The sequence below is a fragment of the Triturus cristatus genome, chromosome 5_2, assembly GCF_964204655.1.
Source record: "Triturus cristatus chromosome 5_2, aTriCri1.1, whole genome shotgun sequence".
In the NCBI taxonomy this organism is placed as follows: domain Eukaryota; kingdom Metazoa; phylum Chordata; class Amphibia; order Caudata; family Salamandridae; genus Triturus; species Triturus cristatus.
The window spans coordinates 920875834-921452549 of NC_140588.1; positions in this window are offsets into that span (position 1 = coordinate 920875834).

Here is a 576716-nt window from a genome sequence, read left to right on the forward strand (position 1 = left end):
TTGGTGGATGCATGGCGTTATCACTGCGCAGACTGTGAGGGGTATACTCATTATTCAGCACCCCATAACACATGGACGCAGTTGGACTACTGGTGCTTATCTGCTGGGGTGGCGGTATGGGTCAATGAGGTCACTCATCTACCACGCACACTATCCGATCACTCTCCCGTGTTGGTAACATTGTGCATCCCTAGGGCGGGAGGGGTAGAGCGGGCTTGGCACTTTCCGGATATGGCTCTGAGGGACGCTGTATTTGCTACAGAGCTTGGGGAAGCGATAATTAAATACTTTATGATTAACGTTGGTTCGGTGGACTCGAAGGCTACCCTCTGGGAGGCCTTTAAGGCCTTTAAGGCCCATGCAAGGGGGGGTGTATTTCCAAAAATGCTGGTGTACTTAAGGCCCTGCACCGCACACTTGTGCAGATAGAGGAGCAGCTCATGGTGAAGTTAATACTGATCCTCCCAACTTGCAGAGGCGTGCAGTACTCCTGGCAGAATTTCGTGAAGCCGCAGAGCCGGAAGCACATTTTCTAGGTAAATGTGCAGTCGACCGGCAGTATGGGGAGGGTGAAAGTCCTGGTAGAACGTAAACCAGATTGATGCAGGCCTACCTACACATCAGAATTAGGTGGGGAGGAGGGTGAGTGGATCACAGGTAATGTAGGGGTATTGAAAGAAGTGCTTAAGTATTATAAAAGGTTATATACCTTCAGAACACCAGACCTCCCCTCGGACTATAGTGACTACCTTGATGAGGTGTCTCACTTGTCTGGATGGACAAGGCCCACAGGAATTCCTGGCAGAGCCCTTTTCGGAAGAAGAGGTAACAGAGGCCATTAATGCATTGGATGGATCCACAGCGCCTGGGCTGGATGGATTCACAGGTAGTTTCTACAAAAATTATAAGAGTCTTCTATTACCCCACCTTATTGATATGTATCAGGAGGCCATTGAAGTCGGAATGCTTCCACCCACTTTGAGAGAAGCGATTATAATTTTGTTGCCAAAACCCAGAAAAGACGTCCTGAAATGTATCTCATATCGTCCCCTGTCTCTCTTGAACTTCGATAATAAAATCTTAGCTAAAATGCTGGCGATCAGACTTGCATTAATTGTGGAGAAACTGATTTCGGCAGCGCAATCAGGGTTTATCCCCCACAAATCCACGTCTCTGAATACCCCTACGCTGCTTGCCATGCTAAATAGGATCTCGCCGATGGTCCCGGTGGCCGCCGTCCTCCTAGACGCTGAGAAAGCATTTGATTCCCTTGAATGGCCCTTTTTATATGCAACTATGGGGAGATTGGGGGTGCCGGAGCGATTTCTGGGGGTGGTCTGGCTCTTGTACACATTGCCCACGGCACATATCTATCTGAATGTCACATTGACTAAAACTTGTCCATTCACCTGGGGAACGCAACAGGGATGCTCCCTATCCCCATTACTTTTTGTAATTGCGTTAGACCCCCTGGTGCATCAGTTACTAGAAAGGCATAGTCACAGAGGGTTGCAGTTTAACACCGGGCCCTTGTTGCTCACGCGCTACGCTGATGACATTATTCTTTGTGTACGGCACTTGGATGATAATTTAACACCGTTGCTCCGGGAGGTGACAAGATATGGCACTAAATCAAGTCTTCATATAAACTGGGAGAAGTCGGAGGTGCTCCAACTGACCGAGGCAGCCTGTACAAGAATGGTGGATCACCCACTGACCTGTTGTGATGACTCTGTGAAGTATCTGGGAGTCCACATCCATAGGGACAAGGATCGTATAGGAACTGGAACGCGAGGCCTGCTAGACCGTAGTGCAGCGCTGTGACAGGAGCTCTCGATTGATTTTGCAAAATAAAATGCTGAAGTAGTCTCAATACAGATGCTACCAGTCGGGGCAGAGTCGGAGCTTTCGGAGGCGAAACCTGTGAATACCTATCTATATTCTTTAGGAACCTTTATCGGGCTGAATATCCTACGAATTCTTCTAAGAAACCCTAGAGCTTCCCAATCATTCACCGAGACATGCTCTGAGCAAGCAGCGAAGAAACACGAACATCAACCCGGCACTCACCTGGCTTCCTGCACTCCTGGATTCATCCAAACGGCCGAACCTATGGCGCCAAAACCGGTGGCGAATTCTGCGGCCGCCAAGGCTAGAGCGGCAAAGCACACAAAGACCCTACAACAGGAGAGTTCAGACTCGGCAGCTTTCGAAGCGGGAAAGGCTCCAGAGGTCCCGTCTGGCTCTAGAGTCCCGAGGAAGAATGCAGCGTCTGGTGTGCGCGTGACCGCCCCCTCAGTCGCTGACCTCCTTCGCTGTGCTGTGAAGCCGGGCTCGAGTAGGAGGCGTGCGGTGGATGAAGGGTCCGCGATTGATGCCGCAACTGCTGCGGAGGCAACCACTGCGGAGACCGGCTTTCCGTCCGAGGGAGGAGTAGGAGGAGTAAGAGGCGGGGAGGTCTTTCCTCCCGCATTGCGCGGATCAGATCCAGGAGCTCCACAACTTCAGCTACAGCTACAGTCCCAGTCTGGACCCGCCATAGACGTGGATGTGGCAGGGCCCGGACTAATTGAACAAACAACAGGTATGCTCTCCTCGTGCACTGAACAAACTTTGAATTCTGATCTTTTATCTAATGGCGCAGTCAACCATGATGGGTCCCACGAGAATACCTTGAGTGCACAGCATCTGGCACAACCACTCGATAAAATACAGGGTACTCAAAATAAACAACATATACAAAATACACAACAGCAAGGGGAATCTGGGGAAGGCGTATCTAAAAACTACCAATATACTCCCCCTCATGAGACTCTCTCGATTGCCCTGACTGATGGTGAAACTGAGAAAGACCCTAGCGATTTCTTTTCTTTTTCAGAAAAAGGTGAATGGTCAGATGATGATATCTCCTCTACCACTGATGAGAGCGTCAGCGATCAGTTTGGCACTGGATGCTCCAGAGCTAAAACCATCATTAAAAAAAAACAAAAACGACATGAGGTAAAAGACCTAACCTGGGACGATACAGAAAACCCTCTCACCACCCCATTGGTGACGCTATCTGATGAACAGATGGGGAAGAATAATCAGTCTGACTTAGCAACCCCCTCACCCCTAGATACTATTCTGCAGGCTATATCCATGCATCGCGACGAGACCCGACAAGACGCTCGTAGAAACAGAGCTGCAATGCATAAAATGCAAGGAGTTGTACGTAAACTCACTAAAACATGCAGTCTATTTGGGGACCGTTTTACGGAGATAGAGACCAGGGTGGTGCTCAACGAGGCAGAAATAGTCGCAGATCGTGAACGTCTTGATACACATGAAGCCCAACTAACAGATGTTAAATGGAAGCTGGAGGAGTTTGAGAATCTCCAGCGAAGAAACAATTTACGAATTTTAGGAGTACCTGAAGGGGTTGAAGGGGGAGACGCTAGGTCCTATGTGGTCGATCTTTTTCGCGACTCTCTGCCTGAGCTCAATGGATGGAATTGGGCTATGGAGGTTCAAAGGGCTCACCGTGTACCTCTTACTTTGAAACACCCGCAGAAATCTGGAGCATACCCTCGAGCCATACTTGTTTATTTTGGCAACTTCCTACTACGACAGGCAGTCTTTGAAAAGGCCCGACCTGAGGCGAAAAGAACAAGAAATGAGATTGTGTACTTTGTCCGACCAGACTTCTGCCATACTACCGTTGAGAGGCGTTGGAGGTTGAGGCAATTAATTAAGCCTTTTCAGGATATAAGCACACAAGCATATCTTAATAACCCAGCACGTTTAAAGGTGGTTTGGAAAGGCCAGATCAAATTTTTTCTTTCAGAGATCAAGGCCAAGGAATATCTAGATGAATTAAGTATTTAGGTCAGAGGTTTTAGGTACTATGTATACTATGTGTTGTCATCAATCTAGTTTTTTTTTTTTTCTTTTTTTTTTTTTTTCTTTTCTTTGCAGGGTAAAGCACGGCAAATTAGTAAAAAATGTGATACACACAATAATATATGGGGAATGAAAAGAAAAAAGAGAAAGGGAAAAAAAAAAGGAAGGAAAGGGAAAGGAAAGGGGAAAGAAGAAGTCTGTTTGTCTCACTATTGGGTGGGGGTGGGGGGGATCCGTGGGTGGGGGGGGGGTTGGAGGGCAGGAGTTGGGCGGGGGAGGGGTGAGGGTCAAGACTAAAGGAAAAACAAGCAGCTTCAAATTTAATACTATGACAGTACAATATAAAGGAATAGCGATTGTGAAGTATATACCCAGAGAATACGATTGGATCTATTTTTATATAGCAGATGGTTTCGAGGAATTTGAGAGCTTTTACTCTAATTGTTTATGGGGAGATTAACATGTTGTTCTTGGAACGTGGCTGGGTTGAATGATAAAAACAAGAGGGCGTGTTTCTGTGAATTAATAAGGCAAGGCTCCTACGACATCGTTTGCTTACAAGAAACCCACATTTCTTGGGAGAAAAAAGAGCTTTTAAAAATTGCTGGCTATAATCTGCTGGCCTCCACAACTCAAACTTCGAACATCCGGGGAGTAGCAATTATGGCTAAAACTGCTTTGGGGAGGCCTAATCGTAAGCTAACCGACACCCAGGGTACATGGGCTATCGTAACACTGACATCTGGCATCACCATTTGCTCAGTTTATGGGTCAAATAAAGATGAGCCACAATTGTTTGAAAATCTGGAGATTGAACTTGCCTTGTGGCCAAAATCAATAATCCTTTGTGGTGATTTCAATATTTCTTTAGGCCCCTCTTCTGGCAATAATATACAAAATCACTATGCAGGCCAAAAGCCTAAAGTCTTTAACGCTATTAGCCATCTTTGCTCTAGCCATGACTTAGTAGATATTTGGAGTATAAAGAAACATCATGATCCTGGCTTTACCTACTATTCATATCCTCACAACAGATATGTTAGGATAGATTATGTTTTTACATCACGCGATTTAATCACTAAAGCAGAAATAAAGAAACTCCCCAAAATCATCTCAGACCACAACCCTCTACTTCTGACAATCGAGGTAACCAATTATACCAGGCCACTCTTTAAATGGACATTTGACAGAAAACTTCTTGTTGACGAAGAGTATATAATGGTTATCAGAAAATGGGCAGAGGAATTCTTTGATATGAATCGATACAGTGCTTCCAGGGGGGTAGTATGGGATTGTTTTAAGGCAGCTTTAAGAGGGGAAACAATTAACTATGTGGCTAGGGTAAAGAAACAGCGTGAGGTGCAGAAGCTACAATTAATTAAAGATCTAGTAAAAGCCGAAGAAGAGCATATTACAGTAATTTCCCAAGGTAAGGATGGAGCTCATATTCTCTATCAAATACTAATCCTTAAAACTGAGTTGAACAGTTGGGTAACAAAACGCTCGGCCGAGATATTTAAGACACATCATAGAAATGTATATGAAAATGGTGAGAAAGTGGGCAAACAACTAGCGCTACGTACTCGCCAGAAGGCCTCGTATAATTCGATAGCATCTATTAATATAAATGGCAGCAACTGTACAGATCCCGTTGAAATAATTGAAGGATTTCGCCAGTACTATCAGGGATTGTATATGGACGATACTTTTCAGAATGCCAACGAAGTTACGAACGCTCTGACCAATTTCATCGAAAATACCACACAAATGGGGATATTAGATGAGGTAACTAAGGAGGATCTGGAGAAAGAGTTTAGTATCGCGGAGATACAACAAGCCCTTGATGGGCTAGCCCCAGGGAAGGCAGCAGGCCCGGATAAAATTCCTCTAGAAATATATAAGATTCTAGGCCCATTCATCGCTCCTCTTCTCCATGATTTATTCACTGGTATACAAAGAACCGGTAATTCTCCAGATTCCTGGAAGGAAACAGACTTAATAATTTTTGCAAAAAAGAATAAACCTCCCGAGAATCCAGCATCATATCGTCCTATCTCCCTAATTAATTCAGATTCTAAACTTTACGCGAAGATTCTAGCCAATCGCCTCGGGAGGGTCATCGAACACTTGGTCTCCCCCTGGCAACACGGGTTCATTCCGGGAAAGGGCACAGCGGATCATATCCGCAGAGCCATTGCGCTCTTTGATTATATGTCCGGTGTGGGGGGTCGTATGTCGATGATCCTACTCGATGCCGAAAAGGCGTTTGATCGAGTTTCCTGGGAGTTCTTATGGAGGGTACTTTCCTTAAACAACTTTGGGACTAATTTTATAAACTCGATTAAAGCTATGTATCAACACCCAAAAGCGAAACTGCAGATAATGGGCAAAGAATCAAAGTTCATCAATATATCTAGGGGAACAAGACAAGGTTCCCCGATTCTCTTCGCCCTCTATATTAATCCATTAATTTTAAGACTACTGCAAGAAAGAAAAATTGAACCCATAAGAATTGGCAATTATGAAACAAAGGTTCTAGCATATGCCGATGATGTGGCTATATTAACACCAAATCCCGCTGAGGCAATTACAGAAATCGATATAATTACTCACCAATTTGGCCTTTTTTCTGGATATTTACTTAATAAAGGGAAAACAATTATCATATGTACTGATAATACAATATATAGCGACCCACGGAGAGCTGAGCAATCTACATATCTTGGTATATGTTTAACATCAAAGGTTGAACTGATCAATAAGTTGAATTATGACCCGCTAATTAAGAATATTGAGAGTGATCTGAAAAGAGTTAACAGCCTACATTTATCTATTATTGGGAAGGGAAATTTTTTAAAAATGAATGTATTACCGAAGCTTCTTTACCTATTTCGCACGATACCTCTTACACTACATTAAAAACTATCGACTCGATGCTATCTTCTTATATGTGGCAATATGGGAAAATAAGAAGGTCACTTAAATATTTAACGCTGCCACAACATCGAGGAGGCTTAGCACTCCCTAATATGGTATTCTATCACTGGGCGGCCTTCCTCCAACAGATGCTTCCCTTATTTACTATTTTAACGCCAGCTACAGAGAATATTTCATCAAGAATCCCCTCCATCTATGAATTATTGATGGGAAAAAAGTACCAAGACTGTCTCTTAATCCAATTAGAGCCTAGTTATTTAAAAAAAAGTAAATTTAACATTATTAAAAATACGTGGAATGTCTGGTGTAAGATCTCAAGGTTTCTCAAAATCCCAAAGTACAACAGATACACCCCTTTATGGGGCTCCTCGCTATTGCCCTTATTAGCAAATGATGATATGGCAAAAAAATGGGAAAGGGCAGGTATAAGAACAGTTGGGGATTTCTGTGGCAAAGAATTAGATTGCAACTTCTCTAGGATTCAGAATAAATTTGGAATTCCTGAAGCACATAGCTTTAAGTTTATGCAGGTTAAAATAGCTCTGAAATCAAAAAACCCTAAGATTCTATTAGAAAAAATACCACTTTTTGATATTCTCTGCATAAAATCCGTTAAAATTGGGAAAGTCTATGACTTGCTTTTAAATACCCTATCCGATGACTTAGAGCATACTTAGTCCTCCTGGGCTCGAAGACTTGTTAACCCCAACGTGGACATTGATAAGAGTTTGTATTTGATAGATAAAATATTAATGTCATCGAGCCTTAAAGCCCAAGCTTATAAAACTATTTTTAATCTATACTTTACTCCTGCTAAGTTGTTTACATGGGGAAAGAGACTCGATGATCATTGTCCTAGATGTGGACTGGGACCCGCGGATCTTAGTCACATGCTTTATGACTGTGATAAATTATCAGAGCTAAAAGCTAGAATATGTAAATATTGGGAAGAGGTACTTGGATATCCTTTATGTATTTCCTCTTCATTGCTTATCTTAGGTTGCGATAGCTCTTTGGGGTTGAACAAATCTGCAGAATTATGCCTGTTTATTGGATCGGCGGTATTTAGAATTTTACTTACAACTAATTGGAAGGAACAGATTCCACCATCTTTTCAAATGTGGCTTGCAAGACTTTTGGCCATATTTAATCAAGAAACAGCTATATATACAATTAGGGGTAGACACCATAGATCACGTGGTCAAAAAATCTGGCAACCCATTGCAGATTGGATGGACAGAGTGAAGGGGGACTCATAAGTTGGAATATACTTGTGATAATGTGTTTTAATATTGTATTCTATTTATAATGTAACTTGGAATAATATTCACTCTTTTTTGTAAAATGCTATTATTATCTGAGCCGCTATCTCTTTTTTTTTTTTTGTATAATATATATTGCTGTTATGTATTTATTTATTTGTCGCTGCACAATAAAAAAAAAAAAAAAAAAAAAAAAAGGAACTGGAACGCGATATAGGCCGTTGGTTAAAATTGCCCCATCAATGGCTGGGAGGATAGCCATAATTAAGATGGTGGGACTGCCACAATTTTTATAAATATCCCAATACCGCTATATAATACCTTTTTCTCCAACCCACGCATGCTGTTAAAGCGATTGGTGTGGGGCGGTAAACAGCCTTGCATTGGCTCGGACACTTTAATACTCCCATATGAGAGCGGAGGGTTTGGTGTAACAAATCTGCAGATCTATTATTTGGTGGCACAGGCGAGTTTTGCTCGACACTGGTATTGTGAAGACAGACAGATTCAGTACCATAGGCCTGGGGCTGATTTGGTGCTTCCGTCTTCTGTCAAAACCCTGTTGCCACGGGGGTTCCCCAAGGACCCGCAAGACATCCAGACTGTGTCCACGACTAGCTGGGCATGGCATCATTTGCAGCGTGTGACAGGGGTTTGTGTGTTATATTACCCCGCGCTGCCACTTGCTGGCAATGGTTGGATTCCCATCCTACAGGAGACACTAGTGAAGCGTACTGTGACCAAATATCAGGTGCTCACATTTGGTGATTTGTTTCCTGGAGGGTATATTTTTCAGCGCACAGACGACCCTCATCTTCAAACTGTGACTACGATGGACCTTTTGTGCTGTTGAGAGTGCAGAGTGCGTTGCGCGCAACCATGGATTGTTATCCTCTGGATCCCCCTGACTTCACAATTTTAACTGGGGTTATCAAGGGTGGGGATGGGAGCCATTTAGTTGCCCGTATGTACAAGGAGGCAGTTGCACTGCTTCCAAGTCGTGATGTGGGTGTGCGGGCGGTGTGGGGGCGGGATCTTGGCTACCCATTGACGGATGTGCAGTGGGGTTGGTGTTGTACACAAACGTGTCAAGTGTCTCCTAACCATCAGCATAAACTGCTTCATTTTAAGTTTCTGTGAAGGGCATACATGACTCCTAGTAAATTGCACCATCTGGACCCCTCTCGTCTGCACGCGTGCCCGAGGTGTCGCTCTCTAGAGGCCTACTTCCCGCACATGACATGGACTTGTATTAGAATAGAGGATTATTGGAAGTCTATTTTTGGGGAATTATCTCAGATGGTGGAGGCGGAGATTGCACCATCTCCGCTTTTGGCATTGTTGGGATATGTTCATGATCTTCCCAAGTTCAAGTGCTGCTTTGTTGCCATAGCGCTCCACCTTGCTAAGCGTGAAATAGAAATCAAGTGGACCTGCATACAGGCTCTCTCTCTTAATACATGGCTTCATAGTATGACCTATTGCAACACCACAAGTGACACATATGTGCAGATGCAGCCACTGGCTTCTCGGCCTGTAGACATTTGTCAACTGTTTGAAACCTACCTATTAGCAGCATGGGATATTGCTGGAGTGGGGTTTTCTTTAAAAATCGTATACCCTCTCCATTTTGCATGTTTAGATTAATAAGATTAATTAATTAATAGTAATTATACTAATGGTTTGCTGTGTGAATTGATCAACATTACCAATATAAGAAATACACGTGGGAATTGCAGTGGCATGGCCTAATTAATGACGTAAACTAAATTTGTATGCATATTAATAATAGATATTCAGAAATTGCATGATTATATTTTGCTTTCGTGATGTATCTGTGATTTGTGCTTTATTAATAAGAATATAACCTGCATTAAGTGTTGCTTCTGCTAGATAAATACATACACATATGGGTGTTAGTAAGGGGATAACAGATTATTAGTCATTTCTATGTATTAATTACATTTTTGTGTTTTTTTTGCTTAAGTTGGCCATTTGGTGACCACAAAATGGCTGACGTCCCTGTTAGGCGAGAACAACTCCATTATGAGCATCTCTGGGTGAAGTTCGCATCCGTCGCCATCAGCTGCCTCGGCCTTTACACGACCCCGACTCAACTGTGACAACCAAGGCTATACCCCGGGCTTTCAGCCAGCTGCTCTGAAAGAAACAATGAAAAGATACTATTGCGTGGATTGGAACTATATCTAAAGACACATTATATGTATGGGAAAGAAGTCGAACTTTCCCCAACGGACCAATCAGATTTGTTCAAATATCAATTGTTACACTTTGGAATGTAAATTTACTATAAAAACGGTAGACTAGAGAGGTTGTTAGTTCGGTCGAGACCCTTCAGAAGATTTGCGATTTCCTGACGTTATGCTGACGGAGAGGACGGTGACACTGAAGGACAGCTGTTTCCAAAGACTCTGACAGTATGAACTGATGACCAAGATTTTGACTTAGAGGGCGACTTTTAGCCAGAATAGGTAACTATGATGATCCAATTTTGCTTGATTAAAACCCAGAGACTCGAATTTCAATTATTTAGATAACATTTAATATTCATTACAAGAACTGTGTTGGGTCGTTATTATTTGAGGAAATGTATTTATGTAAATAATGTTATAGATTTTGTTATCACTTCAACCTGCAGCTAGTAGATCCATGGCCTATTCATGGGAGGAGTACTAAAGGTGAAAGTTTTAGATCTTTATGAATAGGGGTATGTGAGTACTCTCTTCCATTACATTGAGTGGAACAATCACCTCCTTGAAACAGGTTATTAGAAGGGTGTATGTTGGTGTTATGGGCCCCACCAGCGAATGTAGTGATTGTGTGTGATCTATGATTTGTGACGAAAGGAGGGATTTTGCATTCCGCGCTGCATTAATAGCAACGGTGCCCCCGCTCAGAAACTACCTACAAGACCTGCAAATGTGTAAAATCACAACTGAAATGTGTGTACCCTTTTTTTTTCAAGCCCACTGTATCAATTAACTGGTTATTCTTCAAATATTGTTAGTGTGCAGTCCTATACCTGGTGTTGTATTGGTATAACTATGTCAACAATTGGATATGCTGTTGTGCACGAAGTTGTACTATGTTTTTACCCGTATTGCTCCACTGTAATGTTCTGCTCCTTGTGATTTTTTCTTTATTTTTTTTGTAATTTGGAAAACTCAAATAAAAAAATAAATGGAACGTTGCAAATCAATCAGGCTCACTAAAATATCATCTACATAAAAAGTGTTCTATGATCCCCACCTAAAGTTTGTATGCCTTTTTTCTGTACTGTTTGGATTACAAATGACAACAGTTCTGGCACTAGGATGAATAGCAGAGGTGATAGGGGCAGCCCTGTCTTATCCAACTTGCAAAATCCAATGAATGGGATAGAAAGCCATTGCCAGTCTCTACCACTGTAGAGTTGGAATATAACTGTTGGACTCAGCCCTCTCTACAGGGTGAACCCCAAACCCTTTAGTCTTTACCCTCCACTTTTTGCTGAATTTGTTTCTCTGGCCTTACAATTCTGTGCACTTCACCATTGCTAACCAATGCTGAAGTGCTTATGATCTCTTCTTTAAACATAATACCTGATTGGCATATTTAATTTGCTCATAAGTCCCTTGTAGAGTGCTTTTCCATATACCCAGGGCCTGTATATTAAATGCTGCTGGTTGGCCTGCAGCACTCATTGTACCACCAACTTAAGTAGCCCCTTAAAACATGGCCGAGGCCTGCCACTGCAGCCTGATTGGAGCTTTAAACTGTCAATTCGACTTGGCAATAAAACCCCCTTGCCAAGCCTTAAACTGCCCTTTCATTGTAAACACGTCATCCCTAGGGTAGGCCCCAGGTAGCCCATAGGACAGGGTGTATTGTACTTGAAAGGTTGGACATGCAATTTTATGTCTTACATGTCCCAGGAGTGAAAATCTCATAAATGTATTTTTCACTATTGTGAGTCCTACCTATCACATAAGATAACATTGGGTTGCCTTATTTCATTTCATAAGTGCTAACTTTTGATTTGGAACAGGTAAGCATTTTTGGGGTCTATGCAATTGTAATTAAAACTCCTATTTAATGGTAAAATCAGATTTTAAATTACAATTTTGAAAATGCCACTTTTAGAAAGTTTGCTTCTTACTGCCCTTGCTTGGTGTCGGCAGCCTGTCCTAGGTCACATGCATCACCTGACTAGGTATAGTTGGCAGTTGGACTTTCTTTAGTCCTCCAAGACAGTCATCCAATAGAGGGATTAGGTGTTCCTGAATGGGCTCACAACTGTTAGGATTGGGGAGGTGCTCCACTTACAACTGAATAGGTTGTGACCTCCCTTTATACAAAAGACCTGTCATTACTGTACTGTTGTTGCAGGCAGCTTGGAACTAGGGCCGGGGAGTCGGGAAAGTTCAAGGACTTCAAAGGGAATCCTCTAGAAATGTCTCCTACTTCAAAAACGCACAATGAATACAAAGGGGACCCTTAGCATTTCACTTTAAGTACCAGCGCAAGGAAACTCAGAGGATTGCCTGCTGCTGTAGTCTACTGTGCACTCCACAAGACTGTTTTTCTGCACCTGGTAGGACTGCTTCTCTGCCTGCAGCCTGCTTTGATCCTCAGAGACCTGTCCTTCTGCTTGAGCACTGCTACATCACATGAACCCAGGACTTCTAGACTGACACTAAGGGCTAGTTTGCTGGCCTCCTGTTCAGAGCCACAGAGACATAACAGTCTCCCAACAACCTGAACCGGCACCTGGACCCAGCCTGAGTGAGTCCTGAACCCCCAAGTAGTGTCCCTCCAGTCCTTGATTGTGGTGCTAAAGGAACCCAGATGATCAAGATCCCAAACTTGGAACCTAGAAAAGTTTTTGATAAAAACTGCTCTGAGAACTGAGGGAAGACCAGGATCAACCTGCTCATATATCCACCCAAGAAGCATTGGCAGTAAGATTTGCATTGAATAAGAATTAGGAACTTGTGATTTAAAATAATAAATGTGGCCTTGAGTCCAAATATAGAAATCTTCACCGCGACTTTGTCCAGCAGCTTCCCGATGACGAAGTCTCCTCCTCGGACACCACCACCACTGAACTTTGCCTTCTCAGAACATTGTTTCCAAAATGTCTTCTAAGTCCAGAGGTAAGCGTTGACCAGGCCCAATCCACTCTTTGTATGCAACCTGTGCTTTGTTGTGGTTGACCATTTTTGTCAAGTTGGACCCTGTCTCTCATGAATAGATGTCTGCAGTTGGTACATTGATCTTTTATGGGCTAGCTTTGACTAAAACATTACAAATTCATAACTCTGGTTCTGCTATTTGGATTTTTGTCATTTTGGGGTTAAATAATTTCAATTTGTTAAACTTTACTGTATATTTTTTAATTGTGTGAGATGTTACTTATGTTATGTTTTCACTTTAATAGTGTTTGTGTGCTGCAGAAATACTTTGCATATTGCATCAAAGTTAAAACTTACTGATTTTGTGTCAAGCTACCAAAGGGTTATGCACAGGTTAGTTTAGTGATTTTTGTGATTCACCTGATAGGTATTGTGTCTGTTGCTTGACCAGGGTTGACACCCCAGTCAACCAATAACCCGACTTGTCACAACCTGCAAAAATCTGTTCCATAAGTGGAACAAGCATTCCTTTGTTGGCTTTATAAAATTCTAAGAGAAATTCACTGAATGAATGACAGGGCTTTACTTGTGGGCATTGCTCATTGCATTTTCCTGAAGTTTAAACTAAAAAATTAATTTACACCTAAAGCAAAACAAATACAAATACAATTTTCATTATGCATTAATAAATATTAAAAGTGGTGCACACAACTAATTCAAATGTAATTTTATTTTGATAAAATGTTATTGTACTTTACTTTGTAATAACAAAGGTGGTTAGAAAATTCTATAATGAAATACATATTTATTTTCAACATTACTATATTAAATTATGCTTAATGTTATATTTGTAACTATTTTATATAATTTTAATTCATTTAAATGTGTTTCCTATGTGGTTTTATTTGAAGGCCCTACCACCATTCATTTCTATGTTGCAGTTCCAGTAGCTGGCCATGCTCAGCTCTGCATTGGTCCCTTTTTAGGCTGTAGTAGCTTTAGAAGGGCAGTTTGTGAAAAACAACGGGCTTAATCTTTTGTTAATGAGGACATGTCTGTCTCTAAACCCCTCCCTACTCCTCTCATAACACCTCCTCTCTAAATCCCTCTACTTTAGTATTAAGCATTCTCCATTTTCCAACCAATCCTCTCTTCCTCCCACATTTACTACTAAAATGTGTGTGTGGATGACTTCGCTGTTGGGTCAGATCTCCACACAGAAAAAGATAGGAGAGGTGGAGTTGGAGGTGAGAATTCTGCCCAGAGATTTTCAAATTAAAAAAATTTGAAATTTTGTACTTTTGAAGTACTACAAATATGCTACAAAATTCCCCTTCAGTGATTTTCTATTAAGGCTTGTGTTGCAGGTTGCAGCACCAGCCTCAATAGAAAATATACACTTTTAAAACATCCGTTCACTCTTTGGCAAGCACCACATGGTGCCTGCCACACAGTGAAGGGATGTTAAGGGGGGCATCTCTTCATAGCAGAGGCCTTGGGTGAACGGGTGCCCTGCTAGGGGCCCCCAAAGTCACTTCCCAACAGCCTTTTTCAAGTCGGAAAAGCTGACACGGAAAGGCTGTAGGAAATGGACATCATAATCTGTCGCCATTTGGGGGTTATTAGTCCATCTGAGATTTAGTTTTGCAAGATCAAAGATTGCTACCTGAGAATGAAATAAAGAGAAGGCAGCAATTTGGCATAGATAACATATCTGATTTTATTTCAGCCCTCGGCTGGAAATGCTGCACTCCACTAGAGAAAATCACAAGAAAAGATAAAACTTGATTTTGGTAGTCATAAACATATAGTCATCATCTTTAAGAAGGGTTTACCCGATTTCAATTAACTCATTTGAAGATCTGGCTTAGGAGTTAATGGAAACTAGACAAGCAAGAGAAGTGGGGATTTGGCAAAAACATGCCTATAATGTAAACAATTCTGATAGATTTAGGAAAATATTACAAAGGGAAAAAGAGACAGATATTATTTGACTGAAATGTTCTGGAAAATGTATCTCACACCAGAGCAATTTCACCCAGGGTTTTACTTGAAGAATGTAACCATATTTTTTAATATGGTAACCATATGATGTAAGTAATTGGTTACACACAGAATGAACTTTTTCAAGACTGGGCTTTCCTTATTTATTCTTTCATATCCAAAGATTCTTGGGATACACATCTCATATTTATAACATATCAAATATAGAATCAAAGTTAATTTATATTTCCATGTTGATTCAGGATCCATAATAACAGAGTACAGCCACAGGCAACATATCACAATACAATCAACTAATATTTATTTTTGACAAATAGTTAAAAAATCCAAGGTTGAACTAAGTGAACGACTGTTTGCTAGTTCTTATGAGGAAATATTTTATTTCCCTGCCTCCATTGGGTTCCCTGGGAACGTATTACAGTATGAGTGCATAGCCAAGGATGGGTTGAAGTACATTTACTCCTGCTTTGGCACCTTTAGGGCTGTAGTAACTTTAGAAATATAGCAATGGTCCTACTCTTTTGTGAGTGTGTGTTTGTACTAGCGTGTCCCCTCGTAAACCCCACATTTTTAGTGAAAAATATTCCCCATTTTTCAGCCACTCCCCCTTCTCCTTTCCACATTTTATCATTGAAATGTATACCTATTTTTGTGGACATCTCCACCACCATGCCAGAGATCTCCTGTTAGGAACATATGAGAGGTGGAGGTCTATTTCCATAAGTTTGTGAATAGCTTTTTGTAGTATGTAAGTAGTACTATTGTAGTCTACTTTATGAACTAGAAAATGCAGTTTTAACTAACCCTGGGCATAGTTCACGAAGTCGCACTACGTGAAGCTATTCGAAGATGTCATTGCACTACGCAAGCTATACGAGCATGCGTAGCTGCTTGGGGCGCCTGTTCGCAATGCGTTTTTCTTGTTCGGGAGCGCATTGTGTGTGTTCGGGGCACTGTTTGCATGCTCGGGGGATAGTATCTCGCGAACTTACCCATGCAGTTGCCTATGGGCGCGGCCATCTTGTTTTTCAATTGTCCCGCCCGCTCGCGATGCCTTATTTCCTGTTCCAGGTCGCGTATAGCGTGTTCGCGATGCGCATGTCATGTTTGGGAGCACGTTTTACTTGTTCGCGACGGTTATTGCGTGTTCGTGGGGAAATATTGCATGAACTTACCCACGCGGTTGCGACGGGCGCAGCCATCTTGGTTTTCACTCTATGCTATGGTTTCTGGGCCTACTTTTCTATCCTCCCTCAATCTTTGCAATCCTTAGTTTATTACACTGTTTTTCTGACTTTTTTTTATTTATCATCTATCTCTCTCTCTCTGTCCCAAAGTTTATATTTTGCATTTTATTTCTACTTTTACTGTGTTTTTTTTACTTTTCTACTGTTTTATATTACTTCTTTCTTTAAGCTCCTACTTCTTCTCCCTAACTTTATTTTTTCCTTCTAACTTTTGTTTTTCGCCTCCCACACACCCCAGAACCATGGCCAGGGGTAGCAGCACTACCTGCTCCAAGGGCAAGGCGCCTGCGCCCAAGAGCCGCCTGCCTTGTGGCAGAATGCACCCTGCAGGGGTGCAGGCCCGGCAGCTTTTTGGCGAGGCGGAGGTGGTCACCCTTGTTCTTTTTTTCCAGCGCCACCTCCCCTTGACCTTGGCAGCAGGAGGCAGGCCATGCTCCGGGTACCCTACCCAGGAGTATCACCGTCGGTGGGCGAAGGTACGCCGGGCAGTGTTTCACTGCTCAGGGGTCTGGCGCACCCATAACCAGCTGGCCCACCGGTGGTTAGACATCCTGGACCGGTAGCAGGACCTGTTGGACCTGCTAGGTGTCGAGGTCGTGGGGCTTGGTTAGTAGCTAATATATAGTAGTATAAGTATTGTGTATAATTTTTGACGAATAACAAGATTACTGCTGCTTACATTGCAGGTAAATTACGTTTCAAAATCTTCTGTGATTGTAGGACACAGGTGCTCGGCGCTACTCTTACTTGTTTGCAACTTTGCGCTAGCTTGGGATGATTAATGTAAGAGTTTACTTTAGAGAACTGAAGTTAGGTAATGCTATTGCTAGAGAGACTCTAGTCCTTCCATTGTCCTACTGTGAAATAGTAGTGGATGGATACTAGGTTTAGTTAGTATTAGTTCATAATTTTTTTACGGTCTGCGTGATGCCTCCTCTGTCACTGAGTGCTGCTTACCCCAGTCCTCCGTAGAACCTTTTGTAGTTTGTTTAGTGAGTGGTAGGCTTAGCAGTGTCAGTCAGTAGCAGAACAACATCAGACGCAACCAACCAAAAATTTGGTATATGCACGAATGTATGCATGTGTCCTCCATCTTATCTATGCATTTTTGAAGGCTAAAAAAATGGAAATGCAGACTTAGTGAACAATTGGCCCGTCTGGAATAGGTGGTCTAGGTCAGGTGGTACTTAGGCTTCATTAGTATTCTGGAATCAGAATGATTATGGAACACTGGATTAGTGTTCATAAATAAGTAGACGGTCCGTGAATCCCGCAAGCAGCCCAGTAGTCGATCTGATTAGATAGGTCAATTATATTGCAATGTTGTTTCCTAAAATGTTTTTTGAGCGTTTTGCTAAATGATTTATTTGTTTCACAGCACTCCTTAATGTTTGTCTCTTTCTTTATTATATCTTACATGATCAGCACCACCCAGGGGCAAGAAGACGGGGTCCAAGTCGGCGGGACATCCAGAGGACTGTTCCTCTACCAAGGGCTCTGCTGCTGGCCCCAGTAAGTCCTCCAGTGATTAATATTAACAATTATATTTCCCTATCTTTTACTGCACCTTTTTTTTCCGAACTATTAATTATGATTCCACTTCCTAATTCTATTTTTTACAAAAGCTTCTTTGACCTTGACTATCTGTTTCCAAATTTTGGTTATCCCCGCCTCTAAGTTCCTTCTAACTGCCTCTGCTATGACTCTTTGTACTACTACTATCAGTCTGTCTGTAGCTAAGCTTGCCCAGTTGGCCACTCTTTATTTAAGGTTTTCTTTTGAATAAAACTCAGATTGACCAATAGCTCTAGCCACTGGGTCCTGTCCTTTGGGTTGTCCTCTTCTAGTCTTCTTAATCTTGAGGCTTTGACAATTCCCACCAACAAAATGCCCAACCAGATATTTGACTAGTATTTTTGATAATATAGTACATACTACTACTGTTGTGGGGATTCTAAACAGCCACATACAGAACTATGCACAAGAAAATAGGATGTTGGTGATGGGAGGTTGGACTTTACTCACACCTCAGTCAGGACCCACAATCCCCTGACTGACTAGCTATAGTGTCTCATTAGGTCCCGAACCCCATACGAAGATACCCAATGATTACACAACCCAGAACATAACACCCTTTCGCTCACTCACTCGTGTAAGTCCACCCCACCACACCAAATGCCACAGCGTGTATGTGTAAGTTCAAAAGGTTTATTTTCAAATAACAAGCTCTGTATGTTGTTCTATGAAATTACTACAGCCAGCTCCAACAGCAAAATGCATAAGATTAAAACAGTAAACATTTACAAGTGCATGATAGATGACAAAAGATCTGTGTGAATTCTGGGAATCCCCTCACCGTAGAACGTAGAAATACTGGTTACATGCATCATAAGCTCTGCAAATCAGTGGTTTGTAGAATGGATTCTTCCGCCTATTATGAGAAAAATGGTGCGCGTTAGATAGTATAATGCAATTATGCAAATATTTCGCAGTCCTGCCAAAAAGTGTAACATGTTATGGCTAAGCAATACGGACTAACCGAACTTCATAACAAAGTTGCTTGTTTTTCGACCTCTTCACTTGTACGCAACACTCATGTGGCCTCAAAGGCGTCTACTGCACAACAAGCTGGAGGTAACATGCGCAAAAGAGTAGACATGATGAATCTAAAATGGTTACATGGCTCAGGCTAACTTTCCAAAGAGTAGAGTAGGACTAGATGACCCTAGGGACCATAACACTACTAGTGTCTGTCTACTGACTCTACTCTTGTACCCGATTTGGACTAGTGATGATGTATGTTGTATTAACTTTATTTCCAATCTTCCTAGTGAAAACAAATTAAATATGGAGAGGTGTACAGGCATCTAAAAATGTGTAATGTTTTTTCTAGGCATACTACCAACCACCAGTGCCGGCGGGGCCAGCGGCGATGGCGATGCGGCCATTCTGGAGGGGGCAGGAGGGGGCAGGAGAAGATGCAGCACCTGCAGGAGCTACAGGGGGGAGCCAGCAGCAGTGGCGGGCGGTCGTAAGTTATATTCATTACTTATTGACATTACTACTAGCTGGAAGTGTGTTCACTTCACTCACTGTACTGTGAGACTTATTAAGTATTAAGTGAACATTATACAACGGTTGAAGAAGACACCCTTTACTTAGCATTAGAAATGCATTAGCAATAGCATTACCAGCGTGAGTTGAGTAACCAATGGCCCCTTCAATCTGATTCCAACTCAGCTATGAAAGTTTTATGGAGAAGACTAAAAGTCAGATCAGATGACCTTGATGGATGTGCTGAACAAAGAGGGAAAGAAGGATGGAAGGAGGAAGGACGGGCGAGATGTAATATGTTGGAAGCATACATAGGTGGCTGATAGGAATCAGACCAGATGCATGGGTTGTTGAAGGATGGGTGGAAGGTGAATGAAGATTCCTGCCTGGGTGGGCGACACAGTATGGGTGGATACTAGATAGCAAGAATCATCAGCGGTTTTTTGGGTCAAACTCAAAGCCAAGGCAAGCAAGGAAGGAGCGGACGCATGGGTGGTTGTTGGTGAAACCAACTAAGGTTTGTTAAGAGATATATAAAAAAGAATGATAGACATTTACTTTTAATGGATGGATGCCTGGATGTTTTCATCATAGACAGCATAGGTGGAGACTGTCACCGGATGCAGAGTCTTACTTTGAAGAGAATGTAAAAGAAACTGCGCCAGAGTAGCAAAGTAGTATTTTCAGAATACAGTTGACTCACAGTAGTTTGCAAGCACATCATATATATATATATTATCAAGCGCCTTCCTCCGACTCCGAGGACCACTCTCTACCTATGTTAATTTATTTTCGATTGTGTCAGCCAGCCTGCAAAGGGTGGCCTATCTGTTGGTTACACAATCAATGAAAACAATGTACCATATGCAGTAGCGGTCGGTGGTGGGAGTGCTGGCGGGCGGTGACATGGGGAGGTGAAGGGGCAGGGTGGGGGGTAGTAAACTATGGATTACGGCCAAATACAGGTAAGTAAACATACAAATAAATAAAACGAATTTCATTGTGCGCACTGCACTGCCAAATGCAATGCAGTGAGCGCAACGAAATTTGTTTCATTTATTTATATGTATTGTTTACTTACCTGTAATTGTCCGTAATCCACAGTTTACTAACCCCCACCCTTTCCCTCCCCCTCCCCACATCACCGCCCAGCAGCACTCCCACCACCGACCGCTACTGACCTTATGTGGTGCTCCCATATTAAAGCAATGATCATTGGATACGATAAATAATCTGCCTTTTTGTAGTACCCAGGGCAGGGTAAAAGTGAAATTGAGCAATTGCCCTCAACAGAGAGAGTATGGCCAGTGCCACCCATAATAGAAAAATATGAGCTTCCCCACCTGCAGACAGTAGTAGTAAATAAAACTAATGTGAGTCTGCGTCATGACTCTTATGTTTGTCTTGGGTGCTGACTGATCTGGCATGCCGGCTACAACAAGGTTATGTAATTTCGCTAAACTAGAGATAAGAAGAAGACGACTGGTGTGTACTGGAGTCCATAGTGCTAGTATAATGCCTGAAACGCCCACAAATGTTAGAATCTGTGGAAGTGGGAGGATAGATATGTACCACAAATGTTATGTACTGTGCTTGCTAGTGCTACTGTGCCACTATGTGTTGAATTAATTTTGTGTTACTGTTTTGCTAAAAGTATTGGTTACAATATTCTTTTTCTTTCTTGATAGAGATCCTCCTTCCAAAGAAAAGCCACCACGGAAGGAGTTGGCAGCCAGTGCCCACGCCGGAAACTGGTGGCCATCTGCGAAGAGTACCAGCGGCTGGTGGCTCAGGCGGAGGAGGAGGCGGCTGCAGCCTCCTCCAATGCCCCAGGCCCCAGCCAGGCCCCGCCTCCAGTGTTACGGCTCCACGGTCAGGCAGCCACCCGCCGCCGTGCTTCGATAACATGTAGCACTGCTGCCCCCCATCCTGGATGCAACTGCAGGGCATTTCGCTGCCAGATGCTCCTACGGATGGCACGCTTGGAGGAGCGGGTCAAGATCCTCGTGGATAAACACCTCAAATTTAGGACCACGTTGGATTGCCCCTTTTTAGTTCCATTTTGTTGGTGGGTGGGTATTGGGCATTGGGGTTTATGGAAATTGTTTGGACTTTTGGGTTTGGGACATTGGTTGGGGTTAGGGAGAGGGGTGTGTCAGGTCACAGTGGGATAGTTTATTTGTGTTAGGGTAATAAATTATATTTATACTTAAACATACAATGTTAATGTTTTGTGGGTGGGTTACTGTTTTATGAATTTACGTCACATGGTTTCCTTGCTGCTACAGGCCCGCAGCCAGTGTTTGATTTAAAATATCTGCCGATTTTGTAACACACAAACAGATAGAAGCTGTACCCCTCACTGAGTTATTTTATTTGTCCTACTAGTCAGTCTCTCCTCCTAGTCCACTATACCTCCCACCAAACTTATCTTATCTGTGATTGATGATGATTAAGTTTGGCACAGTGATGGCTGCATGGTTTCCCAAGAGAATGGAGAAGTTGCCATGGTTTCGACACTCGCTGCTGAAAGATGATGAAAGTTCTTTAAAAGTTTCTTCTCCTCTCCTTGGCAATGAAGACACCACTGCTGGCCAACCCAACAACACAGCACACTGGCAAGGGGGCAGTCCAACTCCTACAGCTTCCTTGGTTCTTCTCCTTGGCAGAGGTACGCATTGTTCCCAGAAGTGATCTAAAGTTCTAGGGTCTGGGTCCCCTCTTTTATACTCATTTTCCCTTTGTTCTCTGAAGGCAGAGAGGCCTTTGCCTAGTCCAAACCAGTTTTGGTAGGTCCTGGAGCACTTTATTGACAAGACTCCTTCTTTCCTTTCACAGTGTAGGGCAGGGACATCAGACGCCCCACAGGAGGTGGAGCCAGCATTGTGGAGGGAAGGCACAGCCCTATTCAGGTCCCAGGTGCAGCTCCTCCCACCCATCTACATGCAGATCTCTCTATTCAGCCCTGTGCTGACTCACCCTGTCTTCTGGAATCCCCCAGCCCCTGTCACTCACAAAATCAGACACACAATACACAACCTAGCAGAGGCAGGCTTAGACAGTTAGGCATGAAAATACCCACTTTCTAAAAGTGGTATTTTCAAACACAGAATGTTAAAACCAACTTCACTAAACAATGTATTTTCTCATTCTGGGTTCAGGCATACTAAACTTGAATTTCTACCATGTTCCCTGGGTTAGTTAGGATTATAGGATGTAATAATCAAACTGCCCATTCTGGCCTATGGGGAACAGGTAGCCTTGCAATAGTGAAAAGCGAAAAGGGCTGTAATTCACTATTAGGACATGCCACACACACCAGGGCATGTCCTACCTTATACTTACAATGCACCCTGCCCTTGGGCCTACCGTAGGGGTGGAGCATCCTCGAGCCAGTGAGCGAACTTAGGCGCAGGTTTGCGACCCCAGCACATGGAAACCCTACACCGTGCGAGGCCCACAGCATGGCAATCAAACGTTGGGAAGCTTCTGGGCAGAATTTAACTAAGTCCAGGAGGCATAGTGAGGGGTCAGGCCGAACCGGCGATGAAGTTATCTCTGAAATGGCAGCGCAGACCTCACGCCAGTAAGCAGAGACCTTGGGGCATAGCCAGGCAAGGTGGGAGAAGTTCGCTGCATGGGCAGAACAGCGCAGGCATCTATCACTGGGGATGAGTCCCAACCTATGCAGCTGACCGGGGGTGCGGTAAAGCATATGTAAATACTTAAAATGAATGAGTCGCTTAGTCTGGTTGCAGCAATAGAGTTAATCAGCGTGGGAGATTTCAACACCAAGGTCTGCTCCCCATGCCACACGCGCACGGTGAGTAGAAATGGAGGTAGCCGCCAGCGAAAGGGCGTAAAGTTTGTTCACCAATTTTGGGTCAGTTTAATAGAAAATGTTGCACATGGTTCAGGCTGTTTAAAAATTCTATGCTTCTGCACTGGTAACCTGAGGAATTTATGCAGATGATCAGAAACAGAATCAGGTTAAATACACACCTGGTTAAAACATTTTGATTTTTTTGAAAGTGGTATATGCTTTTCTTCAGAAAGCCAAGACAGGCAGAATGGCCATAATGAGTCTGGGTTTATATGAAAGCATTTGAAACTGTGGGTTCTATTTACAAATTTTAAATTAACATATGTAGATTTGCTCATGTATAAAATTACTCTTGCACTTAGGTGTAGGCCTATACTCTTTTGCTATTCACAATGTACAGTGTAGATTTGCAGTTAAGTGCAGACTTGCATGTTTCCATCCCCTCTTGTGCAGCGGGCAAAGAGCCATTGTACAATTATTAGGAAAATGGATGTCAGCAAACATCCATGTACCGTGTGGCAAGTCCGTTCCCACCTGCCTTTCTATGTTGGTTGGCCACTATAGAAAGGCAGACCTAAAGGGAGATCGTAATCCCTACGGCAGTGCCTGAGAAGGCACTGCCCTTATTGTAGGTTTAGGCCTATACTCTTTTGCTATTCACAATGTACAGTGTAGATTTGCAGTTAAGTGCAGACTTGCATGTTTCCATCCCCTCAGTCCAGAGAGTTGAGACTTCTAAAACAGAATTTATGTATGTAAGGTTGCTTCGAGTAGCATTTAACACATAGGCCTTAATTACGATGAAAGTCAGACTAGCGTCAAACCAGCACCGTGTTGGAATGGAAACCAACCGACAAGCAGTCGGAGGTTCCATCTGATGAATTTGGATGCGACCATCCATGAGGTGGCTGTAAAGATCCATTTGCCTGATATGGCTTGTGCAGTGGGCAAAGAAGGGCCATTGTACAATTATTAGGAAAATGGATGTCAGCAAACATCCATGTACCGTGTGACAAGTACCAGATGCTGCCTGCCACACGGTACATGAATGTTCGGTGGGGGACCACATGTGTCCCCCATGCCTCTTAGCGGAGGCTGTGGAAGGACGGTGGTTGCAAGGGGCCCCCAAAGTCCATTCCCACCTGCCTTTCTATGTTGGTTGGCCACTATAGAAAGGCAGACCTAAAGGGACATCGTAATCCCTACGGCAGTGCCTGAGAAGGCACTGCCCTTTTTGTTCGGATTAAATTCCGACTTCTGGGTGGACGGGCTCCTTGAGCCTGTCGGAACAGCAGTGGTCGGTCCGTTCATATGCTGCCTTCGACTCGGAGTGCAGGAGAAGATGTTGGTCGGATCGCAACTGACAGGCCCTCAGTTGAGATCTGACCTCCATTGAAATCAGGCCCGTAGGAAATTTACATGGAGACGTTTCTTCCTTCTTCCTTTGTACAAAACGTTTTACCATTATTTCACTATAAAGTATAATTGCAAATTATTGTAAAATAAATATTATTAACCTAGAACTAATAGTTTAAAATATTGCAGCAAATGAACCCATCCCAATTAAATGTTCTGTAAATAATTAGGTATTGAATTATATTAATTTAATTAGTAACTACTATTTGTTATTCAAAATGTAAAATCCCCCTCTATAGTATTTTAATATTTAATTAATATTTATTACATTTGAAGAATAGATATGTTTGTGGATGTACATAAAATAATGTTTTTAAATAGTTTTAATTGAATTAGTTGGTAAACTTATAACATTAAATCTGAAATGCAATTTAAAATTTTACATTAAAAATATGTATATTTATATTAATTTAAAAGTCAAAATTAATTAATGTATTTATTATTATTTCCTATGTGTGCTCTATGAAATCCCTGCTTCTAATATTTTCTATGGCTGTGAAATGCAGCTCCTGTGAATGGCCATTTGTGCTGCTAGACATTCTCTTTTACTGAACTGGAGTGCATTTACTAATGTTTTGGTTCCCTTTTTGATACAGTAACTTTAGAAATGCATTTTGTCGATAGCAATGGGCACACTCTTTTTGGGTGGGTGTTTGTATTTGCATATCCTTCCCTAAACCCCTCCACATACCTGCCTATACCCCTCGCATTTAAAAGTAAATATTGCCTATTTTCCAGGCACTACCCGTGGTCCCTCCCATGTTCACTATCAAAACATATAGCTACATGTATAAAGAGCTCCGCACATGTGGAAGAAATCTCTGCATAGAAAAATTAGGAGAGGATGAGGTCTCCACGTGTAGCTTTCTGGATTTTCATTTTGTGGTACATGAGTTGCACTACTGTAATACTACTAAATGTGCTACAAACAGCAGTTTGTTAAATGTTGATTATATATGAAAAGGATAGGAGGAGGACGATTTGAAAGAGATGGCGTTGTTGTTATCAACAGGTTTTTGTAACAGCAGAGATTTATTTTCAATATTTAATTTGGTTTCCAGAAGCACAGACAGGGGTGGGACATTCTACCATCAATGGGGGCTATACAGACAAATCCAAACAACCTTGGGGCCGATTCCAATCCTGGAAAAAGGCTGTACGAATCGTTGTACGGAGCGTTTTCTCCATACGACTCGTACCCGGTAAACTTTCCGTACAACCTAGGAAGTACGATTCGTACAGAAAGCCTATTTCCGTACGTTTCGTACAAAAGACCGTACGGGTCAAAAAAAACAATGATTCTGATCTGGAACAGCTTGTACGTGACGTCCGGACGTATTTAAGCAGCGGTTTCCGGCCCAGCAAGTACGATTCATCCCTACGTCACTCCGTACGGCTCTTTTTTTACGGGAGCCAAACACAGCCAGAAAAGCAGAGTCCGACGTGAACCGCTACACAACGGAGACCCTGTACGCGACGTACACGCCATTAACCCCATCGTACATGTCATCCCAGTCCTCCTAGCCTACGACCTGGTGCACACGCCGCAGAAGGTGACACCCAGGGGCCAGGGTGGGGATGAGGGGCAGGAAACATACCCCATACACAAATCCAAACCTATAATATGGAGCCCATACATTACCACCAGGGTCTGGTCACTTGGGGGGCGTGTCCAGCAACCCCTGCGTACCACAACTACGGAAGTGGATGTGTACGGTGTGTTTCACACGTACCCGTACGGCACCAGTAGAATAGTGATATGGACCGTACACACGCAATGAATGCGTGGGTACGGTGCGTTTCACACGTACCCGTACGGCACCAGGAGAACAGTGATACGGACCGCACACACGCAATGAATGCGTGGGTACGGTGCGTTTCACACGTACCGCTACGGCACCAGGAGAACAGTGATACGGACCGTACACATGCAATGAATGCGTGGGTACGGTGCGTTTCACACGTACTCCTATGGCACCAGTAGAATAGTGATACGGACCGTACACACGCAATGAATGCGTGGGTACGGTGCGTTTCACACGTACCCCTACAGACACTAGTACAATAGTGATACGATGCGTACTCATGCAATGAATGCCAGGGTACTGTGCGTTTCACCCGTACCCCTACGGCACCAGTACATTTGGGATATGAGTTGTACACACGCCACAAATGTGGGGTTACGGTCTGGCCCTGCATGTTACCTTCATTTTGGTGTCTGTGTAGGTCCAGGCCAGCAGTGTACTGCTCCAAGGGGGTGGGTCGGTGGATGCAGAGGATTCCCAGCAGTGGCCAGCCATATGGGGGTGGCTGCAGATCAATACCAGCAGTGGCCAGACATGTAGGGGTGGCTGTAGAGGACTCCCAGCAGTGATCAGCCACATAGGGGTGGCTGTAGATGAATACCCGCAGTCTCCAGCCATATGGGGGTGGCTGCAGATGAATACCAGCAGTGGACAAACATATAGGGGTGGGTGCAGATGAATACCAGCAGTGTCCAGACATATGGGGGTGGGTGCACAGGACTCCCAGCAGTGGACAGAGACATGGGGGTGGGTGCAGAGGACTCCCAGCAGTGGACAGAGACATGGAGGTGGGTGCAGAGGACTCCCAGCAGTGGACAGAGACACAGGGGTGGGTGCATATGACTACCAGCAGTGGGCTGCAATATGAGGGGTGGGTGCAGAGGACTCCCAGCAGTGGACAGAGACATGGGGGTGGGTGCAGAGGGCTCCCAGCAGTGGACAGAGACATGGGGGTAGGTGCAGAGGACTCCCAGCAGTGGACAGAGACATGGGGGTGGGTGCATATGACTACCAGCAGTGGCCTGCAATATTAGGGGTGGGTGCAGAGGACTCCCAGCAGTGGACAGAGACATGGGGGTGGGTGTAGAGGACGCCCAGCAGTGGACAGAGACATGGGGGTGGGTGCAGAGGACTCCCAGCAGTGGACAGAGACATGGGGGTGGGTGCAGAGGACTCCCAGCAGTGGACAGATACATGGGGGTGGGTGCATATGACTACCAGCAGTGGCCTGCAATATGAGGGGTGGGTGTAGAGGACTCACAGCAGTGGACAGAGACATGGGGGTGGGTGCAGAGGACTCCCAGCAGTGGACAGAGACATAGGGGTGGGTGCAGAGGACTCCCAGCAGTGGACAGAGACATGGGGGTGGGTGCAGAGGACGCCCAGCAGTGGACAGCGACATGGGGGTGGGTGCATATGACTACCAGCAGTGGGCTGCAATATGAGGGTTGGGTGCAGAGGACTCCCAGCAGTGGACAGAGACATGGGGGTGTGTGCAGAGGACTCCCAGCTGTGGACAGAGACATGGGGGTGGGTGCATATGACTACCAGCAGTGGCCTGCAATATGAGGGGTGGGTGCAGAGGACTCCCAGCAGTGGACAGAGACATGGGGGTGGGTGCATATGACTAACAGCAGTGGCCTGCAATATGAGGGGTGGGTGCAGAGGACTCCCAGCAGTGGACAGAGACATGGGGGTGGGTGCAGAGGACTCCCAGCAGTGGACAGAGATATGGGGGGTGTACATCATTATCAGATAACCACACCTACATGGTGGTATGTACGCATCCCTAACTGTGGACTATGATGACAGTGCTATAACAACACATCACTGACAGCAGTGTCCCACTCCCAGGAGGATGGATATCTTTCACTCACTGCATGACACACCACATGTGGGTGTGAGGACAAATAACACATGCATACCCACCCATGGCGGATGCAGCACAATACACACCCTGATATCATGCCACAAGACTGTATCTGCCTACAAAACTAAGATAGCCAAAGGGAACACACACTGTCACGCACATCCCAGGACTGATAGTAATGTCCAGGTACTGGTCCGCAATGAATGCGTGGGTACGGTGTATTTTACACATACCCCAACGGCACCAATACAATAGTGATACGAGGCGTACACATGCCAGGAATGGAGGGCTACGAGTCGCACAAGGATGTCCATCAAGTACTTGTCATTGCATACTTTCATGTGCAGGCCCTAGGTGTGTCAGCCAGTGATATTGCACAGGTCATCTCATCTAGTTGCACAATTGATGTGTGATGACCTGTGGACTCATGCCATGTGTGATGGGGCAGTATGTGCCACACATCACCTTGACACTTGCCACATGTGTGTCTGTAGTCCAACTGTGTCATACACAGCAGCAGTGGGATGGCACAGTCATCACCACCCGCACCTGTCTCCTGATGCCAGGGACAGAGACACTCTATCAACTGACATGTCAGCGTGCCCCTATGTGACTATGTCAGGTGTGTGTAATGTGTTCCCATGAGCTTGCTGTTAGTGTTCCGTCAACTGCATCTGCTGTTGGTGCATCCAACATGGGTCTGTGTGGAGATGGGCATGGCACCACCCCCTTTTGTAACACATCTACGCACACCATGCCACATGTGGATTCCCACGGCTGTAGGGTCTGTGTGCATTGGATATCATATTTTCACAGGCATACATGTCTGCATCATCTCAATGGCTGTGTTTATTTGTTGTCACATGTAACCCTTCATCGCAATGTGTTTAATATGTACATTTGACATTCCATGTGACCTGTGCGTGTGCCTTGCAGTCAACTGTCTGGATGAGATGACATCCTTCCAATGCAGCTATGTGGATGTGTGTCACTCCGGTGATATCTCTGGGTGTTCACTCAGACTTGCCCCCAGCTCATTTCAGGGCATATCATGTAGACTTGACAATCAACAGGTGTATCTGGCTTTTCGCAGGAGTGCCAGCAAGCTGGCATATGTGTCCTGGATGTATTGCACACACCAGACTCCATAGTTACCTGATGTTTAGTAGCAGTTTAGCATGTGCTATGTTCATTGACATTGATGTTAGCAGACTCTCAATCTTCATTATTCCTAACAATGTCTTGTAGGGCACCGCCTGTCCCAAGACCAATGCCAGACTTGGCTGCCATGAGGGAACATGCCTGCATCCGACGTTATAGATTCACTCAACAGTTGATTGAGGACTTGACCGACCAGCTGGCACCACACCTCCAACCGCGACACAGGTATCCTACTGCGCTGACCCCCAATATGAAGGTGATGGCAGCCCTACATTTTTTTTCCACAGGTACGTTTCAATTGACCATAGCTGATGTTGGTGGGATGTCACAGACAATGTTCAGCTGTGTCCTGCGTGATGTTTTGGCAGCCATGTTGGAGCACCTTGACGAATTCATCAAATTTCCTACTCCTGAGGAGTTGACAGATGTCAAGGGTGATTTCTATGCCCTGGGAGGGATGCCCCATGTCATTGGGTCCATTGATGGGACACATGTGGTTTTGGTACCACCACAGGCACAGGAGCAAGCCTATCGCAACCGTAAACATTACCACTCAATAAATGCCCTTGTGGTGTGTCTTGCTAACATGCTGATTTCCCATATCTGTGCACGTTTTCCAGGATCATCACACGATGCCTACATCATGAGGCGTAGCAGGGTGCCACAAATGATGCTGCGGCTGCACAATGAATGAGCATGTCTTGTTGGTGGGTATACTCTGTTTGTCCTGTGTGTTGCGGTATCTTTGGCTATTACGGCATCTCCTGACCCACTTATTTACATGATGTTTCCATGTAGGGGACTCTGGATATCCCAACATGCCATGGCTAATGACATCTCTCCACAACCCAAGAACAGCTGCAGATCACCGGTACAACAATGCACACGGGCAGACCAGGCGAGTGGTTGAGATGACGTTTGGCCTCCTGAAGAGCCTATTCCGGTGCCTTGACAAGACAGGCGCGTCCCTCCCATATGCACCGGAGAAGGTCTGCAAAATCTTCATTGCGTGCTGCATGCTGCACAACATGGCCATTGAGAAGGCAGTGCCACTCATCCTTGATCCTGATGAGCAGCAACATCCACCCATGGAGGATCCATGGCTTGGTCACGAGTGATGAGGTGGAGGAGGATGATATCCGGAGTCAGCGCATACGCAACTTCTTCTCATAATGGTGAGTCACTGGGTATGAGTGTGCAAGCTTGTAGCATTGAGTGGCATGTGTTGCAATGTGTGTGTCCAGCTGACTGAATGCAAAGTAACTTTGATGTGTGTACTGATGTGTCACTCGAGTGATGATGTCATGCCACACAGTTTTGCGGAGAGACTTTCTTTGAAATTTTCATGTGTCCAACATTGTTCATGTTTCATAACTGACCATGTTTGCGGCGAGATTTGTTTTAGGTGACTTCTTGTGTGTCTGTCATTCCCAGGTTTTTGCGCCTGTTGTCTGCTCGTGTCATCTTTGTCCTCCTGCTATTCCTCATGAGGATTGCAACGTGTGCTGAATCAGCGTTCCATGCACAGACATGTGGGAATGTCAGTTTGGGTAAGTATTGCAGCAAGGCTTTTTGGTGGTGGTACGGGTTGGGAATGTGTGGGGAAATTGGCATAAGCTCAAACTGGAGGAGTTTTATAAGATCTTGGAGGCGCAGCCCCTGGGCAATCTGCTGAATGTGGAACAAGGATACGAGCAGTTTCGTAACTGGGTCCTAGCCGCCCTTGACTCTCTTATACAGATGCGCTGGTCGAAATGCCATGCTAAAGTTCCCAGCCCATGGTATAATGACACTCTTGCCGAGCTTAAGAGAACGTGCCGGCAAGCTGAGAGGGCATGGAGGAAATCCTTTGATCCCACCTTGAAATCTGTGTATTTTGCCCAGCTTAAGATCTATCACAGGGCAATCTGTCAAACCCGGGCCGCACACTATGCTTTCGAGTTTCAGAATAGCCCCAACCCGTCTAAATTAATCTTTAAGGTTCTTAAAGACCTTATGGGGAAACGGGCCACCTCGGTGGAAATCTGCACGGACTCTCACTGTGAAAGTCTGGCATCCTTTTTCGTGGAGAAAGTGCAGGCGATTTACCGAGGATTTACGTCATCTGTGCCTGGTGCTGAGCAAACTGGTGTGATGGCTACGGTTCATGAAACCCTGTCCTCCCTGCCAGTAATGTCTGACGAGGTCTTCGATACTCTGAGCCTCAAAATTAAATCCGGTTCTCCATTAGATCCGCTGAAGCCAGAGGTATTTAGACTTCTTCCTCCCTTATGTCGTGAGCCTATACTGGATCTGATCAATCTATCGCTCACATCGGGCGTGGTCCCTTCTTCCTGGAAGCAGGCAGTGGTCAGCCCAATTTTAAAGAAGCCTAACCTTGACCCCCTATTACCGGAAAACTACCGTCCCATCTCCCTCCTGCCCTGGACCGCCAAGGTTACTGAGGCACATGTGAACTCCATCTTGTCCGCCCACCTTTCTCGAAATAACATTCTAGACCAGAGCCAGAATGGTTTTCGTGCACAACACAGCACCGAAACTGCACTGCTCTTTATGACCGAGCACTTGCGAACGGTGCTGGATGTTGGGCAGACAGCGGCGCTCCTTCTGTTAGATCTGAGCGCCGCGTTCGACACGGTGTCTCACGACATTCTGATCCGGCGCTTGGAGGGAGTGGGAATTGAGGGGATTGCTCTCCAATGGTTTCGCTCTTTCCTCTCGGACCGGTTTTTTAAAGTGGCTATTCCACCTTGTCAGTCCTCTTTCCATCCACTGGGGTTGGGGGTTCCGCAGGGCTCTGCGTTGAGCCCCACTCTGTTCAACCTATATGTGAAACCGCTGGCTGCACTCGTCAGACAATGTGGCTTAACCATGACATCGTATGCCGACGACACGCAGCTGGCGGTGACACTCAGCGGTGATCTCGAGGTGAACGCTCCCAGATTCCGTGCAGGACTCATAGCCGTGGCAAATTGGATGCGAACTAACTGTCTGCAGTTAAATGCCAAAAAAACCGAGGTCCTGATCTTAGGAAAGCAGGCGGAGCTCTGGGGAGACCAGTGGTGGCCTCCAGAATTGGGGGTGACTCCCATCCCAGCTTCCGAAGTTAAGAACTTGGGGGTCTGGCTGGATCCTACACTCTCCTTCACCAGCCACACAAAGAAGGTTGCAGCTACCTGTTATGGTATTCTGCGAGGGCTGAGACCGGTCCTCAAATTCTTCGACCCCCCTACTCGGCAATTGGTGGTCCAAGCCTCCATTCTTTCTCGGCTGGATTATGGGAGTGCGCTGCTGCTCGGAGTGAATCAGGCGGAGGCTACTAGATTGCAAAGGGTGCAGAATGCAGCGGCGCGAGCCATCGTTGGCCTTCCTAGACAGTGCTCTGTCTCTGCAGTTTTGACCTCTCTCCACTGGCTGCCGGTCAGACAGAGAATTAAATTTAAGGCTCTCTGCCTGACATTTAAAATCTTGAAGCTTTCCTCTCCTCCAGCCCTCGCTAAGCTTGTTTCCTCCTATGTTCCTACGCGGTCTCTTAGATCGGAATTTCTCCATCTGGCGGCCAATACACGGTTTAGACTGAGTAGGATGGGAGGTCGCTCCTTTCGAGTATTAGCGGCAGGATTATGGAATTCTCTCCCTGTCCATATTCGAGCCCTGAACAGCCTTACTTCTTTTAGGCGCGCCATACAAACTTTTTTGTTCCCAACTGCTGACTGATTCCTTTCTCTCCTTCCCAGCATCGATTTGTTGTGTTGTGGTACCTGATCAGGCGCCGGGACGCCCCTTGGCTGGGGCAGCTGCGCGCCTTATAAAAATGACTAACATAACATAACATAACATAACTGCTTCTGTGCATTTTGTGGTACCATCCATACATGTCTTCTCACCATGGAGCATATAACATGTAGCATCACTCCCATGACATGATAGTCACCCTTCTTGACAGTCATCTGTAGTGGAGTGTGGAGTCTGATGAAGGCATCAATGTGCGTAAACCTTGCCCCTGAAACCTTGCGGATGCTACGGGTGGACATAGTGTGAGACATCACAACAACAGGCTCTATGGTGAATTGCAGCCTCTCCGTGTGCAGCAGGATGTGTTTGGCTCATCCCCTTAAATTGTGTGCCAGTTCCTTGGGATTTACAACATCCGTGTTGTGAAGGGGGGGTCCAGCGTATGTCCCACATGTTCTGTCAACTGACCTGTGAGTCTGTTCGTATGGATGCATTTCCCTTTGTGTGAGTTTGTGCAATAAAGGTGTTCAGCACAATCCAAAGTGCCTCATCTCTGTCACTGCAGATCTCTTGCCAGTTTGCATGTGTCATCTATGGCATAATTGTCAAAGATTGAGCATATGAGTGTATGTGTACTTCGGCAACATGCATGCAGTTCTTCATGGCTAATAATCTCTATTGTGCATGAAGTACCTGGTTGTGTATGTATTTGTGCAGGTTGCTCCCCACAACAGGACGTCAACGCCTGCTGACGGTGTGTCTCCTGTGCGCATTTTTGTTGATTCTTCATACATTTTCTCAGAGTGACCCATGAGAAACCTGACACTCCTTCCTTTACATACACCTGTTGCACTGTGCCTTTCTGACCTCCTTTTCTTTGTGTGCTACTTTTTGCCTAGTTCCTCACCCCATCCGCCTGCAGCAGCCTCGCCTGCGGCACCGCCCCACCGAGTGCCCTGATTCTGCAACCCACACACCTCCAAAATGCTCCTCCCCTCCCCCCTCCACCCATTCTTAATGCAGCCAGCAGCTTGTCTGTGCCACTGTTGCGCTAACGCCGTGCCAAAGGCTGGACCGTCTGCGCCTGCAACGTGCACAGTGCACGACCCTCTGGTCCTTGCATGACCCATGTCACACAACAGGCTCATGCTGCAGCCACCCTCCAAGCAATGTCCACCAGACAAGCAACCGCCTGCTATCAGGCAACCCCTAAGCGCACACACAACACCGTTGCATGCTGAGTGTGCAACTCCAACTGCCTACACAGCGCTGCCCCGCCTACCAGAGCCTGTCAGGACAACCAGGTCATGTGCCTCCTACTCCACACCCGCTCCATCCACCAGCACGCCATTGGACTCTGTTACCTCCTCAACACAACAGCCCCACACATCACCTTCATGACAGTAACCTGGATAAAAGCCTCTCAGCACACAACTTCTTCATTGCCATCTCTGACAGATACAAGATCACCCGCAGGGACGGCACCAACAATCCCGGCGGATGACTTGCAATTTATTCACAAGTACACCCTCAGAGTCACAAATCCGGTTTCGCACCAACCCCCTGGCAACCCTCAGAGTAACACTCATCTACAGATCTCCAGGCCTACATCCACAAATCCGCAAAGCCATCAACACGTACATCTGCACGCACGCCCTCACCTCCACAGGCTACGTCTGGCTGGGGGCCAGTAACTTCTTGCTGGAGGAGAACCACACCACCATCCATCATTGGTCCATCAACATTTGCATCCGCATCTCCGACAAGCAACACACTGCCCCCCCACCCCGCTACTGATCCCCCAAAGATGCTTGATGCAAGTCACCACAGACAAGCTGTGTGGGACACTCAAACCAACACCCCCGCCACACCATGCAACCTCACACACTGGATCAGCAACTGATCCAACAATCTTGCTACATTGACAGACTTTCCTGTGAAGCACAACAACAGTTCAGCCACCTGGGACAAGGCAGACCTACTGGACTCATACAGATCTAGCCGGAATCTTGTGCAAACCTTGCAACACAAAGAACCATCAGTTACCTTACAGCCCTGGAAAACGCCACACACAGCCATCACCATATCATCAGCAAGGACAAGTGGAGATCCTTCAGATAGGGCCGAGGCACCAAAACACATGACATAAAGGAGCTCATCAGCATTGTGAGTGGATTGACAGCAGCTCTCCATCCAAAACACACCCCACCCTTGCAGGGCAGATCAAATCCCTTGCAACTTTCTACCACTGCAAGCTCATGGACATACATGACAGCCTTGGCACACAGAGGCAGACAGCACTATTATCCGCGGGACAAACCCCCCTCAGGTTCTGGACTCCCGTAAGCAGCAAATACACCACCTGGCTCATGTGCACCATCCACTTTGGCTCTCCATCAGGCCCCTTCCCACACAACATCTCAACCACATCATTCCCCATCCTTGAAGCCCACGTCCAACACGTCATGAATGTCTCCTTTGAGTTTGCCACATTCCATGGGAGCTGGAAGCATGCAGAGACCCAGGCCCTTCTTAAACAACGGACGGCAGTACCGCAGGAACTCCTGGAACATCACCCTGCTTCCCTACCCAGAAAATGTCATCAGGAAGACACTCAACGAGCAACTGACAAACTTCCTCCACGCAAACAGCTCCAGGCAACCGGCTCCAGACCATCTTCCACTGTAATCACACCACTGCTACCGTGATAATTGCCACCACCAACGACAACTTTGCCCTGCTCAACAATGGTGAGACCACCCCCCTTGACCTCTCAACGGCATTCTACAACATGTGCTACCACACTGTCAGCTCACACATCTGAAACACTGGTATCCAGAGGAGGGCCCAGGATTAAATCACCAAGTAGCTCACCAGCAAGGCCCAGGGAGTCGGCCTCCACCCTTCTGCATGTGGTACACTGGGGTCATCTCTCAGCGTGACGATCTTCAATGTCTCCATGACCCTCCTCTCCACCATCACATGCGCACACATCCTCATCATCATCTCGTATGCCATTCACACCCAGCTGCTCCTCACCCTCACCAAAGACCCAGCCATTGTCAGATCCAACCTTCAAGAAGGCATGAGATCCATTGACGAATGGCTGAACATCAGCCACCTGAGGCTGGACTTGGACAGGACTGAGGTCATCATCTGAGGATTGTCCCCTTACGGCTGGGTCAACTCCTTGTGTCCCACTGGCCTGGGCACCGCACCAGCACCCAGTGGCCACGCACGCAAGCTGGTGTTCATCATGGACTCATCACTCACAATTACCATGCAACTCAACACCATCTGTACCTCATGCTGCAACACCCTCCACATGCTGCAAATGATCCACAGATAGATCCACTCCAAGGCAAGACAGACCGTCCCCCAGGTCCACGACATAAGCCGGGTCAACTATAGCAACACCCTCTACGGAGGGACAACAGCAAAACTGCAGGAGAACTTGTCCACATCCAGGGTGCATCCGCACACCTCATCTTCAACATCCCCCGCCCCAGCCACATCACCGTCCACCTGAGATAGCTACAATGGCTCACTGTCTGCTGCAGGATCACCTTCAGACTCCTCACCCACACTCAGGAGGCAGTCCACAACCCCAGACCCAAAACCGAGCTTGGACGTCTGTCATCCAACACCCCGTTGGCCCAACTCCGTGCAGACAACCTTGCCCTGGCCACTATTCATCACATCCACAGAACAACTGCATGCAGGAGATAGTTCTCCCACCTTGCCAAACAGACCTGGGACTCCCTCCCCGGGCACCTCCACATGACCCATGACCACTACGCCTTCATGATACTCTTCCAAATTGGTCTGACCGAGCAGTATTGCAAGCCCCCCCTCAGCAGCTTGAGGCCATCACGGGTGAGTATTGGGCTCCATGTCTGTATTTGATGATACATTGTGACCCATGTGTGTCCTCGACCGGACTCAGATCCCAGTGTATGGACGGCTTGAGTTAGTTCCACACTCAGGCATACTTTGACATATCCCCACACTTATGTTGTGGACTCATGCGGAATGACTGCAACATCAAATACATTTTTTTTTGTTTATTATAGGTCTGGGGCGTGATTTGTGCAAGAAAAAGGTGCAATACAGGGACCATAGAATCCAAAGTTCCCAGGGGGAGGTGGGATCCTTGGCATTTGAAAGCAGCAGAGTCCAGACCTCAGTGTTTGGCATCATTGGTCAGACTGTGACCAGCAAGTCCATGTGGCAGAGAATGTCAGTCAATGAGGTGATGCTGTTGCACATGAAGGCCAGGTGCCAGGCCAGGTGACCTAGGAGATGTGGAAGGGCCGCTGCCTCTCACGGTCTTTTTCGTGGATGACCCACCTTCCTCAGGGGACCCTCAGATGCAGGCCTTGATGATGCTTGGGATGCTCCGTCGGACAAATCCTCCTCCTCCTCCCTCCCTGTGGCTGGTGGTGGTCATCGCCTGGTGGCACAGGGAGGGTTGCCCATGTTGTCTGCGATCCGACAGAGTGAATGGCTTATGTCCCTTTGCACTGCCAGGAGCTCAGCCAGTCTTGCCTCCATCCGTCCTTGGTGTTCTTGTTGACTGGAATGTTGCTCAGCCTGCTGGTTCTTCATCTCTGTGATGGTCCCCTTTATCTCTGTGAGTGTCCCAACTGCCTGGCTGATCTCCCTGGTGTCACGCCGGTATGCCTCCATGATGTTGTGTATGTGTGACATACCGGTCTCTTCAGCTGGCTGGTCAGGTTCTTCTCGCCTCCGCCTGCCTCCACTCCCACCACCTTAGTCAAGCAAATAAAGCCTCCTTGCCAGCAATGCACTTTGATCAACACACCTTTCACACTGGAGGGATGAGGATGGACAGCACGAATGTAGTCAAAACAGTTAAGAGAAAAAAATTAATCATAAGTATTTATTCAAAATTTCATTATAAAATATATATGTTAAACAATACACATTGTCATGTAGCTATTTATGAAGCAATAGCAATGTCAACATCTCAATACACAAATAGTCATAAAATGTTACTTGGAGGCTGTCAATATTTTTTTTTTTAAACATTTGCAATTACAATTCAATAAACACCACAAAACATAGAGTTGGGAACAAAGTAAAAAAGGACGGAATAGTCCTATTGACATGAGGAACTCACCAAATCAAAGATTCATCAATTGCGAACCTAGGTAATATCACTTTCAATTATATATGTCACAAAGAACAGTATATGACATATATAATTGAAAGTGATATTACCTAGGGTCGCAATTGATGAATCTTTGATTTGGTGATTTCCTGTGTATTGAGATGTTGACATTGCTATTGCTTCATAAATAGCAACATGACAATGTGTATTGTTTAACATATATATTTTATAATGAAATTTTGAATACATTCGTGCTGTCCATCCTCATCCCTCCAGTGTCAGCTATCTTGTCAGTACTTTCACAGTCCCTGTGCATTGAGCATGGTGCATGGGTATGTACCTGGGCCATATGGGATGAGGACAATTGTGTCTGATTTGGAGTTCAATAATGCGTTTTGTGACACTCACCCTCCCAGCATACCGGACATCCATTCTTGGGTTAGTGCTTCGTGTAGCATGGGACATAGCATGGCCTTGCTTTCTCAATGTGGCATACACATGTTAGTTGCATTAGCATTGTTTTTGACTATGGTTCTGGCCAGTGAGTGTTTGGAGGTAGTTGCATGCATTTTGTGTAGTTGGGGTGTGGATGCCATTACCCCCATGTTACATAAGTTGCTTATGTACTCACCAGGCTCTGGAACTCCTTGAAGTCCATGTACTCCCACCGGCGGAAGCAGGGCCATCACCTTCTCCTCCCAGGGATGGAAATGTACTGGTGTGCGGGGCCCACCACCTCCAGTGATGTTGCTCTGGGCGTAGTCATCATTCACTTGACTGCCCTCCGCAGATCGTACCACCTGGTTTGGCATTCAGTCCTGGTCCTTCTGATGGGTGCAACAGCATTCACACTATCGACGATCCTCTGCCACAGGTGTGATTTTTCGGCTATGCTGGTCTGTCCGACCAATGTTCCAAACAGCTGTGGCTCGACTCTAATGACTTCATTGACAAGGATCTCCAACTCCTCCCTTGGGAACTTTGGATTCTTGTCTGTGGGCATGGTGTGGGGTGAGGGTGTGTATGGTTGTGGGTGTGTGGGTCTGAATGTGAAGTTGTGGGTCTGAATGTGAAGAGGGGGTATGTGTGAAGGAGGTTGTGTGAAGGTGTATATGTTAAGGTGGATGGGTTCAGTTGTTGGTGTGTGCTCTCTAGCTGCAGTGAGTCTGTTGCAAAGGCTCATGGTTTGTGTGTGTGGGCCCTTTTTATTGGTCCATTTGTGGGTGGGCCTCAGTTTGAATTTTTGGTGGGTGTGTTATAAGGGGTGGTTGTGAGTTTGGCCCGCTGTTTGCCTGTTTGGATGTGGCCAGGTCATTCATTTCCATGTTTTGTGCACTGTAGACGTGTTTTGTGGTGTTGTGCGAGTCGAATAGACCCTCCTTGTGCTGTTTTACTTTGCCTATGTACGGTTCGTACATACGCAATGTTGTTGTGAGGTGCGTACATACGCCATGTTGGGGTACGCACCGTACATACGCAAAGATGTTGTTGTGAGGTGCGTACATACGCGATGTTGGGGTACGCACGTACATACGCGATGATGTTGTTGTAAGGTGTGTACATACGCGATGTTGTTGTGAGGTGCGTACATACGCGATGTTGGGGTACGCACCGTACATACGTGATGATGGTGTTGTAAGGTGTGTACATACACGATATTGGCGTACGCTGTACACACCGTACATACGCGATGTTGTTGTACGCACTGTACATGCGTGATGTTGGGGTACGCACCGTACATACGCGATGTTGGCGGACGTACCATACATACACGATGTCGGTGGATGCACCGTACATACGCGATGTTGGCGGACCCACCGTACATACGCGATGTTGGCGTACACACCGTACATGCGCGATGTTGTTGTAAGGTGTGTACATACATGATGTTGGCGTAGCAACGTACATGCGCGATGTTGTTTTAAAGTGCGTACATACTCGATGTTGTTGTAAGGTGCGCACATACGCGATGTTGGGGTACGCACCGTACGTACGCGATGTTGTTGTAAGGTACGTACATATGCATGGGGGGCCTGTACGACTCGTACCCCTGTACAACTCGCACCCTGGGACATACTTTTCCCAGGATACGAGTCGTACAAAGTTTGCTTTGTAGCGGGTAAAGTCATTCCCCGTGTACCGGACGTTTTCCGTACGAATCCTAAATCGGAAAGCCGGTCCGGATCATACTTGTACGGTCGGACTGTATTTTTAGGATTCGTACGGAAAAGTGTCCGGGTCCGTCTCGTACAACTTTTCCCGATCCAATTTGTGCGGATCGGGCAGATCCGTATGTATTTTTTCCCATACGAATCGTACTTCATGGGTGGGACGGGTCTTGTACGATTCATACGGGAAAAATTATGGATACGAGTCGCACGGAAAAAAAAAATACAGGATCGGAATCGACCCCCTTATGACATACCGGTAAGATTTCATATTTAAATAGCTTGGTTTGAGAACATTTTGAATAATCCAGCTGATAACAACTTTGAATATGTGAGAAGATTAACTGGATCCACATTTACTTTTGTAATCCATTGGGTATTGCCTGCAAAGAGATATGTAATCAAACAAACTGATGTAAAAGTGATGAAAAGGTTTCCGATAAAGGTTAAAGAATAGTGAGGACAGGGCTGATTCGTGACGAACTCCGTAACAGAGAGGCATTTTCGACACCATGTTTAACATAAACATTGAGGCCCAGATTTACAAAGGTGTCACACAAGCACAGAAACCAAAGTTGCAGCTCTGCATTGTCTGAGAGGGAAAGAGCAGGAAAGCACCATATCTAGTAAGATATGGAGCTATCCTGCTCTCTCTCTAATGCTGGTGCACAATGAGGCTGCCGAGCGCCACACACGCACCCATGCACTATAGTATAAAGATGTTTGTGTCATGTCTAGCATAGGTTTTATACTGGAAGGGAACCCTTCCATAGACTAACTTTAAAACTTTTCCCATCTCAGATGTGTAATGTACAATGCAGCATACATGCAAAGTGGGAAAAGTTTGAAAAAATTAAAGTATTTCTCCTGTTTATGCTGCTTCAAAGTGACACTATTTTTTAGTGGAAAATCCCTTTCTATTATTACTAAGTAGGGTTTTGCATCCAAAACCATTGGAGGTTGCATGGGAATGCCCATGTACTACCCATGGAAAACCCCTCTGACTTAGAGTAATGTAAAGCATTGTTTGCGCTAATTTGAATTATGAAAAGTCCACATTCCAGGGCAAAACAAAAGAAAATAAAAAAGAAATTGTGCAGGTTTGCATCACTTTTGAGATACAAACCCAAAGCAAAATGTTTGTACATCAGGGCTGAAGCCTTTACTTATGAAACTGTGACTGTAAATTCCTATGATACAAAACGCAATCTGTAGCTCTTGGAAAGCAATAATCTAACATTACAATACAACTACCACTCAATATTTTGATTTTCGACTGACACTGCAAGATCGCTCCTTTCTTTCCATGTTTTTTGACCTTTTGGCAAATGTATTTTTTTTTTTTACATTTAGATCTAATATTCGTTTTACAAATTCCATGCTTTTGTTATGGCTGGTGAAATGTTTTGTTGTTATCCTTTTAGACTTTATAACAACATGCATGATTTGTCTGTTAGTTCCTTGATACATTTTTACTGTACATTCTGGTGCAGTTCTTCATGCCAAACACTGAATGCATCACAAAGTGCTTGTCTTAACTGTTCTAGGGTGCGTTTCTTCACATCAGAGAGTGCTAACAAAATGCAAACAACACATTAACTGATTGCTTACCATTATACTGTAGTATTCTTATTAAATGAGAAATATGTTTTTGAAACTGAACTTGAACTCTTTTGTCAATATTAGCCAAGGTTTTTTGTTTTGCTTTTTATATTTCCTGTTTGTCCCACTGCTTTCTACAATCTTTCAAGAGTAGAATATTGTCTTAAGTGAAGAGTATTTAGATTTGGATGTCTAAGGCAGTGGCTCCTAACCTGTAATCTGGGAACCACTGGGCACCATTTAGACTACTCACGGGGTCCGCAACAGCTTAGAAAAATAAATAATGTTATCAGATTAATATAGTGTATTTGAATGAAGAAGCATAATATAAAGTTGAACATTTTAAAATGTTCTACAAATGTCAAAGAATTTGAAATTGGATGCTAAAAATTAAATTAATATCATCTGATGGATTTGTGAGAACAGTATGATTGTATAACAGAATATAATGAATAATGAGTGTCCTAGAAATGTTTGAATAATAACTGCTTCAGTGTAGAGCTAGTAAAACTTGCAATGACTTTTAGTTCAATGTCAGACCCACTGCATTACTGAAAACAGAACATAAGTACAGCTGCTAACTGTCAGAGTCCAAACCTGTGTTTTGACCCATTTTTATGATGCGGTATGTGAGTCTGTGAGTAAGTGTGTGTTACTGGGTATGCATGTGTTTATCAGTGGGTGTTCTAAGAATGTGTGTGGGTTAGTGTGCATGCATGCATTGGTCTGTGCATATATGTGTGTGTGTGGGTGTGAACTTATTTCCTGGTATCCATATGCGAAAGTGTATTTACCTTCATACAGGTGGGTGAATGTGTTTGTGTGTGTGAATGAGCATGCCTCTGTATGCATGCACATGAACTCTGTGTGTGCAAATATGATTAGTTGAATCAGAATCTGTGTGTGTGTGTGTGCCTGTGGGTGCTTTTTGTGTTGCTGTGCATGCATTTCTATATTTGTGTGAATGTGTATATGCATATCAATGAGTGCGATGTGTCTTTATATGGGTGTATACTTGTAAGCTTGTTGGAGTGGGTACATGTTTGTGTTTGGGTGGCACCCTTTTTTAATTGTTTTTGCAATTCAAAAATGTATAAAAAGACACAGGTGCACATGCATCAACATTCTGAAAAAGATTTGCTAATAAGGAATAATTTAGCGTTTCCTTAAAAATCGCTAATAATTACTGAAAACTCAATAGCGATTCCTTAAAATAAAGAATAGCAATTACCAAAATCGGTATTACCGAATTCGGTATTAGTGAGTTCGGAAATAGCCAATTCGCAAAAAACGGGTCGCACAAAAAGCGGGCTGATGACATCACAACCAGGAAGTCATCCAGCCCATCCCTCATTCACTGCCCTGAGGAGCTCAAAGGAGGAGGCAGAGCATACAAGCTGAGGCAAGAGACTTCACCCTCTGAACCCATCCACCCTACCTTCATCCAGGATGGACAAGGATGCACCTGCCACTTCAGACACGCCCAGGAAGAGGAAGAGAAAGTTCTCCGACAGGGAACTTGAGCCTGTGATCGAGGGGGTGAGCAGCAAGCATGACAAGCTGTTTGGGAAGCTGTCACTCAAGGTGCCCGAAGCTGAGAAGCGGAAGATTTGGCTTCGCATCAGGGAGAGGGTGAATGCTGTTGGAATGACGCACCGCAGCATCGACGACCTTAAGAAGAGGTGGTATGACCTCAGGAAGAGGGCAAAGGAACGCATTGGCGAAAGGGTCAAGGAGGCAGCTGGCACAGGAGGGGGGCCATCCAGAGTACCTGCCAACACTGCCCTGGAGGAGCTCGTTGAGGGGACCATTGAGCCAGAGGCAGTCGTTGGAGTAACCCAGATGGACACCTCCGGCGCAGCAACCACAGAACAAGGTAAGATGCATGCCTGCGCCTATACGCTGCGTATTGTATACCCACCCCCATCCCCCCAGGTCAATCACAGTGTGCAGGGAGAAGCGCATAACACATATGCCCTCACATTAGTATTCGTAATCATGTTAGCCAAGTGTGCATGTATGATCACCAATGCACAATAAATCAGATCAGCAGTACAGGCCCAACCGAGTGTAAAATTATGGAATTTATTGTAGGAAATAAATGCTGAATGACAAACAGATGTAGTCACAAAATAAACGAACAATGCACTGTTTCACACACAGATGCATCTCCTGGGGAATCTGATGACAGTGAGCGCCTCATCATCTCCGAGACACCGGCAAATACCGATGGCGAGACTCCGCAGGAAGGTCAATCCCTACCACCACCAGCGACAATACCACCACCACCACCAGTGACAATACCACCAAGACGCAGGGCACATGTCCCCTCCCTGCAGGTGATGGATACAGACCAGAGTCCAGCACCCACAAGTTCCCATAGTCAGACACGTGTCACACCGCCAGCCCCACAACCAGCACGTGGCTGAGTCACACAGCGGCGCAGGTCCATGCGCAGTACTGCTGAAGGAGCCGACCAGCCAAGGAACATCTATGGTGGTGTAGAGGCCCAGATGCTGCGTGTTCAGCGCCTGCAGGGGAGACACATGGGGACAATGAACCTCAACATCTCAAAACTCGTCAAACACATGTGCACTCTGACAGACGCTGTGCGGCACATGACCACGGTTGTTGCTGAGGGCAATCGGGACATAAGTCAAAACCTCCAGGAGCTCACCCATGCCATCCGAGCAGGACAACACAGCGAGCGCAGGAGGTATAGGCAGAAGTTGCTCCGTACCACTGCATCGACCAGGGCCATCACAAAGCTCTGCCATAGCACAGCAGTTTTGTCCCGCCGCTCCGTGTCACTGCAGGTGGACCTCGGCCATTACTGTGGGGATGTGGCGAAGGCCTTAGGCTAGGTGACCACTGCAGTGGAACACTTGCAGTCAGGGACATTCAGTGGCAGCAACTTGGGAGGGGAGGAGGGCAGTGAGGCCGCATCCAGTGTGAGCAGCGTGTCAGTGCTGGAGACCTGCACCAGGAGGCGCAGTTCGTGCTGCTCCACAGCCACAGAGACACAGCGTGGTGAGGTAGAGGAGACACGCAACAGGAGGCTGAGGGTGTGTGGGAAGCGGCACTAGACATTCAGTCCTGCATCTCTGACCATGGTGGTGTGACCATGGGCCACTTTAATTTTGCCTTAGCACTCCTGTGATGCCAACGGTTATGTTTTTTGCCACAATGTGTGGAAGCACTGTAATTTTGTATAGTAATGTTACATCACTTTCGCAAGTGCTCATGTGAAGTAAACAGTAGCACTCCAAGATATATAGTCATGGCTCATTCTTACCTCGCTCTGAAATGATGTTGTGTGATGTATGTCCGCCTCCTTTGACCTTCAGCTGTGTTTGGCATGTGTGACTGTCGGTGTTGTGCGGGTGGTTGGTCATCCCGATAGTTGTAATTTCTGTCCACCTCTATGGGTATCCCCCTTCTGGTAGCAATGTTGTGCAGCATGGCACATACTGCTACAATCCTGCAGCAGGTGTCTGGTTTATATTGCAAAGCACCACCAGTCTTATGTAAGATCCGGAAGCGACTCTTCAGGATCACGAATGTTCTCTCAATCACATTTCTTGTGGTAATATGTGCCGCGTTGTAGCGTTGCTCCTGTGGTGTTGCTGGGTTGATGTAGGGGGGGAGGATATATTCCCGCAGGGCGTATGCACTGTCACCTACAGGGGGGAAGCAAAGGCTTAGAGGCAGTAATGATGATACATGTGTGATACTGATGTAATGAATAGGTATGAGTACGTACCAAGCAGGAGTCCCTCTCCAAATTCTCCATTGAGCAGACGCCTGTGGATGCCACTGTGACTGAATATATATGAGTCATGTGTGCTCCCTGGAAATTGTGCCACTATGGCCGTGATGATGTGCTTGGCATCGCACATGACCTGCACGTTGATGGAGTGATAGGACTTCCTGTTACGGAAGATGTACTCATTGGCTGAGGGGGGACAGATGGGGACATGCGTGCAGTCAATGCATCCTATGACATGGGGGAATTGGGCCACCTGGTAGAATTCCTGTTTGGTGTGGTCCATCTGCTGTGGGGTTGTGGGGAAGCTGATGTGGGTATGTATCATTGTCAGCATGGCATCAATGAATTTACGGAAGAAGCGTGAAAGTGCGCTTTGTGATACGCCTCCCGCTACCGCTATGACCCCCTGGAAACTTCCAGACGCCAGTAGGTGCAGGCTACATAGGACCTGGACGTGCACAGGAATGGCATTGGTCCTACGTGTCTGGTGCTGCAGTAGTGGTTCCAGGTCAGCAATTAGGAGCATTATCATGGCACGATTGAGACGGTACTTGTCATATACTTCATCCTCATTTTAGCCCAGCAATGTAATGCGCACTCTGAATACCCTCTCCTGGATCCTCCTCCTGCGCTGTGCTGCTGCATTTATTCTCATCCTCCTTGCAAGCACGTAGAGGGATGTCATTTTGTAAAAGGAAACGGGGTCTCCAGGCCCATTTTTTAAGGATTTCGGATTGACTATATCTGTGGTACACTTGGGCTTTTTTTTTTTTTTGTGTGTCTGCAACTTTACCTCCTGGTTCTGATTCCCCTTATTCTGCTCATGCTAAATACCGATTTTGAAGATTTTCGGTATTTGCGATTTTTGATGCATTCTTTAGCGATTCTTTATTTGCTAAACGCTAATGCCAGGCGCTATTTGTGTTTTCGGTATTACCGATTCTTTAATTTGCGATTCTTTAATTTAACGGGGATTATTTTAGCGAATCTTTATTTTAACGGGGATTATTTTAGCGATTCATTATTTTTTCGCTATTGGTGTGATGCATTGGAATTGGTTGTTTGCCACTCGGTAACAGGAGATTTTAGCGATTCGGTATTTTAGCGAGGAGATTTTTGCTTGATGCATGTGCCAGTTGGTTTTGAGATTTTTCCTGAATTGGTTCTCTGTAAAGATGACTAAGCGCCTGGTTTCGGATTTGGCAGTCTTGGTTACTCCATCACAAACGTGACAGATATCCAGTCCGCCATATTAAAATTCCATTATATCCTTTGAAACTTGTAATGTTGCAGACGGGATCCCATCATCCAGACTCGTAATCAGCCACCTTGTTGTCGCCGGATAGTTAGGCAGGCTTTTATGATGGGTGTACATGTATAGTCAATGGTGTGTGTAGGTTGTTGGATTGTTGGAGTGCATTCCTATATGTAAACACAGTGGCCAGTACACATTACCTACATGTACATATTGAGTATCCCATCTGCCAAACTTGTAATCAGGTCTTTTCTTGATTTCATCAAATGATTAACTTTCATTATTTACTCCCAACATCTGTCAATCCACATAGCTTTTGGTGATTCCTTGTATGTGAAGTTACTTCTGGGATTGTCTTTATAAAAGTTGCAAGCTGTGGGCTTTGGAAAAATGGCATCATTTCCAAAGATTAAATGGCAGCTGTGTATTCTCGATTTTATTCGAATTTGATAGTTTTCTGCACTTTTCAGCATTTTTTTCATGTTTCTTGGATACTATGGACCCCCCTTTTTCTCCTAGAACCAGCCAGCATGCCTGCCCTTTCTCTATTTTTAACAACACAGATTTCATGAGTTTGGCTGAATTTGCAAATTTCTAGATGGCAGAAAAAAACTCTTTCCTTACCAACCACATTTCTCATAAAATGTAATATGATTCACAACTTTCATGCTCACAAGTTTTGTGACCAAAATATCTCTACTTTTTATACAAATAAAATTATAATGGCATGCCAACTTTACTGTAAATCTGTTAAATAGTTTTTATAATAGCAAATACCAAAATGTCTTATGGAAGTCAGGGTTGTGCTTGTCACTAGGAGACAAAGAGTGATACCAGCAGTGAGCTTTTAGCTTGCTGATTCATCTTATCAGCTTGTTCAGTGGTTGTATCTGCTGCTTCATAGCTCTTAACATTGATGTGAACTTGTTAATCTCTTACATTTATAAGGTTGTAAATGTTATGTTTTACTCTACTTAAATATTAAGGTCATGATAAGTATGTTTGAGAAAAAAATGAGGCTAAACAGTGAGATTGATTTTCTGCAGTGCCAAAAATGGCCACCAATATAGAAAACATTAAGCGCTCTTCTGTATGTGTCCAAGTACCATCCTACCATGAGGTGATGGCCCTTGTGACATGGGCGATTTGTTCTCACCTTGTCTTCTACTGTTCATTTACATTTTGATTTTCTCTCTGATTCAATATATTGATGATTTTATGAATCACAGATGCTGTATAATAATGTCATGATTGATTGATTGATGAGAAACTTATATAGCGCGACTATCGCCCTACGGGCATCCTGGCGCTTAGACTGAGGAACGACAACAGAGATAACAAAAGGAGTCATGAAAGCTTGCCTGGTTTAAGCTTTGGGATATAACCAGGTCTTGAGTCCCTTACGAAATTCAAGAAGGGAATTGCACTGCCGCAAGTTCACCGGAAGCTTGTTCCACATGCCGGAGGCTACTGTGCTGAAGGCTCTTCCACCCACCCTAACACGCTTGTACCTCGGAACCACCAGTAGACCAGCTGTAGAGGAGCGCAATTGCCTACTTGGCAGGTAGTGAGCGAACTTATCCTGTAAGGGGGCTGGGCCTAGTCCATGCACTGCTCGAAAGGGAATGCACATGGACTTGAAAAGGACCTTTTCCCTTACAGGAAGCCAGTGTAGATCCTTTAGTGCTCTGGTGGACGAGGCGCAGCGATGCCTATCAAGTACCAATTTAGCTGCGGCCGACTGTATCCTCTGCAATCCTTGAAGAATATACTGCGGAGCCCCCAAATAAAGGGAGTTGCAGTAATCGAGTCTGCTTAATACCGTGCTGCGCACCACTGTAGCTCGCGACTCCCTAGGGAGCAGAGGTAGGATACTACGAAGCAGCCGCAGCAAGGCAAAGCAGACATTAGCACTCTTGCTTGCCTGGGATACCATCTGAAGGTCGTCGTCAATGATCACCCCAAGATTACGGACCTTCCTAACTGGTATGAGGGGTCCTTCCTCCGGTGTAAGACAGAATTCGGAGGGGAGATGTTTAGGGATCCTAAATGGTGAGCAGAAGACCACCTCTGTTTTACCGCTATTAAACTGGAGCGAGTTCTTTCTCAGCCAGTCCTTAGTCTGGTTCATGCATTGATGGAAACGATCCATAGATAGAGCGTCTTCCCCCTCAATAGAGAAGGCCAGCTGCGTATTGTCAGCATAGTTCACCAAGCTGACTCCGAAAGATTTTAATAACGGGAATAAGGGCCGCAGGTAGATGTTAAAAAGGATGGGACTAATTGCGGATCCCTGCGGCACCCCATACGCAACTGGAGACCTGCTAGAAGAGAACGGTGCCAAGGTAACTACCTGCTGCCTGTCTTCTAGATAGGATTGAAGCCATTGCAGCGCTCTACCCTTTACACCTATCTGCCTCAGCCTCTCCAGCAGGACAGGGTGGCTAACCATGTCAAATGCTGCTGACATATCAAGGAGCACCAGAATCATGGCATTCCCTTTGTCAGCCCGCATTCGAAGATGGTCCAGCATGGTGGTTAAAGCTGTTTCGGTTCCGTGGCCAGGACGGAAACCGAACTGGTCCCTATCCAACAGAAGGTTCTCTTCCAGAAACTGAGATAAGATCTTGCTTACGGATTTCTCCAATAATTTCACCGGATAAGGTAGGAGAGAAATAGGCCTGAAGTTAGATGGCACCAAAGGGTCCAGATTCGGCTTCTTTATCAGTGGAGTTACCACTGCTAGTTTCCAGCAGTCTGGAACAGATCCATCTGTTAAAGATTGATTACAGATCATCCTTAGCCAAGGGAAGGTGGGATGTCCGTACAGCTTCCAGATCTTGTGGGGTAGAGGATCTAGAGGTGAGCCCGACGACACACTTTCTGTCAGGTTATCAAAAGTTTCCTGAGAGAAGAGTTGAAAGCTGTCTAAAAAGGCGATCGTTTTAAGATCTCCGTTGGCCGGGCTGGTTGCTTCCTCAGAGCCATGCTGGTGGATGTTAACCTGTAAATTATTTACAATATTAAAGATCTTCTCCTGGAAAAAGGAGGCGATTTTATTGCATAGAGTTTGCGAGGGGGCGACTCTATTGCTCATACAGTCTGGGTTAGTAAGGTCTCGGACGATCTTAAAGAGAGCTTTAGACCCATTAGACGCCTGTGTGATGGAATTGGCATAGAAATCTGCCTTAGATCTCAGGATAAGAGTTGTATATTGTAGTTGTACCGGTCTTAGATCTTTTTTATCTACCTCAGAGGAGCTTCTCCTCCATTTCCTCTCTGCCTGTCTACGAGAGAGTCTGAGAAGGCGCAGCTTCTCATTGTACCAGGGCGCTGGGCGCTTCCTTGCCTTCTTTAGTGGCTTTATAGGGATACAATGATCTAAAACCTTATTTATGTGATCTGTGAATAACTTATAGTTATCCTCCACAGACTTATTGGGATGGAAAAGATTGACATCGAAAGAGGTGATCAAAGAGTCAACCTTAGCCAATTTGGCCCATTCTCTATCCATCCTACAAAAGCCCTGCTGTCTGGGCATGTTCTTCTGGTGCGGCAACTCCAGACTCAGGCGAATAAGAAAGTGATCAGTCCAATTCAAAGGTGTTATATTGATCACTTTCATTATATCTAGACTGGAGAAGACCAAATCCAGAATACGGCCCTTCTGATGGGTAGGGCTACACACCAGTTGATGGAGATTCAAGGTGGAGCAAGTAAATAGAAGGTCTCTCAGTTGACTGCTAAGGCCCCCGTCCTCGCTAAGATTAAAATCACCTAAAATGACCATGTTGGTGTGGGCAAGTTTTAGATTGGTGATGGTTTCTGCGAGAAGATGGAATTGGGTAATCGCGCCCGGTGGCCTATAGCAGAGCATCCCCGTAAGTAGGCTTCCGCCAGGGGACTGAAGAGAGAAGCCCAAAATTTCTATCCCCCCAACTGCATGAATCTCTGATTCAATATAGTGATGATTTTATGAATCACAGATGCTGTATAATAATGTCATCCAAAGTAGGTCAGTTCAGAAGGCCGAATCCTTGATTTGGGGCATTGTCACATTGGATACATTTACAAACAATGAATGAGGATAGATTGTTTTACACATAATGTTATTATTCTGAAAATTCTAGAGAGCCTGTTCCATCTGGACCCATGCTAAATATCTTTGCTCTATATTCAGCAGCTCCATTAACCACTGAATTTACAATATTAATAATAATGTATATGTTTTTGTAATCACTTCTGCCAATTCTAAAGACTGTTAATAACAAAAGTGACAATTACTCAGTGTAATGCTTCTTAGTTTGCCAAACTTAGAATGATGAAAGACTGAGTTGCTTTTGCCAGGATTCAAGTATATGATTTGCAGAAAACAAGAGGTTCCTGCAAGGAGTATAGGCAAAGCGTTTTTGACTTGCACAGAACTTTAGCGCCTTTGACGAATATTTATAAAATGTTCCAAAAAAAGTGCCCCCCTTTGTCTAGTTGTGCATGGGAAGTTTCAGGGTGATCCGTTAAGCGGGGGCTGAGAAAAAGAGTAGGCTCTCAAAATGCGATATCTAAATGCAATTTTCCATAGGGATTTTGAATTAACTACAGACTGAACTGCTGGAAGTAATTACAACAAATTTGGTAGAAAGCCACACCTTCACAGAAAATATGCGCCTGCCATTTTAAATCTTTAGAAATAGTCACCAGTGCTGAAAAGCTCCTTTTACACTAATTGAAAGGGTCAAGTGAGAGCGTTCCTGATCCCTTGTGTATGTTACAAATGAGGTGAAAGCATGTTTAATGGGAAATAAACCAGAACTTTTTTTTGGGTCACTCGCATCCTCCGACGAGCTGTCACAGTACTCAGCATTGCCCCATGTAAATCCGTGAATCTCACCGCAAAGTTACACAGGGCCCCTGCTGAGCATCGTGGTGGATCTGCGGAGTCATGAAAAAACTCAACCAAATTAGGTTTCTTCGCAGGAAACATGGAAAGGGTTAAATAAATAATAACCATTTAGAAGTGTTATAAAACAAGAAAGATGAAAGAAAGCCTATGATTTGTTAACTAGATCAGCAAAAGTAAGAGCAGATGGTAAGGGGTAGCCATTTTAGCTGCTTTTCTACAGAGAGAGGATGTGGTTTGCAGGAGTAGTGACTGGAGATTTGGAATGAAAACAGATGTTACCTGACTTAGAAATAAAACTGAGAGAACAGTAAACAGCTTTTAGAAGTATGTTAATTAGGTTGTAGTATATACAAATATATTAAGGGGAAAATAGTGAGTGTGTGTAAATAAAATGTTTAGCTTCTAGACAATATAATATAAGGGAAATAGAAGGGTGCTTAGATGAGAATATTATCTAAAAATACAGTGAGCAGGAAAGCAGAAATATTCATTTTATTATGCTAGTATGAATGAATATGTTTGAAATTAGAGGTGGGTCTTTGCTTATAGTATGTAATTTATTAGTATATAATTTGCACACACTCACCCAGTTATGTAGGCACTTTCAGACCCAGTTACACTCTCACAAAAGCAGTTATGTGCCCAGCACTCATACAGTCAACAGTGACTGCCACACTCACTCACACACCCATAAAACTATTCAAACACTCATTTATTCATGTGTACGTCTAAGTTTGAGTACTTGTTCACCCTTAGAGCCTGGGAAAACATCTGCAGAATGCAACATACACCACAAGAAGAGTTCGAAAATGACTAATTCAGCACTTTTGAAAAGAGAGAACCTTGATTGCATTTGATCTCAGAATCAGGGTCCCAAAAGGTAAATGGGTTTCAGAAGGTGGGAGAAGAGTGCAGAAATGAGTGGGCAAAGCCTCAAGAGGAGAGAGACTTTCCCCCAGAGAGAGACTTCTCTATTGGATAGAGTGCAGAAATTACTTTTCTCCTCCCATACTCATTACCCTGAGGACCTCAATGACAGATAGGCTGCGTGGAACCTTAGGCTGCAGCTGGCCCAGCTGGGTTCAGAGTAGGGAAAAGCTGAGGCTAAGAGGAGAAAAGGGGTCTTCCTGGTTGGTGTGTCAAGGAGGTGCATTTGAAGGACAAATAGCTGTTAGACTGTCAGAAATTGTGGGAGCACCACTACTGTGTCCAATGCAGAAGGTATTTCTAACAGTTTTTATGCTTTTTTTCAAAAAGAACGGAGAAGAAGCAACTTTTTTCAAACAACAGATGGAATGCATATGGAATATGAAATCTAGGGCCTTCAGAATATAATTGCGTTAACCTGTACTCTGCGCCAGGTATTTACACGGTGTGGTTGTCATACCGTCTGCCTACTCCAGTTAAAAATAGCTGAGGAAAACATTGATCTGCTAACCTTTATCCAGACACTAATTGGAGTTCTTTTAGCTTTGTTCATCTGATATAGTTTAATGACATCCCCCATAAGCTCTTTTAAATGTAGTGGATGTATCCTGTAATGCTCATACATTGCTTCAGATCCACTTCTATCCACTTTTTCAAACTGTCCACTTGAAGGCAACATATCTTCTTCTATGCAACTTCCATGTTAGACAACATCTACATCTTTATAGGACACCTAATTGTCTTTAAGATAGAATGCAGCTTTCGTCACCTTATTTACATCCAATATTTCCTGCCAGATTATTTTGTTTTTCATGGGCACACCATGCACTTGAATAACAAGCGGTTCTTCCAAGTCTCTCTCTACACCCACACTTTGAATTTTGCATTTAACATCTAAAGTTAAATGCACAACTCTACCTTTAATTCCTTTCTGAAGATCAGTGGATGATAGCTTCAGTGTTGGAGTTTGCTTCTCTCAGAACGTAATGTAAGTGATCTCAAGGATTTTCTATATAACTCAGGGTTTGAAACCAAGCTGGTATTCCTAAATTTTGCAACATGCAGTTAAGCTCAACATGACGATGATACTAGTACTCATTTGTCCCGAATTTGGAGAGGTAAAGTAAATAGACAGTGGCACTGCAAGTACATGGCCGGTCCTACTGTATTGATCCTTGGTAAATACTATAAATACTACTGCACTCCCATTTATACACAGGAGCATGCCTTCGCCATTCTTGTATCTCTTCACCTATCTCTTACATTGACTACTGTCTTTAACTTCATAACATCAGTAAGTTGTTTCAACAGCATACACTAATTCATTCTCTTGTAAGTAGCTTTCTTCATTACGGAAAGACTTAGTACTAGATGTACGCTTCCATTTTCTTTCGAAAAAATCTTTCAAAAGTTACTTTTATTAATAACCTTTTTTTCTTCATGGAAAACATTTTTTTATCCAGTGTCTTTATTCTGTTTAGTTTTAAGAAAAACAAGGGTACCCCAAAACGTGAACCTGGAGTGAAATATGCGGTAAAAAAACAATGGTTCGGGTGTGGACAAAAGGTCCAATAATAAAGTGATCCTAAGGAGAGCACTTATGGTTAGAGAGTTGAAGATTAATTATTTGAAAGGAGCAACAAAATTAATAATGTACATAGGGACATAAGTCAGTTCATGTGAAACATTTATTTCCACAACAATAGAATTCAGGTGCTCACACAATAAGTGAAAGAGGCGTGACGTGCAGAGTGATGGTGAAGTTTAAAATAAAGGCATCGCATTGACAACAATAGTGTAAAACTCCTCAAGCAACTTTATAGAATAGGAAGAGTTTTGTTGTAAAGGATCAACGGCGTTTCAATCTCAACTGTTCAAGATCATCATCAGGACATATAACAGGTGAGCAAGCTGAACCTAAAATGAGGAAAAACGGGCAATTAAATAAGCTATAGTTTGATCCCTACATGTAGTATAATTAATACAATCAGAGGCTCCTTTTTATAAAAAATATAATGACATATATAAATATATATTACTCCTGAATTATTCTGTATAACATGTCTAGGGGTCAAGGTAGGTGTGGAAATACATGAATTAAGGCAAATACAGAAGCGAAAGACATGATTTAAAGGCAATTCGGAAGCGAAAGTCAAAGATGTAAATTACAAGTGGTGAAAGTATTTAAACGGTGGTAAAGAGAAGATAAATTGTAGCGATTCAGAAGCAAAAGACCAGTAATGGTGAAAATGCTGCATGAGAATATGCAAGCATAGGTGGGAGTACAAGGAATAATTTGTGCTAGTAGGAAGGTAGAGTTGAGAGCGCAGATGAAGCTGGGTTGCAACCCGCTAAATGAGAGAAGGGGGAGAGGGAGAACACTCAGAGTAGACTTACTGATGCAATTATTCGTAGCGCAAGGAAGAGAAATTGAGGGCTTCAGAAAACAGCTGAGGGTAGACGAGTTCACCCAGATTAATTCGCTGAAGGTACGACCGTGAGAATATCACGTGCTGCAAAGGAGTTAGAGCAATAATTAGAAACTGGTGTGCATCCGTGAAGGGCGCTTGCAAGGAAAGTGGTGAAAGGAAACACTTACTGTGTAAACTTGAAAGGCAGGGTCATCTGTATAAATTGCGCTTAATGATTTGCCTCCAATAAGTTTCTGTTAAGGGCAAAAGGAGGGTGGGGGGGTCAGAAACTCCAAGGTAAAGTTTAAATGATGGTAAAAGTGTATGCGCAGTCATAGTACTTACAGTTAAAGTCACTCCCAGTTCATATTTGGAAAGTTTTGGGAGAGGAGCTCAGCGCGTCATGCTGCTTGGGCTGTTCACGTTTAGTGAGAGAGGGAGACAGAGTGAGCCAGGAAGTACTTAAGGGCTGTGTCATCTGTGAAACCAGCAGCAGGGCGGAGCTAATTAGCACACACCTGTGAACGGTTGTGTGCAAGGGAGCATGTTGAAGGGAAATGGCTGATAGTAGGAATCAAGTAAGGGAACGAGGGAAAAGTACTAACTCAGCAGAGTAAGAAATGAGAAGAAAGTCATAGGAAAAAATAAATCAATGTGTGTGCAACAACTGTTTCAGGCACATGATAGCAGAATTAATTCTTAAGCAACCTAATGTGTTGTACCTACTGAGGTAGTTGCTATATGAATTAAAAACCAACCACAAAATCAGTTAAGGCATATAGTCTAGCAATGTACTCACTGATATTCAATTACTGTGGCAACATATAAACTAGACATGAACCAATGGGTAGCACATGAACCAATGGGTAGCAAGAGGTTCAAACATAAGGAAGTGTGTATACATCTGTTAGGAAAACACTAAGCAAGAACTACATAGTGGTATCAGGTGGCTGAGGTCAAAATGTGCAGATATGAATAGTCAAATGTTTATAGTATGGCATTCCATTCATCAATCGAGTTGAGACCATGTTCAATAGTGCGGCAATTAAAAATCCATTTGCATTCCAATCGGTTGAGGGATCTGTTGTTGGTTTCCTCCCCTAACATTGGAGTGAAGGGTTTCAATGACCTGCCAAGTGATGTCTGTTTCAGAGTGTCCTTTTGATATAAAGTGTTCCACGAGGGGCGCCGTCGTGATCTTACATCGGATTCTGCTCCTGTGTTGTGCGATTCTTGCCTTGATCTTTTGTGTGGTTTGGCCGATGTACCTCAGTTTGCATGGACACTCAATACAGTAGATTACATTTTGTGAATTGCAATTTGAAAAAGACTGTAAAGTATACTTAGAGTTCTCAAATTCAAATACTTTGGTGTTAGTAGTGGACTCGCATGCCATGCAGTTGTTACATTTGTAGTGCCCTTGCAGTGGAGGAAGATTGAGGTAGAGGTGTATAGTCTGATCTCTTTTTGTAGGTTTGTAGTCCCTAACCAAATGGTCTTTTATGTTGAGACCTCTTTTGAATGAAATAAGTGGGGTGCCTGTTGCGAGATTTAGTGGCGCTAGGACTGTCCAATGTTTTTTGATCATTTTCGTCAGTTTGTTACTCACAGGACAAAATGTGGTCACACATGTAATTCTGGATAATGGTGTTTTGACTTTGGGCTGAAGCAGGTGTTCACGGTGTGAGTACCAGGCCCGTTTCATGGAACGTTTTACTAGGCGTTTGGGATAGCCTCTGTCAGTGAGCTTCTTGCATAGTGTGTTGGCTTCTAAGAAGAAATCTTCTTTGAAATTACAGTTTCTTCTGATTCTGAGGAACTGGCCATACGGTAGTCCATCTCTCAGTGCCCTGGGATGTGCACTTCTGTATTGGAGGAGGGTATTTCTTTCAGTAGGCTTTCTGAACAGGGTGGTATAAAGTTCGCCATTGTGATTTTTGATGGTGACATCCAAGTAGTCAATATTGGTATTGTCAGAGCTGTAGGTGAATTTAAGGTCAGGTTGTGCATTGTTGAGCCAGGAGCAAAAGGCTTCAAGTTCAGAGTTAGTGCCGCCCCAGATCATGAACACATCGTCTATGTATCTGCGCCATACACAAATGTTTTGAAGGAATGGGTTCATTATATTGAGGATGATATTAGTCTCAATGTCGTCTACAAACAGAATGGCAACATTGGGGGCAAAAACTACCCCCATAGATGTACCTTTGCATTATCTGTAATATTTCTCTTGGAAAAGGAAGTAGTTTTTAGTCAATGCTATTTCCAGGAGTGATGTGATGAAGTCTGTAGGCACCTGATGTGGGGAGGGACGGAGGTTGAGATGCTTTTTGATGACTTCTATGCCTCTATCTTGAGGGATGTGTATAACGTTTCAATGTCAAGAGTATCCAAGAGTTCTGATTGAGGATTAAAGGGTTGTGATTCTATCAAATTGATGAAGTGAGTGGTATCCTTTACATATGTGGTGGTGTCGTGTACCATACCATTTATGAAGTAGTCAATGTATCTACCAAGGGGCTCTAGAATTGAGCCACAGCCGGATAGAATAGGCCTACCTGGTGGTACCTCTAGATGTTTGTGTATATTGGGAAGGGTGTACAGTACTGGTGTCCGTGGGGTTTTATTATTGAGGAACAAGAATTCATTCTTGCTAACGTAGCCTTCATATAAACCCTTTTTGGTCACATTAAGAATCAGGTCGCTGATTTCTCTCAAAGGGTTGCGTGCCAGGGTTTGTAGTGTGAGGTGTTGCTAAGCTGTCTATGGATCTCGTTGTCATATGAGGTTTTGTCCTGTAAGACTATACCTCCTCCTTTGTCACAAGGTTTTTTAACAATATCATCCATTTCTTTGAGTCTCTTGAGACTGTTTTTTTCATCTAGGCTCACATTGAAAGGGGTAAACCTGTATTCTTGTTGTATTTTATGTAGGTCTTTTAGTACAAGGTGTTCAAAAGTAATGACTTCAGGGGGCATGGATCCACTGGGCGGATTGAAAGTAGATTTGGGACGTAGTCCTGTCGCATCAGTTTTGGGAGGAGTATCTTTGTTATGAAAAAAGGCATTCAGTCTAACTTTTCTGAAAAACTGGAAGATCTCAGGTTGTATTGTGAACCAGTTGGGTTTTTCCGTTATTACATATGAAAGACCTCTGCTCAGTAGGGCGATATCTGTGGAAGCCAGTTGGTGTTTTGACAGATTGAAAATAGGCATGAGGTCTGCTTCCTGTGTGTTATACAGCTGACACTGCCTTTCAAGTTTACACAGTACGTGTTTCCTTTCACCACTTTCCTTGCAAGCGCCCTTCACGGATGCACACCAGTTTCTAATTACTGCTCTAACTCCTTTACAGCACGTGATATTCTCACGCTCGTACCTTCAGCAAATTAATCTGGGTGAACTCGTCTACCCTTAGCTGTTTTCTGAAGCCCTCAATTGCTCTTCCTTGCGCTAGGAATAATTGCATCAGTAAGTTTACTCTGAGCGTTCTCCCTCTTCCCCCTTCTCTCATTTAGCGGGTTGCTACCCAGCTTCATCTGCGCTCTCAACTCTACCTTCCTACTAGCGCAAATTATTCCTTGTACTCCCACCTATGCTTGCGTATTCACATGCAGCATTTTCACCATTACTGGTCTTTTGCTTCTGAATCGCTGCTATTTATCTTCTCTTTTTCACCGTTTAAATACTTTCACCACTTGTAATTTACAACGTTGACTTTCGCTTCCAAATTGCTTTTAAATCATGTCTTTCACTTCTGTATTTGCCTTAATTCATGTATTTCCACACCTACCTTGACCCCTAGACATGTTATACAGAATAATTCAGGAGTAATATATATTTATATATGTCATTATGTTTTGTATGAAAAGGAGCCTCTGATTGTATTAATTATACTACATGTAGGGATCAAACTATAGCTTATTTAATTGCCCGTTTTTCCTCATTTTAGATTCAGCTTGCTCACCCGTTAGATGTCCTGATGATGATCTCGAACAGTTGAGATCGAAACACCGTTGAACCTTTACAACAAAACTCTTCCTATTCTATAAAGTTGCTTGAGGAGTTTTACACTATTGTTGTCAATGCGATGCCGTTATTTTAAACTTCACCATCACTCTGCATGTCACGCCTCTTTCACTTATTGTGTGAGCACCTGAATTCTATTGTTGTGGAAATAAATATTTCACATGAACTGACTTATGTCCCTATGTACATTATTATTTTTTTTGCTCCTTGAAAATAATTAATCTTCTACTCTCTAACCATAAGTGCTCTCCTTAGGATCACTTTATTATTGGACCTTTTGGCCACACCCGAACCATTGTTTTTTTACCACATTCATTCTGTTTAGTATCAAAATAAATAGTTTGCGGTTCAGAGCAACCACTTTATCAATCACACTCTCTATATAATATTTTTTGGGATTGCTGCTCTTCTCATCTTAGTGGCTCTTTTTATTTTTACCTCTCTACTTTTAAACATTCTTATTCATATTTCTTCAATTGTTTCTCCCTCCTTGTTCAATAAGGTTTTGTATTATGCATTTTTAAGTTTTAATCTGACTTACTCCTTCTCTATTACAAATTAGGAGAGGTAAAGTAAACAGACAGCAGCACTGTAAGTACGTGGGTGGGGTCCTACAGTAGTTAATCAAAAGGTCAAGCTTCAGTGTGTTTCTGTATTTGCATTACAACAAACAAATGATGGACGGAATGCTGACAATGCAGACATTCTCCCCCAGTCAAGAGATCTGGGTTAAATCCATCGTTCTTTTGCCCACTACGCCACCCCAGTTCAGACAAGCCATATGCAAATCAGTCTTGACCCTGTGTCTCATGGGAACAGTCCAGCCCGAACTGCCAAGCCATGTCTTCCCTGGACCGGAATCAAGCATCCTAGGACCGGTTTCTGGCTATCAGGCGTCATCAGCCAGGATAGCTTGACTCCAGTGGCGTAGTGACCACGGGTCCCACGTCTGGGAATACCCGTCCCACTTAGGGCGAAAAGCGTTACAACAAACAAATGATGGACGGAATGCTGACAATGCAGACATTCTCCCCCAGTCAAGAGATCTCGGTTAAATCCATCGTTCTTTTGCCCACTACGCCACCCCAGTTCAGACATGGCCATATGCAAATCAGTCTTGACCCTGTGCCTCATGGGAACAGTCCAGCCCGAACTGCCAACCCATGTCTTCCCTGGACCGGAATCAAGCATCCTAGGACCGGTTTTTGGCTATCAGCCGTCATCAGCCAGGATAGCTTGACTCCAGTGGTGTAGTGAGCACGGGTCCCACGTCTGGGAATACCAATCCCACTTAGGGCGAAAAGCGTTACAACAAACAAATGATGGACGGAATGCTGACAATGCAGACATTCTCCCACAGTCAAGAGACCTGGGTTAAATCCATCGTTCTTTTGCCCACTACGCCACCCCAGTTCAGACATGGCCATATGCAAATCAGTTTTGACCCTGTGCCTCATGGGAACAGTCCACCCCGAACTGCCAAGCCATGTCTTCCCTGGACCGGAATCAAGCATCCTAGGACCGGTTTCTGGCTATCAGCCGTCATCAGCCAGGATAGCTTGACTCCAGTGGCATAGTGAGCACGGGTCCCACGTCTGGGAATACCCATCCCACTCAGGGCGAAAAGCGTTACAACAAACAAATGATGGACGGAATGCTGACAATGCAGACATTCTCCCCCAGTCAAGAGATCTGGGTTAAATCCATCGTTCTTTTGCCCACTGGGGTGGTGTAGTGGGCAAAAGAACGATGGATTTAACCCAGATCTCTTGACTGGGGGAGAATGTCTGCATTGTCAGCATTCCGTCCATCATTTGTTTGTTGTAACGCTTTTCGCCCTAAGTGGGATGGGTATTCCCAGACGTGGGACCCGTGCTCACTACACCACTGGAGTCAAGCTATCCTGGCTGATGACGGCTGATAGCCAGAAACCGGTCCTAGGATGCTTGATTCCGGTCCAGGGAAGACATGGCTTGGCAGTTCGGGCTGGACTGTTCCCATGAGGCACAGGGTCAAGACTGATTTGCATATGGCCATGTCTAAACTGGGGTGGTGTAGTGGGCAAAAGAACGATGGATTTAACCCAGATCTCTTGACTGGGGGAGAATGTCTGCATTGTCAGCATTCCGTCCATCATTTGTTTGTTGTAACGCTTTTCGCCCTAAGTGGGATGGGTATTCCCAGACATGGGACCCGTGCTCACTACGCCACTGGAGTCAAGCTATCCTGGCTGATGACGGCTGATAGCCAGAAACCGGTCCTAGGATGCTTGATTCTGGTCCAGGGAAGACATGGCTTGGCAGTTCGGGCTGGACTGTTCCCATGAGGCACAGGGTCAAGACTGATTTGCATATGGCCATGTCTAAACTGGGGTGGTGTAGTGGGCAAAAGAACGATGGATTTAACCCAGATCTCTTGACTGGGGGAGAATGTCTGCATTGTCAGCATTCCGTCCATCGTTTGTTTGTTGTAACGCTTTTTGCCCTAAGTGGGATGGGTATTCCCAGACGTCGGACCCGTGCTCACTACGCCACTGGAGTCAAGCTATCCTGGCTGATGACGGCTGATAGCCAGAAACCGGTCCTAGGATGCTTGATTCTGGTCCAGGGAAGACATGGCTTGGCAGTTTGGGCTGGACTGTTCCCATGAGGCACAGGGTCAAGACTGATTTGCATATGGCCATGTCTAAACTGGGGTGGTGTAGTGGGCAAAAGAACGATGGATTTAACCCAGATCTCTTGACTGGGGGAGAATGTCTGCATTGTCAGCATTCCGTCCATCATTTGTTTGTTGTAACGCTTTTCGCCCTAAGTGGGATGGGTATTCCCAGACGTGGGACCCGTGCTCACTATGCCACTGGAGTCAAGCTATCCTGGCTGATGATGGCTGATAGCCAGAAACCGGTCCTAGGATGCTTGATTCCGGTCCAGGGAAGACATGGCTTGGCAGTTCGGTCTGGACTGTTCCCATGAGGCACAGGGTCAAGACTGATTTGCATATGGCCATGTCTAAACTGGGGTGGTGTAGTGGGCAAAAGAACGATGGATTTAACCCAGATCTCTTGACTGGGGGAGAATGTCTGCATTGTCAGCATTCCGTCCATCATTTGTTTGTTGTAACGCTTTTCGCCCTAAGTGGGATGGGTATTCCCAGATGTGGGACCCATGCTCACTACGCCACTGGAGTCAAGCTATCCTGGCTGATGACGGCTGATAGCCAGAAACCGGTCCTAGGATGCTTGATTCCGGTCCAGGGAGGACATGGCTTGGCAGTTCGGGCTGGACTGTTCCCATGAGGCACTGGGTCAAGACTGATTTGCATATGGCCATGTCTAAACTGGGGTGGTGTAGTGGGCAAAAGAACGATGGATTTAACCCAGATCTCTTGACTGGGGGAGAATGTCTGCATTGTCAGCATTCAGTCCATCATTTGTTTGTTGTAACGCTTTTCGCCCTAAGTGGGATGGGTATTCCCAGACGTGGGACCCGTGCTCACTACGCCACTGGAGTCAAGCTATCCTGGCTGATGATGGCTGATAGCCAGAAACCGGTCCTAGGATGCTTGATTCCGGTCCAGGGAAGACATGGCTTGGCAGTTCGGGCTGGACTGTTCCCATGAGGCACAGGGTCAAGACTGATTTGCATATGGCCATGTCTAAACTGGGGTGGTGTAGTGGGCAAAAGAACGATGGATTTAACCCAGATCTCTTGACTGGGGGAGAATGTCTGCATTGTCAGCATTCCGTCCATCATTTGTTTGTTGTAACACTTTTCGCCCTAAGTGGGATGGGTATTCCCAGACATGGGACCCGTGCTCACTACGCCACTGGAGTTAAGCTATCCTGGCTGATGACGGCTGATAGCCAGAAACCGGTCCTAGGATGCTTGATTCTGGTCCAGGGAAGACATGGCTTGGCAGTTCGGGCTGGACTGTTCCCATGAGGCACAGGGTCAAGACTGATTTGCATATGGTCATGTCTAAACTGGGGTGGTGTAGTGGGCAAAAGAACGATGGATTTAACCCAGATCTCTTGACTGGGGGAGAATGTCTGCATTGTCAGCATTCCTTCCATCGTTTGTTTGTTGTAACGCTTTTTGCCCTAAGTGGGATGGGTATTCCCAGACGTCGGACCCGTGCTCACTACGCCACTGGAGTCAAGCTATCCTGGCTGATGACGGCTGATAGCCAGAAACCGGTCCTAGGATGCTTGATTCTGGTCCAGGGAAGACATGGCTTGGCAGTTTGGGCTGGACTGTTCCCATGAGACACAGGGTCAAGACTGATTTGCATATGGCCATGTCTAAACTGGGGTGGTGTAGTGGGCAAAAGAATGATGGATTTAACCCAGATCTCTTGACTGGGGGAGAATGTCTGCATTGTCAGCATTCCGTCCATCATTTGTTTGTTGTAACGCTTTTCGCCCTAAGTGGGATGGGTATTCCCAGACGTGGGACCCGTGCTCACTATGCCACTGGAGTCAAGCTATCCTGGCTGATGATGGCTGATAGCCAGAAACCGGTCCTAGGATGCTTGATTCCGGTCCAGGGAAGACATGGCTTGGCAGTTCGGGCTGGACTGTTCCCATGAGGCACAGGGTCAAGACTGATTTGCATATGGCCATGTCTAAACTGGGGTGGTGTAGTGGGCAAAAGAACGATGGATTTAACCCGGATCTCTTGACTGGGGGAGAATGTCTGCATTGGCAGCATTCCGTCCATCATTTGTTTGTTGTAACGCTTTTCGCCCTAAGTGGGATGGGTATTCCCAGACGTGGGACCCGTGCTCACTACGCCACTGGAGTCAAGCTATCCTGGCTGATGACGGCTGATAGCCAGAAACCGGTCCTAGGATGCTTGATTCCGGTCCAGGGAAGACATGGCTTGGCAGTTCGGTCTGGACTGTTCCCATGAGGCACAGGGTCAAGACTGATTTGCATATGGCCATGTCTAAACTGGGGTGGTGTAGTGGGCAAAAGAAGGATGGATTTAACCCAGATCTCTTGACTGGGGGAGAATGTCTGCATTGTCAGCATTCCGTCCATCATTTGGTTGTTGTAACGCTTTTCGCCCTAAGTGGGATGGGTATTCCCAGACGTGGGACCCGTGCTCACTACGCCACTGGAGTCAAGCTATCCTGGCTGATGACGGCTGATAGCCAGAAACCGGTCCTAGGATGCTTGATTCCGGTCCAGGGAAGACATGGCTTGGCAGTTCGGGCTGGACTGTTCCCATGAGGCACAGGGTCAAGACTGATTTGCATATGGCCATGTCTAAACTGGGGTGGTGTAGTGGGCAAAAGAACGATGGATTTAACCCAGATCTCTTGACTGGGGGAGAATGTCTGCATTGTCAGCATTCCGTCCATCATTTGTTTGTTGTAACGCTTTTCGCCCTAAGTGGGATGGGTATTCCCAGATGTGGGACCCATGCTCACTACGCCACTGGAGTCAAGCTATCCTGGCTGATGATGGCTGATAGCCAGAAACCGGTCCTAGGATGCTTGATTCCGGTCCAGGGAGGACATGGCTTGGCAGTTCGGGCTGGACTGTTCCCATGAGGCACAGGGTCAAGACTGATTTGCATATGGCCATGTCTAAACTGGGGTGGTGTAGTGGGCAAAAGAACGATGGATTTAACCCAGATCTCTTGACTGGGGGAGAATGTCTGCATTGTCAGCATTCCGTCCATCATTTGTTTGTTGTAACGCTTTTCGCCCTAAGTGGGATGGGTATTCCCAGACGTGGGACTCGTGCTCACTACGCCACTGGAGTCAAGCTATCCTGGCTGATGACGGCTGATAGCCAGAAACCGGTCCTAGGATGCTTGATTCCGGTCCAGGGAAGACATGGCTTGGCAGTTTGGGCTGGACTGTTCCCATGAGGCACAGGGTCAAGACTGATTTGCATGTGGCCATTTCTAAACTGGGGTGGTGTAGTGGGCAAAAGAACGATGGATTTAACCCAGATCTCTTGACTGGGGGAGAATGTCTGCATTGTCAGCATTCCGTCCATCATTTGTTTGTTGTAACGCTTTTCGCCCTAAGTGGGATGGGTATTCCCAGACGTGGGACCCGTGCTCACTACGCCACTGGAGTCAAGCTATCCTGGCTGATGACGGCTGATAGCCAGAAACCGGTCCTAGGATGCTTGATTCCGGTCCAGGGAAGACATGGCTTGGCAGTTCGGGCTGGACTGTTCCCATGAGGCACAGGGTCAAGACTGATTTGCATATGGCAATGTCTAAACTGGGGTGGTGTAGTGGGCAAAAGAACGATGGATTCAACCCAGATCTCTTGACTGGGGGAGAATGTCTGCATTGTCAGCATTCCGTCCATCATTTGTTTGTTGTAACGTCTGTATTTGCATTAAACATGTTCTGGTATGTTTGTTAACTGTTTGTTTTAAATTGTATTCTAATATGGTGAGAAAATGTACTTGTAAAGTTATAAATATATTTATTATTAATTTAACTTAAGGGCACAAACACACCCATACAGGTGCTCATACATGTACTCACACACCTATACTGTAATTCACACAGGAACTGACACACACATACACTTTCACACACCCACTCAAAAACCTGTACAGTCAGTGACAGAGCTATTTACACACAAAACATCTACTTACATACAAATAGTGTGCAGTTATAGTTTCTTTTCTACAATATTTATGGTTGTTTTTACCCAACTGTTCAATGATGATTATTTCAACAGTACCTCATTTGTGGTGTATGAGCATACAATGTGAGAACAGTAGAAGGGAAAATTGACCCACAGAAAACATGTTTACAGCGACAAACGTGGCATTTCTCGCAGTGAGTAACCATCTCACTCAAATCTTCACAGTCTGCTGGTATTGTGACTGCAGCTCATGAAAGTTCTCCAAATGGTGCTGTAGAGGTGGCATTTTCTACTGCACCTAGTTTCTCCTGCATCATTTAGTTGTGCACCCTTTAATAAATAGTTTTCCAATTGGAACTTGTGCCGTGTGAATACTTCTTGGCAGTGTAGCTGGATAACTGTAAGCAGCAAATATTACTTCAGATCTTTAGCTGTAATCTTTACCCCTCAAAGTATTCTAAAATGCTTACAGACATCACTTTCTTTAGTGCTTGCTGGTGAAAAGATATACCTGCATGTGTTGTGATTGTGCACAAAACCATATTGGTACATAGTTATGTTTATTTGTTTATTTGTAGTGAGTGCAATGCACAGTATTTCTTAATTGCAATGAGACAGTCTGCAGTTTTTTTTTCTGCTATCTTTATAATTGTTTTTTCCCCACTGTTGAATGATGACTGCTAAAAAAAAGTACATTGTTTATGGTGTATAAGTACACAGAGAACAGTTGAACAGGGAAAATAAAATGTTTATTTATATTAATACATACCTTTGCGGCATGAGAACTGTCTAGTTATTTCATTGAATTATGTCTTGATGCATTTGTTGAAATTGTAAGCTACTTTTGTAATTCTATGAATTGTAAAACTTATAAATGCTTCTGTTTTTTACTTTTTCTACAGATCAAAAGCACCATCAGTTGGAGTAATGCACTTTACTCAATAGTTCTTGCAGTGATGTTCCATAGGGATTTTGAGTATGCACAACCAAGCACAGATTGTTACATTTACTAACACACCTAGGCACACATCAGTGCAGCAACTCACACATCCAGGTGCACACATATAGAGGTACTCACACACATAGGCCCACACTGATAGACCGCTGACACACCTGGACAAACATCGATACAATCATTGACACACCCAACTACACAATGATACAGGCACTGACACATCCATCCACACACTAAAACATCCAATAATACACTGACAAACACACTGACACACCTACGGACTTACCAGTGCAGACACTGACACACCCAGGCATACTGCAATGGAGACACTGACACAGCCAAACACTATTGCAACCAATAACACACCCAGGCACACACTGACACACTGACAAACTCATTGAGATACCCAGAGACTTACTAATGCAGACACTAACACACCCATGCAATCAGCAATGAAGCCACTGACACACTGGCACACCGAGCCAAACACTAATGCATCTAATAACACACCGAGGCACACACTGATGCACAAACTGACACACCCAAGGTCTTACCAATGCAGACACTGACAGACCCAGGCATACAGCAATGCAGATACCAACATACCCATCCAAACACTAACGCATCCAATAAGACACCCAGGCATACACAAATGCATAAACTGTCATACACAGGCATATACTAAAGCAGACTTTAACATACCCAGGCGTACACCAATACAGATACTGACACACCAAACAAAACATGTATGCATCCAAGAAAACACTGATGCTTAAACTGACACACATAGGCACTTATGAAAGCAGACTTTGATATACAAAAGTATACAGTAATGCAGACGCTGACACAGCCATCCAAACACTAATGCACCTAATTACACACCCAGGAATACACTGGTGCAAATACTCAGACACCCAGAGATTTACCAATGCAGAATCTGACACACCCACGCATACAGCAATTCAATTTTAATGTCAATTTTATTTAAATATGATTTTGGAACTCCTTGGAGATCCACATATTACAAAATAACAGCCAAAATATAATAAAATGAGTCCACATATAATCGACTTTTTCTAGCAAAAAATGTACAGATTATCATACCGTTCATCTAGTACAATTCTAAAAAACATTTGAAAAACTTAAAAATTCTGTTACAGAAAATTTCGTTTGGGGGACTGAAGATAGCATCTATCAGAGATCTTGCGGATAAAATACCAAACTGAATACATACAGGCTTTACCCACAGACGACGGTGGGCCATTAATGCTGGACAAACTAGCAGGACATGTATAGAGTCTTGGACTGAGATATTGCAAAGGTTACATATATTAGATATACCATGCCATTTGGCCAACAACTTATTCAGTGGAAGGAGATCCTGCCTAAGAAGCAGCCAAAAACGGCACAAACCGTGGGGTATATTCCAGGAGGCGTAAGGTTGTATTTGTTTAAACAAATAGGAATCAACAGCTTGAGTGGCCCCCTTCTTTTGTACAATCAAGTTACGATCCCTTTCGTAGCTTATCTTCCATGTGGCTTGTTTTAATGTAAATTTTAATTGTTGCATAGAAAGGTCTAAAAGAGTGGCTTCCTCTAAGTCCAAGAGTGTAATGGCCTTCCTATAATTCTTTATAAGAATCGAATGCTCTTTTAGTGGGCCCATCAACTCTTTTGTGATTAGGGATCTTAGTGTGGCTGGCTTTCCTTTGACCAAACAGATAACCCAGCGAATGACTCCTGCCAGACCCTGTGCCCAGCTACTTCTTAGACCGAATTCTAAACGAAGGGCTGCTGCACTGCAACTATTATAAACTGAAGTTAAGCTTCTCAAGAGGGAACCCTCGATAATGTCCCAAAAAACCCATTCGACTAGGTCGATGAGTTCTATGCCGTAAAGCAAAGTTGGGGGGACTTTTGCCCGGAAAGCCTCCAGCAAATAACCAAAGTGTCTTTTACCGGTTGATTTGTATAATGCTCTTAACCCATTTCCCTGCGACTTTGCCTTGCGGGAACTATTTTCTATATGGGATTTGTTGCTCAAGTTGTTATTTACAACCTTACCCAAAAATACGTATGATTTTACTCTTTCTAGTTTTTGGCCTCCCAGCTCCCAGCTAATGTGTTCCAACTTCAGTTTTTTTCGCCCCTCCATACACATTACCTTGCTTTTGGAAATGTTTATTTTCAGGAAATGGTTTTCGGAGAATGCGTATAATGAATGCAGACGGTTGTTAAGGCCTTTTGGAGTAAGGTCTAGGATTAATATATCGTCCGCATACATTAAACAAGAGATATATCTGTCTCCCAGACGTGGGGCAATTCCTTCGCATGCAGATATGATAAGGGGGAGATCACTAACGTAAAGGGAAAACAAAAGAGGAGCTAAAAGACAGCCCTGCTTAAGGCCATTTGCCGATGGAATAAGCTGGGATAAGCCCCTTTCACCCCCCAATAGCACTCTGCACCACGTGTTATCGTGCAAATCTTGTACCAAGCATAAGAGTCTATGAGGCATTCCCAGGGCATGTAGCTTTCTCCACAGTACTTGTCGGTCAACCTTATCAAAGGCCGTGGAGAAATCTATGAATGCCGCATAGACTCTCCCCTTTCTGGCTCCAATATATTTATCGGTTATTACCTGGAGGGCTGTTAAGTTGTCCATGGTACTGTGGTTTTTCCTGAAACCTGTCTGCTCGAGAGGAAGAATATTTAAATGCTCCACCCAATAATTTATTCGTTTGAGCAGACATCTTGTAAAAACTTTGCCGATTGCATCCAACAGTGCAATCTGGCGGTAATTCTGAGGGGATAAACGATCTCCCTTTTTAAACAATGGTACCAGGATACTTCCCGTCCAAGAGGGTAAAACCTTACCTCTAGATAAACAAATATTGAAAATTGGACAGAGTAGCATACTCCATTTAGCCCTGTTCTGTTTTAGTACATTAATGGGCAATTCATCCGGGCCCATAGCCCCGGAGTGCCTCATTTCTCCAATAGCTAAGTCTATGTCCTTTTCTGTAAATGGCACTAAAGACAAGCTCATTTCGTTTGGCCGTACTTACGAGGTCACCGTATTATTGCTTGCATAAAGATTAGAGACAAAATCCCTCCATATTTGTTCCTCAATAGGGATGGGTAAAGGGCTTGTTCTCAGTCCGCACCCCTCACCTATAAGGGACCAAAATTGCCTCATTTCCCCGTTATTAGCAGCTTCTCTTATTTTTACCCAGATAGCATCCTCTTTTTCTTTGCGTAATGTGGTTAATAGCCTTCTCCGTTTCCTTTTTAACATTGTTATTTTTTGTGCTATAACAACAGATCTATTTAAATATTGGGCCCTTACTAATTTATTAATTTCTATGTTAAGCAGTCTCAGAGGGCTAGTAAATATTCCAAAGGACTTTTTCCTATTGAGCTTTTTTGCCCCTGTTATCACTGACTTCAAGAACAGAGAGAAACTTTCAATTTCAGAGCCATATCAGGAAGGAAGCTCAGATATTGCTACATCGAGCATTTCTTCCAAATTTCGACACGCCCTTGCGTTCCAGTAGCACCTTCCTGATTTGGAACCGAAATTTGTTTGATCACTATTCAGAGACCACTGATCACATTTAGATGGCTTTACATTCATCGAGAAGGAGAGGATTCTGTGATCACTTAACGGTGTATCAATAATATCGAGATCCTTCAATAACTCAAATGATTGGGACCCCATTATTACGTTATCAAGAATCGATTCCCCTTGGTAGGATTTATGCGTGAACTTAGCCGGGGAATCCAAGGGGAGTCTCCCATTTGCAATAATCCCATCCATTTCTGCCAACTCATTTAGTAAAAGTTTGCCACGTTTATTTGTTTTTATATTTTCAGGAAACACTGCCCGAGGAATATGGAGAGTTTCTTCTCTAAGTTTATCACAGAATAAGTTTATGCTTGAGTTGGAGATCTTGCAATTCAGGTCCCCGACTAAAATTATAGCCGCCGTTGGATCTTTCTCCCTGATACTCTGGCTATGCAAGAAAACCTTTTTTAAGATTGCATTAAAACCAGCTTCCGGTGGTATATAGACATTTATCAGAACCAGACGATTGCCAGTTTTAGGATTGCCAGACTCAAATAAGGTTACTACTTGGAAGAGTTTACTCGGATCCATATAGTGCACATAGTTCCAATTTATTCGGTTCGATAAGAGGCAAGCTATCCCCCCACTGGCATGTCCTTTTTTATTCGGGGTGGCGCTACCTTCCAATACATAATAATCTTTCCCTATTTGAATTTTATCGGTACACCATGTCTCCTGTAGGCATATTATATTTGCCTCCAGGGACAAAAGGAATGCCGTTTTCTCCGGACTGTTTTTTAAACCGGCTGCATTCCAGGATATTATAAATAATTCTTTGCTAAAGATGCGAATTAGATAGTTGTTTATTTAGGGATCTTTCTGCAAGAACTCTGGGAAGCCAATTCCATTGAACATTTTCCTCTCCGATATCAGATTGATAAGATGGCAAGGTAGGGTTAGCATAGGATACTAAACGAGAATCCTTAGACTTGCATATTTTTAACTCTGTAAGCTCACCCACCTTATTTATACTACCTGTTGCTGCTTGCAACAGAGAAAAGGGGGGCTTCTGGCGAGTTTGGGATTTAAGGATATTGTTTTGTCTAGTATGCCCCAACACCGGGATTACATCTATTCCTCTGCTCTGCAGATCTTCTGAGCGTTGCAGAATTAGATTGGCTACTAACTTGGAGTGGAACTTCACCCTAGTTATCATCCCCACTTCTGATTTTAATAATTGTACCCTATCTAGATCGGCTGATTGTATTAGTTTCAAGTTAGCAGATTCTTGAAAATATTTAAGCAAGAGGGATCTGTTCAGAATGCATTCAGCATCAAAAAGGGGAGAAAATTCTACCCATACGGTATCTATGCTTTTCTCCTTAGACTCTATTAACGGGACACCTCTTGCAACTACTCCCAAGAAAGGTGTTGCTAGGGGGTTAAGTATTGGAGCTACTTGGCCGGAGGGGTTTTGCTCCTGTCCTGAAAATGTTGGCTTTTTTGACCCAATTATATCCCTATTGATGGTAACTTGTTGGAAGAGGATATTTGTGTCAATTGTTGATGATGGGGAGGGGGGGAAGTAGATAATAATGCTGGAGTAGCCAGGGGCGGAGGCACAATATTTTCTTTAATGATCTTATTTTCAGGGTTATTATCCTTTTCAGCTACCACCTGAGTTTGATATACCTCATTGTGTAAGGGGGAATTAAGATGTTTTCTAAAGAGGATTTTCCTCCGCCTATTTTTTTCTATCCGTCTCAATAGTTTCCTCTTATTATTTCCGTTCTTTTTTATTATCACTGACTTCCCTTTATTACCATTCCCTACCGGAGTGGCGTCCACCTCTCTATCTCCTTCTCCCTGTTGCTTCTTAAAAATAGGGAAAAGGTCATTCCCAGTTTTTGGAGGGAGTTCCCCACAAAATTTAATTTCTGAATCATTAACTAAAGAACAATTTAGGGTGGGGGATGGCTGGGTAGCACTTGTTTTTACATCCTCATATACTCTATTTGGAACATTATTAACTACAGATAATTGATCTTTTATTCCTACCTCATCTGATACTACAGAGGAGGAGGACTGCTTCTTTTGGACTGCATCCTTCTCTTTTTGAGTGCCCAATAAAACTTTCAAAATTTGGGTCACTGTATCAAGTACACAGTCGGATCCCCCCACAAATTTTTCCAATAATTGTAAAATGGACGACAATAAGTGTTCTAATATATGGAGGGAATCAGAAATGGGTTTGTCTGTCCCCTGACATTGTAGTGCATTTATCCCAATCAGATTTAAATTGGGGCTTATGGAAAAATTTGAGTGTGAGGACTTGGAAGGGGTACTACTGTAAAGATGCAAGCCAGCATGGGTCGATGTTACCGGGGTTTTTAAGTCCATCTCGGCTTTGACCAGGTCAGTCTCTATGTACCTTTGACATAGGTCTTTGTCAAGGACCATTGGAGACAGACCATTGTTGAAAGAATCTTTTGTTGGCGATATATTTACTGTATGATGGGCCTCTTCGTGTGAAGTTTTCTCTATATGCAAGTTCTCTTGTTCTATGTCTTTCTTTGTTTTAATGACTACTTCTAGTACCAGTTCAATATTATTTTTCATTGTAGAGAATAGGGGAGGAGAAAAACCACACTCAGAGGACAAAGGTGCTACTTTTGTTACTACTGAACTATTATCCACGATTACCTTTTTATTTTCAGGCATCTCTCTCGAAGTATTGGGTAATATGTCTGAATGGATAGCTCCAGAGTCCTTAATATCCTCCGACATATTGTCCGCCACTATCGCTTTATTCTTACCCCTTTCCCAAAGATTAAAAACATGGCAAGTGCTTTTCAAATTAGTGGCTTGGCTGAGCTTATTTCGGAGGGGATTCGATCTGGTTTTTGAGCCTGATCTTCCTACCAGTATTCTCCCAGACCTTAATTTCTTTGTCATCATCACAAACAAACAATGAGAAACGATAAAAAGTGTAGGGGAAATTACTATTTAGTGCATCTAGGCTGAAATACTTGGCAGTTTTCTCTAAGGTATAAATTTAATGAACTAATCCTAGGCCTGATAATCTATGTCTACAGAACCTCTCAGATTGTTGTAAACAGTCTAAAACATTTCTCAGATGGGGCGAGGAGGTCACAAGACAGGTGGGGGTACTCTGGCCGAACAGTATGCGGATAGACAGATGTTAGGGGACTGGCCTAGCCTAGCCTTCTCATGCCTCTGAGGGCCTCAGAGGGCCCGCCCTTGTCCCGGGCTTCTCCCGGGCGCTTCCCGCGCGCTCCCGCGCAGCGGAGCAGTGACCCGTTTGATATAGATTGGGTGTAGAGGGGGGCGTGGCCTACAGGGAGAGCGTCACCAGGTGGATTGGGTGAAGGAAACAGCAGGGACTCTTTGAAGTTGGAGTCCTGCAGTATTCTCGCTCGCAGCCCTGTCTACCAAAAGCCCTCAGTGCGATGTGTCCAGGATTCAGCAAACCACAGCACCGTGAAGCGGGACCCGGGAAGCGGGTCCGGCGAAAGGTAGCGCCTTACAAAGCGCTAGCTGTGAGCCTCAAGACGCTTCCTCAGTCCTCCAGCGTCAGGATCAAACTCCAGCACAGCAAGTAGCAGTGGAAAGGTAACCCATACAGCAATGCAGACACAAACATACCAAAAAAAGTGATATAATATGATATGACACTTATATTGCATGCAGCTACACCAGGGAGTTTAACAGCGCAGTACCAGCTGGAAGGTCAGGATCAGAGCACACTCCGTTTATGGGAAAAAACAGGTTTTTAGCTTCTATTTAAACAACCTTGGATCGCTTAAGGTGCGTAGTTCCAGGGGGAGCAGATTCCATGCTACCGCCCCCAGCAAAATAAGTGATCATTTCATTTCATAAAGGTTAGCATTAACCAGCACCAAAGATTTGAATTTCATTCTTTCCCTAATAAGCAGCCAATGGTGATCCCAAAGATGCGGCCTAATGCATGCTCTCCTTGGAAGATTGAGCAGGAGTCGAGCAGCCACATTCTGGATCTCCTGAAGTTTGTCCAGGAGATATTCTGGAAGGCCTCCATACAGAGCATTGCCATAGTCGATACGGGATGTTGATTAGTGCTTGAATGACTGTTTTCGCAGCATGGAATGGTAGGAGCAGCAGAAATTTCTTCAGAGATCTCATGATCCCAAAGCAAGTTCCTTCCTGCCTTTTGATTTGGGGCCCAAATGATAGCCTATCATCAAACCAAATACCCCATTTTTTTACTGGCACTACTTGGGGATCCAGCAGAACAGCGGAGGAAATTCCCAAAAGGGGAGAATTTCAGTTTTATCCTCATGGCACTTCATTTGTGCTTTTGCTAGCCAGTTGAACACTTTCAACCTCTTTTCCCTTATTCCAGGGAAAGAGCAACTGTGTGTCGTCCGCATAGGAGTTCACTTTTACTCCACATTTTTCTGCTAACTGGATTTGAGGGGTAGGGTAAATATTAAACAGAGTAGGGCTCAACGCCGAACTCTGAGGGACCCCAATGTGCACCTTTTAAGGACCTGCTAAGAAAGGGGGATCTCGATTTATTGGCTTCTGTATTCCAGGAAGGATTGCATCAAACTCCATGCTAACCCTGTCACTCCAATCTCCTCCAGATGATTTTAAAGAAGGGAATGTGGAAAAAAATATTTTAAAAGAATAATATTTGTTTAGTTACATTAAAAGAACTTCATATACTTTACATAAACTACATATGTGATTTTTATGCTTTTAATCTTATAAAAAGTATATTTATAAATAAATTGTCTGCACATTAAAAAACATGAAAAGCCTTAGAAATTCACTGAAAAAAATAAATGTTACAGGGACATTACAGTTAGAAAATAGTAATTTAAAATCCTTAGAAATTCAATGAGAAAACCAAAGGTTACAGAGACATTACAGTTAAGTTCAGATTTCACGCGCACAAAACCATAAAAATTCAGCAGTTATAGTTACCTAACCTAACTATAACTTATGCCACCATAGTGCACTGCTCATGACCTTACATATTTCATCACTCATAGAATTCTCAGTGACATCATTGATGACATCTCAAATGACTTTACTGATAATATCACCCACAAAAGCACTCACACCCCCACTCACATCCCCAAACAACCACTCACACACCCATTCACATGCCCATACAACTACTCATAATCCCACTCACTCATCCATTGAGCTATTCATACACCCACTCATTCTCCTATACTGCTACTCACACAACCACTCACTCATAGAACCACTCACACACCCACTCACTCACTCATACAGCCACTACCAGACTGATACAGTCCCACAGCGACTCACTCAGCAATACAGCCACTGACACAGCCACTAACTCTCACATATGACTACTCACACAACCATTCACTCTCGCATACATCTACTCACACAGCCACTCACTCATCCATACAGCCATTCCACCAATACAGCCACTTATACAGCCATTCCCTTACCCATACAGCTACCCACATACCCAAGTACTCACCTATACAATCACTCTCACACTCATACAGTCACTCATACACACACACAGATACACACAGCCACACAGCTACTCACATAATATATGTTAAAAATAGTATAACTCATTAGTAGTACACAAAATATACTAATTTACCTTTTGGATTACATTAACATAAATCTTTATCACTTGTAAACTATTTGTAAAGATTCACAGTCACTGCGTACTGTCATCAGTGATGTCATTAATGAAGTCATTTGAGATGTCATGAGTGATGGCACTGTCTATGTCATGAGAGATATAATAAGTGAGGTCATAGCAGTTTATTGCGGAGTCGTAAATTATAGTTAGTTCAGCTGTCACTGCTGAATTTCTATGGTTTCGTGGGTGTGTTTAATCTTAGCCTAATTATAATTCCTTGTAACGTTTGCTTTTTTCAGTGAATTTTTCATTTTAAAAATGAATCTATTAACAAACTATAACGTCCCTGTAACCTTTGTTTTTTCTGTGAATTTCAAAGGTTTTTATATTGTATTTTCAAAGTATAATTTTCCTGTAATGTTTAGGCTTTTAAGTTAATTTCTAGGGCTTTTTTTAGTAGGTGTGTGAGTGGCTGTGTGGGTGTGTAAGTTGTTTCACTGTGAGGGTATGAGTGAGTGTAAGAGTAGGTATATGGATCTGTGATTGAGAGTATGTTTTTTTAAAATTGGATTCTGGATCCGCAGATCCACCCGAATCCTCACATGGTAAAAAAAGGTTTTTGGGTCTTTTTTTGTCCATGAGGGGTCCCTTATAGACCGCACCGTTAGTCATGTGGGGTCAAGGTACCTCTACTCTGACCCCTTCTATCACTTTTTAACTTCTGGTAACTTGTCCCGATGAACGAAATGGCAGCAGCAACTTTCCTATCAGTGATGTCATTTGAGATGTCATCAGTGATGTCATCAGTGATGTCACTGACCATGCCATGAGTGATGTAATATGTGACGTCATCAGCAGTGCATTGCGGGGGCGTGAGTTATAGTTAGCAGAACTAACTATAACGGAGGAATTTCTATGGTTTTGTACGAGTGAAATGTCCAGTTAACTATAACACCCCTGAAACCTATGTTTTTTTCAGTGAATTTCTAAGGTTTTTAAAATGCTAATTCCTAACTATAATGTGTCTGAAACCTATGTTTTTTTAAGTGAATTTCTAAAGTTTTATAAATGCTAATTCCTAACTATAAAGTGTCTGAAACCTATATAGCCCAAAACTATATTACATGCTCCCTTCAGTGATGCTTATGTCACTGCATGGGCAAAGGTTTAAGTAAATTGTTAATTTAGATACTGACAAGTAGAACAATCATTACGATCAAAAAATGCAAAGCCACAGCATGTCCCTCCTAATCCATACCTTTTTTCACGGCCATCCAGTACAATCTTGTCACTTCGAATGTTTCAGGGAATTACCAGGCCAAGCACCCCTGAGTTTAAATACCCTTGTAAATTAGGTAACCCAATCAGCTGTGTTGTCAGTCGGCTGGAAGACAAACACTAGAACGTCTGTCCTGGGATCCGTGTTGTGTTTGCCTGAGTGAAAGAGCCACATTTGTTTCTGGATGTAATTCCTATTTTTATCACCGTACTCCACTACGAAAACCATACACTTTCCATAAAATACTATGTTAACATTATTAAAACTCCGTCATTTTAGAAAACATTTGTATTCTAATTATAGACTTTCTCATTAAAACTGTAAAATACGAGAACTTAAACTATATTTTTGCGTAATGCAGTTTCCCCTGTTCAACAAACTGTGCTAATTAGTCCTTATTAGATTGTAGTCACTGTTAGCCTATTGATCTGTATAAATAGTCAATTTAAAATCTAAAACGTATACAAAAATATCTATGATACTCAGTTCTACAATAAAAGCCATTACCCAATACCTGTCTAAAAAAAAAACAATACATGTTTTATTTTAAAAAACGAGTTTTGTGATAAAGCCGCGATACGAACCCTGCTATTGCGTGTTCAAGACAACCCTGTTCAGTGCGGTGTGCTATCAGTGTATTCTAACTGAAGAGTCACTCTTGGTGCTATAAGTTTGAATGTAAGCTCAGTATTCATTCAATGAAATACCGTTGAGGAGAGTAATAAGAAAAATGAACAAGTCTACAAAACACAAGTTATGGGCACATTTCTGTTCTCAAATCTGCACGATTTTTGTTGCTGACTTCCCGTTCTCAAACGTTTATTTCTGCATGCCAAAACCACACAAACAGAACTGAACCCTGCCTATCGCCACTGGCTACCTATGAACTTGGCCTTCTGAGAGGTTTGCTTTAGGGCAAGCATTGGAGCAAGGCACGGCCGGTGACCCAGCAGCACGTTCCCTTCATCCTGTCTGACAAGAAGGGCAGGTAAGTGTGTGATTCTGCATGTGTTCCACTTCCTCCTATGTCACTGGGTCACCATTATATATGTATAATGGCCCAAATGTTAACTCCCTGGACTACTTTGCTGCAATATGGCAAACAATAGTCTCCCCTGTGGTCACTCAACACTGTTATAGGTGAGCGACTTATGTGTTATTTTAGATCTGTATGCTGACAGATCACAGTCCAACTGAAGCACACACCCAGCGCCGCAGTGCAACTGCACTCCCTCCTAACTCACCATGACTTAGTCCACATCTGGCGGATTAGGCACCCAAAGCAACAAAAAGGGCACCTGCGTGACATCTTCTCAAGAAGCATGGGCAGAACAGACTCCTGGCATACTACAGGGATGTCTGCATGCGCACTACAAATGCCAAGCACTTAGTCTGAGGGCTGTTGCTTCACAAGCTAATTAGGTTAACTCTGTCTGCAGTTGGCACACCTAATCACAGCTTTGTGCAGTCAAGACTCCCCCCAAAATGCACCCCGATATCCTCCCTTCAATACCGAGCTACACAGCGCCTGTGCTAATTTCTTCACACATAATAGCAACACTGTGAAGTGCTCTGTGAGGCCTCTAAGGTGTACATTTAAGGAATATTTATAGGTATATCTAAACAGTTTGTGACTTGGGCACGCACCTGCACGCACTGGATCGTGAGCTGTATTATAAGCTTAAACTAACTACTTTTACGGTTGCACCAACAGCGAAATCGCAGAGCAGGTCAGTGTCACTGCCCATGCTGCCTGCCACCGAGGGCCGCTCACTAGTACTCTTAGTCAATGGCGACACACAGCACAGCAACCCTGGAACTCCATCCGGATCAAGGCTTCTGCAAAAGTACCTCGGCCGGCCACCTTAGTATTAGTCACCCATAAGGGAGGCTGTCCAGTGAGTCCTGGGCTGCCGCAAACTCTGCCCTGGTGGCTGCTACAACCCACTCACTCCTCTCCGACTTCCTCGGGCCCGGCAGTATTAACATTGGGGCGGGGGGAAGGTAAGGAAAACAGCTAATAGCAGCGCACGCAGCAGCCACGGCAAGGCTGGTACGGGCTGCCCGCAGCACCCAGCTAAATCCAATGCCACTTCTCCCGTGCAGCGGACGCGCGCAGTAATGGAAGCGTGAGATCCTGAAAGTAAAGCGGAGGCTTGCTGATGTCTAATTGTTGCGCTCTGGTGATTAAAAAAAAAACGAATCTCTGTCCTTTGTTTTTTAATATAACCTCATACTTCACTCAGCATTTTATTTGCACTTTGTGGTAATTCGCGCTCTCACCTCGGTCCACTGCAGGGCTTCTACCCTGATTGTTGTGGAGGGTGTGGGCGTCTGCATGCTTTCCTTGAGAGCTATCAGCTGCTCAGGTTTGGGGGAGGCGGCGCTCTGACAGTCACATGACCTAGAGCTCCTCTCTCCTTAAATCCAATGCCATTTCTCCCGCGCAGTGGACGCTCACTGTAATTGAAGGGTAAGATCCTGAAAGTAAAGCGGAGGCATGCTGCTATCTAATTGTTGCGCTCTGGTGATTTTTTTTAAAAGAACGAATCTCTTTCCTTTGTTTTTTAATTTAACCTCATACTTCACTCAGCATTTTATTTGCACTTTGTGGTATTTCGCGCTCTCACCTCGGTCCACCGCAGGGCTTCTACCCTGATTATTGTGGAGAGCGTGGGCGTGTGCACGCTTTCCTTGATTGCTATCAGCTGCTCAGGCTTGGGGGAGGCAGGGCTTCTACCCTGATTGTTGTGGAGGGTGTGGGCGTGTGCACACTTTCCTTGATTGCTATCAGCTCCTCATGCTTGGGGGAGGATGCGCTCTGACGGTCACGTGACCTAGAGCTCCTCTCTACTTAAATCCAATGCCACTTCTCCCTCGCAGCGGACGCGCCCAGTAATTGAAGAGTGAGATCCTGAAAGTAAAGCGGAGGCTTGCTACTGTCTAATTGTTGCGCTCTGGCGATTTTTTAAAAAAAAAGACGAATCTCTGTTCTTTGTTTTTTAATATAACCTCATACTTCACTCAGCATTTTATTTGCACTTTGTGGTAATTCGCGCTCTCACCTCGGTCCACTGCAGGGCTTCTACCCTGATTGTTGTGGAGGGTGTGGGCGTCTGCATGCTTTCCTTGAGAGCTATCAGCTGCTCAGGTTTGGGGGAGGCGGCGCTCTGACAGTCACATGACCTAGAGCTCCTCTCTCCTTAAATCCAATGCCATTTCTCCCGCGCAGTGGACGCTCACTGTAATTGAAGGGTAAGATCCTGAAAGTAAAGCGGAGGCATGCTGCTATCTAATTGTTGCGCTCTGGTGATTTTTTTTAAAAGAACGAATCTCTTTCCTTTGTTTTTTAATTTAACCTCATACTTCACTCAGCATTTTATTTGCACTTTGTGGTATTTCGCGCTCTCACCTCGGTCCACCGCAGGGCTTCTACCCTGATTATTGTGGAGAGCGTGGGCGTGTGCACGCTTTCCTTGATTGCTATCAGCTGCTCAGGCTTGGGGGAGGCAGGGCTTCTACCCTGATTGTTGTGGAGGGTGTGGGCGTGTGCACGCTTTCCTTGATTGCTATCAGCTCCTCATGCTTGGGGGAGGCGGCGCTCTGACGGTCACGTGACCTAGAGCTCCTCTCTACTTAAATCCAATGGCACTTCTCCCGCGCTGCGGACGCGCGCAGTAATTGAAGGGTGAGATCCTGAAAGTAAAGCGGAGGCTTGCTGCTGTCTAATTGTTGCGCTCTGGTGATTTAAAAAAAAAAAACGAATCTCTGTCCTTTGTTTTTAATATAACCTCATACTTCACTCAGCATTTTATTTTCACTTTGTGGTAATTCGCGCTCTCAACTCGGTCCACCGCAGGGCTTCTACCCTGATTGTTGTGGAGGGTGTGGGCGTGTGCACGCTTTCCTTGATTGCTATCAGCTACTCATGCTTGGGGGAGGCGGCGCTCTGACGGTCACGTGACCTAGAGCTCCTCTCTACTTAAATCCAATGCCACTTCTCCCGCGCTGCGGAAGCGCACAGTAATTGAAGGGTGAGATCCTGAAAGTAAAGCGGAGGCTTACTGCTGACTAATTGTTGCGCTCTGGCAATTTTTTAAAAAAATGCGTATCTCTGTCCTTTGTCTTTTAATATAACCTCATACTTCACTCAGCATTTTATTTGCACTTTGTGGTAATTCGCGCTCTCACCTCGGTCCACCGCAGGGCTTCTACCCTGATTGTTGTGGAGGGTGTGGGCGTGTGCACGCTTTCCTTGATTGTTATCAGCTGCTCAGGCTTGGGGGAGGTGGCGCTCTGACGGTCACGTGAACTAGAGCTCCTCTCTACTTAAATCCAATGCCACTTCTCCCATGCAGCGGACGCGCGCAGCGGGCGCGCCTCCGGCATGCCGAAGGCGCGCCACAGGCAAGCCCGTATGCGCCCGTCCACGCCCAAACGGGGCCTGGGGCCACAACCCCTGGTCAGAAGTGTATAAATCGTCTGAATCTCTCTTCTTAACAACTCCTAGCTCTCCGCCCCCCAGTTAACCCAAAATGCACCCGGTTCACTGCTGACAGCCTAGCTGTGAAGGTCTGTCCCTGCTGCAACTTTGCCCCTGTCACTTCACAGTCCCTCCATCTCACCTCTCCTGGTACTGAATCCTACCCTCACTCGTCAGTCCGACCCATCAAAGATTTTACGTTCCACAGTCTAAATTGCAGATCACTCCCCAAGCACAAAATGGAGATCCTTGACCTTCTAGACATACAACCTGACGCTTTGTTCCTCACAGAGACCTGGCTCCATGAGAGTGCCGGCCCTGATGTGGCAGCAGCACTACCTCCCAATTATGCCATTGTCAGGAAGAACAGAGTGACAAAAAGTGGGGGGGAATAGCCATCATCTTTAAATATATTTTTCAATGCAAATTTGATCCGTTAGACTTTCCCAACTGCGAAGCCGCCCTATTTAAAATATCCCTCAACCCCAATTTCACACTTTCCAGTGTTTTAGTTTACCACCCGCCCGGACCCCCCACCAACTGGGCCTCATCCTTTCCCAACCTCATAACCTCTTTCCTTTTAAATTCCAAGAATTTCTCAGTCTTAGGCGACCTAAACCTACATCTTGACGATCCCCTTAATTCTACCTGCAGCAACTTCATTTCTGACCTCGCAGCTATGAATATTAACCTACTAAATACAGGCCCCACTCATAGTGCTGGCCACCTGCTTGGCCCCGGCAACACCCATATGCTGGTCAGATCACTTTATATCCAAATTCTGCCTAACGCCCCTTTCCTTCCCTGCTCTTTTTTCCCTTCCCTCAAGGTCCCCAAAAGAGACTGGAAACAGCTGAATATAGGTGTCCTCAACAAGCTCTTATGCGCCAACCCATACACATCCGATTCTATGGTTGACGTACGTTCAGGAAACATATACGATTAGCTTTTAGATGCTCTTGACTCTTGCCTCCCCTTCAAAAATAAAAAAATAAACAACCACCGACCTCCAGCCCCTTGGTTTAACGAGGCTCTAAAGGCTGAGAAATCTAAATGTAAATCCTTGGAACGGAGATGGAGGAGAGACTACACACCTGATTCCAAAGTTGTCTACAAAAAAGCATTAAAATTATACCACAACAACTGTAACTCCGCTAGGGCTAGCTTTGTCTCCAAAACCATCTTGGATGCCACTAACTGTTCAAGAAAACTTTTTGGCCTAGTTAAAGAGATTGCCGGCTCTGAGACCTTAGCAAAACCTCTGCCTTTAACTAAACATCAGTGTGACGATCTTGCCCAATTTTTCACGCAAAAAATAGAGAAAATTTATTTTGAAATTGCTAACTCACATATAAGCAAAACCCCACAGTCTCAATCCCTCATCTTACCCCAGACCTTACCCTTACCACACCTCACTGTCCCTCCCTAAACGGTTCCACTGCTAGTCTCTTGGCCCCCTCTTGACCTAGACTCCTTGATAACCATTCTTGGAAAGGTCAAATGTGGTTCCCCGAAGGATCCCCTGCCAATCTAAACACTAAAATAGCTGGACCTCTCTCATCTGTCCGTCATCCTGAATGCTGTAAATCCTTCCTTGCTCGAATCCACAGTCCCAGGGCATTGGAAACACGCCATGGTAACCCCTCTCCTGAAAAAGCCCTCTGCCGACCCTAGTGTCCTCTCTAATTATAGGCCCATCTCACTCCTGCCTGCCTTCTCCAAAATTCTTGAGAGACACATTCACTCCCATCGCTCTCAGTTTGTCGAAACTCACAAAATCCTCCACCCCTCTCAATCCGGCTTTCGAACCGGATTCTCCACGGAAGCCACACTGTTGGGGGTCACAGAGAAGTTGCGCCATCATCTAGTCACTGGGGACACAGTCGCACTGATACTGTTAGACCTTAGTGCGGCATTCGACACTAACTCCCATTCAGTCCTAATCAACACACTGAAGTCTTTGGGCATCTGTGGCTCAGCCTTGGACTGGATTACTTCTTTTTTAACCGACCGCACTTTCCAGATCTTCTCTGTCACAGACACTTCCAACATTTACCCATCACCCTATGGTGTGCCCCAGGGCTCCATCCTTAGTCCTCTTCTTTTCAATTTATATGTCAGGCCTCTAGCAGACATAGCAGAACAAGCAGGCCTAACTCTTTTTACGTATGCAGACGATTCCCAGATCATCTTTTCCCTCTCCAGTACTGACCCCGGCTCGACATCCCTTCTTCAGACAGGCCTAGGGAAAATTGCTACATGGATGAACCGCAATCACCTGAAATTAAATGGTGATAAGACGGAAGTCCTCATCCTAGGCAAAAATAAAGATCTGTGGGGCCCACTACATTGGCCTGATGAGATGGGCGCCCTCCCCAAACCCTCCAGTCATGTCCGTAATTTGGGGATAACTATCGATGACTCTCTAATCATGCACCATCAGGCAGTAAAGGTCACAGCTATCTGCTTTACCATCTTGAAATGGCTCAGGAAGATCATCTGGATGCTCCCAGATGACACCCAGAAAACAGTGGTCCATGCCCTCATCACCTCTCGGCTGGACTATGGAAACATACTTTACCTTGGCTCAAACAAAGCAGTGACTCGAAGACTGCAGTTAGTACAGAACACTGCAGCAAGATTACTTTGCAAGGTTCCCAAAGCCACCCCGATATCTGGCTACCTCCGTAACCTACACTGGCTCAGGGTGGAGACCCGCATTAAGTTTAAAACCCTGAGCTATATGTTTAAGATCAAAATGGGAACGGCACCACAGTATCTTAACTCTCTTAAGAGGCGGAGCTTCCGGCCTGGAGGCGGGGCTTCTGGGCCGGAGGCGGAGCTTCCGGCCCAGTGGTGGAGATTTTGGCCATGGCTAAATCTCCGCCACTGGCCGGAATCCCCACCTCCGGGCCGGAAGCCCCGCCTCCTGGCCGGAATTTCCGACGAAAAGTTAGTAGTCGTAAATCCATTCTGTGAATACCAAAAGTAGTAAGTGCATTCTGTGAATACCAAAATGGTAGTAAGTTTAGGATTTTTTCTTAAGTTAATTCTGTGAATCGGGCCCCTTGTCTTTTGTAGCCTTCTAGTGTACTGCAATTGTGTTTGAGGCACAAGAACTGACTGTAGGGTAAGTTGTCTCTAAAAGGGCGAGCGTGGAAGCTGTTATATGAGAGCAGGCTGTTTTTGGCTGTCGGTTTGTGGAACGTTTTTGTTTGGAGAGTGTTGTTATCCACGTATATAGCTATATCTAGGAAGTCAAGTTGTTTTTTCTCTGCAGAGCAGGTGAATCTCAGACACTCGTCTCTTGTGTTAATCCATTCTAGGAATCTTTGCAGATTTTTACTTGTATCTTCCCAAATCATGATGACATCATCTATGTAAGGTCTCCAAAAACATATCTTCCCAATGTATCGATTTTGTTCATTCTGGATGTGTTGTTTTTCAAAATTGCTCACGTAGAGCCCTGCCACACTTGTGGCGAAGGTACTGCCCATAGATGTTCCATGGCACAAACAGTGTACCCTCATCTTAAAAAAAAAAAATGCAGTTAGGGCCAACCTACAGCATTCCAGAATGAAATGTCTGGGTGTCCTGTGTTCCCATTGTTTCGAGAAGAGGATATCTTCCAGTGTGTTCAAGGTCTTCTGTTGTGGGAGGCTCGTGTTGAGATTCTCCACGTCGAGACCTACAAGGTACATGTTGTTCTCATTGTAGTGTTGTCCTTCCCGTTGGTTCAATAGGTCACGTGTGTCTTTTAGGTAGGTCGGTGTTCTCTGTACTAGAGGCCTTAGGAATTGGTTCGCGAATTGTGAAAGGGGCTCAGCACAGACCCAATTCCTGAAACTATCGGGCGTCCTGGGGGTGGTATCCTGTTTTTACGGGTCTTCGGGAGTGAATAAAAATATGGTGTACGTGGTCTTTTTGTCTTTAGGAAGGATGCTTTGTGTTTTGAGATCCACTGGTTGATCTCTGCTTCATCAATCATTAATTCTATGGTACATTGTAGTCTTTCAGTGGGATCAATGGGTATTTTCTTGTAGAACTTTACATCTGAAAGGAGGTCATGACATTGTTTGTTATAACCTTCCTTGCTGAGGAGGACAATTCTTCCTCCTTTGCCTACTGGTTTTATTATGAGGTCTGCTGTTTGTCGGAGATCTTGAAGTGCTTTTTGTTCTCGCTTCATGAGGTTCACAAAGGTTTCTTTTTGTGTCTTTTGATGTTCTCCACTTCCTTCATAATGGCCTGCTCGAATGCCAGGATTTCGACAGGTACCAGCTAGTTTGGTGGACAGAAAGTGGATTTTGGTCTCAGGTTGGTGTCACTCTCAGGGGGTCTGGTCCTCTTTGTTCATGAAGAAGGACTTCAGTTTTATTTTCCTGCAGAATTCGGCCATCTCGCATTGCAATTTGAAAGTGTCTATTGTGGATGTTGGTACAAAGCCCAGTCCTTTGTTGAGTACCCGCTCCTGATCTTCAGTAAGAGTAATGTTAGTCAAATTGACTATTAATGATTCGCTGGGCTAGGTCCTGGTCGTGTCTGGGACATGCTGCATGTCAGCACCCGCCTCTCCTGTTCGCTCCAGGTGATTCCTTTTAATTTTTCTCTCTGGGTATTCTGGCCTCTCCCTAAAAAAGGAGGTTGTTGCATGTTGTTTGGTCCCACCATGTGTCCTGTTGTTTGTGGCCCTTGAAAATAGGGGTCCATCCGCCCATGAAAATTTGGTATATATGGTTAAAAACATTTTGGTGGCTGACCGGCATATTGTGGTGTATACCAAGTATTTGGTCTATGGCGTTTGTTTCTTCTGTATTGGCCCCTGCCTCTTGGGGGGTTAGTTGTTTTGTCGCCACTCCAATCTGAGTTGTTGCTAGAGGCGTCTCCTGATGACTCATCATCTGCTGGTTGGTTTGGTACAGTGTAGTCATCCTTAGTATATGGGTGCATTTTTTCCATTGAAAATCTCTTGAGGTCTTTGCCCAATTTTGGGATTTTGTTTTGAGTTATGTAGTCTCTGGTCTCATTAATTTCACGGTTTATTTCATCTAACCTCTTCTTATATACGGAGATTTGGACCATTGATTTCAATTTTGCCTCGCTCACTTGTATCTTGATGGTCAATGCTTCAGCTAATCTTGTAGCTGTTTTGATAATTAGTACCAGGTAATCTCTAGTGCATTTCCAAAATATCGATGACCAATCTGTCCGAAAAATGATGTAGTGGAGAAAAATGCGTGGGGCATTATGTACCCATAATCCTGTTGGTGCTGCATTTGCTCGAAGATATTCGGTCATAATGAGGCCATGTATGGCCGTCCTCATCTGCTCGTTCTTTGTTTCAGTTAAATCATCCCATTTGTTTGTCTGTGTTAGTGTCTGTGTCAGTTCGTTCTCTTTTAGTAGAGAGGGTACTGACAAAATCTCGCTTATTTCCTCTTCAGTGTAGCTTAGACCTGAATGTTCTGCCATTTTCTGTTTCTGCTGGTTGGTTAATAAAAGTTTATGTAGCTCGCACACATTTTAGAGGCGAAGAATTTCGGGCAACCTACAGTAAGTCAATGCAGTTAAGGTAACTTACGTTACCAGTGCAGAGAAAATTCCCACAGCTGAGCGCTGCTTGTTTATGATTCAATCAGGGTGGAGGGAAGGAGAAGCTATGGTCCATCCGGCTTTCATACGTCAGTACAAAAATCCTGTGTACTAGGGTCAGATTTGTTATTTGACCGTTTAAAAAAACCCTCATTCACTTACACACGGTTTGGGCAGTATATCTTGATTCTCCGCCTTTTAGTAACGTGACAGCATCATCATAGGGTCTATTTTGTGAATATGCTGCCCTCCACCTGGACCAACTGGTATTGCAGTAGTGCCCAGAATTAAAAAAGGGGAGGAGGGGGTTGTGAGGTGCCCATGTGAAGTGTATTAAAATTCCCTAGGCCACCATTTAGAGAAGTTCTTTAATGGGTTTGGTGGTGTGGAAAGGTAAAATCAAAGTGGTGCATGAGTATATCAAATTAACAATCTAACGCACTGTTGGTGGTTGACGTGTTTCAGCCTCACGGTCCTACAAGATCCAGAGGCTTTTTTCAGGACCGGTAGGTGTGTAGTAACACTTTGTGGCTACTACTAGGAGTGGTTAACTTACCACTCTAGTTGTGTGGAGTCAGGTCAGTCGTACCTGTAACTGAAATAAACACAGGTGTGGTTGTATTCATACATTTATATTAAGCCCAAATTGGTGATGCTTGGTAACGCTCTTTGCATTTTGTTGCAATAGCTGGTCTAAACATATGTACACTGTGATGAATCAAGCGCCTTGGTTTGGATCATAGTACAGGCGTAGGGCAGTAGGGAATGTGCTGACATTTTCTTTGCATAGCATGCGCCAATTGAACAGCATTCATGAGCATCATGACAGATGTGTATTCATGTATTACTGTATGCGCACAAGTTAATTAAATATCAATGTCCTTTTCTATGTGTATCGCTCCAAATTCTAAGAAGTTTGGCAATGTTGTAATCACGAGGTGTATGTGGAGCCCCCATGAATAGCTGTAGATTGACACGGGCTCCATTTAATCGTTTTTCATTGATTCATATAACACAGGCAGACACTGTGGGGGTAACTCTATGAGGAACAAGTCGATGCGCTAAAAGATGGGAGCGCGGGATTGTCGTTACCGTGTTTTTAATGTGCAGGGAGGGGGCAGGGCCTGATGTGACAAGTGTGCAAACGCGACTTGTGGCGCTTTTTAAGTTGGGGGATTAAGTCTCCTTGAATCCTGAGGGTCCCTGGGGGCCAACTAGCCCACCAGGTACGCCCACCAGGTACGTCCAGTCCACAGAGTTGCGTTGTAGAGAGGTGTATAAAGGGGTATGGCCTCGGACCACCTCTCTGCAACGCAGCCCTGTGGTGCTTACTGGAGGTACCTGGTGGGCTAGTTGGCCCCCAGGGACCCTCAAGATTCAGGGGGAAATAATCCCCCAACTTAAAACCCGCCAGGGGATGCGTTTGCACAGTGGTGAAGGGAGGGGGCAGGGCCTGATGAGACATGTGTTTACTCATCCAATCACTCTGCCAAAACCCAAGCACTTATAAAGTCACCATGCACTCTCCTTGGAGCACTCTAATCAACCAGTCACTACCCATACACTCATGCAATGACCGATGCACTAACTCATGCACTGCTACAAATCCCCTGAGCACTACCCATGCAGTCCAGTCATCACCCTGTCACTACCCATGCACTCCTCCAATCACCCAGCGAGCACCATGTCCTTATCTAATCACTGCGCCAAAACACAAGCACTTATAAATTCACCATGCACTATCCTTGCAGTTCTCTAATCATCCAGTCACTACCCATGTACTCATGCAATGAGCCAGGTACTAACATATGCCCTGATACAATCCCCTGAGCACTACTGATGCAGTCCAGCCATCTCCTTGTCACTACCCATGCACTCCTCCAATCACCCAGCCAGCTCCATGTACTCATCCAATCACTCTGCCAAAACCCAAGCACTTATAAATTCACCATGCACTCTCCTTGCAGTACAGTACTCTAATCATCCAGTCAGTACCCATGTACTCATGCAATGACCCGGCACTAACACATGCACTGCTACAATCTTCTGAGCAACTACTGATGCAGTCCAGTCATCTCTTTGTCACTACCCATGCACTCTTCCAATGACCCAGCCAGATCCATGTCCTTATCCAATCACTCCGCCAAAACCCAAGCACTTATAAATTCACTATGCACTCTCCTTGCAGTACTCTAATCATCCAGTCAATACGCATGCACTTATGCAATGGCCCAGGCACTAATACATGCACTGATACAATCCTCTGAGCACTACCCATGCAGACATCTAACCACCTACAAACTACAGATTCACACCTCCAATTACCCAGGTAGTACCCATGCACTCCAGCAATTAGCAGTATCATGTACTTATCGAATCAATCCGCCAAAACCCAAGCAGTTGTAAAATCACCATGCACTGTCCTTGCAGCACTCTAATCATCCAGTCACTACCCATGCACTCATGCAATGACCCAGGCACTGTCACCTGCACTGCTACAATTGCCTGAGCACTACTCATGCAGACCAGCCATCTCCTGGTCACTACCCATGCACTCCTCCAATCACCCATCCAGCATCATGTACTTATCCAATCACTCCACCAAAATGCAAGCACTTATAAAATCACCATGCACTCTCCTTGCAGTACTCTAATCATCCATTCAGTACCCATGTACTCATGCAATGACCCAGGCACTAACACACGAAAGAAGAAATTCCAGACCAATGGCTGGAACACAAGTGCACTACGGCAATGCCTCAAAAAAGGCGTACTCTAACTCTTACACTTCATGCAAATATATAGAAATGGCAGTTTTGAAAATAGTCAAATTCAATCCATGATTATAAGGAGTTGGAACAATAAAATGTAAAATCCAGGTAATCAAAATGATGACATGAGAACATTTCAAATGCAGAAAGAAGTCTTCTGTCTTTTATTCTTTGCAATGTAGATATTGGAAATGAACAAAAAGTTGCTTGTAGTCAGCAATCATAAATTCAAACAGCTTTGAAACTAAAAATCCCAATGCATTTCGGGCTGATAGAAACAGCCCTTCGTCAGGGGAGTCTGTAGAATACAAACAATAACTTTATCAAAATCGAACATGATACCTCTGTACAAGAATGAAAGAATAGTAGTAAAGGGCTCAAGGAAAGTCAGAAATTGAAAGAAAAAGATTGTGTGCACGGGTGATCTACTGAAAAACGTGAATCCAAAACCAAAAGTGCGATCAAAATAAACCAAAAGAACGAAGAACCGCAAGTATCCCAATGAACCACACGTGTGACTAAAACGTGACGGAAACTACAAGTGCACGAATGTACCTTAAACAATGCTGTAAGCGTGTCCGCAAAATACTGTGCGGCACCAAAACGAATCATCACTGTGGAGGAACAATGAACAGCAAGTTAATGCTGGTGCAGACGTGTAAATCTAAAGTGCTCACGAATTGTCGTGCAATGCGCTTACCAGATGTCAGCCGCTGATGGCGTTAAATCGAGAGTCACACAATTATCCACTGAAATACTAAGCATCCGACCAGAAATTTGCGGGGGATATGTGGAAACAGCACAATACGCCGTATCAAATGAGCCTTATATACGGTGATCTGAAACAAAGATCACTGCGCATTACCCTCAACTTCAGGGAAGTGAGACTTCATGAACTTGCGATTAAATGGACCCAGAATAAAACAGAGCTTCAATTACATGCAGCTCGTACACAAAATCCTTACCGCAATGAGCAGAGAAACGCTGGTCAAACCATTCGGACCCAGGTTAAAACTGCTATGCCCGGAAGCATGTGTATTAAACCCAGTGCCATAAAAATGGAAACAGGACAACATGCTCAAGACGGAGTGTAGAGCCTGGAGTTCACCGCCATATTAAAACAGGATAACAATCACACGAAAGCATAGAAACTCGACATTACAACAGCGTCAACATGCAATGCGAGTAACAAAGAATTAGAAAAGTTTAAAGTGGACAAAATAAGTGTCGAGAAAAAAGAAAGAAGAAGGGAATCATGGAGATAATATTTGGGCAAACAGCCAGGTACACTACTAGAATATACCAATAATATTCGTCACGATTTGAAATGAACTGCCAAACAAATAGTAAATACACATTCATAGACATAATACATGTGAAAAAATGTTAAAAACTTGTGAACAGAAACATAATACATGTAAAAGACTGCAGAAAAAATGCGAACAGAGAAAGAAACCATCCAGGGGATCCAATTACAGAAAACAAGCCAATTCTAATTTGTCATTAAGCACCTTCGGTAGCAAGCTCTGCATGAACCAGATCCAATAGGATTCACGTTGTGACAGAAATTTGGTCAAATCTCTATCAGGTCGTGATTCAACTTTTTCAAGTACACAAAATTTCAATTGTGCGATAGAATGCTTTTTCTCTGACCAATGTACTGCCAGAGGTGAACTCGTGGTTTTGGTACGAATTCTACTTTTGTGTTCGGTAATACAAGTACGTATGACCCTCTCAGTTTTTCCGACATAATAAAGATCACATGGGCATTTGATGCAGTAAATCACATGATGACTATTACAATTGGCATCAAAGTTTAACATTATCTTTTTGCCAGACCATGGGTGAGAAACATATCTACCAGTCATAACATTGTGACAATTAGAACAATTCATACAAGTTGTCATGCCTCTGAAAACCTTAACAGACTTTGTTGATGGTTGGTTGAGAATTTCTTTAAGGTTATGGGATCTCTTATATGCAAACAAAGGTGGCTCAGCAAAGATTCCCTTGAAATCCGCTTCAGTTTGAAGCAAATCCCATCTTTTGAGGATAATTTTTTTAACCAAATCTGAACTGCTGGAAAAGGTAGATACAAATACTTGTCGATTTGTGTCTGATGGCTTGTGTTGCTTAAGAAGTAAAGCCTCTCTGCTCTTTTTCAAAGCTCTTGTTTCTGCTTCGTCAACCACTTTAGGGGGATAACCCCTCGCTAAAACTTCATTTTGGAATCCTGGATGGTTTGCACGCAAGACGCAGAGTCCGAAGAAATGCGCTTAATTCTCAAAAACTGAGAAAAAGGTAAATGCTTTTTTAAAGGCCATGGGTGAAAACTCTGATATTGCAATGCGTTGTTCCTATCGGTGGGTTTTTTGAACACAGATGTTGCAATGGTTTCTCCAGCTTTTTTCAGTACAACATCCAAATAAGAAATGCTCTGAGAATCAATAGAATGTGTGAATTGGATTCTGGGGTTAACCATGTTCAATTGATGAATACGTGTTTCAAGTTCTGTCCGTGCACCGTTCCAAATGATCAAAATATCATCGATATATCGACGATATAAGATGAGCCTGGATGTCCAATGTGGATCAGTTAGAATATTATTAGTTTCAAATTTGTTCATGAAAATATTGGCATAGCTCGGTGCCCCAGAAAAGCCCATGGAAGTGCCATTGGCTTGAAGATAATATTGGCCTTTCCACTGGAAATAACTGTGGAACAAACAGAAGTGCAACAGTTCGACCAGAAACACTTTATTAGCCCTAACAGGGTCATGCCTGAGTAGGGCCCATTCTATGGCATCAATGCCCTCATTGTGAGGTATCGACGTGTACAATGCCACAACATCAATAGTGCATAAGTACACTTCTGATGTTAGTGGTATTTTTGTGTCTGCGAGTATGTTGAGTAAGTGAGTGGTATCTTGAAGATACGACTGACAAGACTGAACTATTTGTTGAAAGAAGGTGTCAAGATAACGTCCCAATGGGTCATGTAGTGACCCACAACCGGAGACAATCGGCCTCAACGGGGGGTCAGTGACGTTCTTGTGGATTTTGGGTAGCATGTACAGAGAAGGTCTACGGGGAAAACGTGTAAACAGAAATTCTCTAGTTTTGTTGCGATCCAAAGCATGTCAGTGGCATGTTGTAAGATAGAGTCTAACAAAGATGCGAAAGAAACCGTGGGGTCATCCGCTAACAAAATGTAGGTCACGGAATCTTGTAGCATCAATTGAACTTTGCGTTCATAGTGATCAAGATCCATCACAACAAGTGCCCCACCCTTATCGGCCTTGGTGAAATATGAACTGGTGTTGAGTTTCAAAGAGTTAAGTGCCATTTTTTCACTTTTGGATAAATTAAGCGTCGTGGACTTGGACACAGGAATATGTGTGAGATCTTGCTTAACTAGGCTCTCAAACAAATCGATGGTTTTGTGTGAAAATGGTGGAACAAAAGTACTCTTGGGTTTGAATTCTAGATAACTGTCCTCGTGTGTGGAGTCAGGAGTGGTCTCTATCGTGGAAAAAAAGTGTCGAAGCCGAAGTTTTCTGGTAAATTTAAAAAGATCTACCTGGGACTCTAGACCCTTGCCAGTGTATGTAGGAACGAACGAGCAACCCTTATTCAAAACTCCCACTTGTTTAGGTGTTAAAACTTTAGATGAGATGTTCACCACTAATGTTTCTTCCCTCGTCTCGTGGAGCCTGTTCTTGCTGAATCTGTGCCCTCGACGGGTTTGACTAATGGTGCTGGTGACGGTGTGGGAGGTTGGTTTGCTGCGGGACTTATTTCTAAAAAAGAAACCTTAGAAGTGCTAGGCTCAACGACCACTGGTTCACTAACTTGTGGTCGTAAATTTGTAGGTGCGGGTGGGCGAAAAAGTTTTAATATGGCGGTGAACACCAGGCTCTACACTCCGTCTTGAGCATGTTGTCCTGTTTCCATTTTTATGGCACTGGGTTTAATACACACGCTTCCGGGCATAGCGGTTTTAACCTGGGTCCGAATGGTTTGACCAGCGTTTCTCTGCTCAATGCGTATGGATTTTGTGTACGAGCTGCATGTAATTGAAGCTCTGTTTTATTCTGGGTCCATTTAATCGCAAGTTCATGAAGTCTCACTTCCCTGAAGTTGAGGGTAATGCGCAGTGATCTTTGTTTCAGATCACCGCATATAAGGCTCGTTTGATACGGCGTATTGTGCTGTTTCCACATATCCCCCGCAAATTTCTGGTCGGATGCTTAGTATTTCAGTGGATAATTGTGTGACTCTCGATTTAACGCCATCAGCGGCTGACATCTGGTAAGCGCATTGCACGACAATTCGTGAGCACTTTAGATTTACACGTCTGCACCAGCATTAACTTGCTGTTCATTGTTCCTCCACAGTGATGATTCGTTTTGGTGCCGCACAGTATTTTGCGGACACGCTTATAGCATTGTTTAAGGTACATTCGTGCACTTGTAGTTTCCGTCACGTTTTAGTCACACGTGTGGTTCATTGGGATACTTGCGGTTCTTCGTTCTTTTGGTTTATATTGATCGCACTTTTGGTTTTGGATTCACGTTTTTCAGTAGATCACCCGTGCACACAATCTTTTTCTTTCAATTACTGACTTTCCTTGAGCCCTTTACTACTATTCTTTCATTCTTGTACAGAGGTATCATGTTCGATTTTGATAAAGTTATTGTTTGTATTCTACAGACTCCCCTGACAAAGGGCTGTTTCTATCAGCCCGAAATGCATTGGGATTTTTAGTTTCGAAGCTGTTTGAATTTATGATTGCTGACTACAAGCAACTTTTTGTTCATTTCCAATATCTACATTGCAAAGAATAAAAGACAGAAGACTTCTTTCTGCATTTGAAATTTTCTCATGTCATCATTTTGATTACCTGGATTTTACATTTTATTGTTCCAAGTCCTTATAATCATGGATTGAATTTGACTATTTTCAAAACTGCTATTTCTATATGTTTGCATGAAGTGTAAGAGTTAGAGTACGCCTTTTTTGAGGCATTGCCGTAGTGCACTTGTCTTCCAGCCATTGGTCTGGAATTTCTTCTTTCGCTTAAATGTAGGTGGCTGGCAGTGCCATTTTCACAGGTGCACACAACAGTTGTATTGTGATAAAGTTATTTGTAAATTGTTGAATTACATTTTTGTTAAATTTGTTTCATTGAGTGCATTCCTAGCTGCTTTTCACTCATTGTCTCTCAATCATTACTGCCACCGCAGCTGACTTTGCACCTCCACTGTTTCATTTTGTACTCACAATGTCGTTTGATGATATAGCACACTTAACAGAGAATAGGGCACACACTAAAGTTTATTCATCTGCCGAAGCTAGTGATATTTATGGGCTAATCAAGGAGGTCAGATCATTTGATGTCACATCTGGATCTACAGCACAACAACTTCGACAACTTGAATATTTGATGCGCAGAGAAATAAACCAACGTTTGCACGCAACGACTCTCATTCAATACCACAAAACTAGTCGTATTCCTAGGGGTTTACGTCTAGCAATCAAACCCATGTTATTCAGCATGAATAAAAAATTCATGGAAAAGTGGTATGCTATTCTAAATAAGTGTTCTCTAGACTTAATCTTATTAATTGTGGAAGAATTGTCACAGGTTCTGGTAGAACTAGAATCTGACATTAAAAACCTACAAGCTACTTTGTCATCTATGATTGAAACCGACACTTGGTCAAAAACTCTAGATGACATTAATCTAAAGTTGGACACTTACGCAAAAGAGATTCACGAACGTAAAATTAGGAAATTTCGCAGGGACACCATTGACTACAAACTTGACGAAGTGTATACTTGGGCGGAAGTTTATGCACAAAAACGCAACTGGCAGAAACAAGGTACCACTTCCTCAGAAGAAAGTTTAGCTTCTGTCTCTGACACTCGACTTTCTCGCGCACCCGCACCTACAAATTTACGACCACAAGTTAGTGAACCAGTGGTCGTTGAGCCTAGCACTTCTAAGGTTTCTTTTTTAAAAATAAGTCCCGCAGCAAACCAACCTCCCACACCGTCACCAGCACCATTAGTCAAACCCGTCGAGGGCACAGATTCAGCAAGAATAGGCTCCACGAGACGAGGGAAGAAACATTAGTGGTGAACATCTCATCTAAAGTTTTAACACCTAAACAAGTGGGAGTTTTGAATAAGGGTTGCTCGTTCATTCCTACATACACTGGCAAGGGTCTAGAGTCCCAGGTAGATCTTTTTAAATTTACCAGAAAACTTCGGCTTCGACACTTTTTTTCCACGATAGAGACCACTCCTGACTCCACACACGAGGACAGTTATCTAGAATTCAAACCCAAGAGTACTTTTGCTCCACCATTTTCACACAAAAGCATCGATTTGTTTGAGAGCCTAGTTAAGCAAGATCTCACACATATTCCTGTGTCCAAGTCCACGACGCTTAATTTATCCAAAAGTGAAAAAATGGCGCTTAACTCTTTGAAACTCAACACCAGTTTATATTTCACCAAGGCCGATAAGGGTGGGGCACTTGTTGTGATGGATCTTGATCACTATGAACGCAAAGTTCAATTGATGCTACAAGATTCCGTGACCTACATTTTGTTTGAGCATGACCCCACGGTTTCTTTCGCATCTTTGTTAGACTCTATCTTACAACATGCCACTGACATGCTTTGGATCAGCAACAAAACTAGAGAATTTCTATTTACACGTTTTCCCCGTAGACCTTCTCTGTACATGCTACCCAAAATCCACAAGAACGTCACTGACCCCCCGTTGAGGCCGATTGTCTCCGGTTGTGGGTCACTACATGACCCATTGGGACGTTATCTTGACACCTTCTTTCAACCAATAGTTCAGTCTTGTCAGTCGTATCTTCAAGATACCACTCACTTACTCAACATACTCGCAGACACATAAATACCACTAACATCAGAAGTGTACTTATGCACTATTGATGTTGTGGCATTGTACACGTCGATACCTCACAATGAGGGCATTGATGCCATAGAATGGGCCCTACTCAGGCATGACCCTGATAGGGCTAATAAAGTGTTTCTGGTCGAACTGTTGCACTTCTGTTTGTTCCACAGTTATTTCCAGTGGAAAGGCCAATATTATCTTCAAGCCAATGGCACTTCCATGGGCTTTTCTGGGGCACCGAGCTATGCCAATATTTTCATGAACAAATTTGAAACTGAAAATATTCTAACTGATCCACATTGGACATCCAGGCTCATCTTATATCGTCGATATATCGATGATATTTTGATCATTTGGAACGGTGCACGGACAGAACTTGAAACACGTATTCATCAATTGAACATGGTTAACCCCAGAATCCAATTCACACATTCTATTGATTCTCAGAGCATTTCTTATTTGGATGTTGTCCTGAAAAAAGCTGGAGAAACCATTGCAACATCTGTGTTCAAAAAACCCACCGATAGGAACAACGCATTGCAATATCAGAGTTTTCACCCATGGCCTTTAAAAAAGCATTTACCTTTTTCTCAGTTTTTGAGAATTAAGCACATTTCTTCAGACTCTGCGTCTTGCGTGCAAACCATCCAGGATTCCAAAATGAAGTTTTTAGCGAGGGGTTATCCCCCTAAAGTGGTTGACGAAGCAGAAACAAGAGCTTTGAAAAAGAGCAGAGAGGCTTTACTTCTTAAGCAACACAAGCCATCAGACACAAATCGACAAGTATTGGTATCTACCTTTTCCAGCAGTTCAGATTTGGTTAAAAAAAGTATTCTCAAAAGATGGGATTTGCTTCAAACTGAAGCGGATTTCAAGGGAACCTTTGCTGAGCCACCTTTGTTTGCATATAAGAGATCCCATAACCTTAAAGAAATTCTCAACCAACCATCAACAAAGTCTGTTAAGGTTTTCAGAGGCATGACAACTTGTATGAATTGTTCTAATTGTCACAATGTTATGACTGGTAGATATGTTTCTCACCCATGGTCTGGCAAAAAGATAATGTTAAACTTTGATGCCAATTGTAATAGTCATCATGTGATTTACTGCATCAAATGCCCATGTGATCTTTATTATGTCGGAAAAACTGAGAGGGTCATACGTACTCGTATTACCGAACACAAAAGTAGAATTCGTACCAAAACCACGAGTTCACCTCTGGCAGTACATTGGTCAGAGAAAAAGCATTCTATCGCACAATTTAAATTTTGTGTACTTGAAAAAGTTGAATCACGACCTGATAGAGATTTGACCAAATTTCTGTCACAACGTGAATCCTATTGGATCTGGTTCATGCAGAGCCTGCTACCGAAGGGGCTTAATGACAAATTTGAATTGGCTTGTTTTCTGTAATTGGATCCCCTGGATGGTTTCTTTCTCTGTTCGCATTTTTTCTGCAGTCTTTTACATGTATTATGTTTCTTTTCACAAGTTTTTAACATTTTTTCACATGTATTATGTCTATGAATGTGTATTTACTATTTGTTTGGCAGTTCATTTCAAATCGTGACGAATATTATTGGTATATTCTAGTAGTGTACCTGGCTGTTTGCCCAAATATTATCTCCATGATTCCCTTCTTCTTTCTTTTTTCTCGACACTTATTTTGTTCACTTTAAACTTTTCTAATTCTTTATTACTCGCATTGCATGTTGACGCTGTTGTAACGTCGAGTTTCTATGCTTTCGTGTGATTGTTATCCTGTTTTAATATGGCGGTGAACTCCAGGCTCTACACTCCGTCTTGAGCATGTTGTCCTGTTTCCATTTTTATGGCACTGGGTTTAATACACACGCTTCCGGGCATAGCGGTTTTAACCTGGGTCCGAATGGTTTGACCAGCGTTTCTCTGCTCATTGCGGTAAGGATTTTGTGTACGAGCTGCATGTAATTGAAGCTCTGTTTTATTCTGGGTCCATTTAATCGCAAGTTCATGAAGTCTCACTTCCCTGAAGTTGAGGGTAATGCGCAGTGATCTTTGTTTCAGATCACCGTATATAAGGCTCGTTTGATACGGCGTATTGTGCTGTTTCCACATACCCCCGCAAATTTCTGGTCGGATGCTTAGTATTTCACTGGATAATTGTGTGACTCTCGATTTAACGCCATCAGCGGCTGACATCTGGTAAGCGCATTGCAAGACAATTCGTGAGCACTTTGGATTTACACGTCTGCACCAGCATTAACTTGCTGTTTATTGTTCCTCCACAGTGATGATTCGTTTTGGTGCCGCACAGTATTTTGCGGACACGCTTACAGCATTGTTTAAGGTACATTCGTGCACTTGTAGTTTCCGTCACGTTTTAGTCACACGTGTGGTTCATTGGGATACTTGCGGTTCTTCGTTCTTTTGGTTTATTTTGATCGCACTTTTGGTTTTGGATTCACGTTTTTCAGTAGATCACCCGTGCACACAATCTTTTTCTTTCAATTTCTGACTTTCCTTGAGCCCTTTACTACTATTCTTTCATTCTTGTACAGAGGTATCATGTTCGATTTTGATAAAGTTATTGTTTGTATTCTACAGACTCCCCTGACGAAGGGCTGTTTCTATCAGCCCGAAATGCATTGGGATTTTTAGTTTCGAAGCTGTTTGAATTTATAATTGCTGACTACAAGCAACTTTTTGTTCATTTCCAATATCTACATTGCAAAGAATAAAAGACAGAAGACTTCTTTCTGCATTTGAAATTTTCTCATGTCATCATTTTGATTACCTGGATTTTACATTTTATTGTTCCAAGTCCTTATAATCATGGATTGAATTTGACTATTTTCAAAACTGCCATTTCTATATGTTTGCATGAAGTGTAAGAGTTAGAGTACGCCTTTTTTGAGGCATTGCCGTAGTGCACTTGTCTTCCAGCCATTGGTCTGGAATTTCTTCTTTCGCTTAAATGTAGGTGGCTGGCAGTGCCATTTTCACAGGTGCACACAACAGTTGTATTGTGATAAAGTTATTTGTAAATTGTTGAATTACATTTTTGTTAAATTTGTTTCATTGAGTGCATTCCTAGCTGCTTTTCACTCATTGCCAGGCACTAACACAAGCACTGCTACACTCTCCTGAGCACTAACCTTGCAGTCCAGCAACCTCCCTGTCACTGACTATGCACTCCTCCAATCACCCAGGTAGCACCATGTACTTATCCAATCACTCTGCCGAAGTCCAAGCACCTATAAATTCACCATGCACTCTCCTTGCAGTACTCTAATCATCCAGTCAGTACCCATGTACCTATGCAATGGCCCAGGCACTAACACATGCACTGCTACAATCCCCTGAGCACTACCCATGCAGACCTCTAACCACCTACACACTACTGATTCACTCCTCCAATTACCCAGGTAGTACCCATGCACTCCTGAAATCCCTCCGTCACTACCCATGCACTCCTCCAATCAACCATCCAGCATCATGTACTTATCCAATCACTCCGCCAAAACCCAAGCACCTATAAATTCAAAAAGGCACTCTCCTTGCAGTACTCTAATCATGCAGTCAGTACCCATGTACTCATGCAATGATCCAGGCACTAACTCATGGCAAATACAGAGGAGGTCATGATAATCATATGGGTACACCAACGCATAGTGTTCCCTAGTGTATTTAGTTTTTTTACTGTATTCTAAGTGTCTTTTAGCATAGCACTGGCTCTAGGCCTGGTTAGTCAGAGTCAGTTACCACCAGTACCCGTCAGCAATAAGTTGATAGCACAGGAGGACTTTCTCCTTTTCTGTTTGTTCTTTCTGCATATCTCTTGCTTCTTCCTGCACCTTTCTTTGTATTTCTGGACTCCTGTTGCCTTTTTCTGCATTTTTCTTGCTTCTTTCTGTGCTTTTCTTCCTCTTCCTTCACATGTCCTACCTTTGTAGGCATAGTTGGAAATTAGCATTTAAAATCCTTTGAAATTCACTAAAAAAAACATAGGTTTCAGGGACGTTATAGTTAAAAATTAGCATTTAAAAAACCTTAGAAATTCACTGAAAAAAACACAGGTTTCAGGGACGTTATAGTTAGTTGGATATTTCAGTCATACAAAACCAGATAAATTTGTCCGCTAAAGTTAGTTCAGCTACCTATAACTCGCGCACCGGCAATGCACTGCTGATGACATCACATATTACATCATTCATGACATGGTCAGTGACATCACTGATGACATCACTGATGACATCTCAAATGACATCACTGATGACATCACTGATGACATCATCCATGTGATAATCTGATGCATAGACACACCATACCAGTTAGTACATACCCACTCAATAATTCCTAGACACACCAATACCAGTTAGTACATACCCACTCACTAATTCCTAGGTCTACACACACATCCACTCATTCACCCATACAGTCACTCATACATTCAGTCAACCATCAATATGGCATTATCATGTGCACTCACATATCTATACAGACACTCACACATCGCCACTCATCCATAGAGTTACTCACGCACCTAGTCAGTCATGCAAAGAATCAATCACACTTCCATTCACTCACCTATACAGTTATGCACACACCACCTCACTTATTCAAACATATACTAACACATACTTACACTCTTATACAATAACTAATACAAGCACACACTGATCCATACAGCCACTCTCACAATCACTCGCTCTCACATATAGTCATTTGTACACTCCAACACTCACATATACTGCATTTCACATATGCAGTTACTCACACATGTACCACTGAGGCATCCATTCACTCACCAACACACCCACACACACACTCACCCACCTATACAGCCCTTCACAGATGCACTCTTGAACCCATACACCCAGTCAGTCATCCACTCACACATCAATGCACAGAGTCACACCCCCACCCACCCACACAAACACTCAGGCACCCATTCAGATACTCAGACAACCACTCATTAACCCATATAGATCCTCATTTAGCTACTCACCAACCCATGCAACTGCTTACACACCAACTGATAAACTAAACTGTGTGAATGTCTGTACCAGCCACTAACCCATGCATTCAGTAAGACACATTTAATCACTCACTTATACAGTCAGTCACGCACCTACTAAATCATCCATCCAGACACTTATATACCCGCTCATTCTTCAATGCACCCTGGCATATATATAAAACATATTTAAACTTTATAGAAACACACAGTCACTGGATGATGCCATCAGTGATGTCATCAGTCATGTCATTTGAGATATCATCAGTGATGTCATCAGTGATGTCACTGACCATGCCATGAATGATGTAATATGTGACGTCATCAGCAGTGCATTGTGGGGGCGCGAGTTCTAGTTAGCTGAACTAACTATAACAGCCGAATGTCTCTGGTTTTGTATGAGTGAAATATCCAACTAACTATAACGTCCCTGAAACCTGTGTTTTTTTCAGTGAATATACATATGTATATATAGTGCTCTTGTGGCCTGCAGTAGTACAAAGCTGCAGGTGCACAGAAGAGTGCTCCAGCACATAAGGGCCATCACTAACTCAGACGAATCCTACCCAGTTGCAAGGCATTTTAAGGAGATACACTTGAGTGGCCTGCAACATTTGAAATATTTTGTACTTGACAGTATTCCTTTCTCTAGGCGCGGGGGCAACAGGGAGGCAAGGCTCAGGCGTTTGGAGACAAACTATATCTTGGAACTAGACTGCAAGAATCCAAACGGGTTTAATATGACTGAGGATTTATATACATGGCTCTGAATAACATCTACTGGGATTAGATACCTGTGTTGAGTTCTGATAAGTTTTTCATGGAAGCATTTAGATATTGATTGGTGTGTAACAATCTCACAATCGATTTTTAGACACAAGTGGAACAATTTGTCTTATTGAAATATTATATTTTTTTTTGTCCTTTTAGTTACTCCACCCCGGGATTTGTCTCCAAAAAAGTTTTTAATTACACTCAATTGGGTACCAGGTGTTGGTACGACATTCACACACTTGCAATGGGTTTTGCACTAGGCACTTATTGATGGAATACAGCAGTAGCATATAATTTTGAATTGCTCAATTTTCACATTGAAACGCGTCATTTGCACAATGAGTATTTATACTGTAACTGAGGAAACCTAGTATGGGTATCCATTTCAAATGTGACAAGAATTTGCACTAAATATTTGCGTTTTTGCACATAGAATCTGCGTTATTTTGCACAAGTATGACTATGATCATTATGTGATGTCTCTTTTCAGTACAATGCATTATTTGTACAGTAAAAATGAGGTTTGTAATAGTTTTAACTACATTAATCTGTTATAATAACATTTTACTGAAAAAAGAGCAATTTCTTTTGTGAAACTTTTGATAGGTGGAAGTATGGTCTATTTAAAGTTTTTTATGAAGAATATGAATATAAATATGGTTCTAATTTTTATTGTATCTTAAATTAGACCGTATGGATTGTGACGCATTATGTTTAAGTGCAAAGTAGTATTTGAAACCGTTATGAAAATAATAGTATTTGTATTTAACAGAAAGATATACATTACATGCTAAATGTTGTATGATAATGGACAGGTAGTCTGTTTTCAGATTTGTCATATGCACTGTCACTTTAAATAGGGAAGGAAACACTAGTACGTCATGTGATCAAGGCCTCTAGGGCTAGAACGCGTCATGGCAGATTTGCACTGACCTCAATAAAATTTTGTTCGAAGGAAAACAGGAGTCCGTTTCCGTATCTGTCTCCAAGCTAATGGGATGCTAAAGATTCGGTAATTGTGGATATATATCACCACTTCCTTTGATACCAGGTATTTTTCACCAAAAACGGCTACGGACCACACTTCTGTGCTTGCAAAATCTTTATTGCTTTGTCGCCATTACGCGTTTCGACTCTGTCGAGCCTTGATCACATGACATGGTAACATTTTTGCTTTCCATTTTTAAAGTGAAGAGTGCTATTGTGATTTAATCACGTCTGCAACAAACAATAGACATAGAAGATAGGGCTGTGCAGTTTCGTTATTTCATTTACTCTGTTCTCACCACATATTCTGATGTTCCCAACTTCTATTTGTTAATTTTGGCAACATTTGGCTATGAAATTTAAAAGATGGCATTTTAAATAATTGCTCATTTTTTCAAAACACATTCTATTGTCTAGTCAAAGCCGGATAAAAAAACGATCATGGCACAAGTAAATGCGATTCGTTTTGCCACACTGCCGGGGAGCATAAGCAATTAGTCAATCAATTAATGACAAATACAATTATCAATACATTGACATATTATTGCTCCACTTGTTAAGTTTTCTGAACTTGTTAGTGTTCTATTGTGTTGTCTAGGGTCTAAAATGTGCTTTTGGTGTGCAATTTAAGTGCTAAAGTGAATAAGTGCTCAGTGTAAATATAGCGTTTTGTAAACATGTTCCTTCTTCAATTCCCTTTTGTCAAATTTAGGAGTTATTCAAACCAATGGATAATAATCACATTTCTAAATCTACATAGAGACATACAAGGCTTATGGCGTAATTCCCTCTATGTTCTCATTTTAATAGAGATGTGTGTCTGGTCATTGAAAATGTGCAGCCATTCTTGGGCTTTTTTTACGCAATATGATTTGTTTGCTTAAAGTGCAGGGAGGCAACAATATGCAAAATTTGCAAAATATACAAGATGTGAAAAGATATACGGGACTACCCTTCATCAGCAGATCCTAAATGGTGTGTAAATCACGCAAACGTGTGCACGGTAAGCATAATATGTACAAAAATATGCATATGTAAACCTCAAGTAAAAAAAGGTCAAATAAGTATGAGTTTGTTCCTTAAAGCGAGTTTCGAGAATAGTAATTTCCAATAAATAATTAAATAACGTAGATGGTTAAATATAAAATCACACACCTCTGTACACCGTACAACAATGCACTGATATGTAGATTAAAAAAGTTCAGTTATCAAAATATGATTAAACCTTGGATAAAAACATTGAAACTCCTAAAAGCTATGCATTTATAAAAACCCAAATTTTTGTTAATTTTAATGCATCCCAATTATTTCCCAATTATTTACATGTTAAGACCCTTTGGTTGCATTGTATCCAGTTCTAAAATATAACGGGTTTCCAATTTTCTCAGGATACTCTCCCTGTTACCTCCTCTCTCTATTATGAAATATCAGAGACCTGGACTGTTAGACTCATGATGATCATTAAAGTGTCTCATCACCGGTATGTGTTATCTTGATTAGTTATGGCCCTCATATGTTGCAGCACTCCTTTGTGTACCTGCACTTTAGTGCTTCTTATATATTGCAGGCCACATTGGCAGGACAAGGACATAAACTGAATGGTCTGTTTTGCATATATTCACTGAAAAAACATAGGTTTCAAGGACGTTATAGTTAGAAATTAGCATTTAAAAAACCATAGAAATTCACAGAGAAAAACCATAGGTTTCAGGTACGTTATAGTTAGTTGGACTTTTTACTGGTACAAAACCAGAGAAATTCAGACGTTATAGTTAGTTGAGCTAACTATAACTTGTGCCCCCACAATGCACTGCTGATGATGTCACATATTACATCATTCATGACATGGTCAGTGACATCACTGATGACATCAATGATGACAATTCAAATGACATCACTGATGACATCATCCAGTGACTGTGTGTTTCTGTAAAGTTTAAATATGTTTTTTATATATATAGATATATGCCAAGGTGTATTGAAGAATGAGTGGGTGTATGAGTGTCTGAATAGATGATTTAGTAGGTGTGTGACTGACTGTATAAGTGAGTGGTTAAACATGTCTTACTGAATGCATGGGTTAGTGAGTAAACTGTATAAATGTCTGTATCAGTCTGTCAGTTGGTGTGTAGCGGCTGCATGGGTTGGTGAGTAGCTACATGAGTGTCTATATGGGTTATTGATTGGTTGTCTGAGTGTCTGTGTTGGTGGGTGGGGGTTAGGTGACTCTGTGCATAGATGTGTGAATGGGTAATTCACTGGTTGTATGGGTTCAAGGGGTGCTTCTGTGAAGGGCTATATGGGTGGGTGAGTGTATGTATGGGTGTGTTGGTGAGTGAATGGATGTCTCAGTGGTACATGTGTGAGTAACTACATATGTGAAAGGCAGTATATGTGAGTGTTGTAGTATATAAATGACTATATGTGAGAGTGGCTGTATGGATGAGTGTGTGCTTGTATCAGTGATTGTATAAGAGAGTAAGTATGTGTTAGTATCTGTATCAATAAGTGACATGTATATAACTATATAGGTGAGTAAATGGGAGTGTGAATGATTCTTTGCATGATTGACTAGGTGTGTGAGTAACTATATGGATGAGTGGCGATGTGTGTGTGTCTGTATAGGTGCACGAGTGCAAATGATAGTGCCGTATTGATAAGTGACTGCATGTATGAGTGACTGTATGGGTGAATGAGTGGACGTGTGTGTAGACCTAGGAATCAGTGAGTGGGTATGTAGTAACTGATATTGGTGTGTCTGTGGTTTTGAAAATGGTAATTTGTATTTTAGTGTGGGTGTATCAAAGGGTGTGAGGAGGTGCATCAGATTATCACGTGGATGATGCCATCAATGATGTCATTTGAGATGTCAACAGTGATGTAATCAGTTATGTCACTGACAATGCCATGAATGATGTAATATGTGACATCATCAGCAGTGCATTGCGGGGGCGCGAGTTTTAGTTAGCTCAACTAACTATAACATCCGAAATTCTCAGTAAAAAGTCCAACTAACTGTAACGTGCCTGAAACCTATGGTTTTTTTCAGTGAATTTCTATGGTTTTTTAAAAGCTAATTTCTAACTATAATATCCCTGAAACCTATGTTTTTTTCAGTGAATTTCTAAGGTTTTTTAAATGAAAATTTCTAACTATAATGTCCCTGAAACCCTTGTTTTTTTCAGTGAATTACATAAATACTCAATAAATGACTATAACAGTACTGTGTCATAACTCATAATTCAATCAATCAATCAATCAACATTTTGTAGAGCGCACTACTCACCCCTGAGGGTCTGAAGGCACTGAGAGGGGGGGTGCAGCTACTGCTCAAACAACCAGGTCTTGAGAAGTCTCCTGAAGGTCAGCAGGTCCTGGGTCTGTCGCAGCTGTGTGGGGAAGGTGATCCATGTCTTGGCAGTGAGGTAGGAGAAGGATCTGTCGCCGGTGGAGGTCCTGTGGATGCATGTGACGGTGGCGAGGGCGAGGTCAGCAGAGCGAAGCTGGAAGTTCATGGTGTAGAAGGTGAGATGTTTGTTGAGGTATGCTGGTCCGGCGTTGGGGAGTGCTTTGTGGGCGTGGGTGAGGAGCTTGAAGGTGAACCTCTTGTTGACTGGGAGCCAGTGCAGGTCTTTCAGGTGGGCAGTGATGTGGGTGTGGCGGGGTATGTCAATGATGAGGCATGCGGAGGCGTTCTGTATGCGTTGGGGTCTCTTTTTGAGTTTGACCATGGTTCCTGCGTAGAGGGGGGTTGCCGTAGTCCGTCTGCTGCTGACGAGGGCCTGTGTTACCGTCCTTCTGGTTCTGGTGGGGATCCATCTGTAGATCTTGCGGAGCATGAAGCAGGAGAAGGAGACGGCGTTGACTTGCTGGGTCATTGAGAGTGATGAGTCCAGGATGAACCGCAGGTTGGGTGCATGGTCGGTGGGTGTGGGTGTGGCTCCCTGGGTGGCTGGCCACCAAGAGTCGTCCCAGGTGAAAGAGGTGGATCCGAGGATGTGGACCTCTGTCTTGTCTGAGTTAAGTTTCAGGCGGCTGGTCTGCATCCAGCTGGCGACGGCCTTCATTCCTTCGTGGAGGTTGATTTTGGCGGTGGCAAGTTTTTTGGTGAGTGAGAGGATCAATTGAGTGTCGTCTGCGTAGGAGACAATGTTGAGGTGGTGTGAGCGGATGATGTTGGAGAGCGGTGCCAAATAGACGTTGAAGAGGGTGGGGCTGAGAGATGATCCTTGGGGCTCGTCGCAGATGATCTTGGTGGCTTCAGAATGGAATGGGGGAGGCAGGTCCTCTGGGTTCTGTCAGTGAGGAAGGAGGTGGTCCAGTCCAGGGCTTTGTTGCGTATTCCTGCATCGTGTAAGCGTGTGCGTAGGATGTGGCGGCAGACGGTGTCAAAGGCTGCCGAGAGGTCCAGGAGAATGAAGGCCACGGTTTTGCCGTTGTTCAGTAGGGTCCTGATGTCATCTGTGGCAGCGATGAGGGCGGTTTCGGTGCTGTGATTGCTGCGGAATCCGGATTGGGACGGGTCCAGTATGTTGTTCTCCTCGAGGAAGTGGGTAGTTTGCCTGTTGACGATCTTTTTGATGACTTTTGCCAGGAACAGGAGCAGGGAGATGGGCCAGAAGTTCTTGAGGTCCTTTGGGTCCGCTGTGGGTTTCTTGAGTAGGGCATTGATCTCAGCGAGCTTCCAGCTTCCAGCTTTCCGGGAACGTGGCGGTCTTGAAGGAGCTGTTGATGATCTTCTGGAGTTGAGGTGCGATGATGCGGTTTGCTTTGTTGAAGATGTGGTGAGGGCAGGGGTTGGATGGAGATCCGGAGTGGATGGTGTTCATAGTCAACCATGGTTAAAACTTACTTCGCACTAATAAAGATATTAAACAATTCTAATGCAAAATGTTTCCTATGTTGTTTTTAATCTTTTGTAATCTGAACCATAGTTTATTCATATGTCCTGTATTCAGAATCATAGCAAGTATTAGGCGTTTTCAGTCACGAGAAAGCAAATGAGATGCTTTGGCGGTTAACAGTTTTCAACACTCTGCCAAGGTGTACACATGTCAAACAGTTAACACGTGTGATGATGCAAATGAGAAGCTTTAGCCATTAACAGTTTTCAACCTTTTCCCAACACGTGCACATGTCAAACAGTCAAAGCGTGAGCACATGTCACTCGAAAAACGTGATATCTCCGTGCGTGAGCAGCACATTGCTTCCATGGACTACTTTGCAATCAAAGACTATTAGTTTCGTTTTTGCAAGTCATTTACCTGTCTCCAGTCAGCGATCCAGCTTCCCTTCTCCAGTGTTATATTCTTCTTTTGCGAGAACAAAAAAGATTGCAGACTTGTACATTGTTATATTAAAGGATAGTAGATATGTATAATACGTAACTATTTATCCAAATGGTGCAATTAACCATTGTAATTGCTTTTTATGTTCTAGAAAACAACTAACTACAAGTATTTCTTCAATTAATCATATTTAGTTTAAACTTTTATTATGTATGTATTAAGAGTTATCAAGATATCGAAACTTTACGTATTTGTATAAAAGTTGATAGCGCCCTTCCAGAAAATGGGCGCCACGTCTTCTTACAAAACCCTGCTAAATTAAAAGTTAACTTTCAAGGACAATACCGTTATTTTACTTCTGAAATTCAAGCGCAGAATTGGCTAGAAAAAATTACTACAGGGAAAAAAGGGGGTAGTGAGAACTAGCAGTAGAAATTAGGTTGTGTAACATTGCAACACTGAAAAAAAAAAAACAGAAGGAAGTAAAGGAGAAGGGGGTGTTAAAAAAAAGAAAAAAAGAGAGAGAGAGTGGGGATCGAATGATTATAGTTAAGGTATAAAAAATAGAGGGAGCGGCGGGGAGAGGGGTGAGGATGCAAACAGACGCCATTAGAACAGGCTCAGGACTGAGCCTGATTGTCTATATAGTGGTGGGGGGCGGAAGGGAGGGTTAGGGGTAGGGGGTGTGAAGCTCAGATCGCGGTTTTTGTTACTTTTGATAAATTTTAAGTCCAGCATAGAAACCGGCATTAAGGGGAAAAAACACGGAAAAGGGATTAATACAGAGAAGTCAAGTAAACATGTATTAGAGAAAGACAAATATCAATATGGTTAAGTTAAAAATCTTAACAATCAATATTTGTGGCCTCAACGATGAAAAAAAAAGACAAAGAGCGGCTATCGGGCTACAACTATTCGGAGCTAATATTCTTTGTGTTCAAGAAACACATATTGAGGGGTCACAAATTCATTTGCTTCGCAAATTAGGTTTTAAACTGATTACAGCCACAACACAAGGAGCTAGGACTCAATCTATGTCTGATAAATATGGTCGCTGGGCTATTACTGAGTGCCAGCTGTACAACGGGGTAAAATGACAATTTGCACAATATATAGCAACATTAGCGATGACCCCGAAGTCCTGGATCACATATCTAACTAACTTGTCCACTGGTCACTCCATGTAATAATCTGTGGGGATTTTAATATAAATTTACCTAGCGATTGGTCAGAGGAGTCTGGATTTGAGTACAAAGGAAGAAAGCCAAAAGTCTTTCTATCTCTTAAAAACTTATGCCTAACTCATGGTCTCATAGACAGCTAGCAGGTGGAATATCCGAACGATTCGGGTTTTACGTATTATTCCTATCCACATGCACGTCATGCAAGGCTGGATTATTTTCTGGTTTCTAGTATTCTAGCTGCTAGCTGTTCTATTGAAAAATTACCAAGGGTACTCTCCGACCATAATCCCCTTCTCTTAACTATCAAAATTGGACTAATAAGACATAACATTAAAACATGGACGTTTGAAAGAGCATTATTAACAAACGAGGCGTATTGCCAGTCAATGCAACAGTGGATCCCTAGATTCCTAGAAGCAAATACAGGCAGTGCACCAATTGAGATCGTTTGGGACACCATTAAAGCTGGAATCAGAGGTGAAACACTTAGATTCTCATTGAATGCTAATAAAAAAGTAAAACAAGAAATGAAAATACTTCAGAATAATATAGCTATTGCAGAAGGAGGGTTAATTAAAGCCATCCAGGAGGGAAGAGACACTGTAAATGAGCTAAGACAGATTTCAATCGCTAAAAACGGTGTTATAGACGTACTAACGGTAAGAGCTATCGATAGAGCCACAGCAAACAAGGAAAAAGTCTACGAATTGAATGAACAGGTTGGACATCAACTAGCAGTACGCGCCCGAGAACTTAACACTGCTAATTTTATTAAGGTGATTCGGGATCCAGAAGTAGGGTTAATGGCAGATCCTGATGCAATTAGAACCGCCTTTCACAAATATTGCCAGGCTTTATACAGTAACAATGATATACAATTGGACACAATTAACGAATATATCAATCAAGATAGCTCAATGAGTTTAGAAAGTAGTGATGCAAAAAGTATGGATGCCATCCCGCAATGGGAGGAAATTTATCTCACATTAAATAGCCTTGCTTCTGGTAAAGCAACGGGTATGGACGGGATTCCCAATTTTATGTCAAATTCTTCCCCCAAGTGAAAAATATATTATCAGAGTTGGTTGCACATATATTTCTAGGGGGACGACCCCCTGGGTCATGGTCATTGCCCAAAATTGTCGTTTTTCTAAAAAAACAAAGATCCTACAGAACTTGGGTCGTACCGCCCCATTACGTTAATAACTAGTGACTCCAAAATCTACTCTAAGTTACTAGCCGCACGATTAGCTCTGAATATACACAAAATCGTATCAGCTCGACAACATGGGTTCATCCCGGGTAGAGACACCACTGATCATATCCAGAGAGTAATTTCATTGTTCGACAGGTGTGAAGTTTCAGGAGACCCTATGGCACTTATACTATTAGATGCCAAAAAGGCCTTCGATAGGGTCTCATGGAAATATGTGTGGATAGCTATGGCTAGATGTGGTATCAGGGATCCTTTTATTACAGCCGTACAGATGTTGTACAAGGATCCATCTGCCGTTGTCATGGTGAATGGGTCAATATCAGAACCATTATCTATCACCAGAGGTACAAGGCAGGGGTGTCCGTGTTCGCCCCTTCTATTTGCTATATATATCGACCCATTTATACGAAGATTAGATAACAACCCTTTGATCCCACCTATCAGGCTACAAAAACACTAGCATACGCGGATGACATCGCGCTGGTTACCAGCGACCCAGTGAACTCAGTCGTGGCGATTGAGGAAGAAGCTAATATCTTTGGTCAGATATCCGGTTATAAATTAAATCAAACTAAAACTCAGATCGTCCTCAACAGTAAAATTGAGATGACTGATACACGAGTAACCGAGAAAGCTATATATCTAGGCGTGAGTATAAGGGCCAAAATAGAGAATTTAGTTAATGATAATATCGCTCCATTAATGCAACGTACAAAAAAGGATTTGATAAGGTGTAACAATCTTCATCTATCTATCGGGGGCCGGTGCAACTTGATAAAAATGCTTTTTTTTCCTAGATTTTTATATTTTTTCAGATCAATTTGTTTGGAATTTCCACCACAATTATTTAAAGATATGGATAATATGTTTTCTAGATTCATATGGGGGTATAAGAAACCACGAAGAGCCCTACGAACTATTACCCTCCCTAAAGATAGAGGGGGCTTGACACTACCTAATTTTAAATTATATTATTGGGCTACCACATTAAAATACTGTATCAATCTATTATTTACTATAGCCCCCAGCAGTGAAGGGGATATTCCTACACCACAAGAGCTTCTACTAGGAATTGAATCTAGAGGTTGCTTATGGCGTCATTTCAATGACAGTTATTTCAAAAAAGTTAAATTTAAGTCTATATTTGGTATCTATAAGACTTGGAATTCCGTGAGAAAACTTACCAGTATTGGACGACTATCTTATTACACCCCAATCCATAAAAATAGTCATCTTCCTGGGGTTTTCAACGATTCATGTATGGCAAGATGGGTACAGAAGGGAATCACACAACTAGGATGTTTTTATACGATATTAGGAATCAAATCTTTTGGGGAATTACAGATGGAATATAATTTAGATCAACGGGATTTCTTTAAATTTTTGCAAATTCTGGATTTTCTTTTAAAAAGGGGGGGGGGGTCATTCCAAAAGGTTCAGTTAATGGAGATTTTGTCTAAGAAAACTAATGTTAAAATAGGAGAAATATATGAACAACTGATCCTTTGGTACCCCGATGACCTGGACAAATATATAACTAAATGGCAGACTAAACTCGGTGTTTCGGCTGAAATCGTTCATCAATCCTTCTTATTACATCAGTCTATTCTAATGTCTACTAAGCTGCAAGCTCAATTTTATAAGACTTTTTTCTTCCTATACTATACTCCCTATAAGATCGCTAAATGGGGGACAGGGAAAGGAACCACATGCCCTAGATGGGACCTAGCCGAAGCCGACATCATTCATATATTGCCACTTGCACTGAATTAACATCAGTAGTGACCGATATCTCAGCCTTTCTCTCGGAAGTATTTAATACAAGAATAGAAATCTATGTCGAAGAGATTATGTTAGATGTAGCCAATATTTCAAGACCGAAATTTATGCAAGGGCTGTTATTTGTTGCTATGGCTGTCTTTAGAATATGTATCGCGTCAGCATGGCTCAATACAAATGCGCCAGTTTTTCAACAATGGAGATCTTGTTTGTTGGCCACCTGTAGTTTAGAGGTAGCCATCTACAAAAAAAAGGGCCACTGTAAGCGTAAAAAAGGACTGGCAATTTGGGATCCTGTTTTGCAATGGTTACAGAGACAGAGGGGGAATACTTAAGTCATAAACGTCTAAATATAAATTATAGTTTCGCAACATATTACGTCTTGTATTTGATCATAATTGTTTTCTTTTTTCTTCCCCTCCTACTGTGACATTTTGGATCAATAGCTACTGTAATGGAATCTTGTATTTATTTGTTTACACAGATCCGTTCTGAGCTGGGGGCGGGGGGTGGGGCATTGGGTGGAGTGGTATTCTGTAATGGAAAAAATTCTCAAATAAAGATTGTTTACAAAAAAAAAGAATCCTACATTTCAGAATTTACATGCTATTTGAAAAATTAATGATACCATAAAAATGTAGAAAAGATTCTAAAAAGTTCAACATGTGTCTGATATTCTGTTGTTACATTGTTTGTTTATTTGTATTTTTATCTGACGTCAGCAACACCTCTTCACAAACAGCCAAAATTCTGGAGAAACTGTTCCGTTGCAAAACTCTACATTCCCAAGCCTTTGAAAACAGAAATATTAAAAGAAATAAAACGCTTGATACCATTTTGTCATTTATCTTTTTCTCTCTTCTCGCCCTTATTCTCCTTGTCCTCTGAGGTGATATAATGTGGCCGTGTATATTCTACTACTGCCTTGTTATATACCCTCAATGGTACTGGTGCTCAGTCGGCGCCAGCACTCAACATTCAAAAAGTCCCAGAGAACAAAAATATTAAAGATGTTAAATGCTTTATAACATTTCATCATTTATCTTTTTCTTTCTTCTCGTCGTTATCCGTGTTCTCCCATGTGGTAATATAGTGTCTTCGTGTATATTCTACTACTGTGACCTTGTAGTACCTCAAAGGGGTGCCTGTCTGTGCCAGGATGAAACAATTTGGAATACAGGTTACTGGCCCTTATAACTTAGTGGCTCATAGTTTCTGACAGTCACAGTGTATACATATTTCCTAACTGAATGCCTTCAGAAACCCTACATTTCCGAATGACATTTCGTTATTTGCCTTTTTCTTTCTTCTAGTTCCTATTCTGCTTCTCTCCTAACATGATATAGAGCGGCTGTGTGTATTCTACTACTGTCTTTCCATTTCATCTCCATGGGGTTGGAGGCCTATCGGTGCTAGGACTGAACATTCCAGAGTTCCAAAGAATAAAAACTTGAAAGCAGTAAGACGCTTGATAACATTTCTTCATTTATCTTTTTCTCTCTTGTTGTCCTTATTCTCCTTGTCCCCTAGGGTGATATAGTGTGACCATGTATATTCTACAACTCTCACCCTATTTTACCTAAAAGGGATTGGGGGCCTGTCGGCGCGTGGACTAAAGAATCAGGAATACAGGTTAGTGGCCCTTATAATATACATGCTCACCGTTTCTATGAGTCACAGTGTAATCTCACAATAATTAAATAAATACTTCCTTTGTACATCACTGAATGGATATGTTCAAACTAGTACTTTAAACAATTCAAAGCTGCATAGTTCCTCTATAAATGCTTCAGTGCAAAAGTACTCCCCCCCTCGCTCATTGCATAACTGCATAAGTAATCCATAAATTGATTTAATTTGTGTGGTAGTAGTGCCTACTTGATGCTATAACTACATTGCTTCTGTCTAAGTAACTATGGGTCATATTCTCAATGAAGTGGCGGAGTGAGGCGTTACCTGCTTGGCTTAATGCTCAAGGACATGGTGCAGAATGCAGCACACATGCAAAAAGGCAAAAACAATGAGAAATAAAGCATTTCTCCTCATTTCCCCACCTTCAGACCATATTTTTTCTGGTCTTAAGTTTGGCGCTCTCTCCTATTTACGCTGCCCTTGAGAATAGAAGGTAGCATCAAACTCAGTGGGTGTTGCGGTGGAACGCCCACTGCAACACCCAGTGCACCCTCCTTTCATGCTAAAAACAGTGTGAAGGGGGCCCACTTCACAAGGCAACATTAAGCAGCGTTAAGCCACGCTGCCTTGTGAATAGGGCTAAACCCTATCGCCACAACACCGTCACTCAAAGTGACGGTGTTGTGGCGATAGGGGCTTGAGAATACACCCCTATATCATTAAAAAAGATTATACCTTCTTTTATACCTTCTTTTATTTACAATACTGCACGGAAACTGCCTAAGTAAAATGATGACTTCCACAGTAATTTCTGGGTCATTGTGGGAGTGCATGGATAATACCTAAGGGAATCCATCAGTGCTTTCGTACTGACTCAATTATTAATTAAGTGCAAAAATACAAATGGGGGTTTGCATAATTCTGTTGCTAATGTCTGATTGATTGATCTCTGTATACCACTCATATCATCATTGCATAAAACATTACCTGGTTTATACATTTAACTACCTTGAAACTACTTTTATTCATGGATTTCATTCTTTATTTTTGCATTTTGCTGTTAAAATGAAGATAAGTAAGTTTAGTAACAGAGAACCAAATTTAGTTTTGTTCAATATTCTTTAGTTTATACACAAGTTAAATTAAACGACAATTATAACTTTATGCTCCTAATTTAAACTGGTTTTTAAAAGAAACTCCAGTAGCTGCTGTTAATCCCACGCTCAGTGTGCTTTTGAAAAACAATTATCTTATTCCAAGTAACCGCAAGTGCTCTGACCTACAAGCAGGTCTCCCGTACAGAGCAATTCTTTCACAATGTATAACATGTTCCTCCACTGTCTTCTCTCCTCCCCCACAAGCGCTTCAAGATAGTTTGGTCTGGCCTTCCATTCCTACTTTGAAAACATATCTTAATAGCGAACACTAACAGAAAGCGAGTCTCATATAATTTTGTGCGACCTTCAAGTAACAGGTGGCTAAATTAGCAAGTGACATTGACTTAGTCTTCTATGGAAATCTCCCACTACATTTTGCACAATTTATACACCAAATATTTAATCAGTCTGAAACTCAAGGATTACCACATTATTCTAAAGTATCCAACTTCCGCCTTATTATCTCCTTTCACACTATTTTCATAGTAATTCCGGATTTAATTCATTCTAACTTTGCAAGCGCATTTGGCGTGTCTCTAGGTGCTCCTTCCTTGTTTCAGAAAAAGTTGTTTTATAGCTCCTACTATGAAATGGCTGCCTGTCCTCTGCTTCAACCCCATTCTCGGCAAATCAAGCTATACTGGGGATGAATGCACAACTTTTTAAATGCCTGCCATTGGCGATATTTGGCATCAGATATGACCTGACTTTTTGCTACGTGTACTTCACCTATGTTCAACCTGTTTTCTATGAATGCGACCTCCAACTCTGCCTCTCTACTACTTCACACGATCCCCTGGATTATGAAGTGTTGCTGCGTCCATCAGTGGCTCATGACCAACTTTGTTCCGAAGACACACACTTGATGGATGCCTGTAAAAATGCAATAAGGAGAAGATGGAGTACTTGCGCTCATACGGAGAGGCTCTTGCAGCAGACTATCATCAAATATCATGCAAGCTGCCCTGACATGCTCCTGCTTGCAGAAGATTACAATGAACATGTGTGTTCTTTCAACTTGCTAAAATGGATGGCCACCCTCTTTGCTTGGAGAGGTGCAGGTGACCATTTGGAACTGATTGCGTATCACGGTGCTTTTGAGTTCTTGAGCTTCAATGAATCTCTATAAATGTGCATGGTAATCCGATTTGACGAGCTCTTATTTCTACAGTTCAAGAACACTGTTTTTTTTCTTTTTCTCTTTACGCTTTTCCTTCCTTTTTGGATGTTCAGACATTGATTTTCTTTTCAAATTCCCCTTTACAGACTTGATTATGCTCTTTTGATGTTTCTACTCTGTTTGCCTGGTTGTTACAGAGCTACTCTAAGAAACAGGCGGCTTGACAGTTAGGGACTTTACTATCTATATTAAAAGTTATGTAGTCTGCAGACAAACCTCTCACATGTTCTATTTTATAATAACGGTTCTTTTTAGCTGAAAAAGAAACGTAACTCAAAATAGTCCTTTCTCCATTCTCTTTTTCTGATAACATCTCCCTTTCTCAGATATTGATTTACTACTATACTGATTATAATTCTATAATACACTTTCTTTTTGTGTTATGGCACATATACTGCACATTACGCCATCTACTTTAAAATAAATGTTTAAAAATGTATCATGTCTGTGTCATAAGTTACAAACACATTACTCACATTTAATTCCTTTCCCACCCTGTTTTAACGTCAATTGCCTGCCACATGTTCACTACCCACCAACTATTAACAATCTTCAGCCTACGCAAATGCGAACCAGAACCTCTTTTCAAGTTACAGAGACAGTGTCACCATATTACTATTACAATGCATACATCTCCTGTGCCTTTTCGTAGTGGCAGTATACTTAAAAGAAACTTACACCTACATGTATACCTGTGTTTTATAGCTATTGCATCTTCCAAGATTTAACTTGCGTGAAAATACAATGTCAAGCATAGGCATACCTTAGCAAAATTAAATGTTAACACCAATAGTCGAGTAATGTAAATTGGAGCGATATGTAAGTTACAACTGTGAAGCATATTTACAAGCCCCTATTGCCACCACAACTTCACTTTCACTGACGTTGTGGTAGCGATAGGGGCCTCGACTTATTAACAAGGCAGCATTAAGCCACTTAACGTAGCTTAACACTGCCTTGTTAAAAAAGCCCCCTTTCACGCTATGTTATCCGTGAAAGGAGCGCCCAGTGGGTATTGTGAGGGGCATTGCACCTCAACACCCATTGATTTTGATGCTGCATCCTATTGATTAGGGCAGCATTAATAGAAGGCAATGCCGAAGTTAAAACCAGAAAAAGCCTGGTCTTAATTTAGCGAAATGCTTTATTTCTACTCGTTTTTTGTTTTTTCAATGTGTACTCCCTTATGCAACACACATGCAAAAAGCAAAATGCCATAGTTTGATTATGTACAGGAAGGTATCCCTTTCTGTACATAAACCACATTTTTTTCAAAATGCCGTTTTGTAACTTACATCTCTCCTGCATGAAGCAGCACAGATGTAAATTACAAACTAGCATTTTAGGTTTGTTTATGTGGTGGAAGGGACACCTTCCTATACATAAACAAGCCTCCCTGCTCGCAGACACCCTTACACTCTGGTGCAAGGGTGCCAGCGTTAGCGCTAAGTTGTGAAACTTAGCATCATTGCAGTGACAAATGCAAGGCTCCACTATATCCTTATTAATATAGTGCAGCGTTGCATTTCTGAAGTGGCGGAAAGATACATTAAGCCAAGAACGCTAACGCCTCTCACTGCCACTTCCTTAATAATATGCCCCTGTGTGCAGCTTTTTTATATAGCACAGAAATCGATTATAACTTTCTCTCTGCCCGTCACATGCCCCCAGCAGCCCAGTGACAGTCAACGCACAAGGGCCACTGTTACCTTCCTTTTACAAACCACGGGAGAAAAACTGCTAGAGACCGGGAGGAAGAGGGTGGGGGGGCTCAAGGAGCGTGTCATTCCCAGTCTCTCGATCTGTCGCCCCTGTAGTATACCTAGATACAGCACGAGCTGGTTGCCTCTAAATATCTTAACTTGTGCTTCACAAGTGTGCGCAAACCAATGCAAGAAGTGTGGAAACAACATTTCATTTTTTTAATCTCACTGAAGTTAATAAAGCATGTCTGTGTTAAAGGTCCACCCCCAGTATTTTCCCATAACCTTCAATCTGTAAAAGGACATTTCTTGTACATTACCCCGGCCGATATTAGAGACCAATTCCTCCCTATACGTTACACACCACGTAACCATTGCAACATCACAAATGTGGAAAACAAGCTTTTTTTCAGCAATTGATAACTGATTAGGTGATAAACAACATTATGTAGTGTAAACTAATGTGCATATTACTTTCGTGAAAAACTATGTTTCTGATTGGTTAATATTTTTTTTTTTAAAGTACACTACATAGGACAAGATCACACGTGCGGAGCACAACTACACCTACTATTTGCATTTGGAAGGTGCTGTTCTAACTTAAAAAATAGTTAACTCCTGACCTGCACATACTGTTCGAGGAACCAGCCCACCCGGGGGCTTAATTAAACGAAACACTCCACACGTGCTCCATTTTTCTTTTTCCCACTGTGATTTCCAGGCCCTATGCGAATCCTGCCGAAAACATATAAACTCCCTATGACACCCCTGACCACCCTAGGAAGGTCACACTGTTCCTAACCTACCCTCTTCTATTTAACAGAGTCACAAAATACCCTCTTATACTTAACAAAGTCACAAAATGGCTCCCAAGGCTTCCTAGTTTGAAGTGTTGGCAGCCAATCCCAGGCAAGCTCGTGCTCGGAACGTCTCAGCCAATCAGATCTCACAATTCTCAAATATCGATATCTCTAAATTTATAAATATCTTAAAAACAACTGAATGGATATACACCATTGAAAAAAAAGTGTGCTTTCTGAACCAAGAGCTACCTTTTTGCCAAATTTGGTGTAATTCCGTTGAGCAGTTTGGGCTGTAGCCGTGTCTAAAGTTTCCTATGGAAATTAACATTGAGAAAACACATTTTGGGACCCCCTTTTATCTCAGCCCACCCTTCACAAATCACCCCAAACTTTCAAGACAGGAGCTGACCTCAATAAACAGTTAGTTTTGATAATTTCGTGAAAATTCGTCAAACGGAGCCAAAGGTATTGGCAAAAAAAAAACGCTTTTCCTATGGAAACTAGGTTCTAACTATAACTACCTACTGGTGACCGCCAGCAGGCAATATATATATATATATATATATATATATATATATATATATATAAAGCTTTTTCTTGAAAGAGGGCTTTTTGTGTTTTGGACTAAATCATGTTAATGCTAAAAAGAAAAGTATATTTTTAGGATCGAGGAGCCTCCGTAGATTTGACAGAACTCCTGCTGAGATCTGATTGGCTACCACCACATCAACTAGTAAGTGGTGGCAGCCATCCTAGGACTCAGAACTCAATCTGCTGACTTCAAGGGGGTCCCTGCATGCTGATGCTTTCACCTAGCAGTTGACAGACATCGCTGTGAGAGGTGTCCAGTTCATGACCAAGATGGGTCCTACATTCTTACTCACCATGTAAATGGGTTAGATCACCCAGATGGGGTTTTCTTGGCAGACCATCCACACACACCCTAGACAAGTAGGTTAGGGTTTGCATCGTAGGAGTATGTTAGGTCGTTATAATACTGTATATGTGTGCATATATAAAGTGTCTCAACAAGATGGTGGAACTCTTCAATTATTCACAGTTTTGACCCTCACTATAACTTTTGTCTGCTCTGTCTGTTATTCATTGCAAAAGTAAAGCTACCGACAAGGGATTTTGTTTGTGAATAAAGTAATTACTTGGTTCTATTTCTTAGTGAATCATTTTGGGGGTGTATTTAAGCAAATTATACACCAACAGTAAATGTTATCAACAAGAACAATCTTCAGATAAAGAGTACACACACGGGATTTCTTTTTTTGTGAATAAAACACAAATCTTTTTATATATAAATCAGAGTAAAAAGGAGTACAAAAGAACCATTGGTTCGAGAAATAGATCATGAAAAGCGGGTTAAATCAGATCCACATTTCATCAAAAGACATCTATTTCAGTACAGTTTTGACAGAGACCAATCTCATCATTGAGAAAATAATCAACTGCATTTATCTAATATTGTGAAATTAGATGATGGAGTCGACGTTTCGGTCTTGGATGGCAGAAGTCCGTCAGACCATCTTCAGGACAGATAGTTATTGCATGAAAAGACCCCTATGTGAACATAATACAAACAGTTACAATAATGGCAACATAATTTTGTAAACTGTATCTAATACACATATATTATAGACAACCCGTGTGTGAAGAGTAGTCTCTCTATTATAATTTGTCAAACATATCTTAATGCTATCTTGCAAAAGATTAACAACTTAACATTTGTCGTTACTACTTTCAAACTTAAAAGTGTAGACCTATGTAAACACATGCATTCTAGCAGTGAGACAGTTTTATTTGTGATTTTTACAGGTCTAACGAAACTTGTTATAATCTCATCCTCTATACATTATGGAATTTTAGACAAACATTTGTCTTATAACAATGAGAAAAGGTTGCTTACTTCGTGAGTTCTAGGAATCCCACGATACTTGTGTTTTGTTGTTTTATTATTGTCAGGACGTTCTGGTTTAATACTGTAACCTAGATAAAAGTGCACTGCATTTAGTGTACATAATTCAAAAATTCTTGTTTGAAACGAGATGATTAAAATAAATCCTACCTATCAATTTTCAAACTTTCTTATGATAGGAGATCGATCGGGGGAAGTCCTTACTCGTTCTGTTTTCAAGTGCTGTATTCCAAAAATAAAGAATGTACACACCATTAGCTCATTGTTTTTATCTGGGTTGATTTTCTAAAAAAGACGTCTAATTTTACTGCAGGTAACAATGTCATACTCTGTTGTTGAAAGTGGCGCTCACTGCTTAACAGATTTGTTATGGTCCATCGTGAGGCAGTTTCACTAAGCTCTTATTGAAGGTAGTTCAACAACAATGCTGATCCTCAATTCAGGCATCACGTTCTTAAAAAACATTGTATAACTTCACTATTGGTGTTGGGGGCTGACCATTGTATGCTGCAGTATATATTCACATTAAAAATGATCTTATTGGTAAGGGATGGCTTATAACAGAATAGCGCAACTGTAACATCCTGTTTGGCATTGTTAGTCTAAAGGGTACAGCACTTGATGTTAGCCCAATACAAACATCAAACGGCCTGATCTCTTTCAATCTGATGCATCCAACACATCGTCAAAATCACATCTATTTGGCTATATCGTGCTACAAAGAGCAATGTTGATCAACTAGGACGAAATGCATGCTTAGCTTGTTGACAATAGATGCATCTCATATAGTCCATCTGTCTACATGTATGGTTAATTCATAGTACTGTTTGTATATCAGAACTCGATCATATATAGGACATGAAAATGTGAATTTATATAACTGCATCTGTGTATAATACTTTATAGATACAACTTATGTTCAATAGAATTGCATCTGTATTTAATACTGAAGTGTTATCTTATTGGTATATATATATAGGTTTAAATGGCTAACGCAAATGATCGTTTCTCAGATAAATGACTTCGAAATGTTGAATATTTGCAGTCCATAGTACAAAGACACCTTACGAGTTAGTGCTGTTAGTTATAACAAATAATGTTGGGCAATACAAGGCATGTTATTTTGAACCTTTGGAATAACGAAGTCATTTATCTGAGAAACGATCATTTGCGTTAGCCATTTAAACCTGTATATATGCCAATAAGATAACACTTCAGTATTATATACAGATGCAATTCTACAAACAGTACTATGCATTAACCATACATGTAGACAGATGGACTATATGAGATGCATCTATTGTCACCAAGCTGATCATGCATTTCGTCCTAGTTGATCAACATTGCTCTTTGTAGCACGATATAGCCAAATAGATGTGATTTTGACAATGTGTTGGATGCATCAGATTGAAAGAGATCAGGCCGTTTGATGTTTGTATTGGGCTAACATCAAGTGCTGTACCCTTTAGACTAACAATGCCAAACAGGATGTTACAGTTGCGCTATTCTGTTATAAGCCATCCCTTACCAATAAGATCATTTTTAATGTGAATATATACTGCAGCATACAATGGTCAGCCCCCAACACCAATAGTGAAGTTATACAATGTTTTTTAAGAACATGATGCCTGAATTGAGGATCAGCATTGTTGTTGAACTACCTTCAATAAGAGCTTAGTGAAACTGCCTCACGATGGACCATAAAAAATCTATTAAGCAGTGAGCGCCACTTTCAACAACAGAGTATGACATTGTTACCTGCAGTTAAATTAGACGTCTTTTTTAGAAAATCAACCCAGATAAAAACAATGAGGTAATGGTGTGTACATTCTTTATTTTTGGAATACAGCACTTGAAAACAGAACGAGTAAGGACTTCCCCCGATCGATCTCCTATCATAAGAAAGTTTGAAAATTGATAGGTAGGATTTATTTTAATCATCTCGTTTCAAACAAGAATTTTTGAATTATGTACACTAAATGCAGTGCACTTTTATCTAGGTTACAGTATTAAACCAGAACGTCCTGACAATAATAAAACAACAAAACACAAGTATCGTGGGATTCCTAGAACTCACGAAGTAAGCAACCTTTTCTCATTGTTATAAGACAAATGTTTGTCTAAAATTCCATAATGTATAGAGGATGAGATTATAACAAGTTTCGTTAGACCTTTAAAAATCACGAATAAAACTGTCTCACTGCTAGAATGCATGTGTTTACATAGGTCTACACTTTTAAGTTTGAAAGTAGTAACGACAAATGTTAAGTTGTTAATCTTTTGCAAGATAGCATTAAGATATGTTTGACAAATTATAATAGAGAGACTACACTTCACACACGGGTTGTCTATAATATATGTGTATTAGATACAGTTTACAAAATGATGTTGCCATTATTGTAACTGTTTGTATTATGTTCACATAGGGGTCTTTTCATGAAATAACTATCTGTCCTGAAGATGGTCTGACGGACTTCTGCCATCCAAGACCGAAACGTCGACTCCATCATCTAATTTCACAATATTAGATAAATGCAGTTGATTATTTTCTCAATGATGAGTTTGGTCTCTGTCAAAACTGTACTGAAATAGATGTCTTTTGATGAAATGTGGATCTGATTTAACCCACTTTTCATGATCTATTGCTCGAACCAATGGTTCTTTTGTACTCCTTTTTACTCTGATTTATATATAAAAAGATTTGTGTTTTATTCACAAAAAAAGAAATCCCGTGTGTGTACTCTTTATCTGAAGATTGTTCTTGTTGATAACATTTACTGTTGGTGTATAATTTGCTTAAATACACCCCCAAAATGATTCACTAAGAAATAGAACCAAGTAATTACTTTATTCACAAACAAAATCCCTTGTCGGTAGCTTTACTTTTTCAATTTATCCGCCTAAGCCCTCAAGGGTATATTGGGATTGCCCTTCATCTGGTGCTGTTTATGTGCAGATAGATATCTGCTTTGGGTCACTTCTTTAAGTGGTTTTTTGAACAGAATTTAAGATTCTGTCTTTGTTCATTCTGTCAAACATCTAATCTTGAGGGTATTCATGTCTGAGATAGAGACTCTGTCCTATACAGATGAATATGTTCTGAAGATCGCTGCAGGTCCCTCATTGCTTGGCTCGAGAGTCTCGGTAGCACATCTACCATATCAATCGAAGCTGAATCAGTTAGAAAGACTGAAAAAGAAATTGGTCAGAACAGAGCTCCATGCTAAATTCCTAACTGACTGTCTTAATGCGAATATCATACCCACTGGACTACAAGTCAAAAATATACCTATTATTTTCATTGACGACGAAGACTTTAAGACCGGGTTCAGCTTTGCATCAAACAAGTGCTCACGCACTTGGATGGTGCTAAGCATAGAAACAGCTATTAAACACATCAAGTTGCTGTCCAAAGAAATCGAAAATTTAGAGAATAAGATCAACACTGATTCCAGCATCACCAACGCAAAAGCACTGCTAGACAAAATTTCATTGACTATTAAAGACTTTGAAGAATTTAATTCTCATAAAAAAACAGACAAATTGCACAAAGATATAAGGAAATATAGCAAAGAAAAAACTTACCCCTATCTCCTCCAAGATTTCTATCAACCACAAGGACCCAACCAAGGTCCAAGATAAGAGCAGCGCAAAAAGGTGAACTTTTCTGATACTAACTCTGACACTGACAGTGATCAGACGTCAGCTAACACCTACCGACAAATATACGACCAGCCTTCAACATCGAGGCAATCTTTTTTAGGACAGGACCGGAGAGGGTCCGGCCAACTACGGCGACAACAAACATCAAGGAAAGGCTGGTCACGGAATCAATACACCCCGGGCTTTCGACAAACCCGGAACCAATATTACGAATGGTAAATCCAACTGAAACCATTCCAATTTTCAATTTATCCAAGCATGAACTTTCAGAAGCAGAAATATCAGTTCTCTCAGCGGGGCTGTCCTTTGTACCCACCAACAGAAATGATCACTTCCAAACTAAATTAGAGCTATATAAATTCTTTCGCTCTGTGAGACTTAAAAACCACTTTGCAAATAAGATCTCACTACGAGAAATTGACACTACAGGTCTACACCAACAATCGACCTTCTTTCCGACAAACACAATGATAGCGAAAGAGGTTGTCACTTTTGAAAATGCTATCTTAACAGAGATAGACAACCTCTTTATGACCTCCACTCATGTGAGACACAATATCACTCACGATGAACATCAAGCTCTAAGAAATCTCCAGTTCTTATCGGACACAATTATAAAACCAGCCGATAAAGGCGGAGGGATTGTGTTGTGGGATCTTGATGCCTATAACACTGAAATGACCAAGCAGCTATCTGTTGAATCGCACTACAAGAAACTGCCAAGTAATCCAACTTCATGCATAGAAAAATCTATCAGGGATCTCAGCAAGAAAGGCTTTGAAGGTGGCTGGCTTAGTGCCAAAGAAGCTGCGTTTTTAATCAACAAATCTCCAACAGTGCCGGTAATATACATCTTACCGAAGATCCATAAGGACGCAAGCATTCCCCCTGGGAGACAGATTGTCTTTGGGTGTAACTCAATCCTGAAACCGCTAGCGCAGTACGCAGATTTCTTCATCCGTCCCTATGCCACCGAAATCTCTACTTACATAAGGGATACAACAGCAGTCATCAATGTGGTCGAAAATCATCCCTTTGATCCACTCTGTGAACTCCTAGTCTCAATGGACATAGAGAGTTTATATACTAACATCCCACAACCAGAAGTCCTTGAGATCATAGAGAATCTATTAAACAACAGACCCAGACCACATGCGGTCCCAACAGAATTCATTATTGAATGCATTAGAATTTCTCTATGTGAAAACTTTTTTCTTTTTGAGAAAATGTTTTTTCAACAACTAAAGGGAGTCGCAATGGGGGCAGTCTATGCCCCAGATATCGCGAATATCTACGTGTCTGATTTTGAAATGAAACACGTCCATAATATATCTAATCCATTCACAGCCAACATTTCATGCTGGCTTAGATATATTGACGATGTTTTCCTCATATACAAAGGAACTAAGGAACTACTAACTGAGTTTCACGACTGGATAAATTCAAGGAACCCCAATTTGAAATTTACATTAGATTGTAACAACCAACAAATGAATTTTTTAGATATTTCGATCAGAGTAGACACTGAAAACAAACTATATACCACTCTTTTCACAAAACCGGCAGCACGAAACACCCTTCTAAAATATCAGAGTCATCATCCGCAGTCACTAAAGGATGGGCTCCCCTTTGGACAGTTCCTCCGTCTTCGGAGGAACTGTTCTAGAAGGGCTGATTATTTTTTGGAAGCAAAGAAACTTAAAGAAAAACTGCATTTACGTGGCTATCCCAACAAGCTACTTAAAAAGTCACTCAAAAGGGCTTGGTATAACGATCGAAATGCCTTATTGGAGGTGAAACAAAAAAACGATCTACCTGAACTTGTCTGTGTTACCACCTTTGGAACAGCCACAAATAAGATCAAAAAAATTGTAAAGAAACATTGGTCACTTTTGGCCTCACTGCCTGAACTAACCAAGAAACCATTGTTTTCTTTCAAAAGAGGCTCCAATCTTAAGGATCGGCTAGTACATGCCTACAAAACTCAAGATCAGAATATAGTGAACAATATGCGACAGCTTTCACCGGTCATTGGTCACTATAAATGTAGTAATTGTACAGCGTGTTCAAGCACAGTTAATCTGAAATCCTTTCAACTGAATGGTGAAAATTTCAAAGTGAAATGATTTTCAAACTGCAATACGAGTAATGTTGTATATTGTATTCAATGCCCATGTGGCTTGAAATACATAGGCAAAACAACACAAATGGTTAAAAAGTGAATCTTGCAACACCAGTCAAGAATCAGATGCAAGGTCGAAAATGCACCACTGGTGGACCACTATATCAGAATGAAACACACTGAAAAAGATATGCTCTGGTGGGTCATCGAGGTAGTGAAACCTACAATCAGACAATCGAATGTTGACCGCACACTTACAATGAGAGAAAATCGCTGGATTTGCCGCACTGATAATATCAAACAGGGTTTGAACTCTGCCACAGAATGGCACACCCTAGCATGTAATGGTATAGTGTACAGGTCTACTGTTCGCTTATGTATTCAGGAATCATATTTTTGCCTACAACCACTTGGTATATATTGATATCAATGTTGATCAACTAGGACGAAATGCATGATCAGCTTGTTGACAATAGATGCATCTCATATAGTCCATCTGTCTACATGTATGGTTAATGCATAGTACTGTTTGTATATCAGAACTCGATCATATATAGGACATGAAAATGTGAATTGATATAACTGCATCTGTGTATAATACTTTATTGATACAACTTATGTTCAATAGAATTGCATCTGTATATAATACTGAAGTGTTATCTTATTGGTATATATATATATAGGTTTAAATGGCTAACGAAAATGATCGTTTCTCAGATAAATGACTTCGTTATTCCAAAGGTTAAAAATAACATGCCTTGTATTGCCCAACATTATTTGTTATAACTAACATCACTAACTCGTAAGGTGTCTTTGTACTATGGACTGCAAATATTGAACATTTCCCTAAAGAACAGCAGATATATAATCAACCTGTACAGTCCACCAAAATGATGGTTTTAAATAGATTTTATTAAATAGCAAATTTGCAACTGCACAGACTTCCCCATCATCATCAGACCATAACAAATACTCTGTGTAGTCAGACTATAAGTCTGTGTAATCGAGTCATTCCAATATGGCCGACCTGCTGCTGCATTGATTAAATAGCAACATTTCGGCCGACCATGCTGTCCACAGTCAATATAACCTCAATTAGGACTGTATTCATGATTGTGGAAATAACAACCCTATAGCTTTATAAAATCCTTTTCTTTAGGTTGCTTATAATAATGACGAACAGTTCCTGAAATAGTATTTGACTATACGATCTTGGTAGTCAAAGATGGCCGCCGTGTTTTCACTGATCGGATATACTTCCGGTTTCAATCACAGTGAGTTCCGCCCCTTAACCGATAGGCTTTATAAACACCCAATTATCGCTAGCCAAATCAGGCGTTCCTGACCTCGGCAGACTTTTGCGCATTTGAATGAGAACGAGAAATGTAAGTAGACTCCCCTCAATGCGTCCGATTTCCCTATGACACCGAGCGCCTCGGCTCTTTGTAGCACGATATAGCCAAATAGATGTGATTTTGACGATGTGTTGGATGCATCAGATTGAAAGAGATCAGGCCGTTTGATGTTTGTATTGGGCTAACATCAAGTGCTGTACCCTTTAGACTAACAATGCCAAACAGGATGTTACAGTTGCGCTATTCTGTTATAAGCCATCCCTTACCAATAAGATCATTTTTAATGTGAATATATACTGCAGCATACAATGGTCAGCCCCCAACACCAATAGTGAAGTTATACAATGTTTTTTAAGAACGTGATGCCTGAATTGAGGATCAGCATTGTTGTTGAACTACCTTCAATAAGAGCTTAGTTAAACTGCCTCACGATGGACCATAAAAAATCTGTTAAGGAGTGAGCGCCACTTTCAACAACAGAGTATGACATTGTTACCTGCAGTTAAATTAGACGTCTTTTTTAGAAAATCAACCCAGATAAAAACAATGAGCTAATGGTGTGTACATTCTTTATTTTTGGAATACAGCACTTGAAAACAGAACAAGTAAGGACTTCCCCGATCGATCTCCTATCATAAGAAAGTTTGAAAATTGATAGGTAGGATTTATTTTAATCATCTCGTTTCAAACAAGAATTTTTGAATTATGTACACTAAATGCAGTGCACTTTTATCTAGGTTACAGTATTAACCCCTTCCGTGCTCATGACGGAACGGTTCCGTCATGAGCGTCGGTTGAGCTGTGCTCATGACGGAACCGTTCCGTCATGACCACGCCCGCGCAAGAAACGGTCAGCGCTCAGCGGGAATCGGCGCCGCATCGAAGGGGTTAAACCAGAACGTCCTGACAATAATAAAACAACAAAACACAAGTATCGTGGGATTCCTAGAACTCACGAAGTAAGCAACCTTTTCTCATTGTTATAAGAAAAATGTTTGTCTAAAATTCCATAATGTATAGAGGATGAGATTATAACAAGTTTCGTTAGACCTGTAAAAATCACAAATAAAACTGTCTCACTGCTAGAATGCATGTGTTTATATAGGTCTACACTTTTAAGTTTGAAAGTAGTAACGACAAATGTTAAGTTGTTAATCTTTTGCAAGATAGCATTAAGATATGTTTGACAAATTATAATAGAGAGACTACTCTTCACACACGGGTTGTCTATAATATATGTGTATTAGATACAGTTTACAAAATTATGTTGCCATTATTGTAACTGTTTGTATTATGTTCACATAGGGGTCTTTTCATGCAATAACTATCTGTCCTGAAGATGGTCTGACGGACTTCTGCCATCCAAGACCGAAACGTCGACTCCATCATCTAATTTCACAATATTAGATAAATGCAGTTGATTATTTTCTCAATGATGAGATTGGTCTCTGTCAAAACTGTACTGAAATAGATGTCTTTTGATGAAATGTGGATCTGATTTAACCCGCTTTTCATGATCTATTGCTCGAACCAATGGTTCTTTTGTACTCCTTTTTACTCTGATTTATATGTAAAAAGATTTGTGTTTTATTCACAAAAAAAGAAATCCCGTGTGTGTACTCTTTATCTGAAGATTGTTCTTGTTGATAACATTTACTGTTGGTGTATAATTTGCTTGAATACACCCCCAAAATGATTCACTAAGAAATAGAACCAAGTAATTACTTTATTCACAAACAAAATCCCTTGTCGGTAGCTTTACTTTTTCAATTTATCCGCCTAAGCCCTCAAGGGTATATTGGGCTTGCCCTTCATCTGGTGCTGTTTATGTGCAGATAGATATCTGCTTTGGGTCACTTCCTTAAGTGGTTTTTTGAACAGAATTTAAGATTCTGTCTTTGTTCATTCTGTCAAACATCTAATCTTGAGGGTATTCATGTCTGAGATAGAGACTCTGTCCTATACAGATGAATATGTTCTGAAGATAGCTGCAGGTCCCTCATTGCTTGGCTCGAGAGTCTCGGTAGCACATCTACCATATGAATCGGAGCTGAATCAGTTAGAAAGACTGAAAAAGAAATTGGTCAGAACAGAGCTCCATGCTAAATTCCTAACTGACTGTCTTAATGCGAATATCATACCCACTGGACTACAAGTCAAAAATATACCTATTATTTTCATTGACGGCAAAGACTTTAAGACCGGGTTCAGCTTTGCATCAAACAAGTGCTCACGCACTTGGATGGTGCTAAGCATAGAAACAGCTATTAAACACATCAAGTTGCTGTCCAAAGAAATCGAAAATTTAGAGAATAAGATCAACACTGATTCCAGCATCACCAACGCAAAAGCACTGCTAGACAAAATTTCATTGACTATTAAAGACTTTGAAGAATTTAATTTTCATAAAAAAACAGACAAATTGCACAAAGATATAAGGAAATATAGCAAAGAAAAAACTTACCCCTATCTCCTCAAAGATTTCTATCAACCACAAGGACCCAACCAAGGTCCAAGACAAGAGCAACGCAAAAAGGTGACCTTTTCTGATACTAACTCTGACAATGACAGTGATCAGACGTCAGATAACACCTACCGACAAATATACGACCAGCCTTCAACATCAAGGCAATCTTTTTTAGGACAGGACCGGAGAGGGTCCGGCCAACTACGGCGACAATGAACATCAAGGAGAAAATCGAATTGCCCGCCGTGGGTTTCCTAAATAGTTCGGTCTCTAATCTGCCATCCTTCGCATACACTCTGAGATCTAAATAGTTCACTGCCGTTGAACTGATGTCATATGTAAATCTCAGATTCAGATTGTTATCATTTAATTCATGTATGAACTCCTTCACTTGTTCGACAGAACCCCTCCGCACCAGGAAGAGGTCGTCGATGTATCTATGCCATAAGACCACGGCCAGGCACTTTGGAATTAAACATCAAAGCAACAGGGAGCTGTTGCAATATTTTGGGGTGCACCATGTCCCTATAAACGCAAGAGGTGGAGACAGGGTTCTGAAGCTGCGTAGACTAGAATCCCGTTACATCATCGATTTACAGACTAAGGCACCCAAAGGACTTAATAGCGGGGAGGAACTCACAGTGCATTTAGGAAGCTGATCCTATCCGATCTAACCGGACATTCCTCCAGTTCTCTTGTTCCATATATTGTTGAAAGTTGGCACTGTCATGGTAGATTTAGTGATGCATGGGCTAGCCATGTATTCAAATTCTCTCGATTATAACCGTTATTGTTATTACCGATCCATAGTGGGGAAGCTTATAACTACGATAGCAGATAATGTACTATTTAGTATTGATTGCTGGTCATACTCTGATTTCACCGATACACGGTGTTATGTTGTTCACGACCGACCCATTAAAGCTGGTGGCGAGCTATGTTAAAATTGATATTCATAATGAAAAGCTACGATAGCAGATAATGTACTATTCAGTATTGATTGATGGTCATACTCTGATTTCACCGATACACGGTGTTATGTTGTTCACGACCGACCCACTAAAGCTGGTGGCGAGCTATGTTAAAATTGATATTCATAATGAAAAGCTTATAATTACGATAGCAGACAATGTACTATTCAGTATTGATATATCTATATTCTCCTTTGAACATAATTGATGTTGGGACAGAGAGAGGGTTGCTATATATAACTTTCCATGCATCAATGTATACACGATACACCATGCAAAGATGGCCACCACTTTCACAGGTTAACTCAAGTAGTTCTTGACTACAGATGTCACTTTCCTAATCACGTGCATGTAAACTTAAAAACGCTGCCACACCGCAATAACTGTAAACACTGACGAAGGAATCTCCGAAACACGTCTGTTTTCTTGTGTGGCTTAATAAAACATCTGTGAAGCGACCCCCCGAGTGCTGGACTTTTACTGAAAGGTGCGTGAGTCTGGGAGCATTGATATATATATATATATATATTCACTGAAAAAACCATAGGTTTCAGGGGCGTTATAGTTAGCTGGACTTTTCACTCGTACAAAACCATTAAAATTCCCCCGTTATAGTTAGTTCAGCTAAATATAACTCGCGCGCCCGCAATGCACTGCTGATGACGTCACAAATTACATCACTCATGACATGGTCAGTGACATCACTCATGACATCACTGATGACATCTCAAATGACATCACTCATGACATCACTTATGACATCATCCAGTGAATGTGTGTTTTTCTGAAAATTACATATGTTTTATATATGTATATCTCAAGGTCGATGGAAGAATAAATGGGTATATAAGTGTCTAAATGGATGATTTGTTATTGAAAAATTGATTGTATAACTGACTGATTAAGTGTATCTTAGTGAATACATGGCTTAGTGAGTAATGTATAAATATGTAAATATCTGTATCAGTCTCTCACTTTGTGTATAAGTGGCTGCATGGGTTGGTGAGTAGCTACATGAGTGTCTATATAGGTTATTAGTTGGTTTTTTGAGTATCAGTATGAGTGTCTGAGTGTCTGTATGGTTCAGTGAGGGTATTACACAGTGCATTGGTGCATGAATGAGTGACTCACTGTTTGTATGTATTGAAGAGAGCATGTGTGCAGGACTGTATGGGTGGATGAGTATGTGCATGGGTGTGTTAGTGAGTGAATGGCTATCTCAATAGTATCTTTATGAGTAACTACATATGTTTTAAACTAGTATATGTGACTATTGGTGTATATTATTGAGTATATGTGAGAGTGAGAGATTGGAAGAGTTCCTGTATGAATAAGTATGTGTTTCTATAAGTAATTGTTTAAAAGACTAAGTATGTGTAAGTTTCTGTAGAAGTAAGTGTGGTGGTGTGTGTATAACTGTATATGCAAGTAAATGGATGTTGGATTCTTTATTAGCATGAGTGACTATGTGTGTGAGTAGCTCTATGGATGAGTGGCGTTGTGTAACAGGATGTATAGGTGTATGAGTACATATGATAAGTGAGTACATGTATGAGTGACTGTATAGGACTGTTGGTGAATGAGTGGATGTGTATGTGGATCTTAGAATTACTGAAGAGGTTGTTGTAACTGGTATTGGTATGTCCATTGTTTTGAAAATTTTAGTCTCTATTTTTGAATGCGTGTATCAAAGGTTATATTAGGGGAAGAGGAGGTCTGCCACTCTATCACAAGGATGATGTCATCAGTGATGTCATCAGTGATGTCATTTGAGATGTCATCAGTGATGTCATGAGTGATGTCACTGACCATGTCATGAGTGATGTAATATGTGACGTCATCAGCAGTGCATTGCGGGCGCGCGAGTTATAGTTAGCTGAACTAACTATAACGGGGGAATTTCATTGGTTTTTTACGAGTAAAATGTCCAGCTAACTATAACATGTGTGAAACCTATGGTTTTTTCACTGAATTTCTAAGGTTTTTTAAATGCTAATTCCTAACTATAACGTGTGTGAAACCTATGGTTTTTTCACTGAATTTCTAAGGTTTTTTAAATGCTAATTCCTAACTATAACGTGTGTGAAACCCATGGTTTTTTCAGTGAATTTGCAAGGTTTTTTAAATGCTAATTGTTTTTTTTTTCTTCTATTTTTTTTAACATATTTTTATTTTATTTTTCTTACCTTTTATAAAGACTATGGTTAAATTTTTAAAATTCTTTAATATGTTTTTTTTTAAATATATTTTTTAAAATAAACATGTAAAATTTATTTGCAGTACTTTTTTTATTTTTTTTTATTATTTTTTTAGTACGCGTACCGTAAGCTTACGGTAAGCGTACGGTTTACGCAACGCCCGTAATTTTTCTACGCTGCTTGCGTATAGTTACACAATTTGCGTAGCCGCGCGTACTCCGCGTGGGACGCGTGCGCGCGTACGCTACACACGCACGTTACGCGGAAGTGTCGGGTAGTGTCTGTTATGCGCATGCTCGCAAGTGCGTGTCTTTTTTACGCGCATGTGCACTTTTGACGTAAGCGTACCGTAAGCGCACCGTAAGCGTACGGTAGGTCATGTGATCATGAAACACAACTTTTGATTGGTTGAAACTACTTTCAGTTCTAGAACTCTCCTACACCACACCCATTCCCCTCATTTCTGCTTGTGATCCCTTAGGAGAAGGAGCTGGGTTGTCTTTGTGATACGATGGCAGAACAGCAGAGCTCTTCTGAGAGTGAGGCTAGCACTAGCAGCACTGTTTTGAGGCAGAGAGCGAGGAAACAAAAGCCCTCTTATGTATGGGATTATTTTACTTTTCCTGAAGGCCAGCAAAAGGTGAATGCACCCTTAGTAACTTGCAAGCTGTGTCAGCGTGTACTTTCAAGAGGTAATCCTGACAGGAAGTATTCCTTTGGGAATCATACCATGAAGAGACACCTCAAGGATGTACACAGAAGGACACATGGTCATCTTTTTGGAGGTAACTCTTCAGAAAGACAAGCAAGTACATCCACAGCAGCTCAGCCTGGACCATCATCTGCAGAGCTGACTCCTTCTTCTGCAGGTCAGGTGAGCCCTTCATCTGTGGGGGGAGCATCTCCTTTTGCTGGCCCTCTGGAAATGAACCCTCGATTTCCGAGGGTTGATATTCGATGCGCCTTTTGTCAAGATCTAATTTGCCATAGGGAGACCAGTGTTTCCCTAGTGAACAACAAAATAGATCAGCACACTTGTCGCTTTGAATAATTTTCCCATTCTTTCTTTCCTCTGTCCCTGCATGAACACAACGGTTCTTTTAAGAGCCAACCTTATCTTTCATCTTTTTTTACATATGTTTTTAAAAACTTTTTTTTTTTTTTTTACCGTACGCGTACGGTGCGCGTACCTTTTTTTTTTTTAAAAAAAAAAACACTAAAAATCAATTATCACATTACAAGGTCTTTGAGAGTACAATTATTATTATTGACTTACCATACCCACTCAAAAAAATATTTATTCATTTGTTTTTTTTAAAAATTGCTTTAAAAATGGTTCTCTGCCTGTAATTCCTATTTGCACACAGAGTCATGTTTTCACATTAGTCCCAAAACGAAATTTCTTTGCCAATTTGAAAGCACACTTACTGCTCTTTTTTTTTGGCAAGTGAAAATCACTTTTACAGACTGACACATTATGAAACCACTTTTTTGATTTTTTTAAATGCACATGTCCAAACTGCTTTTTCAGACCACCACCATGTGTAACCTGGGTGGCTGCCTACATTCCAGCAAGGGCAACCAGCCTTAGTGATGCTGAATGTATTTGCATTACAGACTGAAACCTGAAAACCCCACTCGCTTGTAAATACTGTGCATGATTATACATGGCAAGCAGATGGGTGTGTGCTAAGAGTCTGCTTCTTCCCCCAAAAAATCGCTCCCCCTTTTTCCTACTAATGCAACTGTGAAATCACCAGAAAAAAACGCAATAAATCTCTGCCTGTAATTCCTATTTCCACACAGAGTCATGTTTTCACATTAGTCCCAAAACGAAATTTCTTTGCCAATTTGAAAGCACACTTACTGCTCTTTTTTTTTGGCAAGTGAAAATCACTTTTACAGACTGACACATTATGAAACCACTTTTTTGATTTTTTTAAATGCACATGTCCAAACTGCTTTTTCAGACCACCACCATGTGTAACCTGGGTGGCTGCCTACATTCCAGCAAGGGCAACCAGCCTTAGTGATGCTGAATGTATTTGCATTACTGAGTCCAACCTCAAACCCTTAAACTATTCTTTTTTTTTCCAGTACACCTTAACTTATCGTGAAAACATAGTCCATATTATTTTACATGTTCCTCACATTTAAATTTCTCCCAAAACAGAAAATGATAAACGCAACTTCAACAAAAAGAATTTCCATTTCTATTATTCATTTCTTAATTTACCATATACATCTCCTCTCAAACTCTAACCTCACCTTTAAAATTAGTTAGTTGTGAAAGAAATGTGGCACTCAAACAGCAGATTATCAGAGCCAGGATCTCTGTTCTGTTCACCTCTCTCCTCTCAGCAGAACCAGATAATGGCAAACTTTCCCTCTATTTTTCCACACATATACATGTAAGTTTCAAATCTCAGTGCTTCCCCCTTTTTTTCAAATGTAATCACACATTTCTATTGGTTGAAAACCAACCCTTTTCCAAAAGTACCCTGCCCCCAACTTGACTTCTGCCTAGTACCCTTCCCCCAACTTGACTTCTGCCTGCTACCATAGCAACAGCTCATGGAACACTGCTGTGTGGAGTTAGGTCAGAAGTTCGCCACACAATGTTTCAATTCCACAGAGCAAGAGTGCTTGACTTTTCAAACCTAACAGCAAATCCATAGTACTGTTCTTTGGTAACACATTTTTTTGTACCAATACAAAACATGCTTCTATTAGATTACACATACAGCCTACTTTTTATTCTAGAATGGTATGAAACAGCCAATCAGTTCTTTTTGTTTTGAAAAAAATATGTATGCCTCCATTTCCAAACTGTCTTTCTTTTCATATTGCCATTCTACTGAAAGACACCTCCTGAGTGCATCCAGTTCTCCTTTGAAGATGTTCACAGTGTGGATTGTAGGGCACAGCTATGTCTTCTGGAGTGAAAAGTTTGCAGAGAAAACAGATATGGTGAGAGACCTTGCTTTGCCAAATGTAGACATTAAATGGATTGGTCAGAGAGGGTTAAAGTGGCACCAATTGATGCCATTGGTGAAATCCTTCATGCAAATCCAACACCCTGACCTCATAATAGTGCACTGTGGTGGCAATGACCTAGGCACTTTGACTGGGGTAGGTCTGGAAATGCTTATGAAGGACACCTTTGCACAACTGTTTTCACTTTTCCCTAAAACTGCCTTTGTGTTTTCCAACATATGCCAAAGGCAAAAATGGAACTGGTCCAATCATTTCTGTCCGCAGATTGACAAAGCAAGAAAGCACGTCAACAAATCTGTTTCTGCTTTCCTCCGTGACTATGGTATGGGCGCCATTTACCACAACAACTTGCGTTATGACATGCAAGACATTTATAGAGGAGATGGTGTGCACTTCAATGATGAAGGGAACAGAGTCTTCCTCTTGAACCTTAGACTCTGCATCGGTACTTACTTGTAGGTACCACTAAAAAATCATTTCATAAACACAACGGCTCTTTTTAGAGCCCCCTAATATCTAAACACTTAAATCTGAATTTCATTTATTTTTTTATTTTTTTTTCTACCGTACGCTTACCGTAAGCTTACCGTACGCGTACCCCGTGATTTTTTTAAAAATCAATAAATGTTTTCTTTGTACTTTTCAGTCCTTCTTTGACCCCCTCACAAATGTAAGGGGGTCTGTAACTCTCCTCATTGCCCCCTTTTCTTGTTTTCACTCTTTTTTTTCTGAGTGAAACACACAAAATGGCGGCCGCCGCTTCCTGGTTTCGGCCGATTCGAATGTTTACTAAGATCTAACAGCCAATCAGAATCGCGCTCGCGCACGCCACCGTACGCGTACCGTAAGCTTACCGTAAGCGTACGGTAAGCGTACCGTAAGCGGGCTCAGATATATATATTGATTTAAAGGCTATTTTCTCAGAATCTACTGAACAGATTTACACCAAACCTACAAAAGGCACTTCCTTGACATAGGGACTACCTCTCTGCCAAATTTCTAGTAATTCTGTTCAGCCGTTCGGGCTGTAGCTCGTTCTAAAGGTCCTATGGAAAAATGCATGGGAAAAACGCGTTTTGGGACCCCCCTTTTATCTCAGCCCCCGCTGGACATATCCCCCCGAGACTTTCAGGGTAGGAGCGGAGCGTAGCGCCCCACCTATTTTGAGAAATTCGCGAGGATTCATCGACCGGCGCCAAAGTTATTCAAAATAGAATGTTGCGGATTTCCTATGGAAAAGGGGTCCTAACTATAACTACCTACTGGCGACCGCCAGTAGGTAATATATATATATATATATATATATATATATATATATATATATTCACTTAAAAAACCATAGGTTTCACACATGTTATAGTTAGGTGGATATTTCACTCGTAAAAAACCAATGAAATCCCCCCGTTATAGTTAGTTCAGATAACTATAACTCGCACTCCCGCAATCCACTGCACATGACGTCACATATTACATCACTCATGACATGGTCAGTGGCATCACTCATGACATCACTGATGACATCATCCTTGTGCTGGAGTGGCGGTCGCGCGAGTTATAGTTATCTGAACTAACTATAACGGGGGGATTTCATTGGTTTTTTACGAGTGAAATATCCACCTAACTATAACATGTGTGAAACCTATGGTTTTTTAAGTGAATTTGCAAGGTTTTTTAAATGCTAATTCCTAACTATAACGTGTGTGAAACCTATGGTTTTTTCAGTGAATTTGTACGTTTTTTAAATGCTAATTTATTTATGTATTATTATTTTTTATATATATTTATTTTACAATAAACTACGTATTAAAAATTATTTTTTTTTTTTTTGGGTTTTCACCCTGCGATTTAAAAAAAAAAAAAAATTTGGGGGGGGGGTTTTAGGGTGCGCGCACTGTGCTCGCAACCCCGCGATTAAAAAAAATATATATTTTTTTTTGCCTTCGGGGTCCTTCAGGGACCCCCTGATAAAGGCTAGGGGGTCAGGAACTCTCTACCCTGCCCCCTTTTCACGTTCGCCACCTTCCTTTTTCACTCTTGCACTGAAAACAAACATAATGGCGGCCGACACTTCCTGATTTCGACCGATTCGAACGATCACTAACATGTAACCACCAATCAGAATTACGCTCGCGCACGTTAGGGTGCTCGCACGGTGCTCGCACGGTGCGCGCACCCTGCGCGCGTATAGATAAATATATGCTTTTAAATGCTATTTTCTCTGGAAATACTGAACAGATTTACACCAGACCTGCAAAAGGCACTTCCTTGACCTTATGGCTACCTCTCTGCCAAATTTCAAGTAATTCTGTTCAGCCGTTCGGGCTGTAGCTGCGACTAAAGGTCCTATGGAAAAATGCATGGGGAACACGCGTTTTGGGACCCCCCTTTTTTCTCGGCCCCCGCTTGACGAATCACCCCGAGACTTTTAGGGTAGGAGCTGAACGGAGCGCCCCATTAGCTTTTTAAATTTTGCGAGGATTCGTCAACCGGCGCCAAAGTTATTCAAAATAGAATTTTGAGATTTCCTATGGAAACACGGTCCTAACTATAACTATCTACTGGCGACCGCCAGTAGATAATATATATATATATATATTCACTTAAAAAACCATAGGTTTCACACATGTTATAGTTAGGTGGATATTTCACTCGTAAAAAACCAATGAAATTCCCCCGTTATAGTTAGTTCAGATAACTATAACTCGCGCGCCCGCAATCCACTGCTGATGACGTCACATATTGCATCACTCATGACATGGTCAGTGGCATCACTCATGACATCACTGATGACATCATCCTTGTGATAGAGTGGCGGCCGCGTGAGTTATAGTTATAGTGCGCGCACCCCCGCGATTTAAAAAATAAATATATATATGCTATTTTCTGCCTTCGGGGTCCTTCAGGGACCCCCTGACAAAGGCTAGGGGGTCAGGAACTCTCTACCCTGCCCCCTTTTCACATTCGCCACCTTCCTTTTTCACTCTCGCACTGAAAACAAACAAAATGGCGGCCGACACTTCCTGATTTCGACCGATTCGAACGTTGACTAACATGTAACCACCAATCAGAATTACGCTCGCGCACGTTAGGGTGCTCGCACGGTGCTCGCACGGTGCGCGGCTATAGATATGTATGTGCTTTTAACTGCAATTTTCTCAGGAACTAGTGAACAGATTGACTCCATATATGCAAAAGGCACATCCCTGAGCTGAGGACTACCTCTCTGCCAAATTTCAAGTAATTCTGTTCAGCCGTTTGGGCTGTACCTTGGACTAAAGGTCCCTATGGAAAATTGCATGGGGAAAACGCGTTTTGGGACCCCCCTTTTTTCTCAGCCCCCGCTTGACGAATCCCCCCAAGACTTTCAGAGTCGGAGCGGAGCAGAGCGCCCCACCTATTTTGTAAATTTCGCGAGGATTTGTCAACCGGAGCCAAAGTTATTCCAAATAGAATGTTGCGGATTTCCTATGGAAACACGGTCCTAACTATAACTATCTACTGGCGAACGCCAGTAGATAATATATATATATATATATATATATATTATCTACTGGCGGTCGCCAGTAGATAGTTATAGTTAGGACCCTGTTTCCATAGGAAATCCGCAACATTCTATTTGGAATAACTTTGGCGCCGGTCGATGAATCCTCGCGAAATTTTCAAAATAGGTGGGGCGCTACGCTCCGCTCCTACCCTGAAAGTCTCGGGGGGATTCGTCAAGCGGGGGCTGAGAAAAAAGGGGGGTCCCAAAACGCGTTTTTCCCATGCATTTTTCCATAGGACCTTTAGACACAGCTACAGCCCGAACGGCTGAACAGAGTTACTTGAAATTTGGCAGAGAGGTAGTCCTCAGGTCAAGGAAGTGCCTTTTGTAGGTCTGGTGTAAATCTGTTCAGTAGTTCCTGAGAAAATAGCATTTAAATCAATATATATATGTGGGCGGAGCCTAACCACACATTTCATCCTGAGATCTGATTGGCTGTCAGCACTTCATCCAAGAAGTGTTGGCAGCCATCTTGGGACCAATATACATGATAGCACCTCATTAAAAAGCATTGCAGTTAATAAAGGATTTTAAGACTTTAGTTACATTATAAATCATTTGTTGATGGTACCATACTCATTTTAGGAATTGTGGTATGTTCTAAGGTGATTTCACCATGTGAAAAAGCCTTCTGCTGGGATATCATGATTGAGAGAAAAATATTTTCTCATGATTTTACCACAGAGGTTTGGAAGGTGATCTATAAGCTAAACTGAGAGCTTATTTTCTGTAAATTCACATTATCTTTCTCAGTCATGTGAGAATGAAGTCTGACATTCTCAGTAAAACATGTACATCCAACAAGGGCAGAGACTGTCAGTTGATTCCTTTGTGTTCTACTGCAGCTTTCCAGAGTGTTCCAAAGAACTACTAGAGCGCTAACCGTCCTACTTATGATAAATGTATGGCACACCTGAAGCCATCTTGCTTGGATTAAAGTGGTAACTCTTAAAACATTTAATTTAAAAAGGAACAAAATGAGGTGGTTCATTTTTCCATAAAAAGTATGATTAGTGCTGCATAAAGAAAAATTAGGGCACATTTTGAGTGACTTCTCAAATCCTGGCATGCAGACTGAAACATGCACTTTCAATACCAGCAGCAGTTTTCCCTGGTGAGCAGTAGCTTTACTACAGTGATCTAATGAGCAAAAAGAGTGCTAACATTCTGATTTTATGGCAAATGTGTGACACATTTGAATGCCTTCTTGATGGAATCAAAGTAAAAAACTGAAAGTATTTCCTACTGAGGAGACTGCAGTAAGTGAGGAAAATAGGGAAATTCATAACAAATAAGTCTCCCAAGATGGCCACCAGAGACAAAAGAGCCCAAATGTAGCCCAAATATCACCCAGATGTAGCCCAAGTATAGCCCAATGACAGAATGTCCAAGAATGTTCTTAAAAACAACTAGAGCACTTACTGTCTTCATTATGACAAAAGTATGGCACACCTGAAGCCATCTTGATTGGAATAAACTGGTAACACTTAAAACATTTAATTTAAAAAGGAACACAATGAGGGGGTTCATTTTGCCATAGAAATTATGATTAATGCTGAAGAAAGAAAATGAGGGCACATTTTGAGTGACTTCTCAAATCCTCTTCTATTTCATTAAAACATTCTGACATGCAGACTGAAACATGCACTTTTAATACCAGGAGCAGACTTCCACGGTGAGCAGTAGTTTTACTACAGTGATCTAATGAGCAACTAGAGTGCTAACATTCAGAATTCATGGCAAATGTGTGACATATCTGAATACCTTCATGATGGAATCAAAGTAAAAAACTGAAAGCATTTCCGACTGAGGAGACTGCAGTACATGAGGAAATTAGGAAACTTCATAACAAATAAATCTCCCAAGATGGCCACCGGAGACAAAAGAGCCCAAATGTAGCCCAAAATCACCCAGATATAGCCCAAATATAGCCCAATGACAGAAGTGTGCAAAACACTTATTATTTTGTGTTTTTGCAGTGTTATATAGTGCAGACTTGTCAGGTATTGGAGTGCTTTACATGAGCATTGGTTACATCACACAAGAACAAATTCATTTTGGTTGTAGACATGGGGAGACTAAGTGATTTGACCAGAATCACAGAATGTCGAGCTGAAGCAGAAACTTCAACCTGGTTCCCCAGTTGCAAAGTCTGCAGTTCTGGAAGTAACACCACATCCTCTCCCCTATGTGCAACATTTAATCAAGTTGTCAACTAGATAAAAAAACATAAAGATAACAAATAATTTAAAAGTGCTTTGTCGCTATTTGAAAACTCAGAAAATATGTCCTTATTTTAGTCTTTTAGAGCACTAACCATAATTTTGATGCCAATAAGACCCTCTCATATATGTAATTTCTAAAGGAATGCTCTAGGTATTACAGTTTTGATTACATCAAGATGATGTCAGGCGCTCCACACTTTTGTAATAAATATAGAATGTTAGCAATCTAGTTGTTCATTAGGATACTGTTGAGAGGCAGAGGCCAGGGGCACGGACTCTGAAGATTGAAGGCAGGTAGGAGGGTGCAAAGGCAACAATTTAACCACACTGAGCAGGCAGGAAGGGCCGTGGAAGCACAACAGACTATGGAGGGCAGTGGAAAGGGGGGCAGGGGCAACAAACCAACAATACAGGACTTGCAAGAGAGGCTGTTGGAGGGAAGATCTATTACGGGTCAAGGAAGCTAGGGGCGGTCCCCAGAGCCCCGGGAGCCACCACAGAACTGAGCAGGAGAGTGAGTCAGGGACAAAAGGGGCACCTTAATTTGAGCCGGGGTGCCTAGGAACGCTTGCTCCAAAAATGAAGAAAACAGACATATGAGACATGGAATTGGAGGCAGAATACAATGGCAGTTTAATGAGAAGATGCAACTTCAAAGAAACCGCAGAATAGAGACCTAAAGTACAAAATACAGAATCCAGATAATCATACAGCTGTCATGATATTCTCTGTATCTCAATTAATGGACTGACAGAGAGAGAGAGAAAACACATCTATAAATGCATCATGAGAAACAAGTTACACCAAGGAAAATGTTACCTAGGGACACTCACATTTACTCTTAGAGCAAGCATTCCTGCAATTACAATACAACATCTTTTAAATGCAAAAGTAAAGAGAACAATGGTTAAACATAACATGACATTTCATATAGGTAAAATAGAATAAGATACTTCAAGCAAAGCCGAGCAAGACATTTTAAGCAAAGGAAGACAAGAGCTCCCAGTTCTTGGGGAAAACCTGCACAGCCTGTTAACCTACATACAGACGGCGAGGTTGTCCGTCGATATCTGTGGGTGCTCCCTTTTTATATCATTTTGTGGGCTCCTTTGCACGCTACATCTACCTACGTATGCTACCCAAAAGCTTCGTCTGCAGATTTTACCAGACATTTCGTCATTTACCCACTTAATGCTGACAATGGACTGGGTGAAAAGGTCAGTCTCTCAGGCCAATCGCTTATCGTAAGTTCCATAGAGCAAGCAGAAAATAATGGGTATTGTACAGGAATTCAATATATTCATGTATAAAATCTCCTCAGTTCTCCTAACTTGACGCTCTGCGGTTGCCACTTCCTTAAAAGCGGGAAACCTGCCCAGGAAGCAAGTACCAGTCCAGGATGCAGCCTACTGTATGTCGACAGCTTCAGGGGGATGTTGAACTTTGATACCGAGCACGGAGCACTCAGGTAGGGTGGGGGCTACTAGTTTGGAGCAGAAGGCCTCGCAGACCTGCCTTCAGACTGCTATACACTAAAATTGCAGAGCTATGGTCAATTTAACAAAGAGGCCTACATATTGAACAGAAGGGCCTACACAGGGGTTTTATGCTGGCTGAGTGGTAAGGATGTCTCAGGATAATTATATAGCAACACAGGACCCGCTGGTCAATTTAATACGGCCTACAAATGCGGCTGGCAGGGCAAGGACAAGGGTCTCATACTTCAGGTGTGGACAGAACGGGCCAGGGGCCCCCTGTGATACAAAATCTACCCTCCTTCAAGGCTGTGGCAATGTAATAGACCATTGTGGGCAGAAGGAAGAGGCAATGGTAGTACAACCATACATGCCAACAGACCCGATTCAGCCAGGAAACGTCCAATGTTTTTAAGCTCAAATGGGCTTTATTTGATCTGTCTCCTGTCTACAATATCCTCTTTTTCAATGTAACTCAAAGGGGAAAATCAATACCCCAGTTTTTTTTCAAAATCTCCCTCTTACCAAGTTCAAAATGTTCGCAAGTATGGTACATTGGTTCATGGAAGGAAATGGGATAGGGACATGGACTTGGATAACAGAGGACAGGAGAGACATGGAGAGGTGCACCAAACTGACCCTGCAGGGCAGGCATCAGGGTTTGCAGCAGCACAATACACCACACAGGGCATGCAGGACGGGAGTGCAGCACAACAATCCATAGAAAGCAAGAGGGAGGGGACAGGACCATGCACATGGACAACAGAGAACAGAGGGGCAAGAGGCAATGGTAGCTAGCTGACCATAATGGACAGACAGGAGAGAAGGCTGCAGCATAACAGACCATAAAGGGCAGGAGGGACGGATCAGGGGCATTACAATGGAACAGACAAGCCAGGAGGTAGGGAGTAGGGGTCTGCACATGTAAACAGAGGGCTGGGGGCAAGGGGGCAGGGCAGGAGCAGCAAGATGGCCATGGAGGTCAGGCAGGATGGGCACTAGAAGCAAGACGCAACATGAAGAGCAACAGTGAGACTGTGATGGCATACACACAGACCATGGAGGGAAGGTGGGAGGGGGTCAGGGGCAGCTAACTGACCACACAGGGAAGGTGGGAGGGGCCATGGCAGCACAGAAGACCATGCATGGCAAGTGGGAGGGTTAGTGGCAGCACAATGGCTATGATGGGCAAGAAGGAGGGTGCAGGGGCATGCACAAAGGACGATGGAGGATAGAAGGGAGGGTCAGGACCTGTGCACAGACAAGAAAGTTCAGGGGAAGGGGCCTCACAACAGACCACACGGGGCAGGCAGGAGGAGCAGTTGCAGCACAACAGACCAGGGAGGGCAGAAGGGTGTGGCAGTACAATGGACCATGTAGGACAGGAGGAAGAGGATAGAGGCATGGCATGTGGACAGGCAGGGTGGAGGTGGCAGGGACAGGTTACAGTCATCTGACAATGCTAGGCAGGTGGGAGGGGAGTGGCAGCTCAACAGAACACTCAGAGTAGATAGGAGTGGCAGGTCCATGGGACATGGTGGGCAAAAAGGATGGAGCAGGGGCATGCACAAAGACATCGGAGGGCAGGGGGAAGGAGAATAGGGGCAGCAAGCTAAGCACAGAGTTTAAGCAGGAGGTCAATGATGGGGCATAGAATTGGGCAATGGAGGGCAGGAGGAGTGGACTGGTACATCATACTAAATTGAGGGCAGTGGCAGCACATCAGACCATGCATGGCAGGAGGGAGGAGGCTAGTCCATGGATTCACACAACAGAGGATAGGGAGGAGGGGGATGGGGCAGCAAGCTAACTGTTCAGAGAAGGCGGGTATTAGAAACTTTATTGTTTTTAAAACATTTTGTCTGTGCAAACTACTTAAAATATGAACAAGTATGCAGCATAATCTCACTTTTATTCAGGAAGAAGAAGACGTTAGTGACTGTGACTCCGGGCTCACTTGGCAAAAACACCCCCTGACCCTCCACCCCCTATCGCAAAATGTAATGCCCGTGAAAAGGGTAGGTGAACACAGTGTTATATAGAACATAGTCCTGAGAGCACGATTGAAAATGAAAACTAGATATAGTGTATGGTATAAACTATGCACCAAAAAGTGTGATATAAGATGAACCAGGCGTGAAATATAATATGCAATACATTGTGCGCAATGACAGATTCATTGGAGAGCGCGAGATAGCACAGGCACTAGCGTGTGCTATGCGATATGCGCCTTGGAGTGTAATATGCACAGGGCAGTGTTGTGTAACCTAACTAGTCTCTAAAGTTGTAATATAAAATATGTGCTGGGGAGTGTAACGTTGCATATGCACTGTGACAAAGATATGGATCCCAAATTGTAATATGTATGGCATAGCACTGTGCGTTATAACATAGGCATCGAGGAAGGCACGTTAGATGGGGCAATATAACCCGTGCGAAGACAAGTGTGGCATGACATTTTCACGGGGTGGTGTTACAGTGCACATGGGCTAGAGAGTGTCATAGCATATGCACTAGCTAGTGGAATACAATACAGAGGTGTGTGGCACTCGGCAGGCAATGGTGGGTGTAACACAGCATTGGGCTCTGTCAGGAGCGCGCTGTGACTCGCAAGTGATGTTCGTCCCCTTTCCAGAGAGTAAAATAAAAAGTATTACACATCCGGCAGTGGATGTGTGTTTTATTAACCGTGAGGGGGGTTTCTTGCATAGTTTTGGTCGAATTTTTGTCGAATCCCCTTTGAATGGCTTGGTGTGCATGTGTATTAAATGTGCCCGTCAATAGCTACCCATGTTTGTATAAATAAACGACAAGGGTGTCTACCGGGATTAGGCACGGTAGAGCATCAGACATGTCAGAGCTTCACTAGTGGTGTAAATACATTCCACGTGGATTAATTGCATGCATAGTCGCCTTTTAATGAATATCACGCAAATCGTCATGGTGATAGGTACGTACGGTTTGTCCAGCATGTCCTAGGTGTGTCTATAAATATATATTTTTTAAAAATAATAAAAAACAGTGGCCGGCCCTGGGGATTGGGGTCAAAAAAATATAATTAGGAGACAGGCCCTGGGGGATGGGGTCATCAGGGCCAATAAATTAGAATAAGAAGGGGAAACATACAGCCCCCCTTCTTAAAAAAATAAAATAAATAAAAGACTGGCATCGTGCCGGAGGCCATGCCCCCTCCATGCAGCACTCTGCAAACGCGCCCCCAACAGGCATCTCCAGTATGCGCCAGGGAGCTGCGCTGCAGACAGGTGTTCTGAGGCCAAGCCCCTTTTTACACCTCTCTGCAACGCAGCTCTGTGGCGCTTACTGGAGGTACCTAGTGGTCTAGTGTGACCCTAGGGACCCTTAGGATTCAAGGGGACTTAATCTCTCAACTTAGAACAGCCACAGGGCGCATTTACACAGTGGTGAAGGGAGGGGACGGGGCCTGAGGTGACGTGTGCAAACACGCACCATGGCACGTTTTAAATTGGGGATATAATTTCCCTTCAATACTGAGGGCCCCTGGGGGCTAACTAGCCCACCAAGTGCTTCCAGTAAGCGCCACTGAGCTGCATTGCAGAGAGGTGGTCCAGGCCGTGCCACTTTTTACACCTCTCTGCAACGCAGCTCTGTGGCACTTACTGGAGGTACCTAGTGGGCTAGTTGGACCCTAGGGACCCTCAGGACTCAAATGAACTTAATCTCCCAACTAAAAACGGACACAGGGCGTGTTTACACAATGGTGAAAGGAGGGGACGGGGCCTGAGTTAACGTGTGCAAAAACGCCCTGTGGCCTGTTTTAAGAGGTAGTTTTAATCCCCATGCCCTATTATATACTAGGGGCTTATAGAGGAGGTAAGGCTAATCACAGGGGGACCCCAACGCATAATGTTCCCTAGTGTATGTAGGTGTTTTCACTGTATTCTAAGTGTCTTTTAACATAGCACTGGCTCTAGGACTGGTTAGTCAGACTCAGTTACCACCAGTATCCGTCTGAAAAAGTTGAGGGTACAGGATGATTTTGCAACAAGGCTTCTTTCTGCTCTTCTTTTTGTTCTTTCTGCACGTTATCCTTCTTCCTGCACTTATCTTCGTATTTGAGGACTTCTGTTGCTTCTTTCTGCACTTCTTTTGTTTCTTTCTGTGCATTTTTTCTTCTTTCTTCACATGTCCTATCTCTGTAGGCATAGTTAGAAATTAGCATTTAAAAAACCTTTGAAATTAACAGAAAAAACCATAGGTTTCAGGCACGTTATAGTTAGGAATTAGCATTTAAAAAACCTCAGAAATTCACTGAAAAAACCATAGGTTTCAGGGGTGTTATAGTTAGCTGGACTTTTCACTTGTACAAAACCATTGAAATTCCCCCGTTATAGTCAGTTCAGCTAACTATAACTCGCGCGCCCGCAATGCACTGCTGATGACGTCACATATTACATCACTCATGACATGGTCAGTGACATCACTCATGACATCACTGATGACATCTCAAATGACATCACTGATGACATCACTGATGACATCATCCTTGTGATAGAGTGGCAGACCTCCTCTCACCCTAATATAACCTTTGATACACACATTCAAAAATAGAGACTAAAATTTTCAAAACAACGGACATACCAATACCAGTTACAACAACCTCTTCAGTAATTCTAAGATCCACATACACATCCACTCATTCACCAACAGTCCAATACAGTCACTCATACATGTACTCACTCATCATATGTACTCATACACCTATACATCCTGTTACACAATGCCACTCATCCATAGTTACTCACACACATAGTCACTCATGCTAATAAAGAATCAAACATACATTTACTTGCATATACAGTTATACACACACCACCACACTTACTTCTACGGAAACTTACACATACTTAGTCTTTTAAACAATCACTTATAGAAACACATACTTATTCATACAGGAACTCTTTCAATCTCTCACTCTCACATATACTCACATATATACACCAATAGTCACATATACTAGTTTAAAACATATGTAGTTACTCATAAAGACACTATTGAGACAGTCATTCACTCACTAACACACCCATACACACACTCATCCACCCATACAGTCCTGCACACATACTGTGTTCAACACATACAAACAGTGAGTCACTCATTCATGCACCTATGCACTACGTAATACCCCCACCGAACCATGCAGACACTCAGACTGATACTCAAAAAACCAACTAATAACCTATATAGACACCCATGTAGCTACTCACCAACCCATGCAGCCACTTATACACAAAGTGAGAGACTGATACAGATATTTACATATTTAAACATTACTCACTAAGCCATGTATTCACTATGATACACTTAATCAGTCAGTTACACAATCAATTTTTCAAAAACAAATCATCCATTTAGACACTTATATACCCATTTATTCTTCCATCGACCTTGAGATATACATATATAAAACATATTTAATTTTCAGAATAACACACATTCACTGGATGATGTCATCAGTGATGTCATCAGTGATGTCATTTGAGATGTCATCAGTGATGTCATGAGTGATGTCACTGACCATGTCATGAGTGATGTAATATGTGACGTCATCAGCAGTGCATTGCGGGCGCGCGAGTTATAGTTAGCTGAACTAACTATAACGGGGGAATTTCAATGGTTTTGTACAAGTGAAAAGTCCAGCTAACTATAACACCCCTGAAACCTATGGTTTTTTCAGTGAATATATATATATATATATATATATATATATATTTATATTTATAACACTCAGAATCTTTTAAAAACACTCGCAGTCACTGGATGGTGTCATAAGTGATGTCATCAGTGATGTCACTGACCATGTCATGAGTAATGTAATATGTGATGTCAGAAGCAGTGCACTGCGGGGGGCTAAGTTATAGTTAACTCAGCTAACTATAACTGCTGAATTTCACTTGTTTTGTTACAAGTGAAATCTGAGCGTAAGTATAATGTCCCTGTACCCACATAAGTCGCCCCATCCCGGATTCCCTAGGATGTCTAGTTTTTAGAAATGTATAGGTTTGCTTGTTTCCCCAGGTGCTGACAGAGCTAGGGTCCAAAATTCACAGCTAGCCACATTGTGGAAAAAGGGCCTGTTTTCCATGTAGAATGTGATTTGCCCACATTGCGTTTTGGCCCTTTTCCTGTCGCGAGCACTAGGTCTACCCACAAAAGTTAGGTACCATTTTTTATCAGGGAACTTGGGGGAATGCTTGATGCATGGAAGTTTGTGGCTCCCTACAGAGTCGAAGAACTTTCCTTCACAGACATGTGAGTAAAATGTGTGATTTTTACAAAGCTTGAGGTTTGCAAGGGTTTCTGGTTAACAGAACCGGTGAGAACCACAAAAGTTACCACACACTTGATTCCCCAGGATGTCTAGTTTTCCAAAATGTAGCGGTTTGCTAGGTTTCTCCAGGTGCCGGCTGGGCTAGGGTCCAAAATTCACAGTTAGGCACATTGCGAAAAATTGAAATGTTTTCACTGGAAAAATGTTAGGTGCCCACCTTGAGTTTACGACTATTTCCTGTTGCGGGTGCTAGGCCTTCCCACAGAAGTGAGGTACCATTTGTATCTGGAGACTTTAGGGAATGCTGGGTGGGTGGAAGTTTGTTGCTTCCCCACAGATTGGAGAACTTTCCATCACATAACTGTGAGGAAAATGTCTTTTTTTACATAGTTTGAGGCTTGCAAGCGATTAAGGGCAACAGAACCTAATGAGAGCCACACAAGTCTCCCCATCCCGGATTCCACTTGATGTCTAACTTTACAAAATGTACAGGTTTGCTAGGTTTCCCCAGGTGCCGGCTGAGTTAGGGTCCAAAATCCACAGTTAGGCACATTGCGAAAAATTTAACTGTTTTCACGGGAAAAATGTGAGGTGCCCACCTTGAGTTTACGACTATTTCCTGTTGCGGGCACTAGGCCTTCCCACAGAAGTGAGGTACCATTTGTATCTGGAGACTTTAGGGAATGCTGGGTGGGTGGAAGTTTGTTGTTTCCCCACAGATTGGAGAACTTTCCATCACATAACTGTGAGGAAAATGTGTTTTTTTACATAGTTTGAGGCTTGCAAGCAATTCTGGGCAACAGAAGCTAATGAGAGCCACACAAGTCCCCCCATCCCGGATTCCCCTTCATGTCTAACTTTACAAAATGTACTGGTTTGCTAGGTTTCCCCAGGTGCCGGCTGAGCTAGGGTCCAAAATCCACAGCTAGGTACATTGCGAAAAAAATGGTCAGTTTTCATTGGGGAAATGTGATGTGCCCATGTTGCGTTTTGGGCTATTTCCTGTCACAGGCACTAAGCCTACCCACACAAGTAAGGTATCATTTTTATTGGGAGACTCAGGAGAATGCTGGGCGGATGCAGGTTTGTGGCTCCCTGCTGATTCCAGAACTTTCCTTCACAGAAATGTGTGAAACATTTGTTTTTTATGCAAAGTTTGAGGTTTGCAAGGGATTCTGGGCAACAGAACTTGGTGAGAGCCACACAAGTCACCCCATGCTAGATTCCCCAGGTGCTGGCTGAGCTAGGGTCCAAAATCCACAGCTAGGCATATTGCAATGTGATTGTCAAAAGAAACTCTGAATGGAGTTTGAATTGCAAATCTGCCCTCCTTTCAGTGTCCAGCACCTTCACTGAGGCAAACACTGACTGTAGATAGAACAGTTAATGTGCCCCCTTCCACTGTCCAGAACTTTCCCTGAGGAAAGCCCGCACTGCAGTTAGAATAGTAAAGTAAATCTGCCCCTTCCAGTGTCCAGCATCTTCGCTGAGGTAAGGACTGACTTAAGTTAGAAAAGTATATATGTCCTCTTTCAGTGTCCAGCACTTTCCCTGAGGCAAGCCCTGACTGGAGTTAGAAGAGTAAATCTTCCCTTCTTCCAGTGTCCCTCACCTTCCCTGAGGAAAGCCCGGAATGGAGGTAGTTTAGTAAATTTGCCCCACTTCCAGTGCCCAGCACTTTCACACATACAAAATATGATTCTAATCTTTGTGGAACGCTGCTTTGCCTATTAGAGGAATTAAAGATACCTTTACTTTTGATGTTTCAAAGTTTGAAGATACAGGTAGTGATTATGGGAACCATGAATACTCAAAGTTTTCTGGAAGCAGCAAACTTATTTTAGATCTAGTAAGAAAGAGAAATGTGGAAATGTCTACTGTCTATTTCTTATGCTTGTGGTGAAAACATTTTTAGAAAATGTGATCATTACCACCAAAAATTGCATTTGATGTAACCTGCCCCTCCCCACCCCCTTGTAGCGTCTTGCACTTTCCTTAGGCAAGCCCTGACTAAAGTTAAAATAGTATATCTGCCCCCCTTTTTGGTGGTGTCCAGTACCTTTCATTGAAGTAAGGTCTGAAAGGAGTTAGAATAGTAAATCAGTCCCCTTCTATTGTCCTGCACCTTCCCTGATGCCAGCCCTGACTGGAGTTAGAATGGAAAATGTGAACCCCCTCCAGCCCACCACATTCCCTGAGGCAAGCCCTGGCTAGAGCTAGAATATCTGGAAGATGATTTCATGGACATCATTATAAGCACTATAGTGATTTTTGAAACTTATACCCCCCCTGAAGAAGGGTTTTTAAAAAACCCGAAATGCATTGGGATTGATCTTTGTTTGTATGTGTTTGTAGTTTGACAAACATGAAATTGCAACTGATTATAAATACCATGTGATGTAAAACATATTCTATGATTTATGACTGAGTAAAAAGAAGATACTATTCAGACATTGAACTTTGGTTGTTACATAAGAAACTTTTTCAGAAAGAGTTTGATTTAGTATGTACCAGTTTTACTTTAACACTTTTAGGAAAATGGCAAATTGTGATTAACTAGATTAAAAAGCATTGAGACCCTCGTGTCCTAAGCGGTGCTTCACGCAGGTCAGGGTTTCACCTTGACCCTTACTCAAAGTACATATTACCCAGGGATGCAAACTCACATCCCACACGTGTACGCACGCTAAACAAGATTTCTAGCACACTTTATTGTTGACACTCACTGAAATAAAAAGTATACAGTAGGTGTGCAGGTTCATTCAACCCCATTATTAATTACATTTGAGCCTCCAAGTGACCCAGCACCCAAAACACCATGTCCTGGAAAGACATATCAGATTTAACCACCAACCAAGCAGAAACCAAGGCATATTCCACGGAAGAAGCTGCATCCATTTATTCTTTGATCAAAGAGACTCGCACTTTCAGTTCTTCTTCTGGAACTACCATACAACAACTACGACAATTGTAATATTCAATCAATCAATCAAAACAGTCTTTATTTCGACTTCATGTCATAAAAGACAATTTTAAAAACAAAGCACACCATCATTTACAAAAATCACATTTAAAAACATTTCATCATCAAATGTTTCCAATTTGGGCTATACATATAAAATTCATGGTACTAAAGCTAGGAGCAACATGATTTGTTTTACTGCATGAGTGGTATTCCTAATTGACCAGATAAAAAAATAAATAACTGACTTTCATAAAAACAAGCTAAAAGAATACAAGAGATTCCACCGTTATACTGGATTACTTTTAGGGCTGCTGGAGGGCTTTCAGTTTCCCAGCTCTAATTAGCCTCATCCGTTTCAGAAATTTAGCTATGGCTATCACTATCATTTCAGAACTATCGGATTGAAATATTCTTAGTGCAGTGATCCCCGTCCTAATACCCTTCTGAATACAGACTGCTCTTATCCATCTTAGGCGGGGGGCCTTGTATACTGGGCAAATAAGCAAAATATGTGCTATGGTTTCACGGTATATTTTACAAAAGGGGCACATTTGATCGTTTTTACTGGAAGCCCAATTACAGGTGACCGTGTTCAGTGGGAGAGTACCTACCCTGAACTGATGATATAATTTCCTATCTAGAGGCAATGTGATCAAATCCCAGTACATCTCATACCCAGTAGAATGTTTCAGCTCCAAAAAAACCTTGGTATGTGATGGATCTGTGTGTGACTGGAACTCCACTTGGGATATATGTGACCAGTAAGCCTCTTTCAACTCTTGTTTAGTAGGAATTATTGTCCCCTGTGGATTGTCCCATAGATCCCCCATTCCTAAGGACTTTAAAAGGATTTTTACCTTTCTGAACCAAGGAATTTTTTCCCCAGTGTCCATATTACGCGTCTCCAAAAGTGCTAACGCATAGTGGTTCAATTCAGGGGTAACCCACAGTCTTCTCCAGTAGGCAATTGGTCTAAATCTACAAATATTTTCTAGACTCTGACACCCCAAATCCATGCGAAGAGGTATTAATGGTGTAGATTGTGGGAGGCCTGTGATACAGCGAAGAAACCTATTATGTGCTTTTTGTAAGCCTGCTATTTCAGACGACCCCCACAATTCAGCTCCATACAGATTTTTGAAACTTATACCCCCCCTGAAGAAGGGTTTTTAAAAAACCCGAAATGCATTGGGATTGATCTTTGTTTGTATGTGTTTGTAGTTTGACAAACATGAAATTGCAACTGATTATAAATACCATGTGATGTAAAACATATTCTATGATTTATGACTGAGTAAAAAGAAGATACTATTCAGACATTGAACTTTGGTTGTTACATAAGAAACTTTTTCAGAAAGAGTTTGATTTAGTATGTACCAGTTTTACTTTAACACTTTTAGGAAAATGGCAAATTGTGATTAACTAGATTAAAAAGCATTGAGACCCTCGTGTCCTAAGCGGTGCTTCACGCAGGTCAGGGTTTCACCTTGACCCTTACTCAAAGTACATATTACCCAGGGATGCAAACTCACATCCCACACGTGTACGCACGCTAAACAAGATTTCTAGCACACTTTATTGTTGACACTCACTGAAATAAAAAGTATACAGTAGGTGTGCAGGTTCATTCAACCCCATTATTAATTACATTTGAGCCTCCCAGTGACCTAGCACCCAAAACACCATGTCCTGGAAAGACATATCAGATTTAACCACCAACCAAGCAGAAACCAAGGCATATTCCACGGAAGAAGCTGCATCCATTTATTCTTTGATCAAAGAGACTCGCACTTTCAGTTCTTCTTCTGGAACTACCATACAACAACTACGACAATTGTAATATTTGATGAGAAAAGAAATTAACCAACGTCTCCACGCCACCACACTCATAGAATACCATAAAGTCAAAAGGATCCCAAGAGGCCTAAGGATTGCGCAAAAACCTATGCTGTTCAAATACAATAAAACCTTCATGTCAAGATGGTATGCGATCTTAAACAAATGTTCCTTAGACTTGATCCTGTTAATTGTCGAAGAAATATCGATTATTTTACAGGACCTGGAAAATGAAATCAACAATCTCAAGGACAAAATCGCACAAAAAATGGAACTAGAAGACTGGGATAAGACTCTAGAAGATATCAACAAGAAACTAGACACGCATGCACGAGAAGTACATGAACGAAAATCTAGGAAGTTTAAGAGAGATACTATTGACTATAAACTGGATGAGGTGTACTCATGGGCTGAAGCGTACGCCCAAAAACGCTCATATAAGAAACCTGGAACCACCTCTTCAGAAGAAAGTTTAGGTACAGAACAGGATCTATCTCTCCAACGACCTACAATAGGTTCATACACCCCATCTAGCGGTACCAATGGAGAAGCCGCTTCCACCTCTACTTCTAGACCGTCTTTTTTAGCGGAAGGTCAAACGTCCAAAGCACCTCCGGACAAAAGCAATGGAACCAAAGACAACGCATCCGCCGGGGAAAAATCAAAAAAACTCCCCGAGACAGGCAGACATCAGAGCACAACCAAGAAAACAATACCCTAGTTGTGAACATCTCGCACAAATCACTAAACAAAGAAGAATTGCACGTTTTGAACAAAGGTACATCGTTTGTTCCCACATACATCTCCAGTCAACTGGAAACAGAAATATCCTTGTTCAAATTTATGCGCAAATTATGGCTAAGATGGTTCTTTTCAATCAACACTTCAAGTGAAGAAAGCCATTCAAACACACAACCTTTTCGACCCAAAAGTAAGTTTATGTCTCCTCTCTCTCATAAATCTTTAGACACCTTCGAGACTTTGGTAAAAAAAGACTTGGAAGACATCAGATACATCAGACCACGATGTTCCAATTTAACCTGAAAAGAACTACGGACTTTAAACACCTTAAGACAAGATAAGACTCTCACATTTTTACCGGCTGACAAAGGAGGAGCCTTAGTGGTCCTAGATACAGACTACTACGTGACTAGTGTTAATGAACACGTGAAGAACACGGAGACATACATTGAGATAGAACAAGATCCTACCAATGGATTTTTGAAGTTATTAGGAAATATTTTACAACAGGGGGTTGAGCATGGTCAGATAGATGAAAACACACGAAGATTTCTATTCAATTCAACACCTAAAATCCCCCACATATACATGCTTCCTAAGATCCATAAAAACAGGTTAAATCCACCATTCAGACCCATAGTTGCAGGCTGTGGATCCATTCACGAAACCATTGGACGCTATTTGGATTACCATTTTCAACCCCTGGTACAATCCTGGGAAACATACATCAAAGATACCACAGATTGCTTACTGAAACTAGAAGCTGTTAAACATCTTTTTGAAGAGGATTACTGGCTATGCACCATAGACGTGGTTGCACTCTATACATCCATTGCTCACAACGAGGGACTTGAAGCGGTGGAATGGAGACTACTACAATCTACAATGTCAAAAGACAAATGCATTTTTCTCTTAGAACTACTACATTTTTCATTATACCACAGTTACTTTTCATGGCAAGAGAAATATTATTTACAGATCAAGGGTACATCAATGGGCTTTCCCGGAGCCCCATCATACGCGAATACATTTATGGCTCATTTTGAACACCGATACATATTGGAAAATCCTATATGGCATACCAACGCGGTGATTTTTCTTCGTTACATAGACAACATACTCATTGTATGGAAAGGATCTAAAGATCTTCTTGAACAAAGCATAACTGCATTGAATCTTTGCAATCCCAGAATCCAATTCACTTACGAAATCCAATCTACAAGGATTCATTTCCTAGACATCGAAATTCATAAATGCAAGAAAGGATTGGTCACAACTGTATACCAGAAAACCACTGATGTGAACAACACCTTACATTTCCAAAGTGGACATCCACATTCCTTAAAAAAACATTTGCCCGTATCACAATTAATTAGAGTCAAAAGAATAAAATCAGACGCTCAACAATGTGAAACAGACATAAAAAACCAGTTAGCAAAATACAAAGAACGTGGTTATCCTGATGATATACTCAAGGAAGCAGAACAGAAAGTTGCGTCTAAAAAACGTGAGGAATTATTGTCCACAACCGTGAAGAATCCAGCCAAACGGGAAGTGTTTGTACTTAAATTCTCGGCTCAAGCAAACCAAATCAAATCCATTATCCGCAAATGTTGGGACATAATTGAATCAGAGGCAGATTTTTCTGGACTATTCCAGGAACCACCCATTTTTGCTCACACACACTCTAAAAATCTGAGGGAGCTTCTCAAAACACGACCACAAACAAGAGTTTCACAATTCACAGGTATGAAAAAATGCCATAATTGTGGCCAATGTGGCAATATAATTACAGGCAACAGTTTCACACATCCCAGAACTGGTCAAAAAATTACTTTAGACCACTCATCTGATTGCAATACAGAGGGGGTAATTTATGAAATTAAATGCCCGTGTGGACTGGTATATGTTGCTAGAACCAGCCGCAAAATTAAAACCAGAATAATAGAGCACAAGAGTAGAATTCGCAACAAGAACTTGAGTTCCTCTTTAGCAGCACATTGGGTTCAAGCCACACATACAATCCCTCAACTAAGATTTATGATTCTTGAATGCATCCACACATCTACCAACATTGAGGCAAACACTGTTTTAGCACGTAGAGAAAGACACTGGATCAAGTTCTTGGATACCGTGATTCCAGGAGGTCTAAATGATTATTATGAACTGTTATGTTTTGTTTAAATCACAGTATCCAATGCGCAAGTTTTTTATACACCAGTCTATGCATTTGTAAAGGATTTGCACTCAGTATTCTTTCCTTTTCTTTCAACTCCCTTTTTTCTTAGCACCTTTTATTTAGAATTTTAGTTGTTAATTTTCCATTAATTTTCTACTAATTACAAACTTAAGCGGCACTACTTTCAAGTATTCCAGCATTCAGAAGTATACACACGAAGACGACTCCCTCATAATGAGCGAGTCTGTTTTCTACCTTTACACCCGGTACGTGTTGAAATCAAACTCTCCGCCCAGCGGCTATACGCAACGCTATTCACGCGGTTTACTTGTAGTCCTTTACTGAAGCTGCAGGCACCCTCGGACACAGGTGAGACGTGGGTTTTTTCCGCGACTCAAGGCTTTTACATCTGATTAACACAGATGCTAACATTTAAAACACACATTCCGTTATACTTTCAGAGCACGAATGGGGTCTTGTCATAACCCGAACACGCAGCTTTAGATACGCTACTAGTAACCGGTAAGAAGATATTCAATATCACTTTACTAGGATCTACAATGGCTGCTGACATTTCCTTTTAGCAATTCCCAAGTGTTAAAACTGTGTTTATTTATAGATTTCCACTCGGCAGTTGAGCTTTGAATCCAGCTACAACTGGTAAAGATACATCATAACACTCGTAATCTTATCTACACCTTTACCCGTTTTGATACCTTTTCTGAGACACGGTGCCTTTCCACGGTTCTTAGAGTATTGATTCACTCTTCATATACAGATAATTAAGCTGTAGATTTCATCAATGCCATCATCTTTTACACAAGGGCACGTTCTTTTTAAAGTTGAGAGCACAAATTCACAATTAGCGATTTGGTTTATTGGGTCTATCAGAGTGCAAATCATAACTATAGACTTTGTGAAATTTTAAAATATTCTTTTCCTGGATACTCATGAGTTTTTCTGATTGTTGTTTGTAGATCTGGAAGATGATTTCATGGACATCATTATAAGCACTATAGCGACTTTTGAAACTTATACCTCCCCTGAAGAAGGGTTTTTAAAAAACCCGAAATGCATTGGGATTGATCTTTGTTTGTATGTGTTTGTAGTTTGACAAACATGAAATTGCAACTGATTATAAATACCATGTGATGTAAAACATATTCTATGATTTATGACTGAGTAAAAAGAATATATTATTCAGACATTGAACTTTGGTTGTTACATAAGAAACTTTTTCAGAAAGAGTTTGATTTAGTATGTACCAGTTTTACTTTAACACTTTTAAGAAAATGGCAAATTGTGATTAACTAGATTAAAAAGCATTGAGACCCTCGTGTCCTAAGTGGTACTTCACGCAGGTCAGGGTTTCACCTTGACCCTTACTCAAAGTACATATTACCCAGGGATGCAAACTCACATCCCACACGTGTACGCACGCTAAACAAGATTTCTAGCACACTTTATTGTTGACACTCACTGAAATAAAAAGTATACACTAGGTGTGCAGGTTCATTCATCCCCATTATAGAGCTAGAATAGTACATGTGCCCCCCTTCCAGTGTCCAACACCTTGCATGATGCAAGCCCTGGCTGGAGCTAGAATAGTGCATGTGCCCCCCTTCCAGTGTCCAGCACCTTCCATGACGCAAGCCCTGGCTGGAGCTAGAATGGTACATGTGCCCCCCTTCCAGTGTACTGCACCTTCCATGACGCAAGCCCTGGCTGGAGCTAGAATGGTACATGTGCCCCCCTTCCAGTGTCCTGCACCTTCTGTGAGGCAACCACTGACTGGTGTTACAATAGTAAATCTGCCCCTTCCAGTGTTCAGCAATTTTACACATACAAAATATGATTTTAATTGTTCCTACTGTTCAGCCTATGTGAGGAGGTAATTCTACCTTTGATTTTGATGTTTCGAAGTTGGAAGATACTGGTAGAGATTTTGGGAATGCTTACCATCCATTTCTTTTTCTTGTGTTGAAAAACGTTTAAGAAAATGTTATTTGTAAAAACCAAATCTATTTGCATTTGATGTATTCTGCCCCCTTCCAGTGCCCTGCACCTTCCAAAAGGAAAGCTCTGACTAGGGTTAGAATAGTAAATTTGCCCCCTTCCACTTTGCAGCAGTTTCCCTGAGGCAATCCTTGACTTGAGTTAGAAGAGTAAATCTGCCCCACTTGCAGTGTCCAGCATCTTCCTTGGAGCAAGCCCTGACTGGAGCTAGTATAGTACATCTGCCTTCCTTCAGATGTCTTGTGATACTTTTTTACAATTAGTCATTTTTTCTCAGATAATTAATTTGTAGATGATACCGAATAACTAAAAAGACTGAGCAAACTTATGCCTGGAAATGCAATAGTTCGTAAAATAAAGAATATTTCTTTTGAAAAATACTTACTCCAACTATTAAATTCATAGTTTTCCAATTTGATACTGTGCAGACTTGATTTATTTTTTCCTGTACTTTTTCTTCAAAAAATAATCTGAGTATTATTTAAATCTCAGCTTTTAAAATAAATAGTACTAACACAATATGTCCATGGTAAAATCCTAATTTATCATATTTATAGTAGCATTTATGTTATGTTATGTTACATTGATTTGTCAAGTATACTAATCACCCACAAGGGTATCCAGGCGATTGGGCATGTGTGAAAGTGTGTGATTTCGCAGCATTATTCGAAGAGCAAGGTCTTCAGCTTCTTGTGAAACTCCAGCAGTGGGGAGCAGAGTCTGAAGTGTTGTTGGAGATCTTTACATGTATTGGGTGTGATGTAGAACAAGCAACCTCCTCCTCTGCTTTTGTGAAAACAGTGGTGTGTGCGAGTGAGAGAGAGGTTGAGTGTAGGTGTCTGGATGGATTGTTTAAGTGTATGCGACTGTTGAGGTATTGGGGCCAAGTGTTGTGTAGGGCGTTGCATGTGTGTGTGAGGAGTTTGAACTGGTTGTGTTTGTGAATGTGGAGCCATTGACGCTCCCTGAGGTGAGCTGACATGGCGGTGAGGTGGGGAAGGTTGAGTATGAGTCTTGTGGTGGATTTCTGAATGGTGTGAGGTCTGTTCAGGAGTTGCTTGGAAAGGAGTTGCCGTAGTTGAGTCCAGCAGTACTTAATTAGATACAAAGGTGGCAGTGCCTTTTAGCTGAGCTCTCTGTCAGAAGTGCTTCCTCTGAGAAACGCCTCTGGTCACTTCAGAGAGCAGTGTACACAAAATAGTGAATGACTGATTTTATACAACTTGTAAATTACAACTACAATATATGCATGAGATCCATTGAATTTTGTACTTTCAAATCATGGCTGGACCATTCATTTTAGAATAATGTTATTTTTGGAGTTTCAAATGTGACAATATCTGAATTTAACGCCCGCTATGTTGGTGGGGCCACTTTGAAAAAATTCAAACCAGGTGTTTTTAAAACTAGAATATCTATGTAAATGTATAATGGCACTGTAAACAGGTTTCTTATTATGATTGTGCTATGCAGTATTATTTAAACAAGGTTTGTGGATAAGGTATGTGTGGTAATGTCAATCTTACAAATAATCTTAATAATATCCTGTAATTGCATGGTAAAGGCATTCATGGTAGAGACTGTGTGACTGTTGTCATACAACCCTGCAAGGAGCGTTTAACTCACTGATTCATATTGCTCACCTGTTAATTTGATTATTTGTACACCAAAATGGCTCTGAAGAAAGATGTCAGGTGTTTACTATAGAATGAGCTGTGAAAGGCTGTACTCCCAAGTAGGAAATGATTTTGGCTCCCAACTGGGAGAATTCTGTTATGCATTCAGGCTGTAAAACTAATTAAGGTCTTTCATTTACCAGAGAAAAAAGTTTTTTTAAGCATGAACTTTACCGAAATCTGACCTTTTCATCTATAAATATTGTATTTAATTTATACGAAGTAAATCCATATAAAATGTATTTACCCAGATGCTTTATCAAAGGTCAGATAATTTCATTAACACGCGTAGAGGCGACAGTCAACCTCATTCTGTAAAGAAACACCACAGTCCTGGGTATCCACATATATTGTGTTTTTCTTTATTTCATTTTCATGTTTTCACAAATGAGCATTACTTTGTACAGATATAGTATTGTGCTTCATGACTTTTTACTGTTTTGAGCATTAAAATCCATTAAATGACAGACACATAAATGTGTTTTATCAAATGTCACTTTACTGAAACAAGAAAGGCTGCGTTCTACCATTTGTAAGCTGTGCTCTAAATGCACCAGTACTATCCAGGTTATGTATTTTGAGCGCGTCACACAACTCCCATGCCTCGGGTTTCTTCACATTGTTTTACCAGGCCATTCACAGTCCAGAAAACTAGGAGAAACAAATGCAATGGGATTAACATCTGCACGTAAATTTGATCAATCTCTGCTCAGATAATTATTTTTTAATTTATGTTATTTCTCTCTAGGATATGTTTAGTGTTTGAAAGGAGCTAGGGGGCTAAGTATGACCTTGGAATGTGTCGGGCAACATTTCCAGAGGAGAGGACAAATAGGGTCCTGAAATTGAGGGAAAGGTCGACTGCAGACATGAAAGAGTGAAAGGTGTACTCACAAAATGCAAGTTGTGGTTATTAGAAGTAGAGCAGAAACAATATAAACAAGCACATGTTTACTTCGGTCTCCTTTCCCAGATAAAAAGGCCCCCTAGAAAAGCTATGTTTTACGTCTCTGTGCCTTTATGAACATGAAAACATCTGACTACATTTAGGTACACCTAAAAGGCTATATCCTCATGGATGGAATTCACCACTTCCAAGCGGAGATCTCCTTCTAGATTTAAAATGAAGGGGCATATTTTGTGACACGCAAGCGGGGTGCACGGGACACACAACACTAAAATAAGGTTTTGCAATCACCGAAAGGCCACCTTGCATGGCTTGATAAATCTGGAGTTACACCACGCAGCACAAATGCTTGCTTGCATAACACTGCGAGGTGGGAGTGTTCCATGGGTGGAGTGTGGGTGTTCCCATGCATCCACCCATGGATTTTGACACCTTCCCAGGTTTACCAACACTGGTAAACCTGTGAATGTGTCAAAATGCACTGCCGTCCCATGGGAGGCGCAAAGAGGAGTAATTGTTTTATTTCTTCTTGTGGTTTCCTCTTTTTAAGTATGCTGAATTCTGTCTTTGTGCAGGAAAGTGCCCCTTTCTGCTCAAAAACAATTCTGCCTACAACCCATGCACCCTTGCACAATAGCACAAGGGTGCCTGTGGTGGCGCTAGGCAGCCAAAAGGGCGCAAGCACAAGGAAAGGACAGGAATGCTCTGAATAATGTTAAATACGGCGCATTCTTGCCCTTTTCTTTTCATGCAGCACAGCAAGGTGGCTTGCTGTGCTGCGTGAAAGTTTGATAAATATTTCCTTTTGAGTCTTCCTACAACCATATTTATGACAGAAAAGTCACTATTAGTAAATTTAGGGAAGTAAAAATTGTAGAAAGGGAATATGATTTGTTCTGCTTTTCTCCTATCCTAATACTAAGGTCAAATTTGATAAGATAGCAGCACACCGCTTTACGGATTCTCAGTAGGCTGTGCAGGTCCTCAAGGATACTTGGAGTCAATCATGTTCATTAGTTTCACTCTCATTTTCCTCTTTATTTTAGGGTGTATACCTCCTTGCTGTTATTGTGAACTCAGAATTCATGGTTATAATAAATTATAAGCACTGTTTTTGAACTGGCATATTACCTAAAATAAGATATTCTTAACTGTGGGTTCATGAGGCCGCTTTTAAGATTCTCACTTAATTTGGCTGAAGAGTCTCTGTCCCTGATAGATTTATGCATACACATGGTCTTGTGTGGTTTAAGTGGTTTGTTATACTCGTGTATTTGTCCAGGGCAATGTGAGAGCTTTTTTTAAAACTGCTTTTCCAGTTTTATACACAGCTATTTGAGAACTGTAACTAGGGGAGCCTGCTGTCACCTGAGAAATCCCATATCCTGTTGGATCAAAGCTCTCACTTATGACTGGGTTATTCACAGGAGAGCGCACACTCCCACATATTTTCATCTTCTTTGTGGTAGTGCAGCAGACGTCTACTGGCGAGAATGGTTTGTTCTTGTGAACTCAGTGCAGCAGATCACTCAAGGCTGACAGCAATATGAATTGAGCTGTCTAACCACTACAGAGATCCACTGACTGGAGTTAGCTAGGCATAATTATAGCCAGGGATTGAGGATTCAAACATCATTGTAGTAAAATATTGCAGTTCTGAATTTAGTTGCTCAAACCAGTGTATTGATGTAACATTGTTTTATAAAAAGGCTGTTTTTTAGCCACAGCCTTTACAAGTGTGAATAGGGCTGTGCCTAGCTCCGCTATCCCATCCTGCCAGCTATGGCCAATCAAGGCACATCGAAGCTCCCTATTATGTGTGACTGTCTAGGAGAAGTAAACAAAGCTCACTCTGTCAGCTACACCAAGTCATGTGGCCCAGATACAGGGTGCAGATACTTAGGGCCTGATTATGAGTCTGGCGATCTGAGGACCGCCAGACCCATGGCAATGCAGTGGTGGCAGTCTAACCTGTGGGGGAGGGTACATTCCCTGGCCTCCAATTGTCACATGGAGGCCAACAGGACTGGTGGTGGTTATCCCAGGCCCCAGATAACATTAATTCCCTGGGAGGAGAAGGTCTTGCAGATTCTATATCCTGGTGGCTTGACAGGAATGTATGGTGGAGTGGTAAGTGACACTCTGCAAACTCACAATAAACCTCAATGTCCTATTTGTTCTCAAATCATCTGTTGCCAATGTGTCCTGCACAGATTTCCATAACATACACACCTCAAAGTATCAGAGAATTATTATAGCTTCTGTGGATGTATTGTGTTGCGTCTAAGATTACAGGTGTCAATCTCCATTACATGTCACATGATGGTATGTTGCCTGTAAGTGTTACAACTACTAACCCATTACCCATATGTGTGTTCATAATGTGAGTGTCTGGGCCTTTACAACTACATATTTTCCACGTGTTTGTTCCACTAACCATTTTGCAAGTGTTGGGAAGTTGTCTTTGAAATGGCTACAACTACTATGATGCCCTGTTTCTGTTCCTCTAAAGAATATTGCAATGTCATGATGCTCATTCTACCTTTCCTAACAGATTTCAACACATGATAAAGTATCATGTAGTGATCAATCCATTTTCAATGCTCTCAAATGCAAATGGTCTGTGTTCTTCTCTGAATGTTGCCCTCTACAACTTATTCAAGTGTACTGAAGTCATTAGTTTCACTAATCAAAGTGTGCTGACACAAAATTTGCCATGTATGCAAATGAATATGCTGAATATAAGTGGTACTTGAAATTATTGACACTGCATCGTTCACATGATCACTAATGCCAAACATTCATCCAAGAAGTAGAAATGTTTGTTTTGCAGTCAACTGCACATTTCACAGCTCCACTGTGCAGGGCTTACTGACTGGAAGATGTCAGGTATATTCCCTAATCACTTCGTGAACATTTCAGGATATCTGAATACCTGCTGATTTGAAGTTCTAATGTTTGAAAATGAAAAAGGTTTTGAGCAATATATTCAATAACACTGGAAGCTAGCATCACAACAATCTCTGCCTATTTTGTCTGCTAGGTATGTTCATTGTCTCAAAAGATTTGAATTTCCTGCTGAAATGGAAGAGCTTGAGGAGCCTGGTATATCTGGTCAGTCTGGCCTGATGGCTCTAGTAGTACTCCCTGGGCCCACACTGACACCTCCCACCACAGCTGTGATACCTTAGCAACATGAAGGCTCCGCTTCCTGTGTCCTTCCTAATGTGACACTGACTGTGTGCCCGCCAGTCCCGGGTGATGTTAGGGGTCATGAGAGGGTGTTTGTGGGCAAGTGGGGTCACTGACTACTTGATCACCATCAACCAAGACTTGGCAGTCTGCCATGAGTTCCAAGACATGATGGGCCAGGTACTCACTGAGATCCGGGAGATGAAACTGCTGCAGAGAGAGTAAAACCAACAGATGTAGGCCCATAATTCAAATATGGGCTCCTTGATTGGGGTGCTGCAGTACATTTAAAGCCACATGTGCAGGGCTTTCCCAGCATCATTTACAACCTTCCTGTGGTCCTACAACATCAGAGCTATCAATATCGCTTACAGGAAGGGAGACCCTGCCACTGGAAGAACCACCTGTAGCACCCCCCAGCTCCTCCAGCTGTTCATCCCCATGCACCAGGGAACTTCTACACAGATCATCAGGAGGTGAGGATGGTAGGACCTTTGCCACCGTGAGCAAGAAAACATTTGCCTTTTTGATGCTAGTAGTAATTTGGACATTGGACTTCAGACAATTTTGGACCACAACTAGAGTTTCACTCACCATGGCTGCCGTTTTCACTTTTTGCTTTGTTTTTGTTATATTCACCCCCTTTTCCCATCATATTTGGTACAATAAATTAGCTAGTCAAGAAATCATAGGCTGGTGTTGTGTATATATATCAATAACAGAACATCAAAAGATTGTGTCAACAGAGATGATTTCCAAGTAGGTGTTGTTTAGTTCAAGTTCCAAAACATGTCATACCATTCAATCGTGATCTCCTATGTTTATCCTATTTAACTACTTGTCTGTTGACATAACAATCCATGCACTAGACTAATATTCAGTGCTAGTGTTAACATATCCAGTTCCTGACCATGTCAACATGGAAGAAGGGTATATGCCCAAACAATAAGATAGAATAGGCAAACTTTCATTCATTCATGTCATCAGCGGGAGGCAAATCTTCTGGCTCACATGAGGAAGTCCACATCAATAACACCAAGAGACAAAACCATGGCAGCACTGCATTTTGTAGACACAGGATCCTTACAAAACACTGTTCCAGTGTCTGGTGGAAGGTCACCACCAAGTTCCAGTGGTGTGCCACAAGACGTATGTCCTACAATGATGAGACACATCAACAAATACATTCACTGTGCACACAATGAGGATGAGCCAATGTGAAGGGAGATTAAGATTATTTGGCTCCACTACTACATGTATTTTTAGAAAATTTGGCACATGCATAGCTTTAGTGCCAATACACAACAGAGAACAATTCCAATGTAATCTTCAAATCTCCCATCCAATCAGAATGCAAGTCACATTGGTACAAGATTTGTACATCCAAAGTCTATCTCTGTTTTTCCCAGGATCAAGCCATGTTCCCTTTGTACTTGCAAACAGCACTATATAGCTACAAATGTCACAACTCTGAAATGTCCAAATGAAGATGACATGGTAAAGGACCCTAACACAGATCCAATATTTGTTTTTACCAATCACATACAACATGATGGCCACATTACAAAATAAACTTTTGTGCACAGTTTCATGATACAATATGGATTAATCAATATAACTGAACACAGTTGTCAATGTGTCTGCACTTTAATCTACAAACACCTTTGGCCTGATTGTCCCAGAACTTGGCCTTCCTAAAATAGTACCACCACATACTCCTCTCATCATGACATCAATAGTTGGTGTAACAGTGAAAGACATGACATGTAAAGATATACTTACACTCATGAGAAGAAGTTGTCAATAACATCTAGACATTCCTTCCTCTTCACCACTATTATATTCATTTGGCATATTAGTATCCTCAGCCGGAGCCTCTTCATGGTCTCCATCCTCTGAGATGTAAGAGATGTTCCGTTGCAGGGCCACAGTGATTTGACAAATGTTTGCAGGTGAGTAGAGGAGGGACCCGCCAGTTTTGTCGAGACTTTGACATCTGGCCTTTGGGAGCCTGAAGGCACCCTCCACTGGCTGCCGTGTTCTTCTACGGTCCTCACTGAAGCAGGCTTCCCCTGGCGTTGTTGGAGTCCACAGCAGTGCCAACAACCATTGTCGGTTGGTATAAGCTGAGTTTCCTAGATCGAATACAAAAAATACCCACAATGATGTACCTCAACTCCAGATCATGCAACTGACAGTACCCCAAACAATCCTATGAATGATTGTACTAACTAACAAGCCAGGCCCTCTCAGGTCAAAGTTGAGACATTTGCAGGGGTATGGGGCTGTTCTATAGTACAAAGGAATCATGGGAAGAGCTGGCGAAACAGAGACAGACGCTTACGGTACGGTAAGTAGACAACATGCACATTGATTGAATGGAAGCTCTTTCTATTTCAGTGTACCTGTCCTCCGGCGTGTGGTGGCACTAAGGCAATATGTGTTCTATCAATTGCTCCAACCACATGTGGGAGGCGACTAAGACCATAGAAGTCACTTTTCACTTTGGTTAAATCCTGCTGGCGTCGAAATTGAATGAAGCTATGGATGTGTCTCATCATTGAAGACAGAACTTCTTGTAGCACATCACTGAAAGTTGGTTGTGGCATACCACCAGATACTTCCACAGTACACTGGAAGGATCCTGTGGCGACAAAATGAAGTACAGACATGATTTTGACAATAGGGGTAATTGATATGGGATTTCTGTTGTGAGGCAGAAGATCTGGCTCCAGCTGAGGACATAAATCCAGTTGCATTTGCCTATTCAAACTGAACTTTTTAATATGTGCCTTTCCTCAATTGTGACAAGGTCTGGAAATGGGTGGATCACCTGAGGCTGTCATATTTGCACTCTCCCAGGGTTCATAAGTCTGCATTGGAAAAACATTACAACATTGTTACTTAATTCCACAGCAACATATTTGACAATTTTACAGTAAAGGCATGTACTACCACAAATATGTTTGATATCACTACATATGTTAATCATACATTTGTTTTCTAACCATCATTCTTAGCACAAACTGATTTGTGCCTAAAATGGAAATCATTTCAAAAGGAAATGTGTAAATTAGACTTGTGAAATGTATATTTTAGACATCTATCATTTGTTTTCCAACTTCAGTTAAAATACCTTTCAACAGAGGTCTACACAGCACCACGGTAAAATTGCATTTCTGCACAGTAAGACACTACATATCAATGTGTATTTCATATAAAATGTTGCACATCGAAGTTTGAATCTGTAAACTAAATGACATTTTGAGTGCTGGTGACGCACTTAGCAGTCACAAACACAGTATTTTGGTAATCTAAAATTGCAATTGCCTGACCTCCCTGATCGGACATTTAATAGCATATGGTCACGGCGATAGTTGATTGCGGAGTAGGTGGTAAACTCCACAACGCAGCTAGCCATAGGCTATGGTTGGTGAAAGCAACATACGAAGGGCGATGGCTGTGTCCATCTACACTGAAGCCTGCATTGCATACATGTAGGCGGCAGTTAGAAAAAAACTCACATGCCTCCATATTTATGTATATCCTGTGATCAAGGCCTTTCTGTGGCCGAAATGCATCATATATATATATATATATATATATATATATATATATATATATATATATATATATATATATATATATATATATATATATATATTCACTTAAAAAACCATAGGTTTCACACATGTTATAGTTAGCAGGACATTTCACTCGTGAAAAACCAATGAAATTCCCCCGTTATAGTTAGTGCAGGCAACTATAACTCACGCTGCTGATGACGTAAGATATTACATCACTGATGAGATATGTGTCTTTCTGAAAAAAGAAAAATTTGTAATATATGTATAGCTAAAAATTAATGGAAGAAGACCTGGGTAAATACGTGTCTAAATACAGTATTAGCATCAGCAGAGGATTGCGGTCGCGTGAGTTGTAGTTGCCTGCACTAACTATAATGGGGGAATTTCATTGGTTTTTCACTAGTGAAATGTCCTGCTAACTATAACATGTGTGAAACCTATGGTTTTTTAAGTGAATTTGCAAGGTTTTTTAAATGCTAATTCCTAACTATAACGTGTGTGAAACCTATGGTTTTTTCAGTGAATATATATATATATATATATATGTATATATATATATATATATATATATATATATATATATACATATATATATATATATATATTCACTTAAAAAACCATAGGTTTCACACATGTTATAGTTAGCTGTACATTTCACTCGTAAAAAACCAATGAAATTCCACGTTATAGTTAGATCAGGTAACTATAACTTGCGCGTCCACAATAAACTGCTGATGACGTCACATATTACATCACTCATGACATGGTCAGTGACATCACTCATGACATCAATGATGACATCTGAAATTACACATTGTGGATTGCGGTCGCGCAAGTTATAGTTACCTGATCTAACTATAACGTGGAATTTCATTGGTTTTTTACGAGTGAAATGTACAGCTAACTATAACATGTGTGAAACCTATGGTTTTTTAAGTGAATTTGCAAGGTTTTGTAAATGATAATTCCTAACTATAACGTGTGTGAAACCTATGGTTTTTTCAGTGAATTTGTACGGTTTTTTAAATGCTAAGTTATGTATTTATTTTTTATTTTTTTTTCTGGTTTTTCACTGTGCGCACACCGTGCGCGCGCTGTGGGCGCTCGGTGCGCTTCGCGCACCGAGCGCCCACGTTGCGCAGTCCATGCCGTGCGCGCGTCCCCTTTTTTTACACAGTAACATTTTTTTTTTCTCCCTTGAGGGTCCTTTAATTTATTTAATAAATGTGTTTGTTACTTCTTTATTTTTTTTTATTTATTTTTTTCCCGTGCGCGTACGGTAAGCTTACCGTACGCGCACTCCGCGATTTTTTTTAAAAATTATTAAATTTATTTTTCGTACTTTTGGGTCCTTCTTGGACCCCCTGACAAACACTAGGGGGTCTGCAACTCTGTTTGTTGCCCCCTTTTCACGTTCCCCACCTTTGTTTGTGAGTGCGAGAGACAGAAAATGGTGGCTGACACTTCCTGATTTCGACCGATTCGAATGTTTACAGTCATGTAACCACCAATCAGAATTGAGCTCGCGCATGGCACCGTACGCGTACGGTAAGCTTACGGTAAGCGCACGGAGCGCGCTTACAGATATATATATTGATTTAAATGATATTTTCTCAGGACCTACTGAACAGATTTACACCAGACCTACAAAAGGCACATCCTTGACCTGAGGACTACCTCTCTGCCAAATTTCAAGTAATTCTGTTCAGCCGTTCGGGCTGTAGCTCGGACTAAAGGTCCTATGGGAAAATGCATGGGGAAAACGCGTTTTGGGACCCCCCTTTTTTCTCAGCCCCCGCTTGACGAATCCCCCCGAGACTTTCAGGGTAGGAGCGGAGCGTAGCGCCCCATTAGTTTTGAAAATTTCGCGAGGATTCGTCGACCGGCGCCAAAGTTATTCCAAATAGAATGTTGCGGATTTCCTATGGAAACACGGTCCTAACTACAACTATCTACTGGCGACCGCCAGTAGATAATATACATATATAGCTATATATATATATGTATGTATATATATATATATATGTGTGTGTGTGTGATTTACATATGATACATAGAAAAGTCACATCATGGACAATATGAGTATGCAGTCTTTAGAACTCTACATCAAAATGTTTTCCGTTCATACCAAATGCCAATGAGGGTAGCCATGTGTACCGCCCCCCTAACCACTCAGCCTACATCAGGGCACCCCACACATTTGCAGGGGAGTTATCACTATCTACTAGATTCCTTCAGGGTAGCAGACAGCCCTGATCTCATTTATGAGTTGGCCATAACTTAATTTCTTAATTTCAAAGTTAATGGGAGGCTCTTTGCATGTGACATAATGATCAGCAGGCTGAACATTAAAAGGCCTGACAATCAGCACTGTTGAGTCAGAATAATGAGCTACACTGGGCCAGACTCTCAGGGACATACAGCTGAAGCACTGAGGTACATCTGTCATATACATATATCCTTTCCAGGTCCACATTTGAGGTATGCTGACAGTTATGCCCCAGAATGCCTTTTCATGGATGAATGTTAAAATGGAGAATTGCCTAACATTTTGAGTTAACACTTTGGTTTATTTCACACCAATTTCAAAGGATTTCATTGTGAAACTGCAGGCCCCTTACATACAGTGCGCTAGATTCACTGTTGCATAAGTATCGATGTTTAACCCTCAGTAGACCACAATCTTTAGCACTGATCAAAAGTAGGTCACATCACAGATTATGTATGAGCCCCCTGGCCTAGCTGACGACTGAGCTCTGGATTAGTGATTTTAGGCCATGTCATGGGATGAGGGTAGCGCACAGTCACGTGTATCTTGAAACATATGTTTTCCTCAGCATGTGTAAAAACACATGTTGCATGCTAGTGATAGATGTACAAAAGATTTGTTAAAACAATACAAACAAGAAGTCACAAAACCTTTTTTTTGTTCTGATTTCTTGTATCCATACAGGTGAACGACCATTAGAAGCGTGATATGTGGAAGGCCATAGCCAGGAATGTGCGCTCCCTTTGGGACCACATGCACCGCAGCATCCATTGCTGTAAGAGGTGGGAGGACCTACCAAGCTGGACCTGAAAGTCAGCTGAAGTTCAGCTTGGTCAGTCGTCCCAGCATGGGAAGCGGGTGCACTGCACACTACACCCTAGTTTATTCATTTATTTATTTATTTTAGTGTTTCATAGAGCGCACACTTGACCCGTTAGGGTATCAGAGTGCTTTACAGGATTAACAAGTTGTTTACAAAAGACTTAGGAGGAGGGGTGGAAACATTTGGGATAACAACAGGTATATAGATTTTACACGAATGAGAGGTCCCAGATCCCAGGGTGGGATGCCCGGAGGTGCCGGGTGGATACCATCCGGATAATCCAAGGTGTGGCAGTTATATGAAGTAGAACAAAGTCGCTGAGGTGATTGCAATGCAAGAGTTAGGAGAGGAATTTGTCCACTAGGAAGGTTTTGGCCTCCTTTTTAAAGCATGCCAGAGACGGAATTCTTCAAATGGCAGGCGGGAGTGAGTTCAATATTCTTGGTACGGCCCCAGAGAAGGCCCGATTGTAAGTTTTCTATTTTTGCAAGCGTGCTCGTTGGAGCAAATTGCCTCTGGCAGACTGGGAGTTTCTGGCTCCTCCGGATAACCCAAGTTTCTGGGCGAGAAATGCAGGGGAATTAGTGTATAGAGCCTTGTGAGTGATACATGGCAGTTTAAGTTGGATTCTGGCCTCAAGAGGAAGCCAGTTGAGAGAAAAACATATAGGAAACTTGATCTAGAGTGGGCTAATTAGTTTAAGGACATATGTAAAAATCCATCGACCAATACAACTCAAAAATATATTTTTAGTTATTTAATTTTATTATATATAAATAAGAAAAATGAGCATATATTTAATGATTTTGCATTATTCATGTCAGAGGGATAATTATCCTTTGATACAATTCTTTATAAATAGTGCATACAAATTAAATACAAAGGTATACATAACAGATAAAACATCGTGGGGGAAAGAAAGGAAACTCATTTCAAAAGTAGTTGTCCTGCATGGCTAGATTTAATCTATGCGCGTTTTGGCGTTTTGCCTTTATCAGGTAGCCATTTATTAATACTTCCTACAGAGATAGAAAAAACAAAAATAACCCACTTTGTACAACATCATTAAAATTCGTCCAAAATGAAAAAGTTACATGTGTACAGCCCTACTCATTGGAAGCCAGTTCAGCGCTTTCAGGTGTGGTAAAATGTGATCAAATTTCTTTGAGCCTGTTAGGAGTGTGGCGGCAACGTTGAGGCAGGCTTTTAATGGGGCCAGGGAGATCTTGGGTAGACCCGAGAGGTTAGAGTAACCATATTCCAATCTAGAGATGACTAGTGCCTGGACTGCCATTTTAGGTCGGGATGGTTAAGGAAAGGTTTTAGTTTTCTTTGATAGCTCAGGTGAAATCTGGCTGTTTTGGCAGCATATTCAAGCTGCAGTCTAGGTTTATTCCAAGCGATTTGGCAGAGTCCACTATGGTTGGTGGGCAGTTTAAAGCTGTGATCGCCTTAATCCATTCCTGAATGTCAGGTTTGGTTTTGGAAGGGGAGATTAGAAGAAATTCTGGTTTTTTTGTGTTACGTTTGAGCTGGTTAGAGGTGAGCCATTGGACAATCAACTTCAAGGCCTCATTCAGGGAAAGAATGTCCTCAGGAGAAGAGATATTGATGTAGATCTGGGTGTTGTCGGCAGACATGTGGTAGGAGATATTGGCGGTGCGTAGTACTTCTGCTAGTGGTTTAAGGTTGAGATTGAAGAGGGTAGGGGACAGGGTTGATCCTAGGTGGACTCCAGTCGTGATCAGAGAGGGAGCGGACAAGTTACCGTTGATTAGGAATCTCTGTCAGCGGTTCTGTAGGAAGGACCTAAACCATTCAAGAATGGGGCCATCCAGTCCCATCCTGAGTTTGAGGCATTCAAGGAGTTTTTCGTGGTTGACCGTATTGAAAGCCGAGGATAGATCTAGGAGGATCAGGAGACAGGTTTTGCCTTGCTCAAGGGCTTGGAGGGCTACATTCACGATGTGGAGAAGGGTGGTTTCAGTGCTGTGCCCAGGCCTGAACCCGGATTGGAAGTCGTCAAGTAGGTGGAAGTTGGTGATGTGTCGGCTCAACTGCTGTTGCACACATTTCTCCAGACCTTTAGCTAGGAGTGGGATATCATATATAGGTCTAAAGTTGTCAGGGGAAGCAGGATTCAGCGTGGGCTTTTTTAAGATGGGGATGACTTGGCCGGCTTTAAGAGAGTTAGGTATCGACCCCTGAAGAAGGGAAGCATTGATTATTGTAGTCCAACTAGGGATGATAGATTGAGAAGCGCCGGCTAAGCAATTAGAGGAGAGTGAGTCATTAAAGTGGTTGTTCTGGTTTACGGATAATAGAATTTTCGAGACAGAATGTTCGTCATTACCATTGAAGTTGGACCAGTACATTTGGTTTTTAGGTGATGTTTGGGGGGCAGCGTGGAGAGATGAGGCAGTTCCGGAGGGGGTTGGTAGTAGGTGGCAGATCTAAGTTTGTTTCCTACAGCAGTAATTTTGTCAGAGAAGAAGGAGGAAAATTCCTCGCATTATATTAGAGATTTAAGGGTTTCTTTAGAGGTTTCAGCCAGTTTGTTAGATTGGTGTTTGACCATTTTGAGGAGCTTGCGAGATCTGTTCTTGGCGTTCCCCAGTTCTGATCTGAAGAATTCTTTTTTTGAATTGAGGATGTACCTATTATAGCAATTTCTGGTCTAGCGGAGAAGTTTTAAATGGGAGGCTGAAGGGTGCTGCCTCCAGTTTCTTTCTGTCTGCCGGAGGGATCTCCTCTCATTGTTGAGGGATCTGTTGAACCAGGGTTTTCTGTCTTTGATTTGGGTTCTTTTTAGTTTTAGCGGAGCAAGATCATCAAGAATGTTAGATATAGTTGTGGAATAATGTTCAGTGAGGTTGTTAACCATTGTGCTATAAGGGGGGGAGGTCAGTCTTGCAGAGTGCAGCCAGTTTCCCGTGATCCAGGTTCTTGGTGTCTCTAACCTACTGTTTTGGAATCACAGTTTGCAGTGTCCTTGTCTTGTGGGTGCCAGGTAAAAGGACGATGATAGAGTGGTGGTCTGAGCAGTCGCATGGGTCTATAGAGATAAGCTTGACCGCTGATTCCTTAGCGATGATGCAGTCTAGAGTGGCACCTTTCGAGTGTGTTGGGAGTATGCAGGCTTGGGTAAGGGCTTGGTCGGCCAGAAAGTCTTCGAGGGTGTTGACCTGAGGGTCTTTGAGGTCGTTCCAGTGCAGATTGAAGCCACCAAGGAAAATGTCTTTAGAATTGCAGGAAACCTTGGCTCTGATGATTTCCATGAGGTGGTCAGTAAAGGTGTCATTCATGCCTGGGTGGTGGTAAAAGATGTGCCGTCTACATAGTTGAGTGGTGTTGCTGCATATGGAAAGTGCAAGGTATTTGCAGGAGTCTGTGGGATCTGCCAGAAGTTCAGTTACGAGGAGGTTAGAGCGGTAGATGCAGGCAATGCCTCCCCTTTTTTTTTTGATTGCTTGTCCAGCCTTGCAATACTATAGTTGGGGGGGACTAAGAGGTCTAGGCAGGGAGATGAGGATTCATTGAGCCAAGATTCGGTCAGGATTGCTAAGTCAGATTTTTGGCACAGGATGAGATCGGCAACATCAGCAGCATGCTTTACTGCTGAGCGGCAGTTAATTAGGAGGCCGGACTGAGGGGGGTTGGGGTGAGTGTTGTGAGTTGGGGTGGAAAAGGGTACTAGCGCTAGATTGCTATCAACATCTCCTCTGTTGCGGAGGGTAGCTTATCTGTTGGGGTTGATTGCAACAGTGCGGATAGCGTGTTCGCCACTCAAGTCTAGTGGACTTGGGGTTACAGGGGCATATTTGTAAATAAGGAGGAGGGCTAGAATTTCCTCCTCTGAGAGGTAGCAGGGCTGCTTGCAAGGGCGAAGGTGTCTCAGGGATAGCGGTAACAGGTGATGGAGGGGCTCGGTGAAATGGGGGAGTAGAGTTCTGCAAGAGCTTGAAATTTGAGAAGGAGAGTTCGGTGAGGTGAAGGAGGTTTTTTAGTTCCAGAATGGAGATATGGATGCTCTGAGTTAGTGTGGTTGCTCTGTGGTGCAGAGTTTCAATATCTATATAAGAGGGAAGAGCTTGCGGGCAGGAGGTCAATGGTTTGGGAACAATTCTGGCCTGCATTCTAGTGGTGGCCTATCCTGAGCTTTATGGGAAGTTGAGGGCCCAACAGCAGCAACAAGGGGGTGAGGTATTGTCAGAGCTTCACGTTACATGACTCATTTTTTGTTGCAGCCAGGAATTTTTAACATCAACATTAAGTGTGACCCATGTTCAACTCACTAGAAAAGTTCCAGAAGGTGTAAGTTTTGCGCAATGTCTAGGATGAAGTGCTTTGTCTAGTAATTGATTCAGAAAATATACCACCTTATTCCTGTTTACAACAAAAGGTCTGTTCTGAGCAGACACATGGCTGCCTAAATTCTACATATCCATCATGTAGTGTGATGTAATGAGGAACAGTTGTACCAAACAGTCCAATAGTGTTCATTGTGTCAGGTGTGATGCTTCTTCACTGACATAGCATACTGGGCACTAGTGATACAATGGCTGTACCAAACGTCACATTAATAAGTTGGGATTCTACACAAAAAAGAGTGAGCAGGTAATCCTAAATGATTAGTGACTTCACAATTGAAGGCTACATTTTGTTATCACTACATATGCAAACTTCTTACAGCATGAGACATACTGTATCATACATACAAACAATGTCAGATTGGCATGATGTTTTACTGCTTCACTAATGTGTGTGTAGGGCAGGCTGCTTTTGCCCAAATGACTGAGCTAGTCATACAAATGTTGTATTCAACACAGACAGAAATGTGTACACATTGTTGACAGAGTAACAAATACCCCAAACCATTCCTCAATGTCATTTGTCAGGTACATATGAGAAATCTATGATGGAGTGAAAAGGGACACTTGAATGGATTTTGGAAGATGGAATGTTACAGCACATATGCTTGAGTTTCACATCAGGAAAACTCAGAATCAGGCCAAAATCATGACTCAGTAGACAAATGTTGAAACATATCAAGCTGTAATATGTTGCCTATTGTGATTTACACTCCCAACTTTGAAGTATATAACATATATGAATGTTAGTATGTAAAGGTTAGTGTGATGGTATACAAAGTTTGACTACAGTGAAAGCCACCAAATGTAGTGCAACTATTTTCCAAAGTTACAACAATGTTCAAATAAGTTGACGTATTTAGGAGTCATATGTGAAGATGCTCCAGCGCTGTACTGAAGTTTTAGAAATGTTTCAAGGGCCTATGTATTGACCTATGCAACAGCATATGTATGTACATAGTATGTGATAAATCGCTAAGCTACTTCAGTACATAATACATGCCTACAATATATACACTTGATATAAACTTTTGTGATTTGGCATGAAGCATTGTCATATGTCCAAACAAATGTTAGGTGCTTTCAGTTAATGCTAATATTGGTACGGTATTGCAGTATATGTTGAAATACATTGATTCAAATTTTACTTATAAATTATGAGGAGAATGCAGATTTTAGGGCCTGGTGCAGAAACAGTACAAATGTATTTTTGGTGTCTGTCTACTTTAGCTGACATCTGTGCAATATTTACAACAACAAAGGGCAATCATTCTGAGAGGTAAAACATCATACATGATATGGGAACAATAGTGCAGAATTACATGCTTGTAACCATGTTATTATTTTTTTTTAAGTTGCCTTCAAGCATGAGGTTATGCTGATGTTCAAGCAAATTTTGAGATCCTTTAGACAAGTGAAATCTGAATATTTGAATTATGTTTCGTCATCAAAGCTCATGATCAGTTCTGTTTACACAGATTCAATAAAACTATTGTATATATCAGAATCATTCTTGCAAGGCGAAGGAGATTGTTCCAACATTGGCAGGGAAGCAGCTGGCCACAGTGGTTCTGGTACAGACACCGAGGAAGCCAGTGGCTAAGCGGGTCAGGGGAGTGCAATGGAGGCCACCAGTGACTCAACATCATCTTTGGAGGCCTCCTCTAGCGAGCACTACATAGTGGTGGAGAACCATTCTGCTCCTGTGACACATTCATCCTAGTCTGCCACCCTGATATCATTCTCCACCTTTCCTCCTGGTCCCCCCTCAGTTGACATAACCAGGCCCACTAAAAGGTCAGTGGTCTCCTTTGCCCAGGACACCTCACCCCATGCCCCTGTCCCCCAGGCTGTGCTGAATGAGGAGGCAGTTGTCCATCTCAGTGCATCACTGTAGACCTGCTGAATGCCTTTTATGTGCTTAGCTGCCATATGCAACAAATGGTAGCTTACCTGGAAGGCATCCACAGTTGTATGTCTGTCTTACAGTGGTCATGTCAAGCTCTGGCCTCCTCATTCACTGCAGCCTTCCAGGCATCTCAACCTTCTGCAACTCGTCCCACGCCTTCCCCATTCCCTTCCCAATTGCTATTTTCAAACCTGTCTATAGCACACTCACACCTTTTCACACACAAACTCAAACAGACAAAAGCACCACACCTACACAAAAACACAAACAACACAGGGACACATCAAAACTTACAGACATTGCTACCACTACCTCACCCACATTTACAACCCCCTGCACACACAGACATCACACCTATTTCCACATACATCTGCATTGCCTCAAATACCAGCACCCCACAGACATTGCACCCACTATCCTACCCATATGTACCACCCCAGCACACATACAGACACCACACCCATCCAGACACACACATGCACCACTCTCACCACCAGAACACACACAGAGATTGCATCCACCACCGCACCCACATGCACCACCCCCAGCATACACAGACAAGACACACATGCCCACACACACATGCACCATCCCCAACACCAGTACACCCACAGATATTGCACCCTCCACCCATAAATGCACCACCACATCCACATGCACCACACCAACACCTTCACATCATACAGTCACAAAGACACTGCAGAATACACACCCAAAAAGCTCAGACGTGCAAAATCAAGCACACAACATACACCTATGACACAAGAGACACCTACACATGTGTAAAAAACACCAGACCCACTCACACCTGCACCCTCAACATACACATCAGACAGTGCCACTCCCTCTACCTCCCAAACCCCACTCCCTCCTGTTATTTTTTGTACTGTACCCCAATATAGGCCTGAGTAGTCACATAACCTTTCACCTACACTTTCCCTGCCATTGTACTACATAACTGGTTTTGGTATTGACCTTTTACCTTGTGAGGTAGTGCATAAAATGGCATATGGGTTTCCCAGAAAAACTAGCCTTATTTATTATGCATGTTGATTCTCAGAATCAGCGCAGGATTACCATCTTCTGTATAATAACTATGTATAAGGATCACCCCTTTTGTCATCCTCGCTGGGGCGGGCAGAGGAGAAATACTGCCATGCTGACACAGTGACGTAGGGATGCTGAGGTTCCTTCACACAGACACAGTGGTCTGACATCCCTTGCAGGGTGTCCATCTCGAGCCCAAGATGGGGTCCTTTGCTCTCTCACACCAGGTCATGGGGTTGGTTTTTTCCTAGGGGGATTCAAGGCTATACACATACATACTTGCTAGGTACATTTAGATACATCAAGTTACTTTCTGCATCATAGGAGAATGCATTATTATTGTCATGTACTTATATGCTTGCATATATTCATTATTTTAGCACTATGGTAGAAATCTACCATTCATTTACTCTGTCAGTGTTAATAATCATTTATATCTGTTTCTGTTTTATGGTCCTTCGTTCTCTCACACCAGGTCACGGGGTTGGATTTATCCTAGTGGGATTCTAGGCTATACACATACTTACTTGCTAGGTACATTTAGATACATCAAATTACTTTCTGCATCATAGGAGTACGCATTATTATTGTCATGTACTTATATGCTTGCATATATTCATTGTTTTAGCACTATGGTAGAAATCTACCATCCATTTACTCTGTTAGTGTTCATAATCATTTATATCTGTTTCTGTTTTATGGTTGTTTCAGCACACCTATTTTATACTAGAATGACGCTGGTCCAATAAATGCTTATTGAAAACGTCCCCACTGTTTATTCTGGGTATCTCTCTGAGACAAAGTGAGAATAAGTAACTGAGCAAAAAGTACTGTACTGTTTCCACGATCCCTGATGGGACCGGGTTGTCATGTTCGATGGTTGCCAGAAACTATTCTCTCCTTGGGGCTTTTAGTGGCACTGTGGGATAGCTGGTATACAGGTGAACATACCCAGTGGTGGTGTCTGTAATCAGTCTGGACACCAATCCCACAGTTTATGTTGTCTAAACGTGCAGATCCTATATAGATTTATAGGAACTACACAACACTTCCAAACATCCTACCAGCTTTCCCAGTGAAGATTCAAATTTTGGCCTTGCCCTTACCCCTCCCACAGCACAACCCAAGCCATCCTCATCTCATTTTACCCTGGCCAAACGGAAACCCTGCCTTCAATGCCCCAACCCATGCCTAAAAAACCCAAGAGCACCACTCCGAAGACCACTGCGGCCTCCCAAGTGCACCACTCGCAAACCCATCGCCCCCTCCCAAACTCAAGTGCAACACTCCCAAAACCACTGCCCTCTCCCAAACCCAAGAGCGCCAGTCCCAAAACCACAGCCCCCTCCAATCCCAAGAATACCCCTCCCAAATCCTAACCAACCCCTCCCATGTAAGATGTTTGAGGTTCCTGCTCTGCCTCTTCCTGAGGATGTTCCCCTGGCAGTGAGATTGGAGGCAAGCTGATGCACACCTGTGCACAAGACAGCATTTGGACTGGAATTTGCCTTGGTTTATACTTGATGAGAGAATTATCTAATTGTGAATAAATCACAAATTTATTTTCACCAAGTTTGTCCTGGCATAATTTTTGCTTTGCAATTGTTTGATTCCAAGCAATGTTTCAGTGGAAAATGTTTAGTACTTTTATTTCTATAGCATGATGGCACTACTACTACAGACTTTTTGAATGTCTTCTATGTTATGCTCAACATAGTGGTGGACACTTGAACCAACAAATAGATGTTGAGACAATATGTAAGTATATTTTAATACAGGTGTATTTGTTGCAACTAGATTACTGATAAGTATATACACGTATGCATTGCACCTTGTAATACGATGTGCAAATTGCAGGACTTGCACTACACAAGAGGAATGGTTTTATGGATGATAATGCAGAGTGCTTCAAATTTCTTCATGGTGTTACTTTGCACTTTGCATAATGAAGTGTAATGCATAAGTTTTTATTTTGACAAGATTCTTACTTTCTCTACAACCCTCTATGGTTATTTTTTATTTTTGACATGATGAGCTTTTTGGTGCAAGGGTCCTTTTTTGGAAGTCACCCGGCACAAAATGTATTCATACAATGTAGTTATGCAGGTGTGTTACTTTGAATTTCGTAGACATCAACAGTCATATGCTATTGCTTGTGTGAGTACCAACCTGGACAAAACATTTGTTGTGATGTGCGGGAAGGGTACAGTGAGGTGCTGTCAACTTATATACTAATTGCACTAAGTTAAATTGCACCTCTACTTCCTTGTACCTGGGGGTTATGTTTTCACACAGTGGGTCATGTAAGGCTGCAATTAATGCCAGGAAACTACATTTTTTCAAATAAACTGCGGCCATGACCAATTTTTCACACACTTGGCAATAACCCGGCCAATGAAATCCTCACTATATATAAGGCCAAATGTGTTACTACAGCAATTTATGGAAGCTGAGCTCTGGGGCTCTTGTGATACTAATGCTTTCCAGGTGGTGGAGAATTCTTTTTTAGAAAATTATTGTCTTCCCTCAAGAGCACCTCATCCCAAGTGTGCCACTCAGAATTTGGGATATCTTTTCTAGCTGACATAGCACGTGCCCACCTTGTCTTATTATGGTATAACATCTGTACCAGCAAAGACACAGTCTTTAATAGTAAGGTGATCCAGGACTCCCTAAAACTGTACGCATTTCTGAGAATTCCTTGGCTGAAATGTGTTAAACTGATCTATTGTGACCTAGGATACCCTACATTTTTTTAATGTCCTGATACATTACAGTCTGTGTAAAGAAAAGATCTGTAAAGGAAGTGTCTTGCGCTGTTTGAGGAAGGCAGGCTGTCGCTTGATTTGACCAAAGTGAGTGCTGCTAGGAATCAATCGATCCTGACTACTTTTACTTTGCAATCATACTTAATGTCTGTTCATAACACCCAACACAATTTTGTTTTGACCAGTTTCAAGCTGTAAATCCTCCATTGTCTAGTTACATTTTCCTTCCCGAATGATTGATCAAGAATCTTAAGCATTTGCCCGTGTGATAACACTTCTGCACAAATCACTTTACATATTTTAATTATCTGTAAATTTTTTAAGGACTTGTGGAAACGTTTTATTGTACCAATTTTACACAATTTCAATTTTAAGAAATGTCGACCCACTCTTTTCTATCTGCAAATGTTGCCTTCTTTACATATATGTTATTTGGTTGCAAATTACTTGTGTGAAGTTGTACAATGTAGAAAAAAACTGGTTTTGTAGATGACCTTTTGCAGAATTGTCATCTCGTTGTAATACATCTGTGTAAAGCTTTGTATCTTAGGTAGAAAATTGATTTTACAGAAAAGTTTACAAAGGTTATAACTATATTCATATTTTATGATTGCCTGCTTTTATGATTTCTGTTGAATTCAAGTGAATTTTATTTGAATTTGAATGTGGACAGCCAAGGGAAAGGGTAATAGGTAATATGGGAGGCTTTAAGTTGTTCCATGGAGGCCTGGAGATCACCTTTTAACTCTGTGCATAGTTCTGTCTTGAATTTCCTCACAGATGCCAACAGGTCTTCCTTAGTAAGCGCTATGTTAGGTTCGGCGTTCCCCTGCTCTGACGATTGCTTCTTCTCCACGGGTGCAAAGAAGTGTAATACCTTGGCTGTAGCTTTTTTGGTGGCATAGATGTGACCTCCACCAACCACAAGGGCTCCAGAGTCCCCTCAGCTCGCCAGTGCTCCCACCCCAGACTTCTGTGCTTTAAAATTATCTCTTGTAATGCCCGCTATTGAATACCTTGTGAGCTCCTCAGGAACCAGCCAAGGTGCAGCTCCCCGAACTAGATGTAACCGATGGCGGCCATTGGAGGTCAGGCATGCCTCATTACTCAGACTTATCCGCACTGTAGGTCAACTTGTCTCTCCCCCAGTATTGTTCGCTGGGGTTCCAGAGTCTTCCCACCGCTTCTAAAGTCACATACCTGGGATCTTTGTGCCAGGATTCCACGCGGATGCATGCTGGCCGCCATCACCATACTCGGTGTACTCACCCCTCTCTTGGCTGCTTTCTTTGGGACTTATAGGGGATGAGACCCCTGCTGGCAAGCGGCGCCTGCACTCACCCACTCCACCTCTGACTGTGTCTTTTAAAATGGCATATGTTGTCTTCCCGGGGCCGCTGGTCTACTTCCAGCGATGACAGTTATCAAGCGGGGCGAACTTCCATTCCTCTCTGCCTTCTGCTGGTCCGGCCTCACCTCCATGAACGCTCAAGCCTTTTGTTTCCTGCCGAGACTCAGGATCGTATCCGGAGTCAGGCGGCACCATTTTGTGAACTGCAGCCGCTCCCCCATCTCCGGGACCTTTCCCTTGGTTCTCCTGTCGCTCGGTTACACCTGCCAGGGTCCGCTGGTTCTTAGTAGTACCCAGAGCAAAATACCACAGTTTTTAGGTACGTTGGGGCTCTCGATACGCCTGCAACAGCTACATAGCGGCAGAGCTGGCACAGATCACGTCCGTCCGGCCATCTTGCTGAGCCACGCCCCCATCTTTAAACTTTTTGACAATAACAGCTCGCCGCCACCGAAGCAATCTATTCAGGAAGGGCAGGTCAACTCCTCCTTTCACAATTTCAACTCTACCATGCCAGAACAAGTGATTTCCTTGCTTCTGCAAAGCAAATGGGGATCCCCTATGACCCTTGTCCAGAAAAGATATTGAAACTTACCCCAGAAATTATAGCCCGGAACCTGTCAAATATTTTCAACATCATATTTTCCACAGGCTTAATTTCTGCAAATTTTAAAAAAGGCCTCAATAGCCTCTCTTTAAAAAAAAATATTCTGAACTGCACGGATACTACTAACTATCACCCGATTGCGCGCCTGCCTCTACCTGCCAAAATTATTGAAAAAATCATGAATGTTGAACTATCAAAATATGTTCAGGACAACCAGCTCTTAGACCCTACCAACTTCAGCTTTAGGCCAGGACACAGTACATATACTGCCCTGGTCAAAGCAACGGGATAGGTGAGGATGGCGGGGAATTATGAGGGTTCCGTAGTCATGATTCTATTGGACTTATCAGCTGTATTTGATACGGTTGACCACAAAACCCTTACCCACTGCCTAGCAGAGATTGGGGTGAAGGGTAAGACTCTGGATCTGGAACTGCTCAACTCCCTTCTTAAAGATAGGATACAAAGGGTATCCTTGGGGAAATAGGAATCTACCTCTTACTCATTGCCTTGTGGAGTTCGTCAGGGATCATCATTGAGCCCCGTGCTATTTAATGTGTATGTGGCCACGCTGGCCCTGCTCATCAAAAGTTTCAGAATGGATGGAACTAAATACGCTGACCATACACAATTGATAAGCTCATCAGCCAATAATGATATGTCCGGCCCTCAAAGATGTCGAGACTGTATCAAGGCTGTTAGCGGATGGATGAGAAATACTGGCTGAAACTCAATTCATGAAAAACTGAGATTATCTTATTTGGAAAGCCTTCTCCATGTTGGTCCCCTAATTGTTGGCCAGAGCATCATCCTCATCCCCCTGCCTGATACCAAAGCCAAAAATCTGGGAGTCATCATGGGTGCCCAAGTATCAGCGGTGACCTCTTCAGCCTCCTATATCTTAAAAATGATCAGGAAAATACTGCCCTTCATCCCTGATAATTATAGGAAAAAGTTGATCACTGCACTAGTCCTATCAAAAATGGACTATTGCAATAGTCTCTATTTAAACTTGCAAGAAAAGCATTTGAGGCGGCTGCAACTGGTGAAAAGGCCACTGCCAGAATGATCCTTAAGCTTCTTAAGTATCACACTATTTCCCAGGGACTTCGTAAACTTCACTGGCTTCCCATCCGCAGCCGGGCAAAATTTAAAGCCTTATGCCTTGCGCTTAGAGGACTGCATAACACAGAACCGGAATTTCTCAGGTCGGCATTCAAATGGTACATCCGCAACAGAGATCCCCACTTCACCAACTCTAATACCCTAGCAGTTCCTAAAATCAAAAAAGCAAACTGGGGTGGCAGGAGCATCATCTATGTTACAACCAAGTTATGGAATAGTCTGGCGTCACACATCAGACCACTCCTTATTTATTGTCATTCAGGAAGGACATAAAAACCTGGCTATTTACTAATCGAAGCATTTTATTCTAGCTTGCTCTTTGCTTAGATAGCTCCAATTCTCCCTTGGGTAAATGCGCGCTTTAAAATGTCCCTAACATAACATAACATAACATAGTTACCACAAAGGAGGGCTTGCTCATTTCTCTGGCCACACCTCTAGTTGGGCATACAGGCTCTAAACAAGGGGAGAACAGTTTCACCATCTTGGTTTTAAGCAGAAAAGGGCATTGTGGGATTGTTTTTAATAGGGCACAAAGGACGTGCTGAAAATGTGTGTAGAGTAACTCCAGGAAAGAGGAACCAGCATTCTCACCCACCCACAGGCTGATACCAGGCATAAACGTGATAGTACTCTCCTCAAAATCCTTTCTGTACTTGTGGAAGATCAGAAGAGGACTGGACCTACTGTCTGTGACCTGAGAAGAGCATAGACGTTTTGGGCTGCTCTCCCTCTGGTGCCTTGGGCAAAGAAGAATACTCCAACGGTCAAAAGGCTGATCTCCAAGTTAATCTATGTGTTCACAACAAGTGGCAAGAGGCCTTTCCTGACATTGACCAGCTGACCAGTTCCAATGTACCGTGCCCTAGATCCTGCTGCTGACTTCTGCTGAAGTGAGTCTTGACCCTCAACTGTTGTTCCAAAGGTTGTGGACCCTTGGCTTGTGCCAAAGTGTACTCCTGCTAATTTTTCAAGCTTGGATTTGGAATCTTTTTGGCTCCGAAGAGCTCAGGAGGATCGAGACCAACCTGTCAAGCCGATCCAACAAAGGTATGTTTCCTTTGGGCCAAATATTAAGGTGGATCGCTCAAAGATTTTTCCACAGCAGCAAATCCAATTCTGCGGAGACTCACAGAGAAGGTGAACAGCCTTGTGAATCTCTCTTCGGCAACAGCCTGCAGCCTTGCCCCACTAGAGGAATCTAGCTCCATAAAAAGTGGCTAAGTCCGAAGTTAGAAATCTTTACCAGGCGAAGGTGCCAAAAGTATTGGGTTGGACAAAACCAAAAGTCAACAGCTTCACCAAGACCTCGTCCATTGGCTACCAGATGACGTGGAGCCCTCTTCAGGCACTGCTTGCAGCCTTGCCCCACTCAGAATTTTAAACTTCTATTTTTGAGACTACGGGCTTGATTTACAATGCAAAGACAATGGAGTACCCTCTCCACCAAAGTGAAGGTCTTTCCACCTGATTTAGAGTCTTGCAGACCTTCATTATGTTGATGGCAGTGATTACTCCATATCCACCACTGACATAAACCTCTGGGCATTTGTCCACCCTTCTGATTTAGATTGAGTGAACCAATGGCCATTTTCACTATCCGTTACCATGTGCATAGATCTAGTGGTGACCCAGATTTTAAAGTCTGCATAAACTCAGTAGTTTGGGTTAGGGAAAGCATGTAAAATTTCCTCAAGAGAGGGTTGAGGAGTGGTATTGAAGATGAGGTAAGAATTTGCTTAATATTTATTACATTAGGAGGAAAATGTCTGTGGATGGTTTCAATTTTCTTTCTAGAGAATGCAGTAAGATTGTTGCATAGGGCTTTAGAGGGTGAGATAGCAGTTCTTTCTGCTCAAACATTGCTAAGCTGGACAACAATATCAAACGTTTACTATAGTGCAATTGATTGTATTGGTTAAGAATGAGTAATAGGAGGCTCTAGATTTTTTTATTAGATTTTTATATTCTGGCAGTGTTTATTTGAAGCATGATTTTTTTGATTCTCTGTTTCATTTCCTCCAGGCCCTTTCCTTAGTTCTACAGAGGCTTTAAATTCTTTAAGGCTGCTGTTGTACCAGGGGCATAGGGTTTATTAATGGTAAAAGTATTGATTTTAACAGGGGCAACCTGATCGAGTGCTGTAATTACTCCATTTTCAAAATTAAAGGAGGCCTTATTGATGTCCTCGAAATTGAGAAGGCAGAATGCACTTAAGGCAGCCTCGAAGTTAACTTCATTAATTCTATTCCACGGTGTGGAGGTGATTGTGATTTTTCAATAGCAGGTTGCGTTGCAGGAATAGTAATTTGTAAAGGAATTGCAAAATAATACAGATGCAAAAGATTTTTTGCTAAAATAGTCTCATATTTGGTGAAAATGGCACTAAGGGTATGAACAGTCTTGTGAGTGGCATGGTTAATGATCTGTTTGAGACCTAAACCTGAGAGGAGGTCAATTAAATGGATGGTGTCATAATTTTCCCTGTTGACCAAATGGTAATTAGAATCTCCAAATTAGGTGCATTCGGTAGATTTTAGGATAAGTGGTGCCGTGAAACCACAAAAGGAGTTGCTAAAGCCATATCCGGTACAATATAGATCATATATAGGGATAGACAAAAAGGAGTTACTTGTGCTCTTTTCAAGGGAAAAAATCTGTCATTTGGCCGAAGTAATAGGGGACTGTTACATAGTACATGAAAAAATTTCAAGGTAGACAATAGAATTGCCCCCTCCCATTTTGTCTACACTATTCTATTAGATAATGCGATTATTTATGGGAAGGGCCATGGTGAGCTGACCATGCAGCTTGATGGAGTCAAATGTTTGAAAGAAACAACACATCAGATTTGTATCTAGGAAGTTATGTAATTCAAATCTTTGTTTAGATAAAGATCTGATGTTAATCAAGTAGCATTTTAAAATGCTTAGGATTTTATCACTAATAGTCACAATTTAACTTGTAGTAGATGAGTAATATGTTAAGGCTGCTGGCATGAATTTCAGGCCACAATATTGGCAGTCAGATTGTGGATTATTATGAAAATTAAAAGGCGTACAGTTGTTAAAAGGCCTATATGAAGGTAAAGGAGAAAATCACTTGTAGACAGACTGCAAGGTTTGGACCAGCCAGGTTTTCCACCAGTCGGCAATGTTTCCAATTGCTGGCCGGGCGGACTGGGGCCACAATATGGTGGCGGTGCCATCCATATTATGATGAGTGCGGTGGAAGGCCTTTCCATGGCGCCGATGCCGCCATGGAAAGGCTGGCGGGGATGTGCTTTGGGGGCCTGTTGCGGGCCCCAGGGGGTTGGGGGTGCACTTGTGGGGTACCCATGCTACCCCCCCTCCATTTCCATGCACAAGGTGCCTGCCACGTTGTGCATGGAAATGCACACTATAGCACTTTGTCATTGCGGCTGGTGCTGCTTACAGCAGCACCCGCCACACTGTCAAAATTACGGAATGTGACCGACAGGGTGGCGGTCACATCCTAATTAGCAGTGCCCGTCCCAAACACTTCCGTTTTCTTTGCGGAAGCATTTGGGACAGGCTACCGGAACGGGAACTCTGTATAGAGGTCATCCATTCATCATAATCTCCTCACCTTGTGATTAATATAACTTTAAAAGTCATCTTGAGGTGCAGCCCGTCCAGTACGGAGCATCAAGCGTTTACATGGATATATAATTCTCAAGCAGAAAGACAACCCCAATAACCTTTTGGAGGCATATCTCGTTAAGCATTGAGTAACAAGCCTTCATATGGACATGTAAGTTCAAACCAGAAAGCATGTTGGCAAGTCCATTTTATCACCCCCGTTCTGTGAACACATCAGCTTGCTGTGGCCTATATTATCTGAGAAGTTAATTTGAGGTGGCATTCCTGAAGAAGGCAGGTTCTGCCGAAACGCGCATAGAAGAAAATGATATGAAAACCACCTGTCAATTACGTTTACCTATAGGACAGTTGCCACCTTTTTTTTGCCTGTCTGCTCTAGCTATCTTTGTCAGAATCAACAATAATATTCTATCAATGTGCCGTAATGTGGAATGTTTAATCATAGCTGAAATCACTGTTTATCAGGAACATCAAACAATTGATTAATGTGAACCATTCAAAAACTTTTTCGGTATGATATGTATGTATGGTTAGAGAGATGAATGCAGCATGTATGAGATTCATATGATTACTTCTCTGTCATGAAATGTATATATTGAATTATATTTAATAAAAAGATTAAATAAAAAACATTTTTGTATTTTTCTAACTTAGAGTGTCAGCCTTTTTCTCTCTTCGATTATTTTTAACAGTATGGTTATTTAAACTTGTCTTGAAGTTGTCCTAGGAATTTCACAGTAACTATAAACTTCTCCATGGCATGGGGCCTGATTACCCTAATAAACACATGTAAATGGTCCAGGCCAGCAAGAAAATTGCGGTCATCCACAGCCAAGAATGCAGCAGTCCCAAAAGTCAGACTTGGTGCGTCACAAACTTTCAATACCTTGCCATTCCACCTACAAACTATAAACAATCTGCTTGCCTTTAGGAAAGCATTAAACACTAAGTTATTATGTTCACTATGCACTTCGGCATAGGGCATTTTCCATTATGGTTCTGTTAATAGACCACTCACTTCGAGCTTTGAGTCTCAGGTTTCCTTTCAAGCTAGAGGCAAGACATCTCTGGGTAATCGTGCACTCTAGAAATAAATCTAACATAATATAAAGAAGACCCAAGCAAATTACTTTGCTAGTAAAATCCCGAGGTTTAGCCACAAACCTAGGGAAGTCTTCAAGATAGTTAAGAAGTTCTCAAATCTCAGCCCTTTTACGCTGCCCCTTGAGGCCTCTCCCAAACTATGCGTGCAACTTTCTGCCTTTGTTAACAACAAGATCAAGGGTATTGTTGTGGCCCTGATAGTTTCAGGTCCTACTAATATCTAGTATAGTAAGGGACTGGAAAACCACTACCATGCAACCATGCTCCCTCTTGGAATTTGCTACTATCTCTCTGGAGGACTCGACCAAAGCCTTAAAATCCTGAAAATCGGGTTCCCCAAAACTTTTAACTCCCTTCTAAACCACTCCTTACTTCAATCTACAGAGCCCAGCTGCTGGAAAAAAGTGAACCTCATTCCATTTTTGAAAAAAAAAAAAAAAAAAGATTGCAGACAAGTCTATTCAGGCCAATTACAGGCCCATCTCGTTATTGCCAGCATTTTCTAAAATTTCGGAAAAACTGATCAATGCCCAACTGTCAAAATTCTCTAATCAGCTGATGCATGCATCTCAATCGGGCTTCTGCCCTGGGTGCAGCATATTGGCAACACTGGTGGGGGTACCTGAAAACATCAAGTTAGCAGTAGACCAGGGGAAGCAAGTGGCCGTCCTGCTCTTGGATCTGTCGGCAGCATTCAACACGGTTTCCCACCATATTCTTCTTCAGCAACTGAATAACTTTGAGATAGGGGGCGCCGTTGCTTGGTTGAAGTCTTTTGTGTCTGACAGACTTCAGTCAGTTTGGATGGCACCTTTTGCGTCTGATCCTACACCGTTAAGATTTGGTGTCCCTCAGGGCTCTGCCCTGAGCCCAACACTATTTAATGTTTACATGACTCCTCTGGCAGTTCTGGTGGAATTGTTTGGGGTACAGGTGGTGTCTATGCTGATGATACGCAAATCTTTCTCACGTAGGACAGTAACACTCTCAGTGCTCAGAACAGATGCAAAAACAACAGTTGATGGACAGAATGGAGAACAATGTCATACATTCACCCCAATGCAGAGACCTGGGCCTAAATCCATCGTTTTTTGGGGGTGAATGTTTTGATTTGTTCTGCATTCCGTCCATCAATTGTGTGTTTTTTGCTCTCTCAGAACAGATTCATAGCGTACCTGTCTGCAGTATTTCAAAGGATGGGCCTGAGCAATCTGCAATGCAACACCAGCAAAACCGAAGTACTCGTTTTTGGCATTCGTCATCCATTCTGGGGAGGGAAATTCTAGCCCAGTTCTGTTCCTTCTCCCTCTACTCCTGTCTCAGTCTTACGCAACATGGGGGTCAAATTTGATAATAAGTTCTCCCTCAGTTCCCAGGTGCACAGTGTGGTGGGAATTTTTCTTGACGTTTTAGGATCCTTAAAAAAGTTTCTATTCTTCCTCCCCTCACACTGCTAGAGAATGGTTATTCATGCTTTGATAACCTCAGGGCTGGACAACGCTAATGAGTTATACTCAGGCCTCCCTGCTTGCCAGCTTCCAGTTGGTGTAGAATGTGGCAGCCTGACTTATCTTAACTCTTCAGGATTTCTGCCGAATTTGTCTGCGCCTTAAAGCTTTGGATTGACGTTCTACAAAACCGGTCCCCATTACCTGGCCAATAGTCTTACACACTAGCGTCCAATGAGAACTCTGCATTTCTCAGAAGCCTTGTTGACTGTTGTGCCAAAAACCAGGAGGAAGAGATGGGGCGGCTCTTCCTTTTCGGTCCTTGCCGCCTCCAGCTGGAATTCTCTTTCCCTCCATCTACGGGCCACCAAAGAAGAGAGGGGCATATCATCAAGGCCAGGCGATAATTATCGCTCAGCACTCTTGGCGTGAGGATAATTATCGCCGGCCAACGCTGAATTTTATCGCGGAGATAGCGTGCTATCAGCAACGCTTATTTCCATAGCGATAAAATTCAACGCGAAAGCTGCCAACTGTGCGATTATCGCTGGAAATCCAGTAATAATCGCACAACGTTTGCCGAAAGCTTGCTGATAGGGCAAGGCAGACTTGGCCATGATATCCACCTTCCATAGGACATCATGGCTAAGTCAGTTGAAAAGCAGGCATAAGGAAAGTAGCGGTAACCATTGTTAGCGCTACTTTTCTTATCACTATGCTTGTTAGCGATTCCCTTGATAATTGGAGAAATGTCGGTTAGCGACATTTCTCCAGTTATCTCAGGAAGGAACGCGCACTTTGCATCTCATTAGAGATGCAAAGCTGGGTGTTCAGAAAACAGGCGCTAAGCAAGGATTCACACGATAGCTGACCTTGCTGATATAGCGATAAAATTATCGCCACTTTTCGGTCGAAAAAAACGGCGATAATTTTTTATCGCCGCCTTGTAGATATGCCCCAGAGTTCCTTCAAATGGTGCCTACAAACCTGGCTGTTCAATCTGGCTTTTTACATTTTCTCTCTACCACTGACTGTGGTTGCTGGACCTTAGCGCTGGGACACTCCTTCTGAGTAGCCGTGCACTCTATAAAAACCGAAATATAAAATCATAAAAACAAGGGACAAGTGACTTCCCTTAGTAGTTGCTGCTTAAGTTAACTTAAAAATGTAATTGCTCAATTTAGAACAATATTTGAAGACATTAGCATCCTTGTACCATTTAATGAACATAATGATCAACAAATGCAGGTGTTTTATTATGACAATATGACTCCATACTGACAGAGAACAAATGGAATTGTTCATCCGAACTGTCAAGGGGGCAGTAAGGGTGTCTCCGCCGAGTAAAGAGACTGCAATAATGCGCAGATTACATAATTATTCTGACAACATTCTATTGAGCTTTCAAACTGTTTTGCTTGAGGGATTTAATGCAAAATAAACCATTGGCAAACCAGTGAAAATGAAATTACCATAACTGCAGTCATCGTACAAGAATTGCACGCTGTATTTATAGGATCTGACAAAATGGATGATTTTTTTAAGGAGAATAGAAAGAAGCACGTTAAGACCCACCGTGTCTCTGCTCGCTTCACAGACGCAGTCCACTCGAATAACTATCAAGGACATTCGGATTCACCTTCAAGCAGCGACTACAAGAGAACATGGAACTCAGTCAAGGACAATACAAATATGGTTGTCTAAAGGCCAGAGCTGGTAATGAGCATCAAATGGAAGCAAGGTCTCAATCAACTCTCATGAGCAGTTTCAAATCAGAGGAAAACTATTTATTTAGTCAACACCAGAAAACGTATCAGGCCAACAATTTGTAGCGAATACCAAGAGTGCATTATGATACCGTTAAATGTTAATGAATGTTGCATTTTGTGTTGTTGTGGTATATTAGATAGTATGTGTATTATTGATTTATTGTTTTTTACAGCACAGCTATTACTTCTAAAGGATCTATAGGTGCTCCAATTCATGCCTGAGTTAAGAAATAGGGGAGCAGTTATTCTTGGACAAGCCAGGTTTTTATAGCTTTCCTGAGGTTTATCAGCTGAGGAATAGAATGGGTTTCAGGTGGGATAGAGCTCCAGAGGGAAACTCCCTGCATCCTAAAGGCTCTGGCGCCCCATGTGGCAAACTTGGTGTAAGTGTGAGAAAGTGCCATCTTTCTTGCATGGTATGACCCCACTTTTTGCTAAATTGCTGAATGTACTTTGACTGAGTGTGCCCTGGGCTCCTGCCAATCAGGTGCCCAGGTCCTATGTTCCTATCCTAAAACCTAAAACCCAAATTGGCAAACCCTGGCCACATGTCAGCCGCTGGTAAATGGTACCCTAGGTACCCAGGGCCTTGTGACCAGGGAAGGCCTCTAAGGGCTGCAGCACTTATTGTGCCACCCTTAGAGGCCCTGTACCCTGACACAAACACCCTGCCCTTACAGGCTGAGTGTTTGGGTACAGGACAAAACAGAGAGTCGATATGGCACACATTGCTGTGTGCCATGCCCACAACATACACTGAACTGGCATACATCAGCCACCCCTCTTGCTGGGTGCCCTATGCCAGTGGTGTGGGCACAGGAGCATGAGCCCTGTGCCCCTACAGTACATAGGTCCATTACTGCCATTTAAGAGTATATGGTGCTGGGAGATCGTCAACACGAACTCCACAGCACCATGATGACTTCACTGAAGACTGAGGAGTTTGGTATCAAACTACTCAGCACATTAAACCCGCACTGATGCCAGTGCAGGATTTAATGTACAATGCACGACAGAGGGCATCTTAGAGATGCCCCCTGAACCTAACCTACAGGAGGATAATAACCCCCCTCCATTAATCCCTAGGGAGGAAAGGGAGCCCATACCCTTGAATCCAAGAATCAGCATCTGGAACTTAGAGATCACACAGGTGAACCAGGTACCAGAGAGTTCACTGGGGGGCCCACCAGTGAAGAGCACAGCTTTTTAGCAAAGCTGACCAAAAGGTTGGATCTAGAGTCCAGGCTCCTGGCTCTAGAAAAAGAAAGGAGAGAGATGGGTTTAGCACCCATCAATGGTGGAATCAATAATAAAAACAAGGATAGGGAGGAAACTTCTGATCCTAAAATCCCCAAAGAGATTGTCCCTAAATTTGAGGAAGGTGATGACATCACCAAATGGTCCACAGCCTTTGAGAGGGCTTGTGAAATAAGAAGAATAAAGAAATCTCTCTGCGAGGCACTCCTGTGGGAACTGTTCTCTGGAAGCTGCAGAGACAGGCTTCTGACCCTCTCTGGGGCAGGTGCAGGGTCCTATGACCTCATGAGGAAGACTCTGATTGAGGGATTTGTATTCACTACTGAGGAGTATAGAATTACATTCAGGGGGGCTGACAAAACCCAGACCCAGTCCTGGATTGACTTTGTGGACTTCTCAGTAAAGACACTAGATAGTTGGTTAGCTGGAGATGGTGTGCATGATTTTACTGGATTGTACAATTTGTTCATGAAGGAACATATATTAAGTAATTGCACAAATGAAAAGTTGCATTACCATTTGGTAGACCTAGGTCTAATTTCTCCACAAGAACTGGGAAAGAAGGCAGACCACTGGGTCAAGACTAGAGTGACAAGGACAGGCACTGGGGGTGACCAGAATAAGGTGGTCACAAAACCTCCCCAGGGGAAAGGTGGTGAGAATCCCCAATATAAAAAGTCTGAGTCTTCCAAAGGGCCCCAAAATCCTGTTCAGGGTGTTGGGACCCAAACTACTCCCTAGGTGCCTCAACCCTATAGGGGGAAGAACTTTGATCCCTTAAAGGCCTAGTGTAATAACTGTAAGAGGTCAGGACACCTAACTGTAGATAAATCTTGCCCCCACAACAAAGCCCCTAAGGCACCCAGTAAAGTTACTCCTGGGGCAGCAAGTGTACAGATGGGATCAGAAGTGCGCCCTGAGCAAATCTGGGAACACACTGAGGCAAGTCTAGTCTCACTGGGGGAAGTGGAGTTTGTCACTGTAGCTGTGTGCTTACCCAACGTAAAGAAATATTTGCGGTACCCCTGGGTGAATGGAACTAGGGTAGAAGCTCTGAGGTATACAGGTGCCAGTGTCACTATGGTGAAAGACAAACTGGTTTCCACTGTGCAATTTATGATTGGGAAAACTTACCCAGTCACCAATGCTGACAGTGTCACCACTAGTCATCCCATGGCCATGGTGACATTAGGCTGGGGGGGCTACCAGCCTGAAACAGGTAGTGGTCTCTCCAAAGTTACCAGCTGCATGTCTGCTAGGAAATGATCTGGAAACCTCAGCCTGAGCTGAGGTTGAGCTAAAGGCCCATGCAGCCATGCTGGGCATCCCTGAATTGGTGTGTGTGCAAACCAGAGCACAGAGCAAGAGGAAGGGTGAAAAAGTAGGTCTGGATCCTGAAATAATGGCCCAACCAACCAAGAGAAAAGGTAAGAAGACTGGGGAACCAGCATCTGTACAGCAGAACACTCAGGACCCCTCTCCACAGGGAGAGGACTTGGATACCCCTGAGGGAACTGAGCCCATGGAGCTTGACCCTTACCAGGTTGAACTCTTGGGTCCAAGGGGACCCTCTAGGGAAGAGCTGTGCCAGGGTCAGCAAGACTGCCCCACTCTTGAAAGCCTGAAGCAGCAAGCTGTTTCAGAAGCAAAGGGAGATGTCAGTGGTACCCACAGAGCTTATTGGGAAGAGGGATTACTGTATGCTGAGGCAAGAGACCCCACTCCTGGAACCACCAGGAGAGTGGTAGTGCCACAGAAGTACAGGGAGTTCCTCCTAACTTTGGCTCATGACATCCTCCTAACTGGACATCCGGGGCAAACCAAAACTTGGGAAAGGCTAGTTAGTCATTTTTACTGGCGCCTGATGCACCAAAAGGTAAAGGAGTTTGCCCGCTCCTGTGTTACCTTTCAAGCCAGTGGCAAGACAGGTGGCCACCCAAAGGACCCCCTAATCCCACTACCAGTGGTGGGGGTGCCCTTTAAAAGGGTAGGTGTGGACATTGTGGGTCCACTCGAACCTCCCACTGCCTCAGGGAACAAATTCATTCTAGTGGTAGTGGATCATGCTACTAGGTAGGTACCCTGAAGCAATTCCACTTAGCTACTACAGCTCCTGCAGTAGCCAAGGCCTTCCTGGGTGTCTTCACCAGAGTAGGGTTTCCTAAGGAGGTGGATTCAGGCAGAAGTTCCAACTTTATGTCTGCTTACCTGACACACATGTGGAAGGAGTGTGGAGTGCAGTACAAGTTTACTACACCCTACCATCCACAAACCAATGGCCTTGTTGAGAGATTCAACAAGACATTGAAAGGCATGATCATGGGGCTCTATCTAGGAACAACAAGAGAGAGAGGGTTGAGCTACACTCTTAATCCCCCAAAGTCAATGAAAAACAACGAAAGAGTGTGATAATGGACAGAAAATCAACCTAAGGTGATTCTCCTAAATTCCAGACTTGATGCCAGAAAGACCAAATCTACCTGACTTTTAAATAAAACCCTCACTCACCAACATAGTTGGTGACATGCTTCATCATGGAGTTTAGCCAGGGGTGCCTTATGCACCTCTGGTGTACTTCAACGCTTATTTTAGAGCGGAGCAACCAACTTTCAGCTAAAGAAGTGAGGTGATTTAGTGAGTGAAAATCAAGAAAAGGGGATTAAAAGTCCTGTGTCATCTACCAGAACAATTTAATAGTGGCGAGACAAGGACGGATTAAAAAGTGAAGAAGGATAATAACTCCTGGCGTTAAATTGGTCAGGTTTCTCCTAAAAATGATCGGGTGGTCGACATGTTTCAGCTTGTCAATGTATTTTACTAAGCTTTCATCAGGACCTCATTTTGAAAAAACACCTTGGCGGTATAAGCACACTAAGGCTTACCCTGACCTCAGGTGTATGGAACCGATACACTCACGGTTTACAGTGGAGGTCTTCAACTGATTCGAAGGAAACCTCGTAATCTGTAAAAAAATATATATACAGATATTAGGCTCAACATACAAGAAATTGTCAAGGTGTATGTAGCATATGGTTGATCCAATATCAAACTTGGCACAAGTTGGAATCAGTCTTGTAGTCCCTGTAATTTACAGAACTCATGGTAACATACAGCAGTTCCCGTATAGTTTAGGAAACTATGTGAGGTTTATATCCCAAACAAACCCAGGTTCAAATCAACTGGTACTTGAAAAAATTCAATCAGAAGTCTAGGTTTGGGATGAGATTATTGAGACAGTGTGGATCAAGTTAAAAAAGGCACTATTAAACAATTAAAAATGGGGCGCAAAATCATCCCAAAAACAAACAAACAGACAATTGGAAAACTTAAAAAAGAGCTTACGTATTTGATGGTGGAAAAATACTCCTTAGGCAAGAAGGCGGCTAGCGGGACTACAGAACAACTGTGGTAGAAAAAGGGGACAGAACGGGAAGAATTACAACTTCGAACAACCCGTCATCCCATACTACCTAAGCGTACCGCTCTATAAAAACCACTAGATGCTTGTGTGGGGCGGTACTCACGTCGTCCAAGTCCTCAGCCTGGCTATTTCACCTACATGGGACCGCCGAGCCCGGAGTCAACATGAAATGAAACCTAAGTGTTTAAATACACAGGGTTGGCGCGGAGAAGCCGGAAGTATTCTCATCTGCCTGAGGCACATGCGCATCAACGACAGAGGCAGGGAGAAAGTACTTACTCGCTGGCCCTTGGGAGAGAAAAAGACTAGAACGTCAAATCCTCCTGTCGTGAAAACTTTATTGAAAGTGTGTTGGTTAGCGCGAACATTTAGGCAAAGTTGATACAAAATTCAGGGCATATTCCAGCCAGGGACCTCAAATGTTTTTTGGACATCCCAGAGTATAGAGATCTTGGAAATCAAACTCGGGGCTTCAGTTTTAAAAGTATACGTGAAGTCATCGTGATTGGGTACCTGGGGTCAGCACGGAGGAGTCAGAAATGTCCTTGTTTGCTTAATGTGCGTACGCATCGACAACAGCATGGGCAGAGGGAAAGGACTCAGTCGCTGGCCCATTGGAAACTACGCTGGAATGTCGAAATGTGCCACTCTTAAAAACTTGATTGGGAAAATATTGTCTGTCACCAACACTCGTACATGGGTAGCACAGGATCGAGGCAGTATTAAATACCTGTGTCTCATACAATAAGATCTCTGATCTGGCCCTAATAAATTAGTAGACATCCCTAAATATAAGGATCTTGGGAACATAAGTCGGAGCTTCCATTTATAGGACCTAACGAGGTGAGAGTACAGGAGACCTGAAGCCTTTATGACAGACAGTTGGAAAAAATATATTCAGAAAGTAAAGAGTCAGGAAAAATAACAGCAAAACAGAGAGCCTTTAGCTATTGTGTCTCAGAACTGTTCCCCATGGAATATTATCGTTAAGGCCCACTAGATGTGTTGATAGTCGATAGACCCAACGTTGTTCCTTTTCAAACAACAGGGATGGTTTTGCTTGTTCTATGATGGTCCATTGTAAATCATCCACAGTATGGTTGAAGCGTAAGAAGTGTTCAGTTAATTTTGTCATGCTTCTTTTACATCGAACGTTACTTCGATGTTCACCAATATGTAACTTGACTTTCCTTGTGGTCATGCCCACATACTTTAGACCACATGGACATGTAATTAGATAGACCACATCAGTCGTATTACAATTAGTGTGGCTACGTTGAGTCCAGATTTTTCCATTTTCCAAAGCCAAAGTTTTGGTGGGGAAAGTGAGGTGGCATACGCTGCATGACCCACAAGGGAAATGACCCAGGTGTCAAGGACAGATGGTTCAGTGGACTTATTTAAGATCCTCGGTCTCGTGTGGACAAGAGAGTCTTTGATACTCATAGCTTTCTTGTATGCAATTAAAGGTTTTTCCCACTTGATGTTATTGCTCTCCAGAATCCTCCAGTGTTTCTTGATGGATTTTGCAATGGCGTTGGAGGCAACGTTATAAGTTGTTACACACGTTAGTGGTATATCTGTGGGCTCTTTTGGATAATCCTGCAAGAGGACCTCTCTAGGTTGATTTCTTGCTCTTTTGCAGCTTTTGGATAAGATAGTTTCAGGATAACCCCTCTGTTTGAGTTTATGTGTAAGTTCTTTGGACTGTGTACGGAAATCCTCCACCTTGCTACAATTGCACCTGATGCGCAAGTATTGACCATAGGGGAGGTTTTCCCGTAATGGTCGCGGGTGAAAGCTAGAAAAAGTCAGGAGGTTGTTTCTAGCTGTAGGTTTGTAATATGTTTTAGTCAATAGAGCGCCATCGATCTTAGTGACGACCACATCCAAGAAAATCATCTCATGTTTGTGAAAGGAATGGGTGAAGAGAAAATGAGGGTCACAGGTGTTAATCCATGAAAGGAATTCACAAAGGATACTCTCGGGACCCTGCCAGATGATAAAAATATCATCGATATATCTTTTCCAAAAGGAAAGATATGAAGAAAAAGGGTTGAGTTGGCTTAGGATAAATTTACGTTCAAAATCAAAAACATAAAGTCCTGCCACACTCGGCGCAAAAGTGCTGCCCATCGAAGTCCCTGTTGACTGGAGGTATAGTGTGCCCTGATATTCAAAAAAATTCTTCTTGAGTGCCAAAGTTGCACATTCAATAATAAAGCCTTTCAGTGTTTGAAAGGACCAATTGATAGAGTCAAGAGCTTCCCCAATGACCTTGATTGTATCGTCCTGGGGAATACTTGTATAGAGACTCTCAATGTCTAGAGAGACAAGGATAGTGTTGTCATGATCTACTTTGAGCTCTTGGAGAGATGCCCAAAAACTTTTTGTATCTTTCAGATATGTCGGGGTATCCTGAATTATTGGTTTCAGAAAAAAATCACAAAATATAGAAAGAGGCTCTAGTAAAGAACCAATGCCCGATACTATGGGGCGGCCCGGAGGGGGTGACTTATTTTTGTGAATTTTTGGCAATGTGTAAAAATAAGGAATTATGCCTTTTCCTTTCGTCAAAAAATCAGCCTCATGTTTGCTTATGTACCCACTAGTCTCGGCATGTTCGACAAGATTGCATATCGTAGTTCTCAAAAGTGGAGAGGGATCCGAAGTTAAAGGAATGTAATTCTTCAAGTTGTTTAGAAGACGTCTGCATTCAAGATCATAATCTGTGGCATTTTGGATTACGATTCCACCCCCCTTATCAGCAGGTTTTATCACAATGTCAGAATTACTCTTTAGCGATTGAAGAGCCTGAAACTCAAGGGCACTCATATTTTTATAAGTTCCTTGGTCCTGGAAGGCTTCGACATCGTTAAATACTGCTTGTTCAAACGCAGTAAGCCCTGCTGGAACCAAATGAGGAGGGGGGGTGAATGTAGATTTCAAACGTAAGGCGGTGTCACTGGGATGATCTACAAGGACATCAGATTTATTTTTCTCAAAGAAAGATTTGAGTTTTAACTTTCTGAAAAATTCTGAAAGTTCGCAATGCAAACGGAAGCGATCCAACCGTGCAGTGGGCACAAAACCTAATCCTCTCTCAAGTACTTTGCTCTCTGTCTGTGTCAATGTGACCGAGGAAAGATTCACCACTAGGCTCTCTGATTGCTGGTTCCCGCCTTGCTGGGATGTCCAAAAAACATTTGAGGGCCCTGGCTGGAATATGCCCTGAATTTTGTATCAACTTTGCCTAAATGTTTGCGCTAACCAACACACTTTCAATAAAGTTTTCACGACAGGAGGATTTGACGTTCTAGTCTTTTTCTCTCCCAAGGGCCAGCGAGTAAGTCCTTTCTCCCTGCCTCTGTCGTTGATGTGCATGCGCCTCAGGCAGATGAGAATACTTCCGGCTTCTCCGCGCCAACCCTGTGTATTTAAACACTTAGGTTTCATTTCATGTTGACTCCGGGCTCGGCGGTCCCATGTAGGTGAAATAGCCAGGCTGAGGACTTGGACGACGTGAGTACCGCCCCACACAAGCATCTAGTGGTTTTTATAGAGCGGTACGCTTAGGTAGTATGGGATGACGGGTTGTTCGAAGTTGTAATTCTTCCCGTTCTGTCCCCTTTTTCTACCACAGTTGTTCTGTAGTCCTGCTAGCCGCCTTCTTGCCTCAGGAGTATTTTTCCACCATCAAATTCATAAGCTCTTTTTTAAGTTTTCCAATTGTCTGTTTGTTTGTTTTTGGGATGATTTTGCGCCCCATTTTTAATCGTTTAATAGTGCCTTTTTTAACTTGATCCACACTGTCTCAATAATCTCATCCCAAACCTAGACCTCTTATTGAATTTTTTCAAGTACCAGTTGATTTGAACCTGGGTTTGTTTGGGATATAAACCTCACATAGTTTCCTAAACTATACGGGAACTGTTGTATGTTACCATGAGTTCTGTAAATTACAGGGACTACAAGACTGATTCCAACTTGTGCCAAGTTTGATATTGGATGAACCATATGCTACATACACCTTGAAAACTTCTTGTATGTTGAGCCTAATATCTGTATATATATTTTTTTACAGATTACGAGGTTTCCTTCGAATCAGTTGAAGACCTCCACTGTAAACCGTGAGTGTATCGGTTCCATACACCTGAGGTCAGGGTAAGCCTTCGTGTGCTTATACCGCCAAGGTGTTTTTTCAAAATGAGGTCCTGATGAAAGCTTAGTAAAATACATTGACAAGCTGAAACATCTCGACCACCCGATCATTTTTAGGATAAACCTGACCAATTTAACGCCAGGAGTTATTATCCTTCTTCACTTTTTAATCCGTCCTTGTCTCGCCACTATTAAATTGTTCTGGTAGATGACACAGGACTTTTAATCCCCTTTTCTTGATTTTCACTCACTAAATCACCTCACTTCTTTAGCTGAAAGTTGGTTGCTCCGCTCTAAAATAAGCGTTGAAGCACACCAGAGGTGCATAAGGCACCCCTGGCTAAACCCCATGATAAAGCATGTCACCAACTATGTTGGTGAGTGAGGGTTTTATTTAAAAGTCAGGTAGATTTGGTCTTTCTGGCATCAAGTCTGGAATTTAGGAGAATCACCTTAGGTTGATTTTCTGTCCATTATCATGATCATGGGGCTCCCTGAAAAACTCAAAAGGAGATGGGATGTCCCGCTGCCATGCCTGCTTTTTGCTTACAGAGAAGTGCCACAGAAGGGAGTAGGTTTCTCACCCTTTGAACTTCTGATTGGTCATCCTGTGAGGGGACCACTTTGTATGGTAAAAGAGGGCTGGGAGAGGCCTCTACAAGAGCCCAAACAAGACATCGTGGACTATGTGCTTGGCCTAAGGTCCAGAATGGCTGAGTACATGGAAAACACATCCAAAAATCTGGAGACCGGCCAGGAGCTTCAGAAGCACTGGTATGACCAACACGCTGCACTGGTTGAATTTTAACCTGGGCAACAGGTGTGGATTTTGGAGCCAGTGGCACCAAGGGCCCTCCATGATAGAAGGAGTGGCCGTTACCCTATCCTAGAGAAAAAGAGTGAGGTCACCTACTTAGTTGACCTGGGCACTAGCAGGACACCCAAAAGGATGCCCTATGCCAGTGGTCTGGGCACAGGAGCATGAGCCCTGTGCCCCTACAGTACCCAGGTCCATTCCTGGGCACTGTAAGTGCAGTGCTGCCATTTAAGAGTATTTGTTGCTGGGAGATCATCAACACGAACTCCACAGCACCATGATGGGTTCACTGAAGACTGAGGAGTTTGGTATCAAACTCCTCAGCACATTAAACCCGCACTGATGCCAGTGCAGGATTTAATGTACAATACACAACAGAGAGCATCTTAGAGATGCCCCCTGAACCTAACCTACAATCCACGTCTGGTCTGAGGGGCTGCCTAGGCTGCCACACAGCAGACATGTTGCTGAACCCCTGGGTAGAGAGCCATCCGCTCTCCTGGGCCTGCAACAATGCTCATCCTAGGCGAGGTGCTAGGTCTCCTCCCCAGGATGGGCAAGGGGAAGCTTCAAAGGCATGCCACCTGTGTGAGCTTCTCCAGGGCACTTTCTGTACCTAGCAACTGGCCCCTACCGGTTCTCAACCCCCACTCTGGCGGGAAGACTGTCCGGAAACCCCAAGGAAGGACAGGGGGTGTGCCAGCCTCTGCCAACCCCACCCCTCAGGTGGGGGAGGCGAGGTGAAGCACGTCCCCGGGCTCTCACCATCTTGAAGATGGGGAGCCCTGCCCAATCAGGACTAGGCCACTGCCCCCCTCCCACAGGAGAGTGGCAGGATAGGGGTGAACCCATCCCAGGGCAGGGACCCATTGTTCCCTGCCCTTTACCTACCTGTAACGCCTCTAAATTTAGTATTTAGGGGCAACCTGAACCTTCCTTCCTTAGATACCAGATTCCAAAACAGCAAAGAAGAGCAAGAAGAAAGAAGACCTGCCGTGCAGCTGCTAAGAAGAGGAAGATACCAACTGCTTTGGCCCCAGTCCAACCGGCGTGCCAACTCTCGAACCTGCTCCTGCTAAATCCCGGCACCTCTTGTGGCCAGCAACCTCACAAACCCCGGAGGACCTGGCTACCTTGTGACTCTGAGCACCCGGGACTCCCACGAGCAGTGCTCAAAGCAAGTATCTAACCCCTGGCATCAGCCCAGAACCGCGAACCCTGCACACTCTTCACCCGCCAAGCCTGGCCTGTGCTGGAGTATACAAAGACCCCAAGGACATCCCCCCGGCGACTGTGACCCTAAATCCAGCACCCAAGGACCCACCTCGATGCTCCTGATGACGCCTGCAGCCTCAGAACCAGGGACCCCCCAACCGCGATCAACAGAGGGTAAGATTTCCCAACACCAAAAGGCACCCCTGCACCCGGAGCCCTGCGGCCCACTGTGTCCGACTCCTGGGTACCTACCTATCATCCAACTACCCAACTTACCTCTCGAAGTGGTGGTCACACCTGAAGAATCTTCGTCCCCGAGCTTGCAGCCTTTGTTCGTCCTTGAGCTTTTCCATTGCAATCCGTTGAGCGCCCGAAGACTCAAAAGCACCCTGTACCCAGCCGCCCGAGTGGCCCTGGCAGTGCAACTTCTACTCCTACCTACTTCCGCGTTTGCCCTGAGCAAGTGACCAGGAGCCCAGCTCCCACAGCCGCGTGGCCTGCTAGTCAGCAGCCACCAACCAAGGGCCCCCTAGCTCCCATAGGATAACATTGGGCCTAACTCACTCTGCACCTGCTGAGGGTGTAACAACTGTACTTACCTGACCCTGGGAGTCCCCTGAGTCTATGCCCAGAACCTTAACTCTGCCAGTCGAGTACTTACCCAAAAGCCGATAACTCACTTTTCTTCCATAGGGTAACATTGACTGGTTTCTTTTGAAATTTCTTCTAAGTGTGGAGTTTCTAAACTTTAAAATATTCATCTAACATCAACCGAGTAACGAAAACAGAAATACTCACCTGCTATTAGAAGAAATCCCAGTGCTGGATCGTGGTGCCCAGCACTGACCCTGAAAAGTACTTATGACCGTACTTACCACTAACTCAATTTTCTCCCATAGGAACCGATTGACTGTTTTTTCTGTGAAATTTCTTCTGTCGATTTTTACAAACTACCAATATTCTTTAAAAATCATACCAACTTTGAAAACGTAATTACTTACCTGTTTTAGATAGATGTCCCAGTACTGATCCTAGGAGCCCAGCACTGGATTACAAAAGTAACGAGAACATACTTTACCCGTAACTTGAATTTTCTTCCATAGGAAACCATTGACTGTTTTTCTGCGAAATTTCTTCTAAGCGTCGATTTTGCAAACTTATAAATATACCTTAAAAATCGCCTGTATAACTTAAACGCAGTTTCTCAACTGCTTACAGGTGGTACACTAGTGCTGGATCCAGGATCCAACACTGACCAAGAAAAAGTAACCATAACCCCTCTTACCTGCTAAGTGAATTTCCTTCCATAGGATAACATTGGTAATTTGATCAGAAAAAGTTTGTCAATTTTTAAAATAGCAAAATATTGCTTAAAAATCACAACAGTAACTAAAACGTATTTACTCACGTGTTTCCAAGAACTGTCCCAGGACTGAATCTAGGATCCAGTCTTGGAGTTAGAAAAGTAATCCTGAAAGTAACCACTTGCATGTAACTTAAAATTCCCATTGAGCTCAATGTATTATTGTGTTTGAAATTGTGTTGCCTATTGCAACAAACTGTAACTATTGCATTTCAAGTCAATTGCCTCTTGCAAAGTATTTAACTAAAGCATCTCATTCTGAGAAAGCATATTTTGATACCAATTGTTGGCTCTAAAATAAAACAACCATATATTTTTATATACAAACCATTGGCCTAGAGTTCAGTTCTTGAGTGTGTGAGACCATTTGCTGACTGAGTGTGTACAACAAATGCTTTACACTGTCCTCTGATACTGCCTTACTGCTCGACCAAGCTACCACTTTAGAGAGTAAGGTTATATCTAACTTTAGCCTCTGCCAAACCCCTGGGGGCTGTGGACTCTGTACACAATGTACCTATTTGGGAACAGTATATACAGAGCCACTTTCCTACAGTAAGCACAACTAGATTGGGTTTGGTGCCTAGCTAAGAGGTCGGCAGAACATTTCTGAAGCTTGTTGCGTAACAATGGAGGAGCTGTTGCATGATACATTTTGAACTTTAAGCAGGACACTTTGAAAATGATATGTTTTTGGACTAGAATCATGGCCCTGAGTGGTTTGGTAAATGCAGAGTAACGCAATGCAGCACAATTCGCTGTGTTGCGTTACTAGATTTGCCATAAATTGTAGACCGGGGAGTGCACCAAAACTGCAATGCCTCCCCAGGTGAGGTATAACAAGGAGAAATATGTTTATTTCTCCTCGTTTTGTTCCTGTTTCTATGTGTGCTTCAGAATCAAACAAACATAGAAAGAGGAAAAAGTCCCAAGGGATTGTTTTTGTGCAGGAAGGTGCCACTTCTTATACAAAACCAATATTGCAAAAATTGCAGGCACCCATGCACCATGGTGCAAGAGTGCCTGCGTTGGCATTAGGCAGAACATTGCGCACCAGTTCTGGGAAAAGGCAGGACTATGCTATACAATGTTAAATACAGCTCATTCCTGCCCTTTACCTATCACTCAGTGCAGCAAGGTGACATGCTGCGCGATATAAAGATAAATATGCCCCTAAATCTTTTTGAAGATTAAAGAGGTAATTCAGGTAAGAATAGTGTGATTGATTGAATCCATCACAGTGGAATAGTCCATGAGTAGTATTACCTCTGAACCATATACATCAACCAGCATTTGCACATCATTAATAGACGCTGTGATAACAGTCTCTGTGGAAGAAGAATCATTTGAAGCCGGCCTGCACCAAGAACCTTGTGACACTCTATGTAAACATGTAGACCTACAATTGGGCAGTTATAACTACTTCTGAAAGTTTTACAATACAGGGTAGTAACAAAATTGGCTTAAAGCTATAAAGGATGTCAGAGTTAATGCCATGGGTTGGTTTTGTATAACACTGACCATAACAGGGCCATAACAGAAGAGCATGAATACTTTGCTAGCTAAGACATTCTCAAGCATCTTGCCATCTTGCACAGCAAGGTATCTTTCAGTGGGAGGGAGGTTAAAGGTTGTCTCTAATTTTACTTATTTTTAGCCACTGAGTTTGCAAGGTATTGAGAGGGTACCAGGCAGTGTCTGGTTGCAGTGGGATTATAAAGCGTTTAACTGTTCTAACCAAGGTTTTGTTACTGTTCACTGCAAAGACGATCCTTTGTGAAAAAAGCATCTTTTTGCTTTAAGCACCAGGTAGCTCATTTATAAGAGCCTTGTGTTACTTTTGCTCCATGTAACCATGTAAGGTGGTGCATGCGTGATGCAGGGCTCTCATGGAGATTTATGAAAACATGGAAAGGCACACTGCGTGGCTTTGAGTGGCCTCATAAATCATGAGTATGGCAGCATGGCACAAATAGCTGCATTGCATTACTCTGCAACTGGGAGGTGTTCCAAGAGTGCTGTGATGGGTTTTCCCATGCAACACCCATGGAATTTGATGCTGGCCCAGATTTACAAAGGGAAGAAAATCTGGGGAAGCATCAAATCAGTATGCCTCCTGAGGTGAGATGTAACTAGGAGAAACATGGGTATTTGTCCTCGTTTTTCTTCTTTTCATGTGTGTGCTGCATTCTGCAGCAGACATGGAAAAAGAAAAATGCCTTTTATGGTTATTGTTGTGCAGGAAGGTGCCCCTTCCTGCAAAAAAACAATCCTGCCTGCAACGGAGGCACCCTTCTACCATGGTGCATGGGTGCCTAGGCTGGAGCTAGGCTGCTGAAATGGCACCAACACAGTCAGAAAGGACAGGAATTCCCCGTATTGCTTAAATATGATGCATTCCTGCCCCTTTCATCTTGGAGTAGGGCAGCGCAGCAAGGTGCCTTGCTGTGTTGCCTTACACCAACATGCCATAAATGAGTCTCTAAGCGGTTGTACTTGTGCATCTGTTTAGTAAACAACAATTTGTCCTGTGAGACATAGGATTTACGCAAAGGGTTTTCATCCTTCCTAAAATGTTCTTTGTCTCTCTTAGGACCTCGGAGTACCAATAATTGTTCAAATATTATTTGTAATATATTCTTGGGGGCAGATTTATAAGAAACTAACGCAGAGCGGTGCCGCAAGCCATTCTGCTGTGCTGCATTAATTTAATATATTTACGAAAATATGTTGCATCTCTGTGCTTCCCTCTACGCTGGCACACAAGGCTGCCATGCGCCGGCACAGGCAGCCTAGCACCATTGTGCAAGGATGCCTGAATCATGAGGAGATTGTTTTGTGTAGGAAGGGGTACCTTCCTGCACAAAACAATCAACTGAGGTGATTTCCTCTTCTAATGCGTGCTGTAGAATGCAGCCCACATTGAAAGCGAGGAGAAATTAAAATATTTCTCCTCGTTGCAGCTCGCTACCACCCTTAGGGTGGCATAGCATTGTGGCACATTTACAGATTTATGATTTCTTGTAAATCTGGAAATGCATCAGTGGAAATGGGTGTTGCGTGTGAACACCCACAGCAACACTATTGTCATGCCCCTAACACGCAAAGTGTTGCATGAAAAGGGGCCATATATACAAGCACATGTAAAGTCATGCAGGGTGGCTTTACATGTGTTTGTAAATATCACTCAGCAGGTTGCATTGCCGGTGCCTCATGTGACGCAAAAGTGGCACAAGGATCTGGTAAATCTGCTCCTTATTTCTTATAGGAGTAATATTATCTAGGTTTTACAAAATAATATTTTTTAAAAACTGGATAGCCTATGGGGTTCATGTGATTATTGCGGATATCTAGAAGATGCGCACTGTTATAAAAAAAAATCACATATTTTTCCTGCTCAGTTTTCCAAATACATTTTGAAGTTACCAATTGAAGTACCCTATTCAGTGTTTTCTAGGGTACTATTATCTGGAATTGGATTCAGGGAATTTTTATGTGCTACTACATATGGCCCATTTCACAAAGCTGGAAAAAGTATTAAAATAAAACTAGAGAATAATGAATGTGGGTAATTTACCATGAAATAAATCTTTCTTTTGCTTCTAAAACAGTAAAGTGCTTGAGGCGTCACTTTCTATACAAAGGATTACAACACTAATTTGAACAAAGTAAAAGACAACATTGGGCCAAATTATGATATTGGTCGGATCGCAACCCATGGGCTGTCGGTTGCGATCCGACTGACATCTTTACATGCAGTCCAACCGCTGCAGTATGATGCAGCGGTCAGAGATAGGGGGCAGAGTGCAAGGGATTGAGCCCCTACAATGGGGAAGTGTCTGCTCAGGCACCGTCATAAAGGAATACAATGCATATTTCAGGCAGCCTTTTAATGGAGTCCGACCATCATTGAAAGGAAGTCGGAAAACAGATTTTTGGGGCTCAAGCAGGTCCCCCGTCCCTCCGCGGCCTCCCCTAAGATACCCTGTGCCACATGGTGCCTGGCTCACAGTGCATGAAAGTTTGTAAACTTTCATTTTCCTAATGCGGGTTGTGCAGCGGCCTTTTTCTGTCTGGAGATAATGGCACATTAGGAAAATTCTTGTTTATAAATGCCTCATGGCAGTCACTTCCAAATTCGATAGATGAAACCACCAAATTATAGTTAGTCAGTTTCCATTCCGACATGATGCCGGTCGGATGCTTGTCCTAATGGCATCATGATTAGGGCCAAAGTGACTAATGCTCATAGTCAAAGAATGTTATCCTTGTGGGAATTAAACAAATGTAAATTCAGAAAACACAAAAAAAACTGATCTGGGCTGACAACTTTCTGGCAGCAACTAAATTATATAATTTGCTAAAGTACTTTTTTTGTTTACCTTATCACATGCCCTTGCATTTGTTTGCATATTTAGTCTGTACATGACATACCGAGTACTGCAGCAGTATTCTCTGCACTAGAATGTGCAGTAGTATGAAAATTCATTATATACAAAAGGGGAACTCTGATTATTGGGCCTTCAACTCCTGATAGGAGTGGCACAACCCTCATACTATTTCTCAGAGAAGTGCATGTTTGCATCAAGTAGTAACAAGATGTTTAACGTCAAGAAATTAACTCCAAATTTAGAAAAATAGAAAAATGTATTGAGGAAAAAGCACCAATGCAATTGACACAAGATAATGAGAATTGAAAATATGATTTATAATTTTAAGACAAGCACCAAAAAGACGCAACCCACTGATCATATGTCACATATCATGGGTGACCCAGAACTATGAACAGCTTCAATTGGAGTGTGCTGGAAGCAGAAGTCGAATAGTTCTATGCCAAATGGGCCACACTAGTTAAAACCTTTATCTTATGACTTAAGTAATTTTCTGAAGATCCAAGTCATCCAAGTCCTCGACCCGGAAAAGGGATGCAGCACAAAGCCCTAATGCCAAAATACATGTTTGTAACATCCCTGCACCCTGTGGCAGGCACCATGCAGTGCCTTCCACACAATGCAGGGCTGTTTAGTGCCCCTCAGGGTCCATAGCGGAGAGCCACAGGGGACAGGGGAAGAAACAACGTGAAATGGCTGTCGGAAAGGTGGATCATAATCCCCACAGCGGTGCCTGAGAAGGCCCCACCTAAGTTGTGGGGAATGCAATCCCCACCATACAGTGCCTTTCACACAATGCAGGGATGTTTAGTGCCCTCCAGGGTCCATAGCAGAGAGCCAAGGGGCACAGGGGAAGAAACAAAACATGAAATGGCTGTCGGAAAGGTGGATCATAATCCCCACAGCGGTGCCTGAGAAGGCCCCACCTACGTTGTGGGGAATGCGATCCATCCGACCTCCCAACGGGCTCCTTGAGCCCGTCGGGAGCTGTCGATTGGTCACTGGGGCAATGCTGTCTGACCAACCGCATCGTAATGCGGCGATCTGACCCCGGCTATAGATGTCGGAGGGACCAACACCGACAGCACGTCAGTGTCGATCCCACTGACATCATATTCATCCCCCAAGTGTAAAATATCTTTCAATGACCACTTTAGTTAATTCCTACGCCATTATATAAAAGATGATTGTATTCATAAGTAGACCTATTCCTCTAAAATACAGTTTTTAACCACACAGTGAAAATACATTTTTGTAACTGTCACTGTGGGGGCATACTTTTTGAGTGAATTACACAAATATTGATTTTTAAATATTTTGTGACCAAGATTGTTTTGATATATTTTATCATTGGGTGTAGTAACATTTCATTTATTATAATTTAAATAAATATTGTTTTTATTAGTTTACTATAAATATTAGTTACTGTATTATTTTAAGTGTTAATATGTTAATATAATTACTATCATTTTTTTTAAATATAGTTTGCAATTTTAAAAAATGCGAATATTATTTTTTAAATCGAATAGAAATTTATAATGTAGTTGGGGGTTTCTAATTTTGTTGGGGAATAGGAAAAGAGGTCAATTAAATAATATTTAACCTCATTTTAATGGTAATTAGCTTTTTATATTGTACATTACATAATTACTTGTTTATTAATTAAGAAAATTGTGTAATCGTGTAGTTTTATTTTATATATTTATTTTTAATTTGTTAATTTAAATATTTTTTTCAAATGTTTATACTTCTGCAATTTATATTTTAGTAGTGGGTTGTTGGGTTTATTGGGACATAGGGTCAGAAGGCAATTATATTCTAATGAATTTAACTAAACTGTTAATTATCTTCTATCATACATTAAATATGAAATTGATTAATAAATATGTAAATTGTTTACTTGTTTGTTATTTTATTTATTTGAGTTGTAAATTGTGAAGTATTTATTTTTTTATTTGAAATATATGTTTTGGTAGCAGGTTTTTGGTTTTGTATCAAAATACGGTGTGATATTATTGGAGTTATATAAAAATTTTAATTAACAATCAATATGAAATTCTTTTTAAATTGATAAGTAGGTTAATTTTACATGTATATTTATTGTAAAATATTTATTATGAGTTATTACTTTATTTTTACATCGTTTAAAAAAATATTATTTATAGAATGTATTGTAAGTAATATTTTGATGTTTTATTTATTATTTAATTGATATTTTCGGGTGTTTGTAGGTATTTGGGTGCAGAGTGATAAACTAATTTAATTTTAACCATTTCTTTGAACATTTTTTCTGTTTCTTTATTTTCTTTATTGTAATATATATAGTATGTATTTTTATATAAAACTTGATATAACCATTTTCTGTTGGGTATTTAAATGTTTACTACAAACTGACTTACAGTTGGATTGGCAAATTTAACCCCATCGAAATCCAACCCTTTCCCTAGTGTTGCTTAGATTGGACTAGGAATAGTAAATCTAACACCTCTTAAATCCAACACTTTCCTTAGTGCTGCTCAGAAAGGAGTGGGAATAGTAAATCTCACCCCTCAGAAGTCTAATGCCTTTCCTACGGTTGCTTATACTTAAGAGGGAATAGTACAACTGACGACTTCTAAATCCAACCCTTTACTTACTGTTCCTTAAATTGCAGTGGAAATAGTAGATCTAACCCCTCTAAAGTCCAACACTTTCCTTAATGTTGGATAAGCTGGATTTATATGAAATATATGTTATATTGTTGTTTTAATTTTTAAACCTTTATTTTTTTTTAATGATTATATTATTTTTAGAAAAAAAATGTTATTTGGAAGTTTTTATGTTTAATATATTCAATAATTTATTATATCTTAATATATAATTTTTTTAATGTATTTTTTCTGTTATTGTTGATGTTACTATGATAGTTTCTGTAATAGTTATAATATTGCTATTCTTTCCAAGCAAAAAATTACATAACATTTGTATATTTAATTTAAAGTATTAAGTAAAACTACATTTATTGTTCATTTTGATATTCAAATTTGGTTAGATATTTTTGTTGGATATGTATATATTTCTATCTATCTATCTATCTATCTATCTATCTATCTATCTATCTATCTATCTATCTATCTATCTATCTATCTATCTATCTATCTATCTATCTATCTATCTATCTATCTATCTATCTATCTATCTATCTATCTATCTATCTATCTATCTATCTATCTATCTATCTATCTATCTAGCTATCTATCTATCTATCTATCTATCTATCTATCTATCTATCTATCTATCTATCTATCTATCTATCTATCTATCTATCTATCTATCTATCTATCTCTGTGTATGTGTATATATATGTGTGTGTCCATACATATATATATGTGCAAACACCAGGCGCATTCTCCCACTTCCAGGCAGGCGAAGGAGAAAGCACACGGACACCATGTGTACATATATATATTTACTGAAAAAACCATAGGTTTCAGGGACGTTATAGTTACAGATTAGCATTTAAAAAACCTTGGAAATTCACTGAAAAAAACAGAGGTTTCAGGGACGTTATAGTTAGTTGCACATTTCGCTCGTACAAAACCATAGAAATTCAACCGTTATAGTTAGTAGAGATAACTATAACTCGCGCCCCGCAATGCACTGTTGATGACATCACATATTACATCACTCATGACATGGTCAGTGACATCACTGATGACATCACTGTTGACACACCAAAATTTTACCACAAAACCAGAAAGATATAGCCCAATTGTGCGTGATCTAGCCCAATCTGGCAACACTGATGCCACAGCCACTCCCTCACGGCTGGTATACACCCACACCACACCCATCCATCACATGCGTCACAGGACCCGTGACCCTGCTAATATAAAAGACTGGGTGCACGTGCACTACGACATTTTAGTTAAGCTTTCTATAGCCCAAAGCCAACTAAAAAGTAGCCCAAACTTGCCCAATATTACCACTTTAGGGAAGGAGGGGCAGGGACAACCTCAAGCAGGCGGTGAATGCATTTGAATTGATGTTGCAGCAGTATGCCAAGTAAATATTTGTCTAATAAAGCGCTTTAACATACTACTTTGCTGGAGCGATGTGTATATATTTATAATCTGGTAACTAGCACAAACCAAAATTTTATCACACAACCGGAAAAATATAGCCCAATTGTGCGTGATCTAGCCCAATCTGGCAACACTGATGCCACAGCCACTCCCTCAAGGCTGGTATATATACCCACACCACACCCATCCAGCACAGGTATCACAGGACACGTGACCCTGGTGATATAAAAGACCGGGTGCACGTGCACTACGCCATTTTGGAGTTTATAATACATGCCTCACTTCTCACTGAGTTAGTAGCACCACAAGCACTGAGCGGGTGTGCAACCTGCGATGATGATGGGTGCACTAGTATGTCCTCTGCCATGGCCATATCAAGACTCAGTACCCAATGTGAGACCTATTACCTTCCAGAACGGAGCTGCATGATGTGGAGGGTGCTGTGATCGCAAAAAGGTGAGCAGTGAGGTCTGAGTGCACAGCGGCAGGCAGATACCTCTGGGCGGCGGGAGTGCATGGGGTGCAGCAACCTGGATGCAGAAAGGCTGCACAGCGATTTAGGCGTACGCAGTCATATATACCCTGCCATTACCCTTTCTTATTACATTTTGAACAAGTTTTCCAATAGCAGGACATTTTTTACAGTCGGCCAAATGTCTGTCGCTCCCACATCTGTAGCAAAGTAGTTGAGTATTTCTTTTTTCATACTTTGTACCCTTAAATTTACCATCAAATTTTGACGAACTTTCCTACCTCTCTTTTTTTTTTAAAAGAGGTAAGGTGTTGGGAGCATTGAAGCATGCAGACATGAGCGTAACATTCCTCTCACAGCTCGTGGCTGCCTCGCGTCGCTTTGGGAATGTTATGTTTTGAATGTGAGAAGGTTGGGAGGTAGAAGTTAACGGGAGTTCAGTCATTCTTGCTTTATACTTGCTGCTTACAAAACATGTTCTGAGGATTAAACCACATCAAGAGAATTACCGTCTCTGTCTTTTCATTACTGCATACTGGTCTTTCCTACAATTACTAATTCTGTACTATCTTTCAGATGTGGGAGCTTGAGGGTGCACTATGTCCCGGGCACGTGGTTGGAGACACACTGTTGCAGGGATTCTGCTCATGCACAGAACTATGCGCAGGAAACCAGGACCTCAGTGAACTGCGGTGTACCAAAAACTCACCTCAGTACCCAGAACCCGTATCCGACTAGCATCGGTGTCTCATTCGTTCTCTGTATCATTTCGAAGCTACCAATGATTAGACAACCGAGAACAAGCGACTTAGAGTACTCTCAGGAATGGTGAGCATCAGAAACACCTTTTCGTTATTATTCTCATATCAGTCCACAACAAGAGTTATCAGAGACACAGTAAAGTTTAAAATGTTTATTTTTAACTACGTGCCCTAAGGAGCAGTACTTTGGCTAACATAAGCAGGCAAATGATTAAAAACAAAACCATCAGCATTGTTACAATACCATAGAAAATGAAGGGAGAAATCATATTACAAATGACAGTGGAATATAGCCACCCTCCCTTCGCTAGTAAGCTAGTTTTATGAAACTAATAGAAGGTCTCTAGGCTCGAATGGGGAACCCCATACCGTAAATATCAGCTTAGGTGAATCACATCACAGGATCAGCTCTGCTCTGTGTCTGAAAAAGGTCTTCTCCAAAAGTGTCTGAATCATGCATGCAAATGCAATATTAAAGGCACCCGAGTTTGATATTTGCAGCTGCGTGCGTGTTATGGCTAGAGCGTTGGCCGAGCAACATGAATTCAAAAGCATACATTGTTATTTGACCTTGATGGCTTCTGCACACAGTGTTCAGACTAAGGTCGCGGTGCACGTCTAGGGATGTGAACAACAGACCGTTCTCATATGAAGAAAAAGCAAGCAAGCAGTTTTTCTTATAATAACAGCTACCTGCAGTGTCGTGTGCAAAAGCAGCAAATGTGGCAAGATGGCATTTTACATCTAAGACGCTTATGCTAACATAGCAATGTGTGTACATGGAACTCCACTACAACACTGGTGACACAAAGGTGAGCTGCGAAGATTTTCTCCAGTGTCACTCTCTCACTCTTTCTCTCTCTCTCTCTCTCTTCCTCTCTCCTTTGATGGACGCATGACGCACAATCTTATCTTGCTTTTTATCTAACAGAATCTGATTCACAAATTGACGTCCCCCCAACACCACCAGAGCTGAACACGTGTAGAACCTGCAATGATGCGTGGCTATCCTGGCAATCAACACCCATTCTGAATTGTGAGCTGTACTGAGGCTGAGGAGGTTCCTTCGGCACGTGGTTGACTCTCTTCGACACACACCGGTGGGGGAAGGTGAGCAGAGAGGCTTGTTTGCGCAGCAGCGGGCACTCACCTCTGGCCAGTGCAAGTGGATGGGGTGAAGCAGCTTGGATGTGCAGCGGCAGCTCCGAAAAGTTGGAGTGCATGGGGTGCAGCAGCCTGGGTGTGCAGCGACTGTTATACACCTCTGGGCAGTGCATAGAGCCTGGGTTCATAGAGCCAAAACAAAGAATTACGAGTGTGCAGTTGTATATAGTCTGCAATTACTAATTCTATACTATCTTTCAGATAACTAAACTTGAGGGTGCAGTATGTTCCGGCACGTGGTTGGAGACACACCGGTGACAGAAAGATGAGCTGCGAAGATTTTCTCCAGTGTCAACACTCCCTCTCCATCTCTTCCTTTCTCTCTCTCTCAGACTGTCTCTCTTTCTCTGTCTCTTCCTCTCTCTCTAATTCTTTCTTTCTCTCACTTCCTCTCTCTCTCTCTCTTCCTCTCTCTCACACTGTTTGTCTCTTTTCCTCTCTCTCACGCTGTTTCTTTCTCTCTTCCTTGTATCTCACTCTTTCTTTCTTTCTTAATATTTCTCTCTTCCTCTATCACTCTTTGTCTCTCTCTCTACCTCTCTCTCACCCTTTCTCCCTCTCTCTTCCTCCCTCTCTCTTCCTCCCTCTCACACTGTTTCACTCTTTCTCTCTTCCTCTCTCTCCCCTCTCTCTCTCTCTCCTCTCTTTCTCTCTCTTTCTCTCTCTCTCTTCTCTCTCTCTCTCTCTCTCTCTCCTCTCTCACACTGTTTCTCTCTTCCTTGTATCTCTCTCTTTCCCTCTCTCACTCTTTCTCTCTTTCTCTGTCTTCCTCTCTGTCTTCCTCTTTCTTTCTGTCTTCCTCTCTCTTTTTTCTCTCTCTCTTCCTCCCTCTCTCACTAGTTCTCTCTCTTCCTCTCTCATACTGTTTCTCTCCTTCTATCTTCCTTGTATCTCACTCTCCCTCTCTTTCGCTCTCCTTTGCTGGACGCATAACGCACCATCTTATTTTTCTTTTTGTCTTGCAGGCTGTGATGCACAAATTGTCGAGGGATGACACGCCATGGCTGTACATAGTTTTATTTGTTGTTGTTTTCTTTTAATAAAATATTTTACACACATAGTTTTATTTGTTGTTGTTTTTTTTAATAAAATGTTTTACATGTAAATACATGACTAAGATTCTTATTTGTCCAACCTCACAAGCATCTTTTTTATTAAAACTGCAACACCAGCCGATTTGTTAGACTCCACATTTAAAAAAGTTTCTGTCACATTTGTTTGTGGGGGGTGAGCGGGGATGGCGGACAAGCAGCTGCTGCTGGGGGAGGTCGGAGTACTGTTGGGTGTCCGACCTGCCTCCATTGCATCTCTTCTCAGAGACAGCTGCTAGCCGACGGCCTGGCTTCTAAAGGCATACCTCCGAAGTGGTGATGTTGGGCACAGGGAGCGTGAAAGGGTTATCTTCCTACTAGTGTCCTGGAGTGGAAGTCATGCTGCCTGGCGCTCACCTGTTTCTCCTTTATTGTTAATAAATCTTAAACCTTCACTGCGTCCAAATTATCATTATAAAGAGCTCCGCTGTATTAAATTGTCCCCGGTACCTTTCTTTTATATTTTCACTCGATGCGAGGCACAAGATGGCTGCTAACACTTCCTGGTTTGAAGTGTTAGCAGCCAACCAGAGGACACTTCCTGCTTTGAAGACTTAGCAGCCAATCAGAGGCAGGCTCATGCTCGGGAGTAAGGCACCGACCAGATATATATATATTTTTTCCCTTTAACATCTCAAAAACTACTGAAGGGATTTACACCATTTCAACAAAACCGGGCTTTGTGGACCAAGACCTTTCTCCCTGCGTAATTCCGTTCAGCAATTTGACCTGTAGCCTTGTCTAAAGTTTCCTATGGAAAATCCATTGATAAAACACGTTTTGACCCCCCCCTTTTATCTCAGCCCCCCCTTGACCAAACACCTCTAAACTTTCAAGATAGGAGCTGATCAAAAAAGAGAAACTTTTTGGAAAATTTTGTAAAGAATCGTCAAACGATGCCAAAGTTATAAGCAGATGGAGAGCTCTAGGATGAGGGCTGCGCAACCCCCCTCCCAACATGAGTGAAGCCCCGAGACTACGGGGACCCCAGGGGGCAGAAATGCCCCCGGGCCATACCCACCCAGGGGTCTCATTAAAATAAAACATGGGAACCCACAACCCCAGTGCAAATTACGCCGATTTTTATGCCCTGGGGGTCCTTCTGGTACCCCCTAACCAGGCCTTGGGGGTCAGGGTGTTCCACTCTGCCCCCTTCTCTTGTTTTCTACCTTTGTTTCTCTGTTTTCTACTGACTCGCTTCTACCGAGTCACGGGATGACTGCCAACTCTTCCTGGTTTGGAGTGTTGGCAACCAATCACAGTGAAGCTCGTGAAGCTCGTGCACGGGACTTAGGCACCGCCCAGACATCAAAACTTTTGCTTTTCTCAGCAACTACTGAATGGATTTACACCATTTAAAAAAAAGGTAACTTTCTGAACCAAGCTCTACCTTTCTGCAAAATTTTGGGTAATTCTGTTCAGCAGTTCGGGCTGTAGCTCGTCGTAAAATTTCCTATGGAAATTAACATGGGGAACATGCGTTTTGGGACACCCTTTTTTCTCAGCACCCGCTTGACGAATCAACCCCAAACCTTCAAGATAGGTGCTGACCTAATAAGTGCAATGTTTTAGAAAATTTCATAAAGATTTGTTAAACTACGCCAAAGTTATTAGCAAATTAAAAAATGCCTTTCCAATGGAAACCAGGTTGTAACTATAACTACCTACTGGAGACCGCCAGTAGGTAATATATATATATATATATATATATATATATATATATATATATATATATACGCGCTCACTCCTAATCTCTTGAAGACTTTGGAAAAGCACTCAGCGGGAAACTCCTGCAATCTTTAAATCCTTTATTGCATAGCAAGTATGAAAAACATGACACGTTTCGGCTATGCCTTAGTCGAATGTTCTCATTGAACGCGCCAAAAAGCAACATATTTAAAAGTTTGTTACGTGAATCACATGACAAAGTAAAACATGGAAATCAACAGAGGACAATCCTCTTACAATACACGGCACCATGTTAGAGTGTAGTTTTAAAGCGCTCAAATGCGAATTTCAAATCATTTCAGGGCCACATCTAGTTAGATAATTATACCTTACAGTAATTTTCACCTATTAGTTTCCTCGTTTTAAAGGAAACCTATATAACCATATCGCCGTATATCGGCTTTCTCGGTACCATAATACATTAACCACTATTATGCCGTGAATCGGCTACCGCTTCCACTGTCCAGGGAAGGCATGGCTTGGCAGTTCGGGCTGGACTGTTCCCATGAGGCACAGGGTCAGACTGATTTGCATATGGCCATGTCTGAACTGGGGTGGCAGAGTGGGCTAAAGAACGGTGATGGATCAAACCCAGATCTGTTGACTGGGTGTGAGTGTTTGATTGGTTCTGATGCTCCGTCCATCACCACCCCCTTTTGTACCGCTTTGTTCGCCATAAGTTGGCAGGGTATGCTCAGACGTGAGTCCCTTGCTCACTTTGCCACTGGACTCAAGCGAGCCTGGCTGAAGACGGCTGAAATGCCAGAAACCGGTCCTAGGAAGCTTGTTTCCGGTCCAGGGAAGGCATGGCTTGGCAGTTCGGGCTGGACTGTTCCCATGAGGCACAGGGTCAGACTGATTTGCATATGGCCATGTCTGAACTGGGGTGGCAGAGTGGGCTAAAGAACGGTGATGGATCAAACCCAGATCTGTTGACTGGGTATGAGTGTTTGATTGGTTCTGATGTTCCGTCCATCACCACCCCCTTTTGTATCGCTTTGTTTGCCATAAGTTGGCAGGGTATGCTCAGATGTGAGTCCCTTGCTCACTTTGCCACTGGACTCAAGCAAGCCTGGCTGAAGATGGCTGAAATGCCAGAAACCGGTCCTAGGAAGCTTGTTTCCGGTCCAGGGAAGGCATGGCTTGGCAGTTCGGGCTGGACTGTTCCCATGAGGCACAGGGTCAGACTGATTTGCATATGGCCATGTCTGAACTGGGGTGGCAGAGTGGGCTAAAGAACGGTGATGGATCAAACCCAGATCTGTTGACTGGGTGTGAGTGTTTGATTGGTTCTGATGCTCCGTCCATCACCACCCCCTTTTGTACCGCTTTGTTCGCCATAAGTTGGCAGGGTATGCTCAGACGTGAGTCCCTTGCTCACTTTGCCACTGGACTGAAGCAAGCCTGGCTGAAGACGGCTGAAATGCCAGAAACCGGTCCTAGGAAGCTTGTTTCCGGTCCAGGAAGGCATGGCTTGGCAGTTCGGGCTGGACTGTTCCCATGAGGCACAGGTTCAGACTGATTTGCATATGGCCATGTCTGAACTGGGGTGGCAGAGTGGGCTAAAGAACGGTGATGGATCAAACCCAGATCTGTTGACTGGGTGTGAGTGTTTGATTGGTTCTGATGCTCCGTCCATCACCACCCCCTTTTGTACCGCTTTGTTCGTCATAAGTTGGCAGGGTATGCTCAGACGTGAGTCCCTTGCTCACTTTGCCACTGGACTCAAGCAAGCCTGGCTGAAGACGGCTGAAATGCCAGAAACCGGTCCTAGGAAGCTTGTTTCCGGTCCAGGAAGGCATGGCTTGGCAGTTCGGGCTGGACTGTTCCCATGAGGCACAGGGTCAGACTGATTTGCATATGGCCATGTCTGAACTGTGGTGGCAGAGTGGGCTAAAGAACGGTGATGGATCAAACCCAGATCTGTTGACTGGGTGTGAGTGTTTGATTAGTTCTGATGCTCCGTCCATCACCACCCCCTTTTGTACCGCTTTGTTCGCCATAAGTTGGCAGGGTATGCTCAGACGTGAGTCCCTTGCTCACTTTGCCACTGGACTCAAGCAAGCCTGGCTGAAGACGGCTGAAATGCTAGAAACCGGTCCTAGGAAGCTTGTTTCCGGTCCAGGGAAGGCATGGCTTGGCAGTTCGGGCTGGACTGTTCCCATGAGGCACAGGGTCAGACTGATTTGCATATGGCCATGTCTGAACTGGGGTGGCAGAGTGGGCTAAAGAACGGTGATGGATCAAACCCAGATCTGTTGACTGGGTGTGAGTGTTTGATTGGTTCTGATGCTCCGTCCATCACCCCCTTTTGTACCGCTTTCCACTTAATTCATGTCATGACAACAGACTGTTGGTTCGAATACACAAATAATTTCAAGGCAGCATGTAATTGAATGTTTCCATCTTACATTTATACCAATTCACTCATATTAAAGGAATATCGCAATGTCGCCGTGTATCGGATTTCTCAGTGCTACGCTGAACTAACTGTTACTACGCCGTGTATCGGCTTCAACTTCTTTATAATTAATGTCATTGCAACAGTCTGGTGATTCACAAGAAACTCAACCAAAATAAACCTAAAAGGAATGATCAAAAATAGAGCACATAGCTGACACCACTTATTGTTAAAAATTATTGTCACAATTTTGATCGGCATATTCAACCTGAACAACTACACTATATATTTCATTTAGTCCCCGAGATGAACTGCCAGTTCCTCCCCTACATTCATACCGAAGGGGTTCTTAGTTCCCAGATCTATAATGTATCGTGATTCTAGCCTACGGAGTTGTTTAATTCTGTCACCCCCCCTTATACTCATTGGGACATGATCCAACCCATAGTAACGTAACAGTTCCCTGTTACTGTTATGCTTCTCAGAATAGTGTCTTGCAACGGGATAGGTGATATCCCCCTTAGCTATAGCACACATGTGCTCCAAAATGTGTATCTTAACGCAACGAATGGTGCTACCAATGTAGCGTAAGCCACAAGGGCACTCCAAACAGTATACCACATAATTAGTGTTGCATGTGAGAAACTTTTTGATGGGCCGAGGTTTCTTTAAGCCAGTTACCAAATAGGTGGATGTCCTCTTACTCCCCACACAGGCTTTACATTTTCCACAAGGGAAAAAGCCCCTAAGATCCCTTAGGGTTCCAGCTGCCTTGGGTTTAGTAGGTAAGTGACTCTGTACCAGACTATCCCTTAACGATCTGGCTTTTCTGAAAGTTACCAAGGGGACAGAAGGAATGTCCGGGCCAATGATGTTATCCGTTTTTAGAATATGCCAATTCTTTATCAAGATCTTTCTTAATTGGTTGGCATCATTTGAGAAAGTCGTCACCATCCTGAATTTATTTTCACCTACCTCATTTGCCTTGCCTCTCTTTCTTCCTTCTTTCTTTTTGTTTTTGTCATTGTTTAGTAGAGTAACCCTAGGCATGTTCCTAACTCTTTGAAGGGTTATATCAAGATACTCTTTGTTATACCCTCTCACTATAAATCTACTGACACATATATATATATATAACCTACTGGCGGTCGCCAGTAGGTTATATATGGTGATTTGTCAAGCGGGGGCTGAGAAAAAAGGGGGCCCCAAAATGCGTTCTCCCCAGAACAAGGCACAAGAAACCACCCAAACAATTTCGGAAAACGTGAAAAGGGGGCAGAGTAGAAACACCCTGACCCCCTAGGCCTGCTCAGGGGGTCCCACAAGGACCCCCAAGGCCCAAATGTTTTTTTATTTCATTTTTAAAAAATGGGAGGATGCGCGCTGGATGCGTGCATCCTCCCAAAAAAATTCAGCGCGGGCTCCCGCACTAAATATGCTAAATAGCCCCAGGGGGGCGAAATCCTGGGGGCATAATGAAAAATTAAGTGTGGGGGGTCCCAATCCCCCCCACACTGCCCCGGGGACCGCCACCCCCGGGGCTCTAACATAATATAGGCGGGGGGCTCATGGACACCCCCTGCAGTCCCAGGGACTGCCACCCCCCCGGGCTTCAAAACATTTGGTGTGGGGGGGCTCTCAGGCCTCCCAGGGACTGCCACCCCCCAGGGCAACTTCAAAATGTGGGAGGGGAGCCATGCAGCCCTCCTCCTGGAGCCTTGTATAGGCCCTGGGGACCGCCACCCCCCAGGGCCGGCTCCTGCAGTGTCCTGGGGTGCCCACCCCCGGCACACTGTGGTTTGCTTTGCTTCATTGAAGCGAGAGCAGGGAAAGCAAAGCAGATTGCTTTTCCACATGGGGAGCAGCATGTTAGCTGCTCCCCAGTTGGAAAAGCAATGCCGGCTCCAGCAGGACGCGGGGATCCGGCTGGGACCGTGGGGGGATTGGGGACCCCCCACGGCCCCAACAAAGAGGCCCAGCCCTGGGGGATGGGGTCCCCGTAGCTAATAGTAGCCCGGGAGACGGGCGTGTTTGCACAGTGGTGAAGGTAGGGGGAGAGGCCTGAGGTGATATGTGTGCATCAGTCGAACTACGAATTCCAATTTACTCACCTGTTATTAGGAGAGAAGCCAGTGCTGCATCTTTTAGCCCAGCACTGTCCCTGGAAAGTAATTCTAAGCGTACTTACCAGTAACTTGTATTTCCTTCCATAGGAATCCATTGTGTGGTTTTCAGCAGAAAAGTTTCTAAATGTCTATTTTCACAAACTAAAAATATTCCTAAAAAATCGTCTGTATGGCTTAAACACATTCTTTCAACTTGTATTGTATTGTATTGTGATTTGTAAAGCGCGATTGCTGCCCAGTGGGCGTCCAAGCGCTAAACTGTTTACAGGAGATTCATCAGTGCTAGATCCAGGATCCACCACTGAGTAAGAAAAAGTAACGATAACACTACTTACCTGAGTGAATTTTCTGCCATAGGATAACATTGGTGATTCTATGTGAAAAAATGTTAGTGTCAACTTTCAAAATAAATTAATATTCCTTAGAAAATCACTACTGTAACCAAAGCGCTTTTACTCAACTGTTTACAGGAGATGTCCAAGGACTGAATCTAGGATCCAGTCCTGTGGTTAGAAAAGTAATCCATAAAGTAACTAATTGCATTTGACTAGAAATTCACATTGAGCTCAATGTGGCATTGTGTTTAAAATTGTGTTGCCCATTGCAACAACTGTAACTACTGTACTTAAAAGTCTATTGCCTATTTGCAAAGTATTTAAACTAAAGTAATTCATTCTGAGAAAGTATATTTTGTTTTGTAATGTATAATGTAATTTAAAAAAAAATCTAAAAATAAATAGTTAAAAAAATGTAGTAAATCAGTATAATAAAAATCAGTATACCAATTAATACATTAAAAATTGTCATTTACAAAACCTTTGAAAATCACTGAGAAAACCATAGGTTTCAGGTCTGTTATAGTTAGGAATTAGCATTTAAAAAACCTTTGAAATTCACTGAAAAAACCATAGGTTTCAGGCCTGATATAGTTAGGAATTAGCATTTAAAAAACCTTTGAAAGTCACTGAAAAAACCATAGGTTTCAGGCCTGATATAGTTAGGAATTAGCATTTATAAAGCCTTAGAAATTCACTGAAAAAACAATAGGTTTTAGGGGTGTTGTAGTTAGCTGGAACAAAACCATTGAAATTCCTCCTATATAGTTAGCTGTACTAACTACATCTCGCGTGCCCGCAATCCACTGCTGATGATGTTACATATTACACCATTATTGACATGGTCAGTGACATCACTGATGACATCTCAAATGACATCACTGATGACCTCACTGATGACATCATCCACGAGACAATCAGATACACCCCATCATACACTAGTATAACCTTTCATCACTCACTGTAAAATACAGAGTGCCAGATTTAAAACCATTGACACATCAAGACAAGTTTCTAAACACCCACTCAGTGATTCCTAGATCTATACACACATCTAATCACTTACCTATAGATTCACTCATACATGCTGTCAATGATCAATAGAACACTATCAAATATACTTATACACCTATATCGACATTACACACCAGCACACATCCTAATCACTTATGAAGTCATCCTACTCACTTATGCAAACAATGGATCATACTTACTTTTACTTAGCTATACACTTATAAAAACACCACTTCATCTGTTCATATAGATAATAACTCATACTTAGTGTGTTAAAAAAAACACTATTACAAGTATACAGTTATCCATACAGTCACTCATACAATCAATGAGTCTTATGTATACTTATTTATATACATCAACTGACACATACACTGGCTTCTATTTTTCTAGTTTGTTGGACATGTACCATTGAGACTTCCATTGGCTCATCACCACACCCATAAAGATATTCACTCACCCAAACAACTGTTATAACATGTAGTTTTAACTTCATATACCTACTGAATCAACTATTCACACATCTTTGGGCAGTCACACACCCCCCACCGAACCACACACACATTCACTCTCTCATACAAATACTCAGTTAACTAATCAATAAATAATATAGACTTTCACGTAGCTAGTAAACAACTGGTGCAGCAGTTTACACAACAACTGACAAAGTAATACAGATATTCACACAGTTTAGTCACTATCCAAGATATTTAGTGAGACACTATAAATTAGTCAAGTAAACAGTCAATCACACTGCTACTAAATACTCCATCCGGATATTTATATTTATATATCCACTCATTCTTCAATGCAAATTGCTATATATATATATAATACATATTTAAATAACGAACCAAACCACATTCACTGGATGATGTCATCAGTGATGTCATTTGAGATGTCATCAGTGATGTCACTGACCATGTCATGAATGATGTAATATGTGACATCATCAGCAGTGGATTGCGAGCGCGCAAAATGTAGTTAGTACAACTAACTATATCGGAGGAATTTCAATGGTTTTGTTCGAGTGAAATGTCCAGCCAACTATAACACCCCTAAAACCTATTGTTTTTTCAGTGAATTTCTAAGGTTTTTAAAATGCTAATTCCTAACTATATCAGTACTGAAACGTATGTTTTTTTCAGTGAATATATACATATATTCACTTAAAAAACCATAGGTTTCACACATGTTATAGTTAGCTGGACATTTCACTCGTAAAAAACCATTGAAATTCCCCCGTTATAGTTAGTTCAGATAACTATAACTCGCGCGCCCGCAATCCACTGCTCATGACGTCACATATTACATCACTCATGACATGGTCAGTGGCATCACTCATGACATCACTGATGACATCATCCTTGTGATGGAGTGGCGGTCGCGTGAGTTATAGTTATCTGAACTAACTATAACGGGGGAATTTCAATGGTTTTTTACGAGTGAAATGTCCAGCTAACTATAACATGTGTGAAACCTATGGTTTTTTAAGCGAATTTGTAAGGTTTTTTAAATGCTAATTCCTAACTATAACGTGTGTGAAACCTATGGTTTTTTAAGTGAATTTGTAAGGTTTTTTAAATGTTAAGTTATGTATGTTTTATTATATTTTTTATATATTTATTTTACAATAAGCTACCTATGTATATAGTTATACATTGACTGTATCCTGTAATATGGAATGGCTCGTTTAAATTTTTTTTGAAGGTTTTTCACCGTGCACGCACCGTGCGCGCACCCCGCGATTTTTTGAAAAAAAATTAAATGTTTTTTTTACCCTTCGGGGTCCTTCAGGGACCCCCTGACAAAGGCTAGGGAGTCAGGAACTCTCTACCCTGCCCCCTTTTCACGTTCTCCACCTTTCTTTTTCACTGTCACACACAAAACACACAAAATGGCGGCTGACATTTCCTGATTTCAACCGATTCTGACATGTAACCACCAATCAAAATTACGCTCGTGCACGTTATGGTGCACGCACCGTGCGCGCACGGTGCGCGCTTATAGATATGTATGTGCTTTTAACTGCAATTTTCTCAGGAACTACTGAACAGATTGACACCATATATGCAAAAGGCACATGCCTGACCTGAGGACTACCTCTTTGCCAAATTTCAAGTAATTCTGTTCAGCCGTTCGGGCTGTACCTTCGACTAAACGTCCTATGGGAAAATGCATGGGGAAAACGCGTTTTGGGACCCCCTTTTTTCTCAGCCCCCGCTTGATAAATCACCCCGAGACTTTCAGGGTAGGAGCTGAGCGGAGCGCCCCATTAGTTTTGAAAATTTTGCGAGGATTCGTCAACCGGCGCCAAAGTTATTCAAAATAGAATTTTCAGATTTCCTATGGAAACTCGGCCCTAACTATAACTATCTACTGGCGACTGCCAGTAGATTATCTATCTATCTATCTATCTATCTATCTATCTATCTATCTATCTATCTATCTATCTATCTATCTATCTATCTATCTATCTATCTATCTATCTATCTATCTATCTATCTATCTATCTATCTATCTATCTATCTATCTATCTATCTATATATATATATATATATATATAGATATATATATGTATATATATATCTATATATATATATGGAATTCTAGTTACTTGATTACATTTGTGGGAAAAAAAATAACACTGTGCAGCCACATGCACGCATGGAAGCACCTGTTTGCCAGTGTTCAGCGGTTGAAATGTGGCTTTGAGAATCATGAATTGTATTCTGCTGGAGCCAGAATTGCTGAGACGGAGAGCCACACCAAGTGACATTGACTCAACATTATTAAAATGGAAACGCAATTACTAAATATGCAATTTTTTGGCAGTGATTCTCCTGATGTAGTATTGTAAGACAGAGCAAGGGCATATATAACATTTATTTCAAAGGTGGAATCACTCAAGGTGATTGAACGTTCCAACTATTAGTGTGCACCTCAAGAAATGCATTATGGACCTTGTATCTAATTCAGCCGTACATCTACTCAAGATCCAAGAAGTCAACCAGCACCATGTTGGTGTTGATGTGATTATTGGACAGTGATCAGCCAATAAGAGTGAAGGAAGCCTCCATAAAAGAGCACAGTTTTAAGGTTATTTCACGTAATGGGCATTGAGAAAGACAATCCGTTGTCGAATAGCATCTGCTGACCGACGACTAAATGGAATTTTTATAAACCCATTCAGCGCTCCTAGTTCCTTGTGGATATTTGTGGAAACAACTAACTTCGTGCAGCCGATTGCACACATGGAACCACATATATAAGTTAAAAAAATGGTATTGTTGTTGTTCTTAGTTGTTAAATAATTTAAAAGGAGGCCAACTCCAATCAGGAAATGTAAATATTTTGGTAAATGATATTTTTTACATGATAGTCATGTCAGTTGATGTGATTGTTCACGCTGTTTTATCATACAACATACTTTAATTAAAATTTACTGACAGTCCCTTTTAAATGAAGCACCTTTCCTTCTCATGGGTGACTAAGATTTGTAGGTTTTCCTATATGTCAAAGGTTTTTAGCATACCATCTGTCACTGCAGTACTTTCAAACTGCAGCTCAGTTAGAGCACAATGGTGCTGCCCGGACTCACATATTTTTCTTATGTATGTGGGTGGAGTAAATGCACACTGGAGCCCATATTTAATTTCCATTCCACTGCTGCAATATCTGTGCCATCATGCAAAGGTCTTACAGGTAATAGATAAACCACTGAGATGAAACCAACTTTCTAGAAAAGTCGTAGGGACAGGACACGCAAACTATTGAACTGAATGGTAATGTAAAAGCATACAAAGTCACAATACCAGTGAAATTAGAGTCCACAAACAGGTGAACAATCTCAGGCAAATTTTGTACCACTGTCTAAATTATAGATTCAGACTATAATATGACTTTGTTAAAAAAAAAACAATTTTAGATTAGTTCAAATTAAACTATTACAATGATATTCATATTGTGACAAAGGTAAAAGATCAGAAGAAATTCTATAACATGAATAAGAAATAACCACTAAGATTGTTCTGAACGTTTATTGGCCACCAAACAAATGATGCTCTTGATCCATAAATTTTACAAAATTACAATTTAGGGCCCCATTACAATGCTGGTCGGCAGCTCGTGTCGGAAACAGGAACACTCGACAAGGAGTCGGCAGTCACGCCCCCTAATTAAGATGCGACCTCCTACACAGCAGTTGGAAAGTACACATTCCCTATTGCGACTTGTACTGTGGACTGCAGGACAAGCCGCAAAAGGAAATTTGCACTTATTAAACATCCCTGCACTGTGTGGTAGGCACCACGTGGTGCCCGCAAAACGATGCAGGGATGTTGGTGCCCCTTAGGCCCATAATGGAGGGCCAGGGGGAAAGCGGCTGTGATAGGAGCAAAGTTACTTTACACCATGAAAAGGCAGGCTGAAAGCAAAATCGCAATCCAGACGGTGGCGCCAAGGTTTCTCTCCCACCACCAGTATCATAATACAGCATTTGGATGGAAACCTCTGATGTTGGTCAGAAAGCCTCTGGTGAGCTATCCAATGGCTGTCTGCCCCAATATCATAATGAGGCCCTTTGTTGGCTATTTGAGGATTGAATCAGGATTTGTTTTTAAGTCCTTTTTTAAAATTGTAAAAACGAGGCAGGAGAAGCTGTCTTTGCACTTTTAACAAATCAGGACAAATGCATAGTATTTGTAAAATAGTTTCTCTTCGAAAACCGCCCGGCCTACAGTTGTGGATAGCCCATGTCTTTCTCCAGGGCAAAAGTAAGTCCTTAGTTGGAAAGATGTCCATTCTGCGAAAGATAAACTTTAATTTACTGTAGGGGAAATAGTTCTCACTCAAGTATTTTTTACTGTAAGGCAGTTACATGTATTTAACACGATCCATCCCTGGTCCATCTTAGTAACAAGTTGATTGCCGTGTAGTGACCAATTCTTTTCAGCATTAGTGTTTTTGGAAAATGTTTTTTGAAACAGTATTTAGAAACATTCAGGGGTAACAGTCGGCTCCCATAAATCATTCTTTTTAAGAAGGTTGAGTGATTATTGAAAACAGGTTTTCCACTGATTTAGCTTTGTGGGTCTCGTGACTACGGTCCGGAGATTGGAACTCAAGGTGTTACTTGGTGCATTTTGCAATTTTTGAAAATGTTAGCAAATGTTGCATATTGTGCAAAGTGTTAAATTAATAGGCTAAACTACAGATCGATTTGAGGCTGACATAAGTTTGGTTGAAGGTTGATTAAATGCCTAAATGTGTTTGCTTGGATTCTGTTGAAGCACTTTGTGTTGCAGCCCTGCAGGATTTAAGATCCATATGAAAGTGATGGCATTAATTTGATCTGGATAACTTTAAAAAGATGATTAACATTTTTAGTGCATAATTTATTTTGCAGCAATTAGAATGCAAATAGAAATTGATCTTGGCCCTTAACTATTCCTGGCAGGCGGGAAGGGCAGTGGTAGAACAATGGCCACACTTGGACAATTAATAGCAAGGAGATGGGGGTAGGACCAGCAAGCTTGGGTAGGGGCAGCACAATGCCAGGCTAGGCCCTGTGTACAACTCTCCCCTCACTGTGCCTTGTGATGAGCATTTTACTTAACGTTAAAAAAATAGAAATTCACTAAAAAAACAAAGTCTACAGGGATGTTATATTTAGGAAATAATTTTTTTTTTAAACTTAGAAATTCACAAAAAAAAACAAAGGTTACAGAGACGCTATAGTTAGGTTCAGATTTTAAACACAAAAAAACATAGAAATTCAGCTGTTATAGTTAGAGTTATTTCAAGTAACTGTAACTTGTGCCCTAAGGTAGCTATGACTCATGCCATCGCCATGCACTGCTAATTACCCTAGATATTACATCACTCATGACTTCTTCAATGACATCATTGATAACATCACTGTAAAATGTGCAGTAAAATTATTGATGAGAAAACTGTGCATGGTGAGGTCGTGAGTTAAAGTTACTTTATGGCATGAGTTATACTTACTTGAAATAACAGCTGAATTTTTATGTTTTTTGCATGTAAAATCTGAATCTAACTATAACGTCCCTGAAACCTTTGATTTTTTAGCGAATTTTATATATAATATATACACAAACATACTCCTACCTGATATTTACTTACCATTTCACTGTAAGGGCATGCGTTTTAAAGGCAGATGCATGGTTAAGGTATGCATGTAAAAGACATTTTGTTTTAAAGGCAATGCATGATAAATGATTTTGTGGCAATGCCTGCATTGTAAAGGCTGTTTCCCTCTCAGCAGTAAGCTACTGAAAATGAGTGCAATAGGTGAGTGTCTTTCAATTTTCCTGAGAGATCTCATACTGAGTGTTCTCGGTGGACATTTCACAATGTGGTCTGTAAAAAATGTTCTTGAACTTTGCCATAAAATCATTAAAATTATTCAGGCAAGTATCTTCAGCAACAGCAAGAGGAGTTCCTCAGGCCAGAGCTGCACTGGTTAAGGAAGCAATCAAATACCCAACTTTGGATTGATCAGAGGAAAATTATCCAGGTCGAAAGGCAAAATAAACCACCAGAATGTCCATAAACTCCTTCAAGCCTTTAGGAGCTCTAGAATCCTTTGATGTTGAGGGGATGATGGTTGGCAGATTGCAAGACCTGGAGTGGATTGCTTGATGAAGGGCAGCTCTCTCTGGCATCTAATGGTCAAATTCCAGGGTTTTGCAAATGGATGGCAATGCCCAAGTCAACATCAGAATCAATGCTGGAAACAGTCAGAAATCTTTGGTTTTGCAACCTGCTGTATGCTTACCCATAATTGAGAGTCAGGTCTCGGCTGTCCGAGGTAAAAGCAATTATTTCAGAAAGACATATTGTCACCACACACTGGAATATATGGTAAAAAAAAGTGGCCTTGAGAAGCTACCACTTCAACAAGAGGAAAAAGGTAAAGGAATGAAAATCTCCTACAGGTTAGTAAAAAACCAGGGTGCTGTAATTGAGGTGATGAACACCCAAGAGTGAAAACCAGGAAGTGGAGTGAGCGAGGAAATGAGTGAAGGAACACATATTTGTTGTGATGTAACCTTTGCCTAAACTGAGGCGTTTAAATGGTACAAACACATGAAAAGGAAATGACAATGACAATGGGAACATAGGGCCGGATTATGAGTTTGGTGGTTCATTGGACCGCCAAACCCGTGGTGGAAGTGTGGTGTCCATCCTGTGCATCTCATCATCTGGGACAGCATTTGGGCCTCTGTTGCTGAGTGCTACTGCTGGATGGGATTGTTGAGGTGAAATTCAGCGTGGACCTGCCATTGATTGTGTCTCTTTCTGCCTGTCCTCCGTACATGGCTTCAGTCAGCAGGCTAGGATATGCAGGGAGAGAAGCTCTGGTAGGCAGGCATGGTGCAGTACAGAATGCGCCTCCACTCAGCCCATGCTCTCCAGCCCCTTTAATTGCAGTGTGATCAGTTACAATCTCAATAATGTTATGTTATGTTATGTTATGTTAATTCATTTGTAGAGGGCAATGGTTACCCTGGGGTGTCCTGGCGCTCTTTACCTATTCCTACTAGCCAATTACCAAGAAGAGTCAGACTAATAGTTGAGCGATTTTAATGAGTAAACAACCAAGTTTTTAATGCCCTTCTGAAGGACAACAGATCCGGCATATTTCTGAGCTGAGCCGGGAGATCATTCCATGCCTTAGCTGCCCCGAAAACAAATCTTCGGCCTCCCCAGGAAACCTTTTTTATCTTCGGGACCGTTACCGTTTTAGCACCTGACGAACGTAGATTTCTTGTAGGTGTATACCACTTTAATTGCTTCTGCAGATAATCTGGACCAGTCCCATGAAGTGCTTTAAAAACAGTGCTCAACGTTTTAAAAAGTATCCTCTTCCTGACTGGGAGCCAGTGCAGCTTCTGAATTTCCTTAGAGATCGCCGCAAACTTAGGGATCCCAGTAAGCAATCTGGCGGCTGCATTTTGCAGCCTTTGTATTTTGTTCAGGAAATGTTCCTGGATGTTTAAATAGATGCTGTTACAGTAGTTGAGCTTTGACAGCACCAAGGCAGAGACCACTGTTTTCTGACTCCCCGCTGGCAGGAAAGGCAGAATATTTTTCACTGTCCGCAAAACAAAAGTTGTAGAGGAGGAAACTGAATTCATTGGGGCCCCCAAATTCAGCTTGTCATCCACAATTACTCCCAAATTTTTTACTTTTTGAACCGGGACTGGGAGATTCCCCATAGTAACAGGCCACCAATTTGCATTCCAGAAATGAGGAGCATTTCCAAAAATTATAACCTCTGTTTTATCAGAGTTCAGCTTCAGGCAGTTTTCTGCTATCCAGTGACTCACTGCCATCATGCAATCATGAAAGCCGTTTTCCACACCGCCCTCCAATCCTGGCTGCAAAGATACCACAATTTGGGTATCATCTGCGTAGGATGTCAGATCGAAACCCAAGGTCTTAATAATGGGGGCCAGTGATGAAACATAGACATTAAACAGGGTTGGACTCAAGGATGATCCCTGAGGGACCCCACAAGGCAACACAAACGGCCTTGAGCAGTACTCACCCATGGTGACCAACTGGGATCGATCAGCGAGGAAGGATTGTATGAGATTCCAGGCCTTGTCCTGAAGTCCGCATGCCCTTAACCGGTCCATCAAACGCTCATGGTGGACCATGTCGAAAGCAGCTGACAGATCTAATAATATCACAGCGGCCCTTCCACCCATATCCACAGTCCTTCTGATCTCATCCGTGGTCTTCAAAAGTGCAGCTTCTGTGCTATGACCACTCCGAAAGCCATATTGTGTTTCATCCAGCATCTGGGTTCTATGAAGAAAAGCCCCCAATTGTATATTTAATGCCTTTTCAACCATTTTAGCTGGTAAAGGGAGCCTAGATATTGGGCGAAAGTTTGAGGGGTCAGCCGGTCTAAATTGGTCTTTTTTAGAAGGGGTAAGATTGAAGCCTTTTTCCAAAACCTGGGAAAACAGCCGGTATCAATCATGGCATTGAACACTGGGGTAAGTGCCATACTCAGTGGTTCTGCTACCGATTTAGCAATGGCCACCGGACAGAGGTCATAAGGTGATCCGGATCTAGCCGTTTCCAAAAGACAACGTACTTGATCTAGAGGCAGAACATCAAATTTCTCGAGGACTACCATAAAGGCGTTTTTTCCCCCCAGATCATCCTCGACCCGGTCACTCCCCCTGCCGAAGGACCACTTAAAGTCGAAAAGATCACTTCTACTTTATTCAAGAAAAAGGAGGCGATCTTTTCACAGAGTTCCTGGCTGGGCTGTAGTAAGACATGACACGGGGAGGAGAGATCGAGAACAGTTTTGAATAGAACTTTGGCTGAGTCTTTAGCAAGCTCGATTTTATTCACAATTTTTTTTTGTTTAGTAGCAAACAACAGTTATTTATAGTTTGCTAACCCTTTTCTATAAGCCACCCTATCTGCTTCATTGTATTCTCTCCTCCATAACCGTTCTAGCCGTTTGCACATAAGTTTACCCTGTTTCAATTCCTCTGAAAACCAGGGGGCAGACGGTGTCAATCTCTTGTGTATAGTGCTCCTAACTGGAGCTAGCTTATTACAAGCATTTTTAACCCATTTTGTGTAGGAGATCGCCCCCCCTCTGCTCCTAATCTTAAGTGAGCAGGTGAGGCAGTGAGGAGATCCTGAAGCGCTCCAATATCCATTCTATTCCAGGATCGGAACTCAATCCGTTTCTTGCTCTTAACCCCCCCTGGGAGATGTCCCTGACTAGTTAGGTCAAACAGGATGGCCGAGTGATCTGTCCATATCAAGGGCCTATAACCTGCAGGCCAGGATGGTTTGTAAAAATGCCATCTAACGTATGTCCTGCCAAATGAGTAGGACCAGTGACCTGTTGAATGAGGTCAACGCTATTCATGATGTCTAGAAAGGTGGCTGTATCTGGATTCAAGAGCGCCTCCAGATGATAATTAAAATCTCCCAGAATAGTATAGACCCTCTGACAAATGCTGTCTTCCAGCAGATGACCAATAGCCGAGACAAAAGCCTGTTTGTTATTCGGAGGTCTAAATATTAAAATACCTTTGAAAGTATGATGGCTAGATGTGTTAAAATTAAAGGCCAACGCTTCGCAGCCTGCATTGGATATTGGATGGAATACTGCTTTAAATGAGCTAGGGTATATTATTGCCAGCCCTCCCCCTTTTTTTCCACCACTCCTATTCAGCGAATGGCAAACAAAACCTGGCGGGGTTGCTTTTAGCAGATCCGGCCCCTGAGGAGTCATCAGTCCCTCTGTTATGAAAGTCAACTGAATGTCATTATCCTCAATTAGTTGTGCAGATTCAGTGCTATGTTTGATCAAAGATCTAGCATTTATCAACACACATTTACAGGCCGGGGCATTTTGGAGCCCAGGCCCAGACTCCCTCAACTTGTAAGGTGCTAAATACAAAAGGTCTGGTAAAACAGTATTACAAAAAGCACATTTCCCCGACTGGAGAGGTTGCCCTATATTAAAGGACCACAAGTCACAATTAGCATCTCTTCCTCTCCCATTTAAACTCAGTAGAACTGATCTTGAGTAAACAGTCCGGGAGGGGATACCTATGATTGGTGGTCCAGGGGTCGTGGCACTCGGCACGGGCCAGGCGCGGACGGGCGCAGACGGGCTTGCCTTTGGCGCGCCGCCGGCGTGCCCGCTGCGCGCACGCACCATTTGCCCTAGATATAGCGTGGGGAAGCCAGTCACTAGACCGCTACCCTCGCTACTCTCAAGATGGCGGTCACGTCGGACTATGGTGCCGATTACGATCCGGTAAAAACCGGGTATGAACCGTCGGACGTAGCATATTCTCCGTCCGACGCGTACCCGGTCGTCAAAATTTACAAACAAGGAATTACGATTCGCACGGGAACACCATTTCCGTACGAATCGTAAAAAAGCCCGACCGAACAAAATAAACCTACAAATGCGATCCGGGAAAGCGCCGACCTGACGTCAGGACGCTCGCAGCCTGCCATTCACGAACCAGGAATTACGATTCGCACCGACGTCATCCCGCACGGTGAATATTTTCCGGCTGCCAAAAACTGCCGGGAAATCAGGACGACGCGAACAAGGACCACCAGTACACGACGGACAGACAGGACGACGCAAACAAGGAGGACCAGTTCGCGACAGGACGACGCGATCAAGGAGTACCAGTACGCGACGGACAGACAGGACGACGCGATCAAGGAGGACCAGTACGCGACGGACAGACAGGACGATGCGAACAAGGAGGACCCGTACGCGACGGACAGACATGGACCCGAACCTACGTGTCATCCCGGCCCTCATAGCAGTCGACCTCCTCTACAGATTCGGACGCAGACGCCGCAGAAGGTCAGAATAACTAAGGGAGGAGGGAAAGTTGGGTGGGGTGGGGGTGGCAGGACCAGGGCAGGCCACAAAACCCCCACCAAAGTCACACAGCACACATGCCCAGGACATACCTGACTCCCATGCCCTGGTCACTACGAGGGGGTGGGGGCGTGTCCAGCTAAGCCAGCGACCGCCACAACGGAAGTCCGTCACCACGCGAACCGGCAACACAACCAGACCGGTACGTCCCGTACCCACGCCTGAAGAGCGTGGGTACGAGACGTACCACACCCACACCCACGTCACCCCAACAATGGCGGGACGGATCGTACCCACGTGCCAAAGGCCTGTGTACGGCCCGCACAAGCATCACATAGTGTGGGGACGGATATGTATGGACCCTACCCCCACCCGCGTACATATGGAGCGTACCCCCACCCCACCAGTGTAAGTACGACTCGCACCCTCACCCGCGGACGTACGGACCGTACCCCCACCCCCACCAGTGTAAGTACGACACGTACCCCCACCCCCATAGGCATGGAGCCTACCCCCACCCCACCAGTGTAAGTACGACTCGTACCCTCACCCCGTGTGCATGGAGCGTACCCCCACCCCAACAGTGTAAGTACGACTCGTACCCTCACCCCGTATGCATGGAGCGTACCCCCACCCCACCAGTGTAAGTACGACTCGTACCCTCACCCGCGGACGTACGGACCGTACCCCCACCCCCACCAGTGTAAGTACGACACGTACCCCCACCCCCGTAGGAATGGAGCCTACCCCCACCCCACCAGTGTAAGTACGACTCGTACCCTCACCCCATATGCATGGAGCGTACCCCCACCCCAACAGTGTAAGTACGACTCGTACCCTCACCCCGTATGCATGGAGCGTACCCCCACCCCACCAGTATAAGTACGACTCATACCCTCACCCGCGGACGTACGGACCATACCCCCACCCCCACCAGTGTAAGTACGACACGTACCCCCACCCCCGTAGGCATGGAGCCTACCCCCACCCCACCAGTGTAAGTACGACTCGTACCCTCACCCCGTATGCATGGAGCGTACCCCCACCCCAACAGTGTAAGTACGACTCGTACCCTCACCCGCGGACGTACGGACCGTACCTCCACCCCCACCAGTGTAAGTACGACACGTACCCCCAGCCCCGTATGCATGGAGCCCCCCCCACCCCACCAGTGTAAGTACGACACGTACCCCCACCCCCGTAGGCATGGAGCCTACCCCCACCCCAACAGTGTAAGTACGACTCGTACCCTCACCCGCGGACATACGGACCGTACCCCCACCCCCACCAGTGTAAGTACGACACGTACCCCCAGCCCCGTATGCATGGAGCCCACCCCCACCCCACCAGTGTAAGTACGACTCGTACCCTCACCCCGTATGCATGGAGCGTACCCCCACCCCAACAGTGTAAGTACGACTCGTACCCTCACCCCGTATGCATGGAGCGTACCCCCACCCCACCAGTGTAAGTACGACTCGTACACTCACCCGCGGACGTACGGACCGTACCCCCACCCCCACCAGTGTAAGTACGACACGTACCCCCACCCCCGTATGCATGGAGCGTACCCCCACCCCAACAGTGTAAGTACGACTCGTACCCTCACCCGCAGACATACGGACCGTACCCCCACCCCCACCAGTGTAAGTACGACACGTACCCCCTGCCCCGTATGCATGGAGCCCACCCCCACCCCACCAGTGTAAGTACGACTCGTACCCTCACCCGCGTATGCATGGAGCGTACCCCCACCGTGTATGTTCCAAGCGTACATATCCAGAAATAGGAGGTGTGTGTGCAGAGTCCTCCCAGCAGTGCCCTGAGACAGGAGGGGTGGGTGCAGAGTCCTCCCAGCAGTGCCCTGAGACAGGAGGGGTGGGTGCAGAGACCTCCCAGCAGTGCCCTGAGACAGGAGGGGTGGGTGCCTAACACTCCCAGCAGTGCCCTGAGACAGGAGGGGTGGGTGCAGAGTCCTCCCAGCAGTGCCCAGAAACAGGAGGGGTGGGTGCAGAGTCCTCCCAGCAGTGCCCTGAGACAGGAGGGGTGGGTGCCTAATACTCCCAGCAGTGCCCTGAGACAGGAGGGGTGGGTGCTGAGTCCTCCCAGCAGTGCCCTGAGACAGGAGGGGTGGGTGCCTAACACTCCCAGCAGTGCCCTGAGACAGGAGGGGTGGGTGCAGAGTCCTCCCAGCAGTGCCCAGAAACAGGAGGGGTGGGTGCAGAGTCCTCCCAGCAGTGCCCTGAGACAGGAGGGGTGGGTGCCTAATACTCCCAGCAGTGCCCAGAAACAGGAGGGGTGGGTGCTAAGTCCTCCCAGCAGTGCCCTGAGACAGGAGGGGTGGGTGCAGAGTCCTCCCAGCAGTGCCCTGAGACAGGAGGGGTGGGTGCCTAACACTCCCAGCAGTGCCCTGAGACAGGAGGGGTGGGTGCAGAGTCCTCCCAGCAGTGCCCAGAAACAGGAGGGGTGGGTGCAGAGTCCTCCCAGCAGTGCCCTGAGACAGGAGGGGTGGGTGCCTAACACTCCCAGCAGTGCCCTGAGACAGGAGGGGTGGGTGCTGAGTCCTCCCAGCAGTGCCCTGAGACAGGAGGGGTGGGTGCTGAGTCCTCCCAGCAGTGCCCTGAGACAGGAGGGGTGGGTGCAGAGTCCTCCCAGCAGTGCCCTGAGACAGGAGGGGTGGGTGCCTAACACTCCCAGCAGTGCCCTGAGACAGGAGGGGTGGGTGCAGAGTCCTCCCAGCAGTGCCCTGAGACAGGAGGGGTGTAACACATGTGTGTGAGGCTGGAAGTACACACATGCATACTGCCTACAAGGGAACATGTCCCCATGAACTCATGTCAACAGACTCCATACACATGTACAGTGATCACCAAGGATGCCACGAATGTTGCAGGTGGAGACATGGCCCAGCATGCATGGCCAAAGTAGAAGGGCTCCGTCACACACACAGCTCATGTAGACACAGCTCTGCACTAAATATTGGGAACACCCTGCAGGGAAGATATCAGGGTACACAGAGGGAGGAATACACCCTGGGACAATTGCATCATGCAGTAACTGCTGACATGAACAAAGAAAGTTAGCTAACACCTTGTGATGGCACACAGATCCCAGGGTCCCCCCAATGAGCAGCCCACTACTACATTTCCCACACACCCAACACATAAACACCACCCAAAACCATGTAGCAGCCCCACCAACACCAATACCAGCATAGCAGTAGTGTCAGAATGAAAAAAAAAGTAAAGCTTTATTCAGCATGATCACAGTGTCCGTGGATCGCAGGCAGTTCAATATTCACAAAGCCCATAGGGCAGTCAATAAGTCTCAGCTGGATGGGGGACACAGTGGGATGCGTGTCCCCTAGCTTGCCTGCACAGTTACATGCCGTCATCTTCCACAGGGGTGAGGGCATCAGGGGGGGGGGAAGCACCAGGCACCGCAGGGACATCAGGGCAAAGGGTAGGCGTTGTGGGTGCAGGGATGGAGGACTCCACCACAGGGGGTGGGGCAGGGCCAAAGGCGGAGGCCAGGATGGCACTACACACCTTTGCAAGGTCCTCCAGGGATTCCCCTGCACCCGAAGGATCCACAGGCCCCAAGGAGGGGGGGGGGGGTCAGAGGGATGGGTCACAGCGCCACTGTGGGAGGGTGTAGACAGGGGTGGGGAATCAAGCACCCTGACCGGGGACCTCCTTGACCGCTTGCGGGGTGGTGTCACTGTGGGGCTCAGGGACAGAGCGGCCATGAAGGAGTCTTTGGGGGAGAGGTGGCCAGGAGAGCTGAGGGGAGGGGATTTGGAGGGAGTGAACTGGGTGGAATGCGGACTCCCACTCTGGCTGCGTGTCACACGTTTGCCCCCCGACCCAGTGGGTGTGCCTACCTCACCCTGTGTGTGCGTGTCAGGAGGAGTGCGGTGGACCTTCCCTGCTGGTGTGGTGCCTGTGTCTGTTGATGTGGGTGCATGCCGACGTCTGGGTGTACGTGGGACAGGCATGGGATTGGGAAGTGTGGATGGGGCAGGGGTAGGTGGTGGGAGGTCGCGCTGCAGGAGACCCACTGCTGCAGTCAGTGTCGAGTCTATCGACCGAAGCAAGCTGCGTTGGTCAGCCTGCGATGAATGAATGCCCTCCAAGTATGCCTCGATGTTGTTGAGGGTCTGGCCGTGGGCATGGAGGACATTAAGGATCGCAGCCTGACCAACCTGCAGCTGCCGCTGGATGTCCACAGACTCGGCATAGGCGGCAGCAGTGGAGACAGGGGCAGGGGGTGCGGTGCCTGGCATGAAGGAGACATGCGGTGACCGGGCACGCTGGGAAGGGACACGAGCAAGTGGAAGGCGGCTGATGGGAACGGAGGGGGCGGTGCGAGGTGTTGTTCCGCTGTCAGCTGCTGGTGCAGCCTCCGCCCACTCGGAGACATCCTCCTCGGACCTGTCAGCTTCGTATTCTGACGTGCCAGTCGACAGGTCCTCGGCCACACTCTCCTCCGCCTCTGTCCCACTCGATGTGCCAGCCTCGATGTCACGGCTGGCACTGGTGCTCGGTCCCTCCGCCTGGTCTATGTCCATGTCTCCCTCTGTGTCCCCCGACGATGCTGTGGGCAGGGTGGAGAGACAGAAAGTAATCAGACACCTGTACACATCTGTCACATGAGTCCAATCTACATAGGTTACATTGCATAGCCTGAAAAGGAAGATCCCTAACATCTACTAAACAAGGTACCGATGTAGGGCATGAAACACACAGTTGGTTGAGCCACCATGCCACTGAAATACCATGGAGAGCATGAGACAATAGCAAATGACAGGAAACGGAGTCTGACATAGCACCCAGGCCCTGGGGACAATCCAGCACTGCATCTGCACCACACAGCGTTGGCGAAAATAGGGATGACCTGGGACCATATCCATGAACTTGAGACACATGCTGCATAGGTAATGCTGAAAACATGCCCAACATGACTGGGTCACTGCACCTTGAGTGTATGTCCAGACAAACATCACACACTGCCCAGACCCAGCAAGTAGAAATCAGGATTTGACATATAGGCTTTGCCCGCCCCAACCACCCCCTACACGAGGCAAATTGTTGAGACACAGGTGGCACCAACATCTCATAGTCTGGGTGATAAACACAGGGGCAGGCAAAATGCAAGATTGGACGCCAAACACCCAAGGTGCGCCTGTACAAATAATGAGGTACCAGTGCCCATCCTCAGATGAGTATAACAAGACACACAGGCACTGGCAACTGTGAGTATGAAGAAGGACATTCAGGTCAGGCTGCACAGTTGACACCTGTACTAAATTTCACGTCTATATACATGGTGCCAGGGGACAATGGCACAGAGCACAACCTACGCTGTAGACACTGAGAGTGTCCACGTTTTGGGATGACACATACAACACTGAGGAAAAGGTGCCCCAGGGGACAGTAGTGGCCACACAACTCCATGCTCCTGAATGGTAATGACTGCAACACACGCCACCATCCCTGCACTATGCGTATCGCACACTCATGCACATCATGTCACAGGCCACTACATAGGACATGCGCGCTGTAAGGCATGACACTTGAGAGACTAACTCCCATGTCTGGACTCAGCATCAGTGCCAACTGACATGGAACCCACATGCAGTGAACTGGACAGGGCACAGGCAAGGTCCCAAAACCTGTTACACACCACACCCACACATGATGCTACAGGCATCGTTCTCGTGGACAAAGCGGCAGCCTACATTACCTTGTGAAGGAGTGACTACACAAAGACCAGGGAACACATTGCAAGGAGGGGAAGGGTGGCAGGAGCGCAGCGCTATACTGGGGCAAACTGGATCTGCACAGCACCTTTAAACCCTGGCAGTGAATTCATGCTACTGTGCCCTTACAAATGCCGGTGACACACAACAAACACACATGTACCTACCCCCTTCCGGCTGCTGCATCTCCTGTAAGCGCCTCTCCAAGTCTGGAAAGACCACCGGCAGCACACGCCTGTGGAGGTGGCTCAGACGGCGGCGCCCGCGGTTCTTGTGGCTCACAGGTGAGTCCCCCAGCAGGACCCGTGCGATCCTCCGCGTCCAGCACCGGATATCCTGCCAGCGTTTCCTCACCTGGGACAGGCTCCGCCTCCGACCATCCACACCCCTCACGGCACTGACGGCGGTCAGCCAGATCTGCTCCTTGGCAGTGGCGCCTACCTGTGAGGAAGAACAAGTGACACCACATCAATACACCAGCCACATGTCACAGAGAGACATATGAGAACAAATTAGCTGGTTACAACAAGGCATGTCATGCAGCCTACGCATTGCACCTTTGTCATAGGGACATGATCCTCTGGGGAGGGAAGAAGCAGTACGTGCCATTGTAGGTACACAGGTGGAATGATGGCAATGTCACAATCAATGATCAAGGCTCACACTGTGCATCACACCCACCCCTCCTGGCTCAGGGCACTGCTGGGTGGACTCTGCACCCACCCCTCCTGTCTCTGGGCACTGCTGGGAGGACTCTGCACCCACCCCTCCTGTCTCAGGGCACTGCTGGGAGGACTCTGCACCCACCCCTCCTGTCTCAGGGCACTGCTGGGAGTGTTAGGCACCCACCCCTCCTGTCTCTGGGCACTGCTGGGAGGACTCTGCACCCACACCTCCTGTCTAAGGGTACTGCTGGGAGGACTCTGCACCCACCCCTCCTGTCTCAGGCCACTGCTGGGAGGACTCTGCACCCACCCCTCCTGTCTCAGGGCACTGCTGGGAGGACTCTGCACACACACCTCCTGTGTCTGGCCAGCACCTCAAAGCAGTCACATGCCACAGGCCACTGACGCCACCTCAGCAGAGTACACAGACACAGGACATTCACCTGCCATTGCCAAATGCAGATACAAAGCTCACTACACATGTGCCACTAGATCGGGGGGGCTCACAGGTGTGGGGCTGGCACTGCACGTCAGACACACAGCACTGCTCCCTGCTCACATGAGATGTGCAGGGCATATCCAAGCCTCATGTATCTGGGGTGGTCCACTACACATATGCACCCACACAAATGACATTGGACTTACACACACAGATGTCCAGGGGACGAACACATCATGTGGACACTCTCAGCATAGGTACAGTGGACAAACACACATCTGTAGGTACAGTCACCTGTCACACTGGGGTAACCACAGAATCACAGGAGGACTGTAGTAGCTCCATACCCTGGAGGATTGGACAGGCACAATGTGTAATGCCACATGCAGTGAATGTCACAGTAAACACAATGCAAGTGAGGAGAGCAGACATGCACCACAGCATGCTCTGGCTGGGAGACATCAGACATCCCCCCTGGGACCTCCCCTACAGTACATAGCATGTGTGTCACACCAGGACACAATGCCAGAAGTCACAGTCACAACAAAGGGACAGTCTGTGCCAGTGGCCTATGCACTCACCTGATACCCTGGTCGCCCATACAGAAGGGGGTACTGTGGGAGGATCACATCCAGCAATGCCAGGTTCTCCTCCAGGGTGAATGGCTGTGTCCTCTCCACAGCCCTTGACATGGTTCCAGGGAATCAGTAGCAGCAGCTGGGTCGACGAATTCAAAGATGTGCAGGCAAGTTCTCCCTCATGGGACCTGGCTGCCTTATATCTGCCTTTCTGCCCTGTCTCATGCACAGGAGTACAGAGTGATTGGTCACTCACATTTGCATCCTATGTTTCCACCAATCCCTTCAAACCTAGCAGTCTGTGTGTACTCTATCGGTTTCATTCTCCTGCATGATGTCAGCCCCCCAAACACATTGCAACAAAGTAGATTAATTCCAACTGACTTCTGCTGTGCACCTTCCAGAACAAATTCAAAATTTTAACTTGGTCTCCATGACAACCAGCATGCATGTAGGCCTTAATACTTGTCCCTCATGTGTCCCCTATGTAATTTGGAGCTTCACACACAGGTACGGTGCGTTCCGGGGCCCTAGGGCACCCCAAATGCATTGCAACGGCCAGTACACGCGTGCCTACGTTCACTATCACTATGGGTGTCCTCGCGTATGCGTACTCGTAGTGGTACGGGCCGTACACACGCCTCTACGCTCACTATCACAACGTGTACGCATACGCGAGGCCACCCATAGTGATAGGGAGCGTACAGGCGTGTGTACGGCCCGTACCACTAGGAGTACGCATACGCGAGGCCACCCATAGTGATAGGGAGCGTACAGGCATGTGTACGGCCCGTACCACTAGGAGTACGCATACGCGAGGCCACCCATAGTGATAGGGAGCGTACAGGCGTGTGTACGGCCCGTACCACTAGGAGTACGCATACGCGAGGCCACCCATAGTGATAGGGAGCGTACAGGCGTGTGTACGGCCCGTACCACTAGGAGTACGCATACACGAGGCCACCCATAGTGATAGGGAGCGTACAGGCGTGTGTACGGCCCGTACCACTAGGAGTACACATACGCGAGGCCACCCATAGTGATATGGAGCGTACAGGCGTGTGTACGGCCCGTACCACTAGGAGTACGCATATGCGAGGCCACCCATAGTGATAGGGAGCGTACAGGCGTGTGTACGGCCCGTACCACTAGGAGTACGCATACGCGAGGCCACCCATAGTGATAGGGAGCGTACAGGCATGTGTACGGCCCGTACCACTAGGAGTACGCATACGCGAGGCCACCCATAGTGATAGGGAGCGTACAGGCGTGTGTACGGCCCGTACCACTAGGAGTACGCATACGCGAGGCCACCCATAGTGATAGGGAGCGTACAGGCGTGTGTACGCTCCCTATCACTATGGGTGGCGTCGCGTATGCATACTCGTAGTGGTACGGGCCGTACACATGCCTGTACGCTCGCCATCACGATGGGTACACATACGGCAGCACTCCCATAGTGAAATGGTAACGTACACAGGCCCTCTTCGCAGCAGTACAGTGGTTTTCACACATCACAGTGGTGACAGGCGGCACACAGGTAGGGATAGGGCGGACATACTTGTCCATGGATGGACATACTTGTCCATGGAAGGACATACTTGTCCATGAATGGACATACTTGTCCATTAAATGACATCGAGGCATCGTCTGTGCATTACTACATGTGTGGGGCACAGGTGTGACGGCCTGTGATGTGGAACATGACTCCTGAGTCGAGAAGGCACCAGATGTATGATGAGATGTCTACAGATGTACTGTGTGATGGTGCAATGTGTGCCAGGCATGCCCTTGACTCATTTGACCTGTGTGCATGTCGTACTGCACACTTGGGGTTAGCGTCACTGGCATGGCACGGACACCAACACACGGAAGTGTCCCCTGATGCCCGGTACAGGGGTTACCACACCTGACTTGTCACTACCCACGGTGCACAATGTGACTATGTCATGTATGTGTGGGGGCTTCCCATCAGGTTGATGTTGGAGCACCCTCAAAAGCTGCAGCCGTTGCAGCAACCAACATGTGTCTGTGTGTAGATTGACATTGCACACTGTTCCGCACACCATGCCACATGTGGTATCGGATGTGAGGTGCACATGTATGCATGGGACACGGAGTAGCGTGACAAGGACATGTCTGCATCCTCACAATGAATGTGTGGTGAGTCATGACATGTGCACCTTCATGGCAAGGTGTGTGGGCTGTCCTAGTGTGATGTCATGTGACCTGTGGCTCTAGTGTTCCGCTACCAGTCTCTGCAATCGGCATCCTACTTCTGCTGATGTGTGGGCGTATGTCACTCCTGTCTTGCGTCTGGCTGTTCACTTGCACTGGGACACAGCTATTCCCATGGCGTGGCATGGGGAGGTTCTCAATCTCCGTGTGTAGCTGGGTCTTGGTAGGAGTGTCACCTGGCATCCATACGTGTCCTGGGCATGTAGCACATACCTGACTCCCTATGTAGCATATGTGTATTGACAGATTAACATGTTCTCAGTACATATGATTTGTTGTCGTAGTGCACTCACTCTTCCTTGTCACTTCCAAATTACTGCAGAGCGCCGTCTCTTGCCCGACCAATTCTGGACTTGGCTGCCATGCAGGAGAATGACAGCATCCGGCTCTACCGCTTCACCCAACCGTTGATTCTGGAGTTGACGGCGAGACTGGCACCACACCTGCAACCGCAGCACAGGTATCCTACGGCACTGACACCCCAGCTGAAGGTAATGGCTGCCCTACATTTTCTTGCCACGGGTACCTTTCAATATACCATAGCTAATGTTGGTGGCATGTCCCAGAGCATGTTCTGCCGTGTGCTGCATGATTTCTTAGAGGCCATGTTGATTCACCTGGATGACTTCATCAAGTTCCCAACCCCTGAACAGATGACTGCGGTCAAGCGTGGATTCTATGCCCTGGGAGGGATGCCCCATGTCATTGGGTCCATAGATGGGACACATGTAGCTTTGGTACCACCACACGCACGGGAGGTGGCGTACCGCAATCGAAAGCACTACCACTCCATTAATGCCCTTGTGGTGTGTCAGGCCAACATGGTGATTTCACATGTCTGTGCTCGTTTTCCAGGATCAGCACACGATGCCTACATCATGAGGCGTAGCAGGATGCCTGAAATGATGATGCAGCTGCGCAACGAACGGGCATGTGTTGTTGTTGGGTACAGTCTGTCTGTCCTGTATTTTGCATAACCTACCAGCACGACCGCTTCACCACTTCTAACAATTTCCATGTGCTTCCCATGTAGGGGACGCTGGCTATCCCAACATGCCTTGGCTGCTCACACCTCTCCGCAACCCCATCACGCCGGCCCAGCTCCGCTACAACACCGCCCATGGCCGGACAAGGCGAGTGATCGAGAGGACGTTTGGCCTGCTGAAGAGCCGTTTCAGGTGCCTACACAAGACCGGCGGCGCACTCCCATATGCCCCGGCGAAGGTCTGCAAGATATTCATGGTCTGCTGCATGCTGCACAACATGGCAGTTGAAAGAGCTGTGCCACTCATCCTGAATCAACATGACGAGGACCATCCACCCGTGGAGGACGAAGGGCTTGGCAATGGGGCTAGTGATGTGGAGGATGTGGAGCCGCAAGAGGACATCCGGACTCGGCTCATACGCGACTTCTTTGCTTAGTGGTGAGTACCAGTGTCTGAGTGTGCACGCATTGGTCCCCGTGTGGCATGTGTTGTGATGTGTGTGTCCACCTGCATGTATGGCACGTGAGTCAGAGGTGTGTGTGGGTGTGTCACTGGAGTGATGGTGGCAGTGATGGTTGTATTTCCCCTGTCATAATTGTGACCTAGCATGTTGTCATCCATACATGTGTCGAGTAAATGCACATGCAAGTGGCTGTGCTTTTTGTGGCTGACTACTTGTGTGTCTATCTTCCCCAGGTACTTGCGCATGCCGTCTGCTGCTTGCATTGTTGTGGCACTGCTATTCCTCATGGACATGACATCGTGGGCTGACTCAGCGTTACAGGCACGGACACGTTTGGAAGTCTCCATAGGGTAAGGGATGCATCTGGGGTGTATTGGGTGTGGCAGTTGTTCACGATGTATGCACACTGCCCCTGTCGATGTTTGGTTCCTCTGCAGCCATGTAGCATCACCATGGGACACGACATGCAGCTGTGTACACCTGAATAGATGGTCTGCCTGGTTGACAGTCATCAGTGATGGGATAGGGGATTGTGATGATGGCATCAATGTGTGTGACACTGTCCTCGGACACATACGGTTAGCATTGGCTTGACATGGTGTGGGACTTCCACATCAGCGGATCTATGGTGTATGGCAGGCTCTCCGTGAGCAGCTGTGGGTGTTTAGCTGTTAGCCGACGCTTGTGTGCCAGTTCCATGGCGAACACGCATTTGTGCTGCAGAAGGGGGGTGCCAGTGTTGGACCCACATGTTACTCCACATGATGTGTTCATGTGTACTTCAAGTTGCCTCTGCAATCCCGAAAACATGACTAATAAAGGTGTCCCTATGCCTCCAAGGTGCCTCTTCTCAGTCAATGCTGGTGTGTTGCCACGGTGCATCCAGCATGTCTGGCATGGTATTCCCTGATTGTGGCTATGTGTCAATGTGTCGAGTAGCAAGATGCAAGCTGTGTGTGTGGGCTGAGACTGTGTATTGGGCATGATGTCCATGACTGTGTGGGTATTGTGACATGTGCCATCCCCATGCATCCAACGTTGTCCAGGACCCCATTCTCTGCATCCACCGGACTCAAGCTTGCAGGACATGGTTTTGCCACCTGTCTACACATACCTGGATGCCCCCCAGGACACTGGACTGGATCCCTGACCTCTGCGCATGACTGTTGCTGTACTCAATGTGTCTGTCAGCACGGTTGTTCGGCCACCCCCTCAGCTGGTTGGGCCCATCACGGGTGTGTATGGTGCTCCATGTCTGTCTTGCCTAATACACTGTGACCCATGTGTCCTGTGCCAGACTCAGGCCCCAGGGTGTGGATGGTTGAAGACAAAAGATGACTCAGGCATGTTTAGACTTTACATGACACATGTTAGGTAATAATGCAACCAGCAGGCATCTACTCTTCATAGTGTGATTTATTATTGGGGGGGGGGGGACAAAGTGAGGGGCTTTCCGGGAGTTTGGAATCCAAAGTTCAGTAGGGGAGTTGGTGTCCTTGCCATTTGAAATCCTCAGAGTCCATGCCACAGTCTTTGTCAACATTGGTCAGCCAGTGACCAGCAGGGCCATGTGGCAGATAATGTCTCTTGATGCTGTGATGCTGTTGCTCCAGTGGGCCAGGTGCCAGGCCAGGTGTCCTGGGAGTTGGTGATGTAGCGCCGACCCTCACGGTCCTTTCCGTGGACGACCCGGCCTCCTGTGGGGACCCTCAGCAGCAGGCCGTGACGACGTCTGGGATGCTCCATCGGATGTTTCCTCCTCCTCCTCCTGATCCCTCCCTGTGGGTGGTGATGTTCTCCGCCTTCTGGCACAGGGAGGGTCGGCCATGTTGTCGGCCATCCGACGGAGTGTATCGTGAATCCCCTGGAACGCCGTCACTTGCTCAGCCTGTCTGGCCTCCATCCTCCGTTGGTGTTGCAGTAGACAGGCATGTTGCTGGGCCTGCTGGGTCTTCATCTCATCGAGGGTCCCCTTGATCTCATTGAGGGTGGACACAACCTGGGCCATGCCCGTGGTGTCCTGCCGGTATGTGTCCATGATGTTGCGGACATGGGCAAATACCGGTTCCCCAGCCAACTGGTCAGGCTCGCGCCTCCGCCGTCCTCCACTCCCACCACCCCTGCCCACTTGCACCTGGCCTGCCCTTGTGGGTACATCGGGTCTCCGGGACCCCTGAGGGGTGGCATTGGCGTTGTCGCCTGCCTCCTCCTGGGTGCCCGGGACACCGTGTCCCTCCTGGCCAGCCTGGCTGCATTGTGGTGTTGGGGCAGGGATCCTGGGTGTCTCCTGGGATGTGGCAGGAGTGGGGGTGGTGGTTGGCACAGTTGTACCTGACGCAGGTGCTGTAGGTGGTTGGACACCAGAGGGGCCAGGTTGGTCGGGGTCGTCCACAGAGTGGTGAGAGTGGTCGCTGCCGGTGGGATCGGGCTCCCGCAGATCTGGGTCCTGTGAGTCTTCCCCCCCAGTGTTGGGGGGTGAACCTCGACGTTGACCTGTGTGTGAGAGAGACAATGTTAATTTTGGTCCATGCAACATCCATGTTTCATCTGTTTCAAAGTTGGCACATTTCCTCTTGGAATTGGGATCTGTCTTGCATTCCACTCACAGTGCACTTGTGCATGGGTGTGTCCCTTGGGCACCACTTTGGCCCCTTTAACTATGTGTGGCACGGTCTTACTTGCTGCGTCAAGTGTGACTGCAGTCAGCAGTGGAGTGGGCAGGTGTGGCGAGCCATGCATTGGCGCCTTCCGTGTAGCACTGTACATGTGCACATGGAGTGGATCCACACACTTATATGATCCAGGTAGCTGTCGTTGTGCTCGTGAACAGGTTGTGACATGGCCCTGTGTCTTGCCATGGTGAAGAGGGGGGGTTCTGGGACTGGCCACCCTTGTCTACATGCACGCAGTCTACCTGCTGACGAGCAGACATTCGCACACGCCACACGGCTGATTTGCTCTCCCTGTGTCTCGCTCCCTCTCTGTCCCCCTCTCCTCCCTCTCTGTCCCCCTCTCCCTCCCTCTCTGTCCCCCTCTCCCTCCCTCTCTGTCCCCCTCTCCCTCCCTCTCTGTCCCCCTCTCCCTCCCTCCGTGTGTCAGCCTCCTCCCTTTGTCCGTCTCCCTCCCTCTCTGTCCCCCTCTCCCTCCCTCTCTGTCCCCCTCTCCCTCCCTCTCTCTCCCCCTCTCCCTCCCTCTCTCTCCCCCTCCCCCTCCCTCTCTCTCCCCCTCTCCCTCCCTCCGTGTGTCAGCCTCCTCCCTCTGTCCGTCTTCCTCCCTCTCTGTCCCCCTCTCCCTCCCTCTGTGTGTCACCCTCTTGCACCTCAGCCCAGCATCCTGGGCACACACTGTTAGCAGATCTTTGAGTGGCCCTTGGCTTGTTGATGTGAGTTTGTTTCTGATCTCCAGGCACCCATTGGGTGTGATGTGTGTCTGTGCGCTGCTGCTGTGGTGGTGTGTGCTGCCACTCTTTCAAAATGTTGGCTGTTCATTAGCTGCTGTCATGTGCAAAACAGTGCCTTCACCCCCATGTGTTGATGCAAGGCGTCCGCCATTTGCTGGCGAGTCTTTCCTGTGTGGGGACACACTGTTTGTCTGGCTGTGACCTGGGCCATATGGGCAGAGGGCATTGTTGTCTGCTTCTGAGTTGCACTATGTGATTTTTGTGGCCCACCCTCCCGCCATCCGGGTTACCGTGTCATGTGTTGGTGTCTTCTGTGGCCTGTGACTTGACATTGTCCAGCTGGGTGCATGGGGCATGGTGGCAGCAGTGGCATGTGCGTGCTCATGGAGTGTGGTTGAGTCATGCGATGGCTTGGGGTGGTTGCGTGCCTGTTAGTGATTTTGGTTGTGGATGCCGTTCCCCCCATGTGAGGTGCGTTGTTTGTGTACTCACCCGGGTCTCGGAGTCCTTCTAATCCTTCAACTGCCTCCACCGGCAGTATGGCCATCACCCTCTCCTCCCAGGGCTGGTAGTGTACGGGTCTGCGGGAGGGCCCTCCTCCGGTGGCGTTGGCCTGGTCGTGTTCCTCCTGCCTCTTGGCTCGGACCCTCCTCCGCAGATCGTACCACCTGTTCTGGCATTCCTGCCTGGTCCTTCTGGTGTCCGCAACAGCATTCACAGCATTGACGATGGTCTGCCACATGGCTGTTTTAGCTGCCATGCTGGTGTTTCTGACCAATGTTCCAAAGAGCTGTGGCTCGACTCTGAGGATTTCGTCGACAAGAACCTCCAACTCTCGGTTACTGAACTTTGGATTCTTGGTAGTGGGCATGGTGAGGGGTGTGGGTGTGGATGGTGGGGGGGGTGTGGATGGTGGGGGGGGTGTGTGGATGGTTGTGGGTGTGTGGGTGTGGTTGTGCAGGTGTGTGTGTGAATGTGATGAGGGTGTGTTTGTGAAGGTGGTTGTGTGGAGATGTGCAAGTGTAAGGTGTGGTGAAGCTTGTAGTAAGGTGCTGTAAGTTGTCTGTGGTGTCTGGCAGCAGTGAGTCTGTTGCAAAGGCTCATGGTTTGTGTGTGTGGGCCCTTTTTATTGGTCCATTGGTGGGTGTGGCTGGGTTTGAAGTTTGGGTGGGTGTGTTATAAGGAGTGGTGGTGTTTAGGGCCTCTGTTTGTTTTTGGCAGTTGCAGGTCAGTGAATGTGTGTTTTATGAGTGTTTGTTGGCCATGTTTAGTGGCTTTGTGCCATTCGAATAGTGTATTCTTGTGTTGTTTTGTTTTGTCCTGGTTGTGTACGTGCGTTTTGAGCGTGTGTACGGTGTGTAGATGGGCTATTTGGTTGTACGGTGCTGTCCTTGTGTGTGGCTTGGCACGACTCGTACATGCGGTTGTGATGTTGGGGCATGGGGTGCGCTCCGTACTTAGGAGGTTGTGGTGGGGGTGCGACTGGAACGTACTGGAGTGTACTTAGACGGTGGTACGACACGTACAAGGGTGGGGGTACGACTCAAACGTACTGGGGTGTGGGTACACGGGGGTGTGACACGTACAGGGGTGGGGGTACGACTCGAACGTACTGGGGTGTGGGTACACGGTGGTACGACACGTACAGGGGTGGGGGTACGACTCAAACGTACTGGGGTGTACTTAGACGGTGGTACGACACGTACTGGGGTGGGGGTACGACTCGAACGTACTGGGGTGTGGGTACACGGTGGTACGACACGTACAGGGGTGGGGGTACGACTCGAACGTACTGGGGTGTACTTAGATGGTGGTACGACATGTACAGGGGTGGGGGTACGACTCGAACGTACTGGGGTGTACTTAGACGGTGGTACGACACGTACTGGGGTGGGGGTACGACTCGAACGTACTGGGGTGTGGGTACACGGGGGTGTGACACGTACAGGGGTGGGGGTACGACTCGAACGTACTTGGGTGTGGGTACACGGGGGTGTGACACGTACAGGGGTGGGGGTACGACTCGAACGTACTGGGGTGTGGGTACACGGTGGTACGACACGTACAGGGGTGGGGGTACAACTCGAACGTACTGGGGTGTACTTAGATGGTGGTACGACACGTACTGGGGTGGGGGTACGACTCGAACGTACTGGGGTGTGGGTACACGGTGGTACGACACGTACAGGGGTGGGGGTACGACTCGAACGTACTGGGGTGTACTTAGACGGTGGTACGACACGTACAATGGTGGGGGTACGACTCGAACGTACTGGGGTGTGGGTACACGGTGGTACGACACGTACAGGGGTGGGGGTACGACTCGAACGTACTGGGGTGTGGGTACACGGTGGTGCGACACATACAGGGGTGGGGGTACGACTCGAACGTACTGGGGTGTGGGTACACGGTGGTACGACACGTACAGGGGTGGGGGTACGACTCGAACGTACTGGGGTGTGGGTACACGGGGGTACGACACGTACAGGGGTGGGGGTGCGACTCGAATGTACTGGGGTGTACTTAGACGGTGGTACGACACGTACAGGGGTGGGGGTACGACTCGAACGTACTGGGGTGTGGGTACACGGTGGTACGACATGTACAGGGGTGGGGGTACGACTCTAACGTACTGGGGTGTGGGTACACGGGGGTATGACACGTACAGGGGTGGGGGTACGACTCAAATGTACTGGGGTGTGGGTACACGGGGGTACGACACGTACAGGGGTGGGGGTACGACTCGAACGTACTGGGGTGTGGGTACACGGGGGTGTGACATGTACAGGGGTGGGGGTACGACTCGAACGTACTGGGGTGTGGGTACACGGGGGTGTAACACGTACAGGGGTGGGGGTACGACTCGAACGTACTGGGGTGTGGGTACACGGTGGTACGACACGTACAGGGGTGGGGGTACGACTCGAACGTACTGGGGTGTACATACACGGGTGGGGGTTCGACACGTACACGGGTGTACATACGGGGGGGGTGTACATTAACGGGGAGTATGACTCGAACGTAAGGGTGCTGGGGGGAGTGTTTGGCGCGTATGCGGGCACATATCTCCATGGTTGCAATGGGAGTTCGGTGCGGACGGTGTTTTTTCCATACGGTTGTAACATCGGACTCACGGGATGGATCGTGATTCCTCGGTCGGACTTGACTTTTCACATTTGTACGGTAAATCGTCCGAGGACGTGTCGGACACATTTTCCGACCCGAGGACGTGTGGGGAATCATTCCCAATGCGGTTCGTATGGACTTTTTACCATGCGAATCGTGATTGCCAGTTCGTACGGCACTTGTACGATTCGTACGGTAAAAAGTCCGGATACGAGTCGCACGGGGAATTTTTTTGCCGGATCGTAATCGGCACCTATGTGTCCCAAACAGGTAAGCCTCCGATTCCAAAGGGTTTGGGTATTAAAAAGGATTAAAAACGTCCTTCTGTGTAATGACTTTTTAAAAAATCCCTAAAACTGCCACCAGATAAAATTATACAAAACGAGGCCACATCACTGTAAATACATTAAGAATGGTTAAGAAATATAAAATATACCGTCACACAGGCTCACAAGCAGTAACACTCTTTCTCCCGGCTCAAGCCTCAGGAGAGGTAACACTGCGCGCTCGCGCCATTTGCTCTAGATATAGCGTTGGGAAGCCAGTCACTAGACCACTCCCCTTGCTACTCCCAAGATGGCGGTCACGCCGGATTTAGTGTCCCAAACAGGTAAGCCTCCGATTCCAAAGGGTTTAGGTATTAAAAGGGATTAAAAACGTCCTTCTGTGTAATGACTTTTTTAAAAATCCCTAAAATTGCCACCAGATAAAATTATACAAAACGAGGCCAAATCACTGTAAATACATTAAGAATGTTTAAGAAATATAAAATATACCGTCAAAGGCAGAGAGGTCAAACTCGTAGCAACACCCCCTTCTTTACTATATATTCAACTAGTATGACATAATTGGTGTGATTATAGATGCTCAGAGAGAAACGCATATAAAACACCAGAAAAGGCAGCTTTGTTGTACAAATTCTGCACCCCAATTCGCTGCAGAAAATTCCTGCAGCAATTACTCTGCTCCTAACCCTGCAGGCTCCCTCTCTCTAGGATTCTGTGTTGGATGACCAGGTTCCATGTTACTGGGACACCACTGTTTCATTCATACACTTTTCTTTTTACGTCATGGTTATCAGATGTGTTTGGATCAATTTGTATGACTCCCAAATTGCACTGATATGTCAAATAAAGGTCCATGTATGGAAAAATTGCCTGCAGCTGACAAGGATCCATCATGTCATGCAAATTCTGTTATTTTCCCTGTCTATAGCACTATGCGTTTTTTTGTTTAGTAACATCACTTCCATCCCCTATGAGACTTGGAGCCATATGTAGGTAGCATCACATTTACCGATTCATAAATACCGAATTTTACTGATTCGGTATTTATGAATCGGTAAATAAGATGTAGGTGATAATTCGGTAAATTTTACCGAATCGGAAAAATTCGGTAATTATGAATCGGTATTTACCGATTCGGTAATGAGGCATACCTTCCCATTGATTCCTATGGGCCTGGAGGCCCATAGCAATCAATGGGAAGCCATTCACCATTACCGATTCGGTAAATACCGATTCGGTACTGGGGGGAGCATATTCAAGGGTGGCAGGGTGTCACATTGACACCCTGTTGCACCCCTGAATATTGCATGTGTGCACATGTGGCGCACATACATGCCCTAAGGGCATGTATGTCTGCCACATGGCACTCTTAAATCTGCAAAATATTACGTTTTGCAAGGTATTCGTTATTTATCACCAACCTGTATTTGGTGGTAAATAACGAATTCTTAATACTAATTTTCACTCTTTAGAGTGCTCCCTACATATGATTTCAGGATTCGGTATTTACCGAATCGGTATTTTACCGATTCCTGAAATTATGCCTCCTACATCTCAAATAGCTAAATACCGGTTGGTAACAGGATGTTTACCGAATTTCGGCCGTTACCGACCGGTATTTAGCTACCTACATGAGGCCCCTAGAGAGCTCCCTCCTTCAACTCTCCTGACGCATGCACATTCCCATTTACATTTTGCATTCTTATTTTACTTCAATACAGAGATTTTCAGCAATGCCACTCTTCAATCAATCAATCAATCAATCAGGGGAATTGTAAGCGCACTACTCACCCTACTACTCAGGCGCTGGGTGGGTTACGCAGCTCCGTTCAGTCCAAGAGCCAGGTCTTGATTGTCTCCCTGAAGATGTTCAGGGAGGGGGTGCGTCTGATGTTGATTGAGAGGTCATTCCAGGTTTTGGCTGTGATGTAGGAGAAAGCTCTCCCCCCTGTTCTGGCTCTGCAGATCCACGGGATTACGGCGAGGGCGAGGTCAGCGGATCAGACGTTCGCTTGGGTACGTGGAAGGAGATTCTCATTGAGGTATCTAGGTCCGGTGTTGTGGAGGCATTTGGAGGCGTGTGTCAGTATCTTGAAGATGATTCTCTTTTCTATGGGGAACCAGTGGAGGTTCTGCTGGTGTCGGGGGATGCGCTCATGTCGAGGGATGCCGAGTACGAGTCTGGCTGCGGTGTTTTGTATGGTCTGGAGTTTGTGGAGCATGTACTTGTTGATCCCGGCATAGAGGGAGTTACCGTAGTCCAGTCTGCTGGTTATGAGTGCATGGGTGGCGGTCTTCCTTGATTCAGGGGTATCCATTTAAAGGTCTTTTGGAGGATGCGGAGGGTGTTGAAGCAGCTGGAGGTGATGGCATTGACCTGTCGGGTCATGGAGAGGGAGGAGTCAGGTAAGATGCCGAGGTTACGTGCGTGGTCTGTGTGGGTGGGAGGGCTGCTGAGGGCGGTGGGCCACCAGGTGTTGTCCCATGCAGAGGGTGGGGGTCCGAGCATGAGGACCTCTGTCTTCTCTGAGTTGAGCTTCAGGCAGCTGCTGCTCATCCAGGTTGCCACGTCCTTCATTCCTTCCCGGAAATTGTGCCTGGTGGTGATGGGGTCCTTGGTGAGGGAGAGGATGAGCTGGGTGTCGTTGGCGTAGGATACTATGCTGAGTCCGTGCTGTCTAACATTGGCAGCGAGGGGTGCCATGTAGATGTTGAAGAGCATGGGGCTAAGCGACGATCCTTGGGGTACTCCGCAGTTGATTTCCGTCAGTTCGGAGAGGAAGGGCAGCAGTCTGATTCTTTGGGTTCTGCCAGTGAGGAAGGAGTGGATCCAGTCATGTGCGGTTCCCTGTATTCCGGCATCGCAGAGTCTTGCGGTGAGTATATGGTGGGAGACAGTGTCGAATGCTGCCAAGTGGTTGAATAGGATCAGGGCAGCAGTGTGTCCTTGGTAGAGGAGCATGCGGATGGGAGAAGGGAGAAGGGTCGGTAGTTCTTAAGGTTGGTGGGATCTGCTGAGGGCTTTTGAGTAAGACTCTGACTTCTGCATGTTTCCAGTCATCGGGATAGGTGCCGGTCTTGAAGGTGGCGTTGATAGTGTGTCGTAGTTCTGCAGCGATGGCAGCTCTGTGGAAGATGTGCAGCCTGCAGGGGTCCGTGGGGGCTCCTGAGGGGATGCATTTCATGGTTGAGGTGGTGTCTTCGGTGGTGACTGGGGTCCAGGAGGAGATTGAGTTTTTTTGTGTTTTTTTTATATAGCCCAAACCTCACCCGATTCGGGTATCAGAGCGCTTTACATAGAACCAGTTGCGTTACATTAGAACACATTCATTTTTGTTAGGCACGAGTGTCTTAAGTGATTAGCCCAGAATCACAGGATGCTCAGCGTCATTGCCGAGACTCGAACCCAGCTCCCCAGATTCGAGGTCATTCCAGGCAGGTTGCTCCCCACGCCGCACAGCACCACCTATGTGCCCGTGTCCCTACTGCTAATCGCTGCTGCTGCAGTGAGTTAGAGGCCCTCCTCCACCTGCAGGCTGCCACCTGCACCTCATCCTTGGTGGCCCAGTGGTGGACCATGAGTATCTGCCTGCTCGCTCTGCCCCTTTTTGCCATCTGTCTGTTTTACTTCTGTCAGCTGTTTTTTATTCCTTTGTGTACCGTTTTTCTTTTTGTACTGTACTCTGTGCCCTTTTATATTCTGTATTTCCGCTGGTTTTGTGCCCTTGTATTTTGTATTCCCACCCGTCCTGCTCTCCCCTTCTTGCCGCTGCGTCCCCTGCGGCCCGCTCGCCCATTCGTCCTTCTCCCGCCTCACAGCTGCTCATCCCACCCACCTCCCCTTGTTATGCTGGCCGCTGTGCGGCCACGCGTAGTGGGTGCGCTGCTGGCGTGCCAAAGGCAAGCCCGTCTGCGCCCGTCCACGCCTGGACCGCGCCCAGCACCAGACCCCTGGCCCCTGCAAACGCCGCGACAACCGACGCCACTATGACGCCAGCACCCTCCACGCACTCAATGCCGACCGATCGCACACCTGCTTCCTGGCCACCCCGAAGCACACCCAAGGACCCTTTTCCTGCCGCAGCTGCAGCTTCACCAGCCGCCAAGCCGCCAAATCACCCACCGAGACAAGACGCAACCACATCAGATGCATACTTCTCAACACACGCTCCGCCTGCAAGCACGCAATCGAACTCTGGGACCTACTCGACTCCTCCTCCCCGGACGTCGCCTTCCTGACGGAGACCTGGATGAACCCCTCCTCGGCACCCGACATCACCATAGCAATCCCTGACGGCTACAAGATCACCCGCAGGGACAGCACCAACGGAGCTGGAGGAGGAATCGCCATCGTCCACAGAAACACCCTCAGAATCTTGACCAGCACCGATGACACACTCAGCGCCGCCGAATACCTGCACTTCCATATCCACATCGACCCCAAAACCACCCTCAGAGGAACCCTCATCTACAGACCACCCTGGCCCCTGGCCACAGTTCAGCGACTCCATCGCCGACTTCGTCAGCACGCACGCACTTGCATACACGGACTACATCCTCCTCAGAGACCTGAACTTCCACCTCGAGAACACCAGCGACAGCCACTTCGACAACCACGACAACCTCAGACTCAAACAGCTCATCACGTCTCCCACCCACTCCGCCGGACACACGCTCGACCCCATCTTCTCCGCCAGCAACCACGTCACCTTTAGCCACACCACCGAACTCCACTGGACCGACCACCGCTGCATCCACTACACCTTTGCGAAGCCCACCGCACACCATCACGCACAATGGGCCCCCCGCCACAGCTGGAGCAAAGTCACGGAAGAGCAGCTAATCACCACCCTCGCCCGAAACACACCAACTGACACCACCGACACTGACACCTCTGCCCGCAACCTCAGGCAATGGATCAATGACTGCACCAACACTCTTGCCCTGATCAAGAAACCCTCCAACAGATGCACCCACAGAAAAGACATCTGGTTGACCACCGACCTCCAGACATCCAAGTAGGCCTGCCGTAGGCTCGAAAAGAAGTGGCACCACGAACAGACACCGGACAGCAATGCAGCCTACAAGAGCGCCATCCTCAGACACCACCAACTCATCCATACCACGAAAAGGACCTCCTTCAAAGAACGCATCGACAACAACGCACACAACAGCAAAGAGCTCTTCAACATCGTGAAGGAACTATCCAACCCCAGCTCCAACTCCAACGGCATCCTGTCATCGCAACACCTCTGCGACTCCCTAGCCACCTTCTTCCACCGCAAGATTGCAGACATCCACGACAGCTTCAGCAACCAGGTGCCCCCGACAGCCACCGACACCTCAGACTCACCGCACCCCAGCCACACCAAGCCCCTGCTCTCCTGGACCCACATCAACGATGACGACACCATCAAAATCATGAACACCATCCACTCCGGCTCACCATCAGACCCCTGCCCACACCACATCTTCAAAAAAGCAAGCTCCACCATTGCACCTCATCTCCACAAGATCATCAATAACTCCTTCAAAACTGCCACCTTCCCAGAGAGCTGGAAGCACGCCGAGATCAACGCCTTACTCAAGAAACCCAAGGCGGACCCCAAGGACCTCAAGAACTTCCAGTCCATCTCCCTACTCCCGTTCCCGTTGAAAGTCATCGAGAAGATTGTCAACAGGCAACTGACCTCCTTCCTCGAAGACACCAACATCCTGGACCAGTCCCAATCTGGATTCCGCAGCAACCACAGCACCGAAACAGCCCTCATCGCTGCAACCAACAACATCAGGGCCCTGCTAGACAAAGGAGAAACTGCGGCCCTCATCCTCCTGGCCCTTTTTGCTGCCTTCGACACCGTCTGCCACCACACCCTACGCACACACATCCACAACGCAGGGATCGGCGGCAAAGCCCTGGACTGCATCACCTCCTTCCTCACCTGCAGAGCCCAGAGTGTCCGCCTCCCTCCATTCCGATCTAAAGACACCAAGATCATCTGCAGCGTACCCCAAGGATCGTCCCTCAGTCCGACACTCTTCAACATCTACATGGCACCGCTCGCCAACATCATCCGATCATATGACCTCAACATCATCTCATACGCCGATGACACCCAGCTGATCCTCTCCCTCAACAAGGCCCCCACCACCGCCAACACCAACTTCCACGAAGGAATGAAGGCCATCGCCGAATGGATGAAGAACAGCCACCTAAAACTGAAATTGGACAAGACGGAGGTCCTCATGATCGGATCTACCCCATCCGCCTGGGACGACTCATTGTGGCTGGCCGCACTGGGAGTTGCACCGATGCCCACAGACCACGCACGCAACCTGGGGGTCATCCTGGACTCATCGCTGTCTATGACCCAGCAACTCAATGCCATCTCCTCCTCCTGCTTCAACACCCTCCGCATACTCCGCAAAATCTACAGATGGATCATCACCAGAACCAGAAGGACGGTCACCTACGCCCTCGTCAGCAGCAGATTGGACTATGACAACGCCCTCAACGTGGGAACCTCAGCCAAACTCCAGAAACAACTACAACGCATACAGAACGCCTCTGCACGCCTCATCCTCGACATCCCCCGCCACAGCCACATCACAGTCCACCTGAAAGACCTGCACTGGCTCCCCGTCAACAAGAGGATCACATTCAAGCTACTCACCCACACTCACAAAGCACTCCACAATGCCAGGCCAGCGTACCTCAACAAACGATTCACCTTCTACATCCCAAACCGCCAGCTTCGCTCCTCTGATCTCGCCCTCGCCACCGTCCCCCACATCCGACGAGCGACCGGCAACGGCAGATCATTCTACCACCTCGCCGCCAAGACTTGGAACACCCTCCCCATCCGACTGCGACAGACCCAGGAACTGCTGACCTTCAGAAGACTTCTCAAGACCTGGCTGTTCGAGCAGTAGCAGAACCTCTCCCACCCCCCACCCCCCAGCGCCTTGAGACCCTCACAGGTGAGTAGTGCGCTCTACAAATAGATTGATTGATTGACCGCCCTAGCCGTTTGGCGAACTCCTCTCCTGGTGGACTGACTCGCGTTGCTGGAGGAGAATGTGGTTTCAGGGTCAGGCGTCTTGTTGTTGAAATAGTCATAGAGGCCCTTGATTTTCAGATGGAAGTAGGATCCAAGCTTGTTGCAGAGGTCCTGGGAAGGGGTGATGTCCGCAGTTTCACTGGGGGTTTGGTGAATTCCTGGATGATGCTCTTTTGGGCACTACCTGTACTCTCTCCTTTCAGATTCCTGTTTGATCCCTCCCTCTGGGTGCCTGCAGCAGTATGCACTTCTACCATGTTCCTCGTGGAATTTCTACACCATTTCAGTCTCTTGCACCACTTCCTCCCTCCTTTTAGAACCTCAAAATGCTTTGCCCATTTCCTTGGAATCCTGTATCTCTCCCTCCGTATAGGCTTTTGCAGTTCTCCACAGTGTCCATGATGCTGTTGTGCATGCAGGGTCTTGCAAAATACACTTCAAACTTTTGAAGCATTACTTACCTCAGTTCAATGCAAGAGTTGCCTTACTAGCACAATGTTTATCACTGATCTCTAATCATACTATGTCTTGTAGGCCTGTACTTATTATTTTTCAAACTCAGCACTGGGTCTAGTTGAGAAACTCTCCCAGCCTGTAGCTGTAATCTTCGTACTGTGTCTTGAAAGCCACAGGAACTGCAGGACCCTGCAAAGTACAGTGGTTCTTGGGTGCTTAGGCTCTGGCCGAAACAATGTGGGTGCAACAAGGTGATATTTAACTTTCTTGGCTATTGGTGTATTTTCTGCACCCTTATGGCCTAACTGGCAATGTAAATATGCAATACACACTGGGGACTGTACAGGAGTGCTATAGTGTGTGGAGCTAAAAAACAAGCAACACCACATACCACATACCACATACCACAAAATGGGTGGTGATCACGAAAAAATAGGGATTGTCTAGCATTATACATTTTAATCTCCCCTTATCGTGCCCTAGCACCACATTCCTTTTCTAGGGTGTTGTTATTACTGTACTCAACTTTTAAAGCCTCTGTTGTGAGATAGCGGACCCTTCACATTTATCAAAGAGGACTGTACTTTCTCTGAGGTCTGTGGGACCCGTTATGTTATTGCAATTTATAGAGCACACTGTTACCCAAGGGTGTCCTGGCGCTGTGTGAAGTCCTACAGAGGCCATGGAAGGGAGACCAAGCCAGATATTCACGAAGAGAAAAGCCAGGTTTTTAAGGCCTTCCTGAAAGAGAATAGGTTTGTTGTGGATCTGAGGTGCAATGGGAGGCCATTCCAGGCCTTTGCTGCGCAGGCCACAAAACTTCTGCCTCCCCAGCTAGTTTTATGCACTCTGGGTACCGAAATCAGCTTTGCCTCTGATAAGCGCTGCGGTCTTTTTGGCACATACCAAATTGTTGTTTAAGGAACTCAGGGCCTTCTCCATGTAGTGCCTTGTGGACCAAGCACAGGGCTTTAAATTGATTCCTTTTCCTTATAGGCAACCAATGAAGCCTTTTCACCTCAGCCGAGATAGAGGCATATTTTGGTGTATTTGTAATCAATCGTGCCGCTGCATTCTGGAGGATCTGTAGTTTGTGCAGGAGCCCCTCTTGCTGCATGAGGTAGGGCCCATTACAGTAGTCAAGTTTGGACAGGGCTAAGGTAGTGATGACTGTTTGAATACTATCTTTGGGGATGTTTCTGCATGCTCTGAGAGTATAGGAGGTGGAGGATACAACCGCATTCACCTGGTCTTTAAAACTGAGTTTGCTATCAACCCATACTCCCAGATTTTTAGCTTTTTTCTTGGGGGTGGGTAGGGGGCCAAGTGTGTCCGGCCACCATGCAGGGGTCCAAAAACTGGGGTCATTGCCGAACAGCACCACTTCCGTTTTACCAGAGTTCAATTTAAGGCAGTTCTGAGCCATCCATCTGCCTACGGCTGACATGCACTCTTGGGGACATGATGCTGTTCTCATCATTGACCCTGGCACTAATGACACCATGATTTGGGTGTCATTGGCGTAGGAGGTTAGAGAGAAACCGTATGATTCAATAAGTGGGGCCAATGATGAGACGTATATATTAAAAAGTGTAGGGCTCAACGAAGAGCCCTGAGGGACTCCACACGGCAAGGAGAACGGCTTGGAAGAGAAATCCCCTAACGCGACTGTTTGAATTCTGTTGGAGAGAAAGGATTCAAGTAAATCCCAGGCGGTACCATGGATTCCAATCTCCCGCAGACGGTCCATCAATAGGACGTGATGGACCGTGTCAAAGGCCGCGGAAAGATCCAACACGATCATCACAGCTTTACCTCCTAGATCAAGTGAGGACCTGATCTCTTCTGTTGACTTGATAAGGGCTGACTCGGTGCTATGCCCTGCTCTGAAGCCATATTGTGAGGGATCCAGTGCCTGTGAATCTAGCAGGAACCTACTTAGTTGAGTGTTCATGAATTTCTCTGCTATTTTCGCCAGGAAGGGGAGTCTGGAGATTGGTCTGAAATTGTTTGGGTCTTTAGGGTCCAGGGTAGTTTTTTTTTTAGCAGAGGCAAAATTGATGCGCTTTGCCAAATTTTGGGAAAGTAACCTTCTGAGAACATAGAGTTTATGACGGAGGATAGAACCAGAGCTACTGGTTCCGGTGCTTGTTTTATAGTGGAAATTGGACAGGGGTCATACAGAGAAGCTGATTTAGTTGTCTTAACCCCTTCGCTGCGGCGCGAATTCCGCCGCAGCGCTGGGGGGTGAGGGGTGAGCGCGGCGCCGCCATGCTCATGACGGAACCACGCCGTTATGAGTCACGGGCGAGCTGTGCTCATGACGGCGTGGTTCCGTCACGACTCCGCCCACTCTCTAATTTGCCTGCACAGGTGGGGAATTAGAGCCGCGTGGGAGGAGCGGCTGCCAACGGCCGCAGCATGACGGAACCACGCCGTCAGGAGCACACGCCGCCCGTGGCTCATGACGGCGTGGTTCCGTCATGAGCGCACAAGGGGTTAATGAGATTTAATGTTTCTATGGGTGTTGCAGGGGCAAACCTATCAAAGTGTATATTAGTGCCCTTTCCTGATAGATCATCAGCGGAGTGTAGGGTAGTGGGTTTGTTTGGCTGTTGCATTAGTGAAGTTTGAGAAAATTGACTCCATTTTAAGCTGGATGAATTGAGCAATTTTGTCACATAGTTCCTGACTCGTAGTGATAGTAGGAGTAGCCGAGTAGGCCAACGAAGTAACTGTTTTAAATAGTTCTTTGCTTGAATTTTTTGCAAGGTTAATTCGATTGGTGAAGAACTCTTGTTTGGCTTTAAGAAGCAGCTGTTTATTGTGTACTAAGCTAAGTTCATATTCGTTCTTATCACTATCCTCATATTTCTTCCTCCAGATTCTCTCTAGGTGTTTGCAAACCAATTTTTGGTCTCTTAATTCCTGAGAATACCAGGGGGAGGTAGGACATGCCCTATTAGGGTGGGTGAGTTTTTTTTGGCGCAAGTTTATTGCCGGCTGCCTCTAGCCATATAATGTATGATTGGGCAGCTTCTTCCAAATCTGTGGAGAGAGAGGGCAATGTTGCAGTTAACAGCTACTGCAGTTCTTCATCATTGATCTTGTTCCAGGCTCTGCTAATTATTTGTATTTTTTTGGGGGAATACATGTGTGACGGTTGGGAGCGGTTAGTTCAAAGAGCGCTGCCTTGTGATCTGACCAAACTACTGGGAGAATGACTGTAAAGAGCAATTATGATTCGTTACAGAAAATGCCGTCGAGTGTGTGTCCGGCTTTATGTGTGGCGCCGATCACCAATTGTTCTAAACCCACATTACTCATCATGTCCCACAAATTAGAGCTATCATGATCCGAGAGTATTTCCAAGTGGAAATTAAAATCTCCGAGTATCGTGTGTGAGTCGGTGCTGAGTGCATTTGCCAGTAAGGTCTCTGCATGCCTGATAAATTGGCTGCTGGGGCCCGATGCTCTATAAATGAGAGTACCTCTGAAGGTGAAGTGGTGAGAGAGTTAGAAACAGAAGTCTAATGCTTCATATTCCAAGTTAGCAAGAGGGTTAAAAGAAGCCCTAATGGAGTTGTGGTAAATAACCATGATGCCGCCCCCCTTCCTGTTTGGCCTATTCAATGTATAGCACAGGTAATCAGGAGGGGTGGCATTAACCATGTCTGGGCCCGAGGCATCATCTGTCCAGGATTCTGAAATAAACGCAATGTTTATTTCCTCATCGACAATAAATGTATGACACTCTGAACTGTGTTTAACTAAAGAGCGGGTGTTTATAAGGACACCTTTCCAAGATTGATTGGGCAACTTTTTAAAAAATTTTTTTATATCTGCTGATATTGGTTGAAGATTTAATTGGTAGCAGAGATAGTTCAGGCAGATTGGTGCCGCATCCTGGACATGTCAGCTGAGAGTGTGGGAGCCAATACGTGGGTTGCAGACATAGACAGCTGGGATGTTTGTTGGAATTGAGGCTATGAACTATTTCACTAGAGTAGGAGGTTGTACTTGGTTTCCCTGAGTCAAATTGGGCAGGGGGACTGGCACTAGGCGCGGCCTTGACGCGGAGGGGCGCAGACGGTCTTGCCTTAGGCGCACCCTCGGCGCCCCAGCGGCGCACCCGCTGCGCGCACTCGTGCTAGCCTCATTATTTATAGAGTCAAGGGTTGAAAAAGACTGGCCCACTGACCTGCCTCCTCCAAAGATGGCGTCCTGTGTGTGGCAGCGGTCCCCGGGAGTGAGTAAATGTGCAAATATCGCAAGTGTGGTGAGTATTAAAAAGTGCTGAAAACGCCTCTTACAGTTTACAACGTTCTAACAATAAAATCAGTTAAAAGCAGAGAGAACATAGACAATTGCGCTGTGGGAGAATTCAATGCGCTAGATATCGCCCTTTACAGTTTAGAGGTTTCAACAAAAGAAAAAGTAGAACCATTAAAAACAGAGGCGATCCAAGAGTTACCTTAGCAAGTGTCTATCCTGGCTCACGCCTCAGGAAGACTTCGGAGAGCGCACTCTCGCTAGCCTCCCTATTTGTAGAGTCAGGGGTTGAAAAAGACTGGCCCACTGATCTGCCTCCTCCCAAGATGGCGTCCCGCGTGTAGCAGTGGTCCCCGGAAGTGTGTAAATGTGCAAATATCGCAAGTGTGGTGAGTATTAAAAAGAGCTGAAATTGCCTTTTACAGTTTACAACATTTTAACAATAAAATCAGTTTTAAGCAGAGAGAACATAGGCAATTGCGCTGTTTACAGTTTAGAGGTTTCAACCAAAGAAAAAGTTAGAACCATTAAAAACAGAGGCGATCCAAGCGTTACCTTAGCAAGTGTCTATCCCGTCTAATGCCTCAGGAAGACCTGTGGAAGATTTTAGAATTTAAACACCATTCTTATCAGATTTTGATTAACTGCCAGCACAGATAACCTTCCTTCATATGAAAAACTGGGTTTTTTCTATAAACAAGAGGAATAAGCACCATTTTATAAGAAGCAGGAGACCTAAGAATAGGATAGGATAATATTAAATGTTTTCACAAGTTCCATAAGTAAAAAAAAAAGTGCGAAAGTGGTTGTTTGCAACAAAAGCTAAATGAATAACAATTCAAAATATCTAAAACCACCCAAAAAATAAAAAAACTCTAAAGAAATAAACATTTCAGTTCTTTGGTTAGAAGGGACCAGGATTCCTGGCCCACCAGCCACCAAGGCCCTGCACAGACCACCAAGGCATGTTGGTGCAGGGTCTGGCACCAGCTGTTGGAAATGAAGGGTATCATTAAACAAACATACAAATGTAATTTAAAAAGATAGCAAAAAAATAAATTGAGGTATGGTTTTGACTCAAAGGTGAAAAAACACTGACATTCACCAGTTATGGTAAGCAACACATGCACTGCATGCCCTAACTGATGTCAGCCTCCATATTTTGCTCTTGCTAAACTGTCTTTTTCCCTGAGCCATTGGCAAATGGGTGTTTTGAGCATGGCGGACATTATTGCATATGTGTTGTGTGCTTAGCATACCAACTCAGTTTCTCTGTACACATGGATATATGGATATCCCTGGTTCCCGGCCACACCTGGTACCAGGGAGTACAACAGGCAGCTAGGTATTGTTCTCTATGGAACACTGACTTTCTTTAAAGCCATATAGAATTGACTTTTTCTAAAATAAATACAGCAAGATGCATAGTTATACAATATGTGAAGGCAGATTTCCCAAGACTGTGCAAACGCTTCAAATGTTATTTACTTTCCAATGCAAAAGGTATTTTGAGCTGTAAAGGTGCCTTTCTCTCGCAGTTTTGCTTGCACAGTTTTGCATCACTTTATGTCAAGAGGTGTTAGGTGGGTGATACATAAAACCTGATCTACCAAGATAGACTGGGCTTTGTGTCACAAAAGAATGCCTCTTTAAAGCAGCAGAAAAGTTATAGAAATGTTATAATTTCCCCAAATTTCTACACCTTGCATATGTGCTGCACTGTACAGCACACAGCCAGGGGCTTATTTATGAGCCTCTTTCACTACTGGTGTGTCACTTTTTGCGATGCACCGGCAGCGTAAAATATACGCCACACTGTGACGTATTTACAAAGTGATGCATCTAAGCAGATGTCACTTTGTTAACCCCTGCACTGTATTATACCTGTGTCAGGTATAATGTATGCAGGGTGGGCGTTCCCATGCAAAAAAGGATCATAGAAGTGGCGCAGTGAAATCTACCAGTTTTCATTATGCCACTTCTAGGACGCCACTGTGTCAAATCCTAACTCAGGCCCTTTCGCATGAAAGAACACATTGATGCAGTTGCATCTGTTTTGCGACACACTCCCGCAATGCGTCATTACTGCATCAACAAATACGTCAGGAATACTGATGTATCTGTTGACTCCTTGCAACATGGAGTGCCGTACAGTAAATACGAACTGGTAGGGGTGCCTGCAAGGGATTTTTTTTTATTTATATACCCTTAATTTTAAGTAATTTTTGCTTATTATTTTGACAAGTTTTGATCTTTTACTTGTAGATTGATTTCTTTATGTATAGTTCAAACTGTTCGTATAGGTATCTTACATACAATTTTGGTTTTCTAACGAAAATATGAAAACATCAGAATATATTAGAAAGTATCAAACTAACACGGGTATATATTAAAAAATGGATTTTATCATAGAAAATAATGTTTGATCATTAAACACACAATGACACAGGAAGTTGTGAAAGAATACAGATGCTTTCTAGAACTTCACAGTAACAATAGTGTACACTTTTTTCAAATAAAAATAAGGCGAATCAGCTAGTTAATACAGATGAATATAGCCTATGGTAACATTGTACTGAAAAAAAGTGCAATTGTCGATGTTTCGGTCTTTTAAGCTGTCGTCCGTCCGTAAGACCATGTTCAGGACTATGTGAGTTAATAGTGGTCGACCCTAAAAATCAGTGTGCAGAGCAATAACACTGTAACGTCTCAAAGTCTAATAGAACAGCAGGTTTTCTCTGTAGAAGAGCGAATCGCAATTTAAAATGTTGTCACAAATCCAGAGAATTAGTGCGAAGCTCAAGTAAAAATTAATTGTGGCTCCTGGAATTACTTGTAATTAATCACTTTTGGAACCGCATTAATTTAAGCCAGAACAATGGAACAGCAATACGTAATGTGAGAGAGTCTGAAAACCGTTGTGAAGAACCGCATAAAGTAGCACGCTTGCTCCAAGAGTACAGTAAATACGGCGCATCCAAGGTGTCGCAAGTAGGGCGCACTGAAGTGTTGCATCGCTGGTTTCACGCAGTAATGTGACACTTTTCATAAATGAGGCCCCCAATGTCATAGAAATGATCTAGGTATTGACTTTTGAACTGAACGGGAATACTTACAATACCCTGCAGAGTGGTGCTAAATACCAATTCGGTGGAATTTGGCACCATCCAAGCCCTAATACTGTTTGTTAAACTAATTTGGATGCTTTTATTTTTTCTACCTGCCTCCCTGCCATGAGATAGTCAATACATATTGTGAATTAATTCTAAAAGATATGTTGAGGTCTCAAAACATTTTTGGACCCTATTGGCTCGTCTTCATTTCTGCGTCCATTTGTCTCCAGCTGTGGCCTCCCCAGGGACACATGAAAACACCCCTTTCTCCCCTTCTCCCCTTCCTCGCCAACCTGTAGATTCTGATACATTAATCCGAGATGCTATTTAATGTCAACAACGTTTATTTCGGAAAGTTAATTCCATAAAACAATCATTAATACGTAGTTTGAATAAATGCATATGACCAAGTAAAATCCTTTTCCAAGGATGCTGTTTAAGATTTGCCTGTAAATACTGAAAGAGTCATTGATGGCTTGGCTTGGTATGAAACGCTATGAAAGTTTTTATAAAATCTGTAATGCTGCAGAGGAAAAGTTCTGGGTGGCAATTTAGAGGCCATGTACCTGTTTGCAATGTAATGGCACCAAGCTGTGATATACAGCAGTTGCTTTAAAAGAAACACAGCTAATACGGCGCCCTTTTGGTTAGTCCACCTTAAGTATTTCTCTTTCTCTCTCTCTCTCTCTTGAGAAGGCTAAGCTTAGATACGAGCTTTCGACAATAAATTGTTTCTGTTATCTTTGCAACTACCACTGTTGAATGTCACTTTACTTCTGGGACTTCTGTGTAATACAGACCTATGCAACATGTGTAAAGAGTTGTGCAGGTCTTATTCTCGCGCTGTGTTGTAGGTCGATATATTTCCTCAGTGTAGTCAGAGTTTTGAATAACGAGAACAAAGAAAGCAAAAACTCCATCCTTTCTGTTTGTTCAATAAGAATTATTGTGGCCATTGCTCAAGAAAAAGTGCATTCAATATCAAATACAAACGTCTCTATGCACATTATCAATTGGATCATATTAGACGGATTGGATTCTGTTCCCTGAAGCATGCACTCGATTTCACAAACACATGCTTTAGAGGGATGTCTAACTTTAGCATAGAACCCTGTGCTTGCAGTGATAAGGATAGGACCTTTCTTTACAAATTGTCAAGGCATGAGATCTGTAAACAATGCAATTACGATTATTTAATTGTCATTGTCTTAGCATTCTTGAAGTTGTTAGTGAAGCATATGTGGGGGCAGATTTATGTTTCCTGGCGCATCCCTGCAAATCAGTAGGGATGCACCAGGAAAGATGCGTCACGCAAGTTTACCCTTGCGCCACCACAGATGCGCCGCATTTACAATGCAGCGCATCGTGGCGCAAGGATAAACAGATGCGTGACGCATCTGATGGCGTAAGGGCGGCGCTTTGCTGGAGTCGTGTCGCAAGCACGACGCAACTCCAGCAATGTTTAGGGGCTGCCCATACCTAACATGCTGCGTCATGCCTTACGCCTGCTTCAAGCAGGCACAAGGTTTTGACGCAGCAGAGTCGGAAAAGTGACTGAGTGAAATCTTGTAGATTTCACTGCGTCACTTTTCCGAGTCTTTTTCAGATGGAACGCTCACCCTGCATACATTAAACCTGACACAGGTTTAATGTGGCGCAGGGCTTTACAACGTGACGCATCTCCATAGATGCGTCACGACGTAAATAGGGCGCAACGTGGCGCAGGGTTTATGCCGCCCCTGCGTCACAAAAGTGACGCAACGGCGGCGTAAATGTGGCGCGAGTCTAACATAAATCTGCCCCGTGATATCATCAGTGAGGTAACCAGGAAAAGGATCTGTTATGTCATATGTGAAGTAATGTCTAGATTACTTACCGGCAATCTTCGTTACCCGATTCTTTTCTTTTGTATGTTAGTACTTATTCAAGAGAGCACATGAGGCTTGGCCTCTTCAGCACAGCACTATTTACCCAAGCTCTTTTCTACCTCTACTGTGCTTCCCTACCTTGGCTCCACCCTTCTTTACGAACATAAAGGTTGCTTCTGCAGGCCTCGCGGATATTGTCCCCATAATCAAACATGGTGCTTCGTCAATTCAGGTGGGAGAGATATAACATAAGTATGGGACAAGGAAGAGAGAATAGGATTGAGGAAGAACCAGTAAGTAATCTGGAGATTCCCTTACCAACCCACTTCCTTGTCTTATCCCTTACTAAAATAATGAATACCCAAGCGGTATGTATTCATCACAATCTAATGATATCTGCTAGATAGACCAACCACATAAAATAGGAGTAACGCAATATTCATTTTCTTGTGCAACGTCAAATCTATAATGTGAAATCAATGTACGTGGTGAAGCCCAGGTAACCACTACGAATGATGGAGCTTTGAATGTCTTTACCCAACAGTGCAAGGTTGCCTGTTTTACCATTGCAAAAACTAGTTATTAAACTGTAATATAGCTTACATTCCATGGCTCAGTACAGGTAAATCTTATCATGGATGACAGCAAATAAATGTTGAATCTCATTCTGTACCAAGATTAAGATAAAATTCTTGGAGGACAACTCGTGTTTCCTAGGAAAAGCTGAATTAACCATAGGAATAAAACCATGGTCTAGACATTTACTCTCAAAAACTTTATGATATGGATGGTGACCAAGAAGAGAATATAATTCTCCTAAACATCTCACTGTAATTCACACTACAAAGAAAAGTGTAAGTGCCTGCATTGTTTCTGAACCTTTATCTAAAGGTTCACCTGATAAAGCCAAATGACTTTCCGATACCGGACAAATTTAATAAGTTCAATAGCTGGTCGGAAGACCAGTGGCTAGAACAGGTACGCTGACCTGACAGTCATTGGATAGCTCCAAGCCGAAGATTTACTGTGCACTTGCACAGTTACCTTTTTAATCTTTTTAATTTGCGCCGTAGTTAAAAAAAAAAAAATTCCTTAACCATGCCAATTTGTGCTCCTTACTCAGTCCACCGCGGCTTAATGACGATTGTGCAGAGGGAACTGGAGCATTCTTTTCTGGCACTTCCGGGCTTGGCTAGTAGTCCAGTTGTTGCCAGGAAGACCTTTAAATATAGTGGCTGGTCGGGTGCGCCGCTGGTGCGCTGAAGGCATGCCTAAGGGAAGCCCGTCTGTGCCCGTCCACGCCGACCGGGGATAAGGGCCAGGAACCTTGGTGCCTTCTAATCAGAGATAAGTTCTATGGTAAAGTCTTACACTGAAGCATTTCTGCATTTATTACGTCGTCTATTACCATGAGTTGTCAGGTCATCGAGCCTGGGGCGACATTATTGACCTGCAACTGCTGCAATTTTCCCTGCTCTACTCACGATAATTTTGGGGATGCTTACGTGGCTCAGCTCCCACTTTCTAAACATTCATTTATTGGGATACCTGATGGCCTTCATGATGTGAGGCCTTCTGCTGGGTGCATCGCCACTCAAACATTTTACTTCTTCAGCCTGAAGTGTCGCTCACTCACCAAACACCAGCAACACATATTTAATGTAATTAATTTAATTTAATTTCCTCTGCGATCATAACCCTGATGCATTGTTTCTCACTGAGACCTGGTTACATGCAGGTTCACTGCTGGATATCATTGCAGCCCTGCCAGCTAATTTTTCTCTGGCTAGAATAGATAAAATGGGCAGGAGAATTTCTATCATTTTTTAAATGTTTATAAATGAAAAATTGACCAACTTCAGGTTCCTGACTGTGAAGCTCTGGTATTCACACTCTACCTTACCTCTAAATTGACACTTTCTGAGCCTCTGATCTATCGCCCCTGGGATATCCTGAGACGTGGTGTACTTTTTTTTCTACCTGACTCATTGTCCCCTCACATTTTGGGCACTGCTAATTTCACTTTTGCTTTGGGACTTTTGGACTCGACTAGTAACCGTAATAAGTCTCTTACTAAGGATTTGGGTGTTCTCAATCTGGCTCTTATAAATTAATCTCCTACTCATATTGCGGGACATGTTTTGGACCCTATTTTTTTGTAACATCAAGGTTCTGTTGATAGACCCTGCACTTCAGCTCTGTACGTCAGACCACTTTGCAGTGCCGTTTAAGATTATGGGTCCTTCTCATTGTCCTAAAGCACAGCCTTCTCTGAAATCTATGGTCAGAAACAGGTCCAAACTTAACTGCACAGCATTAAATTAGCAGCTACTTAACATTAAGCTGACTCGTTCACAGCTTGACTCAGATCAAGTTCTGATTCATTAGTGGTTAGATGAGGCTATTGATTTCACTCTCTCAATGACCACGAAATGCATGGGCAGAATTCATCCTCTTGCCCCTTGGTTCACAGCTGATAAACAACATTGCAAAGTTCTTCAAAGATGCTGGAGAAAGCCATATGCTGCAAATGCTAAATCTGAATATAGAGAGTCATTAAAAGCTTATCATGCCTCCTGGGAGTCTGCCCACGCTAAGTACAATATAGGAAAAATAACTAAGGCCCAGTATTGTCAGAAGAGACTTTTTAAATTGGTGAAAGATCTATAGGATGCTACTAACATCTCGCTGACTCCCCCTTTTTAAAATGCCAATGTGATGAATTAGCTTTGTTTTTCACTCACAAAGTGGAAAATATTCACCTACAGGTGGCTAAAGATTCACTGCAGACAGCTGCCAACTTTACCAAGGAGCCCACTGATGTATCTTTAGCGAAGACTAATAATTTGGCAACTAAGATACAGTATTCCGCCAAACTAAAAAAATCTTCTCCTGTGGATGTTGCATTCTTTCTGGCTGCTCTACTGTCTATTGAATCAGGCTCTCATTTGTACCCTCTCACACCAGATAAGCTTAGATTGTGGGATACAACAATTTTAACTACGATCATAGAGCTCCTTAATACATCACTGGGCAAAGGGTTTGTGCCTCAGAGATGTAAGCCTGCTCTAGTCCTCCCTCTGAAAAAAACAAATTTGGATCCTTTTGTTTGTTGGATTTTCTTCCTATCTCCCTGCTACCAGTTTTTTCCAAAATTCTTGAAAAACAGATCAACGCCCTGCTCACTACATTTGTTCAGAGTCCAGACCCATAATCTCCTTTACCCAATTTAGTCAGGCTTATGGGCTGGACATAACACTGAGTCTGCCCTTCTTGGTGTGACAGAACATTTAAGACAATAAATGAATAAGGGAGGTACGGCCACAGTCATTCTATTGGATTTCAATGTGGCATTTAACGCGTTGTCCCACTCTATCCTGGTGAACAGAATGGAGTCATTAGGCCTGGAAAGTTCAGTCTTGGGGTGGCTTGTCTCCTTCCTAAAGGACTATATGCTCCAGGGCTTTTCAGCCACTGCAAGATCTAAATCACAGGCTTTGACTTCTGGAGCACCGCAGGGCTCCACTTTGAGCCCTTTATTATTTAACATCTATGTCAGACCTTTGATGGACTTAATAGAGAGCTGCGGCTGAGCCCTTTTTTATTTAACATCTATGTCCGCCCTTTGATAAACTATATAGAGAGCTGCAGCCGTATCCTTTTTTTCATTTGATGATGATACTCAGATCATCTTTTCATTATCTTTGGCACAGAACCATGACCCATCCTTGCTGCACCTGAAAATTTCGTCATGGATTAATAAAAACTCACTGAAACTTAATGGCAACAAGACTGAGGTCATGGTTCTAGATAATAACACCTCCCTTTGGGTCCCACGACATTGGCCAGAATCCCCAAGGACTGCACCTACCAAGGTGAAAAATCTGGGCTTTCTGTAGACAAAAAAATCTCCATGAAGCCACAGGGGATAAGGTTACTGCCACCTTTTTTGCAGTCCTTAAATGGTTAAAAAAAATCCTTTTGTTAATTCCCTTAACAGTACAAAGGACTGTAATTCAGGCTGTGTTCACGTTCAGATTTCACTAAGGCAATGTGCTGTACCTGGGTGCAGACAAGACCTCTGTCCATCGCCTGCAAATTGTTTAAAAATGCTGCTGCTAGGCCTCTCTTTTCACTTACCCAAATATGCTTAAGTCTCTCATCTGCTTCAGGAATTGCACTGGCTTAACGTTTCCAAACATATTGAATTCAAAGCACTGTGTTTCATGTTCAAGGCCAAATTTGGCCTGGCACCAGGTTACATCCAGAAACTGGTAGCTCCCTCTCAGTCCACTCAGTTCTTAAGATCTTCAAATCAGGCTTTGTTCATCATACAATGTGCCATTTAACCCATGTGAAAGGCTTTTCCTTTGCCTACCTAGGTCCAAAAGTGGGGAATTCTCTGCCGGACGCTCTCAGAAATTGTAAGTCATTCCTCATATTTCCTTAAAATCTGAAGACGTGGATATTTTAATTCAATGCTTTGGGACATTTAATCTGCTCTTACCTTGCACCAGGAAACCCTTCAGGGTAGCTATGCACGTTATAAGTGCCAACAATAATAATGATATGAGAGCCAACTCCCATACTCTTGCTGTAAAAGTGTAAAACCATGCAACAGACATGTAATACGCAAATCAGTACTCCATGAAAAGCTCAAATGTCTGCAAATATAAGGTAGTAACAATTAAACTTTCTACCAAAATTTCCTGTGAAAATCTTACAATTACTTCTGAAGTACCTTGGACAGTGGAAACATCATTATGGTGGCATTAGTTTCTAAAAGAACACCAGTGATGATACTAGAATCTCCCAGGAGAATGGCTTCTTGCAGCCTGAATATAAAGAGAAACAGATAAAGACAAACCAAGCTTTAAAACCCAGTTCTTTTTAACGTTCATAACCACAGCCTCAAATGTAGAGGCAGCAGCCAGAGGAGGATGATGTAGAAGACAGAATCTGTTCATGGACCACTGCTATCTTATAAAGAAAAGGAAGTCATGGCCACCTTGGGCAGTGTTGAAGAACTATAATCAAGTTTACCTCATTCCTTTGGATCTTTGTTAGCAATTGAAGATGAAGGGAATTAGAGGGAGCTGGATTCAGTTATGCATCTGATCCTCGAGCCAAAAGATCAAGACACTTCAAAAGAACCGAGCAAGCTTACTATTAGTAGGCCAGGGGGAAACTTTTTTCGCAGTAATCCTGTAAAATTCTTGCATTTCATGTAAAACTTCATAAATAAAGACCATTTGAGAAAAAATCCTATTGCAGGAGCACAAGTATAATGTGAAAGACCAGGGCCCGCATTACAGATAGGGTGCACTTTCAAGGTTTGTGCTACACAGCACCTTAAAGCAGGTGCACTGTGTGCAAACATGGAATATGCGCCCTATTAGGAAGAATACACTAACCTCAGCTGCAAACATGCACTGCCCTAAGGGCAGCACATTCAAGAGAAATACATACCAGTTGTTTAAAAGCTGCTCTGTGTTTCTCTGTGCAGACAAGAACTTGACTATACTTTTAAAAGGGATTAGAGATCCTCTTACAGGTAGGTGCAGTGAGTGACAGCACCCACCTGCAAGGGGATATCTGGCAGGCCCATGGGTCCCCCTTTCAGCCCTTTAGAGGGCTGCAGTTAGAAGACAGACTGCAAATGCGCCTTCTCAAGGCATGTTTGCCTCTGTGCCCACATTGCTGTGAGCTATCCTGGCTGATGAGGGGTGAAACATCGAAACCAGTACTAGGATGCTTGTTTCCAGTCCAGGAAGGAACTGGCCTGGCAGTTCGGAATGGACTGTTCCCATTGGGCACAGAATCAAAACTGATTTGCACATGGCTGGGTTTAAACTGGAATGGCATGGGGAGCAAAAAAACAATGAATTTAGGCCCAGATCTCAGTACTGGGGTGAATGTATGACATTGTTCTGCATTCTGTACATCAATTGTTCTTTTTGCATTTGTCACCCCGAGTGGGACGGTATGCCCAGACAGGGGGTCCCTTGCTCTCCATGCCACTTGAGTCAAGCTATCCTGGCTGATGAGGGGTGAAACCCCGAAACTGGTCCTAGGATGCTTGTTTCCAGTCCAGGGAGGAACTGGCCTGGCAGTTCAGGCTGGACTGTTCCCATTGGGTGCAGGATAAAGACTGATTTGCATATGGCTGGGTTTAAACTGGATTGGCATTGGGAGCAAAAAATAATGGATTTAGGCCCAGATCTCTGTATTGGGGTGAATTTATGAGATTGTTGTGCATTATGTCCATCAATTGTTCTTTTTGCATTGGCACGGCGTGTGGGGCGGGTGTGCCCACACATGGGTCCCGTGCTCTCCATGTCACTGGAGTCAAGCTATCCTGGCTGATGAGGGGTGAAACCCAGAAACCGGTCCTAGGATGCTTGTTTCCAGTCCAGGGAGGAACTGGCCTGGCAGTTCAGGCTGGACTGTTCCTATTGTGTGCAGGATCAAGACTGATTTGAATATGGCTGGGTTTAAACTGGAACGGCATTGGGAGCAAAAAATAATGGATTTAGGCCCAGATCTCTGTATTGGGGTGAATGTATGAGATTGTTGTGCATTATGTCCATCAATTGTTCTTTTTCCATTGTCACCGCGAGTGGGACTGGAATGCCCAGACATGGGTCCCGTGCACTCCATGCCACTGGAGTCAAGCTATCCTGGCTGATGAGTGGTGAAACCTCAAAACTTGTCCTAAGATGCTTGTTTACAGTCCAGGAAGGAACTTACCTGGCAGTTCGGGCTGGACTGTTCCCATTGGGGGCAGGATCAAGACTGATTTGTATATGGCTGGGTTTAAACTGGAATGGCAAGGGGAGCAAAAAAACTTAGCATTTAGGCCCAGATCTCTGTACTGGGGTGAATGTATGACATTGTTGTGTATTCTGTCCAACCAATTGCACGTTGGTAATATGGCACTGGATCAGAGGTGAAATGATTCTATCACGCACCCATGAAAATGAGGGAATGCCCTCTAATGATAGCGCCAGGCCTGTGTGTGCACTAGCTCTACTTGTATTACAAAAGGGGCTACACAAGCATCTGTGGCTCCTTCTTGTAATACCGAAGTCCCCAGGGCGCATAAAGCAGGTGCAAATGCCTGCTGTGCCTCGGGATGTACGCTTTATTCAGCCTCGGAATGTGTTACTTACAGCACTTGTATTTTTAAATGAAAATGCATCCCTGTTTTCAAAATGGATAAATCTACACATTCTGGCAATAAAATATAGCGCTAAATGCTGTACTTTTTATAATGCAAAAGGAAATCACACAAATTTCACACACCCCTAGTTTTAGGAGTGCTTAGCTGGGGGGGGCATTTAGTTGATGTGGATGTCAACCCTTAAAATCTACGGCTGAATATTGATGGTACTGAATATTAAAGTCAGAATATTATTGGTAGCAGCATATCGAGCAATTGAATATCGTTGGGAAGTACATATTGGATTTTTAAGAGTAAATAATATATTGAGGTTTGAAATATTGGATACCTAAATATTATTGTATATGATCAAATATTTCTTAGTGTTGGTATTCAAAAAGTGGTTTTAAATTGTTATTTTTGGATTTCCTATATTTATAGGTCATGAAAAAATGTATGTACTTATTTGTTATTATACTTTGAAAAATTATGGAGTTTTTTGGGTTATTGCGTTGAATAGAGTTTAGGATTGGTATGGTATTTTTTATTGTATCTTTACTTTTTGTAAACGTTTTGTGATTCTTATATAATTTTTTAAATCGCTGTAACAATTGTTTGGAAAAAAATATTATTTATTTTTAGATTGATTTTTTATTATGTTGCCTGTAGATTTTAAATAGGTACCTACATGTTTTGTTCATATTTTTAAATGTGTTGAATTTTTTTGATTTGAGTTTATTGGGATTTTTAAATGTTTTAATATTGTTGATTATAAGATTTTATGTTTTTTAAATATTTCTCACAATTTGTTGTTCTTTATTGCATATGTTTTATTTGACTTTTTGTTGTTATATTTTAGTTTGTGTTATTATTATAGTATAATGTGTAATAATTGGTATTAATTGATGGTTTTAATATTTTCAGGATGGAGGGACAGTGTGTTAAAAATTGTATTTTTAAAAGTTTTAATATATTCCCTTTTCTTTTTTGAAATTTGTAAATGTTTTGGCGTGTAGTGTATATATTTTAACATAAGTTGTTTTATTTATTTTTTTAATGTTATTATTTTAAAGGAATTTGTGTATTAGAGATACATTTTTACTTTTTTAAATGCCTCAATGAAGGATATTTTTTGGTTTGTGTATAGTGGTTATAAAATACGTTTTTTAAATATTTTTTTTTTTTAATTCTTCTCACTGTGAAAGTGTGATTCAATTTACAACAAAATAAACATATTTTGAATATATTTTTTACATTTCCAAATTTTATGTATCATTTAGACATTGTCTCTTATTGGCGAACACTGTGAACATGTCTGTTTATTTTCATTAAGGTGCCTTTTTTACTGTTAACATTTCATTCAAGTCTTCCTTTTTTCATTTAGTTATTGGAGATCTGTGTGGATGACAGAGATGGAATCATGTTTCTTTGGGTTAAGGAAGACCCTTATTTTAAATTGTATTTAGAGGTGTGATGGTGGGGTATTTTAAGTTATGTCAGGTTGGGCAAGGGTGTTGGGTGGCATAAAGTTTGCTAGTAATGTATGTATTTTGCAGTGTCGTTTTTGGGAGTTAACATTAGTGTAGTTATGTTTATCTTTTTTTGCTAAATATTGATATGTGTTTGAGTTTTAAGTTGTCTTATCTTTATTAAATTGTCATTATGTTTGTGTGTTGGGAATATGTTTTAAGAGAATGAAGGAGGATGAAGTATTCTAAGACGCCATATTTTTGGCATCCTTATTTTTGGAGGTTTGTAGTTAAAGATATAATTAGGCATCTTTTTTAACTCTATTTTTTAAGTATTCACTTAATTTTTTTGTTATTGCTATGTCACACTTTGGGAATTTTAAAATATTAATTTTTGTTTTTTATAGTTTCATTTGTGTATGGATTGTATTTTTTGGATGGATGATATCGTTTTTGGTATTTGCATTTTTCATTTTTTGAGTACCATAAATTGATTTTTGGTTGATTATTGAAGGCACACTGTTGCTATTAAATCTTATTTATTGTTTTATTAGTTGTCGTGAAATGTTTATATCTATTTAAAGTGATTATTTTTTATATGTGTAGGAATGCTCTGTGTTTGTGCATTTTTGTCATGTGGTTGGATTCTGGTTTTTATTAATTGCAATTATGTGTTTTTCTAGGTTATTCTTTTTAATTGGATTCTTTATTTAATATTGTATTTTTTTAAATATTTGTTATGTTTCGAGGTATATATTCAATGACTATTAGGAAATGTATGTTACTTTACCATAAATCAATATTCATATGAATGTTTTTGTTTGTTAAGTGATTTTATTTATAGTAGTGTGTACGCTTTGCAAGTGTGTATTTGTACACTTTTAGTTCAATCAATAAATCAAATCGTCTTTATTCGATTCAAATAGAGAATCATAAAAGTATACATTACAGTACGATAAAATTAGAATCAAGATTTCAAAATGGGTGCAGTAAAAGTAAACACAATTTAACAATACATCAGTTAGTATCTTTCTTCTAGTAATAACAGCCCTCAAAAATCTAATACCACACATGTTAACAAGTTTAGAAGCAGTTGTAAAATAAGTACGCCTGTCTACATTGTCTAAAATTCAGGGATTTCAGTAAAGGCTTAATTAAAAATGATACTTAAATCGGTATAAAATTTACAGAAAAACAGTACATGGATAGTCGATTGACTAGACGTTTTATCACAGGGGTAACATATTCATTGATGGGACGAGTTATTAATGTTTGGGAAACTGGTCAGACGGTGAAGGATATCTAGCCTGAAGCTTGTCAGAACAAACCTGTGTTGGGCGTTAAAAAATGAATAAATATGGTTGCATTGAGAAAAATCAAAATTCTTCAATTGTTTTTAAGAATTTTGATTTTTAAATGTTTTTAGTTTTCCAATACGCTCAGATTGTAACCCATATAGGGAGGAAGATTACCATTGATTCATGACTGATTATGCAATATTTTTGTCTTTTGGAATAAAATTGTTTTTTTAATATACTTATGGTCAAATTAAATGAGTTTTTTTATGTGTAAACATATGCTGTACTGTGTTACTGCGATAAAATATGTTTTTTTAAGCTCTAGCATGGTCTTAGCTCTATTAGGTCTTGTTGGTTGAAGGCACATAGCAATATAGGATCACTACTAGATTTCTCAGCATCCAATTCTTTGGCGTATACAGAGATATATTCTCTTCTACTTATTATTACATAGGGACTCCTTGGTGCCGATCACGATCCGGTAAAAAATATCCCCGTGCGACTCGTATCCGGTCTTTTTACCGTACGAATCGTACAAGTGCCGTACGAACTGGCAATCACGATTCGCATGGTAAAAAGTCCATACGAACCGCATTGGGAATCATTCCCCACACGTCCTCGGGTCGGAAAATGTGTCCGACACGTCCTCGGACGATTTACCGTACAAACGTGAAAGGTGAAGTCCGACCGAGGAATCACGATCCATCCCGTGCGTCCGAGGTTACAACTGGATGGAAAAATCACCGTCCGCACCGAACTCCCATAGCAACCATGGAGACGTGCCCGCATACGCGCCCCCAGCCCCCGTAGGTACGCGCCGACCCCCCCCAGCCCCCGTAGGTATGCGCCGACCCCCCCCCAGCCCCCGTAGGTACGCGCCGACCCCCCCCAGCCCCCGTAGGTACACGCCGAACCCCCCCCCAGCCCCCGTAGGTACGCGCCGACCCCCCCCCAGCCCCCGTAGGTACACGCCGAACCCCCCCCCAGCCCCCGTAGGTACGCGCCGACCCCCCTGTATGTACACCCGTGTACGTGTCGAACCCCCCCGTGTACGTTCGAGTCGAACCCCCCGTGTACGTTCGAGTCGAACCCCCCCGTGTACGTTCGAGTCGAGGCCCCCGTGTACGTTCGAGTCGAACCCCCCCGTGTACGTTCGAGTCGAACCCCCCGTGTACGTTCGAGTCGTACCCCCACCCGTGTATGTACGGTGCGTACCCCCAGCGCTATGCGCTGGGGGTACGCACCGTACATACACGGGTGGGGGTACGACTCGAACGTACACGGGGGGTTCGACACGTACACCGGTGTACATACAGGGGGGTTCAGCGCGTACCTACGGGGGCTGGGGGGGGTTCGGCGCGTACCTACGGGGGCTGGGGGGGGATGGCGCGTACCTACGGGGGCTGGGGGGGGACAGCGCGTACCTACGGGGGCTGGGGGGGGGTTCGGCGCGTACCTACGGGGGCTGGGGGGGGGGTCGGCGCGTACCTACGGGGGCTGGGGGGGTTCGGCGCGTACCTACGGGGGCTGGGGGGGGGTTCGGCGCGTACCTACGGGGGCTGGGGGGGGGTCGGCGCGTACCTACGGGGGCGGGGGGGGGGTACGGTGCGTACCGGGCCACCTACTCTGGTCGATTCGCGCCGTACTTCGCTTTTGCGGCACTTTTTGGGTGCCGTGAAAATATTGCCGTCCGGACTGCTGTCGGTTCGAATCGTAATTCCTGGGTCGTGAAACGCTGCCTGAAAGCGTCCCGACATCACGTCGCAGCATTCCCGGATCACATTCGTATGTATATTTACGTCGGTCGGTGTTTTTTACGATTCGTACGGAAATGGTGTTTCCGTGCGAATCGTAATTCCATGTTTGTAAAGTTTTACGACCGGGTACGAGTCGGACGGGGAAAACGCTCCGACCGGCGGTTCGTACCCGGTTTTTACCGGATCGTGATCGGCACCCTTGTGTTTTATTAGCTTATTAGTATACCCTGTCCCTAATACATATATAGGGGTACATCCCGTGTTTGTTCTGACTTTGTACAGTTGGCTTGACCAGTTCCAATGTCAATCTCTTTTCCTCCAAGACATTTAGACATTCTTTCTTTAATGATTTACTCGAAGTATAAAATAAAGTTTCAGGATTATCGTAATATTCAGGATGAGAAATATCAGTCATAAAGTTCTTAATATATTTTAGCCATGGAATTTTCAAGGCATACTCACAGCCACAGCAGTCCTGAACAATCGCACATAAAACCCATACAGTCCAATGTCCATAATTTATGCCAGAGAAGAACTGGCTGTACCCTTATCAGATCTGCTGGATAAGTTGCTCCCAATTCCATGTGACACACAGAATTAGAACAACTGTTTGGGAGCCCAAGGAGATTTTTTTTTAAAACCCGTCTTCTAGCAGCTGTAAGAGTCCACATTTACATGCCCCCACAACTCAGAGCCATACATCGCAATTGACTGACATTTGGCATTATAGATGTTCCACATTTCTTTAGGGTGTTTACGGCCCAATTTTCTTGAGAAGTTGCATAAGCCCATAATTGATCTATAAGACTGCATCCTTCTCAATTTTGCTGCATTTCTCCAACTGCCATCGCCATCAAATAAAATTCCCCAAGTACGAAAAGGTAAGTGTTTGAGATAAAATCACATTTCCTATTAAAATATTATGCCCCTTACATACCTTTCGGCCAGCTTTCATAACATATGTTTTGCCTATATTAATTAATAGCCCCAAGTTCTCCATAAAATGTAAAAATGTATCTAAGAGGTGCTGCAAAGCCATGGGGATGTGGGTCATAAGCACTGCGTCGTCCGCATATAGCAGAACTGGTACAGGGCGATGGCCGATTTGGGGCAAATCGGTGCATGAGTCTGCAAGGGTGCTGCCCAGACTGTTAATATATAAATTGAATAAAAACGGGGCGAGTGCAGACCCTTGTCAGACTCCCTTTTTAATGTCAACAGAACATGTACATTCACCACTCGTACCAAAGCGAATCTTTGCAGAGCTAGTTGAATACAAGTATCTAAGGAAATTAATAATGGCACAATCAATACCCATTGAGGTCATAATGGACTAAATTTTATTATGAACAACGCAATGAAATGCAGAAGTCAAATCCACAAACACCAAAAACAAGTTACCCCCTTTTATATGCGTGTATTTGCTCATCAATAGTTTCAGGTTGATGACCTGCTCCGTGGTCCCAATTCCCTGGCGGAAGCCATATTGAAAGTCAGACAAAATGTTGTTACAGTCTGCAATCTGTCTGTCTAAAACTATACGACCCACCACCTTAACTAGAGAATCTAGCGAAGATATGGGTCTATAGTATGCAGGGCAGTTACGATCACCCTTTTTAAAAATCGGCACAATATGGAATTCAGACCAGGAATTTGGGAAACCAGTATTCCGACAAGACTTTAAAACAATGGTCAAAAGAGGGCCCCAGAGATCAGCATTATTTTTTTAAATATGAATCAGGTTCCCATCCGGGCCTGGTGCTTTACCTCCCTTACTTGATCCCTGGGCCCTATTCACCTCCTCCAATGTAAAGTTAAAATAAAAATATTTAGACAGAATTGTAGACCCGGAGGGGACTTCTCCTGCCACAGGCATTAAAATATTTTGACCTTGTTCGGTTGAACCCGTATATAATTTGGCAAAGTGAGCTACCCATTTTTCTTCCCTAATGGCGAGCTCAATTCTGGGCTTTTCATCATCGCTGAAGAAGGGGGAGTTTATGACACGCCAGAATGCCCTGGTGTTTTTATTAAGGCTTGCCTCTTGCAGGTTTTCTCACGCCTCCTCTTTGAGGCTTTTTTTGCGATTTTTTAGTGCTAGCCTATTAGCCCGCTTACAATTCTGTACTTCCATGGGGTTTCTAGGTATCTGTTTCAAGGCCCCCTTTAATTTTTTATGCGCCTGAGTACAGGCGTGGTCAAACCACCCCTGGGGTTTCCTATCCCCACTCTTCTGGTTAGAGGTCAGCCCAGCCTTAATTCCCTCCCTAATTTGGTTGAAGGCCCCCATAACCATACCAGCTTCTGCAGTCTCATCCAGACAGACCTCAAAATCCCTTCTCTGCTGACTAATTAATTGTTCTAGAAAACTAGATGGGTCAACCATGGACCAGTTTAGCCTAAAGCAATTCAAACAGGAGAGTATTATATTCTCTGCAGCTAGAGTATGCTGCCCTACCCCTCACTTGATTAGGGAGCTAATATCCAGCCCTAGGCTCTGAGGTAAATGGTAGCTCATTGCAAAATTGTGTAATGAAAAATGTCTAACTAAGGCAGAGTAACATTTAGGGAATAGGAGAAAATCGATAACACTTTTCCCCATACTGCCATAAAATGTACACTTTTCCCCATACTGCCATCAAATGTACAAACTACTTCAACTAGACAGTCTCCAAAATCGTTACTAAAACCTAAGTCGTGTTTAAAAAGTAGCTCATTAAGTTTTTCGCCATTACCTGAATGGGAAAAATGAGTAACATTGTCCCCAGTAGGGAAAATCATGCCACAAACTTTGTTGGCGAACAATTGGCAAAGTTGGATATTAAAATCACCCCCATATCAAAATGTTGTCATTTGATCCCTTCTCCATTATTGATTCCAGCTCCTAATCAAGGTAACATAGGATTTCCAATATGTCTTCTTTGCAAGCATTAATATAGAAGATGACTAGAACCAGGGAACATTTGGTAAAAAGGATTAGAAGAATTTTCAGTTGCATTAGTGGAGACTAGTTTGTTAGATACATAAATGCAGAGGCCACACTTCGACCTACCAGGTCTTGATGGAATGGCTGGAGAGTGGAAACTCTTAAGGCCATTAAAGTGAATGGGTTTGGTGGCCCATGTTTCTTGTTGCATCAAGATGTTGAATCCTGCCATAAAATCTAGCCATTCTGGTATATCTTGCTTGCTATGCAGAGCAGCTACATTCCAACATAAAACTACAATATTACTCCCAGAAGTAGTTTTGCAGATTTATCTTGGTTTCTACCCCCTTTCATTTTGGTAAGGATAAACACAATCATCTGAAAATGACAATACAATACCTGAAATTGAATACATGCAAATACCATAAATACAACAAAAGAAATATACAGTCAAAGCAAATCTCATATACATCAATGGCAGACAAATCAAAAGATAATTTTTTTTTTCCTGGTTCCTAATTGAATCGTGCAGCATATAATCAACCCAGATTACTCTTCGATCCATTCGGTTATGGGAGACCAAATCTTGGTTCCCATTGCTCTCTTCCTTATACCTTTAGTTTTATAGATTGAAAATTCCAAGTTATACATAGCTAATAGCCTTGAGCGCCAGGTCACAAAAGTCGGGGGATCAGGGCTAATCCAATCCTTAGTTATACTAGCACGTAACACTGCCATACAGATAAACAGAAAGGATTTAGTAGCTCGTGATCTTATATGTGCTACAGTATCAGATCCGACCCCGATCAACACCAATTCCCCCGTTACACAGACGGAGGCTCCCATGATTATACCAAGAAACTGCTCAATTTCCCCAATAAATACCCCTAACTTAGGGCATGAAAAAAACATATGAACCGAGTCAGCTTCAAAAAGGCCGCATCTTTTACAGTTAACACCCACAGATGTCCCCCATTTAGAGATCTTGCTAGGGGTATAATACAGATCAAATAGGGCCATGTAATGCTGCACGCGCATTCTACCGGTCATCAAGACTTGATTAGCAAGTCCTAAAGATTCCCTGATATTAATCTACTCCACCCCCAATTTCCTTTCCCACTTCCCCTGACATAGATCTACATCATCTGGGAATTTTTTTAATATGTGAGCATAAAATTAGCCGATGGGTGTTTTTCTCTTCATTTTTTCAATGAGCCCAATCTGAGCAAGCTGGTGTTCCAATTCATGCCCTTGTTTAGTTAGAAAACTTCGAATTTGGAGAAATTTAAAAAAATCTTGTTTAGCTAGGCCATATTTCAGTTGTAGGTCTGCAAATGACATAAGTTGACCTTCTTCGCATAAATCCCCCAACCGGTAGATTCCTTTTAATCCCCATCTATAATCCACCTGATCGCGGAATATAAGTGGGAGAAGCATAGAAGCTGAAAATGGGGTATAGGCATTAAGCTTAGCAATACCTAATTTGAGCTTGACATGTCTCCAAACAGAATAGGCAGCACTAAGAACTTTAAATGTGGTTAACTTGAAATAGCTTGGTTCTAAGATTTTTACTAAACAATCATTAGTCTCCTCCCCCAGCCCGAATGATGGACCGTGGCAGGGTAAAGTTATTGCCCGATCACCAATTACCAAAGGGCTCATGTTCTGCAACATTGCTGCCCAATAATGCAATATAAAGTGTGGGATACCCCAGCCACCACGATCTTTTGGAAGTACCATTTTCTTATAAGCCCTTCTCTGCCGGCTGTAACCCCATAGGAATCTAAAACAAATCCTCTCTAGCTGCTTAAAGCAAGATGTAGGGAATTCTATAGGGATCGTTCTAAACATATATAGAAACTTTGGCAATACCAGCATTTTTAATACATTAGATCTCCCATAAAGAGATAAGTGTAGATGATCCAACCGCTCCAATGTTGTATTTACTTTAGCCAGCACTGGATTCATGTTTAATTCTGGAATATTCCCAACTGGCGTTGATATTTTGATGCCTAAATATGTAACTTCTGGCACGGTGACACTTCAGCCGGAGGATCACCACCCACATAAAGAACCTGGGTTTTAGAGATGTTTAATTTGTAGCCAGAAAAGCTCCCGAACTGACTTGCCAATGAATTAATTGCAGGTATTGCCGACACTACATCTTTTGTTATAACAACAATATCATCGGCATATGCCAATGCTCTGTACTTCATAAGCCGTAGTTCAACTGGTTCTATATCTGTATGTTGATTCAATTTATTCAGAAAAAAATCAATATATAAAGCAAATAAAAGAGGAGAAGAAGGGCAGCCCTGCCTTGTACCTCTACCTATCTTAAATGAACCAGATTCCTGACCAGAAATTCTAATACTTGCTTCCAGATTGATGTATAATGCCCTAATTGCTTGCCGAAACGGAGGACCAAAACCCTTTAAACTTAGAACTTCCCACATATAAGGCCAGGAAACCCTGTCGAATACCTTCTCGGCATCCAGCAGGATTACCCCTAATGTGGTCTCAGTTGCTTGTGCCCAATCCAAAAAAGAAATCACTTGTCTCACGTGGTCTGTAGTATCTCTACCAGGGATAAACCCATGTTGGAAGTTAGAAACCAGCCCCGAAATAACACCAGCTAATCGAGTAGCTATGATCTAAGAATAGACTTTGCTATCGGAATTAATTAATGATATAGGTCTATATGAAGTAGGCAACAGTTCGGGTTTGTCATTCTTCAAAAAAACAATAATAGTGGTTTTACACAAGGACGTCGGCACCTTTCCTCTTTGAGCAGATAAACATAATGCCAAAAATTCGGATTTTAAAACTTGGCGAATGGTCTGATAAAATTCAAGGGGGATACCGTCGGGTCCCACGGCTTTACCTACTGCCAGTGATATTATTGCCGCTTCCACTTCATCCCAAGTGATATCCTCATCTAATGCTTCCATCTGATCTTATGTCAGTTTTTTAATATCCAAACCAAAACAAAACTCCTTGAGTTTCTTTTCTACTCCTATAGTGACATCTGGTGTATATAATTCATAATAAAATTGCCTGAACACATTAAGCATTAAGACATTAAGACCAAGGGGATCCTGTATCCTATTAATCCTATTAGCAACTTATTCGACCCGAGTGGTCGCCAACCTCATACAATTCTGAGAAGCTAATTTCTCAGCAAAGTTCTGATAGATCTTCATTATTTGAGAGGCAATATCACTTACAGTTTGTGTCGTGTTTTGACCTCTGATTACCTGCCCCATAAATTCAATTTCTAATTCCCTTAGCTTGCTCACTCCCAACTAAATTTCCTCACGAGCCTTCGGCTGTTTATTGATAGAATAGCTTAGCGTTTCCCCACGAACTCCAGCCTTAAATGCATCCCAGGCAATAAAGTCTGAAGTGGACCCACTATTAATTATAAAAAATTCAGTAATCCATTTACTCATTTGTTCGCAGTATACAGAATCTAACAGCAATTTCCGATCAAAAGTCCAAACTCTTGGTAAACCACGACTGCTACTGCAATCCAGATCTAACACAATAGGATTGTGATCTGATATAATTTTAGGCAGAATATGAAAGCTAGCATTTTTAACTTGCTCAAATGTTAAGAAGAAATAATCTAAGCGCAAATGTTTCCTATGGGGTGCAGAATAAAAGGTTGCTCCTATATCTCCTTTCCCCATGACATGCCATGCATCGACTAACCCAAATTCCTTAGCGATCCCTCTAGTAGCTTTAAACACTTTAATCGTCTTCCCAGCATATGATTGATCACTAGTAATATCAAAGTTACCTTCCAAATGAAGATTATAATCCCCACACATAAGTAGCGGCGATGGCCATGTCACTAGCTCAATACTAAGAAAATGCAACATGTCTGGATCATCCAAATTCGGATCATAAATTGAACATATCGTCATTGGGACACCCCCTACCCAGAGTTCAATGATAACCCAACTTCCCAAAGCATCTTCTTTAACACGCTTACAAATCCCCCAACCAAAATTTTGCATAACCGCTACCCCTCTAGTAGTTGAGCTCTGTCGAGTACAACCCAGTACTTGCATACCTAGATCATTTAAATATTTCCGATTGTTGCAAGCAATGTGGGTCTCCTGTATGCAAAGCAAATCCACCCGCATTGTAGTTAAGATTTGCGCCATAACCCCTCTTTTTTTTCGGTCATTGAAGCCACAGACATTCCATGAACATATTGAGAATTTACCCATCATAAGAGTACTGTAGTCAGAGGGGACACGTCATCTTTAGCTTGCGCTCTACCCACCGCTTAAAACGCGATTTAGCAATTGACACAGCACACATCACAAATGTTACCATAACATTAATACCGGACACATAGCCTGCCAATACTTTACTTATCCTTACCCTACCACCCCACCCCCCCAACCACCCCAAAAACCAACCCACCCAACCCCCCACCCAAAAGAGGCACAAGGACTGAATAGTCCCTTTGATGATGGAAAGAGAGGGTTGTTACCACTCGCCCAGCCCCCCCACACCCTCCTGAGAAAAAAGAAACAGTGAGTTTAGGAATCAAATCACCTTCTGACCACCTTCTAAGCAACAAGAGCATCGCTACCATAGGCTCATCTAAATACAGGTTAAAAACTCTTTCGCAGCATTCTCAGAGACAAAAAAAAGCGTTTTGTCTTTATAGATGATTTTAAGTTTAGACGGGTTGAGGAGGAAGGTCTGTGCACATTTAGCTTGTAAAAGTGGGATCAATTGGCGTAAGTGCCATCTTTGTTGACCCGTAGCCTGACAGAAATCAGGGCGGACGAAGAATTCACAGCCCTTCCCACTTCTTTTGCGATCGGGCCTTGCTAGGTCATATAATGCCTCCCTAAGCAGAAAATTATTCAAACAAATCAAAATAGCCCTAGGCTTTGTATCAGGACCCGCCCTACCGCCCTGCATTTGAAAAGGAAATCTATGGGCATGCTGCGGTTTCAGGTCCCACTTCCATTGACTCAAATCAGGAATGGCCTCTGTAAATAGATCAATGACAAACTGCCGTATGTCTTTGCCCTCCTTTCCTTCTGGAACACTTAATATGCGTAGATTGTTCCTTCTTGCGCTATTCTCTAAGTTATTAAGTTTCCAATTGATATCATCCTTTACAGTTTGTAATAAAGTTATACTTGATTTCTGCTGTACTATCTCATCCTCAATTATTAATATTCTTGTCTCTGCTTCCCCTATCCGTTCAGACATTTCTGTACAGGACTTTATTACCCGCCGCACAGTATTTTGAAGTTTACGGACCGCGCCCTGTGTGCGCAGACTTTCTGATTTGGTCTCTTCTCGGTGAGTCATAATAGCTTGGTATATTGTGCTCAAAGTAATTTCATTTTCAACCGGCACATCCGGACCAATTATTTCTCGAGATGTAGTGATGCTACTGCCACCCAAGCCACACAGACCTCCATTTGTCTCCCCAAGTTGCGGTGAAAATGAATAATCCCTGACTAATGACCCAGTATTAGTGCACACTTCCTTTGATTTGGAGGCTAAATTAGAAGGATCTCTTGCTTTCCGTACCGTTCCAGCGCCAGAGACATCTAAATTTTCTTCATCTTGTAAACCAGTACTAGCCTCACTTCTCTCGTCAGGCCAGTCACCTTCAATACTCTCATTCACCGAAGAATTAGACGGCTCCGACAATGAATAAAATTTGCCACCAGAGTCTCCAGAGTCCATATCCTTTGCAAACGCTTTACCCCCATTCTCCCCACTGGGACCAGGATCTAATGATGTTACTTGAAAATCATTACAAGCCAAGTCAGTAGGTGGTAGTAAGGCTGTAGTATGTTGAAGTTGTGCAGAATTACACCTGCTAGAGGGTATATTATCTTGAAGTATATCCACTTCCATACATATGCTGATATGCACTAAACCCAGTAAACAGGAGGTTCCCCCATTAACTGTTACTGCCGCCTCCCGCTGTTGTGTTGAAGATATTGGGGATTTTTCCTTCACAGTGGACGCAACAGTAGAAATTGCTGGCTTTTCGGTTTTGTTACCTAACTGAGTTTTAATTAAGGTCCCCTTTTGGAATATTCCCGGGACCTTAACGGGCCGTCCAGCAGTAATGTCTTTACACCGCGAGCCCCCAGGAGAAGGGTGAGATTTCCCCTGTTCCTGACGACCACCGAGGATAGCACCACGTCCATTAGCTGAAGGGGAGATCAAAACTGCAGAAGCTGCAGAAGCTGCCGCCCATGTCTTGGAGCCTTTCGCTGCGTTCTTGGGAGGCATTGCTCTGTCTATGCAAACGCTCCGGTCCTGGATTCCCAGCGGACCCTCAGTCTGCTCCGTTTGAGCCCGAACCAAACCCACACACAGCCCGATGATGGCCAATCCCGCACTTGCTCCTAAGCTCCACAGGCATCCGAGCAGTCCAAACAGTCCCCGGCGCTCGTGGGAGATAGCACACCGGGACACAGAAAACCCTTGAGGGAGCAGGCGAGGGAACAGCCACAGCATGCCCAGAGAGCTCCGTACTTCAATTCAGTTCAATTCACGCTGTTTTCATCGCCGTAAGTAGAGAGAGCAGGGGAGGTAGCGCCGAGGAGTGTAGAGCCCGCTCACACAATCGCAGCTGCGATCGCCATCGTGTCTATCGTTTATGATTGATTTTATAATATCATTGCTTGCTTTGTCTCCTATTGGAACAGGCCCACCACTTCAGATGAGTTGAGTGGTCCTTCTGCTAATTCCTGATAATTCTCAGGGGTCAAGGTTGGTGTAGCGCAGGCAAGTGTATCTTGATTAACCCACATTGACACATTAACCCCCAGTCAATCCACCCCAGTGAGGTCAGAAAGACAGTCAAACTTATTAAACAGTGCAACAAGATGCACAAATGGGTGAGCATGCTCTATATTACTGATTCATGGTTGAGGTAGAGATTGTAGAAGAGAAATGGTTTGTATGGATTCATTAGGACAATTCAAGGACTGTAATGGTGGTTGGTAAAAGAAACCCAGTGGTAAAACTGAAATATGGTTTGGGTTGGGTGCTGGGCTAAGTTTGCTAATTAAATCTTTTACCAGTGGTGGAGATTTAAAGGAAATCACCACAGAATCACCCTTCAATACTTTGGGACCTCTACCAACCCACCCAATATGCCTGGCCATCTTAAAATCTGCAAAAAGTGCACCCCCCATACCAACTAAAGGTTCCAGAACTTTACACCCCAGAAATGTGAGGAAAATGTGTTTATTTTACAAAGATTGAGGTTTGCAAGGGATTTTGGGTAACAGAACCTAGTGAGAGCCAGACAAGTTACCCCATACTGTATTCCCCTTGGTCTCTAGTTTAAAAAAATATACAGGTTTGATAGGTTTCGCATGGTGCTGGCATAGCTAGGGTTCAAAATCTACAGCTAGGCACTTTGCAAAAATAGGTCAGTTTTCACTGTGAAAATGTGGTGTGTCCATGTTGTGATTTGGGCCGTTTCCTGTCACTGCCACAAGGCCTACCGACACAAGTGAGGTACCATATTTCTCGAATTTTTTGGGGAATGCGGGGTGGGTGGAATTTTGTGGATCCACGCAGATTCCAGAACTTTCCACCACCGAAATGTGAGGAAAATGTGCTTTTTTTATCAAGTTTGAGGTTTGCAAGGGATTCTGGTTAGCAGAACCTGGTGAGACCCAGACAAGTCACCCCATCCTGGATTCCCCTGGGTGTCTAGTTTTCAAAAATGTATAGGTGTGCTAGGTTTCCCTGGGTGCCTGCAGAGCTAGGGTTCAAAATCTACAGCTTGGCACTGTGCAACAAAAAGGGTCAGTATTCACTGTGAAAATGTTGTGTGCCCATGTTGTGTTTTGGGCGTTTCCTGTCACTGGCACAACCCACACAAGTGAGGTACCATTTTTCTCTGAACACTTCGAGGAATGTGAGGTGGGTAGAATTTTGTGGATCCACACAGATTCCAGAACTTTCCACCACAGAAATGCAAGGGATTCTGGGTAACAGAACCTGGTGGGAGCCAGACAAGTCACCCCATCCTGGGTGTCTAGTTTTCAAAAATGTATAAGTTTTCTAGGTTTCCCTAGGTACGGGCAAGCTAGGGTTCAAAATCTACAGCTAGGCACTTTGCAAAAAAAGGGTCAGTTTTCAGTGTCAAAATGTGGTGTGTCCACGTTGCGTTTTGGCCTGTTTCCTGTCGCGGGCACTAGGCCTACCCACACAAGTGAGATACAATTTTTCTCGGGAGACTTTGGGGAATGCAGGGTTGGTGGAATTTTGTGGATCCACAAAGATTCCAGAATTTTCCCTCCTTAGAAATGTGAGAAAAATTTGCCTTTATTAACTAAGTCTGAGGTTTGCAAGGGATTCTGGGTAACGGAAGCTAGTTAGAGCCACGCAAGTCACTCCATCTTGGATTCCCCTTAGTGTCTATTTTTTTTAAATATACAGGTTTGATATGTTTTCCTAGGTGCCAGCTGCGCTAGGACCCAAATTTCACAGGTAGGCACATTCCAAAAAAAGTCAGTGCCTAATGGGTTTTCTGCCGCCCTGGGAAGGGGGGAAATTAGGGGCTATTGCCCCGATATGCCCCAGAGGCAGAAAGACTATGGGTATTATTCTGGGGGGTGGGGGCAGTGGGATGCCCATTCTGGTAAGCCCCCACCCCTGCGTATAAAAAACCCAGCATAATTGCTGGCACATAGTGGGCTCTCCGCCCCCCCCCCCCGGGTGCATATCAGGGGCTACTGCCCCCATCTGCCTCCGGGGAGGGGCAGAAACACTGTGGCATCTTTTTGGGGGTGGGTGGGGGCTTTGGCATGCCCTATCTGGGCAGCCCCCACCCGGAACTTTAGGAAAAGAAATCCCTGGTGGCTAGTGTGCTTTCTGCTCTCCCGGGGGGGCAGATAAGGTGCTATTGGCCCATCTGCCTCCAGGGGGACAGAAAGATTGTGGCATTTTTTATTTGGGGTGGGGGCATTGACATGCCCATTCTGGGCAGCCCCCACCCCTACCTATATATATAAAAAAAATCCTGGTGCTTAGTGGGCTCTCTGCCCACCCCCGGGGGGCAGATCTGAGGCTGCTGCCCCATCTGCCTCCTGGGGGCAGAAAGTCTTTTGCTTTCTTCGGGGGGTAGGGTGTGGGCATTTGCATGCCCAATCTGAGCAGCCCCCACCCAGGGCCTATTAAAAAAAAAAACTGGCATCTAGGGTGCTTACTGTGCCCCCAGGGGGGCAGACTGGGGGCTACTGAACCCATCTGCCCACCAGGGGGGCTGAAAGACTGGAATTTTGTGGAGGAAGGGGTGGGGCATTGGCATGCCCATCTTGGGCAACCTCCACCCCTAAATTCATCAGGGGGATAAATATGATCTCTAGTGCGCTTTCTGCCTCCCCGGGGGGGTAGAAAGATTGTACTTTTGTGGTGAGGGGGTGGGGCATTGGCATGCCCATATTTGGCAGCCCCCACCCCTAATTATAATAAGTGCAAAAAAATCCCTGGTATCTAGTGCGCCTTCTGCCCCCCGGGGGTCAGAAAGACTGTAATTTTGCGCTGTGGGGTTGGGACATTGGCATGCCCATATTGGACAGCCCCCACACCTAATTCCAAGTTAAAAGAAAACCCTGGTATCTAGTGGGCTTTCTGCCCCCCAGGGGGGCAGATTGGGGGCTACAGCCCCATCTGCCCCCCAGTGAGGCAGAAAGACTGAATTTGCCAAAAACAATCTGGGGAGCAAAGGCCCTTGCCCAAAGGGCCGCTCCCCTATCCCTGGTGCCCTCCTGGGGTGATCCCCAAGCAGGGATCGACTAGGGTGGGGTACCATTGGAAAGGGGAGATGTTCCCCTTTCCAACGATACCTCTCCTGACTTTCTACATGCTCAGGGGGCTGAGATAGCCCCCTGAGCATGTAGAAAGCTAAACTGAAATGAGCCTCTTGGCTCATTTCAGTTTCGGTTTCACTGAAATGATGTCAGCATGACGTGTGCAGTGATCGTCATTTCAGGGAAACAAAGCAGGCAGCCTTAGGAGCTGGGCACATGAGCACTGGTGCGTTGGACGGCTGGGGGTTAAGTTTGATTCAGACTATAATGTAGTTCCACAGTGAGTTGGTAAGTAGTGTTCCACTTGGAGCCATTAAGCTAGTTAAGGCCTCTTTTATTCCTGAATGATATTCTTTACTTTGGTGGATGGTTACGCTCAGTTGTATTTTTAAATAGGTCATTTACAGATACAATACTTCCATCACAACCATTAAAATAGGAGCAGGTACATTTTCAGTGGCTTTGTTCTTTGATGGTATAAGCCACATGTACAAAAGCATTTTTGTTGATTAAATAAATACTTACAGAATTTAGCCGTTTCTGACCACAAAAATGCTTTTCTTATGTACAAGTTGTTATTCAGTAACTGAATCGCACTTTGGGCCTCATTTTGATGTCGGTCAGAAAGCATTTCGACCGACTCAGTATCAGAATGGTTTCTGACCAAATTGAATTTGGGGAGTCCAACTGACCGATTACGATGTTTCCGGACACTGTTCGGTTGTAAACCCATTGACTTCAATGGGAGCCTGTGTTCTGACTGACAGCACAGGCTCCCATTGAAAAAAGTGGGGGTTAGCAGAAAACCTTGCAGCCTGTGGTGGGCACCCCATGGTGCCTGCCACACTGTGCATGTTTGGAAAGAGGGACCCATGGGTACCCCCACTGGCCCCCAACTGGAGGTCTCTGGGTGAAAGTGGGGCCTGCTACATGCCCCCAAAGTCGCATTCTGACAGCCGATCCATGTCTAATAAAACAATTCCGAAATGCTGTCCGAATCCTACATGGGGCACCACTAATCTTGGTTTGGACATGCCTGCCTGCAATGCACAAAGTTGGCAGAGTAACATGTATGACTCTAGCCAGGTCTCACCCCCTTGTCGCTGTTGTTGGGCCCTCAACTGCCCATCAAGGTCCGGGTAGGCTACCACCAGTATGCATGCCATAAGGGAGGTCAGGATCAGGGCGTGCCCCTTACGTGTTGCGAAGACTTCCCCAGCTGGAACTCTGTGATCTTGCGGGTCCAGTGCCTCAGGTCCTCCCACCTCTTCTGGTAGTAAGCACTACACCAGTTGTAGACCCCCAGGGTCCACACCTTCCAGGCTATGGCTTTACAAATTACTTTCTTCCGATGGGCGATGACCTGTATAGATGCAACAGATGTAGAAACAGATTGTAACTGGACGTTTGAGAAGAACTGCAGTGTTGATACACTCCACGGTGACATCTAGCACAAACCTTCATCAAGAGTCAACATTTCACATGTGTGCATGTCACATGCTACACACAACTAAAGCATGGGTACACATTTTAGTGGTCATCTGATTACTAGCCACAAGCCTAGACATTACCTATACTATCTGAGGCAGCCCACTAACAGCATTTAGGCCAGGCTCTTCCTACATGTACTGTTGCGTGAGGTAGATTGATATACAAGACACCATTTGGACCTTCTAAAGGGTAAACTACCTGTATATGACTGTCCAGACACCGTTGCTGCCAGGCCTATTGCCACAATCAATACATATGGTCCATAGAGGTAAGTACCATTGTATACAACACAACCTGAGTCTAAGGTTACAAGGTAAGGGCTGGTGTGTGTGACACTGAGAACTACCTCTCTGTGAACTGTGTGGACATGTGGACTACTTATGTGAGGATCTTAGTAAGTCTATATCTGTTTGTGTGATATGTACTGAAATAACAGGACACCCCTTTGGCCACATGAGGCACTGTAACAAGAATGACAATAAATATATTATTGCATGTGTTGTGTGCTTGGGAGGATTGTAGCCAAGCAGATAATTCACATTTCTAAATATCTTCAACAGTAACCCACTGTCTACACAGTTAATGTCTCAGATGTGTAATAGGCCTTAAGGTGGAAACAACACCATTAGAAAAGTGTCACCAGACCTGTTTTAGTAAAGGGGCAGTCATTGTTGACAGACACACATTGACACTGTTGTTCAATGGAAAGAAGTATCAGGTCAGGGGTCACCTCAGTCACCATTCTTTATAGTATCCAGTTTAACAGCTATCAGATCTACTAGGACAGATACTCTTTCTGGGTACATCCATGCATCAGCAGGTCTACAGGGACATAACTCTCTGCATCCATTCTCCTGACACAGTAACTCTGGGCCAGACTGGGCCATGGCCCAGACTGCCAACATATCAATGTCAGGCCTTGCTCTCCACAGGCTGAGGCTACTTATCCCACATGTCCCTCAATTGTGGACCCAAATCAGTAATGAAATATCAAACTTCTGGCCATTCCATAAGTGAAACAATTTGTGTTTGGCACTCTGAAGGGGTCTGTGATGTATAGCGCCCTCCAAGACAACTGTTTGGCAAATTCTGACAATGGGTCAGTGAGAAGTAGGTTGGTACCCTTGGCTAACATCATCCTCAAATGCTTCTAACTATAGACAGTCATGGCTCATGGTGTGAAACCATACAGTACACATTTGCATATAACAGAATACCACTTCAGGAATCATTGTGCCGACTGTATTCAAAGCCACATTGTAGCCTAGGGGAACAGAAAGGAATAAGTTGAACAGGGTAATTAAATGTATTAGTAATAGTTAGCTGTTCTTCTGGTGAGCCATGAAGCTGAGAATACAGGGGAAGAACATCATCTATTGTGTCTCCAGCTTTTCTGGAGTGAAGGGGCGGACCTTCTCCCCATTACATTGTTGCTCCCAGAGGTTAAAGGAGCAGCTATAATGGTGAAAGTGTTGAGCAGCAATGTCAGGAGGCAATTGAGCTATTTTCCAACCATCGCGTACGTGTACACAGTCATCAGAGGGGGCATACACAACCATCATTATCCCCAACGTTAGCCAACGGCTGAGATCACCATGCATGAGACCGCACGGTCGGCTTCTGCTGGCGGGCAACATTCGTTATGTCCTATGAGCGAGGTCAGGCAGCTGCCCTGTTAGTGGTTGTGAAAACTGTACATGAGCCTAATGTGCCCTGCGCACTGTACATCGCTGTTGGCAGAATATACATATTAGATGCTCTGCTACTCTCACTATAATGGGAATTAACAATATTCTGAATTGATGATGTGCACATGTCTGTTACTGACCTATGGAGGGAACCTTGGGTATGACAGGTAGATGGTAAAGATTTCACAATGATAATGCAAAATTTGTACTGCTTCATGAAGCATTGATGTTCACACACATGACTTTGGACTTATTTTTCACATGTTACTCTGCATACTGTGACCAAAATATATGTTTGGTTTTGCTCCTTACATAGGTACCCTGAGAGAGGGAGGAAACATTAGCCACCTGTGTACCACTCATTTCTAGACCTACACACCATGGAAGAATGTCACACCATTAAAACATCCCATTTAAATAGGCAAACAATCATGAATCTATGACTTCAATCGGAGCCTGACCTGCTACCTCACCTCAATAATCCTACATCAATACCCCCACTAGTTAAATTCATGTCAGTTTTGCATTTTTTAGCCACAGGCTCATCTCAATACACCGTTGCCATTTCTGTTGGAATGTCACAACCAAAGTTTAGTTAGGTCCTCAAAAAGGTGCTTACAGCAATGTTGAGACACGTGGACAGCTACATCCAGTTTGCTAGATTTGAGGATCTATTCACTGTGACAATGGATTTCTATGGATTTGGACACATCCCACAAGTGATTGGATCTATTGATTGACAGGTAATTGTGCCTACAAGGGATTTCTTTAAATGCACTCAGTTAGACACAGTTAGTGCACAGAACAATGATCGCAGGCTCCACTTAATAGCTTACAACTGATTAAGCAAAAATGTAATTTGTTCATTTGTATAAGAATAAATCTGCTACAGATACTCTTTAGACAGGTGTATGAAAGGGTAAAAAAGACTAAAACAACACAGAGGGGCCGATTCCGATCCGGGTCGGAAGGGCACTGAACGCGATCTGGCCGGAAGAACTACGAGCCATACGCGTGTTTTCCGGCTGACTTGTACAGTTGTACGAGTGAGCCAGTACGATGCGAGCTACATGAAATTTACCGACAGAGTCGTTTCTGGGTCCAAACCGCTCCGTACGTCTCGGTCGTAAGCTAACTGTGGCGTGCAATGGATGTGATTCTTGACCGAGCCAGTACGATGCACGCGTCAGAGAGCCTGTGCGAGCCGGAGTGTCCGGCTTGCAAAATCTCTGGGAGTCGGACTTCGGGGGTCCGCGTCGGACCCCCCGACACCCACAGCCATACGATTCGCACACAGGGGGAGACCTATGGGTCTCCCCAACACAGGCATGTATGGTGCGGATGGCACTGACGCGTACCCACTGTAGGGGGTGCACTTGTTCGAGACGTACCCATTCAGTCAGTGGGAGCACATGTACGCGTCGTACAACTGGCTCCCATTGACTTCTATGGGAGTCCGACCGAACCGAGTCCGACAGCATACATGCACATTGTAGTCGCTCGGTCGGACTGTAGGTGTCCAGCTCGGTCGGAAAATACTCCGGATCCGACTCAGTCGGAGTGCTTTCCGACCCGGATCGGAATCGGACCCACAGTGACTGAGATTTACAACTGCCTCGTTATTACAAAAACCTCATGATCACTAGTGTGAGCATCTATTCGAAACAATATGTATAGAAGGAAAATGAAACTGATCAACACAGAAAACAATTCCTTGAGGAGGATGAATCACAGAGGAAATAGATGTGGTTGTCGATGTTTCAGTCTGTTTAGTGCAAACATCCGTTAGACCATATTCAGGACAATGACCCTTATGAAAATTCCCTGGGTAATTGTCAACCATGACTAAATCTGTTTTTGTTTGAAACCTTCCTGGTCTCCAACAATGGAAAAGAAGCTATTGAAAAGCTGTCATAATTGATAGGTCCGAGCGATTTATGTGACCCACATGAAGCGATCGTCAAGGATTTGCTTCGCCTTGGGCTGGCAACCGTGATTAATCAGTTGTAAGCTATTTAGTGGAGCTTACGATCATTGTTTTGTATACTAAATGTCTAACTGAGTGCATTTAAAGAAATCCTGTATAGGCACAATTACCTGTCAATATATACATTACCCAAGCCTCCAACGGTCGATTGGGTTCCCCACTTTTTCTTGCTATATGGATCTATTTATGGCACCCATATTGTCTTGCTATCACCACACAACAGGGAGCAAGTCTACTGGAATAGAAAGCATTACCATTCTATCAACATGCAAGTTGTCTGCCTAGTAGATTTTTACATCCCAAACGTTTGTGCCCGGTTCCCAGAATCTGCCCATGATGCCTACTTACTACGGAACATCACTGTATCCCAGATGACTACTACCGGAGAGGGCCTGACTGGTAGGCAAGTGGGATCTGTCCTAACTTTGTGAGGCAAATATCAGGTAGTATGATCTGAAAGTGTGTAACTAAGTAGAGCCCGTCTGCCTGTCAAACATCTAGGAGACTCAGCGTATCCCAGTCAGCTAATATTGTTTGCACTGCTGAGGAATCCTACAATGCCAGGGAAGTCTTTTTCAATGAGGCCCATCGAAGAACACCGCACCCAGTGGAGTGGGCCTTTGGGCTCCTGAAAACCAGATTCAGATGTCTGGACCAGACTGGGGGAGTCCTTCTCTACTCCTCCGGGAAGGTTTGTAAGATGACCGTGGCCTGCTGCATACTCCACAACAATGCCCTGGGACGGAACTTACCTTATATTGCAGCGGATGCAGAAGGACGGAGCTGACTTGTGTCAAGATCTCATCCAGAACTACTTCTCCTGAGTGTAAGTTTGCTGTGAGATGTGATGACTTTGGGTATACTTCCAACTCTTGTAGTGATGTTGTGAGGAGGATGTTAATGCTACATACTAGGAATAGTTCTGACAATATCTGGGGAAAGGTGTTTGTTTTGTAAGTGTAGCTTAGCTCAGCGGTAAATGTTGTTTTGGACTCTGTTGTCTAGAAGTTGACGTTGTGATGAGTGTCATATGTCTGTTTCTTTAGCTAATCTCTCTGTGTTGATCTGGTTAAGGTCCCTTCACCATGTCATCTTCATTTTGGACATGTCTGAGTTGTCACATTAGCAGGTATATGGTTTTGTTCGGAAGTACTAAATGGACATGGATTGTTCCTGGGAATGTCTGTCACAGAGTTTGGGAATGCAAAGCTGGTACCAAGACAGCTTGCATAGCGATAGCATGGAATCTACCTGACTTTCATTGGGATTATTCCTTGTAGTACATTGGTCCTAATGCAATATGTGTGCCATCGTGTGAATCAATACAATGTTGTGTTGTGCCCTAGTCATTCTATACTGCCTTCACCTTGGCTACTTCCTCATTGTCTATGAACTGGATGTAGCTGTTGTCTTCTCATTGTAGACCTAAGTGCTTGTAGCACATCACTGACATTTGTTTGTGACATTTCACCAGGTGCAAGCAACACTCGATTGAATTGAACATGTGGTCAGAAACTGTTGTACTGTCAAGTGTCCGTTTCAAATTTATATGATGAAGGATTCCTTTTGTGAGGAAGGAAATATGGCTCAAGCTGATGATGTAGACCTAAGTGATTGTTGTTCATTGTGTGAGATATTGTCAGACTTATCCCCTCCAATGTGGTGAAAGTCTGTGAGTAAGGATGTGAACACTGATACAGAATAAATAAGTCATGTCTTATTTGCTATGTTTCTAACATCATGTCAGTATTTGAATTGAACAATGAAATAAAGAGGTTCTCTGCCCAGACACTTGTATGAATGTGTTGTTGTGACATGGTAGTGATTTTGAGTAGAACAGTGTTTACATTCAATAAACCATGCTTCCAGAAGTCTCTAATTTAGACATTGCAAAGTTCACCTGGTAGTACATTCATATTGTTATCTATGAGAATTACAACAGGAGACATTGATTTGGTGACATGTTTATGATGAAGTGAACAAGGCCAAAGAATCAACATAAAATTCAATAGTGCAAAAACAAAAAGTGACTTTTCAGTCATAGCTGATAAAAATATTCCAGTAGAGTCCCGATGGGTATGAGTCCAATGTGCAACATACTCCTCACATCAGATTTGGAAAAGTGGGCAGGAATAGTCCAACAAAGTGAATGTGTAGCGCACATGGGAGGACATTAGGGGCAAGGTTTCCTGCTGATGGTGGTGTATGTTTTACCATCCTGAGCTCCTTGGTTTTTGGGTGGATGCCCCCTCTTTTTGACAGAGGGGAGAGCTGCTGAGACAGGGGCACCGGCAGGTGTGTCTTGCAGGAGTGTCTTGCCCTGACAGGGCCTCCCTTTTGGTGGCTGCAGCTGATGTTGATGGTCAGGATTTACTTTGACCACAGGAAGGGGTAGTTGCAGGTGGAAAAGCCCTGAAGAGGGTGGTGTTAATCTCATGCAGCAACCCAACCAGGGAGGCCACCTCGGTGCAAATGGCAGCCATCTCAGTGTGGATGCTGGCCGCCTCAGTGTGGATGCCGGCCACCTCAGTGTGGATGTCAACAAGCTCCCAGTATGTGTCCCTTTTCAGCTCCTTCATTTCACAGATTTCAGCTAATACCTAGCCCATGAGACATTGGGAGTCCTGGTAAACTCCCAGGACTTGAGTGATGGTAGCCTGGTTGGCCAGGGCCTCAGTGGGCTCACTCTGCAGGCCCACTGTTACCCTCCCACTACACCTCCCCCCACGGCCTTATGACCTTGGCACAGACTGCACCCTCCCAATGGATCCTGGTTCCTGTGTGACTGGGGTGGTGTTAACCATTGAAGAATCCAGGACTGGGGGGGCACAGGATGTTACTGACTGTACTCGGTGCACAGGTTGGGGTTACAGTGGGTGGCTGTGTTGTTTCTAGAGTGGTGGGAGTTGTTGTAGTGGGCACAGTGAGCCCCACTGCTGGTGTCTGCCCAGGCTGCACAGATAGGCTGGGAGCATCATCCATGTCCACCTCACCAGGAGTATTATGATTAGGGCTCCCGGTTTTATGGTATTTATTTTTTGAACATTTCCGTCTGTATTTAGCCATATTTATTTTTTCCTAATTTTGTCTGTATTTATCTGTATTTATTTTGGTCTTTGTGAAAAAATTATGCTGAAATTAGTATATTTCCATATTTATTTAATTGATAAAAATGCACTCATGCTTGAATGCCTGCCAGGTTTCAGTGCTGTGAGCACCCGCTGAAGGTAAATCAATGCACTTCTAAGAAAATATGCAAATATCAGTATCAGCCTTGTGGTTAAAGCTTCTTCACTAAAATCCCTTTCTTTTTTAACCCCCTTTCCTATCAACCCACACAGCTATTGGCTTAGCAGTCATGCCAGACAGACTTTAGAATAACTTGAAAAACAACCCAATTTCCGTTTCTATCCACATTTAAAAATAAATACAGACATGAAAATAAATGTTTTCTGTCTGTATTTATCTGTAAAAACCAGTAAAAACGGAAAACAGGGAGCCCTAATTATCATCAGTGAAGGCTTCACCCTGTGTGCTTCTGTTTCCAACCACTGTGCAGGTGCAGTTGTGAATCGACCTGTTGTGAGATGGAGAACATTGTTAATGTTGGAAGTGAGGTATCTACATCCACGTTCTTTGTGTCAACGTAAATGGGGATCTGGAATGGAATAAAATAGGTAGGGATTAGTATTGCCATCTATTTGAATGGAGTTGATGTTGGTTACTAGACATGTGGAGACAATCATTCGATTTAGTAGATTTGCTCAGCTCATTAGCTGTGCAGATATGTGGAATTTTCTTTAGGGATAGACCTGACATCTCCAAAACTCTGCTACAAACACATTTTGGTCTTAGCATGTGTATTCGTCCGTTCCAAGGTCTAATTGTTTCTAATACATACAGCTTGGTAATATATTTAGCTCACGGGAGAAGTGCAGAGTCAAGGTCCATCTGGCACTGCTAATCAGCTGAGTTTCCTTCATGGCTGACATATATCAGGGGTACACCATTGTTATGGTGTTATTGAAGCCATTATAAGTATGAGTTGATGGGTCTAAGACACCATCAGTCAAAGTTTTCAAATGTATAACTGAATGGAGCATTGTCTGTACATTGCACAGTCCATGATAAGTGAACTTCATTAGCAACATGTCAGAGAAGTAAGAAGGGGAAAAATGATTGAATCAGCTTGGTTAGTGTTGGAGTGAGAGTGCCTCATGGTAGTTGTAGTCACTTTAATCTCACTTTAGCAACACTTGAGTATTGGTAATGGTAACCTTCATATCAAGTGAACTTCAATAGTGACATGGCCGACAAGTGAGAAGGGGCAAAATGAGTGAATCAGCTTGGTTAGAGTTAGAGTGAGAGGGCCTCATGGTAGTTGTAGTCACTTTAATCTCACTTTAGCAACACTTGAGCATTTGTAAACTGCATGAGAAGTGAAATTGAGTAGTGGCATGGCAGACAAGTGGGAAGGGGCAAAAGGAGTGGTTAGAGTTGGAGTGATAAGGCATCATGGTAGTTGCTGTAATCTCACTTTAGCAACACTTGACAAATGATCAGCATGCCTTAGCTATTGGCAACATGCATTTGGGATGGACCATGCATTTACATTTTCACACATGTAATGGGTCCTGGGTGTACATTTTGATGGTAATATAGCTAAAGACAGCATTGTAACATGTAGCATGTTACGGATTTGGATACATCGGCCCTTCTATGCAACAATACACATTGTCACAGACAAACCAACATCTCTGATACTTTGAGTATTGCATATTAGCAAAGTAAAGGTCTTTTCCTCCCAGGGTAAGAGTTGTAGGGGTGCCCTTGTAGAGCAACTACCAGTCCTCTAAGCCTCCAGGTGGTGACTGTTGTACTCTGCCGTACCTCAGTCTAAGGTCATTCCATCTCTTCCTAATGTCTCCCTGTGTGTGCAGGGTGTTTTCAACAGCATTCACTCTGTTGGCTATCCTGTTCCACATTTCTATTTTCCTACTCAGAGCAGTCTGCTGGACTAGGGACCCAAAAATGTGTGACTTTACTCTAATGATTTCACCCACCATGTCTGTCAACTCCGGCTCAGAGAAGCGAGTTTTGTTTTGCAGGCATGGTGAACAATACACAAATGTGAGTGAGTATGTGGATGGAGAACAAAAAGTGATAGAGGTAATAAGATGCTCAACAAAAAAAAAATTGCAAGTGGTGGAGAGTCCTAACTGGGAAGATGCAAATGTGTAGCAGAGAAAATGGCTGGCAGGTTGTTTAGCTGTGCTGCAGTTTGGGGTGCAAGGGATGTTGTTCAGGGTTGAGGTGTTTTTTATTGTGTGAGTTGCAGGTGTGTCAACTTGACACATCACATTAGGTGTGTAGTTTTTGAATACATCCAATGGTCCCTGTTATCCTTTTTTCTTTTGTGTGCATACCCCAGCCGTCAACCGCTGTTGGGTAACCGCTGTTTATTGAGCACCACTGTGAGACTGCGAGTATGACTGTGTAGTCATAATACACTCAGGGGCATATTCACAAGGATCTATTGCTGAGTTAACGGCACTTTATTGCAGCAAAAAGGGTGCGATAAACTTATCGCCCCAATCACAAGCTGGTGTTAACAGCCCACAGCACCAGTATACCCACAATAGCAGCCGCAAAAAACATCGCCACAGATGACCCCCGCAACTATCGCTAATGAGATGCAGAGTAGGCGTTCCTGTGCAAAAAGCCACGACAACAGCACACCTCAACAATCTCAACGACCAGCCAGATCGGCGATAAGAACACAAAACAGGCGATAAGGCGCGTTAGCACCCAGAAACTAACACCTGCTCAGACCTGATGCAAAGTTGGACAACAGCCTGCACCCCAAAAGGAAGCCCAGACCACAGCCACATTGGAAGGCCAACAGATGCCATGGAGCTACTGCTCATGCGGCCCGGACACCCAAGAGGGCCACAATACCCACCGCCACCACTCCAGGAGCCCAACCTCCACCCGGAACCCCCCCGGACCATCACAGAGGCAGCGCAGACAAAGACAGGGGACCCCCAGGAAATGCACCAGCCTCACAGACCCAGCACCTGACAATGTCATTGCCCACTAAAGGCTCAAAAGGACAACCACTGTATGCATCCTGACCATCATTGCCCAACAGGCCGATGGCACCAACACAGCAGACAACCAACATCCCACCCCACACAAAGCTGCTGGCTGTGCTGCACCTGTTGTCTCCTGGTAACCCCCAACCAACACCCGCCAGAGTCAGAGGAGTCCTACAGCCAGCCGCATTCAAGTCCCTCACACCTGTACTGGACATCACCATCAGCCTGGTACCCCAGTCCCTATACGTCCAACACAATGCGCAGGATCCGCTGGAGACCAAGCAATGACCATATGCCATAGCTTGATGCACGCATGTGTTGGGGCAATCCACAGCACACATGTCCTACCTGTGCCCCCTGGTGACACAGCACACAATCACCACAACAGAAAGCACATATCTCACATCAATATGCAGGCAATATCAAACACCATGGAACCTTCACCAATGTTGCCTCCAAATACCCAGCCAGTGTGCATGATTCCTTCATCCACCGACAGTCCATGAGCAACCAGTGTTCACAGGATGGCACCAAGGGAAATGCACAGCCCCTTGGCAAGTTCCAAATGAATACCTCACTCACCTCAACTCCACAACCATGCAACTCACAACTCTGGCAATGCACACATCACAAAATCACAACCAACATGCAAAATAACATGTCCACCCACCAGACACAACAGCACAACTAACAATGGTAACCTAGGCAAGCCGTGAACATGAGCCATCAACGACATGGGACCTCAGCCACACACTAGCCGAATGTGGGGAGTGGTGGCAACCACGCATTTGTGAAGGATGCAGGAGAACCATGATTGGGAAAGTACACAATGCCAAGGGTGGCAGAGATGTGCTGGACAGACCGCAGTATGCAGAACACACCCATATCCATGTCAACATACACCTCTGGTGTATGGAGTGTAGTGGACAGTGGACGCAATCATGTCACCCCAACCAGTGGGGGAGTTCACTGAAATGTTGCCTGTTACGTCCCCCCCATAAGCGTGAGCGCAGGGGGATGGCCCGGCGTGCGCCAGGCCAGTGTAGGGGTATGAATAAAAAGCACGTAGCCCTGGGTGTGGTCCTCTTCCAGAAAGACCAACTTCTCTGCCAGGGCGGCGCCTCTCACCACACCATGAGGCTGACGCCATCCTCGGGAGCAGATTTGCCTGCGATCCTGTGCACCTGCCGTACCCCGGCCCGCTGGACCCCGAACCCCTCAGGCCTGCTCCTGCGCAGCCAGGACACACTGATCACCTCTTGACACCAGCGTATGTCAAGGAGGGCCCACCACATGCCAGCGCAAGTTCCAAGCCTGAGGCCCACGACCTTGGCAGCCTCCTCAGACCATCACGGCCTCCATGACACAGGCCCGCTTTAGTCCTTTCTCGTTGACGCACTCTACTGCCACCTCCGGCCTACACCACAGTCAAGTAGGTCACACATTTGGAACTGAGTCTTGATTACACGATGGCAGAGTACATATGTTCAATGCAGATTTTATATCAGTGTACTCCCTTCAATGTGGTGCCACCAACTCTGTGCATGGCATTCCTAAGACACATGTCTGTTGTCTCCTGCTGACTACTGCCTTCGGCTTACACTACGGACAAGTAGGTCACACATTTGGAACTGAGTCTTGATCATACATTGTCCGTGTACGCACAATAATGAAGATTCTACTTCACTGTACTTCCTATGGTCAGGTAGCACCAACCATGTGCATAGCATCCCAATGAAACGTGACTGTGGGCCCTTGCTGACCGCTTCCCACCGGCCTACACTGCGGTCGAATAGGTCACACACAATTTTGAATTCAGCCATGATTTATTTATGGCTGACTTGATGTCATTGTACAGGACTCAACGCAGACTGCATCCCCTTTCAGTCCCGGTGCCACTATGTCTATTCCCCGAGACCCATGGACACTTTCTGGTTGGACTTTGGTGGAGACTGAGTACATGGACTTGGGGTTGTCGTCGCCATCATAGCGGTGATACTGACTTTGTGGCAAAAACGAGGCTGTGGCATTCCACCCCTCCATTTGATGCTTGCGGACAGCTTCCACCCTCTGCATCATGCCCTGGAGGACACCTTCTATTGTCCCCCGCAACACTCCGCAACATATACCTCGGACATTGATGAGGACCTGCTCAGGTTGCATGGTCCATCTGACTGCACCGCAGGTCACCGTCCCGTGGCTGGGTGCCTGTGCCGGCGCAGTGCATTCGGGGCCACTAACTCTGTGCTGGTCATGTCCGGAACCCCTTCTTCTTAGATATGGCCTCTGAAGCGATGGCCTTGGGGTCATCATCGCCATGTGTCTGTGGCCCTGCGCTGTCCGCAGTCTTCGGCCTCAACTGTGGCCCACCAGGGCCCACACATCAAATCGAGTCCTGACCGGCCTGGACCTCGCATCACCACAGGAGGCACATGCCACCACCGCCAGGACCGACTCCAACCGCAAAATGCCTGTGTCGAAATGGTCATACTGGCAGACTGATGAAGTTGCCTCCACATGTCGTTGATGCCATCTTCTGCCTGATCCCCTGCTCAGCACTCCAGTTGCCACTGACTGTCTTGGTTATGTACTGTGGTGGGTTCACGCAGCAATGTCACCTCAGGCAATCTGGGAGACTTGGGATGACAATGAGGAAGATGATGCAGGTGCGACACCCCCCCCCCCACCACTGCAGCTGCATCATGTAGGTCCCGAAGGGACAGAATCCTAGACATTCTCTTCACATGAGCGCGCTCAGCTCGGGTGTCCCAGACTCAGCGCACTGCAACTCATGGACACTTCTCATTGTGTGCCCTCTGGACTTGCTCAGGCTACCTTCATGATGCTCCGCAGTTGTCCCTGTAATGCTGGTGTTGTCTGTTTCCGTATTCATTGTGCTAATTGTTGTATCTGTTGCCTGCACCAACAACTCCCTGAGGGCTGGCTTGCACCCGCCCCACACACTTCCAGCACAGGTGTGGCCCTGCCAATAAAGGGGCCGGACGCAAATGCCCGTAGCAAGTTCGACATAATATCTGCGTATGTCCCTGTGATCTTGTTGTATGCATGAGGGTCCAGGGCCCTACGGCATTCCATTGTGCTGTGTACAGCGGATGCAGACATGTCACCGCAGGCAGCGGGTTAGAGCTTGGGCATTTAGCTTTGTCGTCACCCACTCAATTCGTAAGGGAAGTGGACTGTGCCGTCGTACGCAGAGCCAACGTGGGTGTGTGACTGATATGTGCGTGCCCCTGGGCGTGGTTCTGTACTAGGGATGTGCATCTGCATGTGTCATTATGGCAGTGTGGGTCTACTTTGTGGGGTGTAGGTGGTCCCTGAAGGGTAACGGACACCCACGTATGTGTTCTGTTACGTCTTCCATGGGTTTGGACCACACCCGCAACTGTTGGGCCACCTCCTTTTGGTGTTCTGACACCTGGCATTGGTGTGCCATGTGTGAGTGTTGTGTGCCAGCTGTGCTTGTGGGTGCTTCATGCTGTGTGGTCTGTTGCAGGGGCTGGGTTCTCATCTAAGTGGCTTGTCTGCCCTGGTCCTGGTGGTGGGTTGTGTGGGATGTCCATGGGCTGATGTAGGGCATTGGTGCCGAAGGTGTAGTGGTCGTCCCCGGCATTACTGATGGATTGTCTGGTGTGACCTTCTGGAGGTGTTGTTTGTCCCTCTGCAATGTGAAGGGTAGATGCATGTTGACATTGTGTTGACATTTATGTTGGCGCATTGTTCTTGTGGACATGCAGACTGTGTGACGAAGTCCATCATGTCTGTTTGGACGGTGCTGCCAATATGAGTTGGGACAGTTGACATTTGGACTACATGACTGATGTGAGGTTGTACCCGAACATATGCATCTCACAGTTCCCTGCTCTGTCCAATGTGATTGGCCTGTTTCTGCGCATGGGCGGACCCAGTTGTGTCCCCTGTTCTGCAGTGTCGGTGTTGCACTTTGTGCCACATTGTAATGGGATGTGCTGTGATTGCTATGTGTGTGTGCTGCAGTGTGCTACGGGGATGGGGGAAATGTCCCTGGGTATTTGTGGTTGTGCAGTGTGCTACACATCGTTGCGCATGTGTGCCATTGTGCCCATCTCCCCCGTCCCCCCAGTCCCTTATAGACCCTCCCCTGTTATTGTTGTGTCAGGTCCTATTGAGCTGCGTCCAGACTCCCAACTCCCTGCACCGTCTCCACACTGATGACTGGCACCATTTCCTCCAACTCCTCCTGTGGCGAAGGACTCCCACCTCCTGTCGCTGTTGCTGCCTTCCTATTGGCAGCGGGTTTGTGCCTGATTTAGGTTTCCACGTCATGCCATCGCCTCTTGGCCTCCTAAATTGCCCTCCTTGACACTCCATCTGCATTCAAGATAGTCTGATTGTGGGTCAGTTGCTGGTAATGTTCTGTCACCTCTGTGACGCTTGTCTTGTTTTCCTGCGGTCTGCACCCCATCTTCCTCTCCCTCTTCTCCTTGGCCTTCCCCGACCCCGTTGTTCCTTGCTGGTGGTCTGTGGGGCTTTCTGGTGTGTTGTTTTTGTTGCTTTTATAAGGAATTTTCCCACCAAACGCGTGGGATTTGCTGGCCTTGCGCTGGTTTTCGCGGCTGTTTGTATCGCGATTAGCCTCATCGTAGTTTTTTTGGCGTTCGTGTTTCGCATTTTTGCGGCGTGGCATTGACTTTTGCACGGCAATTTGACGCGTTATCTGGTGGCTATCGCATGCTACCACCGCGTTGTGAATACTTGGTTGGCACGGCGTAATTTACCCGCGAAAGGCTGTGATGTTGAGAGTTGCATTAAGCTACTCTTGCGGTAGTTATCACACGTTCTTGTGAATATACCCCTCAGTGGGTGGATCGCGGACCTGGCAGCAGCGTAGGACACACCACCTCATTGCAGACAGGTGCAACCCCACCGAGTACTGTCGCCGTTTTAGTCAGCACAACTTGGAATATGGTGGGGGTTAGATCTCCAACACAGCGGTGGCGTGGACAACGTGGATGCGGTTCTCAGACAGTTGGACTTGCAAACTCATAATCAGGCCATAAGTATTTATGTGTTATTTTGTTTATTTTCTCATTAGCACGCCATTTTGGTTATGGTTACTCACATTTTGATTTAGGTTTCTTTTTTCAGGTTGGGTGCTATATATTGTTGGCCTTCTGTTTCCTTCTTGGTGGTTGTTGGATGTTGTTTTCTAAAAATATTTAGCCTGAAGGTATAAATAAATGAAATGTGTATTTAGTTATATTTTGGCCAATATTTCGATAGGAAGATGTTTTATAAGATTAGCCTTGGTAATTATTTTTAAATAATTTGACATACTTTGTGCAGTAGATATATTTGTTTGAACAACCTGGCAGGCATCTGATTTATTTTGCCTCATTTGAATGTGACTGATTAATTTTTTTAATATGTTCCTTAAAAATAAAATGCTCATTAATGTGTATGACATTTTTTATTCTTGTTTTCACTTTTCGTGTATGTTTATAAATGTATATATGTTTTGAATAGAATATTTTGTCAATAAGAATTTTCCTGAAATTTTATTTGTTGATATTTTTCCATTGGGTAAGTTTGGAGATGGGTGTGCCAATATTACCTATGTCTTTATTTTTCTTTTGGTAACTTTTTACTTGCTATATTTTTTTAAATTATGAGATTTGTTACATAAATGAGCCTAAAGTAAATATTGAGATATTCAATATTTTCTGAGTTGGGATTTCTAAGCCACAATATCTTTTTGCTCGATATTCCATATTACAATTGTTGGTGTTGAGGATTTGAATCATAACCTTAACATCACTTCAGCAGCTTTTTAGCGAGTTTAAAAGTTTATTCTAAGTTAATGCCCAATACTTTTATATTTGGAGAAAAGAAATACATCACACTATTAGAGTTTGTATAATTTAACTATAGGTTAAATTATACAATCTCTGATCATATAGTGACAGGTAAATAAATAGTACCAGTGCAGATCCACTGGATGTACGGTTTGACTTACTACCAGAGCTGAGTGTGAGAGATGGAGCCTTCCGCAAGTTATAATATCCCAACACTCGACGTATTGTCTTATGCTGTGTGTTCTTTCCTGTGCAGAAATCATAAACACGGGTGTTTAACAGAATCAATGCAGACGGATTCATCTGGGTTTATTTCCCTACTTAACTTCCTCTGACAAGGGACGGACCTTTGGAATTTGTGAGTCAGCAGACTGCAACTATTGAGGTTCCTTATACTGTATTGTAGAAATTAAATAGAATTTGACCATTAAAATGTGGCAATAATTGTGTCAATCTGCATCTATTAGTATATATTTTGGTGGGCTACATTTATTTTTACTGCATTGATATTGTAACTTTTGCACATATCACATGCACTGTTTTGCACTGCTGCATATGTATCTCTCTAAAATACAAGCACACAAAGAGCTCAAGTCCAATTTCTCAGCACAGTAAATAATAAAACGGTGTGGTGGCCTGATCTTTGCACGCCGATGGGGCAATGAGTAATACTTAGAAACTGCGCGGTTGCTTGGTGGGATTTAATGATCCACCTACACTAATGAGGACAGAAAGACTGCCCTGCACAATTAGTTCTGCACTGTGTTTCCTGTTTAATGTCGAAAAGAACAAACAAATCAATGACAGCACTTAGGGGCATATTTACGAGCGCCTTGCATCACTGGATGAGCGTCACTTTTTGTGACCATCTCTCAGCACAAATCACGATATCTGTGAGACCACGCACAGTCACTATGCATGGCTTTCAATGGCCTCATAGATATGGAGCAAGGCAAGGAAGCCCAAATCGCTGCGCTGCCTTACTATGCACTAGGTAGGCATGGGCTTTGTGGTGGGTTTTCCACGCAACACCCATGGGTTTTGACACTTCCCCCGATTTACGAGAGCATGCAAATGTAGGGAAGTGCTAAAACCTTATGCTTCCCAAGATGAGGTGTAACGAGGAGAAAAAGCTATATTTCTCCTCCTTTTTTGCACTTCCCATGTGTGCTGCATTCTGCACACATGGCATTACACCACTCACTCACCCTACTAGGATGGATAGTGAAATATCCTTCCTCCGACAGGCCCTTACTTCATAAGGCCATCAAGGAGGAATAAATATGGTCTGCCTATTTCTAAATAAAGTCGGTGGACCGACGTTTGGTGGGTAGGGTGCAGCAGAGTACTCAGTCATATTTGCGGTGGAGTTCTCTGTCCACCAATTTCTACATAATGCCCTTTGTCCTGACAACCAGGATTTAGAGATGATTTGCAGTTTTGGGTTTTTGCAGTACAGTTCTTATAGGTATTATGACTATTTTTCCTTTAAGATATCATGTATTTTTAGTACTTAGAAATCGATAAAACATGCTATTTTATTTGTGTATTGGTGTGATTTATTCAGATCCATCCACAGTGAAGTTTGCAATGTAAAAATAATAAATCCAATACAATTCTGATATATGTTCAGTTTTGGATTGGGGGATTATTAGATGATACTAGGCCACTCACGGTCTCTTGCTAAATTCTGTCTTAAAGTTCCTGACACTTGTCAGATGACAGGTTACAGCTCCAGGATCTGGTCAGGATGCCGGAAATATCCCACAGACGATATATGTGTGTGCTTATGATGGAGCGGGTAAAATGTTTTCCTTTTATATACCCAATCCATTTATGTATGTTTGTATTAAAACGATTAATAATTAATCATAATAATTAACAGTTTGTTGTATGGAAACTAATCAACCTTATTAACCAAGAGAATATACGTGGGATTGCTTTGCATGGCTAAAATAATAAGTAAACTAAGTTTGTATGCATATTAATAGGATAAACATTGCTTATGTGATGTTATCGTGAGTTATGCTTAAATAAACGAGTATTAATGGCTTTGAACGTTGCATATGGCTACATAAATGCACACAAATATGGGTATTAGCAAGGGAAATAACACTGTTTAACCATTTCAATGTATTAATTACGTTTTTGTGTTTCTTTGCTTAAGTTGACCATTTGGGCCTGCTATGAAATGGCCGCCGACTGAATCAGACATTTACGAGGTAGTATCAATGAAGGGAAAGGAGAAATGCGCCTGCGCAAACTTCAGCAGCTGCGACCTGCCGGTGAACTGTCATCGCTGTGCCTATCAAGGCTGCTCTGGGCGAAAGGCCAACCCTTCAACAGAAATTGTTGCAACCTGAACTATGGATTGCTAATATTCCCATACATTCGTTTTGGAACTTTTAATATGTGGGAACGACATCGAAAGTTTCCTGATGCATTAGAATGTATTTCAGTTGTCCAATGAGCATCTCTGAAAATGACGATTGCAACATGTGGAATGTAAAATTTAGTATAAATATTGGTAGACTAGAGAGGTATTAGCGCCACTTCTTGAACGTCATTTCCAGTATCCTGACGTTATGCTGACGGAGAGGACGGTGACTTTGGCTGATAGAACAAGAACTTTGACGATTTGACTAAGGACCAGATTCTGACTTAGAAAACGACAAATAGCCAGAATAGGTAAATATGACAAAAGATGAAATTTATTAACTAGGATTTAACCTGCATTTAATTTAGATAAAGAAATATTAATTGAATTCATGTGTCGGGTTGTTTTTTTATTGAAATGTATTATTGAATAATGTTAGAGAATTAAGGAGTCATTAAGCTAATCCCAACTAAAAGTTTCATTGACCTATATTTTCTTGATGGGAAGAGAAGTGAGGGTTTTGATACTAGAGGGAAAGTGATAAAAGTTCCCATCAAGGAAAGCAGCGTGGTTCGGAACCGATGTTTTTCCCCTTCTGAGTAGGTGCGAATAGATTGATAGAATGAATATTGGTGTTATGGGCCCCACCAGCGTATGATGTGTATGTGTGTGTGTGACTGCGAAATCACTCTGTCCGTGGTAGTAGGGGAAAATTGAAGAACCCGAACTGCACCACATATAGGACACTTATGGGCCACTTGGCTAAAGGGGGTGGATACATGTTCTCCACATCCCTTCTTTCTTTTGAGAATGCAAACATCTACCTCAAACTTAAACCACAATATATGTTTCAGGAGTTTATGTTACTCATATTTTGTTGTAGGTTTCTTTTTTCAGGTTGGTTGCTATATATTATAGGCCTTTTGTTTTATTTCTTGTTGGTTGTTGTTTTCTTATTGTTTATAGCCTGAAGGTATAAATAAATGAAAATGTGTATTTAGTTATATTATGTGCAATATTTCGCTTGGAAGGAGTTTTTGTAAGAATAGTCTTGGTAATTATTTTTAAACAATTTGACTTACTATGTGCAGTAGATTTATTTGTTCGGACAACCTGGCAGGTATCGGAAATTGTTTGCTCACGTTTCCTTTTTTGAATGTGATTGATGCATTTGTTTAATGTGCTCCTTGTACGCAAAATGCTCATTGATGTGTGTAACATTTTATAATTTTTTTTTCGCTTTTCGTTTATGTTCCTAAACGTATTTCTTTATTGAATATAATATTTTGTCAATGAAAGTGTTCTTGATATTTTATTTGTTGATATTTTTCCATTGAGTAAGTTTGGAAATGGGTCTGCCGATATTATGTATTTCTTTATTTTTTGAATAATGAGATTTGCTATTTAAGTGAGCCTAAAGCAAATATCGAGATAGTTGATATTTTCTGAGTTGGTATTTCTATGCCACAATATGTTTGTGCTCGATATTCCATAGCACAATTGTTGGTGCTGAGGATTTGAATCAACAGTTTTTTTTAGGAAGTTTAAACGTTTATTCTACATTTATGTCCAAGACTTTTATATTCGCAGAAAACAAATACATCACATTATTAGAGATTGTATAATTTAATTACAGGCACCTTGATATATTGACAGTTAAATAGTACCTATGCAGATCCACTGGATGTACTGTTTGACTTACTACCAGAGCTGAGAGTGAGAGATGGAGCCTTCCGCGTGTTATAATATCCCAACACTCTACGTATTGTCTTATGCATATTATCTAATTGTTGCTACTTTGAGTCCGTAACCACATGGAGATGTGTTGTGCTTCGCTATCTTTGTCACTTATTATGTACCAAGATGTCAAGAGCAGCAGAAGTGTGTATCACGTGCACTTAGCACCTGATGACTTTGCATGACTCACCACTTTCCCCAGCTTTTTCCAAACAACATCCTACTTTTTGCTTCTAAGCACTTTCCAAAATGAAGTAGTGACCAAAAAACAATCATGTAGTAACAGCAAATTTAAACTGCAAACTTTGCTTACTATAAACGCAGGCAAAATCATGGACGTTGTGAATCTGTTTATGTAAAATGTGAAGATATAAACAGAGATCATTCTATAAAAGGAGGAAGCTTGTTAAATGATGCTTAGGTCTCTCACCTCTCCCTACACTATCAGTCTTCAACGGGGAGGAACATTGACTTATTGCTCAGGGTTTAAGCCCTCATTTTTGGGGATTTGGCATAGGGCAGCACAGCAAGTCAGCTGTATGCCAAAGTCAAAGGGCAGAAATGCACCGTATTTATACAATACCGATGAAATCCTGTCCTTTCCCCCTACGCAGGCACCATTTCGTCAGCCAAGCGCCAATATACGCACCCTTGCACCATCGTGCAAAGGCATCTGTGTTGTCAGAAGGATTGTTTTAGTGCAGGGGCACCTTCCTGCACAGAAACAGTCCTAAGAGGCGTTTTTCATCCAAATGCAAAGTCACTGGGCCCAATTCACAAGAGTAATCTCAGACAAAATCCTAATTTTATGACTTTCAGTATTCACAAAAGGCATTTAGGAGTAGTATAGACTTTACCTCACATCAGCCCTGATGTAGCCATATGACAAAACACATGTTGTCTGGTTGTATATAGTGCATCACCGATTTATTGATTTGATGTATGGAAACCAATTTCCGTGATCTGATGTATCGGATTAAAGATTACAGATACCTTATGACTTCCTGATTGGACATTTGACTCTTGTTGAACTCTGAGTGCTCAGAACCATTTATTTATCATAACTTAACCCCACTTTTGAGGGTTGTTTGGTAGCCAACCCCTGCTCTAGAGCACCTTTGATTTATGATAATTTGCTTCCTGTTTGCCTGAAAATTTTGGTCAGCGCCTTGCCTTATAGCTGGACCCTGCCTTTTTGGATTATATTGTGGGGTGTGCATTTATCTTTAAAATTCCCAGAGAAGTTCTGTTATGAGTGGTCCTGCACATCCCAACTACAACTCAAAACATGATGACTGCCTTCCCACTATGATTCTGGAAAGACAGAGATAATGACCTGCAAACAATGGCAAAAATTGCAACCTTCGCTATATCGTCAAAGGCACTCAAGGACACTCCAACATCAAGGAAAGGCAGAACCAGAGGGATAACCATGGATTGATACCATATGTTAACAAGCTCTCGAAGAGTTCCTTCCACAAAATTATCCCACTGCATTGCATTTTGCCATTCCATGGATACCAAAAAAAAACTACAAGCCATCTTTCAGACTCGTAATCTAGCTTGACCAGAACTATAGCCTATTCCTTTAATCACTTGGATTCATCATGCACAAAGTAGAAATAATCCAAAATGCTGCTGCTGCAAGACTCCTTGACTGCCTCCACACAAGAGAGTGTATGAATTAGGGGTGGGCGGAATTTGCGTCATCGCGTTACGCAAATCTCCGCGAAACGGTAAAAAATCTCCGCGAACATGCAGAAATTCCGCAAAAACGCGGAACTGCATGTTCGCGATGCTTTTTTCCTGTTCACAGTTGCTGTTTGCGTGCTCGTGGAGAAATATCTCGCGAACACGCATTTTGAGAACGCAAACAAGAAAAAATTTCGCGAAGTCGCAGAAAGCAGAATTTTGGGCAATTTCGCATTCTCCGCGGAACGCGAAATTACCGAAATTGCGCAAATTCCGCGAGCGGAACGGAATTTACCGCCCAGGCCTAGTATGAATCCAGTCCTGCAACCACTCCACTAACTATCTATCTCTATAAGGGATCACTGACATAATATCAGTAATATCATGTAACAGAAATAGTCATACAATATCATTTATATTTATATTGATTTCCTATCCTTATAATGTCCTTATAATGTCAAGTACAAAAAATGTATAGTTTCACTCTTATATAATTGAAATACATATTGTTCCTTAATATTATGGTGTAAAGTAGAAATATTAAATGTTTTAATGTATGCCATAATGTCAATTAAATAAATCTCAATAATAATGAATACTATATATAGATATATTACCTACTGGCAGTCGCCAGTAGGTAGTTATAGTTAGGACCTATTTTCCATAGGAAATCTGCAACATTCTATTTAGAATAACGTTGGCGTCGATTGATGAATCTTCACGAAATTTTCCAAACTTTTGGCCAGCTCCAGTCCGCTCCTATCCTGACAATTTCACGGTGATTCGTCAAGCGGGGGCCGAGAAAAAAGGGGCGTCCCAAAATGTGTTTTCCTCATGCATTTTCCCATAGGACCTGTTGAAGTGCTGAACGGAATTACACCAAATTTGGCAAAGAGGTAGTCCTCAGTTCAGACTCATGCCTTTTGCTTAAATGGTGTAAATCCGTTCAGTAGTTCCTGAGAAAATCAAAAGTAAAATCACATATATATCTCATCGTGAGATCTGATTGGCTGTCAGCACTTCATCCAAGAAGTGTTGGCAGCCATCTTGGGACCAATAAACATGATAGCACCTCATTAAAAAGCATTGCAGTTAATAGAAGGTTTTAAGACTTTAGTTACATTATAAATCATTTGTTGATGGTACCATACTCATTTTAGGAATTGTGGTGTCTTCTAAGGTGATTTTACCATGTGAAAAAGCCTTCTGCTGTGATATCATGAATCATGTTTGAGAGAAAACCATTTTCACATGCTTTTCCCACAGAGGTTTGGAACGTGATCTATAAGCTAAACTGAGAGCATATTTTCTGTAAATTCACATTATCTTTCTCAGTCATGTGAGAATGAAGTCTGACATTCTCAGTAAAACATGTACATCCAACAAGGGCAGAGACTGTCAGTTGATTCCTCTGTGTTCTACTGCAGCTTCCCAGAGTGTTCTAAAGAACAACTAGAGCGCTAACAGTCCTACTTATGACAAATGTATGGCACACCTGAAGCCATCTTGGTTGGAATAAAGTGGTAACTCTTAAAACATTTCATTTAAAAAGGAACAAAATGAGGGGGTTCATTTTGCCATAGAAAGTATGATTAATGCCGCAGAAAGAAAAATTAGGGCACATTTTGAGTGACTTCTCAAATCCTCTTCTATTTCATTAAAAAATTCTGACATGCAGACTGAAACATGCACTTTCAATACCAGCAGCAGACTTCCCCGGTGAGCAGTATCTTTACTACAGTGATCTAATAAGCAACTAGAGTGCTAACATTCTGAAATCATGGCAAATGTGTGACACATCTGAATGCCTTCTTGATGGAATTAAAGTAAAACACTGAAAGTATTTCCTACTGAGGAGACTGTAGTAAATGAGGAAATTAGGAAATATCATAACAAATAAGTCTCCCAAAATGGCCACCAGAGACAAAAGAGCCCAAATGTAGCCCAAATATCACCGAGATGTAGCCCAAGTATAGCCCAATGACAGAATGTCTCAGAGTGTTCTAACGAACAACTAGAGCACTAACAGTCTTACTTATGACAAAAGTATGGCACACCTGAAGCCATCTTGATTGGAATAAAGTGGTAACACTTAAAACATTTAATTTACAAAGGAACAAAATGAGGGGGTTCATTTTGCCATAGAAATTATGATTAGTGCTGCAGAAAGAAAAATTAGGGCACATTTTGGCTTCTCAAATCCTCTTCTATTTCATAAAAAAATTCTTCTGTGGTGAGCAGTTGCTTTACTACAGTGATCTAATGAGAAACTAGAGTGCTAACATTCAGAATTTATGGCAAATGTGTGACATATCTGAATATCTTCTTGATGGAATCAAAGTAAAAAACTGAAAGCATTTCCTACTGAGGAGACTGCAGTAAATGAGGAAATTAGGAAACTTCATAACAAATAAATCTCCCAAGATGGCCACCAGACACAAAAGAGCCTAAATGCAGCACAAATATCACCCAGATGTAGCCCACATGTAGCCCAATGACAGAAGTGTGCAAAACACTTATTTTTTGTGTATTTGCAGTTTTATATAGTGCAGACTTGTCAGGTATTGGAATGCTTCACATGAGCATTGGTTACATCACAGAATCACAGAATGTTGAGCTGAAGCAGAAACTCCAACCTGGTTCCCCAGTTGCAAAGTCTGCAGCTCTGGAAGTAACACCACATCCTCTCGCCAAGGTGCAACATTTAATCAAGTGGTCAACTGGATAAAAAAATATAAAGATTACAAATAATTTAAAAGTTCTTTGTCGCTATTTGAAAACTCAGAAAATATGTCCTCATTTTAGTTCTTCAGAGCACTAACCATAATTTTGATTCAAATAAGACCCTCTCATATATGTAATTTCTAAAGGAAATACTCTAGGTATTACAGTTTTGATTACATCAAGATGACGTCAGGCGTTCCACACTTTTGTAATAAATATAGAATGTTAGCAATCTAGTTGTTCATTGGGATACTGTTGAGAGGCAGAGGCCAGGGGCACGGACTCTGAAAATTGAAGGCAGGTAGGAGAGTGCAGATGCAACAATTTGACCACACTGGGCAGGCAGGAAGGGCAGTGGCAGCACAACAGACTATGGAGGGCAGTGGAAAGGGGGGCAGGGGCAACAAACCAACAATACAGGACTGGCAAGAGAGGCTGTGGCAATATAATAGACCATTGTGGGCAGAAGGAAGAGGCAGTGGTAGTACAACCATACATGCCAACAGACCGGTTTCAGCCAGGAAACGTCCAATGTTTTTAAGCTCAAATGGGCTTTATTTGATCTGTCTCCTGTCTACAATCTCCTCTTTTTCAATGTAACTCAAAGGGGAAAATCAATACCCCAGTTTTAAAAAAAAAATCTTACCAAGTATGGTACATTGGATCATGGTAAAAAGGGGGAATTGGGGTAGGGACATGGACTCGGATAGCAGAGGACAGGAGGGACATGGAGAGGTGCACCAAACTGACCCTACAGGGCAGGCATCAGGGTTTGCAGCAGCACAATACACCACACAGCGCATGCGGGGCGGGAGTGCAGCACAACAATCCATAGAAAGCAATAGGAAGGGGACAGGACCATGCACATGGACAACAGAGAACAGAGGGGAAAGAGGCAATGGTAGCTAGCTAACCATAATGGACAGACAGGAGAGAAAGCTGCAGCATAACAGACCATCAAGGGCAGGAGGGACGGATCAGGGGCATTACAATGGAACAGACAAGCCAGGAGGGAGGGAGTAGGGGTATGCACATGGAAACAGAGGGCTGGGGGCAAGGGGGCAGGGCAGGAGCAGCAAGATGACCATGGAGGTCAGGCAGGATGGGCACTAGAAACAAGACACACCATGTAGAGCAACAATGAGACTATGATGGCATACACACAGACCATGGAGGGAAGGTGGGAGGGTGCAGGGGCAGCTAGCTGACCACACAGGGACGGTGGGAGGGGCCATGGCAGCACAGAAGACCATGCATGGCAAGCGGGATGGTTAGTGGCAGCACAATGGCTATGATGGGCAAGAAGGAGGGTGCAGGGGCATGAACAAAGGACCGTGGAGGATAGAAGGGAGGGTCAGGACCTGGGCACAGACGAGAGTTCAGGGGAAGGGGCCTCACAACAGACCGCGTGGGGACGGCAGGAGGAGCAGTTGCAGCACAACTGACCAGGGAGGGGAGAAGGGTGTGGCAGTAAAATGGACCATGGAGGACAGGAGGAAGGGGATAGGGGCATGGCATGTGGACAGGAAGGGTGGAGGTGGCAGGGACAGGTTACCATCATCTGACAATGCTAGGCAGGTGGGAGGGGAGTGGTAGCTCAACAGAACACTCAGAGTAGATAGGAGTGGCAGGTCCATGGAACATGGTGGGCAAAAAGGATGGAGCAGGGGCATGCACAAAGACATCGGTGGGCAGGGGGAAATAGAATAGGGGCAGCAAGCTAAGCACAGAGGCTAAGCAGGAGGTCAATGCGGGGCCATAGAATTGGGCAATGGAGTGCAGGAGGAGTGGACTGGTACAGCATGCTAAATGGAGGGTAGTGGCAGCACATCAGACCATGCATGGCAGGAGGGAGGAGGCTAGTCCATGGATTCAGACAACAGAGGATAGGGAGGAGGTGGATGGGGCAGCAAGCTAACTGTTCAGAGAAGGTGGCTATTAGGAACTTCATTGTTTTTAAAATGTGTCTGTGCGAACTACTTAAAATATGAACAAGTATGCAGCATAATCTCACTATTATTCAGGAAGAAGAGAACGTTTGTGACTGGGCTCACTTGGCAGAAACACCCCCTGACCCTCCACCGTTCATCGCAAAATGTAATGCCCGTGAAAAGGGCAGGTGGACGCAGTGTTATATAGAACATAGTCCTGAGAGCACGATTGAAAATGAAAAACTAGATATAGTATATGGTATAAACTATGCACCAAAAAGTGTGATATAAGATGAACCGGGGCATGAAATATAATATGCAATACATTGTGCGCAATGACAGATTCATTGGAGAGCGCGAGATAGCACAGGCACTAGCGCGTGCTATGCATTATGCGCCTTGGAGGTTAATATGCACAGGGCAGTGTTGTGTAACCTAACTAGTCTCTAAAGTTGTAATATAAAATATGTGCTGGGGAGTGTAATGTTGCATATGCACTGTGACAAAGATATGGATCCCAGATTGTAATATGTATGGCATAGCGCTGTGCGTTATAACATAGGCATCAAGGAAGGCACGTTAGATGGGGCAATATAACCCATGCGAAGGCAAGTGTGGCATGACATATTCACGTGGTGGTGTTACAGTGCACATGGGCTAGAGAGTGTCATAGCATATGCACTAGCTGGTGGAATACAACACAGAGGTGTGAGGCACTCGGCGGGCACTGGTGGGTGTAACACAGCATTGGGCTCAGCCAGGAGCACGCTGTGACTCTCAAGTGAGGTTTGTCTCCTTTCCAGAGAGTAAAATAAAATGTATTACACATCCAGCAGTGGATGTGTGTTTTATTAACCGTGAGGGGGGTTTCTTGCATAGTTTGGTTGAATTTTTGTCGAATCCCCTTTGAATGGCTTGGTGTGCGTGTATATTAAATGTGCCCGTCAATAGCTACCCATGCTTGTATAAATAAACGGCAAGGGTGTCTACTTGGAGAGTACCCACTGGTGGGGGCGCTGGGATTAGGCACGGTAGGGCGTCAAACACGTCAGAGCTTCACTAGCGGTGTAAATACATTTCATATGGATTCATTCTATGCATAGTTGCCTTTTAATGAATATCACGCAAATCGTCATGGTGATAGGTACATACGGTTTGTCCAGCATGTCCTAGGTGTTTCTATAAATATATATTTTTTTAAAATAATAAAATATGAAGGCCGGCCCCGGGGGATGGGGTCCCCGGGGCCATAAGTGGCCTGAGGAGGGGGCAACGCAGCCCCCTCCTAAAGAATTAAAAAAAAAAAAGGCCATGACCCGGGGGTTGGAGTCCCCGGGGCCGATTAAGGCCTTGGGAGGGCCAAATTTATTTTTGTCAACAAAAGAAATTAGTGTGCAGGCCCTGGGGGATGGGGTCCCCAGGGCCAGTAAATTAAAAAAAGAAGGGGGGCCACACAGCCCTCCTTCTTAAAAAAATAAAATAATAAAAGACCGGCATCGCGCCGGAGGCCACGTCCCCTCCTTGCAGCACTCTGCAAACACGCCCCCTGGCCAGTAGTAAGTTGTGGAATTAATTCCCCTTCAATACTGAGGGTCCCTGAGGGCCAACTAGCCCAACAGGTATCTCCAGTATGCGCCAGGGAGCTGCGTTCCAGACAGGTGTTCTGAGGCCACACCCCTTTTTACACCTCTATGCAAGGCAGCTCTGTGGTGCTTACTGGAGGTACCCAGTGGGCTAGTTTGACCCTAGGGACCCTTAGGATTCAAGGGGACTTAATCTCTCAACTTAGAACAGCCACAGGGCACGTTTACACAGTGGTGAAGGGAGGGGACGGGGCCTGAGGTGACGTGTGCAAACACGCCCTGTGGCGCGTTTTAAGTTGGGGAAATAATTCCCTTTCAATCCTGAGGGACCCTGGGGGCCAACTAGCCCACCAGGTGCTTCCAGTAAGCGCCACTGCTCTGCATTGCAGAGAGGTGGTGCAGGCCGTGCCCCTTTTTACACCTCTCTGCAATGGTGCTTACTGGACGTACCTAGTGGGCTATTTTGCCCCTAGGGATCCTCAGGATTCAAGGGGACTTAATCTCCCAACTTAAAAAACAGCCACAGGGTGTGTTTACACAGTGGGGAAGGGAGGGGACGGGGCCTGAGGTAACGTGTGCAAACACACCCTATGGCGCATTTTAAGTTGGGGAAATAATTCTTCTTCAATCCTGAGGGCCCCTGGGGGCTAACTAGCCCACCAGGTGCTTCCAGTAAGCGCCACTGAGCTGCGTTGCAGAGAGGTGGTCCAGGCCGTGCCAATTTTTACACCTCTCTGCAACGCAGCTCTGTGGCACTTACTGGAGGTACCTAGTGGGCTAGTTGGACCCTAGGGACCCTCATGATTCAAATGAACTTAATCTCCCAACTAAAAACGGCCACAGGGTGTGTTTACACAGTGGTGAAGGGAGGGGACAGGGCCTGAGTTAACGTGTGCAAACAAGCCCTGTGGCGCGTTTTAAGTTGGGGAAATAATTCCCCTTCAATCCTGAGGGACCCTGGGGGCCAACTAGCCCACCAGGTGCTTCCAGTAAGTGCCACTGTGCTGCGTTGCAGAGAGGTGGTCTAGGCCGTGCCCCTTTTTACATCTCTCTGCAACGCAGCTATGTGGCGCTTACTGGAGGTACCTAGTGGTCTAGTTGGACCGTAGGGACCCTCAGGATTCAAGGGGACTTAATCTCCCTACTTAAAATGGCCACAGGGCGTGTTTACATAGTGGGGAAGTGAGGTGAAGGGGCCTGAGGTGACGTGTGCAAACACGCCCTGTGGCGCGTTTTAAGAGGTAGTTTTAATCCCCTCCCCTATTATATACTAGGGGCTTACAGAGGAGGTCATGCTGATCACAGGGGGACCCCAACGCATAGTGTTCCCTAGTGTATGTAGGTGTTTTCACTGTATTCTGAGTGTCTTTTAACATAGCACTGTCTCTAGGACTGGTTAGTCAGACTCAGTTACCACCAGAATCCGTCTGAAAAAGTTGAGGGTACAGGATGATTTTGCAACAAGGCTTCTTTCTGCTCTTCTGTTTCTTCTTTCTACACGTTATCCTTCTACCTGGACTTTTCTTCGTCTTTGAGGACTTCTGTTGCTTCTTTGTGCATTTCTTTTTTTTCTTTCTGTGCGTTTTTTCTTCTTTCTTCACACGTCCTTTCTCTGTAGGCATAGTTAGAAATTATCATTTAAAAAACCTTTGAAATTCACTGAAAAAACCATAGGTTTCAGGCACGTTATAGTTAGGAATTAGCATTTAAAAAACCTTAGAAATTCCCTGAAAAAACCATAGGTTTTAGGGGCGTTATAGTTAGCTGGACTTTTCACTCGTACAAAACCATTGAAATTCCCCCGTTATAGTTAGTTCAGCTAACTATAACTCGCTCGACCGCAATGCACTGCTGATGACGTCACATATTACATCACTCATGACATGGTCAGTGACATCACTCATGACATCACTCATGACATCTAAAATGACATCACTGATGACATCATCCTTGTGATAGAGTGGCAGACCTCCTCTCCCCCTAATATAACCTTTGATACACACATTCAAAAATAGAAACTAAAATTTTCAAAACAATGGACATACCAATATCAGTTACAACAACCAATTCAGTAATTCTAAGAGCCACATACACATCCACTCATTCACCAACAGTCCTATACTGTCACTCATACATGTAATCACTCATCATATGTACTCATACACCTATACATCCTGTTACACAACGCCACTCATCCATAGAGTTACTCACACACATAGTCACTCATGCTAATAAAGAATCAAACATCCATTTACTTGCATATACAGTTAAACACACACCACCACACTTACTTCTACAGAAACTTACACATATTTAGTCTTTTAAACAATCACTTATAGAAACACATACTTATTCATACAGGAACTCTTTCAATCTCTCACTCTCACATATACTCACTTATATACACCAATAGTCACATATACTAGCTTAAAACATATGTAGTTACTCATAAAGACACCATTGAGACAGTCATTCACTCACTAACACACCCATACACATACTCATCCACCTATACAGTCCTGCACACATGCTGTCTTCAACACATACAAACAGTGAGTCACTCATTCATGCACCTATGCACTACGTAATACCCCCCACTGAACCATACAGACACTCAGACACTCATACTGATACTCAAAAAACAACTAATAACCTATATAGACACTCATGTAGCTACTCACCAACCCATGCAGCCACTTATACACAAAGTGAGAGACTGATACAGATATTTACATATCTAAACATTACTCACTAAGCCATGTATTCACTAAGATACACTTAATCAGTCAGTTATACAATCAATTTTTCAAAAACAAATCATCCATTTAGACACTTATATACCCATTTATTCTTCCATCGACCTTGAGATATACATATATAAAACATATGTAATTTTCAAAAAAACACACATTCACTGGATGATGTCATCAGTGATGTCATTTGAGATGTCATCAGTGATGTCATGAGTGATGTCACGGACCATGTCATGAGTGATGTAATATGTGACGTCATCAGCACTGAATTGCGGGCACGTGAGTTATAGTTAGCTGAACTAACTATAACGGGGGAATTTCAATGGTCTTGTACGAGTGAAAAGTCCAGCTAACTATAACGCCCCTGAAACCTATGATTTTTTCAGTGAATACATATATAAATATGTTTATATATATTTATTACCCACCGACGGTCGCCAGTCTGTAGGTATAGTTAGGATGAAGTTTCCATAGGAAGACCATTTTTTTTTATTGCCAATAACTTTCGTGTCACTTGACAAATCCTTGCAACATTTTCAAAACTAGTAATGTTCACTCCAGCTGCTGTGTTGAAAGTTTTGTGGTGCTCCGTCAAGTGAGGGCCGAGAAAAAGTGAGGGTCCCAAAAACCCTATGTCAATTTCCATAGAGAGTTAAGACTGAACTGCTGAACGGAATTACACACAATTTGGCAGAAAGGTAGTTGTTGGTCCAGAAAGCGAACTTTTTGTGACTTGGGGTAAATCTGTTTAGTAGTTTTTGAAATATTAAGAAAAATTCTAAATGTGTATATATATAGGGACGCGAAAGCTCCATGAACCTACCCGATCTCATGCTGAGCTCATATAGGCTGCCAACACATCAAACTAAGAATTGTTGGCAGCCATCTTGGGACTCGGCTTGAGCAAAGTTCTAGAAGAATTTTTTTTTTAAAACCTTCACAGGACCAGTTGTTTTTTCACCCCCTGGGCTGTGACATAACCAGGGAGCACTAGAGTGCCATAAAAGCTGCAGAGGCATCCCGCAGCACAGGAGCCTCCACCAGACCAGTTATTTTTTGCCCCCTGGACTGTGACATGGCCAGTTGGCAGTGGAGCACCATAAAAGCTGCAGGAGCATTGCGCAGCATGGGAGCCTTCACCAGACCAGTTGTTTTTTTGTCCCCCGGCAGTGACATGGGCAGTCAGCACCGTAGCGCCATAAAAGCTGCAGAGGTGTCCCGCAGTGCGGGAGCTTCCACCAGGCCAGTTGTTTTTTTCACCCCCTGGGCTGTGACGTGTCCAGTCACTGCTGGAGCACCATAAAAGCTGCAGAAGCGTCCCACAGAGCGGGATGCCCGAGGGGCATGCCCAGGCTCAGCCCGAGTAAAGACTGGGCCAAGACTGTCCCGTCTTAGCTCATCATAGACCGGAAGAGGCCAGGCTGGGCCATCCCTTTTCTCTCTGGGGTCTTGACTGTGGAGCCTTCGAAGACGGTGAGTGGGTATCCATGGGGCATCACCCACAGCCCCTGTTTGTCTTCTTCTCAAACTGGGATCACTTGTTCTGGGCCCCTCGGACTGTTATTCAGCAGTTATTTTTTGCTGGGGGGACAATTGTCAAATTGTGGGAGCTCATTTTACAATGCTTTGTCCCCTGTAGTGTGTGTCCATTCAAGAGTGGTTCACCTGCAGCTGGCAGTGGTTGGCCCTTATATTAGTCTCTGGGCTCTGGTACAGCTCATACAAATGCCGCTGCAGTAGGAGACTGTGAGGGACAGAAGTAGGTCAGATGGCCATCAGCAAATACTTTCTATGTTGGGCGAGATATTTGGGAGTCTTGAGCTATATCAGAGTGTATCACCGTTCTGCCTCTCTCTGTCATCCCGGGCAGTTGGTTTTATTGCCAGGGTTATTGACTGAGCGAGCATAATGGGAAACAGGAAGGCACAGCCTGTGACCCCTTCGGGGCAACCGCACCTCGCTATTGATACATTTCTGGCAAAGGCAGTGGGAGCGATTAATGAGGTGATAGACTGGGCTGAGAGGCAGCTTTCTGTTGATATAGGAAGCTCAGGCCTGCGTCTTACATCTACTCCACCATTGGCTGTTAAGGTCCCCCTGGCTGCTCCATTCTCAGCTCCATCTCCTTCCCCCATAACCCAGATTTAGGTGAGTCATCTTCTTGTGAGCCTGCAGCCCCCAGGCCCATGCCCTCTCCTATCCAGCTTACACTGCCTGTTGATGTTGATGTGGGGTTGACATGCAATTTGGACTCTGTCTTAATTTCTGCGGCTAAACCACTACCAGTTCATTTGTCAGTGTGCCCCCCAGTACCAGACTATATTTCTTGGTCTCCCCGGAGTAGCAGTGATACCCCGCAGGTTAATGCGCCCAAGGGTGTGCCGGCTCAGCAAATAACACAAGGGAACAGTAGTTTGTGCTTAGAGGGAGGCGGGGTGCCCTTTGTCAGCCATATTACTCTGGCCCCAGGTAGTGTAGATACCTCCCATCTTGGGGTGCAATCTCCCAAGGTTTTACAGCTTTCAGTGATAGGCCTTCCTCCTGCATGTGCTCCCTACACTGTGGTCCAAGCGGGGTACCAGGTTTGGCTGCCCACAAAGAGGAAGCCAGCACTCAACTGATCAATAAAGCCCTACATTGGTTGGTGCAGCACTCTGGGTTCTCCGCTATGGATTATCATGACATTTTGATGACGCGGAGGGTGGCCTGGACAGGCTCATCAGGGAGAATGTTTACTAGAGACTGCATCATCATCTCTGATGCCATCCTCAGTTAGCATGGAAAATTCTCTTGGGGCATCCAATTTGTTCTCCGTAGGCTCATGCATTAAATTACTCCAGCTGGGCTTTTTTTTATAGAGTCCCATTGAGTAATATGGGCAAGGAATTTTGTAAGTGGGTGGGCGTATTAAAGGAGGTAACCCGCAGTTGCAACTTAGAAACTTGTATGCTCCCTTAGAAGATTTGGATGAGCTCGACTGACTATGTGAATCTGAGGCAATACTTGCTCAGTCGTTCCATCTCCTAGGCCCCTTGTGTCATTGTCTAGAGGCAGTTAGGGTCCCATTTGTCTTAAGCCCAACTGGGATTTTATTAAATTCTCCCCCTGAGGTGTGTCCTAAGGCCAACCCTGATTCCCAGGTTAGGCCAAATATGCCTTCTCCTCCTGTAGTCCATTTAGGAGGTACTTGCTACAATCCCGGCGGGGAACTTATTTTCACCTCCTGGAATGTGGCTGGTTTGTCTGCCAAGTTTTCCACTGACAGATGGCTTTCATACATCAGATCATATAAAATTATTATGTTTGCAGGAAACGTGGGAGACTAAGAACAAATTCTTCCTGGAAGGGTATAAGACCTTAGTCTGCCCAGCACAAGACTCCAGGATGGGTAGAGCGAGTGGGGGCCGTATCACATTTGTGGCATTAGAACTATGCAAGGAGTTGCAGACGATAAAGTGGAATTCCCAAGTGCTCCAGGGCACTAAATTGCATATGGGGAGAGAGGCACTACTTGCTATGATCAACTTTTATAATCTGAAGAAGGAAAGGGCCGGCCCTCCAACTTCAATGCCCTAAACATGGCCCTGGATTCCCTAAAGGATGAGGGCCTTGGGCACATGAACGTTATTTTAGCGGGGGGTTTAATTCGTCCATCGTAAAGAACCCATCTATTGTATAACCCTGTCTGTTCACAGAGGATTTGCACATGATGCATACTACGGAAGGGGATGAGTTAAATAATCTTTTACTTACTCATAATCTTGTACACACCCTAGAAAACTGGCACACTGGGCCTATCTCACATCTGCCCCAGTCCTAGAAAGGTAGGGGTTCTGCTACCATTATACATTTTATCTTTGTGTCTGCCTCCATGGGTGCAGGCCCGAGTCCATTCAACATAGAACATAATCCATTTAGCGACCATTATCCCCTGACACTTATACTGAGGGGGTGGGCAGCCACACAATAGGTCCTCAGAATTTCCATGCACCCCTAATTCCAACAGACCAGGGTAGGCACCTATGCTGGTCAAGTATAGATGTTAAGACCTTTAATTATAACCTTTTCTTCTTGTGACAGCTTGAGTTAGGCCTCTGTTTGGACCGTTATATCCCGAGATGAAGATATATTAAGTTCATTTACTTCTATCACCCAGGTAGTGTCTGGCCTTTTATCTACACAGACAGTGAAGGATGCTCAGGATTCTCACTCATGGTTTGACTGCAAGTGCTTGCAATCATTGAAGAGGTTAAAGGAAGCTCTGAAGCAGGTGCCCCGGGATAAAGACAGTGTGATTCAGTGCCGGCATCTTTATAAAGAAGAGGTGAAACTGCACAGGTGCCAGTTACTGTGCACAGACATAATATCGAGTTTTTATTTTAGGAGAACAAAAATGTCGAGTTGGAAATATCGAAGGTACTGAATATCGACATCAAGAATATCGGTGACCAAAACATCGACATGAAGGTAAGAAATATCGTTTTTGTTAATATTAAAGTCAGTAATATGGTTTTTAAAAATATTGTTAATAATATCGATGTTTATATTAGCCTTATGCATTTTAGTATGAATTTTAAATTTATGTGTTCTATATTCTTTGTTAAGTATTGTATATTTTTTTTAAATATATGTATTACATTTTTAGAAGTTAATAATTTTTTTTAAAGTAAATTTTGTGTTTTAGTTCCGTAGCATGTTGTGGGTTTATAGGGGAATAGGGTGAGATGTAATTTAATTATAGTATATTTGATATTAATTTTTAGAAATTATGAATTCTTTTTAATTCAATTTTGCGGTTTAATTCTGTAGCAGGTTGTGGGTTTATAGGGAATAGGGTGGGAAGTAATTTACTTTTAATAAAGTAATTATTAATTTGTTGATAATTATTGCATTGTTAATTATTTATTAATTGGTAATTAATTTTGATTAATTGATTAGTTGATAATGATACTAATTGTGTTATTGTTTTTAGGAGCAGGTTGTGGTTTTATAGGGGAATAGGGTGGGAAGTAATTTAGTTATAATGAAGTAAATATGAATTTCTATTTGTTATTATTTATAAGTAATTTATTATTAGTTAATTATTAATTGGTTATTTAATTAAAAAAATATTTAATTGATAAGTAGGTTAATTTGAACCCTCTGCTATCCAACACTTTCCCTACTGTTGCACTCTGTGGAGTGGGAATAGTAAATTTTACCCCCTACACTAGCCAACACTTTCCCTACTGTTGACTCACTGGAGTGGTAATAGTAATTGTTACCCCTACGCTATCCAACCCTTGCCCTACAGTTGCACTCTCTGGAGTAGGAATTGTAATTGTTACCCCTTCGCCAACCAACACTTACCCTACTGTTGCACTCTCTGGAGTGGCAATAGTAATTTTTACCCCTTCGCTATCCAACACTTTCCCTACTGTTGCACTCTCTGGAGTGGGAATAGTAATTTTTACCCCAACGCTATCCAACACTTTCCCTTCTGTTGCACTCACTGGAGTGGGAATAGTAATTTTTACCCCTACGCTATCCAACACTTTCCCTACTGTTGCACTCACTGGAGTGGGAATAGTAATTTTTACCCCTTCGCTATCCAACACTTTCCCTACTGTTGCACTCACTGGAGTGGGAATAGTAATTTTTACCCCTATGCTATCAAACACTTTCCCTACTGTTGTACTCTCTGGAGTGGGAATAGTAATATTTACCCCTATGCTATCCAACACTTTGCCGACTGTTGCACTCTCTGCAGTAGGAATAGTAATTTTATCCCCTCCGCTATCCAATATTTTCTCTACTGTTTTAGTTAATGTAGTGTACAATGTTTTTTAAAAAGATTAAAAATATTATAATTGTTTTATTTGTTTTATATAATTTTTATATGTTTATTTATATTATTGGTGTATGTATATATATATATATTCACTGAAAAAACCATAGGTTTCACACATGTTATAGTTAGCTGTACATTTTACTGATAAAAAAACAATGAAATTCCCCCGTTATAGTTACTGTAGGCAACTATAACTCATGCGACCGCAATCCTCTGCTGATGCTAATACTGTATTTAGACACTTATTTGCCCATGTCTTCTTCCATTAAATTTTAGCTATACATATATTACAAATATTTTTTTTTCATAAAGACACATATGTCATCAGCAGAGGATTACGGTCGCGTGAGTTATAGTTGCCTACAGTAACTATAACGGGGGAATTTCATTGGTTTTTTATCAGTAAAATGTACAGCTAACTATAACATGTGTGAAACCTATGGTTTTTTCAGTGAATTTGCAAGGTTTTTTAAATGCTAATTCCTAACTATAACGTGTGTGAAACCTATGGTTTTTTCAGTGAATTTGTACGTTTTTTTAAATGCTAACTTACTTTACGCCATTCGTGGCGTGCGCGCCCAGTTAACGCAGTTCGTTCCGTGCGCGCACGGTGCGCTTCGCGCACCGCGCGCCCACTTTACGCAGTTACTGCCATGCACGCACGGTGGTCATGCGGTGCGCTGCGCGCACCGCGTGCCCACATTATGCGGGATGGGCCATGTACGCACGATGCGCTTCGCGCACCGTGCGCACATGGGGGACATATTATGCGCATCGTTTTGAAATGTTTTGTTTATTATTTTCGTTTGACTGATATGCCATGCACAAATGGTGCCCTTTGGGCACCATTTGCACATGGGGTGGGGAGAGTGTGGATAATTATTTTTTTTTTGCCAAATTTTTATCGTACTCGTACGGTAAGCGTAATCGGCGATTTTTCAAAAAAAAAAAAATTTTTTTTTGGCCTTGGGGGTTATTTGGGGGCCCGTATATCACTGCTGGGTGATTATTATCTCAATATACTGCCCCTTTACACATTTTTGGGCTTCATTTATGCTGCCCCACTCAGAGTGCGAGAGAGAAAATGGCGGCCGCAGCTTCCTGGTTTCGGCCGATTCGAATGTTTACTAAGATCTAAGAGCCAATCAGAATCACGCTCGCGCACGTCACCGTACGCGTACGGTAAGCGCACCGTAAGCGCACCGTAAGCTGGCTCAGATATATATATTGATTTAAAGGCTATTTTCTCAGAATCTACTGAACAGATTTACACCAAACCTACAAAAGGCACTTCCTTGACCAGAGGACTACCTCTCTGCCAAATTTCAAGTAATTCTGTTCAGCCGTTCGGGCTGTAGCTGTGTCTAAAGGTCCTATGGAAAAATGCATGGGAAAAACGCGTTTTGGGACCCCCCTTTTATCTCAGCCCCCGCTTGACGAATCCCCCCGAGACTTTCAGGGTAGGAGCGGTGCGTAGCGCCCCACCTATTTTGAAAAATTCGCGAGGATTCGTCGACCGGCGCAAAAGTTATTCAAAATAGAATGTTGCGGATTTCCTATGGAAACGTGGTCCTAACTATAACTACCTACTGGCGACCGCCAGTAGGTAATATATATATATATATATATATATATATATATATGTATTTATAATTTTTAATATGTTTTTAAACAATGTATAAGTTATTAAAATAATTATTTATAAATATTATTAAGTAAGTATATATATAATATATTGTATATATATATATGTTTAATTTATTTTTACATCATATGTATTAGTTATAATTTTAAACATTTTTAAATCATTTTAACTATGTTTCTTTTTATTATATGTATTATTTACTTTAGTTCACATTAGTTTTTTAAACATATTTTTGACAACAATGTTTTTTTTCCGATATTTTTTGTACTTACCATTATGTAGATAGGACTTCGATATTCTGGACATCAATATTTTTGTGACGATATTTTTGTACCTCGATATTCTGACTGTAGATATTCTGTCAGTGATCCACCAGTTACACAAGCAGGCTGTAATAAAGCCGGGGAGACTAATCAAAGTAAGCTCAGGAGAGAGACTTCATTCTGCAACCCATTCATCGTAGAGGCGAGTTAACTGACAATACCAGAACTCTACAAACACCAGGTTCCACACTAGAATGTGGAAGGGGAACCAGGTCACATCCCACTTCTTCCATTTTACATTCAAAACACATTTTTATAAGAACATTTCATCAAGAAACTCAAACCCAACCCTTCTTTTCCCTTAAAACAAAGCAAGAGGAGAGAGAAACAATGGAGAAAATGAAAAACAAGAATGAAAACAAACAGCATATCAGTAACTCACAGTAGATACACAATTGACTTCTCACAAAATCATTAAGGTAACTCGGGCTTCTGCAGACTCTAACGCTCTTACGTGTAGGCTCATCCTCCAAACAAGAAGAGACCCCAACGAAAGATTCTGATTCACAAGCACTGTCATTACTCCGCCGAACATGAACTACACAACTGTGATTCCAGATCCGACCATCATTGGTTTTGACAGCGTTCTTGAACAATTTCACTGCACTCTTTTTTCACAAGTGAATTTGGACCAGTTTTGACAGCCTACTGGAGCCTTGACCTTGACTTTGTCACCAACTTTGAACTTAATTACCTTACCAGACCTGCGAGTGTCAAGATAGATCTTCCTTTTTGTTGTATGGCTAATTCCTTTACCCTCCATTCACCAATACCATTGTCCTTGAGACCTTTATCCAGAATCATCCACCCTGGACACATGATGGTATTTCGAGATCTTCCTTTGAATAACTCAAAAGGTGTCTTCCCAGTTGAAAAGTGTGGTGTAAATCTGTAAGCAGAAATGCGACTTTGTAATTCATCCCTCCAACAGTTGACTCTCGCCATTTGTATGCTTTCAACATTTTATTCAATCTCTCAATGGCGCTATTAGTCTCAGGATGATAAAGGGAGGTTTTCCTGTGTTCAATTCCACACTTTACCAAGTATTCCTCCATTTCACGTGAACAAAATTGTGGCCCATTGTCAGATAGAAAGGAACAAGGAAATCTTTCACGCTTGAAGATAGAATCTAAAAAATTAATTACACACTGTGTCGTGATGTCTCACACGGAACTCACTTCAATACACCAAGAGTGCAAATCCAACAAGACAATCAAATAGGGAGTTTGGTGTTCACCATGAAGAGGACCAATAATGTCAATGGCTACTTCATCACAAGGACACATGGGTAATCTCCTACAAACCATGTATGGTTGTCTGGGCTTGAGAATTTTGTCGCTCAAAGAGCAAGGAACACAATCACGCACCACCCGTTCCACCATGAGATCCAAACCTGGCCACCAAAAATCTTGTCTAATACGTTCTTTGGTTTTGGAAATTCCCATGTGTCCTTCCTGTGCCATCTGAATAATGTTGTTCCTTAAACTCTCCGGAGGAACAAGCCTCGTGCCTCTAGTTAAAATGCCGTCAATGATGGCTAACTCATTGCACACTAACGACCAAGGTTTCTCAAGACTGTTTCCCTTATCTTGTGACAACAATTCCATCACTCTCAACTTTTCTGGATCTTTCTTCAATTCTTCTTTTCACTCATCCTCTGTAATCGCACCTAAGGTGATATCACACACCCTTACATCAAACTCATCCTCCAGTCCTTCCTCACAACACAGATCACTAGAGTCCACAGTGTCCGCAAGACGTGAGAGGCAGTCAGCAAAAACATTGGAAGTCCCAGGAATATATTCAAAAACAAAATTAAACTCTTGCAAAGAGATAACTCACCTCCTGACCCTAGAGGAAATTGAGTCAATCAAGACCCTTTCTTTCAAAAATGTCTTTGCAAGGTTTGTGATCCGACCTTACAATAAAGGAGGTACCCCAAACACATTTCTTAAATTTGTTAAGTGCCCAAAAAATGGCAAGAGCCCCTTTTTCAATGACTGAGTAGTTTAGCTTAGCACCCTTCCGACATCTCGAAGTACACGCAACCAACTGCTCGTGACCATTTCTCGACTGAACCAATAAAGCACCCAGTCCTTTTTTGCTCGCATAAGTTATGATGTATGTCACATCCTCTGGTTTGTAAGCCTGTAAATCAGGGGCACTCTTGAGATCCATCTTGACTCCTGATAATTCTTCCTTGCACACCTCATCCCACGCAAACTCTGTCTTCTTGCAGAGCAAACTTCTGAGGTGACACGTTTTATCCACAAAATTTCTAATAAACTTGCTGTAAAACTCAGCCATGCCCAAGAAGGAGGAGAGCCCCTCCTTCGAACACGGCTCTTTCAAATTTGCTAAGGTGTCTACCAACTCTTTTTTGGGCATGAAGCCACTCCCAGATATGTGGTGTCCAAGATAATCAACTTCAGTTACCCCAAATCTACACTTCTTGAGACGTAAAGTCAAACCAGCTTTAAGTAATCACCTGTAACAAGTAACCTGTCAATCTCTGTTTGAACAGTCTCTTGCACACTAAGGGGAATTCTCCTCACCTTGGCTGCAATAGGCTTAGCACCGAGCTTCAGTTTAATCTGGTGATTATATCCTTTTAAACAACCCAATGAGTCTTTAAACAAACCCTCAAACTTCTTTACAAACTTGTTGTCAACATTCTCAACTGACTGCACTTGCACAGAGGGATTGAGGATGATACCCAGGCGCGCTTGCTGAGTCCAACTCAGCAAATTGTCCCCTTTCTCTGCCACATAAATCTTTGCATCTGTAAACCTGCCATTGCACTCCACACAACTCTGAAAATATCCTAACATTTTTATGGGAGTCCCACCATAGACTGTTGGTCTTACATCGGATTTCATTAATTTGACTTTACATGAAATATTCCTCTCAAAGGCTTCCTTAGAAAGAAATGTGAGGTGAGAGCATGAGTCGAATTTCATCTTCATCTTAACTCACTTAACTTTCACATTTAAGCAAAGCTCTTCCCTTATTTTATCACTGCTGCATCCTAAAACAAATATCATATTCTCTCTTCCACAAGCTCGCCAAATTTGCAACTTGAAGCTAACTTTCTGAGAGCGATCAGAAATTCCTCCACTGTTTCCTCTTTCCCTTGTTCTCTTAATCCAAAGTAATACCGCTCCATAATGGTGCTTACCTTAGGCAGATAATGTATATCTAATTGCTTGATACATATCCCATATTCATTGAACCCACTTTGAACTGCAGGACTCAATTGTGGCAAGTTCTCTAACACCTCTTGCCCCTTGCCACCTAAACAGTGAAGTAATAGTGCTTGTTTCCTCTCCGCACTCAAATTAGTACCGCAAACTCTTGCAATATTTTCTTCCATTTTTGACACTTCACCGGGGGTTCCCCAGGATTTGACAGAAAAAAGGGGGTGGAGTTACATTTTTCATCTTATCTACTCTTCAATGTTAACGTTTGAACAAAAGACTCATTTAAATTAAAATAACAAACAATGCTTTTCCCTTTTTTCTTGTGTAGCACTTAAAATTATAAAAACATTAAGTAAATTTTGCGTCCCAGTAAGGAGATGCCTACTAAGGGGTCTATTAGGATGGCGGGCAGACTCCAGTCTGCCCGCCACCCTAGTGGTGCTGGGGCCGGCCGCCAGTGGTGCGGCGGTCCCGCTGTGCCAATTAGGATGTGACCGCCACCATGGCGGTCGCATCCTGTATATTTAACATTGTGACGGGCGATGCTGTATTCAGCACCCGCCACAATGTTAAAAGGGCATGTTGTGCATTTGCATGCACAACGTGACAGGCACTGCAAATGTTGGGGGGTACCATGTGTACCCCCCTATTGCAGCCACCCACCCCCTAACCCCCTGGTTGCCCGCAACGGGCCCCCAAAGGCACTTTCTGCATGCATTTCCATGGCAGAGTCTCCGCCATGGAAAGGCATGAGACCGCCATCATCGTAATATGGATGGCAGTGCCTGGAAGGCACAGCCACCATATTGCAGGTCTTTTCCGCCCAGTAGGCAGACGGGCAGATTGCCTACCAGCAAAATACTGCTTGGGTCCCTACCGCCATTGTAATATGGTGGGGGAAATGTTACGCGGGCGGACGGAAATGGCAGGCGGATCACCATCCTAATAGACCCCAATGTCTTTTAAACAAAGTCTACCAATCTCTCTAAATTTTCACAATAGAGGTGTGCTTGTCACCGTGATGACAAGCCTGATGTAACTAAAAACACCCGATACACCAAAAGCTTTAAAATGGCTGCCGCCATCCTCACGCTAACATTTGCCTATCTTTCTATGTGTGGTTGGGCTTGTTTTCCAGTGAAGCAGAAGAGCAGCCTTTGGTCCTGTTTCTGAAGGCAGTAGAGCTCAGGCTACATGCGCGTCATCCAAAGTGAACCGTAGACAGGCCTGGCGTTCCAAGGGATAGCGCTTCGCCTCAGCTGAACCCGCCGAGACCTCCAGGCACAGAAACGTAAACAGACCACTCCGCGCAGCATCCACTGTCCTCCTGAGGTTCTGGACTTTCTTAGAGTCCAGAGGTGTCAGGGAAACAACACCCAAAAGACCCCTGAGTTCCTTCCTGCCTTGGTGCACAAATAAACAGAGACACGGGCTTCTCGATGGTGGCGTCAGAGACCAAGGTTTATTTACTGCAGGGACACAGAAGTCATAGGAACCACACAAAGGCAGAATCTAGGAGACTGTTCGAATTGTACAAAGTGGGTCGCTCCTTAAATACACCAAATATGTCTTCAGGCAGCATTGCAAAAATATCCTTCATGCCTAGCCCGGTATCCCAAACAAACAATAAACATATACCAAACGATAATTATTTGTAAGTTTCCAGTGTTCGATCAAGTCTTCATGTCAGTTTTCCATTCTTCGACCGATCCTCCCCATCATAAAAATTGTATCCTCTCCATAGTAAAAGCCCAGAAGGAGAGGAGCAGAGCCAGGTGTGAAAGATAGATAAGTAGGATAAGAGATGCTTGTGGGTCATAAACGGGCATGGCTACTGTCTTCGGCCTCCTAATCATGATCAGGCCAACGAACACAAGAACCAGTATAGCAGGATTGGCCTCAGGCAAGGGAGGCAGCTTCTGCCTAGTCACGCAGCATCAGCTTCCTTGGACTAAAGCTTACGTGTCCTTAACAAGGTGATTCAGCCAGGGCCATTGCTTGTCCATTGACTATGTGAGGGCAAGAAACAAAATGGATGCCGTATCTAAAATGGATGTCATGAATTTACAACAGAATGCCCTATTTCTCAGTGAATCCATGCTCGTAGCACAGCGAAAACACTGTCACATACTAAATGGATCATTTACGGTTCACTGGTACCAAAATCGTGTCAGTACTACGATACCGAACACACGGGTTTGGATCGCTACAGAACCTCAGACCGTCCTTTTGCCCTTACATAGGCAATAACTTACTCTACGTCAGAATCCATCTCTATATTCATCAGGTCACTGATATGTTGTTGGAGCATTATTCTATCTTGTGGCGTATCTCCTAAAACAGGTGGTGTTCTTACGCATGTTGCAGCACAAAGGCTACATAAGGCAGGACCACACTGAACAATGAGACAGCATGAGAATAAAAATACCAACACAACACCAATGACTATCAGAACCTTCCATCCCCACGCAGATAACAGATTCCAGAACCATCCCATCAGTGACCAATCACCTTCGTCTACATGAATAGAGTCAGCGATCTTGTGTAACTTAGAAATGGCCTCATATACTGTTGGCGCATTATTTGGGATAAAGACACAGCAACTCGATTGGATCATCTTACATACTCCACCTTGATCTGCAAGTAATGTGTCAAGGACCATACGGTTCTGCAACGTCATGAGGCGATCCGCTTGAAGCTCAGCTGTCAGGTTACTAAGGGCACCAGCAGTTTCAGTAATAGTGGATTCAACTACCTGTGTTAGTTGATGCAAGTTCCTACTATTGGCCATGGGCCCCCAGAACGGAAGGAAACCTTTGAAAAAGTCTCCTGCTTCTTGGCCACCTGTATCTTCCTTGTCGAAGACACCTCTCACAACTCTAGTCTTGTGATAATCCGGTGCAGCAGTGTATGTCGGAGGTAATAGTCGGGCAATATAACATGAGCCTGAAAAGTCAGCAGGCAGCCATGTATATGCTCTGTCTTTGCAGACAAAATAGGTACCCTTAGCAGCTAAGAATGCAGGGGAAGACTGTGATGGAAAAACGTACGTTTCAGTACAGTCACTCTTCCCTAGTCGAGCTCTCGGATTCCTCCCATTCCCTTGTAAACAGACCTGACCTTGGTGTGGTACGACCCAAATCGGAGTCGAGCTTTTACGCTTGTTCTCACCCAAACTAATGCCATACTCCGTAGCATTCCAACCCATATAAACTCGTAACTCATCCTTGGGAATAAACGGAGTGTTATTGACATCTCTAACCATGTCAGTAATTCCCTTTACCAAGGCTCTATTAGCAGAGTTATACCTAGTGGAACGCGGAGGTCGCGGGGAATAGGTCTCTAGAGCATAGGCAAACATAGTCTGAAATGCCCAAAATGATCCATTATAACTAAAGGGCAGAACCAGATAGGGGATACCCTTGTTCATGGTATGTGGTATCAGACCACACACCCAGCAGTTCGTTGTATTTACTACTAGTTGGTGTTGGTGCAAGAGCTGAATGAAAGTGTTATTTATAAACTCAGAGCGTCGAGCTTGCTCATGTCACGTGCAGGAAAAGGGTGAAAAGAATGAAGAGAAATAACAGTCGGAGAAACAGAAACATGGGGAGGCACTGTAGATGTGACAGGTGCAAAAATCAATTGGATACCAAAAACGATTCCGCCTACCAAAGTTATTAAAACAATCAGAAATGTCAGAGCGCATTGCATCATGAAACATTTGCTATGCAAAATTTCATACAGTTTTGTCTTACGAGCATTTATGACGTTAGCTCGTCGCAGTTCAGGAAGCTCCATCTTCTACAACCGTTCGCAACGGATGGTTTGTACCTGTTAAAAATTGCCTCTGTCTACCCTGGGAGTTCCCAAAATAAACAGAAGAAACCGACCTTGTGTCTGGCCCCCTGCAAGTTAAAACAAGGCACACGTTACGACCCTACGGCAACCCAGATGGCAAGGTGAGAGAACAACAAAAACAAAAGGACAAAAATTATAGAGCAAACTTCCTGACTGAATGGAATGTGATAAGATCAAAACAGTTTTCAAATAGAAAGGTAATTATGCAATGTTATTGGTTCATAGAATGAGAACGTAGGTTATATCTGTACTTTCCGGGTCTTGTCTGATCTTGAAACAGCTGATCTGCAGGTGCAGTAATGTTCAAATCCACAGGTGGCAAATGTTCACTTTGTACAACACTCTGTTCAGGGTTCAAAGGAACAGTTCCTGGTGCAGTATCAGAGTTCTGTGTTTCAGTTCGTTTGTCCGTCATGTACTCTGCATCACTGAAGGGGACAAGCCTAGGAACAGGTTCTGTCTCGGATACACCAAATCCCTGTCTAACCCAGTTGCCGTAGGGGAGTGGGAGAGGCACACGCTTCGTATGGGTAGCGTGCACCCAATTTTTCCTGCCAGCCAGGCGTACAGCAGTTCTTGTGGCCAGGAGCACCTGAAACGGGCCCACGAATCTTGGCTGGAGGTTTCGGGTCCGTCCAAAGTTCCGCACCACAACCAGATCACCGGGTTTCAATGTGTGACCTGGACTCTCTGGCAGCTTAGGCAAGGATTAAAATACCTGTTGATGAATAAGACTCAATTTAGCAGTCAGGTCAAAAAGGTAATCAATCAACATTGGATATTCTGTTTGAACTCCTTGGGCCTAGGGACTCCCCAGACATTAGCAGGGCGACCAAACACAATCTCACATGGGTTAAGCCCTACTCGAGAGTGTACAGTCGCTCTGGTGGACAATAAAGCCAAAGGCAGTGCGTCTGGCCAAGATAAACCAGTGGAAGCTTGGATTTTAGCAAGTTTCAGCTTCAAGGTACCATTGTACCCCTCAACCAAACCTGCTGACTGTGGGTGATTCGCACTATGGAATTTTTGCTTAATTCCCAAACCCGCACACACACTCTGCATAACTTTCCCTACGAACTCACTTCCATTGTCCGACCATACAATCCGTGGCATACCATACCTGGGGAAGTACTCTTTGAGGAGGATTTTGGCAGTGGACATAGCAGTGTTGTCCTTTAACGGATACGCTTCAATCCATCTTGAAAAAGCACAGACTACCACTAGGACATATTTGAGATTATTACATCTGTCCATGTGGATAAAATCCAACTGAATCACTTCAAAGGGACAAGAAGGGGGAGCAAAGTGACCAGCTGGGGTTGGGGTTCCCTTGCCAGGATTATGCATCAGGCATACCATGCAATTTTTCACCACTCTCTCCGCACACTTAATAATTCCATCGTTCTTCCATACTGGAGCTAACATCTTACAGATCCCTTTCGAACTGATGTGCGCCGCTCCATGCGCCATCGTGACTACCGCAAGTACATACGCATCAGGTAGCATCCAACGCTGATGCTCAGACAAATCAATCCAACATCCACTCGAATCCATTTTACCCGTTTTCTCCTTCCATGCATTCTTCTCATTTTCAGTTGCTTCATTCTGGATTGCCTTCACACTTTCAATCGTATTCTCACACATTCCTGATTCAGCAATCTATCTTGCAGACGTCGCAACGCACATTCGGCTCATCATGTTCTTGGCCGTCTCTTTGGCGACCTCATCAGCAAACGCATTCCCACGGCCAACATCATCCGTAATCTTCCGGTGCGCACTGCATTTCACAATCGCAACTTCATTCGGTAAGGTCAGAGATTCCAACAGGTCATTGACTAACTGTCCATGTTGGATCTTAGTCCCATGGGACGTGAGAAAACCTCTTTCTTTCCACAAGCGACCAAAACTATGTGCTACGCCGAAGGCATACTGGCTGTCAGTAAACACATTCACTCTCTTTCCCTCAGCTAAAACACACGCTCTTGTCAATGCAATTAATTCTGCAGCTTGGGCAGAATTCTGACTCACTCTTGCAGTCTTGACAACCGTACTCAAAGTCGTAACTGCATACGCAGCCGTCACATCACCAGTCTGTAGCTTGAAACACGATCCATCGACATACAAAGTGCCATCTGGATCTAGTAACGGAGTATCTTTTAAATCAATCCTACCTTTTGTCTCTTCCTCAGTTCTAAAACAACAGTCATGGGGCTCTGAATCACTCGACTCCTGAGTAGTCGGCAACAGCGTTGCTGGATTCAATATGCTGCATCGCTTGATCTGAATGTGACTTGCCAAAAGTGTCAGCTCATAGCCTGATAGTCTAGCACTGGTGAGGTGCTGAGTTTTCGTTCGATTCATGAGTGTATCCACAGCATGTGGAACCATGACTACTAACATGTTGTTCATGACCAATCCAGCAGACTGTCGAATAGACACTGCAGCTGCTGCTGTAGCTCTCAAACAACTTGGCAACGCTCTGGCTACCGGATCTAATGTGGATGAGAAATACGCACAAGCTCGCTGTTTGTCACCAAATTGTTGCGTCAAAACACTCAACGCACAACCCTCTCTTTCATGGACATATAGTGTAAACGGCTTACTGTAGTCAGGAGTACCCAACACAGGAGCTGAGCACAACGCATCACGCAAATCAGAGAAGCTCTGTTGACATTCATCAGACCATGGCAAAGGACTCGGAACACCTTTTCCAGTCAGAGCCACCAATGGTTTTGCCATGAGAGAAAAATTTGGGATCCATTGTCTGCAATATGACGCAATACCCAAAAACGCACGCACTTCTCTCTGTGTGCTTGGTACAGTCATCTGCGAAATTGCTTTGATTCTCTCTGGGGTCAACCTTCTTCCCTCCTTTGACAAAAGATGACCTAAGTAGGTCACTTCTTGGCAACAATATTGTAGTTTAGAAGGTGAAACCTTGTGATGTAAGTCTGACAAATTACGCAGCAAAGAAATTGTAGTTGTTTTGCAAGTTTCCTTGTCGTCAGCAGCCACTAAAAGATCATCTACATATTGGATCAGAGCAACACCAGGAGGAAGTACAAAAGCATCTAATTGACTTTTTAATGCTTGGCTGTAAATTGAAGGGCTCTCACAATAACCTTGTGGAGCGCGCTTGAATCTGAAACTACGACCACCTAAGGAGAAACCAAAAATATCCCTACTTTCCTCGGCTATCGGAATGCTGAAAAAGGCATTCTTCAAGTCGATCACTGTAAACCATGTAGCTGAGGCAGGAATCAACATGAATAATGCAGTGATATCTGGGACCACAGGAAACTGTGGAACCACTATTTTATTAACCTCTCTGAGGTCAATCACAAATCTGTAGATTGGAGGTTTGGAAGGGTCAGTGTGTTTCAAAATCGGCAGAACAGGACTATTGCAGACATTTCCTCTAGTTTCTTCTATCACATCTTTCTGTCTCAAATCTTGCACGATCAGTAAAAGCGCACGTTCACCTTCACTTGAAATCCGATACTGTGGGATTCGTGGGAATCTAACATTCGCCTTCAGACTCACCACATAAGGGGGAATTTCCAGAAGACCTACATCATTAGGACCAGTCGCCCAAAGATTATCAGGGAGAGAACGCAGCTCCGGTGGGAGCTTATCCATCGACAAGTACATTGGAGAGATGACTCTCTTACCCAACGTGAGCTGTACTCCCGAAGGAGAACAGTACAATGTCGTATGCAGGCGTTTCAACAGATCTAAACCAAGCAGATTCTCATTACAACTGGTCGTCAGAATAAGGGGTGCTTCTAGTTGACATGGCCCAACAGAAATTGACAAAGGACCAGAAACAGGGTTGTGAACAGGGGCGCCTGAGAAACCTACTGAAATGTTCGTTAAGCCAGACAAAGGTGCGCTAGGGAGTTTAGCATGCATAATTGAACTTTTTGCCGCACCAGTATCCAACAGAAACGGTTCAACCACGCCTGATGTAGCTACTGCGACATAAGGTCCACTCTGATCAACTGGAATTGATACTACTCCCTCTCTTTGCCTGTGGCTGTCCTAGTACTCACTTTGCTGAACTTCTTCACTACCTTCATAATAATCCTCAACATGGTACTGGGGAGATCTACCTGATTGTGTAGATTGTACATTTCGCTGATCGAAATAATTAGATGGGCGATCAGTCTGTGGAGGCATAGTACCACGTCCTCTACCTCTAAGAGCTTGCATAAACCCACCACGACCTCTCTGAGCTGGGACACCACTAGTTTGTGAGTGCAGAACTGGACACTCATTCTTATAGTGACCCTCCTTTTTACAATAGGCACACTGATTCCATGCTAACTGTTGTCGGGGAAAACCATAGTCAAATCTTTGGGACATCCCTTGCTGGAATTGTGGCTGTTGATGAAACTGGGGTCGCTGCTGTGAATCTGACTGATTCGAGCGAGGCGGATACGCCTGTTGCAAAAGAACTTTAGTTTTCAAGTCTTTTGTCTTCTTTTCTGACTTTTCCTTCTCTTCTTTTTCTCTATTTTCGTAATACTGAGCAGTTGCAAGTATCTGTGCTGTCGTCGACACCGCCCATGCACTCTCAGAATCCTTCAACTTGTTACTAAACTCAGGCAATAAATTAAACACAAACTTGTCGACAAACAACCTCTGACCTCCCTCAGTACTCATATCTTGCCCACTGTGGTCTACGAAGGTCTCTTCAAATCTAGTGAAGAAGTCAGAGACGCTTTCGTCCTTCTTTTGCTTGCATGCTGATAATTTATCCCAGTTGACCTGTAACGCTGGCATCAGCGTTTTCATCAAATTGATTATTCTGCCAGGCAAAGCAGCAATCGGAGGCTCAGGTTTAGCACCACCAACTTGTTGTGCATCTGCCGCTACAATAGCTGGCCAATCACCTCCTAAGGCAACTTGGTGATTCTCATGGCGAATTTTGGCCCATATAGGCTGTGGCACTACATTGCCAAATAGCATTTCGATGTCTGCCAAATTCATGACGCACGCTTGAACTGTCTGGGTTAACTCTTTATAATACCCAGCAGGATTCTTACGCGGATCCGGCAACGCCTGTTTTACTGCTAATACTTTGGCCCGCTTCCAAGGGATGTGTATCCACACTCTATGGAAATGTGCTGGAGCAGCTAAAATACCATTAGCCGCATCAGCTTGAACTGCTTCGCGCCATATCGGCGGAACTTCCCTCATCGGATACTGACCTCGCTTCTTCCTAGTAATCGGAGAACCATCAGAGTCCCTTGGTGCTCGAAGAGGAGAATCAGACCTGTATGCTAAAATCAGTTCTATCGCTTCCTTTACTTCCGAACCTATTACCATTCCTGCAGCGAACCTTTTCTGAATATGTATCAAGTCAGCGGGAACGGAATCTAAGTCATCATCATCCCATTCCTCACGCAAAAGGGAACACATCACGTCAAAGACATAACGCTGAGTTGGTTCATTCCATTGCATAAATGTATCCAACACTCTTCGTGCATCATACTTCACAGCTTTCGACATCCACCTAAGAGCTGTCGAATCTAATATTCCTCGTTCCTGGAGACCAGGAAGCTCACTACGTCTCTGTGTAGAGTCAGAAACGGGTGTCTTAATTAAAGACCTGTAGAGAGGAGTTAAGATATTAGTTACAGAGTCAGTTATTTTCCGACGAACAGAAAGCGGAGTCAGAATGTTTACAGAGTTCAGGGACAAGGAAGCTGGAGCAGATGAATTTGTAAGGGTAGAAGTAGTAGGTAAAGCAGTTTGCGAAACGTCAGGCAAAGGCGGAATAGGCAACCCAGGTAGAGGGGGTGCCGGAGGAACATTAACCACAGGAAGAATAGGAGCTTGAATCAAAGGAAGAGGAACAACTATTCCAGGCTGACCAGCAGCCGGTTGCACAACAGGTGGTAACTGTGGTGCTGTAATACCCTGTGCATACGGTGGAGGTGATCTCAACAGATAATACAACAGGGGATCCTTTTCAGAGTCCTCTATTGGCTTAGCAGGACACGATGGCAAGGCAGGGTAGCACTTGTCAATCGCCAAATTATGTTCTCTATTCGCTACCTCTATTGCTTTTTCAGTTTCGTTGACATGCAACTGCCTAGCAGACTGCATTAAAGTCAACCCTTTCTCTTTCTGTTCCTTCTTCATTTTTCTAATTTCTCTCTGTCTAGCTTCTTTACGCCAAAAGCGAAAAGAATCGAACATTGCCGGCTGGGCTTTCTTTTTAAACAACTTCACTTCTAGATTGTCTAGAATTTCAGTTTCAAAGCTACCATGTGGTGGCCAACTAAGGACACCATCTTTCCTGGTGTAACGGACCCACACTCCATTATAAGTGATAGGACCCACACCATGTTTACAATAGAGCTCATATGGAGGAGTTCCGATCGGAGGAACCGGACACGAGTCCTCCAACCGGGAATCCCTGTTGCAACTTAACCAGGACAGGAAACAGTTACTACGGCTAGCCATTACAAACTAAGGACAAATTCTAACCAAAATGCGCAAAGAACTTAGGCCTACCAAATGAACCAATACCAAACCAAAGATTATCTTAACAAGAGCAACCAGTGATAATCTACAAATCCAAAACAAATGTTTCCAGAGAAAAAAAGGATTATCCGAACAAGAGCAACCAATGATAAATCCTTACAAGAGCAACTAAGAGCAACCAAACTGGGCGCGACCCACTTAATACTTAACTGAAATGTCGAAGACGTCACCAAGGAGAACCCGTCTACGTCTCGCCGTACTAAGGTCTGCACCTCGGGTCCAAGACAGGGCGACAGTCAGGGCAGCGGTCCTCTGTAGCCGTCTGGGAGCGGGAACCCTCGTGGAAGAGATCGTCGGGCCACTTTTACGACATACAGGGATCGATGAAGCGGGGTACCCCCCTCCGGAATCTTCACACGAAGCTCCTCGAAATCTTCAGGCTTTGGACCGGTACCGGTTGACGGTGCCCCACGTTGGGCGCCAAAATGAGGTTCTGGACTTTCTTAGAGTCCAGAGGTGTCAGGGAAACAACACCCAAAAGAACCCTGAGTTCCTTCCTGCCTTGGTGCACAAATAAACAGAGACACGGGCTTCTCGATGGTGGCGTCAGAGACCAAGGTTTATTTACTGCAGGGACACAGATGTCATAAGAACCACACAAAGGCAGAATCTAGGAGACTGTTCGAATTGTACAAAGTGGGTCGCTCCTTAAATACACCAAATATGTCTTCAGGCAGCATTGCAAAATTATCTTTCATGCCTAGCCCGGTATCCCAAACAAACAATAAACATATACCAAACGATAATTATTTGTAAGTTTCCAGTGTTCGATCAAGTCTTCATGTCAGTTTTCCATTCTTCGACCGATCCTCCCCATCATAAAAATGGTATCCTCCCTATAGTAAAAGCCCAGAAGGAGAGGAGCAGAGCCAGGTGTGAAAGATAGATAAGTAGGATAAGAGATGCTTGTGGGTCATAAACGGGCATGGCTACTGTCTTCGCCTCCTAATCGTGATCAGGCCAACGAACACAAGAACCAGTATAGCAGGATTGGCCTCAGGCAAGGGAGGCAGCTTCTGCCTAGTCACGCAGCATCAGCTTCCTTGGACTAAAGCTTACGTGTCCTTAACAAGGTGATTCAGCCAGGGTCATTGCTTGTCCATTGACTATGTGAGGGCAAGAAACAAAATGGATGCCGTATCTAAAATGGATGCCATGAATTTACAACTGAATGCCCTATTTCTCAGTGAATCCATGCTCGTAGCACAGCGAAAACACTGTCACATACTAAATGGATCATTTACGGTTCACTGGTACCAAAATCGTGCCAGTACTACGATACCGAACACACGGGTTCGGATCGCTACAGAACCTCACTCCACTGACAAAGGAATATGTCTCCTCCTCTCCTCTTTGCCGGACCTCGCTCCTCTCGGCATCCGCTCAACACAAGCCTGTGCTGCACAAACACTTTTCCTTGCAGTGTTGGGGTTGCCTCAGCCATCTTGCCCACGCAATTGTCGCCAGTGTAATAAAGCCGGGGAGACTTGTTAAAGTAAGCTCAGGAGAGAGACTTTATTCTGCAACTCCATCCATCGTAGAGGCGAGTCAACTGACAATACCAGAACTCTACAAACACGAAGTTCCACACTAGAATGTGGAAGGTGAAACCAGGCCACATCACACAGGCCTGAGAGGATCTATCTAAAGTGGGGGAGTTGAGGGACTCAACTTTATTCTAGAATATCATTAACAATCCCTGTTTCGCGGAGCCAGCTAGATCGATCATGTGCCACCATATTTCAGGCCAGTGGGTTTCCCATTTTGAAAAGACTTATACAGCAGGCTCCTTGGTGGACCCAAGGGTAGATATACCCCCTAGTCCAGATTTAATTCCCATTAGCTTCTTCCTGGATGAAGTACATTCAAGCATAGAGCTCCTTGCTCTAAATAAGGCCCCGGATCCCGATGGAATACCTCCAGATCTCTTTCGTGATAATATTGAGGTCGGGCCCCTCTTTTACTTCAAGTCCTAAATGCAGCAGCCTCAAAAGGGACGTTGCCCTCTGGTCTACCGCTACAATAATTAAAATTTACAAAAAAGGGGACAAGGATGACCTGCAATCATACCGATCAATATCCCTTATCGATGCTGTAGTTAAGGTCCTCAGCCGGGTCCTTTTATCCAGATTGTCCCCGTGGGCCACAGGCAACCAGATTTTATCAGACGTCCAATTTGGTTTCCGTGAAGGCATGTCAACTACTGATCAATGTCTCAATCTTTATCTCTTGACAACACTGATACAACCAGGTGTTTTGTATTTAGCCTTATTGGCACTCCAGTTGGATTCTCCTAGAGTGGAGAAGAGAGCCTTGCCAGTATTTCTTTATGCCGATGATGCGGTGCCCATGGCCCTCACGGCCCGGGGCCTGCTGATTTTAATAGATGGCTTTGTTTCTTTTATGGACAGTCTGGACCTGTTAATTTTGCTAAAGTCGTATGTGCTTGTTGCTGGTCGTAGGGTGGCCCGGACGAAGCGTTTTAAAGCTGGTCTCCATATTTTCACGAAGATTCCGGTACCTGGTATTCGACGATCGATTACAACAGAGAGCCCTCTTAGATGGGAAGCTTAGCGAGTTGAATAAATCTGTGGGGGTCATTACTAGCAGACTGGGCTTATGGCCACCACGGGTAATTCTAAAACAGTATACATCCCTTCCTATAGGCTACAGGTGGTGAAAAAATACATTTTTGCGCCAGGTCTTGTGAGTCCCCCAAGGCACGCCTGCTAGGTCTGTGCATGAAGAGTTAGGGGTTGATTACTTATCTGATCAAGTAGCTATTAAACCCCTACTTCGCTGGATAAAGATATGGACACGTGAAGATAAGGGCTCAAACTGCCTGATTTTAGCAGATTGTCTGGCCTTGGAACTTGGCAACAAAATCCCTTGGATATCTTATATAAAGGAATCCTTCAAGACCATAGGAAGGCCGGACCTTTTTTTCGCACACAACACTTTGAGCCGGGGATGTGATCATCACAAAAGACTTATATGTTAAATTTTCTACTGATCAGTGTGAAACTGTAAACCTCCTTCACAACGAATTCGTTATAACGAAGACTTTAACCCCGCATACTTTCACTGCGCAAATACTTTCACTCTGCATACTTTCATCCTGCAAATACTTTCACTCCGCATACTTTCAGCCCGCAAATACTATCACAGCGAAAATGAGATGGAAAGCAGAGTAAATATGAAAAAGCAACAAAATATAGGCACAGTGATTTAAACATTGCATTTTTTTTGATTTATTAAAAGATTTAAAGATATATTAGGGAGAGATATATATATTTTTTTTAAATGGTGCAGAAAAAAAAGACAGAAATTTAAAGCCATTGAAAATAAAAAAGGAGACTTACTGTCCTGCACTGCATACTCGACACTCGAGGGTGAAGTTGTACACGAGAAAATGAAAACGTTGATGTCCCTCTCCATGCGGAATTAAATTGAAGAAATGGACAGCGCGATGTTGAAAGGATGTAGAGAGGCTGCAGAATATTGCCCATGATGAAGTGGTTTAGAAGGTAAGCGTAGGCTATTGACGCAGAAATTAGTCTCTTTTTTATCTTTAGTATTATTTTTGAGGAAAGCGGAAATCCATTTTTAAATAATTTTACTTTACAGAGTGAGTTAAACGGGAGCTGATACAGGAGAGATCTGCGGGAAGTTGAGTTTGATTTTATTTTCATAAATTGATATAGAGAGATAGAGAGTAAAAGAGTAAGGTTTGAAATAATGGAAATAATGTTTTTTATTACAAAAATACCTTTATTGAACATTTAAAAGTAAAACGCATTATACTTGTATTCGTTCTTTAGTTAATACATTTTTTTAACATTTCTTTATTTGATGGTAACATTTATTTACAAAGTGTTTCGTTTTTGAGTTGTAAATAATTTTGAAAGAAAACGATTTTCATAAAGAAGTAATTGACAATTTATAATTCTTGTAACAGAAGAAGAAGGTGTAATGTTTAATGAATATATGTCGTTACTACGCATTCCGTTGCAACGCATGCCTTTACCACGCATGCGTTACAACGAAATGTTTTTTCTTCACATTGCCCTTACCTCGATCTTGCCTTTACCCCGCTTTTTCGTTTTTGGGGGGGAGACCCCCCCCAAGCCGCCTTTCTTCTTTTTTTTCCCTTTTTCTTAGGTCTTCGCCGACATTAACGAAGGACTGACGCTTTTTTTTCCGACCAGGAAGACGTTTTTCCGTGATGACGTTGCTTGCGTGCTAGAGACATCGTTGAAGCAATACGCGTTGTGAAGACGTTTACGAGGTAAGTGTACCGTTGTAAACGTAACGCGTAGCAAAAAGCTTCGTGGTAAAGGCTGTTTCCCCTGTTTAATTATTATGATTATTTTCGTGACAAAAGAAAATGTTGTTAAAAAATGCGTTGTAAATGTACTTTTTCATGTTTACATGCATTTTTCACTATCTTTACATCGTTATAAAAACATGCAGAGTCATGGCATCTGCGGAGATAAAATTGCGTTGTGATGGTATGCGGAGTGTTTTCCTGCTGACTAACGTCATATATTTGTGTGAAACAATGGAGCTTAGTAAACCCACAGTGAAGGCCTATGTAATGTTAAAGTGGAGCCATATCTTCTTGTACTTTCTAGCACCCATGACAGATTTTTAATGAAACATTTTAGATTTAATCAACTGTACCATCTTTTAGCATCTCCACTGGATTTCTTCCTTTAACCCAAAGAGGCCCTTGTGGCTGCAATCTCAGATCTCGACAGGACACGCTTCATTTGGTTTTATTTTGCAAACTTATTTCAGGGCCAAGAAAGCAATATCTCCGGCCTTTACTAAAGAGTTTGAAGTTTAGGCAGGCGAAAGTGGCACTCTTGCACTTGCAGCTGTTACCAAACTCCTATACCCTCCATGTAGTAGTTTTTTCGAGGGCAGCTCATAGATTTAGGCTATCAAGAATTGATTGATTTTGCACTGTTTTGTATTCATGAGGTTATTGCTGGTGCAATGAGGTGCATAGCCTTAGATCCTTGAGGTTTTAATGTCCTGTTTTGTTCTACTAATGCTGTGCTGTTTTATCTGTATGCAATGGTTTTTGTAATGTATGATTGTATAATTGTATCTTTTATGAATGTGTTTCCATCCGAAAAAAGAAAGACATGTTTTTCTTATTAAAATAAAGAAAATGGGGCAGGGTAGGCATACCCTGACCCCCAAGGACTCTTGGGGGGGGGGGGTCCCACTGGGACCTCGCTTGGCCAAAAAAGCATTAAAACAAATTTTGGGGTAGGAGTCACATTGAATCCGGTGGCTCCTGATGAATAATAAAACAAAAAAGAAGTGCATCCTCTGTGTGGACCAGGTCTGGGGCCATCTACACATTATAGGAGGTGCACACAGGGACCCTCCTCCTGGGACTTATATGTGCCATGGGGACCACCCCCCTCCCCCCACTACCTCCGCAGGGCCAACTCCAACAAGAAAGAACGGGGCCAAGTTGCTTCCCTCCTGGAGCCATAGATTGTCCTACGGACAGACCCTCCACCAGGGCTGGCTCCTGCTATGTCCTGGAGTACCCAAACCAGGACGTAGCTGTTTGCTGTGGCTTTGCAGGAGCTTTACCGATCCTGCCAAGCCACAACAAATGCTCTGCACTGCTTATGACCTCACATATTACATCACTCGTGACATGATCAGTGACATCACTGATGACATCTCAAATTACATCACTTATGACATCAGATAAGAAAATCACTAACACACCCATTCACACCCTCATATCACCTTTCATACACCCACTCCCACACATCCATTTACAAGCCTGTTCACAGACCCAAAGCAGTACTTACACATCCACTCACTGATTCATACATCTACATACAAATCCACTCACTCAACCATACAGCCACTCATATACCCACTCACTCACAAAAACAGCCACTGGCATATCCACGCATACCTCCATACAGCCACTCAGACACTGAGTCAGTCACCCATAGATCTATTCACACAACCAATCACTCACCCATACAGTCAATCACACAGCCAGGGACCCATACAGTAACAAGCACACACCCACTTACTTACTTTCTACATATAGTAGCACATACTCCCTCACCTATACAGTCACTGACACAAGCACACACTCAGCCATACGGCCACTCTCATAATCACTCACTCGCCCATACAATCACTCATATACCTCATCATTCACCCATATAACTACTCACACATCCACTCACTCACCCATGCACCCAGTTACACACCAATTCATCCATCCATACACTCACTTGTGTACCCTGTCACTCACTCAAACTGACATGTATGTACCTGAGCAGTCCCCCATCCAGACACTTATGCACTTTCTCATAATAATAAATATTACTAATAGTTAACTCATATTTTTAAAGTAACATATCACCACCTTAATGGTTCCAAGGCGTCTGGGCCCACCTAGGAGATTAAGTGAACTATTGTCCAGAGTCAGATGATGCTGAACTGAGCTGCCACTGGCACTTGTGCTGGGATCCGAACCATGAACCCCGAGCCCTGGAGCCAGCCACTCTGGCTGCTGCGCCACACCTCTCCCCAGTTACAGCCAGTGACACAATTTCACCATCACCCATACAGCCACCTATTCATCCTCTCATGTCAAAATCTATTAACATAGCTAAAAGACAAAAATCTTTAAGCATAGCTGCTATAAGTAAATCTTGGATATGTGCAATAGTGCTGTGTGCAAATAGGCTATGTAAACATGAGAGGAAGTGAGCAAATTGTTACGTAAAACAATATCTAGATTAAAATCCTACAACTCACTGTTTAAATACATAGACCCAACTTTAAATTAAGTTAAAAATTGAATAAAAACCATGTGCTCATTCAAGAGTAGAGCCTGTTCTCACCTGCCAACTGTCAGTTTTGGAATCGTGCCCCAGTGGGCCAACACTTTAAGACCACATGGTTGACAAACAGCTACTGCAACTTAAAACATAGCACCATAATTACAGCTCCAGATTAGGCCCAAATGGGGTAACTGCACCACCTCACACACAAAGGGAGCAAGTTGGCAAACAAACTCCCACACTAGAATGTAGAAAGAAGGCCTGATACGCGCCATACCCTACATTAATTCAATTGCAAATACAACTGAACAAAATCCTAAATTACTTAAGTGGGCCCAGTAAAAAGTAAAACAAAAATCTTAGCTACTAATCAATGCATACATTATAAACATAATACATTGGCATAATTGCACAAACAACACACCATTATGACATTATTAGTGGAACATTGCTGAGATAATCGAAACACATCACTATCACTTCTTCACCTTACCGGTGTATCAACAAGTCTTGTTCAATGTTCAAACCCACTGGAGTTTTCATATTCAGCATGAGGATGTACCTAGATTTGAGTTGTCTCAGACAATGTTCTTTTTTCCCTCCGAGAGAACATGTCCAGGACAAAATAACTAAAATCCTCTTCCTTGCTCACACGAACCTCTTCAGAATGGCATGTTACAGGGTACGGTCAGTCCTTATTCCTGGTCGCCCTGATGTGCTGCAATATAGGTAATTGGCTTTTGAGAATCAGGCTGCCAATGTACATCTTAGGGCATGTGCATCTCAAAACATAAACACCATATTCACGCTTACTATGCAAAGGTTTGTTAATCTATATCAGTTTATCAAACAAAAGTGAGAATACCTGGGAAGTGTTGACACCACACTTGCAGGCCTTGCATCTCTGACATTTCTTGAAGCCCACACTGCCACTAAGGCAACTCTCATGCCCTTATACTTCAGGGCTATTAACTACTAAACGTTTTCTCATAGATTTGGGTCTGCAAAATGCAATTAGGGGCATATTTATATGCTGGACCATATCATAGGGTCACTTTGTAGAAGATGCCAGAGTTTCTTCAAAACCTGCCTAAGTTCTCGATGTTTAATACTAAAACTCATAATTAAATGAATCACCTGATTTCCTTCCACTTTCCTTCTTTGTCTTACATTTTCACTCTGATTCTAGCCCCTTGGACGACCTTGTGACTATACCCCCGGTCCAGGAATCTACAGGCTAGCTCATCTTAGGCTCGATTCAATTGTTGGTCATTGCTACAGTTTCTGCACATGTATAAATTCTCAGCATACGCAATACAAAATTTCACTTTGTTCAGATGGAAACTCCGAGCAAGCAAAACAATATTGCCTGCAGAAGGCTTTCTCAAGGTTTTAGTATATAACTTGTACTGCTCTATAGAATCAATCAATCAATCAATCAGGCATTTGTAGAGCACACTAATCACCCAGGAGGGTCCAAAGGCACTGAGGGGGTGGGGGGGGGGCAGCTACTGCTCGAACAGTCAGGTCTTGAGACGTCTCCTGAAGGTCAGCAGGTCCTGGGTCTGGTGCAGATGGGTGGGGAGGGTGTTCCATGTCTTGGCGGCAAAGTAGGAAAAGGATCTGCTGCTGGTGGTGGTCCTGTGGTGTTCCACATACATTATGGGGACGAGTATATCCAATAAAGTGGTGAATTCTGCTATAAGGATCTTAATCCCAGTAAAAGAGTTACTATTGGGACTAAGGGGTTATTTTGGTACAAGATACAGCCTGTTTAATCCTTTCCATATGAGAAGATAGACACCCCACCTGCGTTTCTAATCTCCACCTATGTGGTCCTCAAGACTAATTTGAAATGTATAGGCAGATAACAAATGTGTTTATTACATATATGGTTTTGTCTAAGTCAAAACGTTCTCCCATTTCTGAAGTTGAGGCCTTATTATGTTTCTGGATTTTATACGTCACCATTGGGTTATACTTTATGTTTCAACATAAGTGTCATGTGTCAGTTATGATATATGTTGTCATTTTCGATTATTTGTATGTTTATATAATGTCTTAAAATGTGTTAGTTGAAAGTGCCTTATGTTTGTCTTTTGTATTTTGCATCTTACTTTCAGCCCTGATGAAGTTCAATAAGTAAATTGAACGAAACGTGTTGGCTGCATGTTTTTTTATATGGATATAAAGAAGGAATAAAATTAGAATTGGAAAATACATATCAGACTCATATGGATGATAGTCTTTTCTTGGTGCACCTTTCCACTTTTTGCTATATTTATATATATATATTCACTGAAAAAACCATAGGTTTCACACATGTTATAGTTAGCTGGACATTTCTCTCATACAAAACCAATGAAATTCCCCCGTTATAGTTAGTTCAGCTAACTATAACTCGCACCCCCGCAATGCACTGCTGATGACGTCACATATTACATCACTCATGACATGGTCAGTGACATCACTCATGACATCACTGATGCCATCTCAAATGACATCACTGATGACATCACTGATGACATCATCCAGTGAATGTCTGTTTTTCTGAAAATTAAATATGTTTTATATATGTATATCTCAAGGTCGATGGAAGAATAAATGGGTATATAAGTGTCTAAATGGATGATTTGTTTTTGAAAAATTGATGGTATAACTGACTGATTAAGTGTATCATAGTGAATACATGGCTTAGTGAGTAATGTTTAAATATGTAAATATCTGTATCAGTCTCTCACTTTGTGTATAAGTGGCTGCATGGGTTGGTGAGTAGCTACATGGGTGTCTATATAGGTTATTAGTTGTTTTTTTTAGTATCAGTGTGAGTGTGTGTATGGTTCGGTGGGGGGTATTACGTAGTACATAGGTGCATGAATGAGTGACTCACTGTTTGTATGTGTTGAAGACAGCATGTCTGCAGGACTGTATGGGTAGATGAGTGTGTGTATGGGTGCGTTAGTGAGTGAATGACTGTCTCAATAGTGTCTCTATGAGTAACTACATATGTTTTAAACTAGTATATGTGACTATTGGTGTATATAAGTGAGTATATGTGAGAGTGAGAGATTGAAAGAGTTCCTGTATGAATAAGTATGTGTTTCTATAAGTGATTGTTTAAAAGACTAAGTATGTGTAAGTTCCCGTAGAAGTAAGTGTGGTGGTGTGTGTATAACTGTATATGCAAGTAAATGTATGTTTGATTCTTTATTTTCATGAGTGACTATGTGTGTCAGTAAATCTATGGATGAGAGGCATTGTGTAACAGGATGTATAGGTGTATGAGTACATATGATGAGTGAGTACATGTATGAGTGACTGTACAGGACTGTTGGTGAATGAGTGGATGTGTATGTGGATCTTACAATTACTGAAGAGGTTGTTGTAACTGGTATGTCGATTGTTTTGAAAATTTTAGTCTCTATTTTTGAATGTGTGTATCAAAGGTTATATTAGGGGGAGAGGAGGTCTGCCACTCTATCACAAGGATGATGTCATCAGTGATGTCATCAGTGATGTCATTTGAGATGTCATCAGTGATGTCATGAGTGATGTCACTGACCATGTCATGAGTGATGTAATATGTGACGTCATCAGCAGTGCATTGCGGGGGCGCGAGTTATAGTTAGCTGAACTAACTATAACGGGGGAATTTCATTGGTTTTGTATGAGAGAAATGTCCAGCTAACTATAACATGTGTGAAACCTATGGTTTTTTCAGTGAATTTGCAAGGTTTTTTAAATGCTAATTCCTAACTATAACATGTGTGAAACCTTTGGTTTTTTCAGTGAATTTGTACGGTTTTTTAAATGCTAATTTTTGAATTATTTAATAAAAAAAAAAAAAATTTATATTAAAAATAAAATTCCCATGTATTCATTTATATATTATCTGTATCCTTTTATTTGTTTTTGCTTTTTTTTAAAAATTTCAATTATGATAAAGTTGAACAGTTTTTTTAATTTTTGCAAATAATTTTTCTCCACTTTTTTTTTTTTATATAAATTCTTGGGGTGCGCGCTCTGAGTGCGCACCTAGTACAATTTCGTAAGTTTTTTATGAATACCGTCGTACGTTATTTACGTACGCATATATACGTCATAGTGCGCGCTGGGAGCGCGCACCCAGTACGTATGCGTACTACGCGCTCCACGCGGTTTACTTCCGCATACGCTTAAATTACGCGCAATAACGTTCGCGTATACGCGTGTTCAACGTATGCGCGCTATGTACGCGCATAAGACGTATGCACATGCGCTCCTACGCGTTCGCGCATGCGTAATCACGAGGTGCGCGCTCGGAGCTTGCGCAGTGCGCCCACCTCGGGTTATATGCTTAATAAAACAACACTTCTTATTGGTCATCATTACTTTCAGTTTCTGATTGTTTCAACACCACACCCAATCCCCTCATGGCAAGTCATGTGATCAAGAATCATCACTTTTGATTGGTTTGAAGTACTTTCAGTTCCAGATTCTTCCCAAACCACACCTACTCCCCTCATTATTAGTTCTGATTCCTTTGGAGAAGGAGCTATTCTGTTGTTGAGAGACAATGGCTGAACAGCAACCATCTTCAGACAGTGACCAGGACACTCTTGAGAGGCAGAGGAGCAGGAAGCAGAAAGACAGCTTTATATGGCAGTTTTTCACTTTTCCAGAGGGACAAAAAAAGGTAAATGCACCTAAAGTTACATGTGTACTTTGTCAAAAAGTCTTGTCACGTGGGAATCCTAACAAGAAGTATTCTTTTAGCATTCACACTATGTTGAGGCATGTTGACAAAATGCATCCAGTGACTTTTCGTCGAGCTTCTGGAGCAAACCCTCCACCTGCTCAACCGACGACATCTGCAGCAGCTCAGCCGAGCACATCTTCGGCAGCTCAGCCGAGCACTTCTTCTGCAGTGGTGCCTTTGCCTTCTTCCACACCTCGTTTTGGACCACCTTGTTTTGCGAGGTTGTCCACACGCTGCACTGATTGCGGTAAACTTATTTCTGTGTGTGAGACCAGTCTTGATCTCATTCAGAGAAAATTTGATGCGCATGAGTGCAGTAGGCCATAGATGTTTTTTGTTTTTTTTCGTTTTTCTCTTCCTGTTTCCCTCCATTAACTCAAGGGCTCTTTTAAGAGCCACTTAAAAACTAAACCCCCAAAATTTTTTGGGGGGATTTATTTATTATTTTTTTTTGGGGGGTGCGCGCACCCAAGGTTTTTTTTTTTTTTTAAATTTAATGTACAAAAAGAGGTGAAGAAATGGAAGCATGAAAAGGGAGGATTGAGAAATACAAATATTTTTCACTTACTTTTTTTTTTAAAAAAAAGAATTTTTTGAAAAAAAATTTTTTAAGTATTTTGCAAGGGAACAGTATTTATTTTTTTTTTTTTCTTTCCAGTTCTGCAAAAAAAGAAAAAAAGTATTAATATTCAATCATACATTACAAAAAGCATTACATGTTTTTACATATTTTACAAAGCAATTTTTTGCCCTTTTTTTGCTGTTTTCAGAATTTTTTATTTTTCACTTAAAATAGTGAAAACAATTGTATTCATCATTTAACAGCGGGCCAAAAAAAAACAATCTGAAAGATTGTTTAAAAAAAGCCCTAAAACTTTCCTCACTAAAATATACCTTGTTAGAAATATTACATATATATTACAAGTACTTTTCTAGATGAATAAAAAATTTCTAGACAAACCGTCTTTAAACCTTGTCGCAAAAGCACACATGCCAAAATAATTTCTGTCAAAGGAGTCCACAATTGTTTTTATTACTTTTCCTTTAGGCCAAATAGTAATTTCAAAATCCTTTTTAAGTGATATCTTCAATTATAATCCTTTAAAATTACAAAAAATGCTTTGTTCAGATGCAGTTTATAGTTTTCAAAATTTAGGTTTCAGAAAAATTAAATAAGAATTGGGTAAATCATAAGGCAAACGTTGCTTGAAAATCAATTGGGAATCATTACACAGTGTCCAGCCTTTTTCACATTTAAGATAAACTGTGTAATGTCCAGAAGTTACAGTAGGTCCTTCATGAAAAATTATTGCAACTGTAACAAAAGTTTTTCCAGAAATTGATAATTGTTGTCCTGTAAACTTCTTTATTAAAGCATCCAATTTTGAACCATCAGCTCTACAACGTTGCATCATTAAAATTACATACTGACCATATTTCTGTAAAAATAACGTGGAAAACATGTCAGATTTACATTCAGAACATTCCATGTTGTGATTGGCATCTTTAACTAATTTACTAAAAGTCACTGATTTACTTTGTGGTAATGGTAAAAATATGAACCTTTCTGAATCAACATTACTACTGCATGTGTTCATACAGTTTTCACAGCAATGTTCCCATTTGTAAGAGACACCAAATAAGTTTTCTACTTCTACTCCTTCATCTTCAAGTACACTCAAAATATATATTAAGAATTCCTGTGCATCTTGCTGGACATTTTCTTTAAACTGTGTAGAACCACAACATACATCTAAAAGATTTCTAACATCAGAAGCACTTTCTATTTCAGTTTTATCATTACTCAGCTTCTCATAAAGGAGACTCAGCAGAGAACACAATCTTTTTCAATGATTTACTATTATCTGTTCTAGCAACTTTTCAAGATAAAATACAACATTCAGCACTACATTTGCATAGCAGTTGACACCAGAGCTATTTTCAAAATGGCTACCAACAACCTCTTCAACACTGTCCTTTTTCTTTTTCCTTGCTATCACATCACTGTCCTTTTTTTTTTGTTCTGTTCATCCACATTACAGATATTTTCAAATCTCCTTTTCCGATAAACAACATGTTTTTCAATCACAGGATACTGACCTAAATGAGGAGCATAGGTTCTTCTTAATCTATTATACTCCTTTACACAGTTTGTATCAGCACTAACTTTTGAGTCATCAAAGTCTATCATAAATAAACCAGATAATGTTTTCACTCGTGACAAAGCAACATATGCCATACCTTCTTTGAACACGGTAGAACCAATGTTTACAAAAGCACTATCTACAGTCAATCCTTGAGACTTGTGAATAGTTACAGCATATGCTAGAGAAAACGGAAACTGCTTCCTACGTACATATAAGTCTATCACAAGCATGAAACGAACTGAACAACGACAAATGTCTTTAACTTCTTCTATCTGATCGAATTTTATTTTTAAACATTCAATTCCTTCTTTTTTCTGATAATTAATAAAACCCACAACTCTTCCCATAGCTCCATTCACTAAACCTTTTTCTACATCCAAATTTCTCTTTAAAATCACTCGACAATTCATGCAAACATATAGATTTTTTTCTAATCCAGCTGTTTTGGAAATGTTCTTCTCTAGTGAATCCAATTTATTTTTCAGTTTGTCTGTTAATGTAAAAGTAATTCTTTCATGCTGAATTTTGTCCTCTGCTTCCATTTTCTTAATCTCTTCCTTTTCCAATTTCAAAAGTTCCTCATTGAATATTGAGCACTCACGTAGTGTTGGCATTAAGCAGATTACAGTATTTTTTTCTGCAATGTTCTGGTATATTTTCTCTGCAACTATTTCTTCATTTGGAAATAAATTATGTAGCAACCGACTCTGTAATGCTTTTTTGCCAACTTCTGTGAGTAGTCCAATTCTGATATCTTTCAGAATACTTGCATAATCTTCGTCGTTTGCTTGTCTCATATTGGTAGTGAGTTCTTTGTACTCAAAGAACGACCAAATATTCGCATTACCAATGCTTCCTAATGACTTCTTCGTGTCTTCATTAGGCCTGGGCGGTAAATTCCGTTCCGTTCGCGTAATTTGCGAAATTTAGGTAATTTCGCGTTCCGCGGAGAACGCGGAATTGCCCAAAATTCTGCTTTCCGCGTCTTCGCGGAATTTTTGCTTGTTCGCGATCTCAAAATGCGTGTTCGCGAACAGCGGTCGCGAACAGGAAAAAAGCATCGCGAACAAGCAATTCCGCGTGTTCGCGGAATTTCTGCGTGTTCGCGGAGTTTTTTAGCCATTTCGCGGAGATTTGCGTAACGCGACTACGCAAATTCCGCCCACCCCTAGTCTTCATGTGTCACAGTATTAAACACTGGTTGTCCTTTAACTGGAGTGAGCTGTAAAAGATCTCCAAAAACTATGACGTGTTTACCTCCAAATAACACGTCATAGTCTCTCTTAAGAATTTGTTGCATTCTTAAATGCACAAAGGCAAGCATTAAATTTGAAACCATGCTCACCTCATCAATAATGAGAACTTGCATCTTCTTCAACACTCTTGAAACTTCGAAGCATGCTTCTCCAGTTAGCTTGTGGTATTCTATTTTGTTCTCATGCTCGACTGGTAACATTAGCAAGCGATGTAAGGTAATTCCTTTTATGTTATAGGCTGCTAACCCAGTTGGAGCAGTTACCACACAAGACACATTTGAAGCTGTTTTTTGCTGTAGGTAGCTTCTGATGACTTTTATTAAGAAACTTTTACCAGTTCCAGCTTGTCCACTCACATAAATCCTGATTGTTTCAAATGATGTGCATGAGCACTCTTTCTTTTCATGTAGTAATCCATGATCAATTTTTTTGATGACTTCTTCATAAATTTGTTTTTGTTCTTCATTCAGTTGTTGTTCCAGATTTAGTAAGTCGATTGAATCTTCCTGTGCTTGATTTATAGCCGTTTCTACTTCAGTCATGGCTACTGCAGCTTCATTTTCTATGATTGGTTGTCCTAGGGGATTTTGACTAAGTGATCCTGAACTTTGGCTGTCTTGAGAACTGTCTCTAGCTACTTCAGCTGCAATTTTTGCTTCCTGTTCATTTTCTTCATTTAACATTTGGACATAAGTTGTGAAAGTACTGCATTCTATGCTATCTTTGCTAGCATTAAAAGAATCTTCATAGCTTTGAAATTCTCCCAGTAGTTCGTCCTCTTAACGCCATGGTTTAAACAGCTGTAAAAGAGCCAAGTAGTAAAATTCCTTTTTGTCAGTAGTGTCGCAACTCAGCTTCCTGTGATTTATCAAACTTCCTTTTGTTTGCTTCACCAAACATCCTTCCTCACCAATGACTTTATATTTTCCATTGTTGATGTCTTCTGTGGCTTTCCGTGAAAAAATGTAGTTCTGCAGCACTTCATAGAGACACATGTTCTCAAGATGATGACTTCTTTTTGGGTAATATGTGTCCAACATGTTTGTTTTCAAAATATCTGTACTTTCTGGGTCATTCTCGGCCAAATATTCAATTTCTCCAACAGATTTCAGTACCCGATTTCTCATTCCTGCAAGGCCTAAGCTTACCCAAATTATTCTTCTGGATTTCGAGTAAAGACTTGCAGATGATAACCTATCTGAGCATTCGTAGGATCCAATTTCTCGATGCGATAACATCTTTAAACTGAAACTGTACAGCTTCTTACTGACTGTCTTCTCGTGAGAAATCTCTTCCCACATTTCCTTCAATTCTGTTTTCTCAGATTTAGTGATGTAAGATGTGACATACCGAGCAACAGCAATAGAATTGTCTGCCACATACTGAATATCCATGTTAGCATTCCACATGGATAAAATGACTGGGTTGAAGTCATTTATAAATTTTGACTCTTCTTTTCTTTTTAGGTTGTATGTATTTTTGGGAGATTTTCTGGTTATAGTATGTCGCACAGCTGACATAAAACTGTTGACTCTTCCTTTTGAAAAAACAGGTCTAGGAAATCCAAATCGACACTTTGTGTTGAATTTATCTTTGGTCTTGTACTTCCGTCGACAGTATTTTCCACACCGATGACTTTGGAAACGTAAAACTTGTTCTTTTAACTTTTTCTCTTCTGTGCTTTTAGGTATAGCACATGTTGCATATTCTTCAATGAAAGATAACACTGCTTCATCAGCATCTGTTCCAAACTTTGGGGCATCCTAGATCCACAACAGCATATGAATATGAGGAGCACCTCTTGCCTGGTACTCTTTTCTCCAAAAGAAATCCACTACTTCTCCAAGTGGTGGATTTTTTTATTGCAGATGAAGGACATCATAGCCTCAAATCTATGATTGAAATATCTGCAAACATTAACTGGATCCAATGAGCACAGTTCTCCTTCTGTCTTGTATTCAATGTTTTTAATGTTTGAATTTGCCTCTCGTAGAAAATCCAGTAAATCATCCCAAGCGTACTCTGCACAGCTTAGGGTTAGAAACCATGTAGGAGTTCCTAAATTCCGTAACATGCATTTTAATTCTCCATGGCGTCGGTACCAATATTCATTTGTCCCACGCTGACAAGCCATCAGATTGATCAGTTGTGTTTCCAAATGATCATCTCGGTGCTGCAATTTCTCCATAAAATCCTTAGCAGACACATTATGTAGATGTACTCCACTTTTTAAAATGTGATTTACTGCATAAGATAATGCAGACAAGTCGCTTTCAAATAAAAGATGAAACAAATAAGGAATACTTTGACGAAATCTTGAATCTTCAGCATATAGTCTTGTAGTCCGATACTCAGAAGCTGGAATCTGTTCTGGGCGTTCATCGTATCGTCCACCTTTTCCAGTAGGAAACAGCTGAGGAAAACATTGAGCTTCCAAGCTCTTCTCCCATACACTCACGGGAGTTCCTTTTGCTTTCTTCATCTGAAACAGATCAATAGTGTCTCCCATAACTTCTTTTGAATGAAGAGGATGTATGCTAAAATGTTCATAAATTTCTTCTTCCTTTGACTTGTCCACTTTTTCAATTTGTCCAGTTGGTGTTTCTGTGTCTTCTTGTAAATCTTCTTCTTCTTCATCTATATAAATTGATTCATACCATTTATTATTCCTTTTCAAATATAAATTTGCTCTTTGTACTTTCCGTACATCTACCAGCTCCTGCCAAATCTTCTTATTCTTTGTTGGTACACCATTAACCATAATAACTAATGGTTCAGTTTCCAAAGTATCTGCATCAATAGTTTCCATATTTTTTTTCAAATCCAAGGGCAAATACACCACTTTTCCTTTTAAACATCTCAGTAAATCAGAAGGAGGTAATTTACCAGTTTTGGGATCTATACATACTATGGTCTGGAACGGATGAACACATTGAATGAGTATAGACTCATATGTATTTAATTCAGAAAGTTCGGCAGGAATAGCATCCAATTCTAAATTATTATGTACAGCTCTGGTCGGTATTCTATTTTCTTCTAACTTGTTATAACAGTATTTACAAATACGCTGATCTTCACCCAATTCAAAACAATTTTCAAGAAATATATATGTTGCAAAATCCTTCCACTTATAATTATCTTCATTTTCACTTTTTTTATACAGATCAACATTCCTTGTTTGAATTTTATATTGGCTTCTGCGGCAACAAATACAAGTAATATTTGGTCTTTCATTAGAGATGATAGTAAATTTTGTCATTTCATCCTCAAAATTTTTAGTAATAATGAGTTCTACATTCTGTTCCTCATTTTCCTCATTAACTGTGTCCTTTTCTGCACTTTCTTGTTCTGGACCAAAGTAACAAAACTGAATCTCATCAGTAACCTTCACTACATCTGATACAGATCCACGGAACAGAGCATTATTCAACTCATTTAACTTTACTGCTGGACTTTTAGCAAAATACAATGTTCTCACAAACTTTCTCATTTCAGTATGATGAACAGCCAGCATCCTAAAATGATGAAAAACACTTTTACACACTTTTCTAGATAGACAAGCCAGAGAATGTCCCTGCAAACCAGTTTTCTCTCTCACTCTGCATGGATCTAGTGTTTGAAGCACCTTCATCTTCTGGTTTACACTCTTTTTACTATATTCTCTTAGAAAGTCACGTAATTTATCAATATATTCCTGACGCACAGTACAAATACTACTACAGTTCCAAGTGTACACTGGGGCTTTTGGACGTCTCCCCATAGCCTCAGCAGCCATTACTTCTTCCTCATTTCTTGGGACCATTTTCTCTTTTTCCATCACACAACCATCCTTAACTTCATATGCTCTACCATTGGTGTCAACTGCATGCAACAAACTATTACTTTGAAGATAACTCTCTTCATTAAATAATGGTTCAGTACTTGAACTGTGTTTCCATTCTCCCAAGAACACTTTACAAAAGGTACTTTTTTTCACTTCTCTTTTCCTTTTGCTTTGTGACTTCATTGCATTCACTAATTTATCTAATCTACGCATCCTATTCAAAATTAGAATAAAAAGTTTTCTTTTTATTTCCAAAGCCTTACTTACAATATTTTCTATAAAAAAGTTTTTCTTAATAAATTTAGATTTTTTGCTTATATTTTTTCACATCCTTTAGCAAATTTAACATCACTCTTCTCTGAAACATTTTTCGACGAATGTTTTTAAAATCTAATTTTCGTGTTAAATCAGTTTGACATACTTCTGATTGTACATTAGCTTTTGTTTTTTGCTGTTGACTCTGTTGTTGCTTTGTACATAAAACACTGTTTGTTTTACATTAATTTTTGCTATTTTTTTGTTTTTTGAAAATCTTTTTTAAGAAATCTCTACTCTGCTTACCAGTAGACTTTTTCCTTTTTCCATCACCAGCTTCTCCTCCTATTTTTTTTTTCCAGTTTTGTCCAGATATACTTGTTGTTGCTTTTCTTTCCTCTTTCTTGTCCTTAAAGGCATTTTTTTATTTTCTCACTGTTGCTCAGCAATACCTGCAAGAAACTTAAAAAAAATTCCTTTTTGTAATTATAATTCATTAAAATATTTTTTTTTGCTTTTCATTAATTTCAAATGTTTTTCCATTTGCCTCTCATTTGTGATTTACTAATTTGTGCACAGTGCTAACCACTACAGTTGAAAAAAAACAAGCTGCCACTTTCCTGCAAGTGCATGTTTTACAGAACAACTGCAACACAAATTATATCTGTGGCAACAATTCCTGTGCGCACACAGCCTCATGGTGTGCTTCTAAGCAGAAAACAGAATTTGATTTGCAAATTCAAAGCACATTTACTACTCTGGTAGATCAAGTGATAATTGCTGTTACAGCCTGACACATTTTCCTTATAGTTTACAGAGACAGAAAAGAGCACATTTCCTAACAGCTACTTCATACCATAAGCATCTGCAACCTGGGTGAGTGTTTAGAGTAGAGCAAAGAAAATGAGGCCTTGGTGACGTTGAATGTGTTTGCATTACACACAGACCTGAGTACTACGCATGGGAGTGTTGGAGAAGCTGCTGCGTGTGTGCCAAGAGTGTGTTTCTGCAGACTATGTATTGTCAGCTGCAAGAGAGATGAGCAAGGAGACTTCCAGAACTGCATGAAGACTGCAGGGATGTATGTAACAGTGCATGTGTGCTAAGGGATAATTTGTGTAAACACAACAGGCTGCCCCTTTCCTGGGACTGCAATTCTTACTGAACAACAATTTCACAAATTAAATCTCTGCCCACAATTCCTGTGCGCACACAGACTCATGCCATCATTTTAGGCACATAACACAGCCTGCCCCTTTCCTGGGACTGCAATTCTTACTGAACAACAACTTCATAAATTAAATCTCTGCCCACAATTCCTGTGTGCACACAGACTCATATCATCATTTTAGGCACATAACACAGGCTGCCCCTTTCCTAGGACTGCATTTCTTTCAGAACAACAACTTCATAAATTAAATCTCGGCCCACAATTCCTGTATACACACAGACTCATGCTATGTTTTTTGGAACAAAACAGTGTTCCTGAATAGTACCAAATTACTGTTACAGCCTGACACATTTCCCTTATCATTTACAGAAGCAGAAAACAGCACATGTCCTAACAGCTCCTTAAGACCATGACCATGTGTTACAGGGTGAGTGATTAGACTAGATCAATGTAAATGAGGCCTTGGTGACGTTGAATGTGTTTGCATTACACAGTGCTATCTGAAACATCACACAGAGCTGACTACTACACATGAGAGTGTTGGAGAAGCTGCTGCGTGTGTGCCAAGAGTGTGTTTCTGGAGACTGTGTATTGTCTGGTGCAAGACAGATGAGCAAAGAGACTTCCAGAACTGCATGAAGACTGCAGGGATGTATGTAACAGTGCATGTGTGCTAAGGGTTATTTTCAGTTTTGAACATATGGCATCTACATGTGCCTTTGCTATTTTGAAAGGGAAATCTACACTGTTGGTTTCAAATGTTTTAGCTTTTGCCTCCCATTTGCGATTAAGTGATTTTTGCTGATTGCTAACCATCACATTTGAAGAAAACAAGCTGTCCCTTTCCTGCAAGTGCATGTTTTACAGAACAACTGCAACACAAATTACATCTCTGGCCACAATTCCTGTGCGCACACAACCTCATAGTGTGCGTCTAAGCAGAAAACAGAATTTGATTTGCAATTTCAAAGCACATTTACTACTGTGGTAGAACAAGTGATAATTACTGTTACAGCCTGACACATTTTCCTTCTAGATCACAGAGGCAGAAAAGACCACATGTCCTAACAGCTACATCATACCATGAGCATGTGCATTCTGGGTGAGTGACTACACTAGAGCAAACAAAATGTACCTTGATAACGTTGAATGTGTTTGCGTTACACAGTGCTATCTGAAACACCACACAGACCTGAGTACTACACATGGGAGTGTGAGAGAAGCTGCTGCGTGTGTGCCAAGAGTTTGTTTCTTGAGACTGCGTATTGTCTGGTACAAGACAGATGAGCAAAGAGACTTCCAAAACTGCATGAAGACTGCTGGGATGTATGTAACAGTGCATGTGTGCTAAGGGTTATTTTCAGTTTTGAATATATGGCAACTACCTGTGCCTTTGCTATTTTGAATTGAAAATCTACCCTATTGGTTTCAAATGTTGTAGCTTTTGCCTCTCATTTGCGATTTAGTGATTTCTGCTGACTGCTAACCACCACATTTGAAGAAAACAAGCTGTCCCTTTCCTGCAAGTGCATGTTTTACAGAACAACTGCAACACAAAATACATCTCTGGCCACAATTCCTATATGCACACAGACTCATGCTGTGTTGGTAGGCACAAAGCACAGGCTGCCTCTTTCCTGGGTCTGCAATCCTTACAGAACAACAACTTCACAAATTAAATCTCAGCCAACAATTCCCATATGCACACAGACTCATGCTGTGTTGGTAGGCACAAAACACAGGCTGCCCCTTTCCTGGGACTGCAATTCTTACAGAACTAATGCTAATTTCAAATGTGCTACCATTTTCCTCTCTTTTCTTTCAAAGTGATTTCTGCTAAATCCTAACCATCACAATTAAAAAGAAGCTGTCCTTTTCTTTCAACTGCAAGTCTTACTTTTCAACAGCAACACAAATTAAATCTCTGTCAACAATTCTTCTCTGCACACAGACTCATGGTTTGATGGTAGGCACAAAACAGTATTCCTCATTGTTACCAGTACACATTAACTTATGGTGAAAACATACTCCTCAATATCTTACAAGTTCAAGACAGTTAAATATCTCCCAAACCTCAAAATGTAAAACATAACTTTTGAAGAAGATTCACAATTCTAATATTTTTCTCAAAAATCACCACATACTTCCCCTCTCAAACTCATAACTCACCTTTAAAATTAGTTACTTGTGAAAGAAATGTGCCACTCAAACAGCAGACTATCAGAGTCAGAATATCAGAGCTCTACACCTCTCCTCTCTGCAGAACCAGTAAATGGCAATGTTTCCCTCTCTTTTTTCACACATATACATGTTAATTTCAAATCTCAGTGCTTCCCACTTTTTTTCAAATGAAATCACACATTTATATTGGTTGAAAACTTCAACCCCTTTCCAAATGTACCCTTCCCCCAACTTGTCTCCTGCCTGCTACCATAGCAACAGGTCATGGAACACTGCTGTGAGGAGAGAGGTCAGAAGTTCAGCAGACAATGTTTCATATCCAAAGAGCAAGAGTGCTTGACTTTTCAAACCTAACAGCCAATCCATAGTAATGTTCTTTGGTAACACATTTTTCTGTACCAATACAAAACATGCTTTTTAAAATTTAAACATACAGCCTAGTTGTTAGTGTAGAATGGTTTCAAACAGCCAATGAGTTCTTTTTATAAAAAAAACTATGTGTGCCCCCATTTTTCAACTGTCTTTCATTTCATATTGCCTTTCTACTGAAAGACACCTCCTGAGTGCATCCAGATCTCCTTGGAAGATGATCACAGTGTGGATTGTAGGTCACAGCTATGTCTTATGGAGTGAAAAATTTGCAGAAAAAAGAGGTATGGTGAGAGACCTTGCTTTGCCAAATGTAGACATTAAATGGATTGGTCAGAGAGGGTTAAAGTGGCACCAATTAATGCCTTTGGTGAAAACCTTTCTACATCTCCCACAGCCTAACCTTATTATTGTGCACTGTGGTGGTAATGACCTAGGCACTTTAACTGGGGTAGGTCTGGAAATGCTTATTAAGGACACCTTTGTGCAATTGATGTCGCTTTTTCCACAAACTGCCTTTGTATATTCTAACATATGCCAAAGGCAAAAGTGGAACTGGTCCAACCAATTTTGGCCGCAGATTGACAAAGCAAGGAAGCACGTCAACAAATCTATTTCTGCTTTCCTCAGAGACTATGGTATGGGTTCTATATACCACAACAACTTGCGTTACAACATGCAAGACATTTATAGAGGAGATGGTGTACACTTCACTGATGAAGGCAACAGAGTCTTCCTCTTGAACTTTAGACTCTGCATCGGTACTTACTTGTAGGTACCAAAAAACACACAATAAACACAAGGGCTCTTTTTAGAGCCACCTTATATCTTTTTACTTACTTGCGATTTTTTTACAATTTTTTTGAATTTAAACATTTTTCGGGTGCGCGCTGGGTGCGCGCACTCGGCGATATTTTTTTCAAAATACAAATCTTTTTTTTTGCCCTACAAGGTCCTACTGTGACCCCCTTAAAATGCCTAGTGGGTCAATATCTCCCCTACCTCTCTGCCAAATTTCACATAATTCTGTTCAGCCGTTCGGGCTGTAGCTGCGACTAAAGTCATTATGGAAAAATGCATGGGGAAAACGCGTTTTGGGACCCCCCTTTTTTCTCGGCCCCCGCTTGACGAATCACCCCGAAACTTTCAGGGTAGGAACTGAGCAGAGCGCCCCATTAGTTTTGAAAATTTCGCAAAGATTCGTCAACCGGCACCAAAGTTATTCAAAATAGAATTTTGAGATTTCCTATGGAAACACGGTCCTAACTATAACTACCTACTGGCGACCGCCAGTAGGTAATATACATATACATATATACATATATATATATATATATATATCTATAACGTTTCACAAAGTGCCCAATGCGGAACGCACTCCCAGTTCGCAATCTCCAATTGAGGGAAGACACAACTGCACTCGGCGCCAGCAGAGCCTGACGCGTTTCAGGTAAACCACCCTTCTTCATAGGCTTTTCTGCATATTGACGAACTGCAAGCAAAACGACAACCAATTATTTTAGTCCCTTATTTATTGCAGTTAGCACAATCAAACTCAGGTGCCAAAGTTCACTCTCCAGTGAGTAATTTCAAAGCAATGTATGCTGGGATTGGTAGTCCTTCAAATATAACCCCAGTGGGCTGCCTGCAGTTCCATCAATAAAATAAATTCAAAGTCACAAATGCAAATGTACATCACTTCCCCGTTCAAGTTTTTTGCAAAACAGGTTCGCCACGCTGATTGAGGCACCAGCAGCGGAACCGCTTCAGTGTGCAGCGGTGCGATCCCCGGCCGGGTCGGCCGTAAATATAACGTTTCACAAAGTGCCCAATGCGGAACTCCCAGTTCGCAATCTCCAATTGAGGGAAGACACAACTGCACTCGGCGCCAGCAGAGCCTTACGCGTTTCAGGTAAACCACCCTTCTTCATAGGCTTTTCTGCATATTGACGAACTGCAAGCAAAACGACAACCAATTATTTTAGTCCCTCATTTATTGCAGTTAGCACAATCAAACTCAGGTGCCAAAGTTCACACTCCAGTGAGTAATTTCAAAGCAATGTATGCTGGGATTGGTAGTCCTTCAAATATAACCCCAGTGTGCTGCCTGCAGTTCCATCAATAAAATAAATTCAAAGTCACAAATGCAAATGTACATCACTTCCCCGTTCAAGTTTTTTGCAAAACAGGTCTGCCACGCTGATTGAGGCACCAGCAGCGGAACCGCTTCAGTGTGCAGCGGTGCGATCCTCGGCCGGGTCGGCCGTAAATATAACGTTTCGCAAAGTGCCCAATGCGGAACGCACTCCCAGTTCGCAATCTCCAATTGAGGGAAGACACAACTGCACTCGGCGCCAGCAGAGCCTGCCGCGTTTCAGGTAAACCACCCTTCTTCATAGGCTTTTCTGCATATTGACGAACTGCAAGCAAAACGACAACCAATTATTTTAGTCCCTTATTTATTGCAGTTAGCACAATCAAACTCAGGTGCCAAAGTTCACACTCCAGTGAGTAATTTCAAAGCAATGTATGCTGGGATTGGTAGTCCTTCAAATATAACCCCAGTGTGCTGCCTGCAGTTCCATCAATAAAATAAATTCAAAGTCACAAATGCAAATGTACATCACTTCTCCGTTCAAGTTTTTTGCAAAACAGGTCCGCCACGCTGATTGAGGCACCAGCAGCGGAACCGCTTCAGTGTGCAGCGGTGCGATCCCCGGCCGGGTCGGCCGTAAATATAACGTTTCACAAAGTGGCCAATGCGGAACGCACTCCCAGTTTGCAATCTCCAATTGAGGGAAGACACAACTGCACTCGGCGCCAGCAGAGCCTGGCGCGTTTCAGGTAAACCACCCTTCTTCATAGGCTTTTCTGCATATTGACGAACTGCAAGCAAAACGACAACCAATTATTTTAGTCCCTTATTTATTGCAGTTAGCACAATCAAACTCAGGTGCCAAAGTTCACACTCCAGTGAGTAATTTCAAAGCAATGTATGCTGGGATTGGTAGTCCTTCAAATATAACCCCAGTGTGCTGCCTGCAGTTCCATCAATAAAATAAATTCAAAGTCACAAATGCAAATGTACATCACTTCTCCGTTCAAGTTTTTTGCAAAAAAGGTCCGCCACGCTGATTGAGGCACCAGCAGCGGAACCGCTTCAGTGTGCAGCGGTGCGATCCCCGGCCGGGTCGGCCGTAAATATAACGTTTCACAAAGTGCCCAATGCGGAACGCACTCCCAGTTCGCAATCTCCAATTGAGGGAAGACACAACTGCACTCGGCGCCAGCAGAGCCTGGCGCGTTTCAGGTAAACCACCCTTCTTCATAGGCTTTTCTGCATATTGACGAACTGCAAGCAAAACGACAACCAATTATTTTAGTCCCTTATTTATTGCAGTTAGCACAATCAAACTCAGGTGCCAAAGTTCACTCTCCAGTGAGTAATTTCAAAGCAATGTATGCTGGGATTGGTAGTCCTTCAAATATAACCCCAGTGGGCTGCCTGCAGTTCCATCAATAAAATAAATTCAAAGTCACAAATGCAAATGTAAATCACTTCCCCGTTCAAGTTTTTTGCAAAACAGGTCCGCCACGCTGATTGAGGCACCAGCAGCGGAATATCTTTGGCGCCGATTGACGAATCTTCGCGAAATTTTCCAAAGTTTTGGCCAGCTCTGCTCCTACCCTGAAAGTTTTGCGGTGATCTGTGAAGCGGGGGCCGAGAAAAAAAGGGGGTCCCAAAATGCGTTTTCCCCATGCAATTTCCCATGGGATCTGTTGTCGCAGCTACAGCCTGAACCGCTGAACGGAATGACACCAAATTTGGCAAAGAGGTAGTCCTCAGTTCGTACTCGTGCCTTTTGCATATTTGGTGTGAATCTGTTCAGTAGTTCCTGAGAAAATTAGGGTAAAAAAGTTAGTGATATCTATGGCCGCGGAGGATCCGCGGACCCTACCCGCACCGTAAGCGCACCCTCCCCGAACGGAGCGCGCACCCTCCCGATCGCGCGCTGAATGCTAATTGGCTGTCGAGCGTCTCTCTACATTCTAAACCAGGAACTGTTGGCAGGCCATTTTCTACCTCTGTAGAAGCGAGGCTGAAGATGGAAGGGGAATAAGTGTGTAAAAGATATAAAGGGGGCAGAGTGGAAATACTCTGACCCTCTAGAGGTGCTTAGGGGGTCCCAGAAGGACCCACTGGGGCACCCCTTTTTAAAAAAAAAAAAAACGGCGAAATGCGCGCACGGTGCGCGCATCCTATCGCGTTGGATGCACGGATTCTCTCGCGGTGGGTCCGCGGATCCACGGCACCGTTTTTTGAAAAACGACAAGACATTGGTTGTATGACAACTTTCTACACTGAAAGGTAGGGTGTATATTTCTGCTTTTTAAAGGTATGATTGTTATTGGTTAACAAAAACAGATTGTAAGGAACATTATATATGATAAGCTGATATGTTGAAAAGTCAATTCTTGTGTAGGAACATTGTGTGCTGAACTTGTGACCTGTGAGCTCAGTGCAGTGTTCCATGACCTGTTTCTATGGTAACAGGCAGAAGGCTGATTGGGGGAAGGGTTGAAATGTATTTCAGTTGGAAAGGGTTGAAATGTTTAACCAATAGAAATGTGTGATTGCTTTTGAGTTTATGTGTGAAGGATTGTGATTTGATGTTTACATGTATATGTGTGGAAAATGAAAGGGAAACTTTTCCATTCTTTGGTTTTGCTGAGAGGTGCACGGTGCAGAGATTCTGTAAAAGAAAATATGGTGAGGGATTGAAATACTTCTTAATCTACAAAAGAACTTGAAAGATGAGTTATTTAATTGTGAGGGGATGTATGTAGACTATTTTGATTTTAATCAGACTAATGTATTTTTCCTGCTAAAGTGTAGGGAGTACTTTTTTCTCTACAATGTGTGTGCATGTAGAAACCATTCTGTGATAAGCATTTGTGTTGTGCTGTTTTTATATTTTGGTAGAATTAGAAACCAGTCATTGTTTATGAATTTGTGAAATGAGTTATGTTATGTTTCTATACTAAAATGTAGTACTACTTCTAGATGAAGAAATGTGTTTTGGTATAGTGAAAGGGATAGTGCTGTTTGTCTAGAATCACACAGTGAGTCTGTGTGCATTTGGGAACCACTGTGAGAGAAGCATTTAGTAATATCTTGTATTTGCTGATAGATAACTCTTTTAAAAACCTGTGATGTTGTTAAAGTTTTAGTAGCATTAGAAGCCAGTCTTTGCTTATGCGTTGGTTAAATAAGTTAGGCTTTGACACAAAAGTGCTGTCCTGAAATATGTAGATTGTGTGCAGTTCCCATACCAGTTGCACTGTAGTGAAGGAGTTTGGGAAGATTCCTAGGGATAGTGGTGCATGTCTAGAATCACAGTGTGAGTTAGTGTGTATTTGGGATCAGTGTGAGAGAAGCATTTGGTGATATCATGTATTTGCTTACAGATAACATTTTTAAAACCTGTCATGTTGTGAAGTTTTAGTAGCATTAGAATCCAGTCTTTGCTTATATGTTGATTAAATGAGTCATGCTTTGACACTGATGTGCTGTACTTAAATATGTAGATTGTGTGCAGTCCCCTTACCCCTTTCCACAGTAGTGAATGAGTTTTGGTAAAGTCCTAGGATAGTGTTGATTGTCTAAAATCACACTGCAAGTCTGTGTGCATTTGGGTAAGGATTGTGAGAGAAGCATTTGGTAACATTGTGTATTTACTGACAGATAACTGTTTTAAAACCTGTCATGTTGTGAAGTTTTAGTAGCATTAGAAGCCAGTCTTTGCTTATGCGTTGATTAAATTAGTCAGGCATTGACATTAAAGTGTATTCGTGAAATATGTAGATTGTGTGCAGTTCATTTACCACTTCCACTGTAGTGAATGAGTTTTGGTAAACTCCTAGGGATAGTGTTGTTTGTCTAGAATCCAACTGTGAGTCTGTGTGCATTTGGGAACCACTGTGATAGAAGTGTTTGGTGACATTGTGTATTTGCTGACAGATAAGTGTTGTAAAACATGTCATGTTGTCAAGTTTTAGTAGCATTAGAAGACAGTTATGGCTTATGCTTTCATTATATGAGTCAGGCAATGACAGTAAATTGCAGTTGTGAAATATGTAGATTGTGTGCAGTTCCCTTACCACTTGCACTGTAGTGAATGAGTTTTAGTAAACTCATAGGGATAGTGGTGCTTGTCTAAAATCACACTGAGTTAGTGTGTATTTGGGATCACTGTGAGAGAAGCATTTGGTAACATCATGTATTTGCTGACAGATAACTGTTTTTTAAATCTGTCATGTTGTGAAGTTTTAGTAGGATTATAATCCAGTCTTTGCTTATGCGTTGATTAAATGAGTCATGCTTTGACACTGATGTGGTGTACTTAAATATGTAGATTGTGTGCAGTACCATTAACTCTTCCAGAGTAGTGAATGAGTTTTGGTAAACTCCTAGGATAGTATTGCTTGTCTAAAATCACACTGTGAGTCTGTGTGCATTTGGGTAAGGATTGTGAGAGAAGCATTTGGTAACATCGTGTATTTGCTGACATATACCTGTTTTAAAACCGGTCATGTTGTGAAGTTTTAGTAGCATTAGAAGCCAGTCTTTGCTTATGCTTTGATTATATGAGTCAGGCTTTGACATAAAAGTGCAGTCCTGAAATATGAAGATTGTGTGCAGTTCGCTTACCACTTCCACAGTAGTGAATGATTTTTGGTAAACTCCTAGGTATAGTGGCTGTTGTCTAGAATCACACTGTGAGTCTGTGTGCATTTGAGAACCACTGTGAGAGAAGCATTTGGTAACATCGTGTATTTGCTGACAGATAACTAATTTAAAACCTCTCATGTTGTCAAGTTTTAGTAGCATTAGAAGCTAGTCTTTGTTTATGCATTGATAAAATGAGTCAGGGTTTGAGACTAAGGTGCAGTACCATGTACTATTCTCTTCACTGTGACAGAACTGAAAATGTAAACGTTTTACCCAAGCACTGTCCTAGAAGTAGTCTGATGATTTAGTCAGTTTCTAAGTACCAAATAGACTGCTTCAAATGTCTATGCAGTATGCATCTAGTGTTCTAACATACTATACACTTGTCTTTCACACCTTCAATTCCCTAGTCATTATCCATACACTTCCAGGAAACATCCTGTCACTTCCTTTGCAGTCCTCTAGAGAGCCATTCAACAGCATGTACTAATTCATTCACTGTGCCAAAACCCAAACACTTATAAATTCACCAAGACACTCTCTTTCCAGTACTCTAATGATTCAGTCACTGCCTAAGAATTCATGCACTGAGCCAGGTCTTAGCACATGGACTTTTTCAAACCCCTATCCACTATGCATGCAGTCCTCTAAGCACCTACACACTTGTCTTTCACACCTTCAATTCCCCAGTCAGTATCCGTTCACTTCCAGCAAACACCCTGTCACTCCATTTGCACTCCTCTAGTGACCCATTCAGCATCATGTACTAATCCATTCACTGCGCCAAATCCTAATAAATTCACCCAGGCACTTTCCTTGCAGTACTCTAATCATTCAGTCAGTACCTAAGTACTCATCCAGTGACCCAGGCCTTAGTATATGGACTGCTTCAAACCCTTATCCACTATGCATGCAGTCCTCTAACCACCTACACAATTGTCTTTCTAACCTTCAATCCCCTAGTCAGTATCCATACACTTCCAGGAAATACCCTGTCACTCCCTTTGCAGTCCTCTAGTGACCCATTGAGCACCATGTACTAATCCATTCACTGTGATAAAACCCAAACACTTATAAATGCACCAAGATACTATCTTTGCAGTACTCTAATCATTCAGTCAGTGCCTAAGTATTCATACACTGACCCAGGCCTTAGCACATGGACTGCTTCAAACCCCTATGCACTATGCATGCAGTCTTCTAATCACCTAGACACTTGTCTTTCACACTTTCAATTTCGTAGTCAGTATCCATACAGTCCAGCACTTGTCACTCCCTTTGCACTCCTCTAGTGACCCATTCAGCACCATGTACTAATTCATTCACTGTGCCAAAACCCAAACACTTATAAATTCACCAAGGCACTCTACTTGCAGTACTCTAATCATTCAGTCAGTGCCTAAGTATTCATGCACTGAGCCAGGCCTTAGCACATGGACTGCTTCAAATGCCTATCCAGTATGCATGCAGTCCTCTAACCACCTACACAGTTGTCTTTCACACCTTCAATTCCCTAGTTAGTATTCATACACTTCTAGCAAACACCCTGTCACTCACCCAGTGTGTCTCCTTATAGTACTGTAATCATTTAGTCAGTTAGCATGTAGTCTTTTAGTGAGGTAGGCTTTAGGGCATGAACTGCTTCAAAGTAGTATGCACTATGCATGTAGTGTTTTAACCATCGTCACACTTGTGGTTCAGGGCTATAGTTTCTTAGTCAGATTTTATATAAAATGTGTTTGTACAGTAATGGAATAGTATAAATTTGAAAGTTATTAATATACATTTATTTGTGATTCTTTTTTACAGATACAGAACAGGAGTGTTTCTCATCTGTTTGCACTCTTCTCGTGCAAGATTGTTTGGATGAAGGGTCCTTAGGTGTTTCATCATACTTGCTGTGCCGCACGAGTATTTTTTGTTAGGATCCCCTCGTAACAGAACTCTTTGGCAAATCTTGCGAATGAAGAAGGTGGCATTGGTCTGTGTTTGCCCCTTGGAAAAAGTTACAAATTTCTTCAGCACTGAAGAAAAACGTTGTGGGCGTGGTGCCTTCTGTAAAAAAAAATCCTCAGATTCGGTAAATATTTTAAAGCGGCAACATTTACAGTTTTTGTAAGTTAAACTTATACAATTTTGTTATCTGTATGCATTTTATATATCTGTGATTTGTTTCTTGTGTTATTTTGTTGAGAATACCATATTGGATTTTTTTTAACAATCTTTCTGATTTTCCAGGTCTGTCGTCGACATCCGTGGTTCCCACAGGAGTGTTCCGCCTTGTTGTTTTGTATTATTGTTGTTACATTTTGTTTATTAGTTTATTGTTTATATTTATGTTAATAAAAAATAAAGTTTGAAAATAGTTTATCGTTTATATATTTATTATTATAAAAAATAAAGTTTGAAAAAAAAATTAATAATGTTTTGGGTTGTTCTCTTAACTGCTGTGTGACTCTTTCTTGTTCTTATTACTGTTATTTGATGGAGTCCACCATGGTGTTAAATTTTGGGGCACTTATCGCTGGAATACTGGTGATATCTGCAGTTTGCACCAACTTGTGAATAGTGTGTTAGATTTATCTCAACTTTACTTCCGTTAAAGTGCTGATAATGAAATCGAGAGGAGCCATTCCCGTGCAAAAAGACAAGAGGTGCACCTTTACGATTTATTCTAAATACTTAAATTCTGAATTGTATTGCACTGAGGTATTGGCTGCACTTACAGTGTACACACAAAATCTATTAAGAAATGTCATTGTATTTATATTGATTGGGAATAGTGCGTCACGTGCTGGATCTTGACGAGATACACTGCTCAGTTCGTATATTGTTGTGCACACGAAAAAAATCACATCACAACTTTCACACCAATTGCAATGCGACACAAATTCAGGCGATAAGACACGTTAGCACCGGGGATTTTACACCTGCTTTCTGCTGGTGTTAAGCAGGACAACTAACTGCACCATGAAAGGGAACACAGCCAAGAGCCACACCAGAACACCCACAGGTGCCATAGAGTCAATGAGCATGATACAGGGATACCCATGAGGGCCAGAAGACTCGTCTCAACAACTCCAGGACCGCCAATGCCCCCCAAACCCACATCTTAGTTAGTGTGTCCCTGTGGTCATTGTCTTAGCATGATAGGCACGAGCCCTGCAGCATCACAGTGTGCTGTCACCTCAGCGTTGGCAGTGAGGCTGGATGTGTAGCTACGTATGCATCCTCCTGCATGCACAACTGGCGTGTGCTGGTCTGTCGTTCACAGGTCAGTGCAGGGGTGTGCCTATCCGGCAAGGGGAACGGGGTGTCTCGGACATGTCCATGTACAGGAAGTCCGGTAAGTGTGTCTCTGTGTTCTGGTGTGGCCTGTTACAAGAGCCGGAGCAGTCGATGTAGTAAAGTGGCATGCACCACCTCCAAACGGCACTGTGATGTTGTAGTTGGAATGTAGCAGGACATGCGCAAATAGGCATTACTATGGCGTGCCGTACGAGTGCACGAGATACAACAGCTCACCGTACAAAAGTGTGGGGGCTCGTGGAAGGGAGGAGCAGCCATTTGGCAACATAACACACAGTGAACTCGACCATGTGCCACATGCTGGGCATCTCATCCATGATGACCACGTTCTCAGACATCCCACAACACCAACGACTGGCCTTTGTACACATCCTGTATGAATGCAGCGTGGTTTTAACTTCTATGCTCATTCAGTGGTGTGATGTTGGCAGGTTGTGTGACTTGTGCTCCTTGTTGGTGTGTTTCATTTTGGCCATTGTTAGTCTATATGTGTGTTGTACTTAATTGTGCATGTGTGCCATTCTGCCCATCTCCCCCACTCCCCCCACTCCCTGCTTCTTCCTCTTCTTAGTGCTGTTGTGTCTATAATTTTGTTGCTGCACACATAAATACATGTAAAGAATAAATTAGAATAGTTTATTGACTCTTTTAGGTTTCAAAACTTCCCTATTGGTTTCTTTTTAATTTTCCATATGAACCGTTTTTTTTAATATTCAACAACACATAGAATTCAGAAGTGCACACTTTCCAGAACATTCTACAATACGTGCAGCTTAAAAGTTCATACATTTTTTTAAACAGGTTAAAAGTTGACGATTGTTTTAAGTTCGAACAGTGCCTTCCAAATGCAAGTAGCAGGTGTGGTTGAGCTGAGCGAATTTTATCCTATGATATGTACTCCACGTTGAAACTGTTTTTTCTTAACCAATCACAAAGATGCCTTTCCACAAAACTAATGTGCACCCTACTTTTAAAAAAGAATGCTTTTCATGATATCTTCAGAGATAAGTTATAGATAGGAATTAGCATTTAAAAAACCTTTGAAATTCACTGAAAAAAACCATAGGTTTCATGCACGTTATAGTTAGGAATCGGCATTTAAAAAACCTTTGAAATTCACTGAAAAAAACAAAGGTTTCAGGGGCGTTATAGTTAGGAATTGGCATTTAAAAAACCTTAGAAATTCACTGAAAAAACCATAGGTTTCAGGTGTGTTATAGTTAGCTGGACATTTCCCTCGTACAAAACCCTAGAAATTCCCCTGCTATAGTTAGTTCAGCTAACTAAAACTTGCGCCCCCGCAATGCACTGCTGATGACGTCACATATTACATCACTCATGACATGGTCGGTGACATCACTGATGACATCTCAAATGACATCACTGATGACATCACTGATGACGTCATCCATGTGATAAATTAGTGCATCTTCTCACACCCTAATTTAACCATTGATACACCAACTCAAAATTTCAGACGTCCATTCTCAAAACCATAGATACTCCAATACCAATAACTACATACCCACTCATTAACTCTTATATACGTATACATGTATGTGTGTGTATATATGTATTGGTGTGTATATATATGTACTTTTGAAAAGCAGACATGATTTATTAACTAAGAAAACAACTGATACTCAGGATTCAGTAGAAGAAACAGGGACAGTCAGGATGATTTTAGGCTTTTCCGCAGAATCCCCAAAGATCAGGGAGCTGGTCCAAAAGAATTGGAGTATTCTGCAAACTGACAATGTTATTGGACGTCTTTTACCAGCTAGACCTGACATGACATCACCTATAAAAAGAATGCATCTCTAAAGGATATACTTGTCCACAGTTATTTCATGGAAGAACCTGTGACTAAGAAAACTCCAGTCACAGATTTCTTTCCATGTATGAGTTCTAAGGCCTATAGGAATAGCTCGAAGGTAAAAGACTATACAGTTCCTGGAAAGAAGGCCAAGCATTGTATCAACAAGCTGTTGAATTGTAATTCCAGCTTTGCGATATACTGCTTGGTATGACTGTGTGGTCTCCAATATATTGGCCGTACCATCCATCCAGCCAAAAAACGAATTTTGGAACACACACGGGCAATTACCAATAGAGATACCTCCAGCCCCTTAGCTAGACACTTCTCTGAGCAGCATAACACTAGAAGTGGCAAACTGCGCTATTTTTGTCTTGACCAGAAAGTCCTCACTGCAAGAGCGTGGGATAAAGTAAAACTCCTAAGAAAATTAGAGGCAAGGTATATAGTTGAATTAGGAACACGCACACCCTGGGGCCTCAACAGTGAGGAAGAATTGTGGTCTTTCGTTGGGTAAAAGTCTTTCCTTGGATGTACATATTTGTATATTTGTGTGTGGTTAATAACAAAGGATTGATCATGAAGAATGAAATAGCCCATTATGGGCTTGATTGACACAGAGACCGCAAAGAATGGACGGTAAACTATTTTTGTATATAAAATTGTTGATGTAGAGAAAGAACACAATTTTGTTCCATGAAATAGCCCATTAAGGGCTTGATTGATAAATATGTACAGAATGAAGAGAAGATATATGAACAGGGCTTATGATAAGACACTGTAATATGTAATGGTAGACCCAATGGGGCATGATTATAAAATGTTCTGCAATGGGACTATATACCACATTATTCTACCATGAATTACCATATTTTATTCTTCTTTTTTCTTGTTTTTATGGACATATCGGAAAATTGAGGCATTTATGAGGAAATGTATTTATTTTTCTTCATCAACGCTATCATTATTTAATATGTTGATATTCTAGAAACATAGGTCTCAGTGCCAATTTTGCATTGTTATACCGAGAGATGATACAAACTGGGCTATCTTTAAGTTATTCTAAGATGGCCAACATATAAATGACACACACATAAGTTATATTTGGTCCTTTTATTGTTTCCATTAACTGGTGCGAGCCAATGAATGCAATTATTGTTAAAAAGCCCGAAGTTGCGGGCCGTCTGACACAGACGAAGGCCAGGAGGCTGAAACGCGTTTGTCAGTGCTTCTTTATTTCGAGTGGCATGGAACAATACATTTTTGAAGAATTTACAAAGCCTGAGCGTGCAGCGTTGTTCTTGGACTGCTGGTGCGATATATATATATATAGCGTGTCAGCGTTTTGGGGGTAGAACTGGGGGGGAACTTGCCGAATAAAGCATTTATGCTTTGAAAAACATTGTCCCTGGATTTTTGCTGGAGTGCTCTTCAAATTACACGTTTTTACGTGTTGGTTGTTTCATATATATATATATATATATATATATATATATATATAATATATATATATATATATATATATATATATATATATATTCACTGAAAAAACCATAGGTTTCACACACGTTATAGTTACGAATTAGCATTTAAAAAACCTTGCAAATTCACTTAAAAAACCATAGGTTTCACACATGTTATAGTTAGCTGGACATTTCACTCGTAAAAAACCTATGAAATTCCCCCGTTATAGTTACTGTAGGCAACTATAACTCACGCGACCGCAATCCTCTGCTGATGACGTCAGATATTACATCACTGTATTTAGACACTTATTTACCCATGTCTTCTTCCATTAATCTTTAGCTATACATATATTACAAATATTTATTTTTCATAAAGACACATATGTCATCAGTGATGTAATATCTGACGTCATCAGCAGAGGATTGCGGTCGCGTGAGTTATAGTTGCCTACAGTAACTATAACGGGGGAATTTCATAGGTTTTTTACGAGTGAAATGTCCAGCTAACTATAACATGTGTGAAACCTATGGTTTTTTAAGTGAATTTGCAAGGTTTTTTAAATGGTAATTCGTAACTATAACGTGTGTGAAACCTATGGTTTTTTCAGTGAATTTTTACGTTTTTTTAATGCTAAGTTATGCATGAATTTTTTTTTAAAAAGTTTTTCACCGTGCGCGCACCGTGAATTTTTTCAATTTTTTTTAAATCGCGAGGTGCGCGCTTCACGCACCGAGCACCCACGGTTCGCAGTGCGTGCCGTGCGTGCGCGGTGCGCGCACCTCGCGATTTTTAAAAAACTCACACTGATCAAGGCTAGGAGGTCAGGAACTGTCCACTCTGCCCCCTTTTCACGTTCTCCTCCTTTTTTTTCACCCCCTCAGACTGCGAGAGACAAAATGGCGGCCAACACTTCCTGGTTTCGACCGATTCGAATGTTTACCGACATCTAACAACCAATCAGAATTGCGCACGCGCACGGCAGGGTGCGCGCACATGCGCGCACGCTGCGCGCGTATAGATATTGATATGCTTTTAAATGCTATTTTCTCAGGAAATACTGAACAGATTTACACCAGACCTGCTAAAGGCACTGCCTTGACCTTATGGCTACCTCTCTGCCAAATTTCACGTAATTCTGTTCAGCCGTTCGGGCTGTAGCTGTGTCTAAAGGTCCTATGGAAAAATGCATGGGGAAAACGCGTTTTGGGACCCCCCCTTTTTCTCGGCCCCCGCTTGACGAATCACCCCGAGACTTTCAGGGTAGGAGCTGAGCGCCCCATTAGTTTTGAAAATTTCGCGAGGATTCGTCAACCGGCGCCAAAGTTATTCAAAATAGAATTTTGAGATTTCCTATGGAAACTAGGTCGTAACTATAACTATCTACTGGCGACCGCCAGTAGATAATGTACATATACATATATTCACTGAAAAAACCATAGGTTTTAGGGAAAGTTATAGTTAGTTGGAAATTTCACTAGTACAAAACCAGAGAAATTCCCCTGTTATAGTTAGTTCAGTTAACTATAACTTGAGCCCCCGCAATGCACTGCTGATGACTTCACATATTACATCACTCATTACATGGTCAGTGACATCACTGATGACATCGTCCATGTGATAAATTGATGCATCTTCTCACACCCTACTATAACCTTTGATACACCCACTCTAAATAACAGACTGCCATTCTCAAAACCATAGACACTCCAACACCAATAACTACATACCCACTCACTGATTCTTAGGTTTACACACACATCCACTCACTCACCCGTACAGTCACTCATACTTATGGTCACGCAGTACAGGACTATCATATGCACTCATATAGCAATATAGACACTCACACACCACCACTCATCCATAGAGGTACTCACACACCTAGTCAGTCATGCAAATAATTAATCACACTGCCATTTACTCACCTATACAGTTATACACACACCAGCTCAATCACTCATACAAATACTAGCACATTCTTATGCTCGTATACAATCACTGATACAAGCACACACTCATCCATACAGCCACTCTCACAATCACACACTCTCCCTTATAGCCATTTATATACTCCAACACACATATATGCTGCCTTTCACATATGTAATTACTCACACATGTACCACTGAGATATACATTCACTCACTAACATACCCATACACACACTCACCCACCCATACAGTCCATCACAGATGCACTCTAGAAACCGTGCACCCAGTGAATCACCCACTCACACATCTATGCACAGAGTCGCACACACCCCTCCCACATAAACACTCAGGCACCCATACAGATACTCAGACAACCAATCAATAACCCATATAGACACTCATGTAGCTATTTACAAACCAATGTAGCCGCTTACACACCAACAGACAGACGGATACAGACATTCACACAGTTTAGTCACTAACCCATGCATTCAGTAAGATACGTCTAATCACTCACTTATAGAGTCAGTCACGCACCTACTAAATCATCCATTCAGACACTTATACACCCACTCATTCTTCAATACGCCTTTCCCTATATATATTAAACATATTTAAACCTTACAGAAACACACAGTCACTGGATGATATCATCAGTGATGTCATTTGAGATGTCATCAGTGATGTCATCAGTGATGTCACTGACCATGTCATGAGTGATGTACTATGTGACGTCATCAGCAGTACATTACGGGGGCGCGAGTTATAGTTAGCTGAACTAACTATAACGGGGGAATTTCTCTGGTTTTGTTCGAGTGAAATGTCCAACTAACTATAACTTTCCATAAAACCTATGGTTTTTTCAGTGAATTTCTAAGGTTTTTTAAATGCTAATTTCTAACTATAACATGCCTGAAACCTATGTTTTTTTCAGTGAATTTCTAAGGTTTTTTAAATGCTAATTTCTAACTATAATGTGCCTGAAACCTATGGTTTTTTCAGTGAATTTCAAAGGTTTTTCAAATGCTAGTTTCTAACTATGCCTACAGAGTTAGGACATGTGAAGAAAGAAGAACAAGCATTGGTATAGCCAATAGGTCTCGCCTTTGGGACCTTATAAGTGTTTGGTTATCCAGCACAATATCCTTGGTGCAACAACATCAACTGTTGCATGGCTAAACACTTATAAGGTCCCAAAGGCGAGACCTATTTGCTATGCCAATGCTTGTTGAATGGGAGGTTTAATGTTTTTAGCCAAATAGAATCATAGGGTTGGCAAGGAAGTATATGGAGACTGTTGTCTGATTCAGAAGAGAAGCACCTTATTGTATAGTTGGTGTTCTTTGTTCTGTATTCGAAAAGTGGAATGTGTGTAATTGAATCCTGGAGGGGCAGGTGGTAGAAGCAGCCACAGCTGCACCTCTGGATCAGTGGACCTGCAACAATCAACCTGTGGAATTAAGACTTTACAGAGGTCATCGGTCTCCTGTATACAATAGAGACCCTAAGTATTGAGAGTGAGACGTTTAACTTGCAGGAGACACAAAGCAAATAATTTAATTTAACACGATGCGAGTCATACAGGAAAATACAAAAATATCCATGCATCTCGTTTGTGCTGCCCTTTCCCCAACCACTTGAGATTTAAATAAACACAAAAGCCATCTAGCCTCGGTTGCACACCCGTTGACATTGAAATGAGGGTAAAATCAGATGTTTAAATTGGCCCCCATTAAAGTCTATGGAGACATTTTGCTGGCCAGAAAGGGTGAATATGAGCGAGGAGGGTGACTCTCACTAATTAGGGTGAGTTGAAAGGTCTATAATGTCATGTACACCCAGGCTATTAAAGCATTATGTGTACTGAACCTCCGCGGGTGCGAAGAGACCACAATATACCCTTGAACCTTCCAGCATTAACATGGTGTGGGCAAGTCTTCTGGCCTGGTGCTGGGTTGAACAGCAGATCAGTATCCAGTAACTCTAGACATAAACAAAGGACTATACCACTACGTCCTAATCACTACAGTAAAGCCATGCAGATGCCAGCGCCATTTTAAGAAGAAACGCTTTTCGTCTTAATTGGGCTAACACTGAAGAAAACCACTCATATACTACTACTTCATGTTTTCTTTTATCAATTTTGAATTTGTTTTATTAATATACGGCTACGTAGTACAAAAAGAAGTAAAGCTTACATACCTTATATTTAGTGAAAAAGTATAAACAATATTGAACTACTTTAAAAAAGTGTTGCCTGTTTTCTAAATTGATATATTACGCCACATTTTATGTATCCCAGTGTATTACATTCTAAGAAATTAGGCGTGAGATGGCTGCACCTTTCGCTCTGCTGCAAATTACCTGGGTTCTGTGATGAAAACGCGTCTGCACGAGCCATGGCGCATACTCGGATACAACTTTGAAAGAGTGGCAGCCCGCGGATTCGTCGAAGGAGAAGCTGCTGCTCCTCTGGCATGTTGATTTAAAGGACTTGAGCTGCCCCAGATATGGATGTCACAGGGCGCTACCGGGGGGCAATTCTGCAAGGTGAAGTAGTTCTGTGAAAATAAGAGGTATGGTTGAGAGTGCGTTGCAGAGTGCAAAAAGACAAGCTGATCTCGAGAGGCTTAAAGGCTGAAAGGGAGACACGATACACTTTTTTAAATCTACTTTTCGCATTACAAACAAACACGTTGTTCCTGTCTTTCTGATTGTGTAAAACACTTATTACCACAATGTTTCAGCTATTATAGACTACATAATGGAAGAAAGACTCCGAGGATGGAGAAGAGGCACCTGGAAGGAAAGGGTATATGACAATATTTTGAGTCTAATGGCAAAAGAAATAAAATTTTCATTATAGCTTGGGTGATGAAAACAAATTCTGTGAAACTCTCAGAGTCTGTGATACTTAAGGACACAGTGAGCTTGTGCCACCACGCAGCTGTGCATCACTGCTCACCATCCAAGCACGGGAGTTGTGTGCACGTGCGCGCTAAAAGAAAAAAAAGGACACATGTGGTGCACGGGTGCGCGCGTGACAAGTGAAAGAAGGCTGGCGAGTGGTGTGCGATGTGCGCGCACCATGACGAGAAAGGAAAGCCAGATGGCGCCTCTGCTTGTCATTGTGCGTGTAACCGCACGCTCTATGTCAACCGGTCGGACTTTTGAAAGCCCACTCACTAAATATCTCGCCAGTGCAGCGGATGCGCTGGCTCAGGCCAGACCTAAAAATGCACAGAAAGAAGCAAACGAAATGCAGAAAGAAGCAACAGAAGTCCACAAACACGAAGAAAAGTGCATGAAGAAGCAAAATCATCCTGTGCCCAAAACTTTTTCAGATGGGTACTGGTGGTAACTGACTCTGACTTACCAGGTCTAGAGCCAGTGCAATGCTAAAAGACACTTAGAATACAGTGAAAACACCTACACACACTAGGGAAGATTATGCATTGGAGTACCCCTGTGACCTCCTCTGTAAGGCCCTAGTACATAATACGGCAGGGGGGTTAAAACTACCTCTTAAAACGTGCAGCGGGGCGCGTTTGCACAGTGGTGAAGGGAGGGGGGCTTGAGGTGACATGTGTGCAAACACGCCCTGTGGCCGTTTTAAGTTGGGAGATTAAGTCCCCTTGAATCCTGCAGCGCTAGGGTGTGCGCATGAGTCCAGCATAGTTTTTGTACAGGAAGGGTACCCTTCCTGTACACAATACTATGCTCGACACAAGGGAAAGCTTTTCCCACTGTGTATGAGTGCTGCACAGTGCAGCACGCATGCAAAGTCGGAAAAGGAAGGAGAAATTAAAGCATTTCTCCTTCCTTGAGCCTAGTTGAAAAGGGCGCAGTTTACTCACGCTAAACCCAATCTGCTGTTTCTAGTAAATTGGTTTTAGTGTGAGAAACTTTGGGTGATTGCATTGGAACGCCCATGCACCACCCTTGGTAAGCCCCCATGGTGCAAAGTAACGTGAAGCAGCGCACTGCTTCACATTGCTTTTACGTTATTTCCAGCAGTAAACAAGTTTAGCGCTGGAAAGTAGATTACAAAAAAAAGATTTTGCATCGTTTTGCATCACTTTTGTGACGCAAACATGGTGCAAAAGCTTAGTAAATCTCTCCCTATGTCCACTTTAACTGAGTGTTCTCTTTCCTGTTTGCACTTTGTTCCCCTTTAGGGGAAAGATGCAGTGGATAGAGCTGCTATTTTTGTTTGCTGCTATAGGTACTATTTTATTCGTTTAATTTTTCAATATGTGAATACTAGAATACACACATTGCACTTTTTGCACTGTGCTTATGGTTATTTTTGCACTATTGCACATCGCACTTCACTTCTTTTCTCCCTCTATGAGGGGGATAAGATACTATCTCTGTTGATCAATGTAAAGTTTTGCAGCAGTTCTTCCATTTCTCCAATGTTCAAAGTACTTGGTTTATACACAGTAAAGGAATTAAAAACTTGATCTTTGTGTACCTTTAGATATTTTCGACACTTACTCATTAATCTCATTTTATTGTGTATAGTTCTGCCATCTGCACTTTGTTCTCCTCCAGCAGGTAGGATGCGCTGGATACACCAGCTACTATCATTTCCTCCTAGATATATTACTCTCTCTGTTACAAGTACTTAGTACTTGAGGAATTGATTGCACACGTCACTTTATGTGATTGGTCTTCTTTCAAAGATTGCACTATTTACTGCACAAGCACTTTTTGATAATGAAAGCCCTTTATATTAGAGATACCTCAATGCTTAATTATCTATATGGTATCATGCACAGAGGAGGGGGGACAGTGATACATGCTCCCAGGTGCCAAGTCAATGCGCCTTTTGTTGGTTGAGGGAGGCTGGGGAGGTGAGGTAATGGCTACCTCTCTCCACAGAAAGTTTGGGGAGGGAAGGGGTGGTGGGGATGGGGGTGAGGCATCATAAAAAAAATTGGTAGGTGAATAGCCTGAGATAATAGGCAAAATGGTAACATGTTCAAGTCCAGAGGCCAAGGGGTACACTGCAGTTTTTGTGTCATTAAGAGTTTATATGAAACCTTAATAATAGACATGGTACAATTTGAAGTGTGGCATAGGAGGGATTATATCAGGCTTTTCTTAAAATGTCATGGTTTATTCTGAAGAATGACACAACCAGTGAAGGTAATTTCATGTAATGTGATTGGTTTATGAATGTACAAAAAAGAGGAGCAATGTTGAAATGGCTAGGATCCTTTTCCCCTCAGGTGATTTTTTTGCAGGAGACTCATTTTAAGTCCAATTCCCCTTGCCTTGTATTTCCTAAGAAGTATGCTCAAGCATACTTCGCTTCGACTCATGCTGCTGTAAGTGGGGTGGGTATCCTTTTCTCTTCAGAACTCGACTGGGAGGTGGGTAAGGTGATTCTGGACGAGGAAGGAAGGTGGATCTGGATTGAAGTCTCAGTTAATAGGATAGCCTTTGTCTTGCTTAATTACTACGGGCCAATTTTTGATGACACTAAGGCCCTGAAACAGATTTATGACTTGTTGACAAATGCTCATGGTTTTATAATTATGGGCGGTGACTTCAACCTAATCCAAGATTTAGGCCTGGATACTTCCAACAAGGGCAAAACACAATTAAAATCAAAGACAGATTGACTATTAAAAATGATGAAAGAAGATTTCGCCTTATTAGACCTATGGAGAAGCAATCACCCAGGTCTTACTGAGTTCACGTGCTACTCAGCTAGATTTAAAACAGCATCCCGATTAGAGTTGTTTCTGATAAGCAATCATCTTGCAAGAGGGGAATCTGTGATCCTTTCTTATCCATTTTCAGATCACTCTCTGGTCTCCTTGATAGTACATCTACCCGCCCCCGAAGGAAAAAATAATAATAGGTGGTACTTCGACAAAGCATTGCTCTCGGATCCAATATGGATTGCCGAAACTCGTGAATTCATAGTATGGTTTTTAAGGAAAATATGAACACAGCTTCAGGCTTCATGGTATGGGAGGGTTTTAAGGCTTCTTTTAGGGGACGGGTGGTTGCATAAAGGACAAACCTTCACAAAATAAGGAAATACGAAATTGCAGGACTCCAGGAGGCTGTGGATCAGGTTAGGAGAGAACTTATGTTGAGGCCCCCCGGGGACTTTGTAGAAGAGGCTCTCCAGCAGGAATTACTAAGGGCGACAGAGGAATTGAAAAACGTTTTTATTCTCGAGGAGCTCTCTGGGAACAGAGATTCTCATCAAAAAGTCTACAAAGAGAGCCAGCACATGGGGGCATTTTTAGCCTAGACTACAAAAACGCATCAGAGTAGGCAATCAATCCCACAAATTAGAGATCCCAGTACTAGGCGTCTGGTTAATAATAAAGATGAAATTGCTGAAATGTTTGTGTCTCATTTTAGCAATATCTATGCTGAAGTTCAGCTAGTCGGTCCCCAGGCTCATGTGGAATATTTTATGACAGTCCAGTTACCTAAGATTCGCAAGGAGGACTATAGGATGCTGAAAAACCAATTACAGCTGCAGAATTAAGTGAAATTATTTTAAAAAGATGGCGAATGCTAAGGCAAGTGGTAACGATGGGATCCCTATTGAAGTTTCGTAAATTGTTTTTTGATGAACTTTCCCCTTTTTTGGTATCCCTGTACAACCGAATAATGGATGGACTGTCAGTCTCAGATAGATTTAAGTAATCAGTCGTGATCTCTATTTTAAAGAAGAATAAAGACCAGAAAGACCCAATAAGGCTACTAAATGTAGACTATAAGCTTTTCATGAAAATCTGGGCAAATAGGATCTCAGGCTGTGTGCAACAGGTGATACATGCGGATCAAACAGGATTCCTGCCTGGAAAATTGACGGCTGCAAATACCTTTTATCTGATGTAGGCCATTGGCTAATTTTCTGCCAGGAACAATAGTGCAGCCATTTTAATGATGGGCCCAGAAAAGGCATTCGATCTGGTGGATTGACAGGCCCTTTTTTTATCCTAGGGAAGTTTGGTTTTCCATGCCGTCTGATCAAGATGTTAGAAGGAATTTATAAGGGGGCAATCGCAGAAATAATTATAAACTCTAATCAGGCGGGAGAAGTGGCAATAAGGCGGGGTACTAGTCAGGGATGCCCTCTTTCCCCCCTGTTATTCTCTCTTTTTATCGAGCCACTGGCGATAAAGATTCGCTCTAATGTACTAATTTGAGCTGCCCCAGTAGGAATGGCAAAAATTAAGTTGTTTACCGATGATTTGATCCTATACTTGACCCCAGATAAGTTGAATATTCAGCTGTCTCTTGGAGAAATCCAGGCATTTACAGAGGTGGGGGGCTATAGGGTCAATCAGTCCAAAACGGAGTTCTCCTATTAAATGCATTGGGAACCGATCTTTCTGAGGGGATAAAATTCCTGCACTTAAAACCTATTAGATTGCTAGGCCTTTACGTTACAGCCGATTTCTCTTAACTTTTTCATCTGAACTATGTTAAAACACTTGTTAAAATAAAAAACCTGTTTGAATGATAATCACTTCTATCTTTGACTGTAATCGGTCGAGTCTCCATGGTAAAGATGTTGATCCATTTTACAATTGGATGTAAAACAGGGGGGGGCTTGATTACCTCATTTAACTACCTATTATCAAGCTGTGCTACTTAGTTTAATAAATCAGCTAGTTGCCCCTTCCTCGAATTTTGATAATTTTCTATTTATTCTAATGCTAACAGAAAGTGCAATTAAGCTGCCAGCATTCTTACACACTGTAAAGCTACCAAAAAAGATAAGATGTGAGGCTGTGAACATATTTTAAAATCTTACACAGTGGTTCAATAAAAGCTACAATTTCTCAACATGCCATGCATATTCCTCTCTTCAAGACTGTGAGCTATGGGGTCTTCAGCTCTCGCAAAAGGGGATTCAGTCTTATAATACACTAGGCTTTCGTAAACTAGTTGATTTTATAACGGCACTAATATGATAACATGGGATGCTTTTGTAGCGCAATCTGAACCTCAGAGCCACGATCTCTGGTTAAGCTTTAGGCAGATTACATGCTTTCTCTAGATTAATTATAAAGGAATTAACGAGAGAGCTAGAACAATTTTAAGAGCAGCCTTTCATTTTTATGTAACTGGTATTGGTAGTTGGTACAGGCTACTATGGCAGGACACAAATAAGAGTCTTGTCAAAACAATGCTTCCTATAATTGCTCAGGAGACTAACTGCTGGTTTAATATCCAGGAATGGCAACAAGTCTGTGAGCTTGGCCATAGGGCCCTGAGGGTGTCCAATTTTGAAAGGATGTCTTTTCTTTCAAGATGAATGGTTAACTACACTCCCCTCTGATTACATAAATTGTTTCCTTCAATCCAGAATGACTGTTTTAGATGTCATTTGCCGGAGGCAGGTGACTGGACACATATATTTTTTACATATTCTAGATTACAACACTTCCGGGAGGAGGTATTTCAGTTTATTAGTGACTGCATGTCAATAAATATCCTACCATCTACATTCTTGGCTTTATTTGGCTTTTCTTATGCAGTCAATCAGCTACCAAATCATATGCAATGTTTTGTTTCCACAGCCATAGTGGTAGCCAGATCTTTACTATTGCAAAATTGCAGATCTCAGAAGATCCCTATATTGGGTCAGTGGCTGCGTAAATTGGACCGGGCCTATAAATTTGAAGAGGCCTACTCGAAAAGGATAGGGGTGCTTCGGAGATTTAGGCTGACTTAGGAGGGCTATGCTTTGACCAAGTGTGTAAACGATAGTATGTAACTCAGGTGAATTCTTGCATAATGTAAAGTTAGTGGTTGGTATTTCATAATCTGCATGTTTCTTTTCTATTTTTTATATCATATAAAATAGAATAGGAATTTGTGCTTTTTACCTTTTTTTATGTGAGATTGGATAATATGTAAGTTTTATCTTTTTTCATGTACCTTGACTATCATGTTTTGTAAAATGGAATATGAAACTTGCCCCATTTATTGCTTATTTAAATATGAGATTGGATATTATGTAAGTTTCCTTGTTTCATGTACCTTGCGTATCATGTCTGCTATTCTCTCTCAATAAAATAAGAAAAAGATGGGTGCCTATGTTGTGGGAAAGATTGTTTTTGTGCAGAAAAACAATTACGAGAGGTATTTTCTTCTTTGTATGTGTGCTGCAGAATGGAGCATGCATAGAAACAGGAAAAAGGGAGGAGAAAGAAAAATATCTCTCCTCACTGGAGCTCCCTAGGGAGGAGTAGGATTCTGAGGCATTTACATGATTACGAATTGTTGTAAATTTAGATATGTGGCAGAATAAATGGGTCTTGCATGGGAACACCCACAGCAATACCCATGGCATGCTTCTTTCACACAAAGTGCTCCTTGAAAAGCGCCTGTATTTATAAGGCCATGAAAAACGACACAAAGTGGCTTCATGTGGCTTTGTAAATATGGAGCATTACATTTCGGCACCAGTGTGTCAAAATATGTGACGTTCTGGAAACTGCATGGGGCTTGTAAGTATACATCCTTACCTCAATGTTCATTTGAAAATTTACTACAGAAGGGATAAACTGCCCATTCACCATGGATAAGTGAGATGTGAGATATGCTGGAGCTGTGTTGTTCAAGAGAGTGCTAAAATGTTTAAAGGTAACTAATAAATAAGGTTTTGTGATTTGCTCTGGGTTTGTAATATTGAAGTAAGTGCATGTAGTAATATATCTAGGTTCATCTGTAGATTTAAACGTGCATCATAAAATGAAAACTGTTTTTGTATTAAGTGTAAGTCAGTAGTAAAGTAGTTGGTAGACCGGCTAGGGTAAACATTAAAATATACCTCTCTACATAAATGCACACAGTTACAATGTCTTTAAAAAGTTCAGACATTAAGGCAACAGAAGCAACCACAGTATGTTTGCAGAAATGAGTTACAAAAAGGGCAAAATGCAGAAAGAGTGGTGAAAGGAAAAAGAACTACTGGTAAGAGGACAAAGTATTTTCTTAAAAATATATGTGGACATATGCAAAGATTAAAAAATAAAGAAAATGAAATAATGACTATGAGAAACAATAAGAGTGGACAAAGTGTACATTGCAAGAACAGAAAAGATTGTAAAAGACATGGACGCACCTTAACCAGGAGATAGAAGCAGTTTAAGGAAATCGGAGCCAGAATGTTTCGTAGCAGAGTGGTTTTAAATCTACAGAGAACTATGAAGAAGTATAGAAGAAGGAGAGAAGCACTGAAATAGAAAGAACAGGTTGAGAGAGTAGTGGATAAGGCCTTTGCCTTGAAGAGGAAGCTTTTCATTTTGATTCTAAATAGAATGAAGACTCTTGACAAAATAGTGTTGTTCATAAGGAGACAAAACCCGAAGAAAAGATTAATAAATAGAAGTAACTTTTGTTCAGTTTTGAGTAGAGAATGGATACATACTTCTAGTACAGAGCCTTTCTTTAGTGAAGAAAGCTATCTCCAGGATAACAGATTAGTTCATGCTATTAATGAAAGAGGACGAAGCTATGAAATGAAGAATGGCAGGCCTATAGTAAAAGAGGTGACGGTACATAGAAATGTAGAAGAAGTTATTGCAGAAGAGGTACAAGGGAGGTGTAGTGAGGTCCCTGTATACAAATGGAATTGTAGTCGTTTTTGTAGTATAGGACAGCAATCCATTCATATATTAAGGAAATTCCTACGTATATTTCCAAGGAGAAGTTTAAAATACAAAATAAGTTCTTTTACAAGGTTTGGATCCTTGCAAGCTGAGGATGCATACACATTTGCAGGAACACTCACTATCGTGTTTATCAAAGAATGTGTGCCAAAGCATCTTTTATCATTTTAGGATGTTAGCTATATACCACTCAACAATGCAAACTTTTGTTAGGAGGCTATACTATAGAAAGCCCCAGCTTTATGGTTAGGAGATATGAATAAGGCACTTTTGCATGGTAGTGTGGCAGAGGTAGAAAAGGTTTGTGATGATGTGCAGTTTCATTTCTTTGGTCCAGAACAGGAAATTGAAGAGTTGATAACAGGAGGAGTTGTAGAATAGGACATAGGTACTACAGTTGATAGTTTTAAAGAAGAGATTACACAATTTAAGACAGTATGTGCTGAAAAACCATAGTATGTTTCTGTATGCTGTTGATGCACTCACTACAAGAATCAAACATGGACTGTTAAATTATATTTAAAAAGTGAAATTGAGAATAATGATAACTTAGCTGTAGAAGAAAGATTTGACTTGTCTGTCTGACAAGTTATATGTGAGTACTGCTACAGTAAAATAGAGGATAATAAAATGCCTGCTAGAGCTGTACATAGCAAGTTAGAACTGGTTCCCATTCCAGAAGCACTTCAAGGTTTAAATATTTATAAGTCCGTTCTTATCCAAAACTATACATGCACATTGTTAGATCTGGCACCACTGGCGTGGGTCCCCCTTCCATTTTTTGCGGTTGCCACTTATGATTTTGCTGGTTTTAGATGCTTTGGGCACTGTGCCACTGATATTCAGTGCCACTGTGCAAGTGCTCCCTATGTTAAATTGATGTATGGATTAATCACTCCATGATTGGCTTAGTTGGTTTACTTGTCAGACCTTAGTACAGTGCACTGCGTGTGCCCAGGGCTTGTAAATCCTATGCTGCTGGTGGGTTGCAGCACTGATTGTGCCACCCACCGGGGCAGCTTGTAAAGTGTGTCCCAGGCCTGCCATTGCAGAGCCTCTGTGCAGTCTGGTACTGCCATGTTGACTTGGCAAGTGTACCCACTTGCCAGTCCCCAAACCTTCCCTTTTCAACATATCACACACCTCTAAGGTAGGCCCAAGGGCAGGGTGCATTGTAGGTAAAAGGTAGGACATGCCCTGATGTGTGTGGCATGTTTATTTGTGAATTACAGCCATTTTCGTTTTTCACTATTGCAAGGCTACCTGTTCCCATAGGCCAGAATGGGCAGTTTAATTATAAAATGTTATAATCCTAACTGACTCAGGGAACTAGGTAGAAATTCGAGTTTAGTATGCCTGAACTCAGAATGATAAAATACAGCTTTTAGTGAAGTTGGTTTTAACCCCTTTGTTGCTTGCGTCGGCCAATGGCCGACGCAAGCACTACCTCCCTGGTGCAGCGCATGTCCATTGGCTGTCACCAGGATGGGCCCCCTTTAAACCTCCGGTGCCTCGCACCGGAGATTGTTTTTTTTTTTAATTCCCCCTGGGGAGACACGGAAGGCTTTCCGCATCATCCCCTGACCCCCCTCCCACCCAATTGTGACGTCAGTGTGCCGCAAGGCGGTCTGACATCACTGATTTCCCCACCGGAGCCAAGGACAGCAGCAGGTAAGGCCGCACTCGACTCCGATGGGGAAATCCAGCTGAAAACGACCTCCCCAGCTTTCAGGGAGGCCTCGTTTGAAAAGGTAGAGACTACCCTTTTAAACAAGGCCTTCCTGAAAGTGTTTATTGGCCGTGGATCGCTGCAGTGCTGTGATCCACGGCCAGTAAACCCCACTAGACAACATAGATGTCTTTCGGGGGGGTCGGCCCTTGTTGGAATGGGTCGCCCGACCCCGCTTTGGGGGGCAATTATTTATTTTAATAACTCGCCCCCCCCAAAAAAAAGGCAAATAGTTTTTTTAAATGGTGGCGATATTGGCAGGGGGTCGGCCCTCCTGCTCAGTGGCCGGCACCATGTGAGGGCAAATTTTGTTTTATTACAATGGTTTGCCTTTTTGAAGTAAACACTGTTCTCTGTTAAAGGTTGCATATTCAGCTACTCGCCGAGTGACACTGAAATGGGATAGTAAGTGTCATGCACCTCTGCCTGGCCTGTAATGAAGTCCTTAGGCAAAGCGCATCCTTGCGCAGACGTATGTCTGCTCAGGTGGAAACTACTTTATACCCATAAAAACCCACCCCTATCCCGTGCATCCAGCACTGCCTAGTGTAGTGTTTAACAGTGTCTTAGAAAAAGTATTGTGACATTCATAGTGTGGCTATTTTATATATCATCTGAATTGATTGTCGCATTCAATGTATCACTGGATTTAATGTATCACTGGATTTAAAATTACGTGTATTACTACTGAAAACGCTGTAAAATCCTTGTTATGCTTTCACCTCTGTGTTATACTTGTCAACAAATAAATGGATTCTTCGTGTTTCAGACTTGCACGCTAGAATTGCTCTAAAGCGATGAAATAGACTCGCGCGCTGAAACACTCATGAAGGAAAAACACTCGTTCTGACTGCACGTTGCCTCACGTTTGAGGGCGTGCAATGTGGCAGTCATTACGGCGCGGTTCGGGTGTGGCAGACTATAAAAGCCACCCGCGCTTCGAGAATGCGCTTAGCCTTCCGTCTGCAGTTGCGTCAACAGCAACTCTACTTACCCGAGTTCCGGATTCCTGATTTCCGACTTCAGCATTCGTCTTCATGTATCTTCACGGATACCTGAAAAAGAAAGAGAAAGCTAAGTGATTTTTCAATTCTTCTACGCATAAGACGCCCACCGCAAGACAGCAGTAGTAAAAGCGTGCACAAGAAGGACACATTTTTGGAGACTCTTTTTGTGATACAAAAAGACAATTTAAGCAGAGTTGTGTTAATTAGAAGAAAAACTATTTATGCAAGGGTTTTTTATGTAATTTGAAAATGAAAGTTTTTGTGTGTTGGTATATTTTTTATTTCAAAGGAAAAAGAACATAATAGTGATGGAGTAGAAGAACAAGAAGTATGACAATAAGGAGTAAGTGTGTAAAACAAAGTTAGGGTATGTAAAGTAATTAATAATAGAGTTGGCATCTTGTGAATATAGGAAGTGAAGATTAATATGTAAATCTATTTCTGTTTACAAGAGAAGAAGAAGTCATCAACAACATTTACACATCCCAAGAGACTCCTCTGACAGGACAACAACCTTGGTGACAACATTTACGACGACTTCCTCCATCTCTCTACACCATCCAGGATGCTAGGAACATCCCTGTAGAATCGCAGGTAGGGCAGTTACACTTTGCAATTCATCTGAATGTTACTCTAGAGATTGGAGAGTTAATAGACATGCCGTAACATGTATTCCTTAAAGAATTTCTTGTTGCCTCGCAGGTCAACAACAGGAATTCATCAGTGTCCGAATCCGGCCCTCCTCCCTAGTTTCTATTTTGTAGCCATAGTGGTTGAACACATCTCTGGTTATACTCTAGGGATCTTGGGAGGTTGGTTCATAGCGTCTCTGCGAAACTTCACCAAGCACCTTATAGGTAAGAAGCAACAGTGATTGGTAACCTGACAGTAAGTAGTACACATTTGGTGCAAATCTGCTGCTTGGAGCAATGGAGGGTGATGCTCTTATGGAAGTTCACACATCTTGCAATGGCTCTTCGGCTAGATGGACTTGTGCTCTTTTCTGGGGGCCTATATGCAGTGCTTAATGTGAAACACAACTGAGACAAAGAGAGAAAGTAGAGATTAAAATGAACACTCAACAGTGAAATAAATAGGCAGGGAGTGTGTGTTAGTGGATTAAAGAGGTATAAGATGGCATAAGTTACTGTTCAGCCTTGGTATTCAGCAACCTGACCATTATGTCATTAGATGAGGGCTTCTGAGCTAAACTTAGGGCCCCAACATTTATCATTTTACAAATTAAGTGCTGCCTATATTTGTACTGATGAACCTCTGTCTCCTGCTGATGATAATGCTCTTCAACACACTTTCATCAGTGATCCTATACCCCCTTTGGTGCTTTGGTGCTTGTTGTGGGGGCAAATTCTTTTTCTTATAGCTATGTGCTTTCCGTGGGGGCCACAATCGGCCCCCAGGGAAGCCATAGCTATAAAAAAAATAGAGAAAGAGAGATATCTCTTTATATATATATATATATATATATATATGGCAACAACGCTGTGGTTTTCTCCTCTTCCTTGAACCAACAGCAGCTACGGACACCATTAAGCTTCAATACAATCTTTATTGGAGCAGTACACCAACGACCAACTCAACGCGTTTCGGGAAAACCCTTGCTCACGAGTATAGCGCTGATCAAACCAGGAAGTGTTTTTAACAAATCATGTGATCACAAAAAGGTAAACAGTGACAACATACTACACGGTTTTCGTTACTTCACGATACCTCTTTGTTTTTTTCAATACAACTTTACACTTCAAATATAATTATCATGACATTAAGTTTGTCAAGGCTAGTGGCAGAACATAAATTCTCCAAGTTATGTAAATTACTGCCATGATATTACCACATTAAATGCTTAGGATATCGCCCAAGTGGGCATAATGTCCGTGTGTATTAAGGTTCATAGGTGAAGAACGGCCAATTACAAGTTCGCAATGCTCATTCGTTCTGAAATGTGGCTTAAAGGAATTCACCTTTTAGCAGTTAACACCCAAGTGGGCATACTGTCCGAATGCTAATCACTTATTGATATGACAGCAACAACAATTTTAGCCAAACATGGCTAAAGAGATACTTTAGTTCTTCTGCATTCTTTCATGATTCACCAGTGCTTTATATGTCTAGAAAAAAGAAAAAACACACATCTGTTAAACACTGATCTATGATGCCTCTTAATTATAACACTTCCTGATCTTCAACACTGAATAATACATTCATTAAAACCATTTTTTTACATCAGTCAAAAACATACAAAAGTTGCTTACCTAAAGTTCAACAATGCGGGAAAACCTGATGACGGTTAAGTAATCGGTGTGCCTGAGGTATTTAACCCAAATGTGCTGCCAATTCTTCATCACAATTGTGGCCTATCGGGGCCAGAGTTCTCTACTGGATTATAAGTTTGGATTCTAGGCGTCTAAGATCCTGGACCCTATTGCCTCCTCTTTCGTTGACTTTTAGTCAAGTACACAGAAACTAAGCAAATCACTATTTTGACTATGATGGCTTGCAAAGTGGCGTGCTATAGGGTACTGTTTGTCACCATGTTTGATGGCGCGCAAATGTTCTAAAATCCTGATCTTAGCTTTATGGATGGTGCTTCCTATGTATGCTTTTTTACAAGGACAAAATAAAGCATACACCTCAAAATCCGTGTTGCATGTGGTGTGTTTTAGAATTCTGTAGGCCTTGATCTCTGGGGAGAGCATACATTCTTTGCAGTTTTTACTGTGTTTGCATGCTTTGCACTTTCTGCATGTGTAAAAGCCTTGTACTCCTAAGGTATTCACATGTGTAGGTTCAATAGCTCTGCATAGTGTGTCTTTGAGTGATTTTGCTTTCCTGTACGTTATCTGTGGAAAAGTTTCAACACTGATAGATAGATCTTTGTCTGTGTGTAGTACAGGCCAAAATTTGTTGAGGCTTTTTCGTACCTCATGAGCTTGATTGTTATAGGTAGTGATGAACCTAATTTTGTCAATTTCCTCAACATTTTCATTGACTTTATCAAACAGCAGTGATTCTCTTAGTCTTTTGGCCACTTCTGCTTTTGCCTTATTAATAACAGATTCAGGATACCCTCTTTCTAAGAATCTTTTAGTCATCACCTTTTCTTCTATTTCAAAACTTTCCAATGAGCTACAGTTACGTTTGGCACGTAACAGTTCTCCCAAATGAATGCTATCAAGTAAAGACTTTGGGTGGCAGCTGCGCGCATGGAGGAGGCTGTTTCCTGCTGTTTTTTTCCTGAACAGGGAGCTTTTTAAGCCGTCTTTCTGGATGGTGAGAGACAGATCTAAAAACTCAATGCTAGTTTGTGACCACTAACTAGTGAATTGGAGATTAAAGTTATTGACATTAAGACTTTCAACAAACTCATTTGCTTCAATCTCATTTCCCTTCCATATGCAAAAGATATTGTCTATGTATCTTACCCATTTTATCACCTTGTCTTTAAACACCTCATGCTCTCTGACCACTTTTTCCTCCCAGTACCCCAGATAGAGACCCCCAAAGCAAGGAGCAAAGCAGGTCCCCATCGAAGTACCGAGAGATTGTTTGAAAATTTTGCCATCAAATATTTAAAGACAAGGTGATAAAATGGGTAAGATACATAAAAATCACTCAAAGACACACTATGCAGAGCTATTGAACCTACACATGTGAATACCTTAGGAGTACAAGGCTTTTACACATGCAGAAAGTGAAATTCACTGAAAAAAGCATAGGTTTCAGGGACGTTATAGTTAGTTGCACATTTCACTCGTACAAAACCATAGAAATTTGGACACTATAGTTAGTAGAGCTAACTATAACTCGCGCCCCCGCAATGCACTGCTGATGACGTCACATATTACATCACTCATGACATGAGCAGTGACATCACTGATGACATCACTGATGACATCTCAAATGACATCACTGATGACATTACTGATGACATCATCCAGTGAATCTGTGTTTTTGTAAACTTTAAATATATTTTATACATGTTAATGCCAAAGTGTATTGAAGAATGAGTTGGTGTATAAGTGTCTGGGTGGAGGATTTAATAGGTATGTGACTGACTGTATAAGTTAGTGATTAAATGTCTCTTACTGAATGCATGGGTTAGTGAGTAAACTGTGTGAATGTCTGTATCAGTCTCTCAGTTGTTGTATAAGCTACTGCATGGGTTGATGATTAGGTACATGACTGTCTATATGGCTTACTTATTGGTAGCATAAGTATTAGTGTGGGTGGCTCAGTGTTTGTGTGTATAGGTGGGTGGACAGTGTGTAATTTTCTGCTAACATGTGTGAGTGGCTAATTTACTAGGTGTATGGGTTCAATAGTGCATGAGGAAATAGCTGTTTCGGTGAGTGTGTGTGTATCACTGTGTTGGAGAGTGAATGTATATCTCACTGGTATATGTGTGAGCAACTGCATATGTGAAAGGCAGTATATGTAAGTGTTGGAGTATATCAATGACTCTATGTGATAGTGAGTAATTGTGAGAGTGGCTGTATAAATGAGTGTGTGCTTATGTCAGTGATTGTATAAGAGAGTCAGTATATGTTACTATTTGTATGAATAGGTTAGATACTGAATGTATAACTGTATAGGTGAGTAAACAGCAGTGTTATAGATTTGTTACATGAGTAGCTACATGTGTCAATAACTCTATGGATGAGTGATGGTGTATGAGTGTTTGTATAGGGTTATCAGTACATATAATAGTGCTATATTGATGTGTAATGTATGTGTGAATGAATGAATGTGTGTGTATAACTAGGAAGTAGTCAGTGGGTATAAAGTAACTGCTATTGATTTGTCTATGTTTTAGAAAATGGTAGTCAGTATTTTGGAGTGGGTATATCAAAGTTTATATTAGGGTGTGAAGAGGTGCATCAAATTATCACGTGGATGATGTCATCAGTGATGTCATCAGTGATGTCATTTGAGATGTCATCAGTGATGTCATGAGTGATGTCACTGACCATGTCATGAGTGATGTAATATGTGACGTCATCAGCAATGCATTGTGGGGGCGCGAGTTATAGTTAGCTCTACTAACTATAACATCCGAATTTCTATGGTTTTGTACGAGTGAAATGTGCAACTAACTAAAACGTCCCTGAAACCTATGTTTTTTCCAGTGAATTTCAAAGGTTTTTTAAATGCTAATTTGTAACTATAACGTCCCTGAAACCTATAGTTTTTTCAGTGAATTTCAAAGGTTTTTAAAATGATAATTTGTAACTATACTAATTATGTTTTTTAGTGAATTTCAAATGTTTTTAAATGCTAATTTCTAATTATAATGTTCATTAAACCTATGGTTTTTTCAGTAATTTTAAATTATCATTCCATTTTCAACCTGGTGAAAACAGGCGATATCACCAGTTTTCCAGCAATAGCTTCTGCAAAATAAATTGCCACAAATGAGAGCAACAACTAACGCAAATAATATGCAAAGTAGGTGTTCCTGTACAAAAATAACATGAAAACACCACTTCCCGATATTTTCAACAATCAGCCAAATCTGTGGTGCGATCCAAAAACAGGCGATAAGCTGCGTTAGCAGTAGGAATGTACCATCTGCCTTTTACTGGTGTAAGGTAGGATGACTACCTACAGTGTGAAAGGGAGCCCAGCCCAGAAGCACATCTGAAGACCAACACATGTCATAGAGCTAGTGCTCGAGCCCCTCGCACACCCAATAAGGCCACAAAACCCACTGCCACCATCCTCAGGACCCCCCGGACCACCCCACCAACTACCACCGAGGCAGCACACAACAGGACAGTGGACCTTCCAAAAATGGCATGACCCCTCAGCCACACAATAGCTGAATATTGCGAGATGTGGCAACCAAACATGTGTGAAGGACACAAGTCAGCCATCAATAATAATGCCCGCAAAACCAAGTGTAGCAGTGATGTGCTGGACAGACCTCACTATGCAGAGCACAAACCTCTCCATGTGTACATATACTGCTGGTGCTTGTAGTGTTGTGCCAACGTTCAAAATTAACAAACTTCCCTTATGGATTTATTTAAACGTCTCCTACTGTGAAATACAAATCAATGTATAATGAACCAAAGACAAGGAGTCTATAGGATTTAAGCACAACAGAGATAAAGTATATTGTTATTTTATTTAAAACTTTTTCTATATCTCAGACTGTATTATAGCAATATAGTAATATATCCACAATTATCACATACATTGATGTAAGTATCTTCATAAACAACATTCATATGAAAACATAGTGAAGATTATACACATTAGCAATTCAAGTCAATATTTGCACATAATTAGATCAAAAAATAATAAAACATTCAATACGAGAGTCAAAGATATTTTTGTATATAAAAACAATTTTTAAATTTAAAAACACAAATACAATAATGTCCTCTTGTCGACGCGTTTCGGTGAATAATGTGATATGTACCACCTTCTTCAGGACCAATATGTTAAAAACAGCTCTCACTACCCAGTACAATCAATCTACAAAAAAGGGGATATACACAATTACAATACATACATGTATGTACAATACTACATCCTATCTTTGGTTCGATATACTTGATTATAGATGACTGAAAACAATAAAACATAATAATTTCTAAGATGCCAATGTTTGGTTAAAAAAGTGCACATAAAGCAAAGAAGACCTTACATTGTTAAACCTTAATGTGGCGTAGCCTCCTATGTCCCATAGACTTGTTTAGTTGCAGCCGCCAGGATATGCTGTTACTTAATTTAATTTAATTAAATGCCTCCTAACATTTATTACGTTCTTGAAAAAAAGGGGGCATTTATTTGGTTGATAACCCGTAAGGATCCCTCGTATCTTTATATATCACCAAAAATATAATAGTGATAGGTCTTCGGTAAGCCCATATTCATTTTTGGGCATATACTCACATGAAAATAGGACCTTTTAATCGTGATCCTTAAATGACCAGGGTGACGTATCAATTCAGTGCATCCTAATCCAATCAGATATAAAGTAGTATGAAAATATTATAGAGGCTTACAATTATTAAATTTTGTCCGATTATATCGAGTCTTAATTAATATTCATTCTAAATTTCAAAGTTGAAAATACTAGGCACCGCTCACCTTGATTTCACACATATATCTTTTTAAAAAACCGCTCATCAATCTTGTATGTAGCGTTTCATTTCAAACTCAATTAGTTCTAATGGGACGAAATTGATAGGGACTCATATTAGTGTCCACATAAGTAACAAACCTGCATGATTAAGGGTTCTATTGAAATTTGTTGATTAGCTTACCATGAGATCATTAGTCAATGTGTATTTATTACTCTCTTCTCCTAGTCTTTAATTACGAAGAAGTTCAGGTCATTCCACTTTTTACCACGATATCTATAATTATGACAATCGCGTTTGTTTCAAGCAGAGACCGGTTCCTAAAATTTAAGGAGAAAAACTCACTAGTTTATGAATTATATGAAACCGAGTCAATGTATGCTTGCTTAAAGAGCCATTTGTCAAAGTTAATCATCAGCAGGGATTAAGTACTCTTCACCCCGTAGATTATATATCGAAGTCGCTCTCTATGTAAATATATATAGCACTGAATCACATAATAATTCGATGGCACAATTGTCATTATTATAACCCGCTGTGTTCATTGATAGGGAGTACACGGGAGTATCTACATTGTCCATATCAATAAGATGTGTAACTTGGACATTATAGAGTCACACTCTATTACGAGTTATTGTTGCTGAACACAGAATCAGCTTATATGCTACGGTTATCTAGGTGGTAGTACCACTGAGTTCCTATGTACAAGATTCACTGTCTCTTACCTTACAAGGAGCGTAGCGTCACCTCGTATCGGATTCTCAGATGTTTGTCAGAGTCGGCGGCATCCCTACCTCTCTATTTATACGTTTCCGCGTTTCCCGCAATTTTTTGTGTTTACGTATATACGTGCAATACGGCCATTTTGGTAGTTCCCAAGTGTTTTTCTTTCGGGTTAAGCCGAAGTTACAAAGAAAAACTTTATTTAAATATGAGTCGCCCAACTCATTAGATCGAGCGAAAGTTTGAACAAACATTTAATATCTATTATTAAAGACAACACAATGCTTATCGCTGTTCAGAAAAACGTCTATAGTTCATTAATATTAAATTATATAGACACATTATTTCGAAGGTTATATTAAACGAGTTTTAGGATCAAATTTATACTTTCCAATAAAACATTGGGATACTATGGAAACAGGCACCTATTGTATTGCCTTCATTTTGTTTATATGGAACACTGAGGTGCCATATATATTGCTCATGTCGGCATTCATGATCTGATTGGATTATAAACCTAAAAGAACATAGTTTCCTTATCAATAGAGTCCGGAGGGGGTAGAAAACCACAATACCTTATGGAAACATAAAGCCCCAAGAATGCAGGGCTAATAATTGTATAAATTGAATAAAAACCCCAATAAACATCGTCGACATGGGCATATTAAACGTCATGTCTCCTTAGTATTGTGAACGTGTAGTGTTGTGGACAGTGGACATAACCATGATACCTCAGGCAGTGGGGAAGATCTCAGTCATGTACCTGTATTGTCGTCCCCTGTAAGATGAAGCGCAGTGGGCTGGTCCAACATATGCCACTCCAGAGTAGAAGTGTGAATAAATAGGCCGGGACTCTGGGCGTGGTTCACTTGTGTGAAAGCCAACACGTCTGCCAGAGCAGCGGCCCTGACCCTGCCACGTAGCTGCCACCATATCCGCCGGCCTCCTCGACACAGGCCCCCTGCGAACACAGCAGCACAGCACCACAGACTTTTGTCTGTACAAACTACTGCCTTCGAACTACACTGCGGACAGCAGGGCTCACAATTCAGATGGAGTGGTGATTGCAGATGATGCAGTCCAGTAGGCAAGAGACATTCCTCCCAGTGCAGCCCGCCCACACCACGCATCGCTGGCTGTGTACACGCTGAGCACCAGAGGTACCACTAACTCAGTGCACCACAACTCAATGCTATGTGGCCTGATTGAGGCAGAATTCATTGGACAAAAGACATTGGTACCAGTGCAGCCTGCCCGGACCACGCATCATCGCAGGGTGCGCACACGCTGAGTGCTTCAGGTGCCACTAACTCACTGCACCACAAGTCATCGCCACCTAGCCTAACTGAGCAGAATTCATTAGACAAAAGACACTGCTACCAGTGCAGCCCGCCTGGACCACGCATCATTGCAGGGTGCACACACGCTGGTTGCTCCAGGTGCCACTAACTCAGTGCACCACTTATCATCGCTGGCTCCACACATGCTGAATTTCCAATAACTGTGCAGCTCTACTGAACGCCACATGGCTGTGGGCCCTTGCTGACTGCTGCCTCTGGCCTACACTACGATCAGCATGGCTCACTTTATTAATTAATTATAGAGTTCAGTAGACAACCAACTACAACGTCTTCGAAACCTAAATAATATCCTTTTAGTAACCTTGCTTCAAGAACTTTTTTGATATCAATTATAGCTTTAGTACAATCACGAAATTCATCTTGCAAGTCCAAAGGAACACTGAATGGCAGTCCACACTGCGGCCAGCAGAGCTCACAGTTTGAATTCAGTCTTGATTCATGAATTTCAGAGTCCAGTAGGCAACTAACTATAACGTGCCCGAAACCTACACATTTCGACAATGTATTCCATACATATTTCATCTTTTGTTACCTACACTGTGGTCAGCAGAGCTCACAATTTACATTGAGACATGATTTCTTAATTGAAGACAGAATTGTACTCGATGTCCTCGGATTTTGCCAAAAGGAAGTGACAAAAAGCATTCCTCGATGTTTGTGCTGACTACTGCCTTCCATCTACATTGCGGATAGCAGGGCTCACAATTCACATTGAGTCGCAATTGCAGATGACCCAGTCCATTAGGCAAGAGACATTGCTCCCAGTGTGGCCCGCCCGGACCACGCATCATCGCTGGCTGCTCACATGCTGAATGCTTCTTATGCCCCGATTTCAGTGCAGCACAGCTCATGAACCCTTTATGATACAATATTTTGTGTATAACTTCACATCTGGTGCCCCTACCTCAGTGTACCACAAGTCATGGACCCTTTATAATAGAATCTTTTGTGTATTAATTCACATCTGGTGCCCCTACCTTAGTGCAGCACAAATCATTGACCCTTTACGATTGAATCTCTGTGTCTGATCCAATGATTACCGTTCTACTTGTTGTCAGCACCAGCCATTCCCTGAGGGCTGGATTACACTCACACCACATGCATCCATCACAGACGTCACTGGATATGTGACCCTGGTAATAAAAAGGAGTGCCCGTACCCAGTTACACTATCTATCTGTGTCTGTGTGTTCATTATGTATGCAACATGCTGCCCCTGGGCCCGACCACAAGACATTGTGCTCTGGACAGCGTATGCAACCAACTTACCTTTGACAGTGGGAGAAAACTTTGGTTATGTAACTTTTTCTCGGTCATTGTACAAGTACGTACGTAGAGACTGGATGATTAGAGTACTGCAAGGAGAGTGTATAGTGAATTTATAAGTGCGTGGGGATTGGCGGAGTGATTGTATAAGTACATATGTTGGCGCAGCCTAACTCTGACAATGAGCTTGTCTCTAATTGGCTGCCTCCATGTCCCAAAAACTGAATTTTGGACTTTGCATGGCCCAGTATTGCTACAGCTGCAATACTCCACTGAATGTACAATAAACATTCACATCCACACAGATGTGTCATGTCCACCATCTTTTTTGTGTGCAACAATGGATTGATGTAGGGTCAGTGATTCCCCTACCTTCCATGTTGGCCATGTTGTGGGACTTGGCTCACAGAGTGACACATTGACGCTTGCGACCCGGGTTGACCGCAGCACTACAACAAGAGCACCCACAGGCCAGTGTTGCCAGATTTTTAAAACATTCTCTACCCCAAAGACAACCAAAAAGTAGCCCAAAGTAGCCCAATATTGCTACTTTAAGGAAGATGGGGCAGGGACATCGTCAAGCAGGCGGTGAATGCATTGGAATTGATGTTGCAGCAGGCTGCCAAGTAAATATTTGTCTAATAAAGCGCTTTCACATACTAGTTTGCTCGAGCGCTGTATATGTATTTATAATCTGGCAACTAGCACAAACCAACATTTTACCTCACAACTGGGAAAAATATAGCCCAATTGTGCGTGATCTAGCCCAATCTGGCAATCAGTTGATTCCTCATACAGCTCACGATGGAGCCACACCCATAGCTCCAGAGTCAGTCTTCACAGCCTCACGCAGGACTGGCATACGCCAGGCCAGCCCACTCTGCTCACGCTTACAGGAAAGACCAACAACGCTACATGGCCCAGATTTTCATTGTAGTGATCTGCTGGTCACAGGTCTAGTTGTCATTATGCCACAGCCACTCCCTCATGGCTGGTATACACCCACACCACACCCATCCAGCACAGGCGTCACAGGACACATGACCCTCCCAATAAAAAAGACCGGCCACACGTGCTCTACGCCATTTTAGAGTTGCTCCCACTGCATGCACTGTCATGACCCGTCCCGGTGGTCCAGACACCTCATGTAAGCCTAAGCCACCAAACAGGAAGGCCTACCACCATGGGCGTGGCCTCATTGGTCACTGAGTTAGTGGCACCGCAGAGACTGAGCGGGTGCGCAACCTGCGATGATGACAGGTGCACTAGTATGTCCTCTGCCATGGCAAAATCAAGATGCAGCCCCAAATGTGAGACCTGTTGGCCTGCCGAGCGGGACTGCATGATGTGGAGGGTGCCCTGCCTGCAAAAAGGTGAGCAGTGAGGCCTGGGTGCACAGCAGTGGGCAAATACGTCTGGGCGGTGGGAGTGGATACACAATGGTGGCACAGTGATTTAGGTGTACACAGTCGTATATACTCTCCCATTACTAAATCTGTACTATGTTTCAGATGTGGGAGCTTGAGGGTTCCACTAGGTCCCGGCACGTGGTTGGAGACACAGCGGTTGCATAAAGGTGAGCTGTGAGGGTTATGGGAACTCACTGTCCCTCTTCATCTCTTCCTTTCTCTCTTTCACACTCTTTCTCTCTCTCTTCTTCTCACACTGTTTCTCTCTTTCTCCCTCTCTTCCTGTTTCTCACACTCTTTCTCCCTCTTCCTAGCTCTCACTCTTTCTCTCGTTCTTTGTCTCTCTCACTCTTTCTCTCTGTATTCCTCTCACTCTTTTATTCTTTTTCTCTCTGTCTTCCTCTCACTCTTTCTTTCTCTCTCTATCTCTCTCCTTTGATGGACGCATGACGCATCTTGCTTTTTGTCTTGCAGGCCTGCGATGATGAGTGGCCATCCTGCAATCAACACTCAATCTGAATTGTGAGCTCAGTTTGCCGCGTGTATACAATGGGTGAGGAGGTTTCTTCGGCATGTGGTAGACCCTCTTCGACACACGCTGGTGGTATAAGGTGAGCAGAGAGGCTTGTTTATGCAGTGGGGGGCAGTCACCTCCGGGCAGTGGGAGTCGATGGGGTGCAGCAGCCTGGGTGCGCAGCGGCACGCAGTCACCTCCGGGCAGTGAGAGTGCATGGGGTGCAGCAGCCTGGGTGCGCAACGGCTGTCATACACCTCTGGGCAGTGGTAGTGGATGGGGTGCAGCAGCCTGGGTGTTCAGCAGCGAGTAGACACCTCAAGATGACTAAGCTTGAGGGCTGCCCTATATCCCAGCATGTGGTTGGAGACCGGTGGCAGAAAGGTGAGCTGTGAGGATTTTCTTCAGTGTCAACACTCACTCTCCCTCTCCATCTCTTCCTTTCTGTCACTCACACTATTTCTCTCCCTCTCACTCTATATCTCTTCCTTTCTCTCTCTCACTCTCTATCTCTCTTTCTCTGTCTCTTCCTCTCTCTCTCATTCTTTCTTTCACTCCCTTCCTCTCTCTCACTCTTTCTCTCTCTCTCTTCCTCTCTCTCACATTGTTTTTCTATCTCTTCCTCTATTACACTGTTTCTGTCTCTCTTCCTTATATCTCACTATTTCTCTCTTTCTCTCTCTTCCTCTCTCACTCTTTCTCGCTCTCTCTTCCTCACTCTCACTATTTCTCTCTCTCTCTTCCTTTCTCTTGCTCTTTCTCTCTTCCTCTCTCTCACTCTTTCTTTCTCTCTCTTCCTCTCTCTCACTCTTTCTCTCTCTCGTCCTCTCTCTCACTCTTTCTCTCTCTCTCTTCCTCTCTCTCACTGTTTCTCTCTGTCTTCCTCTCACTCTTTCCTTCTTGTTCTCTGTCTTCATCCCACTATTTCTTTCTCTCTCTCTCTCTCTCTCTCTCTCTCTCTCTTTCTCTCTCCTTTAATAGATGCATGATGCACAATTATATCTTGCTTTTTATCTAACAGGCGGTGATTCACGAATGGACATCCCCCCAACACCACCACAGCTGAACGCGTGTAGAACCTGCGATGATGTGGGGCCATCCTGACAACGCCTCAGAAAGTTGCATCGACATGTGGTGCACCCTCTTACACAAACATTGGTGGCAGAAGGTGAGCAGAGAGCTTCTTTCCGCAGCAGCGGTGGCAGTGGGCGGTGGGAGTGGATAGTGTGCAGCAGCCTGAGCGCAAGGACACCTCCGAGCAGTGTGAGTGGATGGGCTACAGCAGCCTGAGTGCGCACTGCCAAATAGAGAATTAGGCGTAAGCAGTTGTATGTACTCTGCAAATACTCATTCTATACTATCTTTCACATGACTAAACTTGAGGGTGCACTATGTCCCGGCACATGGTTGGAGACACACCGGTGGCACAAAGGTGAGCTGCGAATATTTTCTCCATCTCTTCCTTTCTCTCTCTCACACTTTCTCTCTTTCTCTGTCTCTTCCTCTCTCTCATTCTTTCTCTCTATCTCATCCTCTCTCTCACTCTTTCTGTCTCTCTCTTCCTCTCTCTCATGCTGTTTCTCTCTCTCTCTTATCCTTGTATCTTACTCTTTCTCTCTTTCTCTCTCTCACTCTTCCTCTGTCTTCATCGCTCTCTCACTCTTTCTCTGTCTTCCTCTCTCTCACTCTTTCTCTCGTCTCTCTCACTCTTTCTGTCTCTCTTCCTCTCTCTCACTGTTTTTCTCTCTCTTCCTCTCTCTCACTCTTTCTCTCTCTTCCTCTCTCTCACACTGTTTCTCTCTTCCTTGTATCTCACTCTTTCTCTCTCACTCTTTCTCTCTTTCTTTGTCTTCCTCTCTCTCTCACTCTTTCTTTGTTTCTCTCTATGCCTCATTTTTTCTCTCTTTCTCTTTCTCCTTTGCTCAACGCATGACGCACCAACTTATCTTTCTTTTTTTCTTGCAGGCTGCGATTCACAAATGGTCCAGCGATGACACGACATGGCTGTACATAGTTTTATTTGTTGTTGTTTTTTTAAATATTTTTTTTTATATGTAAATCCATACATGACTCTTATTTGTCCAACCTAACATGACTGTCACATTTGTTTGTGGGGGGGTAGGGGTGATTGGGGGATGGCGGACAAGGAGTTTCCTGTTGGGGGATGTCGGAGCAGTGTTGGGTGTCCGACCTGCATGATCATTGCCTCCATTGCATCTGTTCTCAGAGACTTACGAGCCGATGGGCTGGCTCGTAGAAGAAGAGCTGCAAGCCGACTGGCAGGCTTATAGAGGTAGAACCGTGGCCCGTCGGTTCGCAGAGGGAGAGCTGCAGCCAGCTCGCAGAGGAACACCTGCGGGCCGACTGGTATAGGGAAAGGTGAGGGCCGTCAGCTTCCAAAGGGATAGCTGAGGAACAGTGATGTGGTTAGAGGAAGCGTGAACGGGATATCTTGCAGAGAGAGACCTGCAGTATATTTCCAGTCTTTGCTTCACAGATACAACTGCGGGCTCGAGAACTCGCACCCGAAGAGCTGTGAGCCGATAAGTGGTTCGCAGAGGGAGACTTGCGAGCCCAAGAATGTTGTTGGAGGTATGCTATTGATGGGGAAAAAGGGTGCATTACCTGCTGATGTAGGGAGACGCAGCGTGAATGAGGTATACCGCACAGACAGAACTCCGGAATAAAAAAAATTGCCCCCAGGACCTTTCTTTTATATTTTCACTCGATGTGATGCACAAGATGGCTGCTAACATTTCCTGGTTTGAAGTGTTAGCAGCCAATCAGAAGCAAGCTTGTTCTCGGGAGTTAGGCACCGTCCAGATATAAATATCTGTTTTTCCTTTAATATCTCAAAAACTACTGAACGGATTTACACCATTTCAACAAAAGTACGCTTCCATGACCAAGACCTTTCTCCCTGCCAAATATGGTGTAATTCAGTTCAGTAGTTTGACCTGTAGCCTTGTCTAAAGTTTCCTATGGAAAATACATTGAGAAAACACTTTTTCGGACCCCCCTTTTCTCTCAGCCCCCCCTTGACCAGTCACCCTGTAATATGTCTTCGCAGCTGGATGGCTCCGGTCGTGAGTGCAAATATCTCACAATAAACTCACTTTCAATCAACAACCAACCTTGTACGTCCTCAATACGCCTCTAAACTTTCAAGATACGAGCTGGTCAAAAAAGAGAAACTTTCCTGAAAATTTAGTAAAGATTTGTCAAACTACGCCAAAGTTATAGTACATGGAGGGCTCCAGGATGGGGGCCTCACAACTCCCCTCCCAACACTTGTACGTCCTCAATACACCCCTAAACTTTCAAGATACGAGCTGATCAAAAAAGATTAACTTTCTGGAAAATTTTGTAAAGATTCGTCAAACGATGCCAAAGTTATGAGCACATGGAGGGCTCCAGGAGGGGGGCCGTGAAACCCCCCTCCCAACACGAGTGAAGCCCCGGGCATGCGGGGACCCCAGCAGACCCCCACAGCCCCAGCGAGCCCCCGCTATTATTTTTTAAGAAATGCCCCCGGGACCTAGCCCACCCCGGGGTCTCATTAAAATAAAACACGGGAACCCGCGAGCCCAGCGCGAATTGCGCAGATATATATATATATTTGTAATGCTTTCTTTGGCCCTGACGGTCCTTCTGGGACCCCCTGAGCAGGCCTAGGGGGTCTGTGTGTTTCTACCCTGCCCCCTTCTCTTGTTTTATACCTTTATTTCTCTGTTTTCTGGTGACTCGCTTCTACCGAGTCACAAGATGGCTGCCAACACTTCCTGGTTTGGGGTGTTGACAACCAATCACAGTGAAGCTTGTGGCATGGGACTTAGGCTCCGCCCAGATATTGAAACTTTTATTTTTCTAATTTCTCAGCAACTATTGAACAGGTTTACACCATTTAAAAAAAAGGTCGCTTTCTGTTCCAAGCACTACCTTTTTGCCAATTTTGGGGTAATTCCGTTCAGTAGTTTCGGCTCTAGCCTTGCACAATGTTTCCTAGGGGAAATTGATTTTTTTACACTTATTCTTTGAATTTCTCAAAAACTACTGAACGGATTTACACCATTTAAACAAAAGGTCGCTTTCTGAACCAAGCTCTACCTTTCTGCCAACTTTGGGGAAATTCCGTTCTGCAGTTCGGGCTGTAGCTCTTCGCAAAATTTCCTATGGAAATTAACATGGGGAAAACACATTTTGGGACCCCCCTTTTTTCTCAGCCCCCGCTTGATGAATCACCCCCAAACTTTCAGTATAGGATCTGACCTGGATAGACCTATTTTTTTTAGAATTTTGCAAAGATTTGTTAAACGACGCCAAAGTTATTAGCAAATCAAAAATGCTTTTCCTTTGGAAACTAGGTTGTAACTATAACTACCTACTGGCGACTGCCAGTAGGTAGTATATATATACCTCAAGAACTGCCAAAGTGAGGCATTTCAGAGATTTATCCATCGAGGGTACGAAGAGAAAGAGCTTATGACAGCTATGAACAAAGCCAATGCTTTTAGCAGCGATGTAGTAACAACTGAGATTGTTTGTCACGAAAAGAAAATGACTGAATCAGTTAACAACATAAGACTCATTACAGCATATAGTCAACAAGAAAAACAAATTAAAAAGATCATTTATAAAAACTGGCCCATTATTAAAACAGACCTTACTATGTCTCAAATGGTGCCTGAGCTACCTAATATTACTTTCAGACGGGCACCCTCAATGAGAGACGCATTCGTTAGATCTAGTTCAGAAGTTATGAAGACATCCAATTGGCTAACTAAAAGAAAGGGTTTCTTTAAATGTAGCTCTTGTAGAGCCTGCAAATTTGGTAAAAAGACAAGTGAGGTAATAGAAGTATTTGATTCAAATCCCATAAAAATCTCCAAAGTACTGACATGTCGTATGTGGGAAGTATGAAACTGCAGGCCTTCAACCACATCTTACAACATCTGAGAGCTATAGTAAACTCGGACCCCAGTTACCCAGTAGCTAGACATTTTAAACATGTACACAACAACAATTTAAATGATCTTAGCTACTTTGTCATTGATATGGTACCTAAATCAATTAGAGGGGGAAACAGGGAAAAGAAACTGAGACAATTGGAGTCACACTACATACTGACTCTACATTCAAAAATGCCAAAGGGTTTGAATAATGGAGAAGAAATGCATCATTTTCTATAAATTTATCATATGTGACGTAGAAGAACTGTTATTATTATCTTTTAACCATTTTTCATCACTTTTTAAATTACTCCGGTTTTTATTCATCTGGCTTTCTATTTAGTATTTAGGTACGTTTTAATCATGGGTTTTAACTGGTAGTCCCGGTTTTACCTTTGATTTTACCAGTCTTTTTACGAATGAATCACCCATAATATTTATTGGTAGTGATTTTATAGGGGTATTATTCCGCCTACATAATCAATGGTGTCTATTTTTTCATTATTAACATGTTAATCTTTGAAATGATCCTTCAACACGATGAAGTTTCCCTAATATACCTGGGATATATTAGCACTTGCTAGCAATCAGGATTAGATCTAAAATATTGATAATATGCAATAATCCCACAGGGGATTGATGAGCAATATATTATACAATATCACTGTATTTGCCAAATGAGAGAGAAATAACAGGATAAGATCTCATAACAGTACAGGCTTCTCGAAGAAATCGAATATAACTAGATTTAAAATATATAATTTACCAACAGTTATGCTGCTTTAAATAACTGGTGATTTTTTAGTATGATTTTTTTTGCACTTGCACTTTACCTTGTTTACATATTTATTTATTTATTGTAAACTGCGATTTTGCACATTGTATAAATACGAATGATAATATTTGTATTATCAATATGATGAAATAATATTGTTTGTACCTTGGTATTTAAGAACAATAGCAAAACGAGTCTTTTCTCACTGTTTGTTCACCAGAATTGAAATACAGATTGGCCGTATGCATGTCATGTGATCAAGACAGTGTTTCACTGTCGAAACGCTTACTGCTGAAATGCCAAAGATGCTGATAATTTAAATGCAATAAACTGCACTTAAAAACTACGAAGAACACGCTGTAGTCCATACCTGTTTCCTTGGGGGATCCCAGGCACGACAGGATTTTGATACTTTATATATATATATATATATATATATATATATATTATCTACTGGCGGTCCGAGTTAGGACCGAGTTTCCATAGGAAATCTGAAAATTCTATTTTGAATAACTTTGGCGCCGGTTGACGAATCCTCGCGAAATTTTCAAAACTAATGGGGCGCTCCGCTCAGCTCCTACCCTGAAAGTCTCGGGGTGATTCGTCAAGCGGGGGCTGAGAAAAAATGGGGGTCCCAAAACGCATTTTCCCCATGCATTTTCCCATAGGACCTTCAGTCGAAGGTACAGCCCGAACAGCTGAACAGAATTACTTGAAATTTGGCAAAGAGGTAGTCCTCAGGTCAGGGATGTGCCTTTTGCATATATGGTGTCAATCTGTTCAGTAGTTCCTGAGAAAATTGCAGTTAAAAGCACATAAATATCTATAAGCGTGCACCGTGCGCGCACGGTGCGCGCACTGTGCCGTGCGCGAGCGTAATTCTGATTGGTGGATGCATGTCAGTCAACATTCGAATTGGTCGAAATCAGGAAGTGTCGGCCGCCATTTTGTGTGTTTTGTGTGTGACAGTGAAAAAGAAAGGTGGAGAACGTGAAAAGGGGGCAGGGTAGAGAGTTGCTGACCCCCTAGCCTTTGTCAGGGGGTCCCTGAAGGACCCCAAAGGGTGAAAAAAACATTTTTTTTTTTTTTCAAAAATTCGCAGGGTGCGCGCACGGTGAAAAACCTTAAAAAAAAAAACATTTTAAACGAGCCATTCCATATTACAGGATACAGTCAATCTATAACTATATACATAGGTAGTTTATTGTAAAATAAATATATAAAAAATATAATAATACATACATATATAACTTAGCATTTAAAAAACCATAGGTTTCACACACGTTATAGTTAGGAATTAGCATTTAAAAAACCTTGCAAATTCACTTAAAAAACCATAGGTTTCACACATGTTATAGTTAACTGGACATTTCACTCGTAAAAAACCAATGAAATTCCCCCGTTCTAGTTAGTTCAGATAACTATAACTCGCGCGACCGCCACTCTATCACAAGGATGATGTCATCAGTGATGTCATGAGTGATGCCACTGACCATGTCATGAGTGATGTAATATGTGACGTCATGAGCAGTGGATTGCGGGCGCGCGAGTTATAGTTATCTGTGAAATGTCCAGCTAACTATAACATGTGTGAAACCTATGGTTTTTTAAGTGAATATATATATATATATATTTATATATATAATCCAATTGTATTTGCTCGCGCAATAGAGACACAACACCCAACGTGTCAGTTTTCACCTATTTATTTTGACGGCAGTAACACAATGCCAAAGTCCTCACAGTGAGTATGACGCCACTCTGCCTATGCATTTCGGAGAATTTCCTTTATCATGGCATGGCATCCGGTGAAGAAAGGAATGGTGTGCTTGGAATTCGCAGGTGATTTAAAGTAGCTAAGTCCTGCCCCACTAGGCGTGTCCTCGCTATGCACCCTGGTTGCTGTAGTCCGGGTGAGTCAAAGATTTTCATAGTGAATGCCACCGATCCTTCTCCTCCATTAAAATTCCCATCGGGTCACTGCTAAGACCGGGACACCACGTTACTTGTCTTGCGCCATTCCAAACAGGTACGTTGTTCAGCACTCATGCCCTTTAAAGAGGCACACGGACCTGCTTCACTCGCAGGGAGGTAGTCTCCGTGGCCAGAGCAGGCCACCAAACATTCCAATTATATTTGCTCACGCAATAGAGACACCACACCCAACGTGGCAGTTTTCACCTATTTATTTGGACGGAAGTAACACGATGCCAAAGTCCTCACAGTGAGTATGACGCCACTCTGCCTATGCGTTTAGGAGAATTTCATTCATCATGGCATTTTTTCAGCTAAATTTGAGGTTTGCAGAGGATTGTGGGTAAGAAACCGTTGGAGGATCCACGCAAGCCATACCTCCCTGGAATTCCCTGGGTGTCTAGTTTTCAGAAATGTGTGGGTTTGGTAGGTTTCCCTAGCTGGCCGCCGAGCATGGGGCCAAAAACCAAGATGACCCCCCTTGCAAAACCAGGTTGTTTTTGTGTTACGTAATTTTGATGTCGCCTCAATACGTTTTGGGCCCTTGCATGTCGGGGGTACTTGGGCCTCCCACACGAGTGAGGCACCATTTTTATCTGGAGACCCAGGGGAACGCTGGGTGGTAGGAAATGTGTGTCACCCCAGTGATGCCACAACTTTCCCACACAAAAATGTGTGAAAAAAGTGATTCGGCTAAATTTGAGGTTTGCTGGGGATTCTGGGTAAGAAAACGTTGGAGGATCCATGCAAGCCATACCTCCCTAGCATCCCCCGGGTGTCTAATTTTCAAAAATGTATAGGTTTGCTAGGTCTTCCAAGGTGCCGGCAGAGCCTGAGTTAAAAAATTACAGCTAGGCACTTTCCAAAAAAGAGTCATTTTCCACTGTGAAAATGTAGTGTGTCCACCTTGCGTTTTGGGCTGTTTCCTGTCACGGGCACTAGGCCTACCCACACAAGTGAGGTACTATTTTTCTCAGAAGACTTTGGGGAATGTGGGGTGGGTGGAATTTTGTGGATCCACGCAGATTCCAGAACTTTCCACCACAGAAAAGGGAGGAAAATGTGTTTTTTTGACAACTTTCTAGGTTTGCAAGGGATTCTGGGAAACAGAACCTGGTGAGAGCCAGTCAAGTCACCCCATCCTGGATTCCCCTGGGTGTCTAGTTTTCCAAAATCTATAGGTTTGCTAGGTTCCCTTAGTGCCAGCAGAGCTAGGGTTCAAAAACTACAGCTAGGCACTTTGCAAAAAAGGGTCATTTTTCACTGTGCAAATGTGGTGTGTCCACTTTGCGTTTTGGGCCGTTTCCTGTCGCAGGCACTCTGTCAACCCACACAAGTGAGGTACCATTTTTCTTGGAATACTTTTGGAAATGCAAGGTGGGTGGAATTTTGTGGATCCACGCAGATTCCAGAAGTTTTCACCACAGAAAAGTGAGGAAAATGTGTGTTTTTTGACAAGTTTTTAGGTTTGCAAGGGATTCTGGGTAACAGAACCTGGTTAGGGCCTGTCAAGTCACCTGATCCTGGATTCCCCTGGGTGTCTAGTTTTAAAAAATGTATAGGTTTGCTAGGTTTCCCTAGGTGCCGGCAGACCTGGGGTTCAAAATCTAGAACTAGGCACTTTGCAAAAAAAGGGTCTGTTTTCACTATGAAAATGTGGTGTGTCCACATTCCATTTTGGGCCGTTTCCTGTCGCGGGCACTAGGCCTACCCACACAAGTGACGTGCCATTTTTCTCAGAAGACTTAGGGTAACACAGAATTGTAGAGCAACTGGTATTACCTATTGACATTTGATGCATTTCTGCCTTCCAAATGAAAGATGAGGTGTAAAAAATAAGTCATTTTGAAAAATGACCTATAATTCTCATGCTACTACGGGTACTCCCAATTTCGGAAATGTGCAAATGTCTACTGTTTCTTTTTTTTTTTTAATTTTATTTATAAGTTTCTGATGAGTATACACAGGGCACAACACATTTGAAAATGAAATAATATACAGAACGATAAACAGGGAAAAAAATATATTATTACCATACACAATATCTTTATAAAATACTCTCATTACTTCAAAACTTCAATAGGGAGTCAGGTAGGATCCTCTTTCCATTTCTTCAGTGGGTCCCAAATTTTTCTTCCTAATTTTCTCCCTCTTTTCCCTTTTCTAGCATATATGGCATTCTCTAAATTATATATTGCCAATAATCGAGCAAACCATTGATGGTACGATGGAGATATAGGATCTAGCCAGGCTGAAGTTATACATAGGCTTAATACTGCCATTGCAACAAATAAAAAGTATCCCCCCTTCATGTGTATGTCATTATGGTTAACCCCAAGGAGAATTATCGATGGAGACAAAATTATTTCTACAGCTAAAACTCTAGATAGAAATTCCTCGATATTCTTTTGGGTAGATTGCAAATGGGTACATGTTGCAAGCATATGAGTCAAATCAGCCTCTGAACTTCCGCATCTCGGACATCTAATTCCCGAGATTCCTCCCCACTGAGCAATTCTCGCCGGGGTGTAGTAGAGATGATAAATAGTTTTGTAATGCTGCGCCTGTAGGGATGCCGAACATAGAATACTCTGTCCCAGCTCTAGTGACACATGAAAGCACTCTTCTATTATATCCAGCTTCCTCCCCCATTTCTGCGCCATTCTATCCTTATCGTCTTGTTTAGCCTTTATCAATTCTGAGTAGAACCTCCGGATCGTGCAGTCTGACCCTGCTTGTATTAAATCCATAATTGGAATCCTGCAAAACCCGGCTGGACCCCCCCGCTTTGTTTCGATATAGCTTCTTATTTGCAGAAACTTAAAAAAATGTCTCGTCTCAATTCCATAGTTTGCCTGTATATCCGAGAATTGCAAGACCCCTTGTGTGGTCCTTATGTCTCCCAGCATCCTTATCCCCTTTCTTCCCCATTCTCCAAAAACCCATCCCGAAAAAATATCTACTGGGAAAGTAGGGTTCATGCTCATTCTAGTGTATGCATTATATTTGCCTAAACCAAAACTTTTTGAGAATGCTTTCCATATATTATAAGCTGCTAGAACCGTCTTAAATCGCGTCCTTTTAAAGTAACAAAAATCGGTTTGTTTTAAAAACATGTTCTCAGCTTCTACCCCCATGACTAAGCCAAAAATTGCCAACGTGCCAAGCTTATACTGTCCTTCGACCTCTGCCCCTCCTATCAGACCCAGCATATTTTGTAGGGCCGCTGCCCAATAATATAATTTTAGGTCCGAAGGGACCAACCTCCCCTATCACGCGGCAGTGCCATGAACCTAAGAGCTCTCCTTGTTTTTCCCTTCGCCCAGATAAATCTATTAGTCATATGCTCACATTCCTTAAACCATTTTGTTTCAAATAATAATGGTATTGCCCTGAAGAGATATAAAAACTTAGGTAATATCAACATCTTTATAATATTGGTACGCCCCACAATGGAAAGGTGAAGATTCTCAAACCTATCTAGATCCTTTCTTGCCTTAAGAAAAGCTGGTGTCGTATTTTTCTCTACCAATGTATCTAAATCAGAAGAGATAGTTACCCCCAAATACACCGCATCCTGCACCACCCGATAATCAAGGCAGTCTACATGCTTATTCTTAATTATCTGAGTTTTATTGGCATTCATTTTGTAGCCCGATATTTGTCCAAATCTGATGGCCTCGATTTCAACCTGCGCTATTGCTTCTGTAGGATTGGATGTAATCACTGCCACATCATCCGCATATGCGAGGACCTTACTATCTCCCATGGGCGTGCATACTGAGCGAATCACATCACAACTCTCTAGTCTTCGAACCAGGGGGTCAATATACAACGCAAATAAAAGCGGAGAGCAAGGGCAACCCTGCCTGGTACCTCTCTTAATTTGAAAGGACTTAGTTAAGCCTGAGTTGATCCGAATCGCAGCACTTGGGGCTCTATATAACGCTTGGGTTGCCTTAATATAACCCTCTTTGAACCCTACTCTTCTCAAGGTGTACCACAAATAGTTCCAGGAGACCCGATCAAATGCTTTTTCTGCATCTAATAACATTACAGCCATCGGGTCTCCTGAACCCTCCATGGCATCAAAAAGTGTAATAACCTTACGGGTATGGTGAGTCGTACCCCTCCCTGGGATGAATCCATGCTGATTAATACTCACAAGGGAGTCAATTATTTGGGCAAACCTTGTAGCTAGTATTTTAGAATTTTTTTTTACATCAGTATTCATGAGCGTGATTGGCCTATATGATGTCGGCATAGTGGGGGGTTTTCCTTTCTTCAGAATTACCACTATTTCAGCGCCACCTCATGACTCTGGTACAGAAACCCCAGATTGTGCTTTCTGCAGCATTGTAGCTTGGGAAAAAGCATCCCAGAATATTTTATAGAATTCGATTGGTATTTGATCGGGGCCTGACGCTTTACCCGAAGGAAGATTCGCTATAGCATTTTTAATCTCTTGTAGGCCCAATGGATCTTCCAACCCCTCTGCTTCTTCCTCCTCCATTCGCACCACTGGGATATCTTCCAAGTACCTCCCCATCTCATCCAGGTCATACCCATTTTGCTCATCATAGAGGGAGGTATAAAATTTCCAAAATACCTCTCGTATTTCATCTTGACTTGTACATAAATTACCTTCCGAGTCTATAATTTCTCTAACCTCGCCTAAAGCGATCCTTTGTCTTGTGCGGATAGCTAATGTTCTCCCAACTGCTTCGCTAAATTTGTGGGCCCTTTCTCTATTAGTGAAGTATATCTTAGCTGCCTCATTTGCAATAACCTCTCCAGCATTCATTTTTGCCTTTGTTATTTTTAAAAGGGCCTGGTCTAAGGGAGCCCCTGCTAGGACGCAGCGTTGTAATTCTTCCTCCGCCTCCAAGACTGCCCCAGTTAACTCTCCTATTCTAGATTGCTCCTGTCTACGTTTAAAAGTATTAAAGCTTAAGGTTTCCCCGCGTATCCCCGCCTTGAAGGCATCCCAGACTGTTCCTGTCTCAGCACTATCTCTATTATTTTCAAAAAACTCCTTGATCCAAAGGGTCATATGCTGAATATATTTCTGGTCTTGAAAAAGCCCACGCTCAAATGTCCATATTCTAACTTTCCTGGATCGAATAGGGATATTTAAACTCATAATCAAAGGGTTATGGTCACTAAATATGCGGGGAAGTCTTTCTATCTTTACATAGGACAGCATTGAGTTAGAAGCAAAGAAATAGTCTAATCTTACACAGACCTGGTGAGGGGCAGAATAGTACGTAAATCCGCTATCTCCTTTTTTTAACTTCCCCCAAATATCAGACAACATATTATTCCTTACAAGCTCTCCTAGTGTGCGATATACTCTTTTCTTTCTTCCCTGATAGCTCCCATGTGATCCTGTCTCTACGCCTAAGCCGTCTGCTCCATTTATGTTAAAGTCTCCTCATAGTATAATCTGAGGTGACCAGGAGGATAGCTCTGCATCTAAGAATTTAAAGCTCTCTGGGTCATCCTCCGTTGACCCATAGATGACCCCGAGGGTATACCACTCTTCCTCAATAAAGCATTCAACTAATGCCCACCTGCCCCATTGGTCTTCTAGTTTTCTTCTAATATTCAAATTTCTCTTCTTTGATAATATTGCGACCCCTCTATGTTTAGAACCTTGCTTTGAATATGCTAATACTTGGAAGCCTAATTGGTCCAAAAGATATACCTGTGAGGCCATAATATGTGTTTCTTGAATGAATATAAAGTCGGCATTCATTTGTTTTAGTGACACGGCAATTTTTTGTCTTTTCTGGCGGTTGTTCAAACCACTGACGTTTCACGTCGCTATTCTAATCACCATTGTATCTCAAAAAAAGTCAATATTTAAAAAAAAAAAAAAGCTGAGAAAAAAAAGAGATCATAGTAACTTTGCGTCAGAAATATCACTACCATACTACCAATGTTATTTTCAGATTTTCGTACAGCTAGCTTTCCCTGTGTCCTTAAAATACAAAGCAATGCTAATCCTTTTCTTAGTTGCTTATCTTCAATTGCACAATTCTTAATTTGTTGTGTTCTGTCCCCCTTCCCCCCCCCTACCCAGTGTCCCCCCCCCTGCAAACCCACCCCCCCCTTACTGGCAAATAGGTCAAGCTTGACCTATATATGGCTACCTTACCCCTGGGATGTCCATCTCCCCTTCCCCTCGCACACCTACTACTCTATCTTTCCTACTTTTATCCCATGTGCTACCGCCATACTCCCTCAACACTACCCTCTTTTATTTATACTTGCCACATAGATTATATTTGGAAACATTCCTATTCCTCATATTCATCATATTGATCAAATTGTGTCTGAAGTAATTACTTAACTCTTCTGACCCCTTTTATCCTTCACTTCCACCAGATATTCCTGAGCAAGTATCTCAGAAGAGAACACCCTGTGCTGCCCGTTAGCTATTACTTTTAAACGGGACGGGAACATCAAATACACTTCACAGCCTGCATTTTGAAAAGGTGTTATTAATTGTCTCATCCGCCATCTTCTTTCGACGGTAGTGTGACAGAAGTCTGGCCAAGCGAAAAAGTGTATGTCTTTATAAGACCTCTTGGTCGCTGGTTTTGCCTTACTCATAATCTCTTCTTTCGCCAAAAAGTTACCAACATAGACAAGGATCGCCCTTGGGTTGCCTTCTGTGTCCCCTCTTCTCTGGTTTAAAGGAGAATGGTGGGCCCGCTGGATTTCATTTTCCCAGTTCCATTTAGTGACTTCGGGAAATGCCCCTCTAAACAGGTCCACCACAAACGCCCGGACGTCCTGACCCTCTTTGCCTTCCTCCACACCAAGAAGCCTTATATTGTTCCGCCTTTGTCTATTCTCAAACTCCTCAAGCTTCCAAAGGACATCTGTTGCTGTTTTCTCCTGTAGACATTTATCTTCCTGAAGCTTGGCGACTACATCCTCTAGCTTCCCAGTGCTTTCCTCTACCTCTGTGACTCTTCCAGCCATATCTGCATATAGTTTATTCACTTTGCGCAGGGATCCTTCTATTTTTTTATTAGCCTGCCTAGCTCTCCGGCCTTCTGCCCTTGCCTCGCTCTGCATTTGTTTTAATGTTCCAAGTAGTAGATCAAACTTAGAGCCGGAGTTCTGAGTCGCTAAATGCTCCGGATAGCCATGCTGCTGGGGTTGCTGGGATTGAGGGTGTACGGCCCCCTCTTGATAGATCTGCAATGTGGCTGAATAATCCCAGTCCAGCTTCTTAGCCACCTCCTGCTGCATCGGGCTCGCTAAGTTCTGTGCTGAATCATGTACTTTTCCATCCGACCTCATTCTAACGCTCTTCGACCTACGCCCTCTGCGTTCTCTACTCCCCATTGCTCTTTTTGAATCTGCTTCTGAGGTCTCAATTTCAATCTCCGACTTTCTGGGGTGATGTCCTGAAGAAAATGAGGATGAGGATGACCCTGAAGCTGAATCTGAATCTGAATCCAAGTATGAGTCAGATCTATCGCTTAATCCCGAGGCTGAGACTATATTTAAGTCCATATGGGAAGTACCTTTGCCCTTACCCTTATTTTTGCCCGCCTGTTCCTCCTCATCGTCATCAACTGAATAGAAACAATCATCAGTAGGTGAGCCTGGAATAGCTACCACCTGCACTGTTTTTAGGTGTTGTAATATTTGTTTACCGTTAGTAATAGCTTGCGCAGTTTCAATTAGGGATTCAGCCGAGCATTGCCTGTCACCTGGTTCTCCCATAACAGTGGGCTGAATGTCTAATTTAGTCCCAGATTTGAGCTCAGGCTCAGGTATGTCTACTGTTTCTAAACTTTATATTTTGTTCTCATTTCAGAAACACATAGGTGTCTTTCATACCGATTTTTCCATGTATACATTGTCCCAAAAGAATTGCTATATACCCGGTACATAATAAAAAACCATTGCAAGATGCTGTTCAGGTATTGGCTCTGGGTTTGTCGGGTTCTTGGTGAACCTACAAGTCCTACATATCCCCACAACCAGAAAGGACCAGCAAATGTAATGGTATATTGCTTTCAAACAGCTGTCATAATTAGAAGAAGTTACAGGTGAAAAAGTTGACACAAATGGCTGTTTTTTCAACTAATTTTCAATTTTTCCTATATTTAACCGTTAGATTCTATGAAGAAACCTTGAAGGATCTACACAAATTACCCCTTGATGAATTTAGAATTTTGTCTATTTTTCTAAAATGTATAGTTTTCCAGGATCCATTATTGCTTTCATACCCATTTCTACCATTAACTGGAAGGAGGTTGAAAGCACAAAAGATAGCAGAAGTAGGCTATTCAGGGACAAGCAGACTTTTGTCAGAAAACCAAAATGTTTTACACAGTTTTGGCATTTTTCTGGAAAATAGTATTTTCCAGAAAAATGCCAAAACTGTGTAAAACATTTTGGTTTTCTGACAAAAGTCTGCTTGTCCCTGAAAGCTGGGAAGATGGTGATTTCAGCACCACAACCCCTTTTTTGATACCATTTTCAGGGGAAAAAAACAGATGCTTTGATCTGTAGCCCTTTTTCCCCATTTAAAAAAAAAAAAGAAATTAGCGGTATTTTGGCTAATTACTGAGTCACCTCCAGGGGAATCCACAAACCCCGGGTACCTTTAGAATCTCCATAATGTTGGAAAAAAAGGACGTAACTTTGGCATAGATATTTTATGTGGTCAAAAAGTTACAGAGGCCTAATCGCGAACTACCCCAAATAGCCAAAAATGGGCTCTGCACTGGAGGGGAAAAGGCCCAGCAGTTGAGGGGTTAACATTCTGTGTTTGAAAATACCACTTTTAGAAAGTAGGTATTTTCTTGCCTAACCATCCAAGCCTTCCTCTGATAGGTTGTGTATTCCATGTCTGGTTTGTGAGTGACAGGGGTTGGGGGGCACAAGGAGACAGGGTGAGTCAGCACAAGGCTGAATAGACCTAGCTGCATGAGGAGTGGTGGGAGGAGTAGCACCTGGACCTGAATAGGGCTGTGCCTGCATTCCACAATGCTGGCTACACCTCCTGCGGTGCGTCTGATGACCCTGGCCTACGCTGTCAAAAGAAGGAGTCCTGTAAACAAAGTGCTCCAGGAATGCACAGAACTGGTTTGGACTTGGTACAGACACTCTCTGCCTTCAGAGACAAAGGATTTTGGTGTATAAAAGGGGGGACTCAGAACCCAGAACTTTAGATCACTTCTGGCAATCAAGGCAAACCTTTGCTTAGGAGAAGAACCAGGAAGCTGAAGGAGGATACTTCCCCTGTGCTGTGTGTTTGGGGGTTGGCCTGCAGTAGTTGCTTCATTGCCAAAGAAAGGAGAAGAGGACAGAGTGTGCTTTTCATCAACTTGCAGAAGATCTCCATGGGCTTGAACTTGAGCTTGCCTCCTGCCTGAAGTCTCAGGGATACAACACTTCACCAACCAGCTCCCCCTCTGAATTCCCTTGCTGGGAATTGAAATGCCTGCTGTTGTGCTGGGCCTGAAAGCGCAACTCAATGACCAGAAGCGTGTCACCACCACCGCAGTTGCCATCGCATCGCCCAGGAGGCGTGTCGCCGCTGCTGCTGTCACCATCGCATCACCAAAGCGCGGCTCATCCCCAGAGAAGCGTGCCACCGCCACAGAGGTCGCTGTCGCAACACCGAGAAGCATGTCGCAGGGCCTGTCGTGGCTCCAAAGATCATCGAGTTGCCGCACGTCTGTCAGGCATGCACGCATCACCTCAACATTGTCGCATCGTGAGCAAGACACCATTTTGTCGCATCGCAGCGGAGAAGAGTATCACATCGAGGCGCCATCTTGTCGCATTGTCCCAGAGACCTGTATGAAACAGACGCATCACCTCTCCACCTTCCCTGAGACCCTTTTGTTGCTTTGCATTATGCATCCAAGGTACTTTGAGAGTAAAGTGTCGCATTTACAATCTTAAGAGAACTGAGCTATTCCCTACCATTTTAAAGTCTATTTTTGAGGACAGTATTGTGGGTTTTTGTCGTTTGGTCTTGTGATAAGTCTATATAAAGAATACTTATTTTTATATTACAACCTGTGTGGTGTCCATCTGTAGTGTTGTTACTGGATTACTGTATGTATTCACAAATGCTTTACACAATGCCTCTGAGATAAGCCTGCCTGCTCGTGCCAAGATAGCAAGGGGGTGAGGAGGGGTTATTTTAGGAGTGTAGCCCCTTTCCCTGACTAGACGCAAGAGTCCCTACTTGGTCAAAGGTACCTACCTCTGCCAACTAGAGACCCCCAAATCTAACACACATTCTTCGGAGGAAAAGGAGAATGATCTGCTCTAGTCTAAGGCCCTGCCATTTAGCCCAATTTCATACAACCTGGCCAAAATTATTACATGGGAGCTGCAGACAGATCAAGTACTACCAAAGCTGATGGTTCATCTTTGTCCAACAACATACAAAGGTCATCCACCACAACCAGCAAGGGTGTCTCTGTGCAATGAAGAGGCAATAGCTGATTGTACTGAGTCTAGAATATGGCCACTAATCAGTCCCTCAGATAAGAGTTAGTTATCATAATACAATGTGAATGCATGTTCTTGTTAATTGACACCCTTCTCTCTACTTCCAGGCTTCCCAGGTGAAGTATCTGATCCAGTTTGCACTGCTGTAATAATATGAACCTTTAGCAGCAACTTAAAACAAATGGTAACAAATCGCTCTTAAGAATGGTCATAACATAGCGCAAGTGCAAACCAGTGTAAACTGTCAGATGGAACCTCTACCCAAGGATAGATTAACTGATTCAGGAATGAAAATGAGTCAGAATATCCGGGCTGTACAGGTGTCCAAATCAGGGAGTACCAAGAATCAAGGGAATCTCCAAATACCCTAAAAGAAGAGGAAAAGTGTGGCAGGAACTGGACCAATGTCAGTGCAAAGTATAAATACCTAGAAAGTGAAGGCAGAAAAGCAGGAGCAGGTCTGGTCAACTGGGGCATTCTTGACTAATCATCTCTCACACTGAAGAAGTTTCAGAGACACTATGAATCTTAAACGGTGTCTTTTTATGAACTTTCCCTGATAGTAACTGGTTTCAGGGAGGCTGGTTTAGTTTTTGCGAGTGAGGGCCCCACCCACCACAGTGAGCCACTTGTCTGCCCACGGGTTACAGCTCCTTTCATGGTGTTGGTATATCTTTTAGCCACCTGCTATGTGGACTGCAACACCCATAAATGACCACACTATACATTCTTCTGTTTCTCACTGCTATAGTTTTCAGATGCCAACTCTGTCCCTGTTACCAGGACCTGTGGGTGATGGCTTATGTCGTTCCTAAAATGAAGGACCGGGCAGAGGTAGGACAAGCACAACAGCTCTCATCCCTAAAAGCTGACTCTTTCCCATCAAGGCCTCTCATCTTCAAGAACTCGGGAGGCTCTAGGTGCAATCCGTAATAAGCATTGCCTAATCCAGTGGCATGATGTTGATTTTCTGCAACTCTGGGATCATCTTTTGGCCCATACCCCTACTGACTCACCAGTAATTGCATGCCCATACCCCAATGTCTGGCATTCAGAATTAATTAGATGTCATAATCTTCAAGAACATCCACTTCTACAAGAGGGAGGTTGTCAGGAATGCTCCCAAAGTGTTTTGATTCAAAGGCAGGCTTCAGAAGAGAAACATTGTATATCAAAAGCACCAGGAGGCGTGAAGTTAAGACCAAACATACTGCAATATGATTGATGATTCATTCCTCTTTTTCAGAGCCTATTTATGTAGGAATTAGTTTGAAGGTGAGTCCTAATAGTTTTAGGTTGTCAACCTGATGAAAATGTGTACATTTCTCTGATAACAATCCCAGAAGTGCTTGGCATTTTATTTAGACTTTTGTAACAAGGAAGAGTAATTTTCATATATTCATCTTTGAGGGATTTTAAAAACTACTGGTGTCTGAAACCGGAGAAGGCACAGGTAATGATACATGCATAATTCCACAATAGTAGAATGAGTGGATGTATTATACACCAATTCAATCATTAGTAGTAGATGAACCCAATCTGGTCCTGCTGTGTACAAAAACAATGGAGATATCACCCAACCATCTGATTTTTTGTAGCTAATTATCTATTACTCAGGGGCTAATAAGGAAATGTATAACACAGTTGGATTCACAGTAATGCAGGAAGAAAGAAGGAGATATTAAAAAAAACTATTTCAATAATCGAGGAGAACAAACTTGTAGTCAAGCTCCGGTAGTCTGTTTTAAGCCAACGGATATAATTATGAATGCAAACTTCACACATTTTTTTGATTTTAACGTAATAGAAACTAGAAGCTTGTGATTTGGGTATAGCAAACTTGGTTGTTTAAATCATCTAGTATAGAAATCTACTTCACAGAGGATAATTTGCACTTAGAAAAACAGAAAAAACAAAATATAAGGTTTTAAGAATAATAATGATCTTATTGGGTATAATTTGTCCTTTTTTATAAATTGATATGAATTGTAGATCTGTAATATGGAGGAATCAAATTTTGCCCACATTTCTTATTCTTTTTTTAGAAGTATTGTTTGTATTATGATTGTGTAATTGATGATTTTACATTGTATGATTTTAATTAATTAAACAATAAAGATTTGAAAGACCCATTTTTAAAGTTGGATTCACAGCAGTCTTTGGATCTCTCTAGAAACTAACTACTGAAGAATTGACTTCCTCGAACAGCCATAGTTTGTTTGCTAATCCATGTGCAAGCTATATATTATTTGGACAAACAATTGAGCAAGGGTCCTGGCAACAGTAGGAGCCCTCAAGGGTATGACATTTTCCTTCATAGCGCAGACATATTCCAAATTTCGCCTGGTGTGGATCCATCTTGCAAATCAAGGTCAATGATAAAATCTATTGAACACTCATGCCATTGAAGAGCTGGTATTGGAAGTGGATTAATTAACCCTTGAGATCTTTGTGAGTTGTGGATTTGAACCATGGATGCATTAAACTCTTCACATAGACGTTTACTTCACTTGTCTGAATTTTCTTATAAGGCATATTAAGTGATTGAGGTTCTCTGTACTCTAAAATTGACAGCGCAGTATCCATTGTGGCACCATTCTAGGAGTTGATGTTGTGTGTTCTACCCTAGGGAGACATACCTGGTGTTCATGAAAGTGAATCCCACCTTGGACTATATGCGGAACACAACTGCTCAGTAAAGCTTGGTCATCAATATTTTTATAGGCTAGCCAAAGTCCTGAACAGGGCTCTGTATGATCACTAACACCTTACAAGGTGAAATTAATAGATTTCTGTTTATTTCATCTTCGTTTTTACCAACTGGAGCCTTGACAAGGCACTGCTTTCATGAGATGTGGACCTGGTTTGAAGGTGACTATGAAGCTGGCAATAACCTTAACTCAGTGTAATTCTTTTTGGGGATGAAGAGCCTCTGTGTTCTTTCATAGGGAAATGAAACGCCTGGAACAAGATCTATTTTGCAGGTACATATATTTGTGTATGAGGAGGGCCCGATTCACAGAACTAACTTACTACAAAATCCTAAACTTACTACCATTTTGGTATTCACAGAAGGCACTTACTCATTTTGTTATTCACAGAAGGCACTTACTCATTTTGGTATTCACAGAATGCACTTACTCATCCTAACTTTACGTCCACACTCAGGCCGGAGATTCCGACCCGGTGGCGGAGATTCCGGACCAATGGCTGAATCTCTGCCTACGGGATGGAATTTCCGCCTCTGGCCCAGAAACTACGCTTCCTGGCCGAAATAACCGCATTTTGACCGTTTGAGCATTACCTCAATGCTAAACACCTGTCCAAGTGCCTACCATCCCCCATGATGCATCAGCGTACACACTGCAGCCAATCCCAGTCCTGCAGCACATATGAAAGCAGAGCAGACACACAGAAACACTTTCAACATGTCGCTGAATGAATTTGTTGCTCTGCCCCTTGCCATGCAGCAAGAAGACTTGAGGAGGAGGAAGAGAAAAGAGAGGATATTCAGACAGAGGATCAACATATTTGGGATGTCCACCCAAGATGTGAGGGCCAGATATCGCTTCCCTCCAGAAGTCATCTTGGAGATGGTATGTGATTGGGAGGAGAAACTTGACTCTGTTACCTGCTGCTCCCATGCCATTCCAGCCTATCTTAAGGTCCTTTCTGCTCTCCATTTTATTGCGATAAGGTCATTCCAAAGGGTCACCAGTGATGATGTGGGCATCTCTCAGGCTAGCCAGTTGCGGTGCTTGCATCAGGTACTGAACTGAATCAATTCTAGAACCCACCTTCACATAGGAATGCCTCATACACTGGCCAGCAGACAAAGGGCAGCTAGGGATTTTTTTCTCATCTCCCACTTCCCACGTTGGCTGGGTGCAATTGATTGTACCCATGTGGCCCTTTAGCCACCCCTCTGCATTGCACACATATACTGCAACAGACACCGAGGGTATTCCATCAATGTGCAGGCTGTCTGTGATGCTAATGGGAGATTCATAGATGTGCATGCAGCATTTCCAGGCAGTACCCATGAAAGCTTTGTATTCCACATGTCACCTCTTGCCCGGCGGATGGCTGCGGGAGAATTTGGCAACATGTGGTTACTGGGTAAGTACCAAGCACTGAAAAAGAATGATGTGTGCTTATGAAAGGGCTCATGTACAAGCCTCTTGCTCTGCCGGTGCTTCACTTTCTCACATATGAAAAGTGGCGCACTGGTGGCGCAAGGGGCCTGTCAAGAAGCCAAGTAATTAATGAATGCCACCTTATATCAACAACCATTTTACAATAAGAATCACCAAGCCGCATACACTGTCACAACAGATACTGCATGTACTAAGTAAAGATCATGTTCTGTTCAAATTTAAGATGTAAATGTAACCTATTGCCCTATCCTCCCTCCTCAGGCGATGCTGTGCATGCACTCTCCCCTCAACTCCTTACACTTTACAGACATCCAACCACTGTACCTCAGCGTAGGTACAATCGGGCACACATATGAACTCGAGCCATCATAGAGTGCACTTTTGGTCTGTTGAAGTTGCGTTCAGATGTCTCAGCTGTACAGGGGTGTGCTGCCGTACTCCCCTGAAGTTGTGTGCAAGATCATTTTGGCCTGTTGTGTCTTGCACAGTATCACTTTAACGCATGGCTTACACATACCTCTTGAACCTCAGCTAGCTCTGAATCAGGGCAACCGGGTCATTGCACATATCCGAGGTCAGTGTGTGCAAGTCCGTGATCAGCTGGTTGCCACGTTTTTCATGTGAGCAACCTGTTGTGTCATGGACAAAATGTGGTTTGCTGTCTGTTGTCAATGATGAAAACTGGATATTTACGACTCTGTCCAAAAACTCCATCTTGAGACTACTTTGCAAACCACACTAACTGTATGTCAACCACAACTGTTGACAGGAGTCAAAAGATTGAGCGTGCATCAGGTCATGTGCCAATGTCAGTAATCAGTGTAGTGGATTTCCCAAGGATATTGACTCTGAGGATGAGATGTACTTGTTCTGAGAGACCCTCCCGTACCTTTTGACAATGGGTGTCTGTATCTAAGAAGTGCATAACTACAGCATTTTTGATTTTTGGCCCCTAAATGAATTTCATACACCAAGAATGTTGGGCCCACAACGTGAGTGATGATGTTGTGGCTGAATCTGCCACTATGTGTCTTGGATGCACAGCACTGCTACCCCCTAATACACTGTAACACAACAGACAACTCTTGTGTTGAGCACTAAATATGGACTACATGTACCATAATGCAATGCAGTTGAAAAGTAAACTGGGGTGTGATGTTGTGCCAGCCCCCCTTGTCGCAGCCCCAAATCTCATAACATGGTCTGTTCTCGCTTTTGTTTCATGTCTATGATTTAATCTTACACTGTCATTTCAGGTTTCTCTGCTACTGAATAACAAGATGGCAGTGGATTTGGTCTGTGATTGTGGATGAATCAGAATGAACACAAAATGTCTGACAACTACTTCCTGTGATGCATTCCTGTCTCCCACTTCCTGTATGTCACTTCTTGTATGAAATAATGGCTTCCTGGTCAATTTTGCAACTTCCGGAACAGTAGCGTACTCTACTCCGCGCATGCGCAGACTACTCTCCATACTGGAAAGTATGTTTTCTGTCCGTAAACTCCGAACGACCGGAACCCATTATAATTTCATACAGGAAATGACATGCCGGAAGTGGGAGACAGGAAATACATCACAGAAAGTTGGTGGTAACCATTTTGTGTTCATTCTGAGTCATCCTCTCTCACAGATCAGGTCCTCTGCCATCCTGCTGCTCTCATCAACCTTATTTCCCCCAAAATGGCTGAGTGTTATGACGAGAAAGCACCCCCTTTCAGTGAAAGGGAATTAGACGTCGTAGCTGAAGGGGTGATACTGAAATATCCTCTGCTATATGGGGGGCCAGAGGAACAGCTGAGCAATGCAGCGTGGGCCAGATTATGGGCCAGAATTGGTAAGTGCTGCAGTACACTGGGCGTTCACACCAGGAACGCAAGCCCTGGGAGGACCTGAAACGCCGGGCCTGGATCAAGGCTGAAGAGCTACTGGGCCAGTCTTCCCAGCACCATATGCATCCTCCTCGCCTCTCGCCACTGTACAGGAGGGTCCTGCATGCAGCTCATCGGACCCTCCATGCTCAGCTGGAGGAACAAGAGCAGCAGAGACCTGGTAAGTGCATTATATGCAAAATGTGTATGGAAGTCCGATGTGAGTGCAGACAGAGCTGTACCATTCTGTGTCTCATGCCTCAAGTCACCTGTTCTGTGTCTATGCAGCATTCATCATGAAGCAACAACCTTACTGTAGCGCATTATCTGTACAGGGCAGAGTGCATTCTGGGAGTTGTAGTGTCAGCATGAAAAGTGGGGATTTGACACACAGAGTTGCATTACTAATGAAATTTGCACTGCCAGCACCACTAACAGTGAACCAAGGGAATCATACTGATGTGTGCATTGGAAGAGGAATGGTACATACACTGTCCAGTGTGTGTATGTGAGGCCAATGGGAATTGGATGCTGTGACTTACATTGCTTTCGGTGAGTTTGGGTTCTGATTACGACAGATCATCATGTGCCATGGAGTTAAGACAGACTTTGAGACCCTTGCCACACTCATAAATGTTTCAAATTTTGACAAGTGTGTCCACAGACACACGTCTTACCCCCAGTAGCGTGTATGCCATTTTCCATGTACAGGTAGCTGTAACAAGGAGCCACTACTGTTCATCAGCACTACCTGATCAGCCTCCAATGCCAAAATGTGGCAATGGATTTTCAGCTTTTGTGAGAGGATATCAAAAGCGTAGACTCACAACTGAGCAAACCTAATTGGCTAGACCCTATATGGATGTGTTACCCCCAATCAGCCTTTGTGTTGTCCCATCCAATGCTACACAGCAGATAACATTTGTCCAGACGTGAAAGTGAAGACACACCATGTCACAGGCCCTTTCATCTGGACTCTCTCTGATCTCCTTTTGTGGACTGGGTTGTGGAACCTGCCCATGTAGCAGTGACAGGACACACAGGTCACAAGAATGCCATAGTTAAGGGTTGGTAGTATAGATGTGCAAGCCACCAATAATCTTGTGCAATGTCCATGTCAGACTCAAATCAGGAGATGACAGTGAACATGCATGTAATTTAAGCTCATAAACACTGACAACACTATCGTGTGATCAAAGTCTGACCTTGGCTCATCTTGATATGTGTTTTGTCATGACATGTACACCAACTACATAATGATTTGTCTCACATTTCAGTGGACTCAGCTGGCAAAGAGGACCGGGTTCGGAGCAGGACATCTGTGGTGCGCCAGCTGCTACGACCTCTTTCCAGTACTGAGGAAGAGGACGATGAGGTGGAACCCTCAACATAAGAAGGCATGGGGATTGCACCCACCCGGACTGACCAGGAGGACAGCTCTGGTGCTACGGACCGGGTGGAGGCTAAGGTCATTGAAGGGGGGGTGATGAACTGGACACCTCTGGCCAGGGGGGGTGGAGAGCCACTCTCCCATGGACCATTCACCTGTGAGTTTTGCTGAGGTGTCCCCGGGGCAGGCCCCTATGCAACCTGGGCGTGCCATCAGCCCCTTCCTAACTCCAGAGGACCCCATTCCATTGGGGCCTCCAGCTGCATCCACTGCAATCTGTCCCCCTCATCATAGCTGCCAGGTCCACACCGACATTGGCTCTGAACCTGAGGCATCACACCCCCCACGTGTGACCCAAAACCCTCCCTGTGTTGTTCCGTCTGTGGCTGTACCAGATGACTTGATGTGGGCATGTGGGGGTCAGCCAAATATGTCCTCTCTCATCTTGCTGTAATTGTGTCTAGAGGTGCGCCTGATGCGAGAGGAAATTGCACAAGCTCTGGCCACCCTCACTGCAAGCTTCAGAGTGCAGTCATGTCGTCTGTTGTGTCCCAACATCCCTCCCACACCACCGTCAATGTATTCCCCTGTCCGTTGCCCCACACTCTTTCCCCCCTACTCCTCGTGTGTCCTGATCCCGTGTGGTGCCTGTTCATGCACCGGCCAGCCAGGAGCCCGCATCAGACACAGAGGATCTGGACATTGTGGTACTGGAGGATGACCAGGAGGACACGTGAACTGTTGGACAGATTTTTCTTTCTGGACAATGATTTCCTTTTCCATTTGTAAATAGAATGGTTTCCCTGATGCTTCCTGATGTGTTGTATCTATGTTGCCGCACCCCAATCCAAGTTCCCTTCTCCTTCTGCAGTAAGGACATCATTTGTTTTCCTTTCTCTTTTCCAAAAGGACTGTTGTTGTTTTTCTAATCCCACACATATTTTACATAAAAAATTATTTTGATTCATACTTTCTCTATCTTGTTTGACTTCATTGTGAATGTCTTGTACACAATAGGCACAGGTATTTTAGTAATCCTCTGCTCTGCACATGTCACACACACACTTACATCCTCACATCTCTACGCCAACTAACTTGGTGAACATTAGCCTATCAGGACATGATACGCAACAGAGTTTTGACTTGGGAACAGATTTTATTTTTATTTACACATATTCATACTGGTCAAAAAGTTCCTGGGATGTGATCAATGGGGGTCGTGCTTGTGACTTTGCAATTTCGGAGGTGATGATCGCTGTGAGGGATTAAGTCTGGGTTGACACCGAGGTGCAGGTTGGTGTCGTGCATGTGCCTGTACAGGGTGAAGTTCATGTGCAGGGGCGGATTGTGTCTGTACACTTGATGTATGTGCATGGACAGGAGGTTGTTGTGCAGGTGGTGGTAGTGCCTGTTCAGGGGGTGGGGGTGGAAATGCAGGTGGGGGGTGCCTGGATGGGGTGTGGTAGTGGGTTTGTAACCTTGATGTTGTCCTGTGCAGTTTGTGGTACAGGTGTGTGGGTGTGATATGCTGCAGGCAGATGTGATGGCTCCCCTCCCTGCGTTGACCGTGAAGGGAGACTTTGGATCACTTTCATCATTCCGTCCATCATCTTCATGGCCAAGGAATGGTGTCTTAAAATCTCTTCCCTTCGGAAAGATATCATGCCTCTGATATTCTTGGACATGTCTTGCCAAGTTCTATCCAACCTTTCCAAAACATGGGTCTGTCTGTCCACCACCTGAGGGAATTGGGGCAGGGCCTCAGACATGTCTGGCCCCTATGTCACAAATGTGCTGCCTCACATCTGTCTGCTGTTTGAAGAAGTCCTGCTCCCACTGGCAACCACGGCCAAGTGCAGGCCCACTCTGCAGGGGTCAGCCATCGATGAGACCGCCAGGTCCAACAGCAGGGGGGGTTGGCATGTGGAAGCCTGTGGACAGGAGAATGGTGCACAGCGGATATCTGCACCACAACAGGGTTGGTACTTCCCTCAGATGGTGAAGAGAATGCCTGGGATACACTGTATGGAGAGGAGTGTGTAGGGGAACCACCATGTCTGACCCAGATGTGAGGGCTGTGAGGGCTGTGAGGGAGTGAGATCTGTGTTGGGGTGTGGGGGAGCTGTGGCTGGTTATATCTATTCTGTGGACAGGCAATCTTTTTCATTGGAGGAGGCTGACACACTTTGCTGGGCGGAGGGTATGAGGCCTTGCTAAATTACTGTCCATGGCATCAGATTCTTCATCCTCTGAGGGGATGAACAGACAGTCACTATCGTCCAATCCTTCATCCTCCTCAGGTACTTCCTCCTCCTCCTCCTCTTGTGCAGTACTTGCAGCTGACATCACTGCCTGGAGGAGCAGTGGATTTTCACCTCTGATTGCCTGTCGCCCAACACTGGTGGAAGGTCCATCCTCCTCATCGTCATCATCACCTAGAACACAGAGGTTGACACAGGATAAGTAATTGACCTAGTATGAGATGTCGTTCAACACAAGGGTTGGTTCTACTATACTTCCCATCAACAGATGATGCACATGTGACCTGGTTTTGGTACCCCTACAAGTGACAGTTCACACAATAGCACTGAAGGGTGAAATGGAGATGTACACTGAAAAAGCAAACTTACCAGCCCCATCCACAGCTTTCTGTCCCTTTGCGATCCCCCCTGATGTCAACTGCTGAACCATGCTCCACATAGGTTTTGTTGACGAAGAGGTCCCCGATCCAGCAGCTGTAGAGGAAAGTGACACCTATGTCAATCATCTACATTACCAATTTACAAACAGGCACATGTGACACTTATGATATGCATGAAACTTATTCAACAACAACAACTGCAGGTTTTATGCAGAAGGGGATTTTGATGTTTGTCATGGTTTTGATAGGGAAACACTTCACGCCACATTTACATGATGTACATGTGCAAGAGGTTTTCACTGCTGCAGCCAGGATGTCATGCATTCCCCGGGATTGTGTTCTACACTGCACTAGTGTCATCCTGACAGCAGCTGCGATGAGACATACATATCCATATTTCAGTAAACCAGATGCTACCAATGTGCTAACATGTATATGTCATTCTCAATAACCATTGAGATGGCACATCAACAGACAAACGTATATGAGAAGGTTGCTGCTATAGCAATGAAGGGGAGAAATGATCAGGATGCCACCGCATCCGTGACGGAAGAGGTGTGGGGCCACGGCCAGGGCGACTGACTCCGGAAGCTGGGGATCACGGTTCGATCCCCGGCGCTGGCAGCAGATTAGCCCAGCACCATGTGACTCTGGGCAATAGCTTGCTTAATCTTCCCGACGGCCCCCAGCGCCTAGAGACCCTTACGGGTGATTGTTTGCGCTTTACAAATGTGGATTATTATTATTATTATTATTATTACATTTCTTACACCTTCATCGTTAAGACTAATATGTCTCATGAGTATGATGTTGTCTGTTGACAAGTTGAAAGGAGTGTACATCCACAGGCTGACCAGTTTCACATTTGCACAACAGTTCAAACATTGCATTGGTGGAGTTCATAGGTGAGATGTGCAATAGTCAGGTACCTTTTGTGTGTCATTTGTGCTTCCCTACCAATGGAGTCACAAAGCTCATTTTGGATTGAGAGATCACACATTTGTTATGTCCATCTTTGGAGTGTCCTCTGTTCCCATTATCCATTTCCTACATCATGGTAGAACTAAGCTGACAACAGATGATGTCTTGTACCGCAGACACCCTTACCTCTTTTATATACATGTATAGGTGGATACAGTAGAAGAGGAGGCAAGCAGAGTGCAACATTTGACTAGGATCCCACATTGTGGGTAAGTTGTGAATCTTTGATGGCTGACGCCTACATTGAATTTGGTTTGGGCCTTTCAGCCAAGAGATTTTTAAATGTGACTTCCTGAAGAATCACCTTGGCAGCCCATACATCCATCACAAACGTACAGAACTGGCATCAGTGCGAGCATCATCCACACCAATTTCAAATTGTTTTATCCTTTGGAATTCTGCTAGGGAGTTTTCATATCATTAAATTACGATCCAGGTGTGTCTAGTACTCTTCATGTGACACTGTATACTATTTTTATGTCAATTCTGCACTCACATATGTTTTGTGATATCCTTTCACTAGCCACCATGGTGTGATCTGGTATATGGTTCAATGCAATATGTAGGCATATTGTGATGCAGGACAACAGTTGTGTGAGACACATACAACATACAGCAGATATTAAAAGGAACATTCATGGGCGTGGGCATTCATGTTCATTGTTCCTGGGTTTACTTACCATGGCCCCGCACCTGCCCAGTGTGTGGTCCCTGATCAGATGTCACAGCCAACCTTGTAGCAGAAGTCAATGTGTGGCTTGGAATCTGAGAGGACGTCATTGGACCCACAATGATAAGTGTGTTTGCAACTTTACATTTCTGCTGCCACATGTGATGCACTGAATTTGAGGCATAAAGGATAAGCACGAGCAGTGTGGGTCCTACCGTTGCAGAAGTGTCTACCACAAATTATCATGAGTGATCCCACATTCAACTTATTATGGCCCCACTGCCTAGAAGCAACGTCTATCAAATTGACACAACAACACTTCCTGAAGTAGGGTCCATTATCATGTTTTGTTAATGGACCAAAAAACATACCATACAATTATGAATTCTATGACCAGCTGGTTGGACTGGGCAAATTCATGTATGGAAAAAAACATTCTAAGTTGGACAGTGGACGCATTTTCAATCCTGATATTTGAATCTCACTTCTTTTTCATCATTGTCATATTTGTTATCATTGGATTTTTTTGATTTAGTCTACAAAAATAATTGCAATTTAGAGGTGGATACATTTAGACTTGCTATGGCACTTGATTCCACGATTGAGTTCCCAGTCCTGGAACTGTTGGTGGAATACATGTAATGTTCAGAAAGTACAATGATATGAGCCTAGATATGTTATATTTTGTCTTTCGCCATTCACAAATATAATTTGCTGACATGTGCATACAGCCCTGACATTGGTGCACTGTTGGAGTGCTAGTGATGCAACCGCGCAGCGCACACAAGTGAATATGCTTGGGGGGAGGTACGAGCATCTGTGAGGCAATGTAATTTGCATTGATGCTGGTCAATTGGCCAGAAGGTACACATGGCAAACATTAATCACAAAGTATCACCAATCACACAACACTAAACTATAAACACTGCCCACACGGCATGCATAACTACTAATGGACATATCTCTCCATAACATGTAACAGGTGACCAAGGATATGCACTAACCCCATGGTTTTATGACAACCCTGCGAGCCACCAACATCCAGGCCCAGAGGCGGTATAATTATGCCCATGTACGCACCAGGGCCATTGTGGAGCATACATTTGGCGTGCTAAAGTCACATTTCCGGTGCCTTGACATCACCGGTGGAAGACTGTTGTACAGCCTGGAAATAGTGTGCAAGGTGATCATAGCATCTTGTGTATTGCACAATATATGTGTACGCACCAATGCCCCATGGATCCAAGTGCCAGATGCACCGGGCGATGCTCCAGATGATGAGAAGGATGAGGCAGATGGAGCACACCCCACCGCTTCTGCAGGAGGAGCAGCACGAAGGAGCAGAATCATAGACAATTTCTTCACATGAGCACGTCACATCGTGACTGTCCGTACAAATCATTTAGGTGTTCCAAATTACCCCAAGCAATTAACTACACACATACCCTGTGTGCATGTGTCTCATCTGCACAAGTACATAACATTAAGTGGTCACAATATCTCAATCATAAAATGATGGTGGATCTGTCACCTCTGAACAGAGATGCTGTTTACTGTGATATAAGTTCTAAACTAGACATGTTAGGGTGTCAAATGTGTTTTGAAAATCTACTCTTTAGAGTGTCATATAGGGCCTCTAATCACATATAGGCTGTCAATAGTGGACAACTATGAATATCAGGGTGTCATTTGTGGTAAAGCATTACATTTAGGGTGTCATTTGTGGTCAATTATCAAATTTAGGGTATCATTTGGGGTCAATTAGGAAATGTAGGGTGTCATTTGGGGTCAATTAAGAAATTTAGGGTGTCATTTGAGGTCAATGCAGGCTTCCAATGGTGTTCTGTTTCCGATTTTGCAATGTATTTTTCATAGCAAGGATGGAAAATACATTGCTAGACACATTGAACTATACTAAATGTTCCCCCAAAGCCTCTTTGTGTGCAGGTTTTCATAGCTAAGTCAAAAAAACGGGCCGCATACATACAAGAAGTGATGTCTGCATGCTTCCTGTTTCCTGGAGGAGTGCTGTGCTTTGACTTTCACTTTCTCTTTTGAGCACATTGCTGGTGATTGTGGAGAGTGCTGGAGGTGTTTGGTGGTCTGTGCTGGAGATTTGAGAGGTTGAGAGTGCTCCTGTGTCCTGTGTCCTGTTGAGAGTGTCTTTGTGAAGTGTGGTGTCTTTGTTTTTACTTATTTTATTGTCTCCTGTGCTCAATCTTGCTGGGTGTTTGTCTTGGGTTAGTTAAATTTACTTGTAGTTTTTGGGAATATTAACTGGGGTGTCTTTATTTTTGGCAGTGGTGTTGGGTGTGTGCAGGGAGATGATGGGTGTGGTCAGGGAGGGCAGGATGTCCAAGGGGGCTTCCTTTGGCTGATTAAGTTCTTCCTTCCTCTGATGGTGCAGAGGGGAGGCCATATCCTCCCGGATACCCTGTTAGGGTGCGCAAGCAGAGGTGGGAGCGTGTGCATGTGCAGATGATGCGCGTATTAGGAGTCGATCGCACTAAGCGCCAGTGGAAGCACCGCTGGCAGTATACCCTGGCCCAGGAGAGTGACCTCCTTGACTACGTGGGAGTCATCGGTGGCCTACAGTGTGGTAAGTTCAAAATCTATATTTATACATGAATACTGTAACGAAAAACAAAATATGCCATGTGGAACACACTGGTGTCCAAGTGCAAACATGTAGAACCGTGAGGCGGGAAACGTAATGCACTCACACATAATGTTGGCATATCAGAGGCACAAGGCGATATCATGTTTACAATCATAGGTTGCAAGTTTGTGTTACCCTCTGCGCTGGATCAACACTTAGCACTGTTGTGCCAAAGCTGGCACACCTGTGCAAAAATGGGTGCAAGATAAATATTGTTTGTGTACAGGAAGGGTAACTGCACATGAACAATCCAAAGCATTGTTTGTGTGATCTGTATGCTGGCCAAAATAAAGTGTTAAAATGCTGTTCTCACAAATTGTGGTACGTTAGCTATGCTGGCCTTGTACATAGTCTCTGTGTGACAATCTATGATATCTGAACAAATGCTCATATGAAATAGGAGATCCCCAGATTGACTTACACCAACAACAACTTTATTGTAATAGCTGTGTGATTTGCAGCGATGCATTTGTACACTGATCATTTATTACAACATTTTGAGTTTAGACATGGGGCCTTGTGAATGTTTCACACAACTAGTATGTGCATGTTTGCTAGCATCATTGTCTTGTTTGGCCAGACTCAGCATTCACAGGTCTTGTGTTTATGGCAGGCAAAGTAGACCCAATCATGAAGCCAACATGAAACACTACAGTTCCGTAGCATTTTCAGTTATGGTGATGATTTGTATGATGAATGTGACACGTGTGATTTAACGTCTGATACTAACACAAATTACTTTTGTTGTCTCACAGCTGGACGACCTATCATCACAAGGTGGGACAGTGACAAATTCCAGGACCCACACGCCACAGGTGAGTTTGGACGCAGTGCGGTGTGATGAGTGTCTCCCTCAAATGAACTACGTTGTAGTATTCAGTATGGGTGTATATCACATGTACCATGACTACAGTGTGATGATGTATTGTGGAAGTCAGAAGTGTGTACAACTCAATAAGTGAGGTGGAGCAATGCATTTGTCTCTCAGTTGTAACTTTGTGCATCCCCAGTCTGTGATACACATGGAAATAAGGTCTATGGATTCTGTCACCACAGCACATGCATGTGGATTACAGAGCACACTGATAGGAGAGGAGACATGTAAGTGGTGTTGCCAATGAGTATGATCAGACATGGAATGATGTACATCCTTGACTGAGATGACTGTGCAAGTGTGCCCCATCATGCACCAGGAGGCAGTGGTTTTCAGGCCATGTGTGCTCAGACACAGGTCTGTACTGTAATTTCATAGGTATGCTGCATACCAGCTTCACAAAAGTGGCAGTGCATAGCTTGGAGCCAGGCATATCAATGGCGTGTTCCATGAAAACACAGCAAAGATGGCCCTATGAGTCTCATTGGCATATTTGGCCACTGCAATGGTGTTGTCAAGCTGTCTCCTTGGGGTTATTCACAGACCAACTCTGGATCAGGTGTACGTGCTCCCCTGTCACAATTGATGACATTACTCTGCATGCATTTACCCTGCATGCTTTAGCTCAGCATGTATTGCTGTGCCATATTTTTTAAAATGCTGGCCTCTGTAATGCTATCTGTGAGAAAGGAATACCCATAACAACACTATAACCATCATGACTCCCGGGTGCTGTTACAATGGCGAATGCATTGTAACAGTTTGCGTTTTATAGGGTTACATATTTTGCTTCACTACGGAATTATATTAGTGTATCCAAGACATGCATGAGTAACCATTTTGAGGAAATGATGTTTCCCCCTTCCTAGCTGCAACACGTCACCAAATGTGAAGTAGTGGTGGGGAGAGGGACAGTGCTTCATGTACAAGTCAGTGTTCAGACACCCAAACTGTTTACATGTGTGCTGCATTACGCAGCACAGATGAAAGTGTGAGTAGGGCTGTCCCCGGATTGCTCCTGTGCAGGTAGGGTAACCTTCTTACACATTAACAAGCCCCCCTGCACACAGACACCCTTGCACTCTTGTGCAAGAGTGCCTGTGTTAGCGCTGACTAGATGAACTGCAAAGAATTGCTGTGGGACACACAGGGCTGCACATGAGCTTTGTACATATGATGCAGCACTGTGTCACAGGAGAGGATAAGGGTGGTGCTACGCACCGAGGGATAATGCCTCCCTCCTCCGATTCCTTGTACATGTCACCCTCAGTCATGGAATGTAATGCCAACATCATTTGACACTGTCAGTGTAATTTGGTTGTGACAGAACATGTCCCATTCCATGCACTGTCATGTCAGTCTCCACAGCATGTAGTCAGTGATCAAGGATTCTAATTTTTATTGTCCACGTCACTCTTTGACTTCACATAGTTACGCTAGAGCATGGGCTCCCATGTTAAAGTGAACTTGTGATATTTATTTGAATGGAGAATATTGACATAGTCTAAATTTCCCATTGTTCATTTCTTACAGACAACATGATGCCAGCTGAGTCACGCGCATTCCAGGTGAGGAAGGAGCAGGACAAGCATATTAGGAAGGTTGCTAAAGGGTACCGCAACATTGCGCGGACCAGGAGGACCGTGCGGCAGGAATGTGGAGAGCTGTGACCAATGTGGCAACACGTGGAAAGGACAGTGGCACACAGGTCACCCCAGGCACCTCTGTCGTCAGTGGTGAGTCCCAAGATGGACAGTCAGTGTCCGATCCCCCTAAAACAACACCCACCCCACGGATCAGGCAATTCCATTTACTGTCCGGCACTGCAGGTTCATAATGAACAACAACGTCATGCTTGCCGAGATTAGGCGGGAGATGGCCGAGCAGACAAGGCACCTTGAGGACATTAAAAAACGCCTGGGACTCCCATAATGTCTATACATGTTGTGCCCCAGCCCCCTCTTCTCCCTTCCCTGCATTGTCAGTGTGGCTCACAGGCCCGCACCTTCTCTGTGTACTGCACATGTGCATCGGTTGATTACAAGATTAGTTATGTGTGAGGAGGACCCCTTTAGGCACATTGGCTACTAAGGCCTACTTGCTGTTTCTATGTGTGCTGCACTATGCTGTATACAAGTGCATCCAGGTAGCTTTGTCTATTGTGATTTGTCTTGTGTGCATTGCTTACTGCCCTCCTGTTGGCTTACCCCTTGTGAGTAGGGTGATGCGTGAGTTACTGTTGTTGTTGCTGGCTGGACAGACAGTGTCAACAACAATAGCCCTCTACATTGAGCCCACTATTGATGTGTAAGTGGCCAGGGATTAGAGGGATGTTGAATTGTGGTGCTCAGGCCTTGTCACCACCACCCTGCCAACAGAAACAAGTGGCAGGGTGATGGTTGTTTGTGTATGTGACACGCAGCTGGTCACATGGATGATACAAGCTGCCCTGGTTATGGATATTCAATGCGTGGCTTTGCGGGTGGCTGATTACAACCATGACTGCATATTTGGTCACTGACACAGTTGACTTAATAAACAGCTAGGTTTACATGCACATAATGATGTGATGTGCAAATGACCCCGGGCCTGATGTGGAATGGTGTTTACGTTATGGCAGATGGGTACACTTGGGAGAGGAGGTGTGCAATTCTACCTAAGGGGTGTGTGTGCCATTTTGCTACTTGTCTTCATTTGTTGCTACTTTGCTCTCCCTGCTTGTTGTCATGCTATGGTTGTCTTACCTCTTTACAGGGACATTGTAGTTCTGTAAGTCTGGCACACAGGCAAGTTTTGCAGTACAGATTTGGTTGACACATTCCTGATATGCATTGTCCCCACCCTGTGGTTTTGTAGGCATAGCCACCCTGCTCATTGTATTACATCAACTTTTGAGTGAAGTCTGCTGTTTGTTTGCATTGTGGGATATGCCCATTTGAGCCATTTGGCTGCATAATCAGTTTGTTGTGACATTGTGGAGCACATTCACAGGCCCCAATCGCCACCACAACGTCATTTTCTGTGATGTTGTTTTGGCGCTAGGGGCCTCCCCTTATTCACAAAGCACCGTTAAGCCACTTAACGTGGCTTAAGGCTGCCCTGTGAATAGTCCCCCTTTCACACTGTGTTTAGCGTGAAAGGGGCGTGAAGTGGGTGTTGTGGTGGGCGTTCCCCCGCAACAGCCCCTTCGAAGATGCTTGAGGCACATCTAAACAAGCATCTCGCTGCCTTTGTGGAAGGCTCGGGCTGCTTGGACTTCTCCCAGCATGGATTCAGGAGGGAATACAGTACTGAGTCAGCCCTCACTATTGTGCTTGATAAGATCCGCACTAGAGTGGATGGGGGCCAGACCACCCTCCTGGTCCTGTTAGATCTAACTGCGGCCTTTGATACCCTCTCCCCCTCAGTACTTACATATCGTCTGAGGGAAGTGGGGGTGAGGGACGCAGCTTTAGATCTACTAACCTCCTTCCTTGAAGGAAGGGAACAAAGAGTCAAGCTGGGGGAGTTCCTATCTCCATCCCGACCGGTGCTATGTGGGGTCCCGCAGGGGTCGGCCCTCAGTCCGACCCTATTTAACATCTACATGACCCCACTGGCCAGATTAATTAGAACTTTCAGGATGGAGGTAGTCTCCTATGCACCCAAATCCTCGTCTCTCTTTCCCATTCAGATGTACCTACTGCCTCCAATTTTAGATCTTGTATGGAGGCAGTTGGTCAGTGGATGGTTCAGAACTCACTTAAACTGAATGGGGAGAAGTCTGAGGTGATGGTGTTTGGAGGGAATGAGAACATCTGGTCAGCCAGCTGGTGGCCTGACTCACTCGGAGTGTGCCCTTCCCCCACGACATCTGCTAGGAATCTAGGGGTGATGATAGACCCTGCCCTGGACATGGGCGGACAGGTTAGTAGAACCATCTCTACCTGTTGGGGCTTAATTCACACCCTGCGAAGAATCAGGAAATATCTTTCCTTGCAGTCCAGAAAGCAGATAGTTGTCGCTCTTATCGGCTCACGACTGGACTACTGTAATGCGCTGTCTGCGGGGCTAAATAGGAGCCTACTACAGCGCTTGCAGGTAGTCCAGAATGCCGCAGCCAGATTTGTTCTGGATGCTCCGAGACGCTCCTCGGCCACGTTGGCCAGGAAAGCGCTGCATTGGCTACCGGTAGAGTATCGAGTACGGTTTAAAGTCTTATGTATGACTTACACAGCCATTGCAAGGAATAGCGACATGGGAGTTGGTTCTATCATCTCCCACTATGCACCTGGAAGGGATTTGCGTTCCTCCAGGAAATTGCTCCTGACAGTTCCCCGTATCCGAAGAGCCAAGTGGGGTGGTAGGGCTTTCTCCACTCTGGCGCCTAAATGGTGGAATGATCTTCCTTTGGATCTCAGGTCCCTACCCTCCCTACAGATATTTCGAAGTGCCCTTAAAACTCGCCTCTTCTTGCAAGCCTATGTGTAAGGTTGTTCATTTCTATCTTTGTTTTGTTAGGCGCCTTGATACCTGCGGGTTATTGTCTTGCGCAATATAAATTCTCTATCATCATCATCATCAACACACATTGATATTTGTGCTGCCCCCTATTCACAAGGGCAGCCTCAATAGGAGCCAACAGAACCCCTGAGACCAGGAAAACCCTTGTCTCAAGTTGGCAATCAGAGGAGAGCTGCTTAATTTTTCCTTGTTTTTGCATTGTCCATGTGTGCTGCCTTGTGCAGCACTCATGGGAAAAGCTAAATGCCATGGTTTGTTTATGTACAGGAAGGGACAACTTCCTGTACATGAACAAACCTTTATTTTTAAATTACGTTTTATAACTTGCATGTGTGTTGCATGAAGCAGCACACATGTAAGTTAATAGATTGCATTTTAGGTTTGTTTATATGCAGGAAGGGGGACACCTTCCTGTACATAAAGGAAACCTCCCTGCTTGCAGACACCCTTGTAATCTTGTGCAAGGGTGCCTGCGTTGACGCTAAGTTGTGAGACTTAGCGTCATCGCAGGTGGAATAGCAAGACGGCACTATGTGGATATGGTGTTGCCTTGCTTTTCCAAGGTGGCGGAGAGAGGCATTAAGCCAAGAAGGCTGACGCCTCTCTCCGCCACTTCCTTGTGAATCTGACACTGCATGTGTTTCTGGTATGCAGACTGATTAGATGGTTTCTCACTTGGTGCACACACAGTGACGGCTTGCAGTTGTAGTTCTGCAGGGCGGTGGTGCAGGGTGCTGGTGCAGGACAGATGAGGGGCAGGATGGGGGATAGTGGAGTTGGAGACACAGAGTGCTTGAGTTTGGTAAGTAATTAATGAATCCTACTATTTAACTTGCATTTGCTGCTACACCGAATTAGCAATGCAATAAGCGCAAGGGTATTGGTTGGATTTATTTTTTACTTACATAACTCCAGCACGTCATATCTCCAACTCCACTAACCCCACCCTGCCCCCCAACCAGCACAACTGCCATGCACCTTCACCACACAGGGCTCATGCTGCAAGCCGTCAGTGCGTACACAGGACTGCATCTCATGGACATGCAGGGGGACACATTTACTAGAGATGTGGCAGTGTATCTGCATGGCCACCTTGCCTCAACATCACACATTTTAAATTCATCTGCACAGGGCCCCATCTCTCTGATACTAGACATGTGGATGCACTGTGTGTTTGACTGATCATGTGCTTGAGTGCCATTGGGCCCATCTCCCACCGTTCCCCCAGTCCCTGGTTGGTACTCACCCTGTTGCTGTTGTGTCTGTTCGTGTTAAGCAGTATCCTGTCCCGGAACTCCGAGCACCGTCTCTTCACTGATGACTTGGGACACCTGTTCCTCCAACGGATCCAGCTCCTCCTGTGGCGCTGGACTCCCACCTCCAGTCTGCATTGCTGCTTTCAGGTTGGCTTCAAGTTTCTGCTTGTTCTTGCGCTTGGCATCATGCCAGCGCTTCTTACAGTCGTCCACTGTCCACCTGACCTCTCCGACAGCATTCACCTTGGCCACGATGTACTGCCATATTGTGTTTTTGGTTGCAATGTCACAGTGGAGATGAAAAAAAGTTGTTGTTGAAGTTCTGTCACCTCCGCAATCAGGACCTGGTTTTCCTGCTGACTGAACCGTGTCTTCCTCTTCTACCTTGGCCTTCCCCTGGGTCTCTGGCTGGTCCTCCTGGGTGTTAGTGGGGTTGTTGTTGGCCTCTGTGCTGGGTCCAGGCTACTCCATGGTTCTTCTGCTATGTTTCCTTTTTTTTTTTTCTTTCTTTTTCTTTTCTTTTCTTTTGTGTTTGGGCTGCATAGTGGGCGTTTTATGGTGGTTTTGCGTGCCGAACGTGAAAAAAGGTGACCTGACACTGATTAGCGTGCCATTCCTGGTCGCTAATTGGCCCATCGCCCCTTTTGTCACGTTAGCATCAGGATTTGTATTGCCATGACGCTAACCTTAACGCTGGAAATTTCACCCGGTAGTGGAAATTATCGCCTGTTAGCAGCTCGTTGTGAATATGCCGCTAACACGACAATATATTTTCCCGGTAGACGGCGATAAAAAAACTAACGTTAACTGCGGTGTTTCACATTGAGGGTATTATGTTTTCATTTGTGGCATAGTATATATTCAAGGCTAAACATAGTTATTGAGAGAAATCATTGCCTACATCTAACATCCTCTCTCTACAAATATTTCCTCAGACAATCCACCCTCTGTCACTTAATTCCTCCCTATTTTAAAAATACCGACATTTGGTAGACAGAAAAGTTTTTAATTTTCCATTTACATGCATATAGAAGATTGTTTTGGGGTAGAGAACGCTCTTTGTCTACAAATCTCAAATTTAAAACAAATGGATGTGTGTTTCTATGGATAATGAGATGCCCTGTACGGATAATACATTTGTTTTATGCCTCTTGCTTTTTTTTCTTAGTTACTGCATATCCTTACATGAATATGCACTTATAAATATATGGAAATGGTAATTACATTTTAGAATATAACTGTTATACTCTCTGTAGCTCAGAAACAACCACATTCAAACGTAACTAATCAAAACATATTTTAGCATAAATATTGTAAATCAGACAGAACAATGAGGCAAATGTTCTAAGGTACAGTGAAAACGTACATGGACTAGACAAGATTCCCAAGCTGGCAGCACTTTAGAGATACAACACACACAGAAGTGAATTGTTTGTGGACTCATTTAGTTCAGTAACATTTATATACAGCCTTCAGCATGCAGCTTTTTTTGTGAGCTGTGTGAGCAACCTAGCTCTTTACTAGAACTCTAAAGGTATACAAATATACGCTTTGATCCTGTAATGAGGCATATCTCAGGTAGCATCTATGAATCTCCGGGGTAGATATTGTCCAGTTAGGAACCAATCAGAATGTATCATTTTGATTGTCTATAATTTTTTTAATTTATGAATACATTTATTGAACAGCATTATTGTAAGTGTTAGGGATTCGTCTGTATTAAATAAATGATGAGAATGTGGCTCTTCACTAATAAACTATATTGCTCATGTAATGGAAGTGCACACTCACTATACTTTTCCAGTTATTTGCTAATTCTATGCTCTATGCATCCCTCATTTGTATGCAAAAAAGGTTTCCAATTCCATAATAGCATCAGTTATTTTAATATCCTGATTCATTTATCTCTCCTCTCATGATTAAATGGAGCAAAATATCAATTCATTTTGAGGCATGAATTATATGTTTCCCTTTCTTGTTGAATCTATACAATAACCAAGCTCATCAATGGGGTTCTAAATATATCTATATGTGTTTCACCAATAGAGAAGACCCTTTTTACCCGCCATCTTCCTGGCGCGCTTTGACACCCAGTGAGGGCTTTAGCAATGCCACCAAGAACCTCCGTTTTATGTCTGGGGCTGAGCCAGCCAGTGAGCTCCTTGAGAGTGAGGTGCTTCTCTTCACTCCTCTATTTTAACATCCCTTTCTCTCCCCATCCGTGGCAAATTCTTGCAATTCAATTCTATCTAGATAGTAATATGTCTTCAGCAATGTACTCCCATAAACACCTCGACACTGCCCTAACTCGTGGAGCATAACTTATCCCAAAAATATCTCAAAGAAAGCTAAGAAGAATCTAAAACACAAACTACTGAAACAGCACCAGTAAATTCTAATAGCGGATACCTACCACAGCATGACAAATGGCACTAAGAAAACTGACATTACCTTTTATTCCAAACGCCCGGCTAAATGGAAAAACATCTTCCTTCAAGTCACTAAAACAACCAAAATAACCTATGGAATAACTGACAATTTCCCCTTCTTTTAGAGGGGAAATTGATATATCCATTTTCAGGACAAGAAATATACTCAGACAAGCCACTAACCCTCACCTCAAAATCTTTGATAGTCACTTCTGTTCATTTTTCACTTCACTCTCACAGCAGAGCCAATCAACCCAATTGCCTCTCTCTCCTGTACCACAATCCATCTGCCCAGAACAGCCCCACCTTCTTCCTCCTAAGGATTCACCATCTAGCTCCATTTCATCACTGTACATTTCCATCTACCTTGCCGCACCCACCAACACACACTGCCGAAAAATGCCCTCAAGAATGACTTCTCATGCTCCCAACCTATCCTGCAATCTCACGAAAACAAACCCAGATGATACTCACACAAAGCCTAGGGACAGGGACCCCTCCCCTAGTCCTTCATCCACTGATCTAACAGCAAAATCCCTTCCTTCTAATGATAACTCTACTCTACTCACACTGACTATGGACAATCCCAGTCCCTTTGACACTGATCACCCCTATAGCTTAGCGTTCTCTGCTCCCATTTACTCAGGATTGTCCACATATTCTCCCATTTTCAATGTATCCAACTCTCGGTCTCCCCCGGACACAAAGAACAAACTTGACACCCCTCCAACATTCACCCCAGACAATTGCCTATCAGAAAGACCCTACTTGCTCACACCCTTACGGTCAAGCTCTCTGTAACAAATCCTGATAATGCAAACCTACTGAAGAGGGCCCCATCCTTCGACCATCATCGACTAAATAGTCAGCTGACACTCCACCCTTCCCAAGGCAGACCCTAAGCATCCCACCCAGACTGTCTTCAATCCTGGTCCTAACAACACAGACCACCCTCATAACACTGTGATTTCCACTCCCTCATATGTAGATCTCACTGCGTTTTCCCCCACCCTCAATGTGGGATGTACCTCTAACACTCTCTCTCAGATTCTGAAACAAAAGGAGCATAGACTCAATTCTCTTGCTACCAATTTAGTGCATCTTAGACAGGATCTCTCTAAACAGGCCATCCTTGCCCACTCTCACACTTAGTTCGGCTCAGGCTAATCTGGTTACCCTCCCCCGCTTTAACAAAACTAACTGGGGAGGTAGGAGTTTCTGCCATTGCGCTGCTAAGGCTTGGAATGGTCTGCCTCCTAAACTCAGGAAGTTCACGGAGCTTCTTTCTTTTAGGAAAGAATTAAAAACATGGCTATTTAACTAAACCTCCTTATCAGCATTATCACAGACCAATCTCAGGTGGATAGCTTACAGCGCCAGGACACCTCTGGGTAACAGAGCGCTATATAAGTCTTTTTAACATAACATAACATAACATAACATAACATAACATAACATAACATAACTTATGAAATTGCATCCTCATGCAGGTTATCTGACTACCTTACAATGCTCCCCCTGGCCCATTCCCCTATGCCGGCTGGCCCACAGGCTCCTCCGCTTACACTGCCCTCTATCTGCACTGGAAGAGGATGCTCTCAGCAAATCTGACCTCTCCAAGACCCAGACCATGGTCCATAATCCTCCCTTTACAATCCCAGTAAAAGTAGGCATAAATATAATCCCTGTAATTTCTAACTCGCCCAGACCTCCTGCTCAATACACCACAATTCATACTTTAAAATCTGCTACGGAGAATCCCTGCCCTCTATCTTGCATGTGGAAAAGAAACAATTGATGGACGGAATGCTGGACAATGCAAACATTCACCCCCAGTCACAAGGATCTGAGTTAAATCCATCAGTCTTTTGCTCACCACACCACCCCAGTTTGGACCCAGCCATATGCAAATCAGTCTTGACCCTGTTCCTTGTGGGAACAGTCCAGCCTGAACTGTCAAGCCAGGTCCTCCCTGGACCGGGAAAAAGCATCCTGGCTAGCTTGAATCCAGTGGTGTAGTGAGCACGGACCCACGTCTGGGCATACCCTTCCCACTTAGGGCAACATATGCAAAAGAAAAATCTATCTTGCATGCTTGTCAACTGTAGATCGGCAGCACAACATGCTACAGATATCGCTGAAACCATTCTCAGTGAGGGAATTGATATCGCTTTTCCTTACTTACTTTTCTCACTGAGTCACGAGCCATTCCGTAATGGTTAACACCCCCGGTTACGTGTTTCTCATAACTTCACGTCCTCCCAATACCGGTTCTTATTTTTTAAAAATACGACTGTCCCCCATGCCGCTCACGATCGGAATGCACATTCACACACCTTTAATAACTCACGTGGTTCTAGTTTTTAAACTATTTTTACGTAGAAACTAGGTAGCCCGCCGATGCCTTAAACTTCCAAACCCCTCCAGTCATTCATCATTCCCCCATTGAATGTCACTTATTAAATCCTGCTTGCCATAGCACACTCACAAACAAATCCCCACTCACTTGACCGGAATAGGCCCGAGCACGATCGTTTTAACCACAACTCCATGTGCACAATTGATAACCTTGACCTTCTGACATGCTATAACTTTCGAGTAATCTTAATATGTTCTAAGTCTTCCCTTGTTCACACAAGCTATTTTCTTTGTTTTCTTTACTCTGACAGGCGTTAAAAACCAGGCAAATGTTATAAATTTAGTCCTGAAGATGATCCCGTTAATCAATGAGCTTGGGATCGAAACGTCGACTTTTTAAAAATAGTGCCACAAATATCCATTGTGCTTACTCGTTGTGGTCTCTATTTTGTCAAACTTGCTACAACTTCATTTATGGCTGCAAGTTGCAACAGCTCTGTCTTTGCCTGTAACTGTTGTTTGTCCTAAACTGTCTGCATTGTTATTCCCTTTTTCCCCCCCGCACGTTCCCCATGCTGTAGGGTGCAGGATTGTGCCCCACGATAAATGTAGTGTTTTCATTATCCTTGACCATATCCTTTAGTATCTGAAAAATAAAAATCCCCTGTCCGGCTGGACATCGGATGTGTATAGTAACCCATTGTGGTCTATATTTAATTTTATGTAAAATTTAGTGTCTGCTCAGGACCATTGTTTTCTACATATATAGCTCTGGTATCAATAGCACAGTTTTAAAATGGTTCACTTCTTACCTACAACACTGATCACGAAAAATCAGAATCAAGTCTTGCCTCTCAAAACCCACACCTGTCACGCTTGGTGTTTCCCAGGGCTCAATCCTCTCCCCCTCACTTTTCAAACGCTTCATGGAACCCCTTACTATCATCCTGAAACAAGCAGGGATCAAATACCACCTCTATGTAGATGGCACACAACTCTACCACAAAATCAAATCACCCAGTGACATCCTACATCTCAATGTCACACTGATTAAGATACAATCTTGGTTTAACTCCAACCATCTAAAATGAAACCTCATCAAAACAGAAGTTATTCTGTTCTCCTCCAAATGTAACCAGCTTCCAATCCAAGACTGGATTAGCGACCTGAAGGCCATAAATTGTTCACTCACTCTATCCAACTCTGCTAAATCCTTAGGCTTCACCCTGGACAGAAATTTGCCAATGAAGCATCACATCAAAAACTCAGCCAAAGGAGTGCTTTAGTGATCAAAACACCTCAAAAAAATTAAACCAATCATTCCATCAGATGATTTAAATGTGATGTTCAATCGCTCGTCCTCTCTAAACTTGACTACAGGAATGCTATCTACACAGGGCCCCCCCCCCCCTCGAAAACTCACCTTGCCCCCTCAGATAAGTACTAGACATGGCAACCCGGCTCATAAAAGACATTAAATGGTATGAACACATCACGCCTAACCTCAAGTCCCCAAACTGGCTTCCCATCGAAGGGAGATGCATCTACAAGACTGCCTGCATCACCCACAAAGCACTTCACTCACACTCCCCTGACTATTTAGACAGCAAACTCACAAGAGCAGGAAGAACCAGACCTCTGAGAAACTCCATCACACTTCTTCTCATTACAGGCTCGCTACCAACATTGGGAACTCCCTTGAGAGGGACCTACGATGCAACCCCTCCTTCCCGGCCTTCAAAAGAGACCTGAAACGCCATCTCCTCAACAAATACTGGAACTCATGAGCAAACTGAACTCAGTTCAAATAGGCTCTCTTGCTCAGTTCAGACTCCATTGCTAAGTTGGCTGTTTTTCTTTCATTGTGTTTGCCTCTATTTTCTTGGATGTCTTTCTCTGCATGGACTCTAAATGTTCAAATTTACCTCAATTCAGTAATCCACCCACATGGCCAAACTATTTACTGCATATATTTTTGTGTACTCCTCCCACTCTGCCTAACTATATTTCCCTTCTATACATTTTATGTCCACTTGAATCTATGTTTCTTGCAGGTCATATGCACAGTGACTGATAATTAATTGCCTTGTTCTCGATTCTGTAAAGCGCTATGATACCTCTGGGTCTAGCTAGTGCTATATAAAACCTTTAAATAAATAATAAATAAATAGAATAGAGAGGCTTGCCAGGTCCATAACATGGCCACAGCACAAGTCTAATTTGGTTGAAGTATATAGATAGATAGTTAGGACCACGTTTCAATAGGACATTTTGGGAAAACATTCCAAACATCACATCCACTTCAGCTCCTTCCTGGAAAGTTTTGGAGTGATCTGTCAAGCGAGGGCTGAGAAAAAGGGGGTTCCAAAAACATGTTGTGCCCATGCAATTTCCCATTGGATAAGTTAGACACGGCTACAGCCAAAATCACTGAACAAAATTATGCCAAATTTAACAGAAAGCTAGATCTTTACCTAGAAAGTGTGCTTTTTTATGATGTGGTGTAAATCTGTTTAGTAGTTTTTGAGAAATTAAGGTTAACATTTTTTATACATATAGGGACGCAGAGGATCTGTAAATCCAACAGATCAAATGATAAGATCTATTTGGCTACCACCACATCATTAAAGATATAGAGGCAGCTAATTTAGAACTCAGGGACTCAGAACCCAGACCCCTAATAAGATTGAATAATAATGTAGGCGGCAGGGTAGGGATCCCTAACCAGCTAAGCCTGGTGGGAGGTCCCAGAGGTGCCCCCAGGCCCAATTTTTTTTAAATCGGTACTGCCGATCAACAGAGAATCTACAGATCTATAGTGCCATCAAAAAAGTGCAGACATTCACAACTTTTAAATATACGCCACCTGGGATGGGCAGGGGCCCATGGGTAATCACAAGCATTTTTTGGAGGGGGAGGGGTATGCTGTCCCCTACCTGTCCCATTTTAAAGCATTTGGGACCCCATCTCCTGGGGCAGCTTTCTCTTTAATGAGGAGGGGGCGTGAGATCCCCTCCCTCAGCCCTTTTAAGGCCCTGGGGACCCCATCACCCAGGGCCGATTTGCTTTTTATGGGGAGTGGTGCTTGTTGTCCCCCTCCTCACCCTGGGCCTACATTAAGTTGCTTTGAGTACCCCAGCCACCCCTGAAACACCCATGGCAATAAGAGGGCATGGGGTCATGTGGCTAGTCCCTGTACCCCCTGACCCTGATGGCTCCCCTGACTGCATTGATCCTAGGTGCCGCAGGAGCTAGCTTCATTTGTGCGCTCCCGTCAGGTGGAAGAAGCTTAGGTTTCTGTTCCCACCAAGCAGTAATCCTGTGTCCCCTGTCAGCAAATGGCAAGAACAGGAAGTCAAAGTTCTCCCTGCCCACCATCTTGCCGGCAGAGAACAGCAGCGTTCAAGGGGATGGGGTCCCCAGGGTAATGATGCTGTCGGGCCCCAGGGATAAAGTCCTCAGCACCTCAGAAGGCTCAGGTAAGTGAGGCATGCCCCCTCAAAGTGATCAGCACAGGGGCATGGGGTCCTTGGGTCCTTCAGAAGTGTTGGGGAAGGAGGCTGCACACACCCTCCCCATTATAATAAGTGATCAGAACCAGGGCCATAAAAAGTGTCCAATGGACAGCCCTCTCCCATTTCCAAAAATGAGCAGCCCCGCGGTATAGTGTCCCTGGAGCCATGAATAGGATGGGATTAGGAACCTCACACTCCCCTCCTTAAATAAAAAATATATAAATAAAGCAGTGAATTTGAAATGAGCTGAGTAACCTTCATTTCACCTTTACTGCTCCAGCTGGAACACCCTATAATGCCTTGCAAGGGCTTTTAAAAAAAAGTTTTTTGACCCCATCCCCTGGGGCTAAAACATATATATTAGGAGAGGGCAGCATGCGCCTACCTCCTGGACCATTAATTGACCTTGGGGACCTCATCTCTGGGGCTAGTTCTAAAAAAAGGGGGAATGGGGCTATATGCCCCCCTCCACAAGCCTTAAAAGGCCCCACAGAACCAAATCCCCAGGGCCATATACAATTAAACTGAGAAGGAGGGTTGCAGCCCAATCCTTAATAGTCCCCGGGAACCACATCTCCCGGGGCCAAATATAAAGACACAGCCTCCCTCTGAATATTATTAGATTTCTGACTTCCTTCACTGAGCCTTCATAGGCCCTGGGGACCTCTTACCCTAGGGCTTTTTTGTTTAAAAGACGAGGTGGTCTGAACTGCTCCCCTCCTTGAGCCGTATCATGCCCCAGCAATTCCATTCCCCGAGGCCAAACCCATTAAAAAGGGGAGAGGTGTGCGTCCCCCTCCCCAAGGTTTTTTGGGCATGTAAATGCTTTGAATCACTGCTACCTGCGGGAGCAAAGGAAAACTTCTCCCATGGGGTAAGAGCAATGAAGCCTCCCTCTTTACCCTTGACGGGTGCAAGCAGCAAATCCGACATGTCTGCAGGGACCCTGTGACTCGCCCTGAAGCTCCTAAAGTGGAAATAGCTATGGGGAGCCCCAGGTGGGTACTAGGGCACCGCAATTTAAAACAAGTCAAATCCTGCAGGGAGGCCGATGACTTACTATACTGGTATCTTAAAAACCACAGTAGTAACTCCTTTTCCACACAGAACGCGACACCCACTCATTCATGTGAACAACATAGCATTGCACCCTATAACTCATAAACTATGCTTTACCATAAGCACATATTGTTTTGTTAATCTTTTAGACTATCACAATGCCTTCGCCTCACCCGCTGCTGATGAGGCGGATTGAAAAAAACGATAAGGCAATAAAAACCTAATTACTTTCGTAGAATAAATAGCATACTTGCCCATAAGGCCACATGTATACACTTCTGTTTGCCTATAACACAACACTCCTTTATGACAAGTGGATATTCGTCTCCCCACAAGGTTTAGTACATATACAAATTGAAGGATTCCATGTCTATTTCGCTTGTTTTCTCCCCCTCCTCCCACTCCAATTTAGAGGTTCCAAATAGGATTGTTTTTAAGAATACTTCCCACCCTTTTTAACAAGATTGTTTATAAAGATGGTTCCACCCTAACTATTTGATTGCAAGTACCGCACAGAACACTGTATGATCCTAATATATATGGTTACATACGAACAATTGAGGTACAATGCATCCCGAGACTAGAATGTAAAATGATGCATCAATTGGTCTCTAATCATGAACCTTTTTCCTCAATAAACCACAGGCTCAATGAAAGTCAGTGCAAATTCCGATAAAGTTATCCTAATGAAGACACATAAGTAAAGACTTATGAGTCGGCAAAGTCATAAGTGATCTGTTGATATTGGAATTCAGTCCAGATGAAGGCCTGGACCCCCATGGGCAGTAAAGGCCGATACATCTTACACATCCGAACAGCATCACTAGCTCACCATTTAACCTTAGCCCTATATCCTACACCTATATTTAAACACCAGTTTTTAGATAAAGGAGGTAATTTTACACATCACTAGATGGCTCCCACTGATACTTTTCCTCAGAAGAAGGTAATACTCACCTAGGGAAGTGGGTACCTAGGTGTAAATCTAATGATTGTATTGTATTGTATTATAAAAGCATTTATATAGTACTTACTACCCCTGATGAGGCATTGAATCTCTTTTTCGGTGAGAATCACGCTACCCCAGAACTCATAAAGGATTAGTGGTGAATTAGTAAAGTGAAATATGAAAGTCAATTGAGTGGTTGATATGTTAGTCAGTTATTTGGTTCAAGAAGGATGGCGGAGGGATAGAAGAGGGAAAAAGGTTTGCAAATATTACAGTGCTTGCTACCATTGATGGTGTGTTGAAGCGCTTTTTCAACGAGTTGCACGCTACTTCGGAAACCATAGTGTATTAGTGGTGAATTAGTGTGGTGAAATATGAAAGTAATTTGAGTGGTGGATATGTTAGTCAGTTATTTGCTTTGAGAATGATAACAGAGGGATAGAAGAGGGAAAAAGGTTTGCATTTAAATAGCACTTGCTACCCCTGATGCGGTATTGAAGCACTTTTTCGGCAAGTAGCATGCTACTCTGGAACTCACAAAGGATTAGTATAGTGAAATATTAAATTAATTTGAGTGGTGGGCCTGCTAGTCTGTTATTTGGATTGAAAAGGGTAGTGAGGGGATAGAAGAGGGAAGGTGTTATAAATGGGGGTCTCTAGTTAGTAGAGGTAGGTACCTTTGTCCAAATAGGGACCCTTGCGTCTAGTCAGGGTAAGGGCGATACACACTCTAGATAAACCCTGCTCACCCCCTTGGTAGCTTGGCACGAGCAGAGAGGCTTATCCCAAAGGCAATGCACCAACACTCACAGTAACACTATGATACCACCACAAATGGACACCACACAGGTTTAGAAAAATAAAGTATCTTTATCTAAATTTAACAAGACCAAAACAACAAAAATCCAGCATACAAGTATTAAGAAAAATGACTTTCAAAAGGTTTTAGCAACTGAGTCCATAGAAACTATGGATGCGTGATTAGTTGCAATGTACCTGTTGTTGTGAAAAAAGTTCACAAAGCCAAACAGCCACAGAGATGAGAAGCGTCAAAAAACAAAGAGATGCATAGTTCCTGAGACCTTCATGGTTGCAATGCGGTGAGCGTCGCCACGTCGACATTTTCAGCCGCGATCTCTCGATGCGTTGATTCTTGCATCGGCGACAGGTGCTGCGTTGGTTTCAGCAGAGGCGTGGCGGTGAGGGGGGGTTTCTTCTCATACCACAGCGTTACATCGAAAACCTGGCGCCAGAAGAGCGTTGCGTCGACTTCATTGTTTGTTGCGTTGCTTTTCAGCTCCCAGCAGCAGAAACAACCTCCAGAGGCCCCACATAGTCACAGGCACTCCTGGCAGGTCAGAACTCCCAGCAAGGAAGTTCAAGGGAGCTGGGGGTGAAGTCTTTGTGTTCCTGAGACTTCAAAATTGGAGGCAAGCTCTACTCAAGCCCTTGGAGATTTTCCTCAAGCAGGGGACACAGCACACAGCAAAGTCTTTCTCCTTTCTTTGGCAGAAACAGCAACTGCAGGCCAACTCCAGACACACAGCCAGGGCAGTACTTCTCAGTTTCTCCAGCTCTTCTCCTCAGCAAAGGTTCTTTTTGTGCAAGGGTCTCTGAGCCCAGTCCAAACCAGTTCTGTCCTTTCTTGTGCAGCTGCCCTGCGGGAGGTAGAGACAGCATTGTGTAATGCAGACAGGCCATATCCAGGTGCAAGGGAAATCTACTCCCACCACTCTAAATGCAGACATGGCCTATTCAGGTGCTAGTGAGAACTCCTCCCCCTACTCTGAATGCATCCCAGGTCTATTCAGCCCAGCCATGACTCATTCAGGAAAGGCAGGACACACATCAACCCCCCTAGTGGCTGTCTGAGAGAATGCACCTCCCCAGCCCCTGTCACTCGAAAACCAGACAGTCAATACACAAACATGCAGAAGCACACAGAATCATTAAAAAAGAAAATGCCTACTTTCTAAAAGTTGGATTTTCAAACACACAATTTAAAAACCATCTTTAGTAAAAGATGTGATATTAAATTCTGAGTTCAGAGAGCCTAACCTTCATTTTCCATCTTATCCCTATTTGAAAATGTGCTTGTAAAATGTTACAAAGCATTCCCCATTCTGTCCTGTGGGGCAAGTTAACCTTTCAATAGTGAAAAACGAAATTGGCAGTATTTCACTATCAGGACATGTTACACACATCAGTGCATTGGCTACCTTTCACATACACTGCACCCTGCCCAGGGGGTACCCTGGGCCTACCATAGGGGTGGCCTATATGTAAGAAAAGTAAAGGTTAGGGCCTGCAAAGTGGGTGCACTTGCCAAGTCGACATGGCAGTTAGTAAACTGCACACAGGCACTGCAATGGCAGCCCTGAGACATTGTTTCAGGGCTACTTATGTGGGTGGCACAATCAGTGCCGCAGGCCTACTAGTAGCATTTGGTTTACCAGTCCTGGCACACTTAGGGCACTTTACTCGGGACCTACTACTAACTCAAATATGCCAATCAGGGAGAACCAATCATAATAACAATTTACACAGAGAGCATCTCTGCACTTTAGCCCTGATCAGCAGTGGTAAAGTGCCCAGAGTCCTAAAACCAACAACAACAGGTAAAGAAAAAGTAGGAGGAAGAGGCAAACATTTTGGGGATAACCCTGCAAAAAGCGCCAACCCCAACAGACGGATTTCGATTTTTTTTTGTTTTGTGGCTTAAAATAGTAGGAAGAGGCTTGGGATGAGTTAAAGTGAGGCAGAGTGGGAAGAATAGGAGGGAAGGGTTTTGAAAGGCTTGTTTTAAGGGATTGAAATAGTAAAAGAGGTATGAGATGATGTAAAGTAGAGTAGGGAAGAGTCTAGAAAAGGATATTGCGGGAATTGTCGTATGGAGTTTGGGATGAATGAGAGAGTGGAGATAGAGGATATATAGATAAAGGTATAGGGTGAGAAATAAGGTAGCGCATTGGAAAAAGTAGTAGAAAGAGGTTTGAAATGAGCCAGAGAGTTGAAGGTAGAGGATATATTGAGAGAGGTACAGGGTGAGAAATAGGGCAGTGCATTGGATATGATAAATTAGGAGAAAAGTAATAAATATATAGATCCATAAGTATATGGAAGGTACATAGATGCACAAAGGAAGGTAGTATATGACACCACCCGGTACAACACCAATTGATTACTTACACCACCAACGGCAACTACTGGTTGAGGGTTTTAGGTCTACCCAGACTCCAGAAAGTCCCTTTGATTTAGATAAATCCTGTAAGGAGCCAGCGGGCTGAAGGGGCCCTGGGACCCACCCGCATCCCCCTATAATAGACATGTTGTAAAGTGCCCAGTGTGGGCAACGGGACTGCCACTTTAAAATAAAAAATAAATAAAAAATTCTGGCTCCTGCAGGAGAAGGGAGCCATAATAATGGTCTGGGGTGCTCCCGAGTGGAATAACAAAAAACACTGGCTCCTATGAGGCACGTTGGCCAGGTCCAGCAGCCAACCCACACTGTGCATGTCTGAAGGCCATGTGCAGTGGGGGGTTGGCTTAATTTATGCTAATAAAATGTTACTTTATGCAAAAAAAATGAAATTCACTGAAAAAAGCAAAGATTGAGGGAACATTATCGTTAGGTAAAATGTTCAGTAACAAAGTCATGTTTTAAATGCTAAAAACCATAGCATTTCAAAAGTTATAGTTATCTCAAGTAACTATAACTGATCCCTTAAGGCAACTATAACTGACTCCCTTGTCTTGGAATGCTAATTACCCTAGATATTTCATCACTCATGACATCTTCTTTGACATCATTGATAATATCACTACAACATTTGCAATTAAATTATTGATTAGAAAACTATGCATGGCGGATGCGCAAGTTATAATTACCTTATGGCACAAGTTATAGTTACTTGAGATAGCTCTAACTCTAACTGGTAAATTTCTATAGTTTTTAGAGTTTACAATTTTACATTGTTACTTGAGATTTCACCTAATATATATATATTTATATATATATATATATATTCACTTAAAAAACCATAGGTTTCACACATGTTATAGTTAGCTGGACATTTCACTTGTGAAAAACCATTGAAATTCCCCCGTTATAGTTAGTGCAGGCAACTATAACTCACGCGACGGCAATCCTCTGCTGATGACGTCAGATATTACATCACTGTATTTAGACACTTATTTACCCATGTCTTCTTCCATTAATTTTTAGCTATACATATATTACAAATATTTTTTTTTCAGAAAGACACATATGTCATCAGTGATGTAATATCTGACGTCATCAGCAGAGGATTGCGGTCGCGTGAGTTATAGTTGCCTGCACTAACTATAACGGGGGAATTTCAATGGTTTTTCACGAGTGAAATGTCCAGCTAACTATAACATGTGTGAAACCTATGGTTTTTTAAGTGAATTTGCAAGGTTTTTTAAATGCTAATTCCTAACTATAACGTGTGTGAAACCTATGGTTTTTTCAGTGAATTTGTACGTTTTTTTAAATGCTAAGTTATGTATTTTTTTTTTGTTTAAGGTTTTTCACCGTGCACATACCGTACGCGCACGGTGCGCTTCGCGCTGTGGGCGGACGGTGCGCTTCGCGCCCACGTTACGCAGTTCGCGGAATTTTTCTGTTTCTACCGTACGCGCACGCTACGCGTACTCCGCGATTTTTCGCAAAAAAATTAAAGGAAATTTTGGCCGTTGGGGGTCCTTCTGGGACCCCCTGACAAAGGATAGGGGGTCAGGAACTGTCCACCCTGCCCCCTTTTCTCGTTCTCCCCCTTTGATTTTCACCTCCTCAGACTGCGAGAGACAAAATGGCGGCCGACACTTCCTGGTTTCGACCGATTCTAATGTTTACTAAGATCAAACAACCAATCAGAATCGCGCTCGCGCACGGCAGCGTGCGCGTACGGTAAGTTTTACCGTACGCGCACGGTGCACGCTTATAGATATATATATGCTTTTAAATGCTATTTTCTCAGGAAATACTGAACAGATTTACACCAGACCTGCAAAAGGCACATCCCTGACCTGAGGACTACCTCTCTGCCAAATTTCAAGTAATTCTGTTCAGCCGTTCGGGCTGTAGCTTGGACTAAAGGTCCTATGAAAAAAAGCATGTGGAAAACGCGTTTTGCGACCCCCCCTTTTTCTCAGCCCCCGCTTGACGAATCCCCCCGAGACTTTCAGGGAAGGAGCGGAGCGGAGCGCCCCACCTATTTTGAAAATTTTGCGAGGATTCGTCAATCGGCGCCAAAGTTATTCCAAATAGAATGTTGCGGATTTCCTATGGAAACACGATCCTAACTATAACTATCTACTGTATATGGTCTGTAAAGGACAGTCTGGTGAGCAGTCACTATACTAAGGGAAAGGCAGGCATAATCCAGAAAGACCTACATGGTTTTTTCCCATGTGGGAAGTTTAAAGCCTGTCAAAATATTTAGAAAACTACTACACTGTACCAGGATTAGACAAACCAAAAATGATTAGCAAAGTTTTAACATGCAGTACACCATATACGATCTACTGTCTGGTTTGCCCACAAATTCTGCATATTGGAGCATATGAGGGCCATTGCCAAGAAAGATGCAACCCATCCGGGTATTAAACATTTTAGCACACATCATGACAGCAACAGGGATCTTTTGACATATTTTTGTCTGGATCATGTAGCGATTAATCCCAAAGGAGGGGTTCAAAATGTGAGGCTCAGGAGGCTGGAGTCGGGCTATATCCATATATACATACAGACTAAGGCTCCACAAGGGATGAACAGCAATGAAGAGCTGTCAGTCCATTTCAGAGAATGTAGATGGATTAATGGTATTAATCTCTTGATGTGTATGGCTGTGGCCTGATGACTATCAGGTGAAATTTCTCTGCTTGGCATGTACTCTGTAAGTGTTATAAAGCAGATTTATCTACTCCTAATTTCCAATGATTGGTGCTCACTGATGAACTGTACATTTTACTTCTCTTCCTTTTTCTCTTCCTTTTCTCTTTCATTTCATTTCGTTCATATTTTTATGAATGACACTGTTAACCGAACACACATGTAGGAGGAGTCCGAAGGGGCTCTATATATTAAATATTTTTTGTGGTAACTGATGATGATTTGTATGCTGGGGACATGAGTAGTGGAGATAATAAGACATATGTGAAAAGAGTGACCGATTAGCCTAATGATGTTTTTTACCAATTTGTCAACACTTCATGTGGGTAACAGTAACATTATGCAAATATGGTGTTACTGTTTGTTGACGTAAGTATCTCCACTATGTCTATGAGTTGGACAAACCCATCCAGGGCAGAATTGTTGTAGCAGTTTTTATCTCCAATATGACTAATTGTATTTACAATGAATTGGGACTCAGATATTGACCAGCATTACGGCAACATTTAACACGCTAAGATGGCGCTGGCCGAACTGCTTGAATGAACTCTTTTTATGTATTCCGGAAAGATGATAAAATGGTGACTGTTTCTGGCGCACCTGATACTGACGAAGGCGACTGCCAAAATGTGTCTTGTTTGTTGCAGAGTTCTAATAAATTTCTAATAAACTCACCCCCGTGAGTGCATCACTTTGTGCGTATTGGGCACTACGAAAAAGAAGCGTTCATTTATAGCACGAACACTCCCCCGGGCATAGATATATTTCTTCCAAAAGTGACAAAAGCATTTATACCTATAAATATACATATATAAATAAATATATACTTAATAAATATGACCTCACGATATTTGTGCAAAAATTAGCAATTGTGCAAATATGCAAATGAAACCAATAAATATAGCAGCAAAAATATGTTACTCTAATATCGTGACCTTAATGTCATCATATGCAATGTAACATAGATGATTATCTGCTTAAATGCTCCTTGCAACATTGTCCATATGTCTCTAACCTTCCACCCTGATTAGGTTATGTTACAACGTCTCATGTGTTTCTGTGGTTCTATGAATTTTGCCTAGAGTTATAATTCCAATGCTACTCTTCCTAACACCTTATTCTCCTATTTGAACATGTGATGTTGAATAAAAGGGTTTAGTGCTACAAAAAACTCTTGAAAAATTGCTGTATATACATAATATAAAAAAAAAACGTGGACTTAAAAAACCTGATCTAAAATCTAATTGACACCTTATTGTTAAAAAGAAAGCGTCTAAAAAGCATTATACTTAAACACCCATAAAAAGTGCATCAATATTTGTCTAATAGATTTACATAAAAAATAGTACAAAAGAATTACCATTTAATAAAATTTAAATATACAATTGCAACAGATGAAAAAAAAACCTCATTCCTGAGTTACATAGAACCAAATACACATACTGGACAATCATTGGAAATTTGAATTATAGTACCAAAATATCAAGATGTTCATTACTACTCATAAACAGTTATGCATGTCCTCCGTAGTGTTCAAACCATTGGGTGCCTTTCTGTCTAGATCTAAAATGATACGTGTCTCCAATTTTCTTAGTAATTTTTCCCTACTGCTCCCTCTCCTTAATGGTGCAATAGCATTGATCACGTAATATGTAAGGCAGCTCAGGTCATTGTTATGTGTGGCTTTGAAGTGTCTTGCGACCGGATATGTACTATCATTATTCACGATCGCCCTGAGATGCTGTAAAATCCTTACATGCACCTGCAGCTTAGTGCTTCCCACATAACGTAAGTCACAGGTGCACGTCAGGACGTAAACAGCATACTCTGTTCTGCAGCCGTAGCTGCCTTTGATGGCCACCTTAGTATCTGAAAATGGGACAGCATAATGCTTAGTATTGATGCCAATCTTGCAGGCACGGCATGAAGAACATTTGTAGAAACCCTGCCTTGGTTTAAGCCATGTGCCTGATGAACTCAATTCTGGGCTCATTTTCACTAATTGGCTCCTCATGGATTTTGGTTGTCTGTAGGTTATCACTGCTACTTTTGGGAGTCTATTTCCTAGTACTCCATCAGTAAGGACAATAGGCCAATTCTTCCTAATAATCAACTTAATCTTTCTTTCTTGCTTGCTGTAAGTCGCAATGAGGCGGGGATTGTCCTCCTCTTTAATTTCGTCCCCTAATGCCTCTTTGGGAAGAAATAACGTCTCTCTTGGCCTTTCTTGTGCTTTCATTATAGCATTTTTAAGCACTATTTCACTATAGCCTCTGATACGCAATCTGTTAAGCGCATCTTGTGTGTATCTTTCAAATTCATATGGTGTACTACAAATGCGTTTTAATCTAAGTAACTCACCATAAGGTATGCTCTCTATGAGGTGTTTTGGGTGTCCGCTGCTCGCATGTAATGCACTGTTTCCTGCTGTGGCTTTTCTGAATAATGATGTCTCTAATTTGTTATTAATAACCGAGAGTTGGACATCCAAAAAATCTATCTTGGTACTACTTATATTGGAGGTAAAAAATAGATTGCTAGAATTGGTATTCAAAGTTGTAATAAACGCTTGAGCTTCCTCCTCATTTCCATCCCAAACAGTAAAGACATCGTCTATGTAACACAGCCACTGTCGCACATGATGCACATTTTGAACCCTTTTCAGGACCTGTTCCTTCCACTAGCCAACATGTAAACAAGCATAGCTGGGGGAGAAACAGGATCCCATCGCTACACCTCTAACTTATTTTGGGGTTTCTTTTCCAAACAAGAAATAGTTGTTATTTAAACACCATGCAATCAAGTCCAGTAACATTTTGTTGTGCCCATAATATTCAACAGGTCTCTTATCTAAAAAGAAATTGACATCATTGAGTCCAGTTTTGTGATTGATGCTTGTATAAAGCGACTCAATGTCTAACGTAATTAAAATGAGGCCATCTTCCCACTTAGTGTCATTTATTTTGTTCAAGAAATCTCCTGTATCTTTAACATAGCTCGGTAATTCCTTGACATAGTCCTGCAAATAATAGTCTACATATTGTGAAATGTGTTCACTGACACTATTGATAGCAGAAATGATGGGTCTACCTGGTGTTGGAGAGACCATTTTGTGCACTTTAGGGATTAGGTACATGATAGGAATAACCGGGCACTCAATATGCAAAAAGTTGAATTGAGTGGATGAAATTAATCCCTCTCGTTTATATTGTAATAGTTGTTTTTTGAGGCCTTCTTTCGCCGTATGGTATTCCTCCATGTTAGACCTCATATAACATTTTTCATCATTTAATTGTCTCATGACTTCCGCGATGTATTCTTTCTTAGGCCATAAGACAATATTTCCTCCCTTGTCTGACTTGTTGATGATTATTTCTTGATTGTCCCTTAGATTTTTCATTAATTTAGCATATTGTATGTCCTTATGGGTTTTCTTGTATTGATCTTTCGTTTTTATTGCGTGACACAATCGTTTAAGATCTTCCGTTACACATTCATGAAAAATGTCTATTGCGTCTTTCGGCATTATAGGAAAAATGTGCTTTTTGATTTGAACGGGCTTTCACCTGTACCCCTTTGTGCGATGTCAATTGCCTGTAGCCTCGATAGAGTACTTAACTCAGTTGTCTCATTAGGTTGTTGAGTGTCATTTCCGGGTGTATTTAGTTCATGAAGAGTTAATAGGGTCGAAGCATCAGATGCTAACAATGCTTGCAAATTGACGTTGCTGGATTCGGGGTTGTTTTTGAAACATGGACTCCTGCTTTAATTGTTAAGAATTTTTTTAGTTTTAATTTTCTTATGAAGCAGAAAATGTCAATTCATGTGCTGGCATAGTTGAACGTACTTTCAAGACAGTAGTTGAGTCCTAATAATAAAAGCTGCTTCTCTGCTTGGGTGAGTGTGACATCAGATAGATTTATGATGGTTTGATCATTTAGCACTGTTTCCTGAACCATTGTTGTTTTTTCTTTGGTTGTTTGTTTTTGCTTTTTGCGCCTTGCTCTTCTCCTTGCGTTTCTCTTTTTTCTTGTTGTTTGTTCCGATTTCTCGGACGGAGAGTCTGCCATCGATCCTCCACTAAAAAATCAATCTCTTCACCCAGACTTAGTACAATTTTGGTGTTTTGAGCTCCTAAGTTGCTATATTCGGAGCCTGATGTACTTGTGAGTGACTCTGTATCTCCATCGGATACTTCCACTACATGGCTTTGTTTTTGTGGTCCAATGGAGTTTTTATTTGTTCTCTTGTCCTCAAATTTCAATTTCTTTGCATGCTCAAACTTCCGCGAAAAGTTGTATATTTGCCCCTGTTCGTAATCATCTTGGTCCTGGGCAAACTTATGTGCTTTGCGAATTTTTATTCTGTCTTCATGCTTACGTAATCTTTCAGTCATTTCTTTGCGGGATTTTGCTATAAACTCTTTCAAATCCGATTTGTCTAGCTCTTCATTTATTTTCCCAATTTCCTCTAGTAAATGTTGGTGATCTATCGCTGCATATTTGATTAAAATTTTTACCAGGTTCATGGAAGCCATCAGATTACGTTCTCCCCATTCTTTAAGCATTTCGGGGTTGGGCTCCTCAAAACTAGGAGCCAACATGATCCTAAGGCCCCGAGGTACTCTTCCCACTTCCTCGTATTTGGTGAGCGATCGATGTTCCCACCATTTGGCGATTTTGTTTTTTGACTTTTTTTCTAAAATCTTTAATAGTTGTTTGACATCTTGATAGACGATGCCTTGACTGCCTTGCGAGCCTTCTACACTCGGAATAGCTTTAGGCAGATTTTTAAACAATGCATCTGCCGCCGCTTCACATTCTCTCACTGTGTCAACAGACATTCTCTCAGAGCGAGTAGGATTTTTTCACGGAAATCGGCATCCGCCGACCTCCTCCTCTTGCCCTTGCGCTGTCACCTCCCCTCCTACACAACATGCCGTATTACTCACCGCCGGATTACGTCTTCAACGGGTCCTCCGACCCTGCTGTTGTCGATCACCGACTGGTTCCGAAATATCCAGCTGTTGTAGGGGGCAAACCGCAAAATACTCCTCTCTGGAATCCAATGTTTTCTCGTGGTTGCATGCGGTTGCCTGCTTGTGGGGAGGGGGTCCCGTCACCGGAAAGCAACCAAGTTCCCGTGTAAAACTTCTTCCAAGAAATCTCCCCGTACTTCCTTTCAGCGAACAGAGAGAGACGGCCCCAAACAGGTAAGGCAGGAAATGTTGTTTATTGTCTCCCTCTGCGACGCTTTTCGAGCACCCTGTGCCCTTGATCACACAAGAAAACAAACGTCCGCCATTATTTTAAATGCTAGGTGTCCACCCATTAGTGAGTCACATGTTCATGAACATAGAAGAAATATTTTTGAAAACCGGCATGTTTGTTTTTCAATTAGCAAAAGATCCCCACTTCAAAGAACATTTAAAATACAGACGTTTTACATATTTTTATATAACCTACTAGGGGTTGCTAGTAAGTTGTTACTGTTAGGACCATGTTTCCACAGGAAAAGCGCTTCCTAACTTACCTATATCTTGGGAGCTGTTCAACAAATCGTCACAAAAGTTTCTAAAACAAGTGCTCCAGTGACTCTTGTTGCACATGGAAAGTTTTGGAGAAATTGGTGAAGCTGGGGCTGGGAAAAATGGGGTTCAAAAAGAGTGCTTTTGCAATGATAATTCCCATAGGACATGTAATCATGCTGACATCCAGACCATTGCAAGGAATTACACCAAATTTGTCCGAAAGCAAGATTTTGTCACAGAGAACACGCTTTCAGTTATTTGGTGTGAATCCATTCAGTTGTTTTTGGGAAATTTAAGAAGAAATGTTAGTGATATCTGTCATTGCAATCATTTTACGGCGGCCTCGCTAATAATTGCGACAACGCGAGCCAACAGGAATGCTGTCATTGGCTGGCCGCAAGCTGAACAGAAAGTTGCAATGACCATTTTAAAGATTGGGAAACAGTTCTTGGGGCTGAAAATGAGTGAGAACAGTGATATAAGGGGTCAGGGTGGAGGTACTATGACCCCATGTTTTAGAAATGGAGGTGTTACATGTCCCAAACAGATTTTTTTTTACTGTGTGCGATATATACATGAAGATGCTGCGACAATTGGCACAGCCCCTGTGCAACGCTGCTACCATGTTGCAACTATTGTGACATCATCACAAATATTGGTGAAAATAAAATAAATTATATATGTTCACACTCCCACCCTCAGTTGTACTTAGACACTCACAGACCCACTCAGACACTCATGCACCCACTCATAGTGCCACTCAGATACTCATACATCCACTCACAGAAAACCTCAGGGACTCATGTATACACTCACAGACCCACTCACAAAGTCAATCGAGTGAAGCTGTGGGAAAAACTTGACTCCTGGGGAATCCCCCAACAGTTGCTAAAGGCAATAATTGCACTACATCAGGGGACCTGGGTCCGCATCAAGACCAGCCAAACCACTGTAGTAGACAAGGTGCTGACCAATACTGGCCCGAAACAACCTGGGAAAAGCCCTGCAAGTTTACTGACACCAAAGCTGGTGAAAGTGCGGCTCCAATGCCTTCAGTACGCTGACGACATCGTGATAATGGATCACATGCGGTCTGGCCTACAGAAAGCTCTAAATGCCCTTCACAAGTACAATCGTAAGAACAACCTTTCGGATAACCAGGAGAAAACCAGGATACTTATTTTTGGGAAGTATCACCGAAAGCAAACAGCATGATGGCGCCTAGGCGATCTGCAAATCAAAACATGCACGAATTATAACTACCTGGGCGCCAGGTTAACGGAAGGGGCAAAGCCAACAGCCCACCTGAAACATCTAAGGAGCAAGGGGGCCAGCATTATTTACAGTTTGCGACGCCTAAACCAGTGACACACAGTCCAACAGCAGAACCAATCCTGAAAGTTTTAAGAGCAAAACTTGTTCCCTCTCCTAACTATGGACATTCAGTCTTCCCTGGCGCCTTCAATAAGCACCTCACAAACCTCAAAGTCTCCACCTCAAATAAGGTTCTAGCTCTCCCATGACAGGCCTGGAGAGCCAGAGTAAGGCTGGAGCTGGGCCTCACTTGCCCAGAAATCACCTGCTCTGGCGACTTATTAAAATATTATATTAGTACTTTGCGTGCCTCTGCATCCTCACAATCTGGGCATCGCAGCAATAGCCTGGAAAAAAGACAGTGAACACAAAGGGTAAGAGAATATCCTTCGAAAAGGACCAGGAGAGCCTACACCATCAATCCAATCTTTCCACACTGGATGCCTCTTATATCCTGGGAAAACTTCAGCCTTATTTTGAGCAATCCCTGACAGTTCTGGCCCGGAAAAGAATCACTTTCATGAGACTTCTAGCACTGCCTATTGCAGACTTTAATCCATCCTGGGCCCGGCAAAAAAAATTCAGTTGCCTGTCGTCTTTGCAGTCACCGCCGTGAATCTTGGCTTCATCTGTTCTGTTGCTGCCCAAAGTTAGCTAGATAGCGGCACTTCCTGGTACTCCCAATTTGCAGGTCTCACGGCTCCGGACGATGCAGAGAGAGAAGTTTCAGACTTGTGCTTCTCTGCTAACACAACTCAAATAGTGGCCCGACTAGGGGAAATTCACAGATGCAATCCGGGCTGCACTGACACAAACTATCAAGATACAAGACGTAACTAGCCAGCACCAAGCTAGAGCGACTAGGACCAAATAATTTTTAAAACATAACATCATTCCTGTGTCTACAATAAACCCAGAGTCTTGCTCCTGTTTACGGTCATTACAAAGCTCAGGTACACAAGGGAACAAAAAAGGCCAAGACCAGTGGAGTAAGTAAGTTAACCCAGGTACCTGACACCGAAACCAGGAAAATGCAGTTGTTTTAAATGACCCGTCATCAAATTAAACATTATTTTATCGGGTACAGGGTCCACTTAAAAAGAGGCACAAACTGGGTCCGCAATTGCAGAAGCAACCCCTATGCACCAGCACTTCAGTTCCAGCCTGGACAATTGTTTTTAACATTTAAGACTTTTAAGATTTAAGCATACCCAGTGAGGCTTTTTAAATTTCTCTTTACTTTTTTCTTTTATAGCATTCATTAAAGACAGTATATTGTAATGATTTTAATTAATTGAACAATAAAGTACAATACAATACAATACACTCAGAGACCCTCTCACAAAGTCACACACCCTCTTACAGACCCACTCAGAGACTCATGCACCCACTCACAGACCCACTCTGAAACTGACACACCTATTCACAGAACCACTCACAGACTGATGCACTCACCTACAAACCCACTTAGACACTGATGCACTTACTGCCATACCCACTCAAACACTCAAACACTCACAGACCCACTCAGAGAGGCACACACCCAGTTACAGACCCAATCAGAGACTCATGCACCCATTTACAGACCCACTCAGAGACAATGCACCCACTTTCAGACCCACTCAGTCACTCATACATCCAAATACAGACCCACTTGGAGACTCATACGCCCACTCACAGACCACTTAGAGACTGACATGCCTACTCACAGACCTACTCAGAGACACATGCACCCACTCACACATCTTATTCAGACTCTTGTACACTCACTAACAGACCCACTCCGACTCTGATGCACTCATTGAAAGACTTAGACACCCAGTTACAGACCCACTCAGAGACTGACAGGCCTACTTATAGACCCACTCAGACTCATGCACTCACTCACATATCTACCCAGACACTGATGCACCCACTAAGAGACCCACTCAGACACTGATATATCCACTAACAGAACCACTCAGACACTGATGCACTCACTGACCTACCCCCTTCAAAGACTTTTACACCCAGTTACAGACACAGTAAAAGACTTATGTACCCACTAGCACATCCACTCAGAGACTTCTGCACCTACTCACAGATTCACTCGGACACTGATGCACCCATTCACAGAGTCAATGAAACACTAATGCAGCTAGTAAAAGACCCACTACAATACGTATGCTACAATATTTATGCACCTAGTCACATTTGCCACTCAAACAGTCATACAGGCTGCGAGAGAGAGATTGAGTTATATATTTGTTTACACTTTTTTAGATAGTAATGTATGTTGTGTGATGGTTAGAATCTATTTTTATGCATGAATTTTGAATGTGCTGTAGGTCATTGAATGTCTGGTTTTGTTTTGTGATTTTGCAACAAATTCACAATCATTGCAATGTCATTGCGAATATTTTGAAAAATGTTTAAAAAAAAGATATGTGTAAAGAAAATTAACAATATTTTGGGCTCTAGGGTGACTCTGGGTTGATTGTGCGTATATGACAGCTACACATAAGACCAGATGCTGTGTTTCTGGTTGTTTAGAAACACCCTGTTTACTTTATTGGTAAAGTGCACTCCATCACTTTTATAAATTCTATGCATGTCAAAACGCAAGTTAATAGAGCCCATGTTATGGTCTCTGAGGAATGCAGAAACAGTTGTAGTAACATGTTTCCTGGATTTGTCAATCTGTGGGCAGAATTGATTTGACTGCTTTCATTTCTGCCTTTGGCATATGTTGGAGTACACTAAGGTAGTGTAAGGGAAAAGTGGCATTCATTTTTCTTTTTTTTTTGCAGAGTTTTATATAGCGCGAACTTGACCCGAATTCAGGTATCAGAGCGCTTTACATAGCACCAGTTACGTTACATGAGGACACACATTCATTTTTTTGATAGGCACGGGGAGATTAAGTGATTTGCCTAGAATCACAGGATGTTCAGTGTCATTATCAAGACTCGAACCCAATTCCCCAGGTCCGAGGTTGAGCGCCCTAGCCATTAGGCCAACTCCTCTCCCCTATTGGGCAAAGGTATCCTTCATTAGGATTTCCAGTTCTACCCCAGTCAGTGTACCCAGGTGATTGCCACCACAGTTTACATTCAGGAGGTCAGTGGGTTGTAAATCCACAATGCTTTCAACCAAAGGCAGCAATTGATGCCACTTCAATCCTCTCCGGCCAATCCATGTAATGTACACATTCGACAAACCCAAGTCCCTGTCAATACCAATCTTTCTAGTAGCCTCACAAGCCCAAACCACATAGCTGTGGCCCACAATCCACAATCTAATTCTTTTGTAGTGAGGCAGCAGTAGCAGACAAGGAGAAGACTGGAGCCAAATGTTTTCAAAATGAAAGGCAGTTGAAATGGAGGTGCGCTCCTGGTTTAAAAAATAAATTTCTTTGATTGGATGCAGTGAATCTGCAGGTGAATAAAATAAGGTAGTGTCTTAAAGAACAAGTAACTGTGATTGGCTCTGGTAAAAATAAAAAAATGCAATACAGACAGGGATATGCATTTAATACTGTACAGTAAACTATACCTGCTATAGCACATTTTGTAACTAGTATAGTCCTTCTAGAATGTGCTGCAAATGTATTACCTACTGATTCTAATGGGTTGCTATGGAGACTCTATGGTAAGGGTATGAAAGAGAGTGCTGTCTTTTTTTTTTTTAATTAGAAGAGTGTAGATTCATCTTTGAAGAAAAATGGTTTGTTTCTGACTGAAGGCTCTCTTCTAAAGTGTAGTGTAGTTATAAGTCATAAAACTACCAAGCTAAATATGTTTTTGGACTCCCGTAATTTTTTGCAAATTCATTGCGGCAATCATGAATAATGCACGAATATGCACAATTACCGTTAGAAATTGGGCTTCTTCATAAAAGTGCTTGAAAGAGTTAACACATACTAACCATTCAGAAGTGAAGTTGCAAAAGTAAATTATGATTTTGTTTGCTCCCTTCTACAGTATCATAGAGTGCAAAGTTGAAAAAGTTCCCATTAATAGATGCTTTGTTTGAGAGTGCAGTGCCATTCTTATGCTTAGTTTTCACATTCACTGAGATTATTCAATCCATCTAATCAGAGCAAATACACGTATTTGACCAACAAACAAAAATTTCAGGTATGTGAATAATATTGAAGATTGGAAAAAAACATTTGATTGAAAAGGCGCATGCATACGTGAGGTTAATAAAAGTCAGTATGATATATGGAAAACGATTGTAACTTTTTGATAAAATCTGGGAGTGGTTATGTTAGTCTTTTTATATCTGTATGAATAGGTGAGTAAGTCTGTTTTTAGGTGTGTGAGTATGTGACTGTTTATCTGAGGTTTTGACTAGGTGTGTGACAAGTTGCTAAAGAATGTGTTGCCTTGGAGCTGTATATTGCACATGTATTATTTTATTGCATCTTCTAGTTATTATAAAAAAAACTGCTTGCTAAGCTTTAAAAGTAACAGTGTACTATAAGGTAATGCAAAGTTGTACAGATGCATACACAATAGGCTGCTCAAAAAATACATATTTGCAGTAGCTATTTATTCCATTTTAAAAGAGCACAACAAGTCAAAGAATGGAAATGTAATAACATGTACTGAAGCCGTGCATAACGCATGGACTTTTGAAACTTGGCACAATGGTAAAATCAATTATGCAGCTAAACGTAAAGATGTAAGAGAGTTTTGGAGACTGGTAAACCAAGCTAATGGTAGGAAACAGCAACAAGTAACATCAAATATATCGGAAGAATTCTGGGAAAAACATTTGGGAACTACATCAAGTGGCATAAGTATCATAACAAATCTAGTTGAAGATGGAACAGGTGATAACTCGAGGGAAAACACGCAGTTAGAGATCCAGCACATAACAGTGGAGGAAATTATAAGTTCTAGTCGCCACAGTGGAGCTCCGGGGCCAAATGGCCTCCCTCAAGTACTATATAAGCAAAATCAGCAATATTGGGCAAAGACACTGACAAAATTATTTAATTATGTTCTGATAAACAAAGAAATCCCCAATAAATGGAGGGGCTCAATTAAAGCCCGATTTATAAAGCTGGTCAAGCCTCGGACCCTGCAAATACAGGCCAATAGCCTTAATGGATTGTGAAGCAAAGTTTTTCGCTAAATGTTTGCTGGCAGAGTTAACGGCTTGGGTGGGTGCCAGTAAACTGCTACCAATGAATCAAACAGGGTTTATTAAAGGCATGGGGACTATCATTAACATTCAAATGTTAGCTCTTATAATTGAAATGGCTAGGCGCCGCTCATTGAATCTTCATCTGTGTTTCATCAATTTTAGTTCAGCCTTTGACACTGTGCAAAGGAACATTCTTTGGTACAAGTTATCAAAAAGGGGAATTGTACCTAGACTGCTGAGAGCGATCCAACTGCTGTATACTAATACCTGGAGGAGAGTAAGGTTAGACCAGGGTACAGCAGTGTCAAAAACAATGATAACAATCAATGGTTTGAAGCAAGGATGTGTACTGGCTCCAACCTTGTTCAAACTTCATCTTGCTGACATCTCTTCAGGGTTGAACAGTATTAACTGTCACTCTCCGTCGTTTGCCGGTTTTAAGGTCTCCCACTTTTTGTACGCAGACGATATTGTATTAATAAGTTATACAAAGGTGGGACTGCAGAGATTAATTAGCAAAACTGCTCTTCATGCTTCATCTCATGGGTTAAAGCTCAACTTAAAGAAGACAAAAACTATGCTAGTGTTAAGGGGGACAGCTGCATGGCCTATATTGTGCATAGGAGGGTCGGTGTTTGAATCAGTTTCAGGGTACAAATATCTGGGCGTAATACTAGACGCAAGTGGTTCAGGTAAGAATCAGTGTGCAGCACTACAGAGAAAAAATAACTCATTAACTGCAGCATTCTCTACCCTCCAGAATAACTTAAAAGGGCTTTCCCTCAAAACGTTACTACAAGTAATGTCAGTTAAACATGTTCCATCTCTGACATATGGTGTAGAGATTTTAAGAGGATGTGCTGATAATACCATAGACAAGCTTGTGACAGGTACCTACCATCACCTGTTTAATCTCCCTCAGCAGACATCACCAGCACAAATTCGACTTGAGTTCAGGCTTAAACGGCGGAATTTAAACATCTTAGGGGCATATTTGAAATTCTGTCATAAACTTAGATGGGATAATAACTCCACGCTAATAACAGTGGTCTGAGAGGCTATATGTGATAGCAAACATAAGCAGACCCATGAATATTTCAAATTGGCTATAGGCACGTTTGAGGCTGAATTATGGGCTTTACTCCTCTCACTGGTGGCATTTAACAAAGTTATAAATAGGTGCAGTAACAAAAATTTCTTCACTACTGGATAGAGCAGTATTGGCAAAAAGATCCCATGTGGGGACAGTGATTGCTTCCTATGGCATGCTTAAACCTCAGAGTTATCTAGGGGAACTGAATAGGTAAAGGGCTAAGCTGAAGTTTATGACACTCCGATTTGGCAATAGTCAATTTCGTGGAGACACCCCAACCTGTAGGTAGGCGAAAAGAGAGAGTGGATTCTACTTGCATGTTGTTTAAGGTTAAATAAGTCATATATCTACTTATAGACATATATGTCCAGTTATCTGACCCATGCTTCAGCTCATTTACCCATTAAAATAAACATAGAGCTACTCACACATCCAGTCAGAGACAGCCAGAGGCACTTACACATTCAGTATCAAAGGCAGTTGCAGACACACATACATACCCCTATATTCACCAACACAGTCACTGACACATTTGTTCAGCCATTTACATACACATGTAGAGAGCCATTGACTTACTAACACAGATGGTCATGTACTGGCACACTTACTTAGAGATCTCATGGCACTGCTACAGGTGGGTACCTACACTCACTCAGATATGTACCCAAGCACTGAAACAACCTAGTCATCAATTCAGACAAATTCTCATTTGAACATCGGTCAACCCTACTAGTGCAGAGCCTGTATGTGTACTCTCACTGCCAGCGCAATTTGGCCTGTAAAAGCCCTTCATCAATTCTTAAACCCATGTTTTAGTATACTTAATCCACATATCAGATAAGCTGTAGTTATGCCATGAAGTATTGTGCTTTGTGCTTAAAAGATGAGGAATGTCCTGCTCAGTACTCAAGTACTACATACAGTATACCACCCATAATGCAACTGACATACATGTTCACAAAAGTATAGAGACTCTCACTAACACAGTCAGACAGCAACAGAGGGACGTATATATTCACTCACATACTATTTGTAGCAGTATCAAAAGCAGTTAAAGACACACTAAAATACCCCTCTATTGAGCAACACAGGCACTGAGGTATTCGTTCAGCCACAGACATACACATTTTCAGAGGCTTGACTTGCTAAAACAGAGAGTCATATCCTATCACACCTGCTTAAACATATAATGTCACTTCTACAGCTCAACTTGTACACTCACTAACATGTCTAGCTAAGTACTAACACACCATAGTGACCCATCCAGACAAGTAGTCCTTTAAACCTGGTTAGATACAGAGCAACACAGTAATGGATATGGTAGCATACCCAGTGAGAGACTAATGCACACTGTGACACAGAAAAGGCACAGAGATATGAACATAAATATTAATAGAGCAATGTTAGCTCTTTTATAACAAGACAACTGTTTTTGTTGGTAATTAAAAACTGTTAAAATGCCATCAAAAAGTCAGAGAAGAAAGAAACAGAAGCAAGGACACGATTTCCTCAGGACTGAGAAATAATAAGGGCAAAATGCAGAGAAAGTGGTGAAAGAGAAAAAAGCTGCTGGTAAGAGAACACATGCGTTTCTTAAAATAGATGTGGACATCTGGAGAATAAGTGAAATCAAGTAATGAAAAACAAAGTTTGGGATCATCTAAGAAAGGTGAAAAAGTACATGAATAGTAAAAAATCATACAAAAAAGAATAAGGTTTAAGGCAGAGGCAGTTTAAGGAAACCTGATTTAGAATGTCCTGTAGTAGAGTAATTCAGAATCTAACAAGAACAATGAAGAAGTAAGATGAAAGGGGCGTGTTGAGGGTATAGTCGATAAGCCTTTGCTCGCAATAGGAAGCTATTTATTTTGATTCTACACAGAACGAAGACACTGAATAAAATAGTGTTGTGTATAAGGAGAAGAAGCCAGAAGAAAAGACTTGTCAATAGAACTATTTATTGCAAAGTTTTCAGTTGGAAATGGAGAAATACTCCTAGTACTGACTCTTTCTTTATTGAAGAAAGCTACTTTAGTGCATGCAGCTGATGAATCTGGACAATGTTAAGAGATGAAGGATGGTACTCTTATTCCAAAAGAGGTGATGATAGCTTGAAATGTAGAGGAAGTGACAGCTCAAGAGGTACAGGGAAGGTGTAGACAGGCTCCTGTTTTCAAATAGAACTGTAGCAGTGTTTTTAGTATTCAACAGCAATCAATTCATATATATTGAGAACTTTACTACGTAGGCTTCCAAGCAGAAGACTAAGACTGAAAATTGTGGCTTTGCTAGAATTAGATCAATACAAAATAAGGAAGTATACTAATTTACAGGGACACTCACATGTCTATCAAACAAAGTGTGCAAAACACCTTCCATCATTTTAGAATATTAGCTCTACACCACTCAAACATGCAAACATAATTAGGAGGCTTTACTGTGTCAAAAACTCCTGCCCTATATTTGGAGAAATTAATGGAACTCTTTTGCATGGTACAGTGGCAGAGGTAGAAAAAGTTTTGTGAGAAGTTGGCCTGGTATATGCTGGTCACTAGTTAAAGTGGCCACCTTGCACCAGCACAATTCGACTCTTATGGTAGATAGGTTTAAGACAACATTTTTAAGAAAGCTATCCTAGTGGTAGCTGTGGAGAGCAGCCTTCAGGCTAAGTCTTTAGCGGAATGTAAAGCAGCTTGTTTTACCTTATAATCTCTTGAATCACTAAATGAAAGGACACCACACAGGTATATATATAAAATATATATGTATTTATTTATTTCTAACACACTCTGCTAATCTCTTTATGAGATTAGAAGTCAAGGACATATGCAAAAATCAACAGTTCACAATAAGTTAAGCACAAATATGGCTGGGGCCCTAGGGGCGTACCAGACCATATACTAATCAAGAGGTTTAGGAATATCGACTTGAGAGGGGACAAGGCCTAGGGCCTGTAGAAGCACTGGGGTCTCACTAATCCACCCAAGGCAGGTAAGTAAAGGACCCACGAGAGACGCATGCAGTGTTAGAACACAGCTGCAGATCCCAATAGACTTCAATGGAGAAAGTCGCGGTTGGAATTTTAAAGTTTTAGGATACTTCGGGAGAGTCTACAAGCAAGTCACTTAACATAACATAACATAACATAACATAACATAACATAACATAACATAACATAACATAACATAACATAACATAACATAACATAACATAACTTACAGGGTAAGTAGTTCTAGAGCCAGCACCCACAGAAGCACCGTAGTGCTGAAATTACCTCACCCAGGGAAGCCGGGTGCATAGGTGTCTTTTGGTGTCGGGTTGCGGCATCGTTTTCAATGGGAGCCAAAGAAGACTTGCTGCTTGTGAAGACAGGAGAAGTGTCGGGTGGAATCCAAGGCTGGATTCAGAAGAAAGAAGACCTGAAAGCAGAAGGGACGGTGTTCAAAGTCGCTTGGCAGTGAACCGGAGCAAGGAAGCTGGATGCCCACAGTCGTCGGGTGATTTCAGGTGATCATGGGTGTCTTGACTCTTCAGCCATGAGGTCCAGGAGGTGTCAACGACAACCAGGAGCTGGATTCAGTGTGTCCCACGAAGTCTGCAGCGTACTGAGGTATCGGCAACCAGATTGGAGCCAACAAGCCTTGGCAACAGCAAGTCTTGTGGAAAGTGAAGAAAGTCAGCGGTGCAGAGCAACCAGGAGAGCCCTTTGGTTCTGTAGAAAAGTCTTCTGGGGATCGACAAGCCAGCCGGCAAGGGATCGTGAAGACACAACTGGAGGATTCACTCAACAGGAGCCCACGGTCACTCGGGACGAGGTAGGCCTCTGATCCTCAGTGAAAATCCTGCTGGAGGCTGGGACCACACATGGTGCAATGCACAAGTTCGTAGAATATCGTGAAGCGGTTGCACTCGAAAATAGTGCCCGGTACCCAGGTATTGCAGTTCCACGTCACTCGTGGGGTCCACTTGCCTCAGTGTCACTGGGGACTCACGATGGCCTTGGAGAAGTCAGGAAATCCACATCCAGGGCTGCAGGGACTTCGGACTCCAGCAGGAACAGGAAAGTTTGCGACCGTTGATTCAAAGTTTTGGTGCCTGCCAAGCAGGGGAGTCACTCCTTGACTCCAAGGGAGATTCTTCAGTCTTCCAATGGTCAAGGATTCTTCTTCAGAGCATCGTCGAGGGATGTCTAGTTTGCAATGGCAAGGGTTCCCTAACTTATACTTCAAGGAAGGGAGGGACTAGCTTTATGACCACTCCTATGGGAGGGTCAGGGGAGTGGGTGGCTACACCCACTTCCCTTTGTCCAGTTTCACACCAGAGCAGGGGCTGGTAGCCCCTGAACCGGTTTGAGCTGGCATATGCACAGAGGAGCCTACTGCTCCCCCAGTGGAGGACTTTAAATCACTCTAGGAGTGCACCCACCCAGCCCCAATACACTAAACCCTGTCTGGAAGGTGGTTACACCTCCTTGTGACAGGATGCCTATTGTTGGGCCTCCTCCACTGCGAGGTTCGGTCAGCAGCAGGAGGGCAGCCCAGTGTCTGTGCTGGTGGCATTCATTTTGTGATGCCAGGACTCTTCAGGATTCTACCGTGTTTCCACAGTGGGTACATGTCTATCCCTCTAGAAGGGTGGGATCATACTCCCACACCAGTTACTGGTATGGGGGTATGATTCCAAAGCGCTTGACACCAAACACAACATGTTTTGATGCAGCCATACCAAAGTTAGCGTTTACCGCTAGGTTATAATGCACTTAAGAGTATATGGTTTAACCGCATCCACAAACAGCCACAGAGAATAGACTCTGAGAGCTGCAGAGGGGCACTGCTCAGGCAGAGGCACCCCCTCACATGGAAACCAAGCACCCTGCCCTCAGGATTGATAGGGCCTGCCTTAGGGGTGACTGAGTTTTATATGTGTGTGTAAGGTGAGATATAGGGAACCTATACCTCAGTGAGGAGTGCTAACACTACCTCACCCAGGCTGCAGTAGCAGGCCTGTGGTGTCAGATTTAGTCTGCTTCCCAGGGGTGGCATAACACATGCTTCAGCCCCTGGTTGGCCTGTGAAGTACCTATGCCCTTGGTACCTAAGGCACCATATACTAGGGGCTCATAAGGTACCACAGTATCCAATCACTAGTGCATTTAATATGCACTCCAAGTTGTTTAGAGAGAAAATAGAGGGTGGGGCCCTGATTAGCAGGGTCCCAGCCAGACTATAGCCAGAAACCAGTGTTAACATCAGAAAAAAGTGGGGGCAACATAAGTGCAGATCCTAATCTCCTACAAGTTTGCAATGATGTTCATTTATGTTTATTTTCTCCTGAAGAGGAGTGTCTGGAAAATGAAGACTTGATACCTGCAGGTGTAGTTGAACAGGACACAGGTATTACTGTTGTTAACTTTCAAGAAGTGAATACAAAGTTTAACAGTTTGTTCATAGAAACCAAATTGTGTTTGTACATGTTGTTGATGACTTGTTATGTTGTTCTGTCTTTGAAAACTGAAGAAAAGAACAGAGATAAGTGGCAAGAATTTGCAGCTTATTTAATTGTAGAGGAATGCTTTGATTGTTCCATAATACAAATTATGTGAAAATATTGTTGTAATAAGTTAGAGGATAATAAAATGCCAGCTAGAGAAGTATATAACAAGTTAGAACTAGTTTCAAGTCCACTTGAATTTTATGATTTTAATTTTTATGAATCAATTCAAATACAATGTATACAATGTATACATCCATTCCAAGCTATGGTCCATATGAAGACAGAGACGTTACCTCCAACAGAGTAACAAAAAGGTCTTAAAGGTAGAGTTGTGTACTTGTCATTAGATTTCAAGCAGAATAATTAAACTATAGGGGTGCAGAGAGATTTTGACAAACCACTTATTATTCTAGTCAGTGGTGTCCCTACCAAAAATATTTATTATAAAAATGTAGATGTCTTTCAAGATTTAATAAATAGGGCAGATGACACATTACCATCAAAGGTGGATCGATTCAGATCGGAAGAAATGTATCAACACTACAGTATCCATCAACCGCATTCTAAAGAGATTATTGGTGATGCAATTGATCTCTTTTAAATGAAATAAGCAAAAAGAGCTCACTTGATTGTGCGGGAGTAAAATGTAGAAGCTCACTGTTTTCTAAATCTGTTTACCCCTCGAGTGGGTGGTAGGTATGATGACGGGCCTGTACAAATACCAGCAGAGTACAGATGAACTAGACTATATTCAGAGAAACCTAGATTTTGCCAGTGTATTCACTATATAGTTTGTCTATTATTTGAGAGCAACTTGTCAGGACTATTTTATGCAGTAAACCACATTCTCAAGATCAGGAGGGAATCTGCAAAATCTCTTGGCAAAGGAATTTGTTGACAAAGTTCAAGGAAAAGGCAAAAACCTTGAATATACATATTTTTTATTTTTTATTTTCAAAACCTTTATTGAAAATAAAGCAGCATGTTACATTTATCACTCCAATAAGTAGCATAGCAATTGTTTCCACCCGTGGGTCGGTTCAGCACTACAGCATAATAACATTTAGAATAGCATATGACACTGTACATTGACCTGGCGTCCATGAATGTAGTATTTGAGAAGGCTAGAGTCTGGTGGGCCGCTGTTATATATTTGGGTGTTAGTGATTGGAGACTCTGTGGTCGGTTCGTTCGAGTCGGCTGAACGCTGTAGGTAGGAGATGAGAGGGCCCCTTATGTCTGGATTTCTGCTTGCAGCTGGCATCAAGTCCCAAAATTCACCTAGGAGTGTCTGGCAGTGTGCAGCATCATCCAACCAGTATATAAGTAAGAGTACTGGTTTCGGGTCCCAGTGGATAGCCACCCGGCGCTTGGCAAGCACCAGGAGCATCACAGTCAGCTTGCGATTAGCGTCTGAAACGTACTTGACTTGACCCAGAAGGCACAATAGGGGATCTGGTACTATACGTTTGAGTGTGATATCTCTAATTGCAGTGCACTCCTCTGACTAAAATGAGGAGACCCTGGGCCATAACCAGGCTAGGTGCTCGAAGCCTGCGCCGGGTGCTGCGCACCGCGTGCATCTGTCCGCACCCGCCAGGCCCATTCTGTGTAACGATGTGGGAGTATGATAGAGCCTTGCAGATATTTAAAATGAATGAGCCCCAGATGGTAGTTGGGGGAGAGGCGCTTGGTTTGATTGCAGCAGTACTGCCATTGCTTGAGGGAGAGGTTTCTCCCCAGGCCCTCACTCCACGCAGCTCGGGCACGTTCTGTGTTAATTTAAGAGGCCGTTAGTGTTAGAGCGTATAGTTTAGTGACCATCTTCCGTGGGGAACTAGAGGAGTGAGAATACTTGAGCGCGGTGTTAAACTGGGAGGCAAGTGGAAAAACGGGGTTAATGTTTTCACACGTAGCCCTCATCTGATAGTAAAGAAGTTTATCAAGTGGGTGGCATTGACAGGGAGAGGGAAAATATTTTTGTTAGGTTACATGCCGGCCACAGTGCTAATCCCCAGGCTGGCCGCACAGCGAGCCATACCTGCTGTCTGCAGCGGAGGGAATGCCGAGTTGTTGGCAAGTTGTATAGATGGTGCGGAGAGTGTCGCAGTGCCAGTGTATCTGCGTAACCTGTCCCAGGTCCAGCACAGGCACTCCACTGTGTCGATCTCGCCACAAGGGGTTTTGCGCGGCAAAAATAGAGCTGTCTGCAGTGGTCACGGCTCTGCCAGGTCTGCCTCCACTGTCACATGAGGCTGGAAAGGTGTTGGATGGAGCCAGAACTGGACAAAAGGTGGCTTGGGCAAATAGCGCATATAGTTTGAAATCAGGGGCTCCCATACTGCCCCTAGTGAGGGGGCAAGGTAAACAATTGTAGGCATTTTTAGGCTGATGTCCTGCCCAGATCAGTGCTATAATGTTAGAGCACAGTTTTTGGAAGAATTGTGACGTGAGAGGGACTGGGATGTTTAGGTAAAGATACAAGAATTTGGGGAGCACGACCATCCTGGCGATGGCGATGCTCCAGACAAGCAAAAGCGGAAGATTCTTCCACATACGAGACTTGGTCTCAAGCCAATCCATTGCCCTACCAAAGTTGGATCTCCATAGTTTATCCACATCCCTGCTCAGCCGGATGCCCAAGTAACGTGTGTTGCCGGTCACCCTTATAAAGGGGTAATCTGCTGTGAACAGCAAGGTGGCATCAGTGAGGGGGAAAAGAACGGATTTGGTCTAGTTGACCTGCACTCTGGAGAGGCAGCCGAAACGGACAACCTCCCTCGTCATGGGTGCAAGATTCTCCCGAGGTTCACGGGCGTAGATTGTGATGTCGTCCGCGTACATGGAAACGACCGAAGCCCAGGTTGAGAAGCATATGCCCAGATAAGTGTGATGCTGGCGCAAGGGACTTAAATATTCACTCACATACTACTTGTAGCAGTATCAAAAGCAGTTAAAGACACACTTACATACCCCTCTATTGAGCAACACAGGCATAGAGGTATTCGTTGCAAAATTTTCAGTTGGAAATGGAGACATACTCCTAGTACTGACTCTTTCTTTATTGAAGAAAGCTACTTTAGTGCATGCAGCTGTTGAATCTGGACAATGTTATGAGATGAAGGATGGTACTCTTATTCCAAAAGAGGTGATGATATCTTGAAATGTAGAGGAAGTGACAGCTAAAGAAGTACAGGGAAGGTGTAGACAGGCTCCTGTGTACAAATGGAACTATAGCAGTGTTTTTAGTATTCAACAGCAATCAATTGATATATTGAGAACTTTACTACGTAGGCTTCCAAGCAGAAGACTAAAACTGAAAATTGTGGCTTTGCTAGATTTAGATCAATACAAAATAAGGCCGAACGCTGTAGGTAGGAGATGAGAGGGCCCCAAATGTCAGGATTTCTGCTTGAAGCTAGCAGCAAGTCCCAAAATTCACCCAGGAGTGTCTGGCAGTGTGCAGCATCATCCACCCAGTATATAAGTAAGGGTGCCGGTTTACGGCCCCAGTGGATAGCCACCCGGCGCTTGGCAAGCACCAGGAGCATCACACCACACCACACCATACCCAGCAGATGCCTCACCGCAGCTGGAGCAAGGTCACCGAGGACCAGCTAACCACCGCCCTTGCCCAGAGCCCACCCGCAGACCCGACCAACCCCGACGCCGCAGCCCGCAACCTCAGACAATGGATCGACGACTGCACGAATACCCTCGTCCCACTCAAGAAACGCCGCGACACCCACACCAGAAAGAGAGCCAGCTGGTTCACCGAAGACCTCCAGGCCTCCAAGCGAACCTGCCGAAAACTCGGAAAAAAATTGGATCCGTGAACGAACACCGGAAAGCTACACAACCCACAAGAACACCACCCTCAGACACCACCACCTCATCAGATCCGCCAAAAAAACCTCCTTCAATGACGGCCTAGACAACAACGCACACAACAGCAAAGAGCTCTTCAGCATCATGAAGGAACTCTCCAACCCCAGCTCCAACACCAACGCCATCCCACCGTCACAAGACCTGTGTGACTCGCTGGCCACCTTCTTCCATCGCAAGATCGCAGACATCCACGACAGCTTCGACTCCGTCACCACCCCCGGCAGCCACCAAGACTCCTGCTCCCACGATGACCACCACCCGCACCAACCGCCTGCTCGCCTGGACCAACATCAACGATGACAACACCATCAAGATCATGAACACCATCCACTCCGGATCCCCGGAAGACCCCTGCCCACACCACAACTTCAACAAAGCCAGCAGCACCATCGCACCCCATCTCCGAAAAACCATCAACATCTCCTTCGATACAGCGACCTTCCAGGAGAGCTGGAAGCACACAGAGATCAACGCCTTACTCAAGAAACCCATGGCGGACCCCAAGGACCTCAAGAACTTACGGCCCATCTCGCTGCTCCCGTTCCCGGCGAAGGTCATCGAAAAGGCTGTCAACAAACAACTGACCAGCTTCCTCGAAGAGAACAACATCCTGGACCCGTCCCAGTCCGGGTTCCGCAACAACCACAGCACCGAAACTGCCCTCATCGCCGCCACCGACGACATCAGGACCCTGCTTGACAATGGATAAACCACGGCCCTCATCCTCCTGGACCTGTCAGGCGCCTTCGACACGGTCTGCCACCGCACACTAAGAACACGCCTCCACGATGCCGGAATCCAAGAAAAGGCCTGGACCACCTCCTTCCTCTCTGGCAGAACTCAGAGCGTCCGCCTCCCCCCCTTCCGCTCCAAAGCCACCGAGATCATCTACGGCGTACCCCAAGGCTCATCCCTCAGCCCAATGTTGTTCAACGTCTACATGGCACCGCTCGCCCACGTTGCATGACGGCACGACCTCAACCTCATCTCATACGCAGACGACACCCAGCTGATCCTCTCCTTCACCAAAGACCCCCACATCGCCAAAACCAACCACCATGAAGGAATGAAGGCTGTCGCCGACTGGATGAGAAACAGCTGATTGAAGCTGGACTCGTACAAGATGGAGGTCCTCATCCTCGGGCCCACCCCCTCAGCCTGGGAGGACTCCTGGTGGCCGACCGCACTAGGAGCACCCCTACACCCACCGACCACACACGCAACCTAGGGGTCATCCTCGACTCCACCCTCTCCATGACGAAGCAGGTCAACGCCATCTCCTCCTCCTGCTTCAACACCCTCTGCATGCTTCACATGATCTTCAAGTGGATCTCCACCGAAACCCGAAGGACGGTCACCCAAGCCCTCGTCAGCAGTAGACTGGACTACGGCAACGCACTCTACGCAGGAGCCCCGGCCAAACTCCTGAAACGGCTCCAATGCATCCAGAACGCCTCCGCACGCCTGACCCTTGCCGCAGCCACATCACACCCCACCTGAGAGACCTGCACTGGCTCCCCATCAACAAGAGGATAACCTTCAAGCTCCTCACCCACGCACACAAGGCACTCCACGACACCGGACCAGCGTATCTCAACAGTTGACTCAGCCTCTACATCCCCACCCGCCAGCTCCGATTCGCAGACCGCGCCCTCGCCACCGTCCCCCGCATCCAAAGAGTGACCGCCGGCAGCAGATTATTCTCCCACCTTGCCGCCAAGACATGGAACACCGTCCCCATCCGCCTACGGCAGACCAAAGACCTTCAGACTTACAGAAAACTTCTCAAGACCTGGCTCTTCGAACAATAGCAGCGTCCCCCCCAGCACCTTGAGACCCTCACGGGTATGTAGTGCACTTTATAAATGCTATGATTGATTGATAGATTAGTTCTGTGAATAGAGCCCAGCGCCTTGAAGGAACAACATGAAGGATATGCAAAAGTGAGACTTGATTGGGCCTATAAGAGTCAGTCATTATCACTTGTGCGGCCGTCACCTGGCTCAGTGCAGTGGCTGTGTGGGGACAACTTCTGCAGTTGCTTTGCAAAGTCATGGGCCAGCCTTGGGGTCACTGAAGTGTTTGGGCTTCTCCCCAAAGTCAATGCAGAGTTTGGAGGGTTAAACCATTGCATATGTGATGTGGAGCTGCTGCAGGATCTGCCTGGCAGGAAGGAAGTCCCGGTGAACCGCCTGGACCGACAATGTGAAATCAGGGTAGAAGAATAGCATGTTGCCCTGATGACGGACTTCACACAGCTCCCAGGCCCTGCGTAGGATGGAGTCACGGTCACGATAATTCAGCAGGCGGGCAATGATGGGCCTCTCAGGAGCCCCGGGAGGGGGTCGGGGCCAAGTGATCTGTGTGCCTGTTCAATAATGAAGTGGGTGGATAGGGCTGGGGCAAATATGTCGCGGAGAAGAGTTTCAAGATAATCTTCAATTTTCCCTGTCGCAGTGGACTCCGCCAGACCAACGATCCGGATGTTGTTCCTCCGAGAGTGCGCCTCCAAGTCCTCATTCTTGGCACGAATGACTTCAAGGATTTTGTCCATCTTAAGGAGCTTCTGCGCCCCGGAGGCACCTGCATCCTCAGCATCTGAAACCCTTATTTCGAGCTGGTCGATACATGCATCGTGAGAGTCCGCCCTTTGTTTCACCTGGTCAAGTCGGGATGTTAGGTGGTCTATTTTTGCGTTGATGGATTGGAGACTGGACCGCACTTCTAGAAGGATGGTCCGGAGCCCATCATCCTGTTCACCAGGGACATCGTTCTGTGTAGATTTATCACCAGCGTCAGGAAGGGCTCGCCTCCCTTGCCTGCACCGCGCCCTGAGAAAGAGATTTTGGGTTGCCTGGTATATGTCTTCCCTAAGGTGGCCTGCAGTGACGTGGCAACAAAGAGGGTGCGTAGTTTAGAGGGACAGCAGGTACGTAAGTGCCTTCCGGGTCGAGGGCCAAGCCAGCCACGCTCATGGTAAGAAGTAGGGTGCGTTCAGGCAGTTGTGTAATGGTCACACAGGACTGAAGCGGGTCAGGAGGCCAGAGTTGGGCCCCCAGAGCCTGCCGTGTGGCAGGCCGCAGGGGTAGGCCGTTAGGCGCGGGTAAGGTTACCCCAGATGATACCAGAAGTGTTGCTCAGTAAGTAACCACCAGCACTCCCAATGTGGCCACAGCAGCAGGCGTGAGAGTCCGGAGTTCCCTTGCATCAGTAAAGTGAAGGGGGCCCTGGCAAAATGGGGGAGAGGCACCAGGAACAGAGCTCCTCCGCCCTAGCAGGCAGGTATAATGGCTGGCCGGTTAGGGACCCCCTGGGTTCAGGTCGCACAGAGCCAGGCGCGGCAGGCCACCAAGTTCAAAATGTTGTTGGCTCTGAGGCGGCGCTGGGCCAGGGAGAGCCAGGCCACAGGACAGTTCATACAATGTATGCAGCGGCCTTACTTGATAGTGCGCTTGATGCACCAGGGCGGCCGTCGGTCTGCAGAGTCAGCCGGCATGCAGACAGAGCCGGTCCGGAGCGCATCCCGAGGTCCCAGATGGCATCAGGGCAGCCGCAGGCCTCGCCCTGCCTCGCCCCACCCCCAGGCCATGATCCCAGGCTGGAGACGTGCCGGAACCCGTGAGGCAGGACACTGCAGCCCCAAGCACAGGACGGCCTCAGCAGGACACCACCCGAGTCCGGGCAGGGAGGTCACGCCGGCTGGGCAGCAGAACCGGTACAAGCAGGCAAGGGATTCAGTATGCAAGAAGGACCGGCAGGGAATCCCAGGTGCCCGCGGGGCAGGAAACCAGCAAGTCCACAGTACGGCGAGGGACCTCTGTGCCGTCTACCCATGGACTCCAGGCAGTGCAGCAGGTAGGTGCAATGCAGGGGTGAAGTTTGGCAGCTGGATACCCTCCATTTATGGCTGATAGTGTCGGATGAAATTGGGTGGCTGGCAGAGCTCGCTCAGCATGCAGCCATCTTGCTGCTGATGAGACCACACCCCCAAACCTGGAATATAATTTGATTATTTGAAGGAGTTACAACTTACACCAAAGAGTATTGGTATCATTGTCATGGTGAGCTGAAATGCATGTTGTGAAACCTAGGAGCACCTACTTGGTTTCTAACACCCAGTTGTGCTGAGTATGCGTGTGATGACTTCCTTGAATTCTTGTGAGAAGCAAATTCAGACATAAAAGACATCAATCTGCAGACACCAGGAGAACTTTGCTCATTAGACCCTGCAAATGTTTGCGCATATTTCAACCACAGTTTTCAAGACATGATGTCTTTCATCTGCAACAAAACTAATCCTCCTCTTGGTGAAGTAACACATTTTCTGGGGATAAAGAGTACTATTCACATGCTGTCCTGGGTAAAAGATGCACTGAAACTTGAAACAGACAGTGATGAATCCGTTTTATCTTTCATAGAACAGTATGCATCATGTGACATCTGAAAAGACAGTTCTGACAAGTGCTTGAGACAACAAGTTCTACAGTTTCAATCTCATGGATGTGGGAAGTACTGTAGTCAAAAATACAGATGCAAAGGAATATTTTACATGAGACGTTGTTTTGGATTCTCACAACTTGTCATCTCAGAAGGAAGCGTGAACAGCTTTTTGTCTGCAGTCAGACATACACTGACACAAAAATCCCCCCACAAATACATACAACCTCTGAAGAAAAGAGGCTTCCAAGTATATAAATGTTTACAACCCTGTGATTCGGAAGATGTGGAATGCAAATATGGATGTACAGTTTGTTGCAGACAATTCCGTCGCTGTTGCTCATTTTGTGACCTCATATATAACAAAATCAGAGAAGAGAGAGATGAAAGAGATGTGGTAAGAGACTTTTGCAGAGAAGCGTTTTACCAAGAAATTGTAGTTTCAGCTTGAAAATGCTTTCCCAGGGAGAAATGGGATCCTATGAGTGCTCTGACGGGTTGAGCTTGGCCAGTTTGTTCTTAAAGTCAAGAGGAATTGTGTGGGCAAGCCTAGGCCTCACAAGCAGTCCAAGTAGAGTATTAAAGTCTTAACCAGAAATACAGTAACTAGCAGAATTTGATCCAGAAAGTATAGACATTCTGAAATCTAATATGTTGGATACATACTATCCAAGGACTCTACATCTTTAAAATATCTGTCTCTATAAAGTACTGCCACACACTACATATATGAGTAATCTAACAGAAAACATAGAAGAAGGGAGATGTGCAGTACCTGGATGTGATGGTTGTTTGTTAAGACACAACAAAGGAAATCTAATTAACCACAGAAAGCTTAGTTGCAAAACTCCGGAGAGAAGAGAGTTTATCTACTTGGCACATTTGCAGTTGTTCAAGCAATGGCGTGCTGTATCAGATTTACTTGGACGCAATGACTGTTATGAAGACTCTTTCAATGCTGTGAAGACATTATTTAGTGTGCTTTTAGCCTTTCTAACCTATTTGCAAATGTTGAAAGATAATATTGAACAAGACAAAGCCATTGCTGCTGAGATAGCGAAAAAGAGTTCACAAAGCAGCCAAAGTTCTGCACCAATGAGTAAAGTTTCACTTGGAGAACCAATAAATAAAAATAAAGCAGCCATAGCTGTGAATGAGGTAGATAATGCAATGCAGCATACAAGAGAGGAAGCTATGGACGAACAGTTAGTAGAACAACTGAACACTGAATAGAAATACATTTACAACAAAGTTAAAGATAAAATAGAGCATGGATTTCTCCACAAGAAGAAACAATGCAAATGTTCTTCTTAAAAAACAATATTGCTATGCATCAGTGGTCAGGCTAGCGCTGAAAAAAGCTTTCTAATTAAAGTTCCCATGGATTATCTACAGAAGACTATAGATTCACATTTGTCATGTGTAGTAACAGCACCAACAAGATTAGCTGCACATAGCATTAAAGGAATTACTGTACATCGACTACTAATGCTACCTGTTGAACATGACAATAAACTGGAATACAGAAATTATCTGGTGACACTTGTCATGAGGTATAAAGAGTATTGAAAAAGGTGAAGCTTCTAATCATTGATGAAGTCAGCATGATATCGAACGTAATGCTTGCATTCATACACTTAAGAATACAGTAGATTTTGAGAACAAACTGTGATGCAGTCTTTGGAGAAAAGCATTTAATTGTGTTCATGTGGCAATGTAAATATTTGGTTGAACTTCAAATACAAGAAACTAGTGAAAAATATGCGTCAAGCATCTGATATAGAATACGGATGTATATTGAAGGACATAAAAGTAGGTGTTTTGACAAAAGAGGAGAAAGATACTTTGGAAAGTTGTCTTATCAAAGAAATATTTCCATCTAACATTAGAGCATCAGAACTAATGTAAAAATCATTGAAGAGAAAAAATATATAGTTTATTTAATGCTTACACTTCAAGAGTGCTGCTACTTCAGTTAACAATTACTGACACTGGAGAAAGAAGATATTTTGGAAATTACTGCTGCTGATAGAATAGAACATCAGGGAGTCAGAATACTACTCACAGATAAACTACTAGCAAAATTGGAATTCAAAGTATTTTCTGTAAATAACATTAGAATGATTTCAAAACTGTGCCTTTTCATTCATTTTTTAAAAAGGCTAACCAAAATATAACCTGCCCAAACTGCAGATCAGATGTTATGTCTATGTTGTTTCTATGAACAACAGGAAAATACCCTTATAGTAATGATGCAACGATGCACAGCTGATGGTTCCAAATTGAAAACTAAAATTATGGACTTCAAATCTGGACAAATATCAGTTCTGGGAAGAACTTTTAACTACTTTAGCTATCATCGTTCATGAAGCAGTTAATACATCGTCTGGACTACACTGTCTATTTAAAGAGCAAAACTGGATGAAAGAAATGCAATGACATCAACTTAAATTTCAAACCAAAACTTCCTTTCAAACAACTACACACTTATCTTTTTTTTCTTCAACTGAAGTTCTAATGAGGAATTCTGGATAACAAAGTGGTGTATGGTGTTTCTTCTCCGTGATTCATAAATGTTTTAGACATTATTAGGCCTATTGAGGGTAATATCTTTAAAACATTCTTCAAAATTCATGAGTCCTTTTATCTTGTGGAAAGGAGTTAGTATAACATCTAACTACTACACTCTCTAATTAAAGTCTGAAACTGGATGGGCGTAATCCAATTACAGCAGCCCTAATTTGAAACCAAGAACTGCCTTTCAAACTAAATACTGTCACCTTTCGTTTCTTCAGCCAAACTTTTAAGTACTATTAGTGGAAAAGAAAATGCTGTGTGGGCTTTTTTCTATATGGATCATCAGCAGTTTACACATTATTTAGCCTACCGGGGGCAATGTTTTCAAGAGGATGTCCAAAATTTAAGATTAGTTTAAATGTAATTGTTGTATTGTTCCAGGTAAAATATTTTAAAAAACATTTCTCACATAGATTTGTTTAGATTAGTGTAATAAATCCAGATAAAACAACTGATTAATGAAGTGTAGTGCGTGCAATGCATAGTGTTATTTATAGTGAAATACTGCAGCTTTGTTTTTTTACAGTCCATAGATTATTTTTTCCCCACTGTTTATGGATGAGGATTCGGACAGATCATCATTCATGGTGAAGAAGTATGAAAGCTGAGAACAGTAAAAGAGGGAAAATAAAATGTTTTACTATATTGTGATATAGTGTTACAGTATAACCAATATGTATTGTTATGTTTCTGTAATTTGGAAAATTAAATGCCAACATATATTTATTTTCTTTCTCATTTTCAATAGAAGCTGGACTTGAACATGTATAGATGTCTCAAAAGACTTGTTCTTTCGTAAAACTATTCCGCAGACATAACTGTGAAGAGTGTTTTTATACACGAAGAGCACTTGGCATAGCTTACAACCACTTTGTTTTACCCATTTTGTAATTATAACTTGCAGTCTAGTTCAGTTAGTTTACACTGTAAAACTATACACGAAGGTAGAGTCTTGTACAGCCACTGACATATTTACACATACACTGATTTCACAACTAATACACCCAGACACTCATGAATGAATGAATGAAACAGTTTTTTATATAGCGCAATGTTCACTCCATCCATTTTACCACTCACTAAGCTGCTAATTGTTTGATACATTTAGTAACACACCATCTCACTTATAAATACATCTACTACTACATGATCTTACTTACCCATACATATATTCACACACTTAGTTACTTACTAATGTAGGTGAAAAAATATACACTCAGTCACCTACATAGTACCTTATGCAACCAGTTAGCCATATATACAATCACTAAAACACTTTCCCACATAAGTACTGATACATCAAATCAGTTACCCATACAACTAGAAACAAATGCACTACCTCATGTAAACAGTGGCACATACACATACTCACTTACATAAACAGCTACTAACATAGCCAGTCATTTACTTATACAGCTACTGTCATACATATTCAATATTATATTCAATCACTGATTAAGTAAAGTCAAAGTAAGCTTGATTCGAAATCACAAAGTGAATCATAAAAGCTACATAATACATCCATGACAAAACTTTAAAATAACCAAAATACAGTTTAAAACAAGATACAAAATTCTTCTGAATAAAAAGTAAGAAAGTTCAAGGTATTAAAAAGACTGATTAAGTCACTTCGATGCCTATACAGGCACTCACACAGTGAATTAGTCTTTGATTTAGACACACACTGAGTATTCACTATAAAGATACTCACATACCCATTTACACACAGATATGGACTGTGACACACCCAAATTCACACAATGCTGTTTGCAGTACTACATCCAGACAGACACTGATGCAGACACTAACACACCCGGAAACATACTCATGCATAGACCTACACACCCAAGCACTCAGTCATTCATACACTAATACATCGAGGTACACACTGATACATACAGTAATATGCCCAGGCATTTACTGATACACCCAGACACTGATATACCAGGAACACACTCTTCTATACACAGGTATACTCATACATACACTATGATAGCCACTGACACAGCCAGACACACACTGATGCAAATATGACACAACCATTGACTCACTCATAGAGGTACTTACACATACATTCACTCACCCATATAAGTGATCACAGACTTAGTTATTCACCCGCACAACTGCTCACACTGCTAGTCACTGACTGATGCAGTCTCTTACGCCCAAATTAAGTCACATATTCCAACATTTATATATCTAGTGACTAACTTCTAGACACACTTACCTACCCACTCACTCTTCCCTATAGCCACTGACACATCCGCCACTCACTTATACAGACACTCACCCACCCGATGACTAACTCATATAGGCACTAATACCCACAGTGTCTCACTTATGTAGCCACTTATAAAACTACTCATACAGCCACTCACACAACCAGTCACTCACCTATACACCTACTCACACAACCAGTCATTTAATTAAACAACCAATGACACACTGACTTACTCACCCATATAGACACACACACATGCAGTTGCTCAAAAATGCAAGCACTCACACACCCAGTCACTTACCCATACAGCTACTCACACAGCATGTCACTCACTCATATACCAACTCATATACCCACTATTTCACTCATACAGTGGCTGACCCCCGCTTTGTTGACTCAAACAGCTACTGACATAGTCGCTCACTTATGCAGCCACTCACTCAAAGAGCACCTCAAACCCAGTCACTCACCCATAGAGCCACAAACATACCCTTTCACTTACTTATACACTTGCATACCGAAACACTCACTCATACAAGCACTCAGATACCCACTCACTTCCCTGTACAGCCCCTTACACAGTGACTCACACAGTCATGCAGCCACTCACTCACTCACTCACCCATAGAAACACTCATCCATTTACTCACTCACCCATACATCCTCTGAAACACCCTCTCACTCACTCATACTGCCACTTACATACCCACTATCTCACTCATACAGCAGCTCATACACCCACTTATTCACTCATAAACCCACTCACTTACATTCTCATAAAATCACTCTCACACTAATGCAGGCACTCACCCACCCAGTCACTCATTCACACATTCATAAACACACCCAGTCATCTCACTTATACAGACACTCTCCCACCCAGTCAATCACTCATACAGGCACCAACACACACAGTCGCTTACTTATGCAGCCACTGACACAAACAATCGCTCAATTATTCTGGCACTTACACAGCCTTTCACTCACATCATACAGGCACTTACAGATACAGTCACTCACTCATGCAGCCCCTAACACACTCAATCACTCACCCATGCATTCACTAATACACTTAGTCACTCACTTATACAACCAGTCCTTTTCATATATACACAGAAATACAGTTACATTTTTTTAACCATGAAAGGCAGTTCTGACAGGAACCTTTCTTTTTGTATTTTGTTCTACATTTTGAATCTTTTTGTATTTGTCTTAAATAAAATGGCAACGAGGAAATAAAACATTCTATCGACCAACACAAAAACACTGGAAAAACTTGTGTAAATAAAAAAAATAACAGCTATGTTTATTATCCCGCTGTTTCCAAATACATCAACCGACTGCTCGCCGGCTGTGAGGGTGTTGTTGCAGTCGAAACAAAATGTACCAATCCTCCTTATTCTGGAGATATTTGTGGCAGCTGCCTCTCCATTTCCTCAGGTACTTTCTCTCTGGGAGCAGGTGGTGTACACTAGTGGTTGATGGCTGCTCTTCAGGTCTCTCCTTCTGTGCCCTCTTCAGATGGTTCTTGTGGTATGTTTTAAAGTGGTACAACATGCTCGTTGTGCAACAATAATATTTTTTAACCGTGATTTGCTAGACGGGACAGTGAAAAGATCCCAGACAGTACTTTGCCTTTGTGGGCCTGGTTCCTTTGGATGAGTCTTTATGGTGTTGCTGTGCCTCCTGCTCTTTACTATGTTGTGGCAGCTCCTACTCCTTGCTGCCTTCTGTTGCCATTGTATATTTAAAAAATTACAATAAACTGAAAAATGTCTAAAACAGAGTTATGCACTGATAGTACAGGACAGCTCCTAAGAATGTTCCAAATATCAATTGGAAGTTTAAGAAGAGAGAAATGGGTGAGATCTTCATTTAAAGATTAATGACAACTATCTTCTCCAATCAAACATAAACACATAATCTTCGTGAAAGCTGACATCCTCGCGAATACCGTCGTTGTCGTGAAGAAGTGAAATACAATTAAAAAGCGCTTTACATTAAAAAATAAGTGCAGAAATAGTAGTTTAGACAATATTTTAGTAAACATCTGTTGTCAAACATTATTTACCATATGTCTATATATGTTTTGTCACTTTTTCAAAAACACAATATCTTTGCGACTTTGCGCAAAACCGGAACATATGTGCCACAATATTTTGTGACAAATTTGCAAAGAAGAAAAAATGTCGAAGAAAAAAATACACAGTTATTAACCACTGAAACAAATGGCAATGAGATACACAGAGAAATACGCAAATGGGTGGTCCACTATGCACCTGTAGTATGCAATATATACTAGACATTTACCCAATGAGAAAACATTTACTAATTTACCAGTAGAAAGTACTACAGTTGGGTAGACATTTTTGACACAACTGTGGACTCTTCTTGGAAAAAATGAGGTATTATGGCCCTGATGCTAATTTAAGATAAATTAAACCTCAACGGGAAGCACTTACAATTATAAACATAGCAGATGCCCCAGGCGACTCTCCATTTCAGTAAAGTGGCAATTATCCTAACTTCTTGGACTTGGTGAATGCAAAGCGCATATGTTTCCTCTAATAGTCTATGTTGAAAATGATCTGAAATCCTTAATAGAAGTGAATTCATTGCTAATCTAAGGGAGAGTAACCTGAACTTAGGTGACTATGATGAGTGGTTTCTTTATTGACATCTCCTTGTAAGAGCAGAGTGCATGGCTCTCTTTTAAATAACCTAAATATGCAAATGCTCAAAATGTATGGTACCACTCTCACACCCACTCAGCGATGTAATTTGAGATGTCATCAGTGATGCCATCTGTGATGTAACTGACCATTTCATGAGTGATGTATTATGTGAGGTCATAAGCACTGCATTACGAGGTCATAAATTATAGTTAGCTCAGTTAAATATAACTGCTGAATTTCTATGGTTTAGTACAAGTGAAATCTGAACCTAACTATAAAGTTGTCGGAGGGAGGATTTATTACAGGACAAGGAACCTAGGGGCGGTACTCAGAGCCCCGGGAGCCACCACAGAACTGAGCAGGAGAGTGAGTCAGGGACAAAAGGGGCACCTTAATTTGAGCAGGGGTGCCTGGGAACGCTTGCTCTAAAACTGAAGAAAACAGACATGTGAGACATGGAATTGGAGGTAGATCACAATAGCAGTTTAATGAGAAGATGCAACTTCAAAGAAACTGCAAGACAAAGGCATAAAATACAAAATACAAAATTCAAATAATCACATATCTACTCTCTCCGTATCAGATTGACTGAGAGAAAGAAAACACAGTGTATAAACGCATCAGTGTATGAGATCTCTATCACCAAGGTACTCTCATATCTACTCTAGAGCAAGCATTCCTGCAATTCTGAATGAAATGAATACATTGTGATCAAAAATAAAGAGAACAACTAAACACAACAGGACATTTCATATAGGTAAAATACAACACAATGCTAAGCAGGCGCAAAAGCAAACACAAGAGCCTCTGTGTGCTCTTGGAGAAGACCTACGGAGTCTGTCACCTACATACAGACAGCGAGGTAATCCGTCGAGGTGTCTGGGTGCTCCCCTTATATACTAATCTATGGGCTCCTTCGCACGCTACTCTTACCCAAAAATAAACCTCGTCTGCAGAATTTCACCAGACATGTCGTCATTTACCACTTAATGCTGACAATGAACTAGGTGAAAAGGTCAGTTTCTCAGGCCAATCGCTTGTCGTAAATTACACAGAGCAAGCAGAAACTATAAGCAGACACTGTACGCGAAGCAAAAAATATAAACAGATATTGTGCACAAATCGACTATATACATACATAAATCCTCTCAACTTAAGCTCTGCGGTTGCCACTTCCTGAAATGCGGGAAACCTGCCCAGGAAACAAGTGCTATGCCAGGATGCAGCTTACTGTTTGTCGACGTGTCAAGAGGATGCTGAACTTTGGTACCGACCGGGTAGGGTGGGGGCTACTAGTTTGGAGGCAGAAGGCCTCGCAGAAAGAGGAACTGAATCTGAGTTGGGTCAGAGTTGGGTCAGACCTGCCATCAGCCTGCGATGCACTAAAAAGGCAGAGCTATGGTCAATTTAACAAAGGCCTATATAACATATAAAAGGGCCTACACAGCACGGGCAAGTGGGAGGGATGTCTCAGGACAACTATATGGGACAATCAGTCCCTTTCTCAAAGTCTCTGTAACCTTTGCTTCTTTTCAGTGAATATATATACATACATATATATATATGAACATGCACTCCAGCTTCCACAGAAAAACTACAGAAGAAGGCACGGACTCGAAGCTGCTCAGGATACGGCAACATTTATTGTCTCAAGTCACCCTCAACCCCGAGGTGAGAGAGAGCCGCGTTTCGGCTTCCTAGAAGTCTTTATCAATCTGGCTGGCACTTTTAAAATGGCAGTATATATAGTGACCATCCTACTTTACCGTTTTGTTGCTTGCTAGTATATACGAAATTACGAAAAAAGGTTACATCTTACCCGCCTTACCGTGAATATACAAAGCATGAAATAAGCTCAACCATACTCTCATAATAAGTCGCCTGAATATTAAAATACAAATCCAGTTCATTGATAAGGAACCACGTTGCTCAGTGTCTTGTTAAAATTTTCCTTCTTTTAAAATAACATCAAACGCAAAGTAAGCTCACAAGTTACTGCAAAGTCTGCCGGTGTTTGCCTTCTGACCTCAGCTGTTGAAATAATGTCCTCATTTTCCATATATATATATATATATATATATATATATATATATATATATATATATATATTATCTACTGGCGGTCGCCAGTAGATAGTTATAGTTACAACCTAGTTTCCATAGGAAATCTCAAAATTCTATTTTGAATAACTTTGGCGCCGGTTGACGAATCCTCGCGAAATTTTTAAAACTAATGGGGCGCTCCGCTCAGCTCCTACCCTGAAAGTCTCGGGGTGATTCGTCAAGCGGGGGCCGAGAAAAAGGGGGGGTCCCAAAACGCGTTTTCCCCATGCATTTTTCCATAGGACCTTTAGTCGCAGCTACAGCCCGAACGGCTGAACAGAATTACGTGAAATTTGGCAGAGAGGTAGCCATAAGGTCAAGGAAGTGCCTTTTGCAGGTCTGGTGTAAATCTGTTCAGTATTTCCTGAGAAAATAGCATTTAAAAGCATATCAATATCTATACGCGCAATTCTGATTGGTTGTTAGATGTCGGTAAACATTCGAATCGGTCGAAACCAGGAAGTGTCGGCTGCCATTTTGTCTCTCGCAGTCTGAGGGGGTGAAAAAAAAAGGTGGAGAACGTGAAAAGGGGGCAGAGTGGACAGTTCCTGACCCCCTAGCCTTGGTCAGGGGGTCACAGAAGGACCGACGCGACCGCAATCCTCTGCTGATGACATCAGATATTACATCACTGATGACATATGTGTCTTTATGAAAAATAAATATTTGTAATATATGTATAGCTAAATATTAATGGAAGAAGACATGGGTAAATAAGTGTCTAAATACAGTGATGTAATATCTGATGTCATCAGCAGAGGATTGCGGTCGCGTGAGTTATAGTTGCCTGCACTAACTATAACGGGGGAATTTCATTGTTTTTTTACGATTGAAATGTCCAGCTAACTATAACATGTGTGAAACCTATGGTTTTTTAAGTGAATATATATATATATATATATATATATATATATATATATATATATATATATAACCGCTCCACAACACCAGCCAGTTGCACTCTCGAACGGGTGCACGCCAAGCGGGGGTGTTCCCGCTTCAAATTTTCAAGCTCCCAGTTCCATTAGGTAATCGTACCCATCACGGACGACAGCACTCACGGGGGAGAGTTAAAAAAAGAATTTATTATTTGAACCCTGGGCAAAGACGCGTTTCGGCACTCAGCCTTCGTCAATTTCTGCAATGAAACGCGGCAGCCATCACACATTTAAAGCATTTTCGAAGTTTCCGGTGTAGAGACAGAAAACAGACTAAGCTTAGTTTGTCAACAAATCATAGCGCCATCTTTGAATGTCTCAAAGAAAAGGAAATAATGCAGTAATTATGCCAGAATTCCATGTAGATATGTGAATACATTCTTATCACAATATATAATTGATTTGATTTAGCCCACAGATGGGCATTCATATACTGTCTCAAAATATACACCAGAACTGAGAAGGACACAACAACATAGGGGAGTCATACATATATCCTGCCCACAGATGGGCTCATATTATCCTTCCTATGATACTCGTAGAAACACACCTTATATACATATTCAAATAGTACAGTTAATTTCCAAAACTAAAAATGCAGATTATATACAAGAAATAGAGAAATCAGAGGAAAAATTCATCATAATATGACAATGTGAATCGTTTCATCCTAGATGCACAGCAAGTTCTTCACTACTATTAAGACCCTGCGGATTCTTACTTTGTAGGTCGATAATATAGCGTGATTCTAAACGCCTGAGCTTCTGTATCCTGTCACCACCCCTAGGGCTTTGTGGTACATGATCTAAGCAGAAGAAAGAAAGAAGATCCTTGTTGTTGCGATGCATCTTATTGTAATGTCTCGCTACTGGGTAGGATTCGTCTACGTTATTAATCGCCCTCATATGTTCAAGAATCCGAATCTTAGCCGGATGAATAGTGCTCCCGATATAACGGAGCCCACAAGGGCACACTAAACAATATATAGCATAGGGAGTAGTGCATGTGAGAAACTTGGTGATCTTTTTAGGTGTAATAAGTCCAGGTACATCATACGTTAAAGTGCGTTTGCTTTTCTTACAGGCTTTGCACTTACCACAGGGAAAAAAAACGTTAAGTGTTTTAAAGGATATCCTAGTGGGTTCCACGTCATGATAGCTATGGACCAAATGATCTCTAAGTGATCTAGCTTTCCTGAACGTAACTAGAGGATTAGTTGGTAGGTCCTCTTTAATGATGTGATCAGTGAGGAGGATATGCCAGTTCTTACGTAATATCCTCTTCAATTGATTGGCATTTTCAGAGAAAGTTGTAATCAGGCGGAAAGCACCATTTTTGGACTTATTGACAGCTTTCTCCACGAGAAGATCTTTCCTCGGGATTTTATTAACTCTATCTAGGGCACTACCCAGAACCGCTTCGCTATAGCCTCTCACTCTAAAGCGTTGCAAGCTCAATGCTGCTGCCTTTTCAAATTCCGTATGGTTGGTGTTGTTCCTTTTCAGCCTAAGTAGCTCCCCATATGGAATGCTTTCAACCAATTTTTTAGGATGGCTACTAGTAGCAAAAAGGGTGGAATTCCCTGCGGTACTTTTCCGATAGAGTTTAGTTTGTAGCTGTCCATTGTTTACATAAACAGTAAGGTCCAAATAATTTACCTCCTTAGTGCTCATTTCACCTGAAAATTTCAGATTCACATTGTTGCAGTTTAAAACCTCAATATATGATTCAGCCAAGTCAGGTGGACCATCAAATATAATGAACAAATCATCGATATAGCGGTACCAAGCCTTTATCCTCAAGTTCCAAAATGCATTAGGCTCCGCCCAGGCCACCCGCTCCTCCCACCAGCCAACGAACAGGTTCGCGTAGCTGGGGGCGAAGCAGGTTCCCATGGCGGTCCCCAACATCTGTCTAAACATCTGGTTTTGGAACAAAAAAATATTATGAGTTAGGCAAAAATTGACAAATTCCAAAATCATCTTGTTATGTTCATAATATCTCAGTTCGCGAGTCTCTAAAAAGAAACGTATAGCTTCTAAACCATCAGTGTGCGCTATGCATGTGTAGAGACTTGTTATATCAAGAACCATAAGACAGTAACAAGGTTGCCATTCAATTTCATCAATGTGTGTTAAAAAATCTTTCGTATCTCTCAAATATGATTTCAATGTAACCACATGTTGGGAAATAAAGAAGTCAACATACATAGAAAGGTGTTCAGTGACACTGCCTTGGGAGGCAATAATAGGTCTCCCTGGGGGGTTCTTGATGTCCTTATGAACCTTAGGCAGGTAGTAGAAGGTGGGAATGATAGGATTTAGACATCTCAAAAACAGGTGTTCCTCTAGATTTAATTTATTCTTTTTGTACCAAGAGGAAATCAACTCATGATAATCAGTGATACTCTGATTGTACATCTGTGTACTAGTTCTTTCATAACATACTGTGTTATTCAATTGACGAAAAGCTTCCATTTCATACTGGGTTTTAGTCAGTAGAACTATGTTGCCTCCTTTCTCTGAAGGTTTGCAAACCAGAGAAGTGTCCTTGGATAGATTCTCCAACACCTTCTGTTGCTGTTTTGAGAAGTTCGTGGTGTTCTTTTTATACTTTTTGTCTTGGCGTAAGCGAGTAAGATCTTTGATCACAGCATCAGAGAATGTATCGATTGAATCATTAGCCATTTGAGGTAGGAATACCGATGCTGGTTTGAACGGACTCAATCCTCCACTTTGTTGTATTTCATAGTGGGCCATGAGTTGTGTAGGATTGATATCAATATTCTCATTCTCAGTTGTTTCATTTCTCAAATTTTCCAAAGCTTGCAAAGTTACAATGTCTCTGCCAGTTAAAGCATCTGGTGCAGTGGTTCTCTGACTGGGATTCGTGTTTGGCCTAATAGAAGGTTTCAATTTAAAGTACTTGTGAAGCTTCAGCTTACGAGTAAATTTAAACAGGTCAATCCTGGTCTGGGTAAATTCGATACTCCTCTGTGGACAAAACGAGAGACCAAGTTTCAGAACCGATTCCTCTTCCTTGGTTAACACTCTGGGGGTCAAATTAATTATCGTCAAATTTTGTTCATTTACTTCCGTTTGTTGAAATATTTCCTGCTGCGGGTCATGGGTGGAGAGCCTTCGAATTTTTTGACCACCGCCCCCCCGCCTCGTCTTCCTCTTGCTGCCTGTTCTGGAGGCTTGCCTCTGCCTCCCTGTAATTGCTGTTTTCTGATGAGTCGAAACTCCTCGTGAAAAGGAGGTGCATCAATTGGCATCCCACTCGCTACATCTTCATTGGAGGATTCATCTCCTGTCACCTCCGATTCTGATGTGTCTGGGGCCACTGTCAACGGTTGATTAGGTTTTTGTCGTAGTTCTCTCCTGGGGTTATCATATTTCTTGGCAAATGTTAGTATTCTGCCTTGACTATAGTCTCTTTCATCCCGGTCGAACTTTTCTTCTTTACGCTGCTTGATTTTTTGTTCATATGTTTTCAATCTTTTTTTCATTTGTTCACGTTTTGTTTCCACGTTGGTTTGGTCTTCTTCCTTGAGTAAATCATCCTCTAGTTCTTTAATTAACATTAGGGCCTTCTCTCGGTCGCTCCATGCGAACCGTACAAGTATTTCCAGCATCCCCTTGCAGGATTTGGCCGTATGTTCCGCCCATGCATCCAACAACAACGGGTCCGGATTTTCATAGGCCGGTACTGTGTAGATTCGAAGGCCTCTCGGAACTCTGTCTACCTCCAAGTAATTCTGCAGGGAGGTGGCCTCCCACCACTTCCGGATCTCTCGCTCATAGAGACGCTCTAAGTTGGTGAATTTAGAGGCAAGGTTTGGCGTTACAGGCGTTCCGTTATTACTTCTTGCATTTCTATTCGTTCCATTTTGCTTTTTGAAAATGCTTGCAGCCGCTTCTCTGCGTTCCGTTTCACAGAACATCATACAAGTTCTTTCGATAGTTGTATACACAACTAAAATGTTCGTGCCCTCTCTCCCCCTCGTTCAGTGAATATCGCGGAGAATAAATGGAGTGTACGTGCCCAAGGCACCTTACCGGGCTCGAAGTTATCTCAGCCGTCTGTCAGACCACGGCGAAGTAATCCCAGTAGGTACGAGATGTCGCGACACTCAATCTCCAATATCCCGCGGTCACGGTGCAGCTGGAGAAATCAATGTAACCGCTCCACAATACCAGCCAGTTGCACTCTCGATATATAGATATAGAAAAAAGAAGTTGCCTCCAAGATGAAGCCACACTACGCTGAGTAAGGTCCTTTATTTGTGAAATACAGGACAAACAGACCAGCTGCTCCTTTGCATGAATCACAAGCCAAACGCGTTTGGAGCGTAACAACGCTCTTGATCACTGGCAAAAGGGAAAGGCAACAATCGCACCACCTGCGTGAATTTAAATGTCCCGCCTCTGTGGGCGTCCACGCAAGGAATGATGGTAGTTGTGGTGTACGCTAAATGTTCAATGTTACCCCCAGTGGGTTGCATGCCTCGCCCCAAAATGTTCAAAATGTTTTACCCAAGTGGGCTGCGCCGAAGCTGTCCGGGCCGTCACCCCGTCCATACAGCATCCACAAAGCGGACTCACCGTTCCCCACAGTGTCCATTGATCCTTGTCGCTGCAGGCCCGCCCTGATAGCAGTGGGGCTCCATCGCGGCGGGGCACGACGCATTAACACAGAAAAAAGAAGTTGCCTCCAAGAAGAAGCCACACTACGGTGAGTAAGGTCCTTTATTTGTGAAATACAGGACAAACAGACCAGCTGCTCCTTTGCATGAATCACAAGCCAAACGCGTTTCGAGCATAACAACGCTCTTGATCACTGGCCAAAGGGAAAGGCAGCAATCGCACCACCTGCGTGAATTTAAATGTCCCGCCTCTGTGGGCGTCCACGCAAGGAATGATGGTAGTTGTGGTGCACACTAAATGTTCAATGTTACCCCCAGTGGGTTGCATGCCTCGCCCCAAAATGTTCAAAATGTTTTACCCAAGTGGGCTGCGCCGAAGCTGTCCGGGCCGTCACCCCGTCCATACAGCATCCACAAAGCGGACTCACCGTCCCCACAGCGTCCATTGATCTGTGTCGCTGCAGGCCCGCCCTGATAGCAGTGGGGCTCCATCGCGGCGGGGCACGGTTCCAAGGCGTTCAATATGCTGAGCGCTGTCAGGAGTGAAAGGGGCCTAGCTGCTGGATTGACATTGGCGAACTTGGAAGCGGCCCTTTCTTTTCGTGTGCCCACTTGGGTAAGACATTTGAGTGAACTCTTCAATTTGCAAAGTGGTACCCAACCGGGTTTTGGATGGAACTGTGTCAGATACTATGGGCGCGACTACATTGACCAGCATGCCCGGTTCTGCCACGCCCACATGGGCGGGACTATGAATTTAAATAAATCAGTGTTCCACTTTAAACCGCTTTGCATACTTCATTTGATGAGAGCCAGTGAACAAGAGCATTCATGCTCGAAACGCGTTTGGCAGTCACACAACAGCAATTGGAGAGCTGGCTGAAGGGTCTGCTACAGGTGGCTGTGTGCGTAACCCCTTCATAGTGCGATATCCTCAATTGGGGCAACCTGTGTTTTTGTGTAGAGTGGCAGCCTAGCCGCGAGGATGTCCCGCCGCCCTCTCTGTGGTTCCAAGGCGTTCAATATGCTGAGCGCTGTCAGGAGTGAAGGGGGCCTAGCTGCTGAATTGACATTGGCGAGCTTGGAAGCGGCCCTTTCTTTTCGTGTGCCCACTTGGGTAAGACATTTGAGTGAACTCTTCAATTTGCAAAGTGGTACCCAACCGGGTTTTGGATGGAACTGTGTCAGATACTATGGGCGCGATTACATTGACCAGCATGCCCGGTTCTGCCACGCCCACATGGGCGGGACTATGAATTTAAATAAATCAGTGTTCCACTTTAAACCGCTTTGCATACTTCATTTGATGAGAGCCAGTGAACAAGAGCATTCATGCTCGAAACGCATTTGGCAGTCACACAACAGGAATTGGAGAGCTGCCTGAAGGGTCTGCTACCGGTGGCTGTGTGCGTAACCCCTTCATAGTGCGATATCCTCAATTGGGGCAACCTGTGTTTTTATATATATAACATGAGTGTGTATATGGGTTCAAGAGTACATGTGGAAACAGCTGTATGGGTGGGTCAGTGTGTGTATGGGTGTGTTACTGAGTGAATGGATGTCTCAGTGGTACATGTCCAAGTAACTACATATGTAAAAGGCACTGTATGTGAGAGTTGGACTATATAAATGACTATATGTCAAGTCAGTGATTGTGAGAGTGGCTGTATAGAAGAGTGTGTACTTGTATCAGTGATTGTATAAGAAAGTAATTATGCATTTGTTTCTGTTTGAATAAGTGATCTGGTGTGTGTATAACTCTATAGGTCAGTAAATAGAAGTGTGATTAATTCTTTGCATGACTGACCAGGTGTGTGAATAACTCTGGATGAGTGCTGGTGGGTAAGTGTCTGTGTATGTGCATGAGTGTACATGATAGTGTTGCAATGATGAGGAACTGCATGTATGAGTTATTGTATGGGTGAATGAGTAGATGTGTGTGTAGTCCTAAGAACCAGTGAGTAGATATGTAGTAAGTGGTATTGGTGTGTCTGTGGTTTCAAAAATGGTATTCTGTATTTTGGAGTAGGTGTAACAAAGGTTATATTAGGGTGTGAGGAGGTGCATCAGATTATCACATGGATGATGTCATCAGTGATGTCATCAGTGATGTCATTTTAGATGTCATCAGTGATGTCGCTGACCATGTCATGATGTAATATGTGATGTCATCAGCAGAGCATTGCCGGTGCATGAGTTATAGTTAGGTGAACTAACTATAACAGCGGCATTTCTATGGTTTTGTAGGAGTGAAATGTTCAACTAACTATAACTTCTCTGAAACCTATGTTTTTTTCAGTGAATTCCTAAGGTTTTTTAAATGCTAATTCCTAACTATAACGGGCCTGAAACCTATGCTTTTTTCAGTGAATTTCTAAGGTTTTTAAATGCTAATTTCTAACTATAACGTCCCCGAAACCTATGGTTTTTTCAGTGAATTTCAAAGGTTTTTTAAATGTTAATTTCTAACTATAACGGGCCTGCAACCCATTTTTTTTCAGTTAATTTCGAAGGTTTTTTAAATGTAAATTGTTTAATTATAATATTTATACAACCTTTTATGTTTTTCTGAAAATTGCAATTTAAAAAAAGTTTTTTTGTAACTGTAATAGTCTATAATTATTTTCTTTTACTTTGTTATTTTAATTTAATTTTGTATTGTCCTATGTCTTTTAAAATATGTTTTTTTTTTCTCAAAATATTGGAGTCACGTACCCATTGTGCACCTATCACGGTGGGTGCACGAATTCAAGCCGCCATATTGGAAAAGTCAAGAAGGAGCCGCGTTTGGTTTGCGACGGGTGCGTGGCCCCGCATAACGTCATATACATATGGCAAAAAAAAAAAAAAAAACGAAATAACAATCACATTTATTAAATAAATTGAAGGACCCGCAAGGGAAAAAAAAATTGTTACTGTGTAAAAAAAGGCGAGGCGCGCACGGTATGAACTGCGCAATGTGGGCGCTCGGTAACACTACAGCACAGCACAATCGATAAGAGATGCCGTTGTCAAGGCAAGCCCAGAAAGTGACAAGGACCCAAGATGGTTAATACCTTCCCCTGGGTTCAAAAGATGCAGCAAATGCAAAGCCTGTAGTATAGGCAAAAGCACCATAGCATACTCCCCCCCCCTTCAGTGGCAGGGAGACCAAGATCAGAGGTGCATACAACTGCAAGACAGAATTTGTGGTGTATGTCCTTATCTGCACTTGCAATCTTCAGTACGTGGGCAGTACTACGCTGCAAGTACACAAGAAGATCTTACAGCACATGAGAGCTATCACTAATGCGGATAGGTCACATCCCATAGCCCGTAATTGTGAAATTACACCCTCTAAAGATTCCACACAAGTCACCTATTTTGTAATAGATGCGATTCCAATGAACAAAAGAGAGAGTGACAGAGTTAGAGCTTTGCGTGAGCTAGAGACAAGATACATCCTGCTGCTCGATAGCAAAACACCGCAAGGGCTTAACTGCGATGAAGAATTCCACTCATGCCTGTAATTTGATGCTTTAAATAGGCAAATGGCCTTAGGGAATAGCAACGTTTGAGTGCACTGATTGCACTGTCTCCCCTATAGAACAGAATGAGAAAAATGACTCCTAGTTTATCTGGCATATTTCATGTATCAACTAAGCAATCATTATCATTAGGCACTTGCCACACATTTTGAGATGTTGGGAGGGTGACAAAAGATTTGTGATTTGATAGGCACTTGCCAATGTTTTTTAACAGTAATGCGTTGTCATCTATCAAATGTTGTTTTTCAGACACTTGCCTATTTGGAAATATATGGCATTATTTATAAAGTGTACCCCCGCTGCGCACAGGTTATTTACCACCCTGGTGAAACAATGACACTAGTTGTGTTCTAGACAGCAATAGCGCAGGGACTGAATGTTATAATATTTTAAACTTGGGGAGAAGGTTAGAAGTACAACGCATTCACTGGTTTGTCACATAATACCATGAATCCATAAAATGTACACAAGTGATATTTCAACTCGTAAGGACAGAATGTAAAAAAGTAAATGAAATGAAAGAAGCATTTCAGAATGCGAGTCTGTCTTTGTTGCTATACAAGCACATGATATGTAAGAGCCATTGACAATGATGATGCAAAACTGTGTGATCAAGGCCGCTGTGTCAGCTGAAACGCGTCATGGCTGACGAGCTGAAAAATAAAGGAAGAATGGAGAATCGCATTTGAAGTTGGCTCTGTTTGTCCTAAAGGATTTTTTGCCAAGCGTTTAAGTGATATATATATTACCTACTGGCGGTCTCCAGTAGGTGGTTATAGTTAGGACCTAGTTTCCATAGTAAACATGTTTTTTATTTTCCCAATAACTTTGGCGCCAGTTGACGAATCTTTGCGCAATTTTCAAAACTAGTGGCCGGCTCCGGTCAGCTTCTGTCTTGAAAGTTTCCCGGTGAATGTTATTTTCCATAGGAAACTTTAAACACAGCTACAGCCCAAACTCTTGAACGGAATGACACCACATTTAGCAAAAAGGTAGCCCTTGGTTCAGAAAGAGACCTTTTTTATTTAAATGGTGTGAATCTGTTCAGTAGTTTTTGAGATATTAAAGGAAAAAAATCTTTACATATCTGGGCGGGACCTAACTAATCAAGCACAAGCTTGGCTCTAATTGGCTGCCAGCAGTTCAATCCAGGAAGTGTTGGCAGCCATCTTGGTACAATCCTTTGTAGGTCTCACCTAGCGATGCAGCGCATGCGCTGCCCACTTGGCGAGATCTATTGTTGCCGATTTTTCTTCCAAAGTGGGACCCTAAACCCTAAAACATGACCCCCTATACTACACAAACACCACTGTACTACCCTAAACCCTAAAACACTACCCCAGCACAATCCCCTACACTACACAAACACAACTGCACTAACCTAAACACTAAAACACCACCACTACACTACACAAACACCACTGCACTACCCTAAACCCTAAAACACTACCCCCAGCATGACCCCCTACATTACAAAAACACCACTGCACAACCGTAAACCCTAAAACACTACCCTCAGCATGACCCCCTACACTACCCAAACACTACTGCACTACCCTGCACCCTAAAACACTACCCCCAGCAGTACCCCTACACTACCCAAACATCACTGAACTACCCTAAACCCTAAAACACTATCCCCAGCATGACCCCCTATACTACCCAAACACCACTGTACTACCCTAAACCCTAAAACACTACCCCCAGAACCACCCCCTACACTACACAAATACCACTTCACTACCCTAAACACGAAAACCCTACTCCCAAAACAACTCCCTACACTACCCACACACCACGGCACTACCCTAAACCTTAAATCTACCCCCAGCACTACCCCCTACACTACACAAACACCACTGCACTACCCTAAACCCTAAAACACTACCTCCAGCACGACCCCCAACACTACCCAAACAAAACTGCACTACGCTAAACCCTAAAACACTTACCCCAGCACGACCTCCTACTCTACCCAAACACCACTGTACTACCCTAAACCCTAAAACACTACCCCAAGGATGACCCCCTACACTACACAAACACCACTGCACAACCCTAAAACACTACCCTCAGCACGACCACTTACACTACCCAAATACCACTGCACTACCCTAAACCCTAAAACACTACCACCAGCACGACCCCTTACACTACACAACACCACTGCACTACCCTACACCCTATAACACTAACCCCAGCATGACCCCTACACTACCCAAACACCACTGCACTACCCTAAGCCCTAAAACACTACCCCCAGCACAACCCCCTACACTACTCAAACACCACTGTACTACCCTAAACCGTAAAACACGACCCCCTACACTATACAAACACCACTGCACTACCCTAAACCCTAAAACACTACCCCCAGCTTGATCCCCTACACTACACAAACACCACTGCACTACCCTAAACCCTAAAACACTACCCCCAGCACGACCCCCTACACTACAAAAACACCACTGCACTACCCTAAACCCTAAAACACTACCCCCAGCATGACCCCCTGCACTACCCAAACACCACTCGAGGGCTGATATAAATTTTAACCTGGTTACTCTGCAACTGTTTTCTCGCTGTTCCGCTGCTATATATTGTAATTTTGTGTATGTTTCTTTTTAAAACTTTTAACTGCCTTATTTGCACACTCTTTGAGGAATATTGAATCGGGGGCACTTTAACTTATCTCTACTTGTAGTGAGAGCTTTTTCCTCACTTCCGGCGGCACAGAGCTAGGCGCCATTTTGTTTTGAAGGCGCTCTAGACTCCGGCCCACCAGCAGTATATAAATGCACGCTGCGTGTTTGCAGGTGCGCAAGGGCTGATATAAATTTGAACCTGGTTACTCTGCAACTGTTTTCTCGCTGTTCCGCTGCTATCTATTGTAATTTTGTGTATGTTTCTTTTTAAAAATTTTAACTGCCTTATTTGCACACTCTTTGAGGAATATTGAATCGGGGGCACTTTAACTTATCTCTACTTGTTGTGAGAGCTTTTTCCTCACTTCCGGCGGCACAGAGCTAGGTGCCAATTTGTTTTGAAGGCACTCTAGACTCCGGCCCACCGGCAGTATATAAATGCACGCTGCGCGTTCGCAGGTGCTCGAGGGCTGATATAAATTTTAACCTGGTTACTCTGCAACTGTTTTCTCGCTGTTCCACTGCTATATATTGTAATTTTGTGTATGTTTCTTTTTAGAACTTTAAACTGCCTTATTTGCACACTCTTTGAGGAATATTGAATCGGGGGCACTTTAACTTATCTCTACTTGTAGTGAGAGCTTTTTCCTCACTTCCGGCGGCACAGAGCTAGGCGCCATTTTGTTTTGAAGGTGCTCTAGACTCCGGCCCACCGGCAGTATATAAATGCACGCTGCGTGTTCGCGCAGCGGGCGCGCCTAAGGCAAGCCCGTCTGCACCCGTCAGCAGCTCGTCGGGGGCTGGGGCCAGTTATGCTGCCCGACTCAGGGTCGATGCTCCCCGCCTCCGGTCTCACTCAAGTGAGAGTCTTAAACAACTGCGGGGGTCGTGCTGTAATTCTCTGTCCTTCCCCAACCTCTACGAGACTCGAGATTTTGTGTGTGGGGCCTGCGGCTTTCGGCTTGAGTTGGGTTCTACTGCTTTCATTAAAACTCCTAATGCCTCTGTCATTTCGGCGGCACTGCTAAACGTGCGTTCCTGGAAAAAGCATCATCTAGAGGTGTTCGAGCTCCTTGATGACAAATCTTTGGACTTTCTATTTGTCACAGAGACTTGGCTTGACAACTCCTCTGATCCGATCATCTCCATGGCTATCCCGCCGGGGTATAAAATCAGCAGGTTAGACCGGACCACAGGGAGAGGCGGGGGATGGCAATCATTTTTAAAGAGATGTGGGAGCTAGTTAAGTGTTCTCTCAGCTCGTGGGGCAGCTGTAAAGTCTTGGATTTCAGTATCCGCTGCTCTGCCCATTTTTCTCTGGGCGGTTCCTTGATTTACGCCCGCCGGGAGTGGCTCACGCCTTCCTTCAGGCCTGTGTGGAGGCAGTTTCCATGAGAGCTCTGCAGTTTTCCCATTATATGATTCTAGGCGACCTCAATATCCATCTTGACCAAAAGAACTCATGGGACACACGTGAGCTTCTCGATATCTGCCAATCCACACAGCTCTCACAATGGGTCGATCAGGCCACTCACCTTGGGGGCCATACCCTCGACTCTATCTTTTCTAACTTTCCTATTTCTATCAAAGCTCCGCTTCCGGTCTCTTGGTCCGATCATTATTTAATTGGCTTTTCATGGGTGGTGTCCTCGCCCAGTGCTAGACCTATGGTCGGTCACAAACCAGCGTTCAAAAAGGTGGATCTCATCCTCTACGCCAGGGCGCTGGAGGTTAATAGGCCGCTCCTGCCACAAGACCTGGATCGGTGTCTGGTTGCCTTTTCCAGCTGGCTCCTGGGCTCTTTGGCAGTAATTGCCATACCGACCTCGGCTAGGCAGACAAGGGACTCACCCTCCAAAACGTGGTTTACGGAGGACATGCGTCTTCTCAAGCAGGGCTGCAAGAAATTGGAGCGCTCTTGGCGTCTCAGCAACTACTGCCCGGCAGCTAAGGCTCAGCTCAGGCAGGGTCAGAAAACTTACTATAAAGCTATCTCCTCTGCAAAAAGGGCGTTCTTTGCCGCCCGGATTGATCAGGCCCAGAACAACTCCAAGGAGATTTTTTCAATTGTCCAAAGCTTAATGTCCCCTGTAGCGCAGAGCAGCATCCTACCGGCGACAGTTGATTGGTGCGAGACACTTTCCACATTCTTCCGGGATAAGATTCTAAAGATACAGGCAGCTTCTCTTGCCGGTTGTCTCTGATGGGTCCACGGTTATCCTGGACTCTTCGACCACTGCTCCTGTAGCTTTTCCCTCCAATCACTCCTTGTCTAATTCCTCCCCGGTGGATTTGTCCTGCACTCTGAAAATCCTTCAAGGTCTAAAGTCCGGTTCTCCGGACGACCCATGCTCGGCAAGACTTCTGGCCTCGGTGGCAGAGACGGTGAATGTGGAAGTTAACCACATCATTAACTTGTCCTTGCAGGAAGCCAGGGTTCCTAGTTGTTGGAAGCAGGCCAAAATCCTCCCTCTACTGAAGAAACCTACTCTCGATCCTTCAGCTCCGGGAAACCACAGACCTATTTTTCTCCTCCCTAGCCTATCTAAGGTCTGTGAGAAAATAGTGAATAGACAGCTGTCGGAGTTTGTCGAGAGTGCGGGTCTTCTTCACCCAGCCCAATCTGGCTTCCGCCCCTCCTTTAGCACGGAAGGTGCTCTTTTGGAAGTTTTGGAAGCAATTCGGGAGTGTCTTGACGCCGGCGGGAAGGCAGCCCTGGTGCTGCTCGGCCTGTCGGCGGCATTTGACACCGTCCCCCATTCACTGCTACTTGACAGACTGACGGAGATTGGGGTGTCGGGCTTGGCCTGGGGTTGGATTAAATCCTTCTTGGATGGCCGGCTCCAGCAAGTCTGGATACCCCCGGTGGTCTCGTCACCTCTTAGAGTGGGCACAGGGGTTCCACAGGGTTCCTCCCTTAGCCCCCTCCTGTTCAATATCTACCTCACTCCTCGGGTTGTCCTAGCGGAAGGGTTGGGGGCTAAGGTCATTGCCTATGCCGACGACACACAACTCCTGTTTACCTGGGATAAGCAGGGGACCTCGGTGGCCCTTGTACAGAGGTGCCTCTCCTCGGTTTTTGAGTGGCTGGTGTCGGCCCATTTAAAATGCAATGAGGACAAATCCGAGGTTCTCATGTTCGGTGACTTCCTCTCTGGGTTCAGAGAGTCAATCTGGCCTCCCGAGTTCCCACCGCCTATCTCCAACAGTCTGACCGTGAAGAACTTGGGAGTTTACTTTGACTGTGATCTCTCCTTTTCCAGTCAAGTCAAGCGTCTGACAGGTTGCTGTTTCGGTCTCCTCAGAATTCTGAGAAGATTGCTTCCGCTTCTTCCTCAAGCGGCTAGGGAATCGGTGGTTCGGGGCACTTAACCTGTCCTGTCTGGACTGTGCCAATGCTCTCTATGCTGGGATCCCAGCTTATGCTCTCAATAAGCTACAAGTGACCCAGAATGCGGCTGCCCGCATGCTGGGTGGGCTGGGTCCCAGGCAGAGCATTCATGGCTCCCGTCGCTCCCTTCATTGGCTCCCGGTCAAGGCACGTGTGGCTTTCAAATCTCTTACCATAGCCCATCGCGCACTGCATGGGCAAGGCCCCAGCTACCTGCAGAAACGCTTCTCGTTTTATGTGCCGGGGAGATCCTTGCTTCCAGCGCCAGAGGCTAGGTGGCGCTTCTCTGGTCGTGTATGCGGGCCGTGCTTGGAATGCGCTCCCCCTTTCACTCCGTATTGTTGAAGATATTGGGGCCTCTAAAAAAAATGCTAAAAACGCACCTCCTCTCATAGGGCTTGGTTATAGTTTGTCTTCTCTTGGGCTGCGCCGGGACACTCCTCGGAGTATCTGCGCGCGTAATAAGTGTATATAACATAACATAACATAACACTGCACTACCCTAAACCCTATAGCACTACCCCAGCACTACCCTCTACACTACCCAAACATCACTGCCCTACCCTAAACCCTAAAACACTACCCCAGCACGACCCCCTACACTACCTAAACACTACTGCACTACCCTAAATCACTGCTCCCAGCACGACCCCCTACACTACACAAACACCACTGCACTTCCCTAAACCCTAAATCTACCCCCAGCTTGACCCCTACACTACACAAACACCACTGCACTACCCAAAACCCTAAAACACTACCCCCAGCACGACCCCCTACACTACACAAACACCACTGCACTACCCTAAACCCTACAACATTACCCTAGCACAACCCCCCACACTACCCAAACAGCACTGCACTACCCTAAACAATAAAACACTTATCACAGCATGACCCCCTACACTACCCAAACATCACTGCACTACCCTAAACCCTAAAACACTACCCCCAGCACGACCCCCTACACTACCTAAACACTACTGCATTACCCTAAATCACTACTCCCAGCACGACCCCCTACACTACACAAACACAACTGCACTTCCCTAAACCCTAAATCTACCCCCAGCATGACCCCTACACTACACAAACACCACTGCACTACCCTAAACCCTAAAACACTACCCCCAGCACGACCCCCTACACTACACAAACACCACTGCACTACCCTAAACACGAAAACACAACCCACAACACGACCCCCTACACTTCACAAACATCACCTGGCAGGCAGGCAGGTCGCTCCCCCCGTCCGCCACGCAGCCCCCTGTGAGTTGAACCTCCGTTGCTGCTTTTGCTGCCTGACTGCTAGCTCCCTTTTTTATTCTGTACCCCTGCGCTTGGCTTTCTGTACCACTATGTTTCTTCATTCTGTGCCCCTGTGTTTTTCTTTCTGTACCCCTGTGCTCTGGTGTCCCTCTCCCACTGTCTTTTCCCGCCGTTTTTTCCCCAGGATTTACCCCCGCCGCTGAGCCCCTGCGGCCCCGCCCCCTTCACTCCCATTGGCCGCCCCGCTCCCACCTCCCAGCTGCTCCTCCCTCCCTCTGCCCTCATATGGAGGCCGTGCAGCGGCCGCGCCTAACGCAAGCCCGTCTGCGCCTGTCCGCGCCTGGACCGCACCCAGCGCCAGAACCCCTGGACCCCGCACCCCCCGCAACGCCAGACTGCACTATGACGCAAGCACCCTCCACGCACTCAACACCAGACAAGACCACCCCTGCTACCGGGCCACCCCGAAACGCACCTAGGGGCCTTTCACCTGCCGGAACTGCAGATTCACCAGCATCCATCCCTCCACACCACCAGCCAGAGAACCCAACCACCTCCGCAGCATCCTCCTCAACACCCGCTCCGCTCGCAAGCACGCCATCAAACTCTGGGACCTCCTAGACTCCACCGCCCCCGACGTCGCCTTCCTGATGGAGACCTGGCTGAATGCCACCTCAGCACCAGACATCGCCATAGCCATCCCACAGGGCTACAAGATCTCCCGCAGAGATCGCACTAACGGAGTGGGAGGAGGAATCGCCATCATCCACAAAGACTCCATCAAAATCTCAACGAACACCGATGACACCCTCACCACCGCCGAGCACATGCACTTCCAGATCCACACCGACCCCAACACCACCCTCAGAGGAACTCTCATCTACAGACCTCCCAGACCTCGCCCACAGTTCAGTGACACCATCGCTGACCACATCAGCACCCATGCCCTCGCTTCCATGGACTGCATACTCCTCGGGGACCTGAACTTCCACCTCGAGAACAACAACGACGCCAACTCCACCGCCCTGATCGACAACCTCGACAACCTCTGACTCAAACAGCTCGTAACGACACCTACTCACGCCGCTGGACACATGCTCGACCCCAGCTTCTCCGCAAGCCCCCACGTCTCCTTCAACCACACCACCGAACCAAACTGGACCGACCACAGATGCGTCCACTTCACCTTCAGAAAACCCACCACACACCACCGCACCCAACAGCTACCACGCCGCTGCTGGGGCAAGGTCACCGAGGACCAACTGACTACCGCCCTCGCCCTGAGACCACCCACCGACCACACCGACCCAGACACCGCCACGACCAACCTCACACAGTGGATCAACGACTGCGCCAACACCCTCACCCCTCTCAAGACATCTACAACCACACCAACAAGAAAGCCGCCTGGTTCACCGAGGACCTCCGGATCTCCAAGCACACCTGTCGGAAGCTGGAGAAGAAATGGCTCCACGACCGAACACCAGACAACCACACAGCCCTCAAGAGCACCACCCGCCGACACCACCAACTCATCAGGACCGCCAAGAAGACTGCCTTCAAGGACCGCCTAGACAACAACGCACACAACACCAAAGAGCTCTTCAGCATCGTGAAAGCACTCTCCAACCCCAGCTCCAACACCAACGACATCCAGCATTCTCAAGACCTGTGCGACTCCCTGGCCACCTTCTTCCACTGCAAGATCACCGACATCCACGACAGCTTCAACTCTGACCCCCCCGCACCCACCACCGAGTCCACCACCCCTGCGACTAACACTCGCACCAGTCGCCTGACCGTCTGGTCCAGCATCAGCGACGAAGACACCATCAAAACCATGAACTCCATCCACTCCGGATCCCCATCAGACCCCTGCCCTCACCACGTCTTCAACAAAGCCAGCGCAACCATCGCGCCCCACCTCCGGAAAACAATCAACTGTTCCTTCGAGACAGCAACCTTCCCAGAAAGCTGGAAGCACGCCGAGATCAACGCCCTTCTGAAGAAGCCCAAGGCGGACCCCAAGGACCTCAAGAACTTCCGGCCCCTCTCCCTGCTCCCTTTCCCGGCAAAAGTGACCGAGAAGATTGTCAACAAACAGCTGACCCGCTACCTCGAAGTTAACAACATCCTGGACCCATCCCAATCCGGTGTTCGCAGCAACCACAGCACCGAGACAGCCCTCATCACCGCCACTGACGACATACGGACCCTGATGGACAAAGGAGAAACAACCGCCCTCATCCTCCTGGACCTATCAGCAGCCTTTGACACGGTCTGCCACCACACCCTATCAGCACGCCTCCATGACGCTGGTATCCAAGAGAAGGCCCTGCCTGGACCACTTCCTTCCTCTCCGGCAGAACCCAGAGCATCCGCCTCCCACCCTTCCGCTCCAAAACCACCGAGATCATCTGCGGTGTCCCACAGGGATCCTCCCTCAGCCCGACGCTGTTCAATATCTACATGGCCCCCCTCGCCCACGTCGCACGACAACACAACCTCAACATCATCTCCTACGCCGACAACACCCAGCTGATCATATCCCTCACCGAAGATCCCCACACCGCCAAAGCTAACCTCCACAGAGGAATGAAGGCCATAGCCGACTGGATGAAGGACAGCAGACTGAAGCTGAACTCAGACAAGACATAGGTCTTCATTCTCGGACCCACCCCATCAGCCTGGGATGACTCTTGGTGGCCCACGTCACTAGGCACAGCCCAGGAACACATGGACCACGCACGCAACCTGGGGGTCATCCTCGACTCCACTCTCTCCATGACCAGGCAAGTCAATGCCGTCTCCGCGTCCTGCTTCAACACCCTCCGTATGCTCCGCAGGATCTTCAAATGGATCCCCCTCGACACGAGAAAAACCGTTACCCAGGCCCTCATCACCAACAGACTCGACTACGGGAACGCCCTCTACTCAGGAGCTACAAACAAGCTCCTGAGACGACTCCAACGCATCCAGAACGCCTCGGCCTGACTCATCCTCGACGTCCCCCGCCGCAGCCACATCACACTCCACCTGAGAGGCCTGCACTGGCTCCCCATCAACAAAAGGATCACCTTCAAGCTCCTGATCCACGCACACAAAGCACTGCACAACATCGGACCCACCTACCTCAACAACTGACTCAGCTTCCACACCCCCACCCGAAGCCTCCGCTCAGCCAACCTCGCCCTCGCCACAGTCCCTCGCATCCGAAAAACCACCGGCGGCGGCAGATCCTTCTCCTACCTCGCCGCCAAGACCTGGAACACTCTCCCCACCATCCTACGACAGACCCAGGACCTGCTGGCCTTCAGAAGACTCCTCAAGACCTGGCTCTTCGACCAGTAGCACCCCCCCTCCCCAGCACCTTGAGACCCTCTCGGGTATGTAGCGCGCTTTACAAATGCAGTGATTGATTGATTGATTGACCACTGCACTACCCTAAACCCCAAAACACTTACTCCAGCACGACCCCCTACACTACCCAAACATCACTGCACTACCCTAAACCCTAAAACACTACCCCCAGCACGACCCCCTACACTACCCAAACACCACTGCACTAACCTAAACCCTAAAACACTACCCCCAGCAAGACTCCCTACACTACCCAAATACCACTGCACTACCCTAAACCCTAAATCCCTACCCCCCAGCATGACTCCCTACACTACCCAAACACCACTGCACTACCCTAAACCCTAAAACACTACCCCCAGCATGACCCCTAGACTACACAAACAGCACTGCACTACCCTAACCCCTAAAACACTACCCCCAGCATGACCCTCTACACTACCCAAACACCACTGCACTACCCTAAACCCTAGAAAAGTGACACCACCCCATGCCGAACCCCCCTTACCTCTCACTCCTCGTGGTTCCTCTCGCCTCGTGGTTCCTGCTTAATGTCGTCTCTGAGGGGCGGTGCACGTCGTTGAGAGGAAATGGAACAGCCTCTGTTTCCTTACAACGAAGTGGATTGTCTACATTTTTTTAGAACGCATGCTCATTTACCATACATACCTTTAAAATGAAATTTGTTGTAAAGGCATGCGCAGTAAATAACCATGCGTTCTAAAAAAATGCGTAGTAATGACTTTGCGATGTACAATGCATGCGTGCTAATGCATGCGTTGTAATGGTATTGCGAAGTAAAAATGTCGTTGTAACGGCTGTTTACCAATCTAAGCTGGCTCCTGTTCTTCAGTGAGTCGTTTATTTGATAAATTAGGAGGAAGGAATGTGTTTATTTTACCGTAAAGTGCATTCCCAGCTGTTGTATTGTGAAATTGTCCACGTGGCCTGGTTTCACTTCCGGTTAGAGAGTGGAAGAGTCTGTTTGGATCTAAAGGAGTTCTGTTGTTTAACAGGGCCGGCGCGACAAATCATCAGAAAACACAGGTAATGGAAAGCGTCCTCCCCGTAGTGTGGAGCAGTGCCATGAGAGGTCAACGAGTGTGTGTCTCACCGCAGTACTAAAGGTAATACACTTGCTGCAAAGAAGTCTTTGGAGCCCACTATGGGAAAAACAACAAGATCCAGCATGCCCCTGTGCACTTAGCAATACCCACTGAGGGTGGGACAATACTTCAAAGCATGCTGGGTATCCATGTGACTTTATCAAGCAGCCGCCCAGGAAGAAGAGGATTACTTACCTCGAAACGCGTCGGCAACAGGATTTTAATTACAGGTGTGACTTCGCTGGCTGGCATACTCAATAAAGCTTTGGTTTTTCAGCAGCAGTGAGTGCGTCCAGGCATGCTTTGGGCATTTGGTGAAGAAAATGGAAAAGCTGCGCCCTGCCGCGCTGTATTGCACCATCTTGGAATAGGTAGAGGCCGCGTTGGGAACGATTCCACAACGGTGCGGCACAGCTGTTGAGCCATCATTGACCAGCGGTCTATCCTGAGCCCTACTAAGGGTAATACAGTTGCTGCAAAGAAGTCTTTGGAGCCCACTATGGGAAAAACAACAAGATCCAGCATGCCCCTGTGCACTTAGCAATACCCACTGTGGGCGGGACAATACTTCAAAGCATGCTGGGTATCCATGTGACTTTATCAAGCAGCCACCCAGGAAGAAGAGGATTACTTACCTTGAAAGGCGTCTGCAACAGGATTTTAATTACAGGTGTGACTTCGCTGGCTGGCATACTCAATAAAGCTTTGGTTTTTCAGAAGCAGTGAGTGCGTCCAGGCAAGCTTTGGGCATTTGGTGAATAAAATGGAAATGCAGTGGCCCTGCCGCGCTGGATTGCACCATCTCGGAATAGGTAGAGGCCGCATTGGGAACGATTCCACAACGGTGCGGCACAGCTGTTGAGCCATAATTGACCAGCGGTCTATCCTGAGCCCTACCAAGGGTAATACACTTGCTTCAAAGAAGTCTTTGGAGCCCACTATGGGAAAAACAACAAGATCCAGCATGCCCCTGTGCACTTAACAATACCCACTGAGGGCGCGACAATACTTCAAAGCATGCTGGGTATCCATGTGACTTTATCAAGCAGCCGCCCAGGAAGAAGAGGATTACTTACCTCGAAACGTGTCGGCAACAGGATTTTAATTACAGATGTGACTTCGCTGGCTGGCATACACAATAAAGCTTTGGTTTTTCAGCAGCAGTGAGTGCGTCCAGGCATGCTTTGGGCATTTGGTGACGAAAATGGAAACGCGGTTGCCCTGCCGCGCTGGATTGCACCATCTCGGAATAGGTAGAGGCCGCGTTGGGAACGATTCCACAACGGTGCGGCACAGCTGTTGAGCCATAATTGACCAGCGGTCTATCCTGAGCCCTACTAAGGTTAATACACTTGCTGCAAAGAAGTCTTTGGAGCCCACTATGGGAAAATAAACAAGATCCAGCATGCACCTGTGCACTTAGCAATACCCACTGAGGGCGGGACAATATTCCAAAGCATGCTGGGTATCCATGTGACTTTATCAAGCAGCCGCCCAGGAAGAAGAGGATTACTTACCTCGAAACGCGTCGGCAACAGGATTTTAATTACAGGTGTGACTTCGCTGGCTGACATACTCAATAAAGCTTTGGTTTTTCAGCAGCAGTGAGTGCGTCCAGGCATGCTTTGGGCATTTGGTGAAGAAAATGGAAACGCGGCTGCCCTGCCGCGCTGGATTGCACCATCTCGGAATAGGTAGAGGCCGCGTTTGGAACGATTCCACAACGGTGCGGCACAGCTGTTGAGCCATAATTGACCAGCGGTCTATCCTGAGCCCTACTAAGGGTAATACACTCGCTGCAAAGAAGTCTTTGGAGCCCACTATGGGAAAAACAACAAGATCCAGCATGCACCTGTGCACTTAGCAATACCCACTGAGGGCGGGACAATATTCCAAAGCATGCTGGGTATCCATATGACTTTATCAAGCAGCCGCCCAGGAAGAAGAGGATTACTTACCTCGAAACGCGTCGGCAACAGGATTTTAATTACAGGTGTGACTTCGCTGGCTGCCATAACTAATAAAGCTTTGGTTTTTCAGCAGCAGTGAGTGCGTCCAGGCATGCTTTGGGCATTTGGTGAAGAAAATGGAAACGCGGCGGCCCTGCCGCGCTGGATTACACCATCTCGGAATAGGTAGAGGCCGCATTGGGAACGATTCCACAACGGTGCGGCACAGCGGTTGAGCCATAATTGACCAGCGGTCTATCCTGAGCCCTACTAAGGGTAATACACTTGCTGCAAAGAAGTCTTTGGAGCCCACTATGGGAAAAACAACAAGATCCAGCATGCACCGTTGCACTTAGCAATACCCACTGAGGGCGGGACAATATTCCAAAGCATGCAGGGTTTCCATGTGACTTTATCAAGCAGCCGCCCAGGAAGAAGAGGATCACTTACCTCGAAACGCGTCTGCAACAGGATTTTAATTACAGGTGTGACTTCGCTGGCTGGCATACTCAATAAAGCTTTGGTGTTTCAGCAGCAGTGACTGCGTCCAGGCATGCTTTGGGCATTTGGTGAAGAAAATGGAAACGCGGCGGCCCTGCCGCGCTGGATTGCACCATCTTGGAATAGGTAGAGGCCGCGTTGGGAATGATTCCACAACAGTGCGGCACAGTTGTTGAGCCATCATTCACCAGCGGTCTATCCTGAGCGCTACTGAGGGTAATACACTTGCTGCAAAGAAGTCTTTGGAACCCACTATGGGAAAAACAACAAGATCCAGCATGCCCCTGTGCACTTAGCAATACCCACTGAGGGCGGGACAATACTTCAAAGCATGCTGGGTATCCATGTGACTTTATCAAGCAGCCGCCCAGGAAGAAGAGGATTACTTACCTCGAAACGCGTCGGCAACAGGATTTTAATTACAGGTGTGACTTCGCTGGCTGGCATACTCAATAAAGCTTTGATTTTTCAGCAGCAGTGAGTGCGTCCAGGCAAGCTTTGGGCATTTGGTGAAGAAAATGGAAATGCGGTGGCCCTTCGCGCTGGATTGCACCATCTCGGAATAGGTAGAGGCCGCGTTGGGAACCATTCCACAACCGTGTGGCACAGCTGTTGAGCCATAATTGACCAGCGGTCTATCCTGAGCCCTACTAAGGGTAATACACTTGCTGCAAAGAAGTCTTTGGAGCCCACTATGGGAAAAACAACAAGATCCAGCATGCCCCTGTGCACTTAGCAATACCCACTAAGGGCGGGACAATACTTCAAAGCATGCTGGGTATCCATGTGACTTTATCAAGCAGCCGCCCAGGAAGAAGAGGATTACTTACCTCGAAACGCGTCGGCAACAGGATTTTAATTACAGGTGTGACTTCGCTGGCTGGCATACTCAATAAAGCTTTGGTTTTTCAGCAGCAGTGAGTGCGTCCAGGCATGCTTTGAGCATTTGGTGAAGAAAATGGAAACGCGACGCCCTGCCGCGCTGGATTGCACCATCTCGGAATAGGTAGAGGCCGCGTTGGGAACGATTCCACAACGGTGCGGCACAGCTGTTGAGCCATCATTGACCAATGGTCTATCCTGAGCCCTACTAAGGGTAATACAGTTGCTGCAAAGAAGTCTTTGGAGCTCACTATGGGAAAAACAACAAGATCCAGCATGCCCCTGTGCACTTAACAATACCCACTGAGGGCGGCACAATACTTCAAAGTATGCTGGGTATCCATGTGACTTTATCAAGCAGCCGCCCAGGAAGAAGAGGATTACTTACCTCGAAACGCGTCGGCAACAGGATTTTAATTACAGGTGGGACTTCGCTGGCTGGCATACTCAATAAAGCTTTGTTTTTTCAGAAGCAGTGAGTGCGTCCAGGCAAGCTTTGGGCATTTGGTGAAGAAAATGGAAATGCAGTGGCCCTGCTGCGCTGGATTGCACCATCTCGGAATAGGTAGAGGCCGCGTTGGGAACGATTCCACAACGGTGCGGCACAGCTGTTGAGCCATAATTGACCAGCGGTCTATCCTGAGCCCTACTAAGGGTAATACACTTGCTTCAAATAAGTCTTTGGAACCCACTATGGGAAAAACAACAAGATCCAGCATGCCCCTGTGCACTTAACAATACCCACTGAGGGCGGCACTATACTTCAAAGCATGCTGGGTATCCATGTGACTTTATCAAGCAGCCGCCCAGGAAGAAGAGGATTACTTACCTCGAAACGCGTCGGCAACAGGATTTTAATTACAGGTGTGACTTCGCTGGCTGGCATACTCAATAAAGCTTTGGTTTTTCAGCAGCAGTGAGTGCGTCCAGGCATGCTTTGGGCATTTGGTGAAGAAAATGGAAACGTAGCGGCCCTGTCGCGCTGGATTGCACCATCTCAGAATAGGTAGAGGTCGCATTGGGAACAATTCCACAACGGTGCGGCACAGCTGTTGAGCCATAATTGACCAGCGGTCTATCCTGAGCCCTACTAAGGGTAATACACTTGCTGCAAAGAAGTCTTTGGAGCCCACTATGGGAAAAACAACAAGATCCAGCATGCACCTCTGCACTTAGCAATACCCACTGAGGGCGGGACAATATTCCAAAGCATGCAGGGTATCCATGTGACTTTATCAAGCCGCCGCCCAGGAAGAAGAGGATTACTTACCTCGAAACGCGTCTGCAACAGGATTTTAATTACAGGTGTGACTTCGCTGGCTGGCATACTCAATAAAGCTTTGGTGTTTCAGCAGCAGTGACTGCGTCCAGGCATGCTTTGGGCATTTGGATAAGAAAGAGGAAACGCGGCGGCCCTGCTGCGCTGGATTGCACCATCTTGGAATAGGTAGAGGCTGCGTTGGGAACGATTCCACAACGGTGCGGCACAGATGTTGAGCCATCATTCACCAGCGGTCTATCCTGAGCCCTACTAAGGGTAATACACTTGCTGCAAAGAAGTCTTTGGAGCCCACTATGGGAAAAACAACAAGATCCAGCATGCACCTGTGCACTTAGCAATACCCACTGAGGGCGGGACAATATTCCAAAGCATGCTGGGTATCCATGTGACTTTATCAAGCAGCCACCCAGGAAGAAGAGGATTACTTACCTCGAAACGCGTCGGCAACAGGATTTTAATTACAGGTGTGACTTCGCTGGCTGGCATACTCAATAAAGCTGTGATTTTTCAGCAGCAGTGAGTGCGTCCAGGCAAGCTTTGGGCATTTGGTGAAGAAAATGGAAATGCGGTGGCCCTTTCGCGCTGGATTGCACCAACTCGGAATAGGTAGAGGCCGCGTTGGGAACCATTCCACAACGGTGTGGCACAGCCGTTGAGCCATAATTGACCAGCGGTCTATCCTGAGCCCTACTAAGGGTAATACACTTGCTGCAAAGAAGTCTTTGGAGCCCACTATGGGAAAAACAACAAGATCCAGCATGCCCCTGTGCACTTAGCAATACCCACTGAGGGCGGGACAATACTTCAAAGCATGCTGGGTATGCATGTGACTTTATCAAGCAGCCGCCCAGGAAGAAGAGGATTACTTACCTCGAAATGCGTCGGCAACAGGATTTTAATTACAGGTGTGACTTCGCTGGCTGGCATTCTCAATAAAGCTTTGGTTTTTCAGAAGCAGTGAGTGCGTCCAGGCAAGCTTTGGGCATTTGGTGAAGAAAATGGAAATGCAGTGGCCCTGCCGCGCTGGATTGCACCATCTCGGAATAGGTAGAGGCCGCGTTGGGAACGATTCCACAACGGTGCGGCACAGCTGTTGAGCCATAATTGACCAGCGGTCTATCCTGATGTCAGAAGCTGTGTCGGAATTCCCACGGAGGCAGAACGCTGCTAGCTCCCAATGCCTACCTCCCGGAACGCACCGTAGAATACAATGGCTCCAGGCAGGGTTAAAGGGGAATGGGACAAGAAGAGACACTCAAGCTTTTCTGGACTCCTTTTTCTATTCTTGATATTGTTGTCTGGAGTACCTAATGCACAGAGGGAGAAATCACTTAAGTCTTATTTACTCTAAATACCTGACTGCTTCGGTTCTCTCTTGTTGTTACCTTCCCTACCCAGGTTTGCTGGAGTTTGAGCTCCTCTTCGGATTCAGCTGACTACTTCTGACATGTGTTTCTATCAACCTAATGCACAAAGAGATATTATTCAGTCAGGTGATTACCTATTCTCTCCTCAGGTCTCTTTACTCCTTCGCCTCCCCTTCTATTCTCTTACCTTGTGTAGTCTGACTGAATGATTATCAAGGGGGTTCTACTGCTAGCGAGGACTGCACTGCACTTGGTGAATGGTGGGATGACCACAGAGTCTTAATGGACTATAGTTCTGCTTCAGGTGATGTGATCCACAGGCAATTCTTGGCTTTCAACGGGAAGCGCGCAAAAAGGTAAGTAAAAGGAAAGTTAGGAAGGAGAGAATAGGGAAGAACGCAAGCGGGGAGATTCGAAGGGGGGGAATACGCTAGGCAGCGTGGTCTCTTTACATTCAGCAAATGAGTACAAGAAGTTCTAGTCTTTAACGGTTGATCTTACTTGTTTCTTGAAGTCTGGACACGAATTCTTAAGCTCCCTAAACTCGACGATTTCCCACCGGAGCAGGAAGGCTGCTAAGTTCTTCTTGGAATATTACTGCTTCTTTCACTCCTGGAAATTATTTATCTCTTCTCTCACCGAAGGCTCTCAGACGGACTGTGAAGGAATATTCCCATAATACTGGAACTCGGAATTTCACTCTTCACAATCCCTCTTCCGCAGCTTACGGAAGAATTCGCCACAGCATGTGACGCACACTTGAATTTACTCAAATTCTACGGAGTGCACCCAAAACACAACTTCTCTCACAAAGGACTAAATTGAAGTGCGCATTAGAATGCTCTTCGCTGACGCACGAAACCTCGTATCTCGCGAGATCCCGTGCGTCAAACAGTACTTAGATAGTTCTGATGAGTCAAGCGGCCATCTTGAAATGGTGCGCTTAATCTCTAATAGGCATTTGTCCAAACGTTACAGCAGGAGGGTTTAACCGTCACTCGAGATCTTTTCTGATGCAAATTGAGGGTAGCGACGGTTTTTGCTTCCCTGACAGTACCCCCTCTCAAAGACCGATTTATCGGTCCTGGCTTTAGTGGGTAACGCAAATGAAATTGTTTGATTAGTCTTGGGGCATGCACATCTTCAGCAGGTACCCAGGTTCGTTCTTCTGGCCCATAACCCTTCCAGTCAATTAAGTAGACTAACTTGCCTCTTACCCTCTTAGAGTCTAATACCCCCTTTACCTCATATTCCAGGTGTTCTTTGATCTGCAAAGGGGGTGGCGGTCTGTCTACTCTGAGATTAGGAGCTGTCTTTTTTAAGAGGGACACATGAAAAACTGGGTGAATCCGCAACTGCTTGGGTAGCTTGAGTTTGCAGGTAACTGGACCAAAAACTTGTTCGATAGGAAATGGGCGTAAAAATCGAGGCTGAAATTTTCGATTTCCCTTCAATGCAAGATGTCGGGAAGATAACCATACAGAATCTCCCTTCTGATAATGTGGGGCTTTTCTTCGATGTCGATCGGCTTGTTTCTTGTAACCTTCTTTTGCTTTCAACAGATTAGATTCCGCAGCCTTACGAGCAGAAGCCAAATCCATTAACAAGTTACTAACTGCAGGAACTTCAAAATCTCCCTGATTACAAAAGGGGTTTGGATGTCTCCCAAAATTTAAAAAGAATGGTGAGTAACCTGTTGAAACGTTCTTGGCATTGTTGTGTGCAAATTCCGCCATCCACAAAAAATCTGACCATTCACCACCCCGATCCAGAAGAAACAGACGCAGATACTGTTCTAGCTCTTGGTTCACTCTTTCAGTCTGGCCATCTGTCTCTGGGTGGTAGCTGGTAGAATGTCGGACTTCTACACCCAACCCTCGCATAAACGCCTTCCAAAAGTGGGATACAAATTGAGGGCCACGGTCTGAAATCAGGATCTTTGGAACCCCATGAATCTTTACAACATTTTCCCTGAAAAGCTTAGCCAACTCAGGGGTCGACAGAACTCCTTTTACTGGGATAAAGTGGCTCATCTTGGTGAAAGTGTCTACCACTACTAATACGGTATCATAAACCTTACTCTGAGGAAGATCTACAATCAGGACTAACGTGACCGTATGCCAGGGATGTCTTGCTGTGGGTAACAGTTGCAAGAACCCCTGAGGAGCCTGTCTACTGGATTTCCCTCTGGCACAGAGCCCACAAGACTCCACATATCTCCTGATCCGAGACCTCATGTCTGGCCACCAAAAATAGCGCTGGATTAAATCAATTGTCTTTAGAGTTCCTTTATGGCCAGCTAAAGGTTGATCGTGACAGTCTCTTAAAACTTGTTCCTGAAGCTCTTCAGTGGGCAAATACAGAGCTCCCTGACGATAAGGCAAGGAATCCTTGATGACTCTTCCTTCCTCTTGACTTGCCCATTCGGGCATTTCCTCTGCGGACATCTGTCTGCTGATCTCTTCCTTATAGTTCGCAAAAGATAGTGTGCACACAATCTTAGTGTCTGGAATGATGGGTTGGGGAGTTACCACATGTTCTGTTCCTTCGGTCTGGATTCTGGACAAAGCATCCGCCTTCCCATTCCTACTCCCTGGGCGGTATGTGATCACAAAATCAAAATCTGCGAAATAAAGGGACCAACGCAACTGACGTGGAGTTAGTGTTTTTGCAGACTTAAGAAATCGAAGGTTCTTGTGGTCCGTGAACACTGTTATAGTGTGTCGAGCCCCGAGTAAATGGTGTCTCCACTCCGTGAACGCATCCTTCACCGCCAACAGCTCTTTTTCTGCGATGGTGTAATTAATTTCAGCTGGATTTAATTTCCGGGAATGATACGCCACGGGGTGCAGTTGTCCAGTGGATTTGTGCCGCTGAGACAGGACTCCACCTATTGCTTGATCGGAGGCATCTGCTTCCACAAAAAAGGGTTCACTAGGATCTGCATGCAGCAAGATGGGTGCCGAGGTAAAGCTGGTCTTCAGATATTCAAAGGCTTGTTCTGTCTCTGTGGTCCAACTGAACTTCACTCCTTTCTTGAGTAGTTTGGTGATGGGGATGATCTTTTGCGAGAATCCCTGGATAAACCGACGATAGAAGTTAGCAAATCCTAAGAATCGCTGAATCTCTTTGACATCGTTTGGCGATGGCCAGTCCACCACCGCTTGAACCTTCTTAGCATCCATCAAGATTCCTCCTGGGGATAAAACGAATCCCAAGAACTCCACCGTCTGTACACTAAAAGCACACTTCTCTAGTTTGACATAGAGCTGATGCTGACGAAGCCTTTCTAGAACCGCCTTGACGTGCCCAGGATGTTCTTCGGAATTCTTGGAATATATCAAGATGTCATCAAGATATATTACTGGCACCTTATCCACCAGATCTCCCATAATGTCATTAATAAAGTGCTGAAAAGCTGCCGGGGCATTGCATAGGCCAAAGGGCATTACCTGATATTCAAATAGCCCGTATTTGGTCCTAAAAGCGGTTTTCCATTCGTGCCCTTCCTTCATGCGAATTAAATGATATGCCCCTCGAAGATCCAACTTAGTGAATATTTGAGCATCTTTAATCTGGTCGAGGAGAACGGAAATCAGTGGCAGCGGGTAACGGTTCTTGACAGTGACCCGATTGATAGCACGATAATCGATGCATGTCCTCAAGGAGCCTTCCTTCTTCGGAATGAAAAAGAGCGGAGAGGATACTGGAGACTGTGACGGTCTAATGAATCCTTTGGCTAAATAGCGATCTAGGTACTCCTTGAGATAGCCATTCTCTGCTTCTGTCAACGCATAGATCCGACTGCAGGGCAGCGCAGCTCCTGGTTCCAACTCAATGGTGCAGTCGTAAGAACGATGTGGCGGAAGTCGTTCCGCTTCCTTTTCACTGAAAACTTCTTGGAATTCTGTATATTCAGATGGAATGTCTAAGGTGTCTATGACCCCAATTGATTCTCCACCAAACGATAACAAGGTGGCCATGGATGGTTCTGGAATCTTGGATGGGGAGTCGAAACAATGTTCGGAGCAGAAGATCGAATCCATATTGACTGTCCGATTTTCCCAATCTATCGTTGGATTATGTAATGTGAGCCAAGGAAGACCCAAAATTATCTGGAACTGAGGGGCGTCAATCAAATTAAATTGAAGGATCTCGTGATGACCATTTACCTGGATCAGTTCCACCAACTCAGTGTGATGCGTGATTGGCCCTGAAGATAGATCGGTCCCGTCTACAGCACGAACAGACTCCTTTTGTTCCTTGCGCACAGCCAAAATTCCCATCCTTTTCACATATTTGATGTCACAAAAATTGCCGGTAGCCCCTGAATCAATCATAATGGCCACACCACCAAATTCTTGATCTCGAAACTTCAAAGTCATTTGCAGAATTAAATGTGGCGTCAGGGTCTGAAGGGTATTCATGACTTGATGAACTTCTGGAGTCTGATCTTCCATTTGCGCCACCTGAGCGACTCCGCCTACAGATGGTTTTGAGAGTTTCCCTGATTCACTGTCTTCGATCTTTTCGGACACTCTTTCACAAAGTGTCCAGGACCCCCGCAATACATGCATAATTTCTTTTGTCTTCTTAGTTCCTTTTCTTCCTTGCTTAAAGGCCCGCGAACAGATCCTATCTGCATGGGTTCACTTTCTGCAGCTCCTCCCGAACCCTTACTCGTATCCGACTTTGCTCTGTCAAACCGGGGAAGGTTCCAGCGAAACTCTCTTGTTTTCCTTTCTCCTCTTCTTTCCGAACTTCGAAAGTCAATTTCCAGAACTAGATCTACCAACTCAGAGAATTCTGTGGGTCTATTAGGAATCTGTGCCAGAGTATCCTTAATCTCATCTCGTAAACCCCGATAGAATAGGGCTGATCTTTTCTCCTCGGGCCAATTGGTTTCCACCAATAATTTATTAAATTGAGTTAGGTAAGTAAGAAGATTTCTGTTCCCTTGACGCAATTCTAACAACTCATTATCAGTGGCCTGTGAAATTCTGCGCCTATCAAAAATCCTAAGGAATTCTGTCTTGAAACGTTCAAAATCATATAGGAAGGGGTCATCTCTGGAAACTAAAGGCATGGCCCAATTCGCTGCATCACCTCCCAAATAGGATAAAATGAAGGCTACCCGTGACTGAGCATCAGGGAAAAGGGTGGAGCGACACATGAAGTGTAAAGAACATTGGGTTAGAAAGAGTTGAGCCTTTTGAGGGTCTCCATGAAATCTTTCGGGAGGGGCCAATGGAATCAAGGGGGAAACCGAATGAATTACTTGAGCTACAGTGTGTGGGTCTTGAGCTGGTTGGGCACTACCAGAAAAGGTCGAGGCTGGAAGTGTTCCAGTGGAGATCTCACTAACTCTCTGGGACAATTGTGTGGTTTCCTGTCGGGAAATTAGCAGTTCCTGTCTTAAATTCTTATTTTCTTCATTTAGGGCTCCTAATTCCCGCTGAATTCCCTCTAACATTTCCCCTAATGCCTTCAAACTAAAACCTTCAGCCATTCTGCCCAAGTGGGGAAATTAACGGCACTTCAATCTGTCAGAAGCTGTGTCGGAATTCCCACGGAGGCAGAACGCTGCTAGCTCCCAATGCCCACCTCCCGGAACGCACCGTAGAATACAATGGCTCCAGGCAGGGGGAAAGGGGAATGGGACAAGAAGAGACACTCAAGCTTTTCTGGACTCCTTTTTCTATTCTTGATATTGTTGTCTGGAGTACCTAATGCACAGAGGGAGAAATCACTTACCTCTTATTTACTCTAAATACCTGACTGCTTCGGTTCTCTCTTGTTGTTACCTTCCCTACCCAGGTTTGCTGGAGTTTGAGCTCCTCTTCGGATTCAGCTGACTACTTCTGACATGTGTTTCTATCAACCTAATGCACAAAGAGATATTATTCAGTCAGGTGATTACCTATTCTCTCCTCAGGTCTCTTTACTCCTTCGCCTCCCCTTCTATTCTCTTACCTTGTGTAGTCTGACTGAATGATTATCAAGGGGGTTCTACTGCTAGCGAGGACTGCACTTGGTGAATGGTGGGATGACCACAGAGTCTTAATGGACTATAGTTCTGCTTCAGGTGATGTGATCCACAGGCAATTCTTGGCTTTCAACGGGAAGCGCGCAAAAAGGTAAGTAAAAGGAAAGTTAGGAAGGAGAGAAAAGGGAAGAACGCAAGCGGGGAGATTCGAAGGGGGGGAATACGCCAGGCAGCGTGGTCTCTTTACATTCAGCAAATGAGTACAAGAAGTTCTAGTCTTTAACGGTTGATCTTACTTGTTTCTTGAAGTCTGGACACAAATTCTTAAGCTCCCTAAACTCGACGATTTCCCACCGGAGCAGGAAGGCTGCTAAGTTCTTCTTGGAATATTACTGCTTCTTTCACACCTGGAAATTATTTATCTCTTCTCTCACTGAAGGCTCTCAGACGGACTGTGAAGGAATATTCCCATAATACTGGAACTCTTCACAATCCCTCTTCCGCAGCTTACGGAAGAATTTGCCACAGCATGTGACGCACACTTGAATTTACTCAAATTCTACGGAGTGCACCCAAAACACAACTTCTCTCACAAAGGACTAAATTGAAGTGCGCATTAGAACGCTCTTCGCTGACGCACGAAACCTCGTATCTCGCGAGATCCCGTGCGTCAAACAGTACTTAGATAGTTCTGATGAGTCAAGCGGCCATCTTGAAATGGTGCGCTTAATCTCTAATAGGCATTTGTCCAAACGTTACAGCAGGAGGGTTTAACCGTCACTCGAGATCTTTTCTGATGCAAATTGAGGGTAGCAACGGTTTTTGCTTCCCTGACACCTGAGCCCTACTAAGGGTAATACACTTGCTTCAAAGAAGTCTTTGGAGCCCACTATGGGAAAAACAACAAGATCCAGCATGCCCCTGTGCACTTAACAATACCCACTGAGGGCGCGACAATACTTCAAAGCATGCTGGGTATCCATGTGACTTTATCAAGCAGCCGCCCAGGAAGAAGAGGATTACTTACCTCGAAACGTGTCGGCAACAGGATTTTAATTACAGATGTGACTTCGCTGGCTGGCATACACAAAAAAGCTTTGGTTTTTCAGCAGCAGTGAGTGCGTCGAGGCATGCTTTGGGCATTTGGTGAAGAAAATGGAAACGCGGTTGCCCTGCCAAGCTGGATTGCACCATCTCGGAATAGGTAGAGGTCGCGTTGGGAACGATTCCACAACGGTGCGGCACAGCTGTTGAGCCATAATTGACCAGCGGTCTATCCTGAGCCCTACTAAGGGTAATACACTTGCTGCAAAGAAGTCTTTGGAGCCCACTATGGGAAAAACAACAAGATCCAGCATGCACCTGTGCACTTAGCAATACCCACTGAGGGCGGGACAATATTCCAAAGCATGCTGGGTATCCATGTGACTTTATCAAGCAGCCGCCCAGGAAGAAGAGGATTACTTACCTCGAAACACGTCGGTAACAGGATTTTAATTACAGGTGTGACTTCGCTGGCTGGCATACTCAATAAAGCTTTGGTTTTTCAGCAGCAGTGAGTGCGTCCATGCATGCTTTGGGCATTTGGTGAAGAAAATGGAAACGCGGCAGCCCTGCCGCGCTGGATTGCACCATCTCGGAATAGGTAGAGGCCGCATTGGGAACAATTCCACAACGGTGCGGCACAGCTGTTGAGCCATAATTGACCAGCGGTCTATCCTGAGCCCTACTAAGGGTAATACACTTGCTGCAAAGAAGTCTTTGGAGCCCACTATGGGAAAAACAACAAGATCCAGCATGCGCCTGTGCACTTAGCAATACCCACTGAGGGCGGGACAATATTCCAAAGCATGCAGGGTATCCATGTGACTTTATCAAGCAGCCGCCCAGGAAGAAGAGAATTACTTACCTCGAAACGCATCTGCAACAGGATTTTAATTACAGGTGTGACTTCGCTGGCTGGCATACTCAATAAAGCTTTGGTGTTTCAGCAGCAGTGACTGCGTCCAGGCATGCTTTGGGTGAAGAAAATGGAAACGCGGCGGCCCTGCCGTGCTGGATTGCACCATCTTGGAATAGGTAGAGGCCGCGTTGGGAACGATTCCACAACGGTGCGGCACAGTTGTTGAGCCATCATTCACCAGCGGTCTATCCTGAGCCCTACTAAGGGTAATACACTTGCTGCAAAGAAGTCTTTGGAACCCACTATGGGAAAAACAACAAGATCCAGCATGCCCCTGTGCACTTAGCAATACCCACTGAGGGCAGGACAATACTTCAAAGCATGCTGGGTATCCATGTGACTTTATCAAGCAGCCGCCCAGGAAGAAGAGGATTACTTACCTCGAAACGCGTCGGCAACAGGATTTTAATTACAGGTGTGACTTCGCTGTCTGGCATACTCAATAAAGCTTTGATTTTTCAGCAGCAGTGAGTGCGTTCAGGCAAGCTTTGGGCATTTGGTGAAGAAAATGGAAATGCGGTAGCCCTTTCGTGCTGGATTGCACCATCTCGGAATAGGTAGAGGCCGCGTTGTGAACCATTCCACAACGGTGTGGCACAGCTGTTGAGCCATAATTGACCAGCGGTCTATCCTGAGCCCTACTAAGGGTAATACACTTGATGCAAAGGAGTCTTTGGAGCCCACTATGGGAAAAACAACAAGATCCAGCATGCCCCTGTGCACTTAGCAATCCCCACTGAGGGCGGGACAATACTTCAAAGCATGCTGGGTATCCCTGTGACTTTATCAAGCAGTCGCCCAGGAAGAAGAGGATTACTTACCTCGAAACGCGTCGGCAACAGGATTTGAATTACAGGTGTGACTTCGCTGGCTGGCATACTCAATAAAGCTTTGGTTTTTCAGCAGCAGTGAGTGCGTCAAGGCATGCTTTGGGCATTTGGTCAAGAAAATGGAAACTCGGTGGCCCTGCCGCGCTGGATTGCACCATCTCGGAATAGGTAGAGGCCGCGTTGGGAACGATTCCACAACGGTGCGGCACAGCTGTTGAGCCATAATTGACCAGCGGTCTATCCTGAGCCCTACTAAGGGTAATACACTTGCTGCAAAGAAGTCTTTGGAGCCCACTATGGGAAAAACAACAAGATCCAGCATGCCCCTGTGCACTTAGCAATACCCACTGAGGGCGGGACAATACTTCAAAGCATGCTGGGTATCCATGTGACTTTATCAAGCAGCGTCCAGGAAGAAGAGGATTACTTACCTCGAAATGCCTCGGCAACAGGATTTTAATTACAGGTGTGACTTTGCTGGCTGGCACACTCAATAAAGCTTTGGTTTTTCAGCAGCAGTGAGTGCGTCCGGGCATGCTTTGGGCATTTGGTGGAGAAAATGGAAACGCTGCGGCCCTGCCACGCTGGATTGCACCATCTCGGAATAGGTAGAGGCCGCGTTGGGAACGGTTCCACAACGGTGCGGCACAGCTGTTGAGCCATAATTGACCAGCGGTCTATCCTGAGCCCTACTAAGGGTAATACACTTGCTGCAAAGAAGTCTTTGGAGCCCACTATGGGAAAAACAACAAGATCCAGCATGCACCTGTGCATTTAGCAATACCCACTGAGGGCGGGACCATATTCCAAAGCATGCTGGGTATCCATGTGACTTTATCAAGCAGCCGCCCAGAAAGAAGAGGATTACTTACCTCGAAACGCGTCTGCAATAGGATTTTAATTACAGGTGTGACTTCGCTGGCTGGCATTCTCAATAAAGCTTTGATTTTTCAGCAGCAGTGAGTGCATCAAGGCATGCTTTGGGCATTTGGTCAAGAAAATGGAAACTCGGTGGCCCTGCCGCGCTGGATTGCACCATCTCGGAATAGGTAGAGGCCGCGTTGGGAACGATTCCACAACGGTGCGGCACAGCTGTTGAGCCATAATTGACCAGCGGTCTATCCTGAGCCCTACTAAGGGTAATACACTTGCTGCAAAGAAGTCTTTGGAGCCCACTATGGGAAAAACAACAAGATCCAGCATGCCCCTGTGCACTTAGCAATACCCACTGAGGGCGGGACAATACTTCAAAGCATGCTGGGTATCCATGTGACTTTATCAAGCAGCGTCCAGGAAGAAGAGGATTACTTACCTCGAAATGCCTCGGCAACAGGATTTTAATTACAGGTGTGACTTTGCTGGCTGGCACACTCAATAAAGCTTTGGTTTTTCAGCAGCAGTGAGTGCGTCCGGGCATGCTTTGGGCATTTGGTGGAGAAAATGGAAACGCTGCGGCCCTGCCACGCTGGATTGCACCATCTCGGAATAGGTAGAGGCCGCGTTGGGAACGATTCCACAACGGTGCGGCACAGCTGTTGAGCCATAATTGACCAGCGGTCTATCCTGAGCCCTACTAAGGGTAATACACTTGCTGCAAAGAAGTCTTTGGAGCCCACTATGGGAAAAACAACAAGATCCAGCATGCACCTGTGCATTTAGCAATACCCACTGAGGGCGGGACCATATTCCAAAGCATGCTGGGTATCCATGTGACTTTATCAAGCAGCCGCCCAGAAAGAAGAGGATTACTTACCTCGAAACGCGTCTGCAATAGGATTTTAATTACAGGTGTGACTTCGCTGGCTGGCATTCTCAATAAAGCTTTGATTTTTCAGCAGCAGTGAGTGCGTCCAGGCATGCTTTGGGCATTTGGTGAAGAAAATGGAAACGCGGCGGCCCTGCCACGCTGGATTGCACCATCTCGGAATAGGTAGAGGCCGCGTTGGGAACGATTCCACAACGGTGCGGCACAGCTGTTGAGCCATAATTGACCAGCGGTCTATCCTGAGCCCTACTAAGGGTAATACACTTGCTGCAAAGAAGTCTTTGGAGCCCACTATGGGAAAAACAACAAGATCCAGCATGCCCCTGTGCACTTAGCAATACCCACTGAGAGCAGGACAATACTTCAAAGCATGCTGGGTATCCATGTGTCTTCATCAAGCAGCCGCCCAGGAATAAGAGGATTACTTACCTCGAAACACGTCGGCAACAGGATTTTAATTACAGGTGTGACTTCGCTGGGTGGCATACGCAATAAAGCTTTGGTTTTTCAGCAGCAGTGAGTGCGTCCAGGCTTGCTTTGGGCATTTGGTGAAGAATATATACATATATATATATATATATATAAATATATAGATATTATCTACTGGCGGTCGCCAGTAGATAGTTATAGTTAGGACCGTGTTTCCATAGGAAATCCGCAACATTCTATTTGGAATAACTTTGGCGCCGGTTGACGAACCCTCGCGAAATTTTCAAAATAGGTGGGGCGCTCCGCTCCGCTCCTACCCTGAAAGTCTCAGGGGGATTCGTCAAGCGGGGGCTGAGAAAAAAGGGGGGTCCCAAAATGCGTTTTCCCCATGCAATTTTCCATAGGGACCTTTAGTCCAAGGTACAGCCCGAACGGCTGAACAGAATTAATTGAAATTTGGCAGAGAGGTAGTCCTCAGCTCAGGGATGTGCCTTTTGCAGGTCTGGTGTCAATCTGTTCAGTAGTTCCTGAGAAAATCAAAAGTAAAATCATATATATATATGTGGGCGGAGCCTAACCACACATCTCATCCTGAGATCTGATTGGCTGTCAACACTTCATCTAAGAAGTGTTGGCAGCCATCTTGGGACCAATATACATGATAGCACCTCATTAAAAAGCATTACAGTTAATAGAAGGTTTTAAGACTTTAGTTACATTATAAATCATTTGTTGATGGTACCATACTCATTTTAGGAATTGTGGTATGTTCTAAGGTGATTTCACCATGTGAAAAAGCCTTCTGCTGGGATATCATGATTGAGAGAAAAATATGTTCTCATGCTTTTCCCACAGAGGTTTGGAAGGTGATCTAGAAGCTAAACCGAGAGCTTATTTTCTGTAAATTCACATTATCTTTCTCAGTCATGTGAGAATGAAGTCTGACATTCTCAGTAAAACATGTACATCCAACAAGGGCAGAGACTGTCAGTTGATTCCTTTGTGTTCTACTGCAGCTTCCCAGAGTGTTCCAAAGAACACTTAGAGCGCTAACAGTCCTACTTATGATAAACGTATGGCACACCTGAAGCCATCTTGCTTGGATTAAAGTGGTAACTCTTAAAATATTTAATTTAAAAAGGAACAAAATGAGGGGGTTCATTTTTCCATAAAAAGTATGATTAGTGCTGCAGAAAGAAAAATTAGGGCACATTTTGAGTGACTTCTCAAATCCTCTTCTATTTCATTAAAAAATTCTGACATGCAGACTGAAACATGCACTTTCAATACCAGCAGCAGTTTTACCTGGTGAGCAGTAGCTTTACTACAGTGATCTAATGAGCAAAAAGAGTGCTAACATTCTGAATATATGGCAAATGTGTGACACATCGGAATGCCTTCTTGATGGAATCAAAGAAAAAACTGAAAGTATTTCCTACTGAGGAGACTGCAGTAAATAAGGAAATTAGGAAACTTCATAACAAATAAGTCTCCCAAGATGGCCACCAGAGACAAAAGAGCCCAAATGTAGCCCAAATATCACCCAGATGTAGCCCAAGTATAGCCCAATGACAGAATGTCCCAGAGTGTTCTTAAAAACAACTAGAGCGCTTACTGTCTTCATTATGACAAAAGTATGGCACACCTGAAGCCATCTTGATTGGAATAAACTGGTAACACTTAAAACATTTAATTTAAAAAGGAACACAATGAGGGGGTTCATTTTGCCATAGAAATTATGATTAATGCTGAAGAAAGAAAATGAGGGCACATTTTGAGTGACTTCTCAAATCCTCTTGTATTTTATTAAAAAATTCTGACATGCAGACTGAAACATGCACTTTCAATACCAGCAGCAGTTTTGCCTGGTGAGCAGTAGCTTTACTACAGTGATCTAATGAGCAAAAAGAGTGCTAACATTCTGAATTTATGGCAAATGTGTGACACATCTGAATGCCTTCTTGATGGAATCAAAGTAAAAAACTGAAAGTATTTCCTACTGAGGAGACTGCAGTAAATGAGGAAATTAGGAAACTTCATAACAAATAAGTCTCCCAAGATGGCCACCAGAGACAAAAGAGCCCAAATGTAGCCCAAATATCACCCAGATGTAGCCCAAGTATAGCCCAATGACAGAATGTCCCAGAGTGTTCTTAAAAACAACTAGAGCGCTTACTGTCTTCATTATGACAAAAGTATGGCACACCTGAAGCCATCTTGATTGGAATAAACTGGTAACACTTAAAACATTTAATTTAAAAAGGAACACAATGAGGGGGTTCATTTTGCCATAGAAATTATGATTAATGCTGAAGAAAGAAAATGAGGGCACATTTTGAGTGACTTCTCAAATCCTCTTCTAGTTCATTAAAAAATTCTGACATGCAGACTGAAACATGCACTTTTAATACCAGGAGCAGACTTCCATGGTGAACAGTAGTTTTACTACAGTGATCTAATGAGCAACTAGAGTGCTAACATTCAGAATTGATGGCAAATGTGTGACATATCTGAATACCTTCATGATGGAATCAAAGTGAAAAACTGAAAGCATTTCCTACTGAGGAGACTGCAGTACATGAGGAAATTAGGAAACTTCATAACAAATAAATCTCCCAAGATGGCCACCGGAGACAAAAGAGCCCAAATGTAGCCAAAAATCACCCAGATGTAGCCCAAATATAGCCCAATGACAGAAGTGTGCAAAACACTTATTATTTTGTGTTTTTGCAGTGTTATATAGTGCAGACTGGTCAGGTATTGGAGTGCTTTACATGAGCATTGGTTACATCACAGAAGATCAAATTCATTTTGGTTGTAGACATGGGGAGATTAAGTGATTTGACCAGAATCACAGAATGTCGAGCTGAAGCAGAAACTCCAACCTGGTTCCCCAGTTGCAAAGTCTGCAGTTCTGGAAGTAACACCACATCCTCTCCCCTAAGTGCAACATTTAATCAAGTGGTCAACTGGATAAAAAAACATAAAGATAACAAATAATTTAAAAGTGCTTTGTCGCTATTTGAAAACTCAGAAAATATGTCCTTATTTTAGTCTTTTAGAGCACTAACCATCATTTTGATGCCAATAAGACCCTCTCATATATGTAATTTCTAAAGGTAATGCTCTAGGTATTACAGTTTTGATTACATCAAGATGACGTCAGGCGTTCCACACTTTTGTAATAAATATAGAATGTTAGCAATCTAGTTGTTCATTAGGATACTGTTGAGAGGCAGAGGCCAGGGGCACGGACTCTGAAAATTGAAGGCAGGTAAGAGGGTGCAAAGGCAACAATTTAACCACACTGAGCAGACAGGAAGGGCCGTGGCAGCACAACAGACTATGGAGGGCAGTGGAAAGGGGGGCAGGGGCAACAAACCAACAATACAGGACTTGCAAGAGAGGCTGTGGCAATGTAATAGACCATTGTGGGCAGAAGGAAGAGGCAATGGTAGTACAACCATACATGCCAACAGACCCGATTCAGCCAGGAAACGTCCAATGTTGTTAAGCTCAAATGGGCTTTATTTGATCTGTCTCCTGTCTACAATCTCCTCTTTTTCAATGTAACTCAAAGGGGAAAATCAATACCCCAGTTTTTTTTCAAAATCTCCCTCTTACCAAGTTCAAAATGTTCGCAAGTATGGTACATTGGATCATGGAAGAAAATGGGGTAGGGACATGGACTTGGATAACAGAGGACAGGAGGGACATGGAGAGGTGCACCAAACTGACCCTGCAGGGCAGGCATCAGGGTTTGCAGCAGCACAATACACCACACAGGGCATGCGGGACGGGAGTGCAGCACAACAATCCAATCCATAGAAAGCAAGAGGGAGGGGACAGGACCATGCACATGGACAACAGAGAACAGAGGGGCAAGAGGCAATGGTAGCTAGCTGACCATAATGGACAGACAGGAGAGAAAGCTGCAGCATAACAGACCATAAAGGGCAGGAGGGACAGATCAGGGGCATTACAATGGAACAGACAAGCCAGGAGGGAGGGAGTAGGGGTCTGCACATGTAAACAGAGGGCTGGGGGCAAGGGGGCAGGGCAGGAGCAGCAAGATAGCCATGGAGGTCAGGCAGGATGGGCACTAGAAGCAAGACACACCATGAAGAGCAACAGTGAGACTGTGATGGCATACACACAGACCATGGAGGGAAGGTGGGAGGGGGTCAGGGGCAACTAACTGACCACACAGGGAAGGTGGGAGGGGCCAAAGCAGCACAGAAGACCATGCATGGGAAGTGGGAGGGTTAGTGGCAGCACAATGGCTATGATGGGCAAGAAGGAGGGTGCAGGGGCATGCACAAAGGACGATGGAGGATAGAAGGGAGGGTCAGGACCTGTGCACAGACAAGAAAGTTCAGAAGAAGGGGCCTCACAACAGACCGCACGGGGCAAGCAGGAGGAGCAGTTGCAGCACAACAGACCAGGGAGGGCAGAAGGGTGTGGCAGTACAATGGACCATGTAGGACAGGAGGAAGTGGATAGGGGCATGGCATGTGGACAGGCAGGGTGGAGGTGGCAGTGACAGGTTACAGTCATCTGACAATGCTAGGCAGGTGGGAGGGGAGTGGCAGCTCAACAGAACACTCAGAGTAGATAGGAGTGGCAGGTCCATGGAACATGGTGGGCAAAAATGATGGAGCAGGGGCATGCACAAAGACATCGGAGGGCAGGGGGAAGGAGAATAGGGGCAGCAAGCTAAGCACAGAGTTTAAGCAGGAGGTCAATGATGGGGCATAGAATTGGGCAATGGAGGGCAGGAGGAGTGGACTGGTACATCATACTAAATTGAGGGCAGTGGCAGCACATCAGACCATGCATGGCAGGAGGGAAGAGGCTAGTCCATGGATTCACACAACAGAGGATAGGGAGGAGGGGGATGGGGCAGCAAGCTAACTGTTCAGAGAAGGCGGGTATTAGGAACTTTTACTGTTTTTAAAACGTGTGTCTGTGCGAACTACTTAAAATATGAACAAGTATGCAGCATAATCTCACTTTTATTCAGGAAGAAGAGGACGTTTGTGACTGTGACTCCGGGCATAAACTGGTATAAACTATGCACCAAAAAGTGTGATATAAGATGAACCGGGCGTGAAATATAATATGCAATACATTGTGCGCAATGACAGATTCATTGGAGAGCGCGAGATAGCACAGGCACTAGCGCATGCTATGCGATATGCGCCTTGGAGTGTAATATGCACAGGGCAGTGTTGTGTAACCTAGCTAGTCTCTAAAGTTGTAATATAAAATATGTGCTGGGGAGTGTAACGTTGCATATGCACTGTGACAAAGATATGGATCCCAGATTGTAATATGTATGGCATAGCACTGTGCGTTATAACATAGGCATCGAGGAAGGCACGTTAGATGGGGCAATATAACCCGTGCGAAGACAAGTGTGGCATGACATATTCACGGGGTGGTGTTACAGTGCACATGGGCTAGAGAGTGTCATAGCATATGCACTAGCTAGTGGAATACAACGCAGAGGTGTGTGGCACTCAGCAGGCAATGGTGGGTGTAACATAGCATTGGGCTCTGCCAGGAGCGCGCTGTGACTCTCAAGTGATGTTCGTCCCCTTTCCAGAGAGTAAAATTAAAAGTATTACACATCCGGCAGTGGATGTGTGTTTTATTAACCGTGAGGGGGGTTTCTTGCATAGTTTTTGTCGAATCCCCTTTAAATGGCTTGGTGTGCATGTGTATTAAATGTGCCCGTCAATAGCTACCCATGTTTGTATAAATAAACGACAAGGGTGTCTACCGGGATTAGGCACGGTAGGGCATCAGACATGTCAGAGCTTCACTAGTGGTGTAAATACATTCCACGTGGATTCATTGTATGCATAGTCGCCTTTTAATGAATATCACGCAAATCGTCATGGTGATAGGTACGTACGGTTTGTCCAGCATGTCCTAGGTGTGTCTATAAATATATATATTTTTTTAAAATAATAAAAAACAGTGGCCGGCCCTGGGGATTGGGGTCAAAAAAATATAATTAGGAGACAGGCCCTGGGGGATGGGGTCATCAGGGCCAATAAATTAGAATAAGAAGGGGAACCACACAGCCCCCCTTCTTAAAAAATTAAAATAAATAAAAGACTGGCATCGTGCCGGAGGCCACGCCCCCTCCTTGCAGCACTCTGCAAACGCGCACCCTGGCGAGTTGTAAGTTGGGGAATTAATTCCTCTTCAATACTGAGGGTCCCTGAGGGCCAACTAGCCCAACAGGCATCTCCAGTATGCGCCAGGGAGCTGCGCTGCAGACAGGGGTTCTGAAGCCAAGCCCCTTTTTACACCTCTCTGCAACGCAGCTCTGTGGCGCTTACTGGAGGTACCTAGTGGTCTAGTTTGACCCTAGGGACCCTTAGGATTCAAGGGGACTTAATCTCTCAACTTAGAACAGCCACAGGGCGCGTTTACACAGTGGTGAAGGGAGGGGACGGGGCCTGAGGTGACGTGTGCAAACACGCACTATGGCACGTTTTAAATTGGGGATATAATTTCCCTTCAATACTGAGGGCCACTGGGGGCTAACTAGCCCACCAAGTGCTTCCAGTAAGCGCCACTGAGCTGCATTGCAGAGAGGTGGTCCAGGCCGTGCCACTTTTTACACCTCTCTGCAACGCAGCTCTGTGGCACTTACTGGAGGTACCTAGTGGGCTAGTTGGATCCTAGGGACCCTCAGGATTCAAATGAACTTAATCTCCCAACTAAAAACGGACACAGGGCGTGTTTACACAGTGGTGAAGGGAGGGGACGGGGCCTGAGTTAACGTGTGCAAAAACGCCCTGTGGCCTGTTTTAAGAGGTAGTTTTAATCCCCCTGCCCTATTATATACTAGGGGCTTACAGAGGAGGTCATGCTAATCACAGGGGGACCCCAACGCATAGTGTTCCCTAGTGTATGTAAGTGTTTCCACTGTATTCTAAGTTTCTTTTAACATAGCACTGGCTCTAGGACTGGTTAGTCAGACTCAGTTACCAGCAGTATCCGTCTGAAAAAGTTGGGGGTACAGGATGATTTTGCAACAAGGCTTCTTTCTGCTCTTCTTTTTGTTCTTTCTGCACGTTATCCTTCCTCCTGCACTTTTCTTCGTCTTTGAGGACTTCTGTTGCTTCTTTCTGCACTTCTTTTTTTGCTTTATGTGCATTTTTTCTTCTTTCTTCATATGTCCTATCTCTGTAGGCATAGTTAGAAATTAGCATTTAAAAAACCTTTGAAATTCACAGAAAAAACCATAGGTTTCAGGCACGTTATAGTTAGGAATTAGCATTTAAAAAACCTCAGAAACACTGAAAAAACCATAGGTTTCAGGGGTGTTATAGTTAGCTGGACTTTTCACTTGTACAAAACCATTGAAATTCCCCCGTTATAGTTAGTTCAGCTAACTCGCGCGCCCGCAATGCACTGCTGATGACGTCACATATTACATCACTCATGACATGGTCAGTGACATCACTCATGACATCACTGATGACATCTCAAATGACATCACTGATGACATCACTGATGACAACATCCTTGTGATAGAGTGGCAGACCTCCTCTCACCCTAATATAACCTTTGATACACACATTCAAAAATAGAGACTAAAATTTTCAAAACAATGGACATACCAATACCAGTTACAACAACCTCTTCAGTAATTCTAAGATCCACATGCACATCCACTCATTCACCAACAGTCCTATACAGTCACTTATACATGTACTCACTCATCATATGTACTCATAAACCTATACATCCTGTTACACAATGCCACTCATCCATAGAGTTACTCACACACATAGTCACTCATGCTAATAAAGAATCAAACATACATTTACTTGCATATTCAGTTATACACACACCACCACACTTACTTCTACGGAAACTTACACATAATTAGTCTTTTAAACAATCACTTATAGAAGCACATACTTATTCATACAGGAACTCTTTCAATCTCTCACTCTCACATATACTCACTTATATACACCAATAGTCACATATACTAGTTTAAAACATATGTAGTTACTCATAAAGACACTATTGAGACAGTCATTCACTTACTAACACACCCATACACACACTCATCCACCAATACAGTCCTGCACACATGCTGTCTTCAACACATACAAACAGTGAGTCACTCATTCATGCACCTATGCACTACGTAATACCCCCCACCGAACCATGCAGACACTCAGACTGATACTCAAAAAACCAACTAATAACCTATATAGACACCCATGTAGCTACTAACCAACCCATGCAGCCACTTATACACAAAGTGAGAAACTGATACAGATATGTACATATTTAAACATTACTCACTAAGCCATGTATTCACTATGATACACTTAATCAGTCAGTTACACAATCAATGTTTCAAAAACAAATCATCCATTTAGACACTTATATACCCATTTATTCTTCCATCGACCTTGAGATATACATATATAAAACTTATTTAGTTTTCAGAAATACACACATTCACTGGATGATGTCATCAGTGATGTCATCAGTGATGTCATTTGAGATGTCATCAGTGATGTCATGAGTGATGTCACTGACCATGTCATGAGTGATGTAATATGTGACGTCATCAGCAGTGCATTGCGGGCGCGCGAGTTATAGTTAGCTGAACTAACTATAACGGGGGAATTTCAATGGTTTTGTACAAGTGAAAAGTCCAGCTAACTATAACACCCCTGAAACCTATGGTTTTTTCAGTGAATATATATATATACACAAATGCATAACCAATAAAGGCATAAAGAAATAGCAACAGATGAAGCATTTCTCACTATTAAAACATAAGCATGATTAAGACATATTAAAAACATTCATGCCAAACAGTAAAAAGCATCTTTTTGGTAGAAACAGGTGGACAACGGGGAGGCGGCTGGGACAGTGAGGAATCCACAGGCAGATACTGTATCCACCAGAAAAAGCATTACCGAAGGTAAGTAAATTGTTCTTCAGATGGATACTTCTGCCTGTGGATTCCTCACCGTTTGAATAGACTCCCCAAGCCGTACCTCACCGAGAGGAGGGTGTCCACCTGACTAAACCAAAAAATCTTGCAAAACAGATCGAGCAAAATGACCATCCCTCCTAACCTCTGAATCCAATAATAATCGAACAGTTTTTTGTCGAAATTATATTGAAAACAATACTTTAAAAATACTTTTATTAATAAATTTAGTCAAACTCTTAAAGGAAAACGTATTTATAATTAATTTAAAGATATTTCATACTTTACAAATTATGCCGAAGTCACGACCCCAGCGTGACTTTTCAAAATGGCTACCGGAATGTGCGCAGCCATCGTGTAGGGTGCACAAAGGGTGCGCGACTTATGTATGATATTAAAAAAACTAAACATTATTCCCAATTTTTTTTAAATATATATATGTAAATATCTATAGAAAATAAAAAAACTAGAGGATTGAGGTACATTAGACTTTAAAATCTTCTTTTAAAAATCCTTTGAAATTCACTGAAAAAAACCATAGGTTTCAGGCATGTTATAGTTAGAAATTAGCATTTAAAAAACCATAGAAATTCCCTGAAAAAACCATAGGTTTCAGGAACGTTAGTTGGACATTTCACTCGTACAAAACCATAGAAATTCTGGCGTTATAGTTAGTTCAGCTAACTATAATTCGCGCCCCCGCAATGCACTGCTGTTGACGTCACATATTACATCATTCATGACATGGTCAGTGACATTACTGATGACATCACTGATGATATCACTGATGATATCACTGATGACATTATCCACGTCAAAATCTGATGCACCTCCTCACACCTGAATACAACCTTTGATACACCCACTCTAAAATACAGACTAATATTTTCGAAAAAATAGATACATCAATACCAGTTACTAAATACATACTGACTGATTCCTAGGTCTACACACATATCCACTCATTCACCCATACAGTCACTCATACTTGCAGTCACTCATCAATACAACACTATCATATGCAGTCATATACCTATACAGACACTCACACACTGCCACATATCCAGAGTTACTCACACACCTAGTCAGTCATGCAAAGAATCAATCATACTTCCATTTACTCACCTATACAGTTATACAGACACCACCTCAATTATTCATACAGATACTAACACATAATTACTCTCTTATAGAATCACTGATACAAATACACACTCATCCATGCAGCCACTCTCACAATTACTGACTTTCACATATAGTTATTTATATACACCATCACTCACATATACTGCCTTTTACATGTGTAGTTACTTGCACATGTACCACTGAGACATCCATTCACACACCAACACACCCATACACACATTCGCCCACCCATCCAGCTGTTTCCACATGCACGCTTGAACCCATACACCCAGTGAATCAACCACTCACACATCCATGCACAGAGTCACATACCTCCCACCCACCCACACACACACTTAGGCAGCCATACAAATACTCAGGCAAGCAATCAATAACCCATATAGACACTCATGCAGCTACTCACCAACCCATACAGCAGCTTACACAACAACACAGACTGATACAGACTTTCACACAGTTTAGTCATTAACCCATGCATTCAGTAAGACACATTTAATCATTCACTTATACAGTCAGTCACGTACCTACTAAATCCTCCATACAGACACTCATCCACCCACTCATTCTTCAATATAGCTTGGCATATATATATAAAACAAATGTAAACTTTACAGATACACACAGTCACTGGATGATGTCATCAGTGATGTCATCAGTGATGTCATTTGAGATGTCATCAGTGATGTCATCAGTGATGTCACTGACCATGTCATGAATGATGTAATATGTGACGTCATCAGCAGTTCATTGCGGGGGCGCGAGTTATAGTTAGCTGAACTAACTATAACGCCAGAATTTCTATGGTTTTGTACAAGTGTAATGTCCAACTAACTATAACGTTCCTGAAACCTATGGTTTTTTATATATATATTTTGGAGAGAGAGACGGAGAGATACAGCAGATCTGTCTGTATTATCGACTGGCGGTCGCCAGTAGATAGTTATAGTTAGGACCCTGTTTCCATAGGAAATCCGCAACATTCTATTTTGAATAACTTTGGCGCCGGTCGACGAATCCTCGCGAAATTTTCAAAATAGGTGGGGCGTTGGGCTCTGCTCCTACCCTGAAAGTCTCGGGGGGATTCGTCAAGCGGGGGCTGAGATAAAAGGGGGGTCCCAAAACGCGTTTTTCCCATGCATTTTTCCATAGGACCTTTAGAGAGAGCTACAGCCCGAACGGCTGAACAGAATTAAATGAAATTTGGCAGAGAGGTAGTCCTCAGGTCAAGGACGTGCCTTTTGTAGGGTTGGTGTAAATCTGTTCAGTAGATTCTGAGAAAATAGCCTTTAAATCAATATATATATCTGAGCCAGCTTACGGTGCGCTTACCGTACGCGTACGGTGACGTGCGCGAGCGCGATTCTGATTGGCTCTTAGATCTTAGTAAACATTCGAAACGGCTGAAACCAGGAAGCGGCGGCCGCCATTTTCTCTCTCGCACTCTGAGTGGGGCAGCAAAAATGAAGCCAAAAAATGTCTAAAGGGGCAGTATATTGAGATCATAACCACCCAGCAGTGATATACGGGTCCCCAAACAACCCCCAAGGCCAAAAAAAAAATATTTTTTTTTTTTAGAAAAATCGCCGATTACGCTTACCGTACGCGTACGGTAAAAAAAAAATTTCCCAAAAAAATTATCCACACTCTCCCCACCCCGTGTGCAAACGGTGTCCGAAGGGCACCATTTGTGCATTGCATAGCAAACATATGAAAATAATAAAGAATACATTTCACAACGATGCGCATAATATGTCCCCCATGTGCGCACGGTGCGCGAAGCGCATCGTGCGTACATGGCCCATCCCGCATAACGTGGGCACGCGGTGCGCGCAGCGCACCGCGTGACCACCGTGCGTGCACGGCACTAACTGCGTTAACTGGGCGCGCACGCCACGAATGGCGTAAAGTAACTTAGCATTTAAAAAACCGTACAAATTCACTGAAAAAACCATAGGTTTCACACACGTTATAGTTAGGAATTAGCATTTAAAAAACCTTGCAAATTCACTGAAAAAACCATAGGTTTCACACATGTTATAGTTAGCTGTACATTTCACTCGTAAAAAACCAATGAAATTCCCCCGTTATAGTTAGTGCAGGCAACTATAACTCACGCGACCGCAATCTTCTGCTGATGACATATGTGTCTTTATGAAAAAAAAATATTTGTAATATATGTATAGCTAAAATTTAATGGAAGAAGACGGGCAAATAAGTGTCTAAATACAGTTTTAGCATCAGCAGAGGATTGCGGTCGCGTGAGTTATAGTTGCCTGCACTAACTATAACGGGGGAATTTCATTGGTTTTTTACGAGTGAAATGTACAGCTAACTATAACATGTGTAAAACCTATGGTTTTTTCAGTGAATATATATATATACATATATATTACAACATCACTACCCATTTATGTTGGATTTTTGCTTGCTTCCTCACACGCAATACTTACCCGAATCAGATGACTTCTGGGAACTGTAGTTCACATCCTTCTGCAATATGCACACGGTCACATGATCTGAGGCAAGATGCACTACAACCAATAGTAGTGGAGCAGGCTTTACAAAGGAACAGGTGGAGCAGCATCCTGTTGTGTAGCGGCATCCGACAAAGGCTGTAAAGCCGAAATGCATTATGCCCGAATTCTCCATTAAAGGATTTCCTTGGTTTCCCCTGATTGGCCTCATACTTTTCTTTACTGGAGGAGTCTGCGGTGATGTTTAGCGTCAGCCAGAGGTGCTGATGGGGCCCCGTTCTTCAAGAGGCAGGAGTTTGCTGGCATCAGCTGTTCACAGCGTTCTTTTTGCTCCGAGGTATCGGAAAACTCCAGCCCACCTCCAGTGCTCGCCAAACCAATGGCTGCTGCCAGGCGCAGCTCGTGACTTCACTTGGAACCACTCTCACAGTACAGTGGTTCACAGCCCGGTGGACACTTGCATGGGAGGCTCGAACGTCGTAGGAGACCCAGGGGAGCCTTTTGGACTCTATCCCAGGCGCTTTAAACCGGCCACTCTGCACCTTTGGTTACAACATCACTACCCATTTGGGTTGGATTTTTGCTTGCTTCCTCACACGCAATACTCACCCGAATCAGATGACTTCTGGGAACTGTAGTTCACATTCTTCTGCAATATGCACACGGTCACATGATCTGAGGCAAGGTGCACTCCAACCAATAGGAGTGGAGCAGGCTTTACAAAGGAACAGGTGGAGCAGCATCCTGTTGTGTAGCGGCATCCGACGAAGGCTGTAAAGCCGAAATGCATTATGCCTGAATTCTCCATTAAAGGTTTTCCTTGGTTTCCCCTGATTGGCCTCATACTTTTCTTTACTGGAGGAGTCTGCGGTGATGTTTAGCGTCGGCCAGAGGCGCTGATGGGGCCCCGTTCTTCAAGAGGCAGGAGTTTGCTGGCATCAGCTGTTCACAGCGTTCTTTTTGCTCCGAGGTATCGGAAAACTCCAGCCCACCTCCAGTGCTCGCCAAACCAATGGCTGCTGCCAGGCGCAGCTCGTGACTTCACTTGGAACCACTCTCACTGTACAGTGGTTCACAGCCCGGTGGACACTTGCATGGGAGGCTCTAACGTCGTAGGGGACCCAGGGGAGCCTTTTGGACTGTATTTAATCCCAGGCGCTTTAAACCGGCCACTCTGCACCTTTGGTTACAACATCACTACCCATTTGGGTTGGATTTTTGCTTGCTTCCTCACACGCAATACTTACCCGAATCAGATGACTTCTGGTAACTGTAGTTCACATCCTTCTGCAATATGCACACGGTCACATGATCTGAGGCAAGGTGCACTCCAACCAATAGGAGTGGAGCAGGCTTTACAAAGGAACAGGTGGAGCAGCATCCTGTTGTGTAGCGGCATACGACGAAGACTGTAAAGCCGAAATGCATTATGCCCGAATTCTCCATTAAAGGTTTTCCTTGGTTTCCCCTGATTGGCCTCATACTTTTCTTTACTGGAGGAGTCTGCGGTGATATATATATATATGCTAACCACCATCCTGCAATGCTCACAGTCTCGATCACACCAAACAGGTACGGACCGCCATGTAGAGAAATATTCTTCTTTTTATTGTTGCAGATTTTAAAAAAGCAAGTGCACGGACAGCACGATCTCACTGATCTACAAAAAACTGATCAATGACCGCTCGGGATTGCTGACTGCCCTTCGTGAGGCTTGGGTTGCCGATGGACTGGAGCTGGACGACGAGGACTGGGCCTCTGCGGTGGCCTCCCCGAAAGAGGTGGCCATACCGGCCCGCCTTCGCTTTGTCCAGCTCAAGATACTCCACAGAGTCTACGTGACGGGGCCAAGGCTCCTGCGTATGGGCTATGCTGTGGACGGGTTGTGTAAGCGTGGGTGTGGCACTTTGGGGACCTTTTTGCATATATTGTGGGAATGCCCGGAGGGGGAGCGATTCTGGCGTGGTGTGCATGAGGTCCTGCGTGTGGTTACGCATGTGGTGCTGCTACCCGAAGCGAGGAGATGCCTGTTGAATGTGTGGGAACCTACCGACTACTCGGCGCCACAGACGTGGTGGGTGACTCTGGGATATATGGTGGCTAAGCGTGATATTGCTCAACTGTGGGGATACCAGAGGTCCCCGACTGTCTCGGCCTGGAAGGAACATATGGATTGGTGCATGTTTCGGGAAAAGGTGGTGTATGTGGCGAGAGGTAAGCCTGGGACATGGGTGAAAGTATGGGGCCCCTGGAACGCCTACCGCGGGGGAATCTGTGCTCCGCCGTTATTGCCCGATCAGTCACCGGCCCCATCCCCTTAGCCGACCCATCTTCCTTGTTCCGGGCATTGAGTTTATCCAGCCCTAGTCCTGATCTCTTCCCCTTCTTGATACTCCTATGGACTGGTAGGGTCCCCCTCTCAGGGGAGCACATGCTGCTATTTCTGATTGTGGATTGCCTTGTGGGTTTGTTTTTCTGGTTGTTCTTTCAGTTTAAAATGAAACCGTACAGTGGGGTCCGGATGGTGTGGCTATCAACGCTGCTAACTCCTGTGCATCTTCCTCAGCCGCAATACACGCTCTACAATGTGTATCATATGCTCCTTTTGTCTGCTAGCGGCCGGCCGGAAGGTTGTAGGCCCATCTTTGTATATTTTTTGAGTTTTGTAATAAACGGTTTCAAAAAAAAAAAGAAAAAAAAAAAAGCAAGTACAAAAGTCTCTGTTGAAGCAAGTGCCCAGCCTGATGCGTTTCGACTGCCCAATGGCAGTCTTGATCACATGACGCGCTGGACCCATCAGTGCGTATAAGTAGTGAAATTCAAAAAAAGCACATGACACAGTTTATCCAATTAGAGTAAAAATAGAATGTGAGCATGAATAACTGCTTTTACACTTCTCCCACAGTGAGTAAAAAACACCTATTATGTACTTTTTTAAAACATATAAAAATATAATTCATGGAATATATACATAACAGCATAGTGCTAATAGTCCCTTTATGTATATTGTACCGAATAATCAGCTCGCTAAGTTTCATTCAATTAATTAGGCCTAAACAGTGAAAACATATTAAAGACTTAAATATATCTAATATCAATAATTGGCCTAATACTAATTTTTAAAGTTAGTACTTCAAAAATGAGTCTATTTACTCTTTAAAATGGTAATTTGATATGTGCAAACTGTGCATATAAGTGATCTCGTGCAAAAGTGCATAATAATAAATTTCAAAATACTGAAAATATAGATATATAGCAGCATAAATACAGATGTCCCTTAAGTAATCTAGCAAAACCAAAGGAAATGATGGACGGAGTGTTGAACATTGCAAGCACTCACCCCCAGTCAACTGATCTGGGTTTAATCCACCACCGTTCTTTAGCCCACTCTGCCACCCCAGTTCAGACATGGCCATATGCAAATCAGTCTGACCCTGTGCCTCATGGGAACAGTCCAGCCCGAACTGCCAAGCCATGTCTTCCCTGGACCGGAAACAAGCTTCCTAGGACCGGTTTCTGGCATTTCAGCCGTCATGAGCCAGGCTTGCTTGAATCCAGTGGCAAAGTGAGCAAGGGACTTGGCAGTTCGGGCTGGACTGTTCCCATGAGGCACAGGGTCAAGACTGATTTGCATATGGCCATGTCTGAACTGGGGAGGCGTAGTGGGCAAAAGAACGATGGATTTAACCCAGATCTCTTGACTGGGGGAGAATGTCTGCATTGTCAGCATTCCGTCCATCATTTGTTTGTTGTAACACCCCCCTTAAGTAATCTAGTCATTTCAAATTCTTAGTCAGTTTCATAGCTTCGTATTGTCATGTTCCAATCTTCAGTTTGAGTACCCAGATGTATCTAATGGCAAAAAAAAGATTTTTTTGGTTGTTATAAATCTGTCAGTAAATAATCATGAACTTAACCTAGACATAGTGTCTCGACTTATTGATGTTAGTTTAAGTATATTGGTAAAAACTGGCCGGTAGGAGTCCCGTAAAACTTAATAAAATCGAGGAAACCTCAAATAAAATCAAGTAAAACAAGGGATGCCACTGACTAAACAATCCCTATTCAATCCTTTAACATGTGACATACCATTATGGATCATACATAGGGAACATAAATATAGCTGCCAACAGTTTTTAGAGTGCACTAATTGTCAAAACATGAAAATTAGATAAAATCCCAAGGCTCCAAAACCGGCAATATCCTCTGTCACACCCCGTTAAAATCTAGATAAAACCAGACTAAAACTTGGCCATAAAAGAGGATAAAAAGCCCATCGGATAGCAAATCCGAGATCCATAATTGAATATTCAGTGTTCTAAAACCCAAATGTTATCAAAGAAAATTGTGCAAATCATCGCTATTGTTGAGGCCATTTGGCATTTTAGTATCAAGTAGCATGATAAATTCAGATTCTACTTGTCTTAATCTCTTTTCTCTATTGCCCCTTCGGATGTTTTTGGGCACTGAGCTGATGACAAAGTATTTGAGATCATCAAGGTTATTATTATGTACAAGTTTCAAATGCCGTGCCACAGGGTAGTTAGAATCAGAGTTGACCACTGCTCTAAGATTTTGTATCCTGTTAAAAACTTGCAGTTTAGTGCTACCTACATATAGTAAATGGCAGGTACATTCCAAAATGTAAATAGCATAATCAGTCCTGCACGTGTAGTGTCCTTGTATTTTAATAGGTTCCCTACTGAAGGCAGTGTCATATTCTGAAGTGTTTTTTCCAAATTTGCATGCTCGGCATGAATTACATTTAAAAAACCCTGATCTCATTGTTAGCCAAGTATTGGAAACTGTCACTTCCGGACTATTTCTAACTAATGCATCTCTCATAGAGGGTGCCCTTCTGAAAGTTAGACTAGGTAGTTTAGGCAAGATTTGTGACATTGTAATGTCTGACTGAATAATTGGCCAATGTTTATAAAGAATCTTGCGAATCTGTCCCTCCTGTCTGCAGAAGTTAGTAATCAGTCTTATATTGTCTATTGATTCAACAATCGTTGTGTCAGTGACATTTCCAATCTGGATGAGTGTTGTTATATATATATAGACAGATCTGCTGTACAACATTAGGTAGTGTAGCAATTATTTTCATTCCCAAAGACAGTTAACATTTGTCACTGTATTTAATGCTTTAAAACAAATACATAATAAAACAAATAATGCAATATCACACAATTTGAAATAACTCCTTAAATACCCATGCGGAAAAGTTTACGTGGGTAGAACTGAAAGAAAAGTCAAAATCTGAGTGAGTGAACACAAAATTAGCATTAGAACTCAATCAGTTAAATCTACTCTACTATCGCCGTTCATTGGATGGAGGCAAGACACAACATTTCACGACTTCAATTCAATATTTTGGAAGCATTACAACTGCAACAAGGAATTGATCCCCACAAAGTGTTAGCAAGGGCCGAATTTTTTTGGATGAAAGAATTACAAGCGATGCAACCACATGGGTTAAATGATAGACTGGAATTCAATTGTTTTCTGTAATACCCAGTTGACGCTGATTTAGATACTGTGATTTAAGTTACATTGTGTCTTATGCTTGTTTTTAGTTGCACTTTGAACAAAGTTATTAAGCATGCCATCGTATACACAGGTGTGAATCAGATGATTTATATAATATCTCAACATTCCTTTATAGGCATCGTGCTTATTTTACCCATGATAAGATGAGTCTTTGCTGTCTCACTGTTTTGTATTGTACTTTCTCTCACAATTCATGGAGTGTCACCAAATAACGTTTTATGACTTCTTTTGAGTTGATTTAGGTCCATCTATAGATAGCACATGATTGAATAATTATTTCTAAATACCCTCATTTTCAGCATTAACTACAACTTTTTAATGTTCTTGTTTTGGCATGTAAGCCCGCTCCATGGAGAAGTACTCTTGCTTAGAGCATTTGGTAATGTATCGTATTCAAGCACAACTTTATTATGTACGGTTTATTTCACAATTCACTGTGTGTCACTACTTCCTGGTTTTGTCTCGGAGCACCCCTTGGTCTCACATTCAATTATAACTTTATCAGTTATGCCTTATTTCACAATCCCCTGGGTGTTACTAATTTTTGGTTCGTTCTCAGAGCACTTCCTGGCTTCTCAGTATGTCAGTGTAGAACGCGCGATCTATCCCTTTAATATTCACGTAGCTGCAGCATATTTAACAGTCACATCATTTCTGTTTGACACACTGGACCCGCAGTTCGTGTTCTCTATGGCGGAAGTTTGGTAAGCTGCTATTTCAGCGTTTGTTTGATAATACGGTAATACCACATCTCGAGTCCCCTTTTGTTTGAGTTACAAGTTTTACTGTCACAGCCATCACTGCAGCATGGCGTTATTTTTATACACTAACTTTGGTTTGCTAATAAGTAGTTAACATAAGTCACGGGACGTATGGGTTCTAGTGGAACTTTTTCTGCATTATTCGACAGCACTGATATTCAGCCGTTTGGTATTTTTTTGATGTGTATGGGAAATGTTAAAAATCTCCGCAAACACGCGGAAATATCGCGAAGATGCGTACGTTTTTTTCCCGCCTGTTCGCGGTACTTTCTGCGTGGTCGCAGCTCGCCAACCTACCCATGCGGTTGCTCGCGGGCGCGGCCATCTTGTTTTCACTCTTCTTGCGGTGCATGATCGCGAGAAGAAAGACGTGATCGCGCGACCAATGACATTACTGCGGGCGCGAACTGTCGCGAGACAGCGCAAATGGCTAACAACAATCCAACATCTTGTGGAGAATGCGACCGGATCGGGAAAACTTGTCGGCGAACGCGGGGATTCAGGTAAGGCAATCGCGCGCGCGCAAGAATGTATTATTTTACAGCGCGGGCAAGAAACAAATTATCGCTAAGCGGCGGAATGCGGAAATTTTGACATTTTCGCACTCTCCGCGGAACGCGACAATGTCAAATTATCGCAATTTCCGCGAGCGGAACGGAAATTTAGCCCAGGCCTAGTTCAGACCCATGTTCTCTTGTTTTCTAGAACCTTGCATGATGACCTCTGACGAAGGGTCGCGTCATTGACCCAAAATGCATTGGGTTGTTTATTAGATCTTGGATAATCTTGATTGATTGGATATAACATTGTTTTTTTTTTTTTTTTTTTTGAAAAGTTTTTATTGAACAATAATTCGATTACAAGCACGGGCCTACAACCATCAGGGCCGGCCGCTAAGTACAGAATAAAATATACATTTATCAAAGTTGCAGTCGGTTCCCGGGGCTCGGCCCCGTAGTGACTCCGGATAGTTCTAAAGGAACAGGAGACTTAAGTCCAACAAACACAAAAACTAAAAGAAAAACAAAAGGCGAGGCATAAAGACAAACAGTGCAGGTCAGGCTTCCTCCGGGGAACTCCAGTTCAGACCATTAAGCAGCACGCGAAAGGAAGGAGTACCGGGAGGCTGGGGACGGGGGGGGGGGGGCAAGGGAAACGAACGTCCATATGTAGTCATTCCAAAAGGTGCCCGGAACCGTCAAGGGTCAGGGGGACATGGCGATATCGGTGTCCACCAGGGGGGGCGTACAGATACCCCCGCGATATGCATTCCATTGCCCCCAGATTCTGCCCCATGCCCCCGGCTTACCACGGGCAACATACACAGTCTTCTCCCTGAACATACACCAGTCCATATTCTCCTTCCATACTGACACGGTGGGCGGCCGCTGGGCACCCCAAAGCTGCGCTATATCTCTCTTGGCAATCATGTTCCCCAGGGCCGCCCACCGAGTCTGAGCTGCGCTATAATCATTGGGCTCCCACACATTCAGGACACAGCGACGCACCTCCGGCAGCAGCACAACCCCAGTGACCTGTCCCATAACCGTGTGTACCCGGCGCCAGTAGTCCGCCACCTCGCGGCACTCCCACAGGATATGGAGAAAGGTGGCGCTGAGCCCACAACCCCGCCTACAGAGCCCATCATCGGAATATCCCATCGAGACTAAGCGAGGACCCGTCACATACACCCGGTGAAGAATCTTAAGCTGTACCAACCGGAGACGGGCCGGAATGGCGACCTCCTTGGGGGACGACAGTGCAGACTGCCAGTCCTCGTCGTCCAATTCCACCCCATCCCCCGTCCAAGCCTCCCGAAGGCGCACCAAGAGGTCAGCCCGATGATTAATCAGTTTCTTATAAATTAAAGAAATAGTACTGTCAGGGACATGTCCGTCAAGTATGCGGTCCTCGAGGGGCGAAGAAACCGGGATCTTGGTCCCCTCTCCAAAGACTGAAAGCAGGGCGTGTCGAACTTGGGCATAGCGGAAGAACTCCCTGTCCGTAAGCTCATATTCGGCCTGAAGAGCCGCGAAAGTCTTAACCGCGCCCTTATGCCACAGGTCTCCCACTTTGCTGATACCAATCGTATCCCACTGGTCAAACCCCTTCGTAGTCCAGAGGCTCCCCAGGCGATCGGAGGCAAACAAAGGAGTAGCACATGTCAGTCGCTCACTCCAGCCCGTGGCCGCAGTGGCAGCCCTCCAGGTCCGCACCGCAATCTGGATATAACATTGTTGATGAATGAATAATCAACAATAAATACTCTCTTGGAAACAAGAATAAGTCTTTGCATCAAAGCTGATGTATTGGTTTACAACTTGATTTGAAACTTACTATAACAATTCATTTTGTTATTAGATTTGTGCTCCCGCCAGTGGGAATTACGTACAGGTGCCTTTGGACTAGGCACAGGCGTGGATGCACTTAAAATTTGTGTAACATTTTTTGAACTTGTTTGAATATACAGAAATACGTGTGCACATTGGCAACATTGTTTTGATGAAATTGAGATGCCCCCACACCTGCTGAGTTTTCAACAATATTTCTGTGCCGGTGGGGGGAAGAAGTTGAGGAACCAAACAAGCAAGGGGTAACCATTGAATTTACTATTCTCTCCTCGCTATCCCTCATACCCAGTATACTTAGTGGCTTATTTCTGATGGTAGTGCATGAGATTGTTAGTAGAGGTACCTTAGCCCTGAAGAATACACTGGATCAGTGAGGTCCACAGCAGCAAGGAGGCTGAAACTTGTTGACTTGCTACTGACCGTCTCCATTCAACATACTTCCTAGTGCATTGCTTTTAATGATGTGAAAGGGAGAAATTGATAATGTTTCTTGGTATCTTATCATCCCTTATGCATCTTTGATAAGTTGGTTCCATTCACCTCACCATCAGGGGAGCAAACCTATACCTCCTTATAAAGAGCTCCAGTTGAAGCCTAATCTGTATACTTTGGAAAACTATTGTGAGGAGAGGCCCAGCGGTGACGCATACCACCTCGATGGGTGAGGGCCTTTGTCCTTTTTTAAAAATTAAGGCATTAAAGCACCTGTAGAGTATCCATACCTCAGTGGTAGGTTGTCTGAAATAGGGTTATTATTTTGAATGGGTGCCAGCTCAAGGAACCTACTCTAATTAGGTAAAAGCAGATTTCTGAAACAATCTCTGCTTAATCCCAAGTAGCCATGGGACAAGCAGTAGGCATTCTACAGATCAGTTTATGCTAAGTTTAAGCAGTACCAACAATTGTATAGTAAAGAACACAATAACATTCCCAGCCAATGTAGAGCAAATAATTAGCAAAAAGATGCAGCGATCATCAGAATAGGTAAGGGGCCACTGGAAAAATGCATTTTTAGGTTTTAGGGCAAAACGCACCTAGAAAAAGTCAAGTACTATACAATGAAAACAGTTTGTGGTGGATCAAGACCTAGGCACAATTTCTGGCCAACTTTGATGGAGTGGAGGTCGGATAAACTAAGCAGGTTGTCCTGGCTAAAGTTTTTATCTTCAGACTTTGCCTTTAACTGCTGGGAGAACTTCTTCTGGTCAGTCCTCCAGCCCTGCGTTTCTCAGGACACGCTTTTCGGCCCCTCCCAAGCCTAGTCCTCTGTAGTCAGCTTAGCACTCCTGGAGGAAGGAGTCCTTCAGCTTTTTGTGTCCCTAAAACAGGAGGCCAGGTGACTAAGATGGTGGACGGGTGAGACGCATTTTTGTCTCTCTCCTCTCCCTGCTGGAAGGCCCCGATGACAGAAGCATACGATGAGCAGAAGTTGAGCCCACACAGTGAACCAGGGCGTCCATTGGTACCGAGTGGTCCACCGCAGCAGCTGCTCCATTCTCCTGGGGCTGCGGTGGGGCTGTGGAGGCGAGCGGGGCCACGGGGAGAGTGCCTGAAATCAGTACCCGGGCCGGAGAGCTGGAGGCCCAGCCGTGAGTTTGGGGACCGCTCAACCTTTTTGCTGGACACTGGAGCCGAGCTGCCCTGTGGAGATCCTCCTGGGGTGGTGCGTGGCCTGATTCCTCTCATCCCGCCAGCCTGGAATGGGCCGAGACCCTTGATGAGCTGCTGCGGAGGTACCACGTGGACGGTGCCCAATAGCAGTGCCTGGGCTGAAGAGCTGCAGGCCCAGCTGTGAGTTTTGGGGGCCCGGCAGCCTCCTCGAGAGACACTGGGGCGGAGCTGCCCCGCAGAGATCCCCCTGGGGCAGAATGAAGCCTCACTCCTCTCGCTCTGCTGGCCTGGAAAGGGCTGAGGCCCTTGGTGAGCTTCTGCATCCACAGGAGGGAGCTCATGCTGACATCGCGGCTTTGGCCGTAAGCTGATCCGCAGAAAGGCAAGCCCTGGGGCCAAAGAGCGGAGACCTGGCTATTGTCCACTCATGCCCTCAGAGTAGTATTTGGGGGCCCACTTGGCCGACAAAGCACCAAGGCCTGGAGCAAAGCTTTTGGAGCTGGAGCCCCCTAGGGTGAACGCCAAGGACCGAGCCTGCGAGGAGATGAGGAGAGGGGGTGGCAGCAGCAGAACCGGTGGAGTGACCCCCCCTAGCGATACACCTACCTGATGCCAGTTGACATGACGGTGGGCATCGGGGGCCCTTTCTTGAGACCATGAGTGCACCTGAGGCCAATGAGCATGCCAGGGAGGCGTGTCAGCCCTGAAGGCCTCAGCGTGCAGCCTTCCAAGCTGTCTCAGGCCTACACTGGGGGGGATTCTGGACTCTGCCTCTTGTGCTAATGTGGCCTGCTGCCTGATACAGGCCTGCTCCATCACGCCTGTCCCTGAGGAGGGAAGGGAAGGCCTGTTTGCTCAGTCGTTGACCGCTACTGTTGCCCTCCCAGCTGGCCTCTCTCCCTGTGGTGAGTGGACGGGGGCCCAACATTCCTACCGGGCACCCCAGCCATGTCTTTAGGGAAGACCGAGAGGGACAGGACAGTGAAAGACATGCTCCTCCGACCGCCAGGGGCTCCCTCTGGGGACTCGGCCTCACACGTAAACCATGAGGACCCGTCCGACACCACCCAGGCAGAAGCTCCGGTCACCCGATCGTATCTGGAATCACTTTTTGCATCTCTCCATGATGACCTTTAATCATTTAAAAAAGCACTGGCTGGGGAACTTCGAGAGGGGAGAAGGTATATGGAGGGCCTGGGGGACACAGTCTCCACCCATGATGTTCACGAGCAAGGCCGAAATCATAGAGAAACTTAAGCAAAGGATCCTGCATCCCCGAGACCAGCATCTGGACCTCCATTCACGAGCTGAAGATCTAGAGTACAGGTCCCAGCACAACAACATTCGCATCCGGGGCATGGCTTAAGGGACAGAGGGATGGGACATTGTCGCCTTTGTGTATGCGCTGTTTAGAGCCATCCTGGGTGCTGGCCCCGAGGTAAAGATCAAGATCGACTGAGCACACAGAGGCAGTCCCAGGAGGGCCTCGTCCGGACCCCCCCCCCCCAGATATTCTTACTTGAGTCCATGATTTTACCATCAAAGAGAAAATCCTAAGGGTTGCCAGGAACAAACACCTCATCCAGTTTCAGGGTCACTCTCCTCTCCTATATCAAGATCTGACAGCATCCATCCTCCAGAAGCGCAAGGCCTTCTGGCTGGAAACATCCCATCTTCGAGAGCTGGGGGTGTCCTACTCCTGGGGACACCCCTTCTGTATTGTCTTTCACTTTAGAGGGGAGGCATCACCAGCTCCGTTCTTTAGATGAGGCACGCAGTCTGCTTGGCATGAAAGACTCCTCCTCGGAGCGCCCCAGCCCTGGGAGACAGGACCATGATAGAAAGAACCTGGACTGCAACCACACCCTGACACCATTGCTAAGGAGAGATAGGTGGTCCTGGTCACCCTGGTGGGAGATCTAGTGGGGCCGACGACTGCTTGCTTGCACCACCCTTACCATCCCCATCTGCTCACTGGGATTGCCCTTTCTCTCTTCCTCCTTAGGGGCTCGGCGGGAGCGGGGAAGGAGGCCAAGAATATTCCCTTCATCTTCAGTATTCCACACCCATCCTGGACAATGTTCTTTTCTCAGACAATAGGTGGTTTATGCTTAGCTTAGCCACTAGGGCCTTTTGTTATAGGGATTTACTGGACCTGGTGACATGACACTCAAGTGCATTTAATTATCGTTATCTTGCACACAACCTGATTGCCCAAGCCCTCGGAACACCTGGAGATGGCCTAGTGTGATTCTCACACTCAACGTTAAGGGCCTCAACCACGCACTGAAGTGGAGCTCCATTCTTTCATATCTAGAAAACTCTGGGGCGCACATCTGCCTGTTGCATGAAACGCATCTACTCCCCAACGTTCAATACAGACTCCGTTCTAAGCATTCTCATACCAGTTTTTTTTTGTATTCCCATCTAAAATGGATGGGGTTGCGATTCTGGTATCCAATCAAATTCCCAGGGAAGGTGGGGCGCAAACATGCGGAGATTAACCCCTTTGCTGCTAGGCCTTTCCCCCCCTGTGCTAAGCCTTTTTTTTACTATTTGGGGTAGTTTGTGCTTAGGCCCCTACAACTTTTTGACCACATAAGGTATACACGCCAAATGTGCGTCATTTTCTTACAACATCATGGGGATTCTGAAGGTACCGAGGGTTTGTGGATTTCCCTGGAGGGGACCTAGAAATTAGCCATAATACAGCTACATTTAGTTTTTGAGGGGAAAAATGGAAAATAAGTGCAGTTTTTTCCCCTGCAAATGGTATCAACAAAGGGGCTGTGGTGCTGAAATCACCATTTCCCCAGCTTTCAGGGACAGGCAGACTTTGTCAGAAAACCAAAATATTCTACACAGTTTTGGCATTTTTCTGGGACATACCCTATTTTTGCTATTTTATGTGGAAAATTTGTTTTTTTAGCTAAATTTGAGGTGTGCAGGGAATTCGGGGTAGGGAAACATTGGGGGATCTACGCAAGCCATACCTCACTGGACTCCCCAGGGTGTCTAGTTTTCAGAAATGTGTGGGTTTGGTAGTTTTCCAAGATGGCCGCCGAGCCCGGGGCCAAAAACCCAGGTTAACCCCCTTGCAAAACCAGGTTTTTTTGTAATAGGTAATTTTCATAGAAACCAGAAGGGGGGCCTAGGGAGCTGGGGAAGCTCCCGAAGCTTTGGAAAAGAGAAATCCCTCTGGTGCCTGCACCAGAGGGATTTCCAGTGCCATGTGCCAGGATGGCCGGGAGCCGTCCTGCGCACACGAGCACCGTGGTGCAAGATGGCTCCTGGCCGTCCTGCACATGCAAGGGGTTAAAGGCAGGCTTCTCGCATATTCACTTCACGTAGGGACTGGTAGCGTCCCAGTGGGCACCATATACTCCCCCAGCTAAGGACAGGAACCCTTTCTTTGCAAAGCAGTGACTGAGATCATGGGCACACAGGATAGGCTGGTGCTACGGGGGGGGCCTGAACCTGGTATTCAATACCGACCTGGACAGATCGGCACATCGCCACAGACAGACAGGGACCCTTTTGACCGCGGGACAGACTTGGCTGGGGGATATGGGCTCAGTAGAACTTTGGAGAACCTCACACCCCAACTCCTGCAATTTCACCTTCTATTCCCATGCCCCCAAAAATATGCCAGATTTGATTATTTTTTAGGTACCCCAGAAGTGGCCTTGGTGGTTTAGGCATCAGAGATCGAGCACCACTCACTTTCTCATCACGCTGCCGTGACAGTGACTCTCGCGCTGCCACAGTCCAGCCCATCCCCTACAACTTGGACACCATGCTCACCCATCCATAGGTCATAACTCAGATTACTAAGACAGTCCAGGACTATCTGGCGATTAATGATACCCCTGAGATTTTGGTTTCCATGCTGTGAGACGCCCTAAAAGCTGTTGTCAGTGGGGAATTTATAGCTATAGTGGCAGCGGACATTAGAATCCGACATGATAAAAGGGAGTGCCTGTCCCACCAAGTGGCAGAACTAGAGCATATACATAAGAGAACAGGGGCACCTAGGGTCTGAAGACAGCTCGAGTCAGCCCGAGCTAAGCTAGCAGGGCTGGATTTCGACAGGGCTGAATACCCTACACTTAGGCTTCGGCATAGGTGCTACATAGGGGGCGACTGGTCTGGTTGCCTCTTGGCGAGTCAGCTTTGGGGTCAATGCCAGGAGACAGGAGTTCAAAAGGTTCTGGACAAAGAGGGACATACATGGACAGATGATGCACGCTTCGTAGACTCCTCCCGATAATATTACCAGACCATTTACACAGCACAAGACCACCCGCCGGACGCAATCCATACATATCTCAGGCATGCAACTGCTACCTCTCTGACGCACGTGCAGGCGGTAGATCTGGAACATCTGATTTGGATAGAAGAAGTAATTTTTAGCATTTGCTGACTGAAGATTTCAAAGTCCCCAGGACTGGATGGTATTCCAGCCTTCTTTTATAAGACATTCTGCCAAAGTCTTGCCCCAATTCTTACTAGGCTCTTCAATGTGATTAGGGAAACAGTGCCGCTCTCTTGGTCGATGCTCCGAGCAGACATCGTAGTAATTCCCAAACCCGGGAAGGATAGGATCCATTGCTCCTCTTATCGTCCCATCTCCCTTTTAAACACAGGCCTTAAGCTCTTTATAGAAATTCTCGCTGCTCAGCTCAATCCCCTCTTTCCGGGCTTCATAGATCCAGACCGGGCCGGATTTGTGCCTCAACGACAGTGCAGTGACAATACAAGACGGATCCTAAACATAATTGACAAAGCTCAGAGATATGCCTAAGAAAGAATGCTTTTGGCACTGGACGCCGAAAAAGCATTTGATAAGGTACATTGGCACTATTTGGAGGAGCCTTCCACTTTACTGCCTGCTTTTACTAGCCTAGCTGGAGGCTTTTGGCTTGGTGTCAGGCTTTAAGATGTCTAGGGGGGCATGCATGTGGGTAATGTAAATACACATAGAATCCCACACATGACATCTAACTTTCCATACCTAATGTGAACCTAAGGCACCACTTACAAGGCACTTAGTGGACAGATAAATAGCCGAAATACAGAATGCCAAAGTAAAGAAAATGTTTTAGAGGGGCTTCACAGGTACTTTGCTACTGTTAAACAGTGGTAAAGTAGAACATAGAATTGTAGGACCACAAAAAAGTGGAGTAATTTCTGACACAGCAGCCCCAGACATCCTTGGATGGTTCAACCCAGAGTGGCGCTGCTCTGCTGTCTGGAATGTCAGCAACAGTGGCCGCTCGCCGAGGAAGTGCTGCGGGGTGGTGATGCGGGGCGAGGGAGGGCCAGGGTGGGGGGTAGTAAACTGCGGCATACGGAGGTACGGAGTTAAGTAAATAAATAAACAAATACAACATTTTACATTGCACGGCTGTGAATAGCTTATACATACTTTCCAACCCGTTTATTATGAAAAATGATTTGTGTTCGTGATGTAAGCCACCCACATGCAACAAGTTGTAGAAAATATAATGCAGCATTTTAATCAATGTTATCGAATTTTGGACAACAAAATATTCTGAAAATAAGCATTTTCTGTTTGTCACTAAATTTATGCCCAAGCCTAGTCTGTAGTCACATGTGCAGTGAAGTACTTTTCAGCTTTAGGGAAAAAACATTGTCTAGAAATTGATCTACTGTTATTGTTTTTTGTTGTGTGTTTCTAGCCCACAACTACTCCCAGAGCCAGGCTTGGACTCCTCAGCCTCCCTATCCTCATAGTCGAGTGCAAAAAAGGCATTTGATCCCCAGTTTGAGGCACCTCTGTGCAGAGTCTCGGGACACCACAAGCAAAAGACACCTTTTTATAAAATTGGGCAGATCACTTCTGCTGGCTCTGCCTCTGACCCGGGTCAGATTTCTGAGAGCATTGATCGATCATCTTCCAGACATCTCCTGCTGTATCACTGGTCTGGTTCTCAAGAGTATTAGTCCTTTGCGCACAGAAAAGTAGGAGGCTTTTGGATGTGTTGTCATAGGAACCATTTTCTTCATCTTGCGGAAGCTACAATTTTTTAAATGTATCAAACAGGTTGAAATGGTTCTATTTTAGTCACAAAGAATAGCTGCAAGAAAAATAAAATGCCTCTGTATATTGCTAATGAAAAATGAATTTTGATCAATAAACCTTGCACAAACTATTACACTTAACAAAGGTCCACACATCAAGGATCATCACTGGCCAAGGACAGAGGCTTACCACTCAGTCTTTCTGTCATCAGTCATTTCACTTCTCCCTTTTCAGACGGTCTATAACATTGCAGTTTTTGTAGCAGCACTTGAATAGAATAAACAGCTGAAAATCAATGAAGAGTGGTTCCAAGCACTATAGCAAAGCACATATTAACACCATTCCATGGAGCGCTTATTTTGTGTTGTGGTTACTGTTTGTTGTAGAACTGTAATTTGTGTAGCAGAGACCATATAGGCATTGCCACCTCCAGGGACCATGCCCCTCTGTTGGCATCCATGGACAAACATGCACGTTATTGAAGTCACCTGTATGTCTATGACTAATTCGAACAATCTCTCAGCATCTCCATCCTCATGTACTTGACTATCCATTTTTTATATCATTAACTACCCATCTGATTTAAGAATCATTCCCCATAGCTGGTAGGTGTCCATCATGCTTCCTCTCACATGAAAACATCAGATGTTTGGTTTCTACACCACTTGAGATCCCAAAAATATAATTGGGAGAATTTGCTTCTTGCTATGCTATGCTGCATTGCTATTGTAACTAGGAAGCTGTCCTTGTTTCACATTAATTCTGTTATTAACCCTGGAATAGAGCACATTTTACAGTATTTACATTTTAAATTTATCTTGACAGTAGTTGCATAGCACAGACCTAAATCAGGTGAGTAGTGAGGTACTTCATTCTCCATGGTTGCACGGCCACGACCAATCTGAAATACCAATCTGAAGGCTTGTGTTTTGGTGTTTGTAGGAAGCTGGCTCTGTATATACTATACCAAAAATGAGGTATCATGTGCATAGAGTCCAGGAACCTCAAAGGTAGGCAGAGGTAAAAGTAGACCTTACTCTATAATTCTGGTAGTGTGGGCAAGAAGTAAGGCTGTATCAGAGGGTAGTGTTAAGTATTTGTTGTACAGGCTCAATCAGCAAATGATGTCACACACTCAAAGATTGAACTCAGATCATTTTTGTTTGTATCAAAAAAAATATTAACTTATTTTATTTCTAGAACCAAGTCAAGCCTGGCTCAGGTAAGTGAAATAAATGCTTTGAAAAATTGTAAGCAGTTTTTACAAGTGAATGCAAGTTCAAATGCAGTTGTTTGAAATACAGGTAAGTATAAGTATTGAAATCATTGTACAGATTAATTTTTAGATTACTTTTAGATTACTTTTTCTACCCAGTGTGATGTGCCTAGATATCACACTGGGACATTTCCTAGAGAGAAGGTAAGTAAAAACAGATTTTCACAATTATACTTTTTTTAGATTTCCATACAAATCAACTCCACACTTGGATCATTTTTCAGAGGAAAGAGTCAATAGGTTCCTATGGAGAGAAATGAAGTTAACAGTACCCCTAGGGTCAAGGATGCACTCTTGTTATGTCCTGAACGGCACTAGGGCAGCCGGGTGCAGAGTGCTGAGGTCCAATGTTATCCAATGGGGTATAGGGGGACTCTAGTTGGTGGCTGCTTACGAGCAGGCCACTGGGTTGTGGGAGCAAAGCGCCAGGTGTTAGGCTCAGGGCAAAGGGGGATCCTGTTTAGCACAAAACGTGCACACGGAGCAGCGCAGGGGCAGCTGGGTGCAGGGTTCTGTTTTGACGTTGTGTGCCCTGTTGATTACAAAGGGGATTCTCCGGTTTCAACAAAGACGAAGATCTTCTAGAGGTGACCACCGGTTAGAGAGGTAAGTTGGGATGCCTGGGGATGCTGGCACACCATCGGTTGGAGAAAACACACAAGGTCCCAAAAACAAAGACAATTGTTTCTAAGGTTCTATACGGTACTAGTTCATTAAAGTGAAATGACATAATTATGCAATGTTGTATTATTCAATGGTGGTGAGTCAGAATCACACAGAAAACTAATCACAAAAATAACTAAGGCATATAAAATGTATTCACAAAAATACACAATCATAGTTAAAAAAAAATTCAGATTAAAATACATTTAATATACAAAACAATAAAAATATCACAAGAAAACAAGACGTCGACGCTGCGTTTCGGTGAGTAGTAGATCGTTCACCTTCCTCAGGACAGTTTTCTAAAACATTTTTGGACGTAACTGGTATTCAATATCTTTAAGAGTGTTGAAGCAACACAGTACTTGAGAAATGAGGGATTGAAAATGGTCCACTCATTAAAAACTTCAGTTAACAGCCAATGATATTGGTTCTGTTTATTGGTGCCATAGACATAGACTGGTGCATCTGAGTAACCAGCTAGCGAGCCGTGGTTGGATACATACATTTTCAAATGAGAATCTTCACCCTCTTTTAAATTTCTAGGGTAAATGGGCTGATTTAGTTGCTGTAATACTTGTGTGCCTAAGGGATTAAAACCTGAAACTGACAATATGGCCTCCCTGCAACCAACGAACGAGTTCCGGGTCAGGATACACCATCGGTTTGGCCTACCAAGGCCGTGGGGCTTAGGGTGCAGGGTTGTCTTTAGGCGTCGGGTTTCTCTTACCAGCTCCGGGTGCGGTCGGGGGGATGCTCCAGAAAGAGGCTGCAGGCTTCGCTCGCAGATTCAAGACAGGTCAGAGATCACCAGATCTCAGGTCAGAATTACTGGAGCGACCTCCTTGTGGTGGTGGGTCACTTGGGGCGTGGGTGACATGGTGCAGAGTGGTGCAGACTTGCGGATTTTGCCAGAGCTGGAGTCTGTGGTTGAACAAAGCCGGTGTTCACGGGGGACAAAGTATTTTCTTTGGAAGGCAGGGCAGGCCCTCAGGGTTCTTAAGGTTGCTGGCTACAGGACACACCGGAGTTTCACTTCTGAAGGTTCAAAGTGGGGACAGGCCAGTAGGGCTGGGGCTAAGTCAGTGGGCGTCCTCCTCTTCTTAGCTTTGGCACGGCTGTTTGGTCCTTCTTCTTCTCTTCTTCTTCGTTGTTGATTGTCTGAAGAGGCAAGGTTCAGGGGTGCCCCTAAATACTAGATTTTTGGGGTGTTACAGGTAAGTAAAAGGTTGGGACCAATGGGTCGCTTCCTTGGGGTGGTTACACCCCTATTATGCCACCCTCCAGTGGAAGGGGGCATATGCCTCACTCTGATTGGCTGGGTCCCCACATCTCCAAGATGGCAGGGACTGAGAGTTGTTCTTCATCTCGCCTCCCCACCTGCGGGGTGGGATTGGCAAAGGTGGGCACAACTCCCTTCCTCACTTGGTTTTCCTGCCAGTTCTCTCACCCAAAGGGGCGGACAGAACCAGTGGGGACCAGTTGCTGGAAGCAGCAAAAGGCCTGGGGAAGCTCACAAGGGTGGCAAGCCTTTGTTGCTTCCCTTCGTGAACCCTGCCCATACTGGGGGAGGAGGCTTGGCACCTCGTCCCAGGATGTGCATTGTTTCACGCCCCTGAGAGCAGCAGGCTCTCGACCCAGGGGTCCAGAAACATGTCTGGTGGTGGCAGCTGGGGAGCAGCCACTCAGCCTGGACACTAGTGTTGGGTAATTTTTCAGGGGGCATCGCTAAGATGCCCTCTGTGTGCATTTTTCATTAAATCTCACACTGGCATCAGTGTGGGTTTAATGTGCTGAGAAGTTTGATACCAAACGTCTACGTTTTCAGTAAAGCAATAAGAGTACTGTGGAGTTTGCAATGACTGTAATGACAAACTCCCAGCACCATACACTCTTAATGGCATTACTGCACTTACAATGTCTAAGAATTGGCCTAGACACTGAAGGGGTAGAGGGCTCCTGCACCTTTAACATCACCACT